Source organism: Polypterus senegalus, chromosome 16 (genome assembly GCF_016835505.1).
Source record: "Polypterus senegalus isolate Bchr_013 chromosome 16, ASM1683550v1, whole genome shotgun sequence".
In the NCBI taxonomy this organism is placed as follows: Eukaryota; Metazoa; Chordata; class Cladistia; order Polypteriformes; family Polypteridae; genus Polypterus; species Polypterus senegalus.
Window position 1 is genome coordinate 10,369,998 of NC_053169.1, and position 498,828 is coordinate 10,868,825.

General features: G+C 42.5%; 3 protein-coding genes across 5 annotated transcripts; 2 read left to right on the forward strand and 1 right to left on the reverse strand.

Annotated features, from left to right (window-relative positions):
* The first annotated feature begins 13,006 nt into the window (after window positions 1-13,006).
* On the forward strand, window positions 13,007-294,313 carry si:dkey-103j14.5 (isoaspartyl peptidase/L-asparaginase). 3 transcript variants are annotated; one of them, XM_039738136.1, is made up of 7 exons: window positions 13,007-13,078; window positions 30,205-30,409; window positions 79,470-79,612; window positions 120,996-121,159; window positions 218,006-218,124; window positions 223,365-223,475; window positions 294,054-294,313. In XM_039738136.1, the coding sequence occupies exons 2-7, from the start codon at window positions 30,223-30,225 to the stop codon at window positions 294,284-294,286; spliced, it is 957 nt and encodes a 318-aa protein (XP_039594070.1). In that variant the 5' UTR covers window positions 13,007-13,078; window positions 30,205-30,222; the 3' UTR covers window positions 294,287-294,313. The 3 variants fall into 3 exon arrangements, with proteins under 3 accessions (XP_039594070.1, XP_039594072.1, XP_039594071.1); XM_039738137.1 differs by lacking the exon at window positions 13,007-13,078 and adding an exon at window positions 23,343-23,410; XM_039738138.1 differs by lacking the exon at window positions 223,365-223,475.
* A 110,967-nt stretch (window positions 294,314-405,280) lies between these two features.
* lgsn (lengsin, lens protein with glutamine synthetase domain) lies at window positions 405,281-421,953 on the reverse strand. Its single transcript, XM_039738771.1, has 4 exons — window positions 421,794-421,953; window positions 417,675-418,350; window positions 414,442-414,608; window positions 405,281-411,385 (listed from the first exon to the last, which is right to left on the reverse strand). The coding sequence occupies exons 1-4, from the start codon at window positions 421,821-421,823 to the stop codon at window positions 410,192-410,194; spliced, it is 2,067 nt and encodes a 688-aa protein (XP_039594705.1). The 5' UTR covers window positions 421,824-421,953; the 3' UTR covers window positions 405,281-410,191.
* Window positions 421,954-456,216: 34,263 nt separating this feature from the next.
* ptp4a1 (protein tyrosine phosphatase 4A1) lies at window positions 456,217-483,518 on the forward strand. The gene is made up of 6 exons (XM_039737754.1): window positions 456,217-456,363; window positions 470,526-471,112; window positions 474,256-474,348; window positions 474,623-474,753; window positions 481,261-481,335; window positions 481,750-483,518. The coding sequence occupies exons 2-6, from the start codon at window positions 471,008-471,010 to the stop codon at window positions 481,865-481,867; spliced, it is 522 nt and encodes a 173-aa protein (XP_039593688.1). The 5' UTR covers window positions 456,217-456,363; window positions 470,526-471,007; the 3' UTR covers window positions 481,868-483,518.
* The last annotated feature ends 15,310 nt before the right edge of the window (window positions 483,519-498,828 follow it).

Genomic DNA, 498,828 nt, shown 5'->3' on the forward strand with positions numbered 1-498,828 from the left:
CCCCCACCACCTGCCATCAAAGAGAGCTAGGCCAGCAGAGTCAAACTTTAATAATAGTAAAAATAAATTAATAAAAATAAATAGAAACAAAAAAGAGAGGATGTTATTGATTAAATGCTGCCAAGTTTTGAAAAAGTTTTGCACAGATCCTCTAAGTGAGAATTAGATTTTTTTCCAGTTTCAAATCGTATCTAACATCGGTTACCCACTGACTGAACGGAGGTGGGTTAGAATTCTTCTAGCTGAACGAGATAAGTCTACGTGCCAGTAGTGTAGTAAAGGCAATAACAGTTTGTTTGTTCTTCTCCACTTTAAGCCCCTCTATGAGCCCACCAAACACAGCTTTTAGTGGATTAGGGGGGGCTGTGACTCCAAGGCTACCTAAGAGGTAGGCAAAGATTTTTGTCCAGAGTGATGTTCATTTGGTGCAGGCCCAAAACATGTGGCTCAGTGAGGCTGAAGCTCGATTGCAATGTTCATTGGTTGGGTCTTGCCCTGGAAACATTTTGGAGAATATTAAGCAAGACAGATGTGCTCGATAGATCATTTTAAATTGAATAATTGTATGCTTTGTAATTTTAAGTTGAATAATTGCACGCTTTGCACATATGGAGCTCGAGTGAATTCTGTGCATTGCTGCCTTCCATTCCTTTTCTGAGATATTGAATGAGAGATCCTTTTTCCCACTGAACTCTTGGATCTTTGAAAGGGAGGGACTGTAAAATGTATTTATATATTATAGAAATGCTGTCCGAGTCTTCAGGACTGATCAATTATGTTTTCCGGCATCGAGGTAAGTGAGAAGAGAGGGAAATTGGGCAGTTTCTGTTTAACAAAGTTTCTAATTTGAAGGTAGTGGAAGAAATGTGTTTCTGGAAAGTTACATTTGGAGTGTAATTGTTCGTAGGATGTGAAGACGTTGCCTATGTACAGATCTCTAAATGATTTAATTCCAAATGTTTTCCAGACATTAAAAACTGCACATGTTTGAGAGCGTGGAAAAAGGTGGTTCTCGTGCCAAGGTGCCACAGCTGAAAGAAAATTAATTTGTCCAGAAATGAACCCGGGCTCACCTGACTTTTCCATGTGGGTTAGTTGGCTTTTATGGCATCTTCTCCTCCTCCACTTTTCTCCCGCCACACATTTACATAAGTTTGACTCCTCCCCGTACAGTTTGTTTGGCCCTCTGAGTCATGTGCTCCCCTCCCCATGTACCACTGGCCGCCTTACACATTCAGCCATTCCACCCTTAACAGGAACGGGGAAAGGTGCAAACTGCCGGCGACACCTCCACATATCCAAGACAACCGTTAAAAACTGAAGCTGCAAATTTTGCAAAACACAACATTTGTGTCACTGCCAAAACTTTTGGCCACTACTGCACACTCAATAACCCCTAAACATGCTTTCAGAAAGGTTTCCAGACGATCTCCGTCTTTCTGCGGTTCAATAAGTACGCAGGACTAACAAACTTGAACTGAACTTCTATTCAAAGTCGGACAGTTAGACATTGACAGGATCGAGCAGATTTTTTCCACTCAAATATAAATCCAATGACGACAGAACTTTTATTTTACCAAAATATGAAAGATGATTTAAGTCTACCTCAGAATTAAGAAGCCTTTCCTTGGTTCCTATATAATCTTTTAATTCCTCAGGACCTGAACTGGATTTACTGTTATCTGGCATTTAAAAAAAGGATATCGTCTACCTCTTAAAAATATCTGATTCAAGAATATGCAGACTCCCCACACCTCCCACCACAGAGTTCAAGAAGGCGGCCATCAGAGAATAAAGGGGGTTTTTAATGGCACAAGAACATTTTTTATTAAGAATGAAATGCTTTTTCTCAAAAGAAGAACCCTTGGCTCACTATAAAAGAATTAACCCGTTTAAGACATCGGTGAGAGTCGTTCCTCTTTTTAGTTTTCTCAGCTTAGCACCGTGAATGAAGGCAGTAATTACAGCTGGGCAGTATGGTGTAGTGCAGGGGTGGCAAACTCTAGTCCTGGAGGACCACAATTGCTGCAGGTTTTCATTCTAAACCTTTTCTGAATGAGTGACCTGGTTTTGCTGCTAATTGACTTCTTTTGAACTAATTTTAATTGATTTGCTCTTGAAAACTCAGACCCCTTAATTGTTTCTTTTTCCTTAATTAGCATCCAAACAATGAGATATAAAATGAGTCAAAACAACTGGTGTCCATCATACAATATCTTAAAATAAAGAAAGATGAAGGTCTCCGGAATGCTAATCTACTCAGGTACACAAAACATTTTTAAAGAAAAGAGAAAATCAACAATTTCAGAAATGTCTGCCAATGCACCACGAGAGCAGTGACAAGCCACAGAATTAAAGAACGAGTTTAATCAACAACAAGAATCGGCACCTTATTAAGCAGCTGGTTGGAGTGAAATTGGTTGGAGTTTGAGGCCCTGACTGAGTTGGTCTTCTGTCGGCTCCCTCACTTCACATTTCATTTCTGTTTGGGTGCCATTTAAGAAAAGAAATGAAGGAACTCAGGGGAATGATGAAGGAATTCATGGGAACAAATCTTAAAAAAAGCAATTCAATTAAAATGAACTCACAAGAAGTTAATTAGCAGCACAAACACGACACTCAATAAAAAAGGGTTAGAGTGAAAACCTGCAGCCACGGTGGTCCTCCAGGACTGGACTTGGTGACCCCTGGTGTAGTGGATGAGAACACACTGTGACCCAAAATCACGAATTCTGCTGGAAGAAACACGGAAAACCATTGGAGCAAAAGGTTAAATTGAATAAAAGTGTCAGATAAGAAATAAATGTAGCTTAGTGGGGCTAAGCCACCCGTTGAGTCAAGTCCCCCCCCAAATTGAACGTTTCACCCAATTCCTGACCGAAGAATTCATTTACAGCCTGAAAACGCCTGCCATTGAACACGGACCGCCACAAACACACACCAAGAAGTCTGGAACCAACATTACAATGAGGTCTGATTAATGACCAGTTATTAAGATTGATTTTGTTTTTCATTATTGATGATCCAGAATTGGAAAGAATATAACAGTTGTATTTTTGGTCAATTCTAATTTAAATTCAGAAACAGCTTTATCGGCATGACAGCCAACAATACCATTAAAGCATTAACAATAAAATAAAAGTAATGATCATAATAATAATGTTCATGTTGTCAATACTCGAACAAGCAGTAGCACTCATAAAAATGAAATATTTGTATTCTGTGCTACTGTATCAGCTGAACAGAGGGGGATACAGGGTCCTGGAAAATGGAAATGGAGATCAAAATGGACCAAAGCTAGCATTCAATCTATAGAAATTATCACACGTGTGCACAATGGGGGGGCAGCATAAAGGCTCGGTTAATGGTAATTTCCCACCGGAACACAGGATGGCGCTGCTGACCAACACCTTATCTCTTCCTCTCTCTGCACACCGGAAAATTGAGGGCTTTACCACCTTTGATGTCACTTCCTGTGTCCGCCTGCCTGGACCCGCCTTCCTGCCGGAGGTTGTTATCAGCAGAAGCTCCGCCATCTTGAATCAGTCTACTTGGAGACTCGAGTCTGCAAAGGAGTTTGGTGTTTCTTCTGTTTTGTCACATTACAACCTGGGCAACATTTGATTTACACAACATGACTTACCACTCACTTTGAAGGTGCCAGATTTTTTTAATGTGATACAATAATATGTAATGCTCATGGTTTTCCTCATTGTGATTATCTAACATTCCTTCTATTTATTATGTATTTTATTTATGTTCATATATTTTATTTCTATTTATGTTATTAGGTGGATTGGCGATTCTAAATTGGCCCTAGTGTGTGCTTGGTGTGTGGGCGTGTTTGTGTGTGTCCTGCGGTGGGTTGGCACCCTGCTCAGGATTGGTTCCTGCCTTGTGCCCTGTGTTGGCTGGGATTGGCTCCAGCAGACCCCCGTGACCCTGTGTTCGGATTCAGCGGGTTGGAAAATGGATGGATGGATGTTATTTATGTTATTTGTTTGTTTTTTTAATTCTATTATTGTAAAGCACTTTGGTCACAGCATTCCTATGTTGTCTTAAATGTGCTATATAAATAAATTGACATTGACACTGACAAACAATAATTAAGATTAAAAAACAGAAATCATAGATATGCATATGTCTTCAAAGAGTCAATACTTTACAGAGCCCCCTTTTGCTGCAATTCCAGCTATACCCATCCATTATCCAAGCCGCTATATCCTAACTAAAGGGTCACGGGGGTCTGCTGGAGCCAATCCCAGCCAACACAGGGCGCAAGGCAGGAAACAAATCCCTGGCAGAGCGTCAGCCCACCACAATCCAGCTATATGTCTCCATTATTGTAGCACATCTGGCCACTGAGATTTTTGCCTGTTCTTCAAGGTAAAACTAGATGGCTCACATTGGTGTACTGCACTCTTCAAGTCCTGCCACCGATTCTACACAGGATTGAGGTCTGGGCTTTGACTCGGCCATTTCAAAGCATTTCAATATTTCCTTTTAAACCACTCCAGTGTCACTTTATTACTCTTTTGAGGGTCATTCATTGTCCTGCTGGAAGATGAACCTTTGTCCACATTTCAAATCTCTGGCAGACTCAAACAGGTTTTCCGTAAGAATTGCCCTGTGAAGTGCCATCCATCTTTCCTTCAATCTTGACCACAAATCCTATCCCAAAAGTGTGATGCTACTACCACCGTGCTTCATTGTCAAAATTTTGTTCTAGGGGTGATGGGAAGTGTTAGATTTGTGCCACATGTGGCATTTCCCATCACATCAAAAAAGTTCAATTTTAGTCACATCAGACCAGACAACCTTCTTCCATATGTTTGGAGAGTCTGACACATGTTATTAGGCAAACCCCTAATGTGTTTTCTATTTTTTTTTTCTTTAACCAGTGGCTTTTTCTGGCCAATCATCCATAAAGCCCCAGTCTGTGGAGTGTATGGGTTTTAGTGGTTCTATAGACAGATATTCCCATTTCCACTGTGGATTTTTACCGGCTCCTTTAGGGGTATCCCTGGTGTCTTTGTTGCATCTCTGATGAATGTCCTTCTAACCTGGTCTGTAAGTTTTGGTGGGCAGCCTTCTCTTGTCAGGTCTGTAGTGGTGCCATTTTGGTATATTGGATTTAATGGTGTTCCATGGGGGTATTCATAGTTTGGAATATTTTTTATAACCCAACCCTGATCTGTATTTCTCCCCAAATTTGTCTTTGACCTGTTTGGAGTGCTCCTTGGTCTTCATGTTGCCTGCTTGGTTGGGTTACATAGTCAGGTCTCTTTATACAGACATCATGTGACAGATCATGTGACACTTTGATTGCATACATTAGTTGATGGACTCTCATCAAAAAAAAAAAAAATAATTTGTTGGCTGAGATTTTATTTAGGGATTTTATAGCAAATGGGATAAATACATGTGTACAGTGCATCCGGAAAGTATTCACAGTGCATCACTTTTTCCACATTTTGTTATGTTACAGCCTTATTCCAAATTGGATTAAATTCATTTTTTTCAGTTACGAAACACACCCCGAAGCTGGCGACTGAGTGAGGAAGGCCCCTCCTCTCAGCTTGTTGCGTGTTTCTTGGATTCACACAAATAAATCGGTATGGGAAGCAAACTCTGATACACAGCGAAATGAAAGAAGTCGCAAAATCAACCGGAATGTTGAAGCAAATTCTACAAAAAAAACAATCTAAATCTGTTAAGTAATCCTCTCGTGAAAAGCGGACAGACAGACAGACAGACAGACAGACGTTGGATTTTATATACTAGGCTGACCCGCCTTTTAAGGCGACCGACTTTTAAGTTGACCACTTCTTAAGGCAATTCAATATGTAGATCAATTTGATATTTTATACAAACTCATTAATTTGGTTATATTGCATTTGAGCGGTATTACTTTAATACTCGTAGTTTCTGTTATTTTTGTGATGAAATTTAAACTTTTTTTCTATATTGAGGTCGCCCTTTTGAACCCCCCTGATATTTACTACGCGGTGAGGCATTTGTACTCCATCAACATGAATTATTTCCAGAGACATAATTTTGTCTATTTTTCCAGCGCATCGCGCACAAAAGCAAGGGAACGATGGGAGCACCAGAACTCTGCTCACATCATGTTGCTTCGTACCGAAAGCTGCAAGTAGTAAGTCTGTGATAAGAGGAATACCGCTACGCTTTCCACTCACGGGACGGAAGGACAATCCCGACCGCTTTTATATAGTAAGAAAGAAGAAGAAGATATCGCACAGTCGGGAGTAGAAAATCATCTTTTACCTGGAAAAACAAAACTACAAATCCCATCGTGCATTGCAAAATGGACAGGGCGTGTGTGAAACTCGGCGTCTGCGTAGCACTCACGGGACGGAAGGACAATCCCGACTGCTTTAATATAGAAGGATTACCAGTAAGGGCACACTGCACGTTATACACTTGACTTGAGCATTCCTAGTCTTCATTCTCTTTCTCTGTACGTTTATCATTCGTTTTCTCAGAGGTTGTTGCGCTTGCTGCTCCTTGAGCAGCTCTTCTTTTCTCCACCCTAGTGGCCCACTTCTTCTCTTCTTTCGTCGGCATCTTTTCGCGTTAAAACTGATTAAGTCAGTGTTTGTGTTGCAATTCCTTAGTACGTTTTCCTTCCTTTTTCACTTAAACTGGCACTTAAGTCTTCAGTTTGCCTCAAGAATGATTTAAGATATGAAGAGGTAGGGGAAGTGATGGCGAAGGTGGTAGGGATGAGAACGGCGCCCATACGCATGCACTGCACGGCCGCCCTGCTGGACGCTGCTGACAGTTGATTCTACAATAAAATAAAAATAAAAAGAGGAATAGCCTTGGAGGTCAGTCGTCACCCTGAAAGTGGTTAGTAGACGTCATTTAGTATATGTGTACCAAATTTCAGCTCAATAGGTCAAACGGTTTCTGAGCTACAGGTGATTTAAAATCCTGGACAGATAAACAGCCACGGTAGCGTATTATACAAGAAGATATATTGATTAGTAAACCTTCTAAATAATGTGCAGTTGAAGTGTCAACAGCATTCTTAGCTTAGTACAGCCAGGTAACCATAAGAATTTTCATCAAGCAGCTCTGAAAATGTCTGCTTTGTTTGGGTCTCCATACCTCTGTGAGTCTGACGTGAATGTCATGAAATCAAAGTTCAGAACTAGACAGACAGACGGACATTTAAGCGACTCCATAAGAGTGAACCTCAGTGGCTCCACTCCACCATACACCTCAGTGCCAGTCATCTGACTAACTAAAAAACACATCACACATGCAACTGGAGCTGTAAATAAAGTGACACAGTGACATGTGACAAAATGACAAAGGAATAAGGAATATCTGTGGATTTGGAATTGCATTGTTACAGTATTCATGTTTTAATTCAGTGGTGTGAGATGCACACAGACGTACAAAATGCACTTGCAGGTGAACTTAATATTTTTTGTGTAATGCAAAATGTGAGTTGTGGACACCCACATTTTGTAAATGTGCAGGCAAAACGAGCTTATTCAGTTTGTTTGGGTTGAAATAAGCTATAAGAATAAACATTAGAAGACATGACATGAGGAGCTCTCGGCCATTTTCATTTTGTAAAAGTAACTCTCAGTGGAAAAAAGGTTGGAGACCCCTGCCATTGACCATTGCTAATAATCCATTCGTCAGGGAAATGCTTCAGAAACCGAATAGCAGCCATAGATATGCGGGAAGTATGGCAAGTGGCACCATCTTGCTGGAAGTAACAACGGTCGCGTTCGTAGTCCAGGGGTCAAAGACAGCAAGGAAACAAGGCAGGCAACACGATCACAGCCCTCTATCCGGTGGCAGATGAGACGGCAGTCGTCTCGGTGGAGGTGGGACATTTTTTCTTGGGCCACCTTGTATTATTATTATTATTATTATTATTATTATTATCGTAGTGAGAAGTCAATTCAGCCACAGGCGATGCACAAACCAGTGTGTTTCTTCGTGCCGGTCCCAAGCCCAGATAAATGGGGAGGGTTACTTCAGGAAGGGTATCCGGTGTAAAATTTTGCCAAATCAATATGCGGACAAGATGATTCGCTGTGGCGACCCCTAACGGGAGCAGCCAAAACGAGGAGAAGAAGAAGATTGTAGTGAGAAATCAAGCAAAATGACCCCTTTAATTGGCTAACTAAAAAGATTACAATATGTAAGCTTTCGAGGCAACTCAGGCCCCTTCTTCAGGCAAGATGTAATCTAAAATATTATGAAAATTAAATATAATACTATTATTAAAATTTGCATGTTCACCCTATGGCTGTGTGGACTTTGTTAATCAGGTATTTGTGTTTTCCTCTCATGTGCATAAAGCTTTGTATTTTAAGTTAACTGGTGGAGTTCCAAATTGGCCCTGTGTAAAGTTACGGGAGATCGTCACCCCATCCACAGCCGTTTCCCCACCTTAAGCCCACTGTTGTCAGGATAGGTCCTGGTCCCTGTGTGACCCTGATTTGCACTAAGCAGGCCCAACAACGTTAAAGTTTTGAAAACAGATGGACACAAAAGTGTTTTAGTTAGACACTCCTCCCCAAGAGGGCACTAGTTAAGGCTTTGTTTCATAAATAACACATGAGTTCTGCCACAGGGAACAGGACTCTCTGTCATAATATATATATATATATATATATACTAATATATGCGTATTCTTAAATGTTAGGAACAAATGTTTTGACCTTTAAAAAATAGCTAGGAGAACACATAATTTCCAATGAGGCATTAATTGCTGCTACTTTTGAATTTGCAGTTCTTTGTTAAGAAACAGAAGCTGTCATTGGGAGGTTGAAAAAGTGCTGGAAAAGCATTTTAAAGAGACTGGCAGTCAACCTGGGCACATACTTACAGAATCTCAAAGGACTAATGATGAATTAAGGCTTCGTATTTCTTGAGCTAGGCTTTATTTATTGATCAAAACAACTCTTCTGCATTTAAGAAGACATCGGGGAGGTCAGAGATGTAGGATATGGATTCCTTATTTAGAATGGGTTTCTACTAATGAGAAGTGTAACACTAGCTGGCATTTCTTATATCTGCCAGTGTGTGCATTTTGTACATGCTGTTTTAAAGATCGCTTCAGTCCCCCCCCCCAGCTCCATCTAATTTTCTGGAGTAAAATATATTTCATGAGAAATGTGGCGTGGGGAGGAAGCCTTCTGTTTTGCTCACTGTTGGGGCTCTTGTAGATGGAATGCTTTGTATTTTTTGAGTATGTAGTTGGTTTGGATTGTCAGCTAACATGGTTTCAAAAGAGAGAACAAAATAAAAAAAACAAAAGACTTGTTAGGCTGTTACGCACCATGTCCGGGACCAGGCCTTTGGCTAAATGTCGGTTACAAGTACAGATCAATGCAAATTGAGGCTCCGGTACACATGCTTTAACTGAGTTTCCCCTTGATGCAGCCCACCACATTCCCGGACCTCCACGGGACCCAAAGTGCACCATTTTTGGCTGCTGCAGCTCTAAGGGCACCTTACCCTCCAATGGATGACACTGCGTCAGAACTTTACACCTTCATTCGGGTCCAGTGGCCTTTCTACAACTACCTCGTGGACCCAACACCCAGCCCCTTCTATCTTGCTCTCCACAGATTTCTCGGCATGATAATTGCTGCCCAACTCGTCCTCCTACCTGTTACGTCTCCCACCAGTGATCATGGGCTCTTTCTCTAATCCAGATACAAACAAATCAACATCCCTCTGCACTTATCCTGCTCTCTTTGATTCTGCTTAATGCTCTCCTGGCACTACTGTTGACCGGCAATCATCAATTAACCTCAGTGAACGCATTCACATGCCCATTTGCCTGATAAAAGGGTGGTACCGAAATCAATAAAACCATTAAACGGAATAACAGTTGCGGCGGGAGGCCGGACCTCCTGGCCGGCCAGGACACCCAGAGTGTGAAAGGGAGAGTATTTTTGGGACAGTTTGTATGCCACCAGGGGACGTACAGCCACCCCAACCCAGACACAGACAGGCAGGAGACAGATTTTGCCACACAACACCTGCGTGAGCTCAGTTAAAATTTGTTTTCTTTGCCTGAACAGGTGCAAACCACAAAATACGAGGTGGCTACCCCAAAATATTTTTTGTCTCTCTCGTCCCTTTTGTTCGACACTCTATATAACCTAACACAGGATGAATCTAATGTCCCATATATATTAGATTTACGTTATCAGCTTTATGACAAAATAGCTGTCCGCCCATGTAGTAGTAAAACAGGACAAACTTTAAGAACCATTAAGCAAATGGGTATCGCTAGCTAAGTGGAGAGAAAGTATGCTCCAAAACATGGCGACAGGTAGACCAACTCGAACGGAGGCTGGCGCGTGAGTGAGGAGGGCACTACCCGGCTCACCATTCCTGACGTCATACTTCCTTCTCACCTTGGCCCGTGCCCTCTCTCTCGGATTCCCGGAAATAAATCGCTCTTGCAAGCAAACTATGATACTTAATGCGATGAGAGACATCAAAAATCAACCGGAATGTTCAAGCAAATTATAGGAAAAAACCTGATCTAAATCGTTAAATAGTTCTCTCATGAAAAGCAGACAGATTTTACATATTGTCACGCACAAGCGCATGGGGAGCAGCTTAAAGACCCGAAGCACATTACGACAAGTCGTGCTAGGGGACAATGGTGGGGTACTAACCTCTCTCTCTCTGTAGAAAAGACGAAGCACCACCGCCATAATGCTACCCGGACACCTAAGGGAGCGACACTTCTGGGTCCCTTTCTCTCCTCTGGTTCTCCACTGATGACATCCACTACCCATCCTGCCGACTACGCCACTGTAGAATAAAGGACAAATGGTCATAAAGATTTGAGGTGCTCCGTATACTGCAAAGCAAAAGTCAAACAATTGTAACAAATCATCAGACAAACAAGGATGGGTGGACGGACAATTTAAAGAGCCAGACCAGAAATTAAGAACGTGGAATGCTGGAAAGGCGTGGTGGTGGATGGGTAGTGGATGTCATTAGTGGGGAACCAGAGGAGAGAAAGGGACCCGGAAGTGTCGCTCTCTTAGGTGTCTGTGTAGGATTATGGCGGTGGTGCTTCGTCTTTTCTACAGAGAAAGAGAGAAAGAAGTTAGCACCCCACCATTGTCCCCTGGCACGACTTGTCACGATGCCCTTCAGGTCTTTAAGCTGCTCCCCATGTGCTTGTGCGTGACAATATACAGAGATATTCTCACATACTGTATATTCTGTGGCAGACGGCTGGGCCAGGAGAGGAACAATACCTCCCCTGGGACACGAGAGGGAAGTCACTCTGGTTTGCATTGGGGCCACGGGATCAGACCTTAGAAGCTCAACCCTGTTGGGGCCCGTGGCCACAACCAGGGGGCGTCCAGGATGCTTATAGAGCCATGGTCTGCAGCACTTTTACCACACCAGGAAGTGCTGCCGGCACAGGAACCAGGTGCACCCGGAGTAATTCTGGGTGCACATGCAGCATTTCCGCCACACCAGGAAGTGCTGAAGGAAGGTCATCATGGAGCACCTGGAGTACCTCTGGGTGCATTATAAAAGGGGCTGCCTCACTCCATTCGAGGAGCCGGAGTCGAGAGGCAGAGGACAGAGCTTGCGGGAGAGTGGAGGCAGCAAAGGAAAAGAGAAGAAATAGAGAGAAAAGGATAAGGACTGAGTTTTGGTGCTGATCTGTACTCTGTGTGTGCTGTGGAAGCAAAGGAGAAATAAACACGTGTGTTTTGGACCTCTGTGAGTCTGTGTGTCTGTCTGGGTTGGGCTGATCTTCCACAATTCATAAACTAACAAAGGATTGCCAACACACCTGTTATGTCAATGAAAGGTGCCTGGGGTGCTCTGAAGATACATTTCTTATATATCGCTGTAGTCTGAAAAACATTTTATGTACGAGTGGAGGGGCGGCACAGTGGTAGCGCTGCTGCCTCGCAGTAAGAAGACCTGGGTTCGCTTCCCAGGTCCTCCATGTGTGGAGTGTACATGTTCTCCTTCGGTCTGCGTGGGTTTCCTCCCACAGTCCAAAGACATGCAGGTTAGGTGCATTGGTGATCCTAAATTGTTCCGTGCGTGTGCCCTGTGGTGGGCTGGCGCCCTGCCCAGGGATTTGTTTCTGCCTGCCTGTATTGGCTGGGATTGGCTCCAGCAGACTCCCATGACCCTGTGTTAGGATATAGTGGGTTGGATAATGACTGACTGACTATATGAGTGGTGAAGTAGAACCGGTATTGAGATTTTTCTGTTTTGTGTACCTAATATAAACAACAACAACAGCATTCATTTCTATAGCACATTTTCATACAAATAATGTAGCTCAAAGTGCTTTATATGATGAAGAAAAGAGAAAAATGACAAAGTAAGAATTAAAATCAGAGAACACTAATTAACATAGAATAACAGTAAGGTCCGCTGGTCAGGGAGGACAGAAAAAGCAAAAAAAACCCAAAGCAAAAATAAAATCTGCAGTGGGTCCAGGCCATGAGACCACTCAGCCCCCTCTGGGCATTCTACCTAACATCAATGATTAGTCCTCATTGTATTCAGGGTTCTCATGGAAGGACTTGATGAAAGACTGACTGTTAGGTTCTGTCATGGCAAGCCAGTTTACAGTTGCCAACTCTCGACCGAGGGGAGGATACTCACGTCATTACAGAGAGAATATGCAAATATCACACAAACACCCCTGCATTTGGGGGTCCAGACACAGAGGCAGCAATGCTATCTGCTGTGCTGCAGTGTACAGTTAATTAACAAAATAAACTTTCTTCTTCATTATATTATTTTCATGTAAACTCTGCCTGAGATGGTGGGCTGGTGTTGTGATAGCTTTCTGTTGGTTTATCCCACACTGCCCTGCTTTGCATGTGTGAAGCGGAGATGAAATGACACAACAGACAGCTTTTCCGCAAGAGCACGCCTGGAATTCCGTTTCCATACCAACAGGTCTAATGAACTTTGTGTGTCATGTGACACATTCTGTTGATCCTAAATCAGACAAACATTTTTCCAGGTTAAAAAGGGGCACTGACCACGGCACTAGAAGTCACCCGGTACTGTAAGTGCTTTACTTATTGAACAGAAATCTCTGGGAAGCAAGAAATCAATGCTAAAGCAGCCCGCTGTTTCTTTTTCAAGCTAATTTTACTGGGGCAAGCGTACACCTGACATCGACATTCTTAAGTTATCGACTGAGCGCATAAAAAGCTTTTATTGTTTTGCTTATTGTGCGATGTCTGGAGTGCAGGAGACATACTTTATTTTTCTTCTGAAAAAAAGTTTTGTCTGTTGCTTTTGCTCTTGTTCTGTATTGTATCTTTGCAACTACGTGATAAAGATAAAAAAGCCAATGAGTGCCCTTGAAATAAGGTAAAGGAGTGGGAGCAGAGCTATTCAAAGCAAAGCAAATGCTTTTAACAATAAGCATTGAACAGCATTTTAACATTTCAACCTAAGAATTCATAAAGGAAAATATCTGAGTGTCTATCTTAAAAGGCTAAAGGGCATAAAGGAAACATACATCTGGCAAAAGAAAGAGAAATTCACCAGCTTCATTTGCATTGATTTTCTAAGCCATAAAGATTAGATGATAACTTGTGTACATGAATAGAAGTATTTTAAAACACCGCATTATTCTGTGGGTAGGCACGTCAAGGATGGAGCATCCACTAGGTAGGCTATTGTGTTGTTCCACATCTCCGAAGGATTGTAGGTTTAGTTATTGGACAACACCGTACTGGACCTGTAGGGGGTTTGTGTGCATGTCGGGGTCTTGCAATGGACTGGCACCATGTGCAGGTCTGTTTCCTGCTTGGTGCCAAGTGCTTCTATTACCCCGCGTTAGATTTAATGAGTTTAGGAATTTTAGTGTTCTATTCACCTGATGTGCATTGGATTGGGAAACTATTCAGACCCTGACTTTCTGCACGCTTTATTGTGTTGTACATTTAATTTTAAATGGTTACATTTAAATACACGTTTAATAAAGCATAAGGACAACAAGAAATCAGGTTTTCAGAAAGGATTTTGATTTAAAAAACTAGGGGGATCTGCCCCCTGCTCGCTTCACAGGCCAACCCTTGGGTTTGGTTAACCGGATATACAATTTAAAGAGATTATTTTCATTTCATTCATTTTTTATTTCTTGATATTTACCAGTAGTAAAGCTGTAGTGAATGAGTTATCCCACACACCCCGAGGTTGCTAGTGCCGTGCTGAGCGATCTGCTTGTCGCGCTGCGTGTCGATCATTTAAAACACTGAACAGCAGCTGTCCTTTTGTCTCGCGGCATGTTAAAGTGTATCCCCGAGAAATTGTTTGTAAGTAGGGCGTGATGTGCAAGTAGCCTCCCGGGACTTCAAAGTGTCTTCCGTGCAAGTAGTCTCGCGGGACTTCAAAGTGTCTTTCGAGAAGATCCGAGAAGACCTGCTGTGCATGTGTACCGCGCCAACATTTTTGAATTCTTTACGACATTCTACTTTGTCATCTACTCTTTGTCCTTTATTTCCGACCCCGGTCGTGGTTAAACGTCATTCTCGTGGGACGTATAATGCTGCTTGCGTTCTGAAGGGGGGAGGGGGCTGAATGCATGCTAAGGAGTTGCGCTCAGATCAGGTGCTGCCTCGCTGCTGCTGCTGGCGAGCTGTGTGATCTGCTTGTCGCGCTGCGCGTCAATCATTTAAAAGCCTGTACTGCAGCTGTCCTTTTCTTTCACGGCACTTGTCTCTGAGAAATTGTTCGCAAGTAGGGCGTGATGTGCAAGTAGTCTCGCGGGACTTCAAAGTGTCTTTCGAGAAGATCCAAGAAGACCTGCTGTGCATGTGTACCGCACCAACATTTTTGAATTCTTTACGACATTCTACTTTGCTATCTACTCTTTGTCCTTTATTTCCGGCCCCGGGCATGGTTAAATGTCATTCTCGCGGGTCGTATAATGCTGTTCGTGTTCTGAAGGGGGGGGGGGTCTGAATGCACACTACAGAGTTGCGCTCAGATCAGGTGCTGTCTTGCTGCTGCTGCTGGCGAGCTGCGTGTTCTGCTTGTTGCGCTGCGCGGCAATCATTTAAAAGCCAGTACAGCAGCTGTCCTTTTGTCTCACTTCTTTGTCTCGCGGCACATTAAAGTGTCATCCGAGAAACTGTTTGCAAGTAGGGTGCGATGTGTAAGTAGTCTCCCGGGACATCAAAGTGTCTTTCGAGAAGATCACGTCTCGTCTCCCTCCTCTCCCTCCCAAGATTTTTTTTTTTATAATAGAGAGAAATAAATAAAAAAAACCTTAAATCTCTAATTCATACAGGTGCTCACCCAGTTTGCTGCAGTTCTCTCGGATGTGTCTAGAACTAGACGGAAGTCCACCTGTGGCAAACTGAGTTGACTGGATATCATTTGTGTATAGAAGGTCCACAATTCACACAGTAGATCAGGACAGAAACCAAGCCATGAAGTCCAAGAACTCTTTAGACCCTGTGAACGGTACCCGGGCACAGACAGGCGGACATGTTGTTTTGACACCACCACACGTTTATTTACAATCTATTTACAATATATGGTCACCAAGACCCCAGTTCATTGGTCACAAAGACCTAGTCACGCACAAAACCCCAAATACCCAATGTCCTGGCCACAATGCCTTTCTTCGGGCCGCCTCCACTCTCCACAGCTTCGTCCTACCTCCACCCGACTCCAGCCCTGAATGACGGGAGACGGCCCCTTTTATGGGGACCCGGATGAGCCCCAGGTGTTCCCGGCAATCTTCTGGCCACGCCCCAGCGGCGGAAGTGTCGGCTGTCCTCCCGCTGCTCCCCGGCACCGCCTAAGTCTTCCCCCCAGCACTTCCTGGTGTGGCAGGAGTGCTGGGGAAACAAATCCCCAAGGCATTGGGGCGCCTCCTGGCGGTGGCCACGGGCCCCTACAGGGAAGAGCTTCCAAGCCCTTGACCCGTGGCTCCCAAAACAACCCGGAAGGCGCACCCCACGTGATCCAGGCCGGGCTCTGACCCTCTTCCGGTCCCTCCTGGCGCCCCGCCGGGTCATAGCCCCTGGCATCCCTGACAGTGCCCCACAGCCAGCGAAGACCACTCGTGGGTAAGGCGACTGCCCCGCGAGGGCAGCAGAGCTCCGAAACGGGCCCCACTCGAGGACAGCCGGGGTCCGGCCCCGCACTCCTAGCAGGGACAGGGGCGGAGACACAATCCAGACACCAACCCATGGTGCATCCCTGTGCCTCGCACAGGTTGTGCTCCCCCTTTTACCGGCACCCCGGGGCCTCCTTGGTGGGCACCCCCTCCGGGACCTCCACGCCCCTTTGTTCTGAGCCACTCGTTCCCCCGTTGGCTCCTCCAGCTGCGAGCGCACCTGCGCACCGACAGAGAGATCCTTCTGCAGACGGCCCGACATCAGAGGGCTGTTCCGCCACGAAGGGGTTCCTTCAACTCGCCCGGGTCCGCCCCTACAAAGAGAACACAGGGCAGAACCGCTGCCAAAGCACCCAGCTCGTGCCACGCACGGGCAGCGTTCCTCCAACCGCACCCCGCACTTGCCTGATCGGCACCCTCTCCGCGCTTCCGTGTCCCTCTCGACGATGGAGTCGCCGGCACCGCCCGCTCTCTCTCCGCCGCCTCAGGGATTCCCTCTGCTCTCCCAGAGGGCAGCCAGCCACACGTGCACCCAGCAACGCTGCTCACCTTATCGGAGGAATCGCACCCAGCCCTTTATTCCCCTTCACTCTGGGACGCCTGACGGTTTGAGACTCCTTATGGAATAAAAGGCGCCTCTGTCCCGTCTGCGTCCCTATAGTGCGGCGCAAGACCGCAGCCAACTCGGGGCGGAGGGCGCTAGGACCCGGGGCACTTAGCAGCCCGTGTCCTTCAGCGCCCTCACGGACTCCCCTCGCCGCAAGCATGCAGTCCGGCGCCGCACTCCTGTCGGAGGGCTGCTTACTCGGAACTGATCATTGTCTTCACAGCCTTTTTCAGCAGACCCTCCCATATGCTTTACGGAGTCGGCTGTACTCACCGCCTCCGCTGTACCTCTCCGCTGGAGATTCCAGCGTCGCGCCGCCCCGCTGTCGAATGTAACGTTCTCAGCGCGCGCGCCTTCTCTCCAGTACCAGCACCTCAGCCCGGAGGGCACATAGCACCTGTAACACACGCTGCCCGGCGGGCTGAAGGGACGCCCAGCTCCGCCAAAGCAGCCGGCAAAGACAGGAAGTTAACCGACGCGGAGCCTACCTGACTGTCGGCCTCCGACGCCGCCACTTCCTGTGGGCCTCTCCTCCGCCCAATCGGGTCTCCCCTGCCCGTGATGGACATTCCTGGTCCCGCCTCTCTACAGTCATCGGCGGGCACGCAAGACACACCGCCCAATCGCGTGCCTGTCAGGGGAGGGACTTCCGTCCGCGCCATCTTGGCTCCCTTTCTGCGGCGGCGTGCTTGCCGGCAGCCTTGCTGTTGCCAGCGCCTCTCGAGCTGCAGCGTCTCCTCCTTCGCAGCCCTCGCGGCTGCCGCTGCTGCCGGAGCCCCGCAAACCAGCATGCCCGCCACTGACGCTGATCCTGGAGGTCCCTGCCTGGAAAACAAAACACGCGCCGGCCCCAAGGGCCGGCTGCCGATAGGCAGGGAACTCACCTCCCAGGTCCCGTCATACCGAGGAAGCGCCCTCGGCGTGGCCTCTGGGCGCCATGCCGCCCCGGCGCCTCCAGCAACGGCGCGCTCGTTGGAGACCGCTGCACTCTTCCAATGCACGCCGCCCGCCCGCTTCAGGGAATAACGGCCCTCCTGCGGATCCCTGGCGGTCCGTGGGGTTCCTTTACCCCGCGGGGCTGTGTGCACGCAGCACCCGCGTGCGTGGGTGGGGTCCCCTGCTGCACCGGGCCGCCCACAACAATATTTTTTGTACAGGTCTCCGCCTTTGTAACAGGCGGAGCATCCTGCCGACTACGCCAGATGTGAACGGTACCGGGCACAGACAGGCGGACATGTTGTTTTGACACCACCACACGTTTATTTACAATTATTTACAATTAATTATGGTCACCAAGACCCCAGTTCATTGGTCACAAAGACCTAAACACGTGCACAAAAACCCCCAAATACCCAATGTCCTGGCCACAATGCCTTTCTTCGGGCCGCCTCCACTCTCCACAGCTTCGTCCTACCTCCACCCGACTCCAGCCTTGAATGACGGGAGACGGCCCCTTTTATGGGGACCCGGATGAGCCCCAGGTGTTCCCGGCAATCTTCTGGCCACGCCCCAGCGTGGCGGAAGTGTCGGCTGTCCTCCCGGCTGCTCCCGGGCACCGTCCTAAGTCTTCCCCCCAGCACTTCCTGGTGTGGCAGGAGTGCTGGGGAAACAAATCCCCAAGGCATTGGGGCGCCTCCTGGCGGTGGCCACGGGCCCCTACAGGGAAGAGCTTCCAAGCCCTTGACCCGTGGCTCCCAAAACAACCCGGAAGGCGCACCCCACGTGATCCAGGCCGGGCTCTGACCCTCTTCCGGTCCCTCCTGGCGTCCCGGCCGGGTCATAGCCCCTGGCATCCCTGACAACCCATAAAAGCATTCAGACCCTTAAATCAGATCCCTTTTTATCTCCATTAGTTTCAATGGGAAGCATCCGTAAACTGCCATCTTCAGGTCCCTCCACACATTTTTTTATGAAGTAATGGAAAATATGATACATCTGGTCACTCTACTTATAAAAAAAAATACAGAATAGACTAATAAATGCAAAGATAGATGAAGAACAATTGAGCAGATGTAAAAGAATACTTCATGGAATCTTTACATATAATACACTACTATGGCTCTCCGTTTGTCTGTCCAGGATTTTAAATCACCTGTAGCTTGCAAACCATTTGACCTACTGACCTGAAATTTGGTACACATATACTACGTGAAGTCTACTATCCACTTTCGGGGTGATGATTGCCTCCAAGGTTATTCCTCTTTTTATTTGTATTTTCTTTTATTGGAGAATTAACTCTCGGCAGCGGCCAGCTGTGTTGCGCATGTGTACGGGTGCCATTCTCATCCTTACCACCTTTGCTGTCACTTCCCCTACCTCTTCATATCTTAAATTATTCTTGAGGCAGTTTGAAGACTTAACTGCCAGCTTAAGTGAAAAATTAAAGAAAAAGTACTTAGTAATTGCAACAGAAACTCTGACTTAATCAGTTTTAATGCAAAAAGATGCCAATGAAAGAAGAAAAGAAGCGGGCTGCTAGGGTGGAGAAAAGAAGAGCTGCTCAGGAAGCAGCAAACGCATCAACCTCTGAGTAAAATGAATGATAAACGCACAGAGAAAGAGGATGAAAACTAGGAATGCTCAAGTCAAGGGTCTTCACTGCATGTTATTGTGAAGTACGCCATGACTGGTGCAGTATAATTCAAGTAATACAATTGAAACAGTTGGGTATATGGAAATTCTGGTAAATGAATGAGCAAGAATATAAAGAAAAAATAATACTGAAAACGTCAGCTCTGTAATATCTCTGTTAAAGTATGTACCGCTCTTAGAACTGGCACGCTTATAATATGCGCTGCCCCACTAGAGTGGCAGCAAAGGAAAAAGAAAAAAATAATCTGGGGCGTGAGTGACCAACAACACTACCTTCCTACTACACCACCCCAAGTATAGAGACACACCAGTGAATGCGGGGTTAAGTAAAAAATGATTATTGGAAGACGATACACACACTCACTGTAACAAAAAAACCCTATACACATAATATTCCCACCCAACAAAAATCACAACACAAAAAATGTAAAACACATACAGTACGCTACTACTACAGAAATTTGAGCAAGAAAAAAAATGTACTTGTAGTCCTTTAAATATTCTGTCGCGCTCAGTCTGCGGTGGGGAATACCATACCATACCCATCCATCCATTTTCTAACCCGCTGAATCCGAATACAGGGTCACGGGGGTCTGCTGGAGCCAATCCCAGCCAACACAGGGCACAAGGCAGGAACCAATCCTGGGCAGGGTGCCAACCCACCGCAGGACACACACAAACACACCCACACACCAAGCCCAATTTAGAATCGCCAATCCACCTAACCTGCATGTCTTTGGACCGTGGGAGGAAACCGGAGCGCCCGGAAGAAACCCATGCAGACACGGGGAGAACATGCAAACTCCACGCAGGGAGGACCCGGGAAGTGAACCCGGGTCTCCTAACTGCGAGGCAGCAGCACTACCACTGCGCCACCGTGCCGCCCCCATACCATACCATACCATATTTATTTGTTGAGCGCTTAAAAACACAGCATTACAACTGACCGAAGCGCTGTACAGTTACAACAAGCAGGTCTAAAAGCAAAATATTAAAAACAAACATTAAGAGAGAATTAAAACAGAGATACTAAAAACAGGTCAGGGGACCAAATAAAATAGAGAAAATAGCAAAAGGCAAGTGGAAAATGAAACAGGTTAAGAATTAAAAGCCAATGTGAAGAAGTGCGTTTTTAGGCGAGATTTGAATGTGGCGACTGAAGCGGCTCGCCTAACCACTAAGGGCAGGGAGTTCCAGAGCCTGGGTGCACAGACGGAGAAAGCCCTTTCACCGCGAGCTTTAAAACGTGCCTTGGGAACGGTTAGGAGCAGCTGATCTGCGGATCTAAGAACACGAGGGGGATTGTGACAATGGAGCAAGACACTCAAATAGGCGGGGGCTAGACCGTTTAATGCCTTATAGGAATGAGGCGCTGACCATAACTCCTATTCTGGGAAACGTGCAGATCAACAGTTCCTGTGCTGGCCCGTCAGGTCCTCTCCCAAATACCTTTCACCAGAAAGTAAAATGAATTCGTCTTGAAATGAACCCGGGTTCACCTGATGTTTTCCATGCGGTGTCAATCTCTTTCCCTCTTGCCTTTTCCTGTGATGGCGTCCACTTCTTTCTTGGCTCTGTGCTTCTCCTCTCCTTTTTTCCACCACCCCTTTAAATACCGTTGGCTCCTCCCCCTACAGTCTGTTGGCTCCTCCCCCTACTGTCTGTTGGCTCCTCCAAGCCAGGTGCTCCCCTCCCCCTGAACAATTGGACGGACTTACAAATTAAGCCATTCCACTAATAACAGGAATGGGGAAAGGTACAAAGTCACAGTGGCACACACATATTCCAGACGACCGTTACAAGTAAAAGGCCTATAAAAACGCAAGATTTAACAGTTTAACGAAAAATCAGAAATGCCAAAGGCAGTTAGAGATGAATGCTGCCAGTAATGACAAAGTCAGTGCTAAAAGATTCCTTAGCATGTTAGCACTTGAGAAAGTTATGAGGATACATCAAGAGAGAAATAAAATACACCAATAAAATATGTATTCCTACTTTATAATGATAAAATGTCACTATTTTCTTTCAAAGAAGATGGATTTAGATTAGATATAATACCCCATAACATTGCATTGGGTTAAGTAGGTGTAAGAATATCATGGTACAATACTAACTTCCAATTCAAATAGAATTCAATTTTGGATGGGCCATTAGTCCACTGCAGCACACACTTGGACACAAACTCACAACTGGTCAGTTTAGACTGAATTCTAGAAGAGTAGCATGGGTTTGTCTTGTCTTATATACAAAATGTCTACGAGTGGAAGCGTGTGTGTCTGTCTTTCTGGCCCAGAAGTTCGAGACTACAGCATGACAAGCCGACAAGGTGGCTCCAAGTTGACGAGTCAGAAGAAGAAAGAAATATGAGGCTACAGCATGAAGCTGAAAGAAAACTACTCCATCACCAAAATGAAATCTCCGAGGACAGAGAAACTCGCTTAGCCACTCATAGACAAGGGGGGCGAGCACATCCGCAAAACGAAACCTCCGAGGAGAGAGGAAATCACTTAGCCGCTGACAGACAACGGAGGCGAGCACGTCCGCAAAACGAAACCGCCAACTCTGTATTTCAATTTTCTTCTGACGATTTCAATAAATTGTAGGAGCCCGGACTTTTTACAGCATGGGCGTACACAGCTAGTCTCTCTATTATAATAAAAAAATCTTGGGACAACACGTGACTTTTTGAGAGACCTTTTGGAATGAAGTCCCGCAAGACAGAGACTTTTAACATAAGGTTCTTTCAAGTCACGACATACTTAACATCATTTGGAAGCAGGTCCCGCGAGACGGTGACTTTTGCCATTACATTCTTTCAAGTCATACTCTACTTACCTGCGCTCTCAGCTCTTATGAATTTTATCAGGACAATAATTTTATACGTTCTAGACACGTCAACGACTAAGTAAAGAAGAAAGTGCAGGGACAAACATTTGAAAAAGTCCAGTAATTTATTAGAGATAAAGAAATCAAATTCACTCACGGGCAGTTATACGTTGCGTTGTCATGATGTAAGTCCAAACACGGAATCAAAATTAATGTGATCTTGAAGAAAAGTTAATTCCAAATATTGTTTTTACTGAAGTTTTAAAGTAAAAGTGAAAATAATGCATATGTAACAATTCCCATGAAAATGACAATCTCTTTAAATTGTATATTCAGTTCACCAAACCTGGAGGTGGGCGACCGAAGTGACCAGGGGGCAGAGCCCCTTAATTATACATAAAAAAAAAAATCTCTCTGTAACTTAACCGACCAGATCAATAGCTCACAAGTTTCATTGACTTACTTTTTTTAATATATATACAAAATCGCACAAAATAATCTAAACAATTCAATTGTTTTTTTTTGAAATAGCGCAATATTTTTCAGGAATAAGAATATGCTTCCATACCAAAGACCACTGGAGCTGTGCTACTATAACCGCCGTTTGTGAAGCTATATCAAGTAATTGTTAGGAGAATCAAGAAAAAATAACGTTTACAGTTTGCTGAGTTATGACAGACGGCCGTTTGGAAAAATCCGAATCTCCACTTCTTCAATAAAGCAGAAAAGTAATCTGACAACTTTATCACGTTCTTATTTCACCATGTGTGAGATGCTAAAATCAGAAAAACATTTACATGCCCTGTTTAATCTGCCAAAGAGTGAAGTAAGAATAAAAGTACAGACCACTTCTGAACTCGAATAAAGCACTTTATTACTCGAATATGAACTCGAATAAGAAAGGCTTGTAAAAATGTTTGTTTTCCGTTATTTCTTTATACTTGTCCGTGACATACAGTACCTGCTTTCTGTCAAGACCGCCATCCCACTATCCTATGCGACGGCGTCTTACTCGTAGCCCCTAGCGGCAAAATTCTCAATGCTGATTGGACACAATGTTTGTCAATCAGAAGAAAGCTTGACGACATGTTTGATTGACAAGGATGTTGACCAGTCAGTATTCAGGATTCTAAGAGGCGCGTCTTTCACCGTGATCAGCTGTATCGATAACATAAAAAAGCCGGGTAGTTAACAAATTGAATATCGGCAGGTTACTAAGGATCAGGAAGACGGTAAGAGTACGCGCTTAATATGTTTTCTACTAAAAAACTTACGGAGTAACCCGGAGGAGCTGTTAAAATCTTCTTTTAGTAAGAAACTAATGTACTGTGCATGTGCACCTGTTGCTTGCCTCTGATGTCCTTGCAAAATGCTGGCGGTCTTGGGTTTTGAGTTTCTAGGAAATGCAGCCCTGCTGTTTCTAAAATGAATGCTTTGCATACTAGAAGATTTAAGAGGGGTTTTACAAAACGTGGTAAGGGACCGCGTGGCAGCAGTCAGTAGTCAAAAATTAATTCCTGCTTGTAAATAAATCCTTAAATCGTTTATTATTATTAGGCCCCTGGAAATATACACTGTACACCGTTTATTTTTTAATAAAGAATGTACGTTACGTTTGTACACTGATAGAATGGCACTGAACCTGTTACATCTTTTCCCAAATGCATAGTATTTGTGGTGCTCTTAAATTATCAGTGACTGTCAGATTTACAAGAAGTTGAAAGTAAGACTGTAGTAGGGGTGTAGAAATTTTGAGATCTTTTTATGTGAAAACTGCAAAAGAAAAACAAGGCAATTTTTGAAAATTTTTAAACACAGTCATTCAGTTTTGGGTTCAGGTGAGCTGGAGCTTATTTCAGAAGCATGTGGTGCCTGTAGAAAGTATTGACCCTCTGGGACATTGAATCACAATGGATTTAATTTGGTTTTTTTGTCACTTATCAACAACAACATTTATCTCCCTAGCACATTTTCATACAAATGCTGTCGCTGAAACTGCTTTATGTGATGAACAAAGAAAAAAGTAACAAAGAATAAAGTAAGTTCTGATGCCGAGTGAGGACAGAAAAACCTAAGAAAAAAAAACACAAAAAACTCCTGAGGTCTGGAGAAAAAAAAAACACAAAATGTGCAGTTGTTCTGAGGCCACAAGACCACCTGGCCAGCCCCCACTAGGCATTCTACCTAAAATCAATGATGTCAATCAGTCCTCAAGGTTTTCAGGGTTCTCATGGAAGAATTTGATGATGACGGTCATATGAACCTCTGGCCTTAAATCCATCAAAGTAGGGACTGCTCGGTGCCCCGATCAGGTAGTGGGGGCACAGATCGCCACCACAGAAAACCAGAAAAAAAAAAACAGCAGGAAAAGTAGAGGTTAGTATGGATCGTGGAGGCATGATAAAAATGATAATTAAATGCATATAAAGAATATCAGGGTTACACTTAAATGAAGCGTAAAGAAAGCCTTGATAAAATAATATGTTTTTAGCAGTTGTTTAAAGTGCTCCTCCGTATTAATTTGGCGAATTTCTATCAGTCAGCTATACCAGATTTTAGGTGCATAACAGCAGCAGGCTGCCTCGCCAATTCTTTTAAGTTTAGCTCTTGGAATTCTAAGCAGACCCTCATTTGAAGATCGAAGGTTACGATTTGGAGTGTAAGGTGAGAGGCCTTCCGAAATATAGGATGGAGCAGATTATCTAAGGCTTTGTAAACCATAAGCCGTATTTTACAGTCAATTCTAAATGGCACCGGTAACCAGTGTAGTGACATCAGAACTGGTATGATGGGCTCAGATTTTCTTTTCCTAGATAAGATTCTAGCAGCTGCATTCTGCACTCGTTACAACTGATTAATGTTTTTCTTGGGTGGTCCTGAGAGGAGTGCGTTACAGTAATCTAGTCGACTGAAAACAAAAGCATGAACTGAGTTTTCAGCATTTTGCAAAGTTATAAGGGATCTAACTTTTGCTATACAGTGGAACCTCGGGTCACGAACGTCTCTGAACACATACAAATCGGGTTACGACCAAAAAGTTTGCCAAACTTTTGCATCTGTTCACGACCACACACTCGGGTGACGAACAAGCCAGTTTCCCTTCCGGTTCGTACGTGCCGATAATTTCCACACGTGCTCAGACTCTCCCTGTGCAGCGAGCGAGCGAGAGAGAGAGAGGGCTGGCCGTGTTAGAAGGCAGTTAAAGAATGCAACCGGCTTGTTTTTAAAGAGACTGATTCCAGCATTGTTTTAACCTTGTTGTATTTCATGAAGACTTTTTTCTATTGGGTTTTAACCTCCACTTCACTTCTTTTTACAGCGATCGGTTCGTAGCCTGCATTGTTGCAATGTTACTTTTCTTGGTTGTTTATTAAATTACGGATTTTTCAAATGTTCATGTTTTTCCCTGTGCTTAAAACTCATTTAAAAAAGTGTTTACAGCGAGAGGTTCGTAAGGGTATAGCGTGAACTCTTGCAATGTTACTTTTCTCTGTTCAAGGTTTTCTCAGTGTTATTCAATGTTTTTACATTTAGTTTACTATTACCCTGTGCATTCTGTGGTATAATTAACTATTTTTGTGCTTAAAAATCTTAAAAAAAATATATTTACGCAGAGTTTGTATGGTCTGGAATGGATTAATTGTATTTACATACAATCCTACGGGGGAAATTGCTTCGGGCTTTGGAACGAATTATGTTCGTGACCCGAGGTTCCACTGTATTTCTTAAGTGAAAAAATGCTTCCTGTACGGATTAAAAGGCAGAATTCTACGTAACCATCTTCATCAAGCCCTTCCGTGAGAACCCTAAATCCAAAGAGGACTGTTTCATTTATGTTGGGTAGAATGCCCAGAGGGGACTGGGCGGTCTCATGGTCTGGAATCCCTGCAGATTTTATTTTTTTTCTCCGGCCGTCTGGAGTTTTTTTTTGTTTTTTCTGTCCCCCCTGGCCATTGAACCTTACTCTTATTCGATGTTAATTAATGTTGATTTATTTTGTTTTCTTATTGGTTCTTTTATTTTTCTATTCTTTAATATGTAAAGCACTTTGAGCTACTGTTTGTATGAAAATGTGCTATAGAAATAAATGTTGTTGTTGTTGTTGTTCCTTAGTGATCTGATTAATATCTGATTTAAAATTTAGGTCAGAGTTAATAATTACCCCTAAATTCTTTTTTCAACAGAAAAAAAAACTCTTTAATGTCAAAATGAAATAAGATATATGCAAAGTGGTTTAAATCAGAGCAGATGTTACCATAAGGGTGTTCTGGATGTGTGCCCAGGGGTCCGTGACGGCAAGTGGCCTTTGCACCATTTCCCCCAAACCTCGTCCAATGAAACAATGGAGTATCCACAAATGCCGAAACGATCAAAGGGATCCCTCTTTCAAAAGTCCAAACACAATGTTACACAAGCATGAATGGCCTTTTCAAAATGACTAAAGGAAGGAAAAGCTTTTACTTTAGCTATAAGTGTCACCTGAAGAAAAGTGTGTTTAACCACAGAGTTTATCAAATTTGAATAAGCTGTAACAAAGCTCCCGTAGATTTCAAACTGAGAAAGTCAGTAGAGCTAGCACCATGAGCAGGAAACTGGTTGGAGGCACCAAACAGCAAGATAATTTTACATGTTACAAAAAGCAATATTTATAAAGATAAGTAATTACTGCAAGCATTTAATAGGAAAATTGGAAAAAAAATATTAAGAAACCAAGATTGAGGGTTTTTCTAAACACGTTAATAAGTTAAATTATCGAGGGAAGCTTATTACTGTTCCCAAAAACTGTCACAATTTCCAACAAGAGGGGAAAACCACCAAACTTGATTAGTGAAAACTTTTATATATAAAAAGATTTATTCTTCACAAAAATTCAAGAAGCTTCATCTCTCATTGAGGATCACAGGAATCATTAGGTAGACTGGTTCTTTAATCGGATTGGCTGGCCCAATGCTGACTCAGCTGTGGAATGGCCAATAGGGAGAGGCAGCTTGATAGCCGAGGTCTCAAGGACTCTGAACAAACCCAAATCCTATTATATGATATCATCGACTGTTGAATTCTGCTCTGTACTTAAAATATTTCTATTGCACTATTATACTGTATCGAGGGTGACCTGTGTTCTCTTCCGTGTATTGTATTGTATTTACCCCCTTTTTTTGACAGCCACTGCACGCCGAACCTTCCTGGAAAGGGGCCTGTCTTTGAATTAGCTTTCCCAAGGTTTCTTCCATTTTGTTTTCCCCTGCAAGAGTTTTTTTTGGGAGTTTTTCCTTGTCTTCTTAAAAAGTCAAGGCCGGGGGAGCTGTCAAAAGGCAGGGACTGTTAAAGCCCATTGCGGCATTCCTTGTGTGATTTTGGGCTCTACAAAAGTAAATTGTACTGTATTGTATTGGATGAAGCACAAAAGGGAAAACGGCAACGGCAATCCAAGGCGAATAAAATCCCAAATACGAAATCCAAAGAGTGGTCAAGAACGGAATGAAAGAATCAAAAATCCAAAAGAGCAGAACTAATCACAAAAAACATTTACCAACTCTTAGGTGCATTCTAATGAACCGCAAGGGACTGATGGATTGCCCCTGCCTTTATAGTGGTGAGGGCAGTCCCTTGTCATGATGGGCAGGTGACCATCCGTCTTGGAGAACCACCCACAAAACACAAGCCACATAACACAGACATCAGGAATACAGCAAATAATAAACAAAATTAGTATTGACTCAAGTCAAAGACTTTACATTGAAGAAAAAAGACATAAAACAAAAACTGGAACCCTCCCTGGCTGAAATGTGACAATTACATATTTTGTGAAATATCTGGAGGGGCTGAGCCCCACTGACCCTTAAAGGAGAAACAGCAATTGTGCACTGTATCTGTCAGAACAGGAGTGAATATTCACAGGGGCTTCTTAACCACCAGACGAGTTAAATCTTTATTACTGAGCTGTAATGGCTCATATTTTAATCTTTCAACAATCATTTTTCTTCAAAAAAATGCTATATTATAAAATTAAGGTCATAATTTGTTTTCTTTTTTAACAGCTATAAACAGAGTGAAGAGCAGCTTGGCAATATTCTGTATATTAGAGAATCACAAAAGGCTGATAATATATTCTATAAAACAGTTTCCTCTGATATTTCATTTTCAAATTCCTCCAGGGAAGAACAAACCAATTACTTTCCTCCACGAAATACGCATGCTCCACGACATAACTTTAAATATTCTTTTTCCAAGTTGGCCCATTGTGATCATTATTTGTGTATTAGTCATCCAAGAAATAATGCTATAGTGGTCCCAAAATGTAAGCTTTTCTCTGAAAATGTATGATTAGTTCTGTGTGGGCAAGATGGTAAAAAATGTAAATTATTGCATTAAATTTTAGGATTCATTAGATGCGTGATGTTGTTCTGTGAAGTACCTTCATGAAGTACGTAGACCCCTTGTGCTAAAATTCATTTAAATTTGTTTTCCCCTAACATTAGAATCCCTGAAGCCTATGAAAAAACTCGTAATCCCAGGCCACCCTAAATTCCTTCGCACCTCTCCATCAGCATCTTTTGTTTTGCAAATGTGTCAATCGGCACAAACAGCAAGCAGCCTGATATCCCACAACCCCCCTTTCCAAAGAAGGTGCTGAAGTCACTCACAAAATTCTCAGAGCTCAAGGGTGTGAGGTGCCTGGAGTTGTAAAGGGTTAATAATATATCATTATTTGGAATACGAACACTTCATGTGTGTTTTGTATCTACAACAATCTGCGTAAGTGTAGAATGAAAGGAAATGCGAGGCAAGAAATGCTGAACACATACCTAAAACAGGGCACTCATTAAAAAAAGGGTTAGAATGAAAACCTGCAGTCATGGTGGTCCTCCAGGACCAGACTTGGCGACTCCTGCTCTAATGTACTCGTTCCTAATTCAATCCATCCTTGTCACACCTAATACATGAGCAGAAAAAATACATTTAATGAGTTTAAGGCTTCAATATAACAAAAGGTGGAAAAAGTGAAGGAGTCTGAATACTGTTGTGTTGTCCGTGTGGCGTGGGTAAAAAATCCACGACAAAGATATCCGTCAGGAAGCCTTTAATAATTAACTAAACATTATCCAGAATTAGTCATGTCTCTGGTGACTCTTCCTATGAACTCAGTAGACGGATTGGGAGAGCATCGGGCGTCATGAGGTCACCGGAAAGGGGTGTGTGGCGCTCCCGATATCTGTGCAAAAGGACAAAGGTTCAAGTCTTTAGAGTCCTGGTGCTTCCTGTCTTGCTGTATGGTTGTGAGACATGGACACTATCCAGTGACCTGAGACGAAGACTGGACTCCTTTGGTACCGTGTCTCTCCGGAAAATCCTTGGGTACCGCTGGTTTAACTTTGTGTTGCTCATGGAGTCCCGAATGAGGCACATTACCTGCATTGTGAGGGAGTGTCTCACTACGGCCATGTGGCGCGATTCCCCGAGGGTGATCCGGCTCGTAAGATCCTTATTGTTGGGGACCTGAGTGGCTGGACCAGGCCAAGGAGTCGCTAACGTAACACCTGGCTGAGGCAGATAGAGGGTCATTTCTGGAGGGTGGGTCTGGACCGCGTGTCTGCCAGGGAGGTTGCCAACTGGGATCCCGAGTTGTTTCGTCATGTAGTGGGTGTGGCAACGCACTGTACCATTGTATGCTCCCCAGCCTGACCTGAATTGATCCAGAATTATTCAGCCATACATTTGCATCTAATTTAATGAAATTGAAGCTGCTTAACAGGTCATTGCTCTAGCTCAGAGTACAGAGTGCTTTTAGCGTGCGTCCATACCACCAAGCCTGTCAGCAAAACAACAACCAAAAAACCCGCGCTTTTACTGTGCATGACAACCAAGATAACTCACCACATGTCAAAGTCATCCTGAACATTAGTGTAGTTAAAACCATAGCCCTGAACTTTTTCTGTTCACTACAATACTTTCTGAATCCAACGTAGAATGATTTTAATCTCATGTAATTAATTTTATATATTTATTTATTTTGCTTTCCATGAAGTCAAAGACCAAGCTGAAGATGAAGCCTGTGATCATGGTGCATGGCGGAGCCTATGCAGTTCCTGATGCTTTTGCTGATGAATGCATGGCTGCTGTGAAAACTGCTGCCTTGGAGGGCTTCAAGGTCCTGGTCAGTGGAAGAGGTGCAGTAGATGCTGTGGAAAGCAGTGTTAGATCTTTGGAGGACAATCCCGTACTGAATGCAGGTAAAACGTTTTCATATATCCGATGCTGTGATCTTTGTGGAGTCAATGGAGGCTCTGATCGGGGCTTTTCAGAGGCCGAGTGAGGTGTCTGAGTGTGCGAGTGTCCTGATAAAAAGCAAAGAGCCAGGATTTTCATGACCTCTTAGTCACGACCATCAGCAGTGTGTCTGTCTGCAGAGAGAGTGTCGACCTCGTTGAGATGTTTACTTACCTCAGCAGTTACATTCACATCTCTGGTGACTCTTTCTATGAAGTCAGTCGATGGATTGGGAGAACATGGGGGGGTTCTTGAGGTCGCTGGAAAGGGGTGTGTGGCGCTCCCGATATCTATGCAAAAGGACGAAGGTCCAAGTCTTTAGAGTTCTGGTGCTTCTTGTCTTGCTATATGGTTGTGAGACATGGATGCTATCCGGTGACCTGAGATGAAAACTGGACTCCTTTGGCACTGTGTCTCTCCGGAAAATCCTTGGGTACCGCTGGTTTGACTTTGTGTTGCTCACGGAGTCCCGAATAAGGCACATGAGCTGCATTGTAAGGGAGCGTCAGTTACGGCACTAGGCCATGTGGCGCGATTCCCCGAGGGTGATCCGGCTCATTATTGAGGACCCGAGTGGCTAGACCAGTCCAACGGGACGCCCATGTAACGCCTGGCTGCTGCAGATAGAGGGTCATTTCCGGAGATTGGGATTTGACCGCATGTCTGCCTGGGGGTCCTGAGCTGGTTCATCGTGTGGTGAGTGCGCCAATGCTCTGTACCAGTGCCTGCTCCCCAACCTGACCTGACCTGATCTGACCTGACACACCATTGTACAAGTTTGCATAGGTCTAATTAAGAGTTATTTAATTGCTTCTTGTACAAAGTTTTAATTTTGTTATTCTTGGTGGATTCAAAGAATATTTTGTTTATTTGATAAGTTTATTGCTAAAGAACTACAGATAAGTACAGTGTCTATATGGGTTGGTAGAGCCTGTCTTTGTTGAATGCTGTAGGTTCAGTGATTGCCCTCATTTACAAATAATATGAATAAGGAGGTTGTGAGTTAGGTAAGCTGCTTAGAAAATGTATTGATAGATGATTTCCACCACACGTGAAATTTATTTTTCATAGTTTAACATTAGGGTGGCACGTTGATGCTGTGGTAGCGCTGCTCCCTCGCAGTAAGGAGACGTGGGTTCACATCTCAGGTTCTCCCTATGTGGAGTTTGCATATTCCCCATATGTCTGTGTGAGTTTTCTCCGGGTGCTCTGGTTTAGGTGACACTAAATTGGCCCATGAGTGTGGTGGATGTTTGTGAATATTCACCCAGCGATTTCACATCTATCTATCTATCTATTGTGACAGATGGGGGCGCTGTTGACCTCTGAACCCTTAGATGACACATTCAGACACCAGGTAAAAAGTCCCAATAATGAATTTATTATTTCAATAACGTGCACAAAGCACCTCCACCTCCACTATACTCACTAATACAATAATAATAAATCACAATAATCAATCACAATGATTCCTCCTCTCCTCCCAGCAGCTCCGTCACCCTTCCTCCCAACTCGGCTCCCTGCTGGGATCTCCCACAGTCTTTTTATACTCCTTGACCCGGAAGTGCCTCTGTCCCTCAGTCCATGTGATTTCATAGCACTTCCGGGTCAGATGAAATCTTCTTCTTTACTTCATCCCAGAAGTACTTCATTCCTTCCATCCCCATGATTAGGGAGTACTTCCGGGCTATAATAAAAACTGTCATGCCTCCCTGCAACGTCCCCTGGTGGCCCCCATGGTATCCAGCAGGGCTGTGAAATTGAACTCTATTGACCAGGATGCCGCGCGGGAATTTGGACCACCTCCATGTGGCAGGGAGGGCTCCATCTGGCGGCTTTGGGGTAATGGCCAGGATAAACTGCCAGCCATATATCAAACTATCTATCTATTATATAGTGTCTTTCACATCTATCTATCTATCTATCTATCTATCTATCTATCTATCTATCTATCTATTGTATATGGACACACACACACATATATATACTGTATATACTGTATACTGCCTATATATAATATTTGCATTTCTGATCTCTGAACTGAATTGCTGTTTGAACCGTTTTTAAAGATTGCTTGTGCTTCTTGTTTAGAAGTTTTATTGCTAAAGGTAAGTTGTGCTGCTTTTATTGTTCGGTTATTTGATCTACCGCAAGGGTATATTTTGTGTTTATTCTTGTTGTTCCATTTAAATGATGTTGAGTGAAGAGAGTAGGATCACTTTAGATAATTACCATGTCATACGAGGAAACTGTTCATCTCAGTAATACATTTTCTGTGTCACAGTCTATCTCATTTATGATGGCTAACTGCCGCATTAGGTGAAATGGCAGAACCTTTCTGCACCGTAAAAGCATAATCAGCACTTACTGAGAAAATCGCATAGACTCTTCAAGTCAGATCAATATATTCATTCAGCAGGCATGTGCTCAGTAGATCCTGAATGTGTGATGACAATGTACAAATAGGCTCTTTGAAATAACAACTTTGTTTTCTAATTAAGGAAACAAAGCATGCATCTCAAATTGTGTAATGAAGCAAAACAGCACCATGCCTGGGGTGATGAACCCTGCAGGCTGTTTGCAATATAAAATGCAATATTTTTCTGCCCCCAATTTGCTAATGCTGCTGCTGCATCATGGATTTGTCATTCTGGGTTTAATTCCCACACCCATTCATTACCTCTATGAACTTGGTGTGTTCTTCACATTTCAGTGTGGGTGTGGGCCCCCTGATTGACTGGTATCTTGTCCAGGACTTTTTCTGCCTTGTGCCCAGTGCTGCCAGGATAAGGGTCCATTCCGCCACAACCCTAAATTTGCTTGTTATTATTTGTCATGAATTTCAACCTTGATCAAAGCAAATTTTGTGTGCATCTGGTCCCTCAGACCAATTTGATGGGTCGATTTGAATTTGGTCTGATTGGTCAGTTTGGTTTTGATACTCTTGAGAGAAGAAGTATTAGACATGAAAAACTGAGGCTCATGAGGAATAGTCCTGTCATAGGAAGCACACTGAGAGTCTCCTTCAACATTGAGAAGCATTCACAAGTGTTACATTTTAGTCAGGGTTCCTAAAGTGGCTTTGGTTCAAGTCCATGTTTTTTTGCTTTTTCTTGTACTATTTATTTGTTTACTTAATATTACTTTTTATTATCTGCTGGTTTTTCTTTGCCTGTCCTATGTTCCATGTGTTTTAAGTGTGGTCCCAGAAGAGGCAGGGCCAGCTCCTAATCAATATCAGGAACTACCCTCTGCCCTATTAAACCAGAGGATCTTTGTCTCCAGCAGGGGTGCTTGCTTCCTGGTATTGCGTCCTTTATAGAAATGCAGGATTTTCTGGAACCTGTATATACACCCCTTCAGTAACCGTGGCAGAAATAATCAGATGAAAGAACAAATATGGTACAAAAAGGCACTATATAATCTGTATTTATATCTATGTCTATATATATATATATATATATATATATATATATATATATATATATATATATATATATATATATATATATATATATAATATATATATATATATAAAATCCAACATCTGTATGTTTGTCCGCTTTTCACAAGAGAACTACTTAATGGATCTGGATTGGGTTTTTGTCTATAATTTGCTTAAACATTCTTTGCAGTAAGTATCATAGTTCATTTGAGGTACCAATTTATTTGTGCAAATCTGAGAGAGAGGCTACGGGCCGAGGGGAGGGGGATGTGGGCGGGGCCCCGGGTGCCAGTCTCTGTTCGAGTCGCTCTTCCTCTCGCACTTATTGGAGCGTACCTTGCCTACGCTTTGCTAGCGATACCTGTTTGTTCAGCAGACATTATCATGTAGAGATTGTTAAGGAGTAATGTTTGATGTTTTTGAGAGAGAGATCACAGCTCCTTGTGTTTTAGAGTGTAATTGCTGATTGCCAGAGATATCACGGCCACGTGCTCTTCTCTCCATGCGGGGGATGCTCGCTGGTCAGAGCTGAAAACGATCAGATACAGTGCCAACGTTTGATGATGGAGCGCACCTATCTTCTGCTTGCCCAGAATTACTTGTTTTGTTTTGTTTTTTTATTTTTAAAGTTTGTCCTTTTTCACTACTACATGGGCACAGCTGCGAGGGGCAGCTAGTAGATAGATAGATATAAAAGCTGTTATATAATAGATAGCTAGTTGGAAAAGGCACTATATAACAGATAGATGGGTAGATAGATATGAATAGCACTATATATAAAATAAAAATAAAGGCAGTATATAATAGATATGAATGGCACTATATAATAGATAGATATAAAGGCAGTATATAAAAGATAGATATGAATGGCACTATATAATAGATAGATTAAAAGGCAGTATACAGTATGCAGGTGCCGGTCATAAAATTAGAATATCATGACAAAGTTGATTTATTTCAGTAATTCCATTCAAAAAGTGACACTTGTATATTAGATTCATTCATTACACACAGACTGATGTATTTCAAATGTTTATTTCTTTTAATTTTGATGATTATAACTGACAACTAATGAAAGTCCCAAATTCAGTATCTTGGAAAATTAGAATATCAATTAAGACCAATGCAAAAAAAGGATTTTTAGAAATGTCGGCCAACTGAAAGGTATGAACATGAAAAGTATGAGCCCATACAGCACTCAATATTTAGTTGGGGCTCCTTTGGCCTGGATTACTGCAGCAATGCGGCGTGGCATGGAGTCGATCAGTCTGTGGCACTGCTCAGGTGTTATAAGACCCCATGTTGCTCTGATAATGGCCTTCAGCTCTTCTGAATTGTTGGGTCTGGCGTATTGCATCTTCCTCTTCACAATACCCCATAGATTTTCTATGGGGTTATGGTCAGGCGAGTTTGCTGGCCAATCAAGAACAGGGATGCGATGGTCCTTAAACCAGGTACTGGTAGTTTTGGCACTGTGTGCAGGTGCCAGGTCGTGTTGGAAAATGAAATCTGCATCTCCATAAAGTTCGTCAGCAGCAGGAAGCATGAAGTGCTCTAAAACTTCCTGGCAGACGGCTGCATTGACCTTGGACCTCAGATAACACAATGGACAGACACCAGCAGATGACGGCACCCCAAACCATCACTGACTGTGGAAACTTTACACTGGACCTCAAGCAACATGGATTCTGTGCCTCTCCTCTCTTCCTTCAGACTCTGGGACTTTGATTTTCAAAGGAAATGCAAAATTTACTTTCATCAGAGAACATAACTTTGGACCACACAGCAGCAGTCCAGTCGAGACGCTTCTGACGCTGACTCTTGTTCAAGAGTGGCTTGACACAAGGAATGCGACAGCTGAAGCCCATGTCTTGCATACGTCTGTGCCTGGTGGTTCTTGAAGCACTGACTCCAGCTGCAGTCCACTCTTTGTGAATCTCCCCCACAGTTTTGTTTCACAATCCTCTCCAGGGTACAAGCGGTTATCCCTATTGCTTGTACACTTTTTTCTACCACATCTTGTCCTTCCCTTCGCCTCTCTATTAATGTGCTTGGACACAGAGCTCTGTGAACAGCCAGCCTCTTTAGCGATGACCTTTGGTGTCTTGCTCTCCTTGTGCCAGGTGTCAATGGTCGTCTTTTGGACAGCTGTCAAGTCAGCAGTCTTCCTCATGATTGTGTAGCGTACAGAACTCGACTGAGAGACCATTTAAAGGCTTTTGCAGGTGTTTTGAGTTAATTCGCTGATTAGAGTGTGGCACCAGGTGTCTTCAATATTGAACCTTTTCACAATATTCTAATTTTCCGAGATACTGAATTTGGGACTTTTATTAGTTGTCAGTTATAATCATCAAAATTAAAAGAAATAAACATTTGAAATACATCAGTCTGTGAGTAATGAATGAATCTAATATACACGTTTCACTTTTTGAATGGAATTACTGAAATAAATCAACTTTGTCATGATATTCTAATTTTATGACCGGCACCTGCAATAGATAGATATGAATGGCACTATATAATAGATAGATTAAAAGGCAGTATATAAAAGATAGATATGAATGGCACTATATAATAGATAGACAGACAGATAGATAATTAACTTGCTTTAAAATTCAGCTTTCACTTCCAATATACAATGTAGTTTAATCATTTCTGCATACATATCCAGGCCGAAGAGAAGCCACTGGAGCAGTACAAGGATCGTCCAGTTCTTCTGCTTTACTGCATTGGGACTTACATTGGATTGCCTTATTGTTTTTGGCAAATCCTTTTGCTTTTGTGCTCAATGGAACTTCATTATTAATGACTAGCAAAATACCCACGCTTCGCAGTGGCGAAGTACTGCCTTAAAATTTTTATTAAGAAGAAAATTAAACCTTTTTAAACTGAGGAAAAATATCCCAATAATTATTTGTTAAGGATCTCTTTGTATGCCACGTTGTGAGTTCGGCCCTCCAGTTGTAATATGACCAAGCTGTGTGCTGAGCTTACTCTTGAGCATGCAACGAACAGTCGGCCATGTGAACAGTAATCTTGTCTCAAATCTCACAGCTTGGATTGCTGCTGTCATAATCGGTTTGAGTTTCATGGTTTGTTTCAATTACGTTAGTATTTGCAGGACTTGTTGTGTTGAAGTGACATTCGACATCTGTCAAGCGCTGTAAGTATACAACCGGTTTCATCGATAAAATCACATCCAGCTTTTGAGAGTTTAAACATTCATAAACATCAAAGTGCCCACTACTGAAATCGCCACCTGTGAATCTAAGATGTTTAAGAGGCATTGGCGGTTGTCGAAAGGTGTAAAATATTTGGCAAATTTCGGTACACTTGAAAGCGACAACCGAACAATTCACCGGCAGCCATCAACTCACATGCAGATCCATAGGTGAAGGGCTTAAGCATTTCACTCTTCTAGTGCTCCAGTGTAGTCTAATTATCTCCTGTACCGTCATCAGTCCACACCTTGAACCTGTCCCAGTCATTCAGTACATAAAACACAATGGATATCAAGAGTGAGCCTGATATGGCCATGCAATATGTAACAAAGAGAATGGAAAAGGCAGGTGCCATCTCCGGGCATGGAAACCACTCGGTAAGTGACAGTTCTTTGATCGATGGTGATCACCTCGATAGACATGTTAATGAGGGTAAGGTTGGAATGGTAAAGGAAATGGGTACCTGAACAATGTAAAGTAAGTCTAAAATACCTACACAATAACTATAATCGTAATAAATGAACTATAAAACAGCAGATAAGCCGTGGATTAAATAAAAAGGCTGTAGTTATCACCAGGGAGACGTGAATCCCGTGGCGAAGCAAGGAAGAGAATGTAGAGACTGGAGCGACGGTTGGCCTTATATAGGCAGGCAGCCAACAACGTGGAAGGCGTTGGGATGGGGACCCAACGCCGCCTCACACGGTGACCGAGCTGCAGGCTATGGACGTATATATGTACGTAAGTAGGATTCAGTTAGCGTTGGAAACCTGCGTACCAAATTTCTTGAAGATGGGCCCATAAGTAACAAAGACTGTTGAAAAGTTCAATAGGGCGGCCGACAGTGGCTTCATACCACTGAAATAAGTACGTACATTGGTTTCAGTTAGCGCAGGGAAGCCACCTACCAAATTTCGTGAAGATGGTGTCATAAATAAGAAAGTTCAACACTGCAGACGTTGTTGATCGTTATGACCGTTACATGCAGAATTTCTAAATGAAACCTGCTTAACTTTTGTAAGTAAGCTGTAAGGAATGAGCCTGCCAAATTTCAGCCTTCTGCCTACACGGGAAGTTGGAGAATTAGTGATGAGTGACTGAGTGAGTCAGTGAGGGCTTTGCCTTTTATTAGTATAGAAGAGCATTTTTATGATGTTACATTTTTATTTTAGAAAGATTCAGCGAGGCCCATTTTGTGTCTAGCTCAGGTTTTTGACAGGATTTCTCCCTTTTATGGTCATTTTTGGAAGTGCTTTTGGGAATTACGCGTATAATATTGTAGGCTTTCACAGTGTAACGCTTAGTGACTTCGACATTGTACCTGACACGAACGTTGACAGTTGCTGATTTCACCATACTTACCATGACAGTTCGATCGTGCAATGCTGTATCATGCATCAGTTTCACTTTTCTGTATAAACATCTAATGACCAATTCGTGTTGTCATCACGATCGCAATGGTTCAATTTTAGGTTGTTTTAGAACTGTATTTAAGACTTTATTTTGCTGTTGTATTTTCATTGGAGAATCCACCACACTCTTAAATGTTGATGAGTTACTGTACAGTTACCATAAACTGTCAGAGAGCATCGAATTATTCATATTTGATTTTGTTTGTAAGCAGCATGATGCTATTTCATCCTCTAGATGGCAGCAGAATACTGTCCCAAGAGGTTCAGGCTTAACACTGTTAAGTATATTGTTGCACAACAGCCCAAGTCTGACTTTGGTTTAACCATAACTAGAAAAAGACAAATGATGAAGAAAGAAAGAAAAATATCTAAACTGATCCATGTTGCCCTGTGCTCCTGGGTACACTCAAAGCTTTAGAAATGGTCTAACCCCTTGTCCTGATCTCTGCCTCACTACAATTTGGTTGCAGTGGTCTACAAAGAGTTCCTTGGACTTGATAGTTTGGTTTTTGTCCTGACATGCAGTGTGAATTGTGGGTCCTTCTATACACTGGTACATGCGTACCTTTCTAAAAGATGTCCAATTAATTCAATTCATCACAGGTGGACTTCAATCAAGTTCTAGACACATCTCAAGAAGAATTAAAGAAAACAGGAGGCATCTATGCATGATTTGAATGGGCACAGCAAAAGGTCTTAATACTACCATAGATGACAGATTTCAGTCTGTAATGATTTTCAAACCTTTCTGAAAACATTTCCCCTTTGTGACTGTGGGTAATTGAATGCGGATTGATAAACAAAAATGGCAAATTTATTAATTTAAATTAAATATGTGATGAAATAAAGTGTGCAGAAAGTGAAGGGGTCTGGATACTTTTGGAGTCTGTTAAAATTGAGGGGACACCTTGCTGCATAACCGTGCTGTGGATGATACCCCTGCCTTTAAGATCCAATGTCATTGGTTAAGATCTTGGACCCATCACTGCCTGTGTGTAGTTTGCATGTTTTTCCTGTGCCTGCAATGCTTGTTGTCTTTCATACAAAGATTGGATTGTGTGAATGTTATTGTGGTTATGGGGTGTGGGTGTTTGAAAGAGTGGTGTTGACAATGGACAGGCACTCTGTGGAGGTTTGGATACTGCCATGCACCTGATGCTCTTGGGATAGGTTTACGTTTATGACTTGGATTAAGCAGGTCAGAGGATACTATGATAGATTGATAGATATAGCGTAGTTTACGGGATTAGAAGATAGATAAATAGATAGCGTAGTTGGCAGGAATAAATACATAGATATCAGGATTAGATGATTGATAATGTAGTTGGCAGGATTAGATGACAGACGATAGATAGATAGCATAGGTGGCAGATTTAGGTGATAGATAGATAGATAGATAGATAGATAGATAGATAGATAGATAGAGTAGTTGGCAGTAATAGCGTGGTTGGCAGGATTAGATAAATATATAGATAGATAGCATAGTTGGCAGGATTAGATGATAGATAGATAGTTAGCGTGGTTGGCAGGATTAGATAGATAGATAGATAGATAGATAGATAGATAGATAGATAGATAGATAGATAGATAGATAGATAGATAGATAGATAGATAGATAGATAGATAGCACTTTGGCTCAATATTTTGACAGACAATAAGCCCTTCTCAAATAAACACCAGAATGGCTAAAAAAGAAAGAAAATGCCTGACTTTGGGTGGCATGGTGGGGCAGAGGTAGTGCTGCTGCCTCGCAGTAAAGAGACCTAGGTTTGTGCCCCGGGTCATCTCTGTGTGGAGTTGTCTGTATGAGTTTCCATCAGGTGCTCCGGTTTCCTCCCACAGTCCAAAGACATGCAGGTTAGGTGAACTGGTGATGCTAAATTGGGCCTTCAGTGTGTTTGGTGGGTGTGTGTGTGTGTGTTCCCCCTGTTATGTACTGGCACCCTGTCTGGGTTTTTTCCTGCCTGTGCCCTGTGCTATCTGGGATTGGCTAAAGCACCCCTATGACCCAGGACTGGATTAAGCAGGTTAGAAAATAACATAACATGACATGACAGTAAGGCTTTATGTAGGAATATTGCTGTTGGTATAAAGGAACCCCAGTGGTGTTTCTTGACACACTACTGCTGAATAATTCGTTGTCTGAAAGTTCTCAGAGCTGGTGTGTCAGAGAGAGGATGCGCAGCATTGTTCATAATTTCATTCAGTTTTTTTTTCCTTCTCTCTTTTGGTACGACCTCTAGGGTGTCCAAAATGTGTCCCATAACTGAGCCTGCCCTTTTAATTAGCTTGATGATTTGGTGGCCCTCTCTTGAACTGGACATCACAGACTTGTAGAAGATGTGAAGGATGTCACTTGTCACATTAAAGGAATGCAGTCTCCTAAGAAGAAAGAGTCTGCTCTGCCCTTTGTTCTCTAGTTCTTCTACAGTACGTTATGAGACCAGTCTAAACTGTCATTGACGTGGACCCACAAGGACTTGTAGCAGTGCACCATCTTCACATCCACTCCCTGAATGGTGGTGCAGCGAAAGTCAATAACTAGTTCCTTGGTTTTATTATGTTATGAATAACATTAATAATAATGAAAATCCCACATGGAAATAAAGATGCATTTTAATAATATTGACATTTTCTGTACCCATTCTTTCCATTATCAGGACCTGAACAGCAGGGGTCTATCTTGGCATCTACCAAATCAAGGCAGGAGCCAAATAGATTTTTATCAGGTATCTCCAGACACCTGTAATAATGAAACTGTGATGAATAGATGAAGTCTGATCATTTAAAAAATATTTTATTTTTCTCCCCTTGTTTGTAAGGGTCTCCTGTAGGGACTATAGTTTATTATTTTTCCTGCCAGCCATGCTGATACTAGCTGTATGTTCATTGGTGACTCTAATTCATTTGTGTGTGTGTCTGTGTGTTTGTGATGGTGGACGTTGGTGTGCGCCACATCCAGAACACAAGCACCCACTCCATGGCTCCAAGGTTAAAGCCTTCTGCCCATTGCTACTAGGATATGCTCATGCTTTTGATGACCCTGTCAGAAAAAGTAAATAAATAAAACAGAGAAAACAGTCAAGACACATAAATTATAATCTTAAATGAACTATGATTTTTGTAAACTTCACAAATCTGCTTCTGGCGAAGTAGCTTGTAAATCTTTACTCTCATTTAAAAGTTAATTTAAATCAGGAAAACTCTCCAACTTGTCAAAGTGAAATGGATTTCAAAGCCTAGGATGAGTACTTTTGCATGTCCGTAACACAAATGTTTATATTATTTGCATTCAACCCACTCAATCGCCTGCAGTATACCATAAATTAGGTTTTTTATTTTTATTTTTTTGCTTGCTTTGTTTGGTGAAGTGGAGGCTCAGCATTTCCTTTAGTATGTGGAGTCTCACGGGATGTGGAAAACCCCGTGTTTTGTGTGACAGAAATAACAAACACGATTAACATGTAACGCGTGGAACGTCTTTACAGATTCGAGTCTATTCTGCATTCCAGTTACTTAAGAAGTCGGATGTCAGAGCTGGGAATGACGTCACGCTCGAGTTAACCTCGTTCCAGGAAAACATTTGGAAAACTAATATGGACATGACCAGGAAAACCTTATTGTACTTGCTCTATCAGAATAAACAGCAGTTCATAACAATGCATTATGCTGTATTTTCATTTATCCGTATACCATAGCAACATGTCCACGAAGAGAAGTTGGACAGTACAGTGTATGCATGACCGATTTGATGAGGCAGAAATTGGCAGAAGTGCTAAGCACAGTACAGGTGGTCCTCGGGTTACAACACAATTCCGTTCCTACAACAGTGATGTAACCCAAATTTTGGTGTAAGTTGAAACACACCCTAGCCTAAGTCACTTACCTATCCTAACACATTTGCGAGATCATAATCTAGAACATAAAAACACAACTAAGCCACAGAAAAAGGAAAAGGACATAAATATACTGTGCTGTACACCGTACGGTAGTAACAGAAAAAAAATGACAAAAAATGAGTGTAAAAAAAAAACCCTTACCTTTATTCCTTCTGATCTCTTTACAATGTCTTATTTCACTTCCATCGTGATGGCTTTCCTCTTCTTCAAAGCACTACCATCTGAAGACTCTGACTTTCATTTAGGAGCCATGATAAGGGCCAAAAAGTCACCAAACAAAGCAACACAAATGGAGCACTTGTGCCGTGCGCAGCCAAACTAGTTCGCCAACTCCCTCACTCAAATGCCGCGTACTTCCACCGTGCACAACCAAACTAGTTCACCCACATAGTCTGTAAGTATGATGCTATTGGCGTAAGCCGAAACACTCACATCTCAAGTTTTTATGGGAGTGAGCGTTGTAAACTCGAAACGTCGTATGTCGAGACGTTGTAACCCGAGGACCCCCTGTATACATAATACTGCAACTTTCACTAAAGTTTGCGGTGCACTTCTCCATTTTGGACTGACATCATTATCTGTAGCTGGAAAAACTTGGGATAACGCAGACCAGCCCGGAGTTTCCAAGTTGGAATTCCAACTTCCAGTTGAAGTTTCTGATGACCTACTTGAAATGCAAAGCAGCATAACATTAGGATTAAAAAAAAATAAATGGCGGCGTTGGTGGTGCACAAAGGGTGGGTACAGGAGCCCCCGGATCCAGAAGCAATGTCATTTGCCCTTGATTTGTTGACTTCCAGATCTGAAGGGAGAAGGAGAGGAGAAGCGTTATAAGGAAAACCTTATTTTACTTACTCTATCAGAATAAACAGCAGTCCATAACAATGCATTATGGTGCATTTTGCATATCCATACACCATAGCAACATGTCCACGGCTTGATTCAGGGTGGAATTACAGGTAAACAAGCTCTGAAATTGTCTCTCAGACACCTGTGTGTGTATGTGAAGTGTGACATTGCCTTCATCCCATCAATTATCTTGTGTTTTTAAATTTGTAATTAAACTAATCCACTTTGTAGAGCTCTGTTTTCGCTTTAACATTAAAGAGTCTTTTTCTGTTGATTGCAGTCCAAAATGTCAAATTAAATCCACTGTGATTCAGTGTTGCATGATAATTAAATGTGAGGCATTCCATGAGTGAATACTTTTCGATAAGCACTGTGTAATCGCATAACATCATATTTTTAAACCCACTTGATCCAGTTCAAGGTTATGGGAGTTGGACCCTATTCCAACAACAACCACAATTTATTTCTTGTACAGGGTGCGCACAAAGTTCATATACCCCTATCTTTAGGAGCATTTACAGGAATAACCATGACAATTTGGTTCCTGTGGACATCAGCCCAAGTTATTCCCCGTATTTCGAGGTGTGTTTCCGACATCCTGTCTGGTGCTGCCACCTGCTGCCGCTCAAGAAATCGCAACAACGTGGCAGTCATTCCAAGACAAAGCGATGGGTGACACAAGTGTTTTCACGATCGAGGAGCGTTTGGATGCTGACTTGGACAGACCTCAGGAAGCTTGTGATCTGATGCTGCACCAATTTCCAACAAATGCTGAGAAGGAAAAGGTTATGTTCTCTGATGAGTGTGCAATTTATCGCAGCTCCCACAATCGAAACGTGTTTTTCTGGGGAAAAGAAAATCCACATTTCTTTGAAGAAATTGAGCATAACCCACCACACGTGATGATCTGGGCCGGAATGACAGCACAGCATTTGTTTGGCCCTTATTTTTTTGATGGTTCTGTTAACCAAATCAGTTATCTGGAAATGCTGAATGGCTGGCTCATCCCGCAACTGAGAAACCAGGGCGTCCTTGACAGTGTTCGGTTTCAACAAGACGGGGCACCTGCCCATTTCGCAATCACCGTGCGTGATCGCCTCAACAAAGTTTTTGGGAATCGTTGGATCGGACGAGGATCATACAACAATCCCGCTCCTCTTCCGTAGCCTCCAAGATGCCCCCATCTCACAACTCCAGATAATGCACTCTGGGAATTTATCAAAGAAGACGTGCAGCAGCGCAGTTATTCATCGAACGATGAACTGAAACATGCTGTTCGCGCAGCGTTCCAGATAGTCTCCCCGCAAATGTTGCAGAACATGACCAGGAGAACCTGGCGGCGCATTCGGCTATGCAGAGATCATGGAGGGACCCATACAGATGTTTTGGATTCCTAAGAGGTAACCCTTAGCTTTCAAAATCCTCCAAAAGATAGGGGTATATGGACTTTGTGCGCACCCTGTACAGCCCAAAATGTCAAAAGGAATTCCTCAATGGGCTTGAACAGGCCCTGTTTTTTTGACCCCTCACCAGACCTGACTGTCAAAGAAAAAAGGAAGTTTTAGTGCTAATGACTAACAACAGAAATGCAGTATGCACAGCTAATCCGCAGCTCTAGTCAGGGTATGCTGAACAGAAGTCATGAGTCTCCAGCCTGGATTTAAATGTTGAGACTGAACATAATTCTCTTACAAGGTCCGACACCAAAACAAATGGTGATATAAATCCTATAGCTTGGGAACCAAGAGGGGAAGGAGAGAAACAAAGAGATGGTTATAGAACATCTTCTAACTTGTAACAGTGAGAAGAGGCTCAACTCATTTACGTCACTCGGTATGAGTGGACGTGTGTTCAAATATAGACGTTTTCTTACCCTCATTGTGTATAAGTTACAGTGCAAGAGTCAACAGCAAGTTTCTTGTAAAACTGAAGAAATCCGCAACAGAAACGTTTCAATTATCGACTGAGGTTTTTTGAATGACACAAGTCGGTGCTCCAAGGAACCCATTATTTGTTGGCAGAAGATGTGAAAGCAAAAAACGACAGAGGAGATCCTCAACAGCCTTTCAGAAAATGATTTGCTTTGAAGGTTGCCAGCATTGCATGCAGCTGTGTGTCGACTCAGAAGGGAGGTCGAATGGTGATTGTAGTTAATTTTCTCAATTTGTTTTTTGTGTCAGACCTTGTATTATAGCAGGCACTTGTAACTAAAAGCTCGACCTCCCACTGTTATTTTGTTAATACTTGGTATCATAAGCAGACGGGCATCTTGAGATCTTAATGTGCGCTCTGATTTGTAAGGAATGATAAGTTCAGACACGTAAGCCAGACCTTAAGGCTTTGTGTATTATTATTGGAAGTCTGCTCCAAACCTAACTGTAGCAGCAGGAATGTAAGGTGAGTTCAAGCACAGGTAGAACGCGTGCCGAAAGCAAAAGTTTTTTTTTTAAATATTTAGTGAAAATTCAGAGCAAACAATCCACACCAGAATAAAGAAAAAAGTTGTTACACACATAGAATAAAAGGCAAAATAAAAAAAAACGTATCTTCTCTAAACTTCACTTTTCTTAACTTTTACTTAACTTCTCAACTTCTTCTTCTGTACGCTTTAAAAGTACGGCACAGCACTTTCAATTAAGTGATTTGTCTTACATGTTACTTGGCACACAAAACACACACACAAGGTACGCAAGGCACGATAGGCACGAAGGGCACGGTTTAAAACCATGTGCCCTCTACACTCTACACATTGCAAGGCTGATCACTAACTGAGAATAATGTTTAGTCAGAGAAGCTAGAAATAGTTAGAATATACCAATTCAGTTCAACTGATGGGGATTATGGGAACCTCCCATAGATTATGCACTAACATTTAGTAAAACATTTATGTATGTTATGTAACTATCAAATGGCTCTTACACTAACTGTAAGCAGCCAGTGTAAGGGCAACTTAAAAGCCGGGGTTATGCGTTCATACTTCCTTGTTTTTTGTAATAGGTCTTCTGGCAGCATTTTAAATGAATGCAGTAGCACTGAGCAGAATGCAGACACCAACCCCGGACTGGATGCCTGTTGATTAGAGTGTGCTCATGTACACTTCCACATGAGGTGTGGCCTGTAGGGGGCTCTGCAGCTCCCTAAACCTGACACAGGCAGACACAGACAGAAGTTCAGAGCAACACACAGGCATTATTCTGTTGTGGAAATCGCTTCCTTATTGTTTCCCACCACCAATGCACAGTGCAGTACAGCAACAAGCAGTACACAGTAATGGCAAGCACTTTGTTTTCTTGCTCTTCCTTTCTGTTTTTCTTTTCCTCGAATCCTTCCGGCAAGTGTCATCCTCTTCCTCCCGACTCTGGCTCCCGGAGCTGTGGCAGCTGGTTTCTTTTATGTAGTATCCAGGAATACTTCCAGTGTCCTGTAGGCTTGGTCCAGAACCACTTCCAGGTAAGGCCGGAGCCCGAAGTGGCAGGGCCCTTCAGTCTCTGCAGCACCCCTGGACCCCAACCGGGCTGAACCACCAAACTTCAAATCCCAGCACACCCTGTGGGAATCTGTGGTGCCATAGCAACCCAGGGTGCCACCTAGAGATTCGGGGAAGATCTCACTCCCATTCCTCCCACTTCAGAGGGATCCCGGCCGGGCAAGGGCACCGGCTACCCGACACAGAGGCCAATATGAAGTCATCGGTTAGTAAAGATGAATTAGATTAATGGAAGAAAATCCCACAGAGATAACGAGGGAAATGTCCCTACTCCACACACAGACATTATGGTGGCTCCCTGTTGTCTAGAGTGCCACCATGCTGCCCTAAGAGAATACAGAATTGTTTTTATTTTGTAACTCGTAACATTCAAAGTGAAACCGTTTTCAGTCAGTTCTGGAAATCAGCATAGTGCTCTTGACTCAACTATGCTATGATGAAATGCAAAAATAAATTGAGGGTTAAACACAGAATTTGAAAAACCCAAGTTTGATAACTGAGCACCGTGTCATGTGAAGTGATATAATTCACTAGTTTCAGATATGACATTTATCCATCACTTTTCCAACCGCGAGGCTAGTTGAGAACTCAACCTAATGTAGCGTGGCATGCAATTCTAGGGGAACGACAAAGACGTATAGATTCCTACCGATTGCCAGACATATTTTGTTGTTTGTCTTCTGACAAGGAAGGATAGAAAGAGTCTAAAAACACCAGTGACTGAGACTTACCCAATGGATTTACAGATTTAAAAAAAAAAAACGATCACACAGAAGAACATTATTTGTACGATGGTGACATGACAGATAAGTAAATGTAATAATATTTGTCTTGTCAGAAAAACGCTCACAGCTTTATTGGAGCGCCATGCACTTACTTGCTCAGCTGATCATAGTTGCTTGGGTTTTTGAGCCAAGCTGAGTAAACTACAAATAAAAATCAGAAGCACTCAGAAAGCTAACATTTAATTATTATATTTTCTTCACAGGAATTAAGAAACAAAAACGTGTAGCTGCCTCACGCCTCTATAGTCCTGGGTTCAAATCCTAGCTTGATCACTGCAATATTTTCTCAGATACAGCAGCAATAAAAAGTCTTCACCTCCTTGGCAGCTCTCACATTTTATTTTATTTAATTTGGCTTTTTTTTACACTGATCATCAGTGACACTTTAATGTCAACGTGAAAACAGACCACAGCAAAGTGGTCTGGAATCCTTATAAATGTACATCATATGTCACATGCATATGCATAGGGGACAGTTAAAGGGCCCTAGTGACTGCAGTTCTACCTCCACTCCAGGGGTTGGCGCTGTGTCCTAATGCCACACTCTCTCTTAATTCTCCCTCTACTGACCAGCACATTGATGGGTTTTATGCCTCTGATGTCACTTCCGGTGTCCTTCCACCTGGACCTGCTTCTTCCTGTAAGAAGGGCCCAAAATCAAATGAAATCAAACAAATCACCAGTCAAGTCAAGTTGGGGAGCATGCACTGGTACAGTGTGTTGCCACACTCATCACACAACGAAACAATTCGGGATCCCAGTTGGCAACCCCCCAGGCAGACACCCGGTCCAATCCCACCCTCCGGAAATGACCCTCTATCTGCCACACCCAGGTGTTACGTGGGCGATCCCTTGGCCTGGTCCAGCCACTCGGGTCCCCCAACAATGAGGATCTTATGAGCCGGACCACCCTTGGGGAAACGCGCCATATGGCTGTAGTGCCGTAACTGACGCTTCCTCACAATGTAGGCAATGTGCCTAATTCAGGACTCCATAAGCAACACAAAGTCAAATCAGCGGTACCCAAGGATTTTCCAGAGAGACACAGTACCAAGGGAGTCCAGTTTTCTTCTCGGGTCACTGGATAGTGTCCATGTCTCGCAACCATACAGCAAGACAGGAAGCACCAGGACTCTAAAGACTTGGACCTTCGTCCTTTTGCATAGATATCAGCAGCGCCACACACCCCTTTCCAGCGACCTCATGACCCCCATGCTCTCCCAGTCTGTCTGCTGACTTCATAGGAAGAGTCACTAGAGTCACATGAATGTTACTGCCAATGTAAGTAAACCTCTCGGACGAGGTCGACACTCTGTCCTCAAACAGACACACTTCTGGTAGCTGGGCCCAAGAGGTCATTAAAAGCCTGGATCTTGGAAATAACCAGGATTAGATAATATTTACCCTCGAGTTCTTAAGGAGGCTGAACGCTTGACACATATTTTTAGGAAGTCACTGCACACTGGAAAGATTCCAAATGACGGGAAAATGGCAAATATCATCCTATTATATACAGTAAAAAGGGTGACAGGGCAGATCTAAGAAACTATAGGACAGTAAGCTTAACATGCATCACAGGAAAATTAATGGAAGGAATTATTAAGGATACAAAAATGACATAGCAGCACAAGAAAAGGTCCAGTGAAGAGCAACTCGGGTGATTCCGGGGCTACTGGGGTTGAGTTATGAGGAGAAATTAAGAGAGCTGAGCCTTACGGAGATGAAGAGGAGACCTGACTGAAGTGTGCAAAATAATGAAGGGAATTAGTGCAGTGGATCGAGACGGTGACTTTAAAATGAGTTCATCAAGAACACGGGCGACACAGTTGGAAACTTGTGAAGGGGAAATGTCACAGAAACAATAGGAAGTTTTTCTTTACACAAAGAACGATAGACACTTGGAATAATCGACCTAGTAGTGTGGTAGACAGTAAGACGTTAGGGACTTTCAAAACCTGACTTGATGTTTTTTTGGAAGAAATAAGTGGAGAGGACTGGCGAGCTTTGTTGGGCTGAATGGCCTGTTCTCATCCAGAGTGTTCTACTGTTGGAATATTCTAAAACTGGAAGCTCCACCATCTTGGAACAGTTCTGTCTGAAACTCTCATCTGTACACACGACTCCACAATATTTTGCGTGTTTTTTGTTTTTTTTAATCTCGCTGCCTCTAAATTTATGGGTCGACCATCTTGACACCCCAACTCTTTATCGTTGCTCTCTGTTACACTAACTGATCTCATAAGTATCCACTTCCTTTTAATATGACACCCCTAACTCCCATTGCTGTTATGAGTCACAGATTTAGTTCAATGGAGATCACCGATTTCGGGTTTCAGGTGATTGTAGTGTAACGCCCTTGCGCCACCCTTCCTTTAATCAGTGTGCAATGCCCTGAGCTCTTTTTTATGGTGTCGCCACCTCTATTGTTGGCATGTACAATATATGCCACCTTCAGCCTTTAAACACATAACCAAATCACCGTTACTCAAATTTTAAATATAAAAAAAACTCTCTTTACTTAAATGCAAAATGAACCGGTTTCCAAACTTGGTATTTACAAATATATACAATACATAATAAAACACAACCAGTAAATTATTTACAGCTATACATATATCGTCGGCCCGATAGTACTGGTGAGCTCACTCTTATTAATTACCACAGTCAGTGAAGTTTACTTACTACGCTAGGTGCCCCAAACCGTAGCTCGGGTGCGTGGTGGCCAAACAAACAAAACAGAACTGGCCCTTCACTTGAGGATTTAACTCAAGCCACTTAAAACAAACAAAAAAAAAACACACAGACCTTGTTTGAATGTACTATCCTTTATCCTCGGGTACCTCCTTTGGGCCTCTCGTCTCCCTCCCTCTTGAACAACCTCCTCACTCGCTCTTCGCCATTGCTGAACTCGTGTCCTGCCGTCTTTCTCCTTTTTCTCGTCCACCACGTGTCAGTCCCTCTCCTCTCTCGACTCTCTTCGCGTCCTTCTCTCGCTTCTTTCTGTCTACTCAGTTTAGCGTGTTGCTAAATCTTTCCTTTCTCCCGCCTTCTCTTTTTATGTTTTAGCGGTTTGCTACAATTATTTCCTTTCTTTTTTCCCGTCTCGTTTCGGCATTCTGCCTCAACTATCTTTCTTTCCTCCTTGTTTCGGCGTTTTGCCTGAAACTCTTTTTCTTTCCTCCTCTTCTCCTTTCTTCAACTATCTTACATGGACTGTGTCTCGGCCAATCAGAGGACACTTACCTATATAACTTAACCTTACCCAACCCCGGCAACTTGTACCCCATTTCAGTCAATAAACTTTATTAACACAAACTCACATTCGGATATTCCTTTTTTCAATTTTTAAAACCAAGCCCAGGTTACAGTAGTATAAATGTTCCTGCTTGTGGAAGGGACAATTTGTAGTGTGTGTGGAAAATCAGTGAGTTTTGCAGAATCCTTAAAGTAGCTGGGGTGCCAACTGGGCCGCCCCGTTTAATATTCTTTTTAAAATCAAAAAGCTGCAGTGAAATAAACAGGCACATGGGGACACTGGAACACAAAGTACTTGTTTGCTTCGTTTAACTGCGAGTTACGGTCCAAGTGAGACTCCATCTTCCATCTTTTTTTATGTTTCAGACTGGAAGGGGGCGGGTCTTGTGGAAGCAATGGGGGTGTGGTCAGTCAGCTTCCTGGGTCGTCTTCTCTGTGTTGCAAAGTTAAGAGACAAGAGAGTTAGCGACAGTAACGCATAAACCCCCCCAGGGAGTAGTACTGCATACCTGATCAGAGACGACAAGGTGATCCTCAGACGTGCATGCGTGACATGAATCGCTATGGTGGCCTAACCTACACAGGGGCTTCTTTGTAACACTTTGTAGTCACCGAGGGGGGACAAGAAAATGTCCAAGTTACTGAATTTTCAATTTAATCAAACATGAAGGAATGGAAAGAGTATGACCCAGCTGGAAATCTGCTAGGGCAGGCCATCTAACCCTGAATTGAAAACTGAAGAATGAAACAAGTGATGGAGGCCACCGAGAGACCTTTGAGGACTCTGAAGGAGTTACAAGCTACAACGACTATGAGACAGTGCAGGCAACAGTTGTGCATGGGAGCTTCTCCAGTCACAGCTTTATGGGAAAGTTGTGATATAAATTGGCTAAAGTGTGACCGAAGGCACATAGGAACTTCTGAACTCTTCGGGAAGAAGTCTGTGTGATCTGATGGGGCTGAAATTGATCTTTTTGACCATTAGAGTTAACGTCATGCTACAAAAACAACAACAACATTGATTTCTGTAACATGTTTTCATACTAAGGATGTAGCTCTAAGTGTTTTACAAGATGCTCAAGAAGTGGTTACTTGCAAAGAAAAACTAATTGAAATTAGATAAGAAGAATAAAGAATAAATAGTATACAAAAGTAAATAGTGCACACTGACATAAGATACACACACGCACCGGCCACTTTATTAGGTACACCTGTTCAGCTGCTTGATAACAAATCTCTAATTAGCCAATCACTGCATTTCGGCCTGTAGACATTGCCAAGGCGACCTGCTGAAGTTCGGAATGGGGGAAGAAAGGCGACTAAAGTGACTCTGAACGTGGCCTGGTTGTTGGTCTGAGTATTTCATAATCGGCTGATCTACTGGGATTTTCACACAAAACAATCTCTAGGGTTTACAGAGAATGGTGCGACAAACGGGAAAATATTCAGTGATCAGAAATGCCTTGTTAATGCCTGAGGTCAGAGGAGAATGGCCAGACTGGTCTGAGCTGATAGAAAGGTAACAGGAACTCAGATAAGCACTTGTTACAACCGAGGATGTGCAGAAGAGCATCTTTTAAAGTACAAACAAATGAAATGTTTTAAAAGACCTATCAAATTTCAGATATTTCAAAACATGCTTTCTCTCTCTTAAATCCTCTTTGTCTCCTTCTCTCTTTCATGTTTGAACGGGAAAGACATCTTTCTTGAAAAAAACAGGTCAAATCACTACAAAAATGCGTCTTTGACTGCAGAATCTTCAAACCTCTAAACAGAAATTGTACACTGGGCCAAGAGAGGGTCGTAAACACCGACTGAACTTTCATCTAAAGAGTGAACCAAAGCCATAATCCAGAGTGCTTTACCGGTAACATGAAATTCTCAAGAAAAGTGTTTCTTTTAAATTCTTTTCGAAAAGAGTCTTGCCTTTATATTTAAAACAAAGTACTGGCAGACTTTTCCTGCAACCGGAGAGGCTTTTAAAATAGGCCATGTCTGATATATCAAGTGTTGCAACAAGAATAGAATGTGATGTGAAGCACAGCATGATGACAGCAAGAGAACAGAAACAGAACCTTTTCTAAGAATTGAAAAATGGAAACATTTTCAAAAAATCTCCATAAATCATTTAGTTTGCTAATGATCTGGAGACATTGATTACAAGCAGATAAATAAGGCCTCCCTATGAACTTTATATCTTCTCTCGTAGCCTTTCTGCTTTTTTTCTTTGTCATTTTGTAACTGGCCTTCCAGGTTAGTAGTTCTCTGGTCCTTTGCATGCAGCTTATTGATAGATAGATGTGAAAGGCTGTATATGATAGATAAATGTGAAAGGTGATAGATAGATAGATAGATAGATAGATAGATAGATAGATAGATAGATAGATAGATAGATAGATAGATAGATAGATAGATAGATAGATAGATAGATAGATACTTTATTAATCCCAAGGGGAAATTCGCATAATCCAGCAGCAGTATACTGATACAAAGAAACAATATTAAATTAAATAGGAATAAAAATGAAAAATAAATAAATAAATAAATAAATAAATAAATAAATAAATAAATAAATAAAAATGAAAAAGCAGACAATAACTTTGAGTAATGTTAGCATTTACTCCCCCAGGTGGAATTGAAGAGTCGCATAGTGTGGGGTCTCCTCAGTCTGTCAGTGGAGCAGGACGGTGACAGCAGTCTGTCACTGAAGCTGCTTCTCTGTCTGGAGATGATCCTGTTCAGTGGATGCAGTGGATTCTCCATGATTGACAGGAGTTTGCTTAGCGCCCGTCGCTCTGCCACGGATGTCAAACTGTCCAGCTCCGTGCTTACAATAGAGCCTGCCTTCTTAACAAGTTTGTCCAGGCGTGAGGCGTCTTTCATCTTTATGCTGCCACCCCAGCACATGATAGATAGATGTCAAAGGCACTATATAACAGACAAAATAGATATGAAAGGCACTATATGATAGATAGATAGATAGATAGATAGATAGATAGATAGATAGATAGATAGATAGAAAGATAGATAGATAAGAAAGAAACTATATAATAGAATGATAGTGTGATAGATGGCACACATCGGCAGGCATCTCAGCAAGGATTGTGTAAGGTTTGACAGGCCAAGAAGCAGTAAGAAAGCCTTCCCTTTAAGGACAAAATAAGGCCTTGAAATACCAGCTGTGGACTACAGCAGACTGGACAAAGTCTCCTCTTCACAGAAGAAACTGAGACTTGCTTTTGTCGACCTGCACTGTTAAGCTGTGCTTGAAGGTGTTGTGCTGAGAGGCACCTGTGATGGCGTAAGCTAGTGACCCCCAGAAACTTGTCTTCTGTGTAGCTCTTGACTTTGGCTCTGCCAGATCTCTTCATCTCAGAGTTTCTTCCAGTTTCCAAGTGCCTTTGGATTGTGTAGGACACCACCGGACTCACTGACCGTGCTTTGATTTGTTTTGCAGTGTCTCTAAATGAAAGGCCTAAGGGTAATAACGCTCTGTCTCTGTTCATTTGTTAATTGCCATTTTCTTGCCATTATCACTGGAATATTGTCCAAGTTCAACTTCAGAGGGTGTAGTAACACAGTCTGCTCCATCTCTGCTTTAAAACAAACAGAAGGCTTTTAAGTAATCAACAGACGTTGGGACACCTGTACAAATTGTTCAACTTGCAAACCTTAATTTGCTTTAATTGCTGCAAGAACATCTGTACGTTATGTGGACCACCAGGCTGGCACCGCCATCTGAACCCAAAACAGAGAAGCGTGGCACACAAGTTCAAGGCACACGTTTTATTTTTTTCTTTTTCCTCGTGGGAAACGGCTTCCCCTGCTTCCCACAAGCACAACACAATCCAAAGCACAGCACAAGCACAATAATCTTTCATCTCTCCTTTCTCTTCTGCTCCTCTGGTTAAGCTTCGTCTTCCTCGTCCCGACTCTGGCTCCCCGAGTAGTGGCTGCTGGCTCCTTTTATAAGGCACCCGGAAGTGCTCCTGGTGCTTGATGACTCATTTCCGGCAGCACTTCCTAGGTGTGGAGGAAGAACTGCCCATAAGGGCTCAGTAGCTCCTGCTGCAGCACCCCCTGGTGGTGCCCGCGGCTCCCAACAGGGCTGCACTAAACTCCATCTCCCATGAAGCCCTGTGGGAATCCGAGGCACCGTTGCAACCCGGAGAAGGTAATGCTCAGGCCATGCTTGCTTCTCCGGTCCTCCCATCGTGGAGGCGTCCAGGCCAGGCAAGTTCCCCGGCCGCACTCTACAGTTGTAATTTATTAGTTGTTCCCTGATGGAGGCCCATTTATAATATTTTGAAATTTCCTTTTATTTTTTACAGTTTTTGCTAACTTAAACTTTAAATTTAAACCCCAGGCAGTTTACTGCTTACCTTTTCACCATTTTAGGTCATTTATTGCATTTCAACTGATTACATTTGGGTGGCATGGTGGCACAGTGGTAGCGCCGCTGCCTAGCAGTAAGGAGACCTTCCCGGGTCCTCCCTGCGTGGAGTTTGCTTGTTCTCCCCGTGTCTGTGTGGGTTTCCTCCCACAGTCCAGAGACATGCAGGTTAGGTGCATTGGCGATCCTAAATTGTCCCGAGTGTGTGCTTGGTGTGTGGGTGTGTGCCCTGTGGTGGGCTGGCACCCTGCTTGGGGATTTGTTCCTGCCTTGCACCCTGTGTTTGCTGGGATTGGCTCCAGCAGACCCCCGTGACCCTCTGGTTAGGATATAGCAGGTTGGAAGATGACTGACTGATTACATTTGAAGAAAAACTGAGATATTCTAAAACTTTTGACCGGTAATGTAAGCACACATTTTATTTGTCTTTTTATTGCTACTGCAAATTTCTTAGATGATGAAAATATTGTGTTTTAAATCTGCTTATTCAATTCTTTGTGAATTCACAAGTATACAAAAAGACTATTTCACATAAAATATCATTAATGGACTGGCCTGGTAGTTTGACAGGGTCTCCTGAGGCCCACTCAGAATGACGCGTTTGTGCTCACATGTTGAATTAACTCCTTTTTAACAGATATGAGGTCGAAGTGACTCCACAGGTTGGGGTTTTGTAGTCTTTAAACCCACCATTGTGTTTATTTACATCCTCCTCCTTCATCATATCTCAAAATTTGATTTAATGGGGTTGGTCGGTGATGTGAATGAAGTGTGTAACGCGTAAGATGGCAGCTAATTAATAGCATTTGTTGGCAGGCATTTTCATCATTGATCACCATTGATTAGTGACCACCTCTTCATCCAGACAAGTGTACTTCGGCTCTGTTTCTGGGAAACTTTTGACTGTTGATTTTCGGCACATCTACTCGGTGAGTCCGAATTCATTTCATGCCTGAAATGAAATTCTTTGCTTAATTAAATGTGCCGCGTTTCAGCCTCCAGATTTTCGCTAGCCAATTTAGAAATACCCAATTGTGCGTTGTAATTTTCTGAGATTTTTTTTTTTTTTTAAATGTGTATTGCTGTCAGAGCTTTTACCACCCAGGAGTCTGTCTTTTCTGCTTCATTTAATTCACTTGCTTATTAAGATTTTGCTCCTTTAATTATTTCTGGATTGCTTATTTGAGTTGAAAATTAACTGCGTTCAGACACAGATGCAAACAATAATCCTTTCAATTTCACGGCGTTATTTGCATTAGCAAACCTGTGCTCGTCATCAAGTGATTATTGTCAAAAATACTTGAAAAACTTTGGCCGTCAGACCTTTGAGCTTGTGGGTTCAAATCCCACCAGTGACACAGTGTGACCAGGAGCAAGTCACTTCAGCTGCCTGTGCTGCAAATGGTAAAACAAAAAGAAATGGAATCAATTCCATCTGAAATGTTGGATCCATCCATCAATTGTCCCGCTATATCCCAACTACAGGGTCGTGGGGATCTGCTGGAGCCAATCCCAGCCAACACAGGGCACAAGGCAGGAAACAAACCCCGGGCAGGGCGCCAGCCCATCACAGGGCACACACACACCAAGCACACACTAGGGACAGTTTAGGATCGCCAATACACCTAACCTGCATGTCTTTGGACTGTGGGAGGAAACCCACGCAGACACGGGGAGAACATGCAAACCCCACACAGGGAAGTGAACCCGGGTCTCCTAACTGCGAGGCAGCAGCGCTACTATGTTGGAAGTTGCCTTGGATAAAGGAATCAACCAAGTTAATCAAGGAGTCAGTTTGGGAGGGCGGGTTGTCAGAAAACAAGGCCAGTCAAAGCCCCTTGAGGCATTCCTTGTGTGATTTTGGGCTATACGTAAAATAAATAGTTGAGGTTGTTGTTGGAATAAAAATCAAATATGGGAGCCAAATCTTCAGAGAAAGGTCCAGAAAAGTGAAATGAAGCGCACAACATTGTTAACACTAACAAAAATGATAATAATAATAATTAAGCAATATGTGACAGTGGGACACTTTCAGAATTTGGAACTCTGTATGTGGATTACTGGCTGCCACTCCCACAGATTTGTGACCTCCTATGGCACGGGGGGTCAAACTCCAGTCCTGGAGGGCCACAGTGGCTGCAGGTTTTCATTCTGACCATCTTCTTAATCAGTGACCAGTTTTTGCTGCTAATTACCTTCTTTTGCCTTAATTTTAATTAACTTGACTCAGGCCCCTTAGTTGTTTTTTCCTTAATTAGCAGCCAAACAATAATGAGACACAAAATAAGCTGCCACATGGCCAGCTCACCTGTGCCCATCACACAATGTCTGAAAATAAAGAAAGGTGAAGTTCTCAGTAAGGTTGATCTCTCAGGTCACCAAAACATATTGATGGTGTTCTTAGGAAAAACAGAAAATCAACAGTTTTGGAAATGTCTGCTGTGGCAGAATGAGAGCAGCAACAAGCCATGGAATTAAAAAAACGGCTTTAATTAACAGCAAGAATGAGCTTCTCATTAAGAAACTGGTTGGAGTGAAATTGGCTGGAGTTTGAAATTCCAATTTAGCTGGTCATCTGTCGGCTCGTTTCACATTTCATTTCTGTTTGGTTGCCATTTAATGAAGAAACAAATCAATTCAGAGCAGTGAATCCTTAAAAACAGGGCTATTAAAGTGAAGGGAAAAGAAGTTAATTAGCAGTGAAAACTGGTCACTGATTAGGAAAAGGGTTAGAATGAAAACTTTGCAGCCACTACGGCCCACCAGGCCTGGAGTTTGTGTCCTATGGAGTCAGTCAGGGCTGTGTCCTGGCTTTGGCACTTTTTTTGCAGGGCCATGGACTGTAATCTTGAGTGCAGTGTCCAAAACAATGGTGTTACCTGGCTAGAACTTCACTTTACCGAACTTGATGTATGCAGACAATGTTGCCTTACTGGATGCAAACCTACAGACCCCTTTAGAGCAATCGGAGGCATCCCCTCTATCCAGGCAGAAAGTGAAACGTAAGAGTCCTTTTTGTAGCCTGGAGACCCAAACTGCACACAGGACTCCAGATGAGGCCTCACCAGTGTGTTATAAAGCTTCAGCAGAACCTCCTGTGACTTGTACTCCACAGATCAAGGCGCTATATAACCTGACACTCTGTTTGCCTTCTTAATGGCTTCTGAACACTGTCTGGCAGTTGATAGTGTTGAGTCCACAACGACTCCCAAGTCCTTCTCATAAGATGTATTTTTGATTTTCTGACCTCTCATTGTGTATTCAGACCTCACATTTTTACTTCCTACATGTGATACTTTACATTTACTGACATTAAATTTCATCATCCACGAATCTGCCCAAGACTTTATGCTGTCCATGTCCCACTAAAATGATTTAATGGACTCCAGATTATCTGCCAATCTACTCATGTTGGTGTGGCCTGCAAACGTAACCAGCTTGTTATTTATATTCCCATCCAAATCACTTTTAAATATTAAAAATATCAGCAGCCCCAGTACTGACCCCTGGTGGATGCCACTCTTAATACCAGCTAATTCTGATGAGGTTCCTCACATCATCACCCTCTGCTTCCTGTGTCTGAGCCAATTCTGCACACATCTAAAAACATCACCCTGACGTGGGGCATCCCACTTATTTTAGTTTGATGCCCAACGTCTCGTGTGGCACCTTATTATCATCAAGGGTAGGAAGTGGAGCAGGTCTTAGCGTTCACATACCTGCAAAGTGTACAGACCTCTGACGGCAGGTTTGCTCTGCACATCATATGCCGAATTCGCCTTGCCGCTTCTGCCATGACATCTTTACAAAGCCTCTGGTGCCAGAAAAATATTAAGATCAACATCATGGCCAGAATATATCAAACCTTCACTCTGCCAGTCAGATCAGCGGCCCCGTTTATAAAACTTTGCCTGTGATTCAAGCGTGAATATATGCATATGCCAAAATAAGCAAGAAAATAAGTTCGGCAAAATAAAATCACATTTATAAAACATGGCGTAAGCCCATTTATCAATTACTAGCTGCGCGCGGCTCCTCCTGCATAGTAGTGAAACAGGACAAACATTAAAGGTCAATAAACAAAAAGGTATCGCTAGCTAAGAGGAGGCAAGTTCAGCTCCAAAGCACAGAGGCAGACCGACTCCCCACTCCTGACGTCACGCTTCGCCCTTTCCTCTGTCTCAGATTTGTGTGAATATATCGCTCCTGCAAGTGAACTATGATTGTTAGCGCAATAAGAGAAGTCGCAAAATCAACCGGAATGTTCAAGCAAATTCTAGAAAAATACCAGATCTGAATCTGTTAAGTAGTTGTCTCGTTCGCTAGTTAAGCAGATGTAAGACACGCCCAGAGGCTGGCAAATGAGTGAGGAAGGCCCCATCCCCGCTTCCCCTCGGCCTGCAGCCTCTCTCTCAGATTTGCGCTACTAAATCGGTACCACAAGCGAACTATGATACTTAGCGCAATGAGAGAAGTCGCAAAATCAACTGGAATGTTCAAACAAGTTATACATAAAAACCCAATCTAAATCTGTTAAGTAGTTCTCTCGTGAAAGCGGACAGACAGACATACAGATGTTGGATTTTATCAGTGGTGGTTCCGTCGGGGCCTGCAAGGCCTTCTCTGCTGGCCTAAAAAAATATCTGAATCACAAACTGATGTTAATTATATTTAGTCCATGAATTCTTATTAAATAATTCCAAATAGTCTGTCCGTTTCCTTTCATAGCCTTTCCAATGGTTGTGCTGCTTCCAGACATGTATTTTCATATTAAAGCATTTAACCAATCACATTTCAGCCGTCATTTGTTGCGCTGAGTCAAAGTCAGTTTCACAATCCATTCTGCAGGCCCTCTATAACACAAAATAAATGTCGAATCAACTGTTCCTTCAACCAATCAGATTTTGAGTTGGTGTCAGTAGGGCCCTCTAGCAGGTGTACGACAACGTCACCGTATTCAGAACCATTCATTGGATAGGATGGTGTGATAGCTATTTTGTTACAAGCAACGGTGCTTTCCAAAACTTTTGGGGAAACCAGAGTGGATCTACAGCTGAACGAGCAAGTGCGCAGGGAAACAGACCTCCATAACGAAAAGGTGAAGAAAAACAGAGAAATCTTAAAAAGACTGATAGACTGTGTCATTTTTTTGGGCAAACAGGAACTTTCATTTCGGGGACACGATGAAAGCGCGGGATCCAATAACAGAGGGAACTATGTGGAGCTTCTTTCTCTCATTGCTGAGAGCAACACGGATTTACATTACCACCTGTCCACCAATAAAGTGTTTAGTGGGACGTCGGGGAAAATACAAAACGACCTGATCACTGCTATTGCTGACATGATGGGAGAAGAGATAAGAGTGACGTTAAAAAAGCACCGTTTGTCTCTATTATGGTGGATGAGACGACAGACGCGAGTAACGCAGCGCAGCTAGCACTGGTCCTCCGTTACGTAACGAGCACAGGTGTCAAGGAGCGATTTGTCATATTTCAAGATGTTACCAGTGGGAAGCGAGCGATGACATTGCAGGTCTTATCATCAGATTTTTGTTGGAAAATGAATGTCTGGGTAAAGTTGTGGCACAGTGTTTTGATGGCGCAGCGGTCGTGTCTTCTGGATTAAATGGGGTGCAGGCTAAAGTTAGAGAGCACCTTTGGCTTTATTCATACATTGCTATGCACATCGGCTCAATTTAGTACTGACTCAAGGGGCCTCAACGCTTAAAGAATGCAAGATCTTTTTCGGCCACCTCAAAGGCCTTGCTGCGTTTTTTTCTAGATCGCCTCGGCGCATGCTAGCGGCGTCTCCCTCGTGTGGCACCAACACGGTGGCAGTACACATCCAGAGTGGTCAATACGGTCTTTGAGAAGAGAGATGCTCTAAAGGAACTGTTTCATCACATTCTGGAGCATCATGACGAGTATGATGAGGACACGGTGCGCTGTGCTGATGGATTTAAAGCACATCTGGATGATTTGGAGTTTTGTTTTTTGCTTGACACATTCAATGGCATTTTTGAGTATTCAGACGTGCTCTTTTCAATACTACAGGACATCTGAATGAGAGCACGGGGCAGCTGTACACATTGGTATGTTTGGCGGTGACCAATCCCGTGTCCACTGCTTCTGTTGAGCGGACATTTTCAGCCCTAAAGCGAATTAAAACTTATGCCAGAAATACGACAGGGCAGGTTCAACTTTCAGCATTAGCTTTGTGATGGAACTGAAGCGCACGGATAATCTGTACGACAGAGTAATTGAACTGTTTTTGAGGAAAGAGAGGAGGATGGATTTGGTTTACAAATAATCAGAATTTTTGGTGAGTAAAATGTTGCGATTTTCCTAAATAATATTGCAAGTTTGAGTTATTATTGATGTTTTTTATGTGTGTCGCGGCTGTAGCTGCAGTAGAAAGGAACTTGCTCACCCCTGGTTTGTCTATTCAATAAAGGCATTTATTGTGGCTACAAGAGTTATGTATCTGCGATGCAACGGCTCTTTTTACTGTATTTCTGCATGTTAAGATGGTTTTTATAACCAGAAATTAGTTTTTGAGGGGCGGGTTGATTCAGACGGAGCACTACTGAAGGCCTGGGTGTGAAATGCACGGTCCGCCACTGGATTTTATATATACAGTGGAACCTCGGGTCACAACCATAATTCGTTCCAAAACTCTGGTTGTAACCCGATTTGGTCGTGACCCGAAGTAATTTCCCCCATAGGATTGTATGTAAATACAATTAATCCGTTCCAGACTTTTTAAAGATTTTTAAGCAGAAAAATAGTTACTATACCATAGAATGCACGGTGTAATAGTAAACTAAATACAAAAACATTGAATAACACTGAGAAAAACACCCAGACTCTCTGCTCAGAAACTCGCTCGCTCTGAGCTGCACACGAGCCTGCGCTCTCTCTCGCTCTCTCTCATTCGCGCTCTCTCTATCTCGCTCTCTCTCTCTCTCATTCGCGCTCACTCTCTGTTGCTCACTCTCTCTCTCTCTCTCGCTCTCTCTCTCGCTCGCGCTCTCTCTCTCTCATTCGCACTCACTCTCTGTTGCTCGCTCTCTCTCTCGCTCTCTCTCTCTCTCATTCGCGCTCACTCTCTGTTGCTCGCTCTCGCTCTCTCGCTCTCTCTCTCTTTCGTGCACTCTCTATCTCGCTCTCTCTCTCTCATTCGCGCTCACTCTCTCGCTCTCTCTCTCGCTCTCTCTCTCGCTCTCTCTCTCTCATGCTCTCTCTCTCTCATTCGCGCTCACTCTCTGTTGCTCGCTCTCTCTCTCTCGCTCTCTCTCTCGCTCTCTCTCTCTCTCGCTCTCTCACTCTCTGTCTCTCTCTCTCTCTCTCTCTCTCTCTCTCTCTCTCTCTTGCACCGGCTTTCTTCTCCTGCTTCCTGCCTTCTCCCGTAACCTCCCGTTCTTTCCTGTTCTCTTCTTTTTCCCTTTAGGCAATTCGTGCTTCTATTTATGAAGAGGCATGGCAGTCGTGGCAATCAGCAGCTCCTGGGAACAATTACGGATGCGGACCGCTTCTCACCTGTGCTCTTAGGTGAGAAACGGCCACATTACGAACTCAGGAAACGCTTCGGCCACACACCACCACGCCCCCTCTCTAAGCCGCGAGTGCGGTGATTATTTATTAAAACTGGCCTTTTTGATGGGAGCTGTGGACCCGCTATACCACAGGAGGTAGCTGGGTTGAGGGAGAGTCCCCCTGTGTGATGCACTGAGAACAATAACAGTACAGGGAGAGACTGAACACATGCAGAAATCATCAGAGCATACAAACCGGAAGGGAAACTGGCTTATTCATCAACCGAGTGTGTGGTCGTGAACAGATGCAAAAGTTTGGCAAACTTTTTGGTCGTAACCCGATTTGTACGTGCTCAGAGACGTTCATGTACCAAGGTTCCACTGTATATAGATATAAATCCCAATCCTCTTGTAAATATGCGTTTGTGAATGCGCCTCAAACGATGCCTGGAAACATCCTGCATGGAGTGTGCTAATCAGCCTCATTCATATGCAGTCACAATGCTGCAGAACTCCACTTGGTGGTACAGCAGCCTCTTCCACCTGATGTGTCAAGACCCCGCCATTCAAGAGTGCAAGATCACTATGAAGCATGATGATGGAAATGATCTGGTTTGGGGCTGCCTGTTTTCCTCCAAGTCTGCAAGCTGTCATCGAGTCAGTTATAAATTCTGCATCATTTCTAAGTGTGCTTGAGGAGAATGTGAAACCATCTGTCTGAAAGTTGAACTGGAATGTGATAGTAAAGTGAAGCAAATCCATCAAGGACTGACTCAAAAAGAAGAAATGGAGGATTATGGACCGGCTTGGTCAAATTCCTGGTTTGAAACCCATTGAAATGTACAAACAAGCTGCACAAGTAAGAAAACCCACAAACATCTTGTGACTGAAGGAATTTTGCAGGGACGAGTGGACAAAAATGTCACTGAGTTGATGTCAGAGACTGGTGGGCAAGTTTTGGAAAATACAGGGTGGCACAGGGAAAGGGGAAATTTTCAATTGACGTCCAATGCACAAATAAACACATAACAAAATACATGTAATGATGAAATGTATTGTACAGGATATGCAGTTAATGATGGTAATCGATATTCATTAAATATTCATTTTGTGTTTTGAAGAAAACATCATGAAGGTGTCGCCCTTTTCTCCGTACACATTCTGACAGCCTGCATTGCTTGACTTAACATATCAAGAGGAACGCCAGCGATTTCCTCTTCAATCCTCCTTTTTTAGTTCAGCAATGGTTGCAGGACATGTTCGGTACGCTTGGCTTTTCAGATGTCCCCAAAGAAAAATAAAATCACAAACAGTGAGATCTGGGGGATCTTGGATGCCATGGACTGTCACTGTTGCGTGAAATGACACGCCTTCCAAACAATTGTCGAATAGCTGCCATCGATTGTCTGGCAGTATGCGAAGTGGTTCCACCTGGGGACTTCTTTTTTAAGGCTGAACCCGTTTCTTCGAAATTACGCACCCATGTTGGAATCGCATGAGCAGACGGGACACGAGCATGACGTCCTAACTAGTAATGATGCCGAAATTCCCTTTGCGCAGCAGTCACACAATCACCATTCTTATAAAAGGCTTTAACAGCGCACACCTCCACTGCTCCATTATAGCTAATGGCAAGGGGTTCTAATTGGGGTCCCATTGGTCCCAAACAACTGCCTAGTTCACCGAGTTCCAAAATTTCCCGTTTCACTGTGCCACCCTGTAGCTAGAAGAAGTCATTTCTGCTAAAGGGGGCGACACTAGCATCTGAGGCCGAGGGTGGACTTACTTTGTAGCCCCAGTAGACCATCACATCTGTCAATATGTTTGTATAATAAAATGAAATGGCACATTTTCCTTCCTCTTTATTTAAATATCTTGTTGTTGTCTTCTGCGGTGGGCTGGGCCCTGCCTGGGGTTTGTTTCCTGCCTTGCCCCCTGTGTTGGCTGGGATTGGCTCCAGCAGACCCCCGTGACCTTGTAGTTTGAATATAGCGGGTTGGATAATGGATTGATGGATGTTGTTGTCTTTAGGCACGGTTCGCATGAAAATCTCCTGCCTTCTTGCTCAAATATGTTAAAAAAGTCAACATGTTACTTACTTTTTCACAGACATATACATATTTGTATTCCTCAAACACTATTTGCACATTAAAGTTTTAAATTAAGCAAAAAAATTGCATGATAATATCAAAAATTCATTGTGTACCTGAAAACTGTTAATGTATTTAGTGAACAGTAACCATCTTTATTCATATACTTATAAAGAGTATAACACGGGCACATCAATAGGCCAAGAGCAATGGGGGGAAAAAAAATCTAATTTCCTTTTGGTTTTTATTTTCAGTTTGTAAAACAAAGAAATCAAAGACAGCGTCTCGTCTTTGTGTAATAATAGCAGCAGCCAAACCGGAATGAATGGAGCGCATTCAATAAAATAATTATAGATAAGCCATGGAGAAGTATCAGTAGGTTTCAGTGGACAACGGCTAGGTGAGAAGATTTAATTTGAATATTTTAGTTCATTATTTTAATCTCCCCTAAAATTCACGCAAAACTGATCAAAATGACCTAAATAGGCTTCAGAGAGGGCCGTAGCTGTTAGGTTTGTCGTCTGTGAAGAAGGTGAATGTGGCGGCAAGCCTGTCGCAAGTCACGGGGTCGTTTTTATCCGAAAGAAGTAGATTAAATGACTGTTAAAATTTACAGCCGTGAAAAAGTAAAGGTGGTCTGAGTCCCATTCCTGAGTATATGAAAGGGTGCAAAATGGTCAAATCGATTCAAACAGTCGTTTGGTTTCATGGAATGTTATAATATACTTTTTATTCCTTTTCTTTTACTCACAATTATGGCTGTTTTAAGGTTTATACGTATAAAAGGCTCCGAGTCTATGTAAGCAGAACCAAAAATGCAAAACGAGGACAAAATCCAAACAACCGGACAAATTAGGTCAAACTCTGAAGTAAACACGAAAGCATCTCGGAATCTTCACATGGAGTCTGACAAAAGGTTTCTACAAAGAAAAGAGGCACAGTTTTCAGGCAGAAGAACTCTATCCTTGCTCCATCTTTTATTTCTACCACCCCTTCCATTAATTGACCGTCACCTGCTTCATGTTGCATGGCAACAGAGACTGCTGGGAGGGGCCAAGGGCAAATGGAAGGGAAAATGATTGGCTGGCGTAGTCGACAGATTGTCTGGATTCACGCCCAAATGGGCTATTTTTAAATCCGTTGTGTGTGGGGGGAAAAAATGGCTGAGCCGTGACTTCTCATTTTGGGCTATTTTTTTTTTTTATTTTAATTAATTTTTAATTGATTTTCTTTTTTAATTTTTTGTGCGCAATTTTGTAAAAATTAAATATATCTATTTGCTTTACCTTATACCATACTTTATTACCACAAGTTATTTTTCGTGTAGCTCCTTTCACTGTGAACAATATTTAGGTAAAAGTCAAGTATGCAGAACCCTCCCTAATGTTTAGGACAAAGATACAATTCCTTGATTTACTTCTCTGCTCCAAAGTCTAAAATTACAATGGCATGCAAAAGTTTGGGTATCCCTGCTTAAAATGTCTGTAAGGCCAGGGATATGCTTAATGCTTTGCGCCACATGCTCTTGAGGACGCTGCTGCTATGCTATACTTGCCCGCGTTCTTTAACTAAATTTGGAAGATTTCACTTGGTGGCAGTGCGAGAAATCAGGGTGAGAAAACAACATCTGGTTTCACTGTGTTGTGAGTTGAGGGAAGAAAGAAGTAAAAAATAAAATAAATAGAAACTCTTTGTATTCTGATGCAGTTGTGAAAGTGCAAAAACAATAAAAGAAGATGGCAACGGCAAGACAGATGATGGTAAGTGGGACCTTTAAGTGTATTCCGTCATTACGATGGTGAATATGTGACGCATGTATTGCCTATGCGAGAAATGGAAGAAGAAAAGCACCATAAAAATATTCTCATGTGTGGACGATTCTTCTTTTATTCATTATTTCCCGGACAGAGTAGGAGTCTCACACCAGATAAAATTAATCAGTAATATACACTTTATTGCACCTAGACTAGAGAAGCCCTCGTACAGGAAATTCTTTGCTCTTTTATAGCTTACAGAGTTGAGCAAAATGACATTATTATACCAAAAATAGAGCGGCGGTACATATTTCTTACTGCTGACAAAATAAAAAGAAGAAGTTACCTTATTTGGAGCTTTAAAACAGGAACTATAATAAAAAACTGGTTAAAGGGCAGATTCTGAGACAAACAGGAACTATAATAACAGACTTGTGCTGGGCAGATTCCTTTGACCTGCTCACCCAGTACACTCTGTACCTCACACAAGGGTATACATAGAAATGTCACATACACATTTTGTAACTGCTACATGTCACAGGGACAAGCTGTATTTTTCCATTCCACACTCGACCCCTTTGAGCAGAAAAAGGAATCTGGCAGGTCAAACTTGAATCACTTTCAGGGGCCAGAAGAAAAACTTGTTCTTGACGTAGGAGGTAAGCTTTAGATAGAGCAGAACGGAACACAAGAGCAATGAGACAGCGGACAAGAGGAAGTAAGCAGCAAGAGGCAAGAAGGAGTAGAACAACTCCAACAGCAAGGGAGACAAAAATAGATCTGAACCATTGCCCCCAGGAGCCGAACATAGAGGTGAACCAAGAATGGAGAAGGAGGGAAAAGACAGAAGAGAGGGAGCAGGAGGAATTCGAGAAATGGAAGGAGTATTAAAAAGGGAAAGTAAGCAAGGAAGAGAGTTGGAGGAGTTATGGGACAAAGGGAAGGGGGTGGTTGCGAGATGGGGACGAGCAGTGGCACACACATAACAGTCGGATTGATTGAGCTGACGAGCTGAATACAGGACCCATTGCAGCCAACGGTTCCGATCACCGTACCCAGTTTCAACCTCGAAGGTGGATTCTATGGAAAGGACGGACAGAGAGGAGAATGGAGAAGTAGTATTGGAAGAAGAAGAAGCGTTAACAGGAGAAGATAAAGAGGAAGAGGTGGGGAATTGGAGTACACCTCAATCTTGAACTTTCCCAACAGATCTGTACCAGAGACATAGGCACCAAGAATGTAGATGCCAGAATCATGTAAAGAAGCATTCTTAATAGTAACTACTAAAAGATTGCATAAAATAGGATTATTGCCTTTACAGGTTTCAGCATACGGGTGTCCTTTTATAATTGAAAAACGAGTCTTTAGACCATGTTGCGTAGCTTGTCTAGGGTTATACCCCAGTCCTGGTTTCCGGTGTTAGCGAACACGCGCTCCATGAGCTACATTCTGGGACACAAACATATTTTTGTGAGGAAGTCCAATCACGTGGAGAACCAGTACAGGACGCAACAGAACAAAAGTCCAGGGTAAAAGAATGAGTAGTACCCTGAAGAACGCGGAATCCTTGTGGTTCTCGGTGCGAACAGGGATAGATAGAACAAAACGGAAAAGGATCAAAAGACAGAGGAATGGTGCCATCTTTTACAATGAGATGCGTGGATCCAGGCAGGTAGTCCTTCAACTTTCACAGCGTGAGGGGTTGACAGAAGAACTTGAACGGTCCTCGCCACCTGGGTTGGTGCCAGTGTTTCCTGCGGGTGTCACGAACCAGGATCCAGGTTCTTAATGGGATAGGCGAATCCTCAGAGGGAGGGGTGGATCTCCAGGCTTGCTTCACTTGTTCATGGACCTCCTTCAGAGAGGCTCGGAGACCTGAAAGACTAGAGAGAAGATCATTGTCCACAGTATGTAGGTTCACATTCCCTATAACCATACCAACTGGCATGGATCTACCGGTAAGAATCTCAAACGGCGATAGCCCCAATTGTCAGTGTGTCGCCCTCGTAGCCCCATCAGGGCCAGTGGAAGGGCATCAGGCCAGGAAAGATTTGTCTGCTCACAAATTTTTGCTAATTTTGACTTCAAAGTGCCATTGCATCTTTCAACTATACCTCCACTCTGTGGGTGATACGTACAGTAGTGGTGTACATTAATTTGGAGCCATGTGGTTAGTTCATTTATGACTGAATTCACAAAATGTGTCCCATTATCAGTCTGCAGTTTCTGAGGTATAATTTCCTTTATTAACGCTTTAGCCACAGTTTTGGCATCATTATGCTTAGAAGGGAATGCTTCTACCCATCGGAGAACACATCGACAATTACTAAACAGTACCGATATCCCTTTGATGGCGTTAATTGATGAAATCCATTTGGAGATGCTCAAATGGTCCCATTGGATTCGGGTAACGGCGGGACTTACCTGCGTGCCTTTTCCCACATTAAACCTTTGGCACAGCGCACATCTCTTACAGAATTGATCTGCATAACTAGAAAACCCTACTGCTTCCCAATGCTTCTCAACATCCTGAATCATAGCATCTCTTCCCGCATGGTCCAGTCCGTGGGCTATTTTCGCCATTCCTGGAAAGGAAGCTTTCGGAAGAAAAGGCTTATTAGTCTGACGGTGGGTCCAAACACCTTCAATCAAGGAGCCTTCCTTGGACCATTTCTTCTTCTCAAGATCCGTTGCTGAGCTCTGTAAAGAAATCATCTGGTTATCTAGAACCGACTCCGAACTCTGTTGGAAAAGAGAAACTGGAACATTATTATGAGCAGCTCTTTTAGCAAAGTAATCAGCCAATTCATTTCCTTTACTAACAGGATCCTGTTTGCCAGTGTGTGCCTGGCACTTTACAATAGCCAATTTAGATGGTTTAGTTATGGCATCCAACAGAGATTCAATTAACTTCTGATGTTGAATGGGCTTGCCAGTACTGGTCTTAAAACCCCTTAATTTCCATAATGCCCCGTGATCATGGCAGACTCCAAAAGCATAGCGAGAGTCTGTGTAAATAGTTATGTCTTTTCCTTCTGACAGCTGACATGCTCAAGTTAGGGCTATTAGTTCAGCTGCTTGTGCACTGAGGCTAGAGGTAATTCGGTTAGCTTCCAGTAGGTGGTCCCCTTGGACCACAGCATAACTGGTCGACGGAGCTCCATTTTCTAATCTTAACGAACAGTCATCTACAAATATGATTTCACCTGTTTCTAATGGAGTTTCCTGCAAATCAAATCGCGGCTTAACTTCTCGAGCAATCACTTCCTGACAATCATGCGGTTCTCCCTCCTCACTAGTCGGGAGTAGAGTAGCCGATTGAGGGTAGAACACCTTTCAATTGTGACATTTGAGAGAGTGCAAAGAACGTTCTGATAATGGATGGCTCTTGCTGTGGTTAGATGAGAAGTTTTTGCTTGTACTAAAATGGAATGAACTGCATGCGGAACTTTAACTGTCAGTGGACTCATGAGTACTATATCGGTGCTAGCTAAGACTGCTTCTGTGGCAGCAGCAACTGCTCTTAGACAGGGAGAAAGAGCAGCTGCAACTGGGTCTAATTTTTTCGAAAAATATGCAACAGGCCTTTGTTTGTCTCCATGTATTTGAGTCAACACGGCATTCATATATCCCCCCTTTTCGTCCACAAACAATGTGAATGGACGAGAATAATCAGGTAAACCGAGGCGGGGCAGAAAGGAGGGCAGTCTTTAGGTCAGAAAATGCGGTCTCAGCATCAGGAGTCCAGGAACGTGGCCAGATAAGGGAAGGCCGGGAGTGTTGGCCAGATCTTGCAGTGGCTGAGCACGTGCGAAAAGTTAAGGATCCATTGTCGACAATATCCAAGAATGCCTAGGACAGACATAACCTGTTGTTTAGTGACCGGTCTAGGAAGATTCTGAATGGTTGTAATGCGACTAGTGGAGAGAGCTCTTGTGCCATTAGTAATGTCATGACCTACATATTTAACAGTTGTTTGTACCAATTGTAATTTAGCTTTGGACACTTTATGGCCATTTTCAGCCAAGAAAAGAAGTAATTTCTTTGTGTCCGTTTCACATGATTCCTGCGAATCACTGCAGAGCATGATATCATCAACATATTGAATTAATGTGGAACCACGGTCTGGCCAAAACCCTCAAGATTTTGAGCAAGCGCTTGTCCATACACACAAGGAGACTCAGTGTAGCCCTGAGGCATAACAGTCCAAGTCCAACGGCGGTTTTGAAAAGTAAAAGCACGGAAGGAGGATTTTGGGTAGATCACCAGAGGTTCACAATGGGCTATTCTGCCAAAATCGTTTTTATCCTGAGACCATAGGCAGGATGGGATATCTGCGAGCCAAGGCAATGGAGGAAATGTAACTTGTAAGGGAAAAACAGAACATGACGGGAAGGTGTGCAGAGACTACGATTGACTAAAAATCAGTTTGGAGAACAACCTTTGTAATTAAATGGTCAGAGGTGTCGAAGACACCAGGGCAACATATTGCCAATCTGTCCGGTCAAGACAGTGTTGAACCCAAGGTCCAATTTGCACCCACTGGGTGTCATGCGATTTGGCAAGAGAAATATGAGGGACAGAGTCACCCAAATAGTAAATTTGCTGGGAAGGGGTGAGATGGACAGATGTAGCAGCTTTGGTGGAGGACAGGAATAAACAGGGAACAAGTATAATTTGCGGTGTGGGAGCTGAGGAAAGAAAAGATTTCAACCAAGGGGTATCAACTTCAGCAGGGAAGTATTGGGCAGTACAGTGAAGGGTGTCAGGGACCTGGAGATGGGGAAACAAGCAGGAAGGGAATGAACTAAGGGCTTTTAATAAAATGGTGTGTGGGGAAATGGAAAGAGTCCAAGCTGCAAAGGAAGGTGTTGGGTGAGAGGATTGAAAAAGAATCATAGGGGTGGAACAGTTAAAGCCTTTGGGGGTCATAGTAATCGATAGGGAAAGTTTAGTCATGAGGTCACGTCCCAAGAGGTTAACAGGGCAAAGTGAATTAAGGAGGAAACGGTGTAGTATGGATGGACCAGAAGGAGAATTTTGGACAGGGAGTGGGAGTGAAACTTTAAGGCAATGTGGTTGTCCAGAGGCTGTCAGAACAGTAATTGTGTCATCCGAGGCAGGGACCTTAGCCAGAGAAAGAGTAGAGCGTGTAGCGCCAGTGTCAACTAGAAAAATAGTCTTTTGTCCATTAACATGCAGAGATAAAAGAGGATCATCCTCAGGATCCACAGTCAAGAAGGGAAACATGGAGTGGCTAGAGGTCCCTGAAAATTCCTAGGGCCAGCCTTGGTTTTCGGGGAAACCGGTGTAAATTCATCTCCGGGGGTAGTCAAAAGAGGCTTAATCTGACGATTTGGACAGTCTCTTTTATAATGGCCTGGCTGACCACAATTATAGCAATAGTAAGGAGTGGGGAGCTGTTGTTGTTGAGAAGGGTCTTGCAAAGAGGTAAAACCACCTCGACCCCGGCCGCGTCCTCTTCCTCGGGAGCCTCCCGGGCACGCGTGGACCGGTGAAGCCTCCTCGTCCACCAGTGTAGTAATTTAGTTGCGCAGCCACAACTTAGCCTGATTCTGTTCTTGCTTTTGTGAGGTCTGCCTTTCAGCATGTTCAGCATGTCGCTTAACCTCTTCAAAGGTAGCAGATTCCCAGCCAATACATGAGATACGGACTTTAGATTGAATGTCTGGAGACCGGAGACGAAAGGAGGCACGGCTGCACGACGTTGGTCCTCAGCCCGCTCTATGCCCGAATAGGTAGCCATCAAATCTTGAATTCTAAGCCCCCACTCATCCACAGTCTAATCTTTTTCTGTTTTGCAGCAGAAATCAAAGCCCAGTCAGTGCCCTTTTATACTTGTCATCTAAATTCGCTTTCAGTAGACGCCACTGAGTTTGAAAATCTGCATCTCCATTCTGACCATCTCCTCGATGGAAGGTCTCACGCCAAGTCCACGGTTGTCCATTATTATCAGTGCCATGATTAACAGAAGCCCAAGTTGGACCCAATTTACGACGAAGGACCTGTGTCCATTCAGCAGCGTTTGGTTTATACATGCTGTCCAACTGTTCTAATTGTTCAATAAATTTCAGTCCCCCCTCCTTTTTAGGGTCAACTAAGGAGCTGACCACCTCTTTTAGCTCACTTAAGTCCCAAATATGGGAAATGGAAATTGTCAAGGGATTCTGGTCACCAGTAGGTTGATTGGGATTATGCCGGGGATTAGGGATCTGCATTAATGGGAAAGAAGTAGATGGAGGGAACTCGGGGTCAGGGGCAGTGGGGGAAAGTGGAACAGAGGATTTAAACACATGGGGTCGGTCATCGTGTAAGGGATTGAAAGGTGCCTGTGTCTTAGCCTGTCTTGGTGGTAACTCCCTTGTGTCCGATAAGGGGCTCGGGTTTTATTTCTAGTGGTTCTCCTCTACCTCCTCTTCCCCTTCTGAACCTCCTGGAGAATCATAGGGTGGAGGTTCGGGAGCCTGAGTCCCAGAACCATAGAATATAGGGTATAGACGTTTCTTTTCTTTTTAGAATGGGTGTCAGGTGGTTGGGCTGTTTGTAAAACTAAAAGCAATTCATCTTTTTCTTTTCTGGCCTTAACTTCATTGGCTCTCAGAACCTCATTCTGTCTAGTGATCGCCTCTAAATTTCGATCTTTTATAACCAATTCCCATCTATCAAACATATCCATGCGATACGGACCTCCCTTGCAACAACCAATATTTTCCTTATTTCCTGAATCTCACTCGTATCACCGGTGCCTTCTAATGGCCAACGCCCACCGCTCTGTTTATTCCACTTCTTACATGCCTTTTTAAAATCTAAGCCTGTCTTTTTCTCAATTAGTTTCCTAGGTGACCCATTTTTCCGCGACGTCTGTTGATCCTCCGAAAACAGTCCTTCCAGTATAAACTTAGACCCATCAGACCCCTGCTTAACTTTTTTACTACTAGCGGAACCCATTTTCTTTTATTGTCCTAGTTTCTTCCCTGAAACTATATCTTTTATTTTCTAGTTTCTTTTCCTGAAACTATATTCAGTGTACACTGTTCTTTTCCTACTCGATTTCCTTTTCTCTTAAATTACCTAACTGTTAACCGTCTTTGTCCGTGACTGACCTTTGACGGGCAATGGGCTCTTTCCTTAGGTGTGCCACGCACCTTTAACCGTCCCAATGCCTATCCCACTAATATCCCAGTTCGGACTCCTACATCCTTTCCCAACAGTTAATTAAAAAACCTCGAGTAGATAATTAATATCCTGGGCCGCTAGTGTCAGTTTAAAAAACTGTCAGTTACTTATCACTCTTATCATACCCACCACCAAGGAAACCCCCGACGGTACTTACCCTAGTCTAGGCATTTAGTCTGGTGCGCAACGCAGAGTACTCCACTCGGAGTCAGGAGGAGACCGGGGACTTCTCACTCAGAAGCCGTCCTAGGACAGGACAGTCCTAACTTTTATCGGAGCTGTTTACTCTGCTGCCGGTGCACACAGTAGCGGCAGTCTGCTTCAAAGAAGACAGATCCATAAGGCGGGTACCGATCAAGGAGTCAGCCGATCGTCTCCTGCCCCACGCTTCGGGCGCCAAAAACTGTGGACGATTCTTCTTTTATTCATTATTTCCCGGACAGAGTAGGAGTCTCACACCAGATAAAATTAATCAGTAATATACACTTTATTGCACCTAGACTAGAGAAGCCCTCGTACAGGAAATTCTTTGCTCTTTTATAGCTTACAGAGTTGAGCAAAATGACATTATTATACCAAAAATAGAGGCGGTACATATTTCTTACTGCTGACAAAATAAAAAGAAGAAGTTACCTTATTTGGAGCTTTAAAACAGGAACTATAATAAAAAACTGGTTAAAGGGCAGATTCTGAGACAAACAGGAACTATAATAACAGACTTGTGCTGGGCAGATTCCTTTGACCTGCTCACCCAGTACACTCTGTACCTCACACAAGGGTATACATAGAAATGTCACATACACATTTTGTAACTGCTACATGTCACAGGGACAAGCTGTATTTTTCCATTCCACAAGATGTACAATTTAAACAGAGTTTAATTTTCATGTGAAGTGTTACATTTGCATCAACGCGACGTATAACTGCCCGTGATTGAATTTCATTTCTTTCTCTCTATTAAATAAAACAACTTTTTCAAATGTTTGGCTCTGAGATTTGTTAATTGTCTTTGCAAAAGCTATTCTAACGGAAAACTGTTAACGTTTTAATAGAAATGGTATATCAAGATCTCCTTTGGTGTCTAACGTTATTCTACATTACCTTTCTTGGATACATCCTTCTTTCTACAGTAATTTGGCTGGTGGAAGAGCAAACGGTGTCAACGGTTGTAGATATTCTTTGGAATCACCACCAACTGTTTCAGCATAGTCTATTGATACGCATTTAACCAATTAGCCCTGTATCCGATCAACATTTTTGACATTCATTCATTTGACTTCCTCCTTTCTCAGTGCTAGGATGGCCAGTGTACTCATTTTTCATTTGATAACACTTTATCTTCAATAAGATTTGGACATAAAACGTCTTCTTTAATTGGGAACTCAAAGTGAGGAAAATGTTAAAATTTATAAGAGCTCAGAACGCAGGAACTGTGTCTGTCAAAAGCATTCACACGAATGAGAGGTGACAGTACCGTGGTCTTGTTTGAAAATGGATGCTAGGAGGGCGTGACTTGTAAAAATATCATGGCAATATTTTTCGTCTCGCGGGACTTAAAAAAATCTTTTCCGAAAAGTCTCGTCTCCTAAAAAGTCTTGTTGCGTTGAAAGATTTTTTTGATGATAGAGAGATGCACATTACATAACCATCAACAACAAATCAAATCAATAATATATTGAACAATTTTTATTAAAGTAAAGTTGAATAAATCGGACTCTGCAGCTGCATGGATAAATAATTTGCCATGATGATTTTATTTTGCCGAACAATTCAGGTAAATTCCCACCTTCTGTAAGCGGAAGTGGGTCAAAGGTTGCAAGAGACTTTAGTACTGTGTGTAATGTAATACTTGTAGACAAAATTTAATTTACATAAAGGAAAAACGTTCTGAAATATGTATGTATTACCATTTGAGCGTCAAACTGAAAACTGCAATTATCTCGAAAATCAGTCGTTTCTTGAAAAAATGCAAAGTGACAAAAAATGCTTAGAAATTTTCAAATTTTTAATATTTTTGGAGAAGTGCTTCAGGTAAAGTACCACTTCTGGTCAGAGGAAATAGCCCAAAAGTTCAAATTTCAAAAATAGTATTTTCAGACTGTTTTGTCTTGGTAGAATAATATTTTACTCTACTTTCCCCCTTTTGTATTATTAATATGTAGCCTTTGTCAGAATTCCTCAAATCTCCCAGACTTACCACTGTTTATAAGGTGTTTTATCACCTTCCCTTCTACATTTATAACCTTAGGCAATTAGGTGTAGTAAAAGACAAGCAGGAGTTACGTTACAATTTAAACAATTATTATCATTCATATTCATAAATTATAACAATATGCAAAGTACATTTGAATATGGCAACTATATAACCTCATAAATGTTGATGCGTAGTTTCAGGCGGCACACACACTTGTTAGTTACTCTAAATGTCTCTAGTCAAGTCCTCATTTGTGGTCAGCTTTCTTCAGAACAGGCCGCATGCCTGTCTCAATATGGCTGCCGAGCTGTGCTCTTCATTGTGTTGTCCTTTTCAGTTCATGATGTGTGAGATGGTCTTTCATCAGAAGTTTGTATTATAGCAGCTGAATTTTATGCATTCTTTGATCAAACCTTTACACCAATAGGGCGTCATGCTCCAGAATGGCCTCTGATTCAGGCCAATCCCAAACAACCACACTTCAGACCAAAACCTTTCACACCTGCCCCCAAAACCATTTGGTAAGGTGAAGCTTTCCAGCTATATAGTTGGCCTCCATGCGGAGGTTGACTAAGAGAGTCTTGCAGAGAATCACTTGCTAAACTTCTTTGAGGCACTTCACTCTAACCCTGTCATAAAATTCACTAACCTCACTTAGTCCTAGGGGTGTAAACATGAATGCTTCTCGTGTAAACATGAATGCTTCATATTACATTTGCGTTGCCTAAGTTGCAAATAAACAAATACAAAATATTTATCAACTTGTATGCAAAATTCCACACCACAACACAGACTGAGGAAGGTCTAAAACGTCAAGATTCATCAAAATCTCGAGGTTTCATTTTTTCACGATTCCTGTACTTTCTCTGTATTATGTATACTAGCAAGTAAAAAATGAGGATGGGTCTTACAACAAGATAATGAGCTGAAATACACCTTCAGATCTACAATGGAACACCTCGAGAGGCACAGGCTGATGGTTTTGCCATCGACCTCACAGTCCACCGACCTCATCATTGAAAATCTGTGGTGAGATCTCAAAGGAGAGAGCAGGGCATGTAAGGCAGCCCAAGAATCTCACAGAATTGAAAGCCTTTTGTAAGGATGAAGGGGCGAAAAGACCCCACATAAGAACTGAAAAACTCAAAAGCACTTACCGTACAAGCTGTGATACTTGTCAGAGAGGGTCTTAATAAGTACTGATCATGTCATGATGACCAAACTTCTGCTTCGGGTCCTTTTCATTTTTTTTTGGTGTTTTATTCCTGTGAATGATGGAAATCAAAAATGTAATCTTGCTTAAAATAGCAAAGAAATGTGTCATCTTTAACTTGATGCCTTTTGGTGATCACTTCATTGTCTGCTCACTTAACTGTTCACTGTAACAAACATTTTGAGCAAGGGGGCCCATACTTTGCATGCCGCTGTACCAATCAAACAGTTCAGACATCATTAAAGTGCACATTGCAGACTTTCATTTAATTTGCATACATTTTGCTCACACAACACTTTTTCTACACAATCCCCCCATTGCAGGGCACTGTAATGTTTGGGACACGTCAGTGTCAGGTCTATTAAAACTGTCATATTTAGGACTTTGTTACATATCCCTTGCAAACAATGACTGCTTGAAGTCTGTGATTCATAGACTGAAGGACCAGATGGACAGAATTGCATGTGCCTCTTTGAAATGTTTGGGCACCAGCCTGGCGTTTTTGTTTAACTGGCACAAAATAACAAAAACAAAACAACTGTGGTTGATGGCACCAACAACAGAAGATCATGGTGTGCTGGTTGGCTAAACAGAAAAGTTTTTCTCTTGCATAGGTGCTTGCTTTAGGTCAAATTAAGGACTAAAAATCAGGTGACCTCGTCTGGGGACAGTCCATTTCATATCGAATGTATGCTGGCAAATTAGGCCAGTCTCTGGGTGCTGTGATTGGGTCACTTGCCCTCTCCTGGTGGTGTTTCTGAGCTGTGGGTGGAAAGGGAGAAACCTCAGTAGAATATGGCAAGTGATCCCCCCAAGTGCAAAATGTGTCTATGTCACAGATAGTTACAGTTCATTCAACCATGCTTGCAGTTGCCATAGCTGATCTTCCCCTGTCCATCTATTTTATGAGGACTTTTGGGCTGTCATGAAGCTCAACAATCTGGACGGGGAGGCCGGTTCCAGTTGACTTTCCATTAAACACTAAAAAGAACCACACAACTGCATTATCTAAAAATTATAATGATTAAGTATTTTTGAGAGAATATAATTTATTGGCAAAGCCCCAGAATGATCTGCTATCTCATGTTCAAATACAGCCAACAGTTTTAAGTCTTGTAAGGAGTGGGGTGTGGATGGGGGTCTTGCTTTTACATACTTTTTTTTATCACACTTCAATTATAATATCTACTTATTATATAGTGCTTTAATTACCTATATACAGTATCTATCTGTTTATCTATGATATAGTGCCTTTTCTATCTATCTATCTATCTATCTATCTATCTATCTATCTATCTATCTATTATATAGTGCCTTTTCTATCTATCTATCTATCTATCTATCTATCTATCTATCTATCTATCTATCTATCTATTATAGTGCCATCTATCTATCTATCTATCTATCTATCTATCTATCATATAGTGCATTTCATATCTATCTATCTATCTATCTATCTATCTATCTATCTATTATAGTGCCATCTATCTATCTATCTATCTATCTATCTATCTATCTATCTATCTATCATATAGTGCCTTTCATATCTATCTATCTATCTATCTATCTATCTATCTATCTATCTATCTATCTATCTATCTATCTAAGATGCCTAATGGGAATCTTTTTTAATATCTCTCTTATTATTAATAAAAACCACAAAATGAGTCTTTTCAGAGGAGGGAATGCATTGACTATATAAACATGCTTCCTTTTTTTATTCTGACCATTTTTCTGTAGATAGGAAGTTATAAATTGTCTCTTGTTATAAAATGATTCCTATCCTAAGTAACAAAAGATCCCTACCATGTTACTAATGAGCTCTATGAGTTACAAAAGGTCCCTATCTACTCTATCTATCTATCTATCTATCTATCTATCTATCTATCTATCTATCTATCTATCTATCTATCTATCATCTTCAATATATGAATAAGAAAGTTTTTGTCTATTTCCTGGGTTACTGATGTGAAACAATGTTAAACATTGTCAGGTGACAAAATGCACACTGATGTCACAAGTGATTATGATTGACCACCTGATTTTTATTTCCTGAGGTTCACCCATAGACTAATAATGTCTGAAAGTAAACCTACTTGTTTTCACTCATACTCACATGAAAAAGATTAACAAAAACCTAAAGTATTTGTTTTATGTTCATTTTCTTTGGGGAGGATTGGTCCAAAGCTGTCAAAGCAATGTAGTAAATAGCTTCTCAACTGTTTGCTCTGCCTCACTTCAAAAGCTTAAGGCTAAGAAGGTTTGACCTTTTACAAATGGAATGGTTTCCTGCAGGACATGGAGCGGCGCTGAATACTAATGGAGAGGTGGAACTTGACGCGCTCATCATGGATGGCAAAACTCTAGCAGCTGGAGCCGTCTCCTCCATCAAGAACATTTCTAATCCAGTGACATTTGCTCGTTCAGTCATGGAAAAGGTACGGATTATTTTTTTCTTTTCCATTCCAAATCATACTCTGATCTAAGGTCATGGACGAGGAGTGAATGATTCAAAAGGAAATAGTGTAGTAAATCGGTTGCTATGATTAAATTTACAGTAGAATAGATTGTTTAGGTTTTTCATTTCTGTGTTAGATTTGTATTTGTTTTATTATTTGGTATGTTAGCACTGTCTTTTGAATTTTGTCCGATCAATTTCATCAGTCGTTTCCATTAGATTTCATATCTTTTTCAATACAGATGTGATCCCGCTTGGCTGAAATGCTGGCACTGCATAGCTGCAAGTCACTTGATTGATTCAGAGCTGAGCTCCTCTGTGTGTAGTTTGCATGTTTTCTCTTAATCTGACAGCATTTCCTTTAGGGATTCCAGTTTCCTGCCAGGATTCATACAAGTAGGTGGATTTGCAGGTCTGAACTAATGGGAAGTGAGCTTGTAGCTACAGTATCAGCACCCCACTTAGGGCAGGTTTCAAATTGGGACACTTTGTTTTGCAACCATCCTTAATTAGCATAGATACTTCTGAAAATTGATTAATCCATCCATTTCCATACCCACTTCATAAGAACAAAAGAAATTTGGCAAGCAACAAATGGTCCAAAAAGCTTGATTGTTTAGCTAATAGCTAAGTTGGTCCCAATATCTCATTCAGACCCTGCTTAAAAATTGTCAAAGTTTCTTCTTCAACTCCATGTCTCGGTAGTTTGTTCCAGATTCCCACTTCATTTTGAAGTAAAGACATGCTTCCCGGCTTCATTCCTATATGCCATTCCCCTTAATGTCCACTGGTGTCCTAGACTGTCCATCCATCCATTATCCAACCCACTATATTCTAACTACAGGGTCACGGGGGTCTGCTGGAGTCCTTGACTGTGTGGTTCACTATTAAGTTGAAAAAATTTGGTTGGATTTACTCCATCAGTGCCTTTGAGGATTTTGAAGAGCTGAATTAGGCCACCTCATAGTCTCCTCTGCTCGAGACTAAAGAGCCGGTCAGAGTAGGACATGTCCTTCAGTCCCACGATGTACTTGGTTGCACTCCTTTGCACAGCCTCACGTGCTGCTGTGTCTTTCAAGGAGTTCAGCCACACAGGATTATTATCGTATATATACTCGCGTTGAAGTTCTTCCGCGGATAAGTCAGGGCTTGATTTTTACCGTATAATTTCTGGTATTTTAGAATGTTGCTCATATAAGTCGAATGTGGAAAACTCACGCTATTGGTCGAATAGAGATTACGATATGCTAATGCTCACCTGATAGAGTAACCACGGAGCACACAGCCTTCTTTTTCTATGTATTGTGCCTATGTGACCGCACGGTAATAACCAAACTATTCTGAAGTGACGTTTGTACTGTTTTGTGTTTTTTGTTTCACCTTTGTACACCTTTATCATAAGAGCATCCCTTATTTACGATGGAGCATTCGATCAGAAGAAAATATGAAGCTGGTTTTAAATTAAATTAAAAGTCGTTAAAGTAGTGAAAGAAATTGGTAACTGCGCTGCTGCAACAAAGTTCGATGTTTCTGATAAACTGATGCGAGACTGGAGGAGGCAAGAAGATGTAAAAAAATAAATAAATAAATGTTGTATTTTTGAACTGGCATATAAGTTGGGGTCTGATTTTATGATCGATTTTTTGGGTTTCAAGACTTGACTTTTACGCAAGTTGCAGGGATCAATCACTCACAGTCACAACTCCACACTTGGCCAAATTACAGTTGCAGATTAACAAAACATGTTCATCTTTGACAGACATCCTGTAGAAAAACACACTCAGACATAAAGAGGACTATGACTGTGAATCGTTGAGGTGGCCCCGTTTAATTATTTCAACTTCTTCTTCTTTCGGCTGCTCCTGTTAGGGGTCGCCACAGTGGATCATCTCCTTCCATAACCTTCTGTCCTCGTCATCTTGTATTGTCACCCCCATCACCTGCATGTCCTCTCTCACCACATCCATAAAACTTCTCTTAGGCCTTCCTCTTCTCCTCTTGCCTGGCAGCTCTATCCTTAGCATCCTTCTCCCAATATACCCCTCATCTCTCCTCTGCACAAGTCCAAACCAACCCAATCTCGCCTCTCTGACTTTGTCTCCCAGCTGTCCAACCTGAGCTGACCCTCTAATGTCCTCATTTCTAATCCTGTCCATCCTCGTCACACCCATTGCAAATCTTAGCATCTTTAACTCTGCCACCTCCAGCTCTGTCTCCTGTGCCACCGTCTCCTGCCCATATAACATAGCTGGTCTCACTACCATCCTGTAGACCTTCCCTTTCTCTCTTGCTGATACCCATCTGTCTCAACTCACTCCTGACACTCGTCTCCACCCATCCCACCCTGCCTGCACTCTCTTTTTCACTTCTCTTCCACCATCCCCGTTACTCTGTACTGTTGATCCCAAGTATTTAAACTCATCCACCTTCGCCAACTCTAATCCCTGCATCCTCACCATTCCACTGACCTCCCTCTCATTCACACACATGTATTCTGTCTTGGTGCTCCTACTGACCTTCATTCCTCTTCTCTCTAGAGCATATCTCCACCTCTCCAGGGTCTCCTCAACCTGCTCCCTACTCTTGCCACAGATCACAATGTCATCAGCAAACATCAATGTCCACGTGGACTCCTATCTAATCTCTTCTGTTTAATTATTTCAAAAAAGATGCAAAAAGGATTTGCAAAAAGGGCACAATGAAAAAGACACTGTCCACAGATTTGGCCCACGCAGGCGTCTCTGCTGTTGTGTTTAGCTCTCGAATCTCACACAGGAGCTCATTTGTTATTGAGTCCTGGTCATGGAATGCAATGCCACCTAACAGGGCCATCCTTTTCTGTGGCATCCCAATCAGAAGGCACAGAGCCTGCCCTCTGCATCACAGTAGGCATTGGGTACCTCACTGGGCATCTTAATGGTGCTGTAGTGGAAAGAGACGATATTGCTAGCAACAGCACACCTTATAGCCCTGGAGTGGTATCTCTTAGCTCAATCAAGCTCACAAACTGATCCCCAGTCACACATTCGTGACAGAACATTCAAAGTGACAGTAGCTGTAGTGGTAGTACGGTCATGTGCATGATAAAATTTTTGTATGTCTAGCCACCCTGCAGCTTTGAGGTTCTTCATATTTTTTAGCTCATCGGCTTAGATGCAGTTGTCACCAGCAATTATTACTAATTTTTACAGGCACACAGTGAGCCACTGGTAGGCTTTGAGTTTTTGTGCTTTTCATGCTTGCTTTCTCCAGCACAAACTTACTCCCCGTCAAAGCCATGAACGTCTGGGCTGAAGCCCAAAGTAGAACATTAGACCTTTAGAAAAACTTTTGACAAGAACAAACCAAAAAAATCTCACCAACTCTATCCACCCAATTCTTCCAAAACAACATCAAGTCGAATTTTGAATGACCATAAAGTTCTACTGTCTACCACACTACTTGGTCACTCATTCCAAGTGTCTGTGGTTCTCTGTGTGAAGAAAAATTACCTAATGTTTGTGCAAAATTTACCCTTAATGGGTTTCCAACAGTATCCCCGTGTTCTTAATTAACTCATTTTAAAGTCACTGTGTCAATCCACAGGACTGATTCCTTTCAATCATGTCAAGTCTTCATCTTTTGCTTAAACTGTAAAGGCTCAGCTCTTTTAATCGTTCCTCATCACTCATCCCCTGTAGCCCTGGACTCAGCCTAGTTGCTCTTCTCTGGACTTTCTCTAGTGCTGCTATGTCCTTTTTGTAGCCTGCAGACCAAAACTGCACACAGGTCTCCAGATGAGGCCTCATCAGTGTGTAATAAACCTCCTGTGACTTGTACTCCACACATCAAGGCGCTATATAACCTGACATTCTGTTAGCCTTCCTAAAGGCTTCTGAACACTGTCTGGTAGTTGATCGTATCGAGTCCACTATGACTCCCTAATCCTTCTCATAAGGTGTACACTCGATTTTCAAACGTCACATTTTTACTTTCTACAGTACATTTAATACTTTACATTTACTGACATATAGTCTGACAATCTGTTAGCCTTCTTAATGGCTTCTGAACACTGTCTGGCAGGTGATGGCCCTGGAATCAGCCTAGTTGCTCATCATTGTAAACCCTTAACTTAGGTCTCCTCTTCATCTCCTTAAGGCTCAGCTCTTTCAATCTTTCCTCGTAACTCATCCCCTGTAGCCCTGAATCAGCCTAGTTGCTCTTCTCTGAACATTTTCTTGTGCTGTTATGTCCTTTTTGTAGCCTGGAGACCAAAACTGCACACCATACTCCAGATGAGACCTCACCAGTGTGTTATAAAACATAAGCAGAACCTCCTTGGACTTCTGCTCCACACAACAGGGCACTATATAACCTGACATTCTATTAACTTTCTTAATGGTTCTGTCCACTGTCTAGATGTAAAGAGTGACATGTCCACTATGACTCCTATATCCTTCTCATAAAGGGTACATTCAAATATCAGACATCTTATAGTATATTCAAATCAAAAAATTCTACTTCCTACATGTAATGCTTTACATTTATTTCCATTAAATTTCATCTGCCATAAATGTACCCAAGCCTATATGCTGTCCTGGTCCCTCTATAATGAATCAACTGATTCCAGACTATACCTGCCAATCTGCTGAGCTTGGTGTCATCTGTCTTACATTTCAGTCAGGGTTCCCCACCCATCTGGTATTGAAATATTGCATCTTTGTCTATTTCATTATTATTATTATTAGCATTATTTTTGTATATCAATGCTGTGAATTATTTAGTTTCTATATGTCAGTGTATCATCTGCTATTTTCCTTCTGTTTTATGGGTGGTCCCACAAGGTTGAGAAAAACCCACAGTCCCTTGCGGTTCATTGAATGCACGAGGCTGGTGGCGGGTTCTCTTGTGTCTTTCACTCTTTTGTTTATTCTCCATTTGCTGGATTTTGTGACCATTTTCTTCTGCCTTTTAGCCATTCTTGGATTTTGTTTTGGGATTGCTTATTTTGAAGAGACTACTTTCTGGGTTTTTTTTTTGTGTTGTGCTCCTCAGTGCTTCTTGTTTCCATAACTATAAAGAGGGCTATTTCATTTCTGTTAGGTAGAATTCCCAGGGGGTACTGGGTGGTCCCGTGGCCTGGAACCCCTGCAGATTTTATTTATTTTTTTGTTCTCCAGCCGTCTGGAGTTTTTTTTTCTGTTTTTTCTGTCCACCCTGGCCATCGGACCTCACTCCTTTTCTATGTTAACTAATGTCTTATTTTAATTTCTTATTTTGTCTTTTATTTTCCTTTTCTTCATTATGTAAAGCACTTTGAGCTACTTTTTGTATGAAAATGTGCTATATAAATAAATGTTGTTGTTGTTGAACATTTTTTATAATTTTTTCCTTTTATTTAGAACTATTCTTCATTGCCCTTTTTGTACCTAGATGGGGTTTACTAGTTTTGCCCCCTCTAGTAGTCATTTTTGTGATCTTTCAGGAGTTTGTACTTAGGATCTTCTCTTGTTCATAACAATATGGGAATTTAATCAGCTTGTTATTTATCTGCCTATCCAGATCATTTATATATATTAACAACAGCTAGGACCCCTGCACTGACCCCTAAGGAACATCATCCTTAATCCATCACCCAATTCTGATGAAGTTCTTCACACTGTGACCCTCTGCTTCCTGTGTCTGAGCCAATTCTGCCCCCACTACACCCTGAACTCCCACTTCTTGTAGTTTGATGCCCAACCTCTCATGTGGCACCTTATCAATTTCTTTCTGAAAGTCCGGGTACATAATATCATATGAACCACTCTGATTGTGTCCTTTTGTTTTTTCCTCGTGGAATTCCAACATGTTAGTAAAACACGGCCTCCCTCGTCTGAACCCATGCTGATTGTTCAGTAAAACTCCTGCTCTTGACATGTCTGCTCCATTATCTTACCTGTGATGCACGTTAAGCTTACAGTTGTGTTGTTACTTGGATCTGCCTGACCACCCTCTTTATATAACAGGATATTACTCGCCATTTTTCCAGCCCTTAGGATCTTTCCCAGCATGCATTGTGCCAAGGGTTTATATACCGTGTGTACTCACTAATGTCCTTAAGCACTTGAGCAGAAAAGTGATTTAAATTGGAAAAAGAGTAAACCTTCATAGGACGTCCTGAATTCCATGTTACAGAAACATTTTCATTGACCCTGCCTGTGCTGCTTCCACTACCCAATAAGACATTTCTAAATTCAGCACATCGATGGTGGAGGCAAAGCTCACTGTCACAAGTAAGTGGCCATCTTGGTAAAGACACCTGGGAGTCAAAATCGAATTCTCATCTACTAATTCAATAAGAGACAGTTAATGTGAAGATGGATTGAGTGGTGAGGACAGCGAGCTGATTATAAGGCCACATTGTGAGGTAGGGGATTGTGTGAGAGGAATGAGACATGCAACCAAAAGACGGGTGAGAGTGTGTACTCGAATGATCGTAGATAGTGAGACTGAGTTGTTGGGCAAGAAAAAGAACAAAACAGAGCCACCCAATCTAAAGTTTAAGGGGCAACACACAGAGCAGTCCTGCCTCCTTTTCTCTTCATTCTGTACACCTCTGACTAGAAATATAACAGCAGGTTAGGTCACTTGGAGAAATTCTCAGCTGATTCTGAACTTATGGAGTGTATCGATAAGGAACGCAAGACAGAGGAGAGGAGTCAGGTGGAGAACTTTGAGAACTGTCTGCAATTCAACGTCAGCAAAACTAAGGGAATGCTGATTGATGTTCACTACACCAAAAAGACTTGCGTCTGGTCTGTATTCAAGGACTTCATGGAGAGGTTGTCCATTTCTGCAAGTACTTGGGGGCCCACATCAATGACAGGTTGGATTGGTCTTACACCACAGAAGAACTATAGAAGAAAAAGCAGAGCAGGCTGTTTCTTCTTAGGAGACTGTGCTCCTTTAATGTGGGAAGTGGCATCCTTCACATCTTCAACCTTTCCAACAGGTTCTTAAATCTCAGCAGAGGAATTCTGAAGCTATGTTAGAGTCACCATTGTGTTCTTGGTCACCTACCTGATCAAGGCTCTTCGTGCCCAGTTAATCAGTTTGACGGGATGACAGACTCTAGGAAGAGTCATAATTGTAAGAAGCTTTTATTTAGAAATTATGGAGGTCTCTGTGCTCTTTGGAACACTCAGAGCTTTAGAAATGGTTTTACCCCCTTACTCTCTGATCTGTGCCTCACCAAAATTTCATTGCAAAGGTCTATAGAGAGCTCCTTGGACCACTGGGCTTGGTTTTTGTCTTGACATGCAGTGTGAATTGTGGGACCTTGTGCCTCAACACAATCCTGTCTCTTAGCTGTCCAGGCAATTCCATTGACTTAAATGCTTGGTCATTGTCAACTGCAGGAATTTCTAAAGACAGCTATTCTTAATCAGTCCAATCAACTGAATTGACCAGAGGCGAACTTTCAACAAGGTTTAGAAACAACTCAGTGATGATCAATACAATGGGATGCACCTGAGCCAAATTTCAAGTGCCATAGCAAAGGGGCTGAGTACTAAAGGGTGTGCTGGATGGCGGGGCCCCTTGCCTGGCTGGAACACCTCTACGCTGGAAGGACCATGGGTGGAAGCAAGGCCAGAACATTACCTACCCCAGAGCACTGGGTGGCAGCCGCCCTGGCTTGCAGCGGTGCCTCGAATTCCCAAATGGCTCCATGGGAATTGGAGTTGGATACAACCCTTTTGGGATCCAAGGGCACCACCAGCGGATGCTGCAGGTGCTGCTGAGCCCTTCTCAGCAGCTCTTCCGCCACATCCGGAAGTGCTGTCGGAAATGCGTCAACGAGCACCTGGAGCACTTCTGGGAGCCTTATAAAAGGGGCCAGCAGACACAACTCGGGGAGCCAGAGTTGGAAGATGAGAGACGAAGCTTGCCTGGAGGAGTGGAGGAGAAAAGACATACACAAAGAAAAGAATTGTGTTTTGTGCTGTAACAACAACAACAACAACATTTATTTATATAGCACATTTTCATGCACACAGTAGCTCAAAGTGCTTTACATAATAAAGAATAGAAAAATAAAAGACACAATAAGAAAACAGAAGAAGTCAACATTAATTAACATAGAATAAGTAAGGTCCAATGGCCAGGGGGGACAGAAAAAACAAAAAACTCCAGACGGCTGGAGAAAAAAATAAAATCTGTAGGGATTCCAGACCATGAGACCACACAGTCACAATCTACCTAACATAAATGAAACAGTCCTCTTTGGATTTAGGGTTCTCATGGAAGGACTTGATGATGATGGTCACGTAGACTTCTGCCTTTTAGTCCATCAATGTTGGAGCATCATGAAACTTTGAGTAGGTGGAGGTGGCACAGGCCGCCACCACAAAGAAACCGGAAAAAGAAACAGAAGAGAGAGTAGGGGTCAGTACGGATTTTAGAGCCACCATGAATAGTTATTATGATGAACTGAACATACAGAGTATCAGGATTAAGTTAAATTGAAGTTATAAAAGGCCATGTTAAAGTAATGTGTTTTCAGCAGTGTTTTAAAGTGCTCCACTGTATCAGCCTGGTGAATTCCTATTGGCAGGCTATTCCAGATTTTAGGTGCATAACAGCAGAAGGCCGCCCGCCTCACCACTTCTTTTAAGTTTTGTTCTTGAATTCTAAGGAGACAATCATTTGAGGATCTGAGGTTACGATTTGGAATATAAGATATCAGACATTCCGATATATAAGATGGGGCAGGATTATTTAAGGCTTTATAAACCATAAGCAGAATTTTAAAGTCAATCCTGAATGACACAGGTAACCAGTGTAGTGACATCAAAACTGGAGAAATGTATTCGGATTTTCTTTTCCTGTACTGTGCTTGGGGACTCTGTTTGGCTTGTGGGAAACGGGAACAAGAAAAATATAAAGTCCTCTGTGCTTTGAGTTGTGCCTCGTGCGTCTGTCTGTGTCGGGTTGGGGTGGTTGAAGCGCCCTCTAGAGGCCACAAGGGGTTCAGAGTGCATTATCGAAAGATTATACTGAATAATTTATTAGCAAAGCCCCACAATGATATGCTACCTCAGGTATAGCTAACAGTTTTAGCTTGAGTGTTTTTGGAGGGGATGGAGGTCTCACTTTTGCATGCTTTTTTATCACTCTTCAATTATGATATCTATTATATAGCATTTTTTTACTTTACCATTATACTTAATTATAATTATGTACTTTATTATAATCCTTATTTAAACCCTCGAGATTGCTGACAAAACGGCTTCTACAAAATTTTGAATTAAGGGTCTGAATATCTCTATGAATGAAGGATTTCAGTTTTTGATTTTTAATAAATTTACAGACTCTTTTGAAAACACATTTTCACTATTACGGGTCATTGAGCGTAGATTGATGGGTAAAAATGGTAACTTCATCCATCCATCCATTATCCGACCCGCTATATCCTAACTACAGGGTCTTGGGGGTCTGCTGGAGCCAATCCCAGCCAACACAGGGCGCAATGCAGGAAACAAACCCCAGGCAGGGTGCTAGCCCACCGCAGGGCGCGCAGACACACACACACACACACTCACCAAGCACACACTAGGGACAATTTAGAATCGCCAATACTCCTAATTCACCTTTGGACTGTGGTAGGAAACTGGAGATCAGGAGAACATGCAAACTCCACCCAAGGAGGACCCAGGAAGTGAACCCAGGTCTACTAACTGCAAGGCAGCAGCACTACCCTCTGCGGCTCCGTGCCACCCCTAACTTTATCCATTTAAAATTAAATCTACAAAACAAAGTGTGCAGAAATTGCAATCTCAAAACGTGAATCACTATGTTGGAATGTTTTTGGTTTCTGTTTGTCATAACTGGATATTTTTCAGCTTTCATTTTGCATCACTTCTGGTGCTATAATGGGGTTGGTGCATTTTAGTTTATAATTACTGTCATTAAACACAAGTTTCCAATGCAAATGAATGTTTGAAGTGATTGTGAAACAATAACCTTGACCTCAAAATACCAAGTACTTTCGTTAAAAAATGGTTTGAAGCATTGATCAAGATAAAATTCAAAGCGCCAGATAAAATGTCATTCTCAGGACCCATCAATCCACATTATGGGACCAGAAGGTCCAGCAACCTTCTTCTCAAGGCAGAATTCAATTCTTGATGTCGCTCCATCGCGGGACCCACTCAGGCAGACTCCTCAACCCTCACCTGGGAGCAATTTCGTGTCTTTGAGAGCTGAGAGGAAAACCAGAGTACCCACCATGTAGGCATGGGGAGAACATGGGCACTGCATTTGAACTTTGAATGCCGAATGCTTCATGCGGCAGCCATTTTGAACTTTGTAGCTCAACGAGAAAAACTCCTCAGCTAAAGAGAATAAAATTTTCATGAGTATCAAAAAATAGCTCTCTCGGTTTTACATAAAACTGTCTTTGATTTTGCCCTTAGTAGGTGCTCAAGGTTTGGATAGGTGTACTAAAATTTGAGTTAACATTTTATATTTTAAGCGTTGCACCACTAAAGGACACAACATAATAAACACCCTTTGAAGTCCCAGTGGGCATATTTTTTGTTCATTGCACTGTGAAATAGAAAGAGAATGGCTTTTTTTTTCTTTTTTTTTCCAATTGATCTTGATCTTATACTGTTGAGCCAAGGATGCAACCTTTGCAGAAAATTCACAGAGGTAGTCATAAAACATGTTTCACAGAAATTCATGATGATGGATGACTAGGTATCCTTTTCAAACTGGCAGGCAGGATATGGTCTGCATAAAAAAGTCTATGAATATGCCAAAGGCAATCGTATGTTTGAATGCATTAAGCATTTTAAAGAGATGAAGGTCACAACATTTTAATACATTTAAGAAACACTTCCTTATCCTTGCCTTACCATTTTTTAGGGGGTTCTTCCACTTTTGTAGACCCATTTTGGGGGTTATTTATAGGAAGACATACAGTATACAGCAGAAATAGGAAGTGTTATAAATTACATTTACGTTTACATTTATTTGCTTGGCAGACGCTTGTATCTCGAGCAACATACAAAAGAGGAAAACATAATCAAGTAATATTAGGCCTAGTAATTCAGGGGAATTGGTTTTGGTGGGGGGGCGGTTCTTGACCGATAATTCCATCTATGATCAATCAGTTGAAATTGTCATAAAATATAACAGAGGGGGTTCAAAACCTTAAATTCCTACCGACTACACTTCTGGTGTAATTGAAATGTAAATGTTGCGATGCACAAAACTTAAATCCTTTGTCAGAGTCCATAGATTTTTAGGCACAAAACATTATTTTTTATGGACAATTTGAAATGGGTAATACATTCTTTTATTAAAATCAACTGTCCATTATTTATACTGATTGCCATGACACCTAACATCAGGTTCTTCAACTTACTTTACTGATTCAGTTTGTTTGAACTTCCTGATTAAGTGAATCAGTTCATTTAATTCATCAATAAAAATAAAAAACGAAACCTTTCAGTTGGGAGGAGTTATTAATTAGTATTTACTTACTTATCATATTTAACTTATTTTTATTAAATTGTGTATTAAACATACTGGCAATTCATATAGTATAACTAGCGACCGGGATCCCGATCGAATCGGGCTACAAATTCTACATCTGTGAAATCCTTACTTTCTCTGCAAATAATTATTTGTTTTTTTTAAGTTCTTGAAATGATGTTGTTATCATGGCACTGATTTGTGCTGAAAATAGACCTTTTCAGCCGATGTAATGAAGAGCTTCCTGTTTAAACGGGGCTGCGAGACGTGAACTCAGCTCTTCGGCGCACCTCATTTGATTTTTTCCGGCAAACAGATTTTCAGAACAAACTGTATTTTACGACTCTAATCAGAGTCAGAGTCATAATTATGTTGGCGTGGTCATTTTAGATCTGAGATCGGCTAAAATTTAAACAATGACCGTTGTTAATACCCAGCCGTCATTACTCAGTTTGCCAATAGATGTCAGAAGAACGGATACCAAAACTGAACTGCCCAAAGATAGATTTCGACGTACCAAGCAAATGGCGATACGTTCTAAATTACTTACGGTTCCAGAGCTGTCGAAGGGCTTAAGTCAGTCGACAATGTTAGTCCTGGAAAGTACGCCCCACCAAACCAACGTTCCAAAAACCAACCGAACTTACTGTTATCTGCTCGAACCAACACCAACTTACTATACTCGCCCGTCAAGTGGCGTCACTGAAGCATTCGAACATTGTTAGCCAATCATGCAATACTGCGTCCGCGTGTGCAACGTTATGTTGTAACTACAGAGGCAGAGTCCCATTGGATGGTTCTTGTATTGAATCGAGGTATTGACGTTATCTCCTTACATACGGGGTATTGACGCAAACACCATACATACGGGTATTGGCGCGAACACCATACATACGGGGCATTGACACAAACATCATACATACGGGGCATTGACATGAACACCATACATACGGGGCATTGACACAAACATCATACATACGGGTATTGACGTGAACACCATACATACAGATAGTATCAAATTATATATAAGGATATCTCTATGAAAGGATGAAGAGTAATATTATAGTAGAAATGCATAATTGAAATGAGACATAAGAGTTGGGGTACTGCCTTGGTGACCCCATATAATTGAATGTGATTTTAAAAAACAAAACAATCCTTCAACAATCACAAAGACATCTTCTCAGGCACAAATTCAACATCAAACTAGAAACATGATGGCCATTTCCTGGATTATGTGGTCATGTGACAGGAAGGGGCAGATCCTAACAGATGAACAAGAGAAGTGATGTCAACAATGGAATAGCTGTCTGTCTTCTGTTCTGCCGAGAAAGGAGAAGAAAAGGCATTCGAACATAGCACCAACACCTGATTTGGCTGATAATTACCATCGCCATAGCACTTAAGAGTCTCCGCTGCGCATGCATGTGACATACACTGTACCTGTAAAGTGCCTTGGATTAATGCCCAGTGTCAAAAGATGCTAATATAAAGTTTGTGTGTATTGTTAATGCAGGTAATGGCTTAGGAATTAGACTGTAGGGCATAATGTCACCAAGTAAGGTGTATCTCCAGTAATGACTTGCTGTGTGACCCTGAGAGTGTCATTTCACTGGCCACAACTCATATTTTTGAAATGTTGAAACAGTTGTATTACAGTGAACCTGTACAGGACCTTGGGATCAGGCTCACCTTGGAAAGGTGCTATATAAAATAGAGTTTGTCATGTGTTGGATCAGTTTAACTGAAGGAAGTCTCAGGCCTGTCTGATATACTGTAGGAGGCCACAATTCACTAACAAAAAAGTACAAAACAGAAACCCACTTAGAAGAGAATTCTTTAGCAGGACCCTGCTTATAACTTGATAGATGAACAGGCTTGGGTTACAAATTTGGAATAATTTTAGAGTTAGAAGTTAGAATTTAATATACTGTAGAATTACAAGATACAAATGTTATACATGTCCCTAGATCATAGTTAAAGATAAAAAAAAAAATCATGCTTTAACAATATTAAAATATTCTCCACAACAAGTGGTAGTGCTGCTACCTCGCAGGAAGGAGACCAGGGTTTGCAACCTACGTGGAGTCTGCATGTCCTCCTCCTGTTTGTGTGGATTTCCTCTGGGTGCTCCAATTTCCTCCAACAGTCAAAAAACATGCAGGTTAGGTGGACTGGCAAACCCAAACTGTCCCTAGTGGGTGTGTGTGTGTGTGTGTGTGTGTGTGTGAGAGTGTGTTCCCATGCGATGGACTGATGCCCTGTCCAGGGATTGTTCATGCTTTTCACCATATGCTTGTTGGGATTAGCTTAAGACCCATGTGACCCTGTTCTGAATTAAGCAGTCTTAGAAACTTTACAGACTGGTATGGTGTGCATGCGTCCGACCTACGACTTACGAACGGGACCGCAGCTGTGACGCATGTGCCTCAGTAACTGCCGCTCCGTCATCTTTGCCCTATGGACGCTGCAAGAGGTGGCTGGACGTAGACTGGAGGGGAGCAATTTTGCTGCTCGCGCAGTGTAGTGTCCCTCAGGCAGCTCCTGGCGGCAAGCGGCATCATTGCCTGCCCGCCACACATGGCTTCCCCGTTCGTTCTCAGTGGGCAGCTGGTAATGCTGCAAGCGGTGACCCGGTTGTGGCTGAATGGAGGCCATTGAGGGTGAATGGGGTGGTGGGGGGTAGCATTGTACTGTGCCTCGGATGACTGCCTGTTGAATGGGGGCGGTGGTGGGCGGTTCACTACCCGCCTTTGGCTGCACCCTTTTCATTCTTGGTGGGCGGACGCTGCAGGTATATACTGCAGTGGAGGTCACTGTGTGGTGGGCAGGTGGTGAACCTCCCCTCGCCACCTCCATTCATTCTCAACAGCAAGCCTGCTTATACTGTTACGCACATAGCAGGAAGTTGTCTCTTGTCAGTACATCAGACGTGTTGACGATGGGTGCCTTCCTGTTGTGATAGTGTGTACAGTGCTGTGCAGAAGAGCTCATCTTAACCTTTTGTCTTCACCCTTCAAGAATGTCTCTGAAACACAAATCTGATACAAGTGCTGGTGATACAGTAAAGAAGAGAAAAACCGTCACCATTAAAAATAAAGTAGAAATAATAAAAAGGTCAGGGAGAGAAGAAACTCCATCATTCACTGGTAGAGCACTTGGTTACAGTCGGTCAACAATAGCATTTATTAAAATAATGGACCCGTTCCGACTTACATACAAATTCAACTTAAGTACAAACCTACAGTCCTTATCTCGTATGTAACCCGGGAACTGCCTGAAACCAGAAAAAAGTTGATAAAGAGTTGGGGTACCACCTGGTGAGCCCATGTATTTGCAAGAAAAACAACAATATATATAGAGCAACAGGGTGGAAATGGCAAAAGCCAAATGTTTGTTGTGCCAACCAGGCAAAAGCTTGTTTAATTCCAACAACAAAAATGAAAAGGTAACAAAATCAAATGCTTGTAGGCAGTCTTTGTTAGGGACGGTGCCCTTGAATCAGTCTTCTCTGTGGGTCACACTTTCTCTATTCTCTCTCTCTCTCTCTCTCTATTGTTCACTATCATGGTCAGGTCTGAAATAAGACGCCACCTTCTCGGTGTGTCTCTGCTTTATAACCAGCTGACTGGAACGGATGGGGCTTCCTTGGCTTCATTTTTCTCAAGGGAAAACAAAACTGTGAGAGAAAAAAGGAGACAAGACTGATAGTGACAGTGCCCCCTTTCATCTCAGGGTGGTACCGCAAACTTTAGATAAGTCTGGAAGGCAACCTTCTGGCGAGTAGAATGAAGAGACAACAGAGAATATAAATGTTTAGGGCACCCCAAAAGGTGACCCTGTATAATTAAAAACACACAATAAATGTGGAGACATCTTTTGGGACACGGTGGAGCTGGTTTTCAGGGTTGTGAGGTGGAACCGGCAGGTTCAGGAGGCCAGAAGTGCTGTCATTGATGTTCCATCCATTCTGCACAGGGAGAAAGAGAAAAGGTTTTAAGTGGTAGCGCCAGCCTCTGCATTGGTGTGTAATTACCATTTGACAGCTCCTGAATTGTCTCATTTAGGAAATGTGTGACTATCTATCTATCTATCTATCTATCTGTCATATAGTGTCTTCTATCTATCTATTTATTATATAGTGCCTTTCACATCTATCTATCTATCTATCTATCTATCTATCTATCTATCTATCTATCTATCTATCTATCTATCTATCTATCTATCTATTATATAATGCCTTTTATCTACCTATCTATCTATTATATAGTGCCTTTCACATCTATCTATCTATCTATCTATCTAGTATTTAGCACCTTTTTTCTTTCTTTCTTTCTTTCTATCTATCTATTATATAGTGCCTTTCATATCTATCTATCTATCTGTTATTACATAGTGCCTTTCACCTTTCTATCTATCTATTTACACACAATCACTAGGATTTTATGCCTTTTTATGTTTCCAAAGTAATGAACATTTAAAAATTCACATCACATACACTGACATTAACATGAAACATAAAATAAACAGAGCTGAACTATTGGAATTGATGACTCCAAACATCTGCCTAAACTGCCCTAAAAGACCTTGGTCCAGCTGTGGACTGACAGATAGGTTTAACAGTCTAATATTAAAAATTCATCAGCCCTTGATCAATGCAGCTATCAAGCTTCACTGACCCCTTGTTCTTTCCTCTGATCTAAAGCTAGTTTAGCCTGACAGAGAAAAATGACATTAATAAGCACTTTAATATTTAAAAGTTTAGAAGCTGTAGTCATATTTTAACTCGAGACAGCTTTCATCATAAGAAAAATATGGTAAACTGTGTTAAAAGCCTGGTCCTGGGACAAGTGCAGTACAGCATGTCATCTCATTTTCCAGGGAATTTGTAATTGCTTGTACACACTGACAGTGGTAGAGTCTCCCATACGCTTCATTTACCAAAGAATAAGGAAAAAAATCCAAAATAGAATCCTGGACACAGTTTGTGTATCAAGGGTGAGTTATTACACTAAACTTTGTTTCATTATTAAATTGATTAATACTTTACAATTCACTATGTATATGATGGAAAGTTGTTTTTTTTTTACTTTTTATTTTTCTTATGAAATTCGTTATTTGGGGAGGTAACAATTACTCCCTATTTACTTATGCCACTTAATTGTTTTTTACATATACAGTGCTTAAAAAAGTATTTACCCTGCCTTAGAAGCTTTCACATTGTATTTTTATACAACACTGTGTTCGAGTGCATTTAATTTGGATTTACCTAATCAATAGAAAAAGACTCTTTGATGTCAAAGTGAAAATAGATCTTTGCAAAGTGGTCCAAATTAATTGCAAATATAAAACCTAAAATAACTAATCACATTTATCTCTATTAAATCGACATCCAAAGACCTAACGGGTGCAGCCCACTGGTTTTTGAAGTCGCCTCTTTAGCTCAATGGAGAGCACCTGTCTGGGGTTTCACTTGATTGTATCTGGAAAGGCAAAAATTATGGTGAGTCACTATGGACAGCTAACCTACACCGTGAAAATGCTGGTATGGAACTGGTATAACAAACTGGTAAGGCATTTAAAAAGCACTGATGAGGCCTCATCTGGAGTCCTGTGTGCAGTTTTGGTCTCCTGGCTTCAAAAAGGACATAGCAGCCCAAGAAAAGGTCCAGAGAGGAGCAAATAGGCTGAGTCCAGGGCTACAGGAGATGAGTGATGAAGTAAAGATTAAAAGAGCTGAGTCTTAAGGAGATGAAGAGGAGACCTGACTGAAGTGTGCAAAATGATGAAGGGAATCAGTGCAGTGGATCGAGACGGTGACTTTAAAATGAGTTCATCAAGAACACGGGCGACACAGCTGGAAACTTGTTATGGGGAAATTTCACACAAGCATACAGACATTAGGAAGTTTTTCTTCGCACAGAGAACTACAGACACATGGAATAAGTGACCAAGGTGTGTGGTAGACAGTAGAAGTTTAGGGTCCTTCAGAACTCAACTTAATATTATTTTACAAGAATGATGGGGTCTGACGAGATTTTTTGGGGTGAATGGCCTCTTCCTGTCAGGATTGGTCTGATGTACTAATGATGACAAAATGAACACTCCATGCAACTCCATGAAACGGCGATGGTAAAGAATAAGTCAGAGGATGGAGAGAAGAAAATCTTCAAGTCACTGAATATCCAGTTAAGCCAATCATGAAGAAATGGCAAGACTATAGCACAGCTGTAAATCTGCTAGAGCAGGCCGTCCATTAAACCTGAAGAAGATAAGAGAGGGAGGCCAGCAAGAGACCTATGAGAACTCTGAATGAAGTACACGCTACACTGGCAGGGATTGGGCAGACTGTGACAATAACAACTTTAGCCCGGGCACTTCCACCAGTCGCAGTTTTTTGGGAAAATGGCAAAGAAGAAGCCACCGGGCCAAATTTCTAAATACTTCTAAATACACTGCAACAGTCCCTGATTTTTAGCTGAATGCTATTTAATTTTAAACACCAATTTACTAAGCCCATTAATCCTGAACAGGGTTCCTCATATATGAACCCTATGGTGCTCATTGTAGTTAATTTTCTCAAGGTTTTCAAAGATTTAAAAATCATTTTTTATATATTAGGAAATACTACAGTCAAACAAATTATCAAAAAAATAAAATAGAGATTATCAATCAATTATAGTGTGAAATCAGTAAAAACACTTTAATTGACAGTTAAAATATGTGTTTTGTGAAAAAAATGTGACGTGACAAAGAAAATGGTTTTCATTTTTTTAATTCAGCACCCAAGAATATATGAAAATATATCCAACGAAATAATGAAAAAAAGTTTAGCATTTCTTTACCTGTAATGTAACATAACACAGTGTGACTTCTGGGGCCACATCTGCTGATAATAAGCAGCCACGTCACAGCGAATGGCAACATCCACCAGAAACCAAAATGCTGCAGTAAATTCAGCCAACATAAAAAAATTCAGTCGTAAAAAAAGTCGTAGTAAGTGGTAAGTAAATTCAGTTAAAATAAACAAATTCAGTAAATTTACTAGTAAATTCAGTCATAGTAAGTAGTAAGTAAATTTAGTTAAATGCTACAGTAAATTCAGTCAAATTAAATTCAGTAGTAATTCAGTCATTGTAAGTACATTCTGTAAAATGATGCAGTAATTCGGTGAAAATAAACTAATTCAGTAAATTCAATAGTAAATTCAGTCATAGTAAGTAAATTCAGTTAAATGCTGGTAAATTTGGTCAAAATTAACAAATTCAGTAAATTCAGTAGTAAATTCAGTTGTAGCAAGTAAATTTAGTGAAATGCTGCAATATATTCAGTCAAAATAACCAAATTCAGTCATAGTAAGTAGTAAGTAAATTTAGTTAAATGCTACAGTAAATTCAGTCAAAATTAACAAATTCAGTAAATTTAATAGTAAATTCAGTCATAGTAAGTAGTAAGTAAATTTAGTTAAATGCTGTGGTAAATTCAGTCAAATTAAATTCAGTAGTAATTCAGTCAAATGATGCAGTAATTCGGTGAAAATAAACAAATTCAGTAAATTCAATAGTAAATTCAGTCATAGTAAGTAGTAAGTAAATTTAGTTAAATGCTACAGTAAATTGAGACAAAATAAACAACTTCAGTAGTAAATTCAGTTGTAGTAAGTAAATTTAATTAAATGCTGTAGTAAATTCAGTCAAAATAAACAAAATGAAAAACAAAAATTTTCATACAAGAGGAGAAACGTACATGTTAAAAATAAAATCTACATAGCTCAGAACCCCAGAGTCACATGACACATGAATAATTGGTAAACATGAAAAGTTTAAAGACGTAGCAGTACTTGAAGCTGTAGAGAGGAAATCAACCAGGTGCATCCTGGGACTGAAGGACATGTCAGATGGTGACAGTCTCAGAGAATTAAACCTGTTTAGTCTCTACCACAGAAGGCTGCGTGGGGACCTCATCCTGGTCTTCATAATCTTCAAAGGCCTCACATGCAGCAGAATTCTTCTTTCAACTTACAAACTCGAGGACACCAGTGGATATTAAGGAGACATGCATTGAAGCGTGAAGCCAGGAATCACTTCTTTATGCAAAACGGTTGTGTGAATCTGGAGCAAACTACTGGAAACTGATACAAGGAACACAGATAAAGAGTTGGGGTGCCAGCTTGGTAACCCTATATAATTTGAAATGTTTGAGGGAAATAAACACACAAATAGTTGCAGAGACGAGTCCAAAGATAGATGGCGGGTCTGTGAGGATGGACACCGTAGATGAGATCAGTGATAGATGGGCTGTCAATCACCCGGTTTGCAGAGGGATAAAGAGAGAAAGGATCAGAAAACAGCACCAACCCCTGGCTCGGAGGGTAATTACATTCATCAGAGCACTTAAGCCGCCTTCCATACACTTGCATGTGACACTACTCTGCTGTGGAGTTGAAGCAGAAACCTCGACAACCTTTAAGAAGGATCTGGATGAGATATGAGGACAGCTTAGCTATTAGATAATCTAACGAGCCTGTACTTTTGTATTGATTTCAGTAAAGACAAGATGACCGAAGACTGTATCCATGACATTGGGTTTGATTCCTCTTTGCTCCTAAAGCTGCTGATAGACAGGACTTTAAAGACCTTAAAAACTTGACTTGATGTTATTTTGGAAGAATTAAGTGGGTAGGACTGGCAAGCTGTCTTGGGCTGAATGGCCTGCTCTCGTCCACATTGTTCAAATGTATTGTAATGTAATGCTGAGATGGGTACCAGTGACCAGCAACCATGAACGGCACGAACAGATTAGAAGATTAATGGCTGGGCTTCAGTAGCCAACGCAGGGTGAGGCTGTGTCCGCCTAACATCCTGTTTCTAATCCTTACTTCTTTCAACATTATCAAAATCTAATGAATAATAATAACCTGAAGAGAAAAAGTATAAATAAAAATTACAAAGTGCAAATAATTATGTTCTCAGAGCTCTCAGGAAAGTGAGTGGGAAAGAAAATATTGGAAAGGAAAAGACTTCAGTTTAGATGTTTCCCCAACTTCGCAATAAATGTTCCTACAACATCAACACGCAGCGTCCATTTTAGTTATTGTGTTATTTCTTTTATTCTTAGTATGCTGTTCAGTGCCTGTTTAATATTGTTATAATATTTTATTAGCCATATAAATCACTGCATGATGCTGCATGCGGTTAATGGTGCTATATTAAGTAAAGATTAATCAAATGATGGATTACAGATTCTCTTTTGCTCTTTAAATTCAAAGTACAAATTATTCTCTGTCACTATTTAATGCCTTTCCCCTCTGTTACAGCTTATCAAATGCACCCGAGCACCATGTCATCTCAGCTAAGACCAGTGGCTTATAATTTAAAACATATGTTTATTTAAAAATCTCTAATCAACTTTACTCAGATTAAACCATTACAGTAACGCCATTAGTTCCAAGGGTTCTCACATAGCCATTTTGCCATCTGCTGATTTAGTTCTTGGCTCACTGCATATAAGCAGTCGTTTTCCTATATGAAAAGTGCACTCTCTGTAAATGAAACCTACAATTAATAATTAATAAGAGTAATGCTAACCTGTCATTAGTGTCTACAAGCTCAATCACTGACTTTGTTATAACATTGCTGTTGTTCTGCCTTGCTCGGTTCACAAGTTCTGCCTGACTCTTTAAATGCATACTCACATTACGAGCACACTGGGTATCTGGGGTCACAAATAATGCATTATTTAAAACAAAATATACAAGTTTAAAATTACAGTTGTGCCTTACAACTTCCAAATGTTGGATAAATTCCTCAGTGTCGACTCTTTAGTTGTGATTCTCCACTTGACTCTTTAGTGCTGGAATCATAGCAACTATAAGGTCAATGGGATGGGCCAAGTGATTAATTATACAATTAAATACTAATTATTACAAGTTCATTAGTAAATATCAATAGATTGATGCAATTAGATAATAGACTCCAGCTTTGTGTTCTCTGCTATATGTCACTTGTGCTTTTCTTCATCCAGTGTAACGTTACTCATTTGACAGTCTCCTGTGGGCTTTTTCAGCTTGACACTCTTGGTGAAGTTTTGTGCAGCTAAACTACACATTTGTTTTATCTTTTTCCTTTCTTTTGTATTACAAGAATATGTGTTCACTGTTTCAAGAAAAAATGTAGGAAATCCTACTTTTCTGGAAAAAATATTATCTTTCTTTTATTTTCATATCATTTACCCTAATTACACTTTCCTCTTTTTCTTCCATATGACGGAGGTTTTTAATTAATAGGCTTATTAAGATGAAAAGCTTTATAATGTCTTTCACCTACATATTGTCCCCTGGGACTACAATACCCAGCATGCTCTGTGGGAACCATGTGGGAATCTGAGCCTGGGCTTGCTGCCATCCAGCGTTCTGGGGGAGATAAAGCTCTGTATAAGTTGTGTCTCCCCTGTCCTGAATGGCGTCCCGGCTTGGTAAGGATACAGGATGTCCTTCACAATCTATACAGTGCATACAGAAAGTATCAATCTATCCTACAATGGGTTGTGAAAGTATCTATTATATAGTGCCATTCACATCTATCTATCTATCTATCTATCTATCATATAGTGCATTTCACATCTATCTATCTATATATCTATCTATCTATCATATAGTGCCTTTCATATCTATCTATCTATCTATCTATCTATCTATCTATCTATCTATCTATCTATCTATCTATCTATCTATCTATCTATCTATCTATCTATCTATCTATCATATAGTGCCTTTCATATCTATCTATCTATCTATCTATCTATCTATCTATCTATCTATCTATCTATCTATCTATCGTGGCAGACGACCAGGAACCTTGCCCCAGTGTGACACCTGGACTAATGAAGGACCAGGAGAGGGGCAATATCTCCCCTGGGCAAGAGGGAAAACCGATTTCCATCCAGGACCACGGATACAGAGCTGAGAAGCTCAACCTTGTGGGGGTCCATGGCCAACCCCATGGGGCGACAAGATGGTTCCTGAGCCAGAGAGGACAGCACTTCCGCCATACCAGGAAGTGCTGCCACTCCAGGAACTGTGTACGCCCGGAGTGCTTCTGGGTGCAAGGGCAGCAATTCCAGAAGACCATCACAGAGCACCTGGAGCACATCCAGGGCGTGATAAAAGGTCCGACTCACTCCATTCGGACAGCTGGAGTCGGGAGGAGGAAGATGGAGCTTGCAAGAGAGAGGTGGAGGTGGCTGAAAAAGGAAAAGGACTGAGTAATCGTGTGTGAGTTGGTGGAACCATATTGTAAATAGTTGTAAATAAACACGTGTGTTGTGGACATTGGTGTCGTGTCTGTCTGTGGCTGGGCTATCTATCTATCTATCTATCTATCTATCTATCTATCTATCTATCTATCTATCTATCTATCTATCTATCTATCAATCATATAGTGCCTTTCACATCTATCTATCTATCTATCTATCTATCTATCTATCTATCTATCTATCTATCTATCTATCTATCTATCTATAAAAATAATAATTCTTTACATTTATACAGCACTTTTTTCACAGCTCTTGATATAGACAGTGGAGAGTATGGGGGTACATGTTGAAGCCCATAAAGGCATTCTGTGTGATATTGGGATGTACAAAATTAAATTGTTGTTGTTGATGTAACTCAAGTATGAACAATATGTATATAAGAGCAATTCGACTCACCAAACACAGCAACTTATTGATTATTGATTTCTATCCCCTGGCCACATTAGCAAAAATCCCCAGTGGAGTATAAAGCCTTTTAATAATGAGCATGAAAAATAAACTTCTGCTCAGTTGCCCCTTCTCCAAGATTCATAAAAAAAAATAAGTTACCAGCACCAGTGGCAAAAGAAAAGAGATTAGACACTGTTTGATTACGGTAGGTAAAAACGCTTGTGATCCCCAAGCTGAGCTAATGGCTAGTTATTAATTAATCAACAATAGCTCACAAAGTAAACACAAAGAAACAATTAAGTATCACAAGAAAGAGCATTTAACAGAAAGCCAATTATCTAAAAAGTGATGTCCTGAGGGAACAATAATCATTTTGCTTCAGATGTAGCTATTTAAACGTGTTGTGAAATATTTTCTGATGCTGTACATCTGTATACTTGTAAAGTTTGCCTTCGGAAGCTGCTCAGAATATTAAACACTAGCTGGCCCCCGGCTCTGCCCACATTGTAGTGAAACAGGACAAACTTTAAAATCAATAAACAAACAGGCATCGCTAGCTAAGCGGAGGCAAAGTACACTCCAAAACGTACATGTAGACCAACTCGAATGGAGGCTGGCGTGTGAGTGAGGAGCGCCCTGCCCGGCTCTCCAGTCCTGATATGTCGCCTACCCCTCCACTCAGCCTGCAGCCTATCCCTTTTTATTAGAACGAATAAATCACTCCTGCAAGCAAACTAAGATACATAGCACGATGACAGAAGTCGCAAAATCAACAGGAATATTCAAGCAAATTATAGAAAAAAACCCAACTTAAATCCATTTAGTAGTTCTCTCATTTGCTAGCTAAGCAGAGGTAAAGTACGCCCGAGGCAAGAATGTGAATGAGGACAGTCCCGCCAACCCCTCTCCCCATCCCGCTGCTTGTCTCTTGGATTTGCGCAAATAAATTGTTACCGCAAGCGAACTATAATACTTAGCCAATGAGAGGAGTTGCAAAATCAACCGAAATGTTCAAGCAAATTTTAGAAAAATCCGTTAGATCCATATAGATCTAAATCTGTTAAGCAGTTCTCTCGTGAAAAGCGGACAGAGAGATGTTGGATTTAACATATAATAACTATCGGTACAAATCAAAATCAGAATTCACAAATGTGTACTCGAAAGGTTGCTTTATTTAGTCCTGTTTGCACAAGAGAACATGAAATGTGCCTTCTCAGTTGCATCTAATAACAAGACAGAAAGAAATGAAACAAAACAAATCGAGACAATACAGGTTAAGGTAAGGCGTTTTGAGAGTGCATATTTACAGAGAAATAGTTGCAGGATACATATGAAACCTTAATCATTTTCTCCGATATTCCTTATTAAAAACTCAAGGAATTCAAAGCGACTATCCTTCTTGATTTACTGAAGTTAAGTTCTACTTGTAATGGATATCTATCTTGGCTATACTGCTGCAGTATACAAGGACAACACAGAATACAAAAAATGAAATATAAAATGAGGAAATATGCAGCATACAAGAGATAAAGTAGGTTTACAAAGTCCAAGGGGTCCAGACTGCAGGTATCCATAGACACTGAGTAGATATTCAGCCTTGTTGTTTGTTTGACCTTTCACTGCATGACGGTGTTTGCCGGAGTGAAGTCTCTGATGCCCTGAGTGAGTCGGATCAGCGATGATCTCTGCGGCGCTCATCCTTACCCTGAACTCCTATAGGACTTGAACGTGCGGTAAGTTGCAGCCTAAAGTCTTCTCACACGTTCTGAAGATGTGCTACAGATTGGCCTTAACCTGAACAGAGGCAACCAACAATGGCTTATTTGGTCTGTGGAAATGTATTGTTACAGCATAAGAGTCCGCATTAGCAATACTGAATGGATAAATACGTTGGCTAATCTTCTGTCATGCAGAAATTTTTGATGATTTTCAAGGGGATTGAATACTTTTGCATGCCACTGTAGCTGTGCCTCCATATCAGATGTTCCACCTCTTGTCTGCATATGAACTCATCCTTGTTTGAAATGAGGCCTATTAGTGTAATGTCATCTGCAAATTTAAGACAGACGAATCTCCAGAGGTCCAGTCATTTGTATAAAGTGAGAGGGGTAGTGGAGATGGGACATATCCCTGCAGCCCACCAGTACTAAGGGTTAATCGGTCAGAGGTGTGTGTGTGTGTCCAACCACACACACTGTTTCCTTTCAGGAAGAAAGTCTGTAATCCATTGGCAGATTGAGCTGGGCAGGGTAAACTGGGTGAGCTCAGGGATGATTGTATTGCACATAGGGCAGAAGTCCACAAAGAATTGTAGCCTTATGGCCAGGTTAGCTGTTCAATTGTAATGCTGTCTGTTTCTTACATGGAAAGAAATCTTCATTGTTTGCTGCTGATTGAGGCTGACACTTATCTGCCTACAGTGCCAGCGTCCTTTGAGTCTTGTAAATGCAGAACACAATTAAACAAGATTAAAGCAGGCAGAGACGTTACGCTCTCCGTACGCACCCTTCTTAATACGGTACGCTCGTCCAAGGTGAAGAAAATGCACAAAGGCAAGTTGATAGAATAGAAACAAGAGTTGATAAATATTACATTGAAAAAAGCTGCTGGGGAATTGCACTTTGGTAAATTGAAGACCTCTCTTTTTATTAGTTCTGCCGTGATCTATCTGGGGAAGTTGGGAAGTGAGGAAATTCACACTGCAGTTATAGATTTAACCGCAGAAGTGACTCAGAGGTTATGGATTGTGTTACCATACATAGGAGGCAGGCTGAGCTGATCCGCGACTCCACTTGTGGGCTCGTTGGCGAGCTTAAAGGGGCCATGAGGCTACATAAGAGTGCTAAGATGATGAATGCTGGCATTATGTGGTCACTTCGTAAAACAAAAGCTGCCTTTTACAAAGTGTTCATAGTGTGTTCAAAAACCAAATAAAAAGAAATTATATACAAGGGATTTGAATACTTACTTCTGCATGTCACTGTATCTCAAAATCATTTCCTGCAAAATGTCCCATTCTTTCAATGGGACTTTGTGTTTTATGTAAAATATCTTGAAATGCATTTCATATCTACTCTCTATATATAAAATCCTAAGTCTAAAAGTGCAACGATTTTATATGACGTTTTTTGTCACGCTTTAAATCGGGTTTATTTTAAAACCTACATATATACTGTATGTTTGGTATCATTCTTTTCAGAGTTTATCGAAATTTAATGTGCTGTTGTTAGATTTTCAGATTCCTACTCCGTTTTTAAATTACAAACTAAAAAATGTCAATAACTCACGTCCCGCGAGCAGGGCTGGATTAAGGTGGGTGCTATTGATGCTGCAGCATTAGGCCCATTCCTGAAATAGGCCCTGATGAAAGCAGACGAGAATTTTCCGGAAGCTGAACAGTTTTCCTTTGCTATATTAACCTCAAAATAATTTGGAGTCTGACTTTCAGACGCCTAGACACAGCGTTACTCATTATACAATTACTGTTGTTCTTTGCGCTGTGACGTAACTATAACATCGTCGTGTTTATTGTTAACCGAAGATTTCAAGTTAATGCTATCAGTTTTACGTTAAACAGTTTACTTAGTAATTTAGCTGCATTTTTGCAATATCTTGGGGATTCTTGCCACTTTATTATTGTTCGGGAAGTTCTACGTAGTAAATTTTTCACCTTGAAAGTTAGTTGTACAATAAAAATTGATGGATTTTTAAATGGTTATCTGTAACGGTAAAACTAAAAGCCGGATCGCGGGCCCTGCATGGATGTTTAGAATTTTTAAAATTCTCGACAGGATTCTGGTCTATTATGAAATTTAAATCGTGGACAAATTTTGACCCTCAAGAGCCTGAACTGAGTCACTTTGACCCAATGTCTCTGCAAATTCATTTTTTTCTTACCCTGTTTTGTGAAAATTGCGAAATTTTGTGTATTTCATTGTTAGGTTTTCTGTATTAAGTGCACTTTTCAGACAATTGCTATTGAATGTTGATGTTACATAGTTTGATGTTAATCTCCATTTGTTACCATACTACGTTGTTATTATTATTCATGTTCAATAAAGGATGGCTGGTTGCGTCGCAAGCAATTAAGGCTCCTTGGTCTGTCCAAGTGCGCATGTACGGTGAGTGTCGAATGCACGTGCACCAATGGCGAGAAGAAATAGGCCTTTTTTGCCCTGCAGCATCAGGCTCAATTTCATCTTAATCCAGCCCTGCCCATGAGACGAGACTTTGTGCCAAGAGATTTAACCAGGCCAGAAATAAAAGACAAAGAGTAGGACAGATGCTGTACAGGCTTTTAAATGTTTGAAGCACCGCGGGAGATGCAGATCATACGGCACAGCAGCAGCAAGACAGCAACTGATCAAGCAAAGAGGAGGCAAACTGTATTTGTTTCCTATTGTATCACCGTTTAAGAGGGGGTTTCGGAGGAGTGACCAGGGGTGCATTCAGCCCCCCCTCTTCACAACACAAGCAGCAGAGATGTGAAGTGCAGGCCGGAGGGGTTGGCAAGCGAAGCTAGCAGGGGGTGAAGCCCCTAGTAGAGTTAAAAAAAATGTGCAGAAACTTTTTGAACGATATGCCAAAGAAAGCTTTAAACAGTGTGTCATCCTAGAATGAATGCATTCAGAAGGGCCCTCCATAATGTTTGGGACATTGACAGAAAGGTCAGATGACTATGTGAGGATCACCTTAAATGTGTCCTCTGAGCAGCAGAGCCTCTTGGGGTTTATAACCTGCGGTAAGGTCAAGGATGGCTTATCCAGATGTCGATCCTGGAAGATAAAGCGCAGAGTGTAAATAACAGCACGAACAACACTGATGAAAAACCTGATATGAAGGTGTCGGGATACAGTACTGTATCATTTTGTTTCTGCTTGGCTCATCAGCGGTGTGAGGATGCTGTTTCAGATTGGTAACACACAGGCATTGTTTGATGGAGGTTTTCTTTTTTTTTTATTTAGAAGCCTTGAAGAAAAGTCATAGCGCTTTGACATCAAGGAAAAATGAAAAAATACAGGAGTACAAATTCAAATTTTAAACCTCAAGGCGGGCAGACTTCTCTGGGCATGAAAACACAGTGGATTCAGAAAGTATTCAAACCACTTCTCTTTCTACATGCTTTATTGTGTTGCAGATTTCATTTTAATCTTGTTGCGGAAGTAACAAATGGGATCTACTCTACTAATTCCCTTTATCAATTTAAACACTTAACAACGACAACGTTTATTTATATAGCACATTTTCATACAAACAAAAATGTAGCTCAAAGTGCTTTACAAAATGAAGAATAGAAAAATAGAAGACACAAAAAAAATAAAAATAAGTCAACATTAATTAACATAGAATAAGTAAAGTCCGATGGCCAGGGTGAACAGAAAAAACAAAACAAAAAAAAAAAACTGGAGAAAAAAAACAAAATCTGCAGGGATTCCAGACCAAGAGACCGTCCACTCCCCTCTGAGCAATCTACCTAACATAAGTCAAACAGTCCTCTTTGTATTTAGGGTTCTCACTGAAGGACTTGATGATGATGGTCACGTAGACTTCTGGCTTTCAGTCCATCATTGTTGGAGCATCATGATGCTTTGAGTAGGTGGTGGTGGCGCAGGCCGCCATCACAAAGAAACCGGAAAAAGAAACATAAGAGAGAGTTGGGGTCAGTACGGATTTTAGAGCCACTATGAATAGTTATTATAATGAACTGAACATACAGAGTATCAGTATTAAGTTAAAGTGAAGTTATAAAAAGGCCATGTTACAGTAATGTGTTTTCAGCAGTTTTTTAAAGTGCTCTACTGTATTAGCCTGGCAAATTCCTATTGGCAGGCTATTCCAGATTTTAGGTGCTTAACAGCAGAAGGCCACTTCAGTCTTATCACTTCTTAATCTCTGTTTGCTTAAACTGGAAAGGTTCATCTCCTTCAGTTTATTCTCGTAGCTCATACTGTTCCAGTCAGTCACGGATTCAGCCTCATCCCTGGACTTTTTCTAGCACTCTTATGATAGATAGATAGATAGATAGATAGATAGATAGATAGATAGATAGATAGATAGATAGATAGATAGATAGATAGATAGATAAAAGGCACTATATAATAGATAGATAGATAGATAGATAGATAGATAGATAGATAGATAGATAGATAGATAGATAGATCCGGCGCCGCATCCGAGTGGCAGCCTTTCCAGCAGCTCCGTATATGACTTTATCTTTTTACCTTTTTATCTCTATTTTTCTCTATTTCACTGATCACTTCTACCACTTTCTTTTATGTGGAATTGCTCCCTGGACACTTTTTACTATTTTACTACTTGACATGGATTGTTACACTCCGAGAATCGCCTATTCAAGTAGTCAGCTTAAAGCACTGAGAAGAAATGCTTATGCCGGTGTGGTTCCTTATTTACCTGACGAGGTAAGAAGACGATATCGGGGCAGCCGAGCCGGCGCAAAGATAAAAGATAAGATTAAATCGAGACAACTTGAGAGAAAATGGCGTTATAAACCGTCGGTGCCTTCTGTGATCCTGGGAAATGTGAACTCACTACCAAATAAGATCGACGAACTGGCTGTGCTGGTGAAAATGTCAGAACCTACAGAGAATGCAGCTTGCTGTGTTTTAGTGAAACGTGGCTAACAACTACCATCCCAGATGCTAACGTGGAGCTACCCGGTTTAGCACAGTTAGAGCGGACAGAGACGCAAGTACCTGTGGAAAGAAGAAAGGAGGAGGACTCGCTCTCTATGTCAATACAAAGTGGTGCAACTCAGGACATGTAAACGTTAAAATCTCCACTTGCTGCAGGGACATTGAACTGTTGGCCGTAAGTCTGCGCCCTATTACTTGCCCAGAGAGTTTGGACACGTGATTGCTGTTATTGTTTACATCCCCTCAAGCGAACGCGAGATGGCGAGTGACATCATCCATTCCGCAGTTGCTAAGTTACAAACGCAGCACCCTGAGGCACTTGTGCTAATCGCTGGAGACTTTAACCATGTAACGCTGGACAAAACATTACCTGCCTTCTCCCAGTATGTGGATTGTAACACCTGGGAAACAGGACTATGACCTACTGTATGCAAACGTTAAAGACGCATACAGCGCCACCCCGCTGCCTGCACTTGGGAAAGCAGATCATAACCTGGTTCTGCTTCAGCCTCAATACAAACCAAGAGTGAGGCGCTACCTACAACCACACGCTCATTCAGGAAGTGGTCCCTGAGGCAGAGCAGGCTCTGAGAGACTGCTTTGGAACTACAGACTGGGATATATTGCTTGGGTCACATAGTGAGAACATTGAAGAGGCTGTTGAATGCACAACTGATTACATCAACTTCTGTATGGACATTGTAGTTCCAGTAAGAACAGTGCTGCTATGCTAACAACAAGCCATGGATTACAAGTGACATCAAGGGCCTTTTGAACCAGAAGAAAAGGGCTTTTAAAGGTGGTGATCAGCATGAGCTCAAGTGCGTGCAGAAGGAACTCGAGTCCAGCTCAGGGGGCGAAAGAGCAGTACAGGAGAAAGCTGGAGCAGAAGTTGCAGAACAACAGCATGAAGGAAGTGTGGGATGGGATGAAGATTATCACTGGCTGCAGCTCAAGCGGGTGCCGCCATCGAGACAGACGTGGAGAGAGCAAACCAAATGAACAACTTCTTTAATAGGTTTGATCACCTAACCCACTCTCACCTCGGAGTACTGCATCCTCCAACCATCCTTCTGCTGATACCAGCATAGGTGAGACATCCCCACCCACAATTACAGCAGCCCATGTGAGCAGAGAGCTGAAAAGACTTCGTGCCAGCAAAGCAGCGGGTCCAGATGGTGTATCGCCACACTGCTGAAGGCCTGTGCTTGGAACTGGGGAGTCCTCTACAGCACATCTTCAACCTGAGCCTGGAACAGGGAGAGTCCCAAGGCTTTGGAAAACATCTTGTATCACCCTTGTCCTAAAGGTATCACGTCCTAGTGAGCGGAATGACTTCCGGCCTGTTGCTCTGACGTCACATCTGATGAAGACCATGGAGCGGCTGCTGCTTCACCACCTGAGGCCACAGGTCCGCCACGCCCTCGACCCTCTGCAGTTCGCATACCAGGAGAAGGTGGGAGCGGAGGATGCCATCATCTATATGCTACACGATCCCTCTCCCACCCGGACAGAGGCAGTGGTGCTGTAAGAATTATGTTTCTGGACTTCTCTAGCGCCTTCAACATCATCCAACCTCTGCTCCTTAGAGACAAGCTGACTGAGATGGGAGTAGACTCACACCTGGTGGCATGGATTGTGGACTATCTTACAGACAGACCTCAATATGTGCGTCTTGGGAACTGCAGGTCTGACATTGTGCTCAGCAATACAGGGGCGTCGCAGGGGACTGTACTTTCCCCGGTCTTGTTCAATCTATATACATCAGACTTCCAATATGACTCGGAGTCCTGCCACGTGCAAAAGTTCGCTGATGACACTGCTATTGTGGGCTGCATCAGGAGTGGGCAGGAGGAGGAGTACAGAAAGTTAATCAAAGACTTTGTTAAATGGTGCGACTCAAACCACTTACACCTTAACACCAGCAAGACCAAGGAGCTGGTGGTGGATTTTAGGAGGCCCAGGCCCCTCATGGACCCTGTGATCATCAGAGGTGACTGTGCAGAGTGCGGTGGTGTGCTGGGGTGGCAGCATAAAGATGAAAGACGCCTCACGCCTGGACAAACTGGTGAGGAAGGCAGGCTCTATTGTAGGAGTAAAGTTGGACAGTTTAACATCTGTGGCAGAGCGACGGGCATTAAGCAAACTCCTGTCAATCATGAAGAACCCACTGCATCCACTGAACAGTGTCATCTCCAGGCAGAGGAGTAGCTTCAGTAACAGACTTTTGTCACCATCCTGCTCCACTGACAGACTGAGGAGACCCCACACTATGTGACTCTTCAGCTCCACCCAGGGAGTAAATGCTAACATTACTCAAAGTTATTGTCTGCTTTTTTTATTTTTATTTTTTTCATTTTTTCATTTTTATTACTATTTAATTTAATATTGTTCTTTATCAGTATGATGCTGCTGGAGTATGTGAATTTCCCCTTGGGATTAATAAATTATCTATCTATCTATCTATCTATCTATCTATCTATCTATCTATCTATCTATCTATCTATCTATCTATCTATCTATCTATCTATCTATCTATCTATCTATCACAAACTCCACACAGTCATAGCAAGGTTTAGGGCAGCCACCCATATAATTGGTATCCTGGCTGCAAAGTCGAAAAATGAATACAGCACTCCTGTGCTCAAAACTGAGTCCAAAACAGAACCAATGGAATAAGGAAAAGGTGGAGGCTTTTAAAGGGGAAGACAAGAAGTGAGATCAAAGGGGTCGGGCTCATGAAGGTCTTCAGCCATAGGCTCGAGCCCGGATGTGACATCACAGTGGCCGGAGCCAGAAAGGTCTTCTTCCATAGGCTTGGTCCCGGAAGTGATGTCAAGAGTGCCAGGTCGAATCTCCCATGAATGGTCTGCAGGAAGGGGAGAAAAAGAGTCAGTGCACTCTGCCACATCCTGGTATGATTCGGAACTGCCCTCACTCAAGCCCTTTAGCTGCCTCCCATGCTCACATGTGTGACACCGGATAGAGGAAAGTTCAAAGTTTAAAAATTCAACTTCAAGAAGATTCGAATGACTTTATTTTCTTGCAAGATGGCCTCATTTCCACTTGGAGGTCCGGCGTTACCTGAACGACACCATTCCAGGACGATGGTTTGGAAGAGGTGGACAACAAGATCTTGCTCATCGTCTATGGCCTCCCAGGTCTCCAGACCTTACCCAGTGTGATTTTTATGTATGGAGTGTACATTAAAGAAGGAGCGTTTGTTCCGCCTATGCTCGCTAATCTTCAAGATATGTGACATCCAATTGAGGAAGCTGTGAATTCAGTAACTACGGTGTGGTCTACCATTTTAATGTTTGTCACGCTACACATGGTGCTCATGTTGAGTGCTTGCAGTCTCAGAGACCATAGGACCACACTTTGAACTTTCCTCTATCAGATGATGTGAGGAATGTGTTTCTGTCTTATACAGTTTGTTTGAAATACATTTTTAAAATCTGCTGTTTCATTTTGAATAGCCGTGTATATCTTGTCCATATTCTTTATGCATACTAAAAAGATCAGCAACCGCAGCACTGAGGGACACCAGCATCACCTAATTCTGATAAGGTTGCCCTCATCTTAACCCTTTGCCTGCTAGGTTTGAGCAATTTTGTTCCCACCTACACACTACACCCTGACTTTCTACTTCTTTTAGCTTGATGCTCATCCTCTTGTGTTGCACTTTATCAAAAGCTTTCAAGATAAATACCATTATGTGCATGTCTATGAGTGTGTTCTTTTGTTGGTTCCTCGTCGAATTCCAGCATATTAATGAAATGCAGCCTCCTTGTGTGAATCCATGTTGACTATTCACTAACGCTCCTGTGCCAAGCATGTGCGGCTTGACCTTTTCTTTAATAATTCTTTCCATTAATTCACCTGTGATGCACATCAAGCTTACTGGCCTGTATTTACTTGGGTCAGCAATGAGGTAATATTGGGTAGTTTCCAGTCTTTGGGAAATTTTAGAATGATGGATTTATACTATGACCAGTAGGGAGCAATGCAACAACCCAAAAACAGCCACACAGACACGAGTCCCAGGTGCAAATGTAAGGTTTATTATTATAAATTAACAACAACAACAACAACATTTATTTTTATAGCACATTTTCATACAAATAATGTAGCTCAAAGTGCTTTACATGATGAAGAAAAGAGAAATAAAAGACAAAGTAAGAATTAAAATAAGACAACACTGATTAACATAGAATAAGAGTAAGGCCAGGGAGGACAAAAAAAAAAAAAAACTCGGCGGCTGGAGAGAAAAAATAAAATCTGCAGGGGGTCCAGGCCACGGGACCGCCCAGTCCCCTCTGGGCATTCTACCTAACATTAATGAAACAGTCCTCTTTGTATTTAGGGTTCTCATGAACGCTCTTGATGATGGTGGTCATGTAGACTTCTGGCTTTTAATCCATCAATGTAGGACATCACGGTGCTTTGATTAGGTGGTGATGGCGCAGATCACCACCACAGAAAACCGGGAAAAGAAACAGAAGAGAGAGTAACTTACAAAAGGCTCCTTTTAATAAACACCAACATAAATCCAAATTCCTGCTTCTCCTCTACTGCTCTTAGGCGAGCTTTGTCCGTCCTCCAAGTGCAACTCTGATTTGCCAGGATGAGGTCGAATGGCTCCTTTTATCTTAGACCCATTAATACAGGGTGGCGCAGGGAAAAGGAAAATTTTCAATTGACGGTCAATGCCTGAATAAACACAATACAAAATACATTTAATGATGAAATGTATTGTACAGGATTTGCGATTAATGATGGTAATCAATATTCATTCAGTATTCATTTTATGCTTTGAACAAAACATCACGAAGGTGTCGTCCATGTCTCCGTACACATTCTGACAGCCTGCATTGCTCGACGTAACATGTCAAGAGGAATGCCAGCGATTTCCTCTTCAATCCTTTTTTGGTTCAGCAAGGGTTGCAGGACGTGTGTGGTACTCTCGGCTTTTAAGGTGTCCCCACAGAAAAAAAAAAATCACAAACAGTAAGATCTGGAGATCTCAGAGGCCATGGAATGTCACCGTTAAATGAAATGACGTGCCATCAAATAGCTGCCATCGATTGTTGGGCAGTATGCGAAGTGGCTCCTACCTGGGGACTTCTTTTTTAAGGCTGAACCCGTTTCTTCAAAATTACGCACCCATGTTGTAATTCGCATGAGCAGACGGGACACGACCGTGACGTCGTAACTGGAAATGATGCCGAAGAAGCAGCCCCAAAGCATGATGCCCCCCGACCAGCATGCTTGATGATAGGTATGGCATTTGCCGAATCATTGGCAGTACCTTCCATCCGCCAGAGAGAGAAACGCCTTTGTGTTGAGGCCAAAAAGTTCAATTTTGGTCTCATCACGGCCAAGTACAAGATTCCAGAATGCAGGACTCTTGTCAAAATGTCTGTTAGCGACTTCTAATCAAGCTTTTAGATGACATTTTTTTTAGTAGTGGCTTTTTTTCTGTCAACTCTGCCATACAGCCCCTTCGATATTTTAGTCTTGTGCACATCCATCCCATCTGCAGGTCACTGAGAGTCACCTTAAGATTTGCTCTTACTTCTCTGACTAGTTTTCTTGACATTCTCTTTGTTATTTCAACAGGGTAGCCTGGCCTAGGCCGCTTCACTAGGCTTCCAGTTGTCTTCCACTTCACTATGATGGCTTTCTCAGTGGACATACCGAGGCTAAGGAGCTTGGCAGTCTCCTTGGCACCATTGCTGTCTTTAAACGTGTTAATCACAGTGGTTTTTAAGTCATTAGAAAGTTCTATTGTCTTCATTTTTGTCAGTTTTTTGAGGTTTCACCAAAAAGCCACTTGTACTGATTTCTCAGTTGTATGTTCCTAAGAACTGGCCTAAATAATCACTTATAGGCCAGTCAACATACGCTAGAGTAAGAGTTCCCAAACTTTTTTCGGCCGCAGACCCCTTTACCAAAAACTTTTAAAACCATCGACCCTCTAGTCATTTATTTACTTTACTTACTCAAATTAATAAATTTGTACAGTACTCAATATTAAATATTTCACTAGATATCAAACCTTTTATTTTAATCACTTGCAATTAATGTTTGAAAAAGATAAAAGGACTATGACTATATGGCGTTATCTTGTGTAACATTTAATATCGAAACCTGCACTAACGAAAATTTAAGCAAAAAAAATACGAGCAGAATTTTTTTACATTTATGACATTTATGAAGTAAATATGTAAATTCAAAATAAGTACAAATAGTCCAAGCTGTACTGTCTGCATTTCTTTTTTGGTTCAGTCATATTATTATCTGAAGATATAAAATCTTTTATTAACAAACAATTTTGACAGCCCCTGTGATAAAAAAAAAACCCAATAAAGTATGTACAGTGGAACCTCGGTTTACGAGTAACTTGGTTTACGAGTGTTTTGCAAGACGAGCAAAAATTTTTAATAAATTTTGACTTGATAAACGAGCGATGTCTTGCAATACGAGCAGTATGGATACACTTTGTCTGCTGAGCGTCATGTGATCACAACTGAGCTGATGGTTCTTCTCTCTCTCTCCTTATCTCGCTCGCTTGCTCGCCCAGCGCGTCTCTCTCTCTCTCCTTATCTCGCTTGCTCACCCAGCGTGTCTCTCTGTTTACAGCGCGTCTCTCTCTCTCTCCCCTTATCTCGCTTGCTTGCCCAGCGTGTCTCTCTGTTTACAGCGCGTCTCTCTCTCTCTCCTTATCTTGCTTGCTTGCCCAGCGTGTCTCTGTTTACAGCGCGTCTCTCTCTCTCTCCCCTTATCTCGCTTGCTTGCCCAGCGTGTCTCTCTGTTTACAGCGCGTCTCTCTCTCCTTATCTCGCTTGCTTGCCCAGCGTGTCTCTCTGTTTACAGCGCGTCTCTCTCTCTCCTTATCTCGCTCGCCCAGCGCGTCTCTCTGTTTACTACAGCATTGTGACTGTGTGTGTGTGTGTGCGCTGTGAAGTGCGAGTCCCCATCTTGCTCCCCAAAACACGAAGCTGAGTCTCAGTACTTTAACACTACAGTAATCCCTCGCTATATCGCGCTTTGACTTTCGCGGTTTCACTCTATCGCGGATTTTAAATGTAAGCACATCTAAATATATATCACATATTTTTTGCTGGTTCGCGGCTTTCTGCGGACAATGGGTCTTTTAATTTATGCTACACGCTTCCTCAGTTTGTTTGCCATGTTGATTTCATACAAGGGACGCTATTGCCGGATGGCTTAGAAGCTACCCAATCAGAGCATGTATTACATATTAACTAAAACTCCTCAATGCAATAAGATATGCATCCCGCGCGGTTCTTGATTGTTTGCTTGTCTCTGCCTCTCTCTCACCCTCTCTGACATTCTCTGCGCCTGACGGAGGGGCTGTTTGCACAGAGGCTGTTTGCTTAAAAGATACTGAAGCTCCTCTAAAAAAATGCCGCTTTATTGCGGTGCTCGGCATATTTAAAAGCACAAAAGCACACGTATTGATTTTTTGATTGTTGCTTTAATCTCGCTCGCCCTCTGACGCTCTCTGCGCCTGACGGAGGAGATGTGAGCAGAGGGGCTGTTTGCACAGAGGCTGTTTGCTTAGAAGATACTGACGCTCCTCTAAAAATGCCGCGGCAAACTTAAAAGCACAAGTATTGATTTTCTGATTGTTTGCTTTTCTTTGCGAGCGATCTCTCTCTCTCTCTCCCTCTGAAATTCTCTGCTCCTGAAGAGAAGAAGATCATTTTGCATTCTTTTAATTGTGAGAAAGAACTGTCATCTCTGTCTTGTCATGGAGGACAGTTTAAACTTTTAACTAAAGGGTGTTGTTTCATGTCTAGAGGGCTCTAATAATGTTAACAGTGTGGGAGAGTTTATAAGGGCTTAAAATATATAAAAATAACTACACAAACATATGGTTTCTACTTCGCGGATTTTCGTCTATTGCGGGGGGTTCTGGAACGCAACCCCCGCGATCGAGGAGGGATTACTGTAGTTTTATTCAGCTTGAAACAGCAACAGCACTGTTATTTATTGTAGCGGGATCTTTATAATGTTCCTTGTATGACCCATTGACGACAGGCGCTTATAGCATGTCTGCGATCTTTTTGGATGTGCTTATACGGCGAACTGCTACAGCGCTGGGAAACTGCGATTGCTTTGGGACGCTCTTCCGCATGTCGTCCTGTTGGGTGGAATCCCACATGAGTTTAGAAACTCACACCAGCCATGATTCTTTTTAAAGGTAAAGTGCAGGTTAATTTGTATTATGTATTTTACTTTATATTTTGTCTTAATCATTTTTATATGAATAGTTTTGGGTTGTGGAACGAATCATCTGAGTTTCCATTATTTCTTATGGGGAAATTTGCTTTGATATACGAGTGTTTTGGATTGCGAGCACGTTTCCGGAACGAATTATGCTCGCAAACCGAGGTTCCACTGTACTTACTTCAAACAGAAGATTTTTGTTCAAACTCGAATAAATAAATTGTGTCCTCTGATTTTCTTTTTCGTAGCACTGCTCCTCAATAAATAATTATATTCAAAGTTCAAATCACAAATAAGTACATGTCACATCAAACGAACCAAATTTATACTGTTTTATGAAAGCATGACCGTACAAGATTCTGCTAATATCGAATATCTGTTGTCTCGTCCCACCGTGAGCAAGTGCGGACATGCAACGGTTTTTCATGTCCGCACTTGGTTTGATACGTTCGATAAGACAATGCACAGACATGTTTGTGCTACATGTATTTTCATGCATTCTTACGTGTGACTCTTTTAATGACACATTTTACCTTTTTGTTCGCAAGTTTGGTATGTAATGTGTTCTTATCAAAAAAGTGTTTTTTTGAATTATTTTACTTCTTAATTAGGTACCTATTAGAATCATAGATATTTTGAAGTAACAAACAAATAGCAGTAGTAAGGGGGTCTATTTTTGCTGTCATCGACCCCCAAATTTTTTTTATTGAAACTATCGACCCCTAGAAAGTTGCAATCGACCCCAAGGGGTTGATATCGACCACTTTGGGAACTCTTGCGTTAGAGGATTCATTGCTTGATTGTTTAACCCTGTTTTCATCACCCTTATTGCATTGCTAAAAATCATACAGTCTCCAAGCTATTAGGGGTCGAATACTTGAATATTCAACAGTAGATTTCACTGATATGTTCTTTATCGTTGCAGCATATTTTGATTTTCAGGATTTTTTTGTGAAAATTTATTGTCCAAGAGGCCCTCATTTATATATAACAGTATGAAACTAAAGAAAAATATTACAGGAAATTTAAACTTTGTCTAGGGGGGTTGAATACTTTTTCAACCTACTGTATTTACTACTGCATACCACGGATACCCCTCAAGACCTGCTGGTTTAGAGCTGCTCTGACCCAGTCGTCCAGCCATCACAGTTTGGCCCTTGTCAAAGTCGCTCAGATCCACATGCTTGCCCATTTGTTCTGCCTCCAACACATCACCTTCAAGAACTGAGCATTCACTGGCTGCCTAATATATGCCACCCATGGACATGTGCCGATGTAATGAGATAATCAACGTTATTCACTTCACCAGGCAGCGGTTAGAATGTTCTGGCTGATCCATGTACATTGTTAGAACAGCTCACCCAGTGCAGAGGGTAATAAACTGTAGAGAGAATTGTTCTTTTAAATTTTATTGAATTTTTTTAAAATCAAATAACACTCCATACACATAACTCGAGTTTTACAAAAAGAAAAAGGTTCGAAACAAATCAAGCCCCACCCCGAGAAAGAGAGCTAGGCCAGCAGTGTAAAACGTTATGCTAGTAAAGTCAAATGAATAGATAGAATATCCATCCATTTTCTAGCCCGCTGAATCCGAACACAGGGTCACGGGGGTCTGCTGGAGCCAATCCCAGCCAACACAGGGCACAAGGCAGGAACCAATCCTGGGCAGGGTGCCAACCCACCGCAGGACACACACAAACCAAGCACACACTAGGGCCAATTTAGAATTGCCAATCGACCTAACCTGCATGTCGTTTTGGATTGTGGGAGGAAACCCGAGCGCCCAGAGGAAACCCACGCAGACACGGAGAAAACATTCAAACTCCACGCAGGGAGGACCCGGAAGTGAACCCGGTCTCCTAACTGCGAGGCAGCAGCGCTACCACTGCGCCACCATGCCGCCCATAGATAGAATAATAAATGAATAAAGATAAATGGAGTAAAAGAGGGGAGAGAACCTGCTTCCTCAATTTAAATGTTTATTCTAAAATGTTATTGATTAGATCCTGCCAGGTTTTGAAAAAGTTTTGCACAGATCCTCTAAGTGCGAATTTGATTTTTTCCCATTTCAAATAGTATAGAACATCAGTCACCCACTGACTTAAAATAAAAGAGTTAGGTTTCTTCCAGCCGGGCGAGATAAGTCTCCATGCCAATAGTGTAGTAAAGGCAATCACAGTTTGTTTGTCCTTCTCCACTTGTGACCCCACCAAACACAGCTTTTAGTGGGTTAGGAGGGATTGTGACACCAAGGCTGTCTGAGAGGCATTTCAAGATTTTAGTCCAAAATGATGCTAATTTGGTGCAGGCCCAAAACATGTGGCCCAGTGAGGCCAGAGCTCGATTGCAGCATTCGCAGGTTGGATCTCGCCCTGGAAACATTATGGACAATTTTAAACAAGACAGATGCGCTCGATATATAATTTTAAGTTGAATAATTCTATGCTTTGTGCATATGGAGTGCGAGTGAATTCTGTGCATTGCTACTTTCCACTCCTTTTCTGCAATATTGAGTAAGAGATCCTTTTCCCAACATCCTCTGGGATCTTTGAAAGGGAGGGACTGTAAAATAGTTACACCTGCGTTCATTACTCTTATTGCATTGTTAACAATCATACAGTCTCCAAGCTATAAAGCGTCGAATACTTATTCAACAGCAGATTTCACTGATATATTCTTTATCGTTGCAGCATAATTTGATTTTCAGAATTTTTTGTCCAAGAGGCCCTCATTTATATGTAACAGTATGAAACTAAACATGCATTTTCAAAGAAAAATAGTACAGAAAATGTAAACTTTGTCTAGGGGTCAAATACTTTTTCAACCCACTGAATTTACTACTGCATACCACAGATACCCCACAAGCGCTGCTGTTTTGGAGCTGCTGTGACCCCGTCATCCAGCCATCACAGTTTGGCCCTTGTCAAAGTTGCTCAGATCCACGCGCTTGCCCATTTGTTCTGCCTCCAACACATCACCTTCAAGAACTGAGCGTTCACTGGCTGCCTAATATATGCCACCCATGGACATGTGCCAATGTAATGAGATGATCAACGTTATTCACTTCACCAGGCAGTGGTTTGAATGTTCCGGCTGATTGATGTACACTGTTAGAACAGCTCACCCAGCGCTGAGGGTAATAAACTTTAGAGAGAATTGTTCTTTTTTTGTTTTGTTTTGTTTCTGTAAATCTACCCAGTGATTTCACCTCTCCACATTTCTGGTCTTTCCATCTGTTTGCAGACAGAACATGTCATGCTCACGGGGACAGGCGCCAACCAATTTGCAGACCGTCAAGGCTTTCCCAGAGTTGACACAAACGAGCTGATATCTGAAAAGGAAAGGCACAATTGGGAGCATCGGAAGAGGTACAGCGAAGGTGTACAAGAACAGTTCAATTCCCAGTGGTAAGTAAGTCGAGCGAGGAGGGGTGCTAATGTCACTCTATTCTCAAGACTATTTTTATCATTTTATGGTATTGTAATGACCCGGCAGTCAGCGCTAACAGCCTGGTGCATTATGGGTATTTCTTTAAGGTTTACTTTTTATGTTAATTAAGCAAGGCAGTCGAATTCTTTTGTATTAGAGATGTTATGTGTTTATGTCAAGTTAGTTTGGGTGGGTTTGGTTCATTTGCAGCCCAGTTATATAAAAGTGTAACAGTTACCATCATGGAGAAAGATGTCTTTATGAATAACCTTGGCAATGGCCTTGCAATGTGTTAAGCTTTGTTTTTGTCTCTCTGCTCTATTAAAGAGGTTATAAAGGACAGAGCTGTGTCTTGCTAGATATTCCATCTGTGCAATTATTTACAGAGACACTCGGGGTCGTGCGGTGTATGGGACACGAGTGTTCGCCTGCTTAATGAGCTAGGTACAGCTGTGTGTATGGCGCTGGCATTCCGCTAGCCGATAGCTTGGGGGAAGTGCGCAGCAAAGTTCAGCTCCGAGAACTTCAATACTCAACTACCAGTTGTTACAGTATAGTCACATTCATTTGTGGAGGTGTCTGTTAAGGGATTTCTCTTGTTCTCATGGAGACTTTCTTTGCTCCTGTTTTGCTTTTCCTTTTTTGAATTCTTTGTTAATGTTAATAAACTCTTTATTATTGTATTGTATTATATCATTGTAATGGTAATTTTGAGCAGGGGGTTTATGGTTCCCCTTTCCCTTTTTGAGTTTAAAGATTCTGGCTCCTTTTGTTGAGCAGGTGTATCTTTGATATCTAAGTTTTATTTTTTGAAAAGTTTTGAAGTGATGCCTCTTTTGATGCTCTTACTTTCATTTAAGAGGAGTCAGTTGAGGCTGTGTGGGTATGTAGTTAGTTTAGATGCTTCCTGGGCAGCTCCGGTGGAAAGTGTACCACACATAGCCCACTAGGAGATGATAGAAATAACACACTGGTAAGACCCACTGGAGAGATTACGTCTATTGACTGGCCTGGAAAAATCTTAGAATTCCACCAAGAGAAGCTGTAGTTAAGCTGTTGCAGATACGGAGGCCTGGCTTAGTCCAGTTTGGTATGCTGCTACCTTCAAACGTCACCAGGAGAAGCAGAATGAAAAGAACATTACAACAATCTGGACGATAACAGGCCATTCAGCCCAACAAAGCTCGCCAGTCCTCTCCACTTTGTGTGAAGAAAAACTTCCTAATGTCTGTGCGAAATTTCCCCATCACAAGTTTCCAACTGTGTCCCCGTGTTCTTGATGAATTCATTTTCAAGTCACCGTCTCGATCCACTGGACTAATTCCCTTCATAATTTTAAACACCTCAGTCATGTCTTCTCATAACACTAGAATTACCAGAGCCTACGAAAAAACTCGTAGATCCGTCCCACCTTAAAACGCTTTGCACCTCTCCGTCAGCGTCTTTTGTCTTTTAAATGTGTTGATAAGCAGCAAACAGCAAGCAGCCTGCTATCAACTTCCCCCACCGATCACAGTTTTCTCAGCTCAAGTCACTTCCGGGTGCCTTATATAAGGGGTCAGCGGACATTACTCAGTGAGCCAGAGTCGGGAGGAGGAAGACAAATCTTACCAAGTAAGAGCAGAGGAGAATAAGAAAGAGAAGAAAAAGGATTGAATATTGTGTATTGTGTGTTCTGCTTGAGACTGTGTTGTGCCTGTGGGAATTGAGTAAGACGTTTTCCACAAGGTGAAGAAAAATAAAAAACTTGTGCTTTTATAAGTGTGCCTCCTGCGTCTGTCTGTGTCGAGTTAAGTGGCCGCTACGCCCTCTAGAGTTGTCACAGGGCACAGAGTGTATTCCCTAAATTAAAAACGTACATATTAAATATTATGACTCCGATTCCCTCCTCCGTTCTTCCCTCACTCATGAACAAGACACCAAGATATTTGACTCAGCACCTCATTATCATCCTGAATAGGACCCTCCAACTTTTTTCTTGCTGAGGACCATGACTTCAGACCAGGAGGTGCTGATCCTCATCCCAGCTGCTTGGCACACAGGTACAAATCCACCCCAGTGTGTGTCTAAGGTCGCAGCCCGATGAAGCCAGCAGGACCACATCATCCGCAAGCATCAGAGATGTGATCCTGAGGTCATCGAACCGGACAACCTCCGTCCATTAGCTAATTTTTTATCAGCATTACAAGCAGTGTTGCACTATTTTGACCACCCACCCCATTTTGTTTTATTTCTTTGTAGAATTTGCAAGTAACAAACTGTTCGGGTGCCAGCCAGGATGTCCCCCGTTAATCGATTGGAAAATAAAGTAAACAGGCGCCCGATGGTGCAGTAATAAGCTTAAATCGCCTCAAAGGCTAAGTATTACAGTATTACTCTCGTGAGAATAAGGGAGCTCCATCCTCTCTAGCATCCTGGTCCAAATGAGATGCTGACATTCTGGGGCATCTCCCATTTAGAGCGGCTTTGCTAGAAGGGGCGTGGTCATTTACTGTCAGGGGGCAGAGATAAAGAAAAGTGCCAAGCCTGTTAGTGGTAGCGCCCCTTCTCACTCTGGTGAGGTATTACAATCCTTGGATGAGTCCTTGAGGTGTCCCTCATGATGTTGCTTATTGACCGTTTGTTGTACGCAAGTAAAAGATTCGTAATTTCAAGTTGATGGGCCCAAAACATGTGAACGTTTTGAAATAATGTGCCTCTGCTCACTCGCTCACACTGCATACTTAAGTTTCTTGTTTTCTCCTTGTATTCAGTAAAGGAGGCGTAGTCACCTTTGATTTCTTCTCTGCATTTTTCATATGATGGTTTATGCAAAGAGAAATGTGCTTTGATAAGAGTGCAATAGACTGCGGTATAACACAATTATGTTGAGCAGAGTAACTGGAGTGTAAATCAATAGTAGCTGGCATTAAGGATTTTACTGAATCACTGTGATGACAGGCTGTTCAAAATACTTTGGCTGATTAATTCTGTCATGGCAGAAAATTAGTTGAAGCACTCTGTCAGATTACATTGTTGTGATTATTTGCATTACATTTTTGTTACAAATGAGTACATTGATTATTTCAATTTTGCTGTGCTTTATCTCCTGAGCCGGCTTGCAACGGTGTCGCTTCCAGAGAACGGGCAGGTTCTGTTAGCCTTCAGTGAGCAAATCAGACATAGGCAGAAGGAAGTTCTGGGGCTCCATTCTACCCCCCCATTTAACGTGTGATAAACAAAGCAAGAGAAACACCGAGGACGTCACAGGTGACATATTTGTTGGCAAAAGGTCTGTCCTCGCCAGAAGCTACGTTCCAAATAAACACTGACTTCCTGTATGGTGGCTGATTAAGAAGGGGAGAATGCCAGTGACGTCCGAATGGCAGGTGGGGTCATGTAGTCTTCGAGGGTGGTCCTCTCCACTCGAAAGTAAACAGAAACCTTGTCACATCAACCGGAGGTCAACCACTAAATCAAGAGCTTTACCTTTATGGTCAGCTGTCTCTTCACCATGATCAGGGCTGTCTTCATGCATGGGCACACTGGGCAGTTGCCCGGGGGCCACACGAGCGTAGGGGCCCTATGCTAATCTATGTATGTTGTGATTTGCTGAGTGGTTGTGTAGGTACCAACACCAGTAGGGGGCTCCAGTGCACTGCTTTGGCCAGGGGCCTATAATGCTGTTAAGCCTAAAGGTAGCCAACTACCCACGCCTGCAGAGGTATTAAATATAATTATGATAAGAAGTGATTATCTATCTATCTATCTATCTATCTATCTATCTATCTATCTATCTATCTATCTATCTATCTATCTATCTATCTATCTATTGTGGTCGCTGAAAGTTGGAAAAAACGACAGGAGACGGACACCAATAAAAAGTAAAAAGCAATTTCTTTATTCTTGGTGGCAAAGAAGCTGCAGCGGATGGCGGCTCATATTGCTACAGACCCCCAGCCCGCTAGGAGTAAGTCTCTCTTCCTTTATACCCAAGCTTGTTGACGAGAATAAAAAAAGGAAGCGCAGCATTTCATTTTGAGGTTGTACATAAATTGCTATCGCCTGTGTTCCTGAATTTATACGTTGTGACAAATAACGTTCACAACACGTTGCAAAGGTTTGGGGTTTTGCCCCGTATAATCTCGGTTCTCAAAATTGGTCAAATTGTAATAAAAAAAAATACATCAAACATTCAACCTCAACCATGGCGTGAGGCTCGTTTTTATACAGAGGACAAAATGGCTACAGGAAATGATGTGGCAGGAAGTTGGCCGAGACCGGAAGTGACGTCATTATAACGGGCCCAGAAGTGATGTAATTGGGATTGGCCAAAAATTACATCATCCGTATTGGCCAGAAGTGACATTGTCGCCAAGGGACCGGAAGTGACGTCATCTGCGGGAGACGGAAGTGGCAATGAATCCTGAGGAGTTGTTGTTGCGGAGCCCTTTTCAAGTATTGGTATTGTTGATGGTTATTGTGTGTTATTATTTGTCCTCTTTGGTTCTGTAAAGGTAGAGAGATATCAGTACCGCAATTCAGCCCCCCGTCGGACAATATATCACTCACCTCCGGGCTTGTTGACTGCCTCCTAAGTGCACATGTGTGACAATGTGCAGAAGAGCACAGTGTTTCTTACAGATAAAAGAGTTGTCAGCATATTCACAGTCTTAAGCAACACACCCCTAGCCTAGCTACCCTTGCAAGTACACAATGGTCAGTTATAGCAAATCTGTCCTGTGGTCACAGGGTGTATGCAATTCAGCAGATTTAGACAATGCTCACTTCCTATACTTTTTGTATGGCCATAGCTTATACAATATCAAGGGTTACATAAAGGTTAGTTCAGTACATTATGTTAGTTACAAAGAAATTACATTCTTATAGCTTTAGTATCTGCATTAGATTACAATTGTTTTGGTTAGCTTAACACATCCTTATTTAATACATAAGTTTCACATTTCTTATAGTTCTGTTAGCACCATACTTTTATTATTTGAAAAGGCTGAAGCACCTTAATTCTAAATATTCTTTCTCACTATCTAGAGTGCCTTTCCAATCTATCTATCTATCTATCTATCTATCTATCTATCTATCTATCTATCTATCTATCTATCTATCTATCATATAGTGCCTTCTATCTATCTATCTATCTATCTATCTGTGATATAATACCTTTCATATCTATTTATCTATCTATCTATCTATCTATCTATCTATCTATCTATCTATCTATCTATCTATCTATCTATCTATCTATCTATCTATCTATCTATCTATTACTTTGTATATACAGGGTGGTCCAGATCTAATTATGCAGATCCAGATCGTTTGGATGACTTTGATTTATGTGGGGACGATTCCAGTTCGGCGCGAAGACGATTCTTCATGTCATCAGTTCACAGTTCTCAATGGTCCAGGATTTTTCAGGTGATTTTCTATGTAATAAACTTAAAAAGTTATAGCTTAATGAAAATTGCATAATTAGATCTGGACCACCCTATAGTGCCTTTCATCTGTCTGTCTAAGTGCATGTGAACTGCTTGGACCACTAACTAATGTGGTTGAATCTTAACTGCAGAATGGCTTTTTAATTAGAGTAGAGGCTCTGGATCATAATGGATAATGTCGGTATCTGGTGAAGACCTACTGTGTCTTGACACTTGCCGACTACAATGCTGTATGATTGTCTAATTATGATTAATGAAAGGGTTTCCCACTTCCTCTTTTGACCATCTAAGTTTGTTCATCTTGTATAATCACCATCGGACGTGTAATTAGTAGAGTTCCAGGAGCAGGAGGAATGATGGGTAATCAATAATTCAATTACTGGGTGAAGTCAACTGTTTTGATCACGCAGATGGAGTTACATGAAGTGAAAAATAAAGGATAATAATTGTCAATGAGAACCAAACTATTTCTGCATCAATCTCAAGCAAAGGTTGTTGATGGACAGCCACAGAAAAAGACTGGTGTGAAACTGGGAGTAGAAGACAAAATATATTTACAGGGAGCTGCTGCTACTGCTGTTTGTTGATTACATATTTTTCCCCAGTCTGCACATTAGGTTCTCATTTGCATTTACATGTTGAACATCGATCCTGCCGGCAATGCAGATGAGAATAAAATTAAAATGAGCCGAGGGGGATACAAATGCACAGATACGCAAAGGGAGACGGTGACTTTTGGTTGTCTTAGAAGGGCATCGAGCCTGCAGTCGTACTAAAGTAATCACTTATGCATAGACCCCCTACTTAATTCATGGCGGTGTTCAGAGTCCTGGTTGTGACCAAGCACCGTGGCTCCTGTTTTATGTTTTACCTAAATTATTCATAGTAGAACAACTGCCGTTGTTATTAGGAAGTTGTGTATTTGTTTTAACCATTTCTCCTCATTTTCTTCAAAGGGTGGGATGATGGAGCAGAGGTGAGTGCCGCTGCTGTCTCTCGGATCTTGTGTCCTGTGTGTCTACATGAGGTTCTTCTCTGGGTGCTCTAGTTTTCCTCTTATGTCCCAAAGGGCATGCAGGTTTGGTCGATCTGTTCCTCCAAACTGAGTTTGTGGGTGGGTGCCCTTTAATGGACTGTGCTGCCAGGATAGACCTCAGCCTCCAACAGGCCACAACTGGAGTAGGCCTGCTATGATGTCTGATTAGTTCAATAATGCTGACTGAAACAGGGTGTATTTTGGTTAACTGACATGCAAACATCCTTATGAGGCATGAGCCGATGCACTTAATCTACAGTATATATAGTATATAAAAGTCAATGTGTGTATGTGTGCGTGATTGTATGTATGTATGTATGTATGTTCCAGTATCACGTCCGAACGGCTAGAGCGATTTTCATGAAACTTGGTACACATGTTTCTCATTGGTCGACTGAAAATACTTAAGTGTGAAATCAACCCTAACCCACCCCCTTCTGGGTAGGATGGGGGGTGATCTTGCGGTCTTGTATGCAGGTTATCATCCAGTTGACACTCGGAACGACCACCAGAGGGCAAACTAGAGGTGGCTGCCAGCATTCTTTATGTTTGAACAGCGCCACCACCGTGCGGCCCTGTTGCTTTTGAAATGAAATAGAGTTGGCCGGTTACGAGCATCAACTGGATGATAAGATACATTAGTGAGTCTTTATTGTTTGTTAATTTATTTTTATTTTTAAAGTTTTTTTTTTTTTTTAATTATGTTTTTTCTCAAATGCTGGGTATTTTAGCTAATAACACATATATGTTACGAATTGCTGAGCAGGCTTGACGATGCAATGCATTCTCCGATCATCATCACCATTACTCAGCTGTGTGTTTTGACCATTCATCAAGTTGCAGACTTCATGCAATTGAGAACAAGAGTCCACCATTTTTCCCAGTCTTGCACGTCTCGTTTGTTTTCATTTGAGGACATTCGATCTGTTTCGCTAATGGTGTCGGTGAAGGATTACCATAAGAGTTTTATCGGGTGTCCTTGTTTAGGTACTTTGATTCTATCTGCCAGAATTCCTACTTTCGTTTAAGTCTCGGCGTGCTGTGTATCCTACCCACGTGAGTTATCTCTTACAGATGATTTTCAAGACTGATTCTTGGTTAATTTGTTATTAAGACAGCGCCATTCGAGATGCAGTCAGTGTGTTTCATGCTGATTCTGATTCTGTAGTAATCTGTCGGGATGCTGTCTAACATTCTTTTGATTTGATTGTTAGGTGTCCCTGTTTCGCCTCTTCTTGATGTGTCGTGCTTACTTTCCATCCATCCATCCATCCATCCTCTTCCGCTTATCTGAGATCGGGTCACGGGGGCAGCAACTTGAGCAGAGATGCCCAGACTTCCCTCTCACCGGCCACTTCTTCTAGCTCTTTTGGGGGAATCCCGAGGCGTTCCCAGGCCAGCCGGGAGACATAGTCCCTCCAGTGTGTCCTGGGTCTTCCCCGGGGCCTCCTTCCGGTTGGACGTGCCCGGAACTCCTCACCAGGGAGGCGTCCAGGAGGCATCCTGATCAGATGGCAGAGCCACCTCATCTGACTCCTCTTGATGCGGAGGATCAGCGGCTCTACTCTACTCTGAGCCTCTCCCGGATGAATGAGCTTCTCACCCACTCTTTATAGGAAAGCCCAGACACCCTGCAGAGGAAACTCATCTCAGCCGCTTGTATTCGTGATCTCGTTCTTTCGGTCACTACCCATAGCTCATGACCATAGGTGAGGGTAGGAACGTAGATTGACTGGTAAATTGAGAGCTTTGCCTTACGGCTCAGCTCTTTTTTCACCACGACAGACCGATGCAGAGCCCGCATCATTGTGGAGGCCGCACCAATCCGCCTGTCGATCTCACACTCCATTCTTCCCTCACTCGTGAACAAGACCCCGAGATACTTGAACTCCTCCACTCCTCCAACCCTGAGAGGGCACTTCACCCTTTTCCGGCTGAGGACCATGGTCTCGGATTTGAAGGTGCTGATTCCCATTCCAGCCGCTTTACACTCAGCTGCGAACCGATCCAGAGAGAGCTGAAGATCACGGCCTGATGAAGCAAACAGGACAACGTCATCTGCAAAAAGCAGATCATGCTTACTTTGCCAGATACTTTTGATCTTCCAGAAGCGTACTTCGAGTTTTGAGTATTGGCGACCATTAATCCCAGGTATTAGATAGATAGATAGATAGATAGATAGATAGATAGATAGATAGATAGATAGAAAGGCACTATATATTAGATAGATAGATAGATAGATAGATAGATAGATAGATAGATAGATACTTTATTAATCCCAAGGGGAAATTCCCATACTCCAGCAGCAGCATACTGATAAAAAACAATATTAAATTAAAGAGTGATAACAATGCAGGTATAACAGACAATAACTTTGTATAATGTTAACGTTTATCCCCCAGGTGGAATTGAAGAGTCACATAGTGTGGGGTCTCCTGAGTCTGTCAGTGGAGCAGGACGGTGACAGCAGTCTGTTGCTGAAGCTGCTCCTCTGTCTGGAGATGATCCTGTTCAGCGGATGCAGTGGATTCTCCATGATTGACAGGAGTCTGCTCAGCGCCCGTCGCTCTGCCACGGATGTCATTTACAATCTCGATTTGTCCTAATTTAATTATTGGATGGAGCTGTGGGCTGCACTCAGGTTTCATCGCCGTTAGCTTTGTCCAGTTTATTTCTCGGCCGACCCATTCTGCTCTTTGATTAGTTTCCTTTAACGGTTGCTGTGCCCTCACTTGGTGAGGTACATCACTGGCATAGTCCAAGTCATTAGGCTGTCCATCAAGTTTTCGACTACTTTATCTGGGGTGAGTGACGAAGCCGAATTGGTCTGCTGAGTTGCGCGTGAGGTAGTCGATTAAGAGGATAAATAGAAATGGAGTTGGTACGTCACCCTGGAGAGCTCCTTTTCAAGTTGTGAGCTCGTTTTGACAGCCACCCTTCTATGACTTTTCTGAGTTCTCGTTTGGGGCTTTTGTTGCCTGTGCTAGTGTTTGTGGAATTCCATAATGCATTCTCTGAATATTGTACAAGAAATAAAAATGATAAATCATTTTTTGTAAAAATTTGAAACATTGAAAAAGATTTGTTTTAAAACAATAACACACAAAATAGTCATTAACAACAATGCAAACCTGTGATATAAAAATGAATGTGAAACAAAGCTTTGGCAAATCGCTCCTTCTACCCGCTTCTCAGAATACCCCGAGAGTGTCAAACTCGGTCCTCCAAGGAAAAACATTTAACTAAACATGCGTGGGGCGAACTTTAAGTGTCCACTCAAAGTTAATTCTTCATAGTCATGGCATACAGGAGACTCCGAAAGTGTTCAAACCCATTTACTTTCCATATACATTTATTTTTAAATGGTTAAATTTGTCATTTTGGCCCATTTGCAATCCCATCATGGCCAAGTGAGTCTTCATGTCTTCAGAAAGGTTTGTAAACGCATGAAAAATACAGTATATGTATACAGACCCATTAACAACCTTTGCCCAGTGGGGGCTGGGTGGTCTCGTGGCCTAGGGACCCCTGCAGATTTTCTTCTCTCTCTTCAGTCCTCTGGAGTTTTTTTTGTTTTTGTCCTCTTGGCCATCGGACCTTACTTTATTCTTTGTTACTTAATATTGCATAATTTTATTTTTTTACTTTTTTCTTTCTTCATTTTATAAAACACTTTGAGCTACAGCATTTGTATGAAAATGTGATATAGAAATAAATGTTGTTGTTGTTGTTAACTAGCTGTGCTACCCATCTAAAACCAACATAGACCTCACCATTAACCTTTGCAGTGCACCATCTATGTATTTTGTTATGAATGTAATGTTAAAACGCACTGCATTTCTCACTCTTACAGATGACACATCACAAACACTTGTAGTCATAAGATGCATAACTACAAATGTTTGTGATGCGCCATCTGTTGGAGTGACAAACGCAATACATATGTCTCTGTTATACGCCATTTGGGATGTGTCCCAATAAGTTCCAAGAGCACTTCTAATAATGCCCAATAGAGGGGGATGTCTCTGTCAAACCCCGTCTATAAATAATGGCAGGCACTGAATCATTATAAAATGAAAAAGGTTTATGTTACAAAAAGCTCGCAAGGACAATACAAGACAAATAAGTCCTAATGTGAAATTCTAAGCATAGGTGAAATACAGATGAACAGGTCAACAAATCACTAAATATCCCAAAATTCACACACAAAAAAAAACATACATACATAAACAAAATCAAATGCAAATAATAACACACATAAACAACATGACTCAAAGAATCAAAAATGAACATGAGGCATGAATCTGAACCCCAGCAAGGGGAGGAACTCTGGCAAAGACATAACCGTGTGAATTTGCAAAAGCCGTGTTAATATTTGTGATGCGATAGCGCCCCCTATCTGTCACAATGTTCAGGCAAAATATGTTTGTGATGCACCACCCGTTGGAATGAGAAAATGCAATGCATATGTCTCTGTTATATGTCATTTGGTATGAGAGTCATAAAAGCAGTGTTAATGTTTGTCATGCATTCATCTGTTGGAAAGACAAATGAAATGCATAGGTCTCTGTTATTTGTCATTTGGTATGGGATTTGTAAAAGCAGTATTAATGTTTATGATGTGCCTGTCTGTTGGAATGAGAAATGCAATGCATATGTGTCTGTTATATGTAATTTGAAATGTGATTCAGAAAAGCAGTGTTAATATTTGTGATGCACCACCTGTTGGAATAACAAATGAAGTGCATACGTCTCTGTTATTTGTCATTTGGTATGGGATTTGTAAAAGCAGTATTAATGTTTATAATGTGCCTGTCTGTTGGAATGAGAAATGAAGTGCATACGTCTCTGTTATTTGTCATTTGGTATGGGATTTGTAAAAGCAGTATTAATGTTTATGATGTGCCATCTGTTGGAATGAGAAATGCAATGCATGTTCAGGCTTAAAATGATTGTGATGCACCACCTGTTGGAATGACAAATGCAATGCATATGTCTCTGTTATATGTCATTTGAAATGGGATTCAGAAAAGCAGTGTTAATGTTTGTGATGCACCACCCGTTGGAATGGCAAATGCAATGCATATGTCTCTGTTATATGCCATTTGGTATTTTAATGTTTTTAATTTGCCATCTGTTGGAATGACAAATCAATGCATTGTATTGCTAAAAATGTTTGTGGTGCACCATGTATTGGAATGACAGAGACACAGCAACCAGACAGACACACAGACATTTGTTTTTGTATGTGGATATATACAAAAGTTGTAACACAAGTACCCAGACCATCGATTCAGTCTCTATAAGTCAATCAGAATTTAATTTCCCTTTGAGTTGAATATAACAACTTATATAATGCATGTTTGCTTTTTTATTTTTTACATTTAAATAAAGGCTGCTCCTGAGCAAATGTAGATAAATAGCTCTGCAGTTTAAACAAATATGAATAGAGAGAGCTCTACCTGTTTAAAATGATAAGGCAAAAGGAGACCTACTTTGGCCAATATTTATTTAAAGCTTCAAATTACTTGCTGGCTGGGAAAAGGTGACAGTAGATGGCTCAAAAGCACACAAATGTGACTTTTATACTCCAATGTACCATAGAAGACGAGTAAGAAAATGCCTGGATGATGTAAAATTCAGGTGCGTTTGTAGATTTGGTTAGCTGGTGTGAAAGCTGGAGCGTTTTTATAATTTCTAGTCACCTCATTAAAGAGTTTGTTAGCACCGTTTTCTTTATGACATGTTTTTATAACAGTGAGTCATATTCAAAAAGTGACAGTAATAGTAAAATTAATCACATGCGTTAGTCATGTAGTAAAATCAGTTTTAGCACCATTGTACAATGTCATGTTTCTGAAACTGCTTTCATAGACAAACAGATTCAAGTTCCAGTGGCTCTGGGTTAATTGAAGTTAACATTTCTTAAATATAAAAATTTTCCAAGACGTTCCTGATGGACATTTCAACTCTGTGCTAAAGTCTCAAGCTAAACTTTAACTCAAGCTAAGTAAGATCATTGTGTTGCTTGGCCAACAGATTAAAGTATCAGCAAAATATGGAGTCGTTACAATCATCAGAAACTGCAGCCATGAGTTTGTTTTTAGTGTAACAGAAATACTGAGTGCACGTTTAGTCACTGTAGGTAAAGTGTCACCCAGCCATCTCACATAACTTTCTACATACGTTGAGCTGCTTTATTTTGAGCTTTTTTGGACACAAATATCACGTCACCTACCCATAAAAATTTGAAAGAGCAGGACAAGTGAGCTGCTGTGACCGAGGTTCACATAAGACGAGTGCAGGATGAGGCGGACAGTAGCATAGGATGAGACCTACCACGGCATTCTGGGACAGTAAGGGGCAATGATGGAAAAATAAATAATAGCATTGCTTCTGTATTAAATAAATCAAGAATATCATTAATAATAAATTGAAATATACACCTAATGATGTACCTCCTTTACATGGTAACACTTGGTCATCTAAAACTGTCTGCATTGGACTGCACCCCATCCCATGTCCTGCAGGTCTTTCACTGTTTTGCCATCAGGAGTGGCTATCAAAGGAGTAGAATAAAAAAATATATATATATATACTGCTCAAATGAATTAAAGGAACACTTTTTAATCAGAGTATAGCATAAAGTCAATGAAACTTCTGGGATGTTAATCTGGTCAGTTAAGTAGCAGAGGGGGTTGTTAATCAGTTTCAGCTGCTGTGGTGCTAATGAAATTAACAACAGATGCACTAGAGGGGCAACAATGAGATGACCCCCAAAACAGGAATGGTTTAACAGGTGGAGGCCACTGCCATTTTTCCCTCCTCATCTTTTCTGACTGTTTCTTCACTAGTTTTGCATTTGGCTACAGTCAGTGTCACTACTGGTAGCATGAGGCGATACCTGGACCCTACAGAGGTTGCACAGGTAGTCCAACTTCTCCAGGATGGCACATCAACACGTGTCATTGCCAGAAGGTTTGCTGTGTCTCCCTGCACAGTCTCAAGGGCATGGAGGAGATTCTAGGAGACAAGCAGTTACTCTAGGAGAGCTGGAGAGGGCCATAGAAGGTCCATAACCCATCAGCAGGACCAGTATCTGCTCCTTTGAGCAAGGAGGAACAGGATGAGCACTGCCAGAGCCCTACAAAATGACCTCCAGCAGGCCACTGGTGTGAATGTCTCTGACCAAACAACCAGAAAGACTTCATGAGGGTGACCCAAGGGCCCCATGTCCTCTAATGGGCCCTGAGCTCACTGCCCAGCAGCATGCAGCTCGATTGGCATTCGCCATAGAATACCAGAATTGGCAGATGCACCACTGGTGCCCTGTGCTTTTTACAGATGAGAGCAGGTTCACCCTGAGCACGTGACAGAAGTGAAAGGGTCTGGAGAAGCCATGGAGAACATTATGCTGCCTGTAACATCATTCAGCATGAGCAGTTTGGTGGTGGGTTAATGAATGTCTGGGGAGGCATATCCATGGAGGGTCACCCAGTCTATATCAGTATAGATATCCAGGAGGATTTCTTTTTCCCATTGAGATCTGATGTGTTTTCAAAGTGTTCCTTTAATTTTTTTGAGCAGTTTTATATATATATATATATATATATATATATATATATATATATATATATATACTAGTGACTGGGAGCCCAATCGAACCGGGCTACAAATTCTACGTTTGTGAAGTCCTTACTTTCTCTACAAACAATTATTTATTTTTTTAAGTTCTTGAAATGATGTTGTTATCACGGCACTGATTTGTTCTGAAAATAGACCTTTTCAGCCGATTTAATGAAGAGCTTCTTGTTTAAACGGAGCTGCGAGGCGTTAACTCAGCTCTTCGCCGCACCTCATTTGATTTTTTCCAGCAAACAAATTTTCAAAACAAACCGTATTTTACGACTCTGATCAGAGTCGGAGCAATAATTATGTTGGTCATTTTAGATCTGAGATTGGCTAAAATTTAAACAATGACCGTTGTTAATACCCAGCCATCATTACTCAGTTTGCCAATAGATGTCAGAAGGACGGATGCTAAAACCGAACTGCCCAAAGATAAATTTCGATGTACCAAGCAAATGGCGATACGTTCTAAATTACTTACGGTTCCGGAGCTGTCGAAGGGTTTAAGTCAGTAGACGATGTTAGTCCTGGAAAGTACGCCCCACCAAACAAACGTTCCAAAAACCAACTCAACTTACTGTTATCTGCTCGAACCAACACCAACTTACTATACTCGGCCGTCCAGTGGCGTCACTGAAGTATTGGAATATTCTTAGCCAATCATGCAATACTGCGTCCGCGTGTGCCACGTTATGTTCAAACTACAGAGGCAGAGTCTCATTGCATGGTTCTAACTTGTATTGAGTCGAGGTATTGACGCGAACACCATACATATGGATGGTATCAAATTATACTGTATATAAGGATATATATATATATATATATTTATTATATATATTTATATAAATATATATATATATATGTATTTAGACCCCTTCACTTTTTTTCCATCCATCCATCCATTTTCTAACCCGGTGAATCCGAATACAGGGTCACGGGGGTCTGCTGGAGCCAATCCCAGCCAACACAGGGCACAAGACAGGAACCAATCCTGGGCAGGGTGCCAACCCACCGCAGGACACACACAAACACACCCACACACCAAGCACACACTAGGGCCAATTTAGAATCGCCAATCCACCTAACCTGCATGTCTTTGGAGTGTGGGAGGAAACCGGAGTGCCGGAGGAAACCCACGCAGACACGGGGAGAACATGCAAACTCCACGCAGGGAGGACCCGGGAAGCGAACTGCGCCACCGTGCCGCCCTCACTTTTTTTCGCATTTTGTTAAGTTGCAGCTTTGTACTAAAATCATTTCAATTCATGTTTCCCCTGCCCAACACCAAGCAACCCTCAATACCCCAGAATGAAGAAGTGAAAACAGGATTTTATGAATTTTTGCAAGTTTATTAAAAATAGAAATCCGAACTATCCCACTGGTGCACATATTCAGACCTTTCCTATAGCACTTAAAATTTGGCGCAGGTGCATCCAATTCTATTAACCATCATTGAAATGTTGTTTGGAGTCCCCTTCAGGTCAATTCCACTAATGGTGCTTTTCCACTGCATAGTACGGCACGACACAGTTCAGTTCAGCTCACTTTTGGGGGGTTTTCCACTGGGAACAGTACCTGGTACCTGGTCCTTTTTTTAGTACCACCTCAGCCGAGGTTCCAAGCGCGCCGAACCGTTACCAAAATGTGACGTGTAAACTCTGCTGGTCACTGTTTGGCCGGAGAAAATCGTCATTACTGCGTCACTGAACTTGCGACACGAGACACAACAGACCCGCTAGATTTTTAGCACAGCCAGCGAAGGTTCGGACGCACCATTTTGTTTTAACCAAAAATGGCTGTTTCGTGGTCTATTGAGGAAGTACAGACGTTCCTCGTTGGTAGCCGAGTGGATCCAGCGAGAGCTGGATGGGCGACGCGGAATGAAAAAGTTTTTCAGGAGGTCGCTTGTGGTGCGTTTACGATGATGTCACGGCAGTAGAGGCGGCGCAACTATAACGACACGTGAATAATCCCGCCCACTCTAAAGCGGTACTAAACTGCAGTCGAAACGCAAACCGAGCCGAACTAAGGTGAGTTGTACTGAACCGTGCTGTGCCGTACTATGCAGTGGAAAAGCGCCATAATTGGACTAATTAGGATAGGCACAGACCTCACTGTGGATCATACTGAAGAGATCCATGACCTGAAACGTGGCACTTTCATAAGATGCCACCTTTGCCCCAAGTCAGTACATGAAATTTCTGCTCTTCCAGATCTTCCCCAGTCAACTTTAAGTGCTATTATTGTGGAGTCTGGGAACAACAGCTCCAACATGAAGTGGTAGACCACACAATCACAAAGTGCTGAAGTGTGTCTAAATGTCCTCTCCTCAGTGGCCTCACTCACAATATCAGCACAAGAACTCTGTGTCAGGAGCTTCATGAAATGGGTTTCCGTGGCTGAGCTGCTACACCCAAGTGTAAGATCACTATGTCTAGAGCGAGGCATCAGCTGGACTGTTGTAAAGCACGTCACCATCTGACTCTGGAGTAGTTGGAAATGTGTTATCTGGAGCAATGAATCTCGCTTTATTATTATTATTAAGTCCGATGGACGAATCTGGCTTTGGTGGGTGCCAGGAGAACTACCTTCTGGTCTGCATTGTGCCAATTGTAAAGTGCAATTGGGTTTGGTTCCTGTGAGGGGTCCTGTTAATGCTACAAAAGCAAAGACATTTCGGACAATTGTGCACTAGCTACTTTGTGGCAACAGCTTAGGGAAGACCCTTTTGTGTTCCAACATGACTGTGCCCCCGTGCACAAAGCCAGGTCCATAAAGACTTAACGGAGGAACTCAAGTGGCCCATGCAGAATCCTGGACTGAACCCTAATGGACTCCTTTGGAATGAATTAAAGCGTTAATTGTAAGCCAGGTCTTCTCGTCTAACATCATTACCTGACCTCACAAATGCTGCTTTGGCTGTAATCGTCAGTAATGTTAAAGCCGATTTTCAAGCCAGGTTCAAGTTTTCTGAATCCTGACTTTTGCTTTTGAAATGGCTAATGCGTGTTTTCAAGCATACTTGCATTTATACACGGGGCCCCTCGTCCCTTTCTCTTCTCTCTCTGAATGCTCCAATTGTTCCAGGTGTCATCACTTATCCTGCTCTTTCAGCACGAAAATACACTTTCTGCACAAGCCGACATTTAAGTGTTCTTTTCAGAAAGCTGCAAACTTCCAAAAAGCTTCAAGTAAAGTATACGGCATGTCACTGACGTTCTGAACTGTCAGAGCTTACAATTCTGAAAGCATTCATTGAGGTGGCTGCCATTCTTCTGTGATTCACTTACTGTAGCCATGACAAACTTTCCCGGTCACCCTTGGACCTACAGGACCATGTGTACATTTGTAGAGAGCCCAGAGGTGTTTGGCATTCTGCCTCTGGCATACCCTCAAGTCTGTAGAGAGGACTACATCACTAAATGTCAGGCAGAATTTTAAGTGGGACAGACAGAGGAGCAGCTGCTTAAATGACAGGTATGAGATAAAGCTGACATTCACAAAGCATTATTAAGGTGTCACATGAGAGGGTGGGCATCAGACTAAAAGAAGTGGCAGTTCAAAGTGTGGTGGGTATAGAATTGGCACATACACAGAAAGCAGAGGGTGATTGTGCGAGGAACCAAATCAGAATTGGCTGACAGTGTCCAGCAGGGGTTAGTGCTGGGGATGCTGCTGTTTTTGAGACTTCTCTCATCACACTAAGTGTCATAGTTCGCTTTTCACGCTAATCTGACACAGTGCTGTGGGCCGAGGGGAGGGGCAAGAATGACATCAGAAGTGGGGAGTCGCTCTACCGCTGTGTTTTGGTGCGTAACTTGCCTCCGCTTAGCTAGTCATACCTTTTTGTGTAGTGATTTTTAAAGTTTGTCCTGTTTCACTACTATGCAGCCGGAGCCGCGGGAAATGGCTAGTGTATAAATATATACTGTATATTGTAAAACACTAGGGGTCACTGTCGCTCCTTAAACCCAACAGACAGACACACTGAACTCAGGGTAAAATCAATAAGAAAATCTTTAATTCTTTTTTTTCTTATTAAAGTGCCCAGAAGCACCTCCGCCACCATAAACAGGCAAAAAAACAATTCTAATAATACAATAAATCCACACAAATCTCTCCTCCACACTTCCCAGCAAGCTCTGTCCTCTACCTCCCAAGTCCGACTCGCTTTCTGGGTCTTCAGTAGTCCTTAATATAGTCCTTGACCCGGAAAGGCTTCCGTTCTTCCGTCCCCTTGACTTGTCAGCATTTCCGAGACAAATGGAGGACTTGAGGTTTTCTTCAGCCCGGAAGTACTTTGGTTTCCCACCCCGTGACTTGGGAGTACTTCCGGGCTATATGGGAAATACAAATCCCCAGATCTTCCTTCAGTGTCTCCTGGCAGCACCCACGGTACCCAGCAGGGTTGTGATGCCAAATTACAGATTCCATGATGCCTTGCGGCAATCTGGGGCACTTCTATGCTGCAGGGAAACTCCCCATCTGGCGTGTTGGGGGAGGCAATGTCTGACTGTAGCTGCCTTCCCCCATTCTTCTCTTCTTTGGGTGTCCCGGCCAGGTTGTGCAGCCAGCCGTCCACCACTGCTTTGCTCGCCAACCTCCCTGGCCTGCGCTACACACCAGCCACTTTGCATCTCTGCCGCTTGTGTTGTGAAAGGAGGGCTGAATGCACCACAAGGAGACGCGGTTGCTCCTCCGAAACCCCCTCTTAAACGGTGATACAATGGGAAACAAATGCAGTTTTTTTTTTATCTCCTCTTTGCTCGATCAGCAGCTGGCTTGCTGCTGCCGTGCCGCGTGATCTGCATCTCGCACGGCACTTTGAACATTTAACAGCCTGCAGAGCAGCTTTCCTACTCTTTGTCTTTTATTTCCAGACCCGGGCCTGGTTAAATCTCTTGGCACAAAGTCTCATCTCACGGCATGCGAGTTCTTGATATTTTTTAGTTTATAAATTAAAAACGGAATAGGAATCTGAATATCTAACAATATCACATTAAATTCTGAAAAGATTGATCCCAAACATATATATGTAGGTTTTAAAATAAAGCTGATTTAAAGCGTGACAAAAAAGTGACATAAAAACGTGCACAACATTTTTGCACATTTTTTAATATATAGAGAGTATACTGTATATATATATATATATATATATATATATATATATATATATATATATATATATATATATATATATATATATATATATATACAGTTGTGGCCAAAATTATTAGCCCCCCTTATGAAATTAGGCAACACTCCTGATTCCAATATGAATATGACCATTAACAACAAATGTTTGTTTTTTAAAGCGTATCTGTGTCCAAAATAACAAGGTCCACCAATTGTAGTTTGGATATTTTATTGACACACTGAGTGGAAACAAGAAAGGGCAAAAATGAGACATCCAGAATTATTAGCCCCATGCCCATTAATAGTCAATACTGTACCCTTTTTGAGCCACAACTGACAACAATCTATTAGAGTAGGTCTTTACTAGATTAGCACAGGTCTCCTGAGGGATTTTTGGTCCATTCCTCCATTGCAGATGGTTCTAGCTGGTCCAAATTGCGTGGTTTCCAAGCTTGGACATTCACTTTGAGCACTCGCCACAGATTCTTAATGGGATTGAGGTCTGGGCTCTGTGCGGGCCACTCCAAGATCTTGGTTTTGGTATCCTTGAAAAACTGTTGAACTAATTTTGATGTATGCTTTGGGTCATTGTCTTGTTGGAAGACCCAGCGACGACCTAAGCCTAGACTACGAGCAGATTTCTGCATATTCTCCCTCAGAATGTCAACATAATTTTCCTTTTTCATGATGCCATTCACCCGAACAAGGCTCCCTGTGCCCAAGGCTGCAAAACAGCCCCACAGCATGATGCTCCCACCACCATGTTTAACTGTGTTCCTAGGGTTGAAGGCCTGTCCCTTTCTTCGAGAAACATAAGCAACATCCATGCGCCTAAACAGTTCCAGTTTAGTCTCATCAGAACAAAAGCACAGACTTCTAAAAATCATCTTTACATTTCAAATGTTCACGGGCAAACCTCAGTCGGGCTGTGATGTGCCACTCTTTGAGTAAAGGGGTTCTTCTGGGACGATGGCCGTGAAGCCCACCACGGTGAAGAGCCCTCACAACTGTGTTCTTTGAAACATCAACTCCAGAAGAGGCCAGGTCAGCAACAATCATCTTAGCAGATGTCCGGGGTTCCTTGCTGACATCTCTGACTATTTTTCTCTCCAGAGTTCTTGAAATCTTGCGCTTACGGCCACGGCCAGGTTTGTTTCTAACAGAATTTGTCTCCTTGTACTTGGCAATGATGCAACGTACAGCAGTTCTAGACACTGTGAATCGCTTGGAAATGGCAGTGTAGCCTTGCTCCTTATCAATGAGCCTCTACTATCTTCTTTCTGAGCTCCAGACTGATTTCCTTTGTCTTTGGCATGGTCAGTAACAGTAGTCCCTCTCATGTGTTCAAGAGCCCTGTTCCTTGGGAGTCTTTTTATGCTGATTGAGTGTTGTTAGGAAGCCAATTGATTGCACAGGTGTGGTTTCAAAGCTGATTGGTTAATTAGTGTAGGTGTGTTTTGAAAGCAAACATTAACATGGGGCTAATATTTTTGACCACCCCATTTTTTACTATATTTGATATAAAGCAAGACTAAAAATATATGTTATATTACAAAATGTATCGAAAGCTAGTAAATAGCACTGGTGGATGTTTGATTATATTAAGTTTCATCAATGTTGCAAACTTTGGGAAGAAGTTTAGGAAAATGTTCCATGATTCCAGGGGGGCAAATAATTTTGGCCACAACTATATATATATATATATATATATATATATATATATATATTGTGAACCTCGCCCCGGACACAGACAGGCAGACACGTTCATGTCACCCACAATCACTGGTTTATTTTCCATTATTGTGTACAACTCTGCTCACCAACCCCCCTCTCAGTCCAGGCCAATCCAATGCCTTCTCTTTTCTCCTTTTCCTTTTCTCTCTCTCTCTTTCTCTCTCTCTTTTCTTCCCACCGCCTCCTTCCTCCTCCAGACGTTGCCACTCTTCCACCCGACTCTTTTCCATGACTAGAGGGAGGCGGCCCCTTTTATAGGAACCCGGATGGGCTCCAGCTGCTTCCCGGCAATCAGTCCTAGACACACCCCAGTGTGGCGGAAGTGCCGGCTGTGTACCCTGAAGCCGTCCGGGTGTCCCCTGTCGTCTTGCCCCCGGCACTTCCACCACACCTGGGATGATCAGGCACTGGGGTGCTGCCTGGCGGTGGCCACGGGTCCCTACAGGGCTGGGCTTCCAAGCCCTCTACCCGAGGCCTCCAGTATAACCAGGACGAACGCCCCCTCTCGGTCTGTAGGAGGCACAAGCCCTCCTCTGGTCCTCCTGGGCGTCCCGGCGGGATATACCAGCATCGGGGCATCGCCTGGCGGTGGCCACGGGTCCCTACAGGGCTGGGCTCCCAAGCCCTGTACCCGAGGCTCCTAGCATAACCAGGACGGATGCTCCCTCTCGTTCTGGAGGAGGCACAAGTCCTCCTGGGCGTCCCGGCCGGGGACCACAATATATATATATATATATATATATATATATATATATATATATATCTCCTTTATGTGCATCCTGTCAACCAATCTGCAACGAACCTGAGACTTAAGACCAATTTTAAAATCAAGAAGATTGAGCTGCTGAAAAAAACATAAAAAGCCACTGCCCAGGTCGGTACCATCATAGCCTTGACAGGCCATTTGTGGACAGAAGTGCAAGTGTGGCGTAGCCGAACAGCCCCGCACTCCAGAGTTGGGCTAAAAGCCTCCCCATTGCAGAGGGGACCAGACAGTCGGCACCAGGTACCACCAGCAGAATGTCTTACAGCAGCAGGCTGAGAGATCAAGTGCAGAATATGCAGCTAGGCTGAGAAGGCGATCAACCATATCATTGCTGGATGTACAATCCTGGATTCTTCAATACCTATACTGACACAACAAGGTGGCCAGCTATCTGCACTGATCAATCTGAGGTGCACTCAGTGAAATAAATGTAGACAAAACGGTACCACTGCATGCCAGAGGCTGTTATCAGCAAAGATTATATGGGACATTGCAGTTCAAATTGATTGTACAATTTCAGTTAACCAACCCGATATAGCTGTCCATCGCGAGAAGATCGAACCAGCAGTCCCAGATGACAACAACATCTGAAACTGAAAAACAAATCAGATATTAAGATCTGGGGATCCAGATCAGGAGGATGTGGGACACCACGACTAGAGCTGTGCCTGTGGTGGGTGGGCCTCAAGAAAGGATTCAAATAGAATCTACAGGAGCTGCCAGGACACCACACAGCTCAAGATGTATAGAAGATTGCACTGATGGCAACCACACGCATTCTTCATGAAGGGCTGTTGTAAACCCCAATATCCCTAGTTGGGATGCATATACCTCAGTAACCACCAGCAAATTGCCATGATAAACACATAAAAAATAATAATAATAATGAGTATACAGTGATGTGTGAGGGATGGTTCATTTCTTGTGATGGAAACCTAGGAAATGGTTGCATTATTAGCACAGAGAGTGTCGTGTTGCTGCTTCCACTAAATTAGAGTGCTTAATCCTGATCGCAGCCTCCCACTGAGCCATCTACATTTCATTCCAAATGAGCTCTCAAGCACTTAATGAGAGCCTTAATTCAATTCCTAATTTGCATAATTAGACCTTTTTAATTGTTTTCATATCAGAAGCCATTAGAGTCAGTTTGCTGAAAGATGCAATTATGTAGTGAGAAGCTCATGTGGAATTAAAAAGCAGACAGTTGAATAGATGTGAGGCACAGAGTGCCATTTGAGGTCTGAGCCCGCCAAGGCTTCTCCTTTATTTGCTTTCAGGGTGCAGCTGGTTCTCTAAAGCAAAAGTTGTTTTTTTTTTTCCTCTTTCTTTCTGTCTTCTTTTCATTGTTCACTTGTTGAGTGTTCCACGTGTTCCACAAAGCAATCATGCATAAGGAAGGACGATCTTGTGGGACTTGCTAAGCTGAGATCCAACTGCTCTTGTTTTACAACCTATAGATTGTAGAATTTTACGCTTGTCTAGAATGATTAGTTCTGCTGGCTGCATTGTATCTTGCTTTTTTTTGGCCTGCTAGTCAGGAAAATCTATTATGAACCTTTGTGAGAAACATTATCTAAACAAAGAAAAATCAATGAGGGTTTGCCCCCGCTGACGACCATCTTTATAGATCCTGTACATTACTAAACATTTCCATTTGTCCCACTTTATCTTTCTGAATGACTGAACAGATGTTGTCGCCATTGGTGTGACAGAATCCCCATGATATGGAGAACAAAGATACTGCTGAACAGGGTAGTCGTGTGCTGCTCTTCTTGTTGATTAGGCAAACAATCAAAGCCCCTACCTGTACGGCCATTTGAGAATGCTTGCTGAAAGAGGAGCAGTCCATCAGTCCGTGGCCATCAGTGAAGGTTTCTGATGCTAAACACATCCTCAGTTTTCTGTGGATAACTTCCCAAAAACTCCCTTGGGACAATACTGCAAGTTGTGCCAATAGGTGTGTAATGTCAAGTCAGCACCAATTTCTTAGTAGTGAGCAGTGTTAACACTTCACCTGGCACCATCAGGGGCACAGTTGCGTTTAACCAAAGAAAATCCATTTGGGACCACCACAGAGCAACTTCACATGCATTCATTGAATCCTGTTAGGCTATAAATATAACACCAGGTCATGTCACTTGCAGGAATTCTTTAATGGTTCTGTGCTAAGGGGGTGTAATGACAAGGGGGCTGAAACAGAGGAGAGGAGTTGGGGGAGAAACCAAGGAACTGCTTATTGACTTTCACCAAAGAGCCTCTACTGTCCACCTGGCCAGTATTCAAGGAGTGGAGGTGGAAGTGCTGTACTGCTACAAGTACTTGGGGGGGTCCACATCCATAACGGGCTGGACTGTTACACAGAGGAATTAGAGAAGAAAGGGCAGAACAGGCACTCCTTTCTTTAGGAGTCTGCATATCTTTAATGTGAGTAGTGACATCCTTCACATCTTCTATAGCTCAGTGATGGCCAGTGTGGTGGGCTGGGCTGGTAACATCACAAAAAGAGAGGCCCACCAAATCAACAAGCTGATTAAGAAGATAGGTTCAGTCATAGGAAGCCTTCTGGACTTGCTGGAGATCGTAGTGGTGTAAAGGATGAAGACAAAACTGACGGCCATTATGAACAATGCTGCACATCCGCTCTCTGACACACAAACACAGAGGACTTTCAGCCAGTGGATTATTCAGCAGAAGTGTGTTAAGAAACGCGACTGGGGCTCTTCCATGCCAACAGCAATATGCCAATATAGGGCCTCACTGGGACTGGGACTGGGACTGGGACCAGAAGTTTTCTTTCTCTTTACTTTTCTTTTAAGTCATTCTGGTGTGTATGTGAGAGGGAATTTGTTGTTTTTCATAATGTAATGATATTTATGCATTGATTAAGCTTCTGTGTAAAAACTCAAATGTACCCTCTGGGAAAAAATAAAGATCTATTCTATATCTATCTATCTATCTATTATATAGTGACTTTCATATCTATCTATCTATTATATAGAACCTTTCATATCTATCTATCTATCTATCTATCTATCTATCTATAAAATCCAGCACCTGTTTGTCTGTCTGTATGTCCACTTTTCACGAGAGAACTAATTAACACATTTAGATCGTTTTTTTTTTTTCTATAATTTGCTTGAACATTCCGGTTGATTTTGCGACTTCTCTCATTGCGCTAAGTATCATAATTCACTTGCAGCACTGATTTATTTGTGCAGATCTGAGAGAGGCGCACCGGGCCGAGGGGAGGAGGAGGAGGAGGCGAGACCTCAGGAGTAGGGAGTCTGGTGGGGCCCTCCTCACTCCTGCGCCAGCCTCCATTCTTGTCACTCTGCCTCTCGCCACATGTTGCCTCCTCTTAACTAGCAATACCTGTTTTTTCAGCAGACATTATCATCTACAGATTGTTAAGAGTAACGTTTGATGTTTATGAGAGAGAGATTAGAGCTACGTGTGTTTTAGAGGGTAGCTGCCATGTACTCAGAGCTGAACACGATCAGATACAGTGCCAACGTTTGACGATGGAGCGTGCCTACCTTCAGCTTAGCCAGAGATACCTTGGAAACTTTTTACACTTTTGGCAAAGAGATCACACCTACATTCTCGCCCATGATAGCAAAACCAAAAATATTGTAAATAAAGAGGCCCTCAGATACGAAAGCTATCAATATAAATTCTTCTCAATACAAATTATTAAATTAAAGTGTGTCCTGTTTCACTACTACATGCTAGACTATAGTGCCTTTTATCTATCTATCTATCTACCCAACCTACCTGGAAAGGGGTCTCTCTTTGAACTGCCTTTCCCGAGGTTTCTTCCATTTTTCCCTACAAGGTTTTCTTGGGAGTTTTTCCTTGTCTTCTCAGATAGTCAAGGCTGGGGGGCTGTCAAGAGGCAGGGCCGGTTAAAGCCCATTGCGGCACTTCCTGTGTGATTTTGGGCTGTACAAAAATAAATTGTATTGTATTGTTTTGTATTATATAGTGCCTTTTATAGATAGATAGATAGATAGATAGATGTGACGATGTGGGTTCTGGCTCCACGCTCCCATGGCTGTTTGGGAACCCTTGAACCCAACACCGTCGATAATGAAACCGAGTGAGCCAGTCAATGGAGGCAAATTGAGCATCTGAGCAAGGGGATGGTTGAAAGTACAAAAGTGCTTTTATTAAAAATCAACAAAACAAGTGTTCATAAATAGTGCAGTTCTTCCATGTTCATTAAATAATCCATAAAAAGAACGTGGAGTAAAACCAATAAATAGAAAAAAAACAATCCTTAAAAACGAGAGGTTAAAATCTTTTTAGGAAGCTGTCTTTAAAACAAAAAAACAAATCCGGTGCTTTTCTGTATGCGTCTCACCTGCTTATCCCGTATGGGCCAAGCAGCAGGCAAGACGCTCTCTACAGCTGCCCTCCTCAAACACACTCAAGACTGGAGACCTCCCGATCCCTGGCTTCGGTTTGGCTCTCATCCCAGTCCCCGAGACTTGGACTCCTTGGTCTCCAGGACGCTCACACCAAGGACTGCCACTCCAAGCCTCCCGACTTCCGCTGCCTTTCTGCGGCCTTCTGCGGCTCGTCGCTTTCACCTTGGTCACTCCCGCTACCTGCTCGCTCAGCGGGAGCGACATCAACACAAACACGTGGGTGTCGGCCTAACACCCAGCTTCTACGCAGCTGCCCACGCGCTCGATCGCGCTCACCACCACGCTCGCGTGTCCGTTTCTCTCCTACACCGCTTGCTTCCACGCTCCCTGTAACCTCCGTCCTCTCTTTCCTTTCCTTTTTCTCTCCGATCGTTTTTCTCTCTTCCCGAACGTTTCTTTTCTTCTTCCCGAACGTTTCTTTTTTCTTCTTCTCCTAAAACCGACTCGCGCTTCTTTTTAAAATGACGAGGGCCACAGCAGCTGCAGCATTAGCAGCGGGACAATCACGAATGTGGGCAGTTCCTCACCTGTGCACTAGGTGAGAAACGCCCACCCTACGGATCGTCCCCGCCCACTATGGCCCAACGTCCCCTCACTAAGCCGCGAGCACATTGATTATTTATTTAAAATCAATGGCCTTTTCTCCACGAGCTGTGGACCCATAACACCACAATAGATAGATAGATACTTTATTAATCCCAAGGGTGAAATTCACAAATTCTTTTTTTTTTTTTTATTTATTTATTTATTAATTTTATTACAATCAATACATAGCAATCAAGTTTTTACAAAAAAAAAGAATTATGCTAAGAACAGATCGATCCCCACCCTTGAGAGAGAGAGCAAGCCAAACGGTGTAAAATTTAAGGCTTTTAAAAATACCTAAATCAACAAATTCTCTGTGCTTTATAAAATCATTTCAAAATATTACTGATTAGATCCTGCCATGTTTTGAAAAAGTCTGCACAGATCCTCTAACTGAGTATTTGATTTTTCCAATTTTAAATAATATAACACATCAGTTTCCCACTGACTTAAAAGAGGAGAGTTTGGGTTCTTCCAGTTTATCAGAATAAGTCTGCGTGCCAACAGTGTAGTGAATGCAATCACAGTTTGTTTGTCTTTCTCCACTTTAAGACCCTCTGGAAGAACCCCAAACACAGCTGTTAATGGGTTAGGAGGGATTGTGAGTCCAAGACTGTCTGAGAGGTAATTAAAATTTTTGTCCAGAATAATGTTAATTTGGTGCAGGCCCAGAACATGTGACCTAGTGAGGCTGGGGCTTGGTTGCAACGTTCACAGGTTGGATCATGCCCTGGAAACATTTTGGAGAGTTTTAGTCGAGACAGATGTGCTCGATATATAATTTTGAGTTGTATAATTGTATGCTTTGCGCATATGGAGCTTGAGTGAATTCTCTGCATTGCTACTTTCCACTCCTTTTCTGATATATTAATTGAGAGGTCATTTTCCCAGTGTCCTCTTGGATCTTTGAAAGGAAGGGATTGTAAAAGGATTTTATATATTGTAGAGATGGAGTCTAACTCCTTGAAATTGAGCAATAATTTTTCCAGCGTGGATGAGGGTGCAAGATGAGGAAAATCTGGAAGGTTCTGTTTAACAAAGTTCCTGATTTGAAGATAGTGAAAGAAATTTGTAGCTGGAATGTTAAATTTGGAACGTAATTGTTCATAGGATGCAAAGGCGTTGTCTATATAAAGATCTCTAAGCAAGTTAATTCCAAATTTTTCCAGATATTAAAACTGCATATGTTTGTGAGGGTTGAAAGAGGTGGTTCTTTTGCAGGGGTGCCACAGAAAGAAGCTTCTCCGTCTTAAAATGCTTTCTACATTGGTTCCAGATTCTAAGTGAGTGGAGCACAATTGGGTTATTAGTGTATTGCCGATAGCGTGTGTTTATTGGAGCAAAGCAAGGAATACAAAGAAGTACTGCAGGATTTTACTTCTATTGCGGTCCATGCCTGTGTATGTTCTTCTATTTGTGTCCAGGTTCTTATCGACTGTATATTTGCGCCCAGTAATAAAACTGGAAGTTAGGTAGAGCCATGCCGCCTTCTGCCTTTTGTCTTTGTAGGGTCGCTCTTTTGATGCGTGGATGTTTAGAATTCCAAATAAATGAGGTTATTGTTGAATCTAATTGCTTAAAGAACGATTTATTAATGTATATTGGTATGTTTTGAAATAAAAAGGAGCTTAGGAAGAATATTCATCTTAACAGTGTTAATTCTTCCAGCTAGTGTGAGATGAAGGGTTGACCATCTATGCAAGTCTTGTTTAATTTTTTCCATACAGGCACGAAATTTTTTGATAAAGAGCTTTATGTTTACTTGTGATGTTTACCCCGAGGTATTTAAACTGTTCTGCAATGATAAAAGGAAGGGTGTCTAATCTAATATTATATGCTTGCGAATTCACCGGAAAGAGTACACTTTTATTCAGATTAATTCTGAGACCAGAGAGCTTTTGAAATTCTGTGAGTGCTGCTAAGACTGCAGGCACAGAATTTTCTGGGTCCGATATATACAGTACCATGTCATCTGCATATAATGAGATTTTCTGTTCCAGTCCTTCTCTGCTAATCCCCTTTATCTGATCAGTATTTCGACAATGTATTGCCAGTGGTTCAATGGCAATTGCAAACAGCAGTGGTGACAAAGGGCATCCTTGTCTTGTGCCACGTTCTAGTTTAAAGTAGTCTGAGCAAATGTTATTGATGCAAACTGAGGCTTCTGGGTTAGTATACAGTAATTTAATCCATGCACAAATGTTCGGGCCAAACCCAAACTTCTCCAAAATAGTAAAAAGGTAAATTCACAAATTCTATCTATCTATCTATTATGTAGTGCCTTTAACATTTATCTATGTATTATATAGTGCCTTTTATCGATAGATAGATAGATAGATAGAATTTTAGATAGATGCTTTATTAATCCCAAGGGGAAATCCACAAATTCTATCTATCTATCTATCTATTGTCAAGGATGCCAGGGGCGATGACCCGGCCGGGACGCCTTGAGGGACCGGAAGTGGGCGTGCGCCCATCTGGGATCACGGGGTGCCGCCACCCTGGTTGCTTAGGGGGCCACAGTTTGGGGGCTTGGAAGCCCAACCCTGTAGGGGCCAGTGGTTACCGCCAGGGGGTGCCCCGGTGGCTTGGGAGCCCTGGACCTCAGCACTTCCACCACACCAGGAAGTGCTGGGGGGCAGAGGAGCAAGAACACCCGGAGGACTTCCGGCTACACAGTTGGTGCTTCCGCCACATGGGGGCGTGTCGGCGGAAGCTCCTCAGGAAGCACCTGGAGCCCATCTGGGCGTGCATAAAAGGGGCCGCCTCCCTCCAGTCAATAGCAAGAGTCGGGTGGAAGTGGACGGAGCTCGGAGGAGAGGAGTGGAGGCGGTCTGAGGACTGAGCAAGGCATTGTTGTGCGGCCAGGACTTTAAGGGGTGATTGGTGCTGCGGCACTGGGTAGTGCACTTTACTAATATTGTAGTATTGTATTGTGTGGTGAAACAACATGTCTGCCTGTCTGTGTCCAGGCTGTACCCCACACTATCTATCTATCTATCTATCTATCTATCTATCTATCTATCTATCTATCTATCTATATACAGTCATGTGAAAAAGTAAGGACACCCCATGGAATTTTTTGATTTTTTTCAAAACATTTGAACAGGCAAACATTAGATTTTCATACAGACAGTGCCTACTGATAAAGGTGGCATACATGAATAAGTGACACATTAAATTGACCAGGTATGTTTTTTCTAATAATCTAAATTAACAAAAATGCAGATTTGTTACATGGAAAAAGTAAGTAGTTCCCTACCTTAATTACCACATCAAATCCATCAAATTAGAATCAGGTGTACCAGATGAGATGCCTTGGGAAGTCTGCGGGTGGACCTAACTCTTTTTTTTTTTAACCTTAGATACAGAGGGTCTGGTGTTCTCTTTGCTGTTGACATGTGTGGTGTCATCATGCCAAGATTAAAAGAGCCCTTGAAGGCTCTCAGAGAGAAGGTTGAGGAAACTGAGGAGTCTGGCAGGGGGTTTTAAAAGATGGCCTAATAATTTGAAATCAGCCATTCCACTGTAAGGGAAACCATCTACAAGTGGGCTAGATTTCTGTGAATTCGGTCCAAGAGCAGACTGTTTAATACTAAAAAAAGTCACCAGAAAAGCCAAAATTTCATTGTAGGATCTGCAGGTAACTCTTACAACAGTTGGTGTCAAAGTGCAATCATCTATAATCAGACAGAAATGTGACAAATGTGACCTTCATGTGTGGTGTGGCCAAGACAAAGCCTTTACTTTCCAAAAAAGAACATCAGAGCAAGACTACAGTTTGCCATTGAACATTAAGGCAAAGAACAGTGTGAGCCGGGCAGATGAATCACAGATAGAGTTGTTTGGCTCCAATAACAGTCGACATATTTGACAGCATTTCAGGAAAATAACTTCACACCAACTGTGAAGCAGGGTGGTCTGAATGTTGGATGTTGCTTTGCTGCCTCAAGGCCTGGGCAGTTTGTAGTCATCAAGTTAACTGTGAAGTCTGCATCATGTGAAAGTGTGTTTGAGGAGAGTGTGAGGCCATCTATCCAAAAGTTAAGGCCTAACCAGAAGCGACCCACTCACAATGATTATGTTCCAAAGCACCACCAAGGAATGTCCCAAAAAGACAATATGGAAGACAATAGACTGGCCTAGTCTAAGCACTGAAATGTTGAAACGGGTATGAAATGCAACAGAAACTCACAACATCTTGCAAAAGATGGAATATTACATGGAAGAGCTGTCAAATATTTCACTGTGTCGATGTCAGGGAGTGGTGGGCCATTCTGCAGTAGGCCTACAAGAAGTCATTTGAGCTAAAGGTGGGCAATACCAGCTTCTTAGGCCATGGGTGGACTTCCTTTTTTCCCCCAGTAGACCATTACATCTTGGATCAATAGATGATTGAAAAGGCACATTTTTCTTGTGTTTTTATTCCAGTCTATCACCTTTACCTGCAGGCACGGCTTACATGAAGGTCTGAATGTTTGCCTGTTCAAATACGTTGAGAAAGTCCACCATTTCCATGGGGTATACCTACTTTTTCACATGACCGTACGTATAGACACATTCTCAAATCTGTTTAGTCCAATGAGGCAGGGGTGTGTAAGGTGGTAAAGAAACCCATCAGAAGGACCTACCCGATTACAGGGCCGTGATCCAAAGATGCAAGTAGAGATGGTAGTAATGAACTCTCCTATGGACTCGTTCCTACTATATTTTAAATTCACAGCAGAACTCACACACTTGCCTTTTAGTGACTAATTTAATAGCCACATATTTAGAATCATTTGCCTTAATATAAATGTAAAATGCACTCCATCTATGGTGGTATCTTTATAAAGATGAAGTGGAAAAACTTCGCTTTCAACTCATTTCTTGTGAGAATAAATAATTTAGCGCCCGTCACGTGTAACGCTGTCTTAAAGTCTCGCTCAATATAGATAAGCCAAGAGTGCCCATTTGTATAAATAATTAAAACAACCGCAGAACGTTCTCGTCTCTGCCGTATCACTCACTGTCTCTTTGTGAAGAGGAAACCAAAGAGGAGACGTGAGGATATTTGCCGACATTTGTCACCCGCGTCCGCCTTTGCCGTTATACAGTACGTCTTGCAGATGCGTCCCAGATCTCTTTCAGTCCGCCACAGGGTAATGAAAGGAAAGTTCAATCTGATCTCCAGCCTGGCATCTCGCAGGCCGCTTTCACTTATCTTGCGTGCTGTCAAATGCCTGACCCATTACTGTAATGTTACACTGCTTGGTGATGTTTGATGGGATGAATCAATAATAAAAAGGCAGCCTCAAAGAGTTTAAGAAGAAGTAAGTTGGTCCCGGGCACCATGGTGGCGTTTGCCCTGCTGCTTCAACACCTTTGGTCGCTGGAGCTTGACTGTCAGTCATGTCACTGTGGACACAGAGTTGGCAGGTTTACCCCCTGATGACATTCAAAGGATTGTAAATGACGTCCAGGTTGTTGTCATACTACATAGTAAAATTAAGATTTTTACTTCCATGTCTCTGACTTGTCTGTTTCATGATGTTGTGGCATTGCCACATAAACGCTACTTTATCTGATTGGCATCTGTCTCTTCGCTGTCCTCAGTGTAAATCTGGTTGCTGCCCAAGCACCCTTAATATGGTGTTGGGAATCAGGTACATTTTGTAGACAGTGGTAAAGAAGACCCTTGGGCTGGGGGGTGTGTGGTCTGTTGCTATAGTTTCCAGGGGTTGTCATGGAGAGAGGATGCCAGGATACAGTAAAAAAAAAAAAAAATGGCAAAGAAAGAAAAAGAATAAAACAAAGAGGACTAAAAACAGCAAACGCAGAATATCCACGGGCAGACCCGCTTACGGAGGGGGGACACCTCGAACACTTTGCCGGCCGACCCACTCTGAAGTAGAAACGGATGGGACAGTCGGGAGAAATGAACGTGGGTGAGCTTGGTGACATCCTTGCCATCCTTGCTTAATCTGGGGTTGCTCGTTTGGAGGAAAATGGATTAATATTATCAAAAGTGTCTGAAAACTGCCTGGACTTTGGGGTCCGTTGGTGTCGGAGGGTTTTCTTTCTTTTAAGTTATTTGCATACTGCGTTTGTTGGGGTGTGGGGGAGGGAGGTGCATTCATGAGTTTGGTTTCTGCCATTTATGTTTGTATAGTTTTTTTTATAAGATTGATTTATTAATACAGTTAATTTCATCTTGTCTGTTTTTCACTTTGATGTTATGTAAGTTATATTTACTTAACTTGCCTGGATCCACGTCTTTAGCGAAGCATGACAACCCATGTTGAAGAACCGGGATCGCTACATGCTGGAAAACAAAGGCAGGGGCAGGAGCCCCTGGAGGCTTATCTCCCCATCATGCCCAATCGAAGGGAGGAGGAGGCAGGGAAGCACGACAGTGTTTGTAGGGTTCCTGGTGATGATCTGGTGATGATTGGTGGCAGGCAGGGCCAACAAATGTCCATCCCGAGCACGATAAAGACCAGACAGAGCCTGCGCATGGTTTGGGGAGCTGTACATCCCTTTAGTGGTGACGTGTAGCGAAGTTAACTGGGAAAGCAGGTGGCTCTGGTGTTCAAATTACAGCACACAGAAAAAAAATAATAAAACACTGGGCCCCCCCAAGGTCACAACTTTGGGTTCCAAGGTAGTCCATCTTAACTTTATGGTCCTAGAGAGTAACTGTGCCATATGTGGTCCATATCTGTCAAATGGTGTTGTGAGCCAGCAGGTGGTACTGGTGTGAAAACAGTAGTACACAGGAAATAGAACAACCAACTTGTATTTTACTTAACAATGGGACCCTCTATAGACAGGTGTGTGCATTTGCTAGTCAGTCTAATGAGCTGAATTGACCACAGGTGGACTTCAAACAAGGTGCAGAAAAATCTCAATAGGATGGGATGCACCTGAGCCAAGGATCAAGTGACATAGCAAAACATCTGAATACTGGCGTCAATGTGATATTTCAGTTTTCATTTTTTATTTGCAAAAGTTTCAAACATCTAGATAGATGGATGGATGGGTATGAAAGGCACAATATAATAGATAGATAGTTATGACAGGCACTATAGATAGATAGATAGATAGATAGATATGAAAGGCACCATATGATAGATAGATAGATAGATAGATAGATAGATAGATAGATAGATAGATAGATAGATAGATAGATAGATAGACATGAAAGGCACTATAAATAGATAGATAGATAGATAGATAGATAAATTGCTATATAATAGATTGATTAGTTGCTATATGATAGATAGATAGATAGATAGATAGATGGATATGAAAGGCACCATATGATAGATAGATAGATAGATAGATAGATAGATAGATAGATAGATAGATAGATAGACATGAAAGGCACCATATGATAGATAGATAGATAGATAGATAGACATGAAAGGCACTATAAATAGACAGATAGATCGATAGATATGAAAGGCACTATATAATAGATAGATAGATAGATAGACATGAAAGGCACTATAAATAGATAGATAGATAGATAGATAGATAGATAGACATGAAAGGCACTATAAATAGATAGATAGATCGATAGATATGAAAGGCACTATATAATAGATAGATAGATAGACATGAAAGGCACTATATGATAGATAGATAGATAGATAGATAGATAGATAGATAGATAGATAGACATGAAAGGCACTATAAATAGATAGATAGATCGATAGATATGAAAGGCACTATATAATAGATAGATAGATAGACAGATAGATAGATAGATAGATAGATAGATAGATAGATAGATAGACGTGAAAGGCACTATATGATAGATAGATAGATAGATAGATAGATAGATAGATAGATAGATAGATAGATAGATAGATAGACATGAAAGGCACTATAAATAGACAGATAGATCGACAGATATGAAAGGCACTATATAATAGATAGATAGATAGATAGATAGATAGATAGATAGATAGATAGATAGATAGACATGAAAGGCACTATATAATAGATAGATATGAAAGGCACGATAGATAGATAGATAGATAGATAGATAGATAGATAGATAAATTGCTATATAATAGATTGATTAGTTGCTATATGATAGATAGATAGATAGATAGATAGATAGATAGATAGATAGATAGATATGAAAGGCACTATATAATATATAGATAGAAAATGATAAACACATGACCATTACTAAGTTAAGCTGTATAGAAAAACTAGCTCTACTACCCCTCTAAGATGGGTTGAGTTCTAAGTGATCACCGGAAACCTCAATGTCACCATTTGCAGTGAACCATCGGTTGGAATGTGTTTTGTAATTCATGTAATAATAAACTGTGTTCCAACAGGTGGTGCATCACAAACATTTGTAGTAGTAATTGCACTACTACAAATGTTCCCAGTTGGTGCCATTTGTTGAAATTAAGTGAATACATACAGTATATCTTTATTTAACTGGTGTGGTGTTCATAAAAACAAGCAGATGGACACACAGATACGCTGACACACTTGTCCTTTTATTAAATAGATAGATGGATATTATAACGCATTTCTCTGCTTTTAGGAACTTCCTATTTTGCCTTTTACAGATATGCTTATTTGTCTTCTAATTGTTGTATTGTTGTCATTTTGGTGCCTTTTATTTAGTTCTGTCTATCCCCTCTCTGTGTGCACCTTTGATTTTCTTCAACTTTGTCTTCAGTTCTGCTCACTGACACAATAATGCCATTCATCTTTCCTCCCCTTTTCTTTGAGATCCTCATTACCTGTCGCCTTCCTATTAATCCCCTTGTTGAAATTCTTTGCTGCGTTATTCAGATTATTCATCATCCTTGCTAATCCAGCCTCAAAATTAGCATCCATTACTCGATCATGTACAGAGATAATGTCCTTCATTGGCGCGCCTCTGACCTTTACACTTTTCTCTCATCACTCCATTGCCTTGCCGATCATCTGCAGGGGTATTTTAATTGGCTGTGATTTACAAGATAGTAAATGGTCAGGGACACAAACTTATGGATAACTATTTTATCCAGAACATTCTAATTAGACAGAGAAGGCACACTTGCCCTCATTAATTAGCCAAACTGCAAAACAGCCTGATGATTAACTTAGCAATGTAGTGTAATTATATTTGGTTCACATTTCTATCCAAGGTGACTTACAAGTTCAGACTACACAAGGGTTGTATGAACTTTTTCCCCACATATTAAGTGAATCTCTTTGTTTGTGCATGTAGGGCAGTGTATTTTCCAACCTTCATAAGTCCTCATAAGTCGACTATATTTTTACATCCATTTTAATGGTAGCTTGATTAAGAAGTTATTAGTTTCTGTTAAAACCGTGAACATTTCTGGGTGTGTCCAGACTTTTAACTCATGCTGTCCGAATGTAACCCGTGTGTATCGTGGGTGGAACCCAAAGAGGCGGGGTGATCATGATGTCATTACTTTGAACCCGCCTTCAGCATTTATAGTAAGGTTGTGGAGGAGGTCCCAGCAAATCATCATTGACTGTAGAGAAGGGCTTATCTGGAAATACACGGTGAGTCAAAAGTATGTTAACATTTGAAGGGCAGAAACAGTTTATTCACAAAACATACTTCATATGTCCAAGATGATTTACAGGAATGTCTCGACCTGTTCAACATCATGTTCAACACATGGACCATATGTGGCTCATAAATTGTCCACAAAAAATGGTGTTAACATAATTTTCACTCACCCTGTATTATGTTGTGTTATACATTATGGAAAAAAACATGCATGTTATGATTATTACAATAGCTTTATTAACTCAAAAGAATGTCACAGTGGCACAGTGCACTTCTCATAAGTGTTCAAAATACCGGCCTTTATTATTTACACATTCTGTATAGTCTACTTGCTACACTGAACCACACTTTACTAATAAGAAGAAGATAAATAATACAAATAAATAATATTAATAATGAATAATAATACAAGAATAAAATCTGTGTTTTACATACTCACAACTGTACACCTCTTCTTCTTCTTTCAACTGCTCCCATTAGGTGTCGCCACAGCAGATCATCTTCTTCCATCTCTTCCTGTCCTCGTCATCTTGTTCTGTCACCCTCATCACCTGCACGTCCTCTCTCACCACATCCATAAACCTTCTCTTAGGCCTTCCTCTGTTCCCCATGCCTGTCAGCTCTATCCTTAGCATCCTTCACCCAATATTCTCATCATCTCTCCTCTGCACAAGTCCAAACCAACACAATCTCGCCTCTCTGACTTTGACTCCCAACCGTCCCACCTGAGCTTACCGTCTAATGTCCTCATTTCTAATACTGTCCATCCTCATCACACCCAATGCAAATCTTAGCATCTTTAACTCTGCCACCTGCAGCTTAGTCTCCTGTGCCACCGTCTCCAGCTCATATAACATAGCTGGTCTCACTACCGTCCTGTAGACCTTCCCTTTCACTCTTGCTGATACCCGTCTGCCACAAATCACTCCTGACACTCTTCTCCACCCACTCCACCCTGCCTGCACTCTCTTCTTCGCCTCTCTTCCACAACCTATTACTCTGTACTGTTGATGCCAAGTATTTAAACTCGCCACCTTCACCAACTCTACTGCCTGCATCCTCACCACTCCACTGACCGCCCTCTCATTCACACACATGTATTCTGTCTTGGTGGTCCTACTGACCTTCATTCCTCTTCTCCCTAGAGGAGATCTCTACCTGTCCAGGGTCTCCTTGACCTGCTCCTTACTCTCGCTACAGATCACAATGTCATCAGCAAACATCACAGTTCACGGGGACTCCTGTCTAATCTCATCTGTCAACCTGTCCATCACCATTGCAAAAAAGAAAAGGGCTCAGAGCCGATCCCTGATGTAATCCCACCGCCGTCACTCCTACCGCAGACCTCACCACTGTCACACTTCCCTCGTACATATCCTGTACCACTCTTACATCCTTCTCTGCCACTCCCGACTTCCTCATACAATACCACAACTCCTCTCGAGGCCCCCTGTCATCCGCTTTCTCCAGGTCCACAAAGACGCAATGCAACTCCTTCTGGCCTCCTCTATACTTCTCCATCAACACCCTCAGAGCAAACATTGTCTGCTTGTGCCCATCCCTGTATTCGTTATGATTGGTATTCTTTATTCATTTTCTGAGCCAGTTTTGCGGTTCTGTAACTACAATTGTATGTTTTTATGGTCACAGATTTCACTTCTGACATTATTATGATTTTTTGTGTCTTTTTTTCATCAACAATTTGATTTTTATGCGTTCCCAGTTGCCTGTGGTGTTGGCCTCGGAGGTTGCTGCGGTAAACATCATGGACCTGACAAGTTCAAAGATCACCAATGACAGTGTGCCCTTATCTGCGTTTGCAAATACCTTCAAAAAATGTCTGCGCCTTTGTTGCTGTGCTCTTTATTAGTGTTATTAGACTCTTTCTTGGCTTTGACTTTGATTTCTGGGTTTATGAATTGATTTTGAGGAAACCCAAGGTGGATTCTCTGTAGTTTTCTCCAAGTTTCGGTTCCGGGTCTCAGTTTGCTCTTTAATTGCCAAACAGTAATAGTTTTTTTTTTTTTGTGTGTGTGTTTGTGGTTTCTGGACTTTTAACCGTTTTTAGTTTTCGATTTATTGGACATGTTTGCTTTGGATTATCTTTTTAGGCCTACCATCTTTGCTTACTTTTTTGCATTTTCTTTGCTCTTGTCCTATAAGCCATAATGTTTTATGTTTTCCTTGGAGGGCAATTTTATGATTTTAAGTCATGTTAGAGATATCCTGTGCCCCATTTTGGGCCTGAGTAAGCCTTGAAGCCTACCTTTCGAGTTTAGGGTCAGGCTGTCTGGGGTAAGGCCTGTCTCTATCTAGGTAGACCGGTGAAGCCTCATAAGAAAAGTTATAATCTTTTTTGTTATCCCATAATATGCTATGTTCTCTTGTTTACTGTTGTAGTTTTCGTTGGGAATTCACCCCAAAGCCTTTGGGAGATATGCCAATGTGAAGTTTTTAGAGCGACAGTTTAGAGGCTGGTAAGCACTTCCCTTAATTATCTGATATCTGGAATTTGAGAGTTTCCTGTAAATTATTCCATTCTTAAAGTATAACACTCGGCTTTGTTAAAAGGATTTTGGTTCAGCATGTCGGTTATGTTGAAAGATCATTTTGACGATCATGAACTTGACACATTTTCTCACTGCCTTTCTTCACCCAGTCCTTATCATTAAAAAGCCCTTCTGTCCTTTTACAGACAAAACAGCACTGACATTAAAATCAGTAAGCTTCAGAGGTAACCTGCAAAACTCAATCTGAAGTTGGTTATCTGGCAGGAGACAAAGAGTACAGATAAGAGGACAGTGGGGTCAGCAGTGGAGTCCCTCAGAGTTCTGTCCACCTTGTTTACATTAATGACATTGACTTTGGTATAGTTAGTCAGGTCACGTTGGGCAGCATACACTGGAACAGCGTGTTACTGCACCCACCACACGATGAAACAGCTCGGGATTCAGGTTGGCGAGCCCCCAGGCAGACACGTGGTCCAGTCCCGCCCTCCGGAAATGACCATCCATTTGCATCTGCCATCCATTACGTGGCCTTTTTTTTTTGGCCTGGTCCAGCTGTTCAGGTCCTCAACAATGATTGCCCTCGGCTTCTTTGCTGCCCTTCTTGACACTCACCAGGCCATCCTCCAAAAGTGTTCACCTCACTCACACCTGCCTGCTGCCATTCCTGAGCCAGCTCTGCACTGGTGGTGCCCAAGATCCAGAGCCATGAATCATCTTTAGGAGACGCTCCTGGCGCTCGTTGGACTTTCTAGGGCGCCTTAAAGCCTTCTTCACAACTGCAGTGGAAATTTTTTTTTTTTTTGAGATGAAATTCACTTTCATGACCAAAACGGAATTTGCATTCAATTGCAACTCATCTGATCACTCGTCAGAACGTTCTGGAAATTCGATGCAAATTGCCATCATAAAAACTGAGGCAGCAAACTTTGTGAAAGTTCATACTTGTGTTATTCTCAAAACTTTTGGCCATGACTGTAGGGATACCATGGGGTCGATACAGTGGTCTATACGCCTGATATCCGTGAAGTAATTGTGATGTGATTCTTGAACTGGAACAGGAGTGACCCCAGCAGGAGATGTGAAGCCTTCGTTTGCAGAGAGAGACGTTGAGGTGACTGCTGGGTTAAGAGGAGTGAAAAGATGAGCACTTGACTGGGAGGTGAAGGTGGGTCAGAGTGAGCGATGAAGAGACTTGGGCACAGTATGGCGGTATGTACCAGTGGAGAAACCACCACACCTCACAGATAGTTAGGGACCCTGGCTGTGAATTATGAGGGCCCTAGAGCTGCTTCAGGTGCTTCTTGTATTCATTTTAACAATTTACAGCTTTTTTTGACTTTAGGTTGTAACTTTCAACTGCTGTTTTATAAATCTTCTTTTGCTATTACTTTTGCCCTCCTTGACATTATCCCGGGTTTGGAGATGGGTCGGTAACGCCATTCATCTTCCACACACCATATACTCCAATATTATTCCTGTATACTGCCTTTCATATTATTCCATGGCTCAATGGCACTGAACAGGCTGAATGCTGAACCATTAATTTAAACATAAAGTCCATCCATCCATTTACACTCCAACCTGCTTATCCAGCTCACAAAGTCAAATACATGAAATAAGTAATTTACCGAAGATCTGGGTGCAGTGGAGGCAAAAAAACACCCATCAGCCTTATTAGAGTAACTTGCAAAAGTGTTCCATTAGACCTTTCATAAGGATACACCACCCTAAAATGATCAGTTTTTTGTTTCTACAACTTGATTGTAGTGACGGATGAGGAAAAACTTGTAACCTCATATTTCATGGCGATAACAAAGTTCCAGAGGCAAGGGGTTTCAACAGGGGCCAACACTGAACAACTGCAAACAATGCCAGGACATCCGTGGAAAAACTCCATGCCACCCTCCTCAAAAATGTGTGTATTAAACTTGCTTTGTAAGTCACCTTAGATTAAGGTGTCTGCTAAATAAAGAATAATCTCTTATATATAATTCTCTTCTGGCTCGTCCTGCTTCCACTTCAAAACTGGTCCGGCCGACACGGCATTTCTCGATTCCTATTCGTCCTCTTCCAGACCCTTCACCACCCCGCCTGCGGCCTCCAGTACACCTTGCTATTTTCATTATACTGCAACGGTTGTTTCCTAAGCCTTTGTTATAAAATGAACGACAGTATCTTCTCTGTCGACAGGTTTTTGTACAACTTCATAATAATAATAATAGGACTGTGGTGGGCTGGCACCCTACCCGGGGTTTGCTTCCTGCCTTGCACCCTGTGCTGGCTGGGGTTGGCTCCAGCAGGCCCCCGTGACCCTGTAATTAGGATATAGCGGGTTGGATAATGGATGGATGGATAATAATAGGAAACCTGGGCTCACTTCCCGGGTCCTCCCTGCGTGGAGTTTGCATGTTCTCCCCGGGTCTGCGTGGCTTTCCTCCCACAGTCCAAAGACATGCAGGTTAGGTGCATTGGTGATCCTAAATTGTCCCTCGTGTGTGCTTGGTGTGTTGGTGTGTGTGTGTGTGTGTGGGTGTGTGTGTCCTGCCCGAGGATTTGTTCCTGCCTTGCGCCCTTTGCTGGCTGGGATTGGCTCCAGCAGACCCCTGTGACCTTGTGTTAGAATATAGCGGGTTGAACAATGACTGACTAATAATAATAATAATGCAGAAATACAGAAAAATGTAAAGTTTTCACAAACTTTCTTGTAAACGTAATATAAGCGGCTGGTGATATTATTTTGGCTTATAGCATATTAATGTGCTCATTTTGCAAGAGTTTACCAATTGTGAACATTTTCAATATAAAGTCCTTTAAAAAAATGAATGTTTAACAGTCAGAGGTTTAGAGCTTATTGCTATTAAAGCTCCTCATTTTTTATCAAGCAAGTTCTTCTTTCTGAAAAACAAACCTTCATTTTCAGACACTTATGACAATCACATTTACAGTCTGCATGTTATAAAAACACAAACAAAAAAGAAAAAAGCAGATTTTCAAGATGATTTTGGTAACTTCAGGCAAATTTAAATAGACCTTTTCCTCATTTGCATGCCATTAAGAAAGAATGCCTCCTAGTACTTGTCTTGCAAAAATCAAATATATATGCAAACCTGGTTTTATGCTAAAAAGGAGAGAAATATTATAAATCTGATGCCGAAGTGTAATTTCTGTCATTGTGAAGTCACTCAGCATTTGGGCATCTTGAATAAAGTGAGCCTTTTTTTTCTGGGGTGAGCTCAATATTTTCTTATATTTTGCATTTAGACATTTATGTGAAAGTGCACCATTAGTTTAGCACAATCTGTGTCAGAGTTATTTGAAATGATTTTTTATTGCAGATTACCCGATTAGTATCTGCCATTCTGTACACCCTCGTTCTTTACCTAATTTAGCCACTTAATTGTTATGCTAGCCAGAGGTTGGCCCGGCAGCATTGGACATAGAGCAGAAACCGGCCCTGGACAAGGGTGCCAGTCCAATGGAGGGCACAGTCTTCTACCTGCCTACACTGTGCATGAATGTTGAATCCTGGACACACCGTCGGTGACGTTACTTGGTGTCATCGGGTGTTTTGGGTCTTTCAGACATCATGGACCCTCTTCTGGGCGACCCAGCCAAGGTTGATTAACCAGATGTCACCCTTTGCCCCTTCTCAGCCAGAGCCACCTCCTGGCTTTTTCTGCAGCCTCTGTATTAGACCAGAAGGTTCTCCTTCTTCATGCCGATGAGCCAGAACATTCAAACCACTGCCAGGTGACATGAACCACATTGATTATCGCGGACCCAAAAAGTGATGTCAGAGTGCCCAGAACCGGAAGTGACATCATCATGGCCAGAGTCAGGCAGAATTTCCCATATTTGGTCTGCAGGAATAAGAGAGAAAGAGTTAGCGTACCTCGTCATCCCCTGGTGTGGAATTACCTTCATTTGGTCCTTTTAGCTGCCTCCCATGCACACGTGTGCGTGACACCACCTTTTCTGCTAGTTGAGATCTTTTTATACACAAGTAAAAGGTACAAAATGAGAGCATACAAAGTTCCTTATCATCATTGGCTACTTCCAGTTGCTAGGCAGACACAGGGCAAAATGAACTGGCCTAAATTATAAGTGACTAGCTGACCCCTGTGGCTCTGCCCGTATGGTAGTGAAACAGGACAAACTTTAAATATCAATTAAAAACATTTAAAAAAATGTAATAATTTGTATTGTGAAGAATTTATATTGATAACTTTACTATCCGAGGGCCTCATGATTTACAATATTTTTGGTTTTGCTATCAGGGGCAAGAATGTAGCTGTGATCTCTTTGCCAAAAATTGGCAAGGTATCTCGGGCCAAGCGGGAGGTAGGTACACTCTGACGTCAAACCTTGGCACTGTATCTGATCGGAGAAGGGGTGAAGAGCATGTGGCTGTGATATCTCTACTAATCAGCAGGTATCCCCTAAAACACACGTAACTCTGATCTCTTACTCAAAAAAGTCAAACATTACTCCTTAACAATCTCTAGATGAGAATGTCTGCTGAGCACACAGGTATCACTAGCTAAATCGGAGACAAGGTGCACAACAGCACATGGCGAGAGGTAGAGCGACTCGAACGGAGGCTGGCATGTGAGTTTGGAGGGCTCGTACCCGGATCCCTACTCCTGAGGTCCCTCCTCCCTCTCCCCTTGGCTTGCAGCCGCTCTCTCGGATTCACGCCAATAAATCGGTGCCACAAATAAACTACGATACTTAGTGCAATGAGAGAAGTTGCAAAATCACCCGGAATGTTCAAGCAAATTATAGAAAAAAACCTGATCTAAATCCGTTAAGTAGTTCTCTCGTGAAAAGTAGACAGACAGACAGACATTGGATTTTATATATATATAGAGATGATGGTCAGCAAGAACACGTACCATTGTCCTCTCCAAAGATCGCTATCTTCCAGCATCGTGTGTTTGCGTTTGCCATTTTCAGCTCCTTTCTTTATCACCTGTAAATTAACTTGCAGTTTCCTGTTGACAGCCTAATGTCTGCTTGCATCGTGTCTCAGCTCCCCTAGGTTACCTGAAAACACTTCTACATAATATAGTGAACTTTGATTAATGTGCTTAATTATTTGAAGATGTAAAAGTCAAACTTCACAACTGTTAAAATATCCTAACAGGAGAAGTTTATTACCACAATGGTCAGAGCATCTTTAAAATGGCAGGTCTCGTGAGGTGTTCCCAGTATGTGATGGTAAGCGCCTACCAAATGATGCCCAGGGTGAACTAGCGACAACGTCATGGGTGCCCAAAGCTCATCGATGTAAATGGAGGGAGAAGGATAGTCTGTCTGGTCTGATCCTGTAGAAGAGCTAATGCAGCATCAGTTGCTGAGAATCTTCGTGCTGGCCATGAGAGGAAAGTGTCAGAACAAACGGAGCATTGCAGCTTGATGCATGTGGGGTTGGATGGTCACAGACTGGTCAGAGTATCCACACTGCCCTCTGTCCACTGCCAAAAGCACCTATAATAGGCAGGGGAGTATCAGAACTGGACCATGGAGCAATGAAAGAAGGTGGCCTGGTCAGATGAATGACGTTTTCTTTAGGATCATGTAGACGGCTGGGTGTGTGTGTGTGTGTGGAGTAGAAGGCAGCAGAATGCATTATGGGAGGAAGTCAAACTGACACTCTAGGCAATGTTCTGGTGGGAAACCTGAAGTCCCAGCATTCATGTAGATGTCACTTTGTCACATGTACCACCTGCCTAATGATTACTACAGAACACATTACACCCATTCACGACAACGGTGATGGCAGTGACCTCCTTCAGCAGGATAATGTGCCCTTCCACACTGCAAAAAATTATTCAGGAATGGTTCAAGGGTTGGCTTGATCTCAGTCTGATTGAGCATCTGTGGGATGTGCTGGAAAACCAACACCGATCCGTGGAGACCCCACCTCGCAACATACAGGACTTAAAGGATCTGCTGCTAACATCTTGCTGCACAGATACCACAGAGGTCTTGTGGGGTCCATGATTCAATGGGTCAGAGCTGTTTTGGTGGCACAAGGGGAAGGTAAAAAAAAAGGTAAAGGCTGTTTCTGCACTGAAAACAAAAGAAGGTAGGAGACATGACATTTTGTTTGTCACACATGTTCAGAGGTAAGCACTTCCACCCTGGGGCATCACGAGGGCACAGTTGCTGATTCCTATGTCTCTTTTTCCACTGACAGCTCAAAGAAGATGCTCATTGAGGGTAACTGACCTCGCCCTCTTCCAGTCCGTGAACTATAAAAACAAAGGGATCCCAGAAGGAGGGAGATGAGCCACCCGCACTACTTTAGCTTCAGACCTGGAGCCAGACCGGGCCACTCTCCCATGGCCATGTTTGCTTTTGTTTATTTACTGTGCCATCGAGTGCTTGTTAATTTGAGCCAACTCTTTATTTCGAATTAACGGGGTGGCACCCCCAACATTTCTTCTTGACCCTCGACCGACAACACCATGTAGTTGAAACTGTAGTGCCCAAAGAAAAATTCTAGCAGACATGAAGAGAAAGAAGGTGTAAACTCCATGCAGACAATAACTTGGGATGGAATCTGAAACCAGAACTTAGCATCCATCCAACTAAGCAATCCTCTGCCACCCCTTTCTTTTATTCGTGTCATAATTATAAAAGGGAACAATTTTAATCAAACTGAAAATTATGGATTTACATTCCAACACTCATAGGTAACCCCCAATGGTGTCCTGCTGGAGATTCTCCTTCAGCTTTCTCTTCCGTTGAATAATATTTCTGGCACTTTCTGCCTTAAGCTCTTTAACAAGCTCTGCATGCATGACGAATTGACACGCTGAAGGAGCAAATCCTCTTTCACTCCAGAGTGACTTGGTGTGCCTTGTGCGGTGTCATCTAACGAGAGCGTCCACCCAAGTATTATTCTTGTTTACGTCTACATGTCCCCCTTTCCCAGAAATTGCTAAGGTACCTGACAACTTTCATGAATATATTATAAAACTCATTACTGTGTCCTGCCAGATAAAATTTTAAAAACACGTCAAATATTGGTCAACATGCAAATCAATAATCCGTTAAGCTGCCTTAAATCCAGACGCCATACCGACATGAAATCTATATGTTTTAGGATTATTCTGTTGTCTTGTAGCAGAAATTTTAACATTTAGTAAATGATTTATTTTAACACTGCAGTGGACTGGCACCCAGTCTTGGCCAGTATTGCCAGGATAGGCTCCAGCCCCCTGTGACACTAAACTGAAATAAGTGGGCCTGTAAGGGCAACCGACTCCGCCCCTCCTGGCCAGGTCCACTAAAGCCAGGCCCCCCAGGCACCTCACTTTGAGTCAAGCCATCCCAGAGGACAGAGCTCCACAAGAGGCAAACTCCTGCTCAGATGAGCAACACTGCTGATGGTGAGAAGACTACTGCCTGTATTTTCAGTTATGTAGCACCATTGTACTTTTGTTTTGTTTTTCATTGAAAGGATTAAATGGGACAACCCAGTTGGTGTCCCAACACTTCATCTTAGAACCTGGGTTTCACTTCCACTATATATATATATATATACATATATATATATATATATATATATATATATATATATATATATATATATATATATATATATATATATATATATATATATATATATATATATATATATATATATATATACTCAGCAAAAAGAAACGTCCCTTTTTCAGGACTGTGTATTTCAACAATAATGTTTTAAAAATCCAAATAACTTTACAGATCTTCATTGTAAAGGGTTTAAACAATGTTTTCCATGCATGTTCAATTAACCCTAATCAATGAATTAACATGCACCTGTGGAATGGTCGTTAAGACCTTAACAGCTTACAGAAAGTAGGCATTTAAGGTCACAGTTCTAAAAACGCAGGACACTAAAGAGACTTGTCTACCGACTGTGAAAGATGCCCAGGGTCCCTGCTCATCTGTGTGAACGTGCATTAGGCATGCTGCAGGGAGGCATGAGGACTGCTGATGTGGCTAGGGCAATAAATTGCCATGTCCGCACTGTGAGACGCCTAAGACAGCTACAGGGAGACAGGAAGGACAGCTGATCATCCTCGCAGTGGAAGAGCCCGGATCTCAATCCCATTGAGCACGTCTGGGACCTGTTGGATCGCAGGGTGAGGGCTTGGGGCATTCCCCCCAGAAATGTCCAGGATCTTGCAGGTGCCTTGGTGGAAGAGTGGGGTAACATCTCACAGCAAGAACTGACAAATCTGGTCCAGTCCATGAGGAGGAGGTGCACTGCAGTACTTCAAGCAGCTGGTGGCCACACCACATACTGACTGGTACTTTTGATTTTGAGCCTCCCTTCATTTAGGGACACATTGTGAAACATTTTTAGTTTATGTCTTATGGTGTTGACTCTTTTAGTGTTCATACAAATATTTACACATTAAGTTTACTGAAAGTAAAACAGTTGAAAGTCAGAGGACGTTTCTTTTTTTGCTGAGTATATATATATATATATATATATATATATTGTGAGAGATGGCAGTTCAGCCTAGCCAGGACACCCCTGTAATGGAAGGATGGGGGAAGGCAAAAACCTTTGGACACTGCCTCCCTCAAAACACTAGATGGCAGCTCCACTTGAGTGTAGCAGTGCCCCAGATTCCCACAGAGCATTTTGGAACTTGGAGTTTGGTTTCTCAGCCCTGTTGGGTGCCGTGGGTGCCACCAGGGGTGTTTGGAAGGGCCTGGGGAGTCTTACTTCCCTTATAGCCCAGACGTCACGAGGACGGAAGCCCCGAAGTACTTCCGAGCTGATTAAAGAACTTTAATTTTCCGTTTGACCCGGAAGTGCTGACAAGTCATGTAGACAGAAAAGGGTCAAGAACTATATAAAGGACTGCCGAAGACCCAGCAAGTGAGCCGAAGTCGGGTGTAGGTGGGCAAAAGCTTGCTGGGAAATGTGGAGGAGAAAGAAGAGAGAGAAAATTGTACTTGTGGTGTTATTTGCCTGTTTATTGTGGTTGTGGTGCTTAGGGTGCTATTTTGAGAAGAAAAGAAATAAAAATACTTCTCAGTCCATTTACCTTGTGTCCTGAGTGTCTATCTGTTGGGTTTAAAGGAACAACAAAGACCCCTAGCATTCACAATATAAATATATATATATATATATATATATATATATATATATATATATATATATATATATATACTGTATATATTTAGATATATATACACTGTATATATATACAGTGGTGTGAAAACTAATTGCCCCTTCCTGATTTCTTATTCTTTTGCATGTTTGTCACACAAAATGTTTCTGATCATCAAACACATTTAACCATTAGTCAAATATAACACAAGTAAACACAAAATGCAGTTTTTAAATGATGGTTTTTATTATTTAGGGAGAAAAAAAATCCAAACCTACATGGCCCTGTGTGAAAAGTAATTGCCCCTTGTTAAAAATAACCTAACTGTGGTGTATCACACCTGAGTTCAATTTCCGTAGCCACCCCCAGGCCTGATTACTGCCACACCTGTTTCAATCAAGAAATCACTTAAATAGGAGCTGCCTGACACAGAGAAGTAGACCAAAAGCACCTCAAAAGCTAGAAGTCATGCCAAGATCCAAAGAAATTCAGGAACAAATGAAGTAATTGAGATCTATCAGTCTGGTAAAGGTTATAAAGCCATTTCTAAAGCTTTGGGACTCCAGCGCACCACAGTGAGAGCCATTATCCACAAATGGCAAAAACATGGAACAGTGGTGAACCTTCCCAGGAGTGGCCGGCCGACCAAAATTACCCCAAGAGCGCAGAGACGACTTATCCGAGAGGTCACAAAAGACCCCAGGACAACGTCTAAAGAACTGCAGGCCTCACTTGCCTCAATTAAGGTCAGTGTTCACGACTCCACCATAAGAAAGAGACTGGGCAAAACAGCCTGCATGGCAGATTTCCAAGACGCAAACCACTGTTAAGCAAAAGAACATTAGGGCTCGTCTCAATTTTGCTAAGAAACATCTCAATGATTGCCAAGACTTTTGGGAAAATACCTTGTGGACTGATGAGACAAAAGTTGAACTTTTGGAAGGCAAATGTCCGTTACATCTGGCGAAAAGGAACACAGCATTTCAGAAAAAGAACATCATACCAACAGTAAAATATGGTGGTGGTAGTGTGATGGTCTGGGGTTGTTTTGCTGCTTCAGGACCTGGAAGGCTTGCTGTGATAGATGGAACCATGAATTCTACTGTCTACCAAAAATCCTGAAGGAGAATGTCCGCCATCTGTTCGTCAACTCAAGCTGAAGCGATCTTGGGTGCTGCAACAGGACAATGACCCAAAACACACCAGCAAATCCACCTCTGAATGGCTGAAGAAAACCAAAATGAAGACTTTGGAGTGGCCTAGTCAAAGTCCTGACCTGAATCCAATTGAGATGCTATGGCAAGACCTTAAAAAGGCGGTTCATGCTAGAAAACCCTCAAATAAAGCTGAATTACAACAATTCTGCAAAGATGAGTGGGCCAAAATTCCTCCAGAGCGCTGTAAAAGACTCATTGCAAGTTATCGCAAACGCTTGATTGCAGTTGATTGCAGATTGCTGCTAAGGGTGGCCCAACCAGTTATTAGGTATTAGGGGGCAATTACTTTTTCACACAGGGCCATGTAGGTTTGGATTTTTTCTCCCTAAATAATAAAAACCATCATTTAAAAACTGCATTTTGTGTTTACTTGTGTTATATTTGACTAATGGTTAAATGTGTTTGATGATCAGAAACATTTTGTGTGGCAAACATGCAAAAGAATAAGAAATCAGGAAGGGGGCAAATAGTTTTTCACACCACTGTATATATATATATATTGTGGTCCCCGGCCGGGGCTGGAGCCTGGCCGAGACGCCCAGGAGGACGTGAGGAGGGCTTGTGCCTCTTCCAGACCGCGAGGGGGCGTCCGTCCTGGTTCTGTTGGGAGCCACGGGTCGAGGGCATGGAAGCCCTACCCTTTGGTGGCCCGTGGAAGTCGGGAGGCAGAAGGACCGAGCTTGTGGAAGGACTGGAGGCGGCCAGGAAGGCACAAGGACTGTGGGCCCTGGACTTGGGGGAATCAGTGCCAGCAGCACTGGGGTTGTGTGAGTGCACGTGACTTTTTATATTGTATATAGTTGTACATAATAAACGGTGTGTTGGGTGAAAAATATGATGTCCGTCTGTCTGTGCCGGGGCCAGCGTTCACAATATACTGTATATATTTAGATATATATACATGAGGGGGGACCCAAAAATAACAAGAATTCTTTTCTGGAGGCTTGAGGGGTGTTAGTTTTGACGTTTGCCACTAAGTGCGTGTACTAGACTGCCCTCTGCATCATTTGGGCCAGCGGTGTCCTTGAAGTGCTCAAGCGATTGCGTGATGCAGTGCGAAGAAAACGACCGGCATTGTGGCGATCAGGTGAGTGGCTTCTGCATCATGACAATGCTCTGGCCCACAGAACACTGAGTGTGTGGCAATTTCTCATGAAAAACGGGATGACAACGGTTTCCCACTCCCCAGACCTTGCACCCTGTGATTTTTTCATAATTCCAAAAATAAAGGGTTACTGAAGGCTATCACTTTACAAGAGTTTCAGAACAGTTTTGAACAATGGATAAAGCGGTGGAGAAAGTGTACTACGTCTCAGGGAGAGTATCTTGAGGGGGATTACATTTTGGAAACGCTCTGAGGAATATACAATTAAAAAAAAAATTATTATTTTTGCATTACCCCGTATAAATACGTATATACACTCACCTAAAGGAATATTAGGAACACCTATTCAATTTCTCATTAATGCAATTATCTAATCAACCAATCACATGGCAGTTGCTTCAATGCATTTAGGGGTGTGGTCCTGGTCAAGACAATCTCCTGAACTCCAAACTAAATGTCAGAATGGCAAAGAAAGGAGATTTAAGCAATTTTGAGCGTGGCATGGTTTTTGGTGCCAGACGGGCCGGTCTGAGTATTTCACAATCTGCTCAGTTACTGGGATTTTCACGCACAACCATTTCTAGGGTTTACAAAGAATGGTGTGAAAAGGGAAAAACATCCAGTATGCGGCAGTCCTGTGGGCGAAAATGCCTTGTTGATGCTAGAGGTCAGAGGAGAATGAATGGGCCGACTGATTCAAGCTGATAGAAGAGCAACTTTGACTGAAATAACCACTCGTTACAACCGAGGTATGCAGCAAAGCATTTGTGAAGCCACAACACGCACAACCTTGAGGCGGATGGGCTACAACAGCAGAAGACCCCACCGGGTACCACTCATCTCCACTACAAATAGGAAAAAGAGGCTACAATTTGCACGAGCTCACCAGAATTGGACAGTTGAAGACTGGAAAAATGTTGCCTGGTCTGATGAGTCTTGATTTCTGTTGAGACATTCAAATGGTAGAGTCAGAATTTGGCGTAAACAGAATGAGAACATGGATCCATCATGCCTTGTTACCACTGTGCAGGCTGGTGGTGGTGGTGTAATGGTGTGGGGGATGTTTTCTTGGCACACTTTAGGCCCCTTAGTACCAATTGGGCATCGTTTAAATGCCACGGCCTATATGAGCATTGTTTCTGACCATGTCCATCCCTTTATGACCACCATGTACCCATCCTCTGATGGCTACTTCCAGCAGGATAATGCACCATGTCACAAAGCTCGAATCATTTCAAATTGGTTTCTTGAACATGACAATGAGTTCACTGTACTAAAATGGCCCCACAGTCACCAGATCTCAACCCAATAGAGCATCTTTGGGATGTGGTGGAACGGGAACTTCGTGCCCTGGATGTGCATCCCACAAATCTCCATCAACTGCAAGATGTGCTATCCTATCAATATGGGCCAACATTTCTAAAGAATGCTTTCAGCACCTTGTTGAATCAATGCCACGTAGAATTAGGGCAGTTCTGAAGGCGAAAGGGGGTCAAACACCATATTAGTATGGTGGTCCTAATAATCCTTTAGTGAGTGTATAAATATATATATATATATATATATATATATATATATATATATATATATATATATATATATATATATATATATATATATATATATATATATACACAAGGGTAATGCAAAAATAATAAGAATTTTTTTAATTATATATTATATAACTGACTGACTGGCAAACCAACCACAAGCGTTATATGGTAGGTACCCACCTAATAATCAGATTGCGATTCAGACTTAAAAAGAATATACACACACACATACTGTGTGTATATACAGTATATATATATATATATATATAAAATGTGTGTCATGTATATTTTCAAATGATGCCAAACTTTTCCTGCCCTCAGAAGGGGTCACAGTCGGGAGAGACGCTAGAGTTATTATTTCAGGCATTAGACTGTAATGGACGGACTATGAATAAAGTATGAAATCGTTTTCATTCCCCACCTATCTAACTGGTAACAGCAGGGCACTGTGATATCGCTGCCCCGATAGAGTTGTCTGGTCGTCTTTGGTACTCTGGCATCTATACACAGGCCACCAGTGGGACCTCTAGACAGACCACCCCAGGGATTTTGGATGTCCACATCTGGCCAAGAAATGCTTCAGAAGTGTCCTTAGAAGTAGTCCAGGTGATCAGATTTGAAAGAAGCCAACAGTTATTACTCCATTGAAGTCTGCTGGAGAGTGGAATAAGAGCTCAGCTGGCAGAAGGAGGAGTGTTACAAAAAGGTAATGAGGTGTGAGAATGGGATTTTTGGTTTATTCCTTTGATTTTATACTTTTTTTCCCTCCAAGGCTCAGTACCCTTCTTTATTATTACGTCTGTAGTTGGTACAAACTCTTTCTCTTGGGTTCCCTTGGTGTTGTTCGGTTTAGGCACCACATGAGTGCGCTCTCTCTTCAAGCCACAATGTTCATATTTATGGAATATGTTTTCTTTATTTTTTCTTTTAATAAATAGTCTGACTGTCAAGTTTCCAGTTAAGTTTTTGAGCAGCTTTTATCAAGTACTTTCAATCTATCATGACTTCCATTGTGGAGAGGCCCAGACTGGCCAGCTAAGAGCACCTGAGCTTTCTGTTATAACCATCGTCTTGCTATCATCAATCATGATATGACAGTCACCGCTATAAGAAGATATCTGTCACTTGTCAGAAATGGCTGACCAGAAAATAAGCGCAGATTGGACCCTACAAAATAGCATCTGTGGAGTGTTATCTGTCGCGCTGAGCGATGCGCCTGAAAATCAAATGCTACAGTCGCCCAATAGGACAAGGCCAGGGCGCACAGCGGCAGGCTGGGAACTTGTTATCTGTAACAACTGGCAAAATATCGCCTGGCATCAATCACACTAGGGCTTTACTGTCTCCAATGTTGCCTGAAGGTATGATAAGAAAAAAAAAGAAAAATCAAAATTAACATGAATTGTTGAAAAAGTCTTATATTGTAATGCAGGAGTGGTGGCGCATAGTTACTGGGGGTTTGCTTCATTACAAATGAATGAATTGAGCTCATTTCTTAATTAAATGTTCTATTTACTCTTTTTGGTTTAAAGCAGGGGTCTCCAACTCCAGTCCTGGAGAGCTACTGTGGCTGCAAGTTTTCATTCTAACTCTTTTTTTAACTAGTGGCCAGTTTTTGCTGCTAAGTAACTCTTTCCCTTTATTTTAATTGACTTTTCTTGAGACTCTGACCTCTGAATTGATTCTTTTTTCCTTAAACGGCACCTAAACAAGAATTTGATGTGAAGTGAGCCAACAGATGAGCAACTGAGTTGGGGCCACAAACTCAAAACCAACTTCACTTCATTCAGTTTCTTAATTTGAAGCCAATTCTTATTGCTCATTAAACCCGTTATTTAACTCCATGGCGCTCATTCTGCCATGGCAGACATTTCCAAAACTGTTGATTTTCTTTTTTAAGAGCGCTGGCTGTCAAAATGTTTTGTGGACCTGAGCAGATCAACATCACTGAGTCCTTCACCTTTCTTTTTTTTCAGTTATTGTGTGATGGACGCAGGCTGTTGTTTATGTGTTGGTACATTTTGTGTCTTAACTCTTTTAGGGCGGATGTCGACTTTTGTCGACCCAAAGGGTTGAGAATGCATATCAGAGGCAGAGGGTGACCCTCTTTGCTTGGAGGACTGTTAGACTCGTTGACTTGACATTGAAACCCTGCATGTGCATGAGAAGCATAGAGTAAGCAACGTCTAGAATGGCATCGACAAATGGCATGAGAGAGTGAAGCAAATGCACAAAGTGAAATACTCTGTGTGTATTATTTATTTTTTATGTATTATTACTGAATTGGACTTATCGAACTCCGATTCTGATATAAGTGATCTGGAGATTGAAAAACGAAACTCAGGTGCTTGCATCAGCTGATCGGTCCCCGGCTATTTGTAGTGCTGGACACGCTCGTGCAGCTGACGCGCCTATGAAAACATTCGCTTTGGGAGGACTACACAGACATCGATCTGTGGGATACAAGCTGGCAACTGGACTACACCAAACGACGCGGCCTGCTGGTGGACACAACGGATTAGCAGCCACTCGACTACTTCAAGCCGTTTTTTACCAGAAAGCCTTTCAGCCTATGAGTGATGAGGCAAACACGTATGTAATAAGTATGTAAATATGCCTACTGTATTGGCTCCAGCAGACCCCCGTGACTCTGTAGTTAGGATATAGCAGGTTGTATAATGGATGGATGGATGGATATGCCTACTGTAGGGGCTCCTGGAGCATACAAAAGAGTGGTATTTGTCATAAATAAGTATTTTATGTTGAATGTGTGAAACCGTAGCTTTGTGTACTTTTTAGAAAACTGAGTTGTTTTGGAAAAATATTCAGCCCTGGGACAAAAGAAAGAAAAAATAATTAGCCCTAAAAGAGTTAATGTTGTTTTGTTGCTAATTTAGAAAAAAAAAATAATTAAGGGACCCATCATTTAAAATTAAGACAAAGAGTTAATTAGCAGCAAAATCTGGTCACTAATTAAGAAAAGGGTTAGAATGAAAACCTGTAGCCACAGTAGCTCTCCAGGACTGGAGTTGAAGACCCCTGGTCTAAAGTGAACCTGGCAGCTTTCATGATAATTATGGTAATATCTGTTTAATGGAAGTCTGTATCCAAAGTAACTTAAAAACCTTCTTGTATATCATTATATCAGTGGCAGGCAAGGCGGGTCACTCAGCGGCACACTGTGACTCAGTCTCAATGTAGACATTAAACCGTTTATAATCCTGTGTAATGGATGGCAGGCCTGGGCTGGTGTCCCGGTTTGGTTCAAGACTTCTTACTTGGCCCACCAAAGAGGCAGAGTGGTTCCTGCCGCAGCCGGGAGACGGACATAAGTGGATATGCTGGCATCCCAGAAGGACCTGATCAAGGATCCCTAACTGGCTGTAAAATAGATAGATAAGGGGGAGACATCTTACCTGGGTTATTTATTCCCCACCAAAACACTAGATAGCAGCATCCCTGGGTTACGGACCCTATATAGATACCCACAGGGCATGCTGGGAGCTGTAGTCCCGTTGGGCAGCCCTGTTGGGTTCACTGCAGAGATTAATGATCCCATACTTCATGGGACTTCCTCCTAACCCGGAGGGCTTCCTAGGAACAGTGTCATGGCACCGGAAGTATTTCCGGGTCCTGGATAAAGGAAGCAGCTCTACTGCAGCCATTTGAGTCAGAGTGGGGCGAGGAGCTGGATGACACTCACCAGGGAGAAGTGGAGAAGAGAAAAGTTACACTGTGGTACTGTGCTGTATTCTATATATAGAGAGAGATAGACCTGGCAAAGGTAGTTTGTAAAAGAACATGTTTGTGTTTGAACCCGGGATTGTGTCTAAAAGTTTGTGTTTAGGATCTGGTGGTACTGTTACACCCCGCATTGGTCACACTTGTTTGATTCTAAGATTTCAAAGTGCTTTACAGGTATAGTTTAATTGTTTCTATATTTGTGTTACTGGAAATCTGGGTGTGGTGGAAGTGGTCCTTCCAAGAACCGATCTGCACCGGCAGCAACCCCTGGTGGTACCCACAGAGCCCCACAGGTATAAGTGTGCTTACACTGTGGTCTGTGTGTGGATCCCAATGCCCCAGTGCAGTGACAGGGACACTGTGGTGTAAAAATGGCTCTGTCCTTCAGATGAGGCATAAACCTGAGGTCCTGACATCCTTCGTAAAGAGCAGGGTGTTTCTCAAAGTCCAGGCTAAATTGTCATTCTGGCCCCCTAATCATCCCCTGTCTCTAATTGGCTATCTCTCCCACCACTTCACCCCTAATAGCTCTTGCGTGGTGAGATGCTGGTGCAAAAATGGCTGCTGTCACATCTGCATTATAGGTGGTTGAAGCGGTTCGTCACTCACTAAAAGCACTTTGAGTAGTTAGAAAAGCTTTATATAAATGTAACAAATTCTTCTTCTTCTTCTTCTTCTTCTTTGGGCTTCCAAGTAGTGGCAGCTTGCTCCTTTTATAGAGCACCCAAAAGTAGTCCAGGTGTCCTGTGATCTCCTTCAGGCACCACTTCCGGGTGTGGCGGCATTCCTGCCATGAAGGGCTCTGCCGTTTCCACATCTCTCCCTGGTGGCATCCACAGAAACCAACAGGGCAGTATCGAACTCCAACTCCCAGCGTGCCCTGCGAGACTCCATGGAGCCACTGCAACCTAGGAGGGCTGCCCTCAAAGCACCCTGGGGGTGGTAATGCATAGACTAAATGCTGGACAAGGGCTCTGGCCATACGTGAAGAAGAACGTGGCATTAAGATTGGAGGAAGACTGATTAAGAACTTGCAATGTGCAAATGATAGGACTTGAAGCACTTCTTGAAGAAGAAGATCAAAAACTACAGCCTTCAGTGTGGACTACATCTTAAAATAAAAAAAGACAAAAATCCTCACAACTGGACCAGTGATATCATGATAGATGGATAGAAGACTGAAGGTTTTAAGGACTTCATCTTTCAGTTTATGCCCACGGAAGCAGCAGTCAAGAAATGAGATGGCGTATCACATTGGGAATATCTGCAATAAAAGACCTCACCAAAGTGTTCAAAATCTTAAGGTGTGTCTGATCCAAGCCACGGTGTTTTCAATCGCTTATAGTTGTGAAAGCTGGACAATGAATGAGGAAGACCGTCAAAGAATTGATACCTTCCAGTTGTGGTGCTGACAAAGAATACTGAGCATACCATGGACAACCAGGAGAGCTAACAAGCAGAATGCTCCTTAACGGTGAGGATGACGAAACTCCATCTCACATAGTTTAGACGTGTTGTCAGAAGGGATCACTCCCTAGAAAAAGACATCATGCTTGGTAAAGAGGAAGGACAACGAAAGAGAGGAAGACCCCCTACGAGATGGTATTGATGCACTGGTTGCGACAATGGGGTCAAACCTGTCAGAAATTGTGAGGGTGGCACAGAATCGGCTAGTTTTTCATTCTGTTATGCACAGGGCCGCTATGAGTCGAAATCAACTTGATGACACCTTCTGCACACATTGTTTGTCTGATAGGCCAACTGCAGTGGGTCCAGGTGGTCTTTCACATGTGCTATTGAAGTGCATTTTATGACTTGATGATTGGTCGAACGTTCGGTAGTTGGGTCTGGAGAATTCAGGTCAGGCGTAACAGCATGCCAAGGACGAGTCAGCTCAGAAACGTCAAGGGTCTTGATATGTAAACTTGTGTAATGGCCGACCCACTCATCCGGAACGGCAGCTACACCACCAAGACCCGCGGCCTGGCAAACTGAGGGAACGTTAGACCAGACAATCCGTACCTCGTCCAGATCACTTCCCAAGTCGACAATCAAAACAGGCAAACAGTATGTGAAATAAAAAAGTGAATATATATTGTGTCACAAGAATGAGTCACAGACATCATGAAGGTTTGGGGCAGCCACCCGTATATTGTACCAAGGCTGCTAAAATGAGTTAATTTGAACTGAGATGTTCACAGATTCGAGTCCAAAACAGGGTAAGATGGCGGCTTTAAAGGCTAGTAAAAGAAATGCCGTCATTGGGTATGGAAGTGATTTCTTCCTGTGTTGTTGGGACCTGAAGTGACGTAATCGCTTTGGTGCCAGGACCAGAAAGTGACATCATCAGTGGCGCTGGTACCCTGCGGGATTTCACGTGGATGGTCTGCAAGAGATTGAGAGAGTCAGTCAGCGCATCCCGCCACCCGCTGGTCTCCCGTGGAATTGTCATTTAGGCCCTTCAGCTGTCTCCCAGTCCCATGTGTGTGACAATTAATAAAAAGAAATGAAACAAACTCCAAACAATGTACAGCGGTGCCTCGGTTTGCGAGCATAATTCGTTCCGGAAATGTGCTTGTAATCCAACGCACTCGTATATCAAAGCGAATTTCCCCCTAAGAAATAATGGAAACTCAGATGATTCATTCTACAACCCAAAAATATTCATATGAAAATAATGAATACAAAATGTAAAGAAAAATACGTAAAACAAATTAACCTACACTTTACCTTTGAAAAGAATCATGGCTGGTGTGAGGGAGACGAGAGAGAGGAGAGGAGAGGAGGAGGATGAGGGTTACCGTGCAGGTTGACTTTCACTCTAACTAACGGAATCCCAGCTATCTGTTCGCTTACTGGAATCTTTTTCTTTTTTTTTGTGACTTAAACAAGGAAACCTCTCCAATGACAGTTGCTTTTGCCTGAAGAGTCACTAAACTTGGACACATAATTTAAAAAAATGCTTTACGCACTGTAAGGATTCTAAACTCTTTTGGGATTCCCCTCCAGCACTGTAGCAGTTTTAAAGTGAATCCGAAAAGATTGCGGTCACTCTATAAGCGCCCGCCATGGATGGGTGACACAAGGAACATTATAAATGCAAGGGCACAGGACTACTTGGCCACTACCCTGCCCGTTTGCCGAGTCTGTGTATAGCAGAATGGCAGGTCCCACTACAATAAATAACAGTGCTGTTCCTGTTTCATGCTGAATAAAAAGCTGGTGTCGCTAAAGTACTGAGACTCAGACTCGTGTTTTGAGGTGCATGACAGGAACTCACACATTACAACACACACACATGGTCACAATGCTATAGTAAACAGTATATGCTTGTACGGATGTTGACTATATGAGTGAGGCACGCTGAGACCGAGAATGGGAGACGATTACCCACAATCCCACAGTGAGAGAGAAAGAGAAGAATCATTAGCTCAGTTGTGATCACGTGACACTCGGCCGACAAAGCGTGTACAGATAACTCGTATTGCAAGTTAAAATTTATTACAAAATTTAGCTCATCTTGCAAAACGCTTGCAAACTAAAGTACTCCAAGGCAATCCAAGGTTTTATTGTATATTTATATCCCACCCCAACCAGCCCCAACATAACACACAACCCCAAAAGTGACTGGTGGAATATAATAATAAAAGGTGCAGCAATACATATTAATCAGATCACTAGGACAGTATTTTTTCACTTAAGAAACATAAGTAAAGTTAGACCTCTTATATCACTGAAAGATGCTGATAAATTAGTTCACGCTTTTGTTTTCAGTCGACTAGATTACTGTAACGCACTCCTCTCAGGACTACCCAAAAAAGACATAAATCATTTGCAACGAGTGCAGAATGCAGCTGCTAGAATCCTAACTAGGAAAAGAAAATCCGAACACATTTCTCCAGTTTTAATGTCACTACACTGGTTGCCTGTGTCATTCAGGATTGACTTTAAAATTCTGCTTATGGTTTATAAAGCCTTAAATAATCTGCTCCATTTTATATATCTGAATGTCTGACACCTTATATTCCAAATCGTAACCTCAGATCCTCAAATGAGTGTCTCCTTAGAATTCCAAGAACAAAACTTAAAAGAAGTGGTGAGGCGGCCTTCTGCTGCTATGCACCTAAAAACTGGAATAGCCTGCCAATAAGAATTCGCCAGGCTGATAGAGTAGAGCAGTTTAAAACACTGCTGAAAACACATGACTTTAACATGGCCTTTTTATAACTTCAATTTAACTTAATCCTGATACTCTATATGTTCAATTCATAATAATAACTATTCATGGTGGCTCTAAAATCCGTACTGACCCCAACTCTCTCTTCTGTTTCTTTTTCTGGTTTCTTTGTGGTGGCGGCCTGTGCCGCCACCATCTACTCAAAGCTTCATGATGCACCAACAATGATGGACGGATTAAAAGGCAGAAGTCTACGTGACCATCATCATCATCAAGCCCTTCCGTGAGAACCCTAAATCCAAAGAGGACTGTTTCATTTATGTTAGGTAGAATGCCCAGAGGGGACTGGTCAGGCGGTCTCATGGTCTGGAATCCGTACAGATTTTATTTTTTCTCCAGCCGTCTGGAGGTTTTGTTTTTCTGTCCCCTGGCCATTGAACCTTACTCTTATTCGATGTTAATGTTGATTTATTTTGTTTTATAATTGTGTCTTTCATTTTTCTATTCTTTAATATGTAAAGCACTTTGAGCTACTGTTTGTATGAAAATGTGCTATAGAAATAAATGTTGTTGTTGTTGTTGTTGTTGTACAGAAAATATACAATACAAACCCTCCCTTGTCCCTACACTGAACATGAAACAGACAGGAAACGATGAACAGAGAACATGAAACACGCATAAAAGTCAAAAGAAGAAACAGAAGATGAGTAATGAGAGTGAACCTTGTCCAGCTGATAAGTGTCCCCAGTAAATAACGTATGAATGGATGAAAATGGTTGTTCACTCTTTCCCCAAATGGCAACAAACAGTTTACAGAGTGAAAATTCCATATCGCCATTGTAGTCATGAGACATCAAAGGTTTGGGGCAGCCACCCGTATAACATGCCCTGGCTGCAAATGGGTATTGTGTTGAGTTGTGTTCAGGTTGAAATCCAAAACAAAACTGACTTTAGTTTGAGAACATGGTGGCTTTAACGGCCGTTACAGGAAGTGACATCATCTGGGCCGGAACTGAAAAATGATGTCTTCGAGACCGGAAGTGACATCATCCATAGCGCCTGAAACCAGTAGTGACATCTTTTGGAGGACCAGAAGTGACATCGTCCGTGGCATCAGTTCCAGAAGTGATGTTGTCAATAGCACCTAAAACCAGAAAGTGATGTCTACTGGGGTACCGAAAGTGACATCGTCCATGGCACCAGTCCTGGAAATGACGTTGTCAATATCACCAGTTCCAGAAGTGACGTCATCAATAGCATCTGAAAAACAGAAGTGACATCTACTGGGGGACCGGAGGTGATATCGTCCATGGCACCGGTGCCGGAAGTGACGTCATCAATAGCGCCGGCACATAGTGGGAGTTCCCGTGGATAGTCTGCAGAGGACAGAGAGAGAAGGTTAGTGCAGCTTGCCACCCCCTGGTCGGGCGTGGTACTGTATTACTATCATTTATGCCCTCTAGCTGCCTCCCAGTCGCACGTGTGTGACAGCGTCTTTCTTTGGTTTCCAGTGAAGTTGTAACTGATCCTCCTGTTTCTTTATATAGCAATGGCTCAGATGAAATTGATGTGATTGACAGGGACAGTTACCTCGGGGGGTCACGGCTCTACAGTTTTCTCCTTCCCCCTTTGTTTCCATGGTGAAAGCATTTAAACAGACACACAACAGACTATATAAACGAGACAGCGCTATAAAAGACATTTAAGACGTCCCCATTCATGTTGCCCCGCTACAAACTCGTAGATCTCAAAGTGGGTGTGCTTTCTTATACACACGCAGATACTCCGTGATTTAGTGTTCTTTTAATTTTCTGCCTTAATCCATGCATTAGCAACCATCTTGTACTACTGTTTAAATTAGCAGAGAATAATACAATTTAATACCAAGCAGGGAATAAAGCCAAACTCCACAGAGCATTACAAAAACGTTTTTGTTCTTATCGGCTTTACCGTTTGATCGTCTTCTGCGAGCTGCTAAATTTAGCCGTTATTTTGTCTGAAAACTGCAACAGCCCTAGAAGGCAGCTTTCACAGTCTCTTGGATTTTTCAACCTAAATATAGCCGGAGTTTATCAGGCCGACGCCGTATTAAAGCCTTTGTAGTAATACGGAATATGGAATCTGATCAGAATGCTTCAGTAGGTATTAGAGATAGGAGAGCCGCCAGACGATCTCACCACAGACATCTTCATTGTCACCTTCGTCTGACAGAGTGCAAGAGGGAAGAGACTTTCTGTGCTGATTACAAGAAACCTCAGCTCCTATGGGACACCATACCAAAAAAAAAAAAAAATAAAATAGCAACCTGGAGGTGACAAGTGACAGTGGCTCCTTATCTGTTTGCATTTTATTATTGATGACTAACTGCTGTGAGCTGTTTGTGAGCTGAAAGGAGCTGATTCTTAATTTAAGCATAGACTACTTGAAATGTAATTACCCTCAGAACTCCATCGAGATGACTGTCTCGTGACTGACCTTCTGAGAGGAGGCATCAGCCGTGGATAGTGACAGTAAATAAATGTAGTGGGTACAGCTATAGGCGTTCGAAGAGAGAAGACAAGACTGTCATAACTGAGCCCGTGTAGCTTTTATTAGATGGCCTTATTAAGAAAAGACCTACTGTTAGATCAAACAGAGTTGGCCTGGGCTGGCACATTTTAAACAGATCGACTGCAAATGTATGTTTAAACTCCAACATCAGAATTAAACAGAATCATATATGTTGCCAGCACATATGAGAAGTGGGGAATTAAAATGCAGGAAGTCATATCAGTCAGTCATTATCCAACCCGCTATATCCTAGCACAGGATCACGGGGGTCTGCTGGAGCCAATCCCAGCCAACACAGAGTGCAAGGCAGGAACAAATCCCTGGGCAGGGTGCCAGCCCACCGCAGGGAAGTCATATCATTTATTGGAAAACATCGTAACCTAAATTTAACCTCCTTAGTGTTTTTTTTTTTACCCCCAGAAAAGAGAGCCAAACAATGTTGAATTTTTTTTCAACAGCAAAAAATGTTATTATGTGTAACCGAAACAAATAAATACCAAAATGTCAATGCAGCAGGTCGAGTGTGCCCAGTGCTGCACGTTTCAGCCGTGCCACATGCGCTTCAGAAGAGGTCACCCACCTGAAACTAAGCACATTCAGGTATTTGGATGGGAGAACATCTTGGGATGCTGCTGTGAGAGGTGTTGGGGGGGGGGGTTGTGCTGTCCCTGTGGTCTGTGTGTGGATCCAAATGCCCCCAGTGCAGTGACGGGGACACTGTGCCGTAAAAAGGGCGCCGTCCTTCAGATGAGACGTAAAACTGAGGTCCTAGCATCCTGGGTGTTTCTCGAAGTCCAGGCTAAGTTGCCCACAACAGCCTGGTCATTCTGCCCCCCTAATCATTCCCTGCCTCTAAATGGCTATCTCTCCCACCACTTCACCCCCTAATAGCTCATGTGTGGTGAGCGTGCTGGCGCAGAAATGGCTGCCGTCACATCATCCACATTAGCGGTGGTTGAAGTGGTTCGTCACTCACTAAAAGTGAGTAGTTAGAAAAGCGTTATATAAATGTAACACACTCCTTCTTCTTCTTCTTCTTCTTCTTCTTCTTCTTCTTCTTCTTCTTCTTCTTCTTCTTCTTCTTCTTCTTATTATTATTATTTTTCATCCTTCATGTGATATGTTTTGAAGCAGTCCCCAACGCACATAGGCATTGTTTGTGCAACTGTCCAAAGATTTTTTTGTAATGCCACCCTACCTCCTGGTGTAAAGTATCAAGTTCCCGATGTACCCAGAGCTCGCTTCACACATCATGTAGAACGTGGTAGTGAATTGTGCCCATTTGGCTGAGATGCACCATATCCATGACAGCCTTCCCTTATAAGCCCATGAGACTTTTGCCAATACGTATGTCACGACTGGGAACACACACACCTTCTTATTTTTGGACGATCGCCTGATACACATCCCACACTTCGTACAGTTTCGGTGCTGGGTGATTAGCTTTATCGTAGTCATCATTATGAGTGAAATGCAGGTATTTCATTATAGGTCTCATCATCACTATTACTCGATTCAAGCAATGCTTCATTTTCAGTTTGTTCTAAAACGGACTTTACGGCTTTTCTCTTAGGCCATTGTGTTGTTTGGTTGAAGGTCCCCACCATATCATAAAGTAGAAGAATACACAGAAATATGAATCGTTTTTTGCATCTTGCTGTTATTTAATCCACTAGATGGCAGCAGAACACTGTCCCTGTAAAGCGGATCGTTACACGTCACCCCAAATCTGACTCGGGATGAACCGTAATTACAAAGAATTCTGAGCCCGAGTCACACTGAGGGTTAACACCAAGGAGGCTGAAAAGCTAAGACCCGTCCTTCTGGGTTCGATGCGGGTGTTACGGTCAAGCCAGGGTTCCTCTCCTGGTTCCTGTTTAAAGTACTTCCATTTGTCTTCTTGTAGCGGTCCAGTACCGCTAAGATTCACACTGTCGAGGAGACAGTGATTTATTTATTTTTTTTAGTGGAGATTCCAGGGACACACCCAGCCTTGGCTGACGCTCACGCACTCGCAAGCAGAGACAAAAAGCCATTGGAAATAAAACTGCAAATAAAGAATGTATTAACACTAACACTTTACGGCGATGTACAATAAACATGAAAACAAACCACAACAATAAACACTCACTATAAAAGTCCATGGAAAACGGCAACGGATGAAATGTAATGATGAAGATAGATAGTCCAGAGATCCGCACGTTGAAAGGGAATGTAAAGATAGTCCTACCGTTAGTTCCTGAAATGGTGGAGATGGGTGGAGGGGTTCAGGAGCGCTCCTTTCTTCACAGGATGGCCATAAATCCACATACAGTCCTCATGTACACAGAGACGGCGGACAATCCAGACCCCGATCCAGGACAAAATGACTAGGCACAGGTATCACAACAGAGGGTAGACAGACAGGAACTTGAGACACAAAACACCAAGTACTTGTCTTTTCCTTTTCATCACCGGTCCCTTTTTAAAAGCCACGCTGACCTCCTTTGGCTCCAACAGCCCCTGCACCCTCAGCAGAAGACCAATCAGAGCCACTGCAGGGACTGCTGGGAGTTGCAGTTTCAAACTCTAGTAGCACCGCTACAATCTTTGTGTTCTTCTCATTATTTTTCAAAGTTTTCCGTTATTTTTATACTATTATTTGGTTCATAGCCGCTTATACTGTATTGTACATGTTTTATCTGCCTTGGTGATGCTCTGTTCTAGTGTTCAGTGCGTAATGATCTGATTTTTAGAATATTTCATTCATTTATTTTGACATTATGCCTACAGCATCCGCTATGATGTCCAAAATGTGTAATGTTTTTATTTTTTTGTAATTTTGTGTTGTTCTTTGGTTAACTCAAGTGTGGCTTCTCAGTCAAAGAGCTCTCAGGTTGATGTCAGTTCACCTGCTGGGGAGTAGGATGTCCATTCATGGTGTCAGTAACTTCTTGTTATGAACCATCTCTAGAATTTAGTGCCTAACTGACTACGCTTCTGCCGTTTGCCTAGTTTAGATTCGTTTGACATCACTGTTCAATGATTGTATGGACTGGGTGGTGGGCAAGGTCGTGGGGTCCAGCGTCTGTGGGGCATCTGTTGGTGAAGAAAGATTCACTGATCTTGACTTTGCTGACGATGCTGTGATCTTCACGGAGTCAATGGAGGCTGTGATGGGAGCTCTTGAGAGGCTGAGTGAGGAGTCTGAGCGTCTGGGCTTGTGAGGGTCCTGATAAAAACCAAAGAGCCAGACCTTTAATGACCTCTTGGGCACAGCAGTGTGTCTGTCTGCGGAGAGAGTGTCGACCTCGTCAAGAGGATTACTTACCTTGGCAGTGACATTCAGGTCTCAGGTGACTCATCCTATGAAGTCAGTAGATGGATTGGGAGAGCATGGGGGGATCATGAGGTCACTGGAAAGGGGCGTGTGGCGCTCCCGATATCAATGAAAAATGACGGAGGTCCAAGTCTTTTGGAGTCCTGGTGCTTCCTGTCTTGCTATATGGTTGCGAGACATGGACGCCAACCAGTGACCTGAGATGAAGACTGGACTCCTTTGGGACTGTGTGTCTCTTCAGAGAGTCCTTGGGTATCGTTGATTTGACTTTGTGTTGCTCACGGAGTCCCGAATGAGGCACATGAGCTGCATTGTGAGGGAGCGTCAGATATGGCACTACGGCCATGTGACGCAATTCCCCAAGGGTGATCCAGCTCATAGGTTCCTCATTGTTGGGGACCCAAGTGGTTGGACCAGGCCAAAGGGACGCCCATGTAACACCTAGCTGATGCAGATAGAAGGTCATTTCCGGAAAGTGAGATTGGACCGCATGTTATCCTGGGGGGTTGCCAACTGGGATCCCAAACTGGTTTGTCACGTGTTGGGTGCAGCAATGCACTATACTAGTGCATGCTCCCCAACTTGACTTGACATCACTGCTTTATTAAAATAGCTCTTGTAACCATTACTCTTCTGCCACTTATCCAGGTCTAGCTGACAGAGGCAATAGTCTGAGCAAAGATATCTAGATGTCCCTTTGGTGCTCAGTCGAGGGATACACAGCGGGGAAAATAAGTATTGAACGCATCAACGTTTTTATCAGTAAATATATTTTTAATGGGGTTCTTGACATGAAATTTTCACCAGATGTTGGTAACAACCCAAGTAATCCACACCTACAGGGTGGTCCAGATCTAATTATGCAGATCCAGATCGTCTGGATGACTTTGATTTATGCGGGGACGATTCCAGTTCGGCACGAAGACGATTCTTCATGTCGTCAGTTCGCACACTTCTCGATGGTCTGGGATTTTTTAAGTGATTTTCTATGTAATAAACTTACTAAGTTATAGCGTAATGAAACTTGCATAATTAGATGTGGACCACCCTATACAAAGAAATCGAAAACAAATAAGTCCATAAATGAAGTTATGTGTAATAAAGTGGAATGGCACAGGGAATAAGTATTGAACACGCTGACTGAAATGTATTGAAACCTTAGGAGAAAAGCCTTTGTAGGTGATGACAGCTTCAAGGCGCCTCCCGTATGAAGAAACGAGTCGCATGCACTGCTCAGGTGTGACTTGGCCCATTCTTAATTCCACACAAACTGACATGAAATCTGGAAGGTTCCCAGGGGCCTCTTCTCTGAACTCTGATCTTCAGTAGATTTTCAATTGGATTCGGGTCAGCTGCTTCTTTATTTTCTTTATTCTCTGAAACCAATTGAGAGTTTCCTTGACTGTGTGTTTGGGATCATCATTGTCTTGCTGAAATGTCCCCCCTCGTTTCATCTTCAGCATCCTGGTAGATGGCAGCAGATTCTTATTAAGAATGTCCTGCTACATTTCTCCATTCATCTTTCTGAAACAATTGGACCTGCTAATTCCAGGTCTTTATGAAGCTCTTGGCGAGTGGTCCTTGGCTCTTGGACAACTCTTCGGATTATTCTTTTGACTCAGAAATCTTGCGAGGAGCAGCTGGTCGTGGCCGGTTTATGGTGAAATGATGTTCTTTCCACTTCTGGATTAACGGGGCTCACGGAAACATTCAGAAGTTCAGAAATACGTCAGTCACCAATGCCGTCAGTAGGTTTGTGAAGGTCTTGAGAGAGCTCTTTAATTTTACTCTTCATGAGATGCTTCTTATGTGACCCCTTGGTAATAACAGGCCATCAATTAGGACTAAACCAGCTGATATTCATTGGCACTGACAGGGGGCTATCAGGATTGACACATCTCAGCTGATTTCTTGCCTGTCCAGGGGCCTCATGTATAAACGGTGCGTACGCAGAGAAATGTTGCGTAAGAACTTTTCCACGTTCAAATCACAATGTATAAAACCTACACTTATCGTAAAGCCACGCACTTTTCCACGGTACCTCATGCCTTGTCGTATGCAAGTTCTCCGCTCGGTTTTGCAGACTGGCGGCACCCAGCGTCAAAGCAGTGGTACTGTTCCTGTGTGATTACTCATTATTTTCATGACGCGGCTTTATAAATACACAGAAACTAACCGCATATTGTTTATTAGTGTAATGCATCTGATTGTAATTAACTCGTAACAATATAATGGTAGAGGGTGACAACCATAGTATTCCAAATACCATAACTGCTTTAGCGTTGTTACTCTCACTTCTCCTTCTTCTTCTTCTTCTTCTTTCAGCTCCTCTCGTTAGGAGTTGCCACAGCGGATCATCTTTTTCCATATTACTCTCACTGCACGACTCAGAGTATTTCTATCACTGTATCTGAGTGTGAATCACAGCAGCAGCTGATCGGAAAGAGAATTATCGGTATACAGCTTCAAGGACACGCTGTCTCAGCCACTGCAAAACGTTTTAAAGCCTTTCCTGTACGGACCTCGCGGTTCAGAAACAGTTTAATCCCAAGAACTTTAAATGCAGCCAATCAAGTGCTCCTTGTAGAACTGTTAGGACTTATAAGTACAATCACCCCACTGTAAACTTGCACTACAGTTATAATATCGCACAACCTGCGCCACTTTATAAAGCGCGTATTTACATATGATGACGATATCATTTTTAAGGTGAAATGCAGCAAAATATGTTTGTTAAATTATACACATAAAACTTTAACTTCATTTAAATAATCTATATTCTTCACTGGGAGTGTCGTGAAGGATAGAATAATTAAACATGTACTACTAAGATATTTCAATGTTCTTTAAACGCTTTGAAGAATCGGGCTAAGCTTACAGATGGCTTAACGTCTATTACAGAGCTGATTGTATGGCGATCGGTTACTTGGGGAAAGAAAAGCACTGGCTGCAGGACGGCTACGCCAATATATATTGAATATAAAACAGAAAGAGAAAATAACAACACAGCTAAAAACGCAGCAACAAATTTCGACAATAAATGATTTCATCGAAGTGAAACACATGTTTAATAACGTGCTTTAACTCCTATCATCATGAAAATGACATCACGTATACATCTCAGTATTTTAGTTATTCAGAGAGCTGTAATATCACAAATGTAATGGACTCTGTGTCCAGTTGGAGGAAGAGAGCCAGTTTAAGAAGCAAGTAGTGATTCACACACATAGAGCACATAGAAGATCAAATACAAAACAAAGCATTTAACGTTCTACTTTAATTACGATGTGATTTGAGAAACTGGTTAATTAAACGATTTTAAGATGAAGTTTATAATGTTCTACTAAATGACAAAATAAACTACGTGATTAAAGTGGAAATGTCGAGATTGAAGTTGACATTTCGTGTTTTTTCCCCACCGTGTGCCTTTTTTTCTCTGTACCCTAATAAGCTTTCATATGACACTCAGACAGTGGGCTTACAACTCTTCTTTTCACGGCAACTTTGATATGTGACTTCTTTTTATTTCCGGCACTGTGCGATTTTGTGAATGTGAGCTTTCAAGTTTCTCCAACACGCTATGTCACTCGATCGACTTCCTTTTGTTGATTATACTATGGTTTATTTGAACAAATAGTATGTTTTTCCTTTGCCTCCACTTGGTATATTTTCCCCGTGCTTTTCCCATTGTCTTTTCACAGAAGGCTGCGCTTAAGGACGATTTATATTGATTTGCATATTCAAATAGGCGTAATTCTGGGAGGATTTGGGGCGTTACATAATGCGCGTGCACGAGCGTTAGTTTTCACGCTGATCGGGATTTATGTAACGGAAGAACGTGGAAGTTGGAGTACGCACAGATTCCTGCATCTGGATTTTTCTGTGCGTAAACACATTTCGGCTTTTGTGCTTACGCCATGTTATAGTGCGAGTTCTACGCACGGCGTTATACATGAGGCCCCAGGCCTTTTTGCACCTCCTTTTCTTCATGTCTTCAATACTTATTCCCTGTGTCATTCCACTTTATTACGCATGACTTATGGACTTATTTGTTTGGATTACTTTGTATGTGTGGGTTACTTGGGTTGTTACCAACATTTGGTGTAAATTTCATGTCAACAGCCACACTAGAAATATATTTACTGAGACACACGTTGACACGTCCAATGCTTATTTTCTCTCCAGCATTTCCTGGGACTGTCCCGAGGTCTGCCATCCTAATCAGATGCCCCAACCAGCTCAGCTGGCCCCCTTGATGCCCATGAGCAACAGCTCTACTTTGAGCTCCTCCCAAATGGCCACGCTCCTCTAATGTTGAGTGTGTTCAAGTCAAGCGGGATTGCACTGAAAAGTAATGAGGTGAATTTGACCATCAGCTTCTATTTTCCTTGTCAGGAAGATAAATTATTGAAGGCCCCAAAATTTTGTCAGAAAACTGAAGTCTTGAGTAATAAACTAGAGCAGGAACATAACCTGAGGCCACAAGATGACACCTCAAGGATGTGACAGCGCATCGCTCTCCTGTATTCTGCACCTCCTCTGCCTCTTTGGTAATTGTCTCATTAAAGTTCTAGAGGGGGACCACCTGAGGCGAGCTCAGGGCAGGAGACCAGAGCACCACTGTAATGCTTGACGCCATAATTAAATAATCATTATGGGCTGAGCACAACAGGCCCTAGTAGGAGAGTGTGTAACCCAAAAATACCAAAGAAGGGGAGAGGTGGGCACAGTGCTGGCCAAATCGTGATGCCAAGCATTTGGGAAGAGTTGTTATGGGCCATAAGAGAAAATCCTAACCCGGTGTCACTGACTCAAGGTGGGGCCTGTCCCCGATCCTACTGTAGAAATAGGGCTGAATCTGAGCAGGTCAGTTGGGGTTTCAAACTTAACTAAAATCCCTTTCTGAAGACACCATATATATGTATTTTTATTAACACCCATCAGCCATAACCTTAAAGCCGCCTGCCTGATATTGTGTAGGTCCCCCTCGTGCCTGACCCAGCCAGGAATGGAGTCCACAAGACCTCTGAAGGCGTCCTGTTGGTGTCCAACACCAAGACGTTGGCAGCAGATCCATCAAGTCCGACAAGTTGCAAGATGGGGCCTCCATGGATCTGACTTGTTTTTCCAGCGCAGCCCACAGATTCTCGTTCAGACTGAGATCCGGGGAGTTTGGAGGCCAACTCAACACATTGAACTCTTTGTCATGTTCCTCAAACCATTCATGAACAAATTTTTTTGTAGAGTGGCAGGGTGCATTCGCCTGTTGGAAGAGGCCTCTGCCATCAGGGAATACCATGTTCAACCATCTTTAGGTAGGTGGTACGTGTCAAAGTAATGATAATAATAATAAGTTGCATTTATAGAGCGCCTTTCACAAACCCAAGGTTACATACAAAGAAAAAAAAATTTACACAGAAGACAAAAGTTTGTAAAAGAGGAAAATTTTCAGTTGAGGTTTAAAGGTGGAGAAAGAGGAGCAATCTTGGAGATACTGAGGAAGAGGAGTTCCAGAGTTGAGGGGCCATAACACTGAAGGACCTGCCTACCCCAGGGTGGAGAGTCTGGTGTGTGGGACAGTAAGGAGATTACTGAATGAGGACCTGACAGGGCGACAAGGAGTATATGGAGCTCGGAGCTAAGTGAGCTAGAGAGGGGCAAAGGTTATGTAGGGCTTTGAAGGTGAGAAGCAGAACCTTGAATTTAGTAACATCCACATGAATTTCAGGACCCAAGATTTCCCAAATCATCAAACTGCCTGCTTAGTCCTCCTGTTGGCCCACAATGCATCCTGCTGCCATCTCTTCCTCCCATAAACGGCACAAACACACCTGGCCATCCACATGACCTTAAACAAAACATAAGTCACCTGTCCAGGTCACCTTCTAGCATTGTTCCGTGGCCCAGTTCTGATGCTCACATGCCCCTTTGTAGCTGCTGTTGGTAGTGGACAAGGTCAGCATGGCCAGTCTGACCGGTCTGCGGCTACATAGAAAGCTGCGATGCGCTGTGTGTTCTGACGCTTCTCTCACGTCCAGCATGAAGTTTTTCAGCAACTTGTGCTACGGTATCTCATCTGTGGGGTCAAAGCAGACAGGCTAGCCTTCTCTCTCTCCGCGTACATGAATGAGTCTTAAGAACCCATGAACCCCCGCCGGTACATCGGTTGTCCTTCCTTGGACCACTTTTGGTAGGTACTGACTACTGCATACTAGGCAGACCCTACAAGACCTGCCAGTTTAGAGATGCTCTGACCCAGCCATCACAATTTGGACCTTGTCAAAGTCGCTTAGATCCTTACACTTGCTGCCTAATACAGTTGTGGCCATAAATTTTAAGAATGACCCAAGTGTTGGTGTTCACAAGTTTGCTGCTTCAGTGTTTTTAGATCTTTTTGTCAGATGTCTCTCTGGTTCACTGAAGTAGAATTACAAGCAGTTCAGACGTTTAAAAGGCTTGTATTGACAATGACATGAAGTTTATGAGCAGAGTCCATATTTGCAGTGTTGGCCCGTCTTTCTTTTTCAAGACCTCTGCAATTTGCCCCGGCAATTGGTGGGTTTTTGTTTGTCTGCCCGTCTCTCGAGGATTGAGCACAAATTCTCAATGGGATTAAGGTCTGGGGAGTTTCCTGGCCATGGACCCACAATTTCGATGTTTTGTTCCCTGAGCCACTTAGTTATCACTTTTGCCTTATGGTCCGTTGCTCCATCATGTTGGTCACCGAATTGTTGTTGGATGGTTGGGACAAGTTGCTCTCAGAGGATGTTTTGGTCCCATTCTTTATTCATGGCTCTGTTCTTAGGCCAAATTGTAAATGACCCCACTGCCTTGGCTGACATGAATGGTCCCAGGATGCTTTACTGTTGGCCTGACGCAGGACTGATGGTAGCGCCGCAGACCTTCTCTTTTTTCTGGATGCCTCAGTGCAATACATTGCAATACAATACAATTTATTTTTTGTATAGCCCAAAAATCACACAAGAAGTGCCACAATGCACTTTAACAAGCCCTGCCTCTTTGACAGCCCCCCAGCATTGACTCTCTAAGAAGACAAGGAAAACCTGGAAGAAACCTTCGGAAAGGCAGTTCAAAGAGAGACCCCTTTCCAGGTAGTTTGGATGTGGAGTGGGTGCCAAAAAGAAAGGGGGTCAATGCGATGCAATACACAGAACAGGACACAAGTAATCCTCAATAGAGTATAAAAATACAAATTTTACAAGTAGACAGTCACAGTAGATTATATCACATAATATAATTTGGATTTGTTCAGAGTCCTGCCTCCCCCAAATGGCCATTCCACCGCTGAAAGAGCACTGGGCTAGCCAACCTGATGAAAGGACCCCTCTACTTGACAATTCCTGTGATCCTCCATCAGAATTGACTTTACCTTAGGCAGGCAGAACAACTTGGCAGGTGGGCCGTGGCATCAAGTGTCACATTTGAGTACTGAGAAGAGAAACAGAATAGGTGAGGGCTAGTAACAAATTCTAACTATCATGTTACTTATGTTTTAGTGCGAATGACTGACAACAGAGATGCAGTCTGTACAGTTAATCAGCAGCTCTAGTCAGGGTGTGCTAAACTGAAGTAGTGAGAATTGAAAGCTGAGACCGAAGGGGCATCTCTTATGGTAGCAGGCAGACCATTCCACAGTTTAAGGGGGTCCTGTAACTAAAAGCTTGACCTCCCACTGTTATTTTGTTAATCCTTGGAATCCTAAACCGACCGGCACCCTGAGATCTTAATGTGCGCTCCGTTTTGTAAGTCATGATAAGTTCATACGAGTAAGCCGGCCCTTGGCCATTTAATGCTTTATATGTAAAAAGGAGAAACAATCAGAAAGTGAACTCAACATAGTCAATAACTTGCCCCCAGCAGTCCTCAGCAGTCCAATCCCTGATGTTTTTTTTGGCTTCTTTGTTGCCCTTCTTGACACCCACCAGGCCATCCTCTAAAAGTCTTCTTTGCCTCACTCACACCTGCCTGCTGCCATTCCTGAGCCAGCTCTGCCCTGGTGGCGCAATCCCGAGCCATGAATCAATTTTAGGAGACGGTCCTGAACTTTCTTAGGCACCCTGATGCCTTCTTCACCTCTCTATTGTAAGTCCATCAGCATGACAGAGTGACCTCCAGCCTTGTCCTCGTCACCTGAGTTAACGAGACGATCACTGAAATGACGTCAGCATGCCCTTTGGTGGCAGGGCTGGCTTGCAGGGGTTTTTTGAGACGAAGTTCATTTTCATGACCAAGAGAGACTTTGCATCTGATCACTCGTCAGAACATTCTGGAGTCGATGCAAATTGCCGTCATAAAAAATTGAGGCAGCCAACTTTGTGAAAATTAATATTTGTGTCATTCTCAAAACTTTTGGCCAGAACTGTACATCCCACCCCTTGAAAGGCGCCATTGAGACGAGATAACCAACGTTATTCACTTCCCCTGGAGGTGGTTTGAATATTGGAGCTGATCGGTGTGTCTGCGTACAGCATGTAGAGCTACTTGTTTAATAAGTCAGCCTTTGATCAGGTTGAAAGCATAACAGGCATCTGTTGATTTGCGTCACGCCATTTTGTTTCTTCTCCACTTAAAGACAGCAGTCTTGCTTTTAATGCCATTATGGCAGGAGTGAACAGCATGACGAGCATATGGATAAAGGTTTACAGCAGTAAAATGATCATTTCTCAGGTAAATTTGAGTACACGTCCTGGAAGCAGATAGTTAATATTTGTAGATCCGTGCCAACATGAAATAATCACCCTCTAGGTCAGTGATGGCGAACCATTTAGAAACCAAGTGCCCAAACTGCAATCCAAAACCCACTTATTTATCGCAAAGTGCCAACATGGCAATTTAACCTGAATACCACCTAAAACTGAACACCAGCATAACCAAGGAGCTGGTGGTGGATTTTAGGAGGCCCAGGCCCCTCATGGACCCCATGATCATCAGAGGTGACTGTGCAGAGGGTACAGACCTATAAATACCTGGGAGTGCAGCTGGATGATAAATTGGACTGGACTTCCAATACTGATGCTCTGTCTGTCTATCTATCTACTGAGCTTTTAGTTTAGAAAAGCAACTCATACATTAACATCTTTTGTCTTAAAAGAAAAACATAATAACAGAGCTTTCAATGATACAAACAACTTTTTGTTGAAAGGTAAAAGTTTGCATTCGGTATGCTTTTGAACAATTAATGTGCTTTTTGCTGTTGTATACATGCTGATAATTTGTCTAACCTTGGCTCATACTTTGTAAGCTTGAGAGCAACACATGCAGCACTCAGGTCATCTGTTAGTCTGTTTCTGGTGTCAGATTTGATTTAATTTAAAGCTGAAAACAGCTGCGCACAAGCATAACATGTTCCAAACAAAGTAAGGAAAGCAATCTCAAGTGCCTTCATTGACTTAAGATTATTTGGCAGAGAATTCCACACTTTAAGGATTTCATTTTCATAACTAACTGTGCTGTCCTTTGTCATCCCTTCGATCCTCTCAAGTGTTTCACGCAGGTCTTCCCTATTAAGCTCCGCCCCCAAAGCTTCCATTATATATTACAGGGTCGTGGATCAGGTATGGCGATTAGCAACTCCCGGCAATAATTACAGATGCGGACGACTCCTCACCTGTGCGCTTAAGCGAGGACTGCCCGCATCACAAAGCTCCCGGAAACCGCTCCGGCCACTCTACCATAACCCCTTTAAGCGAAGCGGCAATTATCTGTTAAAACTGGCCTTTTCAATTTTGAGCTGTGGACCCGCTATACCACATCCCTCCAACCCCACCACGAGAATCACAGACTCAAAAGGCTGCAGTCCGTGCCGCACCCTCAAGCAGCATGTGTGCCGCCCGCCTTACCCCAGACAGGAGAGGAAGGAAGCGCTCCCATTGGGCTGCTGGGCAGAGGGGCGGGTGATGTGAGAAACGTCCTCCGCGCGCGTGAAGAGGGGGCGGTGAGGGAGCAGCCCGCCCCGCATTCCTCTGGCTTTATAGTAACGAACTCTGTGCTCGGGCGACGGCGCGCGTGCCCACTGAGAGGGCTCTGCGTGCCCCCTTTGGCACGCGTGCCATAGGTTCGCCACCACTGCTCTAGGTAATAACTCGTTCACCTCCAAATCTGAGATGCAAATGATCAGGATGTAATTTACATGAGGTACTTTAACCAGCAACATACAAAGAAAAGCGATTCGCAATTACGGAATATGTTCACACACGGGGATATTTATTGAAAGCGGGAGGACATCCAAAAATATACAGGAGGTGGGCTTCCATTTACAGTGCCCTCCATCATGTTTGGGTACAAAGCCGCATTCATTCCTTGTATTTGCCCCTCTGCTCCACAGTTTCCAATTTCAAATCAATCAATTCAGACATCGTGATTGGAGTGCACATTGTAGACTTTCGTTTGCAGACATTTTGGTCACACAGTACTTTTTATAGGTGGTCTCCCCATTTCAGGGCGCCATAATGTTTGTGTTTCATGGCTTCATAAGACACTTTGCATTGCTTCTACCCTTTGAGGTCCGTACTTGCCATTGTCTAACATGACCACAAGAGCTGTGCCAGTGGTACCCCCTGTGATGCCCAGGGCCCTAACCCCGACACAAACAGGCAGGACACCAATTGCCACACAGGAGGTTAGGAGCACACACTGATACAGTGCATTGCTGCACCCACCACATGACAAACCAACTCAGGATCCAGATTAGGACCCGAGTGCAGCCATGCAACGGGTGATACCTCAGCACCACACTAGTTCAGATGGAGTGGAACAGTGGGAGGTTTTTTTTATGGTGGCTGGAGTGCCAATTCTGCCACCAACCCCCAAGTTTTTCCCTGCAGGTTGGACGGATGCAGATTAACGTCATACCCAGGTTGGAGCAATTGCAGGTTAAGGGCCTTGCTCAAGGACCCAACAGAGCAGAGACCCTATTGGCATTTTACGGGATTTGAACTGGCAACCTTCTGATTGCCAGTGCAGATCTCTAGCCTCAGAGCCTCCACTCCGCCACACAGGCACACGGTTTTATTTACAGAGTTTATCTTCCACAGCACACAAAACCACAGAGCAGTCACCTCTTTGCCGCCTGTCCTTGCACCTCCACTCCTCCTCAGGCTTTGTCCTCTTCCTCCCGACTCAGGCCATCCACTTCTGGCAACCGGACCCTTCTTATAGGGCACCCAGAAGGACTCCAGGTGCCCGACAAGCTTCTTCCGGCCGTACTTTACTTGGCAGAACTGTAGCCAAATAGGACCCTGAAAACGTCTGTGCGCCCCCTGGCCGTGGATTGAGAGCCCATGCTCATGACCCGTGGCTGCCCTGTGTCGGTCCGGTGAAGAAATGATCTTAAAAATACACTCTCTCCTGATCCTTCCATAGTCCAGCCGTCTCAACGGGATAAGGCCTATGGCCGTCCACCACACCTCATTTAAGGGCACCATAATATCTGAACACACCAATGGCAGGTCTATTAAAGCCATTGTCGTATCCCTCATGTGCAAGAACTGTTTGAAGGCTGTGATTCACAGACATCACCAGGTGCTGAGGGTCCTCTCTGGTGATAATCTGCCAAGCCCCTCATGTGGCCATCTTCAGCTCCTGCTTGTTTTGGGGGGCTTCTCCCCTTCAGCAAATGGAAGCCCTGCTCAATTGGATTGAAATCAGGTAACTGGCTTGGGCAATTTCAGAATTTTCCATTTTTTTATCCTTGAAGAGCTCCTGTGTTGTCTTAGCAGTCTGTTTGGCTCATTATCTTGTTGTGGGATGAAACGCCGTCCAGTGAGTTTAGGGGACTTTCTGTAACTTGAGCAGATCAGATGTGTGTGCACCTCAGAATTCATTGTGCCACTGCCGTCAGCTGTTCCATCATCAAGTGTGCCAAGACCTGTGGCAGCCATACATGCCCACTCCATAACACCCCCCCCCACCATGTTTAACAGATGAGGTGGTCTGCTTTGGATCTCAGACAGTTCCTTGTCGTCTCCACACTTTGCTCTTGCCGTCACTCTGATGAGCCTCATCTTTGTCTCGTCTGTCCACAAGATCTTTTCCCAGAATTCTGCAGGCTCTTTAAAGTCCTTTATCACCAACTGTAACCTGGCCGTCTTGTTTGTGTGGTTTGCACCTTGCAGTGTCTCCTCTGTGTTTCTGTTTATGAAGTCTTCTGCTGATAGTCGTCCCTGACACATTCACATCGGCTCTCTGATCTGTCATTCGGGCCTTTGGGGCTTTTATTCACTATAGTGAGGATTCATCTGTCATCAGCAGTGGAGGTCTTCTTGCTTGGCCTACCAGTTCCTTTGTGATTACCGAGCTCACCAGTGTGTCCTTTTCTTCTTCGTGATATTCCAGACAGTTGATTTCAGTCATTCTCAGGTTTCACTGATGTCTCCGGTGGTTTGATTCTTGTTTTTCAGCCTCATGATGGCTTCTTTGACTTTCATTAGCACAGCTCTTGTCCTCAAGTTGAACAATGGTGACTCCAGACTGCAAAGGGCAGGAGAAAGCCGAGGTACCTTATGAAGCATTGAAACTTACCTGAGGAATCACAAACACCTGGGACGCCGATTGTCCCAAACACTATGGTGCCCTGAAATGGGGAGACTAAAAGTGTTGTGTGACCGAAATGTGAGCAAATCCCCTTAAATGAAGGTCTGCGGTGTGCACTTTCATCACGATGTCTGAATTGTTTGATTTGTAATTTTGAACTGTGGACCAGAGGGGGACATCAAGGAGCAAATGTGTCCCAAACGTTATGGAGGGCACTGTATGTAGTCAGTGATATCGTGATCTAGGGTCTTGGTTTTCCCAATACCTATGCATAGTCCTAGGGTCTGGTTGGCACCAATAAAGAGGTTCAGAATGGTCTGGAGGTCTTACACTGAGTGGTCTAAGATGGTACAGCTGTCCACGTATTGGAGGTCATTGACTGTCACCCTTGTCTTGCCCTCGAGGCACAGCAGATTGAGGAGCCTACCATTGAGCCAGCACAAGGAGAGCAGTCAGAGATCAGTAGCAGAATAACATGGCGGCAGAGTGTGAAGAGGGCACAGCCCTGTTTGCCCACCCTCTTTGGAATATTGATGCCATTCATTTCTGCTCCACGGCAGAGGACAGTTGCAGTCATCTTCACCATGCTGGACGAGCCCGGCAACTGTAATTGAAACTAAATGTTAAAAATGATAATTCGGCGAAAAAGAATAGCGTTTCAGACTTGTTTGTACTGAAACCGATAAATACAAACCAATGGAAAAAAAAAATGTTTTGATGGCGTCCGTGCCACTTTCTCTCTCTTTTTTTTTTTCTTTTTCTTTTCGCTTAAAGGGTAATGAATCTCTTCTGAGCATGTGGCTGCCTTTATGGTCCATTAGGTCACTTCAAGAAAAAAAAAAAAATTTAGTGTTGGAGGCCTAAATCAGAAAAAAAAAATTTGAAATACAACCTACTATCAAAAACCTTTTTAAAAAATTTTTCACCTGACCTGATGAGCCAAATCGAAGCCATGCTAGTGATTTAATGGAGCAATCAGCCGCACGTCAGATCTGATTGATGTTTCTCTTCAGGAGCCTGACAAGTGATTTTATCCCAACTGGTGCAGACAAATATCCCCTGCGAGGAGCCTGTCACTAACCCGGGCCGCTAAGAGATTAGTTCAACCATTACGTGTTTCTTTTGTCCTTGAATTGAAGCCGCTTCCCAACCACCTTTCTCTTTATTACACGGGAATCCCGCTTGTCGCATGCTTAGCGCAAAGGGACTCGTATGACAGATGCTTCATCAAGCGAGGCGCCTACAATCACCGGCCACTTTATCAGGTACACCTCGCTAGTACCCCGTTGGACCCCCTTTGGCCTTCAGAACTGACGGAATTCTTCGTGTTGGTTGATTCGACAGGGCGCTGGAAACATTCCTCAAAGATTTTGGTCCACTTTGACATGATGGCATCACACAGTTGCTGCACATCCATGATGTGAATCTCCGGTCCCAGCACATCTCAAAGGTCTGCTGACTGTGGAGGCCATTTGAGTCCAGTGGACTCCTTGTCATGTTCAGGGAACCAGTTTGAGATGATCTGAGCCTTGTGACATGACGTGTTATCCTGCTGGAAGGAGCCATCAGAAGATGGCGGTCATAAAGGGACGGACAGGGTCAGTAACAAGTAACTCAGGTAGGCTGTAGCATTTAAACAATACTCAGTTGGTACTAAGGGGCCCAAAGTGTGCCAAGAAAATATCAACCACACCATCACACCACCAGCAGCACCCAGAACTGTTGATACAAGGCAGGATGCTTTCATGCTGTTGATCCGACCATCCGAATGTCACAGCAGAAATTGAGACTCATCAGACCAGGTGACGTTTTTCCAATCTTCTGTTGTCCAGTTTTGGTGTGAATTGTAGCCTCGGTTGCCTGTTCTTAGCTGACAGGAGTGGCACCTGGTGTGGTCTCCTGCTACTGTAGCCCACCTGTTTGCCGTGGTGTGTGTTCGGTGATGCTCATCTGCACACCTTACTTGTAACGAGTGCTTATCTGAGTTCCTGTTGCCTTTCTATCAGCTCAGGCCAGTCTGGCCATTCTCCGCTGACCTCAACAAGTCCTTTTTGCCCACTGGATATGTTCCCTTTTTCAGGCCATTCTCTGTAAACCCCTGAGATGGTTGTGTGTGAAAATCCCAGTAGATCAGCAGTTTCTGAAATACTCAGACCAACAACCACACCACGTTCAAAGTCACTTCAGTCCCCTTTTCTTCTCAGTTCTGAGGCTCAGTTTGAACTTCAGCAGCTGGTCATGACAAGATCTACAGGCCGAAATGCAGTGAGGTGCTGCCCTGTGATTGGCTGATTATCAAACAGGTGTACCTAATAAAGTGGCCAGTGAGTGGATATTCTCGGTATTTACAGAGTCGGCCTGCAGAGGAGTTTCAACGACAGCTGTTCCATCATCAAGTGTGCCAAGACCTGTGGCAACCATACATGCCCACCCCATAACACCCCCTCCACCATGTCTAACAGATGAGGTGGTCTGCTCTGGATCTCAGACAGTTCCTTGTCGTCTCCACGCTTTGCTCTTGCCGTCACACTGATGAGGCTCTTCTTCGTCTCGTCTGTCCACAAAATCTTTTCTCACAATTCTGCAGGCTCTTTGAAGTGCTTTATCGCCAACTCTAATCTGGCCATCCCGTTTGTGTGGTTTGCACCTTGCAGTGTCTCCTCTGCGTTTGTGTTCATGAAGTCTTCTGATGGTCGTCTCTGACACACACACACACATTGGCCCCCCGAAGACTGTCTCTGATCTGTCACACAGGCCTTTGGGTCTTTTTTTTTTTGACGATAGTGAGGATTCTTCTGCCATCAGCACTTGAGGTCTTTCCTTGGCCTAGCAGCCCCTTTGTGATTACTGAGCCCACCAGTGTGTTCTTTCTTCTTCATGATATTCCAGACAGTTGATTTTGGTCATCTTCAGGATTTACTGATGTCTCTGATGGTTTGATTTTTGAGTTTCAGCCTCACGACGGCTTGTTTGACATTTTCATTAGCACAGCTCTTGTCCTCATGGTGAACAATGGCCACCACGTACTCCAAAGGGTAGAAGCCATCCATCCATCCATTTTCTAACCCGCTGAATCCAAACACAGGGTCATGGGGCCAGTGAGGTATCATATGAAGCCATGAAACCCACCTGAGGAGTCACAAACACCTGTGATCCCAAACATTGTGGTCCCCTGAAATGGGGGGACCGTGTAGAAAAAGTGTTGTGTGACTAAAATGTCTGCAATTCCCCCTAAATGAAGGTCTGCAGTGTGCACTTTAATCACGACATCTGAATTGCTTGAGGTGTCACATTAAACTGCTGAGCTGAGGGGGGCATCAAGGAGAAAAAGGTTCTTTGTCCCAAATATTATGGTGGGCACTGTTGGTACGGAATGATAAGTAAACAGAATACAATTAGCAGGTAATCCACAACTAAGGAAATCAATGAACAGAACAATATTATAAAACACCATGAATGATAATGAAAGAAGAACAAAGAAGATAACAAGAAGCACTTTATAGCTGCGCCGGGCATAGCAGGCTGCCTTGACCACAACAGCACTTACTGTTCGCTGCCCATTTTGTAATCCAACAGAAACAATTTATCATTCCTTTCTGTATGTACCCGTGTTCAATTTTCTTGGTTTATTGTGTCGGAAAGTAGAAATTGTTTTCACTGAACTCAATTCTATATTTGGAATCTCTGTCGCTAGGAAAATTTAAAAAAAAAAAAGGAACGCTTATTTAGCAGCTTTTTGGTGGGTCAAAGCTCAGACGGCCATTGTCAAAACTCAGAGGGATACGGAGAAATGGACCAAACACACAGACGCTTCATGAATTTTTAGGTTGCTTATTCACAGCAGATTGACGGTTGAACTTAAATATTATAAAGTAACACATCAAACGGACGTAAATTGAGGAATTTGGATGTATGAATGATGTTTTGTGTTCCACAGAAAATGATTGTAGAGGTTGTGTTTTGGGCTGGACTAACAAGCTGAATGTCAAAGCAGTGCTTCAAGGTGGTCAGAAGTTTCGAGTATTTGCTGAACCTCTCGATTGTCGGCATGTATTTCCCTCTTGTTTTCATCCTTGCGTTTCCTGGATTTTGCCTTGCGTGTCTTCTGCGATTCGCTTGACACTCAGCAGACGTCTCTCTCCTTTGGCTGCTTCCTGCTGTTATTCCACTTAGCCCTTTGTTTTGTGACCCCACAGAAGCACAGATCACTTGACCATCCTTTCTGCACACTTAAAAGAGTTCAGTGTGTGGTTATCAGTAAATGCAATAAATTCAAGCCTGAGCATGTTGTTTTTTATAAGGTAAAGTGAGGGGCCTTTCGAGTTATGGAGAGAGGGATTTGTGAGTCAACAGTTAACTCTCTGCCAGTTGTTTACACACATAAGAACTCTTCTCGATCGCTGGCAGCCATTTGTCTGTTGTTCTTGTTACATTCTGTATGCAGAATTGGACGCTCAGCAGATGTCGCTGGTCTTCTTTTTTCTTCCTGTCATGTCACTTGGTTTTGTAACCACTGCACCATAGTAAACACACGACCACAGGACACACTGCTGAGGTTGCCACTACCAACATTTTTTTTTAATTTCCAGAACATATCAGGCCATAAGCTTTTGATCGAGGCCAAGTTCGAGGTTCTGCATAAATGATCTCATGACAGATGGACAGACCTTGATATTTTATATATGGTACTAGCTGTGCTACCCATTGTAGCAAAGCACAAAAAGAGATCACAAAGAGTTGGGGCGCCAGCTGTGATCCCCGTATAACTGTTAGCAGAAAAATAACAAAAACGATTTAACATTCGTCAGAGTAACGTCTTTCCACAAGACTGACTCAAGATGACGGCGTTGGTGGTGGTGATGATTATCAAGCAGGAAGGCGGGAAGAAGCAGGCCCATGCGACCAGAAACTGGAAGTGACATCAGAGGTCTTTGAGCGGCCAGTCTTCTGACCTGTACTTACAAGAAGAGGAGAGGCGTTAAAAGACAGGAATTACCCTTCAGTGAGCCCTGAAGTTGTCTCCACTGTGCACGTGTGTGACACCATCTAAGAAGAGCTGAAGTTTAAGTAATCAGCACAGGCCTCAGTGTTAATGTTTGCATGTGTTTTGCAATGCATGTTGTAATAAAATGCATTGTATTTGTCTTTCTAACAGATGGCATCATTAAGATTTTTAGTAATAAAATGCATTGCGTTTTTCATTCCAACAGATGGCGCATCACAATTATTAGCACTGCTTTTATGAATCCCATGCCAAATGGCATATAACAGACATATAGTAATTGGACAGACACACTAATACACAGACACTTGTCATTTAAGGACAGACCAATGCCTTCTGTTGGACGAAAACACCGCTAACATTTGCAGTGAAGTGTGTTTGTCCAATTGCTGTGTCTCTGTTATATGTCATTTGGTATGGGATTTGTAAAAGCAGTGTTAAGGTTTGCATGTGTTTTGCAATGCATGTAGTAATAAAATGCATTGTATTTGTCTTTCTAACAGATGGCACATCATTAAGATTTTTAGTAATAAAATGCATTGCGTTTTTCATTCCAACAGATGGCGCATCACAAACATTAGCACTGCTTTTATGAATCCCATGCCAAATGGCATATAACATCCATCCATCCAATATCCAACCCGCTGAATCCGAACACAGGGTCACGGGGGTCTGCTGGAGCCAATCCCAGCCAACACAGGGCACAAGGCAGGAACCAATCCTGGGCAGGGTGCCAACTCACCACAGTGGCATATAACAGACATATAGTAATTGGACAGACACACTAATACACAGACACTTGTCATTTAAGGACAGGCCAATACCTTCTGTTGGACGAAAACACTGCTAACGTTTGCAGTGAAGTGTGTTTGTCCAATTGCTGTGTCTCTGTTATATGTCATTTGGTATGGGATTTGTAAAAGCAGTGTTAAGGTTTGCATGTGTTTTGCAATGCATGTAGTAATAAAATGCATTGTATTTGTCTTTCTAACAGATGGCACATCATTAAGATTTTTAGTAATTAAATGCATTACGTTTTTCATTCCAACAGATGGCGCATCGCAAACATTAGAACTGCTTTTATGAATCCCATGCCAAATGTCATATAACAGACATATAGTAATTGGACAGACACACTAATACACAGACACTTGTCATTTAAGGAGGACAGGCCAATGCCTTCTGTTGGACGAAAACACCGTTAATGTTTGCAGTGAAGTGTGTTTGTCCAATTGCTGTGTCTCTGTTATATGTCATTTGGTATGGGATTTGTAAAAGCAGTGTTAAGGTTTGCATGTGTTTTGCAATGCATGTAGTAATAAAATGCATTGTATTTGTCTTTCTAACAGATGGCACATCATTAAGATTTTTAGTAATAAAATGCATTGCGTTTTTCATTCCAACAGATGGCGCATCACAATTATTAGCACTGCTTTTATGAATCCCATGCCAAATGGCATATAACAGACATATAGTAATTGGACAGACACACTAATACACAGACACTTGTCATTTAAGGACAGGCCAATGCCTTCTGTTGGACGAAAACACTGCTAACGTTTGCAGTGAAGTGTGTTTGTCCAACTGCTGTGTCTCTGTTATATGTCATTTGGTATGGGATTTGTAAAAGCAGTGTTAAGGTTTGCATGTGTTTTGCAATGCATGTAGTCATAAAATGCATTGTATTTGCCTTTCTAACAGATGGCACATCATTAAGATTTTTAGTAATAAAATGCATTGCGTTTTTCATTCCAACAGATGGCGCATCACAAACATTAGCACTGCTTTTATGAATCCCATGCCAAATGGCATATAACAGACATATAGTAATTGGACAGACACACTAATACACAGACACTTGTCATTTAAGGAGGACAGGCCAATGCCTTCTGTTGGACGAAAACACCGCTAACGTTTGCAGTGAAGTGTGTTTTGTCCAATTGCTGTGTCTCTGTTATATGTCATTTGGTATGGGATTTGTAAAAGCAGTGTTAAGGTTTGTGGTGAGCCATCTGTTGGAATGACAAATGCAATGCATTTTATTACTAAAAATGTTTGTGCTCTGCCATCTATTGGACTGACAAATGCAATGCATATGTCTTTGTTAATGCCATTTGTTATGGGATTCGTAAAAATAGTGTTAATGTCTGTGATGTACCATTTGTTGAAATAACAAGTGCAATACATGTCTCTGTTATGGGCCATAACGCAGTGCAAATGTTTGTGATGGCATCGCCGACAAAGAGGACGTTGTTGCAGTGGGAGAAGAAGGCTTTTGCAACGGGCAGCGTCCAAGACACGCTGCGAAGTGGAAGACCATCCATAAGGCATGAAACGTGTGCAGATGTGGCAAAGTCTGTCCAACGATCCCTAATGAAATCCACTCGTAAACGTGCTGCTGAGTTGGGAATAGCGGAACCGACAATGCGAAAACACATCAAACAGGACTTGCAAATGAAATGTTGGCGTCCATTGCACGTTAACAGATGCCGACTTGGACAGACGTCAGGAAGCTTTCCAACAAATGCTGCGAAGGAAAAAGTTATGTTCTCTGACGAATGCGCGATTTATCGCAGCTCCCGCAATCGAAACGTGTTTTTCTGGGGAAAAGAAAATCCACATTTCTTTGAAGAAATTGAGCATAACCCACCACAGGTGATGACCTGGGCCGGAATGAGAGCACAGCATTTGTTTGGCCCTTATTTTTTTTGATGCTTCTGTTAACCAAATCAGTTGTCTGGAAATGCTGAATGGCTGGCTCATCCCGCAACTGAGAAACCAGGGCGTCCTTGACAGTGTTTTGGTTTCAACAAGACGGGGCACCTGCCCATTTCGCGATCACCGTGCGTGATCGACGAGGATCAAACAAGAATCCCGCTCCTCTTCTGTGGCCTCCGAGAAGCCCTGATCTCACAACTCCAGATAATGCACTCTGGGGGTTTATCAAAGAAGACGTGCGGAAGCGGCGTTATTCATCGAACGATGAACTGAAGCATGCGGTTCGCGCCGCGTTCCAGAAAGTAACCCCACAAATGTTGCAGAACATGAGCAGGAGAACCTGGCGGCGCATCCGGCTATGCAGAGATCATGGAGGGACCCATACAGATGGTTTGGAGGTAACCTTTAGCTTTCAAAATCCTCCAAAAGATAGGGGTATACGGACTTTGTGCGCATCCTGTATTACAAAAATTGTTTGTGCTGCGCCATCTGTTGGACTGACAGATGCAATACATATACAGTATCTCTGTTATATGCCATTTGGTAAGGGATTCATAAAAATAGTGTTAATATCTGTGCTACAGCATCTGTTGGAATAACAAATACAGTGAATGTCTCTGTTATAGGCCATTTGGTGTGGGAGTCGTAAAAGCAGTGCTAATGCTGGTGGTACACCATCTGTTGGAATAACAAATGCTGTACATTTTATTACTAAAAATGTTTGTGCTGTGCCAACAGTTGAAATGACAAATAATTGCATATTTTTCGGGTATTTGTCATTTGGTATGGGATTTGTAAAAGCAGAGCTAAAGTTTGTGGTGCGCCATCTGTTGGAATGAAAAATGCTGTTCATTTTAATACTACAAATGTTTATGGTGCACCATATGTTAGAATGACACAGAGACACATTCACACTTGGCCTTTTATTAAGGCGGATTTAGATTCTACTCTGGTTGAGTTTGTTTGTGCCTTACACCCCACCTTACTGTGATGGGCCGCAGCTTGGCTGTGATGGACACATTTGTATAGCACCTTCTAAAATTATTCAGGTGCTTTAATAGTTTTCACATGTTGATAGAGTAGAAATGTTAGCTGCGTGCGGTGCTCTCACCCATATTTTTACTTCAGATTCTTCATCACGGTAAAACATTTCAAACACAACAGTGAGTTATTTATCAGCTAATCTGTTTAAATGCACATTGATAGAATTTGAAGACTCGTCCAAAAGATCAGTTCAGGAGTTAAATGGACGCAGTGCCGACAGGAGGCCGCGTGTTTTAGTGTTCCTTAATTTTCCCAGACAGCTCTTACATCAGTGTGTCCTTTCAGATGCATTTTTCTCCATAACTGCTCTTGTCACGATAATTTTAGTCTCCTAACCTGTAAGAAGCATTTTTCTTCAAAGATGTAAGATTAATGGAATCCAATTTATTAAATGTGAGCAGGTGGTGGTGAGAAGACTTTTTTTGTTTTATGTTTTAAGGTCGCCGTGGTTGGCGCTTCATTTGACAAAGGCAGGCGGCACAGCGGCTAGTGCTGTTAACTCACATCTCCCGAGTTCTGGGTTCAAAGCCCACCCAGGTCTCTGTTTTGAGTGTGTGTGTTCAGTTCGTTTTTTCCTTGGGTTTCAAGATTTGTGATGAACTGGCATCCCATCCAGGTAACTGAGGTTGGCTCCAGGGTACTACAACCCTAAGTTTACATTAAACGGGTTAGAAAGCAGATGGATGACACGGCGGTGAGCTCTGCTGCCTGAATTTGAACCTCTGTCACTATCTCTGTGGCACTTCCAGGTTTTCCATGTGTCCCTGTGACTTTTCTCTCAAGTTCCAAGGTGGCATAGAGGTGGAATAGTTGGCTCTGGGTTCAAATCACTGTTTGTTTGTATGAAATTTGTTTGTTCTCCCGGTTCCAAGTGGGGTTTTTGGGTACTCTGGTTTTCCTTTCCCATCCCATTGGTTCATTTCAAGTTAAAAACTGACCATTTGTCAGTGAGTGACATTTGCAGGCCCTGTGATGGAGTGGGTTGTGTTGTGTTTAAATAACACTAAAATACCAGAAAAGGGTGAGCAGGGCTCAAAAATAAACAAGCGTCAGAGCAGGACTCCACTACGCCTAAGCCACAGGAGCAGAAATCACCCCAGGCGGCCTCGCCCCAAACCAAAAGGGCAGGCTTTGTGGCCTGCAAAGATCCAAAATGAGGCTCACGCTTTAAAAGTTCAAAATGCTCAAAAATGTCCTTCAGTGGGAGAGGATGACATCTTCAGGGCTGCGATAAGGTAGGCAGAGAGGGGACACCGTTATTAACTTTGTCACCTTGCCCACACAAACTTCAGAAGCTCTTTGACTGGAAGACGAGTGAACCAGTTGCAGAAGCCACACCTCTTCCAGGACACCATTATAAAAACAGCCCACCCACCGACAGCCAGGGTTCAATGAGATCTCAGACTTGGAGCAGAAAGAATAGAAAGTTTACCTGAGCGTCTTCTTTCAGTGTAGCTGTCTGTTTATACTAAAGGCCAGTTTGATTTACTTGATGCGTCTGTGTCGCCGCAAGGATCCGCCAGGGTGTGTGTGATGTAAGATTTGTCATCGGTTTTGACCAGGGCCAGTTTAAGATGAAATTGAGCCTGATGCTGCAGCACAAAAAAGCACTGGCGCATATGCATTTGACACTCGCCGTACACGCGCACTCAGACCGACCCAGGAGCCTTAAGCCTTTATTGAACATGAATAATAATAACGACGTAGTATCGTAACAACTCGAGATTAACATCAAACTATGTAACATCGACATTCAATAGCAATTGTCTGAAAAGTGCACTTAATACAGAAAACCTAACAATGAAATACACAAAATTTCGCAATTCTCTTACGAAACACAGTAAGAAAAATTGAATTTGCAGAGACATTGTGTCAAAGTGACTCAGTTCAGGCTCATGAGGGTAAAATTTGTCCACGATTTAAATTTCATAATAGACCAGAATCCTGTCGAGGATTTTAAAAATTCTAAACATCCATGTTGGGCCCGCGGGCCGGCTTTTAGTTTTACCTTTACAGATAACCATTTAAATAGCCATCGATTGTTACTGTACAACTAACTTTCAAGGTGAAAAATTGACTACGTGGCACTTACCGAACAATAATAAAGTGTCAAGAATCCCCAAGATATTGCAAATAACGCAGCTAAATTACTAAGTAAACTGTTGAACATACAACTGATAGCATTAACTTGAAATCTTCAGTTAACAATAAACACAACGACATTATGGTTACGTCACAGCGCAAAGAACAATAGTGACTGTATAATAAGTAACGCTGTGTCTAGGCGTCCGAAAGTCGGACTTCAAATTTCATTCTAAGAATTATTTTGAGGTTAATATAGCAAAGGAAAACTGTTCAGCTTCCGGAAAATTCTCGTCTGTTTTCATCTGGGCCTATTTCAGGAATGGACCTAATGCTGCAGCATCAATAGCACCCACCTTAATCTGGCCCTGGTCTTTTCCACACTTCTATGTGGGACTGATGTGCTCAGTGAACCTTCTTCAAACAGCTCAGTCCTGCACCTCCTCGCCAGTCAAGCCCTTTTTCTTCAGATTTTCTTTTACTTTATCCATCCACCTACACTTTGGCCTCTTTCGCTTTCTGTACTTCCATTCCCACGTCTTCATTGTTTCTCCTCATCACTTGTCCATACCACTTCAGCCTCCTTTCCTGTACTTTCTTAGCTATCTCTCCCACTGTTGTTGAACCTCTGATGGTCTCATTTCTTATTCTGTCCCTTTTTGTAGCTCCAGATATCCATCTCAGAGTTCGGATTTCTGTCACATCTAACTTCTTCTCCTGCTGCGCGCTCTTTACTGCGCATGTCTCAGCTCGACACATCATTGCTGGTCTTATAAATCTGACCTTTAACCTTCGCCTTAGTCCATTGATCACACAACACTCATGATAGCTTCTTCCAATTGTCCCATCCACGCTGCACTCAATGGTTTATCTCTGCGTCTAATTCTTCATCTTGGGCCACCACTGATCCTAGATATTTAAACTTCTCTACTCTTTTTACCAGCTGCCAGTGCAGGCTAACTCCCGAATCCTGATCATCATTAACCATCACATATTCTGTCTTCTTCTTTCTATTTATCTTCCAAAGCGTTTCTCCATTCTTCCAACTTCCTCTCCACTTCCTCTTTTCTGGTGCTACACAACACAATGTCATCAGCACAAATACAATACAATACAATACAATACAATGCAATGCAATACAATACAATACAATACAATTTATTTTTTGTGTAGCCCAAAATCTCACAAGAAGTGACGCAATGCGCTTTAACAGGCCCTGCCTCTTGACTCTCTAAGACAGGGGTGGACAAAGTCAGTCCTGGAGGGCCGCAGTGGCTGCAGGTTTTTGTTCCAGCCAAATTGCTTACTAAGAAGCACTTATTGTTCAAGAAACACTTCTGCTTCATTTTAGTTATCTCCCTCATTAAGATTTTGAACCCTTATTGCTTATTTAAGTTTTAAACAGCTACATTCTCGGTTTTTACTTGCTCCTTATTAACAATAAGATGCAAATGACAAAAGACACCAGCAGTTATCCATTTTTCTTGTTCCCCTTTACACCTGTGTGTATTTATCGTGCACTATTCGGTTTAATTAAATATTTGGAAGGAAAGAGAAGAGAAAAAGTGAAGGACTGAGAATTACCCATCCGTTTTACACTTCAAAGTATTTGGATGATATCCTTAGAATGGAAAAAAAACCTCAGATATGAGACTGACTTGACATAGCAGAGTTAAAGCACTAGATGATAGATAGATAGATAGATAGATATGAAAGGCACTATATAATTGTTAGATAGTAGATAGATAGATAAAGAGATGAGTAGTCCAAAGGCACTATATTACAGATAGATAGATAGATAGATAGATAGATAGATAGATAGATAGATAGATAGATGTGAAGGGCACTATATGATAGATAGATAGATAGATAGATAGATAGATAGATAGATAGATAGATAGATAGATAGATAGATAGATAGATAGATAGATAGATACTTTATTAATCCCAAGGGGAAATTCACATAATCCAGCAGCAGTATACTGATACAAAGAAACAATATTAAATTAAATAGTAATAAAAATGAAAAAATAAAAAAGTAGACAATAACTTTGAATAATGTTAGCATTTACTCCCCCAGGTGGAATTGAAGAGTCGCATAGTGTGGGGTCTCCTCAGTCTGTCACTGAAGCTACTCCTCTGCCTGGAGATGACACTGTTCAGTGGATTCTTCATGATTGAAAGGAGTTTGCTTAATGCCCGTCACTCTGCCACAGATGTTAAACTGTAAACTTACTCCTACAATAGAGCCTGTCCAGTCTTGAGGCGTCTTTCATCTTTATGCTGCCACCCCAGCACACCACCGCGTAGAAGAGGGCACTCGCCACAACCATCTGGTAGAACATCTGCAGATGTTGAAGGATGCCAACCTTCTCAGAAAGTATAGTCTGCTCTGACCTTTCTTACACAGATCATCAGTGTTGGCAGTCCAGTCCAATTTGTCATCCAGCTGCAATCCCAGATATTTATAGGTCTGTACCCTCTGCACAGTCAGCTCTGATGATCACAGGGTCCATTAGGGGCCTGGGCCTCCTAAAATCCACCACCAGTTTCTTGGTTTTGCTGGTGTTAAGATGTAAGTGGTTTGAGTCGCACCATTTAACAAAGTCTTTGATTAACTTTCTGTACTCCTCCTCCTGCCCACACCTCATGCAGCCCACAATAGCACGTGGCAGGACTCCAAGTCATATTGGAAGTCTGATGTATATAGATTGAACAGGACCGGAGAAAGTCCAGTCCCCTGCGGCGCCCCTATATTGCTGAACACAATGTCAGACCTGCAGTTCCCAAGACACACATATTGAGGTTTGTCTGTAAGATAGTCCACAATCCATGCCATCAGGTGTGAGTCTACTCCCATCTCAGTCAGCTTGTCTCTAAGGAGCAGAGGTTGGATGGTGTTGAAGATGCTAGAGAAGTCCAGAAACATAATTGTTACAGCACCACTGGCTCTGTCCAAGTGGGAGAGGGATCGGTGTAGCATATAGATGATGGCATCCTCCACTCCCACCTTCTCCTGGCATGCGAACTGCAGAGGGTCGAGGGCGTGGCGGACCTGTGGCCTCAGGTGGTGAAGCAGCAGCTAACAAGCCATGAAATATAATTATTGGCAAGGATTGTTTTCTAATTAAGCAACTGGGTTGGAACAAAAACCCACGGCCACTGCAGCCCTCCAGGAATGACTTTGTCCACCCCTGCTCTAAGAAAACAAGGAAAAACTCCCAAAAAAAACCCTTGTAAGGGAAAAAATGGAAGAAACCTTGGGAAAGGCAATTCAAAGAGAGACCCCTTTCCAGGTAGGTTGGGCGTGCAGTGGGTGTCAAAAAGAAGGGGGTCAATACAATACAATACACAGAACAGAACAAATCCTCAATACAATATAAAAAATAAAAATCTTACAAGTATGGAGCAGAATTTAACAGTAGATGATATCCCATAATATGATTTGGATTTGTTCAGAGTCCTGGAGACCTCGGCCATCAAACTGCCTCCCCCTATTGGCCATTCCACAGCTGAGACAGCACTAATCCAATGAAAGGACCCCTCTACCCGACGATTCCTGCGATCATCCATCAGAGATGACTTTACCTTAGGCAGGCAAAACAATTTGGCAGGTGAGCCATGGCACCAAGTGCCACATTTGAGTACCGAGAAGAGAAACAGAATAGGTGAGGGTTAGTAACAAATTTATATTTAATATCCATCCATCCATTATCCAACCTGCTATATCCTAACTACAGGGTCACGGGGGTCTGCTGGAGCCAATCCCAGCCAGCACAGGGCGCAAGGCAGGAAACAAACCCCGGGCAGGGCACCAGCCCACCTCAGTTAATATTTATATTTAATTTATATGTATATTTATTTACATTTATATTTAGGGGTTAGTATCAGGGTGTTGTCCCGTGTTAGCCATTATGAATGTAGTGAGAAGTAAGTAAAATGACTCTTTTTATTGGCTAACTAGAAAGATTACAATATGCAGACTTTCAAGGAAACTCAGGCCCCTTCTTCTGGCGAGCTGTCATGTTATGTGAATTTCCCCTTGGGATTAATAAAGTATCTATCTATCTATATCTATCTATCTATCTATCTATCTATCTATCTATCTATCTATCTATCTATCTATCTATCTGTCTATTATATAGTGCCTTTTAACTATCTATCTATCTATCTATCTATCTATTATATAGTGCCTTTCATATCTATCTATCTATCTATCTATCTATCTATCAGTTATATAGTGCCTTTCACATCTATCTATCTATCTATCTATCTATTATATAGTGCCTTTTAACTATCTATCTATCAGTTATATAGTGCCTTTCACATCTATCTATCTATCTATCTATCAGTTATATAGTGCCTTTCACATCTATCTATCTATCTATCTATCTATCTATCTATCTATCTATTATATAGTGCCTTCAATCTATCTATCTATCTATCTATCAGTTATATAGTGCCTTTCACATCTATCTATCTATCTATCTATCTATCTATCTATCTATCTATCTATCTATCTATCTATCTATCTATCTATCTATTATATAGTGCCTTTTAACTATCTATCTATCTATCTATCTACAGTATTATATAGTGCCTTTCATATCTATCTATCTATCTATCTATCTATCTATCTATCTATCTATCTATCTATCTATCTATCTATCTATTATATAGTGCCTTTTAACTATCTATCTATCTATCTATCTATCTATCTATCTATCTATCTATCTATCTATCTATCTATCTATCTATCTATCTATCGCTATGTAACGTGTGTAATGCTATGATGCTATTTGGGGGATACAAAGATGCCTATTTATTTTTTGTCTAAAAGTAAGAAAGTAGGCATTTTTTTGCCCCTTCTTCATATAACACTAACGTTGATCAAAAACGTCTTGAGGACAGGGTGGATTTCAATATTTCAGGCAGATGTTTCCTCGCATTAGCAAAGCAAGAACAGAACAAGACGTTTTTGTTGGATCTCTTAAATCTGGGAGCCTTTCAAGGATGCAAACTTCAAATCCAAGCTGTGTGAAGTTGAGAGAATAGCCAGGAGGCATTTGAAAAACGTGCACCACAATTTTCTTGAAAATACAAAGGTGGAAAGCTCAGAGGAACTAGTCGAGGAGCTTCTCTCTTCCTACCCAGCACTTGAATGCAGCATGTCTTCAGAAATCCCTTTGTTACTCTCTCGTGTGGGAGCGCCGTCTGATAAACATGGAGAGAGGACGTCACTCAGACGGAGGGGCATCATAGGGGACAGTGGAGTGAGTCTACGCCAGCAGATATTCACCGTGAAACACTTCCAGAGGATTATAAGAGGAAAACAAATGACCAGGTGACTTCTTTAGGTGACGTGTGGTGCAAATGGGGCAGGGGAAAATCAAAGAAGAGCTGGGGATTACTGCCAAAGTCCAAAACACAGTACAACAATGAGGGTGCAACAGAAATAAGGCACAGCAGCCAACAACAACATTCATTTCTGTCGCACATTTTCAAACTAATGATGTAGCTCAAAGTGCTTTACAAGGTGAAGAAAGAAAAATAAGATTAGCCAATATTAATTAACATAGAATAAAAATAAGGTCCGATGGCCAGGAGGACAGAAAAAGCAAAAACTCCAGACGGCTGGAGAAAAAAACAAAATCTGCAGGGGTTCCGAGGCCACAAGACCTCCCACCCAGCCCCTCAATCTCAATCAGTCCTCATGGTTTTCAGGCTTCACGTGTTAGAATTAGACAATGATGGTCATGTGGACCTCTGGTCTTCAATCCATCAATATAGGCACTGCATGGTGCCCTGATCAGGTAGTGGTGGTGCAGATGGTCACCATAGAAAACCAGAAAAAGAACCACAGACACAGAAGGGGTTAGCACGGATTGTGGAGCCGTGATAGAAATGATAATTCAATGCATTTACAGAATATCAGGGTTACAGTAAAATGAAGCTCTGAGAAAGCCATGTTAAAGTAATGTGTTTTTATCAGTTGTTTTAAAGGCTCCACCGTATTAGTCTGGCGAGTTTCTATCGATCGGCTATTCAGATTTTAGGTGCATAACAGCAGAAGGCCGCCCGCCTCACCACTTCTTTTAAGTTTAGCTCTTGGAGTTCTAAGCAGACCCTCATTTGAAGATCTAAGGTTACGATTTGGAGTGTAAGGTGAAAGACATTCAGAGATATAGGATGGAGCAGATTATGTAAGGCTTTGTAAACCATCAGCAGGATTTTAAAGTCAATTCTAAATGACACAGATAACCAGTGTAGTGACATCAGAACTGGTATTTTCTTCTTCTAGTTAAGATTCTAGCAGCTCCATTCTGCACTCGTTGCAATCGATTGATGTCTTTTTTGGGCGGTGCTGAGATGAGTGCATTACTGTAATCTATTCACCTTCTTAGCTTCTGCGGCTTCTCAAAACTTTCATCTGTTTCGAGCAGGTCTGGGTATGGACCGCGTTCCTCAGACTGAGACGCCATCTTCCGGGAGCCCTCGAATTTATGTCATCCTGACCGGAAGAGGCGTTGATTTGTCGATCGCGGGTGTGGCTTAGGTGGCCTCACCAGACGACTGCTTTTAAAAGAGATGGTATTGTTAGCGGTGGCACCACCTCCTGCCCCAGCAGGGTATTGCATACCTTGTCTGAGCATGGAAGGTGATCCTCAGGCATCCATGCGTGATAGTAAGTAATAATTATATTTAAAATAATTTTTTTTTCAAATCTAAATTATTTTTAAAATATTTTTTTCTCAGTAACAGTTTTTAATTCATATTTAAATCTTTGTCTCTCAAAAACTGGATGAGGCAGAGCAGTTCTTTTGACAGACTTGTATTTAGCACCCTCAAATCTATAGCATACATGTAAAAGTTTCACAGGAGCCAAACAAATTTCTTTTTTGCACCCCACTGTAAGTCGAGTCGGAGGTGGCAATTTGTGATGTCAGCCTCACAAGGGCGTAAAGGTTGCCCTGTACTCTTCCTCCTCAATCAAGTTTGACGGACTTTACCGTTGGTCTCCTAGTGTTGTTTTTTTCTCAACTTTAGTCTTCCTGATACTGGTTCATGGATTGGGTTATATAGACCATGATTTAGGGTTTTGTTTAAGCTTGAAAAAACAAAGGCAGTAGCATTTCCTGGTGTGAAAGATCCGCCTGGCAACAGGTAGACACGGACTCCAGATGTCCCAAAAACGCGCATTGTTTATTAAAACAGTTTTACACACACTATACCACCACAAATCACAAGGCTCAGTTCTGTCCTCTTTTCTTTTCAGCCGCCTCCACTCCTCTCTCGCAAGCTCCAGCTTCTCCCTCCCGAATCCGGCTCCCTGAATGGAGTGAGGCAGCCCCTTTTATGGCACACCTGGATGTGCTCCTGGTGTGGCGGAAGTGCTGCCCTTGCACCCGGAAGCACTCCAGACTTATCTGGTTCCTTTTCCGGCAGCACTTCCTGGTGTTGCGGAAGTGCTGCACTCCATGGCTCGGGAACCTGGATGCTATCCAGGGGTGCTGCCCTCTTGCGCGCCAGGGAAGATATGGCCCCTATCCCAGTCGTTCACTTCTCGAGGCGTCCCGGTGGGGCAAGGTCTCTGGTCGTCTGCCACACTGGTTACAGATATGGATTCTGTTTTAGGTTTTATCTCCTGATCCTCAATTCCAATCATTTTTGCTTTTCTTTTATCGTGGGGCCTGTTGAGACTGACTCATGTCATGTCATGACTCTTGTGATTCTTGTCACTCTTTGCTGTGGTCATGCAGATTTCAAAATTGATGGATGGATGAATAATAATCATAATTATAATTATAATAATCGTTTATTATTTATTTCCATTTAGGGTCCATGACACTGTTGGTGCAGTAGCCTTAGACTCTGAAGGAAATGTGGCCTGTGCCACCTCAACTGGAGGAATCTGCAACAAAATGGTTGGCCGAGTTGGAGATTCACCAATCATTGGTAAGGACCACTGACTTTACCCTGCTATGTCACCCTGTGCTCCGCCCCCACACCCCTCCTTCTGACAGGCTGCCTGCCTTTGACCCCGCCCACTGTTTGAACACATGAACGGCACATTAGAGAGAAGAGCAAAGAAGTGATGCTGGGAACTCACGTCATTAAAAAAAATAATAAATAAAAACAGTCGGAAAGAGGCCATAAGAAAGACTGGATAGAATTCAAAGGCATGTTATAGTTTAAGATCTGAATGAAATTATGTATGTGCTGTAATTTTAAAAGACAACTGTACCTGCACTGCACATAGGATGTTTTTCTTTTTTCTTTGCCAATTCATAGATGGCGAGCTGAGCAGAAGGTCCGGTGGATTCTTGGGATTAAGATGGGAAGGTTTTTTTTTTGCTATAGATAAGTGGGCACCTTATAATAATCTCAGGGACAGAATATACAGTATATAAGATAGAATATTTATGGAGGGGGGATACTTTGCAAAGGACGAAAAACAGTAATGTTCTATTTAGAGCTGGCCATGTGCACAGTAAGTGTTTGTTTCCTCATAAAACCTAAATATATTGGAATAAATACACATAAATATTGATTAAATAAAGAATAATGTGAATTTCCCCTTGGGATTAATAAAGTATCTATCTATCTATCTATCTATCTATCTATCTATCTATCTATCTATCTATCTATCTATCTATCTATCATATAGTGCCTGTCATATCTATCTATCTATCTATCTATCTATCTATCTATCTATCTATCTATCTATCTATCTATCTATCATATAGTGCCTGTCATATCTATCTATCTATCTATCTATCTATCTATCTATCTATCTATCTATAACAAGAATGTCTTTTGCTTTTAAAACAAGTCATTATTTGCTGTGGCCTCCCTTATAATGAAAAGCTGAAGTGATTGAGCGATCTTCCTCATCCTTTGCTTGCACAGCTCACCTGGGGTCGTTGACAACTCAGTCTGCCATACTTTTTCCCAGCTTCATGACCCAGAAGCTCTGCTGCCAGCCTAGTGGACCTTAGCTGTTGGAAACTTGTTAAGGGTAAATTTCGCACAAACATTAGGAAGTTTTTCTTTACACAAAGAACGATAGACACTTGGAATAAGCAGTAAGACGTTACGGACTTTCAAAACTCGACTTGATGTTTTCTTGGAGGAAATAAGTGGATTGGACTGGCGAGCTTTGTTGGGCTGAATGGCCTGTTCTCGTTCTGAGTGTTCTAATGTTCTAATGTTCTAAAATAGTAATGGTGGAGCTGTGGAGGTAGCAGTCATTCAGCTGTCTTTCCCTCCCCTCTGACCTCTGATGAGCCAAGAAGGTCCACTGCAGGTCTCTGTGACTCTCAGTGATTTGCTAAGTCAGACTGCAGGTCTTCTTATCCCACTTCTGACACCAATGTAGCTCTTGCACCGAGTGCCACATTGGTTTCTTACACCCTTTACATGACTCAGTTAGGTGGCTCTCTATCCTTAAAACGACTGCTCGCTTTTACCTCACTAATTGGAGCCCTGTTTGCGACTTTACAGGCTTTCTGTTTTTATAGGTGCCCCTACTGCTGATGGAATGCCAGCTGAGACTATGGGTGACTCATCTCTGGCTGTTACGACTTGTCAGCGTCATTACTATACATAAAAAAAAATCACCTGTGTATGATATGCCTTACAGTGTATGACTGCTACTCCCATTAACAATTAACACGTGTTAATATGATGTGTGAAGCACATCAGAGACACTTAGTGAACAGGGCTTCTGAAACTGCATAGCGATGCACTAAATAAAACACGAGAAGAGCGACCCTGCCGCTCTTCCTGAAGTGTGGTTGTTAAGTTTCATGGCACTAAACAGGCCCGACTTAATGGGCCTGAGTGCCTGGAGCACAAAAAGGCTCAGGGCGAAAATACAAGGAGAGGGAAATAAATAATGGAGTTAGTCAGCTGATATGAGCGGCCTGTTTATAAAATAACCAGCAGCTAAGGCAGTGGTAGCTTACACTTACTGAAATGTGAAAAAGGAAGGGTCCCATCTGAGATCTCCAGTTTCACATATCAGGGCATAACTAAGATCCACCAGGTCCAGCTTTTACTTGGTAAACTGGTGGATCAGTTCTGTTTGGACCCTAACTTGGTGGGGTGGATTTTGGACTTTTTAACTAACAGAACACAAAGAGTGAGTGTTAATGGCTGTTTTTCCTGGTATCCCAAGTAGATCAATGGGAATGCCACATGGCTGCTCTCTGTCACCTGTTCTGTTTATCTTAAATACACAAGTGATGGCAGGAGTTCCCACAAGGACAAACATATACTGAAATTTGCAGGGGACTCGGTCATTATGAGCCTTCCACATGATGTGGAGGACAGCCATGGACATGTTGCTCAATGCTGTAATTATTCCTTTTTACTTTCTCGTATACAAAGTATAGGGAAAGTACTGGAATCGTCCAAAAATTCCATTTTGAGATTTTGATAACTTATGTGATTACAGTGAAAATTTCAAGATTAAACTTGACATTTCGTGCATTTTTCCGACTGTGTGCCTATTTTTTTTTTCTCTGTACCCCAATACGCTTTCACAGGACACTCAGACAGTGGACTACGACTCGCCTTTTCACGGTGACTTTGATATCTGTCAGCTTCTTTTTTATTTCCGGCACTGTGCAACTTTGTGAACTTGAGCTTTCGAGTTTCTCCAACACTCTATGTCACTCGATCAACTTCCTTTTGTTGTTTAAGCCACCAAATCGTTTGTTTTTCTTTGCCTCCACTTGGTATTCGCTGAAATTCTTCTATTTTTCCCCCGTGCTTTTGCCATTGCCTTTTCACAGAACGGTGAGCTTAAGGGCGATTTATATTGATATGCATATTCAAAGAGGCGTCATTCTGGGAGGAGACGGGGAGTGACAGCTGGCGCGTGTACGTGCGTTACTTTTCACACTGACCAGGATTTATGGAGCAGAATGAACGTGGAAGTTGGCGTTTACTCCGATTTATGCATCTGGATTTTTTTGTGTATATGCACATTTCCACTTTTGTCCATACGCCAAGTTTTAGTGTGAATTCTACACACAGCGTTATGCATGAGGCTCCTGGTGTCCTTCCTGCTTTGTACCTTAAGCTAGCTAGGATAGGCCCCAGCTCCCTTGCAGCCCTGTTCAGAATGAAGCAGGTTGGAACATGGATGAATGAATGAGTCAAAGACGGGTGGACAAAGTCAGTCCTGGAGGGCCGCAGTGGTTGCAGGTTTTTGTTCCAACCCAGTTGCTTAATTAGAAAACAATTGTTGCCAATAATTTAATTTCATGGCTTGTTAACCCATTTATGCCTGGTGTTCCATTATTGGAACGACAGTCAGGTAATTTTATATGTTACGTATAATGTAAGAAGTGGATTTGCCTAGTGTTCCAATTTTGGAACCCCACATAACTCAACAATGGAATGTAATATTTTTTTTTTCTCTTCAAATTCTTGTTCCTTATATTTTTCTACGCAACATATGTGCAACATATGTGAATTTCATGCACAAACTCCTTAGGCATAAATGGGTTAATGCTTTAACTCTGCAATGTCAAGTCGTTTCTCATATCTTACATTACATCCAAAAGATATGTAGTGTAAAATGGATGAGTAATTCTCAGTCCTTCACTCTTTTCTCTTTACTTGCCTTCCAAGTATATCATTAAACCCAATGGTGCATAATAAATACACAGAGGGGTAAATGGAAGCAAGCTAAATGGAGAACTGCTGCTTTCTTTTGTCATTTGCATTTTATTGCTAATACGGAGCATATGGAGAATACAGCTGTTTAAGACTAAAATGAGCAATAAGGGTTCAAAATCTTAATAAGCTAGACAACAGAAATGAAGCAGAAGTGTTACTTGAGCAATAAGTGCTTCTTAATAAGCAAGTGGGTTGGAACAAAAACCTGCAGCCACTGCGGCCCTCCAGGAACGACTTTGCCCACCCCTGCTCTAGGATGATACCATTAGATGTGTTTCATGTTGTCATCTGAGTAGATTTCCTCCAGGAGCTCTGGTTTCCTCCTACAGTCCGTTGACTTGCAGGTTAGATGGATTGGTGCTACCAAGATGGCGGTTGTGTGTCCTTTATTTTTTCTCTGAGATGGACAGGCGTCCTGCCCAGGGGTCGTTCCTGTCCTATGCCATCTATGGTTGGGGACAAGCTCCCCTCCAACTCTGTTCAGAATAAAGGTTGTCACATGAAAGGATAGCTGCGTCTAAGATGATACCATGAAAGACGTTTTACTTTTAGATTTCCTCCTGGGGGCTTTGGTGCTGCTCAAATGGCTGTGGTGTGTGTGTGTGTTTGTCCAGAGATGGACAGGCATCCTGTCCAGAGGTTGTTCCTGCCTTGTGCCCTATGCTTGCTGGGATGGGCTCCTGTGACTTTGTTCAGGACGAAGCAGGTTGGAATCCAGATGGACGGATGAATATGAGATGATACCATAAAAGATGTCATCTGTGTAGATTTCCTCTCACCATTCAAAAACTTGCAGGTTAGCGGTATTGGGATTGCTAAATTGGTTTCCGGAGTGTGTGTGTGTGTGGTGGTTTGTCTGTGTGTTCACCCTGATGCCCTGTTCTGTGCTTGTACCTTATGCTTGCTGTGATGGACTCCATCCGCACCACGACCCTGCTTAGGGTTAGTAGTGTCAGGTATGAGGAACAGGCAGAGTCCAAAGAAAAGTTGGGATGCCAAAAATCAAAATTTAATAAAAAAATCAACAAACAAATAAAAAGACTCTTGGTAGCTGAAGATGGCACGTGCAGTAAAACAAGCACACACAAATTGTCACCTCTGATGACTCTCTGCTGAAGGCCCATCTTTGGATTGAGCCTTTGGATCCCCTCATTCTGGGAACAGCCACCCTTATATGGTATGGGCGGGGTGTCTCAGAGTGATGAGGGTGGAGTCATTCGACCACAAGGGGGCGTGTCTTTCGGAAGAGACAGGAGTCTTAGTGATTGCGCCCACTCTCGTCCCGGAGTGGTATTACATACCTGATCAGAACCAGTAAGGTGATCCACAGACGCACATGCGTGACAACAGGTGTGGAAATGGATGCGTTGCCAGGAAAGAATTTTGCCCACCACAATTCTGAATGGGATTAAATAGAATTGCTAATGTCACGTTGTGCTGCATTGCCTGCCACGAGGTGATTTATAATGCATGTGTTTTTCTTTATTTCTACGTCTTTCAAACAGGGTCTGGTGGCTATGCTGACAACAACATTGGTGCAGTGTCCTGTACCGGCCATGGAGAATCCATTATGAAAGTTACTCTTGCAAGACTCATTCTTTTCCACATGGAACAAGGTAGAGTAGATGATCAAAAAAAAGTCATTTTCTTTTTATGAGTTATATTGTTCTGGTATATTAACTATAATAGACTATTTGCTCAAAAGCACCAAGAGATAAAATAGGGACAGTGAGGCGCATCTTCTGCATTCGACATGTCTTATTACACACGTGTTTTTAATGATATTCTAATTAGCAATCCTCAGAATTCTTTTAAAGGGCAAAATAAAAATCACCTTTATGGTCACATCACATACACAGCTTGTGCTTCATCCAGGATGGCCTACCAAGGGTACAATGACCTCGTGTTATCTGAGACCACTATTTGAATACTGAATCGGGCAGCATGGTGGGGCAGTGGTTACATCCAGAGCCCCGGGTTCAAATACTGACCCCGTCCACTGGGAAGGGTTTGAAGATTTTCCTTGTGTCTCTGTGATAAGAGAGGTCCACGGCGGAGTGCGATTTTGAATAAATAATCGGGGGTCTCGGAGTGTGTAGGCTCCATGCGGGTGCTCTGCTCCGGGGTTGATTGGGGTGCTTGGTTGATTGCACATTCAAGTGCAAATGTGAGCAGGGTCGGTCAAGTGCTTCATTCACACTTTGGAGCAGGTGGAGGACAACATCTGCACCCAATTGGTGCTATGAAATGAGCCTGCATGGCGAAATCAGAGGACGAGGAGAGACAACATGAATGAATGGAGGTTAAGGGGAGAAAGATTAAGAGGCAGGATTGAGGAGGAGCCCATTGGGAGTGGAATAGAAGCAGGTGGTCGTGATGATGGCCCTGATAGAAGCACACAGCCAGTGCTTGAGGGGCAGAAGTCGCTCCTGCTGAGCAATCTGGGAGTAGGGGGCGACCCAGCGCTCCCACTTTAAGGCTACACTGTGGCAGTGGACAGAGACTGGGCAAGGCTTGGCGTGGTGCCCGACTCACTGCGCCCGTTTGTGGAAATCTCTTCTGGCTGCAGACGTCCTGCCTGGGGTCGGCAGTGGAGACGTAAGTTTTTTCAAAGGAGGCAGTGTGGCTCGGGATTGTTTTAAAGAATATTTTTCAGCCCTTGTTTTTAACCTCATTTTTATGGATATGCAGTATTTATCGGCATTTGACTTTTTAAAATCTACGATGAGCTACATTTTATGGATTATGTACTTATTTTTGGAAAAGTTGAAGCACTGCACTGCACTTTTGACTGGCTGAACACGCTAAGAATAAAAGCCCCCTGGTTGTGTTCTCATTTGCTCGGCTCATCCTCGGATTAGTTATCGACAGTTTTGGGTTCAAGTGTCCCCCGCAATTAGCTGTGGACTGTGGCGCCAACGCGGACTGTTACAGTCCCCAGGGTGATGGTGTGAGGAACGTCATCAGAATTGGGTGATATTAAGAGTGTTGACCAGCAGGGGTCAGCCCTGGCGCTGCTGCTATTTTTAATATACACGGTGGTCCGGATGTAATTATGCAGATCCAGATCCTCTGGATGACTTTGATTTATGCGGAGACGATTCCAGTTCGGCGCAAAGACGATTCTTCATGTCGTCAGTTCGCACGACTTCTCGATGGTCTGGGATTTTTCGGGTGATTTTCTATGTAATAAACTTAATAAGCTGTAGCATAATGAAAATTGCATAATTAGATCTGGACCCCCCAATATAGAAATGATTTGCATAGCAATACAAGTAACAAGCTTGTTAAGTTTGCAGATGATACCAAGATAGGTGGACTGGCAGAAAATTTGGAATCCGTTAAATCATTACAGAAGGACTTGGATAGCAAGAGCAGATGAAAATTTATGTCAGTAAATGTAAAGAGTTACATGTACGAAGTTAAAATGTGCGGTTTGAATACACAATGGGAGGTCTGAAAATCGAGAGTCCACCTTATGAGAAGGATTTAGGAGTCGTAGTGGACTCTAAGCTATCGACTTCCAGACAATGTTCAGAAGCCATTAAGAAGGATAACAGAATGTCAGGTTATATAGCGCCTTGATGTGTGGAGTACAAGTCACAGGAGGTTCTGCTCAGGCTTTATAACACACTGGTGAGGCCTCATCTGGAGTCCTGGGTGCAACTTGTGAAGGGTAAATTTCACACAAACATTAGGAAGTTTTTCTTTACACAGAATGGTAGACGCTTGGAATAAGCGACCAAGTAGTGCGGTGGACAGTAAGACTTTAGGGAACTCAACTTGATGTTTTTTGGAAGAAATAAGTGGACAGGACTGACAGGCCTTGTTGGGCCGAATGGCGTGTTCTCGTCCAGATTGTTCTAATGTACAGAATGGCCTCCAATTCAAAACCACACTTCAGATCAATAGAATGAGTTTGTCTGCCTCCTCCTGACCAGTGATCAAAATCGCTCAGGTACATCTCATCCCTGCTTTGCTTTGTTTAAACAGTTTACAGCCTTCCTGCGGTGGATGGCTTATAGGCGCCAAGTCCAAACACAGTCACCCTTGCCAAGCTGGTCTGATGCTCCATCTCCCTTCATGAGTCCATCCGAAAGGGGGGTTAGTTAGGTGAACATCAAAGCTCCTGAAACACCATCTGATATTGCATTTGCTTTGTCTAGCTTACACATAAGAACATGCAAAATATTTATCAAATCATATGCAATATGTGACACCACCACCACAAGACTCACCAACACGCTGAAAGAATTCTGCTTTATAAATACCTTTGAGGATTTTGAATCTGTGCCCGTATTTATCAAGCATCTCACAGTAGGAAAACAGTCCCGATTGGCTTCAAAATTCTTAGAGTAACACAATCTTGGTGCTTCTGTTAGGCTGTGAATTAGTTATTGTTAAAGGTTTTACTTCTATTCAGTGTGCGTGTGTCTTGGTCTTTCCATCTCGGTGCTCATTACAGTATCATTCTAGGGGTTGCAGCAAAGTGACAACAATTACGTTCAGCTTACTACAGTATTTTACCATGTTTTTTTTCCTATTTCAACTTCAACTTTTATTATTATTATTATCCATCCATCCATTTTCCAACCCTCTGAATCCAAACACAGGGTCACGGGGGTCTGCTGGAGCCAATCCCAGCCAACACAGGGCACAAGGCAGGAACCAATCCTGGGCAGGGTGCCAACCCACTGCAGGACACACACCAAGCACACACTAGGGCCAATTTAGAATCGCCAATCCACCTAACCAGCATGTCTTTGGATTGTGGGAGGAAACCGACGCAGACACGGGGAGAACATGCAAACTCCACACAGGGGGGACCCGGGAAGCGAACCCAAGTCTCCTAACTGTGAGGCAGCAGCGCTACCACTGCGCCACCATGCCGCCCATTATTATTATTATTATTATTATTATTATTATTATTATTATTATTATTATTAGTAGTATGATTTCCAAGAAAACTACAAAAGACCTTCATGGGTGCCATCATGCAGCTTAAAGTGCCACACAATTGTGACGTTTTCTCCAGGGCAACTCTGCTTCTCGCTGGGACGGGGTGTAGGACACGTCATAACTTCTTCTCATGTCCTACTCTGAGTGAGGTGGAGGTGTTATCCCGGTCAGATTTCTAGTGCCATCCCTAGGAGTAATTTTGAGACTCTTGATTAATACGGGCACAGACTCTGAAGCTGTCAGGCAGTTCCACCCTTGCAGCATCTGATTAAAAGGGAAATTGATGTCAGCCTTTACAGTACATCAACAAAAGCTGAAATGTGTGTATTCTTGGCAGGCTTATCCTGCAAAATCCTCTGAACATTTGTATTGTACCAGGAGATGTCTTTATATTGTGCTCACCTTATCTTCCCACTTTCGGTTTAAATGAAATACGTGCATAATAGCTTTCCGACTCATTTGTGCATTGGCCTATTCTGCAGCTGCTACCGACTCATTTTAATATTTGACTGAATCAGAAAACGGCAACAACGCATGTCACCAGGAGCAATGCTGACTAAACACGAGTGTGAAGGCGGCAAGAACAAAGCATTCATTCGTAGGCCGTCTGACACTTTATGGAAAATATATGGAGAAATGCATTGTTCCATAAGAATAACGTGCATATTGTGCTGTCACTTGGTGTGATTCATACACAATGATAGACAGCGCACTACAGAAGAAAATCAAATAAACTGTTTAAATGTGAATAAACCATTGGAAATCACGCACTGTAGCTTTGTAGCTATAAAACACCTCATTATAGGTGTCCATCCTAAAACATCTCACTATGGAATAGTCCATCCGGCTCTCCACCCTGAAACACCTTATTATTGAATGGCCCATCTCACTGTCCATCCTAAAACACCTCACTATGGAATGGCCCATCCGGTTGTCCATCCTAAAACACCTCAATATGGAATGGTACATCCTGCTGTCCATCTTAAAACACCTCACTATGTAATGGTCCATCCTGCTGTCCATCCTTAAACACCTCACTATGGAATGGTCCATCTGGTTGTCCATCCTGAAACCCCTCATTATGGAATGGTACATCCTGCTGTCCATCCTCAAACACCTCACTGTGGAATGGTCCATCTGGTTATCCATCCTGAAACCCCTCATTATGGAATGGTACATCCTGCTGTCCATCCTAAAACACCTCACTATGGAATGGTCCACCTGGCTGTCCATCCTATCAGCCCCCTGACACTCAGTACTGGGATGGAAGAGTCAACTTTGGGTAGAAGACCAGAACCAATCTTGGACAAGGCATCAATCCACCAGAGGGGACACAATGACTAATGAGGGTCATCACCAGTCATCCTGACCTCCAGGTCCCTGGGATTTCAGCAGTAAACCTTGGACAAAAACGCAGTAACATGAAGAGAATATGTTAAGTCTGCACAAATAAAGACGTATAAACCTAAAAATCCCAAACTTTGTGCTGGGGACCCCCTGTGGTGGCAGGTTTTTGTTCCAACCAAACTCACAGTAAGTGATAATAAATGATAATAATTGATCTCATTTAGTCAGCTGGTCTTTTTTGTTCTCTTCTCTTATTCAGCATTTAGAAAAGTACATAATTTACACATTAAGACATTAGACATTTCGAAAATTTCTGTTTTTCACTATGGCTTCTTGTTGTTTTCCTATTATTTTTCCCTTTTCTGTGTAGTCCGCTCCCTTCATTGTATCCTAATAGTGACAATTTAAAAACGAGTAAAGCAGACACCCGGGCAATCAACACTAAAAGATGAAAGGCTGCAGCTGCTTGAGCGTCAGACTCTCTGATTAGTCAATAATGGAAAGGCAGAATGGAAATCAGGATGAACATAACTAAAAAGTAAAAAAAAAAAAATGCACTATCCACATACAATTGCTTCATTTGAATTAAAATGTATTAGCACACTTAACTTTTGTAATTTCTTCATTGACCATGTGGCGGATGACTATCATAAAGTGGAAGGATCAGGGGAGAGAATACATACAGGACAGTACCTCCCTCAGGTCACTAGATGGCAGTCTCTCTCTGGGTTGCGGCAGCACCACGGTTTCCCCCCAAGGCTTCATGGGAATTTGAGTTTGGTGACTCAGCCCTGTTGGGTGCTGCCCTTGGGGTGGGGTCTGTGGGGACTGGGGAACCCTACTTGGTGGGGCTCCAGCCTTACCCAGAAATGTTCCTGGGCCAAGCCTTCGGGACACCGCAAGTCACTTAAAAGGAGTCGCCTGTCTTCAGCCAGATTTGGGAGGAGGAAGAGGGATGAAGCTTGCCAGGAGGAGTGGAGGCAGAGAGAGTGAGAGCATGAAAGAAAAAAAGAGAAGAAAAAAAATCATTGCTGTGCTGTATATTATGCTTTGGAACTTTGCTTTTGTGTGGGGAAAGAAAGAAAAGCCTTCCTACTTCTAAATAAAAGGTGTGTGTTGTGCTGATCCTGTGTGCACGTCTGTTTGTGTCGGGTTCAGGGAGTTGGTGCGCCCCCTGGTGGCCACTACCCCAAATCACAGCAACTGGGAAATAAGAGCTGACTTACCTAGGCTACAAGTCCAATCAAAAACAGAAGTTGATTGGAACAAAAGCCTGCAGTCCCCGGGGGTCCCCACAGAATTTGGGAAGCACTGCTCTACACCAGGGTCTGGTATATTCTAGAATGAACAACCCTTTTGTTGCCAAATTTAAGTCCAATTTAGAACAGGCAGAACAAAAAAGAAGTCCTACCCTACACTCAGTATTTTCTTTCAGGTTTACGATTCTGATTCTTGACTCACGTATCTGGCTTGGCAGAAGATCAGTTTATCAGCACCTATTTCGTTTTGTTCTCGTTTCAACTTCTGGTCCCAAAATATGCAGTAAATCATTCTGTTTTGTCAGAACCGCCCGTACTTGTGAGTGACATGAAGATCAGATCAGTCATCCCATAGGGTGCCCATACCTTTTCTTGCCAGTGCAGCACGGTTAGAATTCAACTCTGAATTCTGCGTTAATTCCATCCTATGCAGGAGTAAAGTGATGTCCACCTACGTGACTCATTTCATTCTTCTTAATTAATTTTTTTCCATCTAGTCATAAACATTGGGGTATAAAAATATAATAATCATGATAAGGAGGCACAGCAGCAGAGCGAGAACTCCAGGCCCCCAGATGCCGTGCTGTACATCCTAAGCCAGTCGGATGAACAGAGCGAGCTGTGTGAAGATTACAGGAAAGCCGAGTGGAGCAGATGTGTCTGAGCAGACCTGAGACAAGAGGCTCATTCAGCACCAATCGTTACAACATTCCCGGAAAAGGGATAAGCAGCTCTATTACTTTTACCGTCTTCCTTCTTTGAAAGTCAAAGCACGGATTTCTTCTAGTAAGTCCCAGCATGAAGATCTGCAGCAGTGAGCCTCACCCTGTGTGTTTGAATGTGTGCTGCGGGTCAAAGCCACTTCTTCATATCTTGCTTGGGCGTCTCATTAACAGCCCACTGTGCTGAAGCCGCATCAGCGTGTGATTCTGAGGACCGTGAAGGGATTTGGAAAAATGTTGGCTTTCTCACTTTCATCACACTGTGCACCAGTGGTGTTCAGAAGGTTCTGGAAGAGCCTGAGGGTCTCCAGCTTAGACATGAAAGGTTCCCTTCTCTGCACGGCTGAAACCTTCTTCTACTGGTCGGTGAGCTGCATGCCACTTGAGGTTTGAACTACTACTGCCTGTTACGCTCATAAGACGTTTACAGAGTAATCATGACTTGCTTTTGGTCTGCTTGGCGTGGATGCTGATCTCAGCTTTACATGGGTAGCCTTTTCTGGCAACTGGGAACATTGTCTCTTAGTTTGCCAATCATGTATTATTTTCACTAATTGTAAAAAAAAAACACTGTATTATTATTTCACCATACAAGGACAAGGACTTTTGAGAGCACTACAAGAGCTGTAGACCCCTCACTTTGCTCACTGCACCAGGCGAGATCTTTGCGTGATCTTCCGTCATTTCTTACAACAACTAACCTCAAACATGGTGCGCAGGCCTCAAAATTAACAAAAGCCAAACCCACCCTCATTGCAAGTCTGGACCCACTGCTTAGTTACGCATCCTAGGCAGCCTAGCCCCAACTCAAATGGCAGCCCTCTGGCCTGCACAGGCCCAAAAATGGGGTTAAGGCTTCTTTTTAACCTTTTCGCCCCTGGATTTTCTGTTTAGTTGGGAAACATTATTTTGTGAGATATTCTACCTTTGGGGTGTCTAGGGAGCTCAAAAATGAAAAAAACAAAATTATTATTATTATACATCCATCCATCCATCCATTGTCTAACCCGCTGAATCCGAACACAGGGCTCTGCTGGAGCCAATCCCAGCCAACACAGGGCACAAGGCAGGAACCAATCCTGGGCAGGGTGCCAACCCACTGCAGGACACACACACAAACACACCCACACACCAGGGCCAATTTAGAATCGCCAATCCACCTAACCAGCATGTCTTTGGACTGTGGGAGGAAACCGACGCAGACACGGGGAGAACATGCAAACTCCACGCAGGGAGGACCCGGGAAGCGAACCCAGGTCTCCTAACTGCGAGGCAGCAGTGCTACCACTGCGCCACCGTGCCACCCTATTATTATACAATAGCTGCCAAATACTTCCAATACTACTTGTTTCACTTCCATGTTTCGCAGACCGTATGCCAGTCTCTCCAGTCTGCACTATTAGTAGCACGCCAGCTTCCAATGGCTGCAAACGTACCTGTGCTTTAAAAAAACGGCTGCATATACAGGATTATTCAAAATGTTCAGAAATTTTGCTCCAATGGACCACATGAGCACCATGTGTATCACAACACACATCAAAATGTGGATCATTTCTTGTCACACACGAGTCAGCTGTTCCCTAGTTACTGAATTCACAGCTTCCTCAATTCAGTGTCGCAAATCTTGAAGATTAGTGGGCACAGGTGGAACAGACGCTCTTTCTTTATTGTACCCCCATACATAAAAATTGCAGGGGGTAAGGTCTGGAGATCTGGGAGTCAAGACCTTGATTTTACATCTCATCCAAAGGACGGCGCCATTTTTACAGCACGGTGTCCCCGTTACTGCACTGGTGGCATTGGGATCCACATTCAGATCACACCAACATCTCTTCCAGTAGCAAACCAAGTTTTTCCTACATGGCCTCCCATCCAAGTACTGGCCGGGCCTGACCAGGCCTAGCTTCAGGAGGATGACGTGTTCTGAAAAAATAAAACAAAAATTAATTTCCTTAAAATTTCAAGAAATTACTAACAAATTCCAAAAAAAGACCACAAGAGAAAGTGCAAATATAAATTATAGAAAACTCAAGATAGAGAACATTATCCTTCAATAGAGCAGGGGTTCAAACTCTCATGATTTGGGGTGTTTACAGTTTTTTTATGCAGTTGTCTTTACCGCTCTTCTCAATGTTAATTTTTTTTTTGTTGTTATAAAGATTCATATCCTGGCATTTATTTGTAATCTGGACTTCTTGTTTAATTATTAAGAATTATTTAGCATTGTTTCCAACTCCTGGATGTCACGTTTCTCCCCTGTTTGGGATTCAGATTTGTATTTGGTGTCTCTTTAAATTCATTTTTTATTTTTTTCATGTTGATGATGTGCATCCTTCTTTATTTTTGGCTCTGTCTATTTATACAAGCTGTCTTTATTATATTCTTTGTGTTCAGTGCGTGGTCCCCCAACGGGAGGGGCCACCTGCCAATCACTGCCCTCCACCCTGTAAAACCAGAGGGACCCCCACAGTTCCTAAGGGTGGCAGTGAGTTTATTTGTGTTTCTCTGTGCCTTTTGTTTTTTTTACGGATTATTTGACCCTCTACTCTGTTCCGTTTGATTACGTCTTTGGATTGTGTACTGGGGATTTGTTTGCTCAGATTGCCTTGTGTTTCAGCCAACACCTTTTTTACCTTTTCTGCTCTTTTTGTTACGCAGAATTTAGTAGAATACATCTTTTTTTCATTTATAAAGATTCTGTTCTTCTTATTCTAGTCGAGGTTTGGTGGTATACCCCCAACACAGGGACGTGTGGTCAGTGGAGGCAGGTGAGGCTCTCTCATGAAAAGTAATAAAACTAATAATGATAACATAACATAAATTTATCAAATGCTCTGAGCTATAAATTCTTTTTTTGTATGATTCCAATACAGTGGTGTGAAAAACTATTTGCCCCCTTCCTGATTTCTTATTCTTTTGCATGTTTGTCACACAAAATGTTTCTGATCATCAAACACATTTAACCATTAGTCAAATATAACACAAGTAAACACAAAATGCAGTTTTTAAATGATGGTTTTTATTATTTAGGGAGAAAAAATCCAAACCTACATGGCCCTGTGTGAAAAAGTAATTGCCCCCTTGTTCAAAAATAACCTAACTGTGGTGTATCACACCTGAGTTCAATTTCCGTAGCCACCCCCCTCCAGCTGCCTGACACAGAGAAGTAGACCAAAAGCACTTCAAAAGCTAGACATCATGCCAAGATCCAAAGAAATTCAGGAACAAATGAGAACAGAAGTAATTGAGATCTATCAGTCTGGTAAAGGTTATAAAGCCATTTCTAAAGCTTTGGGACTCCAGTGAAGCACAGTGAGAGCCATTATCCACAAATGGCAAAAACATGGAACAGTGTTGAACCTTCCCAGGAGTGGCCGGCCGACAAAAATGACCCCAAGAGCGCAGAGACGACTCATCCGAGAGGTCACAAAGACCCCAGGACAACGTCTAAAGAACTGCAGGCCTCACTTGCCTCAATTAAGGTCAGTGTTCACGACTCCACCATAAGAAAGAGACTGGGCAAAAACGGCCTGCATGGCAGATTTCCAAGACACAAACCACTGTTAAGCAAAAAGAACATTAGGGCTCGTCTCAATTTTGCTAAGAAACATCTCAATGATTGCCAAGACTTTTGGGAAAATACCTTGTGGACTGATGAGGCAAAAGTTGAACTTTTTGGAAGGCAAATGTCCCATTACATCTGGCGTAAAAGGAACACAGCATTTCAGAAAAAGAACATCATACCAACAGTAAAATATGGTGGTGGTAGTGTGATGGTCTGGGGTTGTTTTGCTGCTTCAGGACCTGGAAGGCTTGCTGTGATAGATGGAACCATGAATTCTACTGTCTACCAAAAAATCCTGAAGGAGAATGTCTGGCCATCTGTTCATCAACTCAAGCTGAAGCGATCTTGGGTGCTGCAACAGGACAATGACCAAAAACACACCAGCAAATCCACCTCTGAATGGCTGAAGAAAAATAAAATGAAGACTTTGGAGTGGCCTAGTCAAAGTCCTGACCTGAATCCAATTGAGATGCTATGGCATGACCATAAAAAGGCGCTTCATGCTAGAAAACCCTCAAATAAAGCTGAATTACAACAATTCTGCAAAGATGAGTGGGCCAAAATTCCTCCAGAGCGCTGTAAGAGACTCATTGCAAGTTATCGCAAACGCTTGATTGCAGTTATTGCTGCTAAGGGTGGCCCAACCAGTTATTAGGTTCAGGGGCAATTACTTTTTCACACAGGGCCATGTAGGTTTGGATTTTTTTCCTCCCTAAATAATAAAACATCATTTAAAAACTGCATTTTGTGTTTACTTGTGTTATATTTGACTAATGGTTAAATGTGTTTGATGATCAGAAACATTTTGTGTGACAAACATGCAAAAGAATAAGAAATCAGGAAGGGGGCAAATAGTTTTTCACACCACTGTAATTCTGATCATTTTTATAGTCAAAATTGCTGAATTGGCGCATTTCCTGTTCAAATGCAGCGGAGAAACGCGAGGTGCGGCAGCGACGAGCCTCACCTCACCTCGGACTGTGCTCTCCCTCGAACACGGGGTTGATACCTGTAATTGGTGCGTGCCTGTTGCTGCCTGTATGTCGCCAATATAATGTTTGCAGAAACGTTTATTATACACCCTTACTTTCCAAAGTCTTGCTAATATCTTTAATGAATGTGTTTGACATATTTAGTCTTGCTGATCGGACTTAAAACCGCAGTGAAAAGGCCCAAGGTGAGGCAGAAAGTACCGTGCCGACCTGAAGAGGGTGCATGTGAGCCCAACAGGTGCTCGTTGCTGCGGTTCTTCTACGCAGAGGCGCCAATAAGTTAGCAACATCAGAAAGTCAAGTGCACTTCAGTGGTCAGTTTATTTTTATTTTTTGTTCTGACTAACTGCTAAAATGGAAGATTTTTTAAACTAAAGGAAGATAAGGAGGACTTTTACAAGAAAGTGATGAAGATTTTCATGGAGAAGGATCGGCACATGGACTTCATTTACAAATAAAGGTTAGACCATAAACGGTTTTCAATTTAATAAAAAATAGGATCAGACCTAAGAAAAAAACAATCCAATATTTAACAACTAAATTTTAACCTTAAATAAAATATTCCTTTGTTTTTCTTGTTATCCTTTTGTTGAATAGCCTGTATTAAAATTGATTAAAGCATCAGAATTAAAGACTTTTAAAAACAACTAAATATCTCAATTAAGGTCAAAATTGAAATCATTTGTATTGAATGAGTATGAATTATGGAATCACAGCGGCAAGTTTAGAACACATGGAGGGTGAGGAGCAAATGCGCTCTCTCCCACTTTCACCGCTATAAATGTAACGTTCTTTCTTAGCCATTTATGTGCCTTACCTTCTGTATGTGCGTGTAAAGAATGCTGATGAGATATGAAACATAACCAGTAGTCAATGTGCATGCTGGCTGACAAACGATTAGTGAATAAGCGACTCCTTTGAGTTCATATATTTGTAAATCTGACTCTGAAGGAGTCAGTGCCTCACCAGCAATGAACTTCACCGCACGTCACTGCCCCAACCACCCCCCTAGAGGACTTTTTTTCTAAGTGTTTTAGGAACTCTTTAGTGCCTGGAACTCCTAGTTCATGACACTGGGGAGCCCCCTTGCCAAAATACCGTGATGGTGGTGTTAGGATTAAAAGTCACAAACATGGTGGCAATGGGTGTGAAGCCTCCAAAATGCCCCACAAAGGGCACCCACCTGCCTGTGATGAGAGATGTCTGTGCCAATACACGGGATGTTGGATGGGGTAATTGGAGCTGATCGGGTTTACATGTGAGAGCTCCGTTAGTTCCTATTGCCTCCAGTTCCTGCAATTTGTATTTGAGACGCTGTGAACACGAAGGGATAAACGGGAACACGAACTGATGGTGTGCGGGTCCTCATTTGCCTGGCTAATTCTTCAGTTTCGTTGTTGCCACTTCAGGGTTCAAATTGCCTGGGACTGTAGAGCTAACTCAGGCCGTCAAACTGCCCAGAAGAGTGACTTCTTTCCACTTCTAGTCTTCTAATTTTTTTTTTTAATTCTAGCCTTGTGTTTTTTTGCCAATATCATCTTCACATTCTACAACAACATTTATTTCTATAGCACATTTTCATACAAATGATGGAGCTCAAAGTAATTTATATAAAGTAAGGTCCGATGGGCAGGAAGAAAGAAAAAAAAAAAAACTCTGGGGGGCTGGAAAAAAAAAACATAAAATCTTCAGGGGCCACAAGACCACCCAGCCCCCCTAACATTCATGATCTCAGTGTGTCCTCATGGTTTTCAGGCTACACATAGAAGAATTTGATAAGGATGGTCATGTGGACCTCTGGCCTTCAATCCATCAATGTAGGGACGGCACGGTGCCCTGATCAGGTGGTGGGGGCGCAGATGGGCACCATAGTCAACCGGAAAAAGAACAGCAGAGAAAGTAGGGGTTAGTACAGATTGCGGAGCCATGAGAAAAATGATAATTCAATGCAAATACAGAATATCAGTGTGACACTAAAATGAAGCTCTGAGAAAGCCAGGTTAACATAATGAGTTGTTAGCAGCTTTTTAAAGTGCCCCACCGTATTAGCCTGTGAGTTTCTATCGGTCAGCTATTCAGATTTTAGGTGCCTAACAGCAGAAGGCCGCCCGCCTCACCACTTCCTTTAAGTTTAGCTCTCGGAATTCTAAGCAGACCCTCATTTGAAGATCTAAGGTTACGATTTGGAGTGTAAGATGAGAGACATTCTGATATATAAGATGGAGCAGATTATTGAAGGCTTTGTAAACCATAAGCCATATTTTAAAGCCAATTCTAAATGACACGGGTAACCAGTGTAGTGACATCAGAACAGGCGTGATGTGCTCAGATTTTCTTTTCCTAGTTAAGATTCTGGCAGCTCCATTCTGCACTCGTTGCGGTCGACTGATGTCTTTTTTGGGTGGTCCTGAGAGGAGTGCGTTACAGTAATCTAGTCGACTGATATCAAAAGCGTCAACTCATTTCTCAGCATTTCTCAGCATCTTGCAATGTTATAAGAGCTCTAACTTTTGCTATATTTCTTAAGTGAAAAATGCTGTCCTAGTAATCTGATTAATACGTGATTTAAAATGTAGGTCAATAATTACCCCTAAATTCTTTACCTCCGTCTTACAAGTTCATAAGCTCCATTTAACGTGACCTGTCGTTTTTGCCACATGTACATTACGTGTGCCGTACGGCGAGATCAGAGAATGCACAGGCGCTTCAGCGTCTCTTTGCTGCATGAAATGCAGAAAGTAAGTAAGTGCGGCTTTAAAAATTCATTGCTGTTAATTCCCTATTGATTGCCCATTGTGTCTTAGACACAGCCGGGGTCTTTATAAAGTCAAACGTCTTCTCACCTCATCCAGGCCTCCAGATTTGATTAACCTTGAAATTAAGATTGAATCTTGGGCGGTCTGTTGGTGTAAATGATACTGATCAGCTTTGTGCCCCCTGAGTATGTGGGAAACACTTTGTGGTTGGCTGTACGGTTCTCTAGCAGAGTGGATTGACTGTCTCTGTTCTCTTTCTCCCTCGTCCTGAGTAAATGGATTTAATTTTTTTTTTTTTTCATTTCTTCCTCAAGGCCTGTCATCTTGGAACACTTTTGGCATTCATTCTTGCTGGTGTAGACACCAAAGGAGATGGACTGAATATTGTTTTATCCTTAGGCAGATTGTTCAGAGGAATGGAAACAGACCTTCAGTACATTATTCTGGTAGGATAGTGCGATCCTCAGGAATGGATGGCTGAACACAATATATTCGATCAGACTCTGCCTTTTAGTGACGCACAAAGAATCCTGCACTTCACTGAGAGGCCTAAAACAGTCAGCCTGAAATAACAAAAAAAAGGATATTCAGTATATCCAGTATCTTCCGGATATACAGTCGGATATTTAGTCAGATACAATAAAAAATTGGATATGGTAAATTATTTTGTGACAATAGCATCCGATTACAGAAATGTATGTATTTTTTTTTTGGTTATTATAAAATGGGCTATAATAAAAAATTGCGTATGGTAGCATTTGTTTCAGTCAGCTGAAGCAAAATTAAGGAAAAATGCAATCGGCTTTAATAAAAATTTACTGTCTGCATGGCACTAGCTTTGTGCTGTGCAGTTAAAGACACAATTACAGCGTGCAAGTGTGTGTGTGCAATAAGCTGTTGAGCGTGAAAAGTGCAGAAGATACTCTCATTGCCTTTCTTCAGTGCAAAGGTTGGGGAGTGGGAAACAAGTCCCCCTGTATCCAGTAGGGGGTGCTAGCTCCCTTGTTGGAATAAGTTCTTTTGTAATTTCGGTGTGTTACATAACCAGAAACTATATAGATATAATAATTAAAGGCGATACCCCTCCATTAGTGATACGGCGGTAAGAAATCACATAGGAGAAATAACTTAGCTTTCTTTAATGACGGTTTACGCAGCATAAAAGACGAGAAAGCCATGACAAGACCTTTTGGGTAGTGGGGGCCGATGTGTAGAGTCTGCCATTTTTGTCACTGCGCTGGAAGGATTTTCAGGATCAGTTGACGTTATCTCCCATTCGTCCGTCTGCTTCAAAGGTGTGCCATGCAATGTGCCAAAGTTTTATACCCTTTCTTCATGTGCAGGCCCCCACTTAGGTAAATCATGCCATTCCCAAACAAGGAAAAGGAGATCCAATGTCATGCTGACTCTGACACACAGAAATAATACAATTTCCATGTCGCAGTTTGTCCTTAACTTGTCTTGTCTTAAAAAGCTTGCCTAGCAGTTCTTACTGTATATGGTGAACGCCTATGTGCTAAATCTGGCCTTGTGTTAGCTGTACATGTGAGTAGCAAGGAAAAGTAGATTTAAAATATTAGCACAGAGCACAGTGACATATTAAACTTATGTTCTGATTATACCCCCTCTATCTATCTATCTATCTATCTATCTATCTATCTATCTATCTATCTATCTATTATATAGTGCCTTTCACTCTATCTATCTATCTATCTATCTATATATCTATCTATCTATGTATTGTGAAAAGGCGTTATATAGCGCCTGACCCGGCACAGACTACACAGAGGCACGTGTTCACACTCAAGGGTTCTTTATTTTTATTTCTTCAGCCGTGGGCACACTTCTTCCCCGTGTCCCACAGGCCCAACACAGTCCAAGCACAAATAAACCCACACAAACCACTTTCCTGCTCCACCACTCCTCCCAGGCAACCTCGTCCTCTTCCTCCTGATTCTGGCCTCGAGTGGAGGTGACTGGCCCTTTTTATACCCCACCCGGAAGAGTTCCAGCTGGTTGATCACCTGGTCCTAATTGCCCTTCCGGGTGGGGCTGAGAATTCAAGCAGCCAGGCTGCGGAGTCCATACAGCTCCCCCTAGCGGCCACCCGAGCCCCCAACCAGGTTGTGGAGGACTCCATCTCCCATGGAGCCCTGCAGGTGGTTGGGGAATCACCGTCTGCCATGGAGGCTGCCACCAAGCGTCCCGGGGGAGGTACTGAAGTGTCCATGGTGGCTCCCCCGGAATATACACAGCAGGGGCGTCCCGGCCGGGCATGGGACCCGGCTGTCCGTCACAGTATCTATCTATCTATCTATCTATTTTATAGTGCCTTTCACTCTATCGATTTTATAGTGCCTTTCACGCTATCTATCTATTATATAGTGCCTTTCACTCTATCTATCTATCTATCTATCTATCTATCTATCTATCTATCTATCTATCATATAGTGCCTTTTATATCTATCTATCTATCTATCTATCTATCTATCTATCTATCTATCTTATAGTGCCTTTCACTCTATCTATCTATTATATAGTGCCTTTTCTATCTATCTATCTATCTATCTATCTATCTATCTATCTATCTATCTATCTATCTATCTATCTATCTATCTATCTATCTATTATATAGTGCCTTTCTTCACATCTATCTATTTATCTTTAGAAAAAAATCAGATGATGTGTGCCTGTATTCATAAGCGTTACTAACAGGAATGTTTTGAAACATTCATTCTTCTTCTGCTGAGGATTTTTGTAATTTAGACAGCTTGCAATTTTCTGTTACTAACACAGCATTCAACAGCAAAACGCAAACCACTGTTGATTATTTTTTAACATGCGACTGATTACCTTTCTAATACTGAATGTTGTATTACTGCATTACTGTACTGGTGTCTGTTGTCATCGGAACGCTACAAAGAAAATGAGATAAATTGTCACTTCATTTACTGTTTCGCTTGGATTATATGAGTCGATTATAGCAGTGAGAACAAATCAGTACAGCTGTGTAAAGTGTGCAGTTTTTAAAGATAGGGTCTACGCATTGCGTTTCTTTTTTTTTTTTTTAATCGGCTATAATTAAATCTGGTTATAATAAAAAAAATTTCCGGCAAAAGGTGTTTTATTATATCCAGATGTTCCTATATAAACTGCTCAAAAAATTAAAGGAACACTTTGAAAACACATCAGATCTCAATGGGAAAAAAAATCCTGCTGGCTATCTCTACTGATATGGACTGATATGGTGATGTGTGAGGAACGAAAGGATGGAAATGAAAATCATCAACCGACAGAGGGACACCCCGAAAATCATAGGGAAAAAATGATGTGGCAGGCTGGGAAGTCCATTTGGCCGAAATTTTATTGCAGCAACTCCAGATCGTACTCAGTAGTCTGTATGCCCCCACATGCTTGTATGCATGCCTGACAACGTCCTGATGAGATGATGGATGGTGTCCTGGTGGATCTCCTCCCAGATCTGGACCAGGGCATCACTGAGCTCCTGGGCAGGCAGAGGCGTTGGATGGACCGAAACATAATGTCCCACCCAGAGGTGTTCTATTGGATTGCGGTCAGGCGAGCAGAGTGGGGTCAGTCAATGGTATCGGTTCCTTCATCCTTTCTGGGGTTTGTTGTGCACCAGAAGAAACCAGCATAGGGTCTGCCATTGGGTCCAAGGATTTCATCCCGGTACCTAATGGCAGTCCTGCGGTGCCGTTGTCTAGCCTGTAGAGGTCTGTGCGTCCACCCCAGATATACCATCACTGACACACCACCAAACCGGTCATGCTGAACGATGTTACAGGCAGCATAACGTTCTCCACGGCTTCTCCAGACCCTTTCACGTCTGTCACATGTGCTCAGGGTGAACCTGCTCTCATCTGTGAAAAGCACAGGGTGCCCGCCAGTGGTGGACCTGCCAATTCTGGTATTCTATGGCAAATGCCAATCGAGCTCCACGGTGCCCACTAGAGGACAACGGGCCCTCGGGCCACCCTCATGAAGTCTGTTTTTCATTGTTTGGTCAGCGACCTTCACAACAGTGGCCTGCATGCTGGAGGTCATTTTGAAGGCTCTGCCAGTGTTCATCCTGTTCCTCTTTGCCCAAAGGAGCAAATACCGGTGGGTCCTGGTGTTGGGTTAAGGACCTTTTATGAGGGGCCCTGTCCAGCTCTCCTGGAGTAACTGTCTGTCTGTCTCCTGGAATCTCCTCCATGCCCTTGAGACTGTGCTCGGAGACACAGCAAACCTTCTGGCAATGAGAGGCACGTATTGATGTGCCATCCTGGAGAAGTTGGATTACCTGTGCCAGCTGTGTAGGGTCCAGGTATGGCCTCATGCTACCAACAGTGACATTGACCAGAGCCAAATGCAAAATGAGTGACAAAACAGATGAGGAGGGAGAAATGTCAGTGGCCTCCCTCTACCTGTTAAACAATTCATTCCTGTTTTGGGGGTCGTCTCAGTGTTGCCCCTCTAGTGCACCAAAGCAGCTGAAACCGATGAACTACCCCCTCTGCTACTTAACTGAGCAGATCAATAGCCCAAAAGGTTTACTGACTTGATGCTATACTCAGATTCAAAAAGGTTCCTTTCATCTATTTGAGCAGATATATAGTTGTGTGGGGTCATTATTGTCATTTGTTCGGGGTGGAGTGAAGTTCTTACTTGCATGTGCTGATTGACGTATAACTTGGCGACTGACCAGCGACACGATTAGCGAGCAGAGCTCAGACAGAGCGCACTTTCTATCACTGTCTGCAATTAGGAGACATGATAAGTTTCACATACATACATCACGGGAGGTCAGTCAGAGTCCTTCATGTCAGCTCAAAAAAATTAATTAAACTGCAGCACTCACAGATTAGTCTTTGATTAAGATCACAAGTAGAAATAATCTGAATGTTGTATAGTATATGAAAGATTCATGTTTTATAAGCAGATTGCGCATATAAATTACATTGGAAGACAGCAAATATTCTGCTCTATAAAATTGTTTTCCACACAAAGTGCCACCTCCTCTCTAGGCCACTTTCTAAAGCATGAAAACTGAATTTGTACAAGAGCTGTTGCAAAAGTCCTTAGCCGTCACCTCTTAGTGGGCTGATAATGTGTTCACATTGATGGGAGATCCAGTTTAGTTTTTAAGAAGTTTATAAAAAAACATTTCTTACCTCTATCTATCTATTGTGACAGATTAGGGCTTTCTTGCTCCCTTGACCCCTCAGACCACTTGTCAGACATCAGGTAAAAGTCCAATAATAAGATTTATTATAATAATAAAGGTCACAAAGCACGCTCCTCTCCACAATTCTCTAATAATCAAATAAACAACAACAATCCTCCAAACTCCCAGACGCTTAGCCACCCTGCCTCCCAACTCAGCTCGTCTGTCTGGGATCTCCCACAGTCCTTCATACTCCTTGACCCGGAAGTGTTTCTGAGTCCTCAGTCCATGTGATTATCCAGCACTTCCGGGTTGGGTAATTTTCTTTTTTTCTTCAGCCGGGAAGTATATCATTTCTTCTGTTACCGCAATCGTGAATTACTTCCGGGCTATAGGGAAAGTATAAGTCCCAGGGCCTCCCTGCAGCGTCCTCCGGTGGCCCCCATGGTATTCAGCAAGGCTGTGGTAAAAAACTCCAAGTTCCATGATGCCCTGCTGGAATTCTATTATATAGTGCCTTTTATATCTATCTATCTATCTATCTATCTATCTATCTATCTATCTATCTATCTATCTATTATATACTGCCTTTCATATCTATCTATCTATCTATCTATCTATCTATCTATCATATAGTGCCTTTTCTATCTATCTATCTATCTATCTATCTATCTATCTATTATATTGTGCCTTTTCTATCTATCTATCTATCTATCTATCTATCTATCTATCTATCTATCTATTATATAGTGCCTTTTCTATCTATCTATCTATCTATCTATCTATCTATCTATCTATCTATCTATCTATCTATCTATCTATTATATAGTGCCTTTTCTATCTATCTATCTATCTATCTATCTATCTATCTATCTATCTATCTATCTATTATATAGTGCCTTTCAGATCTATCTATCTATCTATCTATCTATCTATCTATAGGACAGGATCAGATTAAATTTAATAATATTTGACACCTCTTGCCCTGCGTTACCTTCATTGCCCTTCCTTGGTCTCCTCGTATGTCTGAACCCCTCTCACCCAGTACTCCCTTTGTCGAGTGTCTTCCCATAAAGCTTTCTTCTCTGCCTCTGTCATTTTGAGGGGCCTTACATGCCCCCTGTGTTTGGGGGTGACTCTCAGTGTGCCCCCACTAAGTCTTTACTGCTCTTCCTGTGTCTCACTCTCCCACTTCCTCTTTCAATCGCATCACCAAAGCCAAACCGACCAATCAGCTTGCTCAGTAGAACCAGACACACACACACAGAGACCTTAGCATTTTATTGTATAGTAGGTGTGCTGACAGGAGCAGACCCTGGACTATATATACATACATTTAATGCTTTATATCTGTGTAATTTGGAGAGTTTAATAACGCAAGCAGTAGACTCTGTCTTAACAGCAGCAAATGATAATTGAGGTGAGAGCAGGACTGAATACAGAAACGTAATGATACTGTGTGGTGTTTATTTAAAGAAAAAAGATTTCATTATTGTTCATGCCAGGAAAATTAAACATGAAAGTGCCTGGAGAGCTTTGAACTGAAGCCCCAGATAAAATTGAAAGGATCTGAACACACTGAAAGTTTCATTCTGCTTTTTATCCTGCTAAATTCCTGAAGCAATTAGAGGGCGTCTACTTGCCGATGCTGCAAGGCCCAAAGCCCATTTCTCTTCTGCCATCCTTGTACTTTTATTTTATTTAAGCCTCTGCCAGATATGGAGTTGATGGTCCATCCGGGCTTCAATTGCAGGGCCCTTATAGTTTCATGATAGTAAAAGATACGAGGGGTCTTGAAATGTTAATGTTCAACTTTACACCTAAATGGAGTGTGCAGCACCTTTAGGAGAGAATTATTCAGTCTGTTATTATGAAGTACGCTGGCATTAGCTGTGTCTGATTTATACTTCGGTATCAATAGCCCTCATAGCCTGACACGCACCTCCTCAGAAAGATGGCTATGCCTCATGTCGGCGCGGACCCTACGCAGACTACTACAATTAAATCGTTAATTACACATTTCCTGAAATGTGTTTCCGTTTGTCTTCTGCTATTCTCAAGTAAACATGGAGCAGATCGAGAAAAGACTTGTCCAAGAAGTTCTCAAATATACACTGTGATGGACAGCTGGCAGCTCATACATGACCAGGAAGTCCTAAAAGGGGGAAGGCAGCTGCTTTGGGCACCATGGGATCTGGAGTTTGGCTTCACAGCCCTGCTGGGTACCGTGAGTGCCGCCAGGAGACGCTGAAGGGAGACCAGGGGGTCTCTACTTTCTACCTAGCCCGGAAGTACTCCAAAGTCACGGGGACAGAAGGACAGAAGTAGACAGAAGTTCTACATCTGACATGGAAGTCCTGGCAAGTCACTATAATATATATTTTTGTCTGTCTGAGTATCATGCAAAATTAAAAAAAAACTGCACCTATAAATACAAAACCTTGCAGTTATTTTCACCATAGACAATTCGAGTTAAAGCCTAATTAAGTTTTACATTTTTGATGTGTAAATATCTGGAAACAATAAAAGCTGAGACATCTTAACTAGAATGTTACCATTATCAACTGAAGTAATACAAAGTTAATACCAGTACACATCCACTAGGTGGCAGCAACAGGTACATAGATAGAAGTTTATTTGTCCCCAGGGGTAAATTTGGGGCCAATTTTGGAAAAATGTGACTTATTGAAATTGCTTGGAAGAAATGGCACTTTTGTTTATTTGGAGTCTATGTATCTTTTCCTATACCTTATTCTTATAATTATTGTTATTCATCTATATATAAATACTTGGGGTCAACAGTACAGAGTAATGGGGATTGTGGAAGAGAGGTGAAAAAGAGAGTGCAGGCAGGGTGGACTGGGTGGAGAGAGAAGAGTGTCAGAAGTGATTTGTGACAGACGGGTATCAGCAAGAGTGACAGGGAAGGTCTACAGGATGGTAGTGAGACCAGCTATGTTATATGGGTGGGAGAAGGTGGCACAGGAGACAGAGCTGAAGGTGGCAGAGTTAAAGATGCTAAGATTTGCATTCTGTGTGACGAGGATGGACAGGATTAGAAATGAGGACATTAGAGGGTCCGCTCAAGTTGGACGGTTGGGAGACAAAGTCACAGAGGCGAGATTGTTGGTTTGGACTTGTGCAGAGGAGAGATGTACTCTATATATAAAACTGAATTTCTGTTTGTTCGTCTCAGTATCACTCAGTAACCTAATTTTATAAAACTTTGTGGATATTTATGACAGTCTGTTTGAATAAAGGCTAATAACATTTTATTTTTAAATTTTCTACATTTAAATATCTAGAAAAAATAAAAAGTGAGACAACCTCACATAATGCTTACCATTATCATCTGAGGCAATACTAAATGAATAGCAGCACATATCCACTAGGTGGCAGCAACAGGTCAGAAGTGTGTCTGTTTGAAATTGCTTGGAAGGAATGGCACTTTGTGCAATTTAGAATCTATTCATCTTCTCTTATAATAGATTCTTATTGTTAGATATATATATGTATATATATATATATATATATATATATATATATATATATATATATATATAGTATATGTATATCTGAATTTCTGTTTTTCTGTCTAAATATCATTCAAGAACCACTGCACTTATTTCTACAAAACTTTACACTTATTTGTAGTGTAGACTAACTCTGAGTAAAGGCTAATAAGCTTTTACACTTTCTGCATCTAAGTATCTAGAAAAAAGTAAAAACTGAGTCCACCTGACTAAAAGGTGCCATTGTTTCTGTCCCTTTGCACCTTTTAAACCTAACAGACCCTCCAGAGCATGACATTCAATAATTTCAAAGTGATTTTAACTTCAAAAGAATTCAAAATGATTGTGTAACAAAGCAACACCAACTTCAGGTGACCACAATGATTATTGAGGATTTATTTTTTTTTTATATTTAAGTATGTTGAAGGAGATCTTGATTTTTACATCTGCCCTCTTTAACAGTCGGTTACTTTCAAAATGCTGTTCCCATCTTTTCTAAAAAAAAAAAAAAGAAATGCTCAATTTATGACAACCTAGAAAGGAATTATTTGATTTCTGTCCATGCTTGATTTGGAGTGACAAAAGTCTCCTGAGATGGGGGGGACTTTGAGTTGGTGGGGACCTGCCAGCCGGGAGCGCCACTCAGAAAGAGGAGGGCATGTTTGAGTTGTACGTTACGACTGCGGTGTGTTCTACACCCTTTGTGACACTTCAGTTGCTTCTCTCCTTTTCCTGTCAGCCAACTGGGACCCTGAGCCGTTCTATCGTGTGGTGGGCGAGGTGACGCACTGTAGCACTGAAAGCTCCCCAACGTGACCTGACCTAATCATAGCAAGAGGTGAAGCACACGAAAATATTTAGAGCAAAGATTTGTTGGTTCGAGTTTTGGGATCCGCAGGTGAGATAAGGAAACAAACCCCTAGCTGTCCTTTTATCCCTTTGCGTCAATTGAAAGCGGATCATGACCTCTGAGGCCACACCCCCTAGAAACGCGGGCAGGCAGGCCTAACAACGGGAACTCAAAATGGCGGCGATTAAGGGCCTAAAATGGCATCCGTGAAGTTGCAAAGAGAGGACACATTAAGTATTCAGGCAGTGAGGGGCTCTGAATACGTTGCCAGTTAACGCTATGGCATAGTGGTTAAGACCGTGGATCTCAGGCCTCAAGGTTGTCAGTTCAAGTCCTGCTACTGGCAGTGTGTGACCCTGAGCAGGTCACGTCACCTGCTTGTGCTGCAGTTGGGGGAGAACAAAAGAAATCAAAACAGGATAAATAAATAAATGTTAATGTAAAATCAGAAAACTGGGAAAGATTTAGGATCATGGAAACTGCACACGGACTGGGTTAGGACCTGAGCCCATGCTTTAAGACCTGTGTGGCTGGTGCGTTGACTAATGTGCCACCAGACTCTTTAGGGGGACCCTTGCCAGTGCATTACAGAATACATGAAGGCGCACTGGGCCACCGTGTGGCATCGCCCTTTAGGCTGAAGTGTCAGCTCGCTGCGCTCCATCTCTTGAGCAGAGGCCCACTCTGTGATAATTGAGCTGTTCGTTTTGGCATCAATATGCCCTTAAGCTTGCTGAGATGGAGTACGTTTGCAGTCTCTGCATGGCAGTGGCCTAAGCCCCTGATAATTACAGATATTTGCTGGCTGATTCAAGCTTGCTGTCACTTGGCACTGCCACAAACTTTGCAGTGGCCATGTCAAAGAGCTGGCAGACTCTCCTGTCCTCGCTGATGCGATCGGCACTATGCCAGGTTCACCAGCCTTTGTTCTTCACTTAACATACTGTAGCCGCCCCAGGCCTCGTTAACATTGTCTCAGATACACAAGTTCATGGACCTCCTGCCTCAGGGATGCTCAGATCCCACCACCCTGACCCATTTTGTTTGAATTTCGAGGCCTGCTACATCCGACATTCTGAATTGTGAATTAACTGGCACTTGTTCTGTTGCCTGTAAAATATTCACTTTGAAGCCAACCTGAATTATTGTAACTCATGTGAAAGTAAGCCAGTAGTGAAGGGAGGATTAAGAAAAATTAAAAAGACATCTAGAATTTTGACACTCTCCGCCTTAATGGAAGGTATTGCATTTTATTACTACAAATGTTTGTGATGTGCTATCATTTGGAATAACAAATGCAATGAATTTTACGACTACAAAAGTTAGTGACGCGCCATCTGTTGGAATGGCAAGTGTAATCAATTTTATTATTCCAAATGTTTGTGATGCGCCATGTGTTGGAATGCAAAATACGATGCACTTTATTACTATAGATATTTGTCATGTCCAGTCTTATTGAATAACAAATGCAATGTGCTGTACTACTACAAATGTTGATGTGATGTGCCATCTGTTGGAATGGCAAATGCAATGCATTTTACTACTAAAAATGTTTGTGATGTGCCATGTGTTGGAATGAAAACTACAATGCATTTACCACCACAGATGTTTGTGATGCACCATCTGTTGGAATAAAAATACAATGTATTTTATTACTACAGACGTTTGAGATGCACCATCTGTTGGAATGATAAGTGTAATGCATTTTGTTACTACAGATGTATGTGAAATGCCATCTTTTTGAAGTGACAAATGCAATGCATTTTACCACTATACATGTTTGTGATGCGCCATCTGTTGGAATTACAAGTGTAATGCACTACAAATGTTTATGGTGTGCCTTGTGTTGGAATGAAAAATACAATGCATTTACCGCTACAGAGTTTGTGAAGCACCATCTGTTGAAATGACAAATACAATGCATTTTATAACTACAGATGTTTGTGATGTGCCATCTGTTGGAATGAAACATGCAATGCATTTTATTACTATAGATGTTTGTGATGTGCCATCTGTTGGAATAAAATATATAATGCAATTTATCACTACAGATATCTGTGAAGCACCATCTTTTGGAGTAGCAAATCCAATGCATTTTATTACTACAGATGTTTGTGATGCGCCATCTGTTGGAATGAAACATGCAATGCATTTTATTACTACAGATGTTTGTGATGCGCCATCTGTTGGAATGATAAGTGTAATGCACTACAAATGTTTATGGTGTGCCTTGTGTTGGAATGAAAAATACAATGCATTTACCGCTACAGAGTTTGTGAAGCACCATCTGTTGAAATGACAAATACAATGCATTTTATAACTACAGATGTTTGTGATGTGCCATCTGTTGGAATGAAACATGCAATGCATTTTATTACTATAGATGTTTGTGATGTACCATCTGTTGGAATAAAATATATAATGCAATTTATCACTACAGATATCTGTGAAGCACCATCTTTTGGAGTAACAAATGCAATGCATTTTATTACTACAGATGTTTGTGATGCGCCATCTGTTGGAATGACAAATACAATACATTTTATTACTACATGCATTATAAAAATACATTCCAGTATACGGTGCACTGCAAACATTAAGGCTGGGGTCTATTACTTTGATTTCAACCCCTCTTGGACGGAGAGCACAGCTAGTCAATAATACATAAATACTGTAAATGCTTAACTTTGTTTTTCTCCTGCCTTTTCTGGTACTCAGTTTAATTATTTGGAGTTACAGAATATAAAACAAAGTGGGATGTGCTGAACTGCAGTACTTGACAGAGTTGTACAAAATGGGATCTGAGGGCTCCTTTAAGGGTTATGTAATAAAGAGTATAATGGGGAGTAGTGTCACTTAAGGACCCTACCATGACAAGCAAACCTGGAATTGGATAAGTCGGTTGAGAAATCAGTGCATCAGCAGAACGGACGGAGAGGCGCAAACCTGAATACCTCCCGGTGTAGTTCAGGTGGAACCAAGAGGCGAGGGCTGAAATGCCTGTGATATTTTAAACGTGACGGTGTCTGCTCCTGTTAAGTCTCTTCGGCGGTAGTGCATTAGCATGCCAACAAAGCCATCGTTAACTCTGAGGGGGAAGTAGAGCCCCCCCACACACACCCCGCTGTCTCCATTTTCAGAGCGGCTTTGATGTATCCCTCAAACAAAAGCCCTACGCCGCCCCTGAATTATTGATATCGTCTGGTACAATTCATTCATTACTTGACTTCCGTTTGCTCCAAAAGCAGGAGCCCAGACTGCCGAACGCACAGCCGACGACTGACTGCATTTTGTTAAACCTAACAGAGCGCGCTAACGGCCCGTCACGTAATTGAGATTCAGAGGACCTCGGCGTTCCGGCCCCCATCTGGAATGGCACACAACCGCCGCCAGCCGCTAACCAATCCTGCCTTATAAAGTCCATCGGGTTTCGCCTCTGCGGAGAAGTTTGTTTTTTTATTATTATAAACTTGCTGCGTGCGGACTGATGATTCAGGATCGTCCTCCTCCCTTGCGTTACCACAAAGAATTTATTACAGCTCCGTATCGGGCATGTTTTAAAGTGACACCCCCTACCACCACCACCGTCACCCCCAAGCCTGCCCACCCCAAGTGGCTCCCAGCCAGCATTCTGTGTTTTTCTTGCAACTGTGACATGATGGATTGCCGAGACTTTTTTTTTTTTGCATTATTACTAAATTTAATTATTTTTGCTCACAGACCCAGATGCGAACAATGTCAGGCTTTCTGATGTAATATTGCAAGCCATTTGGAATAAATGTGCTGTCAGTGCTAACAATTTAAGAATAGAAACAGTAAAATTAATTGTTAATAAGGCACCTTTTACTTCCTTCAGTAATGGCCCCTGTTAATTAAAGTCATTTTATAATTTAAATCCTTAATTAACTGCAGCTATTTTGGAGGAAATATCTTGAGGGAAAGCTGGGACATAAAAAATGAGATTGTCTTGGACAAAAGGGACAGTCTTTTTTTTTTTTTTAACTTTTACTTTGATTCCTTCAAATTATTTATTTCATACACTGCCAGGCAGTAATTTGCATTTTCCAACTTTCTGTCCATTATGAGTCTAATAACGCAACATTTTCAAAATTTCTGGTGCTGAAGCCAAGTCTGACAACACTGGCAGCAAGGCAGGAACCCCAAGTCTGGGTGGGTGCTGTTAGGGGAAAAAAAAAGTGCCAAGTACCAGTCTGTTCGAAGGAGACATTCTGTGCCCTCATACCCAGCATATGAAGATGAGATAATATGACATTCTACAAGTGTTACATTGTAGTGACGTCGGGGTCCAAATCTCAGAGGGACGTGCTCCTCAGGTGGTCAAGGGGGGCAGAAATACCTGGAGAAGCAGCCAATAAAGCAGCCCACCTGAACGGCAGATGTGGGAAGTGCAGAGACAGTCATGAACTTAGCAAACGTCATCCCATAAATACCTCACAGTGCCCTCTAGAGTGGGGGGGAAACCCTGGCAAACCCCGGCTGAAAACAAAAGGACAAACATGGGATCTTTATAAATAAAAAAATATATATTTATAACAAAAACAGACAAAGCTCCAAAGGACACATCTATTATGTAGTGCATTTTATCTATCTACAGTATCTATCTATCTATCTATCTATCTATCTATCTATCTATCTATCTATCTATCGTGGTACCCGGCCGGGGCTGGAGCCCGACCAGGACGCCCAGGAGGACCGGAGGAGGGCTTGTGGCTGAACCAGACCGCGAGGGGGCATCTGCCCTTGTTATGTTGGGGGCCTTGGGTGAAGGGATTGGAAGCCCAGCCCTGTAGAGACCCATGGCCACCGCCAGGCGGCGCCCCAGTGCCTGAGTATCCCGGGAGCCCAGCACTTCTGCCACACCAGGAAGTGCTGGGGGGAAGACGACAGGGGACACCCGGACGGCTTCCGGGTGCGCAGCCGGCACTTCCGCCACACTGGGGCGTGGCTACGGAGGAGTGCCGGGAAGCAGCTGGAGCCCATCCGGGTTCAAATTCAAGGGGGTCAATGACAAGAGTCGGGTGGAAGAGGACAGAGCTGGAGAAAGGACTAGAGGCGGCCAGGAGAGAGGCACACAGACTGTGAGGCCTGGACATTGGGGGAATCGGTGCTGGAGGCACTGGGGAGTGCACGTTAAATTGTAAATATATTGTAAATAAAGAGTGTGTGATGAGAAACAACGATGTCCGTCTGCCTGTGTCCGGGTTCAAGTCCACACTATCTATTATATAGTGCCTTTCATATCTATCTATTTATTTTAGAGTGCTTTTATCTATCTATCTAATCCTGCCAACTATGTTATCTATCTATCTATCTATCTATCTATCTATCTATCTATCTATCTATCTATCTATCTATCTATCTATCTATCTCTCTATCTATCTATCTATCTATCTATCTATTATAGAGTTGTGTTGAGGTCAGTTGATTGACTCGGCCATTGATGAATATTCCACTGCTTTGTGTTGTAAAGCCCTTGGTTTGCTGTCCCAAACTGACTGTCTGTACTGTGAAGTGTCGTCCTGTCAGTTTTGCTTCGTTTGTGTGAATCTGAGCAGACAGTATGGCTCCCTGGACACTTCAGACTTCATCCTGCTACTTCTGCCAGCAGTCAAATCATCAATAAACACCAGTGACTGACTTTCAATGGCAGCCACACATGATCAGGCCATAACACGACCTCCACCATGTCTCACAGATGATGTCGTTCATGAGCCATTCCTTCTCTTCTCCATACTCTTCTCTATCCAACATTCTGGTTCATATTGTCCTAAGTAAACTTTTCCAGAACTGGACAGGCTTTTAAAAATGTTTTCTTTCAAAGTCTAATCTATCTTTCCTGTACTTGAGGCTTACCAGTGGTCTGCACTTTGTGGTCAACCCTCTGTCTTTACTTTCATGAGGTCTCCTTTTGATTGTAGACTTTGGCAATGGCAGGTCTTCCTCACAGAGTGTGGTCTTGGTTTGGCTAAATGTCATGAAGGGGTTCTTCATCACCAAGGACAGATTTCTGGGATCATCCAGCACAGTGTCCTGACCTTCTGGTCAGGGCTGTCTTAACAGCATTATAGTAGGTTCCCGGGCAAACAGTGCACTGGGGTCCCTTCTATCTACACAACCACTTGCATACATAGATTAGCGCGAACAACTGCCCAGCATGAACACATGTTAAGATGGCCCTGCTTCTGGTGTTGTGTTCCTTCTCTTTAACAATCTACCAAATGGTTGACTTGACCATTCCTGGGGCTTCTGCTGTCTGTCTGATGGGTTTGTTTTGTTTTCTTGGCCTAACGGTGGCCTCTTTTTACTCGCACGGACCTCACATCGAGAGTTCACAGCGACAGCTTCAAATACAAAATCCACCCTTGGAATCAACTGCAGACTTTCTATCTGCTTAACAGTTAATGAGACAACGAGGGACCTGCTGACGCCTGGCTATGGGACAGCTAGTCAGTCAAACGTCCAAATACTTTTGAGCCCCTGGTAATGGGGGGGCCAGGTGTAAAAATGGCTGTCTTTCCTAAATGGCTCATACGTTATTTCTGTTAAATTAAAGCTGAAGGCCTACACTTCAGTCATGTAACGATTTCTTCATTTCAAACCCATTGTGGTGGCACACAGAGCCAAAATGATGAAAGCGGTGTCACTGTCCTCATATTTAGGGACCTGACGGTATGTCCACATATGCTAACAAAGAGAAAACATTTCACGGGGTGCACATACCTTTCACATATAGAAATAAAAAAGACGTCAGGAGACCCCTCTCCACACGCAGAGTCACAGCTGGACTTTCTTGTTTTTTTGTTCCTTGCGGTTTCAAAGTTGATTGCAGTGCATCTTCAACCAATAAGATCAATGAAACCTTAAAGCAAAAGAATAAAGAAAATAATATATATAAAATCTGTCAAGTAGGCATTGTTTCCTCCTGATAACTTCAAAGGTTTGTTTTTACTCGATGTTGTCTTTCATCTTGTTCTGTAAAGAAAAAAAATATATATTCCAGTTAAATCATCCGTAGGATAAAAAAGTTTAGAAAATGAAAAGGAAACAAAAAAAGCTGGTGATTTGCCAGTTTGAGTTTAGCTGAATTTAAAATCCAATAAGTCAACTGCGAAGTGGGAGAAACAGCAGGTGACGTCCGTTTAATGTCCACTGTTGCTTTAGGAATATTAAAAAAAAGTAAAAACGCAGGAGGCGTCAGCAGAGACGAGCCTGAACATCAGAGACGTCCATTCTGCTTGAGGCCAGGGGTCTGTAATGGCAGCCGGGCTTGGAGTGGCAGTGCTTACCTCATCAGAGCCCCAGACGCACAAGAAAGCAGGCTTGGTGGCACATCCAGATCCTTCCTCCTGTTATTAGATGATCCGACATCTGTGAGACGTGCCCTAAGCTCCTGCGCCTGACAAAATGAATGAGAAAACCACGTGAGGACATGTTGAAGCTACACGATTTCAGCCCTGATTTTAATACCACTGGCACATTTTTTCAAACCTGTGGCACAGACTCCAAATCAACGCTCTTTTAGCATTAGCTGTTGTCACACACGTGATGCTTTGAGGGGCAGCTTAAGGGCTCTGGAGATGGCAGTTACCCTCCAAACCAGGGGCTGGCGCTGTGTGTTAATTCCTTCTCTCTTCCTGCCTCTGCCGAACAGGAGATTGACGGCCACTCCACCTCTAATGTCACGTCTGTTGTCTGCCCTCCTGGACCCGCCCCTTCTTCCTGTCTGGAACCCACATGACCAGCAGTTCGGCCATCTTTGAGTCAGTTCAATATCGGAGGAAGACCTTTGAAAAAAGATCATTGCCTTTTTGTTTTCTCTTCACTATATGGGCTCACGGACATGCGCCAAACCTTTGTCTGCTTCTTGTTTTGCCCACTTTGGAGATGTTTCCTCACTCATTGTTTGAGTCAACGCCCTGAGGTTTTTAAGAATGCTTGAAATTATGAGCACAAGGTATGAACAGACGCGAGGCAAGTAAGGGAAGAGTGATGACAAATAACCAATGAGCATGCAGGAAGAAACCAGGCAGACTAGGCAGAAACCTAGAAGACCACCTGTCCACCATCAAGGTGGACACTAAGAAGTGGAGCAGAAGCTGGCGGAGATCTGCATGTGGGGTGGTATGGACTTAAATTGATATGACGATAATTTTGACAAAAATCTGATATCTCTCAATATGACTTTGAAACACCCTAAAGATTGCAGATCAGCACCATATAGACATGTGCAGCCACGGGACAAAGTAAGGACACCCCATGGAATTTGACTATTTCAACATATTTGAAGAGGCAAAGAGTACATCGTCATACAGGCAGTGATCTACCTGATTAAAAAATGTTCCCTTTTTAATCATTTAATCGAAAAAAAATATCAATAGATGGAATGATCTAATGGAGAAAAAGTACTGTGGGTCCACCCTTGACCTCAGAAGCTGGTATTTTCCCCCTTAGCACAAAATGACTTTGCTGTCCTTTATATACTTCTAATAAAGTTCAATATTCAGTGATCAATAAACACAATACTCACACATGATTATGAAATGTGAACACGCATGTACTGTGTCCTGGATGCTGAGATTGCTTTGTGTGTGATGATGAAGCTGCCCTGCAATGTGCTTGATGCTCAGCAGATGTGACTGCTCCTCTTTTTCTTTCTACCATTATGGTGGTTATGATTTGGTTTCTTGATCACTTTGCCGTAAACACACAAGCACAGGTCACTTTGTCATCCTGTAGTGCCATCAGGTTGCCGCTCCATAATTTGCATTTTCAAGATTACTTCTTGTTTGTCCATATGGTTCAGCATCTCACCTTTTTATTCTTTCCCGTTTCTCATCTTTTAATCACATTTCTACGAAGTGCCTGATGCTTAGCAGATGTCACTGCTGTTATTTTGTTTTCTACCATTATGGGGGTTAGCAGATTGGTTTCCCGATCGCTGTCTTCTTAACACACGACCGTAGGCCATGGCCACCAGGTTGCCACTACCTAATAGTTTTTGAATTTCCAGAACATATTAGGCCATAAGCTTTAAGAACACAATCAAGGTTCCAGTAGTTTGTGAGTGATTACATGATAGCATTTTATATACTGTATGGTAGCTATCAGGATCCTGGGACTTTTTGTAAATTATTGACGGACTCTGGCATTGAGCTGCATATCGTTGTAGGGGTTTTCATCACAGAGGAATCTGACATAACTGTTTATTTTTCAATTCAATGCTTCGTTTTAAAGTTCATTTTTGATTTGGGCCATTTCGGGTTTTTTTTTTTTTTAATTGCCAGGTTTTGCCCTGCCCATTTAGGGGCGTGGCTTCAGAGGTCATGATCCTGTCAGTCATTACTCATCAGGATATAAGGTTCATTCTAGATTCACTTCCTTATCCGACTACTCAGATTCCAAAACCCTTCTTCTGCTTTAATTTTGTTAATTAGTGTTTGATTTCTTACTAATTTTTTTCTTGTTCTTGTCTTACGGATTTTGTTCTCCTGGTTCAGACCTTTGATTCATTTGCATTTTTCCTCTACATCTTTTCTTCCAGTCGTTCACTTTTTTTTTTTTTTTGTGCTCTTGACAAAATAGTAGCTGTGATACTCATCTGAGATGGGCTGAAATCTAAATAATCAACGTAGACTTCAGCACAATCAGCATTAACATTTATAGTGCACCATGTGTTGGAATGTTTGTAATGCATGTAGCAATAAAATCCATTGCATTTGTAAACACTACCACTCTTGGACACAAGGGGGCGCTGCCACTGACGGTGTGATTTCTGTTTTCTCCCACAGCCCTAAGAAACTATCATATCATCTGTATTGCTTCTTCTTCTTCTTCTTCTTCTTCTTCTTCTTCTTCTTCTTCTTCTTCTTCTTCTCTATAACAAATGTGTGCTTCCATTTTGTATAACAATGACCCGACATGATATGTTGTAGCCAGTGTGGTTTTGACTGAAGCCCACCGGGGGCTGCCCCACTTTCAACATTCACAAGTGATGATGGTAGGGAAGGGAATTCTCAAGGCCATTTGTCCCCAACCTTTTCTATGCCTCTCACCCCTAAGAAAATGTTTCATTTCAGTTTGCACCCCCTGCAAAAGTCATATCACATTTGAAGAAGAAGAAGAAGAAGTCAAATTTCTCATTTTTGAAGCACAAATTGAACCACACAGAGTAGTGCAGGTGAACAAATTGAACTGAAACATTTGGTGCATACAGTTTAAATATAAATGGAGCTGTTTACCATCATAAATCTTAATAATCTTGTAAGCATGCCCCCCCATGAAGCTTAGACATTCAATTAACCAGCCATGGATATCCCGCAAAGCATCAGGTGCCGCAAGGAAATGACACACAATCAACAATCGAGGGGTTTGGGGGATTGGAGACCCCCGTGAAGCAACACCACCACAGTGAAACACAGTTGGCGAGCTTTGCCATAACCGTCCCCAACAACACCTGCACTTCAGATGCGCCACACCAGTTCACATTGCTGTGCTTCTGCCAGGACTGCCAGTAGGAGAGATGGGCTGAGTAGAAGCAAGCAGGTGTTACATCCAATGGAGTGACCCCCATTTAAAGAACTGGACCCTCAACCAATTTTTGTTTCGCCTCCGTCCACCCCATAAATAATTAGACAATGTCACTCACACGTGTCCGAGGTTCGCCTTCCGGGCTCATCAATAGGTAAGTGCTACCACTCTGGGACACGAGGGGGCACGGTCACTGACGGTGGGATCTCTGTTTCCTCCCTGAGAAACCACCCACTGAGGGCAACTGACTCCGCCCCCTCACTATAAAGCAGGGCTCGTCTCATTCTGGATGTGAGCAGACCATAGGGCGGAGCTCCCGCCCAAGTACAGACCACCCTTCAGAGCTTTGGCGATGTCGTTAGAATGAAACTGGAAGTGATGTCATCATGGGAGAGACGGTGGTGACGTCACCGTCATCATGTGCCGGAGGTGACATCGTTGGGAGGAACCGGAAGTGATGTCATGATGGGAGAGACAGAGGTGATGTCATCATGAGCCGGTGGTGACATTGCTGGAAAGGAACCAGAAGTGATGTCATGATGGGACAGATGGAGGTGACGTCATCATTAGCCGGAAGTGATGTCATTGGGAAGGAACCAGAAGTGATGTCAACATGGGAGAAATAGAAGTGACGTCGCTATGAGCCAGAGGTGACGTTATTGGGAGGAACTGGAAGTGATGTCAACATGGGAGAGACGGAGGTGACATCATCGTCATCATGAGCCGGAGGTTAAGTTTTTGGAAAGGAACCGGAGGTGATGTCAACATGGGAGAAACGGAAGTGACGTCATCATGAGCCGGAGGTGACATCGTTGGGAGGAACCAGAAGTGATGTCATGATGGGAGAGACGGAGTTGACGTCATCATGAGTCGGAAGTGATGTCATTAGAAAGGAACCGGAAGTGATGTCAACATGGGAGAAACGGAAGTGACGTCATCATGAGCCGGAGGTGACATCGTTGGTAGGAATTGGAAGTGATGTCATGATGGGAAAGACAGAGGTGACATTATCATGCCAGAGGTAACATTGTTGGAAAGGAACTGGAAGTGATGTCATCAACAGGAAGTGGGAGGATCATTGGGCAGCCATTTTGTGAATCCGGGAGTATAGCAGGCGAGTTATTTTTCATCTTTTGGTCTGATGACAAAGAGACAGAGAGACGTTGGTACCACAAATCAACCCTTCATCTCGCGACATTCCACTCACCTCGTGGCTTGTTGACTGCCTCCTAAGCGCACATGTGTGACACCATTTAAGTAGAACTACATCTCAAAAGAATAAATTGAATGGCACGTCATGTGAAGGGCGCTATATAAGAAGAAAGTTGGACCCCAGCCGAGAACCAAGAGAGCTATGAAGCACTAATGCTACTCAGTGCTTCTTATTAGTGGAAATCTGAGAATAGGCGAATGGTCGCTTTGGAATTTAGAAGAACACTGATGTCTTTGGGGGGGAAAGAGTGTTGCAGTGTGAGTGGTCCGCATCTCTGTGAGTAATGAACAGTAGGGGAGAGTCACGATAAGGGTCTGCTTCTCACCGCCACCGAGGCCGCCTTCATTGTGTGCTTTGCTTAAAATTCTCTTCATGTCCTGCCTGAGCTCTATGAGGAAATATGAGTGAAAATAAAAGGGGGCTTTGCATTGAATGAACTCCCCTTGTGCTTTATTACCTCGGTGGCTGAAATGGGGGCCTGTCACATCTATTTCTGGTCCCTATCCTTATCCCGCGTTTCCGTTTCTTTTTACTGCTGACAGCCACAACTGGAATTTCCCAGTGGAGTTGAGGAACGCGTTTAACTTTGCTTGATTTAAGTTTGTTACCTTTCAGAAGAACAAATGTTGTAAATACTTGGTGAAAATTCATTTTGCAGCCGGGAAGCATAAACTGGAGGCTCGTGCTGGCATAACTCATCTGTATTGCTTCTTCTTCTTCTCTTTAACAAACGTGTGCTTCCATTTTGTATAACAATGACTCGTCTCAAGGATGGCGAAGTGACCCGGCATGAGACGGTGTAGCTGGTGTGGTTCTGACTGAAGCCCACCGGGGGCTACCCCACGTTCAACACTAGGGAAGGGAATTCTCAAGGCCATTGGTCCCAACCTTTTATATGCCCCCCCACCCCTAGAAAATGTTTGATTTGGTTTTGCACCCCCTGCAGAAGTCATATCAGAATTGAAGGTGAAGAAGAAGAAGTCAAATTTCTAATTTTTGAACCACAAATTGAACCAGATAGATAGATAGATAGATAGATAGATAGTGTAGTAGGCAGGATTAGATAGATAGATAGAGAGATAGATAGATAGTGTAGTAGGCAGGATTAGATAGATAGATAGATAGATAGATAGATAGATAGATAGATAGATAGATAGATAGATAGATAGATAGATAGATAGATAGATAGATAGATAGATAGATACTTTCCCAAGGGGAAATTCCCATACTCCAGCAGCAGCATACTGATAAAGAACAATATTAAATTAAAGAGTGATAACAATGCAGGTATAACAGACAATAACTTTGTATAATGTTAACGTTTACCCCCCGGGTGGAATTGAAGAGTCACATAGTGTGGGGTCTCCTCAGTCTGTCAGTGGAGCAGGATGGTGACAGCAGTCTGTCGCTGAAGCTGCTCCTCTGCCTGGAGATGATCCTGTTCAGTGGATGCAGTGGATTCTCCATGACTGACAGGAGTCTGCTCAGCGCCCGTCGCTCTGCCACGGATGTCAAACTGTCCAGCTCCGTGCCTACAATAGAGTGCCTTCCTCACCAGTTTGTTCAGGTGTGAGGTGTCCCTCTTCTTTATGCTGCCTCCCCAGCACACCACCGCGTAGAAGAGGGCGCTCGCCACAACCGTCTGATTGAACATCTGCAGCATCTAATTGCAGGTGTTGAAGGACGCCAGCCTTCTAATGAAGTATAGTCGGCTCTGACCTTTCTTACACAGAGCATCAGTGTTGGCAGTCTAGTCCAATTTGTCATCCAGCTGCACTCCCAGGTATTTACAGGTCTGCACCCTCTGCACAGTCACCTCTGACAATCACGGGGTCCATGAGGGGCCTGGGCCTCCTAAAATCCACCACCAGTTCCTTGGTTTTGCTGGTGTTCAGTTGTAGGTGGTTTGAGTCGCACCATTTAACAAAGTCCTTGATTAGGTTCCTATACTCCTCCTTCTGCCCACTCCTGATGCAGCCCACCATAGCAGTGTCGTCGGCGAACTTTTGCACGTGGCAGGACTCCGAGTTGTATTGGAAGTCTGATGTATGTTGGCTAAACAGGACCAGAGAAAGTCCAGTCCCCTGTGGCGCTCCTGTGCTGCTGACCACAATGTCAGACCTGCAGTTCCCGAGACGCACATACTGAGGTCTGTCTGTAAGATAGTCCATGATCCATGCCACCAGGTATGAGTCTGCTCCCATCTCTGTCAGCTTGTCCCTAAGGAGCAGAGGTTGGATGGTGTTGAAGGCGCTAGAGAAGTCCAGAAACATAATTCTTACAGCACCACTGCCTCTGTCCAAGTGGGAGAGGGATCGGTGTAGCATATAGATGATGGCATCCTCCTCTCCCACCTTCTCCTGGTATGCGAACTGCAGAGGATCAAGGGCATGGCGGACCTGTGGCCTCAGGTGGTGAAGCAGCAGCCGCTCCATGGTCTTCATCACATGTGACATCAGATCGACAGGCCGGAAGTCGTTTAGCTCACTAGGACGGGATACCTTTGGGACTGGGTTTAAATAATTTAATCTATACTAATAAAAGGCAAAGCCCGCACTGACTGACTCATCACTAATTCTCCAACTTCCCGTGTAGGTAGAAGGCTGAAATTTGGCAGGCTCATTCCTTACAGCTTACTTACAAAAGTTAAGCAGGTCTTATTTCGAAATTCTATACGTAACAGTCAGAACTGGAACCTACTTATGTACATATATACCGGCCATAGCTTGCAGCTCCATCGCCGTGTGAGGCGGAGTTGCATCTCTCATCGTCACGCCTCCCACGTAGTTGGCTGCCTGCCCATATAAGGCCGTCCGTCAGCAGCATAGAGACGCTGTCACTAAATACTCGCAGAAAAATGGCCAAATATTTTACACCTTTGGAGAATCGCCAATGCCTCTTAAACATGAACATGAACCCTGAGAAAAAGCACATAGAGACGGGGACAACATGCAGCTCCACAAAGATGGTAACCCAAGTAGGAACTGATCTCAAGTCTGTAGGACCCTCTAACTACTGCATCGCTAATCCACCTCAGCAGTATTATTCAACCAAAAAATTAAAAAAAGAACAGTTTTTATAATAAGAAAAATGTTGAACGTTTTGAAGAAGAAACATGCCAGCGCAATGACTTTTGGCCACAGGCGTTGGCTTTAAATGAATGTAGAGCCTCAGAATTCTAAGTACCCTTTTAGTCCAGTCTTGCGTACCGGATTATTGCCGGCGACTTATCATGAGAGCGAAATACCTACGTTTGAATTTTCGTGACCACCTGAGGCACTAATCTCCTGAAGATTAATCATTTCCACACAGCAAAATTGAAAATCCCGTGCCCCCTCAATCATGGAAGTTCATGCTGGAATGGTGGTCTGGAAGGACAGCTCCGTGCCAGTCTTTAAAACGTTTTTTTTTATTTTCTCCACAACATGCAGCCACTTAAACCAGTCACTCCAGACTCTATCATTTGGAGCTGCCATGTGATGAAAATAAGAGTTTCCTGAAAAGGAAAAGTTCAAACACGGCTTTGGTGTTCACAACAGTGATTTTGGATTATGAGCTTTGCACTTCAACATTCACGGACTTTAACTGCGGTGCTAAGTTCAGGGCCGGGTAGTGGCAGTTTGTAAAGGGGCACACAATATTAATATGAAAATCTGCTTGCCTTTGGTGGCATTGTGGCAAACGCTTCTGCTTGAGGACTCCTGGCTTCATAACTCTCAGTGAGGAGTTTCCATGAGTTCATGATGGTGGATCTTCTTCAGATACTCCAGTTTTCCACCCACAGATGTGAGTGTTGGGTTATCATGCAGGTATTGTGGCTTAATTTTGGGTACAAAGCTGGAAACCTGGACACGGGGCTACAAAGGACCCGACTCTAATCGCCAGTCAATCTAACAGACCTGTCAAAAACAGAATTGTGGAGGAAAGAAACAAACACACACACACCGGGTTGGATGGTTGGCACACCCAGTGCCCAGTGTTAGTGAGGCAACAACTACAACAACAACATGTATTTCTATATCAAAATGCTGTCACTCAGAGTGCCTTACAAGATGAAGAAAGAAATATATAAAAATAAGATTAGACAATACTAAGTAACAAAGAATAAAGTAAGGTCTGATGGCCAGGAGGATAGAAAAAATTACAAAAAAACAAAATCTGCAGGGGTTCCATTTGGCCAGCCCCCCACTGGGCATTCTATTGTCCCGATTGCGACATCGGGCTGTGCATTGGTGACAGTTTAAAAAAACATGTCACAGGAAGGACTTGTACTAAATCTACATTGGAATTGCAGTGGACACATAACTTGCCTTTATGCTAATGTTTTAGTATGACATGTTTATCCATCCATTTTCCAACCCACTGAATCCGAACATAGGGTCTGCTGGAGCCAATCCCAGCCAACACAGGGCACAAGGCAGGAACCAATCCTGGGCAGAGTGCCAACCCACCGCAGGACATGTTTATCCATCCATCCATTATCCAACCCACTATATCCTAACTACAGGGTCACGGGGGTCTGTTGGAGCCAATACCAGTCAACACAGGGCACCAGGCAGGAAACAAACCCCAGGCAGGGCGCCAACCCACCGCAGGGCACACACACACCAAGCACACAATAGGGACAATTTAGAATCGCCAATGCATCTAACCTGCATGTGGACTGTGGGAGGAAACCCACATAGACATGGGGAGAACATGCAAACTCCACGCAGGGAGGACCCGGGAAGCATACCCGGGTCTTCTAACTGCAGGCAGCAGTGCTACCCACTGTGCCACTGTGCCGCCTGGACATGTTTTAAGTCAGTCAGTCATTATCCAACCCGCTATATCCTAACTACAGGGTCATGGGGGTCTGCTGAAGCCAATCCCAGCAAATATAGGGTGCAAGGCAGGAAACAAACCCCGGGAAGGGTGCCAGCCCACAACAGGGCACACATACACACCATGCACACACTAGGGACGATGGGAGGACTTTTTTTCTTTGGACTGTGGGAGGAAACCCGCGCAGACACAAGAAGAACATGCAAACTCCGAGCAGGGAGGACCTGGGAAGCGAACCAGGTCTCCAAACTGCGGGCAGCAGCGCTACCCACTGCGCCACCGTGCCACCCGGTAATGTTTATGATACGCGAAATAAACTTGCGATTATTTTTTTTGTAAGCCATCACCACAGACCACATGGGCTGAGGAATATTTTTTTTTAAAATCGTTTTTGGATGGAGTGTTGTTTTAGAAGCAGACGTGCACGCGCAATTGGGGGCGCGCCCGGTCGCTGTTTCGAGCTCAGTGCGCTGCATAAGTGCGACAGCAGCGCTAACCGTGCAGTTCTGAATTAGGCAAGTAAAATAAGAGGGCCTGTAATTTAAGAAACATTAACCCACTTAACTCTTTTGCTCATCGGGAAAAGTATGCGCTCATCTGCTAAATTTAAAATGTGATTTCCAACTACCGTCCTTTCTTTTCACAGCGCTGTTGAGATATTGCGGCTTTTCCCCCGAGATGCGCACAGCGCGTAGAGGAAGTGAAACAGGGCTGGATCGCCACCGGCCGCTTCCTTCAGAGCAGAGACGACACAGAACGGAGCCCTCGGCCCTTCAAGGTCTGACACCTTTTGTGTTCTGTTAGCTTTTCCGTTCCATCGCTCCACGTGTAAACGACAAGTCTCCTTGGATGTCTGCCGTGAACTTAATCCACCGTTCAGACTGCGCAACGGCTCGCTTTTCTATATTAACTTTAATTAAACGAAAATGTCACGTTGAGTCATTGGAGGGATTGTCAATCAATTTTAATTGGGAGACCGCAAAACTGAAGTTTCTTATTTTCCATTGTAAGGTTTTTCGTGATATTCCAGCCGCGATAATGAGGCCGTGTTAGACACGCGTGCGTTTCCGCATAATGACTCCGAGGAAAGTAAAGAAGACGTTTTCCTTAGGTGCCCCTTGACTCTTTATCGTTTGGTTTGATATTCTTCTAAAGCTCTTGGGTTAAAATCCCCCCTTTTTCGGTCCTTTTGCTGATAAAATGGAAGGAAGTTTAAGGGAACAGTGGCCTGCCAAAAATAAATGGGGAAAAACACTGGGACTGTCCTGGCAAAAGTGCACATGTTGGCACCCTGTGAGCAGCCCATGGGCAGTATATGGGCTTGGGAAAACCCAATTAAATAACACACTGGTACAATGTGGGGCTGTTACAAGGAGACCCTTTGAGAAGACTATGGGCATTGTGTGTGGGCTTGGGAAAACCCAACTAAATACCACACTGGCACAATGTGGGGGCTGTTACAAGGGGAGCCTTGTGGCCAGACTATGGGCAGTGTAGGTGGGCTTGGGAAAACACAATTAAATACCCACTGGCCCATTACTGGTGCTGCCACAAGGAGACTATGGGCATTGGGTGGGCTTGGGTAAAGCCTGCTAAATACTGCACTGGCCCAATATTGCAACTGCTACCATGGGGCATCTCTGGGCAGACCATGGGCAGTGTATGCTTGGGAACACCCAACTAAATAATGCACAGGCCCAATATGGGGTCTGCTACAAGGGGGCCTGGAAGACTATGGCAAATGTGGATGGGCTTGGGAACACCCAATTAAATACCACACTGGTCCAAATGTGGGGGCAGCTACAAAGGGGCTGCTTAGCAGTGTTCCCCACTTGCCCAAAACGGGTTAATCTGTGGCAGTCCAAGTTCATCAGCCCATTGATGGTCTAGTAACACTGTGCCAACATCGTCACTGCCCCATCGTTTCCTGCTTTTTAATGTTGTCACCGAGTAAGTAATGCAGTGAATTAGAGTTTCTGGTGGGTTTCAGTCTTTGATTGTAGAAGGATGAGTAACCATTTGAACGACTTCGAAAGTATTCTTTATATATCAGCTAAAATTGCACATATTATTGGTCACGTTTTGGTGTTCGGGATTGTAACTCTGCAAATAAACAAACCAATAAATGTAAAGGCATAATGGTTGGCAGTCCAAGGCCAGTAAGCCTCTCATTGACCCAGTGATGGCTTGTACCCCAAAGTCTCCCACTTTTTAAAGTTGTCGCAGAGTATGTAAGGAAGGCAGTTGAGCACAGGTAACAATATGAATGACTTCAAAAAGGATCGTCTTTATATTAACTGTAACGGCACATTTTTTTATATATTACTAGCCATCCCCCACGGCTTCACCCGTGAATTAGTGAAACAGTGAGGATGGCACTGCCCGGCTCCCCACTCCTGACGTCACGATGCCCCCTCTCCTCGGCCCACAGCCTCTGTCTCAGATTAGTGCGAATATATCACTCCTGCAAGTGAACTCTGATTCTTAGCGCAATGAGAGACGTCGCAAAATCAACCGGAATGTTCAAGCAAATTATAGAAAACAGACATTTAAATCCATTAAGTCGTTCTCTCGTTCGCTAGCTAAGTGGAGTTAAGGTTACACCCCGAGGCAGACGCGTGAGTGAGGAGGGCCCGTAGCCCAATGAGTCTCTCTTGGATTCGCACTAATAAATCTGTAACACAAGCAAACTATGATACTTAGCGTGATGAGAAAGTCGCAAAATGAATATAACGTTCAAGCAAACTATAGAAAAACACCCAATCTAAATCCATTAAGCAGCCCTGTTGTGATGTGAGATTTTGCATATAACTTGATAAATGTTTTGTATGTCTTTATTTGTAATCTAGGCAAAGCAATGTAATTTAGTGTTACTTTGGTGAGAGGCAGTCGTGTTTGCCCCATCCCCGTTTACGACTAATTTTACGACAGGATTTGGGGGGATGTGTCTTAAACCAGTTTGATGAGTCTTTCAACCCCCCTGCAAGGAAGCCAGGATGTTTAACATATGGTCTTGGGGGGTTGCAGGTGTTAAGATGTACTATTTCACCCATTGGTCTGAGATATGGCTGTCTGGATTGGCTTGTCTCAGAGCTCTTTAAGTACCATGATGTCCTATTGGCTGTAGGGGTTGGACAGAAAACCTATACATTTGCTCGCTCAACCACATTCTCTCTCTCTGACTAACATCTAAAAAGAAGCATCTCTCTTGCTAACCTGTGATGATGTAGAAGTATCTTTCTCTTGCTAACAACTGAAGAAGACCCTGAACTGAAGACAACACAATGAAGAGCACAGCTTCAGCCATTTTGAACAGACATGTGGCTAAAAGCTGAGCACCAATGACGCCTTAACTAGAGACATTAAGTAACTACAAGTCTGTGTGCCACCTGAACTACACATCACCATTTATCAGGTTGTATGGTTGCCGATATTCAAATGTACTTTGCATTTTGTTACTATTTATGAATGTTATCAGTAATACATTATTTTATGTGTAACTTAACTCCTGATTGTCTTTTTACTACATCTAATTGCCTGAGGTTATAGATATAGAAGGGAAGGTGGAGATAAGTTCTATACAATAATACCTCATAAACAGTGGTAAGTCTGTGAGATTAGGCATTCTAAGGCTACATATTAATAATACAATAGGGGTAAGTAGAGCAAATTACACTCACCTAAAGGATTATTAGGACACCGTGCTGGGCTTTTATTATATAGATTATATTACATTTCTTACACATCAATATTGATGCTACTTCTCTGTCCTATCTTTGCCCAATGTCTTGTCTTGTTTGTGTTTTAATTTTAAATTTTTTAAAATTTTAACTCTATTTTTAATTTATTATTTGCACATCATGTTGTTACACTGTGGACCCTGAGCTTCACAATTTCGTCTATCTGTATACTTATACACTCACCTAAAGGATTATTAGGACCACCTGTTCAATTTCTCATTAATCCAATTATCTAATCAACCAATCACATGGCAGTTGCTTCATTTAGGGGTGTGGTCCTGGTCAAGACAATCTCCTGAACTCCAAACTGAATGTCAGAATGGCAAAGAAAGGTGATTTAAGCAATTTGGAGCGTGGCATGGTTGTTGGTGCCAGACAGGCCGGTCTGAGTATTTCACAATCCGCTCAGTTACTGGGATTTTCACGCACAACCATTTCTAGGGTTTACAAAGAATGGTGTGAAAAGGGAAAAACATCCAGTATGCGGCAGTCCTGTGGGCGAAAATGCCTTGTTGATGCTAGAGGTCAGAGGAGAATGAATGGGCCGACTGATTCAAGCTGATAGAAGAGCAACTTTGACTGAAATAACCACTCGTTACAACCGAGGTATGCAGCAAAGCATTTGTGAAGCCACAACACGCACAACCTTGAGGCGGATGGGCTACAACAGCAGAAGACCCCACCGGGTACCACTCATCTCCACTACAAATAGGAAAAAGAGGCTACAATTTGCACGAGCTCACCAAAAGTGGACAGTTGAAGACTGGAAAAATGTGGCCTGGTCTGATGAGTCTCGATTTCTGTTGAGACATTCAAATGGTAGAGTCAGAATTTGGTGTAAACAGAATGAGAACATGGATCCATCATGCCTTGTTACCACTGTGCAGGCTGGTGGTGGTGGTGTAATGGTGTGGGGGATGTTTTCTTGGCACACTTTAGGCCCCTTAGTGCCAATTGGGCATCGTTTAAATGCCACGGGCTACCTGAGCATTGTTTCTGACCATGTCCATCCCTTCATGACCACCATGTACCCATCCTCTGATGGCTACTTCCAGCAGGATAATGCACCATGTCACAAAGCTCGAATCATTTCAAATTGGTTTCTTGAACATGACAATGAGTTCACTGTACTAAAATGGCCCCCACAGTCACCAGATCTCAACCCAATAGAGCATCTTTGGGATGTGGTGGAACAGGAGCTTCGTGCCCTGGATGTGCATCCCACAAATGTCCATCAACTGCAAGATGCTATCCTATCAATATGGGCCAACATTTCTAAAGAATGCTTTCAGCACCTTGTTGAATCAATGCCACGTAGAATGAAGGCAGTTCTGAAGGTCAAACACCGTATTAGTGTGGTGGTCCTAATAATCCTTTAGGTGAGTGTGTATATTACTCTACCAAGATAAAACAAGCCCTCTCGTGGAAAGCAGACAGACATACAAGCGGGTCTAAAAAAACGATAAGAAATTTTGTGCTTGGACCACGGAATTTTTAAAACCGTTTCATACACTGAAAAAAGTATAACCTCCTTTCAATTTAAAATAATGAAGGTAATGATTCATACTTAATATTTTCAATCTGAACCAATATAATTCTTTTTATCTTATTGAACCCCAATTTTTAAGTTGACGCAAATCATTTAGAGTGATTGGGTGTAATTCACTTGTTTTATACTGAAGTAAATCTATTTTTGAAGTTGTTACAATTTTAAATGGTTTATTGGTCATAACCTGTTTTTATGCTATTAGAAATATTATGAACATAACACATTCCAATGCTGTACTTTTTACATTTATTTACAAATCTAGTGCAAATACTCAAGCATTTTGCCGTGTAAATCTTAAATATACAACAAAAAAGTATTAAACGTTTCTACAGCTTTCTTGAAAGTAGGTTTTATTACGAGTTCTTATACTGAAAATTAACAGTTGAGAAACAGGGTGTGAACGCTGGCCCGGACACAGACAGACGGACATCTTTGTTTCACCCAACACACCGTTTATTTACACTAATATGTACAAGTTTACCGTGCAGTCACACTCCAGTGCCTCCAGCACCGATCCCCCAAAGTCCAGGCCACACAGTCCTGTGCCTTTCTTTCTCCTGGCTGCCTCCAGTCCTCCCTCCAGCTCCGTCCTCTTCCACCCGACTTCCGCCAATGACTGGAGGGAGGCGGCCCCTCTTATAGGAACCCGGATGGGCTCCAGCTGCTTCCCGGCAATCAGTCTTAGCCACACCCCAGTGTGGCGGAAGTGCCGGCTGCGCACCTGGAAGCCGTCCGGGTGTCCCCTGTCATCTTCCCCCCAGCACTTCCTGGTGTGGCGGAAGTGCTGGGCTCCAGGGTTCCTCAGGCACCTGGGCACCGCCTGGCAGTGGCCACGGGCCCCTACAGGGTTGGGCTTCCAAGCCCTCTACCCGTGGCCCCCGACATAACCAGGATGGACGCCCCCTCGCGGTCTGGAGGAGGCACAAGCCCTCCTCTGGTCCTCCGGCCGGGGACCACAAGGGTTACTTACCAGAACTCCTCCGTTATAAAAGTCTGCTGCTGAAAATGACCAGACCTGCAAAGCGACGTCCACTCCACTCGGGAAAGTCTTCTTCTTTTGTGGCAGTTGGAAAGCCAGCACGCTGGAAAGTTCGACCGGAAGAATAAACAAACGGCCCCTCACACACAGCACACGAACAACATAAAATATTAGGTTCACTGAAATAGGATTTTGATGTTTATTTCCTCCACCATAACTTACTTTGGTACATTTTTTTTTTACTTTGATTGAGATCTGAAACCCAATATTTCAAGCTACAACACTAAATGACTAATCTTAAGTTGCTTGAAAGAGAAAATTTACGTTGAATGAACAACATCAGGCGGCACGGTGGCGCAGTGGTAGCGCTGCTGCCTCGCAGTTAGGAGACCCGGGTTCGCTTCCCGGGTCCTCCCTGCGTGGAGTTTGCATGTTCTCCCGTGTCTACGTGGGTTTCCTCCGGGCGCTCCGGTTTCCTCCCACAATCCAAAGACATGCAGGTTAGGTGGATTGGTGATTCTGAATTGGCCCTAGTGTGGGTGTGTGTCCTGCGGTGGGTTGGCGCCCTGCCCAGGATTGGTTCCTGCCTTGTGCGCCGTGTTGGCTGGGATTGGCTCCAGCAGACCCCCGTGACCCTGTATTCGGATTCAGCGGGTTAGGGGATGGATGGATGAACAACATCAATGTTATACTTTTTTCAGGGTAGCGAGCACCTATGGGCTGGGGTAACCTACATTCTAGATTTCAAGACTTCATGGGCCTGATGCACTGAACGGTTTCCTCTCGTTTGTCAATTTTCTTATGTAGCTTGTATGCCTGACAGTTGGATTCCAATTGAGGGGGTGAGTGGGTGGGCTATTTTATCGTTTTGTACCGGCAGCCCATCGCATTACAATACAATACAATACAATACAGTTTATTTTTTGTATAGCCCAAAATCACACAGGAAGTGCCGCAATGGGCTTTAACAGGCCCTGCCTCTTGACAGCCCCCCAGCCTTGACTCTCTGAGAAGACAAAGAAAAACTCCCAATAAAAACCTTGTAGGGAAAAATGGGAGAAACCTCGGGAAAGGCAGTTCAAAGAGAGACCCCTTTCCAGGTAGGTTGGGCGTGCAGTGGGTGTCAAAAGAAGGAGGTCAATACAATACAATACACAGAACAGAACAAATCCTTAATACAGCATAATAATAAAAATTTTAGAAGTACGGAGCAGAATTTAACAGTAGATGATATCACATAATAAGGTTTGGATATTTTTAGAGTTCTGGAGACCTCATCCATCAAGCTGCCTCCCCATTTGGCCATTCAACGGCTGAAATGTTGCTCCGATGAAAGGACCCCTCTTTCCCATGATTCCTGTGATCCTCCATCAGGGATGACTTCACCTTAGGCAGGCAAACAACTTGGCAGGTGGGCCGTGGCACCAATTTCCACATTTGGGTACCGAGAACAGAAACAGAATAGGTGAGGGTTAGTATTCAATTCTAACTATCATGTTACTTATGTTTCAGTGCTAATGACTAACAACTGAGATGCCGTCTGTACAGTTCATCAGCAGCTCTAGTCAGGGTGTGCTAAACTGAAGTAGTGAGATTTGAAAGCTGAGACCGAAGGGGCATCTCTTATAGTAGCAGGCAGACCAGTCCACAGTTTAGGTGGGCCCTGTAACTAAAAGCTCGACCTCCCACTGTTATTTTATTAAATCTTGGAATCCTAAACAGATCGGCATCTTGAGATCTTAATGTGCGCTCAGGTTTGTAAGTCATGATAAGTTCAGACAAGTAAGCCGGACCTCGGCCATTTAATGCTTTATAACGCATTCTAGTGACGCCGCTGGCTCAGATACGGAGGCAGCTTCTTTAAGAAAAAAGTTTGAGCAAACGCCGTCTTCCCTCCAATCTGATCTCAAACAATGGATCTCCAACTGGATTTTTTAATGACATTTAATTCTCTGAGGAGTTTCGAGGATGTGATTTAATTTTGAATGTAATGAATATTCATTTAATATAGAAACTACTGAGCAGCCATGTATTTAGCATGAATATTCTGTTTTATTTTGGAATCTGGTCGGGGAATGGTTTAATGCTAATTCTATAATAATCCTTTATTTGTCACATACATAGAAATACAGGACAACACACAGTGAAATGCATCTTTTCGCATACCCCTTATGGTCAGAGCGCAGGGTCAGCCATTGTACAGCGCAGGGCCCCTGGAGCAATTGAAGGTTAAGGGTCTTTCTCAAGGGCCCAGCAGAGTAGCTTCTCTTTTGGCAGTGACGGGGATTCAAACCAGCAACCTTCATGATGCCAGCGCAGATCCTTAGCCTCAGAGTCACCACTCCACTCCACTCCAATAATGGCAAACACGTTCCTTTTAACGCTTTCTGAGATTTCTGATGCTCGCCCCCTTCTTTGTATTTAAGTACCCAAGAAGACTCACTCGCTCTGTTCACACTCCCTTTAAAGCTAATTGTTATTCTTTACATTTGGACAGAATTCTTTAAACTGACCAAGATGATTAAATATTACATAAAAGGGTGGAGTTGTGGCTGAGAGGCTAAGGATCTGCGCTGGTATCTGAAAGGTGGCCGGTTCAAATCCCATTACTGCCAGAAGGGATCCTGCTCTGGTGGGCCCTTGAGCGAGGCTCTTAACGTGAAAATAAAATGCGCTGTACAGTGGCTGGCCCTGAAAGTTCATGTGAAAAAATTAATTCTCCTCTATGATTAATAAAGCAAATGAAAAAAAATTATAAGCCTGTCACCCATTTAAAAAAATCTGGGGTCACAAGAAGCTGCAGTGTGTCGCGGCACCATTGGGCACAAGACAGTTGTTATGTATTTTGTGTTCTATTTTTGTTTTGCGATTGTTAAATTATTTTTCATATTTGTATGTATGTTTTCTTATGTTTGTAATTATGGCCCGTTACTTTAAATACACCGGCATTCCTTGGATTTTGCGAGGAACCAACCTTAATAAAATGGCAAGTGTCCATGTGTCTATGTATCTCTGTGTTCGTCTGGTTGCTGTGTCTTTGTCATTCCAACAAGTGGTGCATCACAAACATTTTTATTGATAAAGTGCATTGCATTTGTCATTCCAACAGATGGCGCATCACAAACATCAACCCTGCTTACACGAATCCCATACCAGATGGCATATCACAGAGACATATGCATTACCTGGTGCACTGCAAACGTTAATTACATAGATTTCAAAACATCTTAGACTGACATCATAGCAAAGTGATCCTAACCACCTTAATTAAAGGATAAGTGTCTCTGTGTCTGTCTATGTGTCCATCTAGATGCTATGTCTCTGTCATTCCAAAAATGCATTGCATTTATCTTTCCAACAGATGGCACATCACAAACATCAACACTGTTTATACAAATCCCGTACCAAATGGCACATAACAGAGACATATTCATTGCATTTTGTGCTCCGCAAACAATAATACTGAGGTCTACTTTGATTGCTTAGATTTCAAAACATCTTAGACTGGTATCATAACAAAGTGATCCTAACCACCTCAACTAAAGTGTAAGTGTCTGTGTGTGTCCATCCAGGTCCTCTGTCTCTGTCATTCCAACAGATGGTGCATCACAAACATTTTTATTGATAAAGTGCATTGCATTTGTCATTCCTACAGATGGCGCATCACAAACATTAGTAGTATTAAACTGCATTGCATTTGTCAGTCCAACAGATGGCGCGTCACAAACATCAACCCTGCTTATAAGAATCCCATACCAAATGGCGTTTCACAGAGACATATACATTACGTGGTGAACTGCAAACGTTAATTACATAGATTTCAAAACATCTTAGACTGGTATCATAACAAAGTGATCCTAACCACCTCAACTAAAGTGTAAGTGTCTGTGTGTATCCATCCAGGTCCTCTGTCTCTGTCATTCCAACAGATGGCGTATCACAAACATTTTTATTAATAAAGTCAGTTTCATTTGTCATTCCAACAGATGGCGTATCACAAACATCAACACTGCTTATATGAATCCCATACCAAAAGGCACATACATCGTAACAGAGACAAACGCTTTGCATTGTGCACTGCAAATGTTAATGCTGAGGTCTACGGTCTATGTTGATTACACAGATTTCATTGATACTCTGGTATCAATGCAAAGTGATCTTTCCCACCTACATATCTGTCTGTGTGTCTGTTCAGATGCTATGTCTGCCTCATTCCAACAGATACCACATCATAAACATTTTAAGTAATAAAAAACGTTGCATTTATCATTCCAACAGATGGCTCATCACTTACTGTACATTAGCACTGCTTTTGTGAATCCCATACCAGATGGTATATAACAGAGAAATATTAATTGCATGGTGCACTGCAAACATTAATGCAGAGGTCTGCATCGATTACTTAGATTTCAACCCATCTTAGATGAGTAACACAGCTAGTAAAAGAATACATGTCTGTGTGTCTCCATGTCCACGTGGTTCTTATGTCTTTGTCATTCCAACAGATGGTGCATCACAAACATTAGCCCTGCTTTTACAAATCCTATACCAAATGACATATCACAGAGACATATACATTGCATTTGTCATTCCCACAGATGGCGCATCACAAACGATTAACACTGCTTTTAAGCGTCCTATGCCAAAAGTGAATCAGTGAATTTCAGCAGGTTTCGCTCTCTCTGCCCTAAGAAATCTCACTATGGCACGTTCAAGAATGGTGCAACACCGCAGCAGAGCGTCCATGTTCATTTGAGCTTGGCATCAACTAGACGAGGCGTGGGCAAAGTCATTCCTGGAGGGCCGCAGTGGCCGCGGGTTTTTGTTCCAACCCAGTTGCTTAATTAGAAAACAATCCTTGCCAATAATTACATTTCATGGCTTGTTAGCTGCTTTAACTCTGCTATGTCAAGTCAGTCTCATATCTGAGATTTTTTTTCCATTCTAAGGATATCATCCAAATACTTTGATGTGTAAAACAGATGGATAATTCTCAGTCCTTCACTTTTTCTCTTCTCTTTCCTTCCAAATATTTAATTAAACCAAATAGTGCACGATAAATACACAGAGGTGTAAAGGGTAACAAGAAAAATGGATAACCGCTGGTGTCTTTTGTCATCTGCATCTTATTGTTAATAAGGAGTAAGTAAAAACCAAGAATGCAGCTGTCCATCCATTTTCCAACCCGCTGAATCCAAACACAGGGCTCTGCTGGAGCCAATCCCAGCCAACACAGGGCACAAGGCAGGAACAAATCCCAGGCAGGGCGCCAGCCCACCACAGGGCACACACACCAAGCACAATTTAGGATCGCCAATCCACCTAACCTGCATGTCAGACACGGGGAGAACATGCAAACTCCACACAGGGAGGACCCGGGAAGTGAACCCAGGTCTCCTAACTGCGAGGCAGCTGCGCTACCACTGCGCCACCCTGCCACCCAGAATGCAGCTGTTTAAGACTTAAATAAGTAATAAGGGTTCAAAATCTTAATGAGGGAGATAACTAAAATGAAGCAGAAGTGTTACTTGAGCAATAAGGGCTTCTTAGTAAGCAATTGGGTTGGAACAAAAACCTGCAGCCACTGCGGCCCTCCAGGACTGACTTTGCCCACCCCTGAACTAGACTAACGGCAGAGTGCTGCGTTGTGCATGTTCAGACTACCCATAAGCCATTGCCAGCGGGTTGCATTGTGTAAGCTTCGGTTACCGCACAGTTTTCAAACGGCCTTTACTCCTCGATTTACTCTCTTAACTAAATAAATAACTTAATAACTTGATGTAATAGAGTTAAGAATAGGCCATTATGCGGTTGTGGATGCTTTCCTTATTCACGATGTAGATGGACTGTGGACAGAACTTCCTCCTCGGACCCTCTCAAGTGGACTTTAGGCACAGAAAAGAAGCCATTGTTGGGATGTCTGCTGTCACAGATCATTTTCTTTTCCCTGGTCGGACTGACTGCTTGGAATGGATGTCCTCGAAGTTGGGGAGTGCCCACCCAGTGAAGCCCTTCTTAAAACACGTCATTACGGGTTATTGAGTGCAGACTGAAGGGAAAAACGGTCAGACTTGTTCATTTATAATTAAATCCACAACTCAATAAAATGTGCAGAAAGTGAGCCAGGGTCAGGATCCTTTCTGATTCCGCTGTATATTAGTGATTGGAATAAGATGAATGACGTACCAGCAGTCGCCTAATAAACAGCTGTAACTCACTATGATCTTGTAAGCTGCCACAGAGTCAGAAATGAGAAAAAATGGGCACAGAAGACAAGTGGAGTACCAGTTAGAAAACCCCGCGCAGACACAGAGACAGTGAGCAGATTTGTCCCCCTACGCTGGGTCACCAGCTTGTCTGGTTAAGTTGCAATCCACGTCTCTGGAGCTGTGAGGCCGCAGCAGCAGCACCAATCCCTGTGCCACCACGCTGTGCCAGGATGTCAAATATGCAAGAAAGCAACGCAGGTGAAATTTCAAGAGGCTGTGCTCAGACAAAATGTCTGCCTGACATCAGAACTACTGCAGCAGATAGAAAGTTGAACGCCATGATGGACGACTGAGCCTTGCGGCGTATTTGATAATTCAGAAACCCCGCGGAGCGCGCCACTGGGCGGCTGAAGGAGGGGTGGGTGAGACAAACAGGACGCGATCGTCCGCATGCACGCTAATGACTTTGTTCTGTTTCACTCTGTTTTAGTAATTAAAAAATATTGATAATCCATTACGTCCTCCACATGATTATTAACACTACGGTAGGCACAGTGAACAAGTCTGACCTCCCAATATTATTGACCGTGACCCTCATTAGATTTTCTGCTATGAATGCATTTAAAGAGCAAATACAAATCTGTGCTAATTTATTTATTTAATTGCTTTACATATAATATTTGCACCAGGTAACATGACATCACTTTTAATGCATCAGTGTCGGAATAAAACAATTAATAAAATCAAAGGTGTGTGTGTCTCTCACCCTGGACTTACTTTTGTTACTTCCATATCTCAGGATTTCAATAAATGGATGAAAGCAATAAAGAGGGTGGCACCGAGGGTACAGCGTCAGACATCAAGTCACGGCCCGGACACGCCTAATGTCAGCTTTGGGCCTTCGTCCTTTGTGATCCACAAGTTCAGGTTTCTCTCCTTATCTCAAAGATGTGTGTGTGTGTTTTAGGTTAGCCAATCTCAACGTCGGTGAATTTAGAGCGTAAGTGCTGGACTGCCATTCCACCCAGAGGTTCTGAACTATCGGAACGTTTATTATAATTACATAGCAAGTCAACTCAAGTCGAGGGGCTCATTGTCGGGCCATCCATACAACACATTGCAGCATACAGTGGCACGAAATAAGAGAACCGCCGTGCAGTGGCATGTGCCATTCCTGCTGAGCCCAATCGATTGAATTAATCACAGGCGGTCTTGAAGCAAGAAACAATAGAATGGAACACAGCTGAGCCAAATGACAAGGGGGGCCGGATGGTTGTGTCACTGTGAGAGTCCACCTTTTAAAAAGTTCAAAAATCCTGGGGTACTGAGTGTTACTTGATCAGGGCAAACGTGAATTGAAATGATTTTAGCACAAGGCCGTAACATAACAGAACGTGCAAAAAGTAGAGGAGTCGGAATATGAAATTTAAAAAATAATAAATCTGACTTTAGCACCTCTGTGGTAGGTAGATTGCCAAGTGGGGGCTGGGTGGTCTTTTTTTTTTTCTGTCCTCCCTGACCCTGGGATTGAATTTATTTTAACAAACTTAAAAAAACGTATCATCCAATCAGGATTCTACGACCTGTATATCTGTGTTATGTAAGTGCACATTGATTCTTTATAAGTTAGGTTTATATAATATTTATTAGTTATATATAACTATTTCTAAATTGATTTTAGAATTGTTATTTTGTGTAAAGCAACTTGAGCACATTCATTATATGAAAACATGCTACAGAAATGCAAACGGTGCTGTTGTTATTATATAGTGCCTTTCATATCTATCTATCTATCTATCTATCTATCTATCTATCTATCTATCTATCTATCTATCTATCTATCTATCTATCTATTCTATAGTGCCTTTCATATCTATCTATCTATCTATCTATCTATCTATCTATCTATCTATCTATCTATCTATCTATCTATCTATTCTATAGTGCCTTTCATATCTATCTATCTATCTATCTATCTATCTATCTATCTATCTATCTATTTATCTATCTATCCTGCCTACTACACTAAAGTTAATTTCTATCTATCTATCTATCTATCTATCTATCTATCTATCTATCTATCTATCTATCTATCTATCTATCTATCTATTCTATAGTGCCTTTCATATCTATCTATCTATCTATCTATCTATCTATCTATCTATCTATCTATCTATTCTATAGTGCCTTTCATATCTATCTATCTATCTATCTATCTATCTATCTATCTATCTATCCTGCCTACTACACTAAAGTTAATATCTATCTATCTATCTATCTATCTATCTATCTATCTATCTATCTATCTATCTATCTATCTATCTATCCTGCCTACTACACTAAAGTTAATATCTATCTATCTATCTATCTATCTATCTATCTATCTATCTATCTATCTATCTATCTATCTATCTATCTATCTATCTATCTATCTATCTATCTATCTATCTATCTATCTGTCTGTCTGTCTGTCTGCCTGTCAACTTGAGAGCTTAACTCAGGGTGTTTTTGTTTGTTGATTTGACTAAAAGATCAAAAGTATGAAAAATGTGTTGGTGTTGTGCTGAATTCCCCACGAGCTTTCATTGGGCAAAAGGTTTATGCATCCATCTTAGAAAAAGATGAATGTGTCTGTGTATCTGTGTGCCCGTCTAGTTGCTACTGTATGTCTCTGTCATTCTCACAGGTAACATGTCACAGACATTTGCAGTAGTAAAATGTATTGCATTTTTTCATTCCAACAGATGGCGCATCACAAACATTTGTATTAACATATTTTATTACAACAAATGTTTGTGATGCGCCATCTGTTGGAATGACAAATGCAATGCACCTTTGAATGAATTCAGTACAAAACACATTCCAATAGGTGGTGCACTGCAAACACTAATAGTGAGGTTTTCATTAATTATTTAGATTTCAACTCTTCTGTCATATATATGTATGCATGTATAGTAGGCATACAAGGAATGACAATGCTACAGAGTAAATGTTGAGTAAATCTATCTATCTATCTATCTATCTATCTATCTATCTATCTCTCTGTCTGTCTGTCTGTCTGTCTGTCCCCATGAGGCACCATGAGATGTTGTAGACTACAGAAAGGCGCTATATAAAATAAGAGGTTTGTAAAGCTGGAAGTGTGTATCGCTGATCGAATTCAGCCACCCAGTAATTTTCAATTGGCTGACATATGGAGAGTAATCTTGTAAGTAAACTGGGGCGCTGTTTACAGTGGAAAGGCACTATATAAAATAAATGCCTGTTTTCGGTTCAGGCTCGCTTGCTATCATAGACTTACTGTGGGATCCTGACACAGTTGCTTCAACTTTCATTGTTTTAGATGTCAAAGTATGAAAACAAATGACTGATTTATATTAATGAAATGCATTGTGATGTTATTTATTGGGGAAAGAGACAATATAAAAAAATAAGCAAAATGAATTGCAAAAGGGCAGGTCATATGTTGAGTCACCACCACTGACTAACATGGTCCCTTCACCGAACAGTTCTCCAAATGTATAAACTGTATCTGCAGTCTTACACTTCAAAGAAAGATGGGATGTTGTTCACTGTGGGAAGGCGCTATATAAAATAACGATTACCTCTTTGTGAAGCCGGCACCGCCACTGGTTCACCGTATGCTCCTGTTTCAGTCACTTGACTCTCAAATCTTCAAATATTATGTTACTACTGTATGCCTGTGAAGCACCCTGAACTGTTGTTTTCTGCGGAAAGGCGTTATATAAAATGAACATTTTGTCTCATATTGAAACTCAGGGCTGCAGTGCCATTCTCTGACCCTGGCTTAATGAAGGGTCCTGTCAGAGTCACTTCACTCTCCATGTCTCCAGCTGTATGAATGTGGGGTCCAACTCACCCTACCTTACTACGCCTACAAAGTTGCAGAAAGGCACTATATAAAATAAACTGTTTTTGTCATAGTGAAGAAGGCAGTGGTGCAGTAGCCGCCAATAACGCTACACCTGCCTGTCTGAATCCTTTCAAAACAGGACAGTGTTCCTCCTGCACTCTCCCCTTGGGATCAGTGAAGTCCCCCACTATGTGGGCCACATGAGACGCAGATATCTGAAGCTCAATCCAGGAAGCCCAAATCTGAAAAAAGCAAAAATGACATTTTGAGTTCTGTTGCTGTGTGAGGCTGTCTCATAATCGAAGGTCACCTTGTCATTTTATCTCATGTTTTTGTACAGCTTAGGCAGCATAGACCGGAAAATCAGATTGCGCTCTATAATATGTTTTTATTTTTAGTTTTCAAATGTAGCAGATGCTCCTTCAGAACTCTGCATGATCATTGAAAGCCAGGCAGCTCACCTCCTCTCTGTTTGAATCTCCCGCATCCTATCAGCTCCAGCAGACGCCACTGGGAAGGGCTGTGGATTATCTGTCCATCCATGCGGCTGATCACTAGAGCACAGTTTGATCCTATCCCGACAGCGATGGGCACATGGCAGGAATCGGCCCCCCCGACAGTTTATTCCACTGAACCACTTTCAAGGGTCTTGGGGACGAGGGCAGGTCTGAATCCCAGCTCCTTTAACATGCACGTCTACAGAAGGAAAGTTGGCCAAACTCCGCATAGTCAATTGGGAAGATGGGTTTATGCAGCTGGAGTTACGTGACATTTACAATGAACTGCTTAGCAGGATCAAGTAAACATCAGTCAGGTGGGCTGTTTGGGAACGGGTGTTAGAGGACAAGGGTACAAGTTAAGAGCGTAGAACAAAAGGCAAGCGAGTTACAATTCGTTAGTCACAAGAACTTAACATAGACCATAATCAGACAGACATTCACTGAACCATTAGAGTGGGAAAACCATCAAACCCCAGCTAGTTGGGAACAGGTAGATGTAGAATGTTTATAAATATAAAGAGCGCAAAAGACAGTAGACAATGCCTTCAAAGTAGACAATCCCAATATGAAATCCAAAGAAAGGTCACAAGAAAGAGCAAAAGGGTCACAAAAAAAAATCATAACTCGCAATTAATTAAAAAGAGTGACAAATGCAAGAAAACTCGCCGGTCACCTCAATGAACCGCAAGGGACTCTGGGTTGGCTTCAGCCTTTATAGGACTGAATGCAATCCCTTGATGGTGATGGGCAGGTGGCCCTGCCTCATGGGGGACCACCCACAAAATACAAGGAGTAAAACAGTAGATGTATCGACATATGGAAACTAAATAATTAATAATGAAAACATAACAAAAAAATTAAGGAAAAAAAAACATAAATGAAAAACTTGAAGCCCAGGCAGGTCAGGGAATCCCTGGTTGAAACATAGCAGTCAGCAGTTCAGATGGAGGTGGGCCGCTTGTTCCACCAGCTAGGAGATAGACATGAAAAGAATGATCTCAGACAGTGCAAAAGGTCACAAAAAACAAATAACTCGCAAAAAGAACAATAAACACAAGAGAACTCACCAATCACCTAATGCATTCAATGAACCGCAAGGGACTCTGAGTTTCCCTCAGCCTTTATAGGATTCAGGGCAGTCCCTTGATGGTGAGGGGTAGGTGACCCTACATCTTGGGGGACCACCCACAAAACAAAAGGAGTAAAGCAGGAGATGTATTGACATATAGAAACTATATAATCAATAATGAAAACATTTAAAAAAATTAAGAAAATATTCGTAAATGAGAAACTTGAAGCCCAGGCAGATGGGGGATCCCCTGGCTGAAACATAGCATTCAGCAGTTTGGATGGAGTTGGGCCACTTGTTCCACTAGCTAGGAGATAGGCATGAAAAGAATGGTCTCAGACAGAGCAAAAGGTCACAAAAAAAAAGGAAATAACTCGCAATTAATCAAAAAGAGCAATAAGCACAAGAGAACTCACCAATCACCTCAATGAACCGCAAGGGACTCTGAGTTTCCCTCAGCCTTTTATAGGTCTGAATGCAGTCCCTTGATAGCGATGGGCAGGTGGCCCTGCCTCTTGGGGAACCACCCACAAAACACAAGGAACACAGTAGAAGATGAATCACCATATAGAAACGAGATAATCAACAACATTTACAAAAAAAAAACAAAACAAACAAAATAGTCAAAAAAGAGAAATCAGGATCAGAAAGGGGTAGAAGCTGCTACAGAATTGCTTTGGATGCTATGGTACCTTCTGACAGAAAGAAGTGGGATAAAAAGATTATGGAAAGGGTGGGAGTGGTCATTCACAACACTTTAGGATCTGTGGCTGCAACATGTCAGACGTGTGCGGTTAGGGAAGAGCAAAAGTTTCCAATTTTAAGTGAAATATCAAGAGATTGGGGGCTGGAACAGAGTACTAATGCCTTCCTTCCTCTTCCTACAGACCAGCAGAAGAATAAGTTTTGTTTTCCACTCCAGTCCGTTCCCAGCAACATCATTTGCACCCCCCCAAAGATGACAACACTTCAATCTCTATCCAATGACGTTGTATTATCGTAGTATTTCCTTCTACTTACCCTTTACCTAGGGGTAAGTGTTCTCATCAAGTTTGTTACCGGGTTAGTCTACTGTTGCACTTTAAAATTAACACACACATACACACAGACCCTAATTACAACAGTGCCCCATGAATGACACACACACAGCTGGTTAACCTTTAGCACTTTAAACCACACAAGTGCCTTATAAATAACACAGCCTGTCACTCTCTCTGCACTTCAAGAGACTTACTTATTACCAATAAGAACAACATACAAGGTTTCAATGATATCTCAGACCTAAATATTACTTTTGGTAATATTTACCAAAGTACCACTGTACTTTTCCAAGAATACATTTAAACATACAAAGGCTCAACACCCTTGACTATCGGCCATTTATCAGCCCAGAGTGCCTTTCTTTACGTCCTGTTCCCTACTATTGAGTGAAGCTCTCACCCTCAGCCTTAATAAACCTCACAGCACAGAGCGTATGGCAAACCTCAAAGAAATCTAACTTATTACTTCAATTACTCTAGACATGAAGACAAAGCATAGAAAGTTAAAAGCAGCATGTTATTTATTACAGGAATAATAATAATAATACCACTGGAACAAAGAATAATAGAAAATAGGACTGATAGTAAAATGTGTATATATATAGACTTTAGAAAAAGCTTATGAAAAAGTAAAGTTGACAAGAGTTGTTCATGAGATGCTTTTCTGACAACCAGATGGAAATGGCCGCACGTTGCCGTCACTTTGTTCTCTTCTGACATATTCGTCCCTTCCTCTTCCTCCCTCCTGTATCGCTCCTCAGACGAGTCATATTTATTCTAAAATTCTACTGGGGGGTTTTGCAAGATGTGATTGTTAGATTATTCTGATTGGCTGGCTGTCAATATGATGAATGAATTCGCTGTCCTTTTCCCCAGACAATAAAACTTTTTTTTGATGTTCTCTGAGGTGTAGGCAAGTCTTCCTTTCCCAGGCTGTAAAATAATTAGATGTCCATCCTCTCTCAGGTTATAAAGGCATTGATAGCCACCAGCATGTCTTCCTTTCTTTGTTGGAACAGCTGTTTTAAAAGTTACAACTGGGAAGAGGATTTGCTTTGATTTGTCCTGAATAGATAGATAGATAGATACGGCACTATATAATAGATAGATAGATAGATAGATAGATAGATTGATAGATACGGCACTATATAATAGATAGATAGATAGATAGATATTTTATTAATCCCAAGGGGAAGTTCACAATATAGTTCATCTGTTGTCTTGTCTTGAACAAAATGTAATGGAAATGTACAGATTTTGTACCCCACAACTGACGTCACCTCCACTTCCTTCTGCTATGATATATAAAGAACCCTCAACTATACTATTTTGTCTGATGTATTTTATACAATTACGACCGAAATCAATCATTTTTCTACAACTCATCTACCAGGACATTATACGGGGAAGCTTCCCCAATTCTTATTTTTGTCTTTGTTTGTTAATTTTTCACAAACGCTCTATAAAGATGTCTTTAATGATGGATTTGGAGAGTGAGAGAAGGTGCTGGAACTCTACATAGAAGTTCCAGAAGGAGCTAATAACGAGTACCGTACCACTTCAAGCACTACACAGGGTCCAATTTGGGAACACAGATTTACCCAGCACTTCTTTGGAAGTAGAAGACAAGTCAGAGAACTTGGAGAAGAACCTGTAAGGAAGTATGGAGAACACACAAGGGGGCATTTGAACCTGGCACTCCAGGGCTATAAAGTGGCAGCCTTAACTGCTGAGCCACTGTGCTGCTCCGACTATTAATATGATTTTTATTAGACAGAATATTCCACACAACAGGACCACGTTCATAATGTAAATGTGTTTTTTTTTTTTTTTTGCATTTTGCCAGTTTGCCGGTTGGCATTTATAATTCATCAAAATTAGCACAATATTAATATTTCATTATGGAATGCGAAACGTCCTTTGATTTCCATTACAAATGATTTTCAGAGAGCACCTACTGTTTATGTGCTGCCATTGGCTAATGTAGCTTAAGGGTGAAACGGTTTCATCCAAAAATCAATCGTCTCTCATTAAAAGTCAATAGTTGTCTTTTCATTTCTGGGCTTCACTTCCAAGATGAGGTTTTTGGAACTCAGCATGAGCACGCTGGCTTTTTCAGATGGACGGATGGGTTTATTCATCTGATGTCATTTGAGGCTCCCGTTAGGCCAGTGCGATGTAAACGACCGGAGCTCTGCTGACGTTTGACGGCCCCAAAGCTCTAAACCAGGGGTCTCCAACCTTTTTTCCCCCTGAGAGCTACTTTTACAAAATGAAAATGGCCGAGAGCTCCTCATGTCTTCTAATGTTTATTCTCATCGCTTATTTCAACCCAAACAAACTGAATAAGCTCGTTTTGCCTGAAAATTTACAAAATGTTGGTGTCCGCAACTCACATTTTGCATTAAAACCTCAAAAAATATATTTAGTTCACCCGCAAGTGCATTTTGTATGTCTGTGTGCAGCTCACACTGTTGAATTAAAACATGAATGCTGTAACAATGCAATTCCAAATCCACAGATATTCCTTATTCAGTTGTCATTTTGTCACATGTCACTGTGTCACTTTATTCACATATCTAGTTACATGTGTGATGTGTTGTTTAGTTAGTCAGATGACTGGCACTGAGGTGTCTGGTGGAGTGGAGCCCCCTTAGGTTCACTCTTATGGAGTCATTTAAATGTTCGTCTGTCCGTCTTGTTCTGAACTTTAACTTCATGACATTCACGTCACACTCATGGAGACCCAAACAAAGCAGACATTTTCAGAGCTGCTTGGTGAAGATTCTTATCGTTCTCTGGCTCTGCTAAGCTCCAGAAATGCTGAGAATGCTGTTGAGACTTTAACTGCACATTATGTTGAAGGTTCACTAATATATCATATATAAAATCCAATGTCTGTCTGTCTGTATGCCTGTCCGCTTTTGACGAGAGAACTACTTAACGGATTTAGATCGGGTTTTTTTTCTAGAATTTGCTTGAACATTCCAGTTGATTGTGTGACTTCTCTCATTCCGCTGTGTATCAGAGTTCGCTTGCCGTACCGATTTATTTATGTGAATCGGAGAAACACGCAGCAGATCGAGGCGAGGGGCCTTCCTCACTCACTTACCATCTTCGGGGCAAGAGTTCCTTAACCTCGCTTAGCGAGTGAACAAGAAGACAATTGAATTCAACTTTGGTTGATATTTAAAATAAAGTGTTACTTAGGTCTTGATGAGTTTCAGTCCGGATATTCTCTTAAGTGTATGCCACATTGAAAAGATAGACTGCAATTCAGATTGTGGATTTTGTGTTAAAAAGGATCGTGATGGGATTTTTGGGAAAGATTGCCCACCCCTAATGTGACTAATCATCCATCCGTCCATTATCCAATCCTAACTACAGGGTCATGGGGGTCTGCTGGAGCCAATCCCAGCCAACATAGGGTGCTAAGCAGGAAACAAACCCCGGGCTGAGCGCCAGCCCACCGCAGGGGCATTTTAGAATTGCCAATCCACCTAACCTTCATGTCTTTGGACTGTGGGAGGAAACCCACGCAGACACGGGGAGAACATGCAAACTCCACGCAGGGAGGACACGGGAAGCGAACCCTGCAGGTGTCCTTACTGCGAGGCAGCAGCACTACCCACTGCGCCACCGTGCCACCCGTGACTAATCAAGTGTTCAAATTTATGTAGGATTCATGACCCCTTTGACGAGCTACTTGGAAAGGGGTGGCGAGCCACCAGTAGCTCATGAGCAGACCCCTGATGTAGACGTTGTTTACACAGGCATTCAACATCAAGTCACCAAGTCTCAGTCCTCCCAGCCAAGAGGGTCCACCTATAACGTAACAGTGAGTTTTATCGACGTTTACAGCTTTTACTGCCCTCAAAAGTCGACATCCGCCCTAAGAGTTCAAAAACACACAAAGAAAATGTGAGCTTTCAGTTATGTTATTTAATATAAATATATCAAGGGATGTAATGTTGTACTGGGGGGAAAAGATCACCCACCCCTAATTTGACTAACCCAGTTTTCAAATTTATGTAGGATTCATGACCCCTTTGGTGAGCTACTTGGAAAGGAGCTGAGAGGTACCGGTAGCTCACGAGCGACAGGTTGGAGACCCCTGATCTAAACACTCGAAGCCAGCGCCTTACTAGTATAACAGAATGGACGGATAAGAATTTCCTTAATCTCAACAAAGAAACAACAGAATTGTTAGTAATGGGCAGCAATAAAGAAAGTGAGGATCTTAGAAATAAAACAAAATGAATCACCCGGCCCAGAGGTCAAGAATTTGGGTGTTATTGTTGACTCGGACCTTCATTTCAGATCACATATTAATTATATTACCAAGACGGCTTTCTTCCATCGAAGGAACATTACAAGGGTGCGATCCCTTGTAACATTTAAAGATGCTGTAAAATGAATACATGCCGTTTGTATTTAGCCGAGTAGATTACTGCAGTGCTCTCCTATCACGACGGCCTAAAAAGGACATAAATCGACTACGGCTTGTCCAGAGTGCAGCAGCAAGACTTTTTAACAAAAGGAAAAAATATACAGGAAGGTTCACTCGAAAGAGGCCCGGAATATTCTGTAATAACTCTCGCTAGGACGAAGCAATCTGAACAAAACAACGTGCAATGTGCTCCTCAGTATATGGAGCTTCGTACAAGCCGGGATGCCCCTGCGTCGGAGCGATGAGGTGGGCACCGGAGAGCCGTCGTGATGTTTAACCTCCATTTGCAATTTCTGGGTGCACACCTCCCGCACCCCATCACTCAGTCACTCGACTTCTCATCAGGATGGTGGTCTACGGTATCGAGCAGCGTGTTGTCTTCATGGCGCCAACTAATTGGGTCACCAAGCGATGTCAGAATCAACTGGATGAATCGCGAGTTAACGGAAGGTGTCCTCCAGCAAGATGGAGCAACGTGTCATGCATCAGCAAGGAGACATGGCAGAAATTGAGTCCTTCTTCGGCAACAGGGGCTGACGCCACCAGACTTCTTCCTTTGGAGTCTTCTCAAAGGAAAAGTCTATGGGAACAACACTGTGGAAGATTTGAAGGAAAAACATCCGCCGTGAAATTGCTGCTATCCCCCTCGAGACGCCTGCCGATACGTTCAGGACCGTGTGTCACTTCCAACATCGCATGCAATGCCATCGATTGCACATACGTCAAGGTACAGAGCAGATTTTTGCTGTTCAGTTTGCTTCATCTTAACGGGAGTTAACAGCAGAATATTCCCTGTATATAACCCCAATACTAATATCTTTACATTGGCTGCCAGTGTCCTTTAGAATCGATTTGAAATGACCTCTACTTGTGTATAAGGCTTGAACCAATCACACCCCTGCCTACACCAGTGACCAACTTCCACTGGCAGCCATGCATGATCAGGCCACAACACGACCTCCACCATGACTCACTGATGATGTGGTACGCCGTTCCTTCTCTTCTCCATACTCGTCTCTATCCATTATTCTGGTTCAAATTGATCTCAATTTCATTTGTCTGCTTTTTTTTAAATGTTTTCTGTCAAAAGTCTAATCTGTCCTTCCTGTGCTTGTGTGGCTGAGTTAGTTTATTATGTTTTATATTTTTGTGAACATTCTCAAAACTATTTTTTTTTTTATACTGATATTCTTCTGTTTTATATATTGTGAATTTTGTTTAATGTGAATGCAATCAGCGTATCTTTTGTATATTGTTCCTGTTTGCCTGATGTAGCAGGGGGGATTTTAATTAATGTAACACCCATAGGACGCACATGTAGCGTAACAGCAGACTCCTGGCAAAAGCTGGATGGTTCACCGACAAAAGCACGATAGACATATGAGCGCCGACAAAACCGCGAGAGAGGCCAAGAGTGTGGGGCGCGTACGTGCGCATTATGAACACATTATGTGCTAGGTTATAACTGCTATAACTGCTGATGGCATGCCGCGGACAAGTAACTCAGTCGAGGGTTGGCATAACGCGTCGTATACAAAGCGGAAGTACCAGCAGTCAGGCAGCTCAACTATCAAGACGTCTTGCTGCAATTCTTCCTACATATGCAGGGCGTGATCTTAAGGACTAACTGCGTGCCGTGTCTCATAATATTGACTTCTAACATAAACGTTATTATATACTAGACATTAAGCCCGTTACAATAACGGGTGCTAGAACAGTAGTGCATAAACAGTAGGAACAGTCAATATTAAATGGCAAGGGACCGCGACCTCATTCTGTTTCTTGTCTTAATTTTTTTTTTGTCAAAAAAATGAATAAGCCTAAAGTAAAATATTAATAAAAATAAAATAGAAACGTATATGACAATACAGTAAGTATAATTAATATTGCCTTAGTAACAATCTGTAATACACAATATCTGGAGAAGATATTTAGGAAAAATTTTCTATTTTTGTACAAATAAAATTTCATTATAGACAGTATTTCTTGTAAATATTCTGTCTGAGTTTGGCAACAGTTTGCCTCGTTCAGGCCCATCTACAACCTTGACAACAACATCTGGAAAACTTCGAACTCTTGATAACGCCACATATAACTGACCGCGGCTGAATACTCGATCTGGCAAGTAAATGGCAACCTTTTCTAAGGTTCGCTCTTCTGAGTCTTTCTCTTGTAGCGTTTTTCTGACGCTCATTTTCTTTTTCTTCAATCGATCTATGTGCTCGTATTTCTCTTTGTCTTTCAGCCTTTCTTTCGTTGATGTTTACTTGCTGAGCTGACCAGGAGGTGTCACTTATATCCGATTTGATTGTCTGTGTCTTTTGTCCTACTTGACATGTCCTTTTTTTTTTTGGGTGGCATGTTGTTAGTACTGTGGTGGGTTGGCACCCTGCCCAGGATTGGTTCCTGCCTTGTGCCCTGTGTTGGCTGGGATTGGCTCCAGCAGCCCCCGTGACCCTGTGTTAGGATATAGCAGGTTGGATAATGGATGGATATTATATTATATTATATTATATTATATTATATTATATTATATTATATTATCTGCAGTGGGCTGGCGCCCTGCCCAGGGATTTGTCTCCTGCCTTGTGCCCTGTGTTGGCTGGGATTGGCTCCAGCAGCCCCCGTGACCCTGTATTCGGATTCAGCGGGTTAGAAAATGGATGGATGGATGGATGTTGTTAGTAGATATGTCCGTAATGTTTTTTTTTGTTTTATTACTTTATTTTACTCTGTAGCACTTTGAGATCGTTCATATAAAGTGCAGTATAAATAAAATTTTTATTATTATTATTATTATTATTATTATTATTATCCATCCATCCATTTTCTAACCCGCTGAATCCGAATACAGGGTCACGGGGGTCTGCTGGAGCCAATCCCAGCCAGCACAGGGCACAAGGCAGGAACCAATCCTGGGCAGGGTGCCAACCCACCGCAGGACATTATTATTATTATTATTATTATTAATATTATTAATATTTTCTCTTACAGTAATACTGGCTTTTATGTGGCTGTAATATGCGTCAGTGTATTGTGTGCCAACCCACCGCAGGACATTATTATTATTATTATTAATATTATTATTAAAATTTTCTCTCACAGTAATACTGGTTTATATTTCCATAAAATGCCTGTCATTTTCTCTGACAGTAATTCTGGCTTTGATGTCCGTAATATGACTTTAATTTTCTGTCACAACATTGGGCAATCAGCAGAGCGTCCCCAGCAACTGATGTAATGTGTGGCGTGCAGTTGATAATCGTGACTGTGTCGTCTCCCCAGCAAGTATTTTAATCTGTGCAGGCGTGTAGCTGATTATTGTATGTGTGGCGTCTCCCCAGCAGTGATGTCTTTTATTTGCTTGTCATGCGCTGCCACGGCTAGGCCATTCACTGTGTGCCCAGCTTCCAGTGTGTGTGTGCGTGTCTTCTGGTGAAGTGCGCATGGCGTGGCACGGTGTGATGTGCGTCGTGGCCCCGCGCATGCGCACTTCACCAGAAGACACACACACACGGACACCTGGACGCACACAGGGCTTTTACGAAAGAGGATGCTTTAAACTAGTAATTCATATTTAATGAAACTTTTTTACGATTTTGTCGGACGCGGTTTTGACGCCGCATTTTAATGGCCGCTATTTTGTCGGCACTCATATGTCTATCGCACAAATGTCGGGTCACGAAGCTGGCTGACGCTGTTGCAGGTAAGGTGCTTCTCAATACTCTCTGTCTCTCGTGTAAGCTAACAAGTTTTGAAGTAGTGTTTTCTGTTTGAAACTGCATTGAAACCACGTCATGTAGTTATTAATGTATTTTGAGGTTCTCTCGTCACTTTTGGTCGGCAGAAATGGATTTTAAAAGTGTTTGCTTTAACGGAGATCCAGCCTCATTAGGATATTGCTTGGCTTGCTGCAGGGGACTGAGAGAGCGCGCCTGTCGCTGCGTGTGCTGACTGTGCCCCTTACTGCTTGTCTTGTAGGTCTGTTGCAATATTAATTATTGTCCTTCATTGTTGTTGTTTATATGCTGTGACAGATAGGGGGCGCTGTCGTCCCCTTGAACCCTCAGACCAGACACCAGACACCAGATAAAAGTCCAATAATTATTTTTATTAGGACCGTGCAGTGCACAAAGCACCCTACACTCCACAATACTCATATAACAATACAATTCACAATCAATAATCAAATACACAATCCTCCTCTCCCAGACACGTTGTCACCCTGCCTCCCGACTCAGCTCGCCCGCCTGGGATCTCCCACAGTCTTTTATAGTCCTTGACCCGGAAGTGTTTCTGATCCCTCAGTCCATGTGATTCTTAACACTTCCGGGTCAGGTGAACACTCCTTTTCTTCATCCCAGAAGTACATCATTTCCTCTGTCGCTGTGACTAAGATGTACTTCCGGGTTATAGGGCAAATAGCAGTCCCTGGGCCTCCCTGCAGCGACCCCTGGCGGCCCCCAAGGTATCCAGCATAGCTGTGCATTAAAAGTAAATTAATGTCCATGAGGCCCTGCTGGAATTCGGGGCATCTCCATGTTGCAGGGAGGGCTCCATCTGGTGGCCTGGGGGTATTGGCTGGGATGAATGGCCGGCCATATCCCACAATGCATTTGTTAAATTTGTATTTATTGTATTTGTGTATATATGTAAAAAAAAAAAAAAAAGCTGGATGACGCTTTCGCAGGAGACTTAGAAGCGCCTGTCACTGCGTGTGCTGACTGTGCCCCTTACTGCTTCTCTTGTAGTTGGATGAAATTGTTGATGAACAACCAGCAGCAACCATTTTAAAGCCGCTACACTTGAGGTGTCCCAGTGGCCTGCACCTCGTGGTAAACCCTCTGTCTTTACTTTCAGAAAGTCTTCTCTTGATTGTAGACTTTGGCAATGACAGGTCTTCCTCACAGAGAGTGGCCTTGGTTTGGCTAAATGTCATGATGGGGTTCTTCATCAACAAGGAGAGAATTCTGCGATCATCCAGCAGAGTCGTCTTCTGTGGTTGTCCAGACCGTCTGGTGTTTCTGAGCTCACCTGTTGTGTTCCTTCTGCTTAAGAATCTACCAAACGGTTGACTTGGCCACTCCTGGTGTTTCTGCTGTCTCTCTGAGGGGTTTGTTTTGTTGTCTCGGCCTAATGGTGGCCTGTTTTTACTCACATGGACCTCACATTGAGAGTTCACATTGACAGCTTCCATATACAAAATCCCACTCTTGGAATCAACTGCAGACCTTCTACCTGCTTAACGGTTAATGAAATGACAAGGGACCTGCTCACACCTGGCTATGGGACAGCTGGTCAGTCAAATGTCCCCTGGAAATGGGGGGACCATGGATAAAAATGGCTGTCATACGATATTTCTGTTAAAACCTTTGAATTAAAGCTGAAAGCCATCACTTCAGCCGTGTAACAACTTTGTCATTTCAGATCCATTGTGGTGGCTAAAATTATGCAAATGGTGTCACTGTCCTCATACTTAGGGACCTGACTGTATTAAAGGAGACCACTCTAGGAGGACGGCATCTCACTTTGATGGTGACCTGACTTTTGCACTGAACCGAGACAGAAATGACCTCCTTATAAAAACAATGTCCGATTGAAAGGTCATTGATGAAGAAGGCTCTTTGCAGTGTTGAATTTCCAGTCCTTTCATTTTTGCCCAATAGATAGATAGATAGATAGATAGATAGATAGATAGATAGATAGATAGATAGATAGATGTGAAAGGCACTATATATTAGATAGATAGATAGATAGATGTGAAAGGCACTATATGATAGATAGATAGATAGATAGATAGATAGATAGATAGATAGATAGATAGATAGATAGATAGATAGATGTGAAAGGCACTATATATTAGATAGATAGATAGATAGATAGATAGATAGATAGATAGATAGATAGATAGATAGATGTGAAAGGCACTATATATTAGATAGATAGATAGATAGATAGATGTGAAAGGCACTATATGATAGATAGATAGATAGATGTGAAAGGCACTATATGATAGATAGATAGATAGATAGATATGAAAGGCACTATATATTAGATAGATAGATAGATAGATAGATAGATACTTTATTAATCCCAAGAGGAAATTCACCTACTCCAGCAGCAGCATACTGATAAAGAACAATATTAAATTACAGAGTGATAACAATGCAGGTGTAACAGACAATAACTTTGTATAATGTTAACGTTTACCCCCCCGAGTCACATAGTGTGGGGTCTCCTCAGTCTGTCGCTGAAGCTGCTCCTCTGTCTGGAGATGATCCTGTTCAGTGGATGCAGTGGGTTCTCTATGATTGACAGGAGTCTGCTCAGCGCCCGTCGCTCTGCCACAGATGTCAAACTGTCCAGCTCTGTGCCTACAATAGAGCCTGCCTTACTCACCAACTTGTCCAGGCGTCCAGGCCACTCGCCACAACCGTCTGATAGAACATCTGCAGCATCTTATTGCAGATGTTGAAGGACGCCAGCCTTCTAATGAAGTATAGTCGGCTCTGTCCTCTCTTACACAGGTCATCAGTATTGGCAGTCCAGTCCAGTTTATCATCCAGCTGCACTCCCAGATATTTACAGGTCTGCACCCTCTGCACAGTCACCTCTGATGATCACGGGGTCCATAGTCCTCCTAAAATCCACCACCAGCTCCTTGGTTTTGCAGGTGTTCAGTTGTAGGTGGTCTGAGTCGCACCATTTAACAAAGTCCTTGATTAGTTTCCTATACTCCTCCTCCTGCCCACCTGATGAAGCCCACCATATCAGTGTCGTCAGTGAACTTTTGCACGTGGCAGGACTCCGAGTTCTATTGGAAGTCTGATGTATGTTGGCTGAACAGGACCAGAGAAAGTCCAGTCCCCTGCGGCGCTCCTGTGCTGCTGACCACAATGTCAGACCTGCAGTTCCTACAATTGGCACCCCTGGCAGCCTGCTTTTGCCCCGCTACAAGATGTTTGCTTTCTGTTCCTCTTAAGTTACTGTCATCATCTTGTGGGGATGTCAGAGTCAGAATTTCATTGCATTGGGCACTCATGCCAATACACTTTTCTCTCCTACAGGAAAATCGGCAGAAGATGCCGCAGAGGAAGGACTTCACTACATGGGCAGCAGGGTCGGTGGAGGAGGCGGTGCGATTGTGGTGGGCCGTGCAGGAGACTGGGCAGCAAGGTTTACCACAGAGAGAATGGCCTGGGCTTCTGTCAAAGAGACCACCTTGTCTTACGGTTTGAACCCCAATCAAGTTGTGAGTGAAGCTCTTGAAGGTAGTTTGAGGGGGCAGAAGCTTCTGTAAAAAATATAAATATGAATAAAAGAGAATTCGGACATAGCACCATGTTCTCGATTGACATCCTTGTGTACTGACATGTAATGAGGGATCTTCTCAACTTGGAATCCTGGACGTCTCTTGAAGGGTTGCGTCTCAACCTGCAGTACGTCACATGTGTGGGACTCTCGCCTTCACTGAAGCGCCACATTCTGTATAGCGCCTCTCAGTGTGTGCTCTCATGTCGCACCAAAACGACATGAGCTCCATCAGACAGCCATAAAATGGGAATGAACTCCAAAAATCAAATAAAACACCAACCACTAGTTGGACTCCGGCAATGCAGTAAAGACCAATAAAGACCTGTGGTGAGCTGGGATTGGCTCCGGCAGACCCCCGTGACCCTGTGGTTAGAATATAGCAGGTTGGATAATGACCGACTGACCGACTGACCGACTGACCGACCGACTGACTGACTGACTGACTGACTGACTGACTGACTGACTGACTGACTGACTTCTTCCTCCTGCCATAGGCCCTGGAATTACATCACAGGGTCCTGTGGCTTCTCCTGCCACTGGAGGTCTGTGGCCAGACTGTACTGGTCACTGAGGGGTCTGCCACTGGAGGTCTAAAGCCAGACTGTACTGGTCATCTCCTCCCAGCAGGTTTCCTCCTCCTCCTCTTCCTCCCAACTCCATTACTTCTGGTAACCCATAAGTGTGGTCTGGAAACACTGGAGGGGGTCTGCCACTGGAGGTCTAAAGTCAGACTGTACTGGTCACTGCGGGGTCTGCCACTGGAGGTCTAAAGCCAGGCTGTACTGGTCACTGATGGGTCTGCCACTGGAGGTCTAAAGCCAGACTGTACTGGTCATCTCCTCCCAGCAGGTTTCCTCCTCCTCCTCTTCCTCCCAACTCCATTACTTCTGGTAACCCATAAGTGTGGTCTGGAAACACTGGAGGGGGTCTGCCACTGGAGGTCTAAAGCCAGACTGTACTGGTCACTGAGGGGTCTGCCACTGGAGGTCTAAAGCCAGACTGTACTGGTCACTGCGGGGTCTGCCACTGGAGATCTAAAGCCAGACTGTACTGGTCAGTGAGGGGTCAGGCACTGGAGGTCTGTGGCCAGACTGTACTGGTCACTGAGGGGTCTGCCACTGGAGGTCTAAAGTCAGATTGTACTGGTCACCTCCTCCCAGCAGGTTTCCTCCTCCTCCTCCTCTTCCTCCCAACTCCATTACTTCTGGTAACCCATAAGTGTGGTCTGGAAACACTTGCCGGTGAGGTGGAAGCCCAACAAAATAGGTCACTGGTGGCACCCCCAGAGACCCAACAGGCCCAAACCACCAAACTCCAATTCCCAGTGTGCTCTGTGGGAATCCGTGTTGCCATATCAACCCGGGGTTGCCACCTAGCGACCTGGGAAAGATATATGCACGAGCTCTCTGCCCCAGTCCTTCCAGTATGGAGGTGTCCTGACTGGGTGAGGGTCCTTAAATTCACACTTGCCCCATTTGATAAAACAACTCTGACCCCTTCAGTAGACAAAAAAAAATGTCAAGGTGAGCTTAACTTGTTATTTTTTTTTATTTTAGTAAATAGGGGCTTATCAATGCGCCATGTTTATTTTTTTTTCAGTGATTTGCGCCCCGTGTTGTCAACGCCTCAACTAAAACCGTTTTAGGTCTTAAGTGGCCAGTTCTGATCTTGGATCAAGTTGAGATAAGTGCCAGCTAGCCTGGATGTTTGCGGTGCCGTAATGGAGATGTGGTCACATTATTAATGCATGAGAGGAAAATAAAGCTGGAATCAGAACCTTTGAATCAAATTTTACACTCGCGCTTGGCAAGAAGCTTGATTTAATTTATGTTGCCCTTTTTCTCTCAGCGCCTCATAGACTTTGATTTACAGCGCCGTTGAATTATGTCCAGTAGAAGTGTCACGCGCGCGTCACGCCGCAGATTTAAGAGGGGTGACACTGGGTAATGTCTTACTGCGCTCCTCGGATCGAGACGTCACTGGCCCAAGAGACTCCGTAGGCAGGAAGACAGTAAGACTTTGGGGACCATTTACGGGACGATCGGTCAGAGGAATTGGCACCGACGTGGTGTGCAGGCCACCCGTGATAACGGATCTCGCTTACGCCGTTCACCTCTACATCCCCTTCACTGACACAGTTTAGAAAAAGGTTTCTGGGGCAGACCTTTCTGACAAATGAGCAGCGTCGGGGTTACAGTAGCCCACCATGAGGAGAGCGTTCAGCGTTCTTGATATGTTCAGGTAGTGTGACGAGGCAAAACCAAGGAAGAGGCGTTTCACCTGTTAATAATGAATTCATCAAATTTCAATTTCAATCTGTCTGTCTGTCTATGGGGGTCAGAAAATCGGCAGATGAAAACGTTTGATTCAGGTCAGCAAATCTACGCAAATATACTGAATATGGCGCCCACCCACCCTAAACCATCAGCAGTATGAATACTGGGTGTGCTGGCTCCTTCTGTCTACAGTACTTACAAAAGTGTGTCTTTCTCATTGTGGACCACCAGTGTGCGTACGACTCCACCAACCCGACACAGACAGGCAGAGACACAAAGCTTGGCAGACAACACGCCTCTGTTGAAGTGGGGAAGCGTTTTTCTGTTGCCCCCCATTACACAGCACAGTCCAAAGCACCAAATGTACAAACAAACACCAGCCTTCCTTCTTCCTCTCTCCTCTCTCTGCACCTAAATCCTCGACTGGAGGTGAGGCGGCTCCTTTGATAGTGCACCCGGAGGTGCTCCAGGGGTTTCTTGTCCTTCTTCTGGCAGCACTTCTGGGTGTAGAGGAGGTGGTGCCACAAAGGGCTTGGCCGTACCTGCAGCACCCCCTGGCAGTGCCCACACAACCCAACAGGGCTGCTCCAAACTACAACTCCCAGCATGCCCTGCAGGGATTCGTGGTGCTGTAGCAACCCAGGGAGGCTGCCCTCTAGTGTCTCAGGGAAGATAATGTCCCAAACATGCTCCGCCCCTCAGTCCTTCCACCCAGCTGGTGTCCAGGCCAGGTAATGGCCTTGGCCATCTGTCACTATACAGTATATATATATATATATATGCATCTTTTATATTTGTGTATATCTATATATTAGATAGATAGATAGATATGAAAGGCACTATATGATAGATAGATAGATAGATAGATAGATAGATAGATAGATATGAAAGGCACTATATAATAGATAGATAGATATCAAAGGTACTATATAATAGATAGATAGATAGACAGATAGATAGATAGATATGTAAGGGAGTATATAATAGATAGATAGATAGATAGATAGATATGAAAGGCACTATATAATAGATAGATAGATAGATAGATAGATAGATTGATATGAAAGGCACTATATAATAGATAGATAGATAGATAGATATGAAAGGCACTATATAATAGATAGATAGATAGATAGATAGATAGATAGATAGATAGATAGATAGATATGAAAGGCACTATATAATAGATAGATAGATAGTGTCACACAGCTACACCTTCAGGGCTCTGCCGAAGTGGGAGGTTCCACTCTGCGATGAGACGGGGGTCTGTCACTAACCACTTTTGCCTGTAGCTCTGAGGGACAAAGCCCATAGGATTTGTGACAATGTCCCAGGCTCTAGAAGTGCCACCCCTTCCTGGCCAGCTGCTGTTCGGCCAGACAGCCAACTCTAAGAAGAGTCCTGGTGGTTCCAAACTTTCCCATTTCACAGTTCTTGAGGTCTCTGTGCACCTGAGGACACTCCAAGTGCTTTGACCCCCTCGCCCTGATCTGTTCCTCAACACAGTTTTATTGCAGAGGTCTACAGGGAGTTCATTTGACTTCATGGTTTGCTTTTTGTCCCGACATGCAGTGTGAATTGATGGACTTTCTATACTCAGGTACGCGTGGGCCTTTCTAAATGATGTCCAGTCAATCCAATTTTCCACAGGTGGACTTCAGTCAAGTTCTGGGCACATCTCAAGAAGAATTAAAGCAAACAGGATGGCCTTGAGTACAATTTGGAGTGTCAGGGCAGAGGGTCTGAATACTTCTGGGAATGAGAGATTTCAGTTTTGTGTTTTTTTAATACATTTTCAAACATTTCTGAAATTGTGTTTTCACTTTGTCCTTATAGGTTACTGAGTGTAGATTGATGTACCCAGTGCTGAATTCCAGGTGTACAAAGCTTGTAGAATGTAACTCAAGAAGACATGAAGCTTGAATTGCTGCCAAATGGGCTTCTAAACGTACTAAATTACTAAAATTACTAAGTACTAAGAGATTTCAGTTTTCAGATTTGGAATTAATTTGCAAACCGTTTGAAGACGTGTTTTTCCCTTTGTCATTATAGGTTATTGAGTTGTTGTTTGAGGAGGCAGAATGGCAAACGTGGCCATTTAAAGCTAAATCTACAACCCAATAGAGTGTGCAGAAAGTGAAGGGGTCTGAAGTGTTTCTGAGCTCTTCTTCTCTTAGGCAGTGCAGACTCCCGTCCCACAGGTCTGAGACCAGCAAGGTCAGCCCGACAGCTGAGGAAGCTGCTAATGAGGGGGTACACTTTGTTAATCCCCCTTCCTCTTCTCCATTCTTTACATCCTGGCGTGAAATCCAAAGGTCCTACCTGAGCTGTCCAAGCCTCCTCCCTGATGTTTGAATAAAATATAACTTTAGACGAATGACTCCAGTAAGTGCTGTCAAAGTCGTCTCTAACAGCGTGACGAGATCTTTGTAGATTAGACGTAAAGCCATAACCAAAGATCAAATAAAATTCAGCGACGGGCTTCAACTTTATCAAATAGGTATAAATATTTCAGGAACAAAATCTTCAAGAAGCCTCTTTTTTTTTGAATTATGAAATAAATAATTCATAAACGATTTCTTAGTAGAGCCGGTCTTCCTTTCACAAAAAAAGAGGCAGCTGAGAGCGCTGAATGATTTTATATATATATATATTTTTTTTTTGTCAGAAAGACGGCAGCACTTAAAGCTAACAGTGTTTGCTAAGCAGTAAAGCGGCCCTTTGGTGTAATTGTCAGTATAGCGATTATAGCGCCTTTCACGTCACAGTAATTCCTGATTCAAAGATTCGGTGTTCTGCGTCCACCTCATATAGCGCCTTTCACAGAGAGCCTTACCAGTCAGTCGTTTAACTGTGAGCCCCTTTCATTGTCATCTCCATCCATCCATTATCCATCCCGCTATATCCTAACTACAGGGTCACGGGGGTCTGCTGGAGCCAATCCCAGCCAACACAGGGCACAAGGCAGGAAACAAACCCCGGGCAGGGTGCCAGCCCACCGCAGTATAAGAAGATTATTATCCATCTATCCATTATCTAACCCGCTATATCCTAACTACAGGGTCACGGGGGGTCTGCTGGAGCCAATCCCAGCCAGCACAGGGCGCAAGGCAGGAAACAAACCCCGGGCAGGGCGCCAGCCCACCACAGAATATGAATTCTTCTCAATACAAATGATTACATTTTTTTTTTTTTGATTGATTTTTAAAGTTTGTCCTGTTTCACTACTACACGAGTGGAGCCACGGGGGACAGCTAGTCAGAAATTAAAGAAACATAAATACAAATAAAAGGCCTAAAATTAGACGATAGAAACAAAACACACAAGTGTGAACCCCAGCCAGGGGAGAAACATGACATTAAGACTGAGACACGCCGCACACTAAACTGATGCCCTACTGCCAGTCCAGCCCTCTGTAAGGTCCTGTCCACATGAGATGGGCCATGAAAGGATGCACCAGGTCTTATGGATCTTGATTTCTGCAGAATTCTGAATCTCACACTGCCTTCTGTGGTAGTAGTGGTGGTGTACTGCTGTGTGGACCGTCTTCTTGGCACACTTTGGGCCGTTTAATACCAATCAGTCATCGCTTGAATGCCATGGTCTATTTGAGTGTTGGTCCTGACCTGGTGCATCCCTTCATGGCCCATCTTCTAATGGCTACCTCAAGCGTGATGATGCACCATGTCACGAAACAGAATTCATCTATGTAATGACTAGGAAGTCCCAAAAGTATTCTCCAAAAATGACTACTAGAGGGGGAAATCCCATCAGGAACCCTGGTTAGATACAAAGGCTGGGGAGGTGGGGCTGTCAAAAATAGGGCCTGTTGAAGCCCAGTCAGCCATCGCTTGAATGCCACGGCCTATTTGAGTGTTGCTGCTGACCATGTGAACCCCTTCATGGTCACAACGGACCCATCTTCTAATGGCTACCCATCCCAGCATGGTAATGCCGCAAGGCACAAAGCTCACGGGTTTCTTCTGTGACAACGAGTTCAGTGATCTTCGGTGGCCTTTGCGATGTGTTGGAACGGGAGACTGGCAGCATGAATGTGTCGCTGACAAACCTGCAGAAATTGTGTCATGCAGCCATGTCAGCATGGAATACTTGTGGGAATCCACGCCAGGGAGATTTGAGGCTATTTTGAGAGCAAATGGAGGTCCCACTCTGTATTAGTGTAGTGGTCCGAAGAATTTGCTCAGTCAGTGTAGCTCATCATAATCTGTCACCGAGGCAGATTCAATCAGTCAGTCATTATCCAACCCGCTATATCCTAACTACAGGGTCACGGGGGTCTGCTGGAGCCAATCGCAGCCAGCACAGGGCGCAAGGCAGGAAACAAACCCCGGGCAGGGCACCAGCCCACCGCAGGGCACACACACACACCAGTGACAATTTATGATTGCCAGTACACCTAACCTGCATGTCTTTGGACTGTGGGAGGAAACCCACACAGACACGGGGAGAACATGCAAACTCCACGCAGGGAAGACCCGAGCTTGTTACTGTGAGGTGGCAGTGCTACTTGTGCACATCCCGTTTATAAATCCATCCATCCATCCATTATCCAACCTGCTATATCCTAACTACAGGGTCACGGGGGTCTGCTGGAGCCAATCCCAGCCAGCACATGGCGCAAGGCAGGAAACAAACCTTGGGAAGCACAGGGCACACACACACACACACTCCAAGCACACACTAGGGACAATTTAGGATCACCAATGCACCTAACCTGCATGTCTTTGAACTGTGGGAGGAAACCGGACCACCTGGGGGAAACCCACACAGACACGGGGAGAACTTGCAAACTCCAGCGCTACCACTGTGCCACCGTGCCGAAGCAGATTGCTGCTTGTTTTTAATATGGCGTCTGTACTTCCTACATTATGATCTTTATCCCTCCAGGACACACACACACACACACAGAGCCGGCAGCAGCCCTAACTGTCACCCCACTATACTGACCTGACTTACGAGCAGCTTGGATTTCAGAGGGTCTTCCACACACTTGCCGGTCACCCGTCGGCCCACCGGTCTTATTAACAGGTAGATCGAGGGTATTTCTGGAAATGCCTAACAAAGTTCCATAATAATTACTGCCTCTGGGTTCCAAAAAAAAAAAAAGAACAAAATAAATAAAGTAAAATAAAACACCAAGGAGCGAGAACATTGGAAATCCTCAGGTAGCGGAGAAAAGCCATTAGGCTCGCTATCTTGGCTGACAGTTCCATCAATTTTAAGAACAAAGTGCAACGGAGATGGTTGGTAATTATTTTATTTCAAATAAATAGGCCTATTTTGTTGTTGAAAAAAAAAGTCTTAAATAAAGAGAATATTGGTTTACAGTCCCCCACTGGGGGTATCTGGAAGTCTGCAACACTGTGAAATAGAAGAGACCTAATGTGGAAGGAGACTAAATGGGAAACGAGACGGCCTGGGAAAATCGATGACATGTCATCTCCTTCCATTTGTGTTTGCTTTGGGTTTTTCTCCAAATGTCGGTTATTTATTACCTTTTATTGCCTGACTGCAGCAGATCCCTTTTCATTACGCCTCTGGTTTTTTTTTTCTTCTTTTTCTTTCTTTACTTCCAGCTGCCTCTCTGCTTTGACTGCTTCAACTTTTTCGGTAAAATCAAAACCCTGAAGGTTGACTGGTGACATGCGCCTGTAAGGCCGCTGCTTTAAACTGAACAAATATAATAAAAATAAATTGAATTTTATTATTGAGAATTCTGTGGCAGCATAATAATAAGATTATTTCAAGACTGGCAGGGCTACCCGTCTCAGACCTCGCGTTTCTTTTTTTTATTTCATATGTGGGTTGTCCATTTGGCCTGGTACAGTAATACGCTGTGAACCCCCTTGCCCTCACGGTGGTCTTTTCCTCTTCGGATAGAGTCACCCGTTGTCATTGCTTCCTGATCGTCGTCATGTCCGCTCTGATGGTTGCAGAGTTTTGCCGTTGGTCACTACCACATCGGCCTGGCCTGGTCGTGTCAGGGCTTTGGTTTCCCGACATGTGCCTTGCTTTTTGGTTAATGTCACTTCTTCATTGTCTACCACACAGAGTTATCGGACATTAGAATTACAACTATGGACCTCGTTCACGTGGTGAAGCCGCTAGCCCGCCGCTGTTATAATGTCCAACAGCAGAATAGGTTGATAAAATGGTTCCCCTTATGGAAACCCTCTGAAGAACCACACTGGCACCTTTGCTTTTTAAAAGTGTGGACTGCTCCTCCTTGACGGCTGCTCTCGCCTTGTCATAACATGGAGCTGTTAAGGTTCCTGGTCCCATCCTACACTATTTCCTGCCATTCCTTTCCACAAGTCTTGTTATAACATGGAGTTGTAAAGGTTCTTGATCTTCTACTAGACCAGTTGCTGTCATTTCTTTTCTTGTGCCTTATCATAAGATGGAGTTGTAAAGGTTCTTGATACCTTCCTGGATCAGCTGTTACTATTCCTTTCCACAAGTCTTGTCATAACATAACAAGTTGGTAAGGTTCCCAGTCCCATCCTGGACCAGTTGCTGCTATTACTTTCCTCATGTCTGGTCATAACATGGTGTTGTTAAGGTTCTTGACTCCCTCCTGGACCAGTTGTTACCAATCCTTTCCACAAGTCCTGTCATAATATGGTGTTGTTGAGGTTTCTGATCTTCTCCTGGACTAGCTGTTGCCATTGCTTTCCTTGTACCTTGTGTACATGGAGTTTTTTAAGTTTCTTGATCCCCTCCTGGACCAGCTGTTACTATTCCTTTCCACAAGTCTTGTCATAACATGGAGTTGTAAAGATTCTTGATCTTCTACTGGACCAGTTGCCGCCATTCCTTTCCTTATGCCTTATCATAAGATGGCGTTGTAAAGGTTCTTGATACCTTCCTGGATCAGCTGTTACTATTCCTTTCCACAAGTCTTGTCATAACATAACAAGTTGGTAAGGTTCCCAGTCCCATCCTGGACCAGTTGCTGCTATTACTTTCCTCATGTCTGGTCATAACATGGTGTTGGTAAGGTTCTTGACTCCCTCCTGGACTAGTTGTTACCAATCCTTTCCACAAGTCCTGTCATAATATGGTGTTGTTGAGGTTTCTGATCTTCTCCTGGACTGGATGCTGCCATTGCTTTCCTTATTATACCTTGTGTACATGGAGTTTTTAAGTTTCTTGATCCCCTCCTGGACCAGCTGTTACTATTCCTTTCCACAAGTCTTGTCATAACATGGAGATGTAAAGGTTCTTGATCTTCTACTGGACCAGTTGCTGCCATTCCTTTTCTTGTGCCTTATCATAAGATGGAGCTGTAAAGGTTCTTGACTCCCTCCTGGACCAGTTGTTACTATTCCTTTCCACAAGTCTTGTCATAACATGGAATTGGTAAGGTTCCCAGTCCCATCCTGGACAAGATGCTGCTATTACTTTCCTCGTGTCTGGTCATAACATGGTGCTAAGGTTCTTGATCCCATCCTGGAGCAGTTGTTACCATTCCTTTCCACAGGTCTTGTCATAACATGGAGTTGTAAAGGTTCTTGATCTTCTAAAGGACCAGTTGCTTCCACTCCTTTCCTTGTACCTTATCATAAGATGAAATTGTAAAGTTTCTTGACTCCCTCCTGGATCAGCTGTTACCATTCCTTTCCACAAGTCTTGTCATAAGATGGAGTTGTTAAAGTTCCTTATTCCCTCCAGGACTAGTTGTTACCATTGCTTTCCTCGTGTCTTGTGTACATGGAGTTGTAAAGGTTCATGACTCCCTCCTGGACCAGTTGTTACCATTCCTTTCGAGCTGGTAAGGTTTCCAGTCCCATCCTAGACCAGTTGCCGCCATTGCTTTCCTTGTGCCTTGTCCCCTTGTGGCGACTTGTAAAGGTTCCTAGTTCCATTCTTCCTCTGGGCACTGTTCCCCATCAGGTTCATCTGTCACAGTTGTGACTCTGCCTGTGACACTGCAGTCCCCACTGTGCTATACAATATAAAGTCTGATCAGTGGCAGTGTCTCCAGTGCAGTCCCCAGCTCAAGACCAAAATATTAAGGTGGGGAGGGGGGCATCTGAGGAGGGCATGATGTGGGAAAGACTCAAAAATCCAACAATTAACAGTGTGTATAGGTGGGCTTGACATGATATTTTAAGCTGGGATGGGGGCATATCCCAACTAAATGCTCCCCCGGCTCTTAGTGTCTTCTCGATGAAACGTATGGCCATTAAATGTCTTATTTAGCATATGCTGTGTCTCTATGAAAGATAAATACATGCAGCTAATTTCTCCAAAATGTCAGTGAGTCCAGTTGTGTCCAATGGTTCTGCACTTTCGGGACCTTCAGAATTTGACTCAGTGGTTTTTTAGAGAAATTCGCGGCTGTCACGGACATCAAGCATGGGCTGCAATTCCTGCCTGGCTGGGAGGCCCTTTATAATGGAGGGACATGGGGAGACCACCCGCAGTACAAGGAGTGTCAGTCTCCCTGGGCTACGGTGCCTGCGTGGATAGCAGCAGTGCAGGCTGGGAATTGCAGTCCCGTGGCACAGACCTGCTGGGTACCAAGGCTGCCACCAAGGGGAGCTGCAGGGACAGAACACCCGTAGTTTGAGGAACTTTCACCTGACCCAGAAGTGCTTCTGACGTGCAGCGCCATAACACCAGAAAGTACTCTCGGGTCTGGCATTAAAGGGGTCCGACGACTCACCTCAGAGACTCAGAGTCAGGAGGCGGAGGATGAGGCTCATCTGCAGGAGTGGAGAAGGAGAAGAAAGAGAGGCAGAGAAAAGAATTGTGTTTCAGTGCTTCGGTAAACTATACAAAGAAGTCTCTGGTAAATCTACCAGGACTTGTGCTGGTGTTGGTGTGTTTGAGGGCTTGGTGGCTCAGTGGTTAGGACTGATGACCCATCTGGACTCTTCATCCAATTTGTTCCCGTATCAATTTTTGGTAAACGTGACTCTAAACTTCCCAATATTTCACTCAAACATGAAAAAGTTTATTCTTTTCACAGAAAGCCATAAGTGATGAGCAATAGCAATTTAGGGACCTTCAAAACTCAACTTGATGTTATTTTGGAGGAATTAGTTGGATAAAGGGCAGCACGGTGGCGCAATGGGTAGCGCTGCTGCCTCGCAGTTAGAAGACCAGAGTTCGCTTCCTGGGTCCTCCCTGTGTGGAGTTTGCATGTTCTCCCCGTGTCTGCGTGGGTTTCCTCTGACAGTCCAACGACATGCAGGTTAGGTGCATTGGCGATCCTAAATTGTCTCTAGTGTGTGTGTGTCCGCCCTGCAATGGGCTGGTGCCCTGCCCACGGTTTGTTTCCTGCCTTGCGCCCTGTGTTGGCTGGAATTGACTCCGACAGACACCTATGGTTCAAATATAGTGGGTTGGATAATGGATTGATGGATGCATAGAACTGACGAACTCTGTTGGGCTGAATGACCAATTCTTGTCCCTAAACATATTTTAATAAGAGAGGCGCTGTGATTTACCATAAAGGATGTCTTGTGCTACAGCTGCATGCTTTATTTAAAGCATGCCACAGCTCTACTGCCACTTTGTTTGTCTGCCAATGGAGAAGCCACTTCAGGTAAAGGAGCACTGGAAACACCGGGTAGGAGGGTCCTTTTGTCTGATTGGCCGACCCAGCACTGACTCAGCTGTGGAATGGCCAATAGGAGGGAGGCGGCTTACTGGCCAAGGTCTCCAGAGGCCTCATGTATAAACGGTGCGTACGCACAGAAACGTTGCGTAAGAACTTTTCCACGTTCAAATCGCGATGTATAAAACCTACACTTGGCGTAAAGCCACGCACTTTTCCACGGTACCTCATACCTTGTCGTACGCAAGTTCTCCGCTCGGTTTTGCAGACTGGCGGCACCCAGCGTCAAAGCAGTGCTACTGTTCCTGTGTGGTTACACCTTATTTTCCTGACGCGGCTTTATAAATACACTGAAACTAACCGCATATTGTTTATTAGTGTAATGCATCTGATTGTAATTAACTCGTAACAATATAATGGTAGAGGGAACAACCATAGTATTCCAAATACCAGAACTGATTTAGCGTTGTTACTCTCACTGCACCTTCTTCTTCTTCTTCTTCTTCGTCTTCTTTCAGCTCCTCCCGTTATGAGTTGCCACAGCGGATCATCTTTTTCCATATTCCTCTCACTGCACCACTCGGAGTATTTATATCACTGTATCTGAGTGTGAATCACAGCAGCAGCTGATCGGAAAGAGAATTATCGATATACAGCTTCAAGGACACGCTGTCTCAGCCACTGCAAAACGTTTTAAAGCATTTCCTGTACGGACCTCGCGGCTCAGAAACAGTTTCATCCCAAGAACTTTAAACGCACTCAATCAATTACACCTTGTAGAACTGTTAGGACTTATAAGTACAATCACCTCACTGTAAACTTGCACTATAGTTATAATATTACACAACCTGAGCCACTTTATTAAGTGCATATTTACATATGATGACGATGTCATTTTTAAGATGAACTGCAGCAAAATATGTTTATTATATTTTACAGATAAAACTTTAACTTCATTTAAATAATCTAAATTCTTCACTGGGAGTGTCGTGAAGGATAGAATAATTAAACATGTACTACGAAGATATTTCAATGTTCCTTAAACGTTTTGAAGAATCAGCGCTCTAAGCTTACAGATGACTTAACATCTATTACTGAGCTGATTGTGTGGCGATCCACCGTGCATAAGATAACATATTGACGTTGGACTTTCTCTATTGGACAAAGAGCCGCCCCTGAGTGCTGCTGCAATAAATAATTTTATCAATGGTCCCACACAATCACTGCGCTGTGAAACTTGTGTTTAATAACGTGCTTTAACTCCTATCATCATGAAAATGACATCACGTATACATCTCAGTATTTTAGTTATTCAGAGAGCTGTAATATCACGAATGTCATGGATTCTGTGTCCAGTTGGAGGAAGAGAGCCGGTTTAAGAAGCAAGTAGTGATTCACACACACAGAGCAAATACGAGTAGAAGATCAAATACAAAACAAAGCATTTAACGTGCTACTTTAATTACAATGTGATTTGAGAAACTGGTTAATTAAACGATTTTAAGATGAAGTTTATGATGTTCTACTAAATGACAAAATAAACTACGTGATTAAAGTGGAAATGTCGAGATTGAAGTTGACATTTCGTCTTTTTCCCCACTGTGTGCCTTTTTTTCTCTGTACCCTAATAATCTTTCATATGACACTCAGACAGTGGGCTACAACTCTTCTTTTCACGGCGACTTTGATATGTGACTTCTTTTTTATTTCCGGCACTGTGCGATTTGGGAATGTGAGCTTTCAAGTTTCTCCAACACGCTATGTCACTCGATCAACTTCCTTTTGTTGATTATCCCACGGTTTATTTGAACAAATTGTATGTTTTTCCTTTGCCTCCACTTGGTATTCGCTGAAATTCTTATATTTTCCCGTGCTTTTCTCATTGTCTTTTCACAGAACGCTGCGCTTAAGGGCGATTTATATTGATTTGCATATTCAAATAGGCGTAATTCTGGGAGGAGTTGGGGCGTTACATAATGCGCGTGCACGAGAGTTAGTTTTCACGCTGATCGGGATTTATGTAGCGGAAGAACGTGGAAGTTAGAGTACGCACAGATTCCTGCATCTGGATTTTTCTGTGCGTAAGCACATTTTGGCTTTTGTACTTACGCCATGTTATAGTCGAGTTCTACATGCGGCGTTATACATGAGGCCCCTGGGGAATGTTGAAGTTTTGAGTTAAACTCCTATTAATGTTTGCCTAATAAAGTATCTATCTATCTATCTATCTATCTATCTATCTATCTATCTATCTATCTATCTATCTATCTATCTATCTATCTATCTATCTAATTTGAATAGAAGAGAATTTCTTCCAGCAGCTTCTCCCATTTCTGACCTGAAAATGGCTCTTTCAAGTCCGTGTGTATTGATACCTGCTCTAAACACAACTGAGCTGACTGACACTCTGCTTCTCAGTCGCAGCAAGAAGGTTCTGTCTTACTGACTTACAGGGGGAATAGACTGCATCATTGTGTCAATGACTGTGGAAGAAATTCTCTTCTATTCAAATTAAACAAACATTAATAGGAGTTTAACTCAAAACTTCAACTTTCTAAGATTGGCTCTTACAACATTTCGGCTTTTGTACTTACGCCATGTTATAGTGCGAGTTCTACGCACAGCGTTATACATGAGGCCCCAGGATAGCCATGTCCACTCCACTCAGGAAAGTCTTCTTCTTTAGGAAAGTCAGCATGTTGGAAAGTTCGACAGGAAGAAAATACAAACGTCCCTCGGACACAGCACACAAATAACCGAAAATAAGATTGTAAGAGCCAATCTTAGAAAGTTGAAGTTTTGAGTTAAACTCCTATTAATGTTTGTTTAATTTGAATAGAAGAGAATTTCTTCCACAGTCATTGACACAATGATGCAGTCTATTCCCCCTGTAAGTCAGTAAGACAGAACCTTCTTGCTGCGACTGAGAAGCAGAGTGTCAGTCAGCTCAGTTGTGTTTAGAGCAGGTCTCAATACACACGGACTTGAAAGAGCCATTTTCAGGTCAGAAATGGGAGAAGCTGCTGGAAGAAATTCTCTTCTATTCAAATTAGATAGATAGATAGATAGATAGATAGATAGATAGATAGATAGATAGATAGATAGATAGATAGATAGATAGATAGATAGATAGATAGATAGATAGATAGATAGATAGATAGATAGATACTTTATTAGGCAAACATTAATAGGAGTTTAACTCAAAACTTCAACATTCCCCAGGGGCCTCATGTATAACGCCGTGTGTAGAACTCGCACTATAACATGGCGTAAGTACAAAAGCCGAAATGTGCTTACGCACAGAAAAATCCAGATGCAGGAATCTGTGCGTACTCCAACTTTCATGTTCTTCCGCTCCATAAATCCCGATCAGCGTGAAAAGTAACTCTCGTGCACGCGCATTATGTAACGCCCCAACTCCTCCCAGAATTAGGCCTCTTTGAATATGCAAATCAATATAAATCGCCCTTAAGCTCAGCCTTCTGTGAAAAGACAATGGGAAAAGCACGGGGAAAATATAAGAATTTCAGCGAATACCAAGTGGAGGCAAAGGAAAAACATACTATTTGTTCAAATAAACGTGGTATAATCAACAAAAGGAAGTTGATCGAGTGACATAGCGTGTTGGAGAAACTTGAAAGCTCACATTCACAAAATCGCACAGTGCCGGAAATAAAAAAGAAGTCACATATCAAAGTCGCCGTGAAAAGAAGAGTTGTAGCCCACTGTCTGAGTGTCATATGAAAGCTTATTAGGGTACAGAGAAAAAAAGGCACACAGTGGGGTAAAAGACGAAATGTCAACTTCAATCTCGACATTTCCACTTTAATCACGTAGTTTATTTTGTCATTAAAGTAGAACATCATAAACTTCATCTTAAAATCGTTTAATTAACCAGTTTCTCAAATCACATCGTAATTAAAGTAGCACGTTAAATGCTTTGTTTTGTATTTGATCTTCTATGTGCTCTATGTGTGTGAATCACTACTTGCTTCTTAAACCGGCTCTCTTCCTCCAACTGGACACAGAGTCCATTACATTCGTGATATTACAGCTCTCTGAATAACTAAAATACTGAGATGTATACGTGATGTCATTTTCATGATGATAGGAGTTAAAGCACGTTATTAAACATGAGTTTCACTTCGATGAAATAATTTATTGCAGCAGTACTCAGGGGCGGCTCTAGGCTTGTGGTGGCACTGGGCAGAGGAAGAATCGGTGGCTCCTTCGCCCGCCCGTCAGTAAGGTAGCTTATGCACGGTGGATGGCCACGTCCGTTGCAGACACTGCATAGCCGCCTCGTGCTCATGACACAAGCATTTAACTTTTGCCGAAATTTGTCGCTGTGTTTTTAGCTGTGTTGTTATTTTCCTTTCTGTTTTATATTCAATATATATTGGCGTAGCCGTCACTGCAGTCCTTGCTTTTCTTTCCCCAAGTAACCGATCGCCACACAATCAGCTCTGTAATAGACGTTAAGCCATCTGTAAGCTTAGCGCCGATTCTTCAAAACGTTTAAGAACATTGAAATATCTTCGTAGTACATGTTTAATTATTCTATCCTTCACGACACTCCCAGTGAAGAATATAGATTATTTAAATGAAGTTAAAGTTTTATCTGTATAATTTAACAAACATATTTTGCTGCATTTCACCTTAAAAATGATATCATCATCATATGTAAATACGCGCTTTATAAAGTGGCGCAGGTTGTACGATATTATAACTGTAGTGCAAGTTTACAGTGAGGTGATTGTACTTATAAGTACAAACAGTTCTACAAGGAGCATTGATTGAGTGCGTTTAAAGTTCTTGGGATGAAACTGTTTCTGAACCGCGAGGTCCGTACAGGAAAGGCTTTGAAACGTTTTGCCGTGGCTGAGACAGCGTGTCCTTAATGCCGTATATCGATAATTCTCTTACCGATCAGCTGCTGCTGTGATTCACACTCAGATACAGTGATATAAATACTCCGAGTCGTGCAGTGAGAGTAATATGGAAAAAGATGATCCGCTGTGGCAACTCCTAACGGGAGGAGCTGAAAGAAGAAGAAGAAGAAGTGAGAGTAACAACGCTAAATCAGTTCTGGTATTTGGAATACTATGGTTGTTCCCTCTACCATTATATTGTTACGAGTTAATTACAATCAGATGCATTACACTAATAAACAATATGCGGTTAGTTTCAGTGTATTTATAAAGACGCGTCAGGAAAATAATGAGTAACCACACAGGAACAGTAGCACTGCTTTGACGCTGGGTGCCGCCAGTCTGCAAAACCGAGCGCAGAACTTGCATACGACAAGACATGAGGTACCGTGGAAAAGTGCGTGGCTTTACGCCAAGTGTAGGTTTTATACATCGCGATTTGAACGTGGAAAAGTTCTTAGGCAACATTTCTGTGCATACGCACTGTTTATACATGAGGCCCCAGGACTCTGACGGTGTCTGGCTTGTCAGCCTCCTTTTCTACAGTCAGGCGGTGGTCCTACAGTTAACTGGTGGGCAGACATTGTTGTTTTACATTTAAGTTAATTAGTTGTTGTTAATTAGTTTCTGTTAATCCCTTGGTAATTTTCATTTATGTTAATTCGTTTCTATTTTGTTTTTGACTTAGTTGAACACATCAGTATCCTCATAAGTGACAGTTGTGTATTTAGTGACGGGTATCATCCATTCTTGCATTTTGTCTTGCGAGTTGTTACGGCGCCCTCTGCCTGCACTTGGAGAGGAGTGCAGAACAAAGACGTTTGTTTTGGAGCGTTGGATTTCAGATGTGGCCGTGACAGACTGGCCATCGAGCTCTGTGAAGACTTTCGTTGTGTTTTGTGTGTTCTGACATCCATTATATTCCTACCTACACCTACTCTGTGAATTGCCTTTCCCAAGATTTCTTCCATTTTTTTTTTTCTGTTTGTTTTTTGGGAGTTTTTTCTTCTCTTCTTAGAGAGTCAAGATGGGGGTCTGTCAAATAAAACAGTGTCTGTTAAAGCCCATTGAGGCATTTCTTGTGTAATGAAGCTGTACAAGAAATAAATTATTGTTGTTGTTCTAAACCCATACAGTAAAGCATGGTGGTGATAGCATCATGCTATGGAAGGACTTGTCAGTGGCAAGGGCAAAGAGACTGACCAGAATTGGAGGAAGTTTGCTGAATGCAGCCAGTTACAGATAAAGAAAACCTGCTCCAGAGGCCACACCACCTCAGACTGGGGTGACGATTCACCTTTCATGGCGATGATGACCTGAAGGACACAGCAGGGACAATGCTGGAGTGGCATCATCATCATCAGGCAGGCAGTGTGGTGTAGTGGTGAACGCTTGGGACTTCAAATCCCACTACTGACACCAATGTGTGACCCTGAGCAAGTCACTTGACCCCCGACTTAAACTCCATAGAACATGTGTGGAGAGACCTGAAGATGGCAGCCTGCAGACACTTCCCATCCAGTCGAACTGAGCTTGAGAGGATCTGTCAGGAAGAATGAGATCAACTGCTCAAATGCAGGTGTGCAAAGTTTGTAGAGACTCACCCAAGAAGACTAAAAGCTGGAATTGCATGCCAGAGACGCTTCCACAAAGGACTGAATGAAGGGTCTGACTACTTCAATGAAATCGTGATTTCAGTTTTGGATTTGTAATAAATTTGTGAACCTTTCTGAAAACATGTGCTCACTTTGTAATAAAAGGTTATTGAGTATAGATTGATGGTCAAAAAAGGACACATTTATCCATTTAAAATGACATCTATCACACAATAAAGTGTGCAGAAAGTGAATACTTTTTCAATCCACCGTAAATAAGAAAACAAGGCAGCAAAGGGAACGGACGGCGCCGCGCCCACCCCCGAATTCGAGCGGAGCTGAAGGATCTCATCGGTCGAGCGAGGCGTCTGCCTTTCAGACATGCGCGAATTAAACCGCGCGCGGAGGGATGGCGCCGGCGGAATCAATGCAAATTACATGACGACTATTTACATGTTTGACTGACGGCGACTTACGACATTTGAGATACAATTGGTTTCATTTGTTTTTCTTTTTTTTTTTTTTTAATTGGCCAACAGTTAGATGAGGTGACCACGTGGTCACTCCGTGTCATTGGCAGGACTTGAACACACAACCTCAAGGTTTGACGCACAAAGCCATCCTAGGTATTGAAATATTTTCGATAGTTATCATTTGATCGCTGCCGAGTAGAAACATAACACTCTGAAAAAGTGCTTAATTCGGGGTAACATGGAGATGAGGCGTAGCGCGGCAACTTCGAGCGCGAAGCAGGAATCAGCCTCGGACAGGATAGCAGTCAGTGGCGAGCTCCGCACTTAAAAACGCACAAAAAAAAAAACCCAGAGCCCACTTGCGGAGTGTGAATTTACTAGTTTATCTAACATTTCCCGGATGTCGACCAGTGTATTTTTTTTTTTTTGCCCGCGTCTTTCAACAATTCAGACCCCCGATTGACAGCCGTTCCCTTGGAAAGGCATTTGTCATTTTTAAAGACGCGCCGTGCGCTAAAGACGAAATATCATTCACTTAGCCTTCATTTTCTATCATTTAGATGAGTAAATATATCAAGGCTCCCGGCACCAGGACACAGCCGCAGAAACGCAAAGCGCGCAAGGAATAATTCATCACGCTTTTTCTGCTTGCTCAAGCGTGCCCTTCTCTAAGGTACTGGCGCATCGGGCGATTTAAATTTCAGTAGCTCGGCTGCATTCAGGGCCTTCTTGTCAAAGAGTTTTACACACGTGCACGTGCGCGCACACATGCGCGCACACACTTCCACGCGTGCGTGCGTGTGCGCGCGTCTCTGCGTCTGAGTCGCACAAGGATTCCTAACTTGGCCCTTCAGACCAAGCGAAACGAAAGTGTACACACTAAAAGGTGCCAGGGGGTTCTTCAGAGCGATGCCATTTGGTTCCCAAAAGAACCATCCAGAAAGAACCTTCATTTGTTTGGATCTGTAGCAGGCACCATTCAGGAAATAACTATGCCTAGATGGTAATCGATTTGTGAAATACCAATAAGTCATCAACAACAACATTTATTTCTATAGCACATTTTCATACAAATAATGTAGCTCAAAGTGCTTTACATGATGAAGAAAACAGAAATAAAAGAAAAAGTAAGAATTAGAATAAGACAATACTAATTAACATAAAATAAGAGTAAGGTCCGATGGTCATGGAGGACAGGAAAAACAAACAAACAAAAAAAAAAAACTCCAGATGGCTGGAGAGAAAAAATCAAATCTGCAGGTGATCCAGACCATGAGACCACCTGACCAGCCCCCTCTGGGCATTCTACCTCACATAAATGAAACAGTCCTCTCAGTATTTAGGGTTCTCTTGGAAGGACTTGATGATGACGGTCATGTAGACTTCTGGCTTTTAATCCATCAATGTAGGACATCACGGTGCTTTGATTAGGTGGTGATGGCGGAGATCACCACCACAGAAAACCAGGAAAAGAAACAGAAGAGAGAGTAGGGGTCAGTACGGATTTTAAAGCCACCATGAATAGTTGTTATAATGAATTGAACATACAGAGTATCCATCCATCCATTTTCTAACCCGCTGAATCCGAATACAGGGTCACGGGGGTCTGCTGGAGCCAATCCCAGCCAACACAGGGCACAAGGCAGGAACCAATCCCGGGCAGGGTGCCAACCCACCGCAGGACACACACAAACACACCAGGGCCAATTTAGAGTCGCCAATCCACCTAACCTGCATGTCTTTGGATTGTGGGAGGAAACTCACGCAGACACGGGGAGAACATGCAAACTCCACACAGGGAGGACCTGGGAAGCGAACCCGGGTCTCCTAACTGCGAGGCAGCAGCGCTACCACTGCGCCACCATGCCGCCCCACATACAGAGTATCAGGATTTTAATTACAGTGAAGTTATGAGAAAGCCATGTTACAGTAATGTGTTTTCAGCCGTTTTTTAATGTGCTCCACCGTATCAGGCTGGCAAATTCCTCTTGGCAGGCTATTCCAAAGACATGCCGGTTAGGTGGATTGGCGATTCTAAATTGGCCCTAGTGTGTGCTTGGTGTGTGGGTGTGTTTGTGTGTGTGTCCTGCGGTGGGTTGGCACCCTACCCAGGATTGGTTCCTGCCTTGTGCCCTGTGTTGGCTGGGATTGGCTCCAGCAGACCCCCGTGACCCTGTATTCGGATTCAGCGGGTTAGAAAATGGATGGATGGAGGCTATTCCAGCTTTTAGGTGTATAGCAGCAGAAGGCCGCCCGCCTCACCACTTCTTTTAAGTTTAGCTCTTGGAATTCTAAGGAGACACTCATTTGAGGATCTCAGGTTACGATTTGGAATATAAGGTGTCAGACATTCCGATATATAAGAAGGAGCGAGATTATTTAAGGCTTTATAAACCATAAGCAGAATTTTAAACTCAGTTCTAAACGACACAGGTAACCAGTGTAGTGACGCTAAGACTGGGGTGATCTGCTCAGATTTTCTTTTCCTAGTTAGGATTCTAGCAGCTCCATTCTGCACTCATTGTAATTGATTGATGTCTTTTTTGGGTAGTCCTGAGAGGAGTGCATTACAGTAATCTAGCCGACTGAAAATAAAAGTGTGAACTAATTTCTCAGCATCTTTCAGTGATATAAGAGGTCTAACTTTACTTATGTTTCTTAAGTGAAAAAATGCTGTCCTAGTGTCTGATGAATATGTGATTTAAAATTCAGATTACAGTCAACAGTTACCCCTAAGTTCTTTACCTCCGTCTTGACTTTTAATCCTAATGCATCAAGTTTATTTCTGATAATCTCATTGAATCCATTATTGCCAATCACTAAAATTTCTGTTTCTTATTCCTGCAATAACATGGCTAACTCCAGGTTTTCTTAATCTGTTAGGGTCCTGCTAGGTAGCCTACCATACATTAAAGATTTCAGTTTCATTTTCTACATATTAGGAGGTTTTTCAAGGCACACTGAGCCGACTTCATATGCAAAGAACCCTCCTGAGAATGAAATGGTAATCTGGCAAGCAATGAAGCTACGATGAACCACACAACCATGAAGACCATTAAAATGCCATAAAAGAGCCAGGAGTTTTAAGAGTTACAGGCAGAATGTGTCCATAGCATGGCACTTTGTGAGATGATGATGATGATTGGTGGATTTAGACATGGGTGATATTGGAAACCAAAATATATGGAATGGTCAATAAGGCCTCGGCCAGTCAGTCCATTTATGAAAGTTAAGGGGCGTTTGCACCTGTAAAACCCACGTTATGTGCTCAGGACCCCAAGGCGGAAGGGGGCTGCCCACCCTGCTGGTCAAAATCTAATACTGACTATACCAGGGACGACTCTAGGGAGTCCGGGGGTCCCCTGGAAAAAACAACTTCAAGGTAAAACGAGATCAAATGTATTATTTTAGGGAGGTGTTATTAAATGCAAATCCTTTATTTTTCTAAATTATCCCTAGTGTGTGATTGGCATGTGTGTGTGTGTGTGCAGACATAAGACTGTAGGGCCAATTAAATTTAATAGCTGCTTTGCTATCACCTCGTGCTGCTGAAGTCGTTTTTGTAAAGTTAATGAATGCCAGCTTTTCTCATCTGCATGTCCTAAATAAAGTTGATATTTTCGTAAACTGTGCTGCATCCTCCAACAGCACCGTTTTATACGGTCAATTCATGCCTTTGAAGCACCAACCTTTCCTTTCGGTGCCCCCTAAAAGGAACATGAAGAAAAAAATAAAGTTTTTTTACATATAATTTTCGTACTCGCAATTATGCAAGTACAAAATTGCAAATACAATGATTTTAGTAAGGAATATATTTTGGCAGCTTTGCTATTTAATAGAGCTGTCTCTTAGCGCGTACACGAGAAAGTGTTCCGTGCTCACGTGATTTTTCTGCGTACGATCGCTGTTGTGCTTGTGGCATCCACGTATCCCTTTAGGGGCTCCGTATATTTACGGTAGACAGGTTCTGCTGCTGCAGCTTTAGCTGGTGCATTGTGTAACATATCTGAAATTTGACATGGAATTCATAGACTTGTGTTTTAAACTGGGCCTTTCCCATAAAATGCATCGTTTCAATGCTTGCAACCCGGCATCGGTACTTCGTTTTGGAACGTCCTTTGAAATGAACTCCGAGCTCTTGAGGCTGTTTGTCCGAAAGGGTTGCATCGACACTGAATACATGCACGCAAAAAAAGGTTTCGTACGCACGCAAAAATGTCGCGAGCGAGGTAACCTTTGTCATGTGCACGCGCAGGGCCGGTTTATGACGAAATTGGGCCTGATGCTGCAGCGCAAAAAAAAGGTCTATTTTTTCTCGGCATTGGTGCACGTGCATTCGACACTCACCACACATGCGCACTCAGACCGACCCAGGAGCCTTAATTGCTTGCGACGCAACCACCAGCCTTTATTGAAAATGAAGAATAATAACGACGTAGTATCGTAACAACTCGAGATTAACATCAAACTATGTAACATCGACATTCAATAGCAATTGTCTGAAAAGTGCACTTAATACAGAAAACCTAACAATGAAATACACAAAATTTCGCAATTCTCTTATCGAAACAGAGTAAGAAAAAATTAAATTGCAGAGACATTGTGTCAAAGTGACTCAGTTCAGGCTCATGAGGGTAAAATTTGTCCACGATTTAAATTTCATAATAGACCAGAATCCTGTCGAGGATTTTAAAAATTCTAAACATCCATGCCGGGCCCGCGGGCCGGCTTTTAGTTTTACCTTTACAGATAACCATTTAAATAGCCATCGATTGTTACTGTACAACTAACTTTCAAGGTGAAAAATTTACTACGTGGCACTTAACGAACAATAATAAAGTGTCAAGAATCCCCAAGATATTGCAAATAACGCAGCTAAATTACTAAGTAAACTGTTGAACATACAATTGATAGCACTAACTTGAAATCTTCGGTTAACAATAAACACAACGACGCTGTAGTTACGTCACAGCGCAAAGAACAATAGTGACTGTATAACGCTGTGTCTAGGCGTCCGAAAGTCGGACTCCAGATTTCTTTCTAAGAATTATTTTGAGGTTAATATAGCAAAGGAAAACTGTTCAGCTTCTCGTCTGTTTTCATCTGGGCCTATTTCAGGAATGGGCCTAATGCTGCAGCATCAATAGCACCCACCTTAATCCGGCCCTGTGCACGAGGAATTTGATCATTTCTTGTTTTTTTTTTCCTCGTGTCGCTTTAGGGGCTCCGTAGCTATTTTTATTTTGCCTTTGGTGTAAAATTTAAAATGGTTAAACGAGGTGAACAGGTAAGGAAAACAGTTGGACGGCTGAATAGTTTCAGATTCACGCACGTGTGGCTGTACCATTTGGGAAGGGGTGACCTCATTTTCCCCTACAGAATGCATACTTGCACGCGAAGCGGGATTACCACTTGAGTATAATGAACTCCTTTTTATGGAGTTACTAATTGTTCGTGCGTGTTTTTGTGCGAATTTGAAAAGGCGGGCACGGAAGCTCAATTGGACCAGAAACGTCACTGCATCGTCCAGCGGGAAATGTCCTGTGGAGGGCAAATTCCCGATGGCCGCTCCACCGCTGTGGAACTCTGCACCAGAAAAAGTGAATTTAGAAAACGGATGTATGGTTGGAAAGGTGCAGTATTTTTAATTACTTACGTACTTAATCAATGTGACACTTCTGTGTTTTAAATATTTTGTAACGGTTAATATATGTGTGACATGTGATTGTGGTTTGCTCAAATCGCGGCACATTGAAGCCTGCGCGCGCGTGCGCAGTCAGCGGCCAAATCACATGCATTACTTTTTGGCGGTCCGCTACGTCAGCGCGGTGATATTCTGATTTTCTTATAATCGGTAGGTTACAATTTTGGTCATTGTCGCATACCTAACAATGTCATGGCTAAGGAAGCGAAACTCTGCTGATAGAAGAGTTGTGCTTGTGAAAAAAGGAGAAAGTGGAGTGTCCACAAGGAAGAGCAAATATATTTTCGTGAGTGAGGGGATTTACATAATGAACAGATGCACTTCAAATATTTTTGCAGGTCTGTCTTGCACTGTGACGACCTGTTCCGTCATATTTCAGCCCTTCATTCATCATTCTGGTGCTAGAGATTATCTCTGAAAAAATAAATTAGCGGGGATGTTTACTTATATGTATCTATAATTTAATTTAACGTAATACCAGCAAACATGATTATTTTATGTGGCGTTTTCTAGCAACGCTGACAAACTTCTATTGGACGTCACATTAGCACAATTAATTGATGTTGAAACAAAGCATTTAAATGATTTACCTTTAAGAGAGACATAATCAGCCTCGGGGACTGTTGTCATCGCGCACATATTTTGTGTCAGACTTACTAAAGATTAACAATTTTTTAAATCCTCCAAGCAGACGAGTCCCGTTTTTCTTTTACTCAGCGCAGTTTAGTTGATTTAGCTTTAACTAAACAAGTTTTATGCACACGGCTCTCCGATTTTTTGGTCTGGTAGCATTATACCTGCAATTAACGCAGGCAACCACTACAAATGGCAACACTCAAGTTAAGCCCACCACCTTTGGTCTCGTATACATGCACCAGGCATCTTTAGTTAGTGGTGGCAGGCAAAGTCACTAAGAAAAAGGGTTAGAATGAAAACCTGCAGTCACTGTGTTGAGTCTGAGATCTAGCCTGTCTCTGTTTCCTCCTGTGTGTATTCGTCATTCTCTATTTGGTTTAATGAAGTACTCAGAAGGAAACTAAAGAGAAAATGAAGAACTGAAAATCGCTCATCCGTGTTAAGATTCAAATCACTTGGATTTTATCTTCTAGGGATCTTGAGAAAGCGACTCCTGCTTTTATCTTTTCTCGTCTTGATTACTGCAACTCGCCGTATTCTGGGATTAGCAAATCTCTGATCCGCAGAGGTCCGACCCGACCTCGGATAAGCAGATGGATGGATGGATGGATATTCCGCAGGTTACAGTTGGTCCAGAAGGTCGCTCGGTTTCTGGTTGGGGCAAGAAAGTCTGATTCTGTTTCTCCAATATTAGCGTCTTTACGCTGGCTGCCTGTCCGTTTTCAAACTGATTTTAAAACCCTGTTGCTAGTTTTGAAATCTTTACATGGGCTCGCTCCTGCCTATTTATCTAAATTGTGTGCTTTACACCAGCTTAGTTCTTCTGGTCAGTTGTCTCTTGTGGTCCCTCGTACCGAGTGTCACACTAATGGGGACAAACCGGGCTTGTGCTGCTGCTGGTGCTCCTCGCCTGTGGAACTCTTCACCTCGTCACATAAAGGAGTCGTCGACAATTCAAAACGAGATTAAAGACTCATTTCTATTCACTTGCACTCCGTGACCTTCAGTAATACTGATGGCTTCCTCATTGTGATTATGTAACATCCAACCATCCGTCGATTATCCAACTCGCTATACCCTAACTACAGGGTCACGGGGTCTGCTGGAGCCAATCAATTAAGTAACATTTACTTCTATTTATTATGTTTATGTTCATTTATTTTATTTCTATTTATGTTTTTTTATGTTAATTGTATGTTTTTCCTTCTTTTATTGTAAAGCACTTTGGCCACAGCATTCCTATGTTGTTTTAAATGTGCTATACTGACATGGCAGAGGTAGGCCAGGTTTCTACTTCACGCGGCACGGCACACACTCCAGCGGACGCTCCTGCTACGCAGGCGCTGTACTGTTTATACTTGTGCGCGTACTTTATGTAAATCTAGAAGATTCCACCAGGTGGCGGTGTGAGACGTCATCACGGTGAGAACAGGTTCGGCTTCGCTGTGTTGTGCATTGCCTGGAACAGCCATTACATTCTGATGACACCTTACCGCCATATCTCTGAAAAGGATGTTTAATGATGACATCCATCAGTCCAGGGATGTGTCCATTCCAGCTAGCATTGAGCACAAGGCAGAAACAACCCCTGGACGAGGCCTCCGCTCGTCTCAAGGTGACTACAAGCACACACACACACACTGACGTCATTTTAGTGTCGCCACATCTGCGTATCTTTGGAAGGAAACCGGAACACACGGTGGAATCCCAGCAGGAGAACAGGCAGGGAATACCAGCGACGTGACTCAATGTGAGACAGCAGTGCTAACCGCTCTGCCACCGTGTCACACCAATGTGTGTAATTATTAACAATATTCATGATTTAAATGTAATTACCGTAATTATCCATCCATCCATCATCCAACCCGCTATATCCTAACAACAGGGTCAGGCGGGTCTGCTGGAGCCAATCCCAGCCAACACAGGGCACAAGGCAGCAAACAAACCCCGGGCAGGGTGCACACACACACACACACCAAGCACACTTACTTTAATGCATTTAAACTATGGCAGGTCTTGTTCGGAGCTCCTCTCATTTTTATTTGACTTTATTACTTTTGATTTTTAATGCACTGAATTGTTTAAGGCAGTGGTGCCCAAACTCGCTCCTGGGGGACCCCTGGGGCTGCAGTTTTGTGTTAAGGCCAACTTCTGTTTTTAATGGGACTCCTGTGCCAGGAAAGATGTGACGTCTGCTTTAAGAGACTTGATGGAGAAGTGAAGAGAAGGACTTGCAGTGCGTGTTTGTAGACTTGGAGAAGGAGTAGGACGGGTGCCAAGAGGGGAGTTAGGGTGCTGAATGAGGAAGTCGGGAGCAGCAGAGAAGTATCTGAGGGTGGCGCAGGACATGTATGGGGACAGTTAGCAGGTTGCTTCAGGGTCCGGGGTTGGCTGTCTGCTGGAGCCAATCCCAGCCAACACAGGGTGCAAGGCAGGAATCAAACCCCGGGCAGGGTGCCAGCCCACCACAGGGCATGCACACACACACACACACACACCAAGCACACATACTTTAATGCATTTCATCATGAAAGTGATATCAAGTAGAAATCTAAGGATTCTAAATGTGAAGAGAGTTGGAATATCAGACATTTAATGTGTTCTGTGTGGTGATCTATTACCGTTTGCCACTCCTGTCATGTCAGGAGGAAGCCCCAGAAACAAAAGACGTCACTAAAGATGGTATGTGAGACTTTTAAAATAGATCGTGTCATTACGCTCGGGAATATGCGACGCTTGAATATAAAAGCACCACAAATGCATCTGTATGTTGGCATTTTGCTTCGCCACATCGAACCATTCAGTGAACATCGGAGCGCGCACATCGATCTCGTAGGATCCGCATAGCAACTTTCTGTCACATGTGGACAGTAAACGGAGACTCTGACGTCACATTCTGACTTTTAGCACACTGCGCTCCCCGACTTTTTGCTGGGACTGCAACTCGCGCACACATCACGTTAATTTCTGAGGACCTGCACAGAGGACGCGTCAAATGAACGCTGGGAACGCTTGGCAGCCATGATGCGGGCACATCCGCGTTCTGAGCGTGAAGTATAAATGAGCCCTTAAAACATTAACAAGCTATGAAATTATTGGCGAGGATTGGCTTCTAATTAAGCAACTGGCTTGCAACAAAAACCTGCAGCCCTCCGGGGTCAGAGATGGCCACCCCTGCTATGAAGCTTTCTGTTTTCCGTGTGCCGGTGTTCCTGATTCTCCCAGGACTCTGGGGAGGGTCGCTCTGTGGTGAGACCAACTTTGAGGGTTTCCTTTCTGTCCGAGTTGCCACTAGGGGGCTCCTAACTCCTCACCCTACACCTCGTTTCAGCCTTCTGTCTGTCCGTCCCTCCATTTTCTGAGCCTTCTTTTCCCAAAAAGTCCTCTACAGCGCATCTTCAACCTGAGCCTTGAACAGGGGAGAGTCCCGAGGCTTTGGAAAACATCTTGCATCACTCCTGTCCCAAAGGTATCCCGTCCTAGTGAGCTGAATGACTTCCGGCCTGTTGCTCTGACGTCACATCTGATGAAGACCATTGAGCGGCTGCTGCTTCACCACCTGAGGCCACAGGTCTGCCACGCCCTCGACCCTCTGCAGTTCGCATACCAGGAGAAGGTGGGAGCGGAGGATGCCATCATCTATATGCTACACCGATCCCTCTTCCACCTGGACAGAGGCAGTGGTGCTGTAAGAATTATGTTTTTGGACTTCTCTAGCGCCTTCAACACCATCCAACCTCTGCTCCTCAGGGACAAGCTGACTGAGATGGGAGTAGACTCACACCTGGTGGCATGGATTGTGGACTATCTTACAGACAGAACTCAGTATGTGCGTCTTGGGAACTGCAGGTCTGACATTGTGTTCAGCAATACAGGGGCGCCGCAGGGGACTGGACTTTCCCCGGTCTTGTTCAATCTATATACATCAGACTTCCAATATGACTCGGAGTCCTGCCACGTGCAAAAGTTCGCTGATGACACTGCTATTGTGGGCTGCATCAGGTGTGGGCAGGAGGAGGAGTACAGGAAGCTAATCAAAGACTTTGTTAAATGGTGTGACTCAAACCACTTACACCTTAACACCAGCAAGACCAAGGAGCTGGTGGTGGATTTTAGGAGGCCCAGGCCCCTCATGAACCCCGTGATCATCAGAGGTGACTGTGCAGAGGGTGCAGACCTATAAATACCTGGGAGTGCAGCTGGATGATAAATTGGACTGGACTGCCAACACTGATGATCTATGTAAGAAAGGTCAGAGTAGACTATACTTTCTGAGAAGGCTGGCATCCTTCAACATCTGCAGTAAGATGCTGCAGATGTTCTACCAGACGGTTGTGGCGAGTGCCCTCTTCTATGTGGTGGTGTGCTGGGGTGGCAGCATAAAGATGAAAGACGCCTCACGCCTGGACAAACTTGTTAAGAAGGCAGGCTCCATTGTAGGATTAAAGTTGGACAGTTTAACATCTGTGGCAGAGCGACGGGCGCTAAGCAAACTCCTGTCAGTCATGAAGAATCCACTGAACAGTGTCATCTCCAGACAGAGGAGTAGCTTCAGAGACAGACTGCTGTCACCGTCCTGCTCCACTGACAGACTGAGGAGACCCCACACTATGCGACTCTTCAATTCCACCCAGAGGAGTAAATGCTAACATTAATTTTATTTTAATTTTTTTCATTTTTATTACTATTTAATTTAATATTGTTTCTTTGTATCAGTATACTGCTGCTGGATTATGTGAATTTCCCCTTGGGATTAATAAAGTATCTATCTATCTATCTATCTATCTATCTATCTATCTATCTATCTATCTATCTATCTATCTATCTATCAAATCAGAGGCACTGAAAGCCCAGAGAAGGGTAAACTTCCCAGTCTGGGACTTCATCCCATCCTTTTCCACTATGGTTTCTGTGCAGCATAGCAAGAATGAAAGTGTGTTATATTAGATTTCATGAGCTTTGTGAATTAATAATGCATCTGCTTGCGGATGAGATGTTACCTCCTGTACGAGAGTACAACTTGGATCATTCATTCAGTGGATAAAGCAAAGTCATTTCTAAATGTTGAAGAGACGAGTCCTTTCAGTCCCCGGGGTTCCGTGAAGAAACTTCATCTTCACATTAGAGGAGGCAGACTAGTGAGAGAAAACAAAATGGATCTTCATGCGGCCGAAGTTATTCCTGTTGAATTTGTCGTCATTTTGTAAATCGTGCCTCTTATTGTGACCCCTCATCCATTACCAGGTGGTCACCAGTCTGCGTTCTAATGTATTAATTAGCCAACTGTGTGGTAAATGTGCACTGGAAAAGTGCTGTGAGCTTAGCACTGTATAAAACAAAATCTATAATGGCGCTCTATAAAATCAAACAAAACTTCATTTTCATTGGTTAACCCTGCTGCTTCATCGATCCATCAAGACGAGGTTCAGATCCTCTAACCAGTCCTTGAGACTTTCCTCCTGTCTCATTCTTCAGGTCGTTGCAATGCTGAAGACAGAACTGTCACCTCAGTCGGAGAGAGCGAGCTCTCCGGAGCAGGCCATCTTGAAGGTCCTCTCTCTGTATTTGTCTGCCTTCATCCTCCCCTCAGTTCTGACCAGTCTCCCTGTCCCTGCACTCCCATAGCATGATGACCACTAGGGGGAGTCACAGGTGGAGAGTCTCAAGGATTCAATGGAGGTTGGAAGCCTGTGCTGCTTACAGTGCATTGCTGTATCCACCTCATGCCGGACCACCTGGACTGGGACCCTCAGCATCATACTGGATCAGTGTGAGTTTTTTTTTTTTACGATGGCTGGAGTGCCAATCCTGCCAGCAAGTTTTCCCTGCAAGTTGGATGCAGATTGATGTCATGCCCAGGATGGAGGAATTGCAGGTTAAGGGCCTTGCTCAAGGAGTAGAGTCACTTTTGGCATTTACAGGATTTGAAATGTCAACTTTGCGATTGCTGGCACAGATCCCTAGCTTTAGAGCCGCCACTCCACCCAAAAAATAAATAAATAAATAAAATGTCTTGCCCAGTTTAACAGGTGGCAGCGAGGGGATACGTCATATTATAGATGTGTCTTCAGCGTGAGAGTGACCAGAAGCATACAGCCAGGACGATGCCGTAGTGGGGATGTCGTTTCCTTAACTGCAGTCTCCTAACTGTCCTTCATTTATAAACCATCCATGTTGGTGAAGAGTTCTGTTCTGCTGATGTGCACTGAGATGTTGACGCCGCCATCTTTAATAGCCTGATTCTTTGCTGAATGGCCTAAAAAGCGGTTGGCAACGCCGACCCCAAGCCGGTTTCCCTGCACATCTCCCATCTTTTTGTTGATAATGCCAAGGTCACGTTAAACTAACGTTAAAGTGCATCCGCCCCTACAAGCGGCCCTCCAACTTGCTGGGAAATAATGGGGGTTGGTGGCTGGATTGGCATCGTTTAAAAAAAACTCCACACACCCCTGCGATGACAGAACAGGCCTGTCGGGGATCAGAACTTGCGCCAACTTGAGGCGTCGCCCGCTACACGGCAGCACTCGGGTCTCTGAGGCGGCCCACCTGGGTAGGCATGTGGAAGTTCTGGAGGGATGCCAACCAGGATCCCGAGCTCTTTGGTCATGTGGTGGGTGCGACAATGCGTGATTCCTGTGCATGCTTCCCAACCTGACCTAACCTAAACCTGAGCTGACCTGACCTGACCGGACTGATTTCTTTGTCACTCTCTATCTGTTCAACACTCTGAGGACAGCACACATAAATCAAACTAAATTTTGACGATTAAAGGGTTTTGAAATCTGTGAAAGGTTTGGCTTTTTTTTTTTTTATTTAAGAGCCGAAATTAGGAAAACGGCTAATTTAAGTTCCAATTGCTCCAAGTAATTGCAATCTGTTACGACGGCTAATTCAGTAAGACTGTACGACACTTCAGATTTAAATAAAAATCCTATTTTATTCTGTTTGGAAGGAATGATTGCCCAGTGGTTTTTCCCTTTTAACCTGTGGCATACTGGGAATATTTTGTGAAGCAAGTAACAAGATAATTTGTTGAGACACCAACATTATGCCGAAGGAATATCAAATTGCATTACATAGGAGATGGATCTCTTAGGATGATAAACAAATTAGATCATATTACGATATTCTTAATTCGTAACAGAAGCTAATATAATACTTTAAATCCTAAAGGGGGGAAAGCTGAGTATTATAATGAGCATTTAATAAAGAAATTGAAACCTGAGAGGCTGGCAGGTTTGGGAAGATCTCTTATCACACATGCGGCGTAGACGTTAGAGAAGAATTTGAGCTTCTGGGACGACGGCTTTAAATGAAGTAGAAAAATGGAAATTAGCCTTCGCTTAATTGTTTTGTATTTTGTATAATGTGAAATGAATAATCGTTTTCTCTGGTGCCCTGGGCAGTCGTACCCTCAGAAGCATTTTGATAGAAACACAAAAGTAGAAGAAGTAGTAAGAAAAATGAGAAGAGGCCTTCGACCAAGCCGTATTCGGGGAAATAGGAACATCGAGAAGAGCGAATAATGGAGAATCGGCTACAGCAGGGGTCGGCAACCTACGGCACACGGAACGATTTTTAATGGCACTCTGATTGAATTGACAAATAGTAAAAAAATGATATTTTAATTACAGTGCACACGTTCGCGTCGTCACCTACGTTTTGCATACGCGACTCACATGTAAATAGAAACCATGTGATCAGTGCAGGCCGTGCTACGTTAAAAGGAACCTCTTGTTATTATTACATAACTACGGGGCTCTGCCCCCTGCTCACTTCGCTCGCCAACCCCTGGGCGGGCGCTACACACTAGTCACTTCATGGATCTGCCCCTCGCGGATGGGGAAGCGGATGTGCAAATTAAACAGATTGTTATTTTCATGGGAATTGTTACATATGCATAATAGACCTAACTATTTTACATTACAGTGAGTAATTAACCATATTAAAAAAAAGAGTAAAACGTAATAATTTGAAAGAAAATTATGTTTCATGTTGCCTTAGAGGTATTCGTTGTGGTATACGTTTTCGTTCTGTTTAGCTTTGAAATTAACACACAAATACTTTTTAAACTTACACTTTTACTGTAAAACTAAACTGCTCAAAAAAATTAAAGGAACACTTTGAAAACACATCAGATCTCAATCCTCCTGGATATCTATACTGATATAGACTGGGTAATGTGTTAGGAACGAAAGGATGCCACATCGTTTAATGGAAATGAAAATGATCAACCTACAGAGCCCTGAATTCAAAGATGCCCCAAAAATCAGAGTGAAAAAATGATGTGGCAGGCTAGTCCATTTTGCCCAAATTTAATTGCAGCAACTCCAAATTGTACGCAGCACTTTGTATGGCCCCTGTGTTCTTGTATACATGCCTGACAACATCGGTGCATGCTTCTAATGAGATGACAGATGGTGTTGTGGGGATCTCCTCCCAGATCTGGACCAGGGCATCACTGAGCTCCTGGACAGTCTGAGGTGCAACCTGGTGGCATTGGATGGACCAAAACATAATGTCCCAGAGGTGTTCTATTGGATTTAGGTCAGGAAAGTGTGGTGGCCAGTCAATGGTATCAATTCCTTCATCCTCCAGGAACTGCCTGCATACTCTCACCACATGAGGCCAGGAATTGTCATGCACCAGGAGCCACTGTACCAGCATAGGGTCTGACAATGGGTCCAAGGATTTCATCCTGATACCTAATGGCAGCCAAGGTGCCTTTGTCAAGCCTGTAGCGGTCTGTGTGACCCTCCATGGATATGCCTCCCCAGACAATCATTAACCCACCACCAAACTGCTCATGCTGAATGATGTTACAGGCAGCATAATGTTCTCCATGGCTTCTCCAGACCCTTTCACTTCTGTCACGTGCTCAGGGTGAACCTGCTCTCATCTGTAAAAAGCACAGGGCACCAGTGGTGCATCTGCCAATTCTGGTATTCTATGGTGACTGCCAATCGAGCTGCATGCTGCTGGGCAGTGAGCTCAGGGCCCATTAGAGGACATGGGGCCCTTGGGTCACCCTCATGAAGTCTTTCTGGTTGTTTGGTCAGAGACATTCACACCAGTGGCCTGCTGGAAGTCATTTTGTAGGGCTCTGGCAGTGCTCATCCTGTTCCTCCTTGCCCAAAGGAGCAGATACTGGTCCTGCTGATGGGTTATGGACCTTCTATGGCCCTCTCCAGCTCTCCTAGAGTAACTGCTTGTCTCCTAGAATCTCCTCCATGCCCTTGAGACTGTGCAGGGAGACACAGCAAACCTTCTGGCAATGACACGTATTGATGTGCCATCCTGGAGAAGTTGGACTACCTGTGCAACCTCTGTAGGGTCCAGGTATCGCCTCATGCTACCAGTAGTGACACTGACTGTAGCCAAATGCAAAACTAGTGAAGAAACAGTCAGAAAAGATGAGGAGGGAAAAATGTCAGTGGCCTCCACCTGTTCAACCATTCCTGTTTTGGGGGTCATCTCATTGTTGCCCCTCTAGTGCATCTGTTGTTAATTTCATTAACACCCCAGCAGATGAAACTGATTAACAACCCCCTCTGCTACTTAACTGACCAGATTAACATCCCATAAGTTTCATTGACTTTATGCTAGACTCTGATTAAAAAGTGTTCCTTTAATTCTTTTGAGCAGTATATTTGGAATTCATTTTTCGTCACTATCGCATGGCATTTTGATTCCGTGTTTGGAGTTACATCGGGACAACACAACGTATATCTGCCCGTGAGTGAATTTCGTTTCTTTCTCTCTAATAAATAAACCAACTTTTTCAAATGTTTGTCCATGTGATTTGTTAATTGTCCTAGGAAAAGCCAACAGGAAACTGTAAACGTTTTAATACGAATGGCATATCGAGATCTCCTTTGGTGTCTCAGGTTCTCCCCTGAAGATGTACTACGTTACCTTTCTTGGCACCTGTTCAAATTTGACATGTCAGAATTGCTCGACCAATATTGAATACAACTAATCTTGTCCTATTGCATAGCCCATCACTCGGACATCAATTACGCAATAACATTACAATACATCATCCTTCTTTCAACAGTAATTCGGCCGTACGGTGTTAACGGTTGTAGATATTCTTCATGATATTGTAAGTTGATGTTTTCATCTTCACCACCAACTGTTTCAGCACAGTCTACTGATACACATTTAACCAAACTGCTGTGTAACCAATACACAAGTTTCACGTTAATTCGTTTGACTTCATCGTTTCTCGGTGCTAGGATTGCCCGTGTACTCATTTCTTCTGTTGATATCTCTTTGTGATGAAATTCTTCAATAAGATTTGGATATAATACGTCTTTTTTTATTGGGAACTTAAAAGTGAGGAAAATGTAAAAATGTATAAGAGCTGAGAGTGCAGGAACTGTGTCTGACAAAAGCATTCACATGAATGAGAGGTGAGAGGACCGCGGGCGTAGGCCGTGAACCGGAAATGGTGGAGAGGAGGGCGGGGCTTGAAAAAAATCTCTTGGCCAAAGTCTCGTCTCAAGATTTGTTTTATAATAGAGTGATATGCTGCACTAAACTGACTCATAAAAGACCAAAACTTGATGTTCGCTCTTTTCAAGACTCCTGGACGAATGAATATAGATTTGTACAACAAAAGGATGGTGCTGTGCGTGCGTTATGCGGTGAAAGTGTCGCGTGTCGTACGTCAAGTGTACAAAGACGTTATCCAACTATAAAAATCAGTCCACGTTTGAAAACTGATGAGAAAAGTGAAGCTATGAAAAGGGCTGTTTTTGGCTTTAAGAAACAAACTACTTATTTTAGTCAAATATTCCATCCATCCATCCATTTTCTAACCCGCTGAATCCGAATACAGGGTCACGGGGGTCTGCCGGAGCCAATCCCAGCCAACACAGGGCACAAGGTAGGAACCAATCCAAGGCAAGTCAAATATTTGGAACCAAAAATAAAGCCACCGAATGTAGTTACACAACTGCTTTGCATTAATTGATTAATAGCTCTGATTAATAATAAAGAATAATTAATCATATTAGAATTCTTGATCATTTTTTCTAATTCAAACTAAGTATTTTGCATTGAAAAAACTTGAAATTCATAATTTGTAATACAATTTTTAATAAATGTGTTAAAAATTAAAATTTGACAAAACAGCCCATTATAACCGGACCAGTTCTGATATAGTATATATCATATACCATTATCATATATCATATATATATACCAGTATATAACAAACTTGGTAGAATCAGGCCAGCATGCAGAATAACATTGTAACACAGGGTCTCACGACACCGCTGACAGGTTGGTGACCCCTGGCCTACAGGGTTAGAGAGGGGACTCGGACTGCAGATGAAACTGAATGTAAGAAATTATCACACGTCGGAAGTGAAAACTGCATAATGGGTGGTCTGGGACTTGAAAGTTTTGTTTGCCTACCAAAAAGAGCCTACTATAGGAGTCCCAGTGGACTCGTCTCCGTCCAAATCCAGACAGTGGCCAAAGGCGATGAAGACAGCAAACGGGACATTAGGTTACACAGCACGATGTGTGGACTTATGCTTAAGTTATGTAACACACTGGCGAGGTACTCCACTGGAGTTCTTCTTCTTCTTCTTCCTCTTCTTTCTCTTCGTCCTTTCTCACCTCTATGTCAGGTCGATGTGCTTGATGAACTTTCTAGAAATCTGCTCGGCCCTGAACCTCCTCGCCACTCAAGGCCTTTTCCTTCAAATGTTGTTTTACTTCATCAGTTCCCTACACATTGGCCTCCCTCACTTTCTCTTCCCCTGGACTTCCACTCCCATCATTCTTTTGCCCATAGATTCCTGGTCTCTCATCATCACATGTCCACACCACTTAAACCGCCTTTCCTGTCCTTTCTTAGATATCTTCTCCCACTTTTGTTGCACCCCTGATGGTCTCATTTCTTACTCTGTCCTTTCTTGTAATTAGAACATTAGAACAATCTGGAGGAGAACAGGCCATTCAGCCCAACACAACTTGCTAGTCCTATCCACTTAATTCTTCTCAAATAACATCAAGTCGAGTTTTGAAAGTTCCTAAAGTCCTACTGTCCACCACACTACTTGGTCAATTATTCCAGGTGTGTGTGGTTCTCTGTGTGAAGCAAAAACGTCCTAATGTTTGTGTGACATTTAACCTTCACAAGTTTCAAACTTTCACCCTGTGTTCTTGATGAACTCATTGTAAAGTCACCGTCTCGATCCACTGCACTAATTGCCTTCATCATTTTAAACCCTTCAGTCAGGTCTCCTCTTCATCTCCTGTAAAGGCTCAGCTCTTTTAATTTTTCCTCATAACTCATCCCCTGTATCCCTGGACGCATCTTGCTGCTCTTCTCTGGACCTTCTCTAGTGCTGCTATGTCTTTATGGAGACCCAAACTGCACACAGGACTCCAGATGAGGCCTCACCAGTGTGTTATAAAGCTTCAGCATTAGAACAATCCAGACGAGAAGACGCCATTCAGCCCAACAAACCTCACCAGTCCTGTCCACTTCATTCTTCCAAAATAAGATTAAGTTGAATTTTGAAAGTCCCTGAAGTCCTCCTGCCCACCACACTACTTGGTCGCTTATTCCAGGTGTCTGTGGTTCTCTGTGTGAAGAAAAAACTTCCTAATGTCTGTGTGACATTTCCCCTTCACAAACTGTGTCCCTGTGTTCTTGAAGAACTCATTTTAAAGTCACCGTCTCGATCCACTGGACTAATTCCCTTCATCATTTTAAACCCTTCATCTCAGGTCTCCTCTTCATCTCCTTTAGGCTCAGCTCTTTAAATCTTCCCTCATCACTCATCCCTTGTAGCCCCGTAATCAGCCTAGTCGCTCTTCTCTGGTCCTTCTCTAGTGCTGCAATGTCTTTATGGAGACCCAAACTGCACACAGACCTCCAGACGAGGCCTCACCAGTGTGTTATAAAGCTTGAGCAGAACCTCCTGTGACTTGTACTCCACACGTCAAGGCGCTATATAACCTGACATTCTGTTAGCTGTCTTAATGGCTTCTGAACACTCTCCTAACTGTTTGCCCATTTGTGAGTGTATTTTAATTTGAACTCTTTTCAGGTGGTTGTTGATTTTTAATGACATCTAGCAGTGACATCTGCCTGCCGCTACACGAACGCATTCAGCACTACGTTCAGCTGGTACATCATTTTCATTTTCGATCGCTTGCATCAAACTCTGAGTGCGATAAGTCAGAGTCCGATTCAGCAACAATATCCACAACGTTGCCTGCGGAGTATTTTGCTTTGCACATTCGCTTCGCTATCTCGCTGGATCCACCTTTTAGCTTCAGCTTCCCCGCTGCGCAATTCTGCCAGCCGCCATAAAAAAAATATTCAGGCCTCGAAGAGTTAAATACATTACAATGCATTCTTGTTTATCATGGCACTGGAGAGTGGTGACCTGTGGCATGTTGGCACTGTACTTGTTCATGTGACAGCAATACTGCTACTATTGTAATTAAAAGAAAGGAAATTATTTTATGGATCATAATGACGTCCAGCTCAATACTAAATCAAATCATAAAGAGCTACGGCATGTCCGGGCTCTGAAGGCCTCATGGTTTTCCGTGCCAGTATTTGCACACCCCGCTTAATGGAGTGTTGAAGGATTTTCTTAACCCGCAGGGAAATGCCAATCATTGACCATCATTGCACAACTTGACTAATGCGTTTAATAATGAGCCGGAGCTGATTGGCTGGCTGCTAATGGAGCCAATCCTTTTGAAGGGCCTGTCAGCTAATGACTGGAGGAGGTCATATGAAGTTCACGATCGAGAAGATGAAAGCTGAACATCCGGGCCCTTAGATGGAGAAAGAAGTCCAAGTCTTTTACGTAACATTCTCGAACCTGCTTAATCCAGTTCAGGCTCATGGAGGTCCTGGGGTCTGTCCAGCCAACGGCAGGAGACAAGTCAAGGACCCTTGCTGTCCCTGGGACCACTCATGTGGGCACATGGGGCTGGTTAGGAATTGCCAATTAGCTTAAAAAAAAAAGTAACAGGGAAGGACAGCCAGAGGAGGAGGAGGAGGAGGAAGAGTGATAGCATCAGTGTTATCATGCAGATCCTCGGTGACACAGGGAGAACATGCGGACGGCTCACAGAGTTAGGCACTCACACACTCACAAGCGCCAAGTTAGAATCAACAATCATGAAGAATGGAGCAGCAGAAGAAGAATCCACGCTAAACCCGGGAGAATCTGCAAACTCCTCTCGGGACAAGACCAGTTTCAAATAGGCAGTCAAGTTAACACACACGTCTTTGGGATGTGGCAGGAAAAATGGAGTCCCTAAAGAAAAATCCCACACTATAATACACCATAATACACATACACAGACACACACGCACTCACACATGGACAACATGACATTTCCTATCAACCAAACATGCACATCTATGGGGTATGGGAGGAACACTTACGTAGCTGGAGAGAAACCCACACGGCAGTAAGGAGAAGTTGCAGACTCCTCACACGCTCTCACACACACACACAGTGAATTACAATAAATAACCAGTTCAGTTAACAGATGTCTGTGAGAGCAACTGGAGAAGAACCCACCATGACACAGGGAGAATGTGCAGACTGCTCACAGATAGATAGATAGATAGATAGACAGATATGAAAGGCACGATAGATAGACAGAAAGGAATTGCTATCTATCTATTATATCTATAGATAGAGATAGGTAGAGTAGTTAGCAGGATTAGATAGATAGATATGAAAGGCACAATATAATTAAGAGATAGATAGATAGAGTAGTTGGCAGGATTAGATAGTGTCACACACATGCGCATGGGAGGCAGCTAAAGGGCTTGAATGAGGGTAATTCCAAGCCAGACCAGGATGTAGCAGAGTGCACTGACTCTTTTTCTCACTTTTCTCTACAGACTGTTCACAGGAAATTCTGCCTGATCCTGATGACGTCAAGTCTGCTTCCGACCCCTTTGACGCCACTTCCGGGTCCAAGCCTATGCATGAAGACCCTTCCAAGTCCGGCCCCTCTGATGCAGCCAAGAAACAATATACGGGTGGCTGCCCCAAACCTTGATATGGCTCTTGGTCGAGTTTGTGACAATAGATGGATATGAAATGCACTATATAATAGATAGATAGATAGATATGAAAGGCAGTATATGATAGATAGTCAGATTATACTTTATTTGTCCCCAAAGAGGAAACTAAATATATATACACACACACATAGACAGGGGGCCACTTTAATGACTCTGAAGCACCAAACATGGATGTCGATAGGATAAGGGAGGAAAACTGAAGCAGTAGGAGAAGAACCCACACGGCAATAAGGAGAACATGCCGACTCTTGCTATTCTTGATAAATTTCAGTCGGGTTTTAGAACAAATCACAGCACAGAAACTGCACTCGTTAAAGTAGTAAATGACTTGCGGGTAAATGCAGACAGAGGCCATTTATCTGTTCTCATCCTCTTAGATCTGAGTGCTGCATTTGACACCATTGATCACAACATTCTTAGAAATTGCCTTAGTCAATGGGTGGGCCTCTCTGGCAGGGTCTTAAATTGGTTTGAATCCTACCTGACAGGGAGAAAATATTTTGTTAGTTGTGGGAATTACAACTCGAAGACACATGATATCCAATATGGTGTTCCACAAGGCTCTATCCTGGGTCCGCTGCTATTCCCAATCTATATGCTTCTGTTAGGTCAGATTATCTCAGGGCACAACGTGAGCTACAACAGCTATGCTGATGACACACAGCTGTACTTATCAATAGCTCCTGATGACCCCGATTCTATTGATTCACTAACACAATGTCTGACTTGTATCTCAGAATGGATGAATAGTAACTTTCTCAAGTTAAATAAAGAGAAAACTGAAATTTTAGTGATCAGCAATAATGGATACAATGAGGCTATTAGAAATAAACTGGATACATTAGGATTAAAAGTCAAGACGGAGGTAAAAAGCTTAGGGGTGATTGTTGACTGTAATCTGAATTTTAAATCACATATTAATCAGATCACTAGGACAGCATTTTTTCACTTAAGAAACATAAGTAAAGTTAGACCGCTTATATCACTGAAAGATGCTGAGAAATTAGTTCACGCTTTTGTTTTCAGTCGACTAGATTACTGTAACGCACTCCTCTCAGGACCACCCAAAAAAGACATCAATTGTTTGCAACGAGTGCAGAATGCAGCTGCTAGAATCCTAACTAGGAAAAGAAAATCCGAACACATTTCTCCAGTTTTAATGTCACTACACTGGTTACCTGTGTCATTCAGAATTGACTTTAAAATTCTGCTTATGGTTTATAAAGCCTTAAATAATTTCGCCCCATCTTATATATCAGAATGTCTGACACGTTATATTCCAAATCGTAACCTCAGATCCTCAAATGAGTGTCTCCTTAGAATTCCAAGAACAAAACTTAAAAGAAGTGGTGAGGCGGCCTTCTGCTGTTATGCACCTAAAATCTGGAATAGCCTGCCAATAGGAATTCACCAGGCTAATATAGTGGAGCACTTTAAAACACTGCTGAAAACACATGACTTTAACATGGCCTTCTCATAACTTCACTTTAATCTTAATTTAACTTAATCCTGATACTCTATATGTTCAATCTCCTCAAAATAACTATTCATGGTGGCTCTAAAATCGGTACTGACCCCTACTCTCTTTTCTGTTTCTTTTTCTGGTTTCTTTGTGGTGGTGGCCTGCACCACCTCCACCTACTCAAAGCATCATGATGCTCCAACAATGATGGACGGATTAAAAGGCAGAAGTCTACGTGACCATCATCATCATCAAGCCCTTCCGTGAGAACCCTAAATCCAAAGAGGACTGTTTCATTTATGTTAGGTAGAATGCCCAGAGGGGACTGGTCAGGCGGTCTCATGGTCTGGAATCCCTACAGATTTTATTTTTTCTCCAGCCGTCTGGAGTTTTTGTTTTTTCTGTCCCCTGGCCATTGAACCTTACTCTTATTCGATGTTAATTAATGTTGATTTATTTTGTTTTATAATTGTGTCTTTCATTTTTCTATTCTTTAATATGTAAAGCACTTTGAGCTACTGTTTGTATGAAAATGTGCTATAGAAATAAATGTTGTTGTTGTTGTTGACTCCTCTCACACACACACTGAGTCAATCTAGTTCAGCTAACGTCGTCTTCGCCCTGACATAGACATGTGCACACGGTCACGTGGGGCCACTTTAATGTCTTTGATCAACCAAACATGGATGTCTACGGCATATGGTGAAAAACTGAAGCTGTCACACTGACTGGCTGAGAACGTGCAGACTCCTCAAATCTACTCATCCTGCATCTTGGAGCAGATACCACCATGTGTCCTGGGAAGGAGAGATGTCAAGGGTGTATCAGACATGCACAGGGGTGCCCCAAAGATCGGTGTGGGGTCCTCTACTCTTCTCTCCTTCTCTCAGTGGTCTCCATCTCCCAATCCCGTGGTCTCTCTGATAACACACACCTGTCACTCCCTCCTGGCAGGAGTCTCCACAGCTCCGCAGCTTCAGACCTTATCTGACAGAGTGTGCAGCACAACTTGTGGTCTGGGATTTGGTCTTGTCATGTCTGGATTTCACTGCTAGCAGGAGGACCCCCATGTGCCATTAGGCCACTACAGACGGTCCAAAACACAGCGGCCCACCTTGTATTCAACCAGCCAAGATGGAGACATGTCATCTCCTCTATGGCATCACACATTAGGTTCAGATCCTTGATGCCTGCCCTTCAGAGTAGTCAGCAGCTGTGGGTATGGAGACAATCAGGAGGTCCTGTGCACCTTCTCACCTTGTTAGGTCTGCCAGGGAACAGCGTCTGGTGACTCCACCTCTGCGTGGCATCAAATCTCAATTCAGACTCTATGTGTGTAGCTTCTAATTGGAGGAACGAGTGGCCCACCTCCATCCGAACTCCATCGCTGCATTTAAGAATCAATTGAAACCCCTCCTGTTGTGCGAATATCCGTCAAATTGTGGAGGATTGTTTTTTTTTTGCTTGACACATATCTGTCGGATTGTTAGATTGATCATTTTATTGTTATGATAGTTTCTAACTTTTCACTTGTGTGACCAGGCCTGCTACACTCGTTCAAAATGGTCCTCAGACTAATGTTACTCAATTATGTGGAGCTCCCACGTAAGTCGTTTTGGATAAATGCATCTGCTAAGCAAATGAATGTAAATCTACTAATTAAACTGATGGACGCACAGGGGAGCGGCTGCGTGTTGCACGTTGGTCAGACATTCACTTACAGGCTTCTCTGTGCTTTGTACACACGATAGTACTAGCAACATCGGAACAGTAGAACAATCGTGACGAGATCAGGCCATTCAGCCCATCAAGCTCGTCCATCCTGTTCACCTCGATTGTCCAAAATGACCCCTAAAGTCCTGCTCTCCACCACGCTGCTTGGTCATTAAAACCAGGTTAGGATTTAACAGACATGTCATTGGGATGAGACGGAAAAACTGAGGTACCTGGAGAAAGACCCACAATGGCACAGGGAGAACATGCAAAGTGCTAACACACACACACAGAGTCTCAAGGGTTCAGATTTAAATTGACAATCTGCTTAATACTAATGGGAGGACAGTTGGGATAGCAGAAGTAAGACCAGGGAGAACATGCACAGTGCTAACACACACACTCACACACTCTCTCTAAAGGGGCCAACATAGATCTGACAACCAGCTTAACACTAATGGGAGGACAGTTGGGATAGCAGAAGTGTGACGATGCGGGTTGGGCTCCATGCTCCCATCCGCTGTTGAACCCTACACCGTCAATAATGTCACCGAGATGAGCTAGACAGTAGAGGCAACAACATAGCAAGGAGATGGTACAAATGTGCAAAAGTGCTTTTATTAAAAACAGTCAACAAATCAAAAACAAAGTGTCCATAAAGTGCAGTGCATCAAAACTGTTCAATAAATAATCCATAAGAAACGTGGAGATAAAAAATACTACAATCAAAAAACCCAAAACAATCCTTTTAAAATCAATTGGGTTCAAATGACGCTGGAAGCAGTCTTCTAAAAACCAATGACAGGCCTGGTGCTTTTCTATGCTAGCGTCTCTCCTGCTTCTCCCGACTAGGCTTTGCAGCCGGCGAGACGCTCTCTGCAGCTGCCCGTTTCAACTCTCACACACAGGTCTGGAGACCTCCCGATCCTGGCTACGGTCTGGCACTCATCCCAGCCCCGAGACTTGGTTCACATCCAACGGCCAGGACGCTCACGCTGGGGAATCCACCACCAAGCCTCCCGACTCCCGCTGCCTTTCCAGGCCTTCCGCGGCCAGTCGCCTTTCACTGGTCACTCCCGCTACCTAATCGCTCAGCGGGGGCGACTTCAACTCCAACTCCTGGGTGTCCTCGCAGCTGCCCACGAGCGCTCGTTCGCTCGCTCACCCACACGCTCCGTGTGTCTCTCTCTCTTGCACCGCCTTGCTCGCTCGCTTCCTGTAACCTCCGTCCTTTCTTTCTTTTCCTTTTGTTCTCTGATCTTTCTGTTCTTTTTCCCAACCGACTTGCGCTTCTTTTATACAGCGGTGGGGGGCCATAGCAGCTGCAGCACATTAGCCACGGGAACAATTACGGATGTGGGCAGTCCCTCACCTGTGCACTAGGTGAGAAACGTCCGCACCGCAGATCACCCCGTGGCTTTCCATGGCCACCGTGCCCCCTCACTAAGCCGCTGCAAGTGAAGTGATTATTTATTTAAAAAAAATGGCCTTTGCTCAGCGAGCTGTGGACCCATAACACCACAAGAAGTAAGACCCACAACGACACAGGGAGAACATGCACAGTGCTAACACACACACACACTCTCGAAAGGGGCCAGCATAGAACTGACAACCAGCTTAACACTAATGGGAGGACAGTTGGGGTAGCAGAAGTAAGACCCACAACGACACAGGGAGAACATGCACAGTGCTAACACACACACACACACACTCTCGAAAGGCCCTAATGGGTTGAAAGCTGGGGTTCCTAAAGTGAAACCCGCACTGCCATTGTGTTTACCACCTCACACACCGCTGTTTTCCCTTTCTGACTCCCTCTGTGTCATTCTGGCTTAAGGACCCCCCTCCTCAAAGAGAGCCCCTCTAGTTAATATGTTTATGTGCAAATTCGACTTCTGTCACTGTCGCTATGTCTGTAATATTTAGTCATTTTCTAAAGCTGCCAGAAAAGAGAGACTCTCATTATTAGAACAGAACGGAAATAGACACGTCCATTTAATATTTTCATGCAGCATTTATGCCAGCAGATGTTATCTGCAAGTCTAGTCAGAGGAGCTCAGCTAATTGCTCTCTTGTCACAAAGTTCTAATTAAAACACAGGAGTCCTTCATTGTCTCCGGGCAGGACGTGAATGAAAATCAAATCTCCAAAGCCTTTTAATGCGTTTAACAACAGAGGAATGAAAGTCGCCTTACCGGTCCGCCTGTTTGAAGATACGCATTACTGTGAAATATCAGCTGGGCGGGCATCTCGGTCAATAGAAAAGAGCGGCGGCGGCACAAAGTGTGGATGTGGAACAGCAAATCGATATCTGCTGCTTAAAACATCACTAATGGTACACACAGAGCCAGAGTACGTCTGTCCAACTAACTGTCTATCAAGTCATTCATCATAGCGTCAGCAGAGCAATGAAACATCTGTCCTGTATAGCGCCTTTCATGTCCGTCTCTCAGTCAAGACATTAGAGACCCCTCTAGCAATTAAACATCTCTACTCTACAGTGCCTTTCATATCTGTCTGTGAAGTCACTGAAGACAACCATGGCAATGAGATATCTGCACTAGATAGATAGATAGATAGATACTTTATTAATCCCAAGGGGAAATTCACATAATCCAGCAGCAGTATACTGATACAAAGAAACAATATTAAATTAAATAGTAATAAAAATGAAAAGAATTAAAATAAAATTAATGTTCTCATTTACTCCCCCGGGTGGAATGGTATATATGGTGCCTTACATGTCAATCTATCTATCAGTCATATAGTGCCTTTTACATCTTTCTAATGCATATAGTGCCTTTTATTTATTGTGCATATAGCTTCTTTTCCATCCATCCATCCATTATCCAACCCGCTATATCCTAACGACAGGGTCACGGGGGTCTGCTGGAGCCAATCCCAGCCAACATAGGGCGCAAAGCAGGAACAAACCCCGGGCAGGGCACCAGCCCCCTGCAGTAGCTTCTTTTCCACCTATCTATTGTGGAGAGCATACCCCGGACACAGACAGACAGACAGCAGAATGTCCAAAACACAGTTCTTTATTTCTTCTAAGCACCACAATGCCTTCCAACAACTCTCTTCCTTTCTTTCTCTTTCTCTGTTTCTTTCTCTTCTGACCTCCACTCCTCTCCTCACAAGCTCTGTTTTCTTCCTCCCAACTCCGGCTCATCTACTGGAGGGAGGCGGCCCCTTTTATAATGACCCAGATGAGCCCCAGGTGCTCCATCTGACGACACTTCCTGGTGTGGCGGAAGTGTCAGGAAAGCACCTGGAAGCACTCCGGGTGCCCCTGGGATTGCTTCCGGCAGCACTTCCAGGCGTGGTGGAAGTGCTGCCATCCAGGATTTCATAACCGTCCAGGCGCCCCCTGGCGGTGGCCACGTCCTCCTGTAGGGGTGAGCATCCCAGCTCCATTCCCATGGCCCCCAAGCAGACCCGGGCAGCTGCACTCTTGTGGCCCAAGGAAGGTATCGTCCATCTCAGGGACCATCCAGGCATCCCGGCTAGGTAGGATCCCTAGTCATCTGGGACGCTATCTGTTATATTGTGTCTGTCACATCTGTCTTTTTAATGTAGAAAGTGTATTTAATTGTTTATATTTTGTTTATAGTGCCTTTTCTACCTATGTGTGTATTATATAGTGTCTTCCACATCTGTGTCTAACTATCACACGTATATAGTGCTTTTTATCTATTGTGTGTTTCAGGTCATTTTCTATCTTATCAGATAAATAGCACCTTTCGTCTACAGATGAATAGCTCCTTTCATTTATCTAATTCAAATAATGTGTCACGCATATGTGCCAGAGAATTGCCATCCAGGCTCACCTAAAGTATGTGGTACCAGGACAACAGGTGGCACCGTCACTAACAGTCTTGTCTCATTTCACCCTCCACAACCAAAAGAAACCACCCCTTGAGGGCAAGAAAGCCAAAGAAGCCCAAACCCCTTCTGGATCTATCTATCTATCTATCTATCCATCCATCCATCCATTATCCAACCCGCTATATCCTAACTACAGGGTTACAGGGGTCTGCTGGAGCCAATCCCAGCCAACACAGGGCACAAGGCAGGAAACAAACCCCAGGCAGGGCACCAGCCCACCGCAGATCTATCTATCTATCTATCTATCTATCTATCTATCTATCTATCTATCTATCTATCTATCTATCTATCTATCTATTTGTCTGTCAGTCCTACATGTGGTGCTTTTCATATCTATCTGTTCTATATAGTGCCTTTCATCTATCTATCTATCTATCTATCTATCTATCTATCTATCTATCTATCTATCTATCTATCTATCTATTATATAGTGCCTTTCATCTATCTATCTATCTATCTATCTATCTATCTATCTATCTATCTATCTATCTATCTATCTATCTATCTATCAACTATCTATCTATCTATCCTATGTTGTGCTTTTCACATCTATCTATTCTATATAGCGCCTTTTATCTATGTATTATAAACAGCTCTTTTCTCGTCCATCTATCATTTGACTCTTTATCTCTCTATTTTGGGATTAAGAAATGACATTCCAACACAGGCAGTGACACACGGACCCCCTTCTCCTCCTCCCCGTGTTTTCCAGGTTCAAACAATACCAACATTCCGTTTTAGCTTTTCCCGTAGGCACAAAGCCCATTGATTTCCGGCCCCGGATACTCACAGGTTTGATACACGGCAGTTAATTCCGTTTATTGCTCCCTGCCTTTGTCCTGTGTTGGATATTAATTCAGCTTTCAACCTGCTGCCGTAATTCAGCAATTTTAAACAGAACCTTCTTTTTGCTGAAAAAGGCTCTGATGGCCGCCCTGCCATGCTCTGCCCCTTCTGGCTTTGATTAAGTTTTGAGTTCTAACGCAACGTGACTGAAAAATGGGAAATAAATAACAAATAATTTAAGGGTTGATATGCATTATTCTTCCTGGGACGGTAGTGTTTGAATATGAAAATGATGAATAAGCACATCATTACGGTACAATAGGCGTTCAACTTTTATTTATTGCCGTTTAGGGAAAAACTGTGATGTAATTGAAACAAATTAAAGTAATTTGTTTTTAATGTGTGCTTCTCGTTTAATGAAAAACAAAGCAGAATAAACGTGAAATCGTAGCACAGCGTCAACATTCAAATATTGATGAGTGGTGATAGAATGAAGAATTACTGGAGTCGTTAATAATGAAGACTAAATCTTAACTCAGACACATGAGTGAGTGCCATCGATGCAGCTGGGGGCGCCCTTCTTATTCCCATGAAGCACAAGTAGCAGAAGAAGAGTGCAAAGAAATTGTAGATTTTAAATAGAAATGTAATTTCCTGTGTTCAGATAATAAGACAACAACAGCAACATTTACTTTTTTTAACATATTGTCATACACAGAACCTGCTCAAAGTGCTTTATGAGATCTCTGATCAGGGCCCTCGAGAGACTGGGCAAGGGGTCCGAGTGTCCCTGAATAAAAACCAAAGAGCCAGGACTTTAATGACCTCAGGGCACGGCCATCAGCAGTGTGTCTGTCTGTGCAGAGAGTGTCGACCTCGTCATTGAGAGGTTTATTTACCTCGGCAGTGACATTCACGTGACTCTGGTGACTCTGCCTATGAAGTCAGACGGATTGGGAGAGCATTGGGGGTCGTTAGGTCACTAGAAACAGGTGTGTGACGCTCCTGATATCTCTGCAGTCTTTAGTGTCCTGGTGATTCCAGTTTGTGAGACATGGACGCTAGCCAGTGAGCTGAGATGAAGACCGGACTCCTTCAGTGCTGTGTGTCTTCCAGTGACGTGCGGTGAGGTTCATGGCTGGTGAGGCGCTGACTCCTTCAGAGTCAGATTTACAAATATATGAACCCCAAAGAGTCGCTTATTCACAATTCAATTGGCAGCCAGCATGCACATCAACTTCTGGTTATGTTTCATATCTCATCTTCATTCTTTACACACACACAGGTAAGGCATATATGTGGCTATGAAAGGACGTTACGTTTATAGTGGCGAGAGAGAGAGAGAGAGAGAGGAGAGAGCGCATTTGCTCCTCACCCTCCATGTGTTCTAAATTCCCTGTTGCGATTCCACAATTCAAACTCATTCAATACAAATGAAAGTATAGAGTGGTGTACAAAAAAAAAATGGATTTCAAATTTGGCCTTAGATGAAATATTTATTTGTTTGCATAATTCTGATGCTTTAATCAGTTTTACTACAGACAATTAAACAAAAGGATAACAAGAAAAACAAAAGAATATTTTACTTAAGGTCAAAATGTAGTTTTTAAATAATGGATTGTTTTTTTCTTAGTCTGATCCCATTTCTTTTATAAAATTGAAAACCGTTTATTGTCCTACCTTTATTTGTAAATGAAGTCCATGCGCCTATCCTTCTCCATGAAAATATTCGTCACTTTCTTGTAAAATTCATCCTTATTTTTTGGTTTTAAAAATCTTAATCATCCATTTTGGCAGTCAGACGATACAAAAAATAAAAATAAATGGACCGCTGCAGTGCACTTCATTTTCTGATATCCCTAACTTATTGGCGCCTCTGCGTAGAAGAATAGCAGCAATGAGCACCTGTTGGGCTCACAGGCGCCCCCGTCAGGTCGGCACGGTACTGTCTGCCTCACTTGCTTGTGCCTTTTCACTGCGGTTTAATGTCCGATCGGCAAAACTAAATATGTCACACACATTCATTAAAGACATTAGCCAGACTGTGGAAAGTCAGAGTGTATACCGTATTTACGCGTGCACATTTTTTCCCGAAAATTAGCATTAGAAAATCAGGTGTGCGTCATACACGAGGAAATGTAATTCTGTAATTTACTTCTTCTGCTTGGGCTCGCTCGCTTGCTCTCTCACTCTCTCTCACTTTCTCACACTCTTGTGCTCTCTCTCTCTCTCTCGCTTGCTCTCGCTGTTGTGCTCTCTCTCTCTCTCTCTCTCTCTCTCACTTGCTCGCTCTCGCTGTTGTGCTCTCTCTCTCTCTCTCTCTCTCACTTGCTCTTGCTGTTGTGCTCTCTCACTCTCTCTCTCTCTCTCTCGCTCTCTCGATCTCGCCCTCTCTCTCTCTAAACGCTTCCTATACAATCACAATCGCACACGGGGCAAAACAATTTTCACGATTTTCTTTGTAAAAATTAAGGTGCGCATCTTACACGAGGGCGTGTGGTACACAAGTAAATACGGTAATAAACGTGTCTGCAAACATTATATTGGTGACATACAGAGAGACAACAACAGGCACCCGCCAACTGCAGGCATCATCCCCGTGTTTGAGGGAGAGCGCAGTTCGAGGGGAGGTGAGGCTCATCGCTTCCGCACCTCACGTTTCTCCTCTGTATTTGAACAGGAAATGCGCAAATTCAGCGATTTGACTGGTAAAAATTATTGGAATCATACAGAAAACAAATATATAGCACAGACCAGTGGACACATTTATTTTATGTTATCGTTATTAGTTTTTTTTACTTTTCATGGCCTGCCTCCCTTGACTGCAGGTCCCTGGTCTCTTCAGAGAATCCCAAATGAGCCACATGACCTGCATTGTGAGGGAGCGTCAATTACGGCACTACAGCCATGTGGCGCGATTACCTGAGGGTGATCCGGCTCGTTGTTGGGGACCCGAGTGGCTGCACCAGGCCAAGGGGACGCTCATGTAATGTCTGGCTGAGGCAGACAGAGGGTCATTTCCGGAGGGTGAGACTTGACCGCGTGTCTGCCTGGGGGGATTGCCAACCAGGATCCCGAGGTGTTTCATCGTGTGGTGGTACCAGTGCCTGCTCCCCAAACTGTCCTGACCTGACCTGTTAAATACACTTTTAATAAAAAATTTTAAAAAATCGGCTGTGAGCATCAGTAGGGTTTGTGCCCTCGAAACCAATTTACCCAAACTATTCTCTAACATTTCAGTAATTATTTACCGCTCTGATGCTTATCTTTCCGATTATAAAATAGGTCATTACGAAAGCAATTCACGGGAATAATTCATAATTAATTGCAGAATTAAGGTATTTGAGGGATCCTCTCTTGCTTGGTTTGGCTCAAAAACAAATGAGCACATCGTCATCTCATCACAGGCTTGAGTTTCGAGTTTGCTATTTTTCCGCCCAGTCGTTTTAGCTCTGGACCGTCCTCAAGAAACTGTGACACACAGACACACACACCGATCATCGAGATATCAACATTTTCAGTATTGGGAGACCAGGGACTTTCTTAGGCATACGCAAACTATGCATCCGCGTAAGGCCCCGACCGTCATTTTTTTTTTTTTGTTGTCGGGCTGTGGGCCTGGGGCTCCTGGCACTGCAGCTGTCTGTGCCAGTCCCTCACATCGTGTGTCACGATACCCTCCTCATCTTAAATTTTATCATTCGGAGGGGAAGGGCAGGAGCAGGGGGCAGCAGGCAGGGAATCGGGGGCCTGGCCGTGGGACTGGGAATGTATAAATAGCGATCGCTCAGTCTGGAATGTGCATCTCTTAGTCTTATTAACAATGGTCATTTATTATCCAAATTGCACCTGAATCCCTAATAATATTGTCATGCCGTCGTAACTTTGCCAAATGCACTATAGCAAACGTTAATTTTAGAGATTCGTTTCGGATTCATTCAGAGAGATCCCCATAAAATCATGAAATATCCCTGTATTACTGGCCTTTACCAGATCCAGAACAAAATCAATATTTTACCATTCTGCATACACACGTAGGCCTACTGGACATCTAAGGCCTTTTCCAGATGTTTTATTAGACCACCTTCCTGAGCTATGGGGGGCCACGCCCCGAACCCCCATTCGGGGCCTGCACATTTCTGAACCGCGTAGGGCCCCCAAACTGCTAAGAACCCTAAAAATGTCAAAAACCAAAGATAGAAATTGTTGACGAAAATAAAGCCTTCGCTCCGCCCCCATATCCGATAAGTTATGGTGGGGGAGGCTGCAAAGCAAAAAATGGAATTAAATTTGGATTCTGCATGGTTCAAAAAATCGAAAATGATATAAAGATATAAGAGAAATGTGACAACAAAATGAAACGCAAAAGTGCTGGGTAACGGTGTGTGTGTGCGTGTCTTTTGGAGTGAGCGTCTCAAACTTGGGGTGCAGCCTCGTGAGCCCCACTCACCCCGCGTTAACGGGACGACGTCACATTTCACTTTTCTACGACGGCGGTGGATTGCTGTGGATAATCGTAACGTTCACTTGGATTGTCTGTTCCAATTTCTTTTTGATCCCGCGCTGCTTGTCCTGCACATATACATAAATAATATTTTGTATTTTACATTTATTATTTCCATCTGAATCTGCCGGGCCATTCATTTCGTCTTTCTCATTTCTAATTCCTACATCTGTTTATTCATAATTTATACTTGAAGGTTACCTTTCACAGTTATAAATCCTTTCACTCGGCTTCTTTCCTTATCGCCTTGCGCTCAGAGGCAGGATTTTCATATTGTCCGTCCATGTCTGCACTCTGCTACGGCTTTCTATAAAATATACATGAACTGGAGATCCATAATTTCAGCTTTCATGCATGATAGAAAAAGGCCCGAGATTAAAATGTCTTGGAGCAATTTAAAAATGCATTATAGGCAAGAGATAGAAGGGTCCCCACAATTAGATGAAAGAAATTAAATTATCAAAGTTCACCGAAAGCAAACTGCCCTGCCGTCTGTGTTACACCGAGTGTGGATAGACTGTATTAGAGAAAGGGAGCCATCGTATAATTACTTGCAAACATTATTTTATGACATTTGGGCTTTGAAAACGTCACGCGTGACTCGGGCAATGGAATTAAAAGTCAGCAAACCGTGCCTATCACGAATGGTGGGATATAAAGCCTTTATTTCATAGAGTGCCTTTACAAAGCATGCAGTCTGTCAAGTTACCATTGCAGTGCCCTCCTTAATGTTTGGGACAAAGTTGTTACATATTGGATGTCCTGTTATCTGTTTCTGCCGCTTGCTCCCTTTTGTCTTAGAGGATACGTCTTTAAGGGGTGGCAGGGGGCCAAACCACGCCTGTGGGTCCTTGCCTAAATGCGCTGTTGTATGTTGTAAGAAGGAGGATCAACTTAAAAAGGGAAGGAAGCGCGCATTTTAAAAAGTTAAGACAAAGTTGATATAAAAGAGACTGGGGAATGTGCGGGGAGCATGTATGTTTGTATATATATGTATATATTGTGGGATACAGACAGGCGGACAACGATGGTTCACCCAACACACATTTAATATACATAATATTTACAAATAAGTACGGCACGACCCCCAAAACTCCCCCAAAGTCCAGGCCTCTCTATCCAATGCCTCCTCTTTCAATCAATCAATCAACATTTATTTATATAGCACATATTCATACAAAAAAATGTAGCTCAAAGTGCTTTACAAAATGAATAGAGAAATAGAAGACACAATAAAAAATAAACATAAGTCAACATTAATTAACATAGAATAAGAGTAAGGTCCGATGGCCAGGGTGGACAGAAAAAACAAAAAAAAAACTCCAAAGGCTGGAGAAAAAAATAATAAAGAAATAAAATCTTTGTCTCTGACCGCCTCCACTCCTCTCCTCCCGAGCTCTGTCTCTCTTCCACCCGACTGGAGGGAGGCGGCCCCTTTTACCCCCACCCGGATGGGCTCCAGGTGCCTCCCGATTAGCTTCTGCCAGCACTCCCCAGTGTGGCGGAAGTACCAGCTGTGCACCCGGAAGCACTCCGGGTGTCCCTGGTCTTCTTCCCCCCAGCACGTCCGCCACACCCGGGCTCCAGGGCTCCAAAGGCATTGGGCCACCCCCTGGCGATGACCACGGGTCCCTATAAGGTAAGTCCCTTCCAAGCTCAGTTCCCGTGGTACCCAAAGCCACTAGGGCGGTCGCCCCACACGTGGTCTTGGGGAGGCGTAATCCCTCCTCCGGTCCGTCCTGGCTGGGTACCACCCCTAGTCGCTTGCCACAATATATATTTCTGCGGTGGGCTGGCACCCTGCCCGGGGTTTGTTTCCTGCCTTGTGCCCTGTGCTGGCTGGGATTGGCTCCAGCAGACCCCTGTGACCCTGTAGTTAGGATATAGCGGGTTGCATAATGGATGGATGGATGTGCTGTGAATATATTTGTGCTGTCTGTAAATGGTCATATTTCCTTTCTTTCTTTCTTACTTTCTTTTCTGTTTCACCGTTTTCTGGGGAGTGAATAACAGAAGGGTTGAAGGGGGGGGTGTGTCATATTAATTAGTATTTGTTTAATTGTTCTGGATTTGGGTAGGATTGCTTAAAGAGTGTTTACAGTTAATATATATTCTTGTTTGTTTAATTAACTTAATTGTTTGGGTGGTTATTTCCTTTTGTACATTCATAAAGGACATCTCCAGCTGAGGGGATCAAATTGGGGCTAAGGTTCTGTTCCCGATAGAATTTAGTTTTTCCTAAGAGTAGGAGATTTTCGTGTGTGATGCGCTCCTCATCCTACATTAAGAGGAACTCACTACAAAGTCACCTTTTTACTTTCTCGTATACGAAGTATAGGGAAAGTATCAGAATCGTCCGAAAACGCGATTTCGAGATTTTAATGAATCTCAATGTTTTAGACTTCCCTGAGTGTGAAAATACCATTTTTGGAATTATGTCTGTCTGAATGTGTGCGTGTGTGTGTGTGTTTTTCACACAGGGCCATGTAGGTTTGGATTTTTTTTCTCCCTAAATAATAAAAACCATCATTTAAAAACTGCATTTTGTGTTTACTTGTGTTATATCTGACTAATGGTTAAATGTGTTTGATGATCAGAAACATTTTGTGTGACAAACATGCAAAAGAATAAGAAATCAGGAAGGGGGCAAATAGTTTTTCACACCACTGTAACATAAAAAATATAATCATTGTCTTCAAATATCCATCCCCATATCTGACAATACGAGAACGTCGAGGGGAGACCACTCGTGATTTTTTTTCTTGATGTCTCCCGTCTGCTCCCACAGTTTAAAATTACAAATCAAACCATTCAGACATCGTGATCAAAGTGCAGACTTTCATTTAAGAGGAGATTTGCAGATATTTCAGCCACATCAACACTTTGCTGGTCCTCATGAGTCTGAGTGTGCGAGGGTCCTGATAAAAACCAAAGAGCCGGCCCTTTAATGACCTCTTGGGCACAGCAGAGTGTTGACCTCGTCAGGAGGTTTACTTACCTTGGTAGTGACGTTCAAGTCTCTGGTGAGTCAGTAGACGGATTGGGAGAGCATGGGGGGTCATGAGGTCGCTGGAAAGGGGTGTGTGGCGCTCCTGATATCTCAATAAAAGGACGAAGGTCCAAGTCTTTAGAGTCCTGGTGCTCCCTGTTTGTGAGACATGGATGCTATCCAGTGACCTGAGATGAAGACTGGACTCCTTTGGTCCTGTGTCTCTTCGGAGAATCCTTGAGTACCGCTGATTTGACTTTGTGTTGCTCATGGAGTCCTGAATGAGGCACATGACCTGCATTTTGAGGGAACGTCAGTTACGGCACTATGGTCATGTGGCGCGTTTCCCAGAGGGTGATCCAGCTCATTGTTGAGGATCCAAGCTACAGAATCAGGCCAAGGGGATGCCCACATAACACCTTGCTCCAGCAGATAGAGGGTCATTTCTGGAGGGTGGGACTGGACCGCGTGTCTGACTATGGGGTTGCCAACCAGGATCCTGCGCTGTTTCGCCATGTGCTGAGTGTGGCAACGCGCTGTACCAGTGCCTGCTCCCCAACCTGACCTGACCTGACAGGATTCCTTTCTGTTGGACTTATTCAGCGTTAACGTTTGCAGTGTGCCATCTATTGGAATGTATTTTGTAATGCATGTAGTAATAAAATGCACTGCATTTTTCATCCCAACAGATGGCACATCACAGACTTTAGCACTACTTTTATGAATCCCAAGCCAAGTGGCATATAAGAGAGACATAGAAACTGGACAGACAGACACAAACGCACATACAGACTTATGCCCTTTTATTAAGATGGATTAGGTTAGTGTTTAGTGCACGGGCACACTACCTATGAAGACCGTATCCTGTATAATATCCCTGCCTCAGCACTTATCATTATAATACGGGAGCCTATAAATACCTGTAAAATACCACCAAACATTGCTTAAAAACCTACTAAAATAAAAGTTATATCTGTAATCTTTAAAAAAAAAACCTGTATAAAAATTGCCTTAATAAAGAAATTTCAAAATTGCTAAATCAAGACAGTTAAAAATAAATATTTAAATAAGTAATAATCAGGGTTTAAAAGCAATAACAAGTAGTTAAAATAGAGTACTGTACTTACAAACTTCATAATTCAAAATAAGATTTTCAGGTTATTAGAGAAACATTGATTTAATAAGGGCGGCACGGTGGCGCAGTGGTAGCGCTGCTGCCTCGCAGTCAGTTGGGTTCGCTTCCCGGGTCCTCCCTGTGTGGAGTTTGCATGTTCTCCCCGTGTCTGCGTGGGTTTCCTCCGGGCACTCCGGTTTCCTCCCACAATCCAAAGACGTGCAGGTTAGGTGGATTGGCGACTCTAAATTGGCCCTAGTGTGTGCTTGGTGTGTGGGTGTGTTTGTGTGTGTCCTGTGGTGGGTTGGCACCCTGCCCAGGATTGGTTCCTGCCTTGTGCCCTGTGTTGGCTGGGATTGGCTCCAGCAGACCCCCGTGACCCTGTGTTCGGATTCAGTGGGTTGGAAAATGGATGGATGGATGATTTAATATTGTACATTAGGGTTATAAAAATTAAAAATAAAGATAGTTCAATACATTTGATAGCTCCTGGTGCAAGTAAGCATGGCATAAAAAAGACTAAGGCATATTGAAACCCATTGAAGCCATAACACCCACCTCAGAGTCATGGTGACGACAGCTGTCACACGATCAGGTGCCAGTGCACCGGAGGGCACACTCACTCACAGAGGGATCATTTGGTGGGCACCAGTCAATCAGATGTGTACATTTTGATGAGGAAATCCAGAGCACCCAGTTTGTTTCAAGCCCATTGTGTGGTAATGTCTGTCGATCATCACCGGTGCAGAATTAGTTCAACGGTGATCACCCCTCTGGGGTTTCCTTTGTTTGTAGTTAAATTACACCTGAGTGTGTTGAAGGGTCAACAGCATTTCTGTGTATTAAAGTCGCTTTGAACTTTTAAAACCCAGAGTTCCCATTTTGGGCCTTGTCTAGGCCTTGAAGCCTGCCAGTTGAGTTTGGGTCTGGGCTTCCAGTTTCTGAAGCTGACTAGCAAAGTCGTGGCCTGCTTTTTGTTTATTCAGAGGCCTGCGTAACCTTTGCGCCATCTTGTGGGCTGCGGTACCATAATGGCACCGCTGTGTAAGCCCACTCTCCCAAGATCAATCCATTCCTTTATATATTCTGTGTTTTTACCACTTGGCTATTTTTACCCAAAATTCTGTTATACTTCCTGCATTGCTATTTTTGAAGCCTTTATGTGGGTGGGATGTCTTATTTTCAGGTGTCTTCTTCAAGTGTCTGTGGCTTTGTTATTTTGTTTTTTTTTACAGGAAAGCTGCTGTGATTCCACATTTTCTACCCTCTTTAGCATTCACACGTTTAGTGCAAAGTCGATGAATAAACATCAAGCAATGCAACTGCCTAGCGAGCATGAGAACAAAGGAAAAGGCAGCGACGCTCTGCTGAGTGCCATGATTTTCAAAGTGCTCCATTTTTAAACAGTGTTGGGTTATTCGACTGGCAGAGCGGACTGGAAATGCTGTTAACTTCTCATCGTTTATCATTTAATTGGCATTACGCAATAAAAAAATAAACAAATAAATAATCATCACAAAGGGCAGGACAGTTAAAGAAGCCTCCATAGTCTTATCTCGATTACTCATCTTGCCATCGTCCTTTCCTGGGGCCTCATGTATAAACTGTGCGTACACACAAAAATGTTGCGTACAAACATTCCCATGCTCAAATCGCAATGTATAAAACCTAAACTTGGCGTAAAGCCATGCACATTTTCACGGTAGCTCCAACCCTGGCGTACGCAAGTTCTCTGCTTGGCTTTGCAAACTGGCGGCACCCAGCATCAAAGCAGTGCTTTTGTTCCTGTGTGGTTTCACTGAAATTAACTGAAATACACTGAAATTATTGCCACAGCGGATCATCTTTTTCCATTTTACTCTCACTGCACCACTCGGAGTATTTATATCACTGTATCTGAGTGTGAATCACAGATCTACAGCAGCTGACTGGATAGAGAATTATTGGTATACAGCATCAAGCACACACTGCCTCCACCATGCGCACAGTCTATTTGAACTGCTCTCATACGACAAACGCTTCAGAGCCTTTCCTACACGGACTTGTGGTTCAGAAAGAGTTTCATCCCAAGAACTCTAAACGCACGCAATCAGTCCATCAAGTGCTCCTTGTAGAACTGTCCGTACTTATAAGTACAATCACCTCACTGTAAACTTGCACTACAGTTATATTATCGCACAACCTGAGCCACTTTATAAAGTGTGTATTTACATATGATGGCGATATCATTTTTAAGATGAAATGCAGCAAAATATGTTTATTATATTATACAGATAAAACTTTAACTTCATTTAAATAATCTACATTGTTAATAATTAAACATGTGAGGACACAATGTCGCAGCGCTAGCAAGGATCTGGCACTCCGTTCACGGATTGTTCCTGCCTCGCGCTGTATTCTTGCTGAGACTGGCACGACAAGGGAAGGATAGATGGATAGAATAATTAAATACGTACTACGAAGATATTTAAATGTTCCTTAAAAGTTTTGAAAAATCAGCGTTCTAAGCTTACAGATGACTTAACGTCTATTACAGAGTTGATTGTGTGGCGATTGGGTGCATGGAGAAAGAAAAGGAAGGACAGGAATTGGAGATTAGTACGTTTGAAAGAGACAGTACTGCTGCAGTAAAGTATTTCATCGAAGGTCGCACATGCCGCATCAAGCATCTTGCATGAGACATGAACAGTCACTGCTCCCCCTTGTTCCCATGTTTAATAACATTCTTTAACTCCTCCTGAAAATGAAATCACGTATACATCTCAGTATTTTAGTTATTCAGAGAGCTGTAAAATCACGAATGTAATGGATTCTGTGTCCTGTCGGAGGAAGAGAAATCCCGTTTAAGAAGCATGTAGTGATTCTCACACATAGAGCACATAGAAGATCAAATACAAAACAAAGCATTTAACGTGCGACTTTAATTACGATGGGATTTGAGAAACTGGTTAATTAAACGATTTTAAGATGAAGTTTATGATGTTATACTTTAATGACAAAATAAACTACGTGATTAAAGTGGAAATGTCGAGATTAAAGTTGACATTTCATGCTTTTTTCTCACTATGTCCCTATTTTTTTTTTTCTCTGTACCCTAATAAGCTTTCCTATGACACTCAGACGGTGGGCTACGACTCGCCTTTTCACGCCGACTTTGACACCTGACAACTTCTTTTTTATTTCGGGCGCTGTGCGACTTTGTGAACTTGAGCTTCGAGTTTCTCCACCGCTCTATGTCACTCGATCAGCTTCCTTTAGTTGTTTATACCACTTGTTTAAACCAACAAACATCACGGTTCTCCTTTCCTCCACTTAGTGTTCACTGAAATTCTTCTATTTTCCCTGTGCTTTTGCCATTGTCTTTTCACAGAACGCTGAGCTTAAGGGCTTTTTATATTGATTTGCATATTCAAAGAGGCGTAATTCTAGGAGGAGTTTGGGTGGGGCAGCAGGCGACTGCATGTGCATTACTTTCCACGCTGACCAGGATTTATGGAGCGGAAGAACATGGAAGAACGGCAAAGGCACAGAATTATGCATCTGGATTTTTTTGTGCATATGCACATTTCGCTTTTCTCTTTACGCCATGTTATAGTGTGAATTCTACACACGGTGTTATACGTGAGGCCCCTGGTGAAGATCACAGAGCCTCTGTAGTCTTCCTTCTAAGGGCCGGAATACACTTGACGCACTTACATCATGGCTGCCACGCCTTCCCAGTGCCCTTTTGACGTGCCCTCTGAGTATGTCATCAGAAATGAATGCACCAGTTGCAGTACCAGCAAAATTTCAAGGGTGGCAGTGTGCGGTCAAGTTTTGGTATGTGATGTCAATATCGTCATTTACTGTCAACATTTACATAGTGACAGACATGCCCGTCAGAACAGCTGGCATCGAATTGGCAGCTCTTTGAAAGTGGTTGTGGAAAAAAAATGGAAGCAAATTCAAGACAGATACAGTATGTCTGTGCAAAGTGGAAAATGTCCGAGAAAAGAAGTGAGGATTCGGCTGTTGCAAGATAACATGTGGAGATGAGGTACATTGCAGCTCCAACAGGATTAGTCTGCGTGCTTCGATTTTTGTTGAGTGGTTTGATGCGGTGAAGCAGATCATCACACTTAAATGCTGACATGTGAATGTTTTCATGGTGGTTTTCTTCTTCCATTTCTTGCCTAGGCTGTACAAGCGTCACATATTCCCCATCGTAATGGCGCGATACATTTTAAGGTCTCACATACCATCTTCTGGGTCGCTGTTGCCATCTTTTTTTTTCAGAATGCCAAGAATTTTCACCTTCAACATCTTTCTTCCCTCAACTCACAACACGTTTCCAGTGCACCATGAATCGGAATGTATTTTGTTATGCATGTAGAAATAAAATGCATTGCATTTTCATTCCAACGGATGGCGCATCACAAACATTAGCACTGCTTTTACAAGTCCCATGCCAAATGGTATATAAGAGAGATATAGCAACTGGACGGAGACACACACGCACAAACACACACAGAGACATTTGTCTTTTTACTAAAGGTGGATTAGCTTATTTGTGCTCGGCAGTTGCCCTCTGTTGGACGTGTTCAGCATTAACGTTTGCAGTGCACCATCTATTCGAATGTATTTTGTAATGTATGTAGTAATAAAATGCATTGCATTTTTCATTCTGACGGATGGCGCATCACAAACATTAGCACTGCTTTTACAAGTCCCATGCCAAATGGTATATAAGAGAGATATAGCAACTGGACGGAGACACACACACACACTTGTCCTTTTAAAAGCTCAGCATATCTCAACCTTTAAGTATTTGCGACCCGAGTTTTCATAACAGTTTTAATTGCGCCCCCCTAACTTTTTTTGAAACCCTAATAAAATGTATTCCTATATTTTTTGCTGCCGATACACCGCTACAAGTTTTATTATACCTACTTAATTTTTATCGACATTTATCTAACTCTGTATTTATTTTTCTAGTATCAGAATGTAGTTTACGTTCATTTGTTTTGGTTTCAATAGATGTGGTTTTCATATTTCCGATTCTTGTTTCCTTTTATCACATCTTCGGGCCCCCTTTTTTGTTACCACTACAGGTTGAGAACCGCCGGATTAGCTTATTTGTGTCTGTCAGACAGTTGCCCTCTGTTGGACGTATTCAGCATTAAAGTTTGCAGTGCACCATCTATTGGAATACATTTTGTAATGCATTGCATTTTTCATTTCAACAGATGGCGCATCACAAACATTAGCTCTACTTTTATGAATCCCATACCAAATAGCATGTAAGTTTTCTCACCGTGATGATTTCTCGCACTGTCAACTCGTGGAGTCCTCCAGATTTACATAAAGTCCACAGTCAGTACATGCTCAGTGCACTGCTTGTGTAGCAGCAACGTCTGCAAGCATACGCGTCGTGTGGTGCTAAGCAAATCCCAGCCCTAATGTTTTTGCCTCAGATATATTTTGTTCTAAATTCTGTAATAATATTAAGAATATCACTTTTTCTTCTTTTCGACCAGAGGTTTTCTGACCGTTTGCTTCTCTCATTTGGGATGGACAGGCCTTGGCTTTTTTTCGAGGTGCAGGGAGGTCCCACACCTTCCTTAGAGTTGACGGGCCTGGTCTGTTTGGAAGTTTCGGTCGTATTATTTCAATTCGGGCCGTTTTGAATTTTTTTTCTTGCTTCTAGGCCTGAATTTACAACATCAGGGGCGGATAAAGAATGGCGAGTGCTGTACTCCCTCTCTTCTCACTCACTTTTGTCTGTTTCTTAATGGCTTGCAAGAAGAGGGGTGAGAAGCAAGACCCTCACTCCAGATTTAAATGAAGTACACATGCAGGTATGGTCAGTACACAGCTTGAGGATGCTCAGGCATACGCTTTGTATACCATCAAGTATATCCCTGCCCTTATAGACCTCCATTCCCACTGCCTGGTCAAAATTCACTAAAAGTCACCCAAATGTGCCTTGGATGGCAAAAGCTCACTTGATCCGTCTCTTAAATGTTGAACCCTCGGGCACTGCGGGGCACTTGCCACAGTGTAGGGGTCTCAAAAATGAACGAGTGAAAGTGAATGGAATGTTCTGGAAAGGAAATTAAATAAAGGAATGATTTTGGAAAGAAAGTGAAAGAATGAAAGGAAAAAATGAATGAAGAATTTATGTGGAAAACAAATGAAGGAATGAGTGTGATTAGATCACAAGTGAATAACAGGAATTAATTAATGACATTAGAAATAAAGTGAGTGAGTGGGTGAGTGAGTGGGTGGGTTTATGAAGAAAAGGTAACAAGGGGGACTGGAAAACAAATAAATGAACCTGGAAATGTGTTTGATTGGATGGGAAGTGCCTGTACGCTGCCATCTTCAGGTCTCTCCACGCATGTCCTCTGAGGGTTTTGGTCTGAGGTTTTTTGGGACCACTCAAGGGCACTCAGAGATGTGTCCCAAAGCCCCTTCAGCGTGGTCTTGGCTGTATGGTGAACCACCTCACCATTCTAAAAATCCAAAGAGCTGAACTCTCTCCTTCCTATGAGTACATAGACCCTTTGCTTTGACCCACCAAGTTGTGTTCAAGTCCATCTTCTTTGGTTTAATTCTCCTGCAGATGTGGCAGGAACTTGATTGGAGTCCAAACTGAATGGTCTGGACACGTGGCCCTGTGTACACAGAGAGGTTAGGAGCATGCGCTGATACAGAAGGTCCCACATTTCACAACACCTGTCAGAAGAAAAACCAAGCCATGAAGTCCAAGGAGCTCTCTGGAGACCAAAAGGATCTGTTGTGAGGTGCAGATCAGAGCAAGGGGGTGAAACCATTTCTAAACCTTGGACTGTTCCCAGGATCACAGTACCCTCAAGAATTTTAAAATGGAAGATGATTGGGACCATCAGAACTCTACAAAAGTTGTCTGTCCAACCAAACTGAGTGACCAGGCAAGATGGGCTTTGGTCAGGGAGGTGAATAAGAACCCACAGAGCTGCAGAAGTCCTCAGCTGATATGGAGGAAGCGGTCAGAACAACGACCATCTCAGCAACGCTCCATCAACGAGGTGCATATGAGAGCCCACTAGGGGTTTTGAACCACTTCGTTCTCGTCCTTTTGTTGGCATTCCGGTCAATCTTAGTAAAGGAGCAAGAAAGGCTCTGATCAGGGAGGTGAACAAGAAGCCAATGGTCACCCTAAGGTTTTCCCATCAAATCTGAGGACTCATCGAAAGGACAACGGTCTCAGCAGCATTCCATCCATCAGACCTTAATGGTAGAGTGTCCAGATTGCAGTCCCACTTGAGAAAAATACATGCGACAGTTTTGAGGACCCCAAGAGCCTGAGGAAAATGATCTGATAAAATTGGGAGTGTGTGCCCCTCGACTTCCTCGAGTACTGAGATAGAGGAAAAGGTCATCAGCGCCACTTCCAGTTGTGCAATATTTCTCAAGTATCATATCTCTTTGTTTCTCATCATAACTAATTGATAATATCGATCAATAGTTTACCTCTATTTATAATCAAACTTTATATTAGAATGATATTTTCACACTTGAAAACGGTGTTGCAATTTTTTCATGATTACATATGCATTACGTAGGTTACGTGCAAAGTAAAAAGAGTTATAGCCCCCTAAAAACATAGAAAGAGTGTTAAGATCTCTTATATATTTTTCTCTTCTGGTTCGTCCTGCTTCCACTTCAAAACCTGTCCCCCCGACACGCAGCCCACACGGCATTTCTCGATTCCTATTCCTCCTCTTCCAAACCCTTCCCCATGCTGCCTGTGGTCTCCCATACATCCCCACGCAGCTTTTCTCGATTCCTATTCCTCCTTCGGACTACCGCATTCCCCTCTCCTCTCTCATGACCCCACTGGTGTCACGTCACTGCCTGATATCTAGCCTGATCGCGTGACCTTTCACTTCGGCCATGTCTGCGCCTGGGAGTCTTTTCTGTAGCCAGGAAGGTACTCTCTCGACCATTGGCATTGGTTTCGCTCCTTGCTATTTTCATTATACTGCGACGGTTGTTTCCTAAGCCTTTGTTATACAATGAACGACAGCATCCTCTCTGTCGACGTTTTTTTGTACAACGTCATCTCTATTCCGGGATCTGGCAACTGCCTGTTCCTATCAGTGGGTTATTTCTTGACACAAACGGTTGACGAAGGCAATGCACTCTCACTACGACGTAGGGCAGTAGATTTCGTTGCATCACATTGGGACAGATTTGGAGATGTTCTTCCTGTTGTTCTTTCCAACGCAAGTCGAGTTGTCACAATAAGTCAGGAGTACAATCAATACATGGCAACATCTGGAGTTTATGGTGGTGAGGCTGAAATTCAAGCTCTTTCCGAGATTCTCCATGCTACCATTGTCATTTACTTCTAACACGACCCCAACATCCCGCCTTGCATTACGTTTGCAAAGATTTGTGTTAATGTACAACAACCAGTTCTCGTGGCTTTTTCTAGGGTTAGATCTTTCAACTCATTATCTGTCGTCTCCAGCAAAACACTTATTCACAACTGCGTCTTTCAAGAAGTATTTCTTTCTTCTTGATTTCTGAATTCCTTTGCGTCGGCTAGTTACATAACATCCATCCATCCATTATCCAACCCGCTATATCCTAACTACAGGGGTCTGCTGGAGCCAATCCCAGCCAACACAGAGCGCAAGGCAGGAAACAAACCCCGGGCAGGGCGCCAACCCACCACAGGGCACACACACACACCCACACACCCACACACCAAGCACACACTAGGGACAATTTAGGATGGCCAATGCACCTAACCTGCATGTCTTATTTGTTGCAATAAATTGCCATGGGTAACACTGCATTTAGCTACGTTTTAATTATGATAATGATGGCAGAAACTGCTAGATGGCAACCCCCCTGTGTTGCAGCAGTGCCATGGTTTCCCACAGGGCATCGTGGGACTTGGAGTTTGTTGTCTCACCCCTCTTGCGTTCCATGGGTGCCACCAAGGAGGTGCTACAGGGACTGGGGAGCCCTAATTTATCAGGCTCTCTCCTCACCCGGAAGTGTTTCTGAACTACAGTTTCAGAACACAGGAAGTGATACCTGGTGGGACATAAAAGGGGCTGCCTGCCACTGTTCTGGGAGCCAGAGTCGGGAGGAAGGAGGACGAAGGAAGCGGAGAGGAGAGGAGGAGGAGGAGGCAGTGACTAAGACAGAGAGAAAAGAAGAAGAAGGCAAAGAGTAGCTGTGCAGAGCTTGGGCTGAAATGTACTTGTGGCTGTAGTGGGAAACGCTTGCCTAAAAAGAGTTTCCCACAATAAAAACTCTCTTGTTCATTTTACACATGTGTCCAAGCCTTTGTGTCAGGTGTTGTGGAGGTGAAGCACCCCCTGGTGGCCACAACGCCATGACCATTAAAGCTTCTATTTGAAAAACACCAGACTTACCCTTTAAGGGCATCTCTGCGTGTAGTTAGTCCCATGGTGCATTGCGGTTGCTATTCCTTCTTTTGTATTTCCCCTGTGGGCCATCTTCCTGTGCAGACTTTTATTCTTCTCCCTGTCAAGTCGTTTTAGTTTGAGGCCCTCCTGGCCGTTGTTACGGGTATGTGAGAGTCTGCTCAAGAGCACCCCTATAGGTCACGTCATTAAATAACACATTTGTTGTTCATCTTGTAGCTGCTTGCAAGCAAAGTTTCCATTTTAGAAAGAAGATGATCATCTGGAATGGGCCCAGACTGGCATAACATTTGATGTGCAAATTTCGAGAAGGCGGAGCTTCCCCGGGCAGCGTTTACATTTAATTAGTTGGAAGCTCAGGGGAAATAAAATTCATTAGCAGCCCAGAGGTGGGAAGCACAAGAGTTGTTTTGGCACAAATCTGTTAGCTATCCAGCGATCGCAGACTCGAATCTGAGCAATCTGCTCTGCAGCTTTCACCCGCTTTCAGATTAAATACCACGTGCTGGCAAGCCTGTTGTTGGACTTTCTCTCATGTTTGTGTCCCGGATTTGGTTCAGCAAACAAGAAGTTACAGTATATGGCTAAAAGTCAGTGTGGACTCTTGATCATCCCACCTTTATGAGCTTGTTGGACATCCCACTCCAAAACCACAGGCATTGATACGGAGTTGCCAAAAATACACTGGCATCGAGGACCACACAGCTCATTCTGCACTTAAAAGTGACAGCTACTGTGATGCAGTTTCCCTAAGGAGGGGACGTCTCCTCCTATTCTGTATACAGGGTCCTGGCCCTCTGTGGGACTCTATCAGAGGGTGACAAATGGCATCTTTCAGACATAAGTCATGACTATTTCAAGGTCAGTGATTACGAATGTGAGGTTATTTTTTGATTTTTGCTCCTTTACTAGCCCTCTATGGACTACTATCAGGGGGTGTAGAATGACAAATGTCTATTACAATCGAGAATATCTAGACTTTAAACATTTAAACTGAAGGAGACATTGTAATATTTTCAAATATCTGATTAGAATATCAGAACAATCTGGATGAGAAAAGGTCATTCTGCCCAACAAAGCTCGCCAGTCCCATCCGTTTATTTCTTCCAAAAAAACACCAAGTCGAGTTTTAAAAGTCCCTGAAGTCCTCCTGTCCACCACACTACTTGGTCACTTATTCCAGGTGCCTGTGGTTCTCTGTGTGAAGAAAAACTTCCTAATGTTTGTGTGAAATTTCCACTTCACAAGTTTCCAACTGTGTCCCCGTGTTCTTGAAGAACTCCTTTTAAAGTCACCGTCTTGATCCGCTGGACTAATTCACTTCATCATTTTAAACACTTCAGTCAGGTCTCCTCTTCATCTCCTTAAGGCTCAGCTCTTTTAATCTTTCCTCACACCTCATCCCCTGTAGACCCTCATAATCGGCCCAGTTGCTCTGCTGTGGACATTTTCTTGTACTGCTATGTCTTTTTTGTAGCTTGGAGACTAAAACTGTACACAGGACTCCAGACGAGGCCTCACCAGTGTGTTATAAAGATGAGCAGAACCTCCTGTGACTTGTACTCCACACATCAAGGCGCTATATAACCTGACATTCTGTTAGCCATGGCTTCTGAGCACATTGTCTGGCAGTTGATCTCTCTCTCTCTCCCTCTCTCGCTTCCTCTCCCTCTCTCTTTCTCTCTTCTTCTCTCTGTCTCTTCCTCTCTCTCTCCCCCTCTATCTCTCTCTCTCTCCCTCTCTCTCTCTTCCTCTCTCTCTCCCCTCTCTTTCTCTCACCCCTCTTTCCCTCTCTCTTTCTCTCCGTCTCTCTCTATTTCTCTCTCTCTCTCTCCCTCTCTTTTTTTCTTTTTCTCTCTCTCTTTGAATGTTTGTAGCGTTATGTGAGTTGACAATAACACAGGGAGATTCCAATGGGCGGGGCCCCGAGTTATGATGTTTTACTCGCGTAACAATGAAGCGATAGAAGCGAAATAAATACAGTGCCTACCTTGACAGATGTGTAAACGATCCGATCACATACGGTGTTGGAAATGGTCGCCTTCTTCTTGCAAACACAGATCCACACGGCACTCCATATTGGCAAAGATATCCGCAACCATTATAGGACTGATGGCAGCAATTTCCTGTTCAGTGACGCTTGTACTTGCACACTTTTCCTTTCAGCTCTCCCCAAAGAAAGAAATCCGGAGGTGATAGGTCCGGGAAGCGAGGTGGCAATAGTCCCTTTGAAATGACTCGCTTGCCAAAAAAAAAACACGATTGAGTTTGTGCCATGCGGCGAGCAGGTTGCCCCATCTTGCTGGAAATAACCTTCACTGATCTCACGGTCTTCCAGTTCATTCACAAATAAGTTCGTACACGTATCCAGGAGTACTGAGATCTTTACGTCGTTTGGATTACTTCATTATTGAGGCCGTAATACGTCATAACTCCGGGGCCTGCCCATTAGAATCGCCCTGTATAATGAAGTGGCCCCTCTGTCACTTAACTCTATTGTCATTGTCATCTGTCTATGAAGTGTAGCGACCTCAACGTCAGGTTTGAAAAGGAAGAAACACAGAACGCTACTCCTGGCGTCACTCTTCCTCCTCCACTCAGCCCGCAGCCTCCGTCGGAATGGTGGCTCTGAGGCTAAGGATCTGCACTGGCAAGCGGAAGGTTCGAATCCCATAAATGCCAAAAGGGACTCTGCCTTGAGCAAGGCCCTTAACCTGCAATTGCTGAGCACTTTGAGTAGTGAGAAAATCACTATATAAATGCAAAGAATAATGAAGTAATCCAAACAACGTAAAGATCTCAGTACTCCTGGATACGTGTACGAACTTATTTGTGAATGAACTGGAAGACCGTGAGATCAGTGAAGGTCATTTCCAGCAAGATGGGGCAACCTGCTCGCCACATGGCACAAACTCAATCGTTTTTTGTTTTTTTGGCAATCGAGTCATTTCAAAGGGACTATTGCCACCTCGCTCCCCGGACCTATCACCTCCGGATTTCTTTATTTGGGGAGCGCTGAAAGGAAAAGTGTGCAAGTACAAGCGTCACTGAACAGGAAATTGCTGCCATCAGTCCTATAATGGTTGCGGATATCTTTGCCAATATGGAGTGCCGTGTCGATCTGTGTTTGCAAGAAGAAGATGACCATTTCCAACGCCGTATGTGATTGGATATATATCGCTCCTATGATGAAACTATGAATCTTAGCGCAATGAAAGATCTAAGAAAGAAAGATCTAAATCCGTTACGTTCGCTAACTAAGCGGAGTTAAGGTTACGCCCCGAGGCAGACACGTGAGTGAGGAGGTTCCCGCAGCCCAATGAGTCTCTCTCGGATTCGCGTTAATAAATCGGTAGGAACTGTGATACTTAGCGTGATGAGAACAGGCCCGTCGCGACAAGGCAGGCAAACCAAGTAATTGCTTGGGGCCCCGAGCTGGCCTGGGGCCCCAAGACAACGACTGGTTAAGAATAAAATGCAGCGACAAACTGTGTGAGCGCCCCATTGATAGTGAATGCAGTAAAGTGCAATGACACTGTTATCGGGATCCCCCTCAAGGGGGCCCCCCTCGCTGACAGCAGCCAGCCAACCACGCGATCTCTGCTGCCGGCAAAATACAAAACTTCCTCCTCGGCAGTCATGAAGCGGAATTATGCTTCAGGAAGCCAAAAAAGAAAGAAGAGAAAGGAAGAAGAGGATAAGAAAAAACAAGACAGTGGTAAGTGATAAATTACACACATAAAATAGCTCGACTTGTCTTGTACAAATGGTGCAATTTTGCAGCAGGTAGGCTAGCAGAAATATGTTTATGTATCATACATAAATGACATGACATTGCTATAGCTTTGTAATAGGTTTTGATGAAATGGCATAGCATGCTATACTAACTATTCCACTGTGATAATCTATTTAGGAAAACCACACAATAAATTCTGTGCATCAAACATTAGCTTGGGATGTTTTTAAGCATTGGTAGTCGACTCACAGCACTACTAATAATTAGTAAACATTTAATTATAATTTAATTGTTTGTTAACAGTAAAAAGATAAGGACTGGCACTTATGTCAATTGAGCGGGATGTTCGCCAGTCTTTGGACATGGAGGACATTGTGATTGCCTTTGCAGAAAACAAGGCTCGCAAACAGCAGTTTTAGATAATTTGCACATGTTTGAGAGAACTGAAAAATGTTAACGTGAGTATGTATATGTGTGTGTGTTTTTAAGTATGTTGGATTTAGTTATTGTGCGCTTTTTTAATGTATATTTGATTTTATGGTACAGTGGTGTTTTTTGAAAATGTTCAATTGTTGAAAATGTTCAAATTTTATGCACTTTATATGCAACAGCAGTATTTGCACTGTAAATCTTTTTTATTTATATAAAGTGTGAGTGAATTTAAACTGTATGGCTATGCTGTGGTTCCTTTGCGTGCGTGCGTGCGTGCGGGGGGCCTCCATGTCCATTTTGCTTGGGGCCCCCAAATTCCTTCAAACGGCCCTGGATGAGAAAGTCGCAAAATCAATGGAATGTTCAAGCAAATTATAGAAAAACACCCGATGTAAATCCGTTAAATAGTCCTCTCGACGAGTCGTGGAAAGCAGGCAGACATACAAACGGGTCTAAAAAAGTATAAGATATTTCGCGCTTGGACCGTTTCTTAGCTTTTATACTGTATATATATACCAGTAACGGCATACTGCACGATAACATGCCGTGAATGCACTTGACTTGAGCATTCCTAGTTTTCATTCTCTTTCTCTGTCTCTGTTAAGCATTCGTTTGCTCAGAGGTTGATGCGCTTGCCGCTTCCTGAGCAGCTTTTCTTTTCTCCACCTTAGCGGTCCACGACTTCTCTTCTTTCGTCTGCATCTTTTCGCGTTAAAACTGATTAAATCAGTTTTTGTGTTGCGATTACGTAGTATGTTTTCCTTAATGTTTCAATTAAGCTGGCACTCAAGTCTTCAATCTGCTTCAGGGATGATTTAAGATATCAAGAGGTATAGGAAGTGATGGCGAAGCAGGTAGGGATGAGATCGGCGCCCGCACGCATGTGCCACGCAGCCGCTGTCGAGAGTTGATTCTACAATAACATAGAATACAAATAAAAAGAGGAATAAAAAATCATCACCCCGAAAGCCGACAGTAGACATCACGTAGTTTATGAATACCAAATTTCAGTTCGATAAGTCAAACGGTGTGCGAGCGACAGGTGATTTAAAATCCTGGCCATACAAACGAACAGCCACGGTAGCGTATTATATATAAAGATATATAGACTGCGCAAATCGCGACATGTCCTTACGTATTTTGGGGAGCGCTGAAAGTGTACAGCATGTCACGCTTTTTTAAAAAAAAATACACACTGCACTCCTCTGTGGTGATGTTAAGGAAGGTCAGAAAATAGAATTGATTTTATTGCAGTTCTGTGGATTACCTGTGCTACGTGGAGGGAGAAGAATACGCAGGTGAACATGGAAGTGCGAATGAGGCGTCTTCACACTCGTAGTTCACTTGCTTTGTGTCGAAACGGGAGAGGGTCGGTTACTTTGGTTCAATCTCCAGGTAATTCGCTTGCATTGGACACAGCAAATATTCTGTGCCCATTTTACACCACACGTACTGCTGGGTATTCTTCCCAAACGATTCAGCCTTAGATTCATCATCTCATAAAATATTTTCCTAATAGGGTTGCGGAGTGTCAAGGTGGTCTTTGGCAGAATTCAGGCGTAGGTCGACGTGCGTTTTAGAGAGCAGTGACTTCCTCCTTGGTGTCCTGCCTGTTCTTTGTGTTGCGTATGGTAGACGCATGAGCGGAGATGTTCACCTGCCTGAATAAACCTTTCAAGCCTTTAGCTAGCAATCTAGGGGGCCTTTTTTTTTAACCTCATTGAGTATTCTCCATTGTGGCTTTCGAGTCACCTCAGCTGGACGCCCGCTCACTTCTATGGAGAGTAGCCGCGGTACGAAGTCATCACCATGGGTTTGTCTGATGAATATCAAAACTCGGAGCTGTCTGAACTGGTGCATTTCTAAACTCTGCCAGTCAACAATTCGTGATGGTAGATCTAATGAGATAAATAAGGCACTTTATGATCTGTGATAGATAGATCTTTATTTTTCCAGTGAGATTTTTACTGAAGCTCTTTAAACAGATTAAATATATAGATAGATATAAAAGGCACTGTATACCTGTAATAGATTAAAGCAGTGGTTCCCAAACTCGGTCCCGAGGTTACACTGTGGCTGCAGCTTTTTATCCCAGCCAAATTTACAATTATTGATAATAATTGATCTAATTTATTTAGATGGTCTTTTTTTCCCTTCACTTATTCTGCCTTCAGAAAATCACAGCAGTATGAGATTTACATTTAAAAATATTCTGAATTTTCTTTAAACGCATTAAATGCTTACCTCTCTATTATTGTTGTCCTATTGTTTTGTTATTTTTGGTGCAGTTTCCACCCTTCATCGTATCGTAAAAATGATAATTAAAACAAACAGAACTGACAGCCAGGTAAACAGCACTGAATGATCAAAGGCTGCAATAACTTAAGTGTCAGACCCACTAATTAGTAGATAATAAATTAAACAAAGCAGAATGAAAATCAGGCTGAAAATTGTTAAAAAGTTAAAAAAAAAAAAAGTGCAAACTTAGTTTTGTTATTTCTCCATTGACTCCAAAACACAGAAACTGGGAAATAACAGTTAACTTAATTGGGTGAGGAGTCCAATTAAAAACAGAAGTTGGGTGAAATAAAAACCTGCAGCCGCTGGGGGTCAACAGGACTAAGTTTCAAAGCACTGGAATAGATAGATGGATGAAATGCACTATATGATAGATAGATAGATAGATAGATAGATAGATAGATAGATAGATAGATAGATAGATAGATAGATAGATAGATAGATAGATAGATAGATATGACAGGCACTGTATAATAGATAGATAGATAGATAGATAGATAGATAGATAGATAGATAGATAGATAGATAGATAGATAGATATGAAAGGCACTGTATAATAGATAGATAGATAGATATGAAAGGCACTGTATAATAGATAGATAGATAGATATGAAAGGCACTGTATAATAGATAGATAGATAGATAGATAGATAGATAGATAGATAGATATGAAAGGCACTGTATAATAGATAGATAGATAGATAGATATGAAGGGCACTATATAATAGATAGATAGATAGATATGAAAGGCACTATATGATTGATAGATAGATAGATATGAAAGGCACTGTATAATAGATAGATAGATAGATAGATAGATAGATAGATAGATAGATAGATAGATAGATAGATAGATAGATAGAAATGTTTTATATGAACAACATTTTACTTCAGTTAAATGTCACACTCTGGAATGCAGCAAGATTAGTACAACATAACTGATAGACTGATTTAACAATAGAATCACTATTAAATTAAAGTCATATACATATTAACCTGAGTGCTATGGGATGTCTGAGAATTATAAATACTTGTGCTTAAAATACTATCTCAGTTCACCCTGAAACCTGCTTAAGGTAACTATGCTGACCACCCTTAGTATTTTGACATAATAAAGGAACCTTTAAATCATCCTGAGCTTCAATTTATTATTTAATACAAAGAAAATCCCTAAATTAGACAGACAGACAGACAGACAGATAGTTAGATAGATAGATAGATAGATAGATAGATAGATAGATAGATAGATAGATAGATAGATAGATAGATAGATAGATAGATAATGTTTTTATTTGTTCCCAGGAAGAAATTGAGCTTTTTGCAGAAGTTCTTTAAATAAATAAATACATAAACAGATAGATTAATATACACATACACACACTTTAATGTCTGAGTCTCAGTGAGGAGCTATACTGGTGCATTGCTGTTGGTGTAATGGAGCCCCAGTCTTGTTTCTTGACACTTTTCTGCTGAATAATTCATTGTCCAAAAGTCCTCAATGTCGGTGTGGCAGAGGGACGATGTGAGGGATTGTTTATAATGGTACTCAATTTTCTCAACCACTAGGACCTCCAGCAGGTCCAGAGTGTCTCCTATAACTGAGCCTGCCCTTATAATTAGCCTGCTGATTTGGTGGGCCTCTCTTGATGTGATGTTACCAGCCCAGCACATCACAGCATATAAAGCTGCACTGGCCACAACAGAAGAGTTTTAGAAGAGGTGCAGGATGCAATAAAAGAAGCAACCTTAACTAACAGCATTAAACTAATTAACCTGAATGCCATGGGATGTCCAAAAATTATACTGTAAATACTCATGCTTAAAATACTGTCTCAGTTCAGCCTAAATCCTGCTTAAGGCAACTGTACTGACCACCATTAGTACCCTGGTATAATAAAAGGATATTTGAATCATCCTGAGCTTCAACTGATTAGTTAATAAAAGAAAATCTCTGACATTACATTGATAGATAGATAGATATAAAAGGCACTATATGATAGATAGATAGATAGATAGATAGATAGATAGATAGATAGATAGATAGATAGATAGATAGATAGATAGATAGATAGATATGAAAGGCACTGTATAATAGATAGATAGATAGATAGATAGATAGATAGATAGATAGATAGATAGATAGATAGATATGAAAGGCACTGTATAATAGATAGATAGATAGATAGATAGATAGATAGATAGATAGATAGATAGATAGATAGATAGATAGATAGATAGATGTGAAAGGCACTAGGAGAGGGAATTCAGCTTTTTTACAGAGGCTCTTCAAATGAATGAATATATAGATGGATGAATGGCACTATATAATAGATTCAATAGACAGATACAGAATTGAAAGCTCTATATAATAGATAGATGTAGATATGAAAGGCACTATATAATAGATTAAATAAATATGAAAGACACTATGTGATAAATAGATATACTGTAGTTATCAAAGGCACTGTATAATAAATATGTCTTTATTTTCTTGGGGAGGAGGAAATTTGGCTTTTTTACAGAGGCTCTTTAAATGAATGAATATATAGATGGACGAAAGGCACTATATAATAGATTAAATAAATATGAAAGACAATACATAATATATATATATATATATTAAAGACACTATATGCTAGAAGATAGATATGAAAGGCACTATATAATAGTGTGGTGGATTGCCGGCATTTTACTCCGGCCCTCACCCCCTGGCCGCTAGGAGGAGCTCTCCCGAGAGCCTATACGGGCCCCGAATTCCAGCAGGGCCTCATGGACTATGTAGTTTTTATACACAGCCCTGCTGAATACCTTGGGGGCCACTGGGAGTCGCTGTCGGGAGGCCAATGGACTCATTTGGACATCATGACCCGGAAGTTCGTCACAGGAAGAGCGACGGGCTTCCGGGGTGAAGAAAAGTACTGTTTACCCTGACCTGGAAGGAATAAGGACTTGTGGAACTGTTGGGCAGAAAGACTTCCGGGTCAGGGGGAATAAAAGGACTCTGGGAACTCCCAGACAACGAGCTGAGCTGGGTGGTAGTAGGGCAACGCGTCGGGGAGTGGAGGATTGTTGATTTATTATTGTTATTGTGATTGATGAATATAGTGGAGTGGAGGGTGCTTGGTGCACATTATTATAATAAATATAATTATTGTGGCAATTTTACCAGGTGTTTGGCGTGGTACCTGAAGGTTCAAGGGAGCACTACTGCCCCCTACTGCGACAATAGATAGATATACAGATTTTTATTTTCCTGGGGGGGATTTGGCTTTTCTACAAAGGCTCTTTAAATAAATTAATATATATTTATGTATAGATAGATGGATCTGTATTTTCTTGGAGAAGGAAATTTGGCTCTTTTAAATAGTCTCTTTAAATAAATAAATATATAGATAGATGAAAGACATTATATAATAGATAGATGGATAGATGAAAGGTGCTATGTAATAAATAGATGGATCTTTATTTTCCTTGGCTGGAGTTTTGCCGTAGGGATCAGGAACATTTTGTTAGTGGTCAGATTCTGTTTTGCCAGACGAAGGAGGATGTCTTACCTTGGGCACTGTGTGTGTGTGTGTGAGTGGGCCCTGAGGCAGACCGACACCTGGTCCCAAGCTGTTTTCTGCCTTACGCCCAGTGCTGCCGGGATTTGCTTTGGCCCTGTGACCCTTAATTAAGCCGATCTGAGTATGCTATGTTCACTTATAATGAGTATTTTACACTTCTATCCTTTCACTTTCTCTTCCGTTAATAACATAATCATGAACAGGACACAGGTAGCTCCCTTTTTGCTCTTCTGTCATTTTATTCAAGGAAATAAATAAACACTCTTTGCTCTTGCAGGCAGAGCTTTCTGGGCCGCGCTGATAAGCCCGGGAGTCAGGCTCACGATCTCCTCGGAGCTTGTCTGTGCATGTACTTACCGTGTACTGCACCCATAGAGGTGAGACAGGGAAATTAGTTAAAGCTGTCAGTGACAAAGTGGCCTTTTTGCACACCACAGTAATAACTCCATCCCATTAATGGACGTTACAACTATCACCTTGGCTACAGGTATCTCTTCTTGAACTTTCTCTAATGAGATTCACTTTTTATTTTATTTTATTATTTCTTTCAGTATTCCCTAGCAGCCGGAGCCGTCACGTATTTCAGTTGATCGTTATTGTCTACTGCTCAGTCTTGTGTCGCACCGGATGGATGGCTATCTGCTTTATATTTTGTATTACACATGCAGAGGTGACTTCACTGTAGGCGGAATTTGAGATTTAGTGAGAGAAAGCAAATGGTATGGTTTGAGATATGTACATTAGGGTGGCATTTGTTGCTTTGTCAAAGGGGTTTTTCTTCTTGTTTCAGGTGCCATTTGCTGCTGCAGAGTGCCGCGGTCTTTAGCCGTTCCAGTCTGGCCTTTGAAACACTAGAATTGCACACATTGTCCTTATGTCTCCAGTACTCAGATGTGTGTGGAGGTCCATTGAGAAATCGAAATTGGCTCAGAGTGAGTGAGTGAGTGTGTGTGCCCTGCACTGGTCACTATTCTGTATCCTGTAGTGATGGCATAGACACCAACTCTCCATGATCTTAATTTGGATGAGCGCATTACAAAATGGTGGGGTAGTTGAAATCTCAATTGCACGTAACTGATATTACTCCATTAAGACATTGGCTCCTGTGGTGAACCCAGCTGGGACGCCTGGAAGGACCAGAAGAGGGACAGCCGCCCTGGTTGGTATGGGGACCATGGGAACAGAGCATGGAAACTCAACCCTATAGGGTCCCGTGGTCACCGCCAAGGGGCGTCCAGATGCCTGAGAAGCCCTGGACGTCAGCATTTCCGCCACACCCGGAGGTGCTGGGGGAAGGAAAACCAGGGACACCCAGAGTGCTTCTGAGTGCTCAGCCGGCACTTCCGCCACACTAGTAAGTGCCGGCAGAAGTTCATCAGGAGGCACCTGGAGCTCGTCTGGGTGAACATAAAAGGGGCCGCCTCCCTCCATTCGTTAGCTGAAGTCGGGTGGAAGAGGAGTGGTGAAGAGAGGCATTGTGTAAGGCCTGGACTTGAGGGGTGATTGGTGCTGGGGCACTGGGTTGTGTGCTGTTGAACGTTGTAAATAATTGTAATCTCTACTAATAAAAGGCAAAGCCCTCACTGACTGACCGACTCACTCACTCACTCACTCATCACTAATTCTCCAACTTCCCGTGTAGGTAGAAAGCTGAAAATTGGCAGGCTCATTCCTTACAGCTTACTTACAAAAGTTAATCAGGTTTCGTTTCAAAATTCTACGCGTAACGGTCATAACAGTCGACAACCGATGTACGTACTTATTTCAGTGGTATGATGCCACTGTCGGCCGCCATATTGAACTTTCCAACGTCACTAATTCTCCAACTTCCCGTGTAGGTAGAAGGCTGAAATTTGGCAGGCTCATTCCTTACAGGTTACTTACAAAAGTTGGGCAGGTTTCATTTTGAAATTCTACACATAAACGGTCATAACTGGAACCTACTTTCGTCCATATATACAGCTATAGCCTGCAGCTCGGTCGCCGTGTGAGGCGGAGTTGCGTCCCCCATCACCACGCCTCCCATGTAATTGAGTGCCTGCCCATATAAGGTGAATATTCACGGGTGAAGGACTGTGCTTAGCATATTCATAAGTGCAGCTACTGCGGAAACCCTCTGATGCTGATCAAGCCTTTGTAGACATATCAATAGAAAAGCAAGGTGTAAAGCTTAAGGTTAAATTACGTTCATAGACACACTGCCACTAAATACTCGCAGGCAAATCCACAACTTAATACCGGGAATGCCTGTTAAACATCTTAGATTCACAAGTACTGATTTGGGTAGTGATCACTTCGATTAATGAAACTTGTTCAAAAAACGCATTACACAATTGAGAAGGCAGCAAAAGAATATGAAGCGAGTGACGCATACAAGCATATTCATAAGTGCAGCTCTTGCGGAAACAAAGCACACGGGGTAAACCGTAAGTTTAAATTAAGTTCATAGACAGGCTGCCACTGACATTTGTCATGCCTACGACGAATACGATATTCGTGAGATGCAAGTTTAATGAGAGGACGCGAGGTATTAACGAGACTTTTGATCACTTTGTAATGAAGTTAAAATTGCTGTAACAGAGTTAAAATTGTTGGTGAAGGACTGTGCTTATGCAAACGAATAGGAAAGCGAGGTGTGAAGCTTAACTTTAAATTACATTCATAGACACACTGCCACTAAATACTCGCAGGCAAATCCACAACTTAATACCGGGAATGCCTGTTAAACATCTTAGATTCACGAGTACCGATTTGGGTAGTGATCACTTCGATTAATGAAACTTGTTCAAAAAACGCATTACACAATTGAGAAGGCAGCAAAAGAATATGAAGCGAGTGACGCATACAAGCATATTAATAAGTGCAGCTACTGCAGAAACAAAGCATGGCGTAAACCTAAAGTTTAACTTAAGTTTATAGACAGGCTGCCGCTGGTGTTTGTCATGCCTAAGACGAATACGATGTTCGTGAGATACAAGTGTAATGAGAGGACGCGGGGTATAAACGAGACTTTTCATCACTTTGTAACGAAGTTAAAATTGCCGGTGAAGGACTGTGCTTATGCAAACGAAGATGAGATGGTCAGGGATAGAATAGTGTTTGACACAAACTCATCAAAAGTGCGAGAGAAACTTTTAAGTGCCGGGTCTGAGCTAACATTAAATAAAGCCGTGGACATCGCGAGATCGCACGAGATAGCACAAGCACAGCTGAGAACCTTCGATGCATGAACTCCAAGCGGCTCACGTGAACTGACTTTGCAGGACTGGGAAAGGTTAAATTACGTTCATAGACACGCTGCTGCTAAATATTTGCAGGCAAATCCACAACTTAATACCGGGTACTGCCTGTTAAGCATCTTAGATTCACGAGTACCGATTTGGGTAGTGAACACTTCGATGAATGAAACCTGTTCAAAAAACGCATTACACAATTGAGAAGGCAGCAAAAGAATATGAAGCGAGTGACGCATACAAGCATATTCATAAGTGCAGCTACTGCGGAAAGAAAGCACACGGTGGAAAAAGTCAACGTCCAGCTAAAGGAAGAGAGTGTAAAAAATGTGGTAAATTGAACCACTTCACTAAAGTTTGCAGGACTGGGAAAGGTAAACCGGTGCATGCAGTGTGTGACGTCTCAGATAAAGAGGAAGACGAGCTGTTCATTGATGCAGTAAGAAAGGAACAACCCTCTGAAGCTGAACAAGCCTTTGTAGACATATCAATAGGAAAGCACGGTGTAAAGCTTAAGTTTAGATTACGTTCATAGACACGCTGCCGCTAAATATTCGCAGGCAAATCCACAACTTAATACCGGGAATGCCTGTTAAACATCTTAGATTCACGAGTAGCGATTTGGGTAGTGAACACTTCGATGAATGAAACCTGTTATCTTTACAATGGTTGACAAACACGGAGTATAACTTGAACACAACACGTCCTCCAAATACGAACCTGATTGAAAGAAATCATGATAATCAAATCCTTGATGACAGCGACACTCAAAACAGTCACAAAACGATTACTGTATATTGACAATCATGTTACGTTATTTTTAAAATGTTCCCTATTCTTTTTCATAACTTCTGTCATTTGCGTATGGGGATGCGATGTACAATTTAATAAGCTACTTCTCCGCCGCGAAGCGCGGGTATTTTGCTAGTGTTTAATAAATCCGTGTGTGGTGGTAAACCATTGGTGTCTGCCTGTCTGTGTCTGGGCTGTTCCCCACACTCCCTTATTCTTTGTCCCTCAGACAAGTTCAGGGCTTTTCTAGTGTAAGAAACAACCTGCACACAGGACTCCAGATGAGGCCTCACCAGTGTGTTATAAAGACTGAGCAGAACCTCCTGTGACTTGTACTCCACACGTCAAGGCGCTATATAACCTGACATTCTGTTAGTCTTCTTCGTGGCTTCTGTCAGGCCGCTGATAGTGTTGAGTCCACCATGACTCCTAAATCCTTCTCATAAGGCAGACTTTTAAGGTATCAGACCTCCCATTGTGTTCAAACCTCACATATTGACTTCCTGCATGTAATACTTCACATTTCTATTGCACATTTTCTTACAAATGGCGTAGCTCAAAGTGCTTTACAAGATGATGTGGTGTTATGGGTCCACAGCTCGTGGAGAAAAGGCCATTGATTTTAAATAAATAATCACCGCACCCGAGGCGGCTTCGTGAGGGGGCGTTGTTGAGCGAGCAGCGGGGCAGTCGTCGATGTGGGCGTTTCTCACCGTGCACAGGTGAGGAACTGCCCACATTCGTGATTGCTCCCGTGGCTAATGCTGCAGCTGTGATGGCCCCTCACGTTTTTAAAAGAAGCGCAAGTCGGTTGGGGAAAAAAGAAATGTTCGGGAAATTAAAAAAAAAAAAGAAACGTTCGGGAAGAGAGAGAGAATCGATTGGAGAGAAAGAAACGTTCGGAGAGAAAGAAACGATCGGAGAAAGGAAAGGAAAGGAAAGGAAAGGAGAGGACGGAGGTTACCGGGAGCAGGAGAGGAAGCAGGTCGGTGAGAGGGAGAGAGCCGCGAAGAGCGAGCGTGGACAGCTGCATGGAAGCTGGGTGTTAGGCCGACACCCACGTGTTTGTGTTGATGTCGCTCCCGCTGAGCGAGCAGGTAGCGGGAGTGACCAAGGTGAAAGCGACGAGCCGCAGAAGGCCGCAGAAAGGCAGCGGAAGTCGGGAGGCTTGGAGTGGCAGTCCTTGGTGTGAGCGTCCTGGAGACCAAGGAGTCCAAGTCTCGAGGCTGGGATGAGAGCCAAACCGAAGCCAGGGATCGGGAGGTCTCCAGTCTTGCGTGTGTTTGAGGAGGGCAGCTGTAGAGAGCGTCTTGCCTGCTGCTTGGCCCATACGGGATAAGCAGGTGAGACGCTAACAGAAAAGCACCGGATTTGTTGATGGTTTTAAGACTGCTTCCTAAAAAGATTTTAACCTCTCGTTTTTAAGGATTGTTTTTTCTATTTATTGGTTTTACTCCACGTTCTTTTTATGGATTATTTATTTAATGAATTTGAAACTGCACTATTTATGAACACTGTTTTTATTGACTGTTTTAATAAAAGCACTTTTGTACTTTCAACCATCCCCTTGCTCAGATGCTCAATTTGCCTCCATTGACTAGCTCACTCGGTTACATTATCGACGGTGTTGGGTTCAAGGGTTCCCAAACATCAAAGGGAGTGTGGAGCCAGAACCCACATCGTCACAGATGAGGAAAGCCAAAAGAAAAATATGAAGATGAGATTAGGCAATGCTAAATAACAAAGAATAAAGTAAGAACAGAAAAACAAACAAAACGGCTGGAGAGAAACATAACAAAATCTGCAGGGGTTCCAAGGCCACGAGACCACCTGGCCAGCCCCCACTAGGCATTCCACCTCACATGAATGATCTCAATCAGTCCTCAGGGTTTACAGGCTTCACGTGGAAGAATTAGACGATGAGGTCATGTGGACCACTGGCCTTCAATCCATCAATGTAGGGACAGCATGGTGCCCTGATCAGGTGGTAATGGCACAGATTGGCATCACAGAAAACTGGAAAAAGAACAGCAGAGACAGTAGGGGTTAGTATGGATTGTGGAGCCATGATAAAAATAATAATTACATGAATATACAGAATATCATCCATTATCCAACCCGCTATATCCTAACTACAGGGTCACGGGGGTCTGCTGGAGCCAAACCCAGCCCGCAAATCAGGAAACAAACCCCGGGCAGGGTGCCAGCCCACCACAGGGCACACACACACACACACAAGGGCCAATTCAGAATCACCAATCCACCTAACCTGCATGTCTTTGGACTGTGGGAGGAAACCAGAGTACTGGAAAGAAACCCACTCAGACCCAGTTCTCCTAACTGCGAGGCAGCAGCACAACCCTCTACTCCACCATGCTGACCTCCAGAATATCAGGGTTACACTAAAATGAAAGCCATGTTGAGATAATGAGTTTTTAGCCATTTTTTAAAGTGCTAAACTGGTGAGTTTCTATATATCCTGGGTGGGCTTGAATACCTCGGTAGCCTCAGAAGGGTCTCCTCTTGAGTTTCAGCAGAGATTTCAGCAAAGTCACACAACGGGCTCAGATCTTCCCATCTGTTTCTTGACATTTTTTTTATTTTTTATTTTTTTTGCAATTTGAAAGTATTTGCATTGCGTGCTCAGTAATATCTGGTGAAATGTATGGATATCAGTAAGAAAACACCTTAATACGATTCCAAAACTGTAGTCCCGGCTTCTGAATAATACAAATAGTCACTCTGATTTATATGGCGGTGCTCCATTTAGTTCATAGTCATTCTGGTAGAAAGGGCAGGCAGTTTGACATTGGACTTCAAGCCCTGAGGTAATGCGTTAAAATCCCACCGCTGACACCATGTAGCTATGAGCAAGCCACTTCATCTGTCTGTGCTACAGTTAGAAAAACAAAAGAAATGTAACCAATCGCGTATCTCAGATATTGGAAGTCACCTTGGAGAAAGGCGTCCGTCCAATAATAAGAACAAATATGAAGTCTTGACCGAGATTGAAGGAGGATGAGAACGAGGTCTCCCAAAATACGCCAGCCTTTTCAACTTTGACTCCTTTTGCCTCCTCTCTGTCTCGTGTCTCCTTTTGGTCTAAAGTTGTCCCCCCTAAGGAATTTTTAGCAGAAACATCAGCGCCAAAGTTGATTCATAATTGAAACATGAATGAGAATCTGTAAAGTTTCATCAAAGACGAGCCTTTCGAGAACTCCAGTCTTCCCATGGGGTCGGTCACAAGCATTCCACCATGTCGGAAAGGAGAGAGGCTTTTTCAATGCACTCCTTCCTCGATGACTGCAGGTTTCTTTATTTATAGACTGCATTATTATTATTATTATTATTTTTTTTTTACTTTCCTCAGAATTACATTTCCTTAATTGTTCATAAAGGTTCCCAATCAATAGCTGAAGGTTTAATGTTATCCGAAGTCCATTTATATATCATATTAAACAATTGAAATGAAAGAAATGGATAGCACCATAATAACAAATGGACGGCGTATTTAAAGACTGAAATCCGATCAACTGAGTCATGAGATCTGATGTGAAACACGCCGTGACCAGTAACTTCAGAGAGAGGATTGAATTGTGTTTATTAAGGCAGAAATGTACAATCTTATCCAGGTCATCCGGCGTTTGCCTTAAGGACGTCTTCAGCCTCTGTTCGTTCTTCGTCATCGTTAGCTTTGTCACTTGCAATCGGCTTTTAGAACTTTCTATGAGAAGTTTAACAATACAAAGGACGCTGAGGTCTACCCAGTAGGGGCAGAATTGACATCAAGCGTGGGGCTATCGTGGATCCGGCCTAAGTTGATGAGACCCAAAAGGCTCCTCTGTTGTCGTTGTCTGCTGTTTCACTGGTGCCAAGGTTTAGGGCACATCTGTGACCAGGCACAATGGAAATAAATGAAAGCAAAGGGGAAAATAGAGTCCACTACAGAGCTGGTGTAAAATGGCCAAACAACCAGCCCTATGGATTCCAGGCAGGGAATCCATCAATGTAAGGACAGCATGGTGCCCTGATCAGGTGGTGATGGCACAGATTGGCACCACAGAATACCGGATAAAGAACAGCAGAGACAGTAGGGGTTAGTACGGATTGTGGAGACATGATAAAAATAATGATTAAATGAATATGCAGAATATCAGGGTAACACTAACATGAGAAAGCCATGTTGAGATAATGAGTTTTTAGCAGTTTTTTTAAAGTGCTCCTCCATATTAGCCTGGCGAGTTTCTATAGCCAGTCCAGTCCTACGGATTCCAGTCAGGGAATCCATCAATGCAGGGACAGCATGGTGCCCTGATCAAGTAGTGTGGGCACAGATTGGCACCACAGAAAACCGGATAAAGAACAGCAGAGACAGTAGGGCTTTGTACGGATTGTGGGCGGACGTCGGCACTGGGATGGCCGTCAATCTTCCATTCTGCAATTTTGGAGGGAAGCCATTGGAGCACAGCGCCAACCCCTGGTTTGGCGGGTAACTACCATCAATCAGCCACTTCCAAAGCGCACACGCATGACAAATGCGCATTATCATTTGGTGGTCCTGGTAATGAGACCCCTTTCGATCCTAAATTTTTTTTTTTTTTTGCCTGAATATTCTACCAGAACTAATCAGCTACCGGAAAATAGGGGTGCAGGAGTACAACCAAATTCACAATAGGTGATTATTGTGGGCGGCACGGTGGCGCAGTGGGTAGCGCTGCTGCCTCGCAGTTAGGGGTTCGCTTCTTGGGACCTCCCTGCGTAGAGTTTGCATGTTCTCCCCGTGTCTGCGTGGGTTTCCTCCCACAGTCCAAAGGCATGCAGGTTAGGTGCATTGGCGGTCCTAAATTGTCACTGGTGTGTGCTTGGTGTGTGTGTGTGTGTGCCCTACGGTGGGCTGGCACCCTGCCTGGGGTTTGTTTTCTGCCTTGCACCCTGTGTTGGCTGGGATTGGCTCCAGCAGACCCCCGTGACCCTGTAGTTAGGATATAACGGGTTGGATAATGGATGGATGGATGATTATTGTCCTTAATTTAATTCTTCTTTTTTTGGCTGTTCCCATTAGGGGTTACCACAGTGGATCATCTTCTTCCATATCTTCCTGTCTTCGTCATCTTGCTCTGTGACACCCATCACCTGCAAGTCCCCCTCACCACATCCATTAACCTTCTCTTAGGCCTTCCTCTGTCCTGCATACCTTCTTCTTCTTCATCTTTTTCTTTCGGCTGCTCTCATTTGGGGTCACTACAGTGGATCATCCTTTTCCATATCTTCCTGTCGTCGTCATCTTGCTCTGTCACCCCCATCACCTGCATGTCCTCTCTCACCACATCCATAAACCTTCTCTTAGGCCTTCCTCTTCTCCTCTTGCCTGGCATCTCTATCTTTAACATACTTGTGATTATTCATTTTGATTAATAAGACTACAATGAAATACACAGAGGGCCGTCAGGAGATATTCGGACCCCTTCGCTTTTTACACCTTTTTATTACATTCCCACCTTGTACTAAACTCTTTTAACTTAATTTTTCCCGCTCATCAAGCAGCACTCAAAACTCCAGAATGACAAACTGAAAAACGGGATTTTAGAATTTTTTTGCAAACTGTCACCATATTCACTCTTGGCTCTTGCCTTATGCCACACATTGTCAGGATGGTCTTCAGCACCCCACCACCTTGTATTGGAATGAAGAGGATTCAAACAATGAATCGAATGGAACTCACCCCCACACTTTCATAGTCTACAAGAGAACATTCAAGAGTCTGAATGGAGAAACGCTGTGGAAGTTGTTATGACACCCTGCCAGTAAGCTTAACGTGCATCACAGGAAAGTTAATGGAAGGAATTATTAAGGATAAGATTGACCAAGTACAGGAGTCGCACTGAACAGTCAGCGTGAGTTCGGAAGAGGGAGGTCGTGTTTTACTAACATGCTGGAATTGTATGAGGAAGCAACAAAAGGATACGACCAAAATGGAGCAGATGAGATTATTGATCAGGACTTTCAGAAAGCATTTGATGAGGTGCCACATGAGAGGGTGGGCATCAAACTAAAAGAAGTGGGAGTTCAGGGTGTGGTGGGGGAAGAATTGGCTCACACACAGGAAGTAGAGGGCGATGGTGTGAGGAACCTCACCAGACTTGGCTGGTGTTAAGGGTGGTGACCAGCAGGGGGCAATGTGTTGCTATTTGCAGTGAATGACCCATTGGAACGTATTTTGTTATGCATGAAGTAATACAATGCATTGCAATTTTCATTCCAACAGATGGTGCATCACAAATATTGGTACTAATATATGAATCCCATTCTAAATGACCTATAATAGAGACAAAGCAGTCTGACAGACACACATTGCATTTTTCATTCCAACAGATGGCACATCACAAACATTAGCACTGCTTTCACAAATCCCATACCAAATGACATATTACAGAGGTAGAGCACCAGAATGGACACACAGATACACAGACACTTGTCTTTAAATTAAGGTGGATAAGATGGTTTCTGTCCATCCAGCAGTTACTCTCTATTGGATATATTCAATGTTAATGTTTGTAGGGCAACCGCTATTGGAAAATATTTTGGAAGGATGTTGTAATAAAAAGTATTGTATTTTTCATTCCAACAGACGGTGCGTCACAAATATTGGTACTATTTTATGAATCCCATTCTAAATGACCTATAATAGAGACAAAGCAGTCTGACAGACACAAATTGCAGTTTTCATTCCAACAGATGGCACATCACAAACATTAGCACTGCGTTCACAAATCCCATACCAAATGACATATTACAGAGGTAGAGCACCCGAATGGACACACAGATACACAGACACACAGACACTTGTCCTTAAATTAAGGTGGATAAAATGGTTTCTGTCCATCCAGCAGTTACTCTCTATTGGATATATTCAATGTTAATGTTTGTAGGGCAACTGCTATTGGAATGTATTTTGGAAGGATGTTGTAATAAAAAGTATTGTATTTTTCATTCCAACAGATGGCACATCACAAACATTAGCACTGCTTTCACAAATCCCATACCAAATGACATATTACAGAGGTAGAGCACCAGAATGGACACACAGATACACAGACACTTGTCTTTAAATTAAGGTGGATATGACGATTTCTGCTGCTGTTTTTAATATAAATAAATGATTTAGATAGGAATATAAGTAAGAAGCTGGGTAAGTCTGCAGATGATACCAATATAGGTGGATTGGCATATAATCTGAAATGCGTTGAATCGTCACAGAGGGACATGGACAGCAGACAGGCCTGGGCAGATTTGTGGCAGATGAAATTTAATGTCAGTAAATGTAAAGAATTACACATAGAAAGTAAAAATGTGAGGTTTGAATACACAATGGGAGGTTTGAAAACCGAAAGTCCACCTTATCAGAAGAACTTAGGAGTCGTAGAGGACTCAACACTATCAGCGGCCGGACAGAAGCCATTAGGAAGGCAAACAGAATGTCAGGTTATATAGCGCCTTGATGTCAGTAAATGTGAAGTATTACATGTAGGAAGTCAATATGTGAGGTTTGAACACACAATGGGAGGTCTGATACCCTAAAAGTCTGCCTTATGAGAAGGATTTAGGAGTCATGGTGGACTCGACACTATCAGCGGCCTGACAGAAGCCATTAAGAAGGCTAACAAACTTTCAGGTTATATAGCGCCTTGACGTGTGGAGTACAAGTCACAGGAGGTTCTGCTCAGTCTTTATAACACACTGGTGAGGCCTCATCTGGTGTCCTGTGCGCAGTTTGGGTCTCCAGGCTACAAAAAGGACATAACAGCACCAGAGAAGGTCCAGAGATGAGCAACTGGGCTGAGTCCAGGGCTACAGGAGATGAGTGATGAGCAAAGATTAAAAGAGCTGAGCCTTAAGGAGATGAAGAGGAGACCTGACTGAAGGGTACAAAATGATGAAGAGAATTAGTCCAGAGGATCAGGACTGTTATTTTAAAATGAGATCATCAAGAACATTGGGACACAGTTGGAAACTTGTGAAGGGGAAATGTCACACAAACATTAGGAAGTTTTTTCTTCCAACGGAGACATAGAATGAGTGACCAAAGAGTGTGGTAGACAGTGAGACTTTAGGGACCCTCAAAATTCAACTTAATCTTATTTTGGAAGAATGAAGTGGACAGGACAGGTGAGGTTTGTTGGGCCGAATGGCCTGCTCTCGTCTGAATTAGGAGGCTTTTCTTTACACAGAGAACCACAGACACTTGGATTAAGTGACCTTGCACTGTGGCATACAGGAGGACTTGAGGGACCTTCAGAACTCGACTTGAAGTGGATACGACTGGCGAGCTTTGGTAGGCCGAATGGCCTGTTCTCATCCTGATTGTTCTAATATGGGGTCCCCCAAAACTCTGTAAGCTTAACTCTGATGAGGGAATGATGTGCAGACTTATACCTGAGAGCCAACTGACAGAACGTTTCCAATTAAAGACAGGAGTGAGAATGCCTGCTCTTTCGTTATTATTTTTTATTTTTTTTCTTTCAGACACATGGACTGTTTAAAAATGAAAAAAGAAATGGAATTCAGTGGACGCCATCTTGAAGGTCTCGATTTTGCTGATGATATCGCCCAGCACTCACTTGGCCACCTACAAATTCAGGAAGAATCATCTGATCTGCTTAAAGTCTTAGCTCAGCTGGGACTCGGCATCAAGTCAAAAATCCTGAAAGTCAACGGCAGCAGTGAAGGACTGATGATGCGAATTAAGGAAGACGCCTTAGTGGAGGTAGAGTACGTCACTTATCTTGGCAGTGCGATAGACTAAAAGGGGGGACCAGACAGCAGCAAAGTCAGAATAGCATTCCTTCAACTCAGAAATATCTGCAGTCCCAAAGAAGCCAGCCACACTTACAAAGATAAAGTTACGTCAGTCAGCAGAAACCTGGACATCTACAAAGACTACCATTGTAAAGGTCCAGAGCTTCATAAACCAAGGTCTGCACCAAATATTGCATATCCAGTGGTGAATAACCATCAGCAACCCTGACCTGTGGCAGAAGGGGCACCAACGTCCCATAGATGAGCAGCTGGGACACGCCATGACGAAATCTGCAGACGATGTTACTAGGTGGGCTTTCACCTGGAGCCCACAAGGGAAAAGGAAGTGAAGGCAACCCAGAATTCTGGAGGAGATTTGTGGATCGCGGCATCAAGGTAACAGGACTGGCAATGGCAGTGTCAAGGAGCATTTCCAACAATGCCCACTAGAGGGGGCTACAACAAACCATAGTTTGCTAGTAATAATGGCAAGCACCAATTCCGTTTATCCATCCATTATCCAACCCGCTATATCCTAACAACAGGGTCACGGGGGTCTGCTGGAGCCAATCCCAGGCATCACAGGGCACAAGGCAGGAAACAAACCCCGGGCAGGGTGCCAGCCCACCGCAGGGCACACGCACACCAAGCACAATTTAGAATCGCCAATGCACCTAACCTGCATGTCTTTGGACTGTGGGAGGAAACCCACGCAGACACGGGGAGAACATGCAAACTCCACGCAGGGAGGGAGGACCCGGGAAGTGAACCCAGGTCTCCTAACTACCCACTGTGCCACCATGCCGCACAAGCACCAATTCTTTATAAACTAATTCTTTACAAAATCACTATGTGGCTACATGGAGCCGAATGGCAAAATGGACTAGCCTCAATCCCAATGAAACAAGTCCCAAAATAACAGATTCCAAAGTGAAAGGTCCAAAAAAAAAAAAAAAGCAGAAACTCAAAATGTCCAAGATCCAATAATACAGAACAGAATCTGCAGTAGAGTACAAGATAACTCAATACTGCCAGGCAAGGCACATTTGAAATGAGCCGCTAGGAACTGTGGGAGACGTTCTGGATTTATAGGGCGGAGGGCAGTCCTTGGCGGTGATTGGCAGGTGGCCCCGCCTCTTAGGGAACCACCCACCAAACGCATGGAACATAATAACACAGGCAGCTTGCATACACATACAAAATGAAAAGCAAAGAATAACACGCATGCACAACATGAATCTAAAATGAACAAAAGAGACAGAACAGAAGGCTTTGGAGAAGTGTCGTCGAAAGCTTATGTTCCAGAAAGAAGTGACAATCTTAAAAATAAAAAGAACAAAAGAAACAAATGAATGAATACTCATAAAGAACAAGGGTGGTCAGCTGAAGTGGTCTGCGTATTCACTGAGGATGCCATTCATGGCGCCCTCTACAGGCAGTGAAGCACAATAGGCCAAGGCGACCTGAAGGCTATTAAAACAAATAAACCACCAGGCCTATAAAGTTTATATTTTTACAGACTCGTCCTTTGTGTGCAGGTAACTCACCGCCATCTTTCTATTCTAAATCGCTTTCACCTTCGTAAAAAGTCATGTTTAGATTTTTCAAGGCTCTTTTGTGCTAACTGTCATCAAACACAGAGTATCTGCCTCAGGAAATTAATGAGTTATTTATCAGATTTTATGAATATCTCCTCAGATGGAATTAAATAAAAAAAAAAAATAAAAAAAAAGCAGTCGTCAGGTTCATGGGATAATGCTTTAAAAGGATGAAGGCGCTGATGCCGGGATCCAGCTGGTTGATTTCAAACAATGTGTCTTATCGTAATAAGTTTCGGAAGGATGGCACAGTAATTAATTTCGTTTTGTATATCCAGCCTTCTTATCTTTTTTTTTTTAACAAAGGACCAAAATAGCCAAGCAAGCAGCCGTGGAGAAATAATTCAACACCTACACACGCATGCACACACTTTTTTTTGTTTTGTTACCGAGATCAGATACTCAGTTTGCAAGGGGAGAATAGTTGTACTTTTATTAAGGTGGATAAGCTGATTCGTATTCGTCTGGAGGTCTCTCTGTTGGACGTATTCTATGTTAATTTTTGCAGTGAATAACCCATTGGAGCGTATTTTGTTATGCATGTAGCAATACATTGCATTGCATTTTTCATTCCAACAGATGGTGCATCACAAACATTAGCACTGCTTTCACAGATCCCATACTAAATGGCATGTAACAGACGTATAGCACCGGAATGGACACACAGATACACAGACAATTGTCCTTAAGTTAAGGTGGATAAGATGATTTCTCTGCGGTGGTTCCTGCCTTGCACCCTGTGTTTGCTGGGATTGGCTCCAGCAGACCCCCGTGGCCCTGTGTTCGGATTCAACGGGTTGGAAAATGGATGGATGGATGGAAGATGATTTCTGTCCATCCAGCAGTTACTCTCTATTGAGATATATTCAATGTTAATATTGGAATGTATTTTGGATGCATGTTGTAATAAAAATTATTGTATTTTTTTTATTCCAACAGATGGTGCATCACAAATATTGGTACTAATATATGATTCCCATTCTAAATGACCTATAATAGAGACAAAGCAGTCTGACAGACACACATTGCAGTTTTCATTCCAACCAATGGCACATCACAAACATTAGCACTGCTTTAACAAATCCCATACCAAATGACATATCACAGAGGTAGAGCACCAGAATGGACACACAGATACACAAACACACACGCAGACACTTGTCTTTAAATTAAGGTGGATATGATGATTTCTGTCCGCCCAGCAGTTACTCTCTGTTGGATATATTCAATGTTAACTTTTGCAGGGCAACAGTTATTGGAATGTATTTTGTAACGCATGTTGTAATAATGTTCTGCGGTGGGCTGGTGCCCTGCCCGGGGTTTGTTCCTGCCTTTCACCCTGTACTGACTGGGATTGGCTTCAGTAGACCCCCGTGACCCTGTGTTAGGATATAGGGGGTTGGACGATGTTGTAATAAAATGCATTGTATTTTTTCATTCCAACAGATGGTGCATCACAAATATTGGTACTGATATATGAATCCCATTCCAAATGACCTATAATAGAGACATAGCAGCTGGACGGACACACATTGCATTTTTCATTCCAACAGATGGCACGTCACAAACATTAGCACTGCTTTAACAAATCCCATACCAAATGACATATTACAGAGGTAGAACACCAGAATGGACACACAGATACACAGACACTTGTCCTTAAATTAAGGTGGATATGACGATTTCTGTCCGCCCAGCAGTTACTCTCTGTTGGGTGTATTCAATGTTAACATTTGTAGTGCACCATCTATTGGAATGTATTCGGTAATGCTTGTGGTAATAAAAATTCATTGCAATTTTCATTCCAGCAAATGGCGCATCATAAACATTAGCACTGCTTTTACAAATTCCATAGCAAATCCCAAAGGTGTAACACCTGAATGAAAACAGAGATACACAAACACACATAGACACTTGTCCTTTAATTAAAGTGGACGAGATGATTTCTGTCCGTCTGGCAGTTATTCCCTGTTGGATATATTCAACGTCACCATTTGCAGTGGAACATCTATTGGAATTTAATTTGTAATGCATGTGGTAATAAAATTCATTGCATTTTTCTTTCCAGCAATTGGCACATCACAAATATTGCTACTGAAGTACAAATCCCATTCCAAATGACATATAACAGAGATATAACAACCGGACAAACACATTACATTTTTTATTCCAACAGATGGAGCATCACAAACATTAGCACTTCTTTTACAAATCCCATACCAAATGGCATATAACAATGACATGTCAACTGGATGTGCACACAGATACACTGACACTTGCCCTTTAATTAAGGTGGATAAGATGATTCCTGACCATCCGGAAGTTAATCTCTGTTGGACGTGTTCAGTGTTAATGTTTGACATTGAATGATGAGGTAAGGCAAAAATCAAATGCTTGGGGTGCCAATCTGGCAAAACTCTATTTACTTTAAATAAAACACACACTCTTTGCATGGGACAATTCTCTTGAATCAGTGCTGTTTCAGGGATGCACGCTCTCTCTCTCTCTTTCTATCTTTTGTGTTCACTATGGCGGTTATGTCTGAAAAAAGACATCACCTTGCAGTAGCTTCTCCCTTTTATACTAAGTGCACCAGAAGGAGTGGGACTTCATTGGCTTTGTTGCCCTCAAGGAGCAGTTTCAAGGCTGTTAGAGACAGACCACCCTATCATCCCAGGGTGGTGCCACATACCTCAACTGAGCCTGGAAGACGACCCTCTGGCACGACAAAGTGTGCCATTTATTGGAATGTATTTTCTAATCCATACGGTGATAAAATGCAATGCATTTTTCATTCCTACAGATGGCGCACAAAACTTTAGTACTGCTTTTACAAACCCCATACCAAATGGCACATAACAGAGACATAGATACACGGGCACTTGTTCTTTATTATGGTGTGTTAATTTTTAGATACCACCGTTTGTAGTGTGGTTTATTTTGTTGATCTGTTGTGTTTTATTTGGTTTAAATGCTGCGTTTTTGTGTACAGACTAGCATGTTTTTATTCTGAGCTGAATTGCTTTCTGTTTGAATCAGTCCATGTTTTTAACTTTTTGTTTATAAGTCACTATTACCAATCCAGCAACTCCATGTTTCGTAGATAGCTGGCATACAATAACTGCAAGGTAAAAGGTGGCAAATGCCAAGCAGCCCACACTTGTGTATGGCAGGTGACTGCTGAGCAACTTCAGAAACGTAGTTTTCTCACTCTTTTGAGCTTCTTCATCGGCGATGTGTGCCCATTTACTTCTTTTTTTATTTTCAGCACAAACAAAATTCAGTTAGAAATGTTTTCGAAATGACAAAATTATAGACAGTAGAGAAAAGCGTTCACTTTCAGCTGAGATGTCGGCTCCATCAATGCCACTTAGCCAGCTGTCACCGTGTCTGACAAAGCTGAGAAACAAACCATCTGATTGTGTTGTGAGCTGCTGACACGCGCAGTTCGTCACGTTCGCCGCCCGAGACGAGAGAGAAGGCGTTTGAAGTAACGGTGGCACATTCAAATCCCGCCGCTGACTCAGTCCTGATGCTGCCATTAGCACAGGGTCGTGCAGTCAGGGGAGCCTCACCCGTCTGACTAAAAAACTAATAATGATAACATAAAATAAACGTGTCCATTGGTCTGTGCTATAAATATGTTTATTTTATGATTCCAAAAATTTTGATCTTTTTTTATAGTCAAAATTGCTGAATTTGCCCATTTCCTGTTCAAAGACAGGGGAGAAACGCAAGGTGCGGCAGCGAGCCTCTCCTCCCCTCGGACTGCGCTCTCCTCACACACAGGGGACTGTTGCTGTCTCTCTGTATGTTGCCAATATAAGGTTTCCAGACACGTTTATTATACACCCTGACTTTCCACAGTCTGGCTAACATCTTTAATGAATATGTGAGACTTGAGTATTTAGTCTTGCTGATCGGACATAAAAAGGCACAAGTATGATACAGATAGTACTGTGCTGCCCTGAAAGGAGGCGCATGTGAGGCCAACAGATGCTCGTTGCTGCTGTTCTTCTACGCAGAGACTGGGCGCGAATGAGTTTGCGATATCAGAAAGTCAAGTGCACTGCAGCTGTCCGTTTATTTATTTATTTATTGTTAGGACTCACTGCCAAAATGGAAGATGTAAGACTTTTAAAACTAAAGGGCTTTTACAAGAAAGTAGCAGAGATTTTCGTGGAGTAGGATATGCGCATAGGTGAGACCATAAACGGTATTCAATTTTATAAAAAAAAATGGGTTAAGACTAAAAAAAAAAAAAAACAATCCAATATTTAAAAAATAAAAATTTGCCCTTAAATAGGGGCGGCACGGTGGCGCAGTGGGTAGCGCTGCTGCCTCGCAGTTAGGTGACCCGGGTCCTCCCTGCGTGGAGTCTGCATGTTCTCCCCGTGTCTGCGTGGGTTTCCTCCCACAGTCCAAAGACATACAGGTTAGGTGCATTGACGATCCGAAATTGTCCTTAGTGTGTGCTTGGTGTGTGGGTGTGTGTGCGCCATGCCCGGGGTTTGTTTCGTGCCTAGCGCCCCCGTGACCCTGTAGTTAGGATATAGCGGGTTGGATAATGGATGGATGGATGGATTTTGCCCTTAAATAAGATATTCCTTTGTTTTTCTCATTATCCATTTGTTGAACAGTTTGTATTAAAATTGATTAAAGCATCAGAATTAAAAGATTTTTAAAACAACTAAATATTTCAGATAAGGTCATAATTGAAATCCGTTTTATTTGGTACACCATTCTATACTTTCATTTGTATTGAATGAGTTTGAATTGTGGAATTGCAACGGCAAATTTAGAACACCCGTGTCTGCGTGGGTTTCCTCCGGGCGCTCCGGTTTCCTCCCACAATCCAAAGACATGCAGGTTAGGTGGATTGGCGATTCTAAATTGGCCCTAGTGTGTGCTTGGTGTGTTTGTGTGTGTCCTGTGGTGGGTTGGCACCCTGCCCAGGATTGGTTCCTGCCTTGTGCCCTGTGTTGGCTGGGATTGGCTCCAGCAGACCCCCGTGACCCTGTATTCGGATTCAGCGGGTTAGAAAATGGATGGATGGATGGAAATTTAGAACACATGGAGGGTGAGGAGCAAATGCGCTCTCTCCGCTCTCTGTCGCCCTCTAGCCGCTTTAAATGTAACGTTCTTTCTTAGCCCAACATGCGCCTTACCTGCTGTATGTGTAAAGAATGCTGATGAGATATGAAACATAACCCGTAGTCATTTGAATAGTGAATAAGCTACTCTTTTGGGCTCATATATTTGTAAATCTGACCCTGAAGGATTCGCCAACCATGAACCTCACAGCACGTCACTGCATTACCAGCAATTCAGTCGGTCATTTTCTAGCCCGCTTAGTCCTAAATAGCAAGAGCGGTATTTGAGGGTGGCAAGTGGGGCGACCGCCCCAGGCCCCGCGCCGAAGAAGGACCCGCGTTTGAGGTCCGCGTGTCCTGTTAGAGTGGATTTGTCAAGTTATATTCCCTAGCTATATTTTGATAAAGTCCGCGTGTTATCTTGCAACAATTTAGCTGAATACTGTAATGAGAAAATCCAGTGTATGTTAACATTATTTTTATTAAATTCTCGTGCAAGTTTATACACCACACATACCGGTAACAGCGCTTGACGTAATCGGCCCCGCGTGGGGTTGGTACACCACTAAGACCGCCTCTGCTGGACAGGGTCACGGGGGTCTGCCGGAGTCTAGCATAGGGGGCAATGCAGGAACAGACCCTGGAGAGGGCGCAGGTCCATCACAAGGTGAACACACACACACACACCAAACGCATACACGGATCAATTTAGGGTCACCAATCCACCTAACCTGTATGTCTTTGGATTGTGGGAGAAAACATGCAAACTCCACGCAGGGAGGACTCGGAGCACATAAAAATTCCTAAATTCCTGCTTTCGCTTTGTCATTCCTTGGCACCTCGAGTGTCACTTGAGTAGGGACAAAACTGAATTGAAATGATTTTAATCCAAGGCTGCGGCGCAACAAAAAGTGTAAACGTGAAGGAGTTTGAATATTTTTTTGGAATCCTCTGTACCTTTCTTTCCTTGTCAGCCTGGAAAGGTTTTCCATATCTACCAAGAACTAGGAGTCATTGCCTTCTTCTTCTATTTTTTTTTTTTGTTCTGGGTTTTTCACTGATTATTATTTTTAGACTTTATTTAAATACACTCCAATGCAAAGCTGTCTACAGGTTCTGACAAACGATGCCTTCTTTTTTCGTTGCTTCTTTGGCTTCACCGCCGCAGGAGTTACAAAGAGCCGTGAATCTTTAATACAAAGCGCTCTGCGCTGCGCTTTATTGAATACCTGACATCTCTGTCTGCATCGAGTCAGAGAATTTGAGGCTTTGTAAGGGACGCTTTTATTCAGCGGCACAAAGGAAAATCTGCCTTTTACGCTCCGATCCGGCATCACATAGCAAGCCACTTGTCACAAGCAAGTAAACTTCGGCCATTCACATGACAGTCAGCCTGCATCTTCTCAGGAAACAAAAAAAAAAAAAATTAATCTGCAGTTCAGGAAGCTCCTGAAATTTAAGATTATGGTAACCCGTTAGGTTGGACTGTAATCAAAATCACGTAATGGTGTCTTTTTCTCCAATGTTACTGGGAAAGCTGTGCTCGTTAATTCCCTTCTTGCCTTTGTTTCTGTCTGTACAGATTTAAATGGAAAAACATTTTTACTTCTTGTTTCCTCTCCAAGCAGCTTAACCCCGTGGGAAAAGCATTAGAGTGTAAACCCCAAAGGTGCCAGTTCAGGTCCCCAAGTCACCCAAACTCTATGATCCTGAGCAGGTCACTTAATCTCTCTGAGCAGCAATTCAGTATAGAAAGGTACTAAAAAAAGGCAAAAGTGGCTTAAATCACTGAATTTTAACCACCTATAGCAAACTTGCTGTGCTGCTCATCTAAGACAGATTGAAATCTAAAAATTGAACATGGAACTCAGTGTTTGCACATTTGCAGTTCACTGTGCAATGCATTCGTCTCTGTCATATGCCATTTGTTATGGGATTAAAAAAAAAACAGTGTTAATGCTTGTGATGCACCATCTGTTGGAATAATAAATGCAATGCATTGAATATGTCTCTGATTTTTAGCCATTTGGTATGGGATTAATGTAAGCATTGTTAATGTTTGTGATGCACCATCTGTTAAAATGACATATGCAATGCATTTTTCTAAAAACGTTGGTGACGTGCCATATGTTAGAATGATAAATGAAATGCATATTTCTCTTTTATACGCAATTTGGTATGGGAATTAAAAAAAAAACAGTGTTGATGCTTGTGATGCACCATCTGTTGGAATGACAAATGCAATGCATAAAAATGTTGGTTGATGTGCCATCTGTTAGAATGACAAGTACAATGCATATGTCTCTGATTTTTAGCCATTTGGTATGGGATTAATGTAAGCAGTGTTAATGCTTGTGATGCACCACCTGTTGGAATGACAAACACAGTCCATTTTATTACTAAAAATGTTGGTGATGTGCCACCTCTTAGAAAGACACATGAAATGCATATTTCTCTTTTATACGCAATTTGGTATGGGAATTAAAAAAAAATAGTGTTAATGCTTGTGATGCACCATCTGTTGGAATGACAAATGCAATGTATTGTATTACTTAAAAATGTTGGTGATGTGCCATCTGTTAGAATGAAAATTACAATGCATATGTCTCTGATTTTTAGCCATTTGGCGTGGGATTAATGTAAGCATTGTTAATGTTTGTGATGCACCATCTGTTGAAATGACATATGCAATGCATTTTTCTAAAAACGCTGGTGACGTGCCATATGTTAGAATGACACATGAAATGCATATTTCTGTTTTATACGCAATTTGGTATGGGAATTAAAAAAAAATAGTGTTAATGCTTGTGATGCACCATCTGTTGGAATGACAAATGCAATGCATAAAAATGTTGGTTGATGTGCCATCTGTTAGAATGACAAGTACAATGCACATGTCTCTGATTTTTGCCATTTTTGCTGTGTCTATAATGGCTGTTTAATGAGATACGAGTTCTCTCGTACATTGCGTTTTGACAGGCTCAATGAGACACGCTTTAAATCGTACTTCGCGTACAAAGTGTCAATATTGTTATTTGCTTGGTTTATGAGTGTCTACGTAGCTTTTGTGACTTCTGTTTGGTGGGTGGCTCCCCCAGAGACGGGACCACCTGCCCATTGCTGTCATGATCCTCTGCCCTATAACGGCGACTAACAGTTCATCTTGAATGCGCCAGGGAGTTGGTGAGTTTGTTTTGTGGGGGTCTCTGCCTATGCTTATTGTGTATTCTTTTCTTTTTTTTTTGTGCTGTATTAGGACTTCTGTTCACCTTGAATTGCCTTTCCTCCCAACTCCCTTTTGCCATTTTGTGCTCCACTGAGGTTCTTGTTATTTCAGAACATTTTCTTTAAGACACGCCAGCCAGTTTGCTTCTCTGCCGCTCGCATTGTGAAGGGGGTTTCTGAACGGACACTAAGAAGTTGTGGTCGGATCGGCTCCTGTCTTGTTGCTGCTGGCGAGCTGCCTGTTCTGCTTGTCGATCCTCTGCAGTTTGCATACCAGGAGAAGGTGGGAGCGGAGGATGCCATCTATATGCTACACCGATCCCTCTCCCAGTTGGACAGAGGCAGTGGTGCTGTAAGAATTATATTTCTGGACTTCTCCAGCACATTCATCACCATCCAACCTCTGCTCCTTAGGGACAAGCTGACAGAGATGGGAGTAGATTCATACCTGGTGCCATGGATCATGAACTATCTTACAGACAGACCTCAGTATGTGCGTCTCAGGAACTGCAGGTCTGACATTGTGGTCAGCAGCACAGGAGCGCCACAGGGGACTGGACTTTCTCCGGTCCTGTTCAGCCAACATACATCAGACTTCCAATATGACTCGGAGTCCTGCCACGTGCAAATGTTCACTGACGACACTGCTATGGTGGGCTGCATCAGGAGTGGGCAGGAGAAGGACTATAGGAACCTAATCAAGGACTTTGTTAAATGGGGTAAATCAAACCACTTACAACTGAACACCAGCAAAACCAAGGAGCTGGTGGTGGATTTTAGGAGGCCCAAGCCCCTCATGGACCCCGTGATCATCAGAGGTGACTGTGCAGAGGGTACAGACCTGTAAATACCTGGGAGTGCAGCTGGATGATAAACTGGACTGGACTGCCAATACTGATGACCTGTGTAAGAGAGGACAGAGCCGACTATACTTCATTAGAAGGCTGGCGTCCTTCAACATTTTCAATAAGATGCTGCAGATGTTCTATCAGACAGTTGTGGCGAGTGCCCTCTTCTACGCGGTGGTGTGCTGGGAAGGCAGCAAAAAGAAGAGGGACGCCTCACGCCTGCACAAACTGGTGAGGAAGGCAGACTCTATTGTGGGCACGGAGCTGGACAGTTTGACATCCGTGGCAGAGCGACAGGCGCTGAGCAGACTCCAGTCAATCATGGAGAGTCCACTGCATCCACTGAACAGGATCATCTCCAGGCAGAGGAGCAGCTTCAACGACAGACTGCTGTCACCATCCTGCTCCACTGACAGACTGAGGAGACCCCACACTATGTGACTCTTCAATTCCACCAGGAGGGTAAATGTTAATATTATACAAAGTTATTGTCTGTTATACCTGCATTGTTATCACTCTTTAATTTAATATTGTGTTTATCAGTATGCTGTTGCTGGAGTATGGGAATTTCCCCTTGGGATTAATAAAGTATCTATCTATCTATCTATCTATCTATCTATCTATCTATCTATCTATCTATCTATCTATCTATCTATCTATCTATCTATCTATCTATCTATCTATCTATCTATCTATCTATCACGTCGATCATTTAAAAGCCTGTACAGCAGCTGTCCTTTTGCCACTTCGCGTCTCTGCCGCTCACATTGTGAAGGGGGGTTTGCTGAACACATGCTTAGGAGATGCAGTCGGATCATTAGCTGGCTTGCTGCTGCTGGCGAGCTGTGTGTTCTGCTTGTCGCTTGTTGTTGATTTAAGAGCTGGGAGCACATGATGTGTGTCTGCCAAAAGCATTCCAACAACTGCTAGGTTAGATGCCCATTAACTTTGTGGCATGTGGCTGGGGGTGGTACCCCGCCAGGATGCCCAGGAGGACCGACCGCAGGAGGGCTTATGCCATCTCCAGACCACGAGGGGGTGACTGCCCTGGTGTCTTTGGGGACCACGGGAACAGAGCTTAGAAGCTCAACCCTATAGGGGCCTGTGGTCACCGCCAGGGGGCACCCCAATGCCTTTGGAGCCCTGGCCTGGAAGTGCTGGGGGGAAGAAGACCAGGGACATCCGTAGTGCTTCCGCCACACTTGGGAGTGCTGGCAGAAACTAATTGGGAGGCACCTGGAGGATGTCCAGGTGTGTATAAAAGGGGCTGCCTCCCTCCATTCGATGGCTTGAGTCGGGAGCAGAGAAAGATGCAGCTCGGGAGGAAAGGAAAGGAGGTGGCCTGAAGAAGGAAAAGGCATTGTGTGAGGCCTGGACTTTGGAGGAGTTTTGGGGTTGTGTGCACTGTAAATAATAGTTAAATATGAAAAAACGTGTGTTGGGTTTTGTACCTACGGTGTCCACCTATCTGTGTCTGGGCCAGCTTCCACAACTTGTTTGTTCGGCATGACATGCAAAAGTCACCGTCTCATGGGTTTTGCTTCCTAAGGTTGTAATGTCTAGCCTCACGTGTCATCAAAGTGTCTCTCCAAGATGATCAGGTCTCGTTCGTTTCGCTCAACCCCCAGGATGCGCACTACGCTCCTGCCACTTTGCGTCTCTCCCGTTCTCGAACCAAGATTTTATTTTATTATAATAGAGAGAAATCTTTTATTTTACAAAGATTCTACTTGGCCATTTGTGTTACTAGCTAGGTTTTGTGACAGGACTTCCCCCTCTAGTGATCATTTCTGCTGCTTTTTGGGACTCTCGAGTGACTGAGTTCTCCTCCAGGAATGGACCAGCATGTTCTAAGCAGGCTTTTGATGAGTGACCACCAGTTCTCCATCTCTGTTTCTCTTTGATTTTCTCAATTTCTGTTTTACGCAATCTCAAGATGCGTTTCTGAGGAGCTCCTCTTGTCCTTGTCACACATAGTAGTGTTGTCGTGATGCTTCTTCTTTTTTTTTTTTGCTCATTTTGAATTGAAATCAAGACCTGAGACCCCCATACCCCCACGGCTTACTAAGCAGTGTGCACATCTTCTTTAAGTGTAATGCATTGAATAATCAACTTTATCCATCAGAACTGAAGAAATAACAAACAATGCCGGCTGGAAAGCAACAAAGGTCGGTGTCTGCTGCCAACACAATTACATAAAGCCAGACTTTCATATTCAAAGCTGAAAACAAAAAAATATGCCATTCGTGTACAACAGGAGAGTAACACGTCTGCTAGCCTGTCATTTGGAATCAAAGGAGGACTAGAGCTTTGCAGCGAGTTTAATTACCTTTTTTATTTTCTTCAGCGTTTTGATGATAGAATACAGCATACATTTACATAACCAAATGGGAATGAACAGTGGCGGCAATGTGAGGTCAAAATGTTTTCCCTTAGCAGGCCCTTGCTCCACCGTTTTTGAAGGCCTGACATCGAATAAGGAGGGAATGTACCGACAATATTTTCTAATAACTGCTATTAGCATTTTTTGCATCTTTGTCCAAGGAGGCAGTTTCATGTATGAAATCGAAATAAAAGCAACCTTTGAGCTTCAGGTGATGGTAGTTACCCTCCGAACCAGAGGTTGGTGCTGTGTGCTCTGACAGTCGATCCACCTCTGATGTCACTTCTGTTTTCCACCCTCCTGGACCCGCCCCTTCCTGCCCCTGAAGCCATATGACCAGAAGTTCAGCCATCTTGGAGTCTGTTCTACTTGCAACTTGCATCTGGACAGAAATTTCCACAACCTGATGCGGGAATGACCGATCAGGACAGCAGAGAAGATTTAGGGGTACCAACAGGTTCGTCCCTTTAATAAAGACGAGCAGAAGTAGGAGGGTGCCCCTTCAGCAGGGAATCGAAATGCAATCAAAGGTGAGGCTTTGTCGTTCTCAGAGGAGCTCTGGCCAAAAGTGATGCCTCTGTCATGATTTACGCTGAAAACTGATGTTTTGTAGTCTATTCCTTTAAGAGAAGCCATATTGTTTACTGTTGTCACGGTCACATCCCGCATTTCTAGGGGTGTGGCCTCTGGGGTCATGACCTTGACGTAATCAGCAACCAGCATAAAAGGTCAGCCCTTTATTCTGAGCTTTATCTGATCTACCAATAAAATCTTTACTTTCATTTTGACTTGCCTTGCCTGCTTTTTCGACTTATTGCATGTTATTTGACTTTGAATTTTTGCCTCCTGCCTGGGGTGTCGGTCACTTTGGTTTTATTTTCTATTTGCTTTTGTTTTGCCTTTTGTTTACATCTCTCGGTTTCCTCCAGAAATTAGTTTAATCTGTTTTTTCTGCTTCGTCACGACAACGTCCTTCTGAGATGTGCGGGTTTTCATGTCGGTGGGACCAGAAGGGGCAGAGCTAAATGCCTTCACAGGGCACTGTGGGGAAAGAAAGAGAAGACCGTGTTTTCTGCAGCGCCCCCTTTTCCCTTAGTGGGTCATTACCTTCCTCGACTGAGCCTGTGAGGGGGTCCTCCGACGTAGTACTTTTGTTTTATCACTAGGGGGTTCACCCCCTGCTCGCTTTGCTCGATAACCCACCAGCCACTTCGCATCTCTGAAAAGGGAGGCTGAACGCACCCCAAGGAGACACGGTCGCCCCTCTGAAACCCCCTCTTAAATGGTGACAACAATGGGAAACAAATGCAGTTTTCTTTTTATCTCCTCTTTGCTCAATCAGCTGCTGGCTTGCTGCTGCTGCTGCCGTGCCGTGTGATCAGAACATTTAAAAGCCTGTACAGCAGCTGTCCTACTCTTTGTCTTTTATTTCCAGCCCCAGGCCTGGTTAAATCTGGTGGTGGTTCTTATTTTTTAGTTTATAATTTAAAAATGGAATAAGAATCTGAAAATCTAACAATATAACATTAAAATTTGATAAATTCTGAAAAGAATGATACGAAACATATATACGTTTTAAAATAAGCCCGATTTAAAGCATGACATAAAATTGTTGCACTTTTAGGCTTCGGATTTTATATATGTTATGGCCAAAACCCATAATCGGCCAAAGTGGGAAGTGTCCGGCCAAATTGGGAAATGGCCGATGTCATTGTAAATTGACCAGCCAATGTCTGATCTTTTCCTCGATTTCCAAATTTGACCGGCCAGTTTGAGAAACGGCATGAGGCGATCGGCCAAAGTCGGAGCAGCAATTTGTTGTGCACTTAGCAGTGCAATTGCATCGAGTGTAGCCTTGGCGGCTCTTGTTCAGAAAGCGGACGCGTTTCACAATAATTAAGATTAGGTATTGTAAGAAGAAGAGACTTGAGGCATGGCAAGGTTTGGGGCAGCCACCCGTTTAATTCGGTTTCCTGGCTGCAAAAGTAATCGGTTCATAAGAGTCAAGTTTACTCAACAGAGTCCAATGCAGAACTGCCTCCCAGAGCAAAGGCAGGAGGCTTTATAGGCCGGAACCGGAAGTGATGTCATCCTCGGGGCGGGGACCGGAAGTGATGTGTCCCGCTTCGAGGTGTCGGCTCCTGGTGGGATTTCCCGGGAAAGACCTGTAGAGAACTCAGAAAGAGCGTTAGCGTACCCCGCCCCCCCCCGGGCAGATATATAATCAGTCCTCTCTAAGCCCTTCAGCTGCCTCCCATGCACACGTGTGTGACAATATATATATAAGTAGGTTTCACATTTCTGTTATCATTTTAGCCATAAACAGTGACTTCACATCAGGGACCTATTTTATTGACCTTAAGGTTAGTATTTGGGCGAGGAGAAGGTCGTCTCAAGTGGCATCCGCTTTCTGAACAAGACCCATGGACAGTCTTACATCAGCACATCGGATTTTGGCCAGGGAGTTCTCGCCACTTCGTGAAATGCCCAGCCAAAGTAGCACATACGCCAGTCATTTCTAGTAATTCGGACTTTGGCCACACCTCTTGGCCTAAATGCAAAATGGCCGGCCAATTCGGGAACTGGCTGCACTTCGGGTTTTGGCCGTAACATATACAGTGGGTACGGAAAGTATTCAGACCCCCTTCAATTTTTCACTCTTTGTTATATTGCAGCCATTTGCTAAAATCATTTAAATTATTTTTTTTCCTCATTAATGTACACACAGCACCCCATATTGACAGACAAAAAAAAATAATTTTAAAAAAGACAATCTGAAATATCACCTGGTCCTAAGTATTCAGACCCTTTGCTCAGTATTTAGTAGAAGCGCCCTTTTGAGCTAATACAGCCATGAGTCTTCTTGGGAAAGATGCAACAAGTTTTTCACACCTGGATTTGGGGATCCTCTGCCATTCCTCCTTGCAGATCCTCTCCAGTTCTGTCAGGTTGGATGGTAAACGTTGGTGGACAGCCATTTTTAGGTCTCTCCAGAGATGCTCAATTGGGTTTAAGTCGGGGTTCTGGCTGGGCCATTCAAGAACAGTCACAGAGTTGTTGTGAAGCCACTCCTTCGTTATTTTAGCTGTGTGCTTAGGGTCGTTGTCTTGTTGGAAGGTAAACCTTCAGCCCAGTCTGAGGTCCTTAGCACTGGAGAAGGTTTTTGTCCAGGATATCCCTGTACTTGGCCACATTCATCTTTCCCTCGATTGCAACCAGTCGTCCTGTCCCTGCAGCTGAAAAACATCCCCACAGCATGATGCTGCCACCACCATGCTTCACTGTGGGGACTGTATTGGACAAGTGATGAGCAGTGCCTGGTTGTCTCCACACACTGAGGCGAGGCAAGACACATGACAGCCTGCATGGAGTTTGCTAAAAGACACCTGAAGCACTCTGAGATGGTGAGAAATAAGATTCTCTGGTCTGATGAGACCAAGATAGAACTTTTTGGCCTTAATTCTAAGTGATGTGTGTGGAGACAACCAGGCACTGCTCATCACTTGTCCAATACAGTCCCCACAGTGAAGCATGGCAATGGCAGCATCATGCTGTGGGGGTGTTTTTCAGCTGCAGGGACAGGACGACAGGTTGCAATTGAGGGAAACATGAATGCGGCCAAGTACAGGGATATCCTGGAGATCGTCTGCAGCTCTGTTAGAGCGTCCATTGGGTTTCACCGTCCAAGACCCCTATTGTCAGGCTACTCAGTTTGGCTGAACAGCCAACTCTAGGAAGAGTCCTGGAGGGTCCCAACGTCCACCATTTCACAAGTCCGAACTTCAAGTGGACTGTCAGAAGCACCTGATTGGTGGAGTGCTGCCGAGATGGCCATCTCCCCAACAGCGCCCCAAATCAACAGAGGACTGTTAGAGTGACCATTGGGGTCTTCGCCACCTCCCTGACCAAGGCCCTTTCTTGCTTGATTACTCAGTTTGGCCAGACAGACAGCTTTTGAAGAGCTCGGGTGGTTCCAGGCGTCTTCCATTTTACACAAGTCATGCGGCCACAGAGCTCCTAGGAGCACTCAGAGCTTTACAAATGGTTTGATCCCCTCAATCGGATCATGGGGGTCTGCAGAGAATTCCTTGGACTTCGTGAATTTTGGGACTTGTTGGACCCTCTACACACAAGGCCACATGGGCCTTTCTAAGTGATGCCACAGGTGGACTCCGATCAGGTTCTAAAAACATCTCAAGGAGGATTAAAGGACATGGGTGGCACCTGAGCACAAGTTGGAGGGACACAGCAAAGGGTCTGAATACGTCTAGGAATGTGAGAGTTCAGTTTTTGATTTTTAATAAATTTACAAACCTTTTCACTTTGTCGTTTTGGGTTATTGAGTGGGGCGGCACAGTGGTGCAGTGGTAGCGCTGCTGTCTTGCAGTTAGGAGACTTGGGTTCACTTCCCGGGTCCTCCCTGTGTGGAGTTTGCATGTTCTCCCCATGTTTGCGTGGGTTTCCTCCGGGTGCTCTGGTTTCCTCCCACAGTCCAAAGACATGGTGGATTGGTGATTCTAAATTGGCCTTGGTGTGTGGTTGTGTTTGTGTGTATCCTGCAGTGGGTTGGCACCCTGCCTGGGATTGGTTCCTGCCTTGTGCCCAGTGTTAGTAGGGATTGGCTCCAGCAGACCCCCGTGACCCTGTGTTCGGATTCAACAGGTTGGAAAATGGATGGATGGTTATTGAGTGTAGATTGAAAAAGACAAATTTATCGTATTTGAAATGAAATCTACAAGACAAGAAAGTGTGCAGGAAGTGAAAGGGTCTGAGTACTCTCTGAATCCGCTGCATTAATGTCAGAATCTGTTTATATTCATCAGTTTGAAATTGATGTTTTGCTGTTTATTTGTTTTACCTGCTCAGTATTGTTGGGTGTAGATTATGGAATTTGCTGTAAACTTCTTCTAGTGCTCTGAGCTGAGACTTTGCAACAAGTGGTATACAGAAATTAATTGGCTTGAGGAAAATATAAAAACTCCCAGAGATGGAGACTAGACCAGAATTTGAACCCAGGACTCTGGAGCAGCGACACTAACCTCTGTGCCACCTGTACCTTTTTTATGCAAACAATATCAAACCTGATGGCAAATAAGGAATTCAGTAGAGTAATAGATAGGTAGATTAAACAAACAGGTTAGTAATACTTGCCTTTATCTTTATAGTTTAATTAATTTTTGCCCTAATATTAACGTTACGGGAATTTTCCACAAGAAAATATTGTGTTGTTATTGGCTGAATGCGGCAGTTCAAACCATTTCCACAACTTATTTGCTGTATTATACTGCCATCTAGTGCACCTGAACTTAACAACAGGTCCTTTATTGGTATAATGCTAAATAAATCATTATCTTTACTTTTTATATGTATGGTTTTTATAACAGATAATTCCCATTATTTCTTGGAACTATATGAGTCATCTTGTGATAGACCACCTGCAGTTTGCCTATTAGAGAAAGACTGAAGTGAAGGATGCAATCATCTTCTCTGTTCCTGAAGACTTATTCTCACCTGGACAAAGCTGGCAGCACTGAGAGGAAGATGATGATGTGTTTTAATGTCTGCAGAGCTTTTAGTAATGCCCAGCCATCTCTGTTAAGGGGTAAACTCAGAGATATGCAGCTGGATGAGTCTGTGGGGTCCTGATGATGGACTGTCTATCAGGCAGACCTCCAGTGTGTGAGACTGGAGCACCACAAGGAGCAGGCCGGTCTCCTCTTCATGCTGTACACCTCTGACTGTAAATATGATAGCATGTCAGGTCACTTGCAGTCATTCTCAGATGATTCTACACTTATGGGGTGAATTGATAAGGGGATGAGTATAGGAGTCAGGTGGGGAACAAACTATCTATTATATGGTGCCTTTAATGTCTATCTATCTATCTATCTATCTATCTATCTATCTATCTATCTATCTATCTATCTATCTATCTATTATATAGTGCCTTTCATATCTATCTATCTATCTATCTATCTATCTATCTATCTATCTATCTATCTATCTATCTACAGTGGTGTGAAAAACTATTTGCCCCCTTCCTGATTTCTTATTCTTTTGCATGTTTGTCACACAAAATGTTTCTGATCATCAAACACATTTAACCATTAGTCAAATATAACACAAGTAAACACAAAATGCAGTTTTTAAATGATGGTTTTTATTATTTAGGGAGAAAAAAATCCAAACCTACATGGCCCTGTGTGAAAAAGTAATTGCCCCCTTGTTCAAAAATAACCTAACTGTGGCGTATCACACCTGAGTTCAATTTCCGTTGCCACCCCCAGGCCTGATTACTGCCACACCTGTTTCAATCAAGAAATCACTTAAATAGGAGCTGCCTGACACAGAGAAGTAGACCAAAAGCACCTCAAAAGCTAGACATCATGCTAAGATCCAAAGAAATTCAGGAACAAATGAGAACAGAAGTCATTGAGATCTATCAGTCTGGTAAAGGTTATAAAGCCATTTCTAAAGCTTTGGGACTCCAGTGAACCACAGTGAGAGCCATTATCCACAAATGGCAAAAACATGGAACAGTGGTGAACCTTCCCAGGAGTGGCCGGCCGACCAAAATGACCCCAAGAGCGCAGAGACGACTCATCCGAGAGGTCACAAAGACCCCAGGACAACGTCTAAAGAACTGCAGGCCTCACTTGCCTCAATTAAGGTCAGTGTTCACGACTCCACCATAAGAAAGAGACTGGGCAAAACGGCCTGCATGGCAGATTTCAAGACGCAAACCACTGTTAAGCAAAAGGAACATTAGGGCTCGTCTCAATTTTGCTAAGAAACATCTCAATGATTGCCAAGACTTTTGGGAAAATATCTTGTGGACTGATGAGACAAAAGTTGAACTTTTTTGGAAGGCAAATGTCCCGTTACATCTGGCGTAAAAGGAACACAGCATTTCAGAAAAAGAACATCATACCAACAGTAAAATATGGTGGTGGTAGTGTGATGGTCTGGGGTTGTTTTGCTGCTTCAGGACCTGGAAGGCTTGCTGTGATAGATGGAACCATGAATTCTACTGTCTACCAAAAATCCTGAAGGAGAATGTCCGGCCATCTGTTCGTCAACTCAAGCTGAAGCCATCTTGGGTGCTGCAACAGGACAATGACCCAAAACACAGCAGCAAATCCACCTCTGAATGGCTGAAGAAAAACAAAATGAAGACTTTGGAGTGGCCTAGTCAAAGTCCTGACCTGAATCCAATTGAGATGCTATGGCATGACCTTAAAAAGGCGCTTCATGCTAGAAAACCCTCAAATAAAGCTGAATTACAACAATTCTGCAAAGATGAGTGGGCCAAAATTCCTCCAGAGCGCTGTAAAAGACTCATTGCAAGTTATCGCAAACGCTTGATTGCAGTTATTGCTGCTAAGGGTGGCCCAACCAGTTATTAGGTTCAGGGGCAATTACTTTTTCACACAGGGCCATGTAGGTTTGGATTTTTTTCTCCCTAAATAATAAAACCATCATTTAAAAACTGCATTTTGTGTTTACTTGTGTTATATTTGACTAATGGTTAAATGTGTTTGATGATCAGAAACATTTTGTGTGACAAACATGCAAAAGAATAAGAAATCAGGAAGGGGGCAAATAGTTTTTCACACCACTGTATCTATCTATCTATCTATCTATCTATCTATCTATCTATCTATCTATCTATCTATCTATCTATCTCTATTATATAGTGCCTTTCATATCTATCTATCTATCTATCTATCTATCTATCTATCTATCTATCTATCTATTATATAGTGCCTTTCACATCTATCTATCTATCTATCTATCTATCTATCTATCTATCTATCTATCTATCTATCTAGCTAGCTAGCTAGCTAGCTAGCTAGCTAGCTATGTTTCTTTCTATCCAAAGGTCTTTATCACATTGCAGACTTGGTACGTCTCTGAGTTGGACTTTAATTAAGTGCAAGCGAGGGTGTAATTCGAGGGCAGAGCGTTCGCTTACCGAGTATCCATTAATGATCGGACAAACAAAGCTCTCATTTAACCATTTTCTTGTAAAAAACCACCAGAGGGCACCAAATCTTTATTTTCCACAAAAGGGTTGCTCTTTTTTTTTCAGTTTCCTACCTTTACACTTGTTTGCAGTACTTCACAATAAAAAGCAAGATCTTCTCAGCTAGGACCCCAGTTCTCCTGCTGATTTTTGTCTCGAGTTTAGAAACAATGCAGACTTTTTTGGGAATTTTGCCAAACTCAGAAATGCATTTAGAAACAGGACTAGTTTTGGGTGGATTATAATGGTGCGGTGGTCTTTGAAGGGTCCCTGAGGGCTATGGACGTGTCTGTCAACTATGCTGGACCAGTTATTGTGGCCAATAATGTATTCTGAGCTGTGAGGCAGCAGTCCTCAGTACTCCAAATCCTGTCTCCGTGTCTTCTGAGCTCCTCTGAGCTCCTCTCCCTACGATTTACATGCACCCACAGAACCAGTGGTGTAAGGGAGCAATGTTATGTTCTGGGGGGCATGGGGGGTGTATTTGGGGGCCTGGGATGTCACTACCCGATCTGTGCTCCACAGCGAGGGGCATGTCATGTTTAACCTAGCAGTGGGGACACAATGTGCAATAAACATATACTGAACAACAAACTTTTCATAATATTCTCTTTATGGTCAACTAATGTTCACAGCTGTGAAAAAGTAAGTGCCCCCACAGAAATGGTTGACTTTATCAATGAAATTGAACAGACAAACAGGGAAGTAAGGCCTACAGATAAAGGTGACATACTTGAATAAAACACAAGGAAAATGTGTCTTTTCAATTATTTATTCAAAAAAAAATCAATAGATGTCACGCTCTACTGGGGAAAAACAAAGTCCAGCCTTGGCCTCTAAGGTGGTGTTGCTCCTTTTAGCAGAAATGACTTCTTTTAGGGATGACTACCTACTAGTCTATGACATTGACTCAGATAAATTTTGGACCGTCCTTCCATAAAAAATTCCTTCATCTGCCAGATATTTGTGAGTTTTCTTGCATGTCCCACCTGTTTCAAATCCCCCCACAACATTTCAGTGAGATTCAAATCAGGGCTTTGACTTGCCCAGTCCACAAACCTCCGTTTCTTCTTCTTGAGCTGTTCGTTGGTGGATTTGCTAGCGGGCCTCAGATCTTTATTATCATTCAACTTCAACTTTCAGACAAATGGCCTCATTTTGATATGATGCCGAATTAATAGCTGACTCCACAACTGCAGGCTGCCCGGGCTTCTGAGGGAGCAAAGCAACCCCAATCCAGAACATTTCCACCACCAGGCTTCACAGGTGGTACAAGGATCTTCTTCTGAAACGCCATCTTTGGTTTGTGCCAAAAGGGAATGGTGGCCACAGACAGTTGCTCTCTAATTTTGTGTTTTGCTAGTGTCCTTGTCACTCCTGGTGGTATGAGGTGGTACCTGCAGCCCATTCAGACTGGTCCAACACAAGTGGTCCAGCACATCCATACATGATGTCGCTAAAAGGTTTGCTGTGTCCTCCATCACAGTCCCAAGAGCATGGAGTAGATACCAGGAGACCAAAACAGGTGAAGGCGGTTCACAGCTGCTTCTACTTCCTACATGGACAGACTGATGGCCCTGACACGTCATTGACTTGGTGTCAGAATCTGACGATTAAGTGTTCCTTTAATGTTTTTTCTGTATTTAGCATATTTAGAAATAGAAAAATGAAAATGACAAATGAAGCCAAATTCAGTTGAAAAGCCCCCTTTGTCTTCTAGTAAGCACACTGAAGTGCAAGGCTATGATGTCCATCTATTGACACTTTTTCGAAGTAAACCATCTACTGGAGCTTCAAATCAGCTGTTTTTAGTCAAAGGATCCCTACAGTCATTCCAAAGCCAACGCTCCATAGACATCCCGACACAGATGATTTGATCCATGGCTGTTCATGCAATCGTTTTGAAGCAAACGAACCGTGGGAATTTTGACACAAACATTTTGGATCACATGACCCAAGGCTATTTGTGCAGTCATTTTGAAGCAAATGATCCGCGGGAGTTTCAGTTTCGCTGTTTTGAATTAAACGATCCATGGATGTCGGTGCAGTTGTTTAGAAGCAAACAGTCTTCAGGAGTTTCGAAATTGCCATTTTGAATTAAAGGATTCATTGCTGTTTATACAGTCACTTTGAAGTAAATCATCCGTAGGATTTTTTTGATATAGCTGTTTTGAAATAAACGATATGCAGATGTTGGAGCAGGCATTGTGACGCAAACGATCAACAAACGTTTTGATGGAGTTGATTTGATCCATGACTGTTCATGCATTCATGTTGAAGCAAACGAACCGGGGGAATTTTGACACGGCCATTTTGGATCACATGACCCACGGCTATTTGTGCAGTCATTTTGAAGCAAATGATCCGCGGGACTTTTGATTGGATTGCTTTGAATCAAATGGTACACGGTTGTTTCTGAGGTCGTTTTGAAGCAAACAATCTTCAGGAGTTTCGATATAACTGTTTGAAATTGAAGGATCTAATTTTTGTTTGCAAAGCCATTTTGAAGCAAATCATCCTTAGGAGTTTTGGTACAGTTGTTTAGAATTAAGTGATATGTACGTGTTGGGGTAGACATTTTGAAGCAAGCAATAAACAGACTTTTTGTTACAGTTAATTTGATCCATGGCTGTTCATGTAGTTGTTTTAAAGCAAACGAACCGCGGGAGTTTTGATGCAGCCATTTTGGATCAAACGGTCCACGGCTACTCGTACAGCCATTTTGATGCAAATGATCTTCAGGAGTTTCATCTTAGCTAATTTGAATTAAATGATCCATGGCTGTTTGTGTAGTCGTTTGGAAGCAAACGATCTTCAGGAGTTTCGAGATTGCCATTTTGAATTAAAAAATTTATTCAGTCATTTTGAAGTAAATCATCTGTAGGATTTTTTTGATATAGTTGTTTTGAAACACACGATATGTAGGTGTCAGAGCAGGCATTATGAAACAAACAATCAACAGATATTTTAAAATAGTATTTTTGATCCATGGCTGTTCATGAAATCGTTTTGAAGCAAACAATCCATGGGAGTTTTGATGCGGCCATTTTGGATCAAACAATCCACGGCTACTTGTACAGCCATTTTGATGCAAACGATCTTCAGGAGTTTCATCTTAGCTAATTTGAATTAAATGATCTATGGCTGTTTGTGCAGTTATGCTGAATTAAATCATCCACAAAAGTTTTGTCACAGTTGTTTTGAATCAAACGAAATGAATGTGTTGGAGTAGACATTTGGAAGCAAACACTCAACAGACTTTTTGTTACAGTTAATTTGATCCATGGCTGTTGATGTAGTTGTTTTGAAGCAAATGGTTTGTAAGAGTTTTGACACGGCCATTTTGGATCAGTTGATTCACAGCTACTTGTACAGTCGTTGTGAAGCAAATAATCTGAAGGACTTTGGATCTGATCTTTTAGAATCCAGCAATCTGTGGCTATTTGTGTAGTCATTTTGAAGCAAACGATCCTCAGGAGTTTCGACATGAAACTGATTTGAATGAAAAGAACTATGGCTGTTTGTACAGTCATGTTGAATTAAATCATCCATAAGAGTTTTATCACAGTTGTTTTGAATCAAATGATATGGGCGTGTTGGAGTAGACATTTTGAAACAAACAATCCACAGACATTCTGATACAATTGATTTGATCAATGGCTGTTCATGCGGCCATTTTGAAGCACACAATTCACGGGAGTTTTGACACGGCCATTTTGGATGAAACGACCCACAGCTGCCTGAACAGTCCAATGATCTAATTTGATCGATTTGAATTAAATGATCCATGGCTGTTGGTGCAGTCATTTTGAAGCAAACGATCTTCTGGAGTTCCGATACAATTGTTTTAAATTGAAGGATCTACGGCTATTTACAAAGTCATTTTGACGCAGTTGATTTGAATCAAACGATATGGACGTGTTGAAGTAGACATTTTCAAGCAAACAATCAACATATATTTTAATACAGTTGTTTTGTTCCACAGCTATTCATGCAGTTGTTTAGAAGCAAGTGGTTTGTGAGAGTCTTGACACGGCCATTTTGGATCAATCGATCCACGGCTACCTATGCGGTCGTTGTGAAGCAAATGATCTCAAGGACTTTGGATCTGATCGCTTAGAATCAAGCAGTCTGTGGTTATTTGTGCAGTCGTTTTGAAACAAACGATCTTCAGGAGCTTCAACATTAACGTTTGGAATTAATGGATCCATTGCCATTTGTCCAGTCAGTAAATTATCCGTAGAATTTTTGATACTGTTGGTTTGAAGCAAGTGATATGTAGATGTTGGGGCAGACATTTTGAAGCAAGCAATCAACAGGCTTTTTGATGGAGTTGATTTGATCCATGGCTGTTCATGCAACTATTTTGAAGCAAACAATCCACAAGAGTTTTGACACGGCCACTTTGGATCAAACGACTCATAGCTTAATTGTCCAGAAATTTTGAAGCAGATGATCTGCAGGACTTTGGATCTGATCGCTTTCAATCAAGCAATCTACGGCTATTTGTGCAATCGTTTTGAAGCAAACAATCTTCTCGGAGTTTCAGCATTTGAATTAAACGATCTATGGATGCTTGTACAGTCATTTTGGAGTAAATCCTCTGTAGGATATTTCGATACAGTTGTTCCCGGAAGGAGACGTCCTTCTGCATCGCAGTACAGAGCTGCTTCCCACTGTGACTTTAAGAGGCTTTGTTGGCCAAGGAAAGTTCCTGAGCCAAAAACATTGATGTTTCATTTGTTTTGGTGCCATTGAGCCCCCTTTTTGTGTTGCTCATTTGTTTCAATTAAATAGGGCCAACCAACATTTCACCCCATGGACCTGCGGTTCCTTCCACTGACCATGTAACATATAGAGTGATGTGGAGTATGCCAACAGTAGACCTTCGCGAACGTTCTGTGCAGGTGCGACGGAAGTTAGACAGGGAGTGACATTCCTATCCAACACTGGCTGCTACAGCTCTGTGATGTCACGTTTGGCCTCACAAAAGCATCATGGGATGCAAGAAAAAAAAAAAACGTTCACGTAAACCAGCCGCATGACAGATTTTCAGGGAAGAATTTGTTAAAGACGACCACCAACAAACCCAGTAAATTCGCTGCAAAAGTATATTAATGGTGAGCCGATCATGGTAACTTCAAGCATGAGAAGGTAAGCAACACCACAAATGGACCATTCAAATGTACTCAATCCAGCTCAGGATTAGAAAGTTCAGGGTCTATCCTGGACACAATACTGGAATCAACTGTACATGGGGCAACGATCCATTGCCAGACGCACTCACACCCACACAGGGTCCGTTTAGGGTGGCATTGTTAACTTAACCAGCACATCTCTGGAGATGTGGAAGGAGAAATGAAGTACCGGAGGAAATTTCACACAAGCAAGCAGACCAGGCGCCCACGGTTCAGGATCCATGAGGCAGTGGTGCTAACTGCTGTGCCACCCAGCCCAGTCGATTGTGTAGGTGGATTTTCATAGTCATTTGACTACAATTCATGCCAAATCCACCAGGTTCAGATTTCATGCTCTTATACAATCCAAAATAAGCTAGACGCTGTTATTGGCGGTCCCTACGTTAACCTTATGAAGAGCCCCTTCAATAACAGAGTGTGATATCAGCTTCAGGTCCTCCATTGGGAATGACGGTCTGCCAATGCATTTTCTCGCCACGTTTCTTCACTCAAATAAAGTACTCCAAGCCTTTGTTCCTTTCTGCGTCGAGCTCCTTGGTTTCAATCTCGTAGCGTTTCATTGCAATGAAATATTGTACAAACGCATCACCCAAGGCGCCCCTGATGATGTGGTCTTCTGCCAGTGCAACCAAGGCATCTTCTAGCTTCACGGGAATGGCATGGTGTCTTAACTGAGATGGGCTAATAGGCCCTTCAGAATCAGTGTCCAGAGTGAGACTTCGCTTGATGCCATCCAGGCCAGCTGCCACTGTGGCTGCCAGGGCGAGGTAAGGGTTGCCGGTGGCAGAGCCCAGCTTGTTGTCGATTTGGGCACCTCTGCCTCCATGGCACTTGACATTGTAGGCACAGTTGTTGTCATTGGCACCCCAAGTAGCATACACACAATTCTTAGCCTCCTTGCCCTCTTGAGCAATATGCTTTCGGCAGCTAACGCCGGGGGCCATCAGGCAGCTGAGCGCCGCCGAGTGGTATAGCAGGCCAGCCAGCCACTTCTTGCTCAGTTCAGACATCTCTCCCGTGCCAGTATGGAAAAGGTTCCTCTTGCCATTGACATCCCACACACTGTGGGAGAGCACCGCCGCATTGTGAAAGCCATTATTGGTGAAAAAGCTGGCGAGGTAGCCATGCTTCCTCACTACTTCCTTGATGCCCGTTCTGAATGTGAAAGCACTGTCTGCTGAAGCGATGCCAAACTCAGGCTGGAGAGAGATCTCCATTTGGCCAGGGCCGCTAGCAGAAGAAAAGCTGTCCACATCGGCACCAACGTAGTACATGCCATCGATCAGCTGCTGCAGGAAGGGCAAATCCTGGCCGCCCAGGAGAGTGGCGGCTGGAAAAAACACCATTTTGGCATCAATCTTTTCTGGAGCGCCAAATATACAGCACTCGTATGTAAAGGACGAATGCAGTGAGAAGCCGTGAGCCCTCAGCTGGCTCAGCATCTGCTTGGCAACATGCCTAGGAGAGGTACGTAGAGGGTGCCCTGTAATGGTGTAAGCATCACACAGCACACGGGCTGTTTTAACTGCCCAAGGAAGAATACGGAAACTGCCAAGATCAGGAACAAGAAGGATGTCACTATTGAAGTTGGTGGCACTCATATGATCTACTTCATTATCCTTTGGACTCAGAGTCAACTCAAGATAGCTTCTGGGCATGGGGACACCATATAGGGCCTTGTCCTATAGCAAAACAAAGAGAAAGACAAGCAGTAAGAGTTCAGGGAAGAATGACACACCTCATGGAATTGTAGGAAAAGAGGAAAATGGAGTTTGTCAGCCCCGCCTTCATTCTCTGCTGTTAACCCCGTCTTTATCCTTCTCTGTGTGCCCCATCTTTTTTTCTTTCCTGTTAGCCCCGCCCTTTTCCATCCTCTTCTATAAGCTGACTGTTTATATTATTGTGTTATAGGCCCGGCTTCATTCTCTCCTATTAACCTCACCTTTATCCTTCCCTGGGAGCCCCATCTTTTTTATGTTAGCCCCGCCTTTATCCTCTAAAATAAGCTGGGTGTTTATATTATTCTGTTATAGCCTCGCCTTCATTTTGCCCTGTCCCACCTTCATTCTCTTCTGTTAACCCCGCCTTTATCTTTTCAATGACTTAAGTGTTTATATTATCCTTTTATGGCCCCGCCTTAATTCTCTTTTGTTAACCCCGCCTTTATTTTTGTCCTGCGAGCCACATCTTTTTTCTTTCCTGTTAGCCCCACCTTTATTCTTTTCAATGAGTTGAGTGTTTCTATTATCCTGTGATAGCCCCGCCTTCATTCACTTCTGTTAACCCCACCTCTGTTTTTGTCCTGTGACTCCATCTTTTTTCTTTTCTTTTAGCCCCGCCTTTATCCTTTTCAATGAGTTGAGTGTTTATATTATCCTTTTATAGCCCCACCTTCATTCTTTACAGTTAACCCCACCTTTATCTTTTCCTGTGAGCCTCATCTTTTCTCTTTTCTGTTAGCCCCGTCCTTATCCTCCTCTATAAGATCAGCCCTTGTGTTGTCCTGTTAGCCGTGCTTTAATGCCTTTATATAAGCCCCCATTTTCTTTCTCTCTGGTTATCCCTGCCTTCTATAGTGACCTGAATGAAAGAAGATGGTCCACTCCTGAAGAATAAAAAAGGTTAAAGCGCCAAGTAATGAAAAGTTTAAAGGTTTAGCCAAAAGTCAAATTGACAGGCCCCAGTAAAACCCAAAACAAATAGGCCAGCAGCCACACCCAACACTTGAGCAGAAGGCATATGACAGTTTAAAGGACTCTGATATCTTGAGGATAAAGAACTTCTGGTCTAATGAGACAAAAAAACTTGAATTCTGTGAGCAGAACTCAAAGCAGTATACAGTATCTGACGAAAAACAGGTAGGCATTGCTGAATACCACCCCTACGGTGAAGCATAGTGGTGGCAGCATGATGCTAGAGGATGCTTCTCATTAGTCAGAATGGAGGAATGCTGTCAAATGCAGAGAGGTCCTAAAAGAAAACCTGCTCCAAAGTGCACGCCACCTCAGACTGGGACGACAGATCAGCACAATGGTGACCCAAAGCATTGAGCCAAGACAACACCAGAGTTGCTTTGGCAAACATGTCTGAGTGCCCATGTGTGGCCCAGCTAAAGCCCAGACTTAAACCCTATAGGAGATGTGCGAGGAGCCCTAAAGATGGCAGTTTACAGACACTTTCCATCCATTCTAGTGGAGGATCTGCCAAGAAAACAAGAAAAATGAGATCAACTGCCCAAAAAAGGTATGCCAGGCTGGTAGGGACACAAGAAGGCTCAAAGCTGGAAATGCTGCTCAAACAAAGTACTGAATTAAGGGTCTGGACACCTCTGTAAAGTATTTGACTTGTAACATGATAATTATATTTATATTTGAATACTAACCCTCACCTATTCTGTTTCTTTTCTCGGTACCCAAATGTGGCAATTGGTGCCACGGCCCACCTGCCAAGTTGTTTGCCTGCCTATGGTAAAGTCATCCCTGATGGAGGATCACAGGAATCATGGGAAAGAGGGGTCCTTTCATCGGAGCAACGTTTCAGCCGTGGAATGGCCAAATGGGGAGGCAGCTAGATAGATGAGGTCTCCAGGACTCTAAAAATATCCAAACCTAATTATGTCATATCATCTACTGTTAAACCGTACTTCTAAAATTTGTATTATTATGCTGTCTTAAGGAATTGTTCTGTTGTGTATATTGTATTGTATTGACCCCCTACTTTTGACACCCACTGCACGCCCAACCTACCTGGAAAGGGGTCTCTCTTTGAACTGCCTTTCCCGAGGTTTCTTCCATTTTTCCCTAAATGGTTTTTTTGGGAGTTTTTCCTTGTCTTCTCAGAGAGTCAAGGCTGGGGGGCTGTCAAAAGGCAGGGCCTGTTAAAGCCCATTGCGGCACTTCCTGTGTGATTTTGGGCTATACAAAAATAAACTGTATTGTATTGTATTGTATTGTATTGTATTGTATTGTAAACTGTATTGTAATTAATTTGCAATCCTTTCTTGAAAGCGTGTTTTCACTTTGTTATTATGAGATGGGCAAAAATGGCAAAATGTATCCATTTCAGATGAAATCTACAACGCAGTAAGGTATGAAGAGAGTTAAGGGGCCCACTGTATTTATTGTGTGCAGTGAATTGAGGGGTCCTCTGTATTTCTTTTGTGTTGATTTTTGAGGGGTCCTCTATATTTCTTATGTGAGGTGAGCTGAGGGGTCCACTGTATTTCTTGTGTGCGCTGAGAGTTGAGGGGTCCACCATATTTCTTGTGTGCTGAAACTTAAGGGGTCCACTGTATTTCTTGTGTGCTGAGACTTAAGGGGTCCACTGTATTTCTTTCGTGTAGTGAATTGAGGGGTCCTCTGTATTTCTTGTGTGCTGAGAGTTAGGGGGTCCTCTGTATTTCTTGTGTGAGGTGAGCTGAGGGGTCCACTGTATTTCTTTTGTGTAGTGAGTTGAGGGGTCCACTGTATTTCTTTTGTGCTGAGACTTAAGGGGTCCACCATATTTCTTGTGTGCTGAGAGTTAAGGGGTCTACCGTATTTCTTGTGTGCTGAGAGTTAAGGGGTCTACCGTATTTCTTATGTGTACTGAATTGAGGGGTCCACTGTATTTCTTGTGTGCTGAGAGTTAAGGGGTCCACCGTATTTCTTATGTGTAATGAGTTGAGGGGTCCTCTGTATTTCTTGTGTGTAGTGAGTTGAGGGGTCCTCTGTATTTCTTGTGTCTTACTGTAGCTCACCTGAAAGAAGCGGGCTGGAATCGTCTTGGATCTTGAAACTCCGTGCAGGTCTGTGGCTTCAAATCGCACAAAGCTGATTTCTTCTCTGGCAATCTGCTGTTTAATCTGATCGGTGGTGGAAATGCTCTGAATTCCTGACATGTTTGCCGCTGAATCTTTGGTGTTGTCTGTAAAAACATTGGGGTACATTAAGCAGGTTTATTCACAGATCCTGATCATCCCAGGAAAGGATTAACAGGACTAGAAGGCCTCATTAAAATGATGAATTTAGCAGATAAGTGTGATTACAAAGATAATGAATGTGTAAATGTCTTAATCCAGGTAGAGCGCAGGTGTCGTGTTTACTCATTATCCAGGACTTAGTGCCATTTGTCACGCCACTCCAGGTCTGCTCAAACAAAACAAAGGTACAGTATATGAGAGTGGCACTCACAGCTTGCTTTATTTGTAAAGAAGCAGTAAGATGTTCTTCCCTAACAGAATCGCCCACATTTACATCTAACTAAAGCTAATACCCACGGCTTCGCTCGCGAAGATCTCTCTTAATAAATTGGCTCATATAAAAATATGGATTAAATTTTTATTTCATTTTTTGATTATACACCAGGGCGGCACGGTGGCACAGTGATAGTGCTGCTGCCTCGCAGTAAGGAGACCCGGGCTCTCTTCCCGGGTCCTCCCTGCGTGGACTTTGCATGTTCTCCCCGTGTCTGCGTGGGTTTTGTCCCACAGTCCAAAGACATGCAAGTTAGGTTCAAATTGTCCCTAGTGTGTGCTTGGTGTGTGTGTGTGTGCGCCCTGCGGTGGGCTGGCACCCTGCCCGGGGTATGTTTCCTGCCTTGCGCCCTGTGTTGGCTGGGATTGGCTCCAGCAGACCCCATGACCCTTTGTTAGGATATAGCGGGTTGGATAATGGATGGATGGATGGATTATATACCAAGTCTGCACTGCATATGAAAAATCACACAAAAGGAGTGAATACATTGAGCAAGAAACTAAAAAATTCACACTAACTGGCAATGTCACGTACCATCACAGTAAAGGAACGTCAGATTGTATCTGGAAGAATGTTTGATCGTGTCGAATTCTGTCCGGTGCCGTGACGTCGTAGTGTGAAGTCAATTTTCAAAACCTGTATGTTTCTTATGCGGTATTGAATGTCAGAGATATTTTGTTAAAATTTTGCAAGAAAATTCCAGAATGTGTCCCATTTTTTTGACCAAATCAAATTTTTTTTAAAAACTGCAAAAAATTGTTTAAATCAAAATAAAACTGATGTATCTTGGCATTTCTGAGAGAAATTAACCATTTTTGAGATAAAAAAAATCTTTTAATATTGAAGGGGTACTTTCACCCCCTTAGGGTAGGAGTTTTGCAAAAGTAGTTCTTATCTCGACCCTAAAACAAACCTCCGTGCAAAATTTCTAAATTCTAGGACTTGGAGTTTAAGAGATCTAGTGAGGAATCAGTCAGTGGGTTTTCGCCTCTCTCTCTCTCTCTGTATATATATATATATATATATATATATATATTGTGAGGTTTCTAAACTCTTTTGGGATGACACAATCCCAAAGCGTGATTGCCGCGTCTCTGAAAGACTGCTTATCCATTGCTGGTGCAACTGCAGGCTCACAGCAGTGCAGTGGCTTGCCACAGAAGCAAATCCGAGCTGATCGCCGTCACGCTATATGCACCTGTCGCCAATGGGTGATGTAAGGAACATTATAAACGCAGGGCACAGTACTACTTGGCCACTAAACTGGTCATGACCCTGCCTGACTTCTGTGTCTGTGTATATGAGAGTGGCGGATCACGCTACAATAAATAATAATTGTGCTGTTCCTGTTTCAAGTTGAACAAAGTTGGTTTTGCTAAAGTACTGAGACTCAGCCTCGTGTTTTGAGGTGCAAGACAGTGACTCATGCATCACTATATATATATATACTGTATATAGTGTGGTGTAGTGGTGAAGGCTTTGGACTTCAAACCCTGAGGTTGTGGATTCTAACCCTACTACTGACACCACTGTGATACCATGAGCAAGTCACTTGACCTGCCTGTGCTCCAGTTGGAGAAAACCAAAAGAAATGGAACCAATTGTATCATAAATGTTGTAAGGAAGACAAATAAGTAAATGTACGTAGAAGCTTCAAAGTGTCACGAGATCAGTGGTGGCAAATATTTGGGGCCATCCCAACTAGGGATAAGTGAAATATCAATGTCATAAATGTGGCCACTTCCAGACATGCTGTGTGTCTTCACTTCACAGTGACGTGTGAACAAACACCAGCCAGGAGGTGTCACCAGAATCATGGCTTGAAGAGGAGATGTTGGTGACTTTGAAAGGTGGCTTTTGATAAGTGCCAATGACCAGGGAAATGTGATGAAGATTCATGAGAAGCAGGGCTATTGAGCTCAACTGGATGAGTATTAACATTATCTATCTATCTATCTATCTATCTAGTTTATAGTGCCTTACACATCTATCTATCTATCTATCTATCTATTATTATATAGTGCCTTTCACTCTATTTATCTATCCATCTATCTGTCTGTCTATCTATCTATCTATCTATCATATAGTGCCTTTTCTATCTATCTATCTATCTATCTATCTATCTATCTATCTATTTTATAGTGCCTTACACATCTATCTATCTATCTATTATATAGTGCCTTTCACTCTATTTATCTATCCATCTATCTATCTATCTATCTATCTATCTATCTATCTATCTATCTATCTATCTATCTAACTATCTATTATATAGTGCCTTTCACTCTATCTATCTATCTATCTATCTATCTATCTATCTATCTATCTATCTATCTATCTATCTATCTATTATATGGTGCCTTACACATCCATTTATCTATCTATCTATCTATCTATCTATCTATCTATTATATAGTGCCTTTCACTCTATCTATCTATCTATTATATAGTGCCTTACACATCTATCTATCTATCTATGTCTATTATATAGTGCCTTGCACACCTTTCTTTTATATACAGTTCCTGCCATTTTTACTGGATAGTGTCTCTTTTTCCTATCTGTTTATCCAGAAGATTAAAGTTTAAGAGTCACCTGGTCAGGTATAAACTGTGGCTTGTTAAAGGGGTCCTAAAGATCTAACCCTAAACTGTCCCCCCTTAGTTTGGATGTCAAAAACATAGAGGTCTCCTGTCCTTACATTTAACAAACTTTAAGAGACAATAAAAGATGCTTTACCAGCCTGATCAGTTCTTGGTCCTGGCCCACCAGCTCCAAGCACAACTTCTTGCTTCGTCTCTGAGTGCTTTGTGTTGACCCCTGCAGGTTTGCCCATCACGATGCATGGATCACCACCAGGTCTGATCTGGACAGCAGCAGTTGCCATTTTTTGCGCTTGCATTCTGCTTTGAGGATCCTCAGAAAAAGGCTTAAAAGTGCTGAAAGAGACGGCTGGAGCCTCCTGTGACCTTTTTGCAGGGGTCTGGGCACACGGGTAAATGCCAGTCATGCCAGGTTTGGTACGTGTTTGTAATAAGGAGCTTTCCCTTAAAAGATTCTTCAGTTCCTGTATGGTCTGCCTGGATACTCCTGCCTCAGAAACAGACCCCCCTGTGGCCTCCTGCTCTGTATTCCAGTTGTCATCCTGGAGGCACTGTGATGGTGGATACCCTGGCTTCTCTTGGTCATCACTGCTCTCTTCTCGCAGCCTGCCATCCTGCTGGTAGTTTGACGGTGATCTCGCAGTGCGGCTCATGGCTGCCACAGAGGAATCAAACTGACCTATCTGACGAAAAGAACCCCCCTTCTCCCACTCCATGGGGGGCAAGTATTTCCCACTGACCTTGACTCCTTTTCTTTTTTTCAGGCTGATCCTACTTCCGTCGACTTCATCTGTAGAGATATTCACTGAATCCTGAAAAACAAAGCATTATTTGCAGGGTGTAGCGTCACTATAAGCATGTCGAATCATAACATAACATTTTTAAATCTGCCTAATCCAATGAAAGTCTGTGGGGGTCTAAGTGTGTAAAACATACACCAAAAAAGGGAGCCGTGTGCAGGAGACACAGCAGGGCTTTGATCTAAAACCAAGCGGACCAACACAATAACAACTCCCAGTCAGAAAAAGTTGGGATGGAATGGAAAATGCAAGTAAATAAAAAATGCAGTGATTCTCAAATGCACTTTGACTAGTAGTGCACTGAGTCTCTGTTATATGCCACTTAGTATGGGATTTGTAAAAGCAGTGCTAATGTTTGTGATATGTTATCTGTTGACAAATGCAATGTTTTTTATTATCACAAATGTTTTTGATGTACCAACTGTTGTAACGACAAATGCAATCAATGCACATGTCTCTGTTATACACCATTTATGGTGGAATTTGTTAAAGCAGTGCTAGTGTTTGTGATGTGCCATCTGTTGGAACGACAAATGCAATGCATATGTCTCTGTTATATACCATTTAGTGTAGAATTCGTAAAAGCAGTGCTAGAGTTTATGATGTGCTATCTGTTGGAATAACAAAAGCATTTTATTACTAAGAATGTTTGTGCTGTGCCATCTGTTGGAATGGAAAATGCAATGCATATGCCTCAGAAATTTGAAATTTAGTGTGGGATTCATAAAAGCAGTGCTCATGTTTGTGATGTGCTATCTGCTGCAATGAAAAGTGCAAAGCATTTTATTACTACCAGTGTTTGTGCTGTGAAAAATGTGTTGGAATTAAAAATGCGATGCATACGTCTCTGTGGTATGCAATTTGGTAAGGGATTCATAAAAACAATGCTAATCTTTGTGATGCACAATCTGCTGGAATGACAAATGCAATGCATTCTATTACTAAGAATGTTTGTGTTGTGCCCTCTGTTAGAATCACAAATCAATGTATATTCCTCTGAAATATGCCATTTAGTAAGGGATTTGTAAAAGCAGTGCTAATGTTTGCGATGTGCCATCTGCTGTAATGACAAATGCAATGCATTGCATTACTACAAATGTTTGTGCTGCACCATCTGTTGGAATGACCAATACAATGTCTATGCCTCTGTGATATGTCATTTGGTATGGGATTCATAAATGCAGTACCAATGTTTGTAATGTGTCATCTATTGGAATGACAAATGCAATGTATTTTGTTACTATAAATGTCTGTGCTGCTCAATCTATTGGACTGCTAAATACAATGCATATTTCTATTGTATTCCATTTGCTACGGGATTGAAAAAAGCAGTCTAGTGTTTATAATGTGCTATTGTTGAAATAACAAATGCAATGCATTTTATTACTACCAATGGTTGTGCTTTGCCATCTGTTTGAATGGAAAATGCAATGTGTATACCTCTGTTATATAGAATTTGGTATGGGATTCGTAAAAGCAGTGCTAATGTTAGTGATGTACCATCTGCTTGAATGGCAAATGCAATGCATTGCAATACTTCAAATGTGTGTGTTGCACCATCTGTTGGAATGACAAATATAATGCCTATGGTGCTGTTATTTGCTATTTAGTATGTGATTCGTAAAAGCAGTGCTAATGTCTGTGATGTGCCATCTCTTGGAATGACAAATGGACTGCATGTGTCTCTGTGATATGTCATTTGATATGGGATTCATAAAAGCAGTACAAATGTTTGTGATGTGTCATCTGCTGTGATCACAAATACAATGTATTTTGTTACCACAAATAATTTTGATGCACCAACTGTTGGAATGACAAATGGAATGCATATATTTCCATGATATGCCATTTGGTATGGGATTCATAAAAGCAGTGCTAATGTATGTGGTGTGTCATCTGTTGGAATGACAAATATAATGCATATGGCGCTGTTATTTGCTATTTAGTATGTGATTCGTAAAAGCAGTGCTAATGTCTGTGATGTGCCATCTCTTGGAATGACAAATGGACTGCATGTGTCTCTGTGATATGTCATTTGATATGGGATTCATAAAAGCAGTACAAATGTTTGTGATGTGTCATCCGCTGTGATCACAAATACAATGTATTTTATTACCATACATAATTTTGATGCACCAACTGTTGGAATGACAAATGGAATGCATATATTTCCATGATATGCCATTTGGTATGGGATTCGTAAAAGCAGTGCTAATGTCTGTGATGTGCCATCAGTTGGAATGACAAATAAATTGCATGTGCCTCTATGATATGTCATTTGATATAGGATTCATAAAAGCAGTACAAATGTTTGTGATGTGTCATCTGTTGTGATCATAAATACAATGAATTTTATTACCACAAATGACTTTGATACACCATCTGTTGGAATGACAAATGCAATGCATATATTTCCGTGATATGCCATTTGGTATGGGATTGTAAAAGCGGTGCTAATGTTTGTGGTGTGCCATCTGTTAGAATGACAAATAAATTGCATGTGTCTCTGTGATATGTCATTTGATATAGGATTCATAAAAGCAGTACAAATGTTTGTGATGTGTCATCTGTTGTGATCATAAATACAATGTATTTTATTACCACAAATGACTTTGATACACCAACTGTTGGAATGACAAATGCAATGCATATATTTCCATGATATGCCATTTGGTATGGGATTTTTAAAAGCGGTGCTAATGTTTGTGGTGTGCCATCTGTTGGAATGACAAGTGCAGTGCATTTTATTACTACATGCTTTAAAAACTAGATTCCAGTAGATGGAGTACTGCAAATGTTAACACTAAGGTCTACATTGATTACTTAGATTTTAACTCATGGTGGAACAGCTAGTTTAAAATGAAATCTACAGCACAATAAAATATGCCAAATGTAGAGTGGTTTGAGAACTTTCTAAATCCACTGTACACATTATGAATTATAATAACATTAATAGGTCATATTTACTGTGTAGTCCTCAGAAAAGTGAGGGGGTGTCAGCTTTAAACCACTGTATGCAACCATTTTCTGAGTCCACAAACTCTAGTAATGGTGATAGTGGGTTTTGATTTACCCCTGGCAGCATCTTGTGTAAGGCAGAATCCAGCTTTGCAAGGCTAAAATGACTCACATGGGGTTAATTGGGAGGACACCAGTTCATGTGACATACACATTTTTGAGATGAAAACTAGAATTCCAGGAGGAAACTCCAATACAAACACAGGGGTCCACAAAGTGGAATGGATTGGGAATTTGAACCCGAGACTTCCTGGGGCAGTCAGAGAGCAGCATTCTGAAACGCCCTTAGTCCACTTCAGGGTCACAGGGGTCTGTCCTGGCAGTATCAGGCAAAAGTCTGGGATCAGCCCTGGGCAGGACATCAGTCCTTTCATTATGTTTCATTTTAGTTCAGATCCGACAAAATGTAATCATTAATAAAGTAAAATACAAAGTACCTTTGTGCAGATGTCGTCCTCCTCCTCCATGATGGCCACTTTTAAACATCGGTGCACAGCTTAACAGGTTAACATAAGATCCCATTTCCAGGCCATTGACGGCCTTCAGTTCTTTTTATAGATTTCCACACAATAGTGGAAAATTCTGTGCAAGTTCTAAAGGCAGCTCTTGGCACACACCGGTGGTCACTGGCGGCAATCACAGAAAGCACAGCACTGTTGGCCCGACAGACAATTCATGTGACCCTGGTTGTCACAGATACCTGACAAAAGCGCGTGACGGCTGGCATCAGAGGCCACTCATTGTGCCCGTCTGGAAAGCCGACAACTCAGCCTTTTTGGATTTGTATGCCTGCACAGCTGCTTTCTTTCATCACTTTGTTGCCATTTCTAGAAAATGTTCTTTGAACGTTCAAATATTTAATGTTTAACCAGATCTGAGGTGCTAAAACAAGTTCAAACGGACATATCTGATATATACAGAATTCCAAAAAGAAGTAGGTGTCAGTCTGATGTTAACGCATCCTTTGATTTCCACGGTTATTTGAAAGGGTAGGCAGTAGCGGTGGCAGTCACATTGTCACCAGCACAAAGTAAAGAGAAATTCTTACTTGATGTACGATGAACTTGGAACACTTCACACTCTGGGGTCGTGACAAACAAGACAGTAATACAAAGACTAATGCTGTGATTAGAAAAAAACGAAGGCGAAGTAAGGATATAAAGATAAGAATATTAACAAGCTGGTCAGATTTACAGGTGACACCAAAATAAGAGGAAGGGCAGATCATACCGAGTGAGCTGAACCATCACAGAGGGACCTGGGCAGCATACAGGCACGGCCACACGAAATTGAATCTCAGTAAATATAACAAAAAGAGAGTGCAAGCAGGGTGGAGACGGTGGAGAAGAGTGTCAGGAGTGATTTGTCACACCAAGAGTGTAAGGGAAGGTCTACAGGACAGTAGTGAGACCAGCTATGTTATATGGGTGGGAGACGGTGGCACAGGCAGACAGAGCTGGAGGTGGCAGAGTTAAAGATGCTAAGATCTGCATTCGGTGTGACGAGGACGGACAGGATTAGAAGTGAGGACATTAGAGGGTCAGCTCAAGTTGGATGGTTGGGAGACAAAGTCAGAGAGGCGAGATTGTGCTGGTTTGGACTTGTGCAGAGGAGAGATGCTGGGTGTATTGGGAGAAGGGTGCTAAGGATAGAGCTGCCAGAGAAGAGGAAGGCCTAAGAGAAGGTTTATGGATGTGGAGAGAGAAGACGTGCAGGTGATGGTAGGTGTGACAGAGCAAGGTGACCAGGACAGGAAGATATGGATCAAGTTGATCTGCTGTGGTGACCCCTAACGGGAGTAGTTGAAAGAAGCAGAGGAACAAGAAATGTAATGTAAAATGTAAATGTTGGATTTTGCTGAAGATACCAAGCTCAAGGATTGGCAAATAACCAGGAATCTTTTTAATCATCACAGAGGGACTTGAACGGCAGACAGGCTTGGGCAGATCTGTGGCAGATGAAATTTAATGTCAGGAAATAAAACTAAACACTAGATGTGAATACGCTATGGCGCACCTTATAAGGGGGACCCGGGAGTTTGCAGATGTTTTCGCAGATGATACCAATCTTGACGGATTGGCAGATCATCGAGAATGCATCAAGTCTTTACAGAGGGACATGGACGTCATACAGGTTTGGGCAGATGGAATTTAATGTCAGTAAATGGAAAGTATTACACGGTGGAAGTAAAAATGTTAGATTTAAATACACAGTCGGAGGTCTTAAAATCAAAAGTACACCTCATGTGAAGGATTGAGGAGTCGTAGTGGACTCATCACTATCAACTGCCAGACAGTGTTTGGAAGCCATGAAGAGAACCTAACAGAATGTCAGGTTATATAGCGCCTTGACATGTGCAGTACGAGTCACAGGAGGTTCTGCTCAAACCTTATAACACACTGGTGAGGCCTCATCTGGAGTCCTGTGTGCAGTTTGGGTCTCCATAAAGACACAGCAGCACAAGAGAAGGTCCAGAGAAGAGCGACTAGGCTGATTACGAGACTTGGACAGCAGACAGGCTTGGGCAGATTTGTGGCAGCAGATGAAATTTAATTTCAGTAAATGTAAAGTATTACACGTAGGAAGTGAAAATGTTAGGTTTGAATACACAATGGGGGGTCTGAAAATCAAAAGTACGCCTTATGAGAAGTCATAGTGGAGTCCAAGCTATTGACTGCCAGACCGTGTTCAGAAGCCATTAAGAAGGCTAACAGAATGTCAGGTTATATAGCGCCTTGACGTGTGGAGTACAAGTCACAGGAGGTTCTGCTCAAGCTTTATAACACACTGGTGAGGCCTCATCTGGAGTCCTGGGTGCAGTTTTGATCTCCAGGCTACAAAAAGGACATAACAGCACTAGAAAAGATCCAGAAAAGAGCAACTAGGCTGATTGAGGGCTACAGGGGATGAGTTAGGAGGAAAAAATCAAGGATTTGAAACCTTTAACCATGTAATGTAAGTAAATGTAAAGAATTACACATAGGAAGTAAAAATGTGAGGTTTGATTACACAATGGGAGGTCAGAAAATCGAGAGTCCACCTCATGAGAAGGACTTAGGAGTTGTAGTGGACTCTAAGCTAGCGACTTCTCGACAGTGTTCAGAAGCCATTAAGAAGGCTAACAGAATGTCAAGTTATATAGCGCCTTGATGTGTGCAGTACAAGTCACAGGAGGTTCTGCTCATCTTTATAACACACTGGTGAGGCCTCATCTGGAGTCCTGTGTGTGGTTTGGGTTTCCAGGTTACAAAAAGGACATAACAGCGGGAGAAAACGTCCAGAGAAGAGCGACCAGGCTGATTCCACGGCTACAAGGGATGAGTGATGAGGGAAGATTCATGGGCTTGAGACCTTTAACCATGTAATCTAGTTAAATGTAAAGAATTACACATAGAAATTAAAAATGTGAGGTTTGACTACACAATGGGAGGTTGGAAAATCAAGAGTCCACCTCATGAGATGCATCTGTATGTTGGCATTTTGCTTCACCACCAACCATTCATCAAACATTGAAGCGAGCACACTGTGAAGCAGCTGGAATGGGAATCAGCACCTTCAAATCCGAGACCATGGTCCTCAGCCGGAAAAGGGTGGAGTACCCTCTCAAGGTTGGGGAAGAGATCCTGCCCCAAGTGGAGGAGTTCAAGTATCTCGGGGTCTTGTTCACGAGTGAGGGAAGAATTGAGCGTGAGATCGACAAGCGGATCGGTGCGGCATCCACAATGATGCGGGCTCTGCATCGGTCTGTCGTGGTGAAAAAAGAGCTGAGCCGTAAGGCAAAGCTCTCAATTTACAAGTCAATCGACGTTCCTACCCTCACCTATGGTCATGAGCTGTGGGTAGTGACCGAAAGATTGAGATCACGAATACAAGCGGCTGAAATGAGTTTCCTCCGCAGGGTGTCTGGGCTTTCCCTTAAAGATAGGGTGAGACGCTCAGTCATCCGGGAGGGGCTCAGAGTAGAGTAGAGCCGCTTCTCCTCCGCATCGAGAGGAGTCAGATGAGGTGGCTCGGGCATCTGATCAGGATGCCTCCTGGACGCCTCCCTGGTGAGGAGTTCTGGGCACGTCCAACTGGGAGGAGGCCCCGGGGAAGACCCAGGACACGCTGGAGGGACTATGTCTCCTGGCTGGCCTGGGAACGCCTTGGGATTCTCCATGAAGAGCTGGAAGAAGTGGCCGGGGAGATGGAAGTCTGGGCATCTCTGCTTAAGCTGCTGCCCCCGCGACCCGACCCCGGATAAGCGGAAGAGGATGGATGGGTGGATGGACATCGATCCCATAGGATCCGCAAAGCAACTTTCCGTCACATGTGGATAGTAAACAGAGACTCTGATGTCACATTCCGACTTTTATCACACTGCGCCCCCGACTTTTTGCTGGTACTGCAACTCGTGCGCGCGTTGTGTTAATTTCTGACGACCTGCTCAGAGGACGTGTCAAATGAACGCAGGGCACGCGTGGCAGCCAGTATGCATGTGCGTACGCGTTCTGAATGTAAAGTACAAACGAGCCCTAAGGTGGAAATGCTATCTACTGCACCACCATGCCAACGCTAATTGCTCTTTTTCCACGTAGTGTGCACACCACTCACTATGGAGCTAAAACTGGTGGCCACTTCAAAAAATAAAAAATAAAAAAAAGATATTTTCTATAAGGAGGACAAGACCAAATGAGGCAGAGTGAGAAGATCATCGAGCAGGACGACTGGGAAACAAAAGCAAAGGAGTGAAAGGCTGAGCATGCTGGGATTGAAAACAAACTAATATTCACTGGTGGAAGAAGTGAAAGAAAAAGCAAAAAAAAAGGAACGTCTGAATGGCGAGAGAAAGAAACGAGCGATACTAGCAAAGCAATGCAGGCGGCCCGTCGCCTATCTCCGGTGTCTGACGTATTCGGTTTCTCCCACAAGGTAATTATTCTTTCAGCATATCAGTTAACATGTCATCTTGTTACTCCTTTTAAATAAGTTACATTCCCAGCAATTAAGTATTTGATTTTTTCGTTCTGAGCAGCAATAGCATTGTTGCTTCTCAGTTCCAGTGACCTGGCCTTGTCCGTCCATCCATTTTACGTATCCAGAGCAGGGTCGCAGGAAACCTGGCGTCTATCCCAGCAGGCATCTGTGCTGAGTGTAAAGGGCTTCAATGGTTTTTAAACATTATATGGCGTGTTCTACAGGTGACGCAGTGCTTAATACTGATGTCCCACTATGGAATTCAAATCATGGCCCTAGATTAATGGTAAAATGCTTAAGTGATGATTTTTAAAGATTATATAACACTAGCTGTATAAGCCCAGGGGTCTCACACTGAAAAAAGTATGACCTCCATTCAACTTAAAATAATGAAGGTAATGATTCACACTTAATATTTTCAATCTGAACCAATATAATTCTTTCAATCTTATTGAACCCACAATTTTTAAGTTGAGGCAAATCATTTAAAGTGATTGGGTGTAATTCACTTGTTTTATACTGAAGTAAATCAATTTTTTAAGTTGTTACAATTTAAAATGGTTTATTTGTCGTAACCTGTTTTTATGCTATTAGAAATATTATGAACATAACACATTCCAACGCTGTGCTTTTTACATTTATTTAAAAATCTACTGCAAATACTCAAGCATTTTCCAGTGAAAACCTTAAATATACAACAGAAAATGATTAAACATTTCTACAGCTTTCTTGAAAGTATGTTTTATTACGAGTTCTTATACTTAAAATTAACAGTTGAGAAACAGGGTTACTTACCCAGAAATCCTCCGTTATGAAAATGTCCAGACCTGCATAGCCACGTCCACTCCACTCAGGAAAGTCTTCTTCTTCTTTGGCAGTTGGAAAGCCAGCACGCTGGAAAGTTTGACCGGAAGAATATACAGTGTGAACGCTGGCCCGGACACAGACAGACGGACAACATATTTTGCACCCACACACTGTTTATTTACACTATATACAAAGTTAATGTTACGTGCACTCACAATCCCCAGTGCCTCTTGCACCGATTTCCCCAAAGTCCAGGACCCACAGTCTTTGTGCCTTCCTGGCCACCTACCGTCCTCTCTCTCCAGCTCAATCCTGCTACCTCCCGACATCCACCAATGACTGGAGGGAGGCAGCCCCTTTTATGGGAACCCGGATGGGCTCCAGCTGCTTCCCGGCACTTAACTTTGGCCACACCCCTGTGTGGTGGAAGTGCCGGGCTCCCGGGATAAATAGGCACTGGCACGGGTCCCTACAGGGCTGGGCTTCAAAGCCCCCTACCCGAGGCCTCCTGCATAACCAGGACGGACGCCCCTTCTCAGTCTGGAGGAGGCACACGCCCTCCTCTGGTCCTCCAAGGCGTCCCGGCCGAGCTCCAGCCTCGGCCGAGGACCACACGGGATGAACCGGCATAGGGGCACCGCCTGGCGGTGGCCACGGGTCCCTACAGGGCTGGGCTTCCAAGCCCCTTACCCGAGGCCCTCAATATAACCAGGACGGACGCCCCCTCGCGGTCTGGAGGAGGCACAAGCCCTCCTCTCCTCCTCCTGGGCGTCCCCGGCCGGGGACCACAACAGTTAGGTACATAAATATTTGGATAGAGACAACTGTTTTCTCATTTCGGTTCTGCACATTAGCACAATGAATTTTAAATGACACAACTCCAATGCAGTTGAAGTGCAGACTTTCAGCTTTAATTCAGTGAGTTGAACAAAACGACTGCATAAAAATGTGAAATAACTGAAGTATTTTTTTTTAACACATTCCCTTCATTTCAGGGGCTCAAAAGTAACTGGACAATTGACTTAAAGGATATTTCATTGGCAGGTGCTGTCAATTATTAATTATCAATTAAGCAGATAAAAGGCCTGGAGTTGATCTGAGGTGTGGTGCTTGCATGTGGAAGATTTTGCTATGAACAGACAACATGCGGTCAAAGGAGCTCTCCATGCAGGTGAAAGAACATTAGAACATTAGAACACTCCAGACGAGAACAGGCCATTCAGCCCAACAAAGCTTGCCAGTCCCATCCACTTATTTCCTCCAAGAAGCCATCCTTAAGCTGCGAAAACTGAAGAAACCCATCCGAGAAATTGCTACAATATTACGAGTGGCAAAATCTACAGTTTGGTACATCCTGAGAAAGAAAGCAAGCACTGGTGAACTCAGCAGCGCACAAAGACCTGGACGTCCACAGAAGACAACAGTGGTGGATGATCGCAGAATCATTTCCATGGTGAAGAGAAACCCCTTCACAACAGCCCACCAAGTGAACAACACTCTCCAGGGCTTGGTCGGCATATCGATATCCAAGTCTACCATAAAGAGAAGACTGCATGACAGTAAATCCAGAGGGTGCACTGCAAGGTGCCAGCCACTCATAAGCCTCGAGAATAGAAAGGCTAGATTGAACTTGCTAAAGAACATCTAAAAAGGCAGCACAGTTCTGGAAAAACATTCTTTGGAGAGATGAAACCAAGATCAACCTCTACCAGAATGACGGCAAGAAAAAAGGCGTGGAACAGCTCATTATCCAAAGCATAGCACGTCATCTGTAAAACACGGTGGAGTCAGGCAGTGTGATGGCTGCCAGAGGCACTGGGACATGAGTGTTTATTGATGAGGTGACACAGGACAGAAGCAGCCGAATGAATTCTGAGGTGTTCAGAGACGTACCGTCTGCTCAAATCCAGCTAAATGACATCAAATTGATTGGGCGGCGGGCGTTTTATGATACAGATGGACAATGACCCAAAACACACAGCCAAAGCAACCCAGGAGTTTATTAAAGCAAAGAAGTGGACAATTCTTGAATGGCCAAATCAGTCACCTGATCTTCACCCAACTGAGCTTGCATTTCACTTGTTGAAGACTAAACTTCGGACAGAAAGGCCCACAAACAAACAGCAACTGAAAGTAAAGGCCTGGCAGAGCATTAAAAAGGAGGAAACCCAGCATCTGGTGATGTCCAGGAGTTCAAGACTTCAGGCTGGCATTGGTTTTCAACCAAGTATTAGAAATGAACATTTTATTTCCAGTTATTTAATTTGTTCAATTACTTTTGAGCCCCTGAAATGAAGGGATTGTGTTCAAAAAATGCTTTAGTTGCCTCACATTTTTATGCCATCGTTTTGTTCAACTCACTGAATTAAAGCTGAAAGTCTGCACTTCAGCTGCATCGGAGTTGTTTCATTTAAAATTCATTGTGCTAAAGTACAGAACCAAAATGAGAAAAAAATTGTCTCTGTCCAAATATTTATGGACCTAACTGTGCAAACGGCCCCTCACACACAGCACACGAACAACCTAAAATATTAGGTTAACTGAAATAGGATCTTTATGTTTATTTCCTCCACCATAACTTACTTTGATTGAGATCTGAAACCAAATATTTTAAGGCCTTGTTCACACGGGCGTTAAGTTTTTGGATAAACGAACTTCCTCTGAACGTCCTAGACGTTTATGTTGCATTTTGTGGTGGCGATCGATTGACTTCTACACCTGCGTTCGTTTGTCTCTGTCTAACGCCAGCCTGCAGCCCAAATTGTAGTTTGTGTGTTAACCTGTGGAGGCAGTGTCGGGAACTGGATATGAAAGCCCGTGTCGTTTTATTTGAGGTGCCTCCTTTCAATATGGACCATTTTGCTATGTTAGATATTAATCTTCTTGTTTTAAAAATACTCGTAATACGGCGGCGTAGGGAGAGAAAAAATCGCCGCCGCTACTGGGTTCATCCTCTGACTGCACAACGTCGGGTTAAAGGAAGTTTTTTTGTGCTTTATGAAGAAATGCGAAAATTACCGCGCAAGTTTTTTAATTACTGTCGGATGTCGGTTTCCACTTTTGATTGTCTGCTGCAGCTGTGCAATGCCACATTGCACGCCGATCCACCAATATGCGACTTGGTGTTAGCCCCGAAGAGAGACTTTGAGGTAAGGAAACAGTAGTCGAGTGTGCGCTTACACCGGTGTTATGCACGGAAATGCCTCCCCAACCCAACCGCTCCTCCGAAGCGTAAAATAAACGCGCAGAAAACGAACTAGAAGCGGTTTCTTTGCGTTCGTTGGCTTTTGAACGCCAAGAAAAAGCTGCATGCAACGTTTTTTTGATGCCGTATAAACGCGCAGCCGGACAAACGCACGTCACCAAAGCACGTGTGAACACTCTCATTGACTCCTACGTGTAGAAAACACTCGGCGCTTGATCCGCGCTCACCGGACTCTACGAACGAAAAAAAAACACTCGATTTTAACGCCCGTGTGAACAAGGCCGGTTACCACTCTTGCAATACGAGTGTTGTCAATTGCCCCAATTACATTAAAAACAGACAATTCTGAAAATTGTCATTTTTTGTTGACATGTATAATAAAAACCATTTAGAAGCTGAATATAGCACCTCGTCATTTGTTTATGGATTGCAGCATAGCTGGCATGATGGAGCAGAAAAACTGGCTGAGATATTCCTGACCTGTTGACCAGTTCTTTCTGGTAGGCGCCTGTTGCCAGAAATCCAATCATTGTGAAAACCTCCATACGAACAGGTAGAACCCAATTTTGGACAGTGTATCTTTCTAACACCAGGGCCATCTCAGCACATTGTCCCAAGAGAATGGATAATGGGAGCCTAAACTGGCTCATAAGCCAGTCGTCATCATCGTTGGCAAAACAAATCCATCTGGTCCCTTCATATCTGACCATCTGAATAATCATCAAGCACCATCAAACAATACATTGTCACGCGCCAGAGGGTCATCTTCCAAGCTCACATAACGTATATTGTACCACCCCAGGACTAGAGGGGGCGCTGTCGCTAACAGTCTTGTCTTCTTTATCCCCCCTTACAGTGCAAAGAAGCTGCCCCTTGAGGGCAAAACAAGCCAAGGAAACCCCATCCCTTCAGGTTTGGCTGAAATAAAAGGGAGACGTCCCTACAAGGTGGCGTCTCATTTGGACCTGAGAGCCCAACTGTCAGGAACAACTCTAGATCAGTCCTATCCAGAAATACCACTAGAGGGTGATAGGAGCCCGTTGCTACCGTGCCACCACGTACCTGTTAAGTTCATTTTTTGTTTCCGATTGCGATTAAACAACTTTTACCCCAACTATTGTGGGACTTGCTTTGCCTACTCAGGTGGTTCGGCATGTGGAGGGGGTGACAACGCGTTATCAGCGCATACTCCCAACCGCCCTCTCTCTCTCTCTCTCTCTGTCTCTTTCTGCTGTGAAAGGATTCCACGCAATACAGAGAAAGGTTTGGGGGCACCCACCCATATACAGTATTTGACATAGGATGCCAAAATGGAGGTTTGCGGTTCAAAAATGATACAAGTCTTAACAGACAGGCAAACATGGTGGTTTTAAAGCCAGGCAGGGGAAGTGATGTCATCGGGGCAGAAACTGGAAGTGATGTTATCGGGTCCGGAACCAGAAGTGATGACATCAGGCCCTGGAACCGGAAGTGACATCATCAAGTCCAGGCGAAATTTCCCTTGGTTGGTCTGCCGATGTAAAAAAAAAGGAAGGATCAGTGCATTCTGCCACCTCCTGGTCTGGCATGGAATTATCTCTCTCTGAGCCCTTCAGTTGCCTCCCATGCGCACGTGTGTGACCTGCCTACCCACTCGCCCCCCCTTAAAACATGTTGTGTCAAGCCATTAGGTTATAAATTGACTATAGGCAGGGAGTAAATCACACCTGAGCTATTGATGCACTTTGGCTCCTAATCCTTACAAGTGACAACGGGTAGTCGATAAAATCTGACAAAAGCACAAAACGTTCTTCAGTGCACATTCGCAGCACTGGCCCTCTTAAAAGAGAGCTAGAATACGGTCTGTACATCATCCATCCATTTTCTAACCCGCTGAATCCGAATACAGGGTCATGGGGGTCTGCCGGAGCCAATCCCAGCCAACACAGGGCACAAGGCAGGAACCAATCCTGGGCAGGGTGCCAACCCACAGCAGGACACACACAAACACACCCGCACACCAAGGCCAATTTAGAATCGCCAATCCACCTAACCTGCATGTCTTTGGATTGTGGGAGGAAACCGGAGCGCCCGGAGGAAACCCACGCAGACACGGGGAGAACATGCAAACTCCACGCAGGGAGGACCCGGGAGGGGAACCCAGGTCTCCTAACTGCGAGGCAGCAGCGCTACCACTGCGCCACCGTGCCGCCCTCTGTACATCATAATCATTACATTTGAGGTGTAATGTGTTTGTCACATCGCCATACATTATAATAACGATATGGGGGTATTCACTCACCGGCCACTTTATTAGGTACACCTTGCTGGTACCCCGTTGGACCCCCTTTTTGCCTTCAGAACTGCCATAATTCTTTGTGGCATTGATCCAACAAACATTCTTCAGGGATTGTGGTCCATATTGACATGGCAGCATCACGCAGTTGCTGCAGATTTGTCAGCTGCACATCCATGATGTGATTCTCCTGTTCCACCACATCCCAAAGGTGCTCTGTTGGATTGAGATCTGCTGACTGTGGAAGCCATTTGAGTCCAGTGAACTCTTTGTCATGTTCAAGAAACCAGTTTGAGATGATTTGAGCTTTGCTACATGGCACCTTATCCTGCTGGAAGGAGCCATCAGAAGATGGGGACACTGCGGTCATAACGGGATGGACATGGTCAGCAACAACACTCAGGTAGGCTGTGGCATTTCCACAATGCTCAGTTGGTACTGAGGGGCCCAAAGTGCACCAAGAAAATATCCCCCACACCATTCCACCACCATCAAACTAAATCATTGATACAAGGCAGGATGGATCTATACTTTCAAGATGTAGGTGCCATATTCTGACTCAAAAATCTGAAGGTCACAGCAGAAATCGAGACTCATCAGACCAGGTGATGTTTTTCCAGTCTCCTGTTTCCCAATTATGGTGAGCCCGTGTGGATTGTTGCCTCAGTTGCCATTCTTAGCTGACAGGAGTGGCACCCGGTGTGGTCTCCTGCTGCTGTAGCCCATCTGTTTGATGTGTTGTGTGTTCAGAGATGCTCTTCTGCCCACCTCGCTTGTAACAAACGCTTATTTGAGTTCCTGCTGCCTTTCAATCAGCTCAGACCAGTCTGGCCATTCTCCTCTGACCTCTGGCATCAACAAGGCCAAAGGATATTTTCCCTGTTTCCAGGTCATTCTCTGTAAACCCCTAGAGATGGCTGTATGAGAAAAATCCCAGTAGATCAGCAGTTTCTGAAATACTCAGACCAGCCTGTCTGGCACCGACAACCACACCACATTCAAAATCACTTCAGTCCCCTTTCATCCCCAATCTGGTGCTCAGTTTGAACTTCAGCAGGTCATCTTGACAAGGTCTACATGTTGAAATGCGATGTGACTGACTGATTAGATATTCATGTTAACAAGCAGTGGAACAGGTGTACCTAATAAAATAGCCTGTGAGGAGAGGAGAGGCGTTGGGAGGCAGCGCTTCTGCGTAATGTTTCTGTATTTAGTTTTGCTTTAACGCCATTTTGTGACTTTGTCACTATGCCACTGGTCAGTTGTTATGGGATTGGCCACATGGGTCACAGCCATGCCACCAATTACAAAGTGAGGTTAAAAGGGTTGTTTTTTTTTGGCCAAGTTTGTAGGTAAAGCCTCAGAGACTGTTTAGTGTTAACCGAACTCCTGAAAGCCTCTTTTTAATGATTGTTGCACATACCTTTATAACTTCGATTTTTGCATTGTGTTTCAGGCGCCTCTGAAAGTGCAACTTCCTGGCTACGACCCTGGCATTTTTTGCTTGACTATGTCTGATTTCCTAGTCCTCTCTTTTCTTCTGAGACAGTACAATAACAACAAGTAAGCACATCTGAGATGTTAAATGTCACAGTACACAACCTCCCCTTGTTGGGTATGTCAGATTTGACAACTGCAATGCTGATCTCATGACCAGACCACGCCAATTCACACGACTAAAAATCGCTGGGCATGTCAACGTTAGTAAATGTGTGGATGAACCTTCTATCACAGTCAAGCGCGCCCCTTTTTGTGACAGTTTTGTGACAGTTTGAGAGAATCTGGCAGACCATTCCCAAATTCAGGTGTGCGTGATGTCAAACCAAGAGAGCTCCAGGCTTCAGTGGCTGCCAAAGGGGCTTCGAAGAGCAAAGGGCCTGGAAAGTTGTGTCGACTGGAAAGTTCTGTTTTTTATTTTTAAGAAATTTGCAAATATTTCTAAAAAATTGCTTTTGCTTTGTCATTCTTGGGCAATGAGTGTTGCTTGATGTGAGGGAAAAAATGAATTTAAATGATTTTAGCACAAGGCTGCAACATATCAAAATGTGAAAAAACACTGAAGGTACTGTAACAAGACATTAACAAGAGCTACTTATGGTCTTAATAACACAAAGTGTGGTGGCCGCTTATCATTGAATTGTGAAATACTAAAATAACTCCACTTACCGTATGTCACTTAAGTAGGTGATAATACATCTCTTATTATTGCATACTTCAGTATAAGGCTTGCGAATACTTACTTAATACTTAATAAGGCCCAATGTAGCTCTCATATTTAAAAGAAATTTTACTAGCAGACTACTAGCTCTTAATATGCTGCACTGCACAGCGAGGAGTAACCACTTCAGTGACACTTTGAAGTCTTATTGTGGTAACGTGTGTTTAAGGGGTCCATGGCAGTGTGTGTGTTCTATTTAAAAAAAAGTGTGCTCGGGCTCTGGGATGGGCATAGATGTGCGTGATAGCATGGGCGGGCAGCCCCATGGGTGCTGATTGGGAAATTGGCTTATTGCAGTTTCACATGCTGAGCAACCAGTACAGCTGGTTTCCTCATTAGCACTGTGGGGTTCACAATTAAGGCACCGGCGCTAGGGGACGATCAACTGTCAGGGCGCCCCTCGGTGAGCATCTGTGGTCTTTTCATCAATACCACCCAAAGAAAAAATGGAATATCCGTGAGTCAAAATGACCATTATATAGTGCCTTTCAAATATCTATCTATCTATCTATCTATCTATCTATCTATCTATCTATCTATCTATCTATCTATCTAATTAAGTAATGCCTTTCATCTATCTATCTATCTATCTATCTATCTATCTATCTATCTATCTATCTATCTATCTATCTATCTATCTATCTATCTAATTAAGTAATGCCTTTCATCTGTCTATCTATCTATCTATCTATCTATCTATTTAAATAGTGCCTTTCAAATATCTATCTATCTATCTATCTATCTATCTATCTATCTATCTATCTCTCTAATCCTGCCTACTACACTATCTATCTATCTATCTATCTATCTATCTATCTATCTATCTATCTATCTATCTATCTAAATAGTGCCTTTCAAATATCTATCTATCTATCTATCTATCTATCTATCTATCTATCTATCTATCTATCTATCTATCTATCTATTATATAGTGCCTTTCAAATATCTATCTATCTATCTATCTATCTATCTATCTATCTATCTATCTATCTATCTATCATATAGTTCCCTTCATATCTATCTATCTATCTATCTATCTATCTATCTATCTATCTATCTATCTATCTATCTATCTATCTATCTATCTATCTATCTATCTAGCTGTGACCGCAGGTGTAAAACTAGTGCTACCAGTGCAGCATATTTGTACTGTGTTGTTGCCACACTAGCTTCTTGTTTGCTGAGAAAGAATAAAATGAACTAAACCAAAGAATCCAAACAATGTCCTATGGATCTTCTTCGATTTCCCGGTCAAATATCGTCTGTGTTGACTGTGCATTTTCCCTGTTTTCTGCATGGATTTCCCAAAGGGATTCCAGTCTATAGTTACCTCCCACAAACAGGATTGTGGGAAACCTGATCCGCTTCAGGCAAACAATGTGTAGTGACGCACACACCCACTGTCACTCATTCCCAGTAATGTCACCAGCTATACAGGCAGGCATGTCTATTTTATAGTGCCTTTCATATCTGTCTATCTATCTATCTATCTGTCGGTCTGGTAACTTAGGTGCAAAGCTATATAGTGCTTTTCATGTCTACCTTATTAACTCATTTTCATATCTTTTAATCTACCTTTCTTGATAACCTAGGTGTAAACGTATGTAGTGCCTTTTGCTTTTTTTGTTTTCATCTACTTTATAGTGCCTTTCTTATCTGTCTGTCTAATTATTACTGATTTTCATAACTATATATTTACCCTTTATAATGCCATGCTTGTCAATCCTATTTATCTCCTTTCATATCTGTCTTGTATAGCGCTGTTCCTAACGATCTTTGTATGTATTCAACAATGTTTTTCATTGGCTAGCTGTCTAGCATTGCGCATGCGCTTGTTCTGTTTTTATCTTTGAGTACTTGCGGGAGGAAAGGGCGAGTCAAGTGATAGAATCAAAGTGCAAGCTCTTAAAAAACGCCTGTTACATTATTCTGAGATATTACAGTTAATGTAGTCTTTAATTTTGGTTAAGCACAGGTGCAGAAGTCAGCACCCGGGGACTAGGGTTCGATTCCTGAATTCTCTGTGGGAGTGGCACGTTCTCGCTCTTACCCACATTTCTTCTCTTCCATCTTTGCAGACGTGCCTGCTAGTAGAGCTAGTGGTGTCTCATAATTACCCTGCTAGGAGTGAGAGTGGATGTGTGCGTGACCGCGCATCGAGCGGAGCCGACTAATTTTTGCCTGACGCTCGAAGCGGCTCTGGTTTCCCACAATCCTGTCAGTGGGAGGTAACCGTAGATCGGAATCCCTGCGGGAAATCCAAGTAGAAAACGGGGGGAAATTCACAGTCGACACGGGCGATATTTGACCGCGAAGTCGAGGAAGAGCCATAGGACGGTTAAGGGTCAATTTAGTTTAGGTCCGTTTATTCTTTTCCCTGTCAACAACAAACTTCCCGTGACAGCAATACAATATACTACATTGGTAGGGCTAGTTTTACACCTGCGGGACAGAAGATAGATTGATATATTTGTAAAAGATGAAAGATGCTACACACATATCAAACGCTCTGTCTTCAAGTAACGGGTCCTCGTTTAGCAGGTTTATTCAGACGTCAACAAAGCTTAGTGCCTGCAGCTGATATGCTGCTAGTACCCAAACGCCAGCAGATCGTTTGCCTCCTTTGGTATTTATTTACAATGTCAGTGAAAAATAATGCTGGAATTTAAAGATGATCAAAACGACCATCGCGAGATAGCTGTTTTGAAAACCGAGTAAGTGTATGCATCGGATATTTATTCTACCTGACATTTGAAACCTTGCGACGTTATCGGGTAATGAGCGGCTTTGACGTCGTCGCCTGAGTCACTAGCCGTGCTCTGTTGTCTTTTCGAGGTATTCATAAAAAACAGTTTCCATAGCAACCAAGCCTCCAGCTACCAGAGGCTCAGAGGACCGAAGCGTTTATTTCTGCTCACAGTTAATGGACTCAAAAATAACCTGTAGCGCCAGTGAGGCATTTAGAGATAAAAAAAAAAAAATTCACTGATTTCCACAGATCGATCCATTAGTGTTTGTCTTTAATTCGGTATTCACGCAGTAGTTTAATTTGTCTCAAGAGGCTCATGCACCGAAGTCATTAATCCGCGAAAAGGATATGCCACTTTATTTGTATTATATGACGTAACCGCGTCCTTATAACATCGATCAAGGGGGTCTTGAACTTCGCTCCTACAGGGCTGTAGTGGAGGCCAGCCTCCTTCCAACTGACTTCTCAATTCGAGTTAATCATGTGTACATGAAAACCATTCCTTTTTAAGCTTTGCGATTTTCTCTTTCTGTCTCCGGAAAGTACAGTGTCGTGAACATGTATTGACCCCCTATTTTTGCTTACTTATCTTCTCTATAATAAAAGGCAAGCGAAGGATCATTGTCCGGAATATGCGCTTTCATTTTTGGACTAGTGACCTATGAATTTTGACTAAAAAAATTCTTAATGTTTTCGGTCAGAACCATAAAGGATTCTGTCCCCTATCTGACCCAAACCCCCACTTTCAAAATGGCGGCCACGTGTTTTGTCCTGTTTTTGCGCTGAACGTCTGCGCATGCAAAAAATTGGAGAATGAAATCTTAAGAGGAACATATGATACCTGTTGAATCGATTAAGGGCTGCCCCAAGTCCCTAGCCCTTATAGTGCCAGAAATAGAAATACTTTTTTTTTCTCTCATAACCATAAACGGGTCAGACCCATATATATATATATATATATATATATATATATATATATATATATATATATATATATATATATATATATATATATATCAATAATTAATGTTTTTTTTTTCCCAGCAAAACCGAATCAATATATGCATCGAATCAAATTAAAAATAGGAGCCATCCCCACGGCCGGATTAAGACGAAATTGGGCCTGATGCTGCAGCGCAAAAAAGGTCTATTTTTTCTCGGCATTGGTGCTCGTGCATTCGACACTCACCACACATGCGCACTCAGACCGACCCAGGAGCCTTAAGCGCTTGCGACGCAACCAGCCAGCCTTTATTGAACATGAAGAATAATAACGACGTAGTATCGTAACAACTCAAGATTAACATCAAACTATGTAACATCAAAATTCAACAGCAATTGTCTGAAACGTGCACTTAATGCAGAAAACCTAATAATGAAATACATAAAAATTCGCAATTCTCTTACAAAACAGAGTAAGAAAAAATGAATGTGCAGAGACATTGGGCCAAAGTGACTCAGTTCAGGCTCTTGAGGGTAAAAATTTGTCCATGATTTAAATTTCATAATAGACCAGAATCCTGTCGAAGATTTAAAAAATTCTAAACATCCATGCCGAGCCCGCGGGCCGGCTTTTAGTTTTACCGTTGCAGATAACCATTTAAATAGCCATCGATTTTTACTGTACAACTAACTTTCAAGGTGAAAAATTGACTACGTGGCACTTACCGAACAATAATAAAGTGGCAAGAATCCAAAAGATATTGCAAAAAATGCAGCTAAATTAATAAACTGTTTAACGTAAAATTGATAGCATTAACTTGAAATCTTCGGTTAACAATAAACACAACGACATTATGGTTACATCACAGCGCAAAGAACAATAGTTACTGTATAATAAGTAACGATGTGTCTAGGCGTCTGAAAGTCAGACTCCAAACTTCATTCTAAGAATTATTTTGAGGTTAATATAGCAAAGGAAAACTGTTCATCTTCCGGAAAATTCTCGTCTGTTTTCATCTGGGCCTATTTCAGGAATGGGCCTAATGCTGGAGCATCAATAGCACCCACCTTAATCCGGTCCTGGCCATCCCCTGCGGCTTTGCCCTCGTATTAGTGAAACAGGACAGTGAGGAAGGCCCGCCTAGCTCTTTACTCCTGACGTCACGCTGCCCTTTCTCCACGGCCTGCAGCCTCCGTATCGGATTAGTGCCAAGATATCACTCCTGCAAGTGAACTCTGATTCTTAGCACAATGAGACAAGTCGCAAAATCAACCGGAATATTCAAGCAAATTATAGAAAAAACGATCTAACTCCGTTAAGTCATTCTCTCGTTTGCTAACTAAGCGGAGTTAAGGTTGCACCCCGAGGCAGACGCGTGAGTGAGGAGGGCCCGCCCCCCTCCCCACAGCCTGATGAGTCTCTCTCAGATTCACGCTAATAAATCGCTACTGCAAGCAAACTATGATACTTAGCGGGATGAGAAAGTCACAACATCAACGGAATCTTCAGGCAAATTATAGAAAAAAAGATCTAAATCCGTTAAATAGTTCTCTCGTTTGCTAGCTAAGCAGAGTTAAGGTTACGCCCCGAGGCAGACGCGTGAGTGAGGGGGGCCCCATAGCCCGATGAGTCTCTCTTGGATTCGCACTAATAAATTGGTACCGCAAGCGAACTATGATATTTAGCTAGATGAGAGAAGTCGCAAAATCATCCGGAATGTTCAAGCGTATTATAGAAAAAAACAACCTAAACCCGTTAAGTAGTTCTCTCATGAAAAGCTGACAAAACATACAAACAGGTCTAAAAAAAACTATAAGAATTTTCGTACTTGCACCACGAAATTTTGAAAACGTTTCTTAGCAAGCACCTATGGGCCAAGGGTGACATATTTTCCAAATTTCAAGTCCCAAGTCCACATGTTTCGGAAGATTTCATAATGAGTGAGTCAGTGGTATTTGGCTTTTATATACAGTATATAGATTGCAGGAACATCAATATGAAAATATGATTATGTAATGGAACAAGACTTATTTTTACATACTAAAACGTAATCTCATATTTGGAGAAGTTCTTACTGGACCTGCTAAAAGTCAAACAATCGTTACACCGCAGATTCTTTTGGATGATCAAAGTCCAGATATTCCTTTTCAACGTAAAACAATGACAATTTCCTATAAGAGTTGCATTTGCTATGACAACTAACAAGTCACAGTGACACACTCTTCAGAAAGTTGGAATTTACTTACCTAATCCTGTCTTCTCTCACATCAACAGCAACAACAACATTTATTTCTATAGCACATTTTCATACAAACAGTAGCTCAAAGTGCTTTACATAATAAAGAATAGAAAAATAAAAGACACAATTATAAAACAAAATAAATCAACATTAATTAACATCGAATAAGAGTAAGGTTCAATGGCCAGGGGGGACAGAAAAAAAAAAACTCCAGACGGCTGAAGAAAAAAATAAAATCTGTAGGGATTCCAGGCCAAGAGACCGCCCAGTCCCCTCTGGGCATTCTACCTAACATAAATGAAACAGTCCTCTTCGGATTTAGGGTTCTCACAGAAGGGCTTGATGAAGATGATGGTCACGTAGACTTCTGCCTTTTAATCCGTCCATCATTGTTGGTGCATCATGAAGCTTTGAGTAGGTGGAGGTGGCGCAGGCCACCACCACAAAGAAACCGGAAAAAGAAACAGAAGAGAGAGTAGGGGTCAGTACGGATTTTAGAGCCACCATGAATAGTTATTATGAGGAAATTGAATGTACAGAGTATCAGGATTAAGTTAAATTAAGTTAAATTGAAGTTATAAAAAGGCCATGTTAAAGTAATGTGTTTTCAGCAGTGTTTTAAAGTGCTCTACTGTATCAGCCTAGCGAGTTTCTATCAGTAAGCTATTCCAGATTTTAGGTGCATAACAGCAGAAGGCCCCGCCTCACCACTTCTGTTGAGTTTTGTTCTTGGAATTCTAAGGAGACACTCATTTGAGGATCTGAGGTTACGATTTGGAATATAACGTGTCAGACATTCCGATATATAAGATGGGCGAGATTATTTAAGGCTTTATAAACCATAAGCAGAATTTTAAAGTCAATCCTGAATGACACAGGTAACCAGTGTAGTGACGCTAAGACTGGTGTGATGTGTTCTGATTTTCTTTTCCTAGTTAGGATTCTAGCAGCTGCATTCTGCACTCGTTGCAAGTGATTTATGTCTTTTTTGGGTAGTCCTGAGAGGAGTGCGTTACAGTAATCTAGGCGACTGAAAACAAATGCGTAAACTAATTTCTCAGCATCTTTCCGTGATATAAGCGGTCTAACTTTACTTATGTTTCTTAAGTGAAAAAATGCTGTCCTAGTGATCTGATTAATATGCGATTTAAAATTCAGATTACAGTCAACAATCACCCCTAAGCTTTTTACCTCCGTCTTGACTTTTAATCCTAATGTATCCAGTTTATTTCTAATCACCTCATTGTATCCATTATTGCTAATCACTAAAATTTCAGTTTTCTCTTTATTTAACTTGAGAAAGTTACTATTCATCCATTCTGAGATACAAGTCAGACATTGTGCTAGTGAATCAAGAGAATCAGGGTCATCAGGAGCTATGATAAGTACAGCTGTGTGTCATCAGCATAGCTGTTGTAGCTCACGTTGTGCCCTGAGATAATCTGACCTAACGGAAGCATGTAGATTGAGAATAACAGCGGACCCAGGATAGAGCCTTGTGGAACACCATATCGGATATCATGTGTCTTTGAGTTGTAATTCCCACAACTAACAAAATATTTTCTCCCTGTCAGGTAGGATTCAAACCAATTTAAGACCGTGCCAGAGAGGCCCACCCATTGACTAAGGCGATTTCTAAGAATGTTGTGATCAATGGTGTCAAATGCAGCACTCAGATCTAAGAGGATGAGAACAGATAAATGGCCTCTGTCTGCATTTACCCGCAAGTCATTTACTACTTTAACGAGTGCAGTTTCTGTGCTGTGATTTGTTCTAAAACCGACTGAAATTTATCAAGAATAGCAGGTTTATTGAGGTGGTCATTTAACTGCATAATGACTGCCTTCTCCAGAACTTTACTTAAGAAAGGCAGGTTAGAGATGGGTCTAAAATTTTCAAGAGCCGAGGGTCAAGATTATGTTTCTTAAGTAGGGGTTTAACTACAGCAGTCTTAAGACAGTCTGGGAAGACCCCCGTATCTAGTGACGAATTTACTATGTCCAGAACATTATCAATTAGCACGCCTGATACTTCTTTGAAAAACCTTGTTGGTATTGGGTAAGGATGCAGGTGGAGGATTTTAATTGAAATATTATTTTCATTATTTATTATTTTTATTTATATTTTACATGGCAGGGGTGCAGCACAGAACACTGGGCCCTACACATAAGCTGGCTCTGTGGGCCCCTTCCTACTTTTCATTCCAGGCTTCAAGGCCCTGCCCATCCAGTGGACCCTGGATAATCATCAATCCCCCACTATGACACCCATGAATAAGGGACACTGTAGGTTTTTTTCTCAAGACCACCTTAACCTGAAAATGTCAAAGTTCAATCTGAGAAAACTGTGAGTCAAGGAAAACTAATATCAAGGAGATCCAAAGATTTTACTCAGAATGTTATTTATCCTGATGTTTAGTAACTTATGAAATGCAATACAAAGAAATATATACTTGATTTCCTTATTTTCTAATAAGTTATTTCCTATTTCTTAACTACCTAATAAGAGGATGGGTATTTGGTTTGGGGGCACGTCTCTGAGAATTAAAATAAAAAATTCTGCACATGGCGCGAGCTAAATCCTGGTGTCACATAATTGTTTTCCTTCTTCAAACATATTTTCTATAATACTAAAGACAACCTGAGTAAACACGATGTGCCATTTTTAAATAAATGTTTGAGGTATCTGCTGTGGGCTGGTGCCCTGCCTGGGGTTTGTTTCCTGCCTTGCGCCCTGTGTTGGCTGGGATTGGCTCCAGAAGACCCCTTTAGGATATAGCGGGTTGGATAATGGATGGATGGATGTTTGAGGTATTAAAGGAAAAAAATTTGAGCAACACACATGTGAAAAAGTAATTGCCCCCTAAGTCACTCGATCAACAAATGAACAAAATAAGGCAGATCTTGTATGAAACTAATAAAGCTTAAGCTTTGGGGTTCCTAACCCTGGAGGGGGCCCAAACTGCTTAAAGATTTTAGGTGTCTACTGTATTAGGAGACATTTAACAAAAATAATAATGTAGTGTAATTCAGTACTGCGATGTTAATCAAAATCTGAGCTGATGTGGTTACATTTTTTAAAAATGTAGATGTGAGCATCAGTAGGCTCTTTGCGCCCTAGGAACCAAGTTACCTGAACTATTCTCTAACACTTTAGTAATTATTTACTGCTCTGATTCTGATCTTTCTGATTACACAATAGGTCATTACGATAGCAATCGACAAGAAGAATTCATAATTAATTGCAGAATGACGATGTTTGAGGGTTCCTCTCTTGCTTGATTTGGCTCAAAAACTAATCGGTACATCGTCGTCTCTTAACAAGCTTAAGTTTCGAGTTTGGTATTTTCCCATCCAGCCGTTATAGCTCTAGACCACAGGTGTCGAACTCCAGGCCTGGAGGGCCGCAGTGGCTGCAGGTTTTCATTCTAACCCTTTTCCTAATCAGTGACCTGTTTTCACTGCTAATTAACTGCTTTTCCCTTCATTTTAATATCCCTTTTTTAAGGATTCAGTCCTCTGAATTGATTCATTTCTTCATTAAATGGCAGCCAAACAGAATGAGACATGAAACGCGCCAGCAGATGACCAGCTAAACTGGGATCTCAAACTCCAGCCAATTTCACTCCAACCAGTTCCTTAATAAGAAGCCGATTCTTGCTGTTAATTAACCTCATTATTTAATTCCACAGCTTGCTGCTGTTCTTATTCTGCAACAGTAGACATTTCCCAAATTGTTGATTTTCTGTTTCTGATTATATACCTGAGAGATAAACCTTACCGAGACCATCACCTTTCTTTATGTTCAAATAATGTGGTTAGCTGGTCACTTACTCGTTTTGCGTCTCATTATTGTTTGGCTGCTAATTAAGGAAAAAGAAACAACTAAGCGGCCTGAGTCAAGTTAATTAAAACTAAGGCAGAACAAGTTAATTAGCAGCAAAACTAATGAAGAAGAGGGTTAGAACCTGCAGCCACTGAGGCCCACCAGGCCCGGAGTTTGACACCCCTTCTCTAGACCATCCTCGAAAAACTGTGACACACAGACACATACACCCAGCATTGAGATATCGATGTTTTCGGTATCAGGGGACCCTAAAGCATCGAGATCCATCGAAAACCGGAGATTGAAATGTTTGACGAATCTAAAACTTTTGTTCATCCCACGCAAATGATAGGTTAAGGTGGGGAAGAGCACAAAGCAAAAAAAATTATTTGTCATGGAACAAGCCCATTGAAGACGGTAACAGTGGTTACCCACTTGTTTCTGGTTGCAAAGGGACCCCCATATCAGTTCAAGATTTAGGACCTCTAAAATGTAGGCCCACCACTGGAACCAAATTTAAATTGTGATGATTTGATCCTGCTGGCTTCATCGGGCTGTGACCTTCGGTATACACTGAGGCAGTTTGCAGCTGAGTGTGAAGCAGCTTCCAAATCCGAGGTCATGCTTCTCAGCATGGAGTGCCATCTCCGGGTTGGGGATGAGGAGGTCCTGCCTCAAGCAGCGAAATTGTAAGTATCTTGGGGCCTTGTTCACGAGTGAAGGAAGAAGGGAGTGGAAGATCAAAAGGCGGATCAGACATTGCAAGAGAGAGTTGAGTTGAAAGGCAATGCTCTTGATTTACTGGTAGATCTGCATTCCAACCTCCACCTATGGCCCTGAGCTGTAGATACTACATCATGGATATAAGCGTTAGAAATGAGTCTTAGAGACAGGATAGGAAGAGCGGATATTCAGAATGAGCTCAAAATCCAGCTACTGTTCCTTCGTTTCATTTTGAGGGTGTTGGGGCATCTGATTAAGATGCCTTCTGGACACCTCCCTGGGTTTGTGTTTCCGACATGTCCAACCAGGAGGAGATCTTGGAGCAGACCCAGGACACCTTGAAGAGATTTTATCGCTTGGTTGACCTGTAAGTGCCTTGGTGTCATTCTGTCCTTCCCCAACCCTCTCACTGGGGCAGTTGAGAGAGACACTTGGGCACCTTTGCTTAGACTGCTGCCCCCACAACCCATATCTGGATAAGCAGTAGAAAATGGATGGATGGGTTAAATTAGAGTAGAAACACTCAAGCTTGATTGCTGCTAGTCCTATTGAATCTAAACATCAATTCAACAGACACTTTCCAGCAATGTGGAGTTTGCTAAAAAATGTCCACAAGCAGCATACCAGCATCCAATGGCTGTATCAAAAAAAAAGGAAAATGATAATAATTCCTGAAAACCTAAGAAAGAATGTTCTTGAAGTAAGTCAATAGAGAAGAGCTACAAAATGGTCACTAAAACTGTGAAGGCCCTTGCCAGCAACCGTCAAAGCCATCACCTCAGGTCAGGTCTGGTTGGGGAGCATACACTGGTACAGCACATTGCAGCACAAGCCACACGACGAAACAGCTTGGGATCCTGGTTGGTAAAGGCAGACACACGGTCCAGTCCCACTAATCTGGAAATAACCATCTATCTGCTGCAGCCAGGTGTTACATGGGCATCCCCTTGGCCTGGTCCAGCCACTCGGGTTCTCAACAGTGAGGATCTTATGAGTCGGATCACCCTTGGAGGAATTGTGCCACATGGCCGTAGTGCCGTAACTGATGCTCCCTCACAATCAAGGTCATGTTCCTCATTTGAGACTCCATGAGCAACACAAAGTCAAACCAGCGGTACCCAAGGATTCTTCAAAGAGACACGACACTGAAGGAGTCCAGTGTTCGTCTCAGGTCACTGAACAGCATCCATGTCTCACAAACAGGATTCTAAAGACTTGGACCTTCATCCTCACGACCCCCAATGTCCTCCTAGTCCATCTGCTGACTTTATAGTTGGAGTCACCAGAGACATGAATGTCACTGCCGAGGTAAGTAAACCTCTCGACGAGGTCGACACTCTCTCTGCAGACAGACACACTGCTGATGGTCATGGTTAAGAGGTCTTTAAAGGCCTGAATCTTGGTTTTTATCAGGACACTCGCAAGTTCAGCAGAGCCTCTATTGAGTCCAAATGGAGAAAAGCTGGAACAGAGGTAAATATGTTCAACAGTGGCCAGCCCAGGAAAATTACCCCATGAGCCCACAGAAACCTCATGCAGGAAATTGTAGGAGAACCCAGATGAAAATCTAAGGAACTTCAACCTTCTCTCAGTTCGGGTCATGTCAGAGTTCATGATTCCACCATTGGAAAGACAATGGGCTAAAAAATGGTATCCATGGGAGAGCTGCAATGAGAAAACCTTTGCTAAACAAGAGGAACATAAAGTCTCATCAAGCATTTTTCAGAAGAACTCGTTGATTACCCCCAAAACGTTTGGGATAATGTTTGATGGATTGTTGAGTCAAATTGGAATTTTTTTGGAAGACATGGGTCTCGTTACATGTGGTGTAAAGCTAAACTGCTATGCACAATTAGAGTATCATGCCCACAGTTAAATATAGTGGTGTGAATGGGATGGTGTGGGGATACTTTGCTGCTTCATGGCTTGTGAGACTCACTATATTTGAGTGAAGCATGAATTCAGCACTCTACCCGAAAGTACTGAGGGAGGATGTCTGGTCCTCAGTCCATGACCTGAGGCTCAGTCGCATTTGGGTCATGCGGCAGGACAATGAGGCTTAGCAGAAGAACAAGTTCAATTCTGAAGGTTGATCATTTTCATTTCCATCAAACGATGTGCCATCCTTTCGTTCTTAACACATCACCATATCAGTAGAGATAGCCAGCAGGATTTTTTTTTCTCATTGAGATCTGATGTGTTTTCAAAGTGTTCCTTTAATTTTTTGGAGTAGTTTATATTGTTATTTAACGTGGCGCCAGAGAGTGGCAACGTGCTGCATGGCTGGACATGGAAGTAAGAATTTCACTCTGCTCTTTACACATGACAATACTATTAGTCCATAAAAGATGGAACATGAAACAGACAAATACAAAACACTGAAGAGGCAGCTGTTTCGTTTAGAGGTTCTCAAAGGTTATCTTGACTTTGTAAGATTTTAAATTTAGTGTTTTCTCCAGAAATACTGCATGACGTCACAGACGGCGTACCCTTCTCTTGCTTGAATGCACAGCCATGATTGAGAGAGGGCCTGTTTTATACTGCGACTCCAGCCTCTGTTTCTTCCAATTTAGTCAAAACCTCACAAAGGTCAGAAAATGACCTGCCACAATTTTTTTTCTCCAGAGCTTGTTACACAATAACGGACAAACATGAGAAAGAAGTAGCCGGGTTCACTGGCTATTTACAGTTCTAATTTATCTTGGCACACATGAAACAGTTTTACAATAGCAAAGCTTTGAGGAAATGGCCGATGTTATGTGGACTGGTGTGTTGCATTTGAGATGGGTTCAAATGAAGAATTTTGCTTGTGATGAAGTGTGCATGCCAGTGGCATAACCCTAATTTGATGTACCGTATTATAAAAAATCAATAAACAAATACATAGCCCCTCCCATATGAAATTCAATTAAACGTAGCTTAAAAATGACCACATTAATGAGATTCATCAAGTATATACAGTGCTGTCCATAATGTTTGGTAACAAAGGCACATTTTTTTTCTTGATTTCCCACTTTAAAGTGACAAATCAAACAATTCAGACATAATCAAAGTGCACATTGCAGACTTTCATTTAAGGCAGGGGTGTCCAGCTGCAGTCCTGGAGGGCCATAGTGGCTGCTCGTTTTTACCCTAACCCTTTTCTTAATTAGTGATCTGTTTTTGCTAATTAACTTCTTTTGAATTAATTTTAATTGACTTGGTGTTTAAGAAATGTTTCCCTGAATTTCTTCATCGTTCCTCTGAATTGCTTCATTTGTTTCCTTAAATGGCACCCAAACAGAAGTGAAATGTGAAGTGAGTGAGCCAACAGAAGAACAACTAACTCAAGGCCTCAAACTCCAACCAGTTTCACTCCAACCAGTTGCTTAATGAGGCGCTGAGTCTTGTCGTTAATTAAACTCGTTCTTTAATTCCATGGCTTGTTGCTGCTCTCATTGTGCAATAGCAGACATTTCCGAAATTGTGGATTTTCTCTTTTCTAAGAGCAGATGAGCATTCCTGAGACCTTCACCTTTCTTTATTTACAGATATTGTATGATGGGGTGGCACGGTGGTGCAGTGGGTAGCACTGCTGCCTCACAGTTAGGAGACCTGGGTTCGCTTCCTGGGTCCTCCCTGCGTGGAGTTTGCATGTTTTCCCCATATCTGCGTGGGTTTCCTCCGGGTACTCTGGTTTCCTCCTATTGGCGATTCTAAATTGTCCATAGTGTGTGCTTGGTGTGTGTGTGTGGCACCCTGCCCAGGGTTTGTTTCCTGCCTTGCGCCCTATGTTGGCTGGGATTGGCTCCAGCAGACCCCGTGACCCTGTAGTTAGGATATAGCGGGTTGGATGATAAATGAATGATGGTCACAGTTTGCTGGTCCTGTTTTGGCTCATTTTGTATCTCATTATTGCTATTCACTGCTAATTAAGGAAAAAAAAACAATTGAGGGGTCTGAGACTTCAAGAGCAAGTCAAATAAAATGAATTCCAAAGAAGTTAATTAGCAGCAAAAACAGGTCACTAATTAAGAAAAGGGTTAGAATGAAAACCTGCAGCCACTACGGCCATCCAGGACTGGAGTTTGACACCCTGATTTAAGGGGATTTGCAAACAAATCAGTTACACCGTGGTCCCCTCTCATTTCAGGGCACCATAATATTTGAGACACAGCAATGGCAGGTCTATTAAAGCCATTATATTTAAGTCTTTGTCGTATAGCCCTAGCATGCAATGACTGCTTTAAGTCTGCCATTCATTGACATCCCCAGGTGCTGAGAATCTTTGTCCTAAACAGTATGGAGGGCACTGTAAGCTTACATAAAAGCTCAATAGCCATAATTAAGGCTTATGAGCTCAGAATGAAGTGGGTTTAGAAAATCAACGGATAGATGGGTGGAGCTGTTGGAATGAGAACAACATTAACCTTTTCATTCTGATGCCAAGTAAGGAAGCACAATAATAATAAACAACATTCAGTCTCCGTGGGCCACCCAGCCCCATGGCTCCAGTGCAACTACTCTGCCTGCACCACCTACAGTCACACTACTGGTGCTCATTTATCTTTGCCATGATGGCGGTCTCATTGCTCGGTCCTCTGTGACTTCAAACCATGACTGTTATGACCTCGAGAGTTTAAGCACAGAGATTTCCTTTGGCAGCGAAGTGTTCTTCTCATTGAGATCTGATGTGTTTTCAAAATGTTCCTTTAATGCTTCTCAGCAGTTTATATTGTTATTTAACATGGAGCCAGAGAGTGGCAACGTACTGCATGGCTAGACATGGAAGTAAGAATTTCACTCTGCTCTTTACACATGATAATACTATTAGTCCATAAAAGTAAATAAATAAAAATAAATAAATGAATAGCCCCTCCCATATGAAATTCAATTAAATTCAACTTAAAAATTACCTCATCAATGAGATCCATCAAGCATATACAGTGCTCTCCATAATGTTTGGTAACAAAGACGCATTGTTTTCTTGATTTCCACCTTTAAAATGACAAATCAAACAATTCACACATCTTCTTCTCCCAGATCTGGCTCATTCACCGGTACAGACAGAGTCGGAGATGAGAGTCGGACGTTAATCTGCATCCAGCCCTGCAAAGCAGAGTCCTCCAAATTGCAGGGGGAAACTCTGGGGTGATCCTCCCTGCGTGGAGTTTGCACGTTCTCTCTGTGTCTGCGTGGGTTTCCTCCGGGTACTCCGGTTTCCTCCCACAGTCCAAAGATATGCAGGTTAGGTGCGCATTGACGATCCTAAATTGTCCCTAGTGTGTGCTTGGTGTGTGTGTGTGTGTGTGTGTGTGTGTGTGTGTGTGTGTGTGTGTGTGCCCTGCCCAGGGTTTGTTTCCTACCTTGCGCCCTGTGTTGGCTGGGATTGGCTCCAGCAGACTCACGTGACCCTGTAGTTAGGATATAGCAGGTTGGATAATGGATGGATGGATGGATGGATGGAAACTCAGGGGTTGGTGGCAGGATTGGCACTCCAGTCACTGTAAAAAAAACCTTCCAGTGTGGTGCTGAGGTTGCACAGCTGCACTCGATGTGCCAGTCCGGGTGGTTCATCATGCGGTGGGTGTTGCAACACGCTGTAATCAGCATATGCTCCCAACATCTCTCTCCCTCTCTCTCTACTGAGGTCCAAAAGCTGGAATAGATGCCAAAGTCAACATTTTAGTAACAGTTCAACACTATTATACATACAAAATCTCTCTATTATAAAAAAAAATGTTGGGACAAGACGAGACTTTTAATCCTGCGATGAGACGTGATCTTTTGACGGTCAAGTCATGTCATACTTACAGCCTTTGGAAGAAAGTCCCGCGAGACGGTGACTTTTGCAAGTCACGCCCTACTTACAACCATTTTCAAACAAGAAAAGTAGTGTTTCTTCCCAATAAGGGGGCCTATCCAAGAGAATTAAAAGATTTGTTGATTGGTGAAAGTGAAATCCACATACGCTGTCACGCTTGGGTCTCAGAGTTGTACAGATACACAGGAGATTTTAGAGACAGGAACGTTATTCAGACACTTCAAACAAACACAAGTCTCTTTCAGGAGTGAATCGAGCTCTGTGTGTAGTCGGCGGGGACAGTTCTGTCTCTCAGTGAAAAGAACAGAAGATCTTCCTCTTCATAGGGGCACGCCAAGGGAGCGGGACCCCCAACAGGAGCAAAGGATGTCTGGGCGAGAAGAGAGACAAGGCAGTGAGACAAAAGGACAGATGCTGTACAGGCTTTTAAATGTTTGAAGCACCGTGTGAGATGCAGATCACACGGCACGGCAGCAGCAGCAAGCCAGCAGCTGATCGAGCAAAGAGGAGGTAAGACAAAAACTGCATTTGTTTCCCATTCAATCACCATTTAAGAGGGGGTTTCCGAGGAGTGACTGCATCTCCTTGGGGTGCGTTCAGCCCCCCTCTTCACAACACTAGTGGCAGAGACGAGAAGTGGCTGGTGTGTAGCGCAGGCCGAGGAGGGGGGTGGTTGGCAAGCGAAACCAGCAAGGGGCGAAGCCCCCTAGTTTCATTAAAGATTGACTCATCTGTTTTGGAATAATCCACAGTTTTTGCATTACTCCCCATTACAAACACCTTCGTCGATAAAATTTTTGAAATGCCATATAGCCCATATCTAAAGCTGGACCAAGGACAACCTACAAGCAGAAGTTTGTGAAACTTGCTTCAGCCACTTTTTCGTGTGATTACTTAACAACCAAACAGACCAGATGCGATCTGAGGGTTAAAGTAAGGTCATATGTGTATAAAATGATAGACAGATAGATACATACTTTATTAATCCCCAAGGTGGAGTGGTAGCTCTGAGAATAAGGATCTGGACTGGTATCCTGAAGGTTGCCGGTTCGAATCCCTGTCACTGCCAAATGAGATCCTACTCTGCTGGGCTCTTGAGCAAGGACCTCAACCTTCAATTGCTTCAGGGTGCTGTACAATGGCTGACCCTGCGCTCTGACCCCAAGGAGTATGTGAAAACTAACAAATTCCTATAACAAGAAATTGTATAAGGTGAAATAAAGAACAAAAAAGGGGAAATTCACATACTCCAGCAGCAGCATACTGATAAAAAATTAAAGAGCAATAAAAGCACAGTGCAAGTTAAAAAATGCAAGGTAGAGAGTACGAGGCAGGTAAAACAGACAATATCTTTGTATAATGTTAATGTTTACCCCCGGGATGGAATTGAAGAGTTGCATAATGTGGGGTCTCCTCAGTCTGTCAGTGGAGCAGGACGGTGACAGCAGTCTGTCGCTGAAGCTGCTCCTCTGCCTGGAGATGATCCTGTTCAGTGGATGCAGTGGATTCTCCATGATTGACAGGAGTCTGCTCAGCGCCCGTCGCTCTGCCATGGATGTCAAACTGTCCAGCTCCGTACCTACAATAGAGCCTGCCTTCCTCACCAGTTTGTCCAGGCGTGAGGCGTCCCTCTTCTTTATGCTGCCTCCCCAGCACAACACCACGTAGAAGAGGGCGCCACAACCATCTGATAGAACATCTGCAGCATCTTAAGGAAGTATAGTCGGCTCTGTCCTCTCTTACACAGAGCATCAGTATTGGCAGTCCAGTCCAGTTTATCATCCAGCTGCACTCCCAGGTATTTATAGGTCTGCACCCTCTGCACAGTCACCTCTGATGATCACGGGGTCCATGAGGGGCCTGGGTCTCCTAAAATCCACCACAAGCTCCTTGGTTTTGCTGGTTTTCAGTTGTAGGTGGTTTGAGTCGCACCATTTAACAAAGTCCTTGATTAGGTTCCTATACTCCTCCTCCTGCCCACTCCTGATGCAGCCCACCATAGCAGTGTCGTCAGTGAACTTTTGCACGTGGCAGGACTCCAAGTCATATTGGAAGTCTGATGTATGTTGGCTGAACAGGACTGGAGAAAGTACAGTCCACTGTGGTACTCCTGTGTTGCTGACCACAATGTCAGACCTGCAGTTCCCGAGGCGTACATACTGAGGTCTGCCTGTAAGATAGTCCACGATCCATGGCACCAGGTATGAATCTACTCCCATCTCTGTCAGCTTGTCCCTAAGGAGCAGAGGTTGGATGGTGTTGAAGGCGCTAGAGAAGTCCAGAAACATAATTCTTACCGCACCACTGCCTCTGTCCAAGTGGGAGAGGGATCGGTGTAGCATACAGATGATGGCATCCTCTGCTGCCAACTTCTCCTGGTATGCGAACTGCAGAGGGTCGAGGGTGTGGCGGACCTGTGGCCTCAGGTGGTGAAGCAGCAGCCGCTCCATGGTCTTCATCACATGTGACGTCAGAGCTAAAGGCCGGAAGTCATTCAGCTCACTAGGACGTGAAACCTTTGGGAGTGGGGTGATACAAGATGTTTTCCAAAGCCTCGGGACTCTCCCCTGTTCCAGGCTCAGGTTGAAGAAGCGCTGTAGAGGACTCCCCAGCTCTAACGCACAGGCCTTCAGCAGTCGTGGCGATACTCCATCTGGACCTACTGCTTTGTTGGCACGAAGTTTTCTCAGCTCTCTGCTTACCTGGGCTGCTGTAATTGTGGGTGGGTAGATGGATAAATAAATTAATAAATAAAATAAAAAAAGGATGAATAACATCAAATGAAGCCAACAAGATTTAAAAGACAGCGGGTATTACGATTTTATTTATATAGATTAACACAGCTGGTTAGCAGGAGGGAACTCAGATAGCTAGCTAAACAAATGCTGGCTAACACTAAAAGCTGCAGGAGTATCTTAGTTCATCTCAGCAACTTAATTAAATGCTGACTGTGGAATGTAAATGGAGGGGCAAACTGGCTTTCTGCTACTTTTTCAAGTCAGTTCTTTCAGTGGAGAATATTTTCTGCACCACTGAGAGCCTAACAGAAAGGGAAATGTCCACTTCATCCTACGGAAATGATCCATAGGTACCACAAGCAACATAAAGCACTCACTGAATATTCATTGAGGAGAGGCAAGTGTTCATATTTGGTTCTTAACTACTAATAAACATAGAGAAGTGAAAGGCCATTGGAGTGTTCAAGGTTGCTCTGGATCAAGATGAGCAATTTGTGGACACTATTCCAAAGCTACTTGCAGATGTGGCTCCATTTTCCTTGTCATATGTTGGGTGTTCAGTTTTATTACATGCTAATGGGGCAGCAAAGTGGCACAATGGTTGCAGGTCAAGGAGATTGAGTTGAAACCTGGCCTAGTCAATGCCCAGGATCAGTGTTTTTTTTATGGTGGATTACAGTAAATGCCCTGTAGCATTGCATAGCAATACTCCATCAAGCATTATGCAGTGGCTGAATTGCATTTGTTAAAAAGGGAGAAAAGTATAAAATTGTAGAAATTTCACAAAACATTAGAAAAATGAGAAATAATTAGAAACTGAGGTAAAAACCATGGAAGTCCCTTTAGATGCATGCCTTAGCTTTAAACCTCATATTTATTATGTTATGTATTTTTTACATTTAAGAAATATAGCATGTGTTCAGCCCTTTATGTCCTTAGAGGGTACAAAAAGCTAATAAATGCCTTTGATGTTAGCCATTTAGATTACTGCAGTGAACTCCACAAGTAAAGATATATATCGATTACAGTTGGTTTAGAATGCAGCTACAAGAATCCTAACCACATTACACTGGTATTAGCGTCTCTACACTGGCTGCCTTTGTCTTTCAGAATCAATTTTAAATACTGCTATTTATAAAGCTTTGAATAATTTTTCATATATCTTGGAATGTTGGTCCCTTTTACATTCCCAATCCTATTCATAACCCTGAATGCTCAAATTATGTCTTTAAAAACAGGTCACCTTAAAATAAAGGCAAAAGAAGCTAATTAGCATCAAAAACTGGTCACTAATTAAGAAAAGGGTTAGAATGCAAACCTGCAGCCATATTGTTACTCCCGGATTGGAGTTGAAGACCCCTGATCTCTATAAATTAATATTGTAGTTAGACACAAGCACTTCACTATGAAATTGATCACTGTGCTGTGCCTCGGTGAGAGCTATGCTTAGTGTTTTGCCGGGGATTACTCAATTAAAGCTTATACATGTTATGTTGTGATGCCAATGTGTTTTTGATTGAGTGAACTGTGCAGTTTTGCGGCATTGGAGAAGTTACCAGCAAAAATAGAATTTACCAAAACATGTCATGGTTTCTCAGGGTTGTGTTGAGAATGTGGCTATTGTTCTGACCACTGTGCTTAGGCAACTGAGAAATATCAATTTATTATCACACCTGCACGATCCATTCCGTTATTTTACACACAACTCAAGCTAAGTCGACTGATCCGTAATTCCCATGTTTGCGCAATCTGCTTTTTATATAATTGTGTAATGCTGACAGGCGTCGAATCCATAAGTATTTTTCCAATTTGTGGTCCCCTTTGCCAAATAAAGGATGACGGTCTGTACAGAGAGCGCATATAATGAATAACTAGCGGCTTTACAAAAAATTACACTTGTGACTCAGTAACGCACCATTCTAACCTTGTTTATTTGTAAAATCAGGGAATTTCTGGAGACTGGCGACTGGGCTTATAACAGTTATTGATTTTTTTAATTTAAATAGCTCCGATGAACATCATGCTGGAAAGTCCCGCTTTATGCCTCTTTTATTATGCCAGGAGGGAGGCACGTGCTTGCAGTTAACCAACTACAAGCCAATTACAAAAGCATTACTCAGAGATGAGTAAGCTTTAAGCTACGTAGCCGACAAGAAAGTCTCCTTTCCGCCGCACTCACCCCGTATCTTTTTCTTTCTTTCCACTGTCACTCATTCACATCCCTAATTACTCATACGCACTTCTCGAAACACCCCCGATGATCACGCACTTCCCGCGTGCCCAGCTCGAGCACGCAATGTATGACGCAAGACGTCAAAACGTCCTCACGATGTGCATCTCTGTTGGTCCTCTGGAGTGGGGGCGGAGCCAATGGAGACAGGGAGCCTCTTGATCGTCGACTGCGGAGCAGAGCCTCAGTAGCAGACGCTGACGCTGTATGGTGCAAAACCATAGTGTCTTTTTTGTTCTTCTTAGGGACCGGCTTTATGATTAAGCTACAATCTTCAATGAGTAAGCATATCCCTGTAAGTATTTTACATGTTTTTTTTCCCTCTTTGTTCCCAAAATGAAAGAAGATTTGGTATATTTTTCTGCGTGGTTTGGTTTGTTCGCGTTGTCGTTCAGTCGCTGTTCACCCACTCCACCTCGACCGCCTTTTCTTGTCGCTAATGTATGTGTAAGGAAAAAAAAATATATTGCTAACTGACCGGAGATAAAACGCGTTTTGATTTTTCTTTTAATTATTTTTAGGAGGTTGTGTTTATCGCTGTAACTTATTATTCACGGTTAGCTTAGTGTTTGTACTTGGATTTAATAAATGGCATTAAATGGTAGATGTGGCTTACTTGGGTTTGGCGTTCATTAAACGTCGCCACGTTTAGCAGCAGAATTTTTCTCCCGTTTTAACTGTTGCAGCGCGTACTTTTTCCTCCTCCCGTTTATAGGCCTCAAAATGGGGAGTTAACACAAAGAGCTCTTTATGCGCCTGGCCGTGTAGGTATTGGAAACTGCGCTTTATTTCACTACTGGTTTACTCGGCATAAATCGTAAGGGTTTCGTCGGCTCTAAAAGAAGGGATTTTTTTTGTTTCTTTTTTTTCCAAGACGTGGACTATTGTTCAGTCTTTGCTACTTTATTCGCCCATGAAAGCGGATTTCGAGTCGCGAATGTCCCCGCTTTTTGAAGATGCTTCCGGTAGAGTATAGTAGAAATTGTGTCCATCCAGACCTAATCTTTGGGGTTGCGTGGGTTATGTGGTTAGACCTTTGGACATCGACGTGTTGACAGTGAATTCTGTCGTCGTCTTTCTTTTATTTTATTTTTTTTTCACGCACGGTCTTCGACTTTGTTCAGCGTCATCATAGTGCGGCTTGTGATACGCAAGATCCTGTTTAATCCAGTTTGGCTCTGGAGAAGTAGGGCACGCGGAATAGACTGCCTTTTTACCCTATCATTCGTGTGTCGTATCCGTAAAAGTGGGCCCTCGTATGTAAATATATTTGATTTGTTATGTACGAGCGGGCGCGCTTCACGAGTATGTAAATCTGGTCTGTTTAAAAGAGGGGAAAAAAAGGACTTCCCATAAAACCGATTTGCTTGTAGCTGGAGAGCGTGCCCTCGGCAGACTAGGGCTCCTTTGTATTTTAATCTGTTAAGTAGCTTATGCGAAGGAGAATGTTCGACCTTACTGGATAAACACGTTGAGGACAGAGATGTATTAATATCCTGCTTTTTTTCTTCCCTTTTTTCCCTACCCAGTCTGTGGGAACTGAGCGCACAACAGCGACAGCTGATTGCGAGTTGTTCTGCGATCCAGACAAGTCGTGGCTTGTTACTGTCTAGGCGGGCAGCCTTTTCCCACATTTCTTACCACGACACCAGAGGCGACGATCAATAGCATGGGCGACAGGACATATAGTTAATCTGGAATATCCAGCATAATGTGTATGTTTTTAATCTGTCATTGTTTAACCCACAAAAAAAAAAAATCCAGAGTTCCTTTTTTGATCCTCCGCGTTTCAGTCGTGTCCAGTTGGAAGTGTTTTGATGTCCGACGCGAGGTGCTTAAAGGATGGCTCCGAAGTAGATACCCCATTGATCTTTTGAGTCAATACTTGATTGGCATTTCGGAAAGTTTAATGGAAAACGGTGATTCTAACAAAACCACATGGCCGAACTCCAGTTTTTCCCCCAGACATGTGCTTTGCTTGCACTAAAAACGAAGCCCAATGTATACTACCAGCAAGTCTGGACACACTCAGAAATTCTAATGTTTTTTTGATAGAAGTCCGTTCCTTTTATCTTGCTGTCAACCCCCTGAAGGTGACAGTGAAGGAGAGAATGAAGACAAACCCGAGTGTCATTATGAACAATGCTGCACACTTTTTCCCCCTTACACAGTAACATGAAGTGCTTCCAGTCTGCAAATTAATTAAGCTGAAGATTTGTGGAGTAAAATGTGTTGAAAGGTGTTTTGGGTCTTTGAAGGTTCAAATTTGCATCTTTGTTACAGGAATATCTAATTTTCCCTGTTCATTTTAAATATTTTCTTATCAGCACCATGCTTTCTTAAATTTTGAATTAATTGCCTGTCAACCTTATGTGCCCCTTACTAAATTGCAGATGACAGTAACACATAGTGCTTCCAGTCTGCAAATTAGTAAGAACTTTTCCAGAAACTCTTCTAGGGTTTCATTATACCAATGGCAATACACCTTCATAATACACCTTCATAATGCCTCAATGCAACTGTAGCTGCCAAGTCCGATTTTCTCTTTTGTCACATATACAAAATTTATTCAGTGATTTTTCTGTAAAACAAAAAACAAATCCCCCCGGAAACAAAAAAAATATACCAGGACAGCACAAAGTTTATTTAAAAAGACAGACATGATATTGACACTGTTTCAAATGGCTATGGGTGGTGGTTGGATTTTATTACTTCACACATGACTACAAAGCCCGTTTTCAACAGTCATTCCCTTCATTGTCCACCTATCATATCATATCCTGAATTTATTGCTTATAAATGCTCATTGATTATTAGAGAAACGTCAGTTAACATTGCTGAAACATGTTCTGTTCATTTGAATTACCAACATCACTAAACTTCAGTATTGGGTTCAAAATGGTCATAATGAAATGGCTTTCTCAAGAAACATGTTGGCCCACCCGAATGACGGTGGTTGCATATTACAGATTGCCAGGGAATTGAAAGTTTCATGTGAAGGATTCTATGACTGTCTTGGGCAAAAGGGGCTGACTGGTTCTAACTGGGATATCAAAAGGAATATCATAAATGTACATCTGTATTAAAGGGTGAAGACGGCAGTCTGTAGTTGGAGAACCTGTATGTCATTTGTTTCTCAGTTGGCTGCTTCTGTTGTTAAAACTCGGTGTCATCTGTGACCGAGAAATGACTGGTGTGTTGCCCTAACACTTTTCCCCAGTTATCTTCTGTCACGTGTCTATGTTCTTTTGCCCATTTTAATATTTCCTATTTATTTGCCAGTTCTGGGTTTTCTTTGAACCTCTTCTATAGCCAGCATCCCAGAGTCACATTTTCACCGTTTCAGGTGGCATTGGTATTTGACATGTATTTAAGGCAAGGTGTCTCATTCTCAAACACATCTGTCCTCCTCATATGGGGTGGTTTATGTGGGCTTTCCCCATTTACCAATTTGCCCTCTTCAGCTTCTTGTCAGTCTGTCTCATGAAATAATCCTCCAATTTGCATACTTTGCAACCCAAGTGAACAGCATACTGTGTCTTAGCATTGGTAATGCAAATTAAAAGATTTATGTAATAGCAAACTGATAACTGGTGTTAAGATTAGAATTTCACTGTTTTTTCCCCACCCACACAAATTGGTATGTTCCTTAAAAGCTTGTGTTCTTATTTTATCTACTTGTAATGAATGTTTTTTTCAATGTCGCACGAACTGCTGGGTATGTAACTAGTTTAGTTTTGGACTACAGTTGAAACCTCTTGTACGCATTTGTGTTTTTACTTTTGTGTGTTTTTGTTTTATTTAACTAATTATTGCTTAACAGGCTATTAGTGGCTTACTGGGTTGCTTTGTTGTCGCTTTGTACGTGGGCTGTGGTGTTTTGTTTCCCTAGGTTGTGTTTTTAATATTCTACTTCTGTGCTTCTTGTTGCGTACTTGTGAAAGTGGAATTAATCAGAATTGATAGATTTGAGGTCAGTGTTGCACAATGTACACATAAGAACAAGCTTGTGAGCTGAAGGAGACCAAACACCCCACCCCTGTTGGTTTCTAAATTTAAACCCATACATAATATGCACATAACTGCTAGTTTAGTAGTTTGTATGTCATTCATAGAGGAATTTCATTTGATTACCTTGTTTGGCATCCATTTTCTAATCTAGTGTAGTGGAGAGCTGAAGCCTTGCCTGGTAGGCAGACCTGGATTGTCTGCATGGTTTGCATGTTTAACGGGGGGGGAGGCATTAAAATTATAATGGTGTAGAATTTTAAACAAGAAGATTTCTGACATTGTGGACTGACCTCATAGATGACATGATTGTCGCCACTGGATTCTTGTTAGTTTGCGATAAGGAAAAACTGCTTCCTCATAATGTGACATGAGGCTACATTTTCAAACGACCATCCTTATTTTATACTGCCTTGTCTTAGTACCATGTATTATAGCTTTCTCATTAGACAGAGTTCATTTAATTGACAGTGCAGGTTGTCCATCTGGATGGGATGTACAAAGCCATCCATCTGAAATCCATTGCATTTTTTTATACATACAACTGAACAGTGAATATGAAGACACTTGACTGTAGTGCCAGAATGTTATAATGATGCTTACACATTGATCATTCAAATGCTTCCTCCTCATACCACTGTTAAAATGAAGCATGTTGGTGATTACCTTTTTTTTGTTTTTGATTTCCATTATGAGTCTGAATAGAATTCTACTGGTTTTAAATTCAAGTTGTGTTGGGACGGTTAATTGCCATGCAGTGCTTCACAGAGGCATGCCTTAAGACATGTTCATCTAAATAGTTTTTAAGCTATACATCAGATTGTGCTTACTTAGACGCAGAATTGCATGTTTTGGCAGGCTAAATCATATTTTGGTGTGGAAGCAATTTGAGTAAAGTGCTGTAATGTAGCACTCTGTTGAAATACATAAGTAGAACAGTTACTTTGCTGTATAGGAAAACAGTCTACCTTTCATTCTTCCTGAGCTATAATATCTGTGGTATATTACTTCATTTTATTATGTAGGATAAAATCTTCCTTAATTGTTCCAACTTTGTCATTCATTGACTTGGCTTTAATAAAATGTGATCACAGGAAATTTAGAAAGAGGATGCAAGAGTTGAAGACCTGAGTAGCTATAGCCAGTAAGCTCACACTTTCAACTGACTTTTTTGTTTGTGTGCTGACAAATTGAGTAAACCCTGACAATAGAATAGGTAACAAATGACAATCAACTACTTTGGACACAATCTGGCTGAAACATTTCCAAAGCTTAAATTGCTACAGGATTTGCGTACATGTCCATGTTTGGATTGGTCATACTATGTGAATGTTAAACTTCAAAGGGTTGGTATCTTTTCCCAGCAGCTTCCTCGAAGAAGGCTCTGAAATTGTCTCTTGATTAAAGAATGAAGAGAATTAATAAACGCCTTCTCCACCAGTGGAAGGGTTTTACTTCGATTGAGTGAATGCTGTTATAAAAATCAGTTGTGCTTGGTATTTATCAGGAAGGTGAAATGAGATTTTTGTAGCTTTTGGTAGTGGTAACAGTGCAGTAATTTACTACTTTACATCCTACATATCAGTAGTTTTGATTAATGACATTTTTGTTCATCCCATTTGGAAAAATGGATGGTAATTAGGCCAGTTGAGCAGATGCTTTACATTCCAATCTGTAGCTTCCTTTGCCACAGGGCAACTGCAGAAAGAGTTTTTAGTGTTCCCCATTTGGGAGGAGTTGTAGGTTGAGCTTGTTTGAATTCAAATGCTGTTCTTTAGCAAAATAAAGCCATCTTCCCTCCAGTATAATGTTGTATATTGTCACAAGTTATTTAATATATGCTAATGTTAACTCAGATTTGTGAAGTAAAAAATGTGTTGAAAGGTGTTTTGGCTCTTTGAAGATTCAAAGGTGCAAAATATCTAATTTTCTCTGTTCGTTTTTAAATATTTTCTTGTCAGCCCCATGCTTTCCTAAATTTAGAATAAATGCCCTGCTAATCTTCTGTGCGCCTTACTAAATTACAGATGCTTGTTGTAGTTTCAGATTATGTATTTGAAAAGTATACAAGGCTACAATTTTTTATTGTATGAATGAGTAATTACTGCAAAGTAGATATGAAGGTTGTCGGTTCTTTTTATATCGCACTGTACAAATGTGATAGTAGGGCACTTGACAGGAACATCATGTTAGATAATTTCAGAACAAGAACTTCTGAATACATAGTACCCAAGGATGTTACAAATAAGCTGGAACTGGCACCTTTTTTTTTTTTTTGCTTTAAAAATTGGAGTGATTCTCTGCTAATGGTCAAATGATTTTTGAGACTGCTTTGGACAACACCTTATCCTTAGTTGCACAAGATTGAAATTGATGGCAGTGTTTGTTGTATAACTAGCTTTGCAAGAATGTTGCTTTTTTTAGTTCTTAGTGTTGGACATAGCTAAGTTTTTAAGGTAAGCTTACGTAATTGTTCTTAAGACTAACCTCTCAAGATTAGTATTAAGGGAATATGGTGTGATTTGAAGTCTATCCTGGTAGCATTGCCTCAAGGCAGGAACCAACCCTTGATGGAGTAGAGGCAGTCTGCTTTCAGGGCTCAGTCTTTCCACACTTTCACTGAACCAGTTTAGAATAACCAGCTAATCTAACCTGCACATCTTTGAGCCAGTGTCCGAGCTCATGATTCAAAGCAGTGATGCTGGAACACCATGCCATTTCTAAGTTTTAGATAGAGTATCACATTTTTCCTGTGTTATCTATACAAATAACTGCAATGGTTCTAAAATCCTCCTAGCCTGTGATACTTGCTCAGTGGAGAGTGTGGTATTTGCATGCATTGTAGCTCACTATTTTGCGGTCTAGAAGTTAAGAACTGCCATTGTTTCTCAAAGTGAAGCTCACTGTATCTCTTGCTGTTGGATATGTGCTCCAAAGTTAAGATGTGATTTGTAGCCAGTATATGTTTTAACCTTAGAATCCAACCCACTTTCTACAAAACATTTTGGGAATTTTAAAGGGTTTTGTGCTTTGACAAAACGGTTCATAAATTTCCTAAGCGATCAAGTATTAACGTCTAATTTAGAATTTAAGTTGATTTACACTTTTCACGGTATGCTGTTTATTTGCATAGATTTATGTGCAGATTCAAGCATGTATTTGCTATTTGGCCATACTGCATCAGTTAAATGAGTAACAAGACTAATCACCAGTAGAATCTGCCATGCACCATTCCCTTCACCTGTGGAAAATACTTGTTTATAACAAACTAGCCCACCTGCAACCAGACTAGGTTGTGCATAAAGTTACACTCTTGGCTATAGCAAGCTGCTTTCTTAATCTATCCAATTTTATAAATAGCTTATCTACGGAAAATAGTGACTAAAGTTCCACATAAAATGTTCGATTTTTTTTTTTTTTCATTTTGCTTTTTCAACAATTTTAAGATGAAAAGGATTCTGTTGTATTTCAGAGAAAGCAGATTAGCTTTTCTGCAGTCATTCCTCAGTGAGTCATAAGAGTAGATTAATGGGAGGAGATCTGAAATGCTTTAATTTTTCTTAATACACAGTATCCTTTTCATTAGTCAGAATTGCTTTAAGCTGTTAAGGTACTCTGCTATGTCAAGAATGGAGTTGTGCTTGTTTAATCCGTTTAGTATGCTGGGTAAGTACATGGTTTCATCTTTAAAGTCTGGTGTATTTTAGATAGTTTGGTTTTAAAGAAATCTTTCTATTCAGTTGTGTACACCTAGTGGAATTTAGTGGTAGTGCATTTAAGATAGGGGCCTGGAAGTGATATTTGACATATAGGGCCATGAACATTTATTACACAGTGAATTTTGTATTAGTCTCTAACAGTACTAAAACTAGCAGTTGGCATCTGTGGAAATTTACTTATAGTACTTGTATGTTTTGTTTTGCATGTACAGTTCAAATGAATTTCTTCAAAATTCCTGTAGATTGTTGAAAATGTAAATGGCTGCATTAGAACAACTTTGTGGACCATTTCAGAATACCAATGCTTTGCTTTTAGTACTTTAAAACAGTTTCTGATCGATTCTAATGTGGCTTTGTTTACCAGATATTCATAGCAATATGAAATTACTTTGAGCAAAGTCTCAAATGCTTTGTCCTTAGCCTAAACATGCTGCAGTCAGTAGGTTTGAATAGTGTCCAAACCTGGGTTTAACCACTCCACAGATACTTTTCATTTTATAAAGTTAAATGGGCAGGTTTTCATAGTAATTTTTGTTCTTTTTGTATATTTAATATCTTGCACTCCATGATATGTTGTTAATGTGAAATTGTTAATATGCAGCTGGAGTAGGATTACAGCTGAGGAAGTGAGGTTTAAAGCCTCACCTTAAACACCACCATCCTCTTCATAGTATGTTGTAAGAGCAATGTACATTATTGTAGAGCAATGATTATATTATGCCCTTGTGTGGAACTTCTAAACCAGTAGTTTCTAAATTCAATCCTGGGAACCCACTGTGGCTACAGGGTTTTTGTTCCAACCTGATTCTCAATCGGTGATTGATAACTGATCTTATTTATCTGTTCTTTTTTACTTTTATTCTACATTCAGAAAAACACAATAGTATGTTTTTTTACATTAACACTTAGAAATATCTTTCTTTCTAAAGCTATAAATGCTTAACTCTTATTTTCCCATTTTCCTATGTAGTTTGCTCCCTTCAATTTAACCCTAATAGTAACAATTAACCAGCACCGCAGACACCCGGGATAATGAAAGCGGCAACAACTTCAGTGTCAGACTTGCTAATTAGTAAATAATTAAATAACAAGAACACCTGTAAAAGCAGAATAAAAATTAGGTTGAAAATACTGTTGCCGAAAAAAAAAAAACTACATATTCCTCATATAACTGCTTATTACATTTTTTTATTTTTTTTATTTTATTAATTTTATTACAATCAATACATAGCAATCACATTTTTACAAAAAAAAAAAAAAAGAATTATGCTAAGAACAGATCGATCCCCACCCTTGAGAGAGAGAGCAAGCCAAACGGTGTAAAATTTAAGGCTTTTAAAAATACCTAAATCAACAAATTCTCTGTGCTTTATAAACTTATTTCAAAATATTACTGATTAGATCCTGCCATGTTTTGAAAAAAGTCTGCACAGATCCTCTAACTGAGTATTTGATTTTTTCCAATTTTAAATAATATAACACATCAGTTTCCCACTGACTTAAAAGAGGAGAGTTTGGGTTCTTCCAGTTTATCAGAATAAGTCTGCGTGCCAACAGTGTAGTGAATGCAATCACAATTTGTTTGTCTTTCTCCACTTTAAGACCCTCTGGAAGAACCCCAAACACAGCTGTTAATGGGTTAGGAGGGATTGTGAGTCCAAGACTGTCTGAGAGGTAATTAAAAATTTTTGTCCAGAATAATGTTAATTTGGTGCAGGCCCAGAACATGTGACCTAGTGAGGCTGGAGCTAATTTGCAGCGTTCACAGGTTGGATCATGTCCTGGAAACATTTTGGAGAGTTTTAGTCGAGACAGATGTGCTCGATATATAATTTTGAGTTGTATAATTGTATGCTTTGCACATATGGAGCTTGAGTGAATTCTCTGCATTGCTACTTTCCACTCCTTTTCTGATATATTAATTGAGAGATCATTTTCCCAGTGTCCTCTTGGATCTTTGAAAGGAAGGGATTGTAAAAGGATTTTATATATTGTAGAGATGGAGTCTAACTCCTTGAAATTGAGCAATAAATTTTCCAGCGTGGATGAGGGTGCAAGATGAGGAAAATCTGGAAGGTTCTGTTTAACAAAGTTCCTGATTTGAAGATAGTGAAAGAAATTTGTAGCTGGAATGTTAAATTTGGAATGTAATTGTTCATAGGATGCAAAGGCGTTGTCTATATAAAGATCTCTAAGCAAGTTAATTCCAAATTTTTCCAGATATTAAAACTGCATATGTTTGTGAGGGTTGAAAGAGGTGGTTCTTTTGCAGGGTGCCACAGAAAGAAGCTTCTCCGTCTTAAAATGCTTTCTACATTGGTTCCAGATTCTAAGTGAGTGGAGCACAATTGGGTTATTAGTGTATTGCCGATAACGTGTGTTTATTGGTGCACAAAGCAAGGAATACAAAGAAGTACTGCAGGATTTTACTTCTATTGCGGTCCATGCCTGTGTATGTTCTTCTATTTGTGTCCAGGTTCTTATCGACTGTATATTTGCGCCCAGTAATAAAACTGGAAGTTAGGTAGAGCCATACCGCCTTCTGCCTTTTGTCTTTGTAGGTCGCTCTTTTGATGCGTGGATGTTTAGAATTCCAAATAAATGAGGTTATTGTTGAATCTAATTGCTTAAAAACGATTTATTAATGTATATTGGTATGTTTTGAAATAAAAAGGAGCTTAGGAAGAATATTCATCTTAACAGTGTTAATTCTTCCAGCTAGTGTGAGATGAAGGGTTGACCATCTATGCAAGTCTTGTTTAATTTTTTCCATGCAGACGCGAAATTTTGTTGATAAAGAGCTTTATGTTTACTTGTGATGTTTACCCGAGGTATTTAAACTGTTCTGCAATGATAAAAGGAAGGGTGTCTAATCTAATATTATATGCTTGCGAATTCACGGAAAGAGTACACTTTTATTCAGATTAATTCTGAGACCAGAGAGCTTTTGAAATTCTGTGAGTGCTGCTAAGACTGCAGGCACAGAATTTTCTGGGTCCGATATATACAGTACCATGTCATCTGCATATAATGAGATTTTCTGTTCCAGTCCTTCTCTGCTAATCCCCTTTATCTGATCAGTATTTCGACAATGTATTGCCAGTGGTTCAATGGCAATTGCAAACAGCAGTGGTGACAAAGGGCATCCTTGTCTTGTGCCACGTTCTAGTTTAAAGTAGTCTGAGCAAATGTTATTGATGCAAACTGAAGCTTCTGGGTTAGTATACAGTAATTTAATCCATGCACAAATGTTGGGCCAAACCCAAACTTCTCCAAAATAGTAAAAGGTATTTCCATTCAATCATGTCGAATGCTTTTCTGCATCCAATGATAATAATATTTCTGGGGTGTTTGATTTAGTTGGTGAGTATATTACATTAAACAGGCGTCGAAGATTTGAAGATAAGTGTCGGCCCCTAATAAATCCAGTTTGGTCTTGTGATATTACTGAGGGAGCACTTTCTCCATCCTTCTAGCTATGATTTTAGAGAGTATTTTAACGTCGTTATTCAGAAGTGAAATTGGTCTGTATGATGCACATTGTAATAAGTCCTTATTTTGTTTTGGGAAGACAGTGATTAGTGCTTGGCGAAAGGTTTGTGGAAGAGATTGGTTATCTCTGGCTTCTGTAAATGTTGCTAATAGGAGGGGAGCTAGCTGAGCGGAGAATTTCTTGTAAAACTCTGCAGGGTAGCCGTCAGGGCCTGCTGCTTTTCCACCTTGGAGTGACTTTATAGCATCCAGTAATTCTGATAATGACAGAGGTTTATCGAGCTCCTCCACACTAATAGCGTCAATTTGTGGTATCTGTAATTTATCCAGAAATGCATTAGATTGTATATTGTCTTCTTTAAACTCAGTAGTATATAGGGATTTATAGTAGTCTCTAAAAGTGTACATTATATTTTTGTGTTCGATGATTTTATCTCCGTTCGTGTTAGTAATTACCGAGATTGCGTTGCGCACTTCTTGCTTGTGGATTTGTTGCGCTAAAAGCTTATTAGCTTTCTCTCCATGTTCATAATAATGATGTCTGGATTTGTAAATTAGTTGTTCGGTTTCTTTAGTTGTCAAGAGGTTTAATTCTGAATGTAGAGCCTGCCTCCTCTTATGTAGAGTCTCGCTTGGTAGTCTGGCATGTTCTTCATCTATTTTAGTAATTTCGCTTTTTATCTCTGCTTATTACATTTTAATAAAAATCTGCCGAACTTGGCATGTAATTTCTGCATTGACTTCAAAACACATGGACTGTGTATCCATTGTTAACAGCTGTATCACTCTTGCATGTTTTAATGTTGGTTCTGAACACCAGATATTTTAGTTATTTATCCATTAAAATCCTTTTTAGGTACATTCCCTTATAATGTGATAAGCACCTATCATTGTCACATCTGTCTGAATGAAACAACTTAGCTCCCAGTGAGCCAATTTTGTTGAAATCTGGCACGCTTACTCTTCAAGAAGAGTTGTGTGTAGTGATCAATGTGAAAAGGCAAAGAATTACATAAGCATTCCTCTGTAAGAACAGAGTGAATAGTTTCACTAAGTAATGGTTTGATATTTTTTTGGCATGATAACTTATCGGCATAGCTCCAGACCTACTCTATTTTGTATTCCAAAGCAAGCAGCAATTTTACTTTGAAACTTTAAAAGAGATTAAGTCTCCATTGGTTCCTTTTTTCAAAAAATGTAATTTAAAAAATTAGACCTACACAGCAAACAACTGTGAGGACAATTTTTACATTAGTAAAATGTAAATTGTCTGTCTAAGAAAACCATTGCCCTATTTGGGCTAAATTTTTAACCACACAATATTGTAAAATACTTTAAAAATCATGTATTTAATAAGTCTACTTATGCAAGTAATATGTGAGAAGTTTTGCTAAAACAGGTGCATACAGTAACCTTGCTCACCATCTTTTGCCAAACATTTATTTTGTTAAATGTAGATTTTCTGAAATATCCTGAGTAGAATTTACTGTCCAACAAACTATTCATTTGGAACATTAAACCCAAATGCACAAATATGTTAATTTAGTCTAGGAATTCTTGTTTCCACTGCATTGTGGAAAGTGTGTGTTTGAAGAATTTACCAGACATTTCTGTAACTCCACATAGATACAATTTTGGCAGTTTTCTTACCGTCTAACTCCGTGGTTCCCAAACTCAGTCCTGGGGACCCTCTGTGGCTGCCAGTTTTTGTTCCAACCAGATTCCATAAAGTGATAACTGAAAATAATTGATCTCATTTAGTTGGCTGTTTTTCCCCTCTCTTCCCTTACTCTGGATTAAGAAACGCAAACCAGTATGATTTTTACATAAGACATTTAGAATTGTTTAAATTTTTTGCTATAGTTATAAATGCTTAATTGTGTTTTGTTTATCTATTTCTTCACCCTCTTCATTGTATCCTAATAATGACAACATGCAAACACACACCTCGGCGAACAACACTAAATGATTAAAGGTTTCAGCTGCTTCAGCATCAGGCCTATTAATTAGTCAACAATGGAATGGCAGAATTGAAATCAGGATGAACATAAATTAAAAGAGAAAATATTTGCATGTAACTGCTTAAGTTTTATTAAATTGTATTAACACACTTTTGTAATTTCTTCATTGACCCTAAAACACAAACGGGGAGATAACAGCTAACCTAATTAGGCTATGAGTCCAATTAAAAACAGAAGTTGGTTGGAACAAAAATCTGTTGCCCCAGGTGGTCCCCGGGACCGAGTTTGGGAACCACTGCTCTAAATGATGGTTAAGGTTGGTCACAGCTACTCATCTTTATCGGAGGGGTGGTTCTGTTTTATTTATGTAGCAACTCTATTTTACTTGTTTCTATCTACACAATTGGGGCTAATGGCTGAATAAGTAACTTGCTCATTTCTGAATCTGCAACAAAAAATGAGTTGGCAATCATGAAAACCTTAGTTTTATATCCTGTCCGCATAAGTGAGTGGATAAATGAAGAGTTCTTAAAGATGGGGAAATTGCTTTGAGCTTTGACTTGTCACTTGTTACTTTTGAATACATTATTAAATGCTGCAAATTGTTAATGTTTAAAATTGGATGACCGCAGAGATTGTAAATTGAGGTTCCTATAACAAGCTATGCCGAATATTTGCCAGCTCCATCTTAGTTGTAATCCAAGCCCCAGAAACTGCAGTGTACTGTATATTTTGGAGAGTGCTGTTCTCTTTCTGACATACTGACTGCATTGCCACAGGTCAATAACCCTCCTTAACCGACTACTCTTCCTTCTCAGAATCCTTCTACCACTAATTTGATAGCCTTGATTGCAAACTCTCTTTGCAACATAAAACCCCCACCCCATGTACCCTTTCTCCTTTGAATTGGTCCTGCTTAATGCTGCCTGTTGCCTGTATCCACAAAATATTCACAGAAATTGTTCAGCATTTGGTCAGTGGTAGCCCAATCCCACATTTCTTCTTGGATGCCTTACTGGTAGGTAATTTTTTTTAAGCTGTCTTTTTACTGGTTTTATTGTTTTGCAATGTCATACGGTCAAGGAATTCTGGCAGATTTATAGTGTCCATGCTTCAGAGGTTTGTTTAGTACACTGTGGATGGTAAGGCATGATGTAGAACTGTGGGCTGCAGATTGTTTAGTTTTATTTAAAATTATGTTCATCTGGTCAGTTTACTTTTAAGATATGATGAAAATTCTTAAATATGTGTTTTCCCCAACCTTTTATGTATTGCAGCAGTTCTGTGGTGTTCTTGGTCACACATTTATGGAGTTTCTGAAGGGCAGTGGGGACTACTGCCAGGCACAGCACGACGTCTATGCAGACAAGTGAACTGTAGAAATTTATTACTACTCCACGAAGAAACCCCCTTAGGAGCAGAGTACCTGCGGTACTAATAACCTGGATAAGCATCGTTGAATTCCGAAACTGGCAGAGCACTTATCTTTAACTGAGAAGATCAAACCTGGATGGGGTAATCTTCAGTGCACTGTCCTATTTGTTGGCCTCAGTATTACTGGAATTAAGAAGGATTGCTGCTTTTACCGAGAGGTTCATCCAATCCCTTCATTTTTTTCCTCATATTTCCAAGCACTGAAATCACGTGGAGTATAGTGAAACTTTCCTCCCCATATTTACATTTGTTTGTATTTGGTATTTTTAAACATTTTGTTTAGCCTATTTGTAATTTAAAAAAAAAATAAAAAAAACTTTTAATAATGGCCCGAATGAATCGCCCAGCCCCTGTGGAGATCACCTACAAGAACATGAGATTCCTCATCACCCACAACCCCACCAATGCAACCCTAAACAAATTCATAGAGGTAAGTGTTGGTATGGTTAAAGCTATTTGTAGTTTTCTCTGAATGATCACACTAGTAGTATTGATATGTTTTAATAAATGTATGCATGCCTTTATTTACCTGAAAAGCAATTTGTCAGTTTTTTTTTTTTTTTTAGAACAAAAGAAAGGTGGTTTTTTTTTTTTTGTTTTTTTTTTTCATCAATGGATTATTTACGTGATCACTCAAAATAATGCAAAAGTGCATTATCCAGCCTTGAAAGTGTTCACCAGTTTACCATTTTCATTATAAAATAAACGTGTAGCAGTCTTTGAATCCACCAGTGTACAGATAACCATTTAAATTTAATTCAGTTTGTTAAATGTATCTGTCTGTGGTTGATAAAATTTTGTTATTGCATACAAAGCAGTTTTTTAAAATCTAAAGAACAGTGCTTAGCAGAAGAGAAATAGTTTTCAAATGTATTGAATTGCAGGTATCCATAAGATACCTGGAAACGTAAGGTACCTACATCCACCAAGATTCTTAAAGCACATTCCCCAATATTCAGTACCCAGGCCACAAGAAATGTCTCCCCTGACCCCCACAGGTGGGTAATGCAGCATACAAAAACTACCTCTGCCATTCTAGGCTCTGCATGATGGTGAGGATTAGGAGTGAGTGACAACAGATGTGCCTTGTATGTGTCAGAACACTTAAGATTCTCCAAATTTAGTATCTAGTGTTTTCCTGTGTGAACCAATGAAAACTGAGCTTTTTACTTACTCATGCCGCTGCCATCCAAAAACGGGGCATGGTTTTTTTTCTCTTATTCCTATTTAAATTACTAGTACACTTCAAAAATTTACATTGATTTTAATAAGTTTAGTTCATGTCAGATTGAATGGCATTGTGCAAAAACCCACCCCTCAAACATTTGTTAATTTTAATTCAATTTTCATTTACTTAAGGCTTAAATGATATCAACAAATCTGTTTCATTGATGCATTTTGGGTCTCTAGGGTTTGAGCTATTTCGGACTGGTGAAATAGATTCTGCATACTGTTATGAAATTCTTTTTCCTTAAATTAGTTACATTTTAAAAAAAAATCAGTATTCTGCACTCTTCTCTCCATTCCAGTGAAAAATACGGAGGGATACTGGATAATTTCACAGGCAAGACGTTTGATCATTATCTGCTGCCCCATTTTGCCAAGTAGTAATTTTGCCTTTGGTCCTTTCATTGTTGGTGGAATTTTTCTGTTTTGTTTTTAAGTTTCAGTGGTTGGTGGCCAGTTGTGTGCTCATTAATATATTGAGAGTTGAGCATTTGTAATACGAGTCAAATGAAGAATAAGGAAGTCAGTTGGTGTATTTACTGTTACTCTAACCAGGGAAATTCCCTTGTGTAGTTAAAATGCAAATCTACTCTTTGACTAGATGGCTTATTCTGCTGTTTTGGGGGATGACAGCTTTAATTGCAAGTTCCATATTGATATGATTTGTATTGGTAAATGTACATTGCAGTGGTTTTCATATTGTATGGAAACTTGTTTTTTCTGGGTAATGTACTCATTGTACTATTAAATTTGGGAACTCCCTTTAGGAGAAATTTATTGCCTTCATGTACAGCAGAACAAATGATAAAGTAGTGTTTGCTTGGGTGAAATTTCATGTAAATGTATTTTGGTGTAGTAATTTTAAAAACCAATTTGTATGATGCCAGTCGTAATGTAGACCTTTTCACCTCATTCAAAGAAAAACCTGAGCTAGCCAGAATTTAAATTTTTGTGGTCGAATTATGTTCAGAGAAGTGCAATGCATGCTTAATGCATTTATTTTCCCTTTTATTTTCACAAAAACAGATTGTTTAATTGCTTGTTGTGCAGAAAACTTGGTAGTTTTATTGTGTTCTTGTGTTTATCCCAAAACAGCCAGTAGAAATTCATGGAAGTACAATTATGTGGGAATATGACATAAATCTGTGAACACAGCCTTGGCTTTTCTAAACTATAAGCCTAATGTTCTGGATTCTAGCTTTAGTTACCATTTAGTTGCTGTTGGTGCAGCATGTGATTTGTGTCTTAATTGGAGCTTTTAAAATAAACCAGCATACGGGAGGAAATTTAAAAATCTGTATTGCATAAGAATGAAGGGGGTTTGCTTCTGTAATGAAATTTAAAAGAAATGCTTAGGATTTTACAGAAAGTACAATGTGTATATATGTATGTATATATAATACACGCACAATAATAGAGAGAAATATACAAACATCTATCTGTGTTCCCGTCAAAACAAACTTAACTAGTTCGAGAAGTGGATCAAAGTTAAAATCGGAAAACATTTTGCATCCCAGGCTTTACTGTCCTTTGTTATAATTCAGTGTTTTTTTTGGGGGGGGGATCCTTTCTGGCATTTCTTTTAATGAAATGGTTTAATATAGCTAGAAAACAAACATTAACACTTCTGCTGTCTCTTCTGTACAATGGGTTTGAAATATTGATTGATGGCATTTCCATCTGAATACAAAAAGACCGATGAATGTAGTGTTCTTTAGACTACCAGGAAGTTGAAAGTCAATCATTCTTGATGAAGGTAAATGTCCTTATACATGTGTTTCCTTACACTGGTAAGACTTGTGCCTCCATGCCTTTACTCCTGTTGCAGATATTTTTTTAATGCACTAGTTTTGTGCTCAATGCCCCATTTAAAGAGTGATCCAATATGCATTTTTTAATTGAATTCCTAAGAATGTATTTTGGACTGAGCCATAAATACATGTAATACCAGTATAGATTCAGATGGCAAGGTGAAAAACAAGATTGTTATACAACAGCAGCAAGTAAATGCCGGGCAGTTTTTATTTAGGGTTCTACTTTTTTTAATTATCTTCTGCATAAGTGTTTTCAATAGACGAGCAGATTTATTTTCTGTCACGCATCATGTCCAATCTTGTTAAATATTTGTCTGCCATTACATTTCAATGCAAATAAGTAGACATTTGGGGTTTTTTTTCTGGTAAATACAGTCAAATGTATCTAAATGACCTATGAGCAGTCCTGTCATATTAAAATATAAAAAGCTCCTGAAGAATATACCTGTGCAGTGATGTTGACCTTTTTTTTTTCTTTTTTTTTTTTTTCCCCACTTTCAAATTCCCTCCTTTCAACCCCACTTCTGAGCAGGAGTTAAAAAAATATGGAGTTACTACAGTGGTGAGGGTTTGTGAAGCCACTTACGATACATCCTTGGTTGAAAAAGAAGGTATTCAGGTTCTGGTAAGTGAAAAACAATTCCTTAAATTGCTATGAGACATGATTGTCAAATTTTTATTCAAAAATACATTTAATTTTTTTAGTCCTTTACTAATACATTTTAAATCTTTAGTTGCATGTATGTTAGTTTATGATTTGCACCCTTTTCAAAGGATTCAAAGCTGCCTTGTGGCCTTTTTTTTTTTTTTTTATATAAAATTCTGATGCGATAGTGGGTTTTTAGTATTTTTTTTTCTCTCTCCTTCCCATTCCTTCAACACCCCCTAAACACTTGTAGGACTGGCCTTTTGATGATGGTGCTCCACCTTCAAACCAGATTGTCGATGACTGGCTGAACCTCTTGAAAAATAAATTCCGTGAGGAGCCTGGCTGTTGCATTGCTGTTCATTGTGTGGCAGGACTTGGAAGGTAAGTAGTCGAGTACATGCATCTCATTTTATTTTTAGATAGTGGATTTCCTTACTTAAGCTGTTATCATACTACTCACCTTTCCAGCAACTTAAATTCACTTTATTAATCCCCAAGGGGAAATTCACATACTCCAGCAGCATACTGGTAAACAATATTAATTAAATAGTGTTAAAAATGCAGTACAAGTTAAATTATCACTAATATTGTTTTTCAGTATGCTTACTGATAATCGTAAGACGATTTTGACTGTAAACAGTTGTAGAACATGCTAGGTGGCATTAGTTGTCTAATGTTACACTACCATAGACTCCATTGAAATGATGTGCACCTCACTAAGACAGTTCAAGCAATTTAAGCAGCTGATGGAAAGAACAATTTGGAGACTGGCAGACAAGTTTGTGGTTTAATTGATTAAAATCTAACTGGAGTTGAATGTTTAAACAAGGTTATTTAAAGTATAATTTTATCTGATATTCTAATCATTGTTCAGAAAAAAAAACACTTTCAATGCCAGAGAACTACAGACAGTTCCTTTGGATAACTTGGTTACTGCTGTCAGGTCTGTATCTCTGTTCACATCAAGTGAGTCACAAAAGTAAAATTGTAACCCCCACCACCCCAACCCAGTACAACTTAATGACTAATTCAAATGTGTTAATCTTGACATTTATACCTGCAGTTCCCTCAAACAATTGAAGTCATCTAGTGACCTGCAGGCTACCTCTTACACTGACATAATGTCATTGTGTGTGTATTGCACCAGTTGCCTAATTTGCATGTGTCAGTTGCAATAGATTTCATCCAAGCCTGATCGCCGTGAATATCTATGTATTCATTTTAAAAGCTTGTAGACATCTATTAGTCTGCCGCTATACAGTGGTGTGCATAAGTTTAGATACCCTGGCAAAATTTGTGAAATATTTTGCATTGTTTGGAAAATTATAAGTAATGCAGAAAGCTTTTCCTTTACTGAGCAAACCCCTTAATTAAAAGAAATTACTTAATTGTGTGTACCTTTTTTTTATATAATAACTGAAATTGTCCAAATGGGCCTGATAAAGTTTACATACCCTTGAATACTGGGACTGATACACACAGGTTAAAATTAAAGGTAATTAAGGCAGAGGGTCCTCACCCTGTTTAAACATCTCTGTGTGTGTGTAATATCTACAGTGCATCTGGAAAGTATTCACAACATGAAAAAAGTTTACTTGAGGTTTTTGCAAATTTATTAAAAATAAAAAAATTGAGAAACCACATGTACATAAGTATTCACAGCCTTTGCCATGAAGCTGAAAATTGATCTCCGGTGCCTCCTGTTTCCCCTGATCATCCTTGAGATGTTTCTGCAACTTAATTGGAGTCCACCTGTGCTAAATTCAGTTGATTGGACATGATTTGGAAAGGCACATACCTGTCTATAGAAGGTCCCACAGTTGACAGTTCATGTTCGAGCACAAACCAAGCATGAAGTCAAAGGAATTGTCTGTAGACCTCTGAGACAGGATTGTCTTGAGGCACAAATCTGGGGAAGGTTACAGAAAAATGTCTGCTGCTTTGAGGGTCCCAATGAGCACAGTGGCCTCCATCATCCGTAAGTGGAAGAAGTTCGAAACCACAAGGACTCTTCCGAGAGCTGGCCGATCATCTAAACTGAGCGATTGGGCGAGAAGGGCCTTAGTCAGGGAGGTGACCAAGAACCCGTTGGTCACTCTGTCAGGGCTCCAGAGGTCCTCTGTGGAGAGAGGAGAACCTTCCAGAAGGACCACCATCTCTGCAGCAATCCACCAATTAGTCCTGTATGGTAGAGTGGCCAGACGGAAGCCACTCCTTAGTAAAAGGCACATGGCAGCCCGCCTGGAGTTTGCCAAAAGGCACCTGAAGGACACTCGGACCATGAGAAACAAAATACTCTGGTCTGATGAGACAAAGATTGAACTCTGGTGTGAATGCCAGGCGCCACGTTTGGAGGAAACCAGGCACCGCTTATCACCAGGGCAATACCATCCCTACAGTGAAGCATGGTGGTGGCAGCATCAGGAACTGGGAGACTAGTCAGGATAAAGGGAAAGATGACTGCAGCAATGTACAGAGACATCCTGGATAAAAACCTGCTCCAGAGCACTCTTGACCTCAGACTGGGGCGACGGTTCATCTTTCAGCAGGACAACGACCCTAAGCACACAGCCAAGATATCAAAGGAGTGGCTTCAGGACAACGCTGTGAATGTCCTTGAGTGGCCCAGACTTGAATCCGATTAAACATCTCTGGCGAGATCTTAAAATGGCTGTGCGCCGATGCTTCCCGTCCAACCTGATGGAGCTTGAGAGTTGCTGCAAAGAGGAATGGGCGAAACTGGCCAAGGATAGGTGTGCCCAGCTTGTGGCATCATATTCAAAAAGACTTGAGGCTGTAATTGCTGCCAAAGGTGCATTGACAAAGTATTGAGCAAAGGCTGTGAATACTTATGTACATGGGATTTCTCAATTTTTTTATTTTTAATAAATTTGCAAAAACCTCAAGTAAACTTTATTCATGTTGTGAATACTTCCTTAATGCACTGTTATATATAGTGCAGTTCTGCGTGAATTTAAACTGACCGACTTTGTTGGATACCAAGCCATTAGGAATGCAATAGAACTGTCAAAGGAACTGCAAGAAAAGATTCAGTTGTATAAATCGGGGGGAGGTATAAAGATTTCCAGAGATATGAAAATCCCTGTCAGTATTCAAATGCTGATTTTTTTTTTTTTTTTAATATATTTAAAAAAAAAGTGTAGTTAGGGGTTCTGTTGTAATGGAGACACAGTCAGTCAGGTAGACCAACCAAGATTTTGGCCGCAACTACAAGGATCATTTGTCAAGATGCCAAGACAAACCCACAAGCCACTTTAGCTGAAATAGAGGCTGCTTTGCATGCAAGTGGTGTTGCTGTTTCAAGATGCTCAACAAGGAGGTACCGCAAAACTACCCACTTCCAATATGCCAAACGGCATCTAGAAGAAGCCTCAACTTCTGGAACAAAGTCCTTTGGAGTGATGAGACCAAAATTGAACGTTGATTGCAGCCATAAACGTGATGCTTGGAGAAGATGCAACAAAGGCCCATAAGTACACTGTGAAGCATGGAGGTGGGTCTCTGATGGTATGTGAGCTATAACCGCACAGGTAACTTAGTGAAATTAAGCAAGATGAGTGCAGCATATTCCCAGAAAGTATTTGCTTACTGCTTTTATTCAGTCCGGGAGCTGTGCATAGTAATCACTTGGATATTCCGGCATGACAGTGATCCAAAATACAAGGCCACATTGACCCTTCAGTGGCTACAGCACAAAAATATGAATGTGCTGGAGTGGCTGTCAGTCTCCTGAGCTCTGTATCTTTGTGTCAGTTTGGGTAGTTCTGAACTGTACAGATAACACAAGACAACCCCAGAATTTATGGGACCAGGAGGTTTTTGCCAAGAAAGACAGCTCTACTATCTGAGAAAATTCAAGGGCCTCCTCCGTAACTCTCAAAAAAGACTTAATGAGATTATGGATACTAAAGGGGGCAACACACAGTATTAGCAACTACAGGTAATTACATAAATTTTATTTTAATTTTTTTCATTTTTATTACCATTTAATTTAATATTGTTTCTTTGTATCAGTATACTGCTGCTGGATTATGTGAATTTCCCCTTGGGATTAATAAAGTATCTATCTATATAACTTTTGAAAAGGGACAGTTTTCCTTATTACTGTGTTTTGTTTGTTTATGCTATTCTGTGATACCTTAAGAGTTTAATTTGGATTCAATTAAAAGTGAATGAAATAAATGTTTTGCCTAATCGGTCATCTCTTCTTTAAAATGTGGTAGACATTTTACAAAGTCTACAGGGGTATGTAAAATGTAAACTTGGGGGCACAACTGGATATACATTGCCATTTAATTTTTTACTTTAATTGCTACTTAAAGCATCTCAACACAGAATGCCAACGGAAGTTATTTTTTGTCTGCTGTTCTTTAGTTGATTCAAAATATTTCCGACTTTTCTTCAAATTAGAAAGTTATGACAATTTCAAGTTTGTCATGTGGTCATAGTATTTAGTGTATGTATACTTTAAGAGCATGCCACAAACTTTGCGTAGTGCTCTTCCTTTAGCTTCCTCCCCATTTTTTTATTTATTTTTTTTCCTTTGGCTAGTCATTTTCATTTTGTCCCTTTTTAAGGTCTAACTGTATGAAGTAATGCAAACATTTTTTTTTTCCTCCGCACACTGACTTTTTTAACTTGCCTGTGTCGGCATTTTCTCGCTAACACCACAAGACCTGAATGATTGTTTCCTTCTTCCCTAAGATTTTGTATATTTGTATATTTTTGTATATTGACAATTATTGTATGCAAGACACAGGCCCTATAAATGTTTTCAGAAATGGTTTTTGCATGGCTGTATTGGGTGCTCACTATTGGCTTCCTATGAGGTGCTCCACTTGTCAAAGAATGTCCAAAGTAAAGGTATTATGTTCAGTACTTGATTTTTGAGCCCATAGCATGCTCAGCCATATATTTTTATTATGCATACTTGCTGTGTAGCCAGTCTGCAGAAGTTTAAATTTTTAGATATTTTAACATTGGTCCAGATTAGTGCAGTACTCTGTGTATCTGAACCTGTTGTGGTACTTGGTACAACTTCAACTTTGAAGGCATTAGCTTAATTCTTAAGTAGTATAACTGAGTCTAGTTGTGGTGAAATGTAGAGTCATTGGCATGTCTTGTTGAAAGTGTTAGTAATTTGGTTTGAAAAATGTTTAAAGACCTATTAGATCAGAAAGTAAAATCGGTTTGCTTTCAGCTAAGTTGAGAGAAGTTCTCTTGCAGGTGTAAAGGAATAATTGCATTAAGTGAGATGGGTTGGCAAGAAACAATTGCTATATTGCCTATAGGAAAACGCTTAATTCATACCTAGAGTTGTGTGTCACATCCAGCAGAGATGATGATGACTTCAGGCTTTTAGTTACTTAATTGATTTTTGGTAAATGTATACTTGCAGAACTAAAGAGCATACCATAACTGATCTTGGTCTACATAGTTGACATATTTCACAAATGTATTTATTAAATTAATTTAAGTTTTCATACCCTATTGATTTATCTTCTAGTTAGCAAGCGTTTGGTTTCATTGTACTCTTCAGAAGGGTTCCCGCTTTTCATGCGTCATACAAAGATACGAGAGAAATATGTATATATAATTGTTAAATTTATTTATAGGGCACTTTACATTAGTAGTAAATCTCAAAGTGCTACATAAAATGTTTAAACAAAGACAAAGCAAGTTAAAAACAGATAAAACAATAGTTTTAGCATTTTTGTTAATGTTTTCCAAAATAGAAAAGTCTTTAGCTGTTTTTTAAAACAGCCCACAGTCTGCTGTGTTCTTAGGCTTACTTGTAGGCCATTCCAGAGCCATGGAGCAGCGGCTGTAAAGGCTCGGTCACCCATTGTATGAAGTTTTGTCACGGGGGGCGAAGGCGGTGGGTATCTGCAAAACAGAGGTTTCTTGCAGTGTATTGTAGTATTAGGAGTTCCTTCAGATATTGTGGAGCATTTCCATGGATACACTGGTGAGTGAGCAGACCGTATGCATTCGATACGGAGGTGGATAGGGAGCCAATGAAGTGTCCAAAGGATTGGTGAAATGTGTTCATATTTCCGCACCCTCATCAGGATAGTTTCAGCACTATTTTGAATTTGTTGGAGCTTTTGCTGGGCATCCTGATGAGTGCATTCAGTCTCATCCAAGCAAGAGGAAAGAGTTAATGAAGGTGCAAGAGAAGTCGAATCCAGTCTCGCATAGAGCTGCATAACAGTGGCCCGGGGTAGCATATAGATATTAAAAAGGGTCGGCCCTAAGGACTGATCCTTGTGGGACACCACAGGTGACAGTGTGGGTACGAGATTTAGTATCCCCCAGGGCCACATACTCGGCCCTATCAGTAAGATAGGACTTGAACCACTCCAAAGCAAAACCAGAAAGTCCAGTCATATAGTGAAGACGATGAAGGGGAATATTATGATCTACCGTATCAAATGCAGCTGTGAGGTCTAGGAGGATAAGAAGTGATGGAGAGCCCTGGTCGGCAGCCATCAGGAGGTCATTGGTGATTCTGACCAGGGCTGTCTCGATACTGTGAGAAGTTTGGGAACCAGATTGGAATTTTTCAAACAATTTTTTGAGGTGATCCTGAAACTGGACCAAAACAACCTTCTCCAAAACCTTAGCAAACTGTCTGATACTGTCTGATCTCCAACCTTCCATTTTTGTCTAACACTTCAGGATCCAAAGAGGATTTTTTTTTTTAATGAGGTCTAATAATTGCGGTTTTCAAGGCCAGTGGGACTAAGTTAAGCCGCTCTGGAGAGAGTGATTAATAATATCAATAATGAGATATGTTTGTCTTATGTATAATATGAAATAGATTTTTTTTTAATTTTTCCTAATTTTTTTTTTTTTTTTTGGCAGAGCACCTGTCTTGGTTGCCCTTGCACTGATTGAGTGTGGAATGAAGTACGAGGATGCCGTTCAGTTCATAAGACAGTAAGTGTTTCTGTTGGTATTTGACCTAAATGTGTTGTTGCTAAAGGCTTAAAATGTAAAAAGTGAAGAATAATATGCTTACTGAAGACTCTAGAGTACATAAAATGGCTCTTTCAGTGGAGGAGTCATCTAAGGAGAGAGTTGGTATTTAAATGGTGTGGTCTTTTGGTTGTCTTGGCAGCGGGTGACGCCTTAAGCCTTGTGATTTTAAACGTTCAGGGGCGCTATCTGTAATTCCCTTAAGATTCAGGTACTGCTCATTTTGTAAACAATATGTTGGCAGCTTCATGTGTTTTAGTGCTGCACTTGAATGATATGTGTAATGGTTTGATGCTGAAAATTTATCTTGGGTTGATTCTATGATAATCCTGTTAACGATGCAATCATATTGTTTTTGTTTTTCTTTGCATTTAGGAAACGCCGTGGAGCATTCAATAGCAAGCAGCTCCTCTACTTGGAGAAATACCGCCCAAAGATGCGTCTGCGCTTCAAGGATTCCAATGGTCACCGGAACAACTGCTGCATCCAGTAGACATCCTTTTCACCATGCACAGGAAGTGAAGATAATGGCATTGTGATGTGGCCATATCGAATATAGTTAATGTGCTTTTTATATATATATATATATTTACATTATCTTTTTCATAATTGTCATTAGGTGCTTCCATTTGAGATGCAAGGATACATGTGTGGCAAAAGGCTTTTGCTGCCTTGTTCTCTACATTGAGCATTAGCCATCTCACTTTATGGTTTAAGTTGCTGCTGTATTTTATTTTATTTTTTTTATGCACAGTGTATAAAAGGACCTTACCCTTGCTGAAATCCAGTTTGGTGTTTCCAAGTTAATCATGCATTTCAGTTTAACAATACATCTTGCAATTTAATTTGACGTTTAGGGCATTAGGTGCCAAAGTTCTGTATTTTACACTTTCTGATTTAAATTGTTCAAGTTCTTGCTAAATTTGACACATTGTTAAAGCATATTTGAGAATAAATAGTCTGGGACTGTCAGATTGGCGCCTGGAAGGAAATTAGTTTGCTGTAGTACACTGGTGTACACTGAAGAGGTTTAACAAGGGTGGGAGGATGTCTGCACAGGCAGTCACTTTGTTGTGTGTTCACACACCATTCATGCACCATTTCTTTTTCAGCTGCTTTCTTCAACCCCCCAAATCCAGCCATATTAAGTTTATTCATTTTCACCAAAACTAAATGGAGCCGTAACTTTGTCGACTGTATCAAAGCACATGCTTTTCTTTCCCTCTTCTTTTTTTTTTTCTTAAACTTCTATATAAAGGCCTTACATGGCACTCTTGGGTGCACCTTGATAAGGGGGCCTATTATATATACGGTTGGGAAGGGATGTTTAAAAAAATTTGTATTTGGGGAGGGAAACTATATTGCCTTTGTCTTGTGCAGGAAATATTAGAAGTGTCCCCTTACTTTTTTTTTTGTTTTGTTTTTTAATATTACAAATGCTTTGTTGTAGCTAAGATTCTTATTGTATAATGAACATATGGACTTGTAATTTTTCTTTTAATGTATGTATTGGAACTTTGTTTACCAACTACTGCTTTGTCTAAAATGTGATTTCTTTAGTTTTGGCTTCAATCTGTAGACTTGAATGTCTACAATATTTTGTATGCCTTTTTATTTGATCTGCATAACTTAATACTTGGATACTTGATAATTTATGTATTTGAAATGGTGACGTGTATTAATGTTAGATCAAAATATTTATACTGTCTATGGGAACGTGTGGTATAGTTCTGTGGGAGAAATTATTTGCCAGTGTTCACCAGCTTGTTCTAAAATCTAGTGCGAAAGCTTGTACATCTAAATAAACACTGAAAGAGCCGTTGGTTCCTCTTCAACTTTCTCCTCCTCTCCACCCCTCCTCTCTCTCTGTCTGTCTTTGTCAATCCTCCACCCCTGTTTCTTCTTGAAACATTTGTTGGGATTAAGAGATTAGAATCTGAAAGCATAATGTCTGAGTGTTTACACAATCATGCATATACAGTGCAGTGAGTGATCTGCGTCAGTTTATATTCTGTTTAATTGTGTAACTTCAGTGACATTGGTCAAACATTTCTGTGATTTGTACTAGTCTGTATAAAGAGGAGAGTCAAAAGTTGGTTTGGGCTGTCATTTGAGCCAATAATTAAAACTCCTGTTTGAAACATGTTTGAATATGCTGTGATTTAGGGCTGGGCGATATGGACGTAAATTAGCATTAACATCAAATCTCATTTCAGATCAAAAAGAAGTTGTCAAAGCACTTTAAAGGTTCTAGATCATCACGAAACCGAAACGCAACGATCACCTGCATGTGAATCAAATGACATCCATTGTCTAATAGCAACAGCTCATGTCAAGGTCGTGTATATACAGTCATTTGAAAAAGTTTGGGACCCCCTCTCAGCCTGCATAATTGACTTTCAACAAAAAAAGATAATGCTATGTCTCATTTCCTAGGAACATCTGAGCACTGCGGTGTTTTCCAAACAGATTTTTAGTGACGCAGTATTTAGTTCTATGAAATTAAATCAAATGTGAAAATCTGGCTGTGCACAAATGTGGGTCCCCTTGTCATTGTGCTGATTCGAATGCCTGTCACTGCTCAGTGCTGATTACTTGGTTGGATGAGCTCGTCAAGCCTTGAACTTCATAGACAGGAGTGTCCAATCATGAGTGCTAAAAGGTATTTAAGGAGGTCAATTACAAGATGTGCTTCCTTCCCTTTGACTCTCCTCTGAAGAGTGACAGACAGCATGGGATCCTCAAAGCAACTCTCCAAAGATCTGAAAGAAAAGATTGCGTCTCCTGGTTTAGGTGAAGGCTACACAAAGCGATCTCAGAGGTTTAAACTGTCAGTTTCAACTGTAAGGAGTGGAATCGGGAAATGGAAGGCCACAGGCACAGTTGCTGTTAAACCAACTCAGGTCTGGCAGGCCAAGCAAAATACAGAAGTGGCATATGCAGAGGCAGGATTGTGAGAATGGGGACAGACAACCACAGATCACCTCCAAAGACCTGCAAGAACATCTCGCTGCAGATGGTGTATCTGGACATCGTTCTACAATTCAGCACAGTTTGCACAGAGAACATCAGTATGGCAGGGTGATAAGAAAGAAGCCGTTTCTGCACTCACGCCACAAACGGTCGCTTGTATGCCAATGCTCATATTAATTTTGGAACAAAATGCTTTGGACTGAGGAGACAAATGGAGTTATTTGGTCAGAACAAAAAGCGCTTTGCATGGCGGAAGAACCACCACCTGCTGTTTACTGTCAAATTTGGTGAAAGTTCCATCATGCTGTGTGGCGAGTTCAGGGACTTGATGCCCTTGTTAAAGTTGAGGGTCACATGAGTTCAACTCAATATCAAATTCTTAAGGATAATGTTCAAGCATCAGTCACAAAGTTGAAGTTACTTAAGCAGGGGTTGGATATTCCAACAAGACAACGACCCAAACACAGTTCGAAATCTACAAAGGCATTCGTGCAGAGGGAGAAGTACAATGTTCTGGAATGGCAGTCACAGTCCCCTGACTTGAATATCATCGAAAATCTATGGGATGATTTGAAGCAGGCTGTCCATCAAATTGAACTGAACTGGAGTGATTTTGTATGAAGAATGGTCAGAAATACCTCCATCCAGAATCCAGACACTCATCACAGGCTATAGGAGGACAGCGTCTGGTGGCTCAAAGGAGCAAAAGGAGGCTCAACTAAGTATTGATGTCATATCTCTGTTGGGTGACCACATTTATGCACCTTTCTAATTTTGTTATGATGCATATTGCATATTTTCTGTTAATCCAATAAACTTCATGTCACTGCTGAAATCCTACTGTTTCCATAATGCATGTCAGATATCAAAAAGAAGTTGCTACTTTGAAAGCTCAGCCAATGAGAAACAAAAATCCAAAGAATTAAGAGGTGTTCCCAAACTTTTTCATAGGACTGTTTAAGCCACTGCGTTGACATGAACTTCTTGTCGTAGGCATTTTTAAGGCAGAAAATATGGACGTGTGGAAGAGCCGTGTGACTTTGATAAACACCAGCTCGTTAAGCCCCTATATGACTCGGTTACAGCATTTCTGAACCAAGGTTTGCGGAGGGCTGAGACTGTTGGGGTGAGTATTATGAACACTGGTCCAACAGGGTGTTACTTGCCAAAATTTCCCAATGTGAGGACATCCAAGGCAATCCCATCTGCTATGAACCAACAGGAGGGCTACTGTGGCACAAATCGGGTAGTTCTAGTGATGGATGTTGGAAGGTGTCATATGGCGCACAGTGCATCAAACCCTGTTGTATTTGTAGCTACAGGGTGGCCAGAGTGCCCATGCATTGGAAGTACCAACAAAACAGGCACCCATTAATTGAATCTGGACCTTAAATCATTGTAAAATGGTCATTAAGTTCAATGACATTCACATGGACAGCTAGCTACATTTATTGTTTAGCTGGAGGAAGATGAGGCACCAGGATGCAACATGGGAAGAACACAAGGTAGCATAGGTAGTGTGGTGCTTTGAGCAAGCAATGTTCTGCTGGGAAAGCCTGGGTCTGGTATTCGTGTATTTGATCTGAAACGTGTCGTCTACCAAAACCCCTTCATGGCGACAGTATTCACAGGTGCAAGGGGCTTTCCAGAGGGTAATGCATCCTGCCTCACTGCACAAACTTCACAGGCCTCCAAATTCCCCGACCTGAATCTGTGAGATGGGCAGGAACAAGTAAGTCCATCCATCTTCCAACCCACTGAATCCAAACACAGGGTCACGGGGGGGTCTGCTGGAGCCACTCCCACCCAACAGAGGGCAGGGCACAAGGCAGGAACAAACCCCAGGCAGGGTGCCAACCCACCGCAGAGTAACAAGTCTGATGATCTTAATGGGGTGAAGTGGGCTGGACTGTGGAATTGTTGATTTTCAATTGTTGGGACTTCTTTTACATCCATTCCAGCAGTTGGGCTTGCGAGAGCTCTTTGCATGGCTTATCCTTCAAGTCAAAAGTTTTAGAACGCCCCATTTTTCCTTCAGATTTAATCAGTTGAAATGCAGTGAATGGCCTAAAATGGTGATACGGTCAGATGTTTAAATCTAAAGTTTAGGTTAGCAAAAAGTCAGAATATTACGAATGGGCCTTCACCAGGGAAACAACTGATTGGTTACAACCTACAGATTTGATGCAGCAGTTAAAGTGAATGAAGCCTACAGGGGTCCCAACTTGTGTTGATTCCTTGAAAAAAGAGTTGGACAATATTCCACTGATCATGGCAGGAAAATGGCAATTAACTAATGAAATGATGCAAAGCATAATTTATATATTATAGGGGATTGAAGATAAATAGGAAGAAGACCGAATATGTGAGGTTTAATGATTAGGATTCAGAAGTTCGCCTTCAAGGAGAGCTCTTGAAGAGTTGGGCGAGTTTAAACATCTAGGATCAGTGGTAGCTCAAGATAGAAAGATGGCTGCAGACATAACCCACAGAGTGCAGTGTGGATGGAAGAACTGGAAGGTGTCGGGAGTATTGTGTCACTGAAGAATTAAGGTGGAAGTTAAAGTGGCAGTGAGGTATGGAGCGTAGATGTGGGCAGGAAAGGGAACGCGGGAGTGGTAGATGTGGCAGGAAGGAGAAGGTTGAGATGGATGTGTGGGGTTACAAATAAGGAATAAAGAATCGGAGGTATCTTTGAAAGGACAGGAATGTAGGTTGAAGGGGTACACGTGTGATTAGGGAAGGCAGTGAAGATGTGGGCAAAATAGTGATGGGAATGGAAGTGCAGGGAAAGAGAAAGCAAGGGAGGCCAATGTTAAGGTGGATGGATAAAGTAAAAGAACATCTGAAAGAAAAGGGCTTGACTGGTGAGGAGGTGCAGCATGCAGCTATGTGGAGAAGGTTGATCAAGCACATCAACCCCACAGACAAGAGATGAAGAGGAAGAAGTTCTTCAAAGGCCACAGCAATGCAGAAGCTCCACTTACTGGACCATCTCATTTAGTCAGGTATGCAATTAAGGGATAGTAACATCCAGTCCTACACAACACATTTGTCCCGAGATGTATGTTTTTGTTTGAGAATCACATACGGACCTTCAAGACTCTGAGAAGTTCCCTACTGGATAAAACTGTTAATGTTCAGACAATTTGGGAATGAATGATTGGCAATATAAGGCAGATCAGAGCCGATGTTGATAAAATAGTGCAGCTCACACCTTGTGACTGCGGAGAACTTAATGGGGGCAAATTGGCTAATTACTTGGTACTGAGGCTCTTTGTGTCGTATAGTACACTTGCACTCAGAGTTTGGAAAGGGTTTGAGGCAGAAATAAAGGAAGGAGGAGATCAGGACTGAGCATAGAAAGGAAGTACAAGAAGAAGAGAAACAGATTGAGGAGATTGATCCCATCTGAAGGATTGGAGGCCCCGTGGTAGGGTGAGAGGAACAGCACTCCAGGGGCAGGGAACTCCTTAGGAGAAGTGGGAACAGGAGCAGCCGAGGGCCTCAACCAATCTTTTCCAGACACAGATGGATGTTGGTGGGAAGTGGGAGTTGGGCTCTGAGCAGCCTAACAGATATGGGCTGAGGTAGCTGAGATGAGGTTTGAGATCCGAAGAGCGCTGACCGCGTCCGCTGGCATCTCAGCCTGGCTGAGGAGACCTAAAGGGTGGGAGACGAGAGAAAGAAAAGCACTGCAGGACTGAAGAAAGGGCTGATTCTGACTTTTATTCTTGATTTGACTGGATTTATTTATCTTATATACTCACATATATGTCGAAAAATCAATCATAAAATCAGACCCCGACTTATACGCCCTTTCAAAAATGCGACACTTCATTTTTTTTTTTTTACTAGTTCCCTTATACTCCTTCCAGACCTCCAAAGTGAGTGTGGTCCATCTCGTTTCTCGACTCCCAATCCCTGGGTGAAGCGGAGCAGCTTCCTTTATACCGAACCCAGGGTTTAGGTGGCTCTCACATTGCATCCAGGAAGCACTTCCTGGTCAGGCGTGAAGCTCCCACTATCGACACCTGAGGGCCTTGTATGGCCCAAAAGTCACAAAAGGAAATGTCACAATAGGCCGTCTTTTTGATCCCAACCCCCACAACCTTGAAAAAAGACCCTCGCGGGAAATACAAAAAAAAAAAATTAAGGAAATCTTGGAGAAGGCAATTCAGTGAGAGACCCCACTTCCAAGCACCGTGATGTCCCTCCATTGATGGATTAAAGGCCAGAAGTCCACATGACCGTCATCATCAAGTCCTTCCCTGTGAACCCTGAATACCATGAGGGCTGATTGAGGTCGTTGATGTCAGGTAGAATGCCTAGAGGGGGCTGGCCAGGTGGTCTCGTGGCCTTGGAACCCCTGCAGATTTTATTTATTTATTTTTTTTGTTTCTTCTGTCCCCCCTGGCCATCGGACCTTACTTTTTTTCTATGTTCATTAGTGTTCCCTTATTCTAATTTTTATTTAATTTGTCTTTTTTCTCGTTCTTTATCATGTAAAGCACTTTGAGCTCCGTCATTTATATGAAAATGTGCTCTAGAAATACATGTTGTTGTTTCCGGTAGGTTGGGTGTGCAATGGTTGTCAAAAATGGGGTAAATGGAACCCAAAACAGAAACTACAATTCCCAGACAGCCTTGCGGGTGTCCAAACAGGATGCACATCAGAGGGATGTCACCACCCAGTGTCTCCCCCTGTCCATCCATTATCATGGCCACCCGAGAACAACAACAACAACAGCAACATTTATTTCTATAGCACATTTTCATACAAACAGTAGCTCAAAGTGCTTTACATATTAAAGAATAGAAAAATAAAAGACATAATAAGAAAATAAAATAAGTCAACATTAATTAACATCGAATAAGAGTAAGGTTCAATGGGCAGGGGGGACAGAAAACACAAAAAAACTCCAGACGGCTGAAGAAAAAAATAAAATCTGTAGGGATTCCAGACCAAGAGACCGCCCAGTCCCCTCTGGGCATTCTACCTAACATAAATGAAACAGTCCTCTTTGGATTTAGGGTTTAGAGAAGGAAAGGTACCACTCGCCAACCTGGTCAGGATGCCCATCCACAAACATTCTTCCATTAAAAAGGCCTCCCAGCCAGGTAAGGAGCCATCCATCCCAACTGGGATGCCATCAGGCCAAGCTTGTCGTCTATCACAATACTAAAGAGAGCCGAGTTTCTCCCAGTACTCTGTGTAGTAAAATCCCTTGGGCTTGCTTGGCTACGTCACCGTCAAGAAATAAAACAACTACAGCCAGATGTTTCCTGTGTTGATTTATCAGTCTGTCACTGCACTGTGAAACGCCCCTCCTGCTCAAGTCATACACACAGTGACATTCGCGTCCCCTCGCGTCCAAAATGCGGCTGCAAGAATTACTACAAGAACAATAAAATACGAACACATAACTCCAGTACTTAAATCCTTACACTGGCTCCCGGTTAAGTTTAGAGTAGATTTCAAAATCTTCCTTTTAACATATAAAGCATTAAATGGCCGAGGTCCGGCTTACTTGTCTGAACTTATCATGACTTACAAACCTGAGCGCACATTAAGATCTCAAGATGCCAGACTGCTTAGGATTTCAAGAATTAATAAAATAACAGTGGGAGGTCGAGCTTTTAGTTACAGAGCCTCTAAACTGTGGAGTGGTCTTCCTGCGACTATAAGAGATGCCCCTTTGGTCTCAGCTTTCAAATCTCACTACTTCAGTTTAGCACACCCTGACTAGAGCTGCTGATGAACTGTACAGACGGCATCTCTGTTGTTAGTCATTAGCTCTAAAACATAAGTAACATGATAGTTAGAATTGGATACTAACCCTCACCTACTCTGTTTCTCTTCTCGGTACCCAAATGTGGCAATTGGTGCCACGGCCCACCTGCCAAGTTGTTTGCCTGCCTAAGGTAAAGTCATCCCTGATGGAGGATCACAGGAATCGTGGGAAAGAGGGGTCCTTTCATCGGAGCAACGTTTCAGCCGTCGAATGGCCAAATGGGGAGGCAGCTTGATGGATGAGGTCTCCAGGACTCTAAAAATATCCAAATCTTATTATGTGATATCATCTACTGTGATACCGTACTTCTAAAATTTGTATTATTATGCTGTATTAAGGATTTGTCCTGTTCTGTGTATTGTATTGTATTGACCCCCTGACGCTCACTGCACGCCCAACCTACCTGGAATGGGGTCTCTCTTTGAACTGCCTTTCCCAAGGTTTCTTCCATTTTCCCTACATGGTTTTTTTGGGAGTTTTTTCTTCTCTTCTCAGAGAGTCAAGGCTGGGGGGCTGTCAAGAGGCAGGGCCTGTTAAAGCCCATTGCAGCACGTCCTGTGTGATTTTGGGCTACACAAAAAATAAACTGTATTGTATCTCCTCCCAGACCGGGACCAGGGTATCACTGAGCTCCTGGACAGGCTGAGGTGTCGGGTGGACCGAAACATAATGTCCCACCCAGAATTGGTCTACTGGATTGACGTCAGGCGATTGAGCGTCCAGTCAATGGTGCGGAGTGGTGGCTGTTAGGCTGGGGATCTGCACTGGCAAATCGGAAGGTTGCTGGTTCGAATCCCGTAAATGCCAAAAGGGACTCTGCTCTGTTGGGCCCTTAACCTGCAATTGCTGAGCGCTTTGAGTAGCGAGAAAAGCGCCATATAAATGCAAAGAATTATTATTATTACTAGCAGACGCCTGCCGTAGCATACGGCGGGGTAATAATAACCCCAAAAAGATATTGTTGTAGAATGTCTTTCTAAGTAATTCCTGTAGCTTTATCCAAAAGTGGATTAAGTGGACGCAGGGCTGTGTGCTTAGCCCACTGCTGTTCACCCTGCTAACTCACGACTGCACAGCCACGCACAACACCAACCACATCATCAAGTTTGCAGATGATACGACGGTGCCGGGACTGCTAAGCAGGGATGATGAAAGAGCATACAGAGATGAGGTGAAACGGCTGTCCGCATGGTGTGAAGACAACAATCTATCTATCAGTGTCGACAAGACAAAAGTGATAATCGTGGACTTCAGAAAATCACGTCCTGCCCACATCCCACTCAGCATCAACGGGTTAGATGTGGAGATTGTTAGGAGTACCAAGTTCCTCGGTGTGCACATAACTGAGGAACTTACGTGGACGCAGAACACCTCATCACTAATCAAGAAAGTCCAGCAGAGACTACACTTCCTGAGGTGGCTGAAGCGAGCAAGTCTTCCCCCTTCCATCCTCACCACGTTCTACAGAGGCACCATGGAGAGTGTTCTGACCAGCTGCATCACTGTCTGGTATGGCAACTGCAACATATCCGACCGTAAAGGATAGTGAAGACATCAGAGAACATTATTGGGGTGCCTCTCCCTTCACTACAGGACATATTCTACAAACGCAGTGTCCGCAAGGCCTACAGCATTGAGCAGGACCCCTTACACCCCTCACATAGACGTGTCACACTTCTGCCATCCAAGAGAAGATACTGCAGCATCAGAGCCAGATGTGCCAGGCTGCAGGAGAGTTTTTACCCCCAAGCTGTTAGACTCCTTAACACCAGGCTGCCCCCTAGGACCTTCCACACGACCTCAACCACCACTAAAAACAGAACTTTTATACATGACAACCACTGTTCTGCAAAGATGAGTGTGCAGGTAGAAAAGAACTGAAGATCTCATAATGACCTTTAAGGATTTGGTCACTCTTTATACTTCTGCTGTGAAATATTCTGGCCTGTCATTGTTTACACACGTCTTAAACAACTATTATCATACACCGATCATTTCTGTATTATCTATATCTATTATTTATTTACTAGCTACGCTGCACGTTGGATGACCACAGTTGAAGGACTCAATCGTAAGGACCTGTCGTCGGGTGTCTCATTGGCACGCTTTAGCGTCTTTCTTTCGCGATCACGGCGTAATCTGTCTTCTCGCCCTGTAGGGGTTTCGGGTTGCCTTTCGTTGTGCGGCAGAGATGCGTCGTTGAGCTAATCTGTGTGAATGCTGAGTGTCCGTTTCTTGCGAGCGACTGTCACGCCTTTGCCTCTTTGCTTCGTGCTCATGCTGTAATGTGTCCTCTCTCGCAGCAGCAGGTTTAGTTGCGTTTCGTTTCGGCATTGTTCCGTAAGGTCTCCTCCGTACAAGTGCACATGGGTAGCTGAAGACGGAAAGGCATAGTGGGCATATTGAAATACACGAATTGGTGACCAGGGGAACCATCCGACTCAGACGCGGGGCTCGAAATACTCAAGTGCACGTTATTTCTAATTTAAGTTTTTTTTGTTTTTGTTATGAAATTCCCCAAAAGAGTTGATCCCTGTAAATAGTTAATAGTATATGAACAATATAATCTGTTGTAGTACGGGCGCTAATTCGCGTCACACCTCATAACCTGCATACACCACGTGTTTGGCTGTATCGCCAGAAGCGCGGTGGACGCTGTAAGGGTAGGTTGTGGTTTCTGTTTGTTTCGTGATTTTTTTATTTTATTTTATTGATTATTTAATAGGCAGAGGGGAGAAGACGTTGATGTGACGCTCTGTCTATTTCTTTACTTTTGCTTTGAAAAGATTTTCGGGAACGGGAAAAATAAAAGCAAAGAGGAAAGAACGGTTGGGGGTAAGCAGGAATTCTGAGAGGGGACAGACTGGGGCGGCTATACAGCCAAAAGGAACGCGGACCCAGACACGGACACGGCGCTGGGCTTTTATTATATAGATTATATTACATATCTTACACATCAATATTGATGCTACTTCTCTGTCCTATCTTTGCCCAATGTCTTGTACAATACAATACAATACAATACAGTTTATTTTTGTATAGCCCAAAATCACACAGGAAGTGCCGCAATGGGCTTTAACAGGCCCTGCCTTTTGACAGCCCCCCAGCCTTGACTCTCTGAGAAGACCAGAAAAAACTCCCAAAAAACCTTGTAGGGAAAAATGGAAGAAACCTCGGGAAAGGCAGTTCAAAGAGAGACCCCTTTCCAGGTAGGTTGGGCGTGCAGTGGGTGTCAAAAGTAGAGGGTCAATACAATACAATACACAGAACAGAACAATTCCTTAAGACAGCATAATAATAAAAATTTTTTTAGAAGTACGGTATCACAGTAGATGATATGACATAATTGTTGTCTTGTTTGTGTTTTAATTTTAAATTTTTTTAAATTTTAATTCTATTTTTAATGTATTATTTGCACATCATGTTGTTACACTGTGGACCCTGAGCTTCACAATTTCGTCTATCTGTATACTTATACACTCACCTAAAGGATTATTAGGAACACCTGTTCAATTTCTCATTAATGCAATTATCTAATCAACCAATCACATGGCAGTTGCTTCAATGCATTTAGGGGTGTGGTCCTGGTCAAGACAATCTCCTGAACTCCAAACTGAATGTCAGAATGGCAAAGAAAGGTGATTGAAGCAATTCTGAGCATGGCATGGTTGTTGGTGCCAGACGGGCCGGTCTGAGTATTTCACAATCTGCTCAGTTACTGGGATTTTCACGCACAACCATTTCTAGGGTTTACAAAGAATGGTGAGAAAAGGGAAAAACATCCAGTATGCGGCAGTCCTGTGGGCGAAAATGCCTTGTTGATGCTAGAGGTCAGAGGAGAATGAATGGGCCGACTGATTCAAGCTGATAGAAGAGCAACTTTGACTGAAATAACCACTCGTTACAACCGAGGTATGCAGCAAAGCATTTGTGAAGCCACAACACGCACAACCTTGAGGCGGATGGGCTACAACAGTAGAAGACCCCACTGGGTACCACTAATCTCCACAACAAATAGGAAAAAGAGGCTACAATTTGCACGAGCTCACCAAAATTGGACAGTTGAAGACTGGAAAAATGTTGCCTGGTCTGATGAGTCTCGATTTCTGTTGAGACATTCAAATGGTAGTCAGAATTTGGCGTAAACAGAATGAGAACATGGATCCATCATGCCTTGTTACCACTGTGCAGGCTGGTGGTGTAATGGTGTGGGGGATGTTTTCTTGGCACACTTTAGGCCCCTTAGTGCCAATTGGGCATCGTTTAAATGCCACGGGCTACCTGAGCATTGTTTCTGACCATGCCCATCCCTTCATGACCACCATGTACCCATCCTCTGATGGCTACTTCCAGCAGGATAATGCACCATGTCACAAAGCTCGAATCATTTCAAATTGGTTTCTTGAACATGACAATGAGTTCACTGTACTAAAATGGCCCCCACAGTCACCAGATCTCAACCCAATAGAGCATCTTTGGGATGTGGTGGAACGGGAGCTTCGTGCCCTGGATGTGCATCCCACAAATCTCCATCAACTGCAAGATGCTATCCTATCAATATGGGCCAACATTTGTAAAGAATGCTTTCAGCACCTTGGTGAATCAATGCCATGTAGAATTAAGGCAGTTCTGAAGGCGAAAGGGGGCCAAACACCGTATTAGTATGGTGGTCCTAATAATCCTTTAGGAGAGTATAAATGATTGAGATGACAATAAAATCCACTTTGACTTTGACTTGACTTTGACTTGTACTACAATATCAGGTCTGTGCTCCTGTCTTTGGGTATCTGACAGTGCGTGTAGAATTTCCGGTCAAGCAGGATTACATGTGAAAGTGATGAATAAATCAGGCTTCCCGAATTTACGTACTATGACCATGGCATCCTGCTAGTTTTGTTGCATGTATCTTGGACTTCCTGGAAATGTGGACGGTAATATGATCATTTTACCTACACGTACGTTGTTATTTTCAGCCTTTGCTTGCAGTGCGTCTGATAGTCCTTTGTATTGTTCCACGCGCAGATCTTGTTGATCTAATCTGAGATAGTTGAGTGACGCGGCCCTCTGTTTTAACATACGCGTCTACGACGTACTGTTGGAATAGTTTGCCGCTGGAGTGCAAAATACTAAATGTGTTCCACATTGCTAATCTGTACACGTAAAATTGGCATTGAGTAAGCCTTATTCAGTTGGCGGTTCCTTTATCGGGAACATGTTCTAAATGTTTGTGCCAGCCAATGTCTCCGTAAGGGAATAAAAGTGGGTAAACCATAGGATCGCAATTCATATTGAGCGTGGAAATCGGTTTACAGGAGTTGCCTCTGGGATAGATGCAAATGTCCCTTTCTTCTCCGACGAAAATCACTGTAACATCGGTATGACATGTCGGGGCATTGTATCGTCGTAAATCCTGCCCAGGGTTTTCCTTTGAAAACCATTCGATCAGATGGTGTTGGATTGGACTGAGCGTTTTCATGCTTGTGTTTGTATGATTTAGCGAAGGGGTTGATGGTTCTGAGTATGGAATCTAGCTGGAGAAGTGAATTTTCGCTGCATGCAGAATTTGCTTTATTTTGTAAGCGTACTGCCGTGTCAAAAACATACAACTGTCCATATCCTGGAGAGGTAGAAGTGTTAACGTATAGTGGAGAGATTTGGTGATGAATTAGCCCGTGTATTTTAAAACAGTATGGTCCGTGGCCAGGAGGTTATCTGTGCACCCATGGAAGCAAACGCTAGAGAAGAGTTGTATTCTTGAATGTGTTCACGATCATTTTTAGCTCCTGATGTTTGCTGTGTAAGAAGCTGCTGTAAAGACACAGGTGGCTCCTGCAAAGGTGGTACAGCTACTTTACCATCGTGGCAGCACCTCGAGTACTTGTTGGATGTACGAGCGTATTACGCTCAGCAGGCCAGTATAGTGCATGACAGTGTTTGCACTGCTGGTCTGGAGTCCCAATGCAGCGTGGGGAAGGGTTTGGAGGAGGACGAATAGGAATTGAGAAATGTCGTGTCGGCTGCGTGTGGGCGGGACCGGTTTTGAAGTGGAAGCAGGACGAACCAGAAGAGAAATATACATATAAGAGATTATTAATTCCTCCATCCTCTCGCCACATGAGGCCGTGCACCAGGAGGAACCAGCATAGGGTCTGACAGCGGGTCCAAGGATTTCATCTTAATACCTGATAGCAGCCTGTAGAGGTCTGTGCGTCCCTCCATGGATATGCCTCCCGAGATATACCATCACCGACCCACCACCAAACTGGTCATGCTGAGCGATGCCACAGGCAGCATAACGTTCTCCACGGCTTCTCCAGACCCTTCAACGTCTGTCACATGTGCTCAGGGTGAACCTGCTCTCATCTGTGAAAATCATTGAAGACACGTTTATCATCATCATATGGTATTGTCAAGGATCGCTCCCTTCCTTCCCACAGTCTCTTTGTCCCACTTCCATCTGGCAAAAGGTATCGTCGCATTCAAACCACCTCTGCCAGGTTCTGCAACAGCTTCTGCCCCTTGGCTGTCTGGAATCTGAACTCTGTGCCGTCCACCTTCCCTCAGATCGGCTTCTACTAGTTGATCCAAATGATATTCCAAACTCGTACTCAGTGCCGGTGCTCAGTGATTTTGCACCCTAGGCCAAGCTTATTAGTGTGCCCACCGACTATTCAGCAGCTAACCGGTGGGGCTGGGGTTTTCCCCCCCTTATGATCTGTGCCCTAGGAGAATGCCTAATTTACATTAATGATGGCACCGGCCCTGCGCGTACATCTGTTACTATTGTGTCTTGTCGTCAGTTGTTGTTATCATTAATCTATAATTAACTAAGGGGCTCCGCCCCCTGCTCACTTTGCTCGCCAACCCCCGGGTTTGGTTTACCGGATATACAATTTAGAGAGATTGTTATTTTCATGGGAATTGTTGCATATGCATTATTATTGTATATTACATATGCAATATGCATTATTTTCACTTTTACTTTAAAAACTTTTGTAAAAACAATACTTGTCCGTTATTTCAGGCCCCGGGCGTGGTTAAATCTCTTTCTCACAGGACGTATAACGCTGCTCGTGTTGTGAAGGGGGTGGCAGCTGAACGCACGCTAAGGAGATGCCGTCAAAGCTGGGGGAGCACATGATGCGTGTCTGAAAACAGCAATCCAACAACTGCTAGGTTAGATGTCCGTGGGCTTGTTTAAAATGATGGCTCACTGCCTTGTCTCGCATGACGTTGTAAAACAATGCTTGTCTTTTTTTTCCGGCCCCGTGCAGGTTTAATCTCTTTCTCGCAGGATGTATAACGCTGCTCACGTTGTGAAAGGGGGGGCAGCTACTGTCGCGCTGCCCGTCGATCATTTTAAACTCCTTTTTTCCCGCTTCATGTCTCTGCTGATCACATTGTGAGGAGGGAATGTTAGGGTGGCTGAATGCACGCAAGGAGAAGTGGTTGGATCATCTGCTGGCGAGCTGCGTGTTTTGCTTGTCGCTTGTCATTGTTTTAAGAGCTGGGAGCCAAGTTAAAGTGTCTCTCGCAAGACTTCAAATTGTCTTCTGAGAAGATCACGTCTCGTCTCCCCAGTCTCCCTCCCAAAGATTTTTTTTTTTATAATAGAGAGATAAATTAATCATGTCAAATTATGTGATCTATTCATTATATATTTAATGAATCAATAAGTCTAGTCTAGTGTGGTTTCTTATTGTCCTGCACTTTTCCTGTCTTATACTGTATGTTATACTGCATGTGTTCTATTTGATTGTGTTTATGTGACACTGAGGTCCTGAGGAATGTCATTAAATGCCACTGTACAGTCATGGCCAGATGTTTTGGGAATGACCCAAGTGTTGGTGTTCTCAAAGTTTGATGCTTCAGTGTTTTTAGATCTTTTTGTCAGTTGTTTCTCTGGTATACTGAAGTAGAATAACAAGCAGTTCAGAAGTTTCAAAGGCTTTTATTGACAATGACATGAAGTTTATGAGCAGAGTCCATATACTGTATGTGGTGTTGGCCCTTCTTTCTTTTTCAAGACCTCTGCAATTCATCCTGGCAGGCTGTCCATCAACTTCTGGGTTCAGTCCTGACTGATGGCACCTTCCCATTCTTGTAGAATCAGAATTGGTGGGTTTTTGTTTGCCCACCTGCCTCTTGTGGATTGACTACAAGTTCTCAATGGGGAGTTTCCTGGCCATGGACCCCAAATTTCAATGTTTTGTTCCCCGAGCCACTTAGTTCTCACTTTTGCTTTATGGCCCGGTGCTCCATCATGCTGGTCACCCAACGGTTGTTGACTGGTTGGGAGAAGTTGCCCCTAGAGGATGTTTTGGTCCCATTCTTTATTCATGGCTGTGTTCTTAGGCCAAATTGTAAGAAGCAACCCCATGTGACATGAATGGTCTCAGGATGCATTACTGTTGGCCTGACACAGGACTGACGGTAGCGCCGCTCACCTTTTCTTTTATCTGGATGCCCCAAACAATCGGAAAGGGGATTCATCTGAGAAAATGACTTGACCCCACCAGTCCTCAGCCGTCCAATCCCAGAATATCAGTCTGTCCCTGATGTTTTTCTTGGCTTCTTTGCTGCCCTTCTTAGATAGATAGATAGATAGATAGATAGATAGATAGATAGATAGATATAAAAGGCACTATATAATAGATAGATAGATAGATAGATACTTTATTAATCC

Bases quoted from the DNA above. Each gene is read 5' to 3' on its own strand.
- si:dkey-103j14.5 (XM_039738136.1), top strand. From the start codon at position 30,223: ATGAAGCCTGTGATCATGGTGCATGGCGGAGCCTATGCAGTTCCTGAT. The intron at 79,613-120,995 runs GTACGGATTATT...ATCTGTTTGCAG, and splicing joins CTCGTTCAGTCATGGAAAAG to ACAGAACATGTCATGCTCAC. The intron at 223,476-294,053 runs GTAGAGTAGATG...TCTCTCCTACAG, and splicing joins TCTTTTCCACATGGAACAAG to GAAAATCGGCAGAAGATGCC.
- lgsn (XM_039738771.1), bottom strand. From the start codon at position 421,823: ATGGAGGAGGAGGACGACATCTGCACAAAG. The intron at 418,351-421,793 runs GTACTTTGTATT...TTTGTTTTTCAG, and splicing joins AGGACGACATCTGCACAAAG to GATTCAGTGAATATCTCTAC. The intron at 411,386-414,441 runs GTGAGCTACAGT...GTTTTGCTATAG, and splicing joins TTCCAGCCCGCTTCTTTCAG to GACAAGGCCCTATATGGTGT.
- ptp4a1 (XM_039737754.1), top strand. From the start codon at position 471,008: ATGGCCCGAATGAATCGCCCAGCCCCTGTGGAGATCACCTACAAGAAC. The intron at 471,113-474,255 runs GTAAGTGTTGGT...ACTTCTGAGCAG, and splicing joins CCCTAAACAAATTCATAGAG to GAGTTAAAAAAATATGGAGT. The intron at 481,336-481,749 runs GTAAGTGTTTCT...CTTTGCATTTAG, and splicing joins GCCGTTCAGTTCATAAGACA to GAAACGCCGTGGAGCATTCA.